We start from the raw sequence: 576,716 nt of genomic DNA, 5'->3' as shown, positions 1-576,716 counted from the left end.
CACTTAAGGTTTTACTTCCTTTCCCCACCACATATTTATGTGAGAAGGCTTTCTCAAATCTTATGTACCTTAAAAATAAGAACAGAAATCGCTTGCAAAATGTAGAATCTGACCTAAGGATTCAACTTTCCGAAATAAAACCAAACATTGAAAAGTTAGTCGCCGAGATGCAGCACCCTCCTTCCCATTAAAATGTTTTCATTTTTGCATATTTTTCAAGATAAAATAATAAAAGCTCTAGTAATGCAAGTATTTGTTTGGTGTGTACTTGTTTGTGTATTTTTTGCGAATTATTGTTTTAATTTTTTGAAATTTAAATTGTAAAAATTGCTGGGGGGTCCCCGGACTCCAGTAGTGAATCAGTGGGGGTCCTCAGGAGTCAAGAGTTTGGGAACCACTGGTATAGCTGATGTTTTCTCCCTTTTAATGCTTCTTGTCAGCTATAAAAAGTTCAGTTGGCCAATGGATACGTTTTTGACGACTTGAGTAAGCTAGTAAGTTGTGAGGCCCAGGATTCTCCAGCATGCCTATGAGTTAGTGCTGTTTGAGTGCAAAGTGCATTTAAGCCAGTTTAGAACTAGCTTGCATAAGTAGTTGGGTGCCAATTATGTTCACTCCTTGTTTACCATTCTATCTGGTGTTATCTGTCTGTTGAAATCTGTGCTAGGCATAATAATCTATAACTTTAACTATTTGGACAGCAGAAAGGTAAATAGTAAGGTTTCTCTGCTATTTCCTCAGCTACTGGCCAAATAGTGCATACTGCCTTCTGTTTACCAGCTGCCTGATAAATAGTTAAGTTTCTTTGCGACTTGCACAACAGTGCATAATTTCTGCTATTTCATCTGCAGCCAGGTAAACAATGAACTTTCTTTCCTATTTGCAAGGCTGCCATCCATATAGTACATAATTTCTCCATGATAAATAGTGGAGTTTCTCAGCTACTTTCAGGGCCACCAGCCAAATAGTGCTGAATCTTTACCATCTAGCCAGCAGCTGGCTAAATAGTGACATTTCTCTGTTTTTTGCAAAGCTGGCAGCCAAACAGTAAATAGTATCATCCTTTTCACCATTGGCCAGGTACATAGCAGAGAAAATTCACCATTTACTCTGTTGGCGACCAAATAGCAGCCACCGGTGTGATGTTGAATGTTTTCCATATTTGGCCCAAGATTTGCAGTTCTAGGTCTGCAACGATTTCACAGAACACCATAGATTCTTCCACTCTACAGTGGTATGTTTCATTGAGCAATCAAGCTCTAATTCACAGGAGGTGAAGGTAAATGCCAGATACAGTGAAATATAAAGTTATCAAAATAAATAAAGATTAATGTCCAGCAAAAAATATTTCCTTTAAAAAGAATATCTCTGTATTTTACAATTAGATTACTGAACAGTTAAAAATTGTTATTTCTAGTGAAACCTAATGTTCTCTAATCTACATGATTCACAGGAAATTACCTCAAAACATGTTAAATATCATAACACAAGATAACATAGATGGTTACTGCCACCTTGTCACTACAAAACAGTGGCCAAAGTAGCAATGAATGAATCAAAAGTTACTTGAAAATACTAAACGGGGATGTTATAATGTCCTTTTTCCTTCTCATCCCACTTTTCTCCTTCAACTTCCTCTCCCCTCTCTAATGCATTCTCCGTTCTTTATTGGCGCATGCCGGCCTCAGGGCCTGCCAACATTCCACGTGTCGGTTGGCGCTGACGGTTGCCCCCCGTCTTCGTTGCGGCCGTGGTGGCCAAGGCAGATGGGGAAAAAAAGGAATTTTCCTTAGGGGCATATTATCAAGCACGGCGTTAAAATTATCGCCGCTTTAGCGGCAGAAAACGGCAGCTAAAGCGGTGATAATGGGCTTGATAATATGCCGTAGAGAATTTCCATAGAAGCCCATGTTGACTCCAGAACATGGGTTTCTATGGGAATTCTCAAGGGCATATTATCAAGCCCATTATAGCCGCTTTAGCGGCAGTTTTCTGCTGCTAAAGCGGCGATAATTTTAACGCTGTTTCTTGATAATATGCCCCTTAATTTGTAAAATAATGAGTGCCAGGGAGCTAGTCAGGAGGCCACTGCAGCTTGCATCACCTATTGCCCCTGCCAGCGCTGCCAGTGACAGCACCGACACAACTACTTGCCATCGCACTCCTAAAAGTGCAACAATTCAGATTATTCCAGGCCCCCACAGCTATAAGAATGGCTAGGGCAGCAGGTATTAGTCTTTTCAAATATAGATTGAATTAATAAACTACTGTTGACAGGTATATGTAAAGGCATATCTCAAATTCAAAGTCACTTGAGTGACCGGTTCAAGAAGAGAATGGCTCTCAGCTGTGGCGCATGTTAGTTTTATAAATCAGTCAGAGCTTTTCTCTTCAAACCAGTCTCTTGGTGGTGGCAATTGTGCACAAATAGCAAAACTGCTGAATTGTTTTTTTTTTTTTACAAGCTTTATTTTTCGTACCAGTTGGCTAAATTATACTGTGGTGGAATAGCAATGGTCAGGTAGAACATAATATGAGAGCAATTTCTCTCAGGAATCAATACATTTAATTTCCATCCAGGAGGGGAAACCACGATGTGCCATCCCCTCCATACAGTACTACACTGCGAACAAATGTGTAATCCTCCATACGGACCAACCTCAGTCATTCAACGTCACTTTCAGTCATACTTGCATCCGCACTATGAGCTGTGATCACATCTGGCAGAGTAACAGCACTGCTGAGTCTCTCCAGACACTCATATCATCTGTCAATGTATCATCCCTCCTGTTCAGCTTCATTTGTGCCTTTTCAGCCAGGGCCCATTCCAAAACATCTTGACGCCAGCAGTTTTCTGTAGGGGAATGCTGTCCCATCCAATTAAAAGCCACTTTTCGCTGAGCGATGACTAAGGCCAAATGCACAAAACTATAGGCCATCTAACTCTTCGTTGGCCTTTTATCATGGCCCAATAAGCAGGACAATGGGGTGTCGCTGATACAGATGTGTGTAATCCTATGCAACTCTGACACCACATGCGTCCAGTAGCTCCGCACTGCATAAAGCCAGCACTATGGGCCCCACATCATGGAAATCATCAGGTCTGGATTTATACAACGTAGCGTTTTTGGAGTGATATAAGTCCTATGAAGTGAAATAAAGTGCATCAATTTGAACTGGGCATTACACAACACTACGTAAGCCCAGCTACGTTTGTCCATTCGCTATCCTTTAGTGGGGTCTCAAGGTCCGTATCCCACGCCACCCGTGCATTAGGTGATGGGCCAGTCGAGTTTTGCCTCATAGTCCTGTAGAGGTGGATTATTAAGTGGTGACCTGCACCACAGGTCAGTTATATATCCAATGTACCTGCAGTTTACAGGCGCCTGGGTAAGTAGGCCAGGTCATCTTGGCAATGTCAGCCAGTACATCATAGTGTAAGTATTGCCCTTGGCCGAGCGTAAAAGCGTCACAAGCCTGTTCATATGTCAGGAAAAATTATGGGGGTACAAGTCTCCCAGAGTCTCACATCCAACCTCCTGACACGCATGAAAGGACATATGCTCCATCATTTGTCGGACCGGTGCCAGTATCCATATGGGGAGTTCTCAATTAAATGGGACATTTATCAGTATTTTTCCACGTATTGTTGCCAATTGTATGCTGTGTGATGCACTATGTACAGTAGGTCCCTTCCAGCACCCGAGCCCTCCATCAAGGCCACGGACAATTGTTCCATCATTACCATTCCGTTAGTAAGTACTGCTCCCAATTACCTCCAGTGTCAAACCACCTGGCCGCGTGCTGCAGGTGTGCTGCATAGTAATATAAATCGAATCGGCGCACCTGCAGGCCTCCCTCCTGGTGTCTTAGGGAAAGCGTACGTAAGGTCACTCTGCTGCGTCGGCCAGCCCATACTAACGAGTTGAGAGACGACTGTAGTCGATTAAAGTAGGACTTAGGAATCGGGCAGATGGCAGGGGCTCACCTCTCAAGGACACAGGTGGGCTGCACCTGCGTGGTTCTCCTTTGGGGTGCGCGAGCCAGAAGGCCCCTTAGTGCTGGAGTGATAGATATAATGCGAGAAACTTATGGACTTGTCTCCTGTATATAAAAATTATTCTTTCATTTCTTCTGCTATGATTATGATGCTAAGATGAACATACATGTAAATATGCTTTGAGGAACTTGCTTTAATGTCAATTTCATGTTGAATTTTAGATCATGCTCGATATATATTGTCATGTTTATTTGTGATGGTTTTAATAAACATGACCTCTTATTCACCCACAATGCTTTCCAGTAAGTCATTGATTTGTGTGTTTGATGGGAGTGGGGCTGGGAACAACCTGGGGGGACCTAGTCCTATGAAAAATCACGTACTTTAGGAAGCGCACCATTAGGGCATGGAACCCTGGGGTCCCGGCCACGCCATAGTGGCTCTCATCGACTTGATTGGCTTTGGTGTAGATCGCCTAATCTCTTCCGGGTGACGAGCGGCATCACTTCCGCCGGTGCACATGTTGAGGGCGGGATGGTTGGGGGCCTGTTTACGGCACCTGACCCTGGTCCTTGTCCTCTTTTCCCTCAACACCAGCCCGAGAGCGGAGGAGCTTCGTTGAACCTCCCACCCACCTATCCGTTTGAGGTAGAATTTCAGAGTGTGTAATAAGTTGAAATCGAGTTGCGGTAAGGAGACCACATAGATTGCCTTACATTGTTAAGGGGAGTCCTCCTGCATACTCCCTAGGCCAGCACTGAGGGGGAGAGATGGTAAGCTCACCCCAGAGAGAATGGGTGCACCTGTGGGGGCAAGGGCACTAGGTCATACAAGCTAGGGCATGGGGTTGCTGCCCCTGGTTATACCCTACGAGCCCCCTTGGGGCAGCCTGGTGGTGGAGTGGTGGGCCCCTAGGGTTGCGAACAAGGAGCAGATGGCAGGGGCTCACCTCTCAAGGACGCAGGTGGGTTGCACCTGCGTGGTTCTCCTTTGAGGTGTGCGAGCCAGAAGGCCCCTTAGTGCTAGAGTGATAGATAACATGCAAGAAACTCATGAACTTGTCTTTTGTATGTAAAAATGATTTTGTCATTTCTTCTGCTATGACTATGATCCTAAGATGAACATACATGTAAATATGATTTAAGGAACTTGCTTTAATGTCAATTTCATGTTGAATTTTAGATCATGCTAGATATATATCGTCATGTTTATTTGTGATGGTTTTAATAAACATGACCTCCTATTCACCCACAATGCTTGCTAGTAAGTCATTGATTCCTGTGTTTGATGGGGGTGGGTCCAGGAACAACCTGTGGGGTCCGGGTCCTATGGAAAATCGCATACTTTAAGAAGCGCACCTTTAGGGCACGGAACCCCAGGGTCCCGGCCACGCCACAATGGCTCTCGTCGACTTGATTGGCTTTGGCGTAGATCGCCGAATCTCTTCCGGGTGATGAGCGGCGTCACTTCCAGCGGTGCACGTGTTGAGGACGGGATGGTGGGGGGCCTATTTAGGGCACCTGGCTCTGGTCATTGTCCTCTTTTCCCTCAACACCAGCCCCGAGAGCGGAGGAGCGTCGTCGAACCTCCCATCCACCTATACCTTTGAGGTATAATTTCTGAGTGTGTAATATGCTGAAATCGAGTTGCGGTAAGGAGACCACATAGATTTACATACATTGTTAAGGGGAGTCCTCCTGTATACTCCCTAGGCCAGCACTGAGGGGGAGAGATGGTAAGCTCACCCCAGAGAGAATGGGTACACCGGCTGGGGGCAAGGGCACTAGGTCATACAAGCTAGGGCATGGAGCTGCTGCCCCTGGTTATACCCTACGAGCCCCCTTGGGTCAGCATGGTGGTGGAGGGGTGGGCCTCTAGCGTTGCGGACAAGGAGCAGAGGGCAGGAGCTCACCTCTCAAGGATGCAGGTGGGTTGCACCTGCATGGTTCTCCTTTGGGGTGCGCGAGCCAGAAGATCCTTTTGTGCTGGAGTGATAGATAACATGCGAGAAACTCATGGACTTGTCTTCTCTATATAAAAATGATTCTGCCATATCTTCTGCTATGATTATTATGCTAAGATGAACATACATGTAAATTTGATTTGAGGAACTTGCTTTAATGTCAATTTCATGTTGAATTTTAGATCATGCTTGATATGTATTGTCATGTTTATTTGTGATGGTTTTAATAAACATGGCCTCTTTTTCACCCACAATGCGTGCTAGTAAATCATTGATTCGTGGGATTGATGGGGGTGGGGCCAGGAACAACCTGGGCTTCTGGGTCCTATTAGCTGGTTGTTGGTCATTGCATATGCCTTTAAATGTGGACCAAGCTGATTTTTTTTCAAAGTATATAAAAGGTATTTGGCAGTAAAGTTTTTCCATTGAAAGTGTTAAGAGAACCAGACGTTTTCCTCCATTGTATCCAATTGTAACTTAACAAGTCCAGTTCACTGACCCTTTGTCCAGGGTAGTCCCACCTGGACAAAGGGTTTCACTCCCAAGGTCCACACAGGTTATTGAGGCTGCTACCATTAACGGTGCTTGCGGCATATGTCCCGTTAAATAGTTACACAATTCATGAGAAATGGAAAATAATTAATTTCACAATCGGAGTTCAATTTAAAACTTTTGAAGGCCCGTAACTGAGATGGGGTGTATTTTGTCTGACTTTTCCCCTGGTGAACTAGGGAACAAAACGGCAGTGAAAGAGATGTGATTTCATTCCAGAGCCAGACATCTGCAGAACAGCACCCTGTAATAGCATATCAGGTCAAGTTTGGCAGGGAAAGAGATCCAAATGCTCATGCTGCTCCTTTAATGGAGCACTATAATATCACAGTCAATCGTCCATTGACATAAGTTTGAAACTATGTATTACAGACATATGGCCACACACTCATAGGGAAAGGAATTAGCTTTTGACACCAGTGCTAAAATCTCTACTGCTAAGGGTATGGTAAAAAAAAGTGTGCATCCTATTATCAAATGGACTGCCAGATACCAAAACGGAAAAAACACAAAAGGGGGCTTAGAGGGGAAAATCAAAAAAGAACAGTGTGGCACAACAGTGTTCTAGGGCCTGAGGTACAATGCCCTGACTCTTTTTTCTTAGTAACGTTGTACCCGTGTCTGATATTTGATATTTGATATTTGAGGGGGTATTTATAAAGCGCAGCGTTCGCTCCGGAGGGAGCATCATGGCGCTGAAAAAACCTGGATGCCCGGTCAAAGGTAGGTGCGAGGGAGGCTAGATGGCGGCTTTAGACCAGTTGTCGGGGAGATTAAAGATCCAAGTTTTGAGAAGTTTTCTGAAAGGCTTCTCTAAGGTCTGTTGTCTCAGGTGTTTAGGCATGCTATTCCAAGCTTTGATGGCCAGGGAGCTTAACGTTTTTTCACCTTTTGATTTCAAGTTGTACCTGGCGGAGGACATGAAATTGCCATGGGCAGAACGAAGGGAGCGGCTCGGGTTGTAGTGTGGAAAGCGTCTAATTAAGTATATAGGACCAATGTTGTTGAAAGCCCGAAAGGCAACAGTAAGAATTTTGAAAAGTATTCTTTTATGGAGGGGTAGCCAATGCAATGTTTTTAGGGCTGCAGAGATTGAGGATTTGCGGGGTAATTTTAGGACCAGGCGGGCAGCAGTATGGAGGACGCTTTGGAGTTTGGTAAGAGTGGATTTTTTGGTCCCAGCCAGGAGGCCTACACTGAATTCGTTCATTTATCTGGAACATAAAATGAAGGCAGGCATCTCGGTCCTCGCTAAACCCAGTAGCACAGAAAATGGGCAATGGTGTGAAAAGTGTTGGAATTGAGATGTGCTTCTGTCATCCTGGATCAAAAAGACAAACTCAATATTTGTCTCCTTTTCTGTTATAGATGCTTTCAGGGCTGTTAATTTAAACCAAATACATTAATATCATTTAAAGCCCTGCCTCTAGAAAGAAAATGGGACAGCGTCAATCACGTGACCTAAGCCTGATATGTAACAGACTTCTTTCCAGCTATGCCGACTTTTTGGAAAATCTCCCAATTGGATCTAAAGATCAGTCTGCCTTTGAAGCTCTGCAAATAGTTACCCTTGCTTTTTACGTCAGTGTTAAACACTTTTCAGCTGAATCATAAATATGATACATATTAATTTCATATACATCTTGTAAGTAAAGATGGTACAATTTACAGACTTGCAAATCAGGTATAAACAACCATCTGCTCAACACCAATCACTCGGTTTCACCATAAATGCCAACATCCTGATTTGTGCGGAAGACTCCAGATCTTTAATCCAAAAAATAGTTTAAATTCAGTTTTCTCCTGCTTAAAAAATACTGCAATTAAATGCAAGTCAATGGGATTTCCCATTTTGTTTCCAAACCACTCTCTTCTCTGTTCCCAGAGTTGCCATGTATGGTTTAACCCTTTCACCTTTGATCTCCTCCCTTCACTGAAATGACAATGTGCAGAACGGTGTGCTCCCATTCTTCTTGACTGAAGGGTATAATGTTACGGTTATCTCTTGAAAATCGCAGGCACAGCACATTCTTATAACTGAGAACCTACAAGTATTATTATCTAAGTGTTAATCCTCTCTCTCTCTTCTGTTCCACCAAGGTCCTTCCAGCCCAGAGTCATTCACTGACCCACCTTTGGTAAAAAAAAAACAAAGTGTTAGCGATTAGATCTGAACTTCTGCTGGGCAGGTGTGTTTACACCATGGCACAGATGCCTTTAGGTGACCCTTAGTAATCAATCCCTGTGGGACTACTTTGTCTGCTGCTTGTTGTGTGTTGCTGCTTTGTTCAATGTCCCGTATTGCTCCCAGATTTAAAATGAAACAATGAAAATGCACAGAATTATTAACAGTACATGCTAATGCTTATAAAGGGCTGGAGTTACTAAAATGTTAATCTTTAACACCTAAGATCCTGCATTTAACACAGTACTTTGGCTTGAATGAATTAATAAAAGAGTGATATCGGTGGAATGCTTGAATTAATCGCAGCCACTGGTTTTATTCAGGTGCATCCCAGGCCATCATTTTTTGCCCATCCCATGCCACTTCGGATTACTCATCCATATGCAAATCAGCCTTTGTCTTGCTCCAATAGGAACAATCCAGCCTGAACTGCCAGGCAGGTCCTCTCAGAACCAGAAAACAAGCAACCGAAGACTGGATTTGCATTAGATGAGCTCTTCAGTCAGGTACGGCTTGGTTCCAGTGGCACTGTGAGCACAGGACCCACTTATGGGCTTACATGTCACACTTGGGTCATCATACTAAAGTAAAGGAAAAACTGATGGTGGATTGCTTGAATTAAACAGTCACTGGGAATTTCTCTGGGCCGCATTCCAATACATAATTTTTTTGCCCTCCATGCCTTCTCAAATTAGACCTAGCCATATGCAAATCAGTCTTGGTCATGCTCCAGTAGGAACAACCCAGCCCGTACGGCCAAGCCAGGCCCTCTCTTGAATTGCTTGTGTTCTGGTTCAGGGAGGATGTGGCCTAAGGTTTAAGCTCGACTATTCCTATTGGAGCAGGGTGAAGGCAAATTTGCATATGGCTAGGTCCAAAGTGAGGTGGCATGGTGTGCAAAATAATAATGGACTAAGATGCGGCCAGAGAAATCAGCAGTGGCTGGGATTAATTCAAGCATTCCACCCATTACTTTTTGTATACTTCAGTGCAACACCCTAAATGTGATGGGTATACCCAGACATGTTTCCTGTGGTCACTGTGCCACTAAAACCAAGTTTCACCTGACTGAAAAGCCCCAATCAGGTTGAAACTAGTCTTGGGTTGCTTGTGTTCCAATTGAAGGAGGACCTGGCCTAGCAGTAAAGGCTGGACTGTTCCTATTGGAGCAAATTCAAGGCTGGATTGGCTGTGACTGGGTCCAAACTGATGCGGCATTGGCTGTGACTGGGTCCAAACTGATGCGGCTAGGTATGCAAAACAAATATAGGATGAGAAGCATCCCTGAGCAATTACCAGGGGGGAGATTAATTCAAGTATTCCACCCATGACTTTTTTGTAAATCTCAGCGCAACGGGTATGCCCAGGAATGGGTCCCGTGCTCACTGTACCACTGGAACCTAGCTACACCCAACCAGGCCAAAACCTGTCTTGTGTTGATGGTGTTCCAGTTGAGGGTGGTCCTGGCCTAGCGGGCCAGGCTGTACAATTCCTATTGGAGCAGGGTCAAGAACAATATGTATATGGCTGGGCACAAATTGAGATGGCATGTTTGCAACATAATGATTGACTGGGATGTAGCCCAAGTAATTACCAGTGGCTAAGATTAATTCAAACATTCCACCCATCACTTTTTAGGTTGAGCCTGGGCAGCGCATGCGCTGCTCTGCGAGCCATGCTGTATTGGAGAATGTACTTGAAGCCCCACGCACTCTCCTCTCATATTTGTCATTGGCTTGTGTCATTATCCTTTGTAAATGCTGGCTTCTAATTCGTTATGAGGCGTGTTAGTCCATCTCTGGTACTGCCTTGTCTTCATTTATAACCTCCCATGAGGACTGGCCCTTTTACTTGGGTTATTACACAGTATATCTGTTTTAGTCTGTAAGCACTATTTTCTTTAATGCGTTTCACCTACTGCAGGACGGCAGGAGGGTCTCTCGTTCGCAGTTGTGACCACCAGCTTCTTTATTCAACTCGGAGCAAACGCTGAGCCATGGGAGACAGAAGGGGGCATGGCAACTCAGATATGCCTTCAAGCATTTGGAATGCAATAGGTTTAACATTTCTGAGAGTCTAAGCTATTGGCATTGTAAATGACAATGTCTTTTATTTATGTTTTAAAAACCAAAACATAAATAAATACACAATTTACAATGCCAATAGCTCAAACTTGTTTAAATGCAAGACCTATTGCATTGCAGATGCTTGTTTATATATTTCAAGGAGACTGTTTCCAACTATAAATATAGGCGATCATCCATAGTGCCACCTCCTGAATGTGCAACTGCCGTACCATATCTGCACAGGACTGAACAAAATCTTTAATGTTACCTTTTTACCATTCATAAGTGTTCATTAAGCATTTATTTAGAACATCTAGCTAATACATAATTATCGTTTGTTGCTACAGCTGAGTCCTTCATACACCCCTGGACAGACAAATGTATTAAACAATTACAATCCATCTTGGAGTGGTAAATAAAGAGCCTGTCTCCTTTTATAAGCACACACACATGTTGAACACATGACTGTTGCAAAAAGAACAATTGATGGACAGAATGCAGATCAATGTCATACATTCACCCCAGTACAGAGATCTGGGCCTAAATCCATCGTTTTTTTGCTCACCATGCCATTCCAGTTTGAACCCCGCCATATGCAAATCAGTCTTGACCTTGCGCCCAATGGGAACAGTTCAGCCCGAACTGCCAGGACATTTGCTCCCTGTGCTGGAAACAAGCATCCTATGACCGGTTTCGGGATTTCACCCCTCATCAGCCAGGATAACTTGACTCCAGTGGCATGGAGAGCCCTAAGTGGGAAGGGTATGCCCGGACATGAGTCCCTTGCTCACTACACCACTGGATTCAAACTAGCCTGACTGATGAAGGGTGACGCCGTGGAACCGGTCCCAGGATGCTTGTTTCCGGTCCAGGGAGGACTTGGCCTGCCAGTTCTGGCTGGACTCCTCCCCCAAGAAACAGGGTCAAAACTGATTTGCATATGGCTGGGTCCAAACTGGGGTGGTGTGCTGAGCAAAAGAATGATGGATTTAACCCAGATCGTTGTGACAGGGGGTTAGTGTATGCAGTGTCCAGCATTCCGTCCATCAATTGTTTCTTTTGAACACATGACTGTGCGCCATTAAAATGAAGTGGCAGCTGCATTATTGCCTCTCTTTTTTAGCCATACTGTATAGCAGGCTAAAAAAACATTGGCAAAGCCACTAGGTCTTATAGACGAGAACTATTGGCTTTGCCAATGTTTGTTGCATATGTACCTGCTTGCATTCGTCTTTTTCTTCCATTTACTGGCGTCCGACATGTTTCTGTAGGTTTTGATGCCATATTACTGATGCACTACTATAAAAGCTGCACTTCAACTCGACAAAGCCTAATTATTAAAATAACCTTTTCTATTACTCAATTTAAAGAGCCATCGCTTTATCAACCTTTACAGCAGGATAAGCGGAGCTCGCCCATCTGTGATCAGAACTCCTGCCTCCTGCAGTAAGAGAAACTCATTAAATAAAGTGCCTACAGACTAAAGAAGACGTACTGTGTGACAATCGAAGTAAAAGGGCCAGTCCTCATGAGTTACAAAAGTTTCGGCAACAGGCTATTAACCCGTCCGTTACCGCTCCTCGCCTGCTTGTGTTGTGTATTGAATAAACTAGCACGGAATCCACCAAAACCAACATGAAATGGCTTTTATTATTTGCCGGAGTGGGGCTGATCCCCTCACGACTGCAAGTGTGAGGTGAGAGATAGAATGGAGGGGGAGGGGGACTCAGTATGAAAGGTGCGCCGCCCCCCGTGCGGCGGGGGGCGTTTGAAGATGGCTGTAATTACGTGCTACTTCCAGGGCCCTGTGATATGATAATGAGGAATCCTGGCTGAAAGCTCCTGTTTGATTGTCCCTGCTAATTTCCTCATCAACGTTTCCCTTAATGCTGTTAAGTTTGTGGTTGGAATCTCTCTCCACCACTCTGCCTCCTCCCGCTGCCTTCTCTGGGAATCTGTCTACAAACAAGTGGGGTTCGGATCTGCCTAGAGCATTTAGAACAGTCAAAAGGGATGGACTCAAACGACAGATCTCACAAACATTTAGAGTATTTAAAAAAAGATATTCTTCATTGCTGTTAAATGTTATACGAAGGTCAGTTCTTTAGTGAAACAACATCCAGTAAAAATTTGTGGGTGACAAGCAAACGCGTTAGGGAAGATACATTCTCCATCACGACAATATACAAACTAGCGCACCGGTGTCTGTCTGTGCACTTGTTAGATCATCAGGTCTTCAGGAGTCTGGGCATTGTGTACATTTCATTAGGCAAATTCTTTTTTTTCTACAAAACAACCGTAACGGCTAAAAAGAAGCACGTTTTATATGAACATATCATTAGGGATCGCAAAAAGAAAAAAAAAGAATGAAACAATGTGACTCTGCTTATATTTTATTGACCTAAATATTGTCTAAAGACAGTTGGGTTAGAGAAAGTGCAGGCCTCCAGTGCCCACGGGAGCGCCCCGAGAGTTGGCCCTCCCTCCAATCCTGGTGCTTGTCTCATGCAGCATGAGAGCAGCACCAGGATTGGTTAAGGCACTTTGCTGGGGCCCGTGCTGAACAAGGAGGAAGACGTGCAGTGAGGAGGACATGTTGCAGGTAAGTGAATTTTGTTTCATTTTTTAACCACTGCCTATTTGCCCGGCCTACCACTCTCATAGATGCCAGCCGCCACTGCCCACAAGACAAACAAAATCATGGTCCACACTGGCTATTTCATACTGGCGCATTTGGCGGTGCAAGACTACCAGACTGCCCGAAAATCAAGTCCAACTCTGACTACTGCTTTCAGTAATTTTCATGGTGGGGAATGGCCACCTACTACAAGTTGGACCCTGAGGGTTCCATGAGAAATGGGGAAATACTGTTGCAATCAGGAATCCCACATATGATTCTCGCAGTAATTCTTTATTTTCCTTTGGTGTTTCATACAGCCAAACCATCCAGGTGATAGTGTTGAGAACCCCCCCCCCCTTCAACAGCTTACGCGGGGGTTAGCACTGGCCTAATGGGTAGGTGATCTGGGTCATACGAAAACGTTAAACCATTTTTATGGGCGTTTTCTGTCTCCTATCAAAATGCTCATGAGTAACAGTGTGGGGGATACCATCACAGAGGGGTGTAGACCATGGGGTGACATGCACAGTAAATGACCAGAGTAAGCATAATAATGAAAATAGGGTAAAACGCAAAGAGAGGAACAAATATAAAAGGTGAGCATGAGAGAAGAAAGAAAAAATCAAGGATGAGAGAAAAAAGAAAAAACAGGAGGATGAAAGAGAGGAGAAAAGAAGGAAACATGAAAGGAAAGAAGGAAAAAATGTGACAGGAAGTAAGGAAACATAAAACGAATGAACAGATGGGAGAGTAAACTGATGAAGTGGTGAAAGAATACATGGAAGGGTGAAAAGATGGATGAAAGAGTGAATGAAGTGATAGATGAAAGGATGGACAGAAGAATAGACAGTGGGGAACAGTGAATGGATGAACAGGTGAACACTTGGATGCATGGATACATTGATGGGTAGATGTGTAAAAGAATTGATGTTTATATGAAAGGGTGGAAGGATTGATGAATAATAATGGACAGATGGAGGATTAGATGGAAGGGTGAAATGATAAAAGAATGTATGAATGGGAGGCAGATGAATTAAGTGCTCAGTGTGATTAGCGGTATGGTTTTCGTGGGGGTAGTTACCTTTTCTAGCTGCCTATTTTCTTGCACAGAAGAGATCTGTAAAGTTCTTGTGAATGTCGGAATCTTGATGGTAGTGCTAACTCTTGTTACCAGGCTCATCGGAATGAATGTGTAATATTAATGACTCCCATAATGGATGCTGAAGAAGTAGCGATCTTTTGACAAAATGCCGCCAAATTGGGGGAGCCGCACCTATGACAACAGCGTTGGACCAGCCCAGGAGCTTGGGGGCGGCGATATGTGACGCCGCTTCCTCCAGCCAGCATTGGCATCAGGGATTGGGCCTCAGGCGCGCGGAAACCCAGAAGCGGTCTAAGCACTACTGGTTCGAGTCTTTTCCAATTTTCGCCGAGCCCCTCCAATAAAAGGGGATATGGGGAAGCAAAGTGGTCTCTTTTCCGCTCGCCGCTTCGTGAACAGGACGCTACTGGTCCCCCGCCTGGGGTACCAGAATTACTTTTGTTTGTTTGTCTGTGTTTTACTCTATTTTTCCTTCACTGCAGACACATTGTCGGCCCACCCGCTGCGCTCTGCATTTTCCCGATGAAGCCCAGTTGTGATTCACCTGGCCATACGCTGGGAGTGGCACAGGCTTGAGTTTTTGCTCACCGGACCCAGTGTGTAAGTGCACTTGGTGGCAGCTCAGGTGGCCTCTGTGAGGGGGCAGGAATTTGTGGGCTTGTGATTGCTTTAGTAGTTAGTGTGAGGCTTGCATTTTGATTGTGACTGAAGGGTCGGCCTCGGTTTTGGCACTGCTGGTTGGATTGAAGAGGTTGTTTTATCCCTGTGCTGCATTGTGGGGTGGTGGATGTGTTTTAACTTTGTTTACAGGGGCATCCTAGGTTTCAGTGGCTGGTGAGTGGCAAGGGTTTTGTATTTCCTACCCAGACGCATTGTAGAGGGCACGGTTCATTCTTGCAGTGTTTTTATAGGACAGTTTTTTGGTCCTCTGAGGGTGTGGATATGCCTGGCAGGGTGCAAAATAGCACGAAGCGCATGTGTATGGAAGTGCTTTTAGAAACTATTATGCTCAGGATCAATGTCATGGATCTGATCCTGGCGGCATTAAGGGGCCGCCCTCCTGTGGAGAGGCAGGGGGCATCAGAGGTGACAGGGGAAAGGCCCAGGCGAGAGGCAGTGGCCCTTAGGCAGCATCCACCCCATCAAACAGAGCTAGGGGGCAGTCTAACAGGAATGAGGTAGATAAATTACCCACGGCGCGTCCCAGGGAGGAGGTAGCTAGTACCTCTGGACAGAGTGAGGGGGTGCTGGTGGACACAGCTCTGAGGGTCAGCCGTGATGAGTCCAGCGGCTGGGGGGGATTGTGCAGAGTGGCAATAGTTGTTTGGGGTGGGGGTGACTCTGTCTGGGACCCCAACCAGCCAGATTTAGTGACCAACCTAGCCAGCGTTCTACTGTGGCTTTCAAAGTTCTGGATGTTAACTGCCACTAATTGGTGTGGGGAGACTCTTGCCATGGAGGGTGACGATCTAGAATAAGCCAGGAGATTGGTTGCACACCTTGAGGGTTCACAGGCGCAAGTGGCGCTGGCAGGTTCTGCTGCTTCGGCATGAGTACCAGGCACTGCACCAGGGATCTTAGTGGGAATCAGGTAATCGGAATTACTCAGGGGAGGCAGGAGCCATAAACGGCTGGCAAGATCCTTTCTGGAAGGTGCGCAGGGTGGTGCAGCAGTGACTGGGATGGCTCCAAAGGCCCACGATCCTCCAAGTGCAGGGATGACAACTCTCTTGCCGAGTTTAGGTTTAGGGGAGGTATGGCCAGGGTGTGATCAACTAGGCAGGAATGTCATTTGGATAGGGGCTTATATTGATGTTTAAACCTGGATAAACCTGATAGGGAGGTGGCAAAGCGGTGCAAGGAGTGTGCTCATTTCAGGGACTGTGGCCACTGGCCATGCAAGAAGAAGGTTGAGGAAACGCTAGTGAACTGGATAAAATGGTTCTCGATTATCAGGCGATCCCAGCTGAGCAATTTATTAATCTAGGCACGCAGATGGCATGCTATCGGAACAGAATTGCATGCGCTCACAACGAATATGGGCGTGTGGGCTGGAAGGAGTATGACAGGGAGTTCAGGAGAGTTAATGTCACTAGCACCACTTCGATGTGGGATCAGGTTGATGTGGTCCTGTGGCTGCGTCACATGAAGCATCAGTTGAGATTTCAACAAGCGTTCCTGTTCCTGGCCTCACGGCACATGCAAGTTTAAGCACACCTGCTTCTTATGCGGTTGGTCCTCAAATTCAGAGTCAATGTGTTTTAGGAAGCCTAAGGATAGAATGGGCAAGAAACAGGATTGATTACCCACTCTTAATCAAGGATCCTTCCCCAGTCAATTGGATGGCAATGGTCCCAAGGCTTGATGTGTACAGTACCCCTGTGACAGCTCAGTACTTATTGGAAGGTTTTAGAGAGGGTTTCCGGGTACCAGCCAAGGAATATGTGGGCATGTCCTATTGCAAGAACCAGCAGTCCCTAAGGTCCAATTGGGAGGTAGCTTCGGCAAAGACTGTCGAGGTGGGGCTGGACACAGTAAGCAGCCCATTTGATTCAGTACCCCTGGAAGGTTTTATCTACTCTCCCCTAGGGGTAATGCCCAAGAAGGAGCCAAGGTAGTTTAGATTAATAGATAACCTCTCTGCTCCCAAGGGGTAGTCTGTAAACAAAGCGATTGATGGGACCTTGGGTTCTGTCAAGTATGCTTCCTTGGACTAGGCGATTGTTATGGCACAGGAGATGGGGCAGGGCACCCTCCTGGCGAAGTCAGTCATAGAGTGAGCCTTCCGTCAACTCCCTGATTTTCACCTCTTAGGTTTCCAGTTTGAGGGATCTTATTATTTTGATAAATGCATGCCTTAGGCTGCTCGGTCTCCTGCTTCTATTTTGAGAAGTTCAGTTCAATCTTAGAATGGGCATTCAGGCGGAGGACAGGCCACCGGTGGGTCTTGCATTATCTGGATGACTTTCTCATCTTGGACTCGCCTGGTTTGCAGGAAGGCAGCGATGTATTGCCGTCCTTCTTTGCATTCATGAAGGAGTTTGGTGTTCCATTTGTAAAAGGCAAGGCTGGTGGCCCTGCAATGGTCATTGAGTTCCTTGGGATTGAGGTTGGTGTGTCACAACGCCCAAAAGAAAAAGTTTCTGCCTTTTCCCAGGCCTTGCATGATTGTTTGGATGCAAAGAAAGTCACGTTACATCAGTTGCAGAAGGTGGCTGGGCAGCTGAATTTTGCTTTAAGAATCATCCCCATGGGCCGCACATTTTCGCAATCCATTGCACAGGCAATGTCTGGCCTAAGGAAGAAGCACCACCACACTAGGTTGTCAAGTGAGGTTTGGCAGGACATATGCATCTGGCAGGCATTTCTGCAGGACTTCAATGGCACGGTGATGTGGTTCAGCCCCACCAGGTCCAGCAAGGGTGTAGGTCTCTTCAGGAACACCACAGACAGCGAGGGTTTTGGTGCCATCCTGGGCATGGCCTGGTGCATGCAACGCTGGCCTACTGTCTGGGTGGAGTCTGGGCTGGTTACCAACATTGGTTTCCTGGAGCTCTTTCTCATCCTGATGGCTTTGCCCATTTGGCCAGACCAGTTCTTCAACCAATCAGCCAAAATTTATTCAGATAATATGACGGCGGTGGAATGCATTATTCAACAAGCAAGTAAGATGATACTCAGGTTACTGAAGGAGAGTGTGTTACAATGCTTGAAACTTAATGTATTGTTTAGGGCCAAGCATGTCCTGGGTGGGTTGAACAAAGTTGATGATGCTCTATTTCGTTTAATGATACAGTTTTTCAGGTCTTACCACTCAGAAGCAGCAAAATTCCCGACACCTTTCCTGGACCATCTGTGGCAGCTTGGTGCCCAAGCCTAACGGACCTTGTAGCAGACAGTTTATCATCCAGGACGAGGCTTGCCTATGAGGGGGCATTCAGTGGTTACTGTGGTTTCTCGAGAGCTGTGGCGGGGAGAGGGTTTGGCTTTCATCTTCATCCTTCTTGTCATTTTTGGGAGCCCTAAGGGATCAGGGGTGCTCTGTAGCTTGTGTGCAGCGCCACATGGCAGCAGTTTCCTTCTTTTCTAGAATACTTGACTACCCAGATGACATAACCAGATCATTCCTAGTGCAGAGGGCATTGCGGGGATGGCAGCATTTGCAGGGGAACAAGCCAGATGCTAGGCACCCCATTGATACCGGCAAGCCGGCGGCAATCCTGGGCATCCTGGGTAATATCTGTAGGTCCGTAGAAGAGGTGCGTTTGTTCAGGGTGGCGTTTAAGCCAGCCTTTATGGGGACTTTAAGGGTGGGCAAATTGGTGGCCAATAACAAGAAGGACATGCAAGATGAGTTGCAGCTGGCCCACGTGTAATGTTTGGAGGATGCTTTTACTGTTATGCTACTGCGCTCTAAGACAGACCAGGGCAGCAGGGGGGACCACATCATCTTGCATAGGGCACCTGGCAAGTCTTGAAGTCCTGTGGGAAATCTCAAATTATTTTGGCTCATAGGCCTAGTTGGAAGGGGAGTCTCCTCCTAGTGAATACCGATGGGTCTCCTTTGATGAGCTTTCAGTTCTCCAAGGTGGTAGGGTTGGCATACAGGGCGGCTGGATTTTACCCTATTGAGTTCGGTTCTCATTCAGGATTGCGGCGGCCACTGCGGTTACAGCAATGGGACTCCTGGGGCAGGTGGTACAGAGGATTGGCAGATGGTCCTCCGATTGTTATAAGCGTTTTGTTAAGGTGCACAAGCTGTAGGACTGCTGCTAACCATCGTGTTTTTCCTCCTCTCTCAATTTTTCCCGACCTGTGATCCAGGTGGAAAGCCTGAAGTGCCACGTCAACTGCCGGATTTCTGTGCAACCCCGGTGCATGCAGAGTTGATGGAAATATGGATAATAGGCCGTTCTTATATGCAGCGGTTTAAGCAAGTTTACTTTGCAGGTAACTTCAAGATCGGGCCCACCAGGAGGGCTACCACGTGCCTTTCCACAGGCAAGTGGGCTCCGGTTGGCACATTGGAGGCATACACTTGAATCATGGCTACTCAAGGGGTGTACGCCCGCTGAGATCCTGGTAGTGCATCTCGATGGCAACGATGTGGTGCAACTTGGCATGAGGGAATTGTTTGAACTGCTGATCACAGAAATGGGCTGGCTGGCAAACACCCTCAGTCAGTCATCGTTTGGTCCCAAAGTCCTCCCGGGGTTGCAATGGAGAGGGTGTGAGTCATTTAAGGCGCTCAATCATTCCATCATCGATTAATAAGAAGGTTAATGAGCTGTTCAAATTTGCCAATCTTGCAGGCTATCCTGCATGGGTGCATCCAAGGGGAGCACTGCTTTGTACATCTAAACTTAGTAATTAGATATTTCTTGAGAACATGCTCGCTTTGGTTGATATATTTGCCACTTTGACTTGACCATCTTGGGGGGGGGGGGAGGGGGGGAGGCCAGATAGTAGGAGAACTATGCTGGCCTGTGGCAGGTGGTTTTTTTCCACTCGCTGCTTCACTAACAGGACACCGCTGGCCCCCTGACGGGGGTACCAGAACTACTTATGTTTGTCCCGCCCACCATCCCCATAGACAGCAGGGCTATGTGTGTGGTTTAATTTTTTCTGTTTACTATTTCCATAAATATTCTCTTTCAGCTTCATGGTATTTAAGTTGATGTCTTGTTAGCTATTTTTGTTACATGTGCATTCACTTTTCTTTTTCAGCTGTGGTGGCATTTTTGTCATATTTATTGTTGTATCCTAGGGCGACGGATCAGGCCATGATTGGTTGGGCACTTCTGGTCCATAGTAGGCCTCCTTTTACTTGGGATAGGTGGGACAGCAGTCTTACGCGGCCCTCCAAGGGGTGTTTGCAGCAAGTCGGCTAGCTGCAGGGTGCGGGGGTGGGAGTGCTCGCTGCCAACATGCCCTTATGGCCAATCCCCACACAGGCACATGGGCGCCAAACTTGCACAGGACCTTGGGGGGGATAATGAGGGTGTAGGGGTGCCCGAGGTAGGTAACATGGTGGGCAGATGGTCCCCCTGTGCAAGCTTTCTCCAAGGGGGAGGCAAGGGGGTAGGCCTCTCCCCTTAGGGAGTGGCCCACACAGGTTGACCAGTCATGAACTCACTCATAGGCTAAATGCTGGATATGCAGAGACAAGGCTAGATATGGTTAGGAATTTCTATGTATTAAAGTCTATGTTAAGGTTAGCCATATATCAAAATTGTAAATAACACTGTACATTTTTTTATAGGGTTTTGGCGTATAATTTTTGTAAAGTGATATTGAGTGCATTTTTAATGTGAGTTGTTTTGTTATCTTAAAAAATACTTCTGGGGGTTTACAACCCCTAACCCAAAAAGTTTTATGAAAGTGTGGCGTGTGCTGTCTTTAGCAATGGGGGATGAATAAGATGGAGGTGGAAGGGTCCAAGGTCATTCATGAGGGCCTGGGTCTCGGCGAAACCTGACGTATGATGAGGTGCCCTCAAATCGAGGGACCGCGCCTATGGCAGTCATGTCGGATCAGCACAGGAGATTGGGACCAGTGGCGTGTGACGCTGCGGCCACCAGCCAGTATTGGCGTCAGGGATTGGGCTTCAGGTGCGTGGTGACCTGGAAGCCGTATAAGTGCTTCGGGATTGCGTCCTATCCAGTTTGCGCTGGGCCCTTTCCATAAAAGTGGCTGCAGAGTGGCAAAGCAGTCTCTTTTCTGCTCGCTGCTTCCCCGACAAGACACCACTGGTCCCCTGACTGGGGTACCAGAACTATTTTTGTTTGTCCCACCCACCAACCCCTTTGACAGCATATCGATTTGAGTGGTTTAATTTTTTCTATTGTTTGCATTCATTTTCTCTTTCAGCTTTGCAGTATTTAAGTTGGTGTCTTGTTAGCTATTTTCTGTTTTATGTACATTAACTTTTCTTTTTCAGCTGTAGTGGTATTTTTTGTCATATTTATTGTTGTATCCTAGGTCGGCAAATGAGGTCATGATTGGTAGGGCACTTTGGGTCCATAGAAGGCATCCTTTTACTTGGGATAGGTGGGACAGCGGTGTCACAGGGCCCTACAGGGGGTGCTTGCAGCAAGTTGGCTAGCGGCTGCAGGGGGTGGGGGTGTGGGAGTGCTTACTGCCAACAGACCCTTATAGCCAATCCCCAAATAGGAAGCTAGCACAGGCCCTGGGGGGATAATAAGTGTGTAGGGGGTGCTCAAGGTAGGTAACCTGGTGTGCAGACCTGTGCAAGCCTACTCCGGGGGCCAGGCAAGGGGCTGGGCCCCTCCCTTTAGGGAGAGGCCCACATAGGTTGACCAGTCATGATCTTACTCGTACTCTCAATGATGGATACGCAGGGACAAGGCCAGTTATGCTTAGGAATCTCTATGTAGTAGAGTATTTTTATGGTCTGCCATATATCAAAATTGTAAACAATACTGTTAATTTTATATGGGTTTTCTGTGTATAATTTTTGGAAAGTGATACTAAGTGCATTTTTAATGCGAGTTGTTTTGTTATCATAATCAATACAGTGGGGGTTAACGACCGATAAACCACAATGTTTTATATAAGTGTTATATGTGCTGTCTTTAGTAATGGGGGGTGATGGAAGTGCAGGTGAGAGGGTCCGAGACCATTCATGGGGGGGCTGGGTCTCAATGATATCTGGCCATTTGTTGCCTGCATAGGCAGATCATGTCCACGATGGGTTGTGGCTGTGATGGAATGGGTGCACCGTGTATGGGGCTCCCCTTGTGTTTCCGCAGGGGCGAGGTAGGCAACAGATGCTGAATCCCAACCTTTCTCACCCACCACTTCAGCCCAACAGAGTCAAAGCCAAAGAGGAGATGGTGGGGAAGAGAGGGAACAAAACAAGGAAAGGGGGAAGGAGTAGTACTCGATAGCACGTCTGGTGTGATGTTCCTATGGGTTGAATTTCCTCATAGTTAAAAACAAAATGACAGGAGTTAAGTAACGTCCCTTTGAACAACGATAGTAATATTATTAAGGACACGTTTCTCTTTTAAATGTAGGAGAGATACCTGATAGACATCTCTCTTCTATCACAAATGAAGATATGGATGAGTAGGACATAAGGTTAATACTGTTGTGTCTAGAAAGGTAAAAACATTACGTATTAACGTTAGGACTGCAGAATTAGGCATTCAATCATGACAAGCGTGAACAATACTAACCTTAATGGAGACCACCAGAGGGAATCACTAGACCCAAAAAAAACAAGTACTAACCTGAACAACTAGGAAAAAAATATATATATTTTTTAATCTGGATAAAAGGAAAGAAAAAATGTTGCACAAAAAGGTGCTGGGTCAGGATAGGATAACCAAGTAATTTACAAATAAGTAACTGACTCCATTCTCTTATTTCACAGCATACGAGAAGATGTGGTAATCAATTATGGCAGAGAACTAGCTCCACACTACTTAAGAAATAGCAAATCAGATAAGTATATTTCAGAATGCTTGGGTATATATAATCCTACTCTAGGAATCAGATGGTGGCTAGGATTCTTTAAAATAACTAATCTCTGTTCCTCCCTTGCAGAAACAGGAAAGGCAGCATACAGAGAAAGCTGGCCAGAGGGAAATGAAGAGAAATGAGGCAGCCGTCGAGGGAACATCAATACCATGGCCTTCCCCGAAAGAAGAGCTGAGACCCGGAAGAGAAGAACATGGGAAGTTGTCCTGAAGAAACGCCAAGGACGTTCCTGCTCGCCGACGCGTTACCAGAACTGTAGGTAACTGCTGAGTAAATTACAGGGAAAACGAGGGAGGCTAAGCGGGGGGTTCTGTGACGGAACGCGAAGCACGTTCCCGTCGTAGACCATCCCTTTTAAGTGCCCTAAGCGCCACCTTCGCCTGTCGACGTGTGTCGGTAAGCAGAGCGTGCGTGAGAGGCTGCGGACAGGACAGCGAGAACAGCTGCGGGCGGGGCGGCGGCATGACACCGTGCTGTCATCCTGAGGAATAATGACTGCTAGAGAGTTTTGTGGAATTTTGTAGACTAGGAGGACCATACCTGGGCTCCAACAGAGTGTGGCATTTAATTTTGCCCGCCATCCTTTTCGATGTTAAACTTCGGACTTAAGAAGTTATGGAAGTCTGTCAACTTAAAAAAGCTTCACCTGTCGGTGAAATGTCATGCAAATAATGTTTTTCAATGTAATTTTTGCGTAAAAACCTTTTTTTGCAAATTAATGTTCCTGCTAAAAGTGTTTTTTTGCAAGGGCTGCAGGGTATGATAGAACCACTAAATATCTTTTAGTGATATTCCTTCTTTATTTGTTTAAACATTTCAATTAGCCTAAACTTTAAAAAGCTATCAGAGTTAAAAAAAATATAAAACTTCACACAATCTGCCTGGGAAAACCTTTGCAACTTAGCATTAAGGTCTACAATGACTCAAGTTCAGTTGCTGAGTTGGAGTATGGACACCTGTGATATACCTACTCATCCTGAAGCTCTTCTCTGGATGGTGAAAAGATTTTACAGCTCCTAACATTTTTAGCCTAGCAATTCTTCCTTTGTATTGTGCCATACACATTTCTGTTAAAAGACACCCTCAGATAGTCCTACCCAGAAAGTTTAACCTTAATGCTATCTGCAATCCTACTTCACACTTCTCTTATTTTGTGCAGGTATATCCCAGTGCTGATTTTTATCTTCTGACATTGGCAGCCAGTGCTTATTTTAAGCCGGTGTTATAGTAGGGGCCTACAGGAATTAATTTTTGGGTACCAGATCTTATCTTTTATCCTCAGACTTGGAATTACAAATTGTGTAGTAAACACCACAGTCACTGCTATTTTCCACTGTTAAATTTTGTCAGGTCAACTGTGTCATAATTGGCCAGTGAAATCTGCTGAGGCAAAAATCAGTCAGTTGGAGAGGGATAGGAACAGGCTTCCCCAGGGAGACTTGGAGCAACTACCGCAAGTCTTAAAAGATCTGGAAGATGTAAGACGGGAATACAGAGGGAAGTTAGAATCAAAGTGCAGGGCACAATGGCATGCAAGGAACATGCAGAATTTTGAGTACGGCGAAAAAGCTGGGGCTCTACTTGCATGGAAGGCCAGAACAGATAGAGCGAAAAATAACATTAATAGACTGACAATAAACAGTACGGGGGACACCTCAAGCAGATTTGAAGATCTCCAATCCTGCTTACTTTCCCTCTTTTCAGATCTGTATAAAGAGGATTTGGAGCCCTCCCCACGCTCAGTTCAAGCCTGGGTAAGCACTAAATCTCTTCCCTCTATAACAGAGGAATGCAGAAAGGAACTAGAGGCCCCCATTAGGATGGAAGAAATAAGTGGGCAAATCAATAAAAGCAAGAATAAAAAAGCTGCTGGTACAGACTCACTCTCAAACGAAGTATATAAACTTCTGGCGGAAGAACTGACTCCTGCCCTGTGTTCCCTGTTTAATGCGGTCTATAGCCCTGCTGGTAGGGTCCCAGAGTCTTGGAAAGAGGCAACTATAGTCTTGATCCTCAAACCAGGTAAAGATCCACTAAGCGCTGATTCGTATCGTCCTATCTCCCTGCTTAACGCCGATTATAAGATCTTTATGGGCGTGTTGGCAGGGAGACTGGCGAAGCTGGTCCCCAAGTTGATCCACCCAGACCAAAAGGGGTTCGTAGAAGGCAGGCAGATCCAAGAGCAAACTCAGTTAATGATAGGTAACATCGATTTGGCCATTATAAGATCTGACCCTTTGGCTATAATAGCCTTGGATGCGGCCAAAGCATTTGACAGAGTTTGCTGGGTCTACCTATGGGAAGTATTGGCAACATTAGGGTTTGGCCCAATCTTCATTCAAACTCTGAGAAATTGCTATCAAGGCTCAACTGCTCGTATCCTACTGAACGGGACTCTTACACCAGGTTTTAGCATTCAGAGAGGGACTCGGCAAGGTTGCCCGATCTCCCCACTTTTGTTTAATTTCTACATTGAACCTCTAGCCCAAGCCATCAGGCTAGATAATGATATTCATCCCTTCAAATCTCTATCTTACAGTTGCAAGTTAGCACTGTATGCTGATGACCTGACTGTATTTACGAACAATCCTGGTGTTGCGCTTCCCGTTTAGAGTCTATTACGGAGGAATTTGGGGCTTTGTCAGGCTATCTGGTAAATAAATCTAAGACGGAGGTGATGGGCTGGAATGTCGAACAATGGGGAGGAGTTGACTCAGTAGAACTAAAGTACTTGGGTATCTACATAGTCAAAGATCTTGCTAGAGTCCCCTCTTTAAATCTGTCCAGAGTAATTAAGGAAATCGATTGCCTCTTCTCTAGATGGAGGAATCTCCCTTTGACCATATACGGGAAAGTTAATCTGGTGAAGATGATCATTCTCCCCAAGCTATCCTATGTCTTCTCTGCTATTCCTCTTTCTTTCCCCCAAACTTAGTTCAGAGTAAGATCGGGAGTTTTATCTGGGGAGATAAAGGTACCCGATTATCTTGGAAAAAACTTAGGCGTAGACTCGCCAAGGGGGGTCTGGCACTCCCGGATATATGCTGGTACGCAGTGGCTTTCCAGTTTAAAGCTATTCGATCGCTACTGAAGAGACCTGAAGACTCGGCGTGGGGGAAACTGCTGTATGAAATGACAAATACGGTAGATGAGGGAGGAAGTGTAGAGGCATTTTTGCATAAGTTTGGTGCTACAAAGTACTTCAAAAAAGTACGCTTGAAGGTTCTAGGGGCAGCTTTAGTTCTTTGGCTTAAAGTAAGAACTATATGGGGGATAGGGTATTATTCACACCATGCCCCCATTTGGGACTCCCCGGGGACACCTCATTGTCTAAAGGACGGGCTGGCTTTACCCATTAAGAGGGCTGGAATTACAATCTGGTCGGAACTGGTGGACACCGAGGGGGTCCTTCCGTGGGAGGTCTTGAGGGCCAGGATTGGCACAGGTTTCTCCAGGTTCAAATACTTACAGCTTGCCTCGTGGTATGAGGCAGAGAAAGAGCAAGTAAAAGGAAACTGGGAGATAGAAAGGCTGTGCCACTCTGTCCAGGCCCTAAAAAAAGAGGTATCAGTGTAGTACAACCTAGCCCTCGAAGCCGTAGACCCGGAAACACCCTCATCGATCAAAATATGGGAGCAGTCCCCCTTTGAGCCAACAATAGAAGCATTGTTTGAACCATCACTGAAGCTGCTGTATAAATTTATCAAACCTGCAGCTCTAAAAAAGAACCACTTTTTTGTTGTCAATAGACTTTACTATACACCAGCTAGAATTGCGAAATTTGCCCCAGCACCAACTCCGAAATGCTATAGGTGCAAGCTTCCCCTAGCAAATGATCTACATATATTTTTTGAGTGCCCAGAAATTAAGACCTTCTGGAAAGAAATCAGAGACACTCTCAAAGATGTGTTTAACTCTATCATCAAGGTCAATATGTCACTGATTTTCTTTGGGGACGATGGCCTATTTTGCATCAAGGCGTCACAACAGCAACGAGGTCTATTGTTATACTTGGTTTTGCTTGCAAGAAGGGAAATATGTAAGAGATGGAAAGACCATCAACCACCCAACAGAGAAGACTGGCTTAAGGTTTCCTTCGCCATGGCCCATCTGGAATATGATGGAATAGGGGATGTGTCTACTAATCTTTGGCATCCCTTTATGAACTGGGGTCATAATCTACGACTAAACACCTTTGTCCAATGATTACACCAGTTACCCATACAAACAAGGGACTGGTCAACCAATGGAAACATATGTGGTAAGCCGTGGGCCTCCTCCCCCATAGATCGTTTAAGCGGCTTCATAAGATCCACAAGTGTTTACTGGTGAGATGAGGACCAAAAAAAAAAATAAAAAAAATAAAAAAAATAATAATTGGCCAGTGAATACCAGATGATGAATTTGGTAAGGAAGCAAGTTTGCAGGTGATTCATCATTTTCCTAGCAAAATTCGGAATCAGAGGTATTTTGTGCACTCTCTAAATACCGCCAGGGAGTCTCTGTATTTATAGGCTTCTTCTCAATATGGCCTACTTGTGGATGGGGCTGTCTTCATGTGCTTTTATTTGCCATCCTCTACGTGTTTAGCTGATGAAAAGTAACCAAAACATCTATCCTGATTATGTGCTGGCCGTTTGCACCATTGAGACCATCATACCAAAATACAACTTGAGGAAGAAAACAGATCATGTAACAATTCCTTTTCTAGTGGGTTCCTTTGAAAATGTTTGTTTGGCATGAGCCCAGTTTTGCGAACAGTTTATTTTATTTATTCTTGGGCCTGGTTTGTGGTCATAGAGCTATGATTTGAAAAATTGCAGGCTTTCTGCCTTAAAAGATGGAGCTGCAACATACAAAGTGTACATTGCCAGCCAGAAATATCTTTTGTTGATTTGCAAAGTACACTTTGTGACCCCCTCCATCTCCCTCATTCTAAAGCATACCCTAACATTATTCTTACACAAATTGTTGTCTCATACTGAACCCCCTCGTAATGTATTGTCTTCTTATATGACCTACTCAAGGATCCATTCTAGTTCAATCCTGGCTCAACATACTGATTATTCTAGACTATAAACAATGCTTATTGACTACCAAAGATTTCAAGGCATTAACCTGGATAAAATACTTAACATGAAAGCTCATATTTCGACTCCGGCAAGAAGCACCCAAAACCAGCTTAGACTTGTAAGAGGGATGAAGACCTTCTTCGCATAATCTGACTTCATATTGAAAGTCCAAGTTCTAGTTTGCTCCAAACCAAAATCGAGTATGGATTTCCTTTTATCTTAGGTTACAAGACTAGCATTGCTCCAATGAAAGCGGTCCATCACGCTGCAGATCGACTAGTCTCAGGAAAAATCAGTTTGACACATTACCTCTATACCTATCACTCTACAATGGTTACCCATTAAAGCAAGAAGCATCTTCAAATAAAGCTGTATTTTACACACAGCCCTTCATACAGGCACATGCATGTATATGGTGAAAAACACTAAGCGCCTTATTACATGTACGGCGGTCCTGAGGACCCCTGTACTCGCTGTGTCATTCCGACCACTGCCACCACTGCGGGTCTGTCCGCAGTATCTGAGTGTGGCTGTTTGATAGCTGTGTGTGGGGGGGCACATGTTGTACCCCCTACAATTGCACCTTTGTCCCTGCACAGTGTTGCATGCATGACATGGTACATGGCTCAACGTGCAGGAATGTGCAGTCGGCGCTCTCACTGTGGCATTCTGCATGTTAGATTCTCCTACTCCTATGAGCCTAACATACCACCGCCTTGAGATCACTGCCACACCACCCGCCTGCCCTGGATTCAACTCGAAATCCAGCGGGCGGGTGTACCACGGCCTTGGCAGTCCTCCTATAGGCACAGCGGTGGTGGTCCTACAGGAGGCAACCAAAGCCGTAATAAGGCCCTAAAACTATCTGGAGCCAACCGATCACTGTGAAGAATGGACTTCCTTACTCCTGGGAAATCCCCCAGAAAAAAACTAAAATTCTCCCAATCCTTCAGAATATAGCTTGTTACAACGCATGCGATTTGATCGCGTGCCATTACAACGGGGTTGTTACACCGACTGCGTTGTTAGTATGCAATACCATTACATCACAAGTCATTACAACGAATTGCAGTAGGGGGTGCGCTGGACTCAGGAATAGTATTTTTTACTATTTCTACTCCAGTTTGTGCAACAGCAGGAAAGGTGTTGGATTTTAAATCCAATACCTGTGTGCCCCGTACTGCAAGTCGTTGTAATGACTTGCGATGTAATGGTATTGCGTACTAACAATGTGGTCGTTGTAACGACCACGTTGTAATGTGATTGTGTTGTGGAGACAGCGTTGTAAACGCTGTTTCATATCTTTCACAGGGAGCACTGGAAGATCTGGAATTCCATCCCAAATGAGATCTGGTCAAACTCAATCCATGATACTTTTACAAAAGAGTTGAAAGACTTCAATTTTCAGCAGTACTGCCCTCTGTGAAACACCAAACTCCTGCTTACCTTTTGCTTGCTCGGATGTTTTGACCGTTTAGATGGCACTCATTAATATGAACATTGTGGATATGCTTGATCACATTCTGGTTCTTTCCATTTTGTTTGTACATTCTGCCTTCATTTCTTTGGCATTTGGTCTTTCAACCAGCCATTGTAAACTGAAACGTATCCAACTTTGTAAAATGCTCTGACACACTAGTGGTGTGGAATACACTATATACAACTCCTAATAAATAAATACAAATAGCTAATAACTAAACCATTGATGAGATATTGCCAAAATGGGAAGGTAGCCAGTCATAAAGTGAAAGTTCTCTGTGACATCTGGGGTAGAAGAGAGTGGCCCAGAGGACCTATGCCTGCTTCAATACCTGCATTTGTAGCCATTCATAGGGAGCTTCAAAGCAATTATGCTGAATACATATTGATCAGACAATGGTTGTTGAGATTCTCTGAGAATGATGGATCCACATTGTGACTAATTAATATGTGAGTTGTAGCACAAACTACAGGCCGGGTCACATAATAGTCGGTATGCAAACAACCTAAAACACTAGGGGGAATATATATCAAGCTAATTTGCGGTCGCAAACACTGCAAATGACAAAAAACAGTGTTTACGATCGCAAAATAGACTTGTCCTATGTATAAAATAGATTTGCATCACAAAATAGGTATTCACAAAAATTGCGATGACTAATTTTGCGAAGCCCGAAATTTGCAAATAATCATTGCGAACTCGCAATCTGCGACACGCTATTCGCGATATTCACAAAAATAGTGTAATCGCAATTTGCGACTTTGCAAAGAGATGTATACAAAAATCGCAAATTGCGATTTCGTGAGATTCACAATTTTGCACATGGATTTTACCACCAACTCAAAGCAGGTGGTAACCAGGTGCAACCTATTTAAACAAGCCCACAATGCAACAGGGACTTTCACAATGGCAGCGCTGTATGTGATAGCCAGAAGGATGTGAATTTGAGCTGCGGCACAGAGAAGGAGGCAACAGGAACGGATCTTCAGAGTGCGTATCAGTTTGTTCCAGCAGATTGACGAGGAGATCCATGAGAAGTATAGGCTGGACTCAGCTACCATTATGGACTTGATAGATGAGCTAAAACCCTTTCTGGAACACCCAACACGCAGGACCCAAACCATTCCAACCCATGTGCAGGTCCAGTGTTCACTGCACTTACTGGCATTAGGGAGTTTCCAAGGGGTGATAGCAGCAGCAGGAGGGGGTCTCCCAGAGTTGCCTGTCGTGCTTCTTCCATGCATTGCTGGATGCAATGGGACAGAGGCTACATCATCGCATCCAATTCCCCAGCACACAATAGGCACTACAGCAAACAAAACAGGACTTCTACCAGAATGCCAAATTTACCCACATCATTGGCTGCATAGATGAAACCCATGTAGCCCTCTCATCCCCATCAAACAATGAGTATGTATTCAGGAGCCGCAAATGTTATCATTCACTCAACATACAGGTCATCTGCAATGCCAAACATATCATCAACGATATTGTTGCAAAATACCCTGGCAGTGCACACAACTCATTTATAGTTAGACAGTGGGATATACAGACGTCTCACTGGTGGCGATTTTGGCGAGGGACACCTGCTAGGTAAATGCATATCTAACATTCTAACATCCAGTTAAGCTCTGAAGTGGGAGGACAGTGATTGACCTCATGTCTTTCATCCTGTAGGAGACAGTGCATATGCTGTGCGAGACTTCATCCTAACACCGTACCTCAATCCAGCCAATGCAAGGGAGCGAAGATATAATCGCGCACACAAATCTACGCGCTGTGTAATTGAGCAGACATTTGAGATACTGAAGAGCCGGTTCCGCTGCCTGCATAAAAGCGGAGGAGCACTACAGTACAGCCCAGAGACCTGCTGCAAGATGGTGGCTACTTGTGCCATACTCCACAACATAGCAACGAAAAAAGGCATTCCAGTTGAACTTACTGATACAGATGCATCTGAGGATGAGGACCCAGGTCCACGTTGGAGACCAGCAGGTGGTGTTGGGGCAGCTGCCGGATGACAGAGACATGATGTGATAACACAAAACTCTTTCTAGCTGAGTAATGATGACACAATGCAAAAGATTTGTGCACAACTGTGTTTTATTATTCCTTTAGCAGCAGGAAGATATCAGTCACACAGCCTGACAGACACTTTATGTGTGTCACAAGATGTTGCACATGTTATGCCCACAGTGCATGTATGATGGCCAAACACAAGTCCACATGCTTGCTTCACCCATTGGCATTCTTCAGTGGTGCCAGTTTATTTTTTGCGGAAACGGCCTTCTGGTGCACGCTCTGGGTGCTGACTGCTCTCCCTTGACTCATCCGGTGTTGTTCCCTGCCTCATACTGCGCCGTCTGGTTTCGGGAATTGGTGGGGTGATGCTGCTCCTGCTTGACAGTTCCTCACTATTCCCTGAGCCTAGGAGTCCTGTGCCACCTGTGGTAGCTGTCTGCAGCTGTTCCACGGCAGCATCACCTGCACCAGGCCTTTTGCCACATCCTGGCTGCAGTGGGCCATTTCAACCTGCATGCTTACTGTATGGTGTGACAGCAGGGACGTGGCAGTAAACAGGCGGTTGACTTCCTTGCTGTTGGTGTCCAGGCGGCTGTAGAGACATTGCCTCCCCCTGTGTCTGGCTGCCTGGTCTCTCTTCATCGTGGCACACAGTTCTTTGATTGCGTCCGTCATTTCCCTGATGCCCTCCCTCATGTTACTCAGGTTGTGGTTGACAGAGACCAGCTGCCGATGTATTGACCGCATTGATTTTGTTTGCAGGCGCTGAACCTTGACCATGCTGCCTTCCAGTCCGGCAAATACTGTGTGTTCCTCAACAGCAGCAATGCTGGTGGTCACCATTGGCCTGTGTCTCACACATGTTTCCTCCCTACGGTGCAGAGTGGGCTGTTCTTGGACCTGTGCTGCACCCTGGCCCTGGTCTGGCTGGGCCTCATCCCCTATGAACTGTGATTCTGCCTCTAACAGTGGGAGTGGAGGCTCAATATTACGCTGTCTCTGTGGGACAAGTGTTGTCAGTGTGGTTTCCTCGGTGTCCTCTTGCCCTGCCACCTCCTCAGCTCCTGAACTGTCATCCTGTGTTTCAGGTAGTGCTGTAAATGAAAAGGCACATTTTAATTGTGTGTTCTGCTCCACATTGTTCACTGAATAAAGTTTTCTGATTTTGCGTTAGCTAAGTACTGTCTAGCGTATTTTGCCTTTACTGATTTACTTATACTGATTCTACTTTGCTGTGTCTCATTGCTCCACTGTATGATGCATGTGACTACATCTCCCATGATGCATTGCTGGGTGTGCTGGGAAACGTGTGTTGGAGTTGCATTTTTCTTTCTAGTTGGTGCATTTCTGAGTGTGTGATTGAGATGTTGCTGTGTGAGGGATGATTTGGTATGCATCTTACCTTGTCTGGTGTTCGGAGGGTCGGAGCTGTCGATGTCAGCCACACCACTGAAGCTCTCTGGCTGAAGGGTGGACTCCACCAGCTCCTCGAGGGGTGTAGACTGTTTCTGTGGAAATTCCCCCACCAGTCTTCTGGTTGCCACCTGGTCCTTTGACCTGGAGCGCTTATCATCGCTTCCGCAGGTCCTCCACAGAGCGCTGGGTCACACCAATGGCATTGACCTTTGCCTGGATGTCCAGCCATATTTTCCTTTTACGTGACTCTGGCACACGGAGTGATTTATTTGTCAAAGAGCAACTCATGGCTATGTACCATTTCTTCTATGAGCACCTCCTGCTCCCTCTCGCTGAACTTTTGCTTCCTTTTCCTCCCAGCCTCCTCCTTGGACCTTCTCTTTCTCCTGGGGATCCATTTCGAATTGTTGGAGTTGCAGTACACAGTTGTTTGCCTCTCCTTCCAGGCTCTCACACAACCTCAGGCAATATGGAACAGTATGGGCAGTCACACTTCCTGGGTGTGATGTCATCAAGCTGCGCCTGAATTGCAGATTCTCCATTTTTGCGATTTCTTAATTGTGGATTTGCAATTAAGGAATCGCTAGTTGCGGGGTCGCAAAAATATTGCGACTTTTTATTTACATCGCATTTTGCGATTCTCAAAATGCGATTCGCTAAAAATTGCATTTTGAGAATCGCAAACCTCGATTTTCATACATTTGCCCCAGGGCCCTTAATTAGGTGTCCACTTTTTCAGGTTTGACTCCTGTACTCTAGCATGAGTTAGCTCTTCCTTAATAATGCTCCAATAAGGTCTGTGTTCTTTGATCTTGTTTTTTTGCTGCATTCAAAAAAATTTCCACTCTTCGATTTTCGATTTTGCTGTTGTCCATCAAGAGGTACTCCATTATAGAGGTAAGCGAGCTACTGAAAGCTCAAGCCTGAAGCCTGGCTTTGGCTCAGCTAAAGGTCCTGTTGGAACCTTGAGCCCATAACATGCTGAGCTTTCATGGTGCTCCTGTCCTTCTACCCACTGTGTGACTTTATGGCCTGAGCTGCCGACAGTGGAACTTGGGAACCGGGTTTGAGTCTGGAAGTTTTGCTCAACATCCTGGGCAAATCATTTAGGGGCCGATTCCGATCCTGTAAAACCCGGGTACGATTCGTCGTACGGAGCGGATGCTCCATATGATTCGTACCCGGGAAATCCACCGTACAATCCCGCAAATACGATTCGTACAGTAATACCATTTCCGTACGAATCGTAAAAAACACCGTACGGCTAAAAAATACCTACGAGTCTGATCCTGGACAGCGCTAACGCGACGTCCGTACGGAGTCAGGCAGTGCTTTATGGACCAGCAAGTACGATTCGTCCCTACGTCACTCGGCAACAGCTATTTTTTTACGGCAGCCAAAAAAAGCTGTAAAACTGAGTCCGATGTGAAAACGGAGCCCCGGTACGCGACGGACAGCCATGGACCCCATCCTACGTGTCATCCCGGCCCTCTTAGCCTACGACCTGGTGCACCAAACCTGAAGCACTCGCCGCAGAAGGTGAGAACAACACCCAGGGGCCAAGGGGGGGTGAGGGACAGGAAACATACCCCCTACCCAAATTAAAACCTACAATATTGAGGACATACATTACCTCAAGGGTCTGGTCACTCCGGGGGGGGCGTGTCCACCAATCCCTGCGTCACACAACAACGGAAGTGGACGTGTACGCGTACCCCTACGGCAACACTACAATAGTGATACGCACCGTACTCACACATACATAGCGTGGGTACAGTCCATAGCACTATATCAGTGGTGTCGTAGGGGGACGCGTGGTACGGACCGTACACACGCCCTCAGAGCATGTGTACGGTCCGTATCACCATTGTAGTGGTGCCATAGGGGTACGCGTGGTACGGACCGTACACACGCCCTCAGAGCGTGTGTACGGTCCGTATCACCATTGTAGTGGTGCCGTAGGGGTACGCGTGGTACGGACCGTACACACGCCCTCAGTGCGTGTGTACGGTCCGTATTACCATTGTAGTGGTGCCGTAGGGGTACGCGTGGTACGGACCGTACACACGCCCTCAGTGCGTGTGTACGGTCCGTAACACAATTGTAGTGGTGCCGTAGGGATACGCGTGGAACGGACCGTACACACGCTCACAGGGCGTGTGTACGGGCCGTACCATGCGTACTCCTATGGCACCACTACTATAGTGATACGGACCGCACCCACACATACATAGCGTGGGTACGGGCCGTATCACCAATGTATTTGTGCCGTAGGGGTACGTGTGGTACGGACCGTACACACCCCATGAATGCGGGGGTACAGTCCGTATCACACGTACCCCTACGGCACCAGTACATTTGAGTTACAAGGCGTACACACGCCACGAACGTTGGCCTACGGCCTGGTGCAGCATATTACCTCTATATTGGTGTGTGCGTAGGCCCAGGACAGCAGTGTACTGCACCAAGGGGGTGGGTGGGTGTGTGGCTGCATAGGATTCCCAGCAGTGGACAGACATGTGAGGGGTGGGTGCAGAGGACTCCCAGCAGTGGACAGAGACATGGGGGTGGGTGCATATCACTCCCAGCAGTTGACAGACATGTGAGGGGTGGGTGCAGAGGACTCCCAGCAGTGGACAGAGACATGGGGGTGGGTGCAGAGGACTCCCAGCAGTGGCCTGCAATATGAGGGGTGAGTGCATATCACTCCCAGCAGTGGACAGACATGTGAGGGGTGGGTGCATATCACTCCCAGCAGTGGACAGACATGTGAGGGGTGGGTGCAGAGGACTCCCAGCAGTGGCCTGCAATATGAGGGGTAGGTGCATATCACTCCCAGCAGTGGACAGACATGTGAGGGGTGGGTGCAGAGGACTCCCAGCAGTGGACAGAGACATGGGGGTGGGTGCATATCACTCCCAGCAGTGGACAGACATGTGAGGGGTGGGTGCAGAGGACTCCCAGCAGTGGACAGACACATGGGGGTGGGTGCAGAGGACTCCCAGCAGTGGCCTGCAATATGAGGGGTGGGTGCATATCACTCCCAGCAGTGGACAGACATGTGAGGGGTGGGTGCAGAGGACTCCCAGCAGTGAACAGAGACATGGGGGTGGGTGCATATCACTCCCAGCAGTGGACAGACATGTGAGGGGTGGGTGCAGAGGACTCCCAGCAGTGGACAGAGACATGGGGGTGGGTGCAGAGGACTCCCAGCAGTGGCCTGCAATATGAGGGGTGGGTGCATATCACTCCCAGCAGTGGACAGACATGTGAGGGGTGGGTGCATATCACTCCCAGCAGTGGACAGACATGTGAGGGGTGGGTGCAGAGGACACCCAGTAGTGGCCTGCAAAATGAGGGGTGGGTGCATATCACTCCCAGCAGTGGACAGACATGTGAGGGGTGGGTGCACAGGACACCCAGCAGTGGACAGAGACATGGGGGTGGGTGCATATCACTCCCAGCAGTGGACAAACATGTGAGGGGTGGGTGCACAGGACTCCCAGCAGTGGACAGAGACATGGGGGGGGTGTACATCATTATCACATGACCACAACTCCATGGGTGTATGTACGCATCCCTAACTGTGGACAATGATGATAGTGCCATAACAACACATCACTGACAGCAGTGTCCAACTCCCAGGAGGATGGATGTCACTCCCCCACTGCATGACACACCACATGTGGGCAGGAGGACAAATAACACATGCATACCCACCCCTGGCGTATGCAGCACAATCCACACACTGAGATCATGCCACAAGACTGTATAGTCATGTCACTGCCTACTAAACTAAGAGAGCCAAAGGGAACACACACTGTTCCGCACATCCCAGGACTGATAGGAATGTTCAGGTGCTGGGCCAGCCACCAAGATGTTGTCTCTCATGGAAGGACTAGGGTGGAGTTCCCACAGATACAATGCCCAAAATTGTGAGTCAGGTGCCCAAATACCCTGCAGAAAAAGTACCATATGTGTGCTAGGCCGGGAGTACACACATGCGTAGTGCTGAAAAGGGAGAATTTCTCCATGAAGGCATTTCGACATACTCAATACACAAGTAGAGTGACTAGCAAGGATGGCACAGACAATGCCGCCGGAGACATTGCTGAGCAGGCATGGCCATAGTTGAAGGGATCCGTCACCAACAAAGGAAATGTAGACACAGGTCAGCACAACAATTGTGCAACTCTTTGCAGGGAAGATGTCAGGTGCCACAGAGGAAGGAACACTCCTTGGGACAATGTCTCAAAACCAAAATAACACACACTACCAATGATTCTTTGCAGAGACCTTGTGATGGCATGCAGAAACCATGGTCCACCTCATGACCATCAGAGTAGAACATTTCTCAGAACCATAACACATTACCACAACACCAACTCCAGGATCCTCAGCACCAACATCAATACCTGAAATGCAATAGTGTGCAAAGTAAAAATAAAATGCTTTATTCAGCATAAAAAAAATAATGAAATTACACTATATACAAAGGCCAATGGCCAGTCCACAATAGAAGTCCTTGGGGAGACACATGAGCACGCGTCTCCCCTAGCTTGCCTGCACATTGGAACCCTCAGGTTCGTCGACCGGGGGGGCATCATGTGGGGAAGGACCAGGCACCGCAGGGACAGGAGGAGGAAGGGCAGGTGTGGTGGGTGCAGGGGTGGACGTCTCCAACGCAGGGGGTGGGGCAGTGGCAAAGGAGGATGTGAGCACGTCGCTGCACACTGCTGCCAGGGCGTTCACTGGAAGAAACCCCAGGGCCAATGGAGGGGGGGGGGTGGCTGTGAGATGGGGTGCAGCGCTCATGGGGGAGGGGGTGGACAGGGGGGGACTTGCTACCCTGCCCGTGGACTTCCTCGCCCGCTTGCAGGGTGGTGTCACAGTGGGGGTGATGGGCGGCTCTTCGGGTGTCAGTTTGGCAGGGGAGCCAAGGGGAGTGCTTTTGGAGGGACTGGGTTGTGAGGCCTGAGGACTCAGACTGTGGCTGCGTGTATGTCTCTTTGCCCCAGACCCAGTGGGTGTGCCTACGTCCCCCTGAGTGTGCGTGACAGGAGGTGTGCGCTTGCCCTTACTTGGTGGTGTGCTGCCTGTGTCTAGTGGGGTGCGTGCTTGGAAATGTCTGGGCGTGCATGGGACAGGTATGGGAGAGGGAAGTGTGGATGGGGCTGGGGTAGGGGGGACGAAGCACTGCAGGAGACCCACTGCTGCCATCAGTGAAGAGTCCTTGGACCGCAGAAACCTGCGTTGTTCAGACATCGATGCTGACATGCCCTCCATGAACGACACCATCTGTGTTAGCAGTGTGGTGTGGCCATGGAGGACAGTCAGCACCGATGCCTGCCCAACCTGCAACTGCCGCAGTATGTCCACAGACTCTGCACTGAGGGCAGCAGGGGTGACAGGGGCAGGGGGTGCGGTGCCTGTCCCGAATGAGACATGGTGGTGCCCTACACGGACAGAAGGGACCGCAGCAACTGGGAGGGTGGTGCTGGGAATGGAGGAGGCGGGGACTGATGTTGGGCTGCTGCCAGGGGTTGTAGCAGCCTCCGCCCCCTCGGTGAGGTCAGCCTCGGACCCGTCTGCGTCGTAGTTGGAATCACCACCAGACAGGTCCTCTGACTGACTCCCCTCGCCCTCCGTGCCACTGGCTCCCGCAGACTCGCCAGCACTGGTGGCACTGGTGCTGGGTCCCTTATCCAGGTCCGTGCAGGTGTCTCCCTCGGTTTCCAATGATGATGCTGTGGGCAAGGTGAAGATACAGAAAAACATCAGTCACCTGTATACATCTGACACATGAGTACAAAAACAATAGGTCACAGTGCATATCAGGCAATGCATCATGAGTAACAGCTAGATTACTACCCACATATGTAAGCCCTGTACTCCCCAGTTGGTAGACCCACCATGGCACTTGGACACAAGGAACAATAGGACACACCAGCCCAAAACTTGAATGAGAAAACACTGAGGAGCTAGTGTCTGGGAACAGGTGAGCACAGCAATACAATGAAGTCATGCCACCTTTTGTTTACCCTGAAAGAAAGAGTAGTGGTGCACCCAAGGCAAAGTAACACACCTCAATACCAAAGGTGTCCCCACACTGTAAGTACTTTGGAACACAAAACGAAAAAACATTGGTCCCTTTGGAATCACAATACTTGACACAATCGACATGGTCAGAATGTGGGAATTTGCCATTTTGTGAACAGAACACACATGTGCCTTCATAACAGATGGCTCCCAAGGAGGTGCACACAAAACAACATTTACCCAGTCATTGAAGAAGCTGGCAGCCTTCTTTAAAGAAGCCACTGTTAGAAAGAAATGTTGTTGCAGAAAGTACATATACATGGGCCCACGGAGGGCTTGATGACTTGACACTCGTAAGTTGGTATCACCAACAACCAAACAGTCCCATTAGCACAGTGCCTTCTTTAAAATTGTGCCAGCGTGTTCCCTGAAAGTGTAAAGGTGGTTTGGTGTGCACTTCCTTGGGAGACATCTGTCATGCAGGCACATTATTGTTCTTAACAACAAAACATCAAACTAAAGCATAGAAAACATGAAGACCTGTTGACAAGTGTTGTGAGTGCCAAGGTACAATACCTTGTGACTAACAACTTGAATTATGTCAGTTGTCACATGGCCATCCGTTACCTGATGACACAGTTGCCAACACATCTGTCCCACTGCCTGTCATGTGGAGTGGCACACATGTCCAAACCCAGGACAATGCATGAGCTGTCCTCCATGGTGTGGCCATGGAGGACAGTCAGCACCGATGCCTGCCCAACCTGCAACTGCCGCAGTATGTCCACAGACTCTGCACTGAGGGCAGCAGGGGTGACAGGGGCAGGGGGTGCGGTGCCTGTCCCGAATGAGACATGGTGGTGCCCTACACGGACAGAAGGGACCGCAGCAACTGGGAGGGTGGTGCTGGGAATGGAGGAGGCGGGGACTGATGTTGGGCTGCTGCCAGGTGTTGTAGCAGCCTCCGCCCCCTCGGTGAGGTCAGCCTCGGACCCGTCTGCGTCGTAGTTGGAATCACCACCAGACAGGTCCTCTGACTGACTCCCCTCGCCCTCCGTGCCACTGGCTCCCGCAGACTCGCCAGCACTGGTGGCACTGGTGCTGGGTCCCTTATCCAGGTCCGTGCAGGTGTCTCCCTCGGTTTCCAATGATGATGCTGTGGGCAAGGTGAAGATACAGAAAAACATCAGTCACCTGTATACATCTGACACATGAGTACAAAAACAATAGGTCACAGTGCATATCAGGCAATGCATCATGAGTAACAGCTAGATTACTACCCACATATGTAAGCCCTGTACTCCCCAGTTGGTAGACCCACCATGGCACTTGGACACAAGGAACAATAGGACACACCAGCCCAAAACTTGAATGAGAAAACACTGAGGAGCTAGTGTCTGGGAACAGGTGAGCACAGCAATACAATGAAGTCATGCCACCTTTTGTTTACCCTGAAAGAAAGAGTAGTGGTGCACCCAAGGCAAAGTAACACACCTCAATACCAAAGGTGTCCCCACACTGTAAGTACTTTGGAACACAAAACGAAAAAACATTGGTCCCTTTGGAATCACAATACTTGACACAATCGACATGGTCAGAATGTGGGAATTTGCCATTTTGTGAACAGAACACACATGTGCCTTCATAACAGATGGCTCCCAAGGAGGTGCACACAAAACAACATTTACCCAGTCATTGAAGAAGCTGGCAGCCTTCTTTAAAGAAGCCACTGTTAGAAAGAAATGTTGTTGCAGAAAGTACATATACATGGGCCCACGGAGGGCTTGATGACTTGACACTCGTAAGTTGGTATCACCAACAACCAAACAGTCCCATTAGCACAGTGCCTTCTTTAAAATTGTGCCAGCGTGTTCCCTGAAAGTGTAAAGGTGGTTTGGTGTGCACTTCCTTGGGAGACATCTGTCATGCAGGCACATTATTGTTCTTAACAACAAAACATCAAACTAAAGCATAGAAAACATGAAGACCTGTTGACAAGTGTTGTGAGTGCCAAGGTACAATACCTTGTGACTAACAACTTGAATTATGTCAGTTGTCACATGGCCATCCGTTACCTGATGACACAGTTGCCAACACATCTGTCCCACTGCCTGTCATGTGGAGTGGCACACATGTCCAAACCCAGGACAATGCATGAGCTAATGGGCCTGCTATTGTGTTGTAAATAAGCATACCTGCACTGAGGAGACACCCCCATGGCAAGCCAGAATGTCCACACAGATGTCAGCACACAAAGCCCAAACTACGTAGCATCTTGACCACACACTGGTGCAAAAAATGAATGAGCAGGAATCATGTATTTAAACAATTGACACATGCTGCAAAGCACAAACATTAAACCCTGCACAACATCACTGGGACACTGCATGTTGAGTCTCTGTCCAGCCAATTATCACACACAGGTCAGACCTGGCAAGGAGACATAAGGTCTGGCCATGTAGGCCTCGCCCGCACAAATCCCCCATACCTGAGACAATGTGATTGAGACAGATCAAGAAGTGACACCTCTTAATCAGGAGCAGCAAGACTTCCCAAATGTGCTCCACATCACCTCGTGAGGCTGCCAATACATATTTGTGACTAACAACCATCGACAGATAGTTGTGAATAGACACACAGGCACTGCCCAGTGTGAGTATGCACAAGCCAAATGGGGTCTCCCTGTCCAGTGGACACATGTAGCACACTTTGGATAAATACAAATGAGGCCAGGGAACAATGCCACAGAGGCAAAAATATGCTGAACACACTGAGAATGGACACAGTGTTGGATGACACACATGATTACGAGGCAAGGGTGTCTCAGGGGACTGTAGTGGACACACTGCTCCTTGTTCCTGGAATGATCTGACTGTAACATGAGCAATCGTCCTGGCACTATGCATATCTCCCACTCATGCACATCATGTCTGAGGCCACAACATTGGTCATGCATGCTGCAAGGGTGTTCATTTGAAACCTCACACTCCCATGTTGAGACTCATCATCGGTGCCAACAAATATGGACCCCCAACAGAGTGAACAGGACAGGGCACAGGCAAGGTAACAACACATGTCACAGACCACCCTCCCACATGATGCAGAAAGCAATGTGCACTTGGATCAACTGGCAGACTAGATGACCATGTGCAATTGTGATTACACACAGACCAGAGGACACATGTCAAGCAGGGGAAGGGACGAATAAGAGCACCAGTTGACTTTGGGGAACAGAATATGCACTGCACATATAAACCCTGGCAGTGTATCCAGGCTACAGAGCACTTCCAAAAGCTGGGGACACACAACACAACAAACAGACAGGTACCTACCCCCTCCTTGCTGCTGTCCCTCCTGTAACTGCCTATCCAGGTCAGGGAACACCACCGACAGGACACGCATCATGTGGGTGGTCAGGCGTCGGCGCCTGCCGTGGGGTCGTGGAGGTGAGAGCCCCAGCTGGACCCGGGCGATCCGCTGGGTCCAGCACCGGATGTCCTGCCACCGTTTTCTGACTTGGGCTAGGCACCGACTGCGACCCCCTGCCACTCTCACAGCCCTGACGATCCGCTTCCAGATCCCCCCTTCTCGTAGGTAGTTACCTGTGAGGATGACAAAGTGAGACAACATCACTACACCTGCTCCATGTCACAGAGACACACATTTGAACATCGATGATATGTTGAACAGGGCATAGGATGCTGCCAAGGAATCCCATCTTACTCATATCGACATTGGCCTCTGTGGAAGCCCCAGTGCACTACATGGCATAGAAACTACACAGGTGGCAGGAGTGGTGTGACACACTCCCTGATCATGGCACACACTGTGCATCACATGCAACATCAGGCTGATGGACAGCACCTCAAAGCAGTTACATGCCCCAGCCCACTGACGCAACCTCAGCAGAGTACACAGACACACACAGGCACAGATCAATCACCTGCCATTGGCAACAGCGGATACATACCTCACTCTGCACATGTGCCACTTGCCTGTGGGGTATCACAGGTGTCGGGCTAGCTCAGCAAGTCAGACACACAGCATGGCTTACTTCTCACATCAGATGGATAGAGCTGTTGCCTCCTCCATGCAGCTGTGGTGCAACACTTCACATAGACACTCACCCACATGACAAGGAACCTTCACACACATCAATGTCCTAGAGGGCGTACACATCACTTGGACACTCTCACCACAGCTCCCCTCAACTCATACACATCCGTGGGTACAGTCACCTGTCACACCGGGGGGACCACTGAATCACCTCAGGACAATAGTCAAAAAATACCACCAAGGATTTGCCAGGCTGAATGTGTCATGCACTATGCAGTGAATGTCACAGTAAGCACAATGCAAGTGAGGAGTGCACACAGGAATTACTTCATGCTCTGCATGACAGACATAAGCCTTTCCCCCCCCTGGGACCCATTCTAAACCTCATTTGCATGTCTGTCACACCTGGACACAATGCCAGAAGTGACAGCCACGAAAAAGGTGCACAGTCAAAGCTAGTGGGGTCAGCACTCACCTGCTCCCCTGGTCTCCCATACAGGCTGGGGTACTGTGGGAGGAGGACATTCAGCAAGGCCTCATTCTCCTCAAGTGTGAATGGCTGGGCCCTCTCCACAGTCCGCGACATGGTGCCAGAGGAAGCACAGACAGCAGCAGTTTGGTCGACAGGAAAGTTGTGCAGGCAAGTGCCCTCTCATGGGTTCTGGCTGACTTATATCTGTCTTGCTGGGGGCTTTCATTTACAGGAGTACAGAGTGACTGGTCAGACTCATTTGCATCCTACGTTTCCTCCAATCCCTTTAAACATACACCAATTACACGAATTTGCATGGTTCAAATTTTGAGCATCATAGCAAGGCAAACACCACTTTGCAACATTGTAATTTTTGGGCCAACTGACTTTTCAAGCCCACATGATGGCCACATTGCAACTGAAATCTCTGTATCGTTGACAACCAGCATGCATTTTGGGCCTAATACTTGTTCCCTATGTAATTTTTGATTAAAAAATACATGTACGGTGCGTTTCACACATACCCGTACACGAACAGCACCACTACAATAGTGATACGGACCGTACACACGCTCTGAGAGTCTGTGTACGGTCCGTATCACTATAGTAGTGGTGCCGTAGGAGTACACGTGTGTGTACGGTCCGTAACACGCATACTCCTACGGCACCACTACTATAGTGATACGGACCGTACATACGCTCTGAGAGCGTGTGTACGGTCCGTACCACGCGTACTCCTACGGCACCACTACTATAGTGATATGGACCGTACATACGCTCTGAGAGCGTGTGTACGGTCCGTACCACGCGTACTCCTATGGCACCACTATTATAGTGATACGGACCGTACACACGATGCGTGTACGGTCCGTAACACGTGTACTCCTACAGCACCACTACAATAGTGATACAGACCGTACACACGCTCTCAGAGCGTGTGTATGGTGCGTTTCACACGCTTACACTGGTGATAGGAGGCGCACACGAAAGGAATGGAGGTCTCCGACTTGCGCAAGGCTGTACATCAAGTCATTGCAGACCTTCATGTGCAGGGCCTAGGTGTGTCAGACAGTGATATTGCACATGTCTACTCATGTAGTTGCACAATTGATGTGTGATGACCTGTGTACACATGTCATGTGTGATGGGGCACTATGTGGCACACTTCCCCTTCACACTTTGCACTTGTGTGCCTGTAGTACAAACGTGTCAAGCACAGCATCACTGGTATGGCACAGTCACCACCACCCTCAACTGTCCCCTGATGCCATGGACAGGGACACTAACAACTGACATTTCACAATCAGCGTGCCCCGATGTGACTATGTCATGTGTGTGTCATGTGTTCCCATGAGCTTGCTGTTACTGTTCCGTCAACTACATCTGCTGTTGCTGCATCCAACATGTGTCTGTGTGGAGATGGGCATGGCACACATCTACGCACACCATGCCACATGTGGATTCCCACGTAAGCAGGGTCTGTATGCATCGGACATGATATTTTCACATGAGGACATATCTGCGTCGTCTCAATGTCTGTGTTTTCTGTTTTCACGTGTACCCCTTCATCGCAATGTGTGTGATCTGTACATTTGACATTCCATGTGACCTGTGCGTCTAGCTTGCCGTCAGCTGTCTGTATGAGATGACATCCTTTAAATGCAGCTATGTGGATGTATGTCACTCCTGGGATGTCTCTGGCTGTTCCCTCAGACTGGCCCCCAGCTCGTTTCAGGGCATGTCATGTAGACTTGCCAATCAACAGGTGTATCTGCCTTTTCGTAGGAGTATCACCAAGCTAGCATACGTGTCCTGGATATATTGCACAGACCAGACTCTGTATTTAGCAGATGTGTAGTAGCAGTTGAGCATGTGCTCTGTTCATTGACATTGATGTTGTTATGCTCTCAATCTTCGTCCTTCATCACAATTTTCTGCAGGGCACCGCCTGTCCCCCGACCAATGCCAGACTTGGGTGCCATGAGGGAACGTGCCTGCATCCGACGTCACAGATTCACTCAACAGTTGATTGAGGACTTGACCGCCAAGTTGGCACCCCACCTCCAACCGCGACACAGGTATCAAATTGTGCTGACCCCCAAGATGAAGGTGATGGCAGCCCTACATTTTTTTGCCACAGGTACGTTTCAATTCACCATAGCTGATGTTGGTGGCATGTCACAGACAATGTTCAGCCGTGTCCTGCGTGATGTGTTGGCAGCCATGTTGGAGCACCTTGATGAATTCATCCATTTTCCGACTCCTGAGGAGTTGACAGGTGTCAAGGGTGATTTCTATGCCCTGGGAGGGATGCCCCATGTCATTGGGTCCATTGATGGGACACATGTGGCTTTGGTACCACCACAGGCACAGGAGGTAGCCTATCGCAACCGTAAACATTACCACTCTATAAATGCCCTTATGGTGTGTCTTGCTAACATGCTGATTTCCCATGTCTGTGCACGTTTTACAGGGTCAGCACATGATGCCTACATCATGAGGCGTAGCAGGGTACCACAAATGATGCTGCGGCTGCACAACGAACGAGTATGTCTTGTTGGTGGGTATACTCTCTTTGTCCTGTGTGTTGCGGTATCTCTGGCTCTTACGGCATCTCCTGACCCACTTATTTACATGATGTTTCCATGTAGGGGACTCTGACTATCCCAACATGCCATGGCTGATGACGCCTCTCCGCAACCCAAGATCAGCTGCAGATCACCGGTACAACAATGCACACGGGCAGACCAGGCGAGTGATTGAGAGGACGTTGGGCCTCCTGAAGAGCCGATTCCGGTGCCTTCACAAGACAGGCGGGTCCCTCCCATAAGCACCGGCGAAGGTCTGCAAAATCTTCCTCGTGTGCTGCATGCTGCACAACATGGCAGTGGAGAATGCAGTGGCACTCATCCTGGAGCAGGATGAGCAGGAACATCCACCCGTGGAGGATGAAGGGCTTGGTCACGAGGCAAGTGAGGAGGAGGAGGAGGAGGAGGAGGATATCCGGTGTCAGCTCATACGCAACTTCTTCTCATAATGGTGAGTCACTGGGTCTGAGTGTGCACGCTTGTAGCCTTGGGTGGCATGTGTTGCAATGTGTGTGTCCAGCTGACTGTATGCTAAGTGACTTGGATGTGTGTTCTGATGTGTCACTCAAGTGATGATGTCATTCCACACATTTTGGCAGGGACACTTTCTTTTAAATTTGCATGGGAACAACATTGTTCCTGTTTAGTAAATGACCATGTATGTGGAGAAAAATCTTTTAGCTGACTTCTTGTGTGTCTGTCTTTCCCAGGATCTTGCGCATGTTGTCTGCTCGTGTCATCGTTGTCCTCCTGCTATTCCTCATGAGTATTGCAACGTGTGCTGAATCAGCGTTCCATGAACGGACATGGGGAAATTTCATTTTGGGTAAGGATTGCAGCAAGGCATTTTGGGGGTGCTACGTGTTTGGAATGTGTGGGGACTTCTTCTGTGCATGTTGTGTTACCATGCATACATGTTGACTCACCATGGGGCATATAACATGTAGCATGACTCCCATGAATTGACAGTCACCCTTTGTGACAGTTATCTGTAATGGTTTTTGGATCCTGATGAAGGCATCAATGTGTGTACAAATTCCCTCTGAAACATACGGGATGCTACGGGTGGACATAGTGTGGGACATCCCCATGACGGGCTCAATGGGGAATTGCAGCCTCTCTGTGTGCAGCAGGAGGTGTTTGGCTCATCCCCTTAACTTGTGTGCCAGTTCATTTGGATTTACAACATCCGTGTTGTGAAGGGGGTGTCCAGCGTAGGTCCCACATGTTCAGTCAAATGACCTGTGAGTCTGTTCATATTGATGCATTTCCCTCAGTGTGAGCTTGAGTAATAAAGGTGTTCCTCACCCTCCGAAGTGCCTCATCTCTGTCAATGCAGGACTCTTGCCACTTTGCATGCGTCATCTCTGGCATAGTTGTCAAAGATTGTGTATGTGTAGTGCGGCAACATGCATGCAGTTCTTCATGGATAATAATCTCTATTGTGCATGAAGTCCATGGTTGTGTATGTATTTGGGCAGGTTGCTCCCACCAACGGGCCGTCAACGCCTGCTGAGGGTGTGTCTCCTGTGCGCAGCTCGGCCTTCTGTTTCCTGATCCTGTGTCAGTCATCTTTGGTGATTGTTTATCCATTTTCTCTGGGTGAGCCATGAGTAACCTGACACTCCTTCCTTTACATGCACCTGTTGCAGTTGTCCTTTCTGACTTCCTTGTCTTCGTGTGCTACTTTTGGCCCAGTTTCCAGTACATGCCGCCTGCTGCTGCGGGCCCTGCAGCAAGGGCCCACCAAGTTCCCCAATTCTGCAACCCACACGCCTCCAAGATGCTCCTCCCTTCGTCCCTCCACCCATTCATTAGGCTGTCATCAGCTTGTCTGTGCCACTGTTGCGGCCAGGCGGTGCCAAAGGCAGGACCGTCAGCGCATGCAACATGCACATTGCACGACCCTCATGTCCTTGCATGACCCACATCACACAACAGTCTCATGTTGCAGCCACCCTCCAAGCAATGTCCAAGCGAAAATCAACCGCCTGCTTTCAGGCATACCCTAAGCGCACACACCACACCTTCGCATGCTGAGTGTGCAACTCCAACTGCCTACACAGCGCTGCCCCGCGTTCCAGGCCCTGTCACACCATCCAGGTCATGTCCCTCCTACTCCACACCGGCTTTGTCCAACAGCACGCCATTGGACTCTGTTACCTCCTCAACACAACAGGCCCACACATCACCATCATGACAATGACCTTGTGTGCTGAGGATGAAAGCATCCTCAGCACACAACTTCTTCATTGCCATCTCAGACGGATACAAGAGCACCCGCAGGGATGGCACTAACAATCCCGGAGGATGAATTGATATATATTCCCAAGTACGCACTCATGGTCACAAATCCGGTTTGGCACAAACCCACTGCAAACCCTCAGAGTAACACTCATCTACAGATCCCCAGGCCTACATCCACAATTCCGCAAAGCCATCAACACGTCCATCGTCACGCACACCCTCACATCCACAGGATACATGTGGCTGTGGGCCAGGAACATCTGGCTAGATGAGAACAACACCAGCATCCATCATTGGTCCATCCACATTAGCATCCACGTCTCCGACGGGCAACACACTGCCACACACCCCGCTACCAATCCCCCAAAGATGCTTGATGTAAGTCAACACAGACATGCTGTGTGGGACACTGAAACCAACACCACCGCCACACCCTACAACCTTACACACTGGATCAGCAACTGATCCAACAATCTAGCCACGTTGACGGACTTTCCTGTGATGCACATCAACAATTAAGCCACCTGGGACAAGGCAGACCTACTGGACTCATACACGTCTAGCAGGACTCTTGTGCACAGCTTGCAATACAAATAACCATCAGTGGCCTTACAACAACCCTGGAAAACGGCAAACACAGCCATCACCATATCATCAGCAAGGACAATTGGAGATCCTTCAGATGGGGACGAGGCCAAAAAACAGAACGACATCAAGGAGCTCATCAGCATTGTGAGTGCACTGACATCAGCTCTCCATCCAAAAGACACCCCACCCTTGCAAGGCTGAGCCAATCCCTTGCAACTTTCTACCACTACAAGCTCCATGAGCTTGGACATACAAGCAAGCCTTGGCACACAGAGGCAGAACACACTATTATACGCGTGACCAACCACCCTCAGGTTTTGGACTTCCATCATCAGCAGATACAACACCCGGCTCATGTGCAACATCCCCTGGGGATCTCCATCAGGACCCTTCCCACACAACATCTCAACCACATCATTCCCCATCCTTGTAGCCCCCGTCCAGCACGTCATGTATGTATCTTTGGAGTTAGCCACATTCCATGGTAGATAGAGCCATGCAGTGACCCAGGCCCTTCTTAGACAATGGACGGCAGGAACGCTGGCTCTCAAGGAAGCTCAACGTGCTTCCCTAGCCAGCAAATGTCATCAGGAAGACAGTCAACGAGCAACTGACAAACTTCCTCCACGCAAAGAGCTCTAGGCAACCTGCACAAGACCGTCTTCCACAGTAATCACCCCACTGCAACCGTCATCATTGCCACCAACACCGACAACTTTGCCCTGCTCAACAATGGTGAGGCCACCTCTCTTGACCTCTCCACAGCATTATGCACGATGTGCTCACACACTGTCAGCTCACACATCTCCAACACTGGTATCCAGGGGATGGACCAGGATGAAATCACCAAGTGGCTCACCAGCAAGGCCATGGGAGTGGGACTCAAGCCTTCAGCATGTAGTACAGTGGCGTCATCTGGCACATGGCCCAGGGCTCATCTCTCAGCGTGTCAATCTTCAATGTGTCCATGACCCCCTCTCCACCATCACATGCGCACACAACCTCATCATCATCTCGTATGCCATTGACAGCCAGCTGCTCCTCACCCTCACCAAAGACACAGCCATTGCCAGTTCCAACCTTCAAGAAGGCATGAGGTCCGTTGATGAATGGCTGAACATCAGCCACCTGAGGCTGGACTTGTACAGGACTGAGGTCGTCATCTGAGGATTGTCCCCTTACAGCTGGGTCAACTCTTTGTGTCCCACCCGCCAGGGCACTGCACCAGCACCCAGTGGCCACGCACACAAGATGGTGTGCATCATGGACTCGTCGCTCACAATTACCATGCAACTCACCAGCATCTGTACCTCATGCTGCAACACCCTCCGCATGATGCACATGACCCACAGATAGATCCACTCCAAGGCAAGACAGACCGTCCCCCAGGTCCACGACACCATCCGTGTCAACTACAGCCCCGCCCTCTACGGAGCAAGTACAGCCAAACTCCTGGAAAACTTGTCCACATCCAGGGTGCATCTGCACACCTCAGCTTCAACATCCCGCACCCCAGCCACATCACCGTCCACCTGAGATAGCTGCAATGGATCACTGTCTGCTGCAGGATGACCTTCACACTCCTCACCCACACTCAGGAGGCAGTCCACAACCCCAGACCCCAAACCAACCTTGAATGTCTGTCATCCAAGACCCCGTTGGGCCAACTCCGTGCATCCAACCTTGCCCTGGCCAACATTCTTCACATCCACCAAAGTCCAGCATGCAGGACATAGTTCTCCCACCTGGCTAAACATACCTGGGACTCCCTCCCCGGGCACCTCCACATGAGCCATGACCTCTACACCTTAATGATGCTCTTCCAAATTGGTCTGTCCGCACAGTATTACAAGTCCCCCTCAGTAGCTTGAGGCCATCACTGGTGAGTATTGTGCTCCATGTCTGTATTGGATGATACATTGTGACCCATGTGTGTCCTGTACCGGACTCAGATCCCAGGGTATGGATGGCTGGAGTTGGTTCAACACTCAGGCATAGTTTGACATTTCCCCATACATATGTTGTGGACTCATGCAAAATGACTGCAACATCTAATTAAAGAAATTTAGTTTTATTCTCGTTGGGGGGCGTCTATTGTGGGTAAAAATAGGTGCTATACAGTGTGCCTAGAATCCAAAGTTCACAGGGGGAGATGGGATCCTTTGCATTTGAAGTCATCAGAGTCCAGAACACAGTGTTTGTCATCATTGGTCAGACTGTGACCAGCAAGTCCATATGGCAGAGAATGTCAGTGAAAGAGGTGCTGCTGTTGCGCATGAAGGCCAGGTGCCAGGCCAGGTGACCTGGGAGATGTGGAGGGTCCGCTGCCTCTCACGGTCTTTTCCGTGGACGACCCACCTTCCTCGCGGGACCCTCAGATGCAGGCCTTGACGATGTTTGGGACACTCCGTCGGACGAATCCTCCTCCTCCTCCCTCCCTGTGGCTGGTGTTGGTCTTCGCCTGTTGGCACAGAGAGGGTTGCCCATGTTGTCGGCGATCCGACGGAGGGAACGGCTTATGTCCGTTTGCACCGCCAGGAGCTCATCCAGTCTTGCCTCCATCCGTCCTTGGTGTTGTTGTTGACTGGCGTGTTGCTTGGCCTGCTGGTTCTTAATCTCTGTGAGGGTCTCCACTACCTGGCTGATGGCCCTGGTGTCACGCCGGTTTGCGTCCATGATGTTGTGTATGTGTGACATACCGGTCCCTTCAGCTGGCTGGTCAGGTTCTCGCCTCCGCCTGCCTCCGCCTGCCTCCACTCCCACCACCCCTGCCCACACGAGCCTGGCCTGCCGTTGTGGCACATCGGGTCTACGGGACCCCTGAGGGATGGCAGTTGCGGGGTTGTCTGCCTCCTCCTGGGTGCCCGGCGAACCTTTTCCTTTCAGGTCAGACTGGCTCAGTTGTTCAGTGCGGGCAGGGCTCCTGGGTGTCTCCTGTCATGTGGCAGGAATGGGGGTGGTGGTTGGCACAGATGTACCTGAGGCAGGTGCTGCAGGGGCTTGGACACCAGAGGGTCCAGGTGGGTTGGGGTCATCCGCGGAGTGTTGAGAGGCGTCGCTGCCGGTGGGATCAGGTTCCTCCCGAGCCTGGGACTGTGATTCTTCCCCCCCATTGTTGGGGGGAGATCCATGACGTTGCCCTGTGTGTGAGAGAGAGACAATGTTAATGCTGTTTCATGCGACATCCATGTTTCATACATATTCAAGTTGGCACAGTTCCTCCAGGTAGTTGTATGTGCCTAGCATTCCCCTCACTGTTCACTTGTGGATGGGTATGTTGCGGGGGACAGATTGATATGTTCTCCTGAGAGTTTGACATGTAGATTTTTGGCTTGGGTGCTTCTTTAGCTATGGATTGATCTTGTTGTGTCACATGTCCATTGTGAGAGTGGGTAAATCCATTGCCTGCCCCGGGGGTGTGTGCTTGTGTAAGGAGTGTGTGTGACAGGGCCTGCTGGTGGGTGTAGTGTGATTTGGCTGTGGGTCTCCCAGGTGATGTATCTGTCCCTTCATGGTGCATGCTGCCATGACAGTGAGTGTGAGTTCCTGTCCTAGATATCTGAGCTTGTGGTGTTGGTGTTTGAGTTAACAGTGGTCACAGGAGGGCCTTGTGCTGCCTACAGCAGGGCCAAGTGTCAGCTACCTTGTCAGTATTTTGCCAGTCCCTGTGCATTTAGCATGGTGCATCGGAATGTACCTGGGCCATATGGGCTGAGGGCAATGGTGTCTGATTCAGAGTTGAAAAATGTGTTTTGTGAGACCCACCCTCCCAGCATCCCGGACATCCAGTCTTCGGTTTGTGCTTCGTGTAGCCTGGGACATGGCATGGCCTTGCTTTGTGGATGGGGCATACACATGTTAGTGGTATGAGCGTTGTTTTTGAGTGTGGTGGGGGCTTGGGGGTAGTTGCGTGCATTTGGTGTAGTTGGGGTGTGGATGCCATTACCCCCATGTTACATGAGTTGTTTGTGCACTCACCAGGCTCTGCAACTCCTTCGACTCCGTGTACTACCACTGGCGGAAGCAGGGCCATCACCTTCTCCTCCCAGGGATGGTAATGTACCCGTCTGCGGGGCAGCCCACCTCCAGTGATGTTGCTCTGGGCGTAGTCCTCGTTCATTTTGCGCTTGACTGCCCTCCGCAGATCGTACCACCTGGCTTGGCATTCATTCCTGGTCCTTCTGATGGGCGCAACAGCATTCACCCTATCGACAATCCTCTGCCACAGGCGTGATTTTTCAGCTATGCTGGTCTGTCTGACCAATGTTCCGAAGAGCTGTGGCTCGACTCTGATGACTTCGTTGACAAGGATGTCCAGCTCCTCCCTTGTGAACTTTGGATTCTTGACTGTGGGCATGGTGTGGGGTGAGGGTGTGGATGGTTGTGAGTGTGAATGTGAAGGTGTGTGTGGGAATGTGGAGAGGGGGTTTGCGTGAATGAGTGTGTGTGAAGGTGTATATGTTAAGGTGTATGGGTGCAGTTGTTGGGGTGTGCTCTGTAGCTGCAGTGAGTCTGTTGCAAAGTCTCATGGTTTGTGTGTGTGGGCCCGTTTTATTGGTCTATTTGTGGGTGTGCCTGAGTTAGAAATTTTGGTGGGTGTGTTATAAGAGGTGGTTGTAAGTTTGGGCCTCTGTTTACCTGTTTGGATATGCCAGGTCAGTCATTTGGATGTTTTTTGTACTGTAGACGTGTTTTGTGGTGTTGTGTGAGTCGAATTGACCCTCCTTGTGCTGTTTTACAGTGTCCTGGTTCAGTAAGAGTTGTTTTCACGTATGTAAGGTGCGTCCATACGCGATGTTGTTGTACCGTGCTCGCATACACAATGTTGTTGTAAGGTCCGTACATACGCGATGCTGGGGGACGGTGCTGGGGTACGGTGCGTACAAGTACGGTGCTGGGGTGCGGTGCGTCCAAGTACGGGGCTGAGGTACGGGGCTTGGGTACGGTGCGTCCAAGTACAGGGCTGGGGTACGGTGCTGGGGTACGGTGCGTCCAAGTACGGGGCTGTGGTACGGTGCTGGGGTACAGTGCGTCCAAGTACGGGGCTAGGGTACGGTGCTGGGGTACGGTGCGTACAAGTACGGGGCTTGGGTACGGTGCGTCAAAGTACGGGGCTGGGGTACGGTCCTGGGGTACGGTGCGTCCAAGTACGGGGCTGGGGTACGGTGCTGGGGTACGGTGTGTACAAGTACGGTGCTGGGGTATGGTGCATCCAAGTACAGGGCTGGGGTACGGTGCGTCCCAGTATGGGGCTGGGGTACAGTGCTTGGGTACGGTGCGTACAAGTACGGTGCTGGGGTACTGTGCGTCCAAGTACGGGGCTGGCGTATGGTGCTGGGGTACGGTGCGTCCAAGTACGGGGCTGGAGTACAGTGCTGGGGTACGGTGCGTACAAGTACGGTGCTGGGGTACGGTGCGTCCAAGTACGGGGCTGGGGTACGGTGCTGGGGTATGGTGCGTCCAAGTACGGGGCTGGGGTACGGTGCTGGGGTACGGTGCGTACAAGTACGGTGCTGGGGTACGGTGTGTCCAAGTACGGGGCTGGGGTACGGTGCTGAGGTACGGTGCGTCCAAGTACGGGGCAGGGGTACGGTGCTGGGGTACGGTGCGTACAAGTACGGGGCTGGGGTATGGTGCGGACATGGGGGTACGGTGCTGACATACGGGGGCAGACATACGCGGGGGGAGGGGGGGCTAGACGACTCGTATCCCGGGCACAAGTTTACCCGGGATACGAGTGGTACAGAGTTCGCTCCGTATGGGACGTTTTACATACGCTTGTATATTCGGAAGGGCGTTACGGATCGTACTTGTGCGCTCGGACTTCAGTTTTACGATTTGTATGTAAAACTGTCCGGGTACGTCTCGTAGACCTTTTCCCGAAGTGATTCGTATTTATTTTTCACGTACGAATTGTACTTCACCGGTGGGACGGGACTTGTACGATTCGTACATAAAAATATACGGATACGAGTCGTACGGGAAATAATTTTCCCTGATCGGAATCGGCACCCTAGTGTGGGTGTTGGTCCCATATCGGGCTCTAAATGGTGTGTGCAGTCCTGGCCTCAACATTGGTGTGATTCTGGGTTAGTAAAAAATGTGTCCTTCTTGGAGTTGTTTCCCATAGTGGTGGCCTTGCATATATGAATGGATCAGTTCCACAACCAATCAGTAGCATTTTGGTCTGATATTATGCCTGTTGTGGAATCCATTAACTTATGGAATGCAAAATGTAAAACAAAAGTCCTTGATTTGCTCAAAGAATTAATTCTTATTTGTTTAAAGAATCACATTTTGTTCAGAACTAAGCCTGTTCTCGGTATCTTGAATAATGCAGCTGATGCCTTTTCTCGTCTCAAGTTGCAGGACTATTAGCGCTACAATCCGGAGGCAGAAGCAGAGCCCACTCTTTTTCCAACATCTCTATGGTGCCCAGCTCTGCCGCAGCTATTCACTGTCAGTCTTGTCCCCAAAACAAGCAGGGCATACGAGAGGGCTTTCCAGACCTTTCTTACATGCACAGCATGACACACACAGGCGCAGTGATTTTCCTTTGGCAACTGGTTGAGCTTTCTTGAGTACATGAGGGCCGTGGGCAGGTCTGCGGCATTTGCCACGTGACATATATCTTTGCTAAGCTCACATAGGCACCATACCTTTCACACTCTTTCTTGATTAAGAAGACTCTGAAGGGTTGGGAAAAGTAAGAAGGAGCCCCAGTGGACAACAGACGTCCTATAGACATTGACAAATTGGAAAAAATGCTGGAGTCCTACAGACAGTTTGCCGCTCAGCCTATGAAGAGCACTTTTCTCAGCAGCCTTTTCCTTTGCCTTGTACGGGGCATTCAGGGTCTCTGAGCTCTTTGCCTGGTCTAGGAATGATATCCACAAAGGACTGTCATTCAGTCACAACTCCTGGCTCAAAGGGGATGTAACTTTCATCCTGCCACATTCTAAAACTGATCTAAAGCTTGGCAAGGGTGAGCAAGTGATTTGGAGACATTCTGAGGATGTCCTTGGATGCCAGCTGAGCACTGAGTCCGCTTTCTACGCATTCAGCCTTCCACAACTTCCACCTCATTGTTGGACCATGTCACAGGAATACCACTCACAAAATATCAGTTTAACTACATGATGCAGGCATTGTTGCTTGAGGCCTGCTTAGATACCACCAACTACAGCTCACATTAATTCAGGATATGGGTGGCAACATCAGCAGTGGAGGCAGGTCGCAACACAGAGCCAATCAAGAGAATTGGAAGGTGAAAGTCTAATTTCTACAAAGTCTAAATGCGCCTGGATATGGTATAAAAGTGCCCTGTGTAATTGGAGGTGATTGATTAATTGTGACTTTTTTCCTTCCCACTGTTTCTGTATGTTATGTCACATTGCAACAGCCAGTGTGTAGAATCTTGGCTATTCTTTTGTGTGACACCCTGGAGCGGTCATCGAGCAGAGTTGATTTTGTAGACAAGCAGCTGATGCAGGGCTGTGTTTTCTGTGGCTCGCAGAAGGGGTCTTCGGATCGCATGCTGGTGGAGGAGGCTGAGGGCAGGAAACTGCAGCCACCTGCACTTATCATTCTCCACATAGGTTGTAATGATCTGGCCCTCCTAGGGAGAAGAGGACTTTTTGAGAAGTTGGTACAGGAGAATTCATGGCTGGCGAGACGGTTCCTTGGGACAGTGATTGCTTAGTCTCATATTATTGCATATTATATGGTATTCAGAGAGAATGTCGAAAATAAATATCGTCCTACAAAAACTTTGAGTCTTAACCCGTTCGTAGCATGTGTCGGGCAACGGCCGCTGCGAGCACTACCTCCGTAGTGCTGCGCATGTCCGTTGGCCGACGCGGCCCCGCTCGCGCACGGAAACGTCCGCACCGCGGCGGATTATACGACGCGCTAAAGGGGTTAAATAACATAATATAGAAATTTCATGTGCAAGAATATCACCAAAAATATTGATTTTAGGTAAGTAATATCAATGTTAAAAAATATCGGTCATTAATATAGTTTACTAAAATATATTTGTTAATAATATCGTTTTTTCTTATTTTAATGTATTTTAGTATGTATTTGAATTGTATATGTTTTAAAGTGTTTGTATGAATATTGTATTTTTTTTTTAATGTGATTTCATTGTTAGTAGTTTGGACATTTAATTTTATAAATGTTATTTCATTTTTAGTACCGTAGCGGGTTGTGGGGTTTAGAGGGAAGTAATTTAATGATAATACATACAAATTGTACTTTTAATTAATATTTATTAGTTAATTGATTATTAGTTATGTTAATTGTATAATTAGTTTTTTTCAATTAAGTTTTAGGTGCAGGTTGTGTGTATTGTAGGGGTAGAGGGAGGGATGTCATTTAATAATAATTAATTAATCATTATTTTTTAATTAATATTAATTATTTAATTGGCAATTATGTTAATTGCATTTTTTGTAAGTTTCAGGTGTGGCTAATGTGTTTTTAGGGGTATACAGTGGGAGGCAAATTCATTATAAACAATTATTTATTACATTTTGATTATTTAATTGATAATTAAATATGTTAATTGCATAATTATTGGTTTATTTCAATTAAGATTTAGGTGTGTTTTGTGGGGGTATAGGGTGGGATGTAAATTAATTATCATTAATTAATTATTAATTGTTAATAATTATTGTTTGAATATATAATTATGATAATAGTACCACTAATTGTTTTTCAATTACATTTTAGGTGTAAGTAGTGTGTTGTGTATGGATATAGGGTGGGAAGTAATTAAATTAGATCTATTTAATAATTGCATTTTTATTAATAATTACATTTTAAAATATATTATTTAAAGGATCATTAATTATGTAGAATGCGAAATATATTACTTTTATTTGTGTTGGGTGTTTTGTTGTTTTATGAGTAAAGGGTGTGTAGGAAATTAATTATACTAATTAATCAATAAAGTTAATTTATAATGTTTATAGAAATGATAAATAATTATGTTAAATATGTAAATAAAATATTCAATGATTATATATTAGGTGTGAGTTGTTACATTTGTAGGCGTAGAATGGTGGGAAGCTATTTAAATATTAATAATTAGTTATTAGTTAAATAGTAATAATTATTGTTTACTTGAGATTTAATTATGATAATGATGAAAATAATAATTTGCAAATGTATGTAATTGGTGTGGGTTGTTTTTAGTGAAAAATCATGGGGTGGTAATTAACTATAATTATTTTAAGAATATTATTTAATTATGTAACGTGCAAATAATATGATTTTTTAAAATATTTTTAGATATGTGTTGTGCACTTAGTTGAAGTGTAGGGTTGAAAATTAATTCAGTAATACATTTAAAAATGGGTAATCTTTTTGAAGTTATGTTAGTTATTATTGTATGTGTTAAGTGTGTTGTGTTTTTTAAATGTAAATAATATTTTATTTATTAGTTTTTAATATATTGAGAATATGATTTTGTATTTAAATTACAGTATGTGTAGTAATTTATGTTATGTATTTAACATTGTAAAACATATTTATTGTATTTAATTTTATAAAAAAATATCATTAGATTTTTTTCTTACATATTTATATTTGTAATAGTTTATTATGTTGCTGAAAGTAATTTATCACGTTTAAGTGAATTAATTTGTTTGTAATGTTGCATTGGCTGGAGCGGGAATAGGCAATTTTACCTCTCCACATTCCAACTCTTTCCATACTGTTATGTATTTAACATTGTAAAACATATTTATTGTATTTAATTTTTATAGAAAAATATAATTATATTTTTTTATTACATACCTATATTTTTAAAAGCTTATGATGCTGAAATTATTTTATTACATTGAAGTGAATTAATTAGTTTCTAATGTTGCAATGACTGGAGTGGGAATAGTACATTTTACCCCTTTCTCAATTAAACACTTTTTCTAATGTTACACTGAGTGCAGTGGGAATACTAAGTTTTACCCATCCTCAATCCAACACTTTCCCTATTGTTGCACTGTCTGCAGTGGGAATAGTACATCTAACCCCTCCGCCATCCAACACTTTCCCTACTGTTGAACTGACTGGAGTAAAAATAGTAAATTTTACCCCTCCGCAATCCAACACTTTTCCTACTGTTGCACTGACTGGAGTGGGAATAGTACATTTTACCCCTCTGCAAATCCAACACTTTCCCTACTACTGTACAGAGTGGAGTGGGAATAGTACATTTTGCCCCTCCGCAATGCAACACTTTCTCTACTATTGCACTGACTAGAGTGATAATAGTTAATTTTACCCCTGTGTATTGTAATAGTTTTCCTACTGTTGCATTGTGTGAAGTGAGACTAGTATATTTTATTCCTGTATAATGTAATAGTTTTCCTACTGTTGCATTGTGTGAAGTGGGACTAGTACATTTTATTCCTCCTTAGTCGAATAGTTTGACAAAGTCCTGATAATGAGATGCAGACTAGGCGTTCCCTTGCAAAAACACACGAGGTGCACCTTTGCGATTTATTCTAAATACTAAAATCCTGTATTGAATTGCACTATGGCAGTGGGTGCATTCACAGTGTACACACAAAATCAATGAAGAAATCCCATTGTATTTATATTGATTGGGAATAGTGAGTCAGGTGCTGGATCTTGACGGGATACACTGCCCAGTTCATTTATTTTTCTGTACACGAAAAAAACATATCACAACTTTCACAACGAAAGGCAAAAACTGCGATGCAAAACAAATTCCGGCGATAAGCCGCGTTAGCACCAGGGATTTTACACCTGCTTTCTGGTGGTGTTAAGCAGGACGACTACCTGCACCACAGCCAAGAGCGACACCGGAAGACCCACAGGTGCCATAGAGTCAATGAGCATGATACATGGATAACCATGAGGGCCAAAACGCTCATCGCAACAACCCCAGGACCACCAAAGCCCCCCAAACCTGCATCTGAGCAAGTGTGTCCGTGTGGTCATTGTGTTAGCACAATGGGCACGGGCCCTGCAACATCACAGTGTGCTGTCTTCAGCGGACGTTACCATGTCACCTCAGCGTTGGCAGTGAGCCTGGACATGTAGCTACACATGCATCCTCCTGCATGCACAAGCGGCGTGTGCTGGTCCGGCGTACACAGGTCAGCGCAGGAGTGTGCCTATCCGGCAAGGGGAACGGGGTGTCTTGGACATGTCCGTGTGCAGGATGTGCGGTAAGTGTGACACTGTGTTCTGGTGTGGCCGCCACAAGGGCCGCGGCAGTCGATGTTGTAAAGTGGCATGCACCACCTCCAAAGGGCAGTGTCATGGTGTGGTTGGAATGCCGCAGGACATATGCGAATAGGCATTACAATGGTGTGCCGTAGGAGTGCATGGGATACAACAGTGCAGTGCACAAAAGTGTGGGAGCTCGTGGGAGGGAGGAGCAGCTGTTTGGCAACGTAACACAGAGTGAACCCGCCCATGTGCCACGTGCTGGGCATCTCATCCATGATGACCAGGGTAGCAGACATCCCATAACATCCACGACCGGCCTATGTACACATCCTGTATGAATGCAGCTGGAGTAGTTACTGTAGGGATGAAAGGTTCTTTGGCTGAGCTATCTTGCGCACATCTGCTGCTCCGAGAAGGAACTTGCAAGTGGCCAGCCCCCCCTGACAGATACGATAATATTTGCATCCGTCTCCCACACTACGCACTGCCCGATTTTAGAACAACGAGTACACATCCCACACTCAAAAGTCCTTCGTATTAGTTAGCGTGCGTAAAATGGCCTTCACACGTACTCCCACCACACTCCTGCCCTGCACCCATTGCACAAAGACCCGGCTCATTGCACCAAGCTGTGCCATTTCATCCACAAGACTGGCACACAGCAAGCCAGTGCAGCTACAAGCAGAGCCACTGACGCAATGGCAGAGCATCCCGAACACATGGTCGACTCCATTCACGTCCACCTATGCCTTGCACGTCTGCGGCATCTATCTCCTGGGTTCACTGCCTTTGGCAGTGCTGCGCATCACCGGCTGGGCTTCCGCATTGCGGACTTCACCTGCGTTCAACCTGTGTTGCAATGTCATACGTGCCTAGCCGAGTGGTGCATGGACGTGTGCCTCACCAACGTGTGGGTAGCTGACATGGATTACGACGGATGTGTGCGCCCCCTGTTAGCCCACGACCATGAGTGTCCTGCTGATGCCCGTTTATGGCATGCATGGATGTTTGGCATGCATGTTGGGAACTGGGCCTGGGAGATTGCACGTGTCGTAGTATGCAGTGAGCAAATTGACCCACTCCCCGATTCTGCTTTGGTGCACATTGGGTACAGTGGTTGGAGTCAGCACATCTGTTCCGGTCAGCTGATGGATTAAGTTGACGACATGTCAAATATTGTGGCCAACCGTCACTCATTAGAGATAGTGGCTTACGCAGCTGCACTCGCGTTCATGGACGAGTGACAAGGTACCTGCAACCATGACTCGAAGTGCCACATTGCACGTGTCCCGCCGCATCATTGCACGTTGTGCATCTGGTCACATGTCCCAAGACGACAATGGACATGGCTGCATTGGCGTTGACTCATGTCTGAGGCGCGGACAACCAACGCTGCTTGACACTGATGTGTGTTGGTGATGGACTACCCCGAGGTGAACATGGACGTTTTCCTACGTTCCTTACTCAGGCATGCTGCTGCATTTGTCTGCATATCGTGACACTACTCTTGGCCGTACTGACACGCACTTTTTAAAAAAAGTTTCCACATTTTCAGTTGTCTCCAAATGTGTTGTGTCTTCATTTGTATGCCAATGTGTGTGTCACGGATTATCTGGCTGCCTGCCATACGTGAATTGCTACCCCATCCGGACTGTGGGTTTGTACTTATGCGTTCTCATGTGCCAGTTTCGAACTGATGCTTTTGGACGTTTATCCGCCACAGGCGAGTGCATTTGTGTCCTGTGTTCGATTGTGCGAATGTTTGTATTTGGACAACATTGTGTTGGATGTTGGTGTGCTCTGCTTCCTATGTGTGTGTGCTGCATTGTGTGGGAGATGTCCCTTCATACAAGGTTTTGCACACCCTTCTCCCTTTCAGGCACTGTGGTTTTCACTTCTGTGTGTGTTTAGTGGTGTGATGTTGACGGGTTGTGTGACTTCTGCTCCTTGTTGGTGTGTTTCATTTTGGCCATGGTTTGTGTGTAGTTGTGCTGTACTTAATTGTGCATGTGTGCCATTGTGCCCATCTCCCCCTGTTCCCCCCACTCCCTGCTTGTTCCTCTTCCTGGTGCTATTGTGTCTGTAATTTTATTGCTCCACACATAAATACATGTAAAGAACAAATTAGAATAGTTCCTTGATTCTTTTCGATTGCAAAACTTCTCTCTATTGGTTATTTTTGAATTTTCCATATAAACAGTTTTTTAAATATTCAAGGACACATAGAAGTCAGAAGTGCAACGTATTCTATCAACACACTTTCTAGAACATTCTACAACACATGCAAGTTAAAAGTTCATCAATTTTTTTAAACTTAACGATATTTTTTTGCAACATTTTTTCGAACATTTAACGGCACGTGCAGGTTAAAAGTTCATGATTGTTTTAAGTTCGAACAGTGCCTTCCAAATGCAAGTAGCAGGTGTGGTTGAGTTGAGCAAATTTTATCCTATGATATGTACTCCACGTTTAAACTGCTTTTTCTTAACCAATCACAAAGATGCTTTTCCACAAAACGAATGTGCACCCTACTTTTAAAAAAACAATGCTGTTATCGTTTTCTATGGGAAAAAAGGTAGTTCCCCATTTTAAAACATATCTCTTATTCTACGAACGTACTGCATGAGCTACAGACATCTACCCATACCTCCCAGCCATACCTTCAAAATGTTAGTGTGGATCGTAGGACATAGCTATGTTTCTGGTGCAAAAGGTGTGCAGAACAGAGACGTGTTGACTTAGACCTAGGTATACAAAATGTGGACATTAAATGGTTTGCACAGAGAGGATTGAAGTGGCACCAATTGTTGCCTTTGGTTAAAACCTGTTTGCATCTCCAACACCCTGACCTCATGATTGTGCACTGTGGTGGAAACAACCTAGGCACATTGACCTGCATAGGTTTGGAAATGCTTATGAAGGATACCTTTAGACAACTGATGTTGCTTTTCCCTCAAACTGTCTTTGTATATTCCAATATATGCCAAAGACAGAAGTGGAAATGGTCAAACCAATTTTGTCCTCAGATTGAAAAATCTAGGAAGAATGTTAACAACGCTGTGTCTGCATACCTCAGAGACCATAGAATGGGGTCCATCTACAACAACAACATACGTTTTGATATGGCTCATATCTACAGAAGTGATAGAGTACACTTCACAGATCAGGGAAATCGAGTTTTTCTGAACAACCTGAAGCTGTGCATCCACACTTATATGTAACTCCAACTAATAAACACAAGGGCTCTTTTTAGAGCCGCCTTATAATCCCAATATCGGTTCGTAGACTGACAGCTGCGATCTGGCTACAACAGGGAGACCTGCGGGCCGTCGGGCAGGCACAAGGAGAGCTACGGGCCGTTCGCTCGCAAACCCACAGCAGCGTGCTGGCTCGCAGAGGTAGAGCTCGGGTCTAACTCGAAAAGGGACAGCAACGGACCAACTGCCCTGCTAGCAGAGACACACCTATGACCTAATGGACTGGCTCGCACATGTCCAGCTACGGACCCAATGGCTCGCAGACGCACAGCTGCGTGCTGGCTCGCAGAGGTAGAGCTCGGGTCTAACTCGAAAAAGGACAGCAACGGACCAACTGCCCTGCTAGCAGAGACACACCTATGACCTAATGGACTGGCTCGCACATGTCCAGCTGTGGACCCGATGGCTCGCAGACGCACAGCTGTGAGCTGGCGGACTGGTACTGTTTTGTGGTTTAGGGTACTACAGTGGTGTTTGTGTACTGTAGTGGATTGTGCTGCGGGTAGTGTTTTAGGATTTATAGTGCAGTGTGTTTGTGTAGTGGTTCAAGGTTTGTGCTGGAAATAGTGTTTTAGGATTTAGGGTAGTGCAGTGGTGTTTCGGTAGTGTAGCGGATCGTGCCGACAGACTGACTCACAAAGCTCCGAGCCGACGCACTGGCTTGTAAAGGCATAGACACGACCTGCTGATGTAGGGAGAGGCAGCGTGAAAAGGGTATCTCACACACACACAGATACCAGTGTTGCCTCGCAGAGGTAAAACTATGAACCCGATGGCTTCTACACGGACAGATGCGAGCTGACGGACTGAATCACAAAATGGCTGCCAACACTTCCTACTTTCAACAGTTCACAGCCAATCAGCCACAAGCTCGTGCTCATAACTCCTCAGCCAATCAGATGTCAGAATTCTCAAATGTCAATATCTGTAAAATTTGATATTTCCCAAAAACTACTGTATGGATTTACACCATTTAAACAAAAGTGTGCTTTCTCAACCATCACCTTTCTCCCTGCTAAATTTGGCATAATTCCGTTCAGCAGTTTCACCTGTAGTGTTCTCTAAAGTTTTGTATGGAAATTGCATGGAGAAAACACGTTTTGCGACCCCCTTTTTTCTTAAACCCCCCTAGACCAATAACCCCCAAACTTTCAATATAGGAGCTGATCAAAAAAGAGAAACTTTTTGGACAATTTCATAAACCTTCGTCAAATGACGCCAAAGTTATAAGCACATGCAGGGCTCCAAGAGTTGGGCCGCGCACCACCCCTCCCAACATGACTGAAGCCCCGGAGCTGCGGGTACCACAGCGGGCTCCCGCAGCCCAAGCAAGCCCGCTATTATTTTTTAACAAATGCCCCGGGACCTACCCACCTGGGGACCTCATTAAAATAAAACGCGGGAACCCGCGACCCCAGCGCCAATTGCGCCATTTTGTTTTTTAAATTAAAAATGCTTTTTTGGCCCTTGGGGTCCTTTTGGGACCCCCTCAGCACGCCTAGGGGGTCAGGGTGTTTCTACACTGCCCCCTTCTCTTGTTTTATATCTTTTTTTCTCTGTTTTCTGGAAACTCGCTTCTACCGAGTCACAAGATGGCTGCCAACACTTCCTGGTTTGGAGTGTTTGCAGCCAATCACAGTGAAGCTTGTGCACGGCACTTAGCCTCCACCGAGATATCGAAACTTTTATTTTTCTAACTTCTCTGCAACTACTGAACGGATTTACACCATTTAGGTCGCTTTATGGACCATGCACTACCTTTGTGCCAAATTTGGGGTAACTGCGTTCAGTAGTTTCAGCTGTAGCCTTGCACAAAGTTTCCTATGGGAAATTGATTTTTTGAGTCTTAATTTTTGAATTTCTCAAAAACTACTAAACGGATTTACACTTTTTAAAAAAGGTCGCTTTCTGAACCAAGCTCTACCTTTCTGCCAAATTTGGGGTAATTCCGATCAGCAGTTCAGGCTGTAGCTCGTCGCAAAATTTCCTATGGAAATTAACATGGGGAAAACGCGTTTTGGGACCCCCCTTTTTTCTCAGCCCCTGCTTGACGAATCACCCCCAAACTTTCAGGATAGGAGCTGACCTGGATAGACTTTTTTTTGGAGAATTTCACAAAGATTCGTCAAACGCCAAAGATATTAGCAAATCAAAAAATGCTTTTCCTATGGAAACCAGGTTCTAACTATAACTATCTACTGGCGATCGCCAGTAGGTAATAAATGTATCCATAAATAAGTTAAATAAAGCAATCACTCAGAGTATGTACTTCCAATCCAGTAACGTGTTTCACATGCACAGTAACTTGTTCACACACTGTATTGTGGGTACTGACTGCAATAGATGCAGAGTATAGAAAGCATGAAGGACAAATACAAGTTAAACCACTTACACCAAAATGGCATCCATTTTGTAATGTTGATCTCGGGGTAAACAATTACTATTTCATCATACATATGAACCCCTTAGACCTTAGCACACATCAAAGGAGCACACCGAAGGTATATATATTCACATAATGCATTTCTGCATACAAACAATTATGTCAAGTGCGCTCTACTATCAATACAGCTGTATCATTACTTGTGTACGGTAATGAGTTGCTTGCGAGTAAGAGTTCCTGATGCATGCTACAAGGTCGGTATACTTGATTCTATCGCCTAGTGCCACACGAAAGGGGACCGGCCATATAGACTGGGAGAAATGGACAATTATGGCCAGAAGCTCTATACCGAGTGCCTCACAGGGAGAGATGGCTCGAAGAGAATAACTAGAATTGGCTAGTGCATGAGCTCAAGGCAAAGTAGATGCGGTAAACAACAAGTGCCCATTTAAAGATTCAACCACCAAGGCAGAGAGAATGCGGTTACCACCAGAATCTGTGGCAAGTACCCATTAAAATATTTAACCACCCAAGAAGACAACTCGGTTCTTGAATAGAGAAAAACCCTCGCACTCAGATACACGTATTGATCTCTGCATAGTGCCTGATTGTTCAGATGTGAAGGTCACAGAACGTACTAGTCTGTTTGTAGTCAAAACCCATCCATAAACCAATAGTCCACAAAAGAAACAACTAAAGAAAGTGAAGTGATCCAAACTATAACTTCCCACCCCAGATCAACAGAGATGAAGTTCAAGTTACTGGTAAACGAATCTCTTATCTGTAGGGTGCCGCCCTCCACCGTGGTGATGTCGAAAAAAAGGTTAGGGGTACGCTAGAGCAGGTCCCTTCCTTTTCTCCTGTGATTTAAAAAAAAGAAAACCATGAGTTACTCTCACAGTAAGGGTTAGGATCCTTCAACTTACATCAATTTCATGAATACAGATCTGAAAGAAGTATATACAGCAGAAAAATACAGCAGAAAAGTTCGTGACAGGCACGAACTATTAGGACAAGCCACGAGGGGATTTAAACCCTATTGATAGTCATGTAGATGGATGTTCTTTTCTTCGTCCTGGTTAAGCCCATCTGGGCTTTTGGTTTGTAGATTGATTATGTGTCAGGACTCCCTCTTACGCAAATACAGTACTCTGTTCCCTCTCCTGTGGTTCTGCTGGATCTGTTCTATGGCAAAGTAAGTCAAAAGGGAGTTGTTCGAGAGATGGTAATTTGCGAAATGCTTAGCTACCGGGTAGTGAGGGTCTTTGTTGCTAATAGCTCTCATATGTTCTAGGACCCTTTTCTTGGTGGCTAGTGTAGTGCTGCCTACGTATCTCTTTTTGCATGGACATTCCAAAATGTAAATGGTGAATGTGGTTCCACGGGTAAGAAATTGGTTAATGTTTCTCTCCCCTGTCGGGGTGTTGAAGATTTTTTCATGGTGCTTTTACGGCAAGCCTTGCAATGGCCGCAAGGAAAAAATCCCTCGAGACCAAGATGGGTATTTAAGTGTATATTGGTGATATCTCCTCTGACCAACAGATCCCTAAGATTCTTACCTTTCCTATATGGGATTTGGGGTTGGTCTGGTAATCTATGACCGATGGTAGAATCACTGGAAAGGATATTCCAGGTCTGATTCAGGATTTTGGAGATTGTTTGGGATTTTTTGTTATAGGTTAGAATCACCCTGGTGGTGGTATCTTCTCCGGGGACAGGTTATTCTTCGAATGTTTCTTCTCTCTTAATTTTGTAAACCTTCTCCTTTGCCCTTTCCACTACCCATCTGGGGTATCCTCTTTCTCTGAACCTAGTCATCATATTCTCTTGTTCTACAAGGAAGCCCTCCTGAGTGCTACCGTTTCTACTTGCTCTCAGCAGCTCACCAAATGGAATAGTCCATTTAAGTGTTTCAGGGTGGCTGCTGAAAGCATGAAGCAGACTGATGCCTGCGGTGGTTTTTCTATGTAGCTTGGAACTGAGTTGGTTATTCTTAACTTCAACCACTACATCAAGGAATTTGATGTACTTTCTGCTCATGGAGTATGTAAGTTGAGGTTAAAAGTATTAAGTTTAGCGATGACATTTCTTACACTTTCCTCACTCCCTTTCCACACTAGAAACAGATCGTCGATGTATCTATACCAACCATCTGATCACCCTGTTCTCCATTCCCTTAGAGATGAGTTTTGTTTTTAACTTCTTCTTCCCACACGCCCAAAAACAAGCTGCCAAAGCAAGTACCCATAGCTGTGTCAAGGACTTGCTTGTGCATGATACCATTGAACAAAAACATATTATTGAGGAGACAGAATTTCATCAAGTTTAACAACATTTTTGTGTGTTCAAGGTAGCAGATTCTTCGATTGTTCAGGAAGTGCTGGCAGCATTGTATACCAAGCAAGTGATCAATGATTGAATACAGTGAATTCACTTCCATTATTATCATGAGGTAGTCTTCCTCCCAAGTGATGTTTCTGATTTTCCCTATGAATTCTTTGGTGTCTTTTATGTAGTAGGGTAAGGTCATCACATAGTCATGGAGGAAATGATCTACATATTTGGAGATATGTTCGGAGACACAACCTATCGAGGAGACGATAGGTCTCCCAGGTGGTGTACTGGGGTTTTTGTGGACCTTAGGTAACAAGTAGAAAATCGGTGTTTTAGGATAGTGGCATTTAAGGTAACAGTATTCCTCCCATTGGAGGATATCAATGTGCCTCCATTCAATCAGCATGCTCCATATTTCAACAATACTAGCATTGCACTCCTGCATGCAAGTTTTGACGTAGAACCTTGTATCTTCTAGTTGTCTATGTGCTTCTGCAATATGTGTGGCTCTGTCCCAGAGCACAATGTTTCCCCCTTTGTCAGCAGGGCGAATGATAATGTTTTCATTATCAGACAGGGATTTAACTATTCTCCATTGCTCTTTAGTGAAATTGAGGGAGGTATTGTTTCTTTGTTTTTGTTTACGAAACCTCATCAATTCTCTGGTAACTGTCTCGTGAAATGCGTCAATGTTATCATGTGGCATTAAAGGAAGAAAGACAGATTTGGGTTTGAAATTGGTGTTTGCTGGTTGGTCGGTCCTGAGCATGATATTATCTTCCATGGGATCTAAACCTGTTTCCAGGTATAGGTCCTGCATAGCTAATAGGGCATCTCTGTCTTTTATGCTCAGATATGTGTTGTGTTCACTATTATCAGTTTCTTCAGGGTGAGAGCTATACGTCCCTTTTTCTTGATCTAGTCCCCTTCTGATACTATGCCATTTTTAGGTCTCGCGAGCCAAAGGCTCGAAGAGACATTTTATATGTGGGCTTCTCAAAGTGCTGCCGTGGCCTAAAGCTACAGTGCACGTGAACGTGCACGCGCGCAGCGCCATGTGTCTTTCCTCCGTAGCGATCGTAATCACGATCACTTTCACTTTCGCGGGCTCCTCTGTTGCTGACATTCCACCCTCCCTTCTCGCCCAGCCCTTCTTGTTATTTCTTGCTTTAACTACTAGATGACAGCCGTCCTTCAGTATTTGCCAACGTTTGCATAAGTATTTTCTCTTGTTAATGCCGATTTCTTATTTTTTTAAATTGGATAAGCTTACAAAATAGCACGTATGGTGACCACCTTCCTCCAATTCACTACGCTAGTGTTTACCTGGACTTTTGCGTGACACAATAGAACGTACTGGTTGTTTCTTCTTTTGTGTCCTCCGGAATCTTCCCCTATCCTCCGGAATCTTCCCCTATGGCTGTTTATTTCACGTCTCCTGTTCCACGGAATGCGCCTGTCACCGAAACAGCGGGCTGCCATGTTAGGAATGTTAATGTGTGAATTAAGGTGTCAGGCCAGGTGAACCGTTTAGCGTGACAAAACGCAACTCGCAGTATCCGATTTCGCCATGTTGGAGGGCAGTTTCTGTCTTTTTCATGACCTGCCTATGGTCCACTCAGTGTATCCCGTACTATTGCAGCCGCTGAAGCAATTACGCCTTTTCGTCAATGGTCAACATTTAAAAAAAAATCCTTTCGCATAGAAGCATTCTGAAATGTTTTTCTTTTCTTTTTAGCCCTCAGGTATTAAGAGATTGGACTGGGCGCTCTTGTTTGCATTGTAATCTGTAAACTGGTCGTTCTTGTTTATAATATAATCAGAATGAACAATTTATTTAAACACATTGTGGACGCATTTTCATCCTCCGTCTTTCAGAAACAAGTCATTTAATTAATTAGTTTATTCCAGTCTCAGCGTATCTACCCCCCCCCCCCCCTTCCCGCAGGAGTTGCCACTGAAACGCAGAAGACTTTAAGTGGTACAAAAGTAAGATGATGGTACTTTTATACAAGCACCTGGGCGCATATATGTATGTGTCTGGAATAGAATAAATGCGTTATTAATGCAAATTGAGATTGTACAGTCTTCAAATTTGCCACCCCGTTTTTCTTACAGAGTGGTGCTAAATTTAATTTTGTTGTCAAACGCGTTTGTAAAATGCATTGTGAGAACTTAAGTTCTCAATGTGACCACATGTGTCCATTTTGGGGAGTATGGCATTTCAGTAAGCCCTGTGTCTCTCAATGACGCTTCGGTGTACTAACCTCAGGAGAACATAGACCGGCATGTTTAAGCTAATCTTCGTTAGGTCTGGCATGACAGCACAACTGTTGCATCTGCCTATTGTTGCCATTTTTAGGTTTCGCTTGCACTGTGCTTGCGAAATCTCTTGTAAATAAAAACAAGCATTTGCAATGCAATAGGTCTCGCATTTGCGCGACTTTAAGCTATTGGCATTGTAAATGACTACCTTTTATTTATGTTTTAAAACGAAAACAAAAAAAAAGGCATTGTTATTTACAATGTCAATAGCTCAAACTCGCGTAGTTGCGAGACCTATTGCATTGCAAATGCTTGTTTTATTTTACCTTCCTCACAAATTTAAACATATCAATTCTGGTCTCAGGGTTGTTGAAGTTGTTAGTGGGGGAGAAAGAGAGACCTAAGCAGAGGGTACATTTTTCAGCCATTAATAGCCGTCTCTGTGACAGGTTGATGATTGTTTTGTTTACCATGTTGTTATCCATTAGTTCTGTGTCTTCAGGCCTGATTGTCTGGTTCCCATGAGCCTCATTCCTCGTCCCCTTCCTCTTTTGTTTCATCTGTCTCTGTTGCTTTCTTCTCCTCCAGTTCCGTCCTGGCTTCTTCCCCTCCCCCTGCCCCACTGACCTCGACCTCTTCCTCGAGTCTTTGGTGGTTGTACGGTTCGTGGGGTTTGCCTCCCTGTCCGTAGGAGGCGATATTCATCTAAAAAAGTGGGCTGTACTTTAACACCCGGTTCTTTTTCAGATGTTCTGTTCTGCACCAGAGAAAGATCTCCTTCTGTGTCACTGCTGGTTTTTCAGTCCGTTCCCCTAGCATTTTCTGTTGGACTTTTAATGGGTTCTCCTAGTGACATTTTCTCATATAGATGGTCATATTTGGGACTATATGTGAGTATTCTACCGCTCCCGTAGTCTACGCAGTCTCAATGTAGATTTCGTTGTTTGCAAGCCTTAATGTCTTCTTCATAGGTCTTTAGTCTTGTTTTTAAGTCTTCAACATATTTTTTGATGATTTCCTGCACTTTGTGGTTTTTTAGTTTGTCTTCCAATGATTTGAGTTCTCGTAGTGTTCCCTCTCTGTCCTCCCATGCATATTTTTATCAAGATAGTTAACATTTGTTTGGAGCTTCTGTCAAAGTTGTCCGCCCATTCCTCCAACATCTTGGGGTTAGGTGACTCATATGACGGGGTAGTATAAATGGGCAATCCCCTTGGCACCATGTCTTTATCAATATAGTCCTGTAGGGAAATGGCTTTCCGATTTCTTTAATTTCTCTAGTCTCCTTAATTTGTCTTGTAAGCTACTGTCTTTGGCTTGTGTTTCTATTTTCTGCTGACCTTTATTTAGGTGCCCGTGCAAAGAGACTCAGGGCAGCTGTCCTTCTCTTCGATTCTTCTTCCATGTTCGTGGTTGGGGCTGTGTATTTTTATACGGTCTATCTGTATGCGTTTTTAACTAGAATATGTGGACTGCCTACTACAAATGAATAGTACCTGGTGCTAGTACCTCCCCTCCTCTGGTGTGGAGGTTCTGCTGCAGCTCTGTACTCCGTGCTATGCGTGGTAGAATGAGCAGCACGTTCTTGCTCTCTTAGCCTTGTGGTTTAGGCATGGTATCACAGGTGTAGTGGACAACATAGTAGTGGGGCTGACTATAGATAGGGCACTTGCATCCAGTTATACGATCAGTGCAGTTCTGCTCAGAAGAACCTCGATGCTTGTGATCTATTGATGGGTCCTTTGAAGCCCGGCTAATCGTTTTGGTTGAGTCTTGCCTCGGTAAGTCAGGAAGTGAGTGTGATAGCCTGCTGAGTTCAAAATATCTTTTGTCATTTATAGACTATGGGGCCTATTAGGATGGTGGGCGGATTGCCCCCGCTGGGCCGGCGGTAGTCACCACTGGCCCGGCGGGGGCGACCCGCCCGCCATCCATACCTAAAAGACCCCCGCCATATTAGGATGGCTGGGGGGTCCGCGGCGGATGGAAAGACCGTCCGCCGCTTTTCTGCCGGTCGACTCGTCGACCAGGCGCAAAACATGTATAATATGGTGGCTGTGTCTGCAAGACACCACCATCCATATCATGATGATGGCGGCAATTGTCCTTTCCATGGTGGCGATGTCGCCATGGAAAGGCATGCGGTCTCCTGTTTTGGGGGCCTGTTGTGGGCCCCCAGGAGGTTGGGGGGTGGGGGGTGCACATGGGGGTACTTATGGTACCCCCTGCATTGGGAAGACAAGGTGCCAGGCACCGCGTGGTACCTGTCACCTTGTGCATGCCAATGCACAATGTGCATTCCCAGCATTGTGGCGTGCGGTACTGTGAGCTCCGCCCACCACAATGATGGGAATGGGAATGGAGATGCCACCGCCACGGTGGCATCCTAATTGCAGTTGCAGGACTGCAGGACTGCCGCACCCCTGGCGGACAGTCCCGCATTTCGTTACGGTGGTCTATGTGTCTATCTTCCTGTCCAGGAGTTGGTAGAATTTTGAAAACCGAGGGGAGACAGAAGGAGCAAACCGTCTATATGTGCGTGTTTAACTGATTTTAAATCAGTTTAATGTTGGATTTGTTTAAATAAATATTAAACATATTTTATTTTTATTATAGTAATGTTATTATTTAATATGTTTAATATTTATTATTTATATATATTTAAAAAACAATATTTTATACAATATTAGTGACAACATTTTTTTTCTCTATATATTTTCGTACTTACCATTACAAGTATAGGATGACGATATTTTTGACATCAATATTTATTTCACAATATTTATTGTATCACAATATTTCCAGAAGCCATATTTTGTCAGTGAACCACATTGTATTTTGTGTGAGGGGATTCTCTCAAAAGGACTGAATGAGTCAGTAAGGGGTCTGAATAGTTGAGGGAAGCATCTCCTTAACACAGCCATTCTTAAGACAATCTCTTACGGTTGACTTAGAGGCGACGCCTTCTTTCACAAAGATGGTGTACATTTATCCACTCCGGGTAAGGAAATGTTTGTGGAATCCTTGTTGGCCTTTGTTGTTCAACATTTCTCTTGTTCACATGGGTTCAGATGTGTGGGGGAGTCCTGACTGGTCAGTTAACCAAACAGGTCTGTGGTGGAGATAAAGGCAGGTTTGGCCACAAAGCTTGGCGACACCTTAGCATCTGGAACATAAAGGCAGGCGAACTCTGGATACATTTGGCTTTAAACCTTTGATCAGGTCGGGCAAAAGTACTATGGTCTGTAAGGCAGGGCCAGGGACATGTGCTACAGTGATGGCCTTTGGCTCCCCGGGTACTCAATGGCACTGCCCTGGGGATTGTGGGGAACTGGAGCTTGCACCAGGGGACCAAGACCTGGCCAGGTTGCCCAGGCCCATTTTTCATAGGGTGCCAGGGGGAATCCCTTTTTGGGTAGCTCTGGCATGGATGTTTCAGGGGCTCAGCTGACTTGCTGGTCTTTGGCTCCTCTCCTTGTGAGAGAGCAAGGGAGTTCGCCTTGTAAAGATTATACATGGGGGACCTGGTGGGTAGCATGTGGGCTCCCAAGTCAATTTACCAGTTTTCTAAGGGTCAGTAGGGTGGCCAAACATGACTTCATCAATGTGGTCATGTGATTCCAATGTATAGAAGTCTTTCTCCAATTCTTTTCCATGTTTATGTAAAAGTATGTACATTGTGTGATGGAATCACATTTTTTTAATACTATGGACCTCATTGCGATGTTGGTTGGAAAGCATTCAGACTGACTCCTTGTCGGAATCGTTTCCAACCAACTCACGTCCCGGGAGTCCGGCCGACCGATTAGGATGGTTCCGAACACCGTTCGGTCGGACTCCCATTGAATTCAATGGGAGCCTGTGTTCCGACCGACAACACAGGCTCCCATCGAAAAAAGTGGTGGTTCCGGAAAACCTTGCACTCTGTGGTGGGCACCCCATTTTCCATGGTTGGAAAGAGGGGTCCCAGTGGCATCCCCACAGGCCCCAACCAGAGTCCTTCAGGTGAAAGGGGGCCTGCTAGGGGACCCCAAAGTCAGTTTTCGACAGCCGATCCGTGGTGGTCTGACCCAGTCGGAACGGCTTTTGGAATCCCACATCGTAATTGGTCGGTCAGAAACATGACCCGTAGAGCTCTACGATTTGGCTCCGACCGACTCGGACTCTCCGAATGCCAGTCGGAACTGATTCGGAATGACCAACCGACTATCTTGTATAGTAATCGGTCGGTCGGAAATATTTCTGAGTCGGTCGGAAACATGGCTTCCGACACGTGTTCGGTCAAACAGAATGCCATTTGGAGCCTTTCCGACCTACATCGTAATGAGGCCCTTTATTGTGGTGTTAATAAATATGGCCTGAGAACTCAAATGATAAATATTGTCTAAGGTCAGTTCTTTGCCTTTCTCTATAGAGGGTGGCCTGTAATATGATGTTGGGGGTTTGTTGGTTTTCTCATGACCACATGCCTCAGTGCGGTCCCCTATCTGTGGCATTATGGCCAGATCTTCTGACTGTGGAACTGGGGAACCAGGTTCAAGTCTTGACGGTGGCTCAACATCCTGTGATTCTGGGCAAATCACTTAAATCTCCCTGTGCCTATAAAAAATGAACGTGACTTTGTGTAATGTAACTTGTGCTGATGCAAAGCACTCCAATACCTTCTGGTCGGGTTTGGCTATATAAAAACTGCAGAACAATTGACAAAGAGGTCAAAACAAAACTGAAACATAACTAAATACAAATAGGTACTATTTAGTAGCTGTTTTGTGTGAGGTGAAGCTAGAAAACCTGGGTAAACCGTACCTTCTCTGCTTAAACTCTGTATTCTTAGGCATATATTTTATTTCACCAAAACTCCTTTTTCTCATTATTGCGAATGAAAACACTTGTAAATATGTTCGTTCAGAATACCAGTTGTACAGAAACCTATTGTATTTGCTTTATTGTACTATAATATAGCACTAAAGTAATCTGGGTCACGTACACGGTTTACATGACAACTGTCTTGCCTCTTAGTAAGCACTTCTCATTGCTCTGATTTAACAGGAGGAATGCATGTGAAAGCTTCCAAATGCTAAAGAAATATGCTTTTTTAAACTTTTGAGGCAATTTTATAATATTTTACGTGATGTGTGTTTGATAATATACATAGCAAATATTTTGGGCCCAGTTACGACTTTGGCGTTGTGGCCCCGGGTCCATCCCACTGCCACAACGCCAAATACATGCTCAGTCCGCCTGCCAGATTAGGAGTGTCTTCCTGTTTGGCGGACTTTGATTTTGACATTTCCACAGTGGTGCTCTGAAAATGGGCACTGCAATGGGAACGTCAAAAACAGTTCCTGCCTGGCATGGACTGTAAAGTCCATGCTGTGCAGGAACTGGTGTGTGTGCTCACAGGGGGTCATATTTTGTGCCCCAGTTTGTGCATCTACAGGGCATGAGGCATCGGGGTGCCATGAAAACTGTGGTGGAGATTAAACTTGTAATATACATGCGGGATAGCGGTGGCCCTGCCAAGCATATTACTGCCACCTGACCAATGCAACACCACCAGGGAATGGTATTTTTATATCTAAAATAAAGTAAACAACCAGCTGCAGCGTGACTGTGGTCGTCCCACCACCCAACGCATAATAGGGCAGTTGGGAGAACACCACTGCCACACCCTGTGAGTCTGGCACTGTGTGGACCACCAGACTCGTAATCAGGGCCTATGAGGGCTTGACTCATCCACAGGCTCTAAGGTCTGAGCCAGACCCTTGTCTCGGCTCTCCCTATTAATTTGTCAGCTCACTCACCTCTACTCCATTAATGGTTAATTTTCCATGTGATTAAAACTCATTAGTGTCTTCTTGAACATATTATTTAAAACCGGTGAAAGCTGTGAATGTGGGATTTTGAACTCCTGCCACGGCTTGCCACATTGCTGGATCTCAGACTCATCTTGACCACATTTTTTTCTTTCTATCAATTGTTTCTGTCTAATTGATTCCTGCTTTCAGTTTCTCCAAGTCTACTAGGTGTGGATGGGTACGGTTACTCTTTCGATGTTCATTTCCATGGGGTCCTACACAGTATCAATTTTTTTCTTCTTTTCACAAGGTAGTTTGATATTGGCCATAGTCTTTGGTCAGACTATCCTTTGTTCCTCAACCTGGATTGCTATTATGAGTTGACCCAATTCTTTCTACAGAGATCTCTAGAAATGTTGCTTCTGTGGTGATAAATGGTTTCATGCAGAGATCGATTAATTTTCGGGTCTCTGAGTAACGTATTTTGTGCCATCCTTAGGCCTTCATTACCAGTTGACCAATACATGATGCCATAATTTTTGCACACAATAAAAATGGACAGTGGGGTGTTTGGTATTTTTCAGGTGTGATAATTATCACTAATCAAGATTTTTGGTGGAATTGCATGCAGATTTTGATTCTTACTGCCCACATTTATATGGTCTGCTTTTTACCGGGTATTTTCCTTTGATAAATATCAGCAGGTTTGAACTACTGATATTTTATTTATTTATTTATTCCATTTATAAAGAGCATAGTTACACCCATCGGTGTGTCCCGCACTGTGATTCTAACCCCAAGTGGAGCAGGGAGAGAGGGAAAGTAGCTAAAAAAACTGAATCATGAATCACCAAGACAGTCAGAGATAGCAGAACTAAGCAGCACCTACTGGAGTACGGAAAAGCCAGGTTTTGAGTCCCTTGCAGAAAGTCCTTTCCATAGGTTCTGCTCTCAGATGTGACTGCAGAGAATTCCAAGTTTAGTCGCTAGATAGCTGAAGAACCGGGCTCCCACCCTGGCCCTCTGTATTCCTGGCAACCTTACAAGGTTAGCCGCTACGGATCTTAGGCTCCATGAAGGTGTTTAAGGTGTTACCATGGATCGTTAGTAGCTAGGGCCTTTGTCCATCACGCGTCTGTGGCAGTAACACATGGCCTTATAAATAATCCTCTTCTCCAGTGGAAGCCAGTGTAGAGTAGTCAGAGCTTTTGAGGTGGATGTTCCTCTGGGAAGATTTAGGACCAAGCGGGCAGCTGCGTTTTGAATGCATTGGAGTTTAGTCAGACTCCCTTTGGTGGCCCCAAGGTAAAGGATGTTGCAATAACCTATTTGCGATGTTACTAGAGCATGTACAACAGTTTTCCTGGACGTTATTAGAAGTAGGTACAGGAGTTTCCTAGGGACCTTAAGGGTCCCGAAGCACTTATTTGACTCGCAAACAAGAGTTTGGGGTCAAACCAAACACCCAGGTTTTCGACTTTAGCTTTCGAGACAGGGGTTTGGGCCAGGACCTCAGGCCACCTAACTGATGACCAAATGGAAGGTGTTTTCCCAACTACCATTACCTCCGCTTTGTTGCCATTCAGTTTAAGGCAGCTATTGGTCATCCAGAAGGCTAGTTCTTCTAGGCATAGGGAAAATTGTGCCACAGTTGCCTCCATATCCTGTGATAAGGTGACTATAAGCTGGGTATCATCTGCAGATGACACAATTTTTACATTGTGATTTTGCACAATTTCTGCTAGGGGGCAAATCTATAGATTGAATAGGGTTGGGCTCAGTATTAAGCCCAGTGGAACCCCTTGCATAGGAGAGATACTGTCTGACATGTGCGGATATTTGGCAACTTAAAAACTCTGAGTTTGATTGAAGGAGGTCATCCATCGTAGCTCTGTGCCATTGACCTACACCGCCTTAGCCTCTGAAGGAGAAGGTTGTGCGATACAGTGTCGAAAGCCGCACTTAGGTCATGTAGCACCTGAGCGGCTGTCTGACCTTCATCTGCGCACTGTCTCAGAGTTTCGGTGGTGAGAAGGAGGACTGACTCCATGGAGTAAGAGGCCCTGAAGCCCAATTGAGTTGTATGGAGTAAATCATTAGAGTTCATATGACTTTGAAGTTGGTTATTTACAGTTTTCTCTGTAATGTTTGCAAATAAAGGCAATAATGAGATGGGGCGCACTTTTTCTAATTGCAGGGGATCGACAGAAGGACTTTTTCTGTAGGAGGAGCACTATCGCGTGCTGCCATTTTTGCGGGTTTCGCCTGATCGAAAAGACAGAGAGATCAGCTGTTGTAAGTGAGGAAGAATAACCTCCATCCCTTGCACCAGAAGGTTAGGTGGGGCCGGGTCTAGAGGGGATCCTGCTTTAATGCTCGTAGAAAATCCTTTTAGGTCTTCCAGAGAGGGGATCCTAAATTCATTGAGACCATTCTCACTAGGTGAATCATGAAAGAGGGTGTCTACATTTTTTTTTCTTTTTATTAAACAAAAGAACAAGCTTCAGAAACAAAGCAGACCCAGACAAACATAGACAGTTTGTGCAAATGACACGGTAGCTACATAACTCCCCAGCACATAGCACACAATTACATGTTGTGCAATTTAACACAACACTAGATTTAATTCTCTGCTTAAATCTCATAGGATAACATATGCAACACACCCTATGGTCCCCCTCACAGATCTCTATACAGTATCCACGCCCACCATATTTTCTCCCACTTGCGAGGGCATCCACGACTTTGATAGACCACCTGCTCCGCATCATGACACCAGTCCATATCGCACAGCTATGCTGCCACTGTCGGGGGCTCCACCGCCCCCCGTGCCTGGGCCATAGTCCTCTTGGCGACCCCCCTGCTAAGGCAAGCCAGAGCTTGGCCCACTGTGGCCATGTGAACTCTTTGGTGATGCCCAGGATGTGTTATCTGGACTCCATTGGTACCTGCTTACCCACTACAGCCTCCTTTATCCAGGTTAGGCCCCCCAGTGCTTCTGAATCCTGGGACAGGACCATAATATATGGAAAAAAGACCCTTTCTCACCACACCCCCTAGCACACAGCTCGGATACACAACCACCAATATGGAGCTGTACCACTCTCGAGGCATATGATCTGTGAAGGATGCGGAGTTGAACAAGACTAAAGTGCGCTCTGATGGCTATTTCTCTGGGGCTCTGAAGGGACTGCGCCCAGTCGTCATCTTCCAAAAGTCCCACATCAGATTCCCATGCCTCCCTCAGGAAACCCATGCATTCCGAGGAGTTGTTTACCAGTTTTTTATAAGTAAGGGATACCGCTTTCTCAATCATGGAATCTAAGAGGAGTCCATCCTCCAGGGGAGAATATTCCGGTATCATGGTCCCTTCTTTCAAATGACAATGGAGTGCCGAACACAGTTGTCGATATCTAGAGGGTGTACAAATTTAAAAAGTTCTGAGCTTCTACAGGAAATGTGTCATATATTGTAGCTACTTTAGAAGCAAAAAAGGAAGTTATCTTATTACAGCTGTCTAAGTATGATGGTACTGTGGCAGCAATGTGTTTTATGGAGGACAGTGAGTTGAGGATAGAGAACAATTCTTTGGAAGAATTATTAGCGTTCTCTATTTTATGGTGTAAAAATCAGATTGTGTTTTCCTAATGAGCGTGTTGTACTGTTTAGGGTCATTTTTATACCTAGCTATGCTGGTTATCCAGTAGTCCTTCCTCCAGATGCGCTGTAAGCATTTGCAGGTTTTTTGGGCTGTAATTAAGGGATCATTGAACCAAGGGACAGAGTTCCGGGACCTCTGTTGGTTCTTAGTCGTCATGGGGGCTATCTAAGCCAGTGCTCCTGTTATCCATTTTTCTAGCTTCAGATTAGCGGTATTGACATTCTCCCCTTGCATAAGATCACTTTCCAAGAGTAAATTAGAAAAGATCTCAGAGTTGTTCTTTGCCCCCTTTCTTGTAGTAATCCTATGATTGGACTTGTTGGCAGGTGTGGGCTCACGTAACATCATATTGAAAGCTACCAGATAGTAGTCTGACCAGGGAACTATTATCGGCGTGTCGACCTTAATAGAGGAAAAGTTAGAGACTATCGGGTCTAAGGTATGGCCCGATTGATGGGTAGGAACTGTAACGTTTTGGACTAAGTTGACTGTTTCAAGCTCCCTACTGAAAGATTGTGCCTCAGAATTGAGGCTGTTATCAAAGTGCATATTGAGATCACCTAGTAATATCATGTTATTGTGACGTAGCACTTTTTATCACAAATTTCACAATTCCGATATGTACAGCAATAGGGTTTACTGTAGATATCAGAATTTATTGGCCCACTAATAATGAGAGATTATAATTGCTATCCTCTTCTAGATTTCCACATCTTTGTCAATTTGAGGATTGCATTGTCTAATGCTGGTGGCACCTGAAGCGATTTTCTTTCCAGCAATGATTATATCGATCACTTGGATATCTACCTTCTTTGCACATTGTAAGTGACATCTTTGTGAGAGGTGACAAGCGGTTTGCCATCACATACATATCTTAAACATTGTTAGTGAGCAGACCTCATGCAATGACAATATATGTAACTGCTGATATACTGAAGCTTCATATAACATTTCATAAATGCTGTTTTGTTGGGCTGGGCACGAAGGTTAAATGAAGATAGTTAGCTTGTTCTTATTATTTTTTGTTGAAAAATATAGTTTTACCATTATTTTCTTGCTTAGATGAATGATCAAAAAGGTGATAAAAAGTACAAAACGTTCAAAAACCTATGCTACAATTGATTGCAATTATAACTGGGTAAAGAATTTGGAAAGTTTCATCAAAATGTTTAAATTATATGTAGAAATATCTAACATGTTACATTTGGGAACAAAAATGTTTTAGAAACTTTTTTTAGAGTCTGGAAAATATTTGTTTTATTGAAGGATATTTTACATATTTGTTGTATTTCAAAAAATTTTTGCCAATAGCTTGATTTTAGGCAACTGTTGGGTGTTCTCTCAGATGATGGAAAATAAATCTGAAGGTATTGGCCACCCTTAGTAGTTTTGTGTGTTATCATGGGATCATCTGACAATTTTGTGTTTGTGTGATTTCAAGAGAAGGTTGAGAGTAATTCATAGGTGACCTATTATCTAACCTGTGTGGCATGAGTCATGAATGTCCATATTGTGGTTAGTACCTAATTAAAACTCTTGCAAGAGGTTTGACTTTCAAACCTTCCTCTAAAGCAGATTGGTCCGATGAGGGCTGCAAAGCCAGTCTGGGGGGGGGGGTAGGGGGGTTGGCCTTGAGACCTATTTCCTATGAGATTTTGATCAGTTAAAAGGGTTGCATGGAGGTCGCATATTATTCAACCTGTGAATGTGTGTGTTTGAGTGTATATGTAAGACTGTGCATACATGTGCATGTGTGTGTTTCATCAATCAAAAGGAGTATGTACTTGAACATGCCCTTGGATGTATTGTGGGTCATGCCCCTCATAAAGTGTAAAAGTGCATCTGAGTTTTTTTGTACGTGTGGTTTTTTTGCTTGCAATCTGTTTTCTAAGTCGCCATTTCTGTTGTTCTAGATGTGCAAGGTCCCTGTGAGGGTGGTCTGAGGGTGTTAGTGATATGAACAACTATTACATCTGTCTCATAGTTCAATACATATCCTATTGCTTGGTCATGAGGGTTGTCCAGTTAGGGTGATCCTGCTGTGATCTGTTATCCAGCCAGTTAAATTATTAACACAAGTAGTACACTGTTAAAATGCACACAGGGAAGAAAAATGGATTGTATTGCAATTAGCCATCTCTGAGAAGTGACCTCAAGTAATCACAGTTGATAGGCAAAACCAGGCAAATTCAATAAGTAGGGAGCTGCTCTGACCAATGCTTAGAGACTTAGGGACAGATTTAGAGTTGGGCAAACAGAAAATCTTCCTATTTGTGAGGTAGAGCTACAGAAAGAGGAGAATACAATGCTGACATTTTTCCCACAACAGTGATAGAATACTGGAGGCAAATTGTCAGAATTCCCTACCATATACTGCACTGTTAATACAAAACTTTAAAAGATATTATTAATTTTAAAATAAATGTTCTATATATTTTATGAGAGGAAAGGAATGCTACGTCAGGTAATGGCTATACAAGAGGCAAGTGGATACTTACAAGCAAGTGAGAATCAGTCTGACAGTGAAAGTAATTTGGTGAAATGGTTGGTTTTCAGTTCTATCTTCTGCCAATTTGTCCTTGGTTCTGTATTAGAATTTTTTTTTTATGCTGGCAATAGCTGGGAACACTTGGATTTATTAATATTAGAACAAATGTTGCTTCAAGATTTGTTTTAATTCCCCCAATTCGGACTAATGGCTGTTATAAATTGGGTCACATACAGTGATTCTTCTGGCACTTTAATTATTTAGTTTACTTATTCCTATTTTTTAATTCATGGATAAGGTCTGAGTTTAATTTGTTTCTTAATCACTATAGCTGTGTTCAAATTATTTCTATTAAGTGAATGATTAGAGGCTGAGATACTTTTAACTTTAATGATAATTGTGTGTGTTATGTTTGTGATTAGATTATTTGTAGCTTCTGCATTTGAGGCCGGGCTGGTGCTAAAACAAACGTTTTTTCCTTCATATCATTGAGAAAGATTTTTATTAACTATCAATTAATTTTACTACCACACTAACACCCTACTAATTGTTTAGTGAAGTATTACATACATGGAAAAATCTTAAAAGAATTGGCAGCTGATCCCAATGCCTTTTGAAAAAAAGAAAAAGTATGTTTTCTGTATGTTTCATCTGGAAGACATAAATCCAAATACTAGTAGCCATGATTTTCCCAAATGATTATAGTAGGGATGCCTAACAGGTTTAGTAGAGCATTCTGGAACATGGGACTTATCAGTGAAATATCCTTTTTCTGTGTGTGGCTATGTAGTGTACCTATTGAGATTCAACTATTGTACAGCCTTTAATTGGAAGCAAGTAGAGTGCTTTAAGATAGGGGTGATGTCTTGAATGTCATTTGGCTGGTGATTTAGAGAGTGAACCGTACATGGTGACTTACTCTTGAGCTATGCAGGGCGGGGAGGTATCCAATTGGACCCATGGGTGGGCATTCTCACATCAATGTGAAAAAGAATGAGAGGTGTTCCCTCATTAACTTTGATTCAAATATATCTTGAAGTACAACTTTATTGGAGACACTACTTTGAAATTACTAAAATTGAGTATGACCCTGCTTAGGAAGCCACTACATACAATACTGTGTGTATAAGTGTTAGAGTTAGTTCAATTCTGTCTAATTATTTCAATTAAATTTTTACATTTAAGTTAAGAGTTAAGGTCAACATAATGATCAGGTTAAGGTTACACATTTAAATTACTTCACTTTAAGATTAGGATTAGGGCTAGGCTTTTTTTAAGGCACAGTTGTTCTTACTTATTTCATTTACATTGATATAATATAATACAATTTAAATTAGAGATTATACTAGCTATGAGATATCATATGTATAAGTATTACATTTAATCAGATGTGCTTTTATTAAGGGTAGCGTTAGAATTAGTGTTATGTTAAGGTTACTTATGTTAAACAACATTGTTTAATTTAATACCATTTAGTATTAGGGTAAGGGTGGAATCATTTTGATTAGGAGTGAGAAGAAGAAACTAATTCTTAAGGGCAAGTAGTTTTACTTCATGCTATTCTGAATGTAGGACAGTTATGATTTTAAATTGGAAACAGACTTAGATGAACCAGTATTTAGACAGATCTGTATGTATCATCTGCATATTAACGGAAGGAGTTACATGTTTCAGTGAGATGTTTGAAGAGAGGCTCTACTTAAAGATTCAAAAGGATGAGCAATAGTATGTTACCCTGCACCATGTCAAAAGGATATAGTGAAGGGACCTGAGAGAGATTTACTAATTTTTGACACACTAAGTACATTCATAAAAAGGAAGTATTGGGGTATTTTATTATTATGGGTATTAAATGAAGTCATTACAGAGCAGTAGGAAAAAGAGATAGGACTGATGTTCTTCAGTGTAATGGATGATATCATCGCTTACCATTATGGTGAGAAATTTGCTATTATGCCAAGGTCTAAAACCAGATTGGGGTGCATTGCGTAAGTTACCAAATTGAATTTAAGACACCACACTCTTTTCAATAACTTTTTTCAGAAAAGAAAGCACTGAAATGATTAAGGGACCAATTTATTTTGATGGAGTTTGGGCTGTCCTCTCCTAGGTTGGCAAAGTATTTTACTCTGTTGCTCTGGCGGATGTCCCATCTGCCAAAATTATAAATTTCCGTCAGGTCAGCGGTCATTTAATGCATTGACAGGAACCTCCATCAAGATGGTTCCCCTCAATGTATTGCAACTTTGCCGTATGGCTCCTTAAAACATAATGAATTCGTATGTCAAATTTACATTGTTTTTTATTTAAAAAAACAAAAGCCCAAAGTAGGTTTTTTTTCACCACAGGGGCATTTTGCAATTTTTACTGCTCCTACTGCCAGTGTTTTCCTGGCGGGGACGGGCAGTGAAAACTGACCCGCATGTCCACCCATCTAAATTAGGTGGGTGAACATATAGGTCTACCTCTGATGATCCTTACTCCATCGGGCCATCGGAGTGGTATAACCACAGATGGAGTAGTCTCTGCCATCGTTACACCAAAGGTATGCCCACTTTTAAGTCTGGTGAGTGGACCATTTTGTTGGTGGGAAGGTTACTCGGTCGCTCTTGCCCACATATAAATCAGGTCCTAAGACTTTTTGGTGAGGGTCAGATCAACGTTCTGTAGTATTTTTTTGTAGTTTTTAATGCATTCTATTTCAGGGCATTTAGTGGCTGTTCTATTATTAAGAGATGTGTTCATTATTAATAGCCTATCGGCGATGAATATTTGATATAGTCCTTTTGCAAAGGGCAGAGAGATGTAGTTATCTAGGTAAGCAGGTAGATTAGTTCATGAGCCTGCAACTGTCAAAACGTCTTTAGGGATAGTGGAGAAATTGCTGCACATAGGGGTCCCTTGAGGGTGGTGCTAGTCTGAGTTTCTGTATGGCTGAATTCTTCTCAAGTTTAATTATTTTATTAGAGAAGATGATTGTTACATCTGAGGTTATACAGAGTGGGGTTTAGTTAATTTTCTAATATTTTACATTACTTTTTTACCTATCTTTAAGAGAGTTGATATGGGAGTTAATGTCCAAGATACTTTAGTGTTGTAGATTATATTTTTTTGTAATCTTTCCTTTTATGTTTCAGATGTTTGCGTCTACTGAGAGCGTCAAGGCATTTCTGCCACTTATAATTTTATGGATTTGTAATTAATTCTGGATGAGAGCTATGGCTATTTAGCACAGATGTGGTATTCATGAGGGCAGAGATCTTGAAAATACATTTGTCTTCATTCATGTTTATGTAATCACTTTTCCTGCAAGCTTTGGCTCTTGGATAGAAGATTTAATTTAGGAATGTAGCAAGGTTTGCCAATTATGAGACTATGGTTTGACCTTTTGCAGTAGGAGGGTTTACTGAAGTGTTGCGTCAGATCATCAACATGATGAGAGTTCAAAGACATTAGGTCATGGAAAGTAATTCAAAACGAGTTTGAAATCTTAAAGGAAAAGGATGCCAGAGGTGCATAATTAGTATGATATGAGAAGCTAAGTAAATTGTAATTGATCCACAAAAATTGATTTATTACCTGGAGGGGGTTAATAGAGGTGACTCTCAATGTATTCAATGGTGAGATAAGAAGAACATGCCATCTTGGAATATTGAATAATTGCAACACCACCTCCACATCTGTCAAGTCGATCCTAAGTATAGATTGTTTATTACGTAGTGGTATGCCAAAAAGTCATGAGTAGGGTGGTTTAGCTAAGTATTATCTTGGATGAATATATCCAGATTGGATTTCCTCAATGCAACAGGTTTGTTTTCATAATTCTACGCTACAGCTCTACAAATCAATGGAGCACAGTTTATTATTCATACAGTCATTAGAGGGAGGAAGATTTTTAATGTTTATCGGATTGAGGTTTGAGGATCATGTCCCTCTCTTGGATGTCTGAGGTAATTTGGGTTGGTTAATAACTGGTGTAAGGAAAGGAAGAGTGGCATCAGAGAGTGAGAGGTTCTGATTTTTACAATTGTGATCTGAGTTGTGCCTTTTAGATGCAGAGGGAGAGCGAGGGTCAACGGATCTCAGTGTCTATGCCCGCTTGGCAGATCCAGCTCATAGAAGCTGCTCCTCATGCCCTACCGAGGGTCAATTTTCTGTGATCCTCTGCTCTGCTGATGGATCACACCCACCGCCTTTCTAAGTCACTCCATGTTTTCTGCATGGGGCCATGCTATGCATGCATTTTCCTCAACCCACATCATGTCCAAACCACTTCAGGATCATCATTTTCATTTTCATGTGCTGGAATGGAGTGGGCCTGGTAGCAAATGGATATTTTACAGGAAGGAAGGCTTAATCAGATATTTATTATTTGTAATTCAATCCTCTTAGACACCTTCTAGAATTCTCCATGGATTCTAAATCTGAGATGCCTACCTATTGGTCTTTTTCTCTAACAGCCCAATCCAGCATGGCACTACATCATGGTTTAAACTTCCTGTTTTCTGTCCAGCACTATTTAAGGATGTCCAGGTCAGCCTTCCTCTGCACCACAATGCAATTGAAGTCTAGTTTTTTATGGTTTCAGCACATTTGGTTACAATTTTCCAGTTTTCTGGTTTTGGTCTCTGAGCACTTTACTACTGTTGTTCCTATTTAAGTCTTTTTTGTATGCTTTTCTTTACCAGCCTGTCCTTTCCACCAAGATTCATCTGTATTTTGCCAGACCTGTGTCAATCAGTCTTTTCTTTGGCGCTGGAGGTTATTTTTCTGCCTTTGAGAATTTTTCCATCTAACATGGAATTCCTCTCTGTAGGAAAATCACCATTTCTATTCACTCAATCTGTACCATAATGGAAAATACAAGGAAACGCTCACAAAAATAAAACAAAAAATGGCAGGGATTAGCCAGCTGCACAGATGATTGGGGATGTTCGTCTCTTTCATGACTGCAGCAAGGGCTGCCGACAAAGCTAGGAAGACCAAGAAGCAGGCCCAGCACCCTATCCTGAGTGTTTATGGAGTCATCCACCATGTGAACTTTGGGTTTCTTTGTCACATACAAGGCATAAGCTAGACATGTAAGATCTCAGAAGATTGTTTTGTGGAAAATATAGCAACATTTTCTTTGCTGCACACATCTCAGGAACACTTTATCTGGGCAGATATTACAAGATCTAAGTTGTCAAAGGAAGTTTTCTTCCAAAGTGGTAAATTATGAATTCTTTTCAAACAATAATGTCCCCGAGTAAAGGGTGACATTAATCATAGGTGTCAAGAAAACCAAAGGTCATTAAAAAGTAGCCAGTCGATAAGGCATACTTGGTAGAGTCACATAAAGAGGATTTAGGAGCTTCTGCTATAAATTAGTCTAATCACTATATGTATATTTTTTTAAGTATCTTGTGTGTTGCATCCTCTGCAACATGCCTATTGTGGAAACGCTTGACATAAAAATAAAAATAATAAAATTGGAAAGACATTTGTCATAAACTCGATTAATGTGCATTTAGACTATTTGATTAGACAAATTATTATTTAAAGAACAATTATCGTGAACGTGTCGGAGCTATTTTTAGAGAGCCAAATTTGGTAGCAGGCACCTAACCTTTCTGGACAGCACCCACCTTGCTCGACATACCATGCCAACCTCATGCACATCATCCATATGCACTGAGGGCTACTGATAGATCATGGTCAGAGGTGGCTTAAAAATGGTCATAGTGTGTTCTGTAAGAGCATGAATTGGTATGTCAATGCGGGGGAGCCAACATTTAATATAGTGCGTGCTTCACTTGATAGTGAATTTAAAGGTACAGGACCACCAAGTTCTCCGGTTCTCATGGGTTGCATCAGGAAGTCTCATTTCACATACGGCTGCTTACCTCCCTTGACCAGACAGCAGAGAGTTTGTCCCAATTGTTTAAAAAGTGCAACTGGTATTCTAAACAGGATTTTAGGGAATAAGTATTAGAATTTTGGGAGCATCACCATCTTGATAATTGAAATACCGGCTCGTTAAGTAGAGGGCAATCGTAGGAACAATTCAACCCGTGTTTTAAGCGTTTCGAGTGTTATACTAAAATTGTGATAGAGCAGTTCTGTAGAGTCGTGTGGCATGTACACACCAAGATATTTCGAATGTATGACGTTACAACGCAAACATTTACAACGCATGCCATTACAACGCAGTTTTTACATTGCAACATCCATTACAACGCATGATTTTACACCGCATGCCATCACAACGCATTTTTTGAAACTACATTTACAACGCATTCCATTACAATGCATAACATTACAACGCATAACATTACAACGCATATTACTTTTAGGGCAACAGTAGGGTAAGTGTTAGATAGTGTAGGGGTGAAAATTACTATTCCCACTCCAGTGAGTGCAATAGTAGGGTAAGTGTTGGATAGTGTAGGGGAAAAAAATACTATTCTCACTCCAGTGAGTGCAACAGTAGGGTAAGTGTTGGATAGTTTAGGGGTAAAAATTACTATTCCCACTCCAGTGTGTGCAACAGTAGGGTAAGTGTTGGATAGTGTAGGGGTAAAAATTACTATTCCCCATGACTTGCCTTATATTGTGTTGTAATGGCATGCGTTGTAGTGACATGCGTTGTAATGATATGCGTTGTAGTGACATGAAATGTAATGGCTGCATTGTAATGGCATGCGATGTAAAGGATGTTGCATTGTAATGACTGCATTGTAAAGGTAGTGCGTAGTAATGACTGCATTGTAAATGTTGTTTCCCAGATATTTCACTCTCTCAGTGCTCCAGGTCACAGAGAACTCTGAAGGCATAAGGTTTGTAACACCCATTAGAGGAAACACATCTGACTTGTTCGGATTAATGTCCCAAGGGTCCACTGAACCAAATGACCTCTCTTATAACTGGAACTAGGTTGTCATCTGGTCGTTGTATATACAATACTGCGTTGTTTGCATACAGCAATACTATTAATGTCTCTGAAAGCTATTCTAATCCTACATGCCGCATGGAAAACACGCAGGACGCATGCAAGAGTCCAATCGCTAGGGCAAAAATGGAGGAGGATGAGAGGTAGCCCTGAGGTGTATCTCTGGCAATAGGAATAACCTCAATAGGAGTAACTTCAGAGAACTGACCATTCACCTGGATCCTGGCACAGGCTGTCGTATGATAGTCGGATATACTGCAAGAATCGAGTGTCTAACCCAATGCGTTAAAGTACCTCAAGCAAGAAAGGCTGTTCCAAAGCATCATATGCCTTTTCTGCATCCAGCTGTACAGCCGCTACTGGCAAGTTGGGATTGATATGGTGCTAGACAGCCATGAAGGTATGTAAATTAAATGTTGCCGACCTCTGGGGTATGAATCCTAATCATTCAGGAAGTACCAAAAACTGTATCAACTGGTGTAGGTGCTGCGTTAATAATTTGGCCAAAGTTTTGTTCTTACAGTTCAATAGGGAAAGATGCCAATAAGAGGTACACCTGGTAGGGTCACTGTCAGACGTGGGTAGTACTATTATAACAGCCTCTTGTAAAGAAGAGGGGATGTGTCCCTTAGAAACTGCATCCTGATATACCTGCAGCAATTGAGAGGCTAGTAGATATCTTTTTTGCAATACTCTACAAGCATGCCATCACTGCCCAGTACCTTGCCACTGGCAGGGCTCGTATTGTGTCCTTAATATCATTGTATGTAATTGGGGCATTGAAAATTTCCTTCGAGGTGCCCTCGAGCCTGTCTAATGCAACGTTCTCCAGGTAGTCAGACATAACTGAACCTAAGCCTTTGGCCCTGAAGGCATAGAGATCGAGATAGTGGCATCTAAATGTTTTCAGTATGTCACCTGAGCATTGAGCTCTGGTGTTCTTGCCAAGGTAGAGTACAACATAGTAAGCAGGGGGCTATGTGAAGTGCAGACATTAGAATTTCCCAACAACTTGATCTTAAACTCGTGGCAATGAAGTGCCATGCAAGGGATGAAGTATCCCAGAGCTTTTAGATATGCAAGCACCTCTGATATACAACTTAAAGGCTTCCCACAGAGTAGCAACCTTGGAAACCGTGTGTTCAATAAGTTGAAAGTATTTTATTATCACAGACCTGACTTTGGCTTGAAACACCTCATTGCTGAGCTCGTGGCCCCGGAGGCACCAGCTTATAAATGGCAGGGGTGGAGGAGAATCTTCAAATGTAAGACTGACGGAAGAGTGATCAGACAGGTAGTCTGTGGTAGATACTGGATGCACAGACTGCCGTAGCCAGAAAACATGTGTCCAGTTCTAGCTGCATGTTAGCATGATATATTCTCAAAGAAGTTTGGACCGTCGATGTTTGTGGCATAGATATTATTCTAGCAACATTGGTTGAGCATTAACAGTTACTTCTACAATGGCTGCCCTCTCAGCAGGGTTCGCAATTACTTCACGCAAAGCAAAAGCTGTGATTTTCTTAATCAATATCATCCTCCTGGGTGTATGTGGAATATGAAGAGACATAGTGATGCCTCGCCCATGCTGAGGCAAATGTGGAGGGTCTTGCAGATGATGTCTGTGTTTCTTGCAACAGGGTGATTTTATTTTGTGCCTGTCCAGGTAGGCAAGTGCCTGTCTGGCTTTATGTTGGTTATTTATGCAGCGGACATTCCAGCTAAGTAACCAAACCATATGGGTCTGTCATAGTGCGCAAAGCAAACTTTGGTGCAAGCAAAGCCAGCCAAATTAATCAGTTTCAAGTGTTTGCACTGACTGCAGGAATCAACAACCAGAAGAATAAGTCCAGAACACCCAGTTGGAATCCCAAGTGTTTGGCCATCCCCTATCCCATACTCACCCACACCAACCCTAATCATCGGCCACTACCCAACACAACACAAAAACACAATAAACAAAAGAAACTTCAAAGGTCGTACCAAACAAGTATGTGTGCAATCAATGCTAGGGGCGCCATGGAGCACAACCAGCTGTAGCGTCCTCCCCAGTCCGGTAGCATGTAAATGAATTACGCCAAACATTGAGCTCTGTATTACATGGCTTTATTACCTAAAGTGTAACTGACATGTACTGCATCATGAGTTTTATGAACCACACCCAATCAATTACGTCACTAGCCTACAGAGTCCGTTAGGGACCATATGGGTCCAGCTCTCTATAATACACAATACACTACTCCAGCCAAGGCTGAGGGTCCATCTCCGATTCAATGTAGTGGCTGTGGTCCTGCCGTGTATAAACTATAGCACAGGCTGGTTGTAGGAATCAGTAGATCCCAAACAAACTATTAATTTCAAACGGGCATACCTGTACAAGAGTGGTGGTTAGCACAATACAGATGGTAAAGAGCTTTAGTCATTGTCACTGAGTTTAGAAGCAAGCCATTGTGGGTTGCCTCTCACTAAACTGGGGCTCCTGACTGTCTAGCCGGAGCGGTCACTGTTCCACATGTGGGTTTCAAAAAAATTCAGTTGCAGTCTCGGGTGGGTGAAAAAAATGAGTTTTCCCCTTATACTCCACTCAAAGTTTGGGCATGTACATCATAGAGTACCGTATAGACTTAAGGTGCAGGGTTTGCTTGACTGTGATAAAGTAGCACATTGCCTCCTGCAGCACCGATGTAAAGTCTGGATAAAAAGCTATAAGTGTTTTTTTGTAGCAAAGGTCTGGTTGTGCGCAATTGAGGTTCAAAATTCGATCGCAGTCCCTGTATTTTAGCAGATGGGCTATGATGGGTCTGTGATTTTGTTCCAGCCATGGTTTAGGTGTCAGGAAGCGATGCATCCATTCAACTAAAAAAGCAATAGAGAGTTTCTTGGCACATGAGGGGCGGGGCAAGATGGCGGCCGTTGCTTCGGCTGAGTGAGCTGGGTTAAGCGTTCCCGACTGCTGGCGCTCCCCCTTTTCGAATTCTAAACGTTGAAGACCTATGAAGACCGACATTTCGGGACTTTTCATGTTTATACCTTGAGTCAAACCCGCTAAATCTATACAAAAGATAATGATGTTACTTACAGCTGCCTCTCTCCTGTTATCAACGCGCAGATCGCACTGGAGCTCCGGAGCCGTTGGAGTGTTTCGTTCTTGGGCTTGGCGTTCTTCCTCCTTTCTGCTCTCTGCTGGTGTTACCTTCGCAAGCAGTGGAAAAATGCCGCCTAAACCAGCTGCCAAAGGCTCTGTAAAAGCTAACAAACCTCGCAACCTTCAACCTACAGGGAGCACTGACTCTGCTGGCAATTCAGGGGGGGCCCCGAAGACACATAAATCTCTACAAGAAGGTCCCTCGGAGCCGGCGAATACATCCTCCGGTAAGGCCCCCTCCGTTTCTAATTCTGCCAAAAATACTGCCCCTTTGTTTTTGAAACGATCCCTGCGAAATACTGCACAAAATTCTCCGCAAAATACTTCTAAACCTGTTGATCCAACGGTATCATCTGAGACAGCCTTATCCCCCTCCTTGCTTGTGCATGATTTAAGTCCATCGCTGGGTCAAAAAAACGGGGGAATTTTACTGTCTAAAGATACAATTCCAGTGGCAGTCTCAACGGATCATCACCAGCCTTCAGTCATTTTACCAGGATGCATTATGGGACCTGGAGTCCCTCTAAGTCAGGTAGTCCCCCCTTGCAAGACTATCAAGTCGGTGGTGGATACTTCCCCGGAGGATCGGGCACCCGGGGCAGTTGGGGCAGCCGGGGAAGGTCTGGCGATCGATAGCAGGGAGAGAATCGACCCCAACCATGATATAGAACCCCTGGACAATTTTTTTTCACTCTCAGACACATCGTCAACTTCGGATGACGACGACGATGATGTAAATGATGATGATATTAGAAACAGAGACTGGGCTGAATATGAAACTGGCTCTGCTAGCCAGGGTGAGGTGGACGATTGTCTCTTGGGGGGGTTTATGAACCCGGTCCCATTCGAAGGTACTATTCGGAAATGTAAACCCTCAAGCAGACAAGAGTCTTTTGTTAATCCCACACTCTCCAAAGATTCCTCTCCCCCTGGGGAGAATTTGGTCTGTGATTATTCTTTCACGACTGCGCTTCCTAACCCTTTGGAAACCGGCAATGATCAGACAGCAGGTGCTATAGACACAGCCTCTGCCTCTATTGATCCCTCAGTTCCTATGAAACCAATCACTCTCGAGACTATCTATGATACGATGCTGTCACATAGGGCTGAGGCGAGACTTGAAAATGCCAGAACGCAGGGGGCTTGCCGTAAATTGCAGAACGCTATCAGACGGATCAGTAAATCTTGTGCTGAGATCGGTATAAGAGTTGGGGAGACTGAATCTCGTATTTCAATTTTGGAAGATGAAGTTGCAATACAGAAAGGGCTCGTCAAAGAGCTGAAGGCTCAAAAAGAAGACGCTACTTTGAAGTTTTCTGAGCTGGAAAATCGAATGAGACGCAACAACTTAAGGGTCCTGGGTATTCCTGAAGGCACAGAAGGGGGTGATACGAGACAATTTATTATTCAGCTTTTTGTAGAAGCTTTCCCTGAGCTATCCAAATGGAACTGGGAGATTGAGATCCAAAGAGCCCATCGTTTTCCATTTTATAACAAACCTCAACCTCCTCGTCCTGGATCTACGACTGTCCACTCTCGTGCTATTCTGATCTCTATCAACAATTTTCTTGCTCGAGAAGATGTATATAGTCTAGCAAGACCTAATCAGAAGAGATCAGCCAAGGGTGTCAACTTTTTTGTCACTCCCGACTTCTGCCATGAGACTGTTGTGCGGAGGTGGCAGCTCCGCCAACTGATCCCTCTTTTTTTAGCTAAAGGATGTCAAGCATTTCTTCTTAATCCTGCAAAGCTAAAAATTGTGTTTCAAGACCAGACTAAATTTATTTCTTCAGAAAATCTAGCTAAGGAGTATTTACACTCATTTAAGTCTGGTTCCTAATCTGGGTTTGGTTAAGTGGCTGTTTGTCAGGTCTTTCCTCGTACTTAGTCTTTCTTGTCGCTATAACTATTTTTGGGGGAGCGCCACAGGGAGCGCCTCCCACTCCCCATCACTAGGACTTCGGTCCCATTGCCTCCAAGCAGGGTGGGCTCTCTGGGTGGCGGGTGGGGTCTGGGGTTAGGGTTTGGGTAGGGCGTAGTAAAAATCAAAAAACTTCTTGTTCCACAGAATATGTAATTATTTGTTTTTTCTTTTGTTATTTTTTTTGTTTATTTATTTTTGTTTTTTTCTTATTGAGTAGGATTATTCATATTGGTTATTTAGATTATGTTGGTTTATGGCTGATAAAGAGATTAGAATAGGTACATACAATGTCTGTGGCCTTAATAATTATGATAAACGTAAAAAGATCCAAGCGGAGCTGAAAATTACTCTTGCTGACATTATTTGTATGCAGGAAACACATATTTCTTGGTCCCATAGACAGAAGTTAACTGATTTAGGATATTCCATACTTGCTACATCTAAACAATCCGATACGAAACGCGGGGTGGCTATTTTAGCTCGACCTTCCTTAGTCCCTCCAGGGCGTTCTTCAGTGGATATCTCAGGTCGGTGGGCTATTTTCGAATGCCTAGTTGGGGGGGTAAGCTTTACATTGTGCACTATATATGGCCCCAATTTAGATGAACCAAGTATCTTTAATTTGTTAAATGGGGAACTTGCTCTATGGCCTTCACATTTAATACTCTGTGGAGACTTAAATATTAATCTCTCAAGCAATTGGGCACATCCCTCCTGTCTTTATAAAGGCCGCAAACCTAAAGTTTTCCAAGCTCTTAGGAATTTGGTACAGGACCATGGTTTGGTAAATGTTTGGAGCACGATATATCCACAGGACCCTGGTTACACTTTTTTTTCATTCCCGCACAACAAACTGTTTCGTCTAGATTATTTTTTTGTACCAGCTGCCTGGGTTCCTAGTACCCAAATTCATATTTTTCCGAGACTTTTGTTGGATCATGCTCCAGTGGTCATTTCTCTATCTAATGTTGCTATTTTTAAAAGTATTAAGACCTTTTTCATTTGATAGGAAGTTGTTATATGACCCCCTATTTTTGGTTCACATGAAGAAATGGATCCGGGATTTTTTTCTATGCAATCGTGGGTCAGCCTCTCCTGCGGGGGTATGGGACGCCTTTAAGGCCTGTTTTAGAGGCGAGGTTCTCAGCTTTGGTCTGTTTGCTCAAAAATCATGTAAGCAAAAAATGCTAGAACTATTTTCTAATTTAAGAAATGCTGAAATGGACTTAGCCACTCAGATACACGCAGCAGTTGATCCTAAAGCAAGTTTAGATAAACTCGCTCAATGTAAGGCTAATATTAATCTTGTTTGGGCGCAAGAGATCGCGCTTAAACATCATCTTTATAGGAGGCAACTTTATGAATTCGGTGAATCGTCGGGGAGACTTCTGGCTCAAAGAATACGTGCCAAAAATCAAGCTCTAATGATTAACGCTATGTACAATGCCCAGGGATTATTAGTTCATGAACCACAGACAATTGTGAAGGTTTTTCATCATTTTTATTCTGAACTATATGCCCAGCCGAACACTGGAGATCTTCCCGCCGATCTCGGGCTACCTGCATTGAGATGGGAACAAGTGGATCCGGCGGATGTCGAAATAATGGAAAGGCTGGTAACATCTGAAGAAATTGAATTAGCTTTATTCAAAATGCCCTCGGGCAAGGCTGCGGGGCCAGATTCTCTTCCTATGGAGATTTATAAGGTATTTTTTTCTGAAGTGCGGGATGATATGTTAAGTGCTTTCGAGGCGGCCAGACAAGGATCTCCCCCCCCGTTCTTGGGATGAAGCACATATCGTTATCTTTCCTAAAAAAGGGAAGCCCATTGATCAACCAGGGTCTTACCGCCCGATCTCTTTGATTAATTGTGACGGGAAACTGTATGCCAAGCTACTTGCTAACCGAATGGCTCCGCTTGTCCCTGAATTGGTTTCACCACTACAGCATGGGTTTGTCCCTGGTCGAGGTACAGTTGACCATGTTGGCCGGGTTGTTGCTCTCCTCGACGTTGCGCAGGTCGAATCCAGATCCTTGGGTTTCGTCCTGCTCGACGCCGAGAAGGCCTTTGACCGGGTCGCATGGCTGTTCCTTTGGGAAATAATGAAGCGTATGGGATTCGGTGTCGGTTTTATACGGGCTCTCCGGATATTCTATCGAGCACCCATAGCAAGGATATGTGCAATGGGAATCAACTCGGAGGTGGTTCAGATCTGTAGGGGTACCCGTCAAGGATGCCCTTGCTCTCCTATCCTTTTTGCTTTTTATATTAATCCTTTTGTGAAAATGCTTGAGTTGAATGCCCAAATTCCCCCTTTTGTGGCTCAGAATCTGCCATATAAAGTCCTTGCTTATGCACATGATATCACGGTCATCACCTCCAATTTAGAGGCCGCCCTTCCAGTTATTGAACATCTTGCGGCCTCCTTTGGTAGACATTCTGGTTATAAATTAAACACCACCAAGACTCAATGTCTCTGTCTGAATTTACCCACAACTTCCGACCCTAGGGTGGTCGAAGAGGTGGTGTACCTTGGAATCAAGATCAGATCCAACTTGGACAATTTGGTTTTTGTCAATTGGAATGACATCTTGGACAAAACCAAATCCTCGTTGGAATCCTGGCAGAGTCTACATCTTACACTTGTTGGTAGATCCAACCTTTTAAAGATGGTTGTTCTCCCAAGGGTACTTTATTTTTTCCGTGCCGTCCCTCTTCTGGTTTCCAAGCGTCAGATTCAACAACTGCAATCTCTCTGTGAAAGTTACATCTGGGCTCCAGGGAGAATTCGGAGAGCTTCACGCTGGATGACTTTACCTTTTGATCGCGGTGGATGGAGAATCCCGGATTTTGCGTTATATCAAATTTCTTGTTTACTTTTAAAGATGCGCATCCTGCTCACGGGGGAGGAGGTTAGTAATCTGGCAGAAGCACCCTCAATTTTTCAAATGGCAATTGGTAGCTATGCCAAGAACTGTTTGCAAACTGAACTTGATGGCAGCTACTACAAGCGCACCCGCTTTAAGATACTTTCTTCTGATTTCTCTGTTTGGAAAATTCTTAAAAAGATGTTTCACATTCCTAAACACACTATTTATACTCCTTTATTTGCCCCACATCTCATACCCTTTATCTTTTATGATTCAGTTGTTCGGCAATGGCATTCTAAGGGGATTGTACGGTTAGGGGCTTTTGTTTCTCCAGAGGGATCCTGTCTTTCTTTTGATGAATTTAGAAAGAAATTCGATTTACCTAATAATCAGTTTTTTAAATTTCTTCAGATCTGGGATTTCCTTCACAAACACACTTCTTATCTTGTCTCTATCCGTATTATTGAAGCCATAAGCTCTCAGTTACGTATTGGTTCTATTTATCATATATTATTGGATAATAGAGTAGATGACTTGGATAAAATCAATCTGAAGTGGAGAACTCGATTAAACTCTCCTCTTGTCCACGTTGAAGACTCAATTAGCATTGCCCATAAAATTTTGTATTCTGCCTCGTTAAAAGCCCAGCATTTCAAAACCTTGTTTAATTTATACCGCACCCCCGCGATTATTAGGAAATGGGGTAATGTTGGTCAATTTTCTAATTCAGTAGTTTGTTTTCGCTGACAATCGGATAACGCTGATATTGTACATGTTTTCTACTCCTGCCCCTCTTTACGATGTTTGTTTAGCCAAATTGAAAGCTTTTTGTCTCAAATTTTAGGCAAACCTGTCTCTGTCTTTTCTAGTTGGATTTTATTAGGGATTGGAGGAGAGTTATCAGAGGGGCAATGTTTATTTAATTTTCGATATTTTTTGTTTATGGTTGCTGCTGTAACCCGACTTACCATTGCAACTGCTTGGTTACAACCTGAGGCTCCGAGCTTCGATTTGTGGCGGGCCAAATTACTCAACTTGTATAATTTAGAAATTAGTATGTATAGACTAAAAAAACCACGCAAGAGGAATCTCGGTATTGCAATCTGGCAACCATTAATTGATTATCTATCTGATTAATCCTTTTCTTCTTTTTCTTTTTCTTTCCTTTTATTGTAACCCTTTATTCTGTCACCTGTCTTTGTAAAATTTCAGTCGTATTGTTATCCCCATGTGGTTTTCTGTGGAACATTCAATAAAAAAAATAAAAAAAAGAGAGTTTCTTGGCCAATCAACTACCAACAAATCCTCCACAAAGCTCTCCATCCTGCCAGCATTAGATGATTCAACTACTTCAACACTGTGCATATTATTCCACCTTGAGGATCCCTTGAGGTTCTCATTCTACGGCTTTATAGTAGTAAGCTTGTACATGAGGGCAGTTCTGGAGCTAGAGACCTGGCCTTTGTGAGTCCTCAAGATCTGAAATATGTACCTCAACTTGCGTAAGCTTGGCATTGCTCTTGGAAACAATCCATGTGCTGTGTTCGCGTATCAATCTTACAGTCTATGGAGCACAGACTATCTTTTCAATCGCGGATTAAGGCTGAAATGTCATTAGCAGGGGGTGGCCATGGGGGACAGTCATCTTGACCAGTAAGTTACTTTTTGTCGAAAGTGAGTTTGGACTGTCTATGGTCTGCTTCCCCATGGTCACAGCACTGCCTCACAGCTTTGCACCACACTACAATGATCTGTGAAAGGAGCCGATGGGGGAGCGAAACAGCAGCGGATGGTCTGTAGGCACACTCGGTCACTTAAAGGGCCTAGCCACTCATCCTAAGTTGGAGATGTGTGACAAAGTGAAATGGCCAGCTCTCCCACTGAACATAAGTGGCAGCACAGTGGGAAATTCACAAGGGGAGTTCACATAATTTTCTAAAAGTGAAGGAGGACATATTCACTTTCCCATAACCTGCAGTAGACCAGGCCAGCGTGGTATCGCAGTGGTGAGTACAAGGTGGCAACCATCCTAGGGGTGCCTTGTAATGTTTACATTTGCCCACCTGTATCACAACAAAAGAGAGGGACTAGAAGCACGTGTAGTGCTAGAGGCACTCTTGTGGTCTGACACCCTGTGATGACATTTGACTACCATTATTTGAACTGACTTTAGTGTGTTATTTTATCCTAGCCTGAATGTACGACGGTCCTGCATATGCCTTGCTTCTCTTACAAGTTTCTTTCCTGCAATCTTACTGTCTTTCAGTGGGAGCTGTCATGGAGTACGACAGCCTTGCCAAGAACAGAGTTGTGGAATGTACTTTTTGGTCTCCAAGTGCAGTGTTGTGGGCAGTGATGTACACATGTGGTCGGTGTTATACATTGAGAGATGAAGTATGTGAATCTATAAGCAGTTGTGCACAATTGTGCATTGTGTTGTACATTGATGAGAATTATGAAGTTCTTACTATTGGCTTTGACATGGCCTCATGTCATCCTTTTTCCTGACTCTGCCTTGCTTGCAAGTTGTTTGGGTTATTCACGTTCAAGGATTGTTTTGTGAGAGATTGTTTAATGTACTTTTGTGAGCTTCGTCAAGATAAAGGATGGAACATGCGAGATTTGGAGAAGGGGACGTGAGAACTCCTTCCTGCCATGGGAGTGCTTGCTTGGAACCTGGCCAGTTCTGATAAGATTCCTCTGGCAGGGGGGTAGGTCTTTCCCGAACCTTCTAGTGTGTTTTGAGATTATAAAACTGAGGGTTGTTGACTCAGAAACTGGAGTTTGGAATCCGAGTGGGGACGGACGCATCTACTTCAGAGCGTGGACCCTGGTTGCTGAGGCTCTCAACCACGGCTGTTTAACTTCCCCAGTCAGGAGTGGGCTGAGATGCAGAGTTTGCACCAGGTGAAGTATTGAGTTTTGGTTATTGCCATAGTGATGTTTGGCTTTGATCATTTGATGTGTTTTCTTTGTGATGTGTGAGTGAGTCAAGGTGCACCTCCAAAGTACTTATTTGATATATATATAGCTTTCTGATCTCTTGCAGGACATCCCAGTATATTTGCTTGAGTCTTATTTTATATTATTTGCTGCTCGTTTATTCATCAGTATTATTCATGCATTATATTTACCAAGTGTGTTATTATTGCTTGCATATAAACATATATATCTCTTTGTGTATTTGAATCTTGTGCATTTGACATCTGGGATAGCCTTTCTGTTAGAAAGCATTGTGTAAAATAAAACCCCACACCTTATTCTAAAATAGAGAGAGTCCTTGCATTTTGTAAAATAAAACCCTTTTCTAAAGGTGCTGTGTTAAAGTCTTTTGCTTCGCCGGGTGTTGAGACATCGTGTGGGGGCTGTATTATCTGATAGGCGCAAGCAAGACAACTCTAAGTGTGCATATATGTGTTTATTTTTGGGGGAATTACCATTTTAATGTTTTAAATTTAAATCATACAAATTGATTGGGGGTCCCTGGCTTCCAGTGGTGACTCAATGGGGGTCCTCAGGAGTCAAAAGTTTGGGAACCACTGCCCTAGAGGCCCCGTGTGGGGAGGTAGATAGTTCAGTAGTGGAGCAGTATCTCAGTGGTTTGAGCTTGAGAAGCATTCCTGTCACGTAAGCTATTATTTCATAGAGAAGGGAGACTGTTTCAGAACATTGTCTTCCGCTTCTTAAAGGTCCTCAGGAGTATCATTCCTTTTTCCCCCGTACTCACTTGAGCAACCATTATTTCTATCAGGGGTTGAGACTAGGTTTAGAAGTATTCCTTCTTGTTTTCTGGAATACTATTACTTCCTAGTTACTTCCTCTGAACAACATTTGCCGTTATCGTTAAAAAGAGATAACCTACGCATCAATAAACGCTTCACTTACTTGTTGAAGCGTTCCATGTTTTCCTGCACAGTTCTTCAGACACGCAAGTACACACCTGTATATATAAAGAAAGATTAAAATATACGATATATAGTTAACTGCTGAAGGAAAGTCTATAACTAACATCTCTGCAAGGAAAAAAGAAACACAATTAAAGAAGAGAAGCAAAAGCCTTGTTAGAAAAGGGTATGAGAAAAAGAGTTAAAGACGCAATTATATATATGTATAATAAGTAGAAGAGTAGACAGAGAGAGAGAGAGAGAGTGTTAAAATGTATGCTTAGTGTTTTCTTTCAGTTCTCAGTGAGGAGGAGTGTTACCACTAGTAAATGAAGAAAAGAAGAATCCTTTCCTGAAGAACCTCAACAAGACAATCTCTCCTCTTCCCCATCCCCTTTCCCCCTAGAGACTTAACTGCACCTAGGTTTCAGTTCCTTGTGGGCAGTGGGTTTCTGGAGGAGTGTTGGGAATAGGCGTCGTTCTGCTCCTGTGTAATCACCACAGAGGAGGCCCTGACACAAGGACAGAGGTGCTGTGGTGGCCATGGAGGGTTTTAGGGTGGTTGATTCACCTAATGTCCTCGGGCCTTTCAAGGGTACTTCATCACACTGCCCTGTGAATGTGGGAGTGTTGGAACCTGCACCGGGGTATCAATTGATGGTCTGGATATCCAGGGCCTACTCCCATAGGGTGCAAATGGGATCCCTAATTATGGTTGGCTCTGGCATGGTCTAACTAGGGGTTCAGGTCTCCCCTTGGAATGATGCTTTGTACTGTGGGAAAGAGACAGGATATGGATTAAGTAGGAAGGGGCCCCAACCAAATCAATGATACTGAAGGGCCAGCGGGGGCTCAACCATGACTCTGAATAGTCTTTCTAAGGTGATCCAATGTGTAGTATCTTTACAAGAATCATTCATGTATATGTACTAATAGGCTGTGTGTTGGTTGCATTAACGATTAGTGATTTCTACTTTGTTTTTTAAAATAAATACCCGAGACTTTGGCTCTCAAAATCCAATGCAGCGAGTCTTGGATGAGTTCTTGTGGGTGAGAAAAGGAATCTGATCACTTAATGTGAGAATATGGTTGGATTCTTTTGTCCTTCAATCTTCCCTCGCCGGACCTGGGGAGGGGTCCCTCACCTGGTCCACAGGCTTCAAGGGGATTCTGCACTATGCAGCTCCCTCATTTTCTGCGTTGGAGTAGACCGGCACTGCTCATCACTCTGCCCCCTTTAGTCCTAAGAGCATGAGAGAGGCCTTCATTTGGATTCTTTAGTTCCCTGAACCTTGAACCTCACTATTTACTGCAAAGATGGACATGGGTGGAAATGGGGCAGTGCCACTCAGCTTAACATGGGCTTTGTGCATTGTCTGTTCCATCCTTTTCCGTAAATAAAAGAGGTTTAATCCTGCCACACGGAGAATGAGGAGCATTTCTTATTCCATGTACTCTTAATATTTGTTATTGTTGAATAAAATCAATATTCCTATGGCCATCAATCACATTTATGCCCCAGGAGAGCAAGCAAGTCAAAATGCCTTTCTGTAAAATCAGTAATGTTGTTATTTTTTCCTCAAACTAGAACGGTGCCCTCATGACAATGCGGGAGATTTGTTTACATAAACCACCAATGTGCCGCTATATGGGCTCTCTTAATTTGTACAAATGTGCAACTCTTTGCTTATTTACAAATTGATGAGTGATTTTGCTGCTTTTCTTGTTTGCAATAATCAGTTGTGTGTTGCATCAAATGATATTATTGCACGTATTTTGTGCTGCAGATATAATATTGGCACACTGCCTACAAATGTGTATTTTTTACTGTTTCTGAGCCTATTAGCACAGACCCACACACAGTAGCAGCTGGGAAGTTATATCATCTGATGCTGGATGTGTAGTACAAATTTTGTTTGCTAAGGCGTGTTTTATTTTTACAGCAGATTTAATGGCAATAGGAAACACAGTGGCATGGAAAAATATTTCCCAGCTGAAAACACTGCACCGTGTCAAAAGCAGTTCTATTTTGGACAGGAAATACTGCGCCTAATAGAACAAGCATTGGCATAGCCAATAGGTCTCGCCTTTGGGATCTTATAAGTGTTTAGCCATGCATCCCTTGATGTTGTTGCACCAAGGATATTGTACTGGATAACTAAACACTTATAAGGTCCCAAAGGGGAGACCTATTGCTATGCCAATGCTTTTTTATTTTTTTTAAAGGACAAGCAGTGCTATCAGGCTCCGGCTGCCACTTAGTCCACCGCATCCCACATAGACGCTGCAGCCATCTTTGAATGGTTTTAAAGCCAATTCGAAAGTGGTCGCCAGTGTATGTGAAACCCTATCTCAACTGTGAGACTGTTCTCCTGCTTCCCAATTCTATTAAATACAAATTATGTAAAAAGAACATCCCTTTCTGAGCTGCACGGCTCATCCTACCCACGTTTCATGCGCAGATTTGAAATACTGATGGTTTGGGCTTCCTGGAATTCAATTGGTTGAGAGGTAGAGAGGTGTAGAGAGGTAGAGAGGTGTATAGAGGTGTAGAGGTGTAGAGAGGTAGAGAGGTGTAGCGAGGTAGAGAGGTAGAGAGGTGTAGAGAGGTGTAGAAAGGTAGAGAGGTGTAGAGAGGTAGAGAGAGGTAGCGAGAGAGAGGTAGAGAGAGAGAGGTAGAGAGAGGTAGAGAGAGGTAGAGATAGAGAGAGAGAGAGGTAGAGAGAGAGAGGTACAGAGAGAGAGAGGTAGAGGGAGAGGGAGAGGTAGAGAGAGGTAGAGAGAGGTAGAGGGGTAGAGAGAGGTGGATCGGTAGAGAGTGAGAGGTAGAGAGGTAGAGAGAGGTAGAGAGAGACGACCAGTGGAAAGGGACGATGCATCACGCCTTAAGGTAAGTGTTTTATTTTTATTTTTTGCATCCTCCCTTTGCCCCTGCCCACCGCTCTCAGTACATGACAGCCGCCTCTGCCTAAGACTCACCAGGATTGGCCTCTACTATCTTGATTGGTGGTGAATCACTTCTGAACTATGTATTCCATCACGTTCCCAAACACATAGTGTACCATTTCTACACTCCTGAGTAGGCCAAGAGTAATAAAGTAAGGTAATAAAGTAATCTCTGAACAAGGGACAGAGATATCGGGGTGTCCTGCACCTCCACCAAGAAAGAGAACACAAACATGGGTCTCCGTGGGAGTTCTTTCTTATAGGCCTGCTCAGGGAAGTGTCTTTTAAAGGGAAACGTTTTGTTTGAAAGCACCACAGGTGTAGAAAGAACGTGTGGGGAAGCTTGGAAAACTTGTCTCACCACGGGCAGTATTGCAAGGAGGAAGAAATTGATAAGGTGATATGGTGAAAACGTTCCTCATTTTGAAAGACCCCTAAATAAAAGAGTGAAACGCATTGGGTTAACTCGAGGAAGAAAGAAAAAAGCATTTTGATATAAAATGTTCTTGTTATGGACAAGAATTGAAGACCATTGAATGGCACAAACGCAGTACTTTCCGAGCTTGAAACTTCTAGGAAAGAAGAGCTCGCCCAAGCGAGAGAGGCAACATTATGCAGCTTTAGACAAGGCTTTCAGCAGGAGTGTTTCCAGGTCAGTAGAACAATAAAAAGATGAATCAGGGAAAGGCTCTGCGGTGGACTAATTAAATGAAATGAACTGTAACTCGATTTTGCCTATGGAGAGCGCGCAGTGGTATGTGGGTTACATGATTAATGCCCTGCGCACGCTCTTGCGGTTCAATAATGCGACTGCAGGAACTGTTGATTATAAACTGCCGACAGAGCTGGTGGTAACCAAATGCGTGCAGAAATTAAGTACTTGAAACGCGATGAATAAAGGTTTAAATCAACGTGACGAGTTTCAATGTGGCTGAAATCGAACATCGCTGATCTCTGGCCCCCATCTAGCATTTATGTCTGACATTGCTTGGCAACCCTTCATCATCAGGCCACAAAAATGTGCTTGTTATTGCAATTATGCTGCTTCAGTCGACAACTCCCCAGAAAACAAGCAAAATTAAACGAGGAAAACAAACGAGCGCACCTCGCGCTAAAAGAGGAGGCAGCAGGGGGAGGGGAGAGAGGAGGGGGCCTGCGCCTGTTTCCCATGCGGGAGCGAACAGGGGAACCATATGTTTGCAAGTTAATTAAAAACATATGGTGTCAAAGCTCGCTCCCGCAAGGGAATCGCCAAACGTGCACGCATTGCCATTGAAAGCAATGCAATGCGTGCACGTTTTTGGCTGAAAAGGTGAATCGATTGCTAAAGGTCTTTTTCCTATGCAGCGCATGCGCGCTGCGTAGGCAAGACCTAAAAAACTGCCCAAAAGAAACTTTCTGAAGAATGAACAACATCGCAACCAAAATACTCTGTCAGAATAAACAAGTTTCAAAAGAATGTCCTCTAAATTCTGTGTAAATAATCAAACTTTGGAAACACATTCCCAGAAACCAATATTCAAGAGATAGATCTCTATAATGCTTTGCTATAAAGTAAACCCTCTCAATATTGCAATACTGTGTTTTTGTTTTTGGCACTAAAATATATCATCCCTTTGAGGGCAGGTCAATGGTGTAGCAAGGGTGCAATGTGCCCTGGCGAAAGGAAAGAAAATAGTTACCTTGCTCTCTGGCTGGATATGAAAAAGAATCACAATTGAGGTGAAGTGGAAAGCTCACACTCTTGAGCCCCACTGCCATTGCACCTACCTCACTCTTGATGGCTATTACATATCTTCTGCTCAAGTCTGGTGCTGGGATGCTAGAGCAAACCAGTTCCGAGAGGTTGTTCTAAGAAATTGGGTTATTGGTTGAAGGGGTGGAAGCCCCACTCAGGCAACCACCACAGTTCTTGTCAGGATGAACCACAGCAGTCACTAAATTAAACGCTGCCTTAACTCTCTGGTAACTTGGCAGAAAAGCTATCAGAATTAACTTCGAGGCAATGGGTAAAGTATTTGTGCAGCAAACACCCTGCAATTAAGTTAAAACACAACACAAGAAAAATCCCAAACCAATTTCGACAAATAGAGAACATTTTTATAAATAAAATGACACCAGAATGATTAAAATCCAATCAGTAGAACCGAAGTTACAAGTAGAGATAGTGCCTACAAACGCCACTTACGGTCATCTGGTTGTGCTAGGCCAGGGAAAAGTCCCAAGTTTAGGCCGACCGCAATGGAGCACGGGCCAGATACATTGACCAGGTTAGTCCCAGTGAAAAAGTTACCTTCCCAAAGTCTGAGGCAAATGGTTCTGTTCTTGATGGAGAAAGCCATGAGGAGCAAGGAGAACATCGTGGATGGTCATCACTGTAGTTCTAAGAGCAGGTCAAGCGTTGCAGACGGTCATCACTGTAGCTCGAAGTTTCATATGCCCATCACAGTTGGTTGTAGCTGGAGCTTTTAATTGGCCATAACCGTGGGCTGTTGCTACTGTAGCGTGAAGTACAGGCCTCGCATTGCCAGTTGTCGTTGGCAGCTGCTGTAGTATGGTTCACCTCAGCTCCGCATTGGCAATCAGTGTGGGCATCAGAGTCTTGGCACAAGTGGGCCCATTTGCAGTGGCAAAGAGCCCAAAAGTTCACTTTTCTTCAAGGGGGACCTCAGTTGATGCCAGCCAAGGGTTCAGGGCCTGGGGAGGCACCTCTTGGGGATCAGGAACTCATTCCAGCAGAGGCAGAGCTCAGGAAGATCCAATTTCAGGTCCTGGCATGCCCGGTGCAGCAGGGCAGCTGGGCAGGTTCAGGGATGTCTCTGGAGCATGTTGTGTCCCTTTAGCTCAGACCAGAGATCAGCCAACTGGCCCTTGGAGTCACTCAGTTTAGCCAGGATAAAGGGAGCAGGTCAAGTCTTCCTTCTCAGAGAGTAAGGAAGTCCTAAAGCAGCAGGGCAGTCCTTTGGTAGCAGAAGAACATTCCTCTTAGGAGCAAAGGCAGTCCTTCTTCTGTAATGCCCACAGGTCCTGGAGTGCACTGATGAGTGGCATTGAAGGTCTGCTATTTATACCTGGTGCCAGCCTTAGAACTGGGGTCCCAATACTACCTTACATCTGGTTCTGGAGAGTTTTTCCCTTCCTTGTCAAGGCTTCAAAATACTAGTGTCAGGTTCCTTTGTGTGTGCTCCGACCCCAGCCATTCTAGTCCCCTTTATGTCCCTTCCTAGTGGAAACATGCAAATTCCAACAGTAGAGCCAATCACTGTCATGTAACCGAGGACACTGGCAGAAGGCACAAATGGCCAAAGGCACACCCAGAATTGGGCGAGGCGTGCATTATGATAATGTGTAGCATTGCAGGAGTGATCTACATTTCTGCTTCGGTGGGCCAAAGGGTACAATGTGTGAGGGGTAGTGGCTCGCTGCACCGAGATATTGCGGGGCTCGGGGTCATCACAAGTCTCACGGTGTGGCACGGAATAGGGTGTGGTCTGGGTCCTGCACTGTTTAAAGGTGGGGGAGACCAGGATTCAGACTTTTACCCTTAACTGCTCACCCACTCATCATCCGAGGCTGTGCTACAGGGGGGAGACCTTTCTTCCTGATGACCGCATCCTTTGTTCCTTGCTCTGCTTTGGTTCACTTACGTGCCCCTGCTCAGAACAGAGCCTTCAGCTGGAATTCTTTGGCCACTGCCTTTGTTGCTGGCTAGCTCGGGTGCACACTGTAGCGTAGCACGCAACCTGGCCTCCTTTGCTTGATTTCTTGCTGTATTTAGTGCAATTTGCCCGCATCACCATTAGGAGCCCTTTATTGGAAGTCTCCTTTATGTCTGTACTTCCCTGAAAGAGAGGTCATTTGGCACAGAGATTTTAACACTCCGTTCTCATGTGGCCCCAATTTAATCACTCCTTTGGGCAAGACTTTGCCCTGGTGGTTTTTAGCGTTTTGGCTGGTGCTGGGTGGGGGCTCCCGGTAGTTATCCCCTAACATTTTACTTGTCCAATCCCTTTTGCAATGCGCAGGTGGTTGCCCCCACCACTCTCCACCACTCGCACAGGACACCAGGACAAATAGGTAAGGAGCAGCTGAGGGGCAAATATACATTGCATCTGCTTAGTGGGGTCATCTTTGCTGTTTTGCTTGTTTATTTGCTTCTTGCTTTGCCTGTTGTAGATTCCCAGTGCCTAGCATGCCTCCTAAAGCACTCAAACGGGCTTCAAGCAGTGGGAGGGATAGGGATATGGAAGTGGTGATGCGTAGATTGGATTCTATGAATGAGATGTTTGTGCTACTGCACCCTGCACTCTTAGGGGGGAATGGGATGGGAGCACTAGCTGCACCACCCCCAGTGGTGCCTACAGAATGGCCCAGAAGGCCAGGGGTTACCCCACAGGCAACCTTCCCTGCCATCAGGTGATTAGGGGCAGCAGCAGACGGTTCACCAGTCAAATCACTTAGGAAAGGTACCGGTGGGGGAGGGGGGGGTTGTTTAACGGTTGTGAGCGGCCAAGGGCCTGCAGGGTTATGCCCTCTGTAGTGGTACAGCTAGACAGGGTCAAGGACACAGCCATCACAGGTAATGTTGCCACAACTGCTGCCTCATCCAGTGTACCTAGTATGGGAATGGGGTGCTCATTGAGATACTCAATCTGATTGTTGAAAACCCTGTGATGGAATATGCTAAATGTTTCAAAGAGTGTTCTCATGCAAAAGATGACTCTCATGACCTGTGGAAGCAGAAGGTTGAGGAAACACTGTTAAATTGGGTAAGGGGTTTCACTATTTTTAATTCTGTCATGGTGGAGAGGTTCCCTGAGTTAGGGCCTCAGCTATCTTGTTATCAAAGCAAAATTGTCTGTGCACATGATAAGTTTGAGGGATTATGACATGGCTTTTAGAAAAAAGAGGGCATTTCCAAAACTCTGTTTTGGTATCAGACGGATGTTAATTCTAGATAACGCCACATGATGGTCATGAAGTCGGAGTCCAGTGGGCATCAGCCCTTTTGGGCAGGGGCAGGCCAGGGATCAGGTGAAAAGAAGGCAGCATGCTGGGCATTTAACAGGAAAACGTGCACAAGACCACTGGAGACCTGTGAGTTCAAACACAATTCCTCCTTTTGTGGGATGCCAAAACACATCCTGAATTCAAGTGCTTCAGAAAAGGGAAACATAAAGGCCAGCAGAAGTAGGGATTCTCATCCCCTTTTCCAGAATATTCAGGTCTTGATCCCATGGCTTAACAGTTACAGCAACCTGAGGGCAGCATTGACGCTCTAGGATGGCTTCACATATGGCTTCAGGATCGCAGTTGAGGGGGTGGAGACGGTTCCTTTTTGCAAAAATCAGCAGTCCTTACAAGCAAATAGGGGCCAATCAAAAGAATGCCAAGGAGTGAGACTTGGTCAGAGTGGTTGGCCCCTTTGAGTCACCTCCTTTTGGGAATTTTGTCTGTTCTCCTTTGGGAATAGTGCCCAAAAAAGAACCAGGCAAGTTCTGCTTGATTTATAATCTCTCTGCCCCATAAGGGAGTTTAGTGAATGAGGCTATTTATCCAGATTTTTTCTCATTAAGCTACTTCTCCTATGACCAAGCCTTCACTATGCTACAACAGTTGGGTAAGGGTGCCCTGCTGGCTAAAGCAGAAATTGAATCTGTCTTCTGCTTGCTGCCAGTACACCCAGAGAATTTCCACTAGATAGAGTTTCAGTTTAATGGCTCCTTCTATTTTGACAGCTGTATGCCCATGGGCTGCTCCTTCCTGGAGTGAGTTTGTGAGAAGGTGTGAGAGGTTGGCCTGGTATATGATGTCCACTAATTGAAATGGGCACCTTGCACCAGTCCAAACAACTCTTATGGTGATTTAAGAGGTCAAAGATAACCATAGAAGCTATCCAAGTGGTACCTGTGGAGAGCAGCCTTCAGGCTTAGTCTTGAAGGAATGTTAAGGAGCTTGTTTTACCAGAATGCAACCTTATTGTATTGGTTAAATGAAACGAGAACCACACAGTAGTTATAAGAATATATATTTATTATTATAACACCTTAAATACCTCACAGTATCTGCTACATGCAGATAAACACAAAGCACACGATACTGTGGCACAGAAACTATCGTAAGTAGCCCTAATACACAGTTGGCTCCAGGGGGAGACCAAACCATATACTAAAATAGTGGTAGAAGAACCAAGACTCGCGTCAAGACAATGTCTAGAGAGTAAAGAATCGCTGGGACCCCAAGGAACCACCCAAGGTGAGTAAGTAGGAGCACCACGGAGGACGGGTGCAGTGTGAGAACAGGACCGCTTGCTACATACAATTCAATGGGAGAGTCGCGGTTGTAATTTGACAGTTGAAGGACCCTTCCTATTGGATTACGAGGAAACCCTTTGGAACATAGAAGTTTGGAGATCCACCCCACCCGTGGATACTGAAGTACCAGAGTTACCTATCCCAGGGAAGCCGGGTGCATAGGGCTGAAGTGGTGTCGGAAACCGCCGTCATTCTCAATGGGAGTCTTCAAAGAAATGCCACTGCTGGAAAGAAGAAAAGTGAACAATGGAATCTGCAGGTGGATTCTTGATGGAAGGAACCTGAAAGCAGAGGGGACAGAGTCTGGGTCACTCAGGAGTGACCAGGGGCTCGGTAGACAAATGCCCACTGATGTAGTGTACTTCAGATGTGAAGACTGAGATGTTGACTACACCTGCCGGGACCAGGAGACATCGAGGACAACCAGGAGCCAGATACAAGCTGTCCAACAAAGGATGTCGAGTGCTGAGGGGTCGTGTTCGGCGGGAGCACTACAAGCCTTGGCAATGGCAACCCATGAAGAAGGTTAAAGAAGGTTACTGTCTGGTCCAGCAAGGACCAGGGGACTCACCACAGCAGGGGGAGTCTGGGCCAGACTGGAGCGACTAGGGAGCCCAAGAAAATCAGGGTTGTCCCTCAGATGGACCCACAGGCCGAAGGCACTGTAGTTGCAAGGGGACCTCTAGCAGTTTCACAAAACAGCTTGCAGGACACAGAGTGTGAGGAGGCCAAAGTCCTTTATACAAAATGTGCACAGAGGTTGGGGCTATTGACAGCCCAATGCACAAAGTTGGGGAACACCAACAAGCATATGCACTTGCAAATGTATGCGGTGAACAGGGGTCCAGGTTATGCATTCCCCACGAGGGATACTGGCTTTAAACTTGGTGAGAGGGCAGCTGAACCTCAAGGAACATAGGAACCCATCTCTTATGTTGCTGAAGCCTTTGGAGTCTGCAGGAGCTCAGGATTGGCAGACCGGTCAGTTGTGTTATGGTGCCTGCAAATACAGGGGAGTGTCTCCTTCACCCCGAGGGAGATACTTCAGTTGTCCTTGATGCTCCACAGGTCCAGCATGGAGCCTGTATGGTGAATGGTGAATGGTCACAGACGATGCTTTGGACGGAGAGGGAGACGAAGTTGGACCCACTTGAAGTCCAGCGAAGACCAGAGTGCCCAGACGGTTGAAAGTCAGTGGTTTCTTGTTCAGAATCTGGTCCACGTCGAATCTAGGGTCCTACGGCCAGGTAAGCTCTTTTGTACCCACAGGAGAGGGTTGGACAGATTCAGGGGAGGGTCAGGACAGTAGGGCGGTTACTCCCATGTCCTTTGTCCAGTTTTGTACCAGAGCAGGAGCCAACGGCTCCCTGAACTGGTTTGAGCTGGACTATGCACAGGGACATGAAATGTGCCCCTCGTACAGACTTTCAGGCACTTTGGAAGTGCACCCACCCAGCTCCAATACACTAAATCGTGTCTGGGAGGTGGTCACCACTCCCTGTGACAGGATGCCTATTGTGCTGCCTTCCTTTGCTCGAGTTTGGCTCAGCAGCAGGAGGGCAGAAATGTGTCTCTGGTCAGCAGCAACCATTTTGTGCTGCCCGGGTCGAGAAGGCTGGGACCGGGAAGACCAGGGACCCACTAAGCTGGCTTCAGAAGGGTGGAATCATACCTCATGCCTCCCACACCGGTTACCGGTGTGGAGGTATGATTCCAAGGTGTTTGATACCAAACACGACATGGTTTGTTGCAACCGTTTTCGAGATAGCATTTTACGTGAGCATATAATGCACCTCTACCTATATGACTGGCTGCGTCACCGACAACCCGGTAGAATGGTTCCGGAAGGCTGCAGGGGTGCTCTGCTCATGCAGGGGCACCTTCTCACATAAAACCCAGCACTCTGCCTTCGGGATTGTTAAGTCCTGCCATAGGGGTGACTTAGAGGTTTTAAGTGTAGTGACCTATAGATATAGTAAACCTATATCTAAAGTAAGTGGTGCATGCACCATCTTACACAGGCTACAATGGCAGACCTGTAGTTCAATTTTGCATGTCCTCTCATGGGTGGCATAATAACTGCTTCAGCCCATGTGAGGCCTCTGGGGTACCTATACACTGGGTACATGTGTACCATCTACTATGGACTTATAAGGGTACCCCAGTATCCAATCTGGAGTGTACCTAAGTACATGTCAATACATTTTAGGGAGAAAGCAGATAGACTGGGGTCCTGATTAGCAGGATCCCAGTCAGACTAGTCAAAAACAGTGTAACATCAAGCAAAAAGTGGGGGTAACCATAAGAAGCAGAACCTACTTTCCTACAGAAGGCAATTAGAGCCAGGTGGCCCCACCAATTCTTCACATTGTGGGATGATTTGGTGTTTTCTTATTACTTGATGGGGCGGTTTGGGGCTCCTCTGACCTAGAACAAGACTAGATGCCCTTCCACAGTAAGGACCTTTTTAGGCATCAAACTGGATACGGTAGCAGGAACATGCAGGCTTCCTGGGGATAAGGTGGCCCATTTCAGAAACTCACTGAGGGAATGCTTGGCAGCCAGGGAGGATACCCTTTATCAACTCCAGGTGCTGGTTGGATAGTTGAACTCTCCCTTGTGCATTAATCCTAGGGGAAGGCCCTTTTCTACATCAATTACAAAGGCTATGACTGGCTTGAAACAGAAGCACCACTAGACACGTCTGTCTCAAGAGGTCAGACAGGACTTAAGAATTTGGGATTCATTCCTGCAACACTTAACAGGATTGTGCCATGCTTATGCCCCCTACAGTTTAGCCAAGACTTGGGTCTTTTTACAGATGCAGCGGGGAGCATTGGTTTTGGTGCCATACTTGGTGACCAGTGGTGTATACATTCATGGCTGGGTGAGTGGTGCCCAACTGGGTTAAAGAGGAACATGGCATTTTTGGAACTGCTCCCATTTGTGGTGGCATTGACGGGCTGGTCTACTCTGCTCAGCGATCCTTTTGTAGTGTTTTGGTCAGACAACATGGCAGTCAAGGAGAACCTATGAGGGGGCATTTCAGAGATGTTTGAATTTTCTGAGATAGGAAAGCGGTGGCATCCTTGAACAATCCATATGGTTAGGTCAAGAAAACTTTCTAAAAGTGGTATTTAAAGAATTGTGACTTTAAACCCAACCTTACCATTCAAGAGGCTTTTAAATTACAATTAATGTGGGTGGAATCACTATATCTCTATCTGATCCCAATAAAAGGTTATCACTTATTAAATGTAATATGGTAACCCAGTGTTGGCCAATGGGAGGGGTAGGCCTTACAACAGTGAAAGCAACTTTAGGATGTTTTCACTGCTGTGTAAAAACGTAAACCAACATGTTCTACCTTTTTTTTAAAAATACAACACGCCCTGACCCATGAGCATTTAGGGGTGAATTACATTTAATAGAAAGGAGGGTTTAGGCCTGGCAAAAGGTTTGGTTTGCAGGTCAAAATGGCAGTTTAAAACTGCACTTAATTTACAGGCTCTGGGTCCATGTAGTACCATTCAACAGGGACTTGCAAGTAAATTAAATGTGCTTATTAGGTATACTTTATTTATTTGAGTTTTATATAGCATGAACATGACCCAAGAGGGTATCAGAGCGCTTTACAAAGAGTCATGAGCACATGAGAAGGGGACAAGTAAGGCTTAAACAACTAATGGTTGTGTCAGATACAGGCAGTTGCATCTAAGCCAATGAAGGAGGACCAGTATAACGCAAAACCCAACAGTGAATATACAATAGCATGAGTAAACAATAGAACATGTGTGTTGAATAGAGAAGGATGTTCAGGAACGATACAGAATGTAGTAACGCCAAACTGGGTGAGGGGGCCCATGCAGAGCCAGGCTGACAAGATAATAGACAGTGGCTAATTTTTAATTGAGGAAAGTGTTCATCCGTAAAGCATAAGAAAAAATTAGAAGCAGCCGGGTCAAAGGAGACTGCACCACCAGAATCAGTCACTAACAATATGCAATATTGCCCACCTCAAACGATCTACTGCTTGTAGATCGTAAATATATACTGAACAATTGATTGGATGAGAGGCAATATGATAACAAAGGTAGTCACAATAAACAAAAGTGTTACAACATAAAACATTTCACGTATGAATGTTTAGTTTCATCCGTCTTTTTATTTTCCTTGTTCCACTTCATAAAAACAACCAGCCAACGTGTTTCGCCCCAACATGGGCTTCTTCAGGGCTGTAATAGCATACAATATAAAACCAATTTATAGAACAAATAAGGAAAGACAAGGAACACAAAATCTCATTCTCATCGAATGGCTATATATTTATAGTGGGGTGAGAGGAAAAAATAATAAAAAAGTCATAAAAGCCCAAGATGTGTCAAGCCAATAATTGTGTGCCAGACCACAATTCTAAAACAAAAGTGATATGAACAAAGACCGTTTGTCTGAAATCTCACACCCGTGAGATTGCAGATACATAAAAAGTAGAAAATAAAGATTGAACACAAGAGAAACGTGATGAGAACCAGGTAAAAGAAAAAGTGTGATGAAACACTAAATAACTTGTAAAAAGAACACATGTATGAAAGGAAAAAATGAAAAAGAAAAAGAAACAAGGTGGGAGAGGAAAAGAGGAGAAGAAAGAGAAAGGAAAATTATCTTTAACCCCGAGTGAACATGACTATAGCAAATCTGCAATGGCTAGTAAGACTAGCTTACCAAGGTGATGTAAATGTGAAGCGTGTCTTCTGGCAAGACCATAAATAAGCAACTGGACACGGATTCTGTCAATTGGTATCAGTCAAAAAAAAAAACTATTGATTAATAAAGGTATCCATACCCAATAGTACCAAGAAGAGCATAGCTTGACAAGCAACTATATAAACGAACATACCTAAAATATGATGATATGGCTCACAGTAAAGCAAAAGTATTCGACCAATGTCTGTAGATAGAATAATCTGTGAAGAGAAACAATCTCAGATAAGGAGACGCCCTTGAGAGAGCATTAAAGGATTCCAAAACGAGATACAACCTTTGATTTAAAGGAGACCCCTATATGGCATGTGTCCCTCTACTTAACTAAGCACATACACATGTCTTGAGCAAAATCATACACACAAGGAGGAAGAAGAAAAAGATTGCCATCATCTAGATACTATATACTTGAAAGACAACAATAAAGAGTTGAACTCTAGACCAAAAAGAGCGGCTGCACTCCCTAATTTATAACATACATCTAACCAAGACATACAGTAAAAATACATTGTATGTATAGCCATTGAAAAGCGTCATGATAGATTCAATCTAACATGGTGAAAACTGTCAGTTTTTAGGTTCTGAGTTGTTAATGTACTAGTATCTGAGATAAGACGTGACTATTGCCTAAAACGAATGGTGTAGGCAAAAAGCCAATCTAATAACACCCAAAATCACCCGTCTATGATGTTATGAGCTATACCGCATTACATTTTATTATAAAAACAAATGTGGATTTATAGACCAATTATTAGTAAAAGCTATGCCGCATACCCAATATAGCGGCACAGCCTAAGTCAGGGAATCGGTCCAAATGTCTATAAACCAACTCGGCAACCGAATCGATAAAATGCAGAGGGCTCTTGCAAAAAATCACATGTTCCAAAAATAAAAATCCAAACAACTTACAGAATGTCGGTATTTGCCGCATCCAAAAGACTAACAGGAGCCGTCTCCGTCTTCGGCATACCCGCAGCCAGCACGATGAAAAAGAAAGTTTGCATTGCAACTGGGAAGCCATTTAAGGCGTCGGCAACTACCAGACCGCCACACAGGAAGTAAATGTGGCCATATTATGAAAGGAGATGTCATCATAGAAAGACAATGGAGAAAAGACTATAGTGCATAACCCCCCTTCCCTTGCTAAGAAGAAGTATTATTATATAAGAGAAGATCTCTGGGCTGTGTCAGCTGATCCCATACCTTAGCCTATAGATGGTAGATCTACATCATAGGTGCTGTTTCGCTCTTCTCCCTGGAAAGGTCTCTCTCCAAGTGTGTGCTACCTGATTGTGTATTCTATTAAAACCTAAAGTTTGTTGTCCGAACAACAGCTGCATCAGTATGTTTTGTCCAAGGGCTATGGTCTGGCCAGAACAAAATAACAAGTGGCATTGGTGTTCGACCTTGCATATAATGTTCAGTCAAACTCCCAGGAACATGCAGAGAGTGAACACAGCGATGAGTTCTCATGTGAAAGCAGTCATTGACATTATTATTATTATTATTATTATTATTATTTCTGAGTTTGTAGAGCGCCTGGTTACACTTACCAGTGTGTCCCCGCGCTATAAGGATTACAACAGCACCTACTCAACAAGTCCAAGAGACAAAGGGCATTAGCCTTTAGGGAAGAGAAGCGTCTTCAACTCTTTCCGAAAAGTTAGTTCTGATGGTTCCGTTCGTAGACGAGGGGGAAGGGTATTCCATCTACGGGCAGTTAGAGATCGGAAGGATCTTCCTCCCATCCTGGCTTTCTTAACTCTAGGGGCCAAGAGGAGTCCAACTCCACAGGAGCGCAACTGTCGAGCAGGAGTGTAGGGGAGGAGCAAGTTGCGCAAGAAGCCCGGGCACTTCCCCTGGACTATCCTGTGGGCAATGCATAATGCCTTGAAATCAATGCGTTCCTTAATAGGAAGCCAGTGTAATTTCTCCAAGGCTTTTTTTGAGGAAGCTCTTCTTGGTAGCCGGAGCACCAGGCGAGCAGCGGCATTTTGAATCGACTGTAGTCTACGATGGCAGCTTGCATTTGCTCCCAGATAAAGGACATTCCCATAGTCCAGCCTGGAAGTGACTAAGGCATGTACTAAGGATTTCCTAGCAAATTCCGGGAGCAGATCAAGCGTCTTTCTCAGCTTGCGGAGGATAGCAAAGCAGGTGCCCGAGACACACCGGGAGTGGTAATCAAAAGTCAAGTTGGAGTCGATCCAGAAGCCTAAGTTCTTCACATGATCCCTTGGGATCGGCAGAGGTCCCAAGGCCTGGGGCCACCAGGCCGAGGTCCAAACTGAGGGGGGTCTACCGACGATGAGTACCTCAGTCTTGTCTCCATTCAGGCGGAGGCAATTGTTGGCCATCCAGCCTGAGAGGTCTTGGAGACAGGAAGTGAACTTTCTAGCAGCCTGCTCAGCTGGCTGGGTCAGAGCAACAACCAGCTGAGTGTCATCGGCATATGTTACTACCTCAACCCCATATTGTTCAGCGATAAGCGCCACAGGTGTAACATATAAGTTAAATAGGGTGGGGCTGAGGCTAGAGTCTTGAGGAACTCCCTGCTTAAGATCAAAGACATCAGATCTGTTACCCCCTTGCTCCACATAGAAGCTGCGGTCAGTCAGGAATGATTCCAACCATAGCCACGCTTTTCCAGTCACTCCTCCTCTCTTCAGACACTGTAGCAAGGTATGATGTGCCACAGTGTCGAAGGCGGCACTGAGATCGAGGAGTATCAATGCTGCTACTTGTCCTTCATCCACATGTTTCCTCAGTGCCTCAGTGGAGAAAAGTAGGGCTGACTCCGTGGAGTGGTGAGCACGAAAGCCCGATTGGCTAGTGTGAAAGAGGCCGTTCGCCTCTATGTGTGCAGTAAGTTGTTGGTTGGCCAGTTTTTCGGCCAGTTTGGAAAAAAAGGGTAAGAGGGATATCGGGCGTAGGTTGTTAAGCTGAGTGGCACTAACTTGAGGTTTCTTTTTGAGAGGTAATACGACTGCCAGTTTCCACCCAGGCGGAACTTTGCCTGAGTCAAAGGATAGGGAAAGTATGTGTCTAACATAGGGGGCTAAGAAATTCATAGAGCTAGCCAATATTCTGGCCGGTGCAGGATCCCTAGGGGAGCCTGATTTAATTCCTCTTGCTGTTGTTATCAGGAGTTCCTCCTCTGGAACATGGAACTGGCTAATGCAGCCTTCCTTCTCTTCCCCCCCTCTGGCTTCCTCATGGGGGGTAAGCTATTCGAGCCAGTTCTGGCCTCACAGGGGAAGGTGGAATAAATGTCCAACACCTTTTTATGAAAGAACTCAGCAATTTTATTGCAGGCTTGTACTGAGGCGCCCGCCTGTTCATCCATAGAAGCTAGTGTCGAGATCTCTTTATAGATCGTGAATAGCTCCTTGGTAGAACAGTTATCTCGATCGATTCGATCGGTATAGAACGCAGCCTTGGTTTTCCTGATTAAAACATGGTAGTTCTTGAGACTAACTTTGTACTGCGTTCCTGCTTCTGGTAAGTAGGCCCTTCTCCAGGCTCGTTCAACCCGTTTGCAGGCAGCCTTGGCTTCTTTTAGTTCGGCATTGAACCAGGGTGCAGATCTAGTTAGTCGCTGCGGGCCATTATTAGACCAGGGAGCTGCTGTGTCCAGTGCAAGCGTAATGTGTGCATCCAAAGTTACGCAAGCCTCGTTAAGACTGGTGCCCAGCCCAGTAAGGGAACCTTCATGGATAAAATTGTCCCTGAACATTATTGCAAAATAAAGACGCGTAGTAACGTGCACAAAGCATCAGGCAAGCAGCAACGCGCTCATGCTAAGTTAGTGAAAAACGACAATGTCCCCATGGGCCACATGACACTTGGAGCCTCTTAGAGGCTCATCCCTCTGGTGGCCATCGCCAATTTGACCATGTTTGAAGGAGTGCACAAGCGCTTTAGCACTGGTTAGCAGTGGTAAAGTGTACAGAGTACTAAACCAACAAAAACAAATGCAGGAAAACAGGAAGGGTGAAGACAAAGGGTTTAGGGTAAAAACACACCAAGGATGTCAAGTCTAATAGGCGTACTCTATATAAAGGAGTGATACCAATGGGGTAATGTGCAACAGCTGCAGATGCAAAAGGGGAGATGCCACCTGAGCCAGGCTATGCCCTGCTGTGCCCCTCTGTTTCTGTTTACTCATCCACAGTGGGATGTACACATTGAAGGGGGGTATGTGGAACCAAATCTCTGCTTTGACCTCACCACAGGTAACTTAAACAAGCCCAGTGGTTAGATTGCAGAATCATGTGGGTGCTCCCTTTTCGTACTAGCGGGCAAATGTATAGGGTGCACACGCTGCTGACCAGGATTGTGTGTTCTCCCCAGCAGCTTGATCTATGGCAAATACACTGGAGAGAGTTTGGCAGTAAGTAAAATAGATGCTCTATATTTCACTGCAGGCAAAGTCACTTCTGCCTTTCCAGGGAGAAGGGACCTGTCCTCAGGAGGAGCAATCATTGCCTCTACACCCGTGGGAGCTGTCCCTGGGATCCTCTGTGCCACAAACAAAGTGTACAGTCAGCGGCGCTCTAACATTTCTCCACTTCCTAAGTAGCACACAGTTCAGTGTGTCCCCCTAGCACGTCATGCCTTTTGGGTGTAATTGTGTACAGGGCAGGCTCACAAGCATACTTGCAGTGCTTAACTTCAGCCGGTGGTAAACGGTACTAGGCACCCCGCTTAATTGTCAACACCAAGCTTGTAACAGTCTGCCACATGGTGGCGCTGTCTGTCTAATTTAAAGGTGAGCACAACATCAGTTATTTATTAATTCAATGTAAATTGAATATGGCAATTGTCTGTCGCCCAAGGCATTCTTATAGCTTCCGGGGACTGGAATAGACTGAATTGTCACGCTTGTAAGAGTGTGAGGAATAGAAATTCTCGTTGGCAGCGCTGGGAGGAGCAATGGTGGTACGAGCTGCAGTGGCCACCTGACAGAGGGCCCTGGCACTTATATATATATATATTTTATAAATTAAGCTCTGCATACTTGTCCATTCCACTCTCGCTATGTTCTCACGTGTAATACATATTACAGATGGAATCTTGTAAGCTTTTGCCACTCCTGTAGTATGAAAGTGTATATGAACACGCTTTTCTGCACTCCTACAGCTCTTGTTTAATCCGGCCCTTGGCATCTAGGCCTCTAGTGAGAGGGTGGCAGAGAGTCTGCAGGATGTTTACTGGGTCGTGGGGTCTTGCGATTCGGAGTCCCCCATATTCTTTGATTGATCATGGAGCCTGGTTCAAGACGCCGCAAAGTCCGTTTTCTGTGTTTACTTTACAGCACGGACTCCACCTACCCTGTTGAACCTCAACCTAACCTATAGAGGTGATGTGCCTCCTGCGTCCACCACTAATGGTTTATTGGGTTTTCTGGGATTTGTCAACAAAAATGCCATAATGGATCTCTGTAGCAAGCCCTGTCAACCTGAATGTGATTGAATTTGATGCGTGCTCCGGATAAACCAATCAACAAATCATTGCAGGGGAGTGAGGGGTGGGCAGAGCTTCTCTTTTAATTGATGCGGCCGCCTTCCCCTATCTGGGCATAATGGGATACCCCCTGGGGGACTAAATGTTTCCCCAATAAGACACTTGCAGCCGTCACGCTAGAATAGCAAAGTCGGTGGGCAAATGGAAATGTTATGACATCCTTTCGTTTGATCGTGCGCGGATATTCGAAGCGGAGCTTAGCTTCAGAAAACGAATATTACAATTAGTTTCAAACAGTCAAAATGACCCGAACTAAGCCATATGTGAAGCATCAGGTGAAAAAAATGTACAGTTGATTCAGATTAAAAGAAAGTAAGTAAACTGACTAGAAAGGCCATCCTGCTTGCTAATAGCAAATGTTAACATTCACATTTTGCTCGTTTTTGGCATTGGAAAAGCTGAATTGCGCCTCTTTGTCCCAGTGTTGTTTCGCTGACAGCTTTACGTCTGTCGTTTACATTGGTAGTCTTGGGGGTTGGGGTTGGGGATAGTTAGAAAGGTTGGCAAGTTCCAATTGAGTTTTCTAAGGCATCTTCCTACTGAGTCCCACCATGGAAAGTTACTAAGTTGAGATGCGAGATTGGAGGCCTTTGACTTCTTCATAATCAATTTGTAGCTTGTATTTTGTGGGAACCCATTAGTAGATGACATACAGAAACGCAATCAGTTATCTTTAAATGGAATAAAAAAAACCTGACTTCACTATAGAAACCTCAAGTTGTGCAGTTTTTGGTAGGCTACCTTACTCCATGTCATTACAGGCATTCTTACCAGCCCTGGGCTTTAGGGGCACAAATCATTGGTAGCAAGTATAATTAACATAATGGAACACAAAGGAAGCAAACTTAGACTACAATATCCAGAATGCATTTTGGTTCCGCAATAAAACACAGGACTGGAAACGGTGTCCCTGATCACACGGGTGGAGGTGCCCCCACCACCCCCACACCTATTTTGGTATGCGTGGCTCATCTAGTTCTGTTTTTTCTTTGCAATCTGGTACTTGTATTTCTACATTCATAATAGGAAAACCAAACTGCAAGTTCAGAAAACGATGAACAGAATTCGGACAGGAGAAACAAATAGTAACTTGTATAGGACAGCTTCTTGCACCTCCGCCGGGCTGGCGGTGGTGGTCCTTCTGCCATCACATAGTGATTTACCCACTGCCAACTTGCTTTTACGTTTTCGTTAAAAACTGCTGCATTGAGCAGTATAAACAGGGGTAAATGGATTGAGAACACCTTCGAGTTAAGTATTAATGATGAAATGAAATAGAGCATGAAAATGTACCTGAATGTGCAGCGTTGTGCAAACTGGGTTCGTAAAACGTCGTTGTTAGATTGTCAATGTAGTTCACTGTTTTGAACAAGGTTTTATAATGACATATTTTTGTATTTATAGATGCCCCTAATGAAGGGAAGTGATTTCCCGAAATGCATTGGGTTGTTTTATTAAAATCATGGCAAGTGGCACCCTTCATGGAATTCTGTGCTTTAATGGAATAACTACGCTTACAAGATTGAGTAAAATGAATTGATAATGAACAAAGAGTAAATGGATTAAAAAGCATGATGAAATATGGATTAAATTAAAGAGTAAATTTCAAGAAATTGATACATTGGACTCAAACCATGAGTGTGGCAGTGCAGCCTGTTGGAATCAGAAAAGGGGTTCCTTGTGGTAAAATTGTCCGCCGCATCACCGCCATAGGCAATAGCACTGATTGCCTGGCTGGGGGAGCAGGGCCACTAATATGGTGGCAGTGCCTAGCAGGCACCGTCCACCACATTAGGATGTGGGTTTGAAGAGGCCTTTCCATGGCGGCATCGGGCTGGCGGGGATTGGGTTTGGGGGCCTGTTGCGGGCCCCCCTTGTTTGGGGGGGTGTCCCTGCACTGGGGGGGGGGGCACCGCGTGGTGCCTGCCACGTGGTGCAGGGAAATGTGGTGTAAGCACTTTTAACATTGCGGACGGTGCTGCATCCAGCAGCACCGCCCACAATGTTAAAAACCCAGGATGCGCACGCCAGAATGGCAGGCGCATCCTGATCGCAGTGGTGGGACCGCCGCATGTCTGGCGGGTGGTCCCAAACACCGCTACGGTGGAGGGCGGACCAAGTCCATCCGGCATCGGAATCAGCCCCTATGTTCGATATAGTTTTACAGCCTAATTCACAAAGCTTTTTTCAATAAGCGTATCTTACTCATAAAAATTTAGGAGTAAATCATACCTGTCAGAAGTAAGACAGATCTATTCACACAGAACGCTTTGTGATTCAGGTCTTTATTAGCAGCCACAGAAAGTACACTTAACATAAACCATGTTTTAATGCATCCCTACCCCAGTCCAGTTTCTGGGCTTTAAAAGCCCGCTGGGATTAAATCAACTCTAAAACCTTGTAGGGGATATGTTTTTTCCTCTCTGCTCATGTTTGAACTGAGCAAGAACCAAAAATAACACAATTTTTCAAGCAAGCGAAACATTTGTAGAATACAAAAGAAATTAAGCATTGCTGGAAGTAAAACAATACATGAAGGCTTTGTCCATTTCGGTGCCTGTTGCTAAAATCTTTCCAGACTAGTTCTGTGCGTTTTAAATATGGGGGCATCCAAAGTGGCCCCAGGAGGTCCAGATCTGTACCACATTTTTAGAACACCGCATAATTTAAATACAATGGATATAAATAGAGCTCATTTCAAAGTCAGTGGTTACATGAACATCTGGCATGTATCTTACCTTTTAGTAGCTATGATAGAAAGCACTATTCTAAATATTCTATATGAAAATGTTAGTAAATGCTAGCAGGAAAGCTCAATGAGATAAATACTCCTCTCTGCGATTTTAAGTTCACCAGTTTAAATCCCACAAATGCCTGCTCAGCCTTCCAGATTGAGTAACATTAACGTTCAGAAATTAAAGCATAATGGATGGCTTAATAAAAAATGTTTTTAAAAAAACCATTAAGGATAATCTTTGCTGGGGTATTCCATCATTAATTGTATGTGGTCTTTCTCAGCTATACGTATGGCCACTGGCGCCGTGACCCCCGGGCACCGCCCACTCACCTAGGCCACGCCCCCTTGACTATTTTAGGCGCGCATTTCGGCCAGCGTTTTCATTAGACAGAGCTCTGAGGCGGATGCCGGGAGCGAGATAGATTTTAGATATATTTTTTAAATTGTATTGTATTGCATCGTGATTTCCTATGTATTTTTAGAAGGAACCTCACCTCATTGCTCCCTTGTAATTCCCCTCACCACGCAGCCGAGTCAGGCGCTGCAGTGGGTGGAAGGAGAAGCGCCGTGACCCCCGGGCACCGCCCACTCACCTAGGCCACGCCCCCCTATCTGCTATATATAAGGATGTGCTGTTTCCGGAAGCGCAGGGGACGGGCGCAGCGGGCGCGCCGGCGGTGCGCCGAAGGCGCGCCAAAGGCAAGCCCGTCTGCGCCTGTCCGCAACCAACCGGGACCAGGGGCCACAATCTCTGGCCCCCACTTACCGCAGGTCAGGACGTATAGCTCAGCAGACATCCATAACATAGGGGCTATGGTGGCTGTTCACTGCGCACACATCTATTCACCAGCTGAACTTCCCCCCCATTGCCTTGGATGTAAACACTCTTTCTATAACACCACAGTATTAGCCACGACGCAGGAGTACCACATGTATTTGCTAAATTGCAGTTCACTCCCGAGACATAGCACACAAATCGCCCTACTGCTAGAGGAGCGCAAGCCGGACGCCGTCTTTTTGACGGAAACATGGCTCACCCCCCAATCAGAGCCACACATAATCTCAGCCTTACCCTCTGGCTTTCAAATCCACAGACTGGACCGGACAGAGGGGAGAGGAGGAGGTTTGGCTATTATACTGAAAGACCAGTACCAATGCCGCACTACAACTAAAACCATCCCTGAATGCGAGAGCTTAGCATTTAGTATTGACTTCACTGCTAATAGCTCTTTCTCTGGCACTCTAATATACCGTCCCCCAGAGCCGGACAAAATGTTCCACAGATCTCTTCCAGACATCATAGCTAAACGAGCCATGTCTTTAGCTAACTATACAGTGCTAGGAGATCTTAATTTCCATTTCAATACTCCCACAGACCATACTGCTATGGAACTAACAGATGATCTGGCAGCCTTACAGTTAATCCAGCAGGTCACAGCCCCTACCCATGAAAAGGGCAATTTACTTGACCCGATCTTTAGCAACTGTACTGAGCTGATGGTGGGCCAACCCACTCCCCTTCCCTGGTCCGATCACTTCTTAGTCCCGCTGACCTGGTTCACTCGTAAATCCCCCCCGCCCGCCCCCCAAGTGAAAGCTAAGAGGAACTGGCCTAAACTTCCCATGGAGGTGTGGTGCAGCAACTTAGATTCCACCCGCCCATCCCTCTGCACTGACCCCAACTTGGCGAATAAGGATTATGAGGGTTGGATCACTAACTCATTGGAGACTATTCTCCCTTGTCGGAGATTTACATCAAAGAGGCTGCATAAATCAGCTCCCTGGTTCTCAGACACCTTAAGGGAGAAAAAACACCTCTGTAGGAAACGAGAGAGAGCGTGGCGCCTAGATTTCCTACCCGAAAAAAAGCTTCAATATAGAGAGGCAATCAAGGCCTATAGAGATGGGGTAAGGACGGCCCAGGCTGCCTACTTCGCAGATAAAATTCTGGAAGCTAAATCCAAACCCAAGGAAATCTTTCACTTGGTAAAAAAATGCACTAGATTAAACACAGCCATACCCCTGCCAAAAACGCAAGATCAGTGCAACGAGCTAGCGGAATTCTTCCATTATAAAGTTTCCCAGATTTATTCTTCTTTTCCGACAGTAGCCTCAAATTCTGGAGGAGCTGAGCAAACACTCTCGAGTCACTCCACTCTCCCAGACCAGCCAACTCTTGAACATTTCCCACCTCTAGACCTCGACACCTTGAATAAACTGGCTTGGCAAGTCAAATCTGGCTCTCCACTTGACCCAGCTCCACCGGAGATCATGTTGCGGGCAAGTCAAATCACTCTGCCCGTAATCCTGGATCTATTAAATTCTTCCATTTAATCTTGCATAGTGCCCACTGTATGGAAAAGAGCCATGGTACGGGCACTATTAAAAAAAACGAATCTTGACCCAGAAGATCACGCCAGTTATCGCCCAATCTCATTGCTCCCTTGGGCAAGTAAGATCTTGGAAAAACACATAAATACCCAGCTAATTCAGTTCCTTGAGAACAACCTGCTATTAGACACGACCCAGACAGGCTTTAGACCCAAGCACGGAACTGAAACTGCGCTGTTGGCAGTCACCGAAGAGTCACGGAGGATACTGGATCAAGGAGGATCAGTGGCAGTGATCCTCCTTGACCTAAGTGCAGCCTTCGACGCGGTCAGTTATACCACCTTACTGAACCGTCTCCTCAACATCGGGGTAACAGGCAATGCACTGAGGTGGCTTGATTCTTTCCTGACTAACAGATCTTTCCAGATCTTTGACGGGGACACAGTGTCAGTCAGCAAATCACTGAGTTGTGGGGTTCCGCAGGGCTCCTCCTTGAGCCTTGCGTTGTTCAACATATACATGAGACCACTGGCTGGGGTCGTCGAACCGCACGGTATTAAGATCATATCATACGCGGACGATACCCAGCTAGTGGTTTCATTGACGCAGGAGGGCAACAGGCAAACCCCGCAAGGCCTGATGAAATGTCTAGAGGAGGTTAAAGGGTGGATGACAGCTTCCTCCTTAAAGCTCAACGGGGATAAAACTGAGCTTATGCTCCTGGGCCCAGTGTCGCCAGTGCCATTTATCTCCTTATGGCCTTCCTGCCTGGGCACTCCCCCTACCCCCAAAGAAAGTGTAAAGAGCCTGGGAATTTGGTTGGACAAAAGTCTTACATTTACCCCCCAGGCCACTAAGCTATCTGCCACATGCTTCGGCCTGCTCAGAACACTCAGGAAAGTTTTGCTCCTTTTACCAATGGAGGCCAAACAGGTGGCAGTACAAGGCCTGATACAGTCCCGGCTGGATTTTAATAACGCTCTCTACGTGGTAGCCCCTGAGATGACCCTACGGAAGCTACAGGTGGTGCAGAACTGCGCAGCCTGTACCCTGCTTAAGATCCCACGTACGCAGTCAGCCAGACCTGGACTAAAAAGTCTACACTGGCTGCCGGTGAAGCAGAGAGTGGCTTTTAAGGCATTGTGTATTTCACATCAAGCCTTCTGGAAAACAGGTCCAGCAATAAATGACAACCTAGTCACCCGCTACCACCCAAGCAGAAATCTTCGCTCCACGGAGGCTTTCTTGGCCGTGGTGCCGAAAGTTAAGAGAGCTAGAACTGGAGGCAGGATGTTCACCCTGAACGCCTCAAAACTGTGGAACTCACTTCCTCTACAACTCAGGTCCAACCCTAACTTGCTCTCCTTTCGCAAACAATTGAAGACCCTTCTGTTTGCCAGGTCCAACGAGTCCTAAACTTCTGCTGCACCGCCCAGCCCTGTCTACATACCTAGTGCTTGGACGCCCGTGGGGCAGCAATCGCGCTATACAAATCGATATACAATACAATACAATACAATACACTGTAATTATGTGGCAGTGGAGGACTAAAGCATGTGGCTGGGTTGACTAAATTATGCTGCTTATTGTGTAACAAATTGTGGCAGATCTGTTTCACTAATTTATTATTTTAACTCAGGTTAGCATTGCCTGTGCAAAAATTTGTATAGCTAATGCGGCCCCTATGTGGAACACTGAAGTGTCATATTTTCAGCACTTGAACGTCTTAATCATCACCTGAAAGAAGACCAGTTAAACTTTGCAAATGGGATTCAATTGTGCGGCACCAATTGTCGTGTTTTTATTTGCAATTTTTGGTCCATTTGAACTAAAAAAAAGGTTGCTGTTGAAATCTGCAAATAAGGAAGCACATTGTGCATAATACACCTAGTACAATAAATGCATCATTATGTGGAAAACATTATATTGGCACCATCACATCATTCTATTTGCCCACGTGATATATCCTGAAGTAAACCGCTATGTTGATGCAGCTTCTTAGTAGGTAACATAAAAATTATTTCACAAAAACTATGTTTTTTCAGAAGTTTGAATAACCAAATAACTAACCCAAAAAAGCACAACTTATTGCAAAGAGCTTAGTGTAAATTTAGAGAATTCTATGGTTCCAGGTTACAACGGATCGCTGGCGGCGACGGAGCTCCTGAACACTTGCGATCTCCCTGGCCTCACCCACCAGCCATCCCCTTCCCACTTCCACAAGAGAGGTGTGCTGATATGTCAGAGACACTGGCGGTGCAAGTAAAGAACCCCGGGAGTGAGACGCAGAGCCGGGGGACCGCTGATTATTCCAGCTCCTACACTCGCGACGGAGCCAAGAAGGCAGCCCCAATCTCATCGTGGAGGCTGTCCTGATTTCACTGGAGGCCGCAGTGGTATGTTTTTGTGGGGTAAGTGCCCCCTTTACATCAGAATACTTTGGGGGGCCCATAGACCTGAGAGACCCCCCACAACTCGCCACATATACTGTGGCAGCGTATGGAGCATGGACATTCGGCACTTCCCAGAGCACTTGGACTGTCATCTTCTACCCGCGGCTGAGGCAGTGAGTTTCATGGGGCTGGTGCCTTCTTCTTTCACTGCTGTGGTGGGGGGACCTGTGGATTGGTTGGCTGTTCTAACTACCTCGCTCCATCACCTTCAAAACATCTTGGCTATAGCCCCTAGCACCTGGACTTGGTTGGTGGCCTCCCTTTGATCGTGGGGGGCCACCCTGATTACCCCTGCAATGGTGAGTTTCTTTGTGGAAGACGACCCCACTCAGGGGGTAATTTGAGGCGCACCACAGACTGGCCAGTTACCACTACTCGAGTCTCTCTCCCACAGCACTGAACCAATGACTACCTTTCCTCCATTTACAAACTCCTCTACACCTGCTATGGAGACTTCATGGCCTACAGTGCCAAGCTACCCCCTTCCTACAGTTGGTGCCTAGCACAAGCTCAAGAACACCCCCAGGCTCCAGAATGCCCCTTCGCCTACCACCTTCCGGCCTTCTACCCCTCCAGGCCCTAGATCACCACCCGTGAGCGCAACAGCACCCTGAACGCCTGGCTAAATGAGCACTCCAAAAATCCTAGCAATTGCAAGAAGTTCTTGCTCTGTAAATATGTGATATATATTTGTCCAACCATAATCGCTTCAACTTTTCTTAAAATGTAATCTTGAGTAGATTTGCAACTTGTATATATGTAACTCTAACCACTAGTATATGTAGTAGACATGTGTACTTACTACCATTCTTATGTGAGTGTATCTGTTTTGTATATTTTATGTAATTAATGTACTCTGAAGTCCTTAAGTAATATAACTGGTTCTATTGTAAAGCACTCTGACACCTTCGGGTAAAGTCTGTACTATATAAAAATGCATAAATAAATAAATACAAGGATGTCAAACGATGCCAAGTATATAGGGAGACAGAAACAGTCATTTATATGGAGCATGCTAAAGGCTTGTAATGTGCATATATGAAAGTAATATAGTTAGTATTACATAAACAATGGTCCGCATTGTATCAACCTTAAGAGGATAAAAGGCTCCGAAGGCCATGCAAGGATGCAGACCTTTGACTTGAAGATTTCAGATAGGTCACAACAGAGAGGAGTGTTAGCTTTCACACCTCTCTTTACTTTCTGAATGCTAAAACTGCTGGACAAGGAGTAGCCATGTCTAAACGTTCAGGGTTAATGTGCTTTAAAATCTGCATTTTATTGGCGTTAATCTGTGCTGGTGGTTGCGAGTGGTGTGCTCTGGCATCCAGCTTTAGGGACTGGGACTCATTTTTTATGTCTTCCTTACCAGACAGCGCAAGCTGTCTATTGGTGAAAAGACCAATGCCTTCTTACAGTGAGCTTAGAGCTAACCCATTACTTTCTATTGGTTGGTTTAACTGTCTTATTTTCTTGATTTTATTCATCAGTTTGTGTGGGATTTACTTACTCTTCATATGTTTGTCCCTCCCCTGGAACACGGATGCATTACTTGTGTCCTCACTTTTGAAGAATTACTTTTTTCTTTTTGTGTAAGCATTAAATAAGAGGGCATGTGTTTTCTAGCTGTCTTCCTCCTGTACTGCTGTTCCCCTCCTCCGTTGCACTTAGTGTTGTTCTCTCTCCTGTGTGCTCCTCCCTCATCCCCTCCATGTTATGCTCTCCCTCATGTGCGTCTCCCCTTCGCATTGCTTTCTGACCAGTGTGCTTTTCCCCAAAAGCAACATGTTCCTCTCTACCCTGTGTGCTTCGCTTTCCCCATGGTCTCCTCGTTCTTCTCTCTCATCCGTGTTGCTTCCCCCTCCCCATTGCTTCGCCCACCCTTACCCTCTATTTTGCTTCTGCCCTGTGTTGCTTTCCCCTCCCACTTCCTAGGTGTTGCTTTCCCCCCCACTTTCCTCCTCTGTATTGCATTACCTCACCTGTGCCTAAAAAAAACTAGAAACTATGGTTTATGCTTCGTTTTTTGGTGGTTTATTTTTACATACCAATCCAACTCGTATTGATTAAAAAAACCAAGCATTGGCATAGCCAATAGGTCTCACCTTTGGGACCTTATAAGTGTTTAGCAATGCAGTACATTATCCCCCACTGGCATGCCCACATACTGCGAGCCTTAAATAATATAGCGCCACCTACCCCGGAAGAGCGCCGAGAAGTGTGTTTTTTGCCTCCGCTAGGCTCGACCTAAAAACGGCATGTGGGGGAAGGAGAGTGACAGGATGTAGACAGCATAAAGTTAAGTTATGCTGAGTGCTTTTTTGGTTATTGCTAACTTTATTGCAGACAGGATGTTGTGTTTGCGGAAGTAATTTAGGCGAAATTCATTTCAAGAGAATGCATCACAAGGGGGCACTTCTCAAGACAGGGCAGAACTGGGCCGGAGTCAGTCATGTGTCAGACTATACAAGACTTATTCTATCCCAAGCCTGCCGCTGAACCTACGGACCTGCCAGGTATGTACATTAACTCTGCAGACAAGGCGACTACACCTGTACAAAGCTATGGAAAGATATTTTAAATTAAAAGAGAGGAAAGGAAGAGTCAACCGCCAGCGCAGCGGTTTATCGAGTGTCTGGATTTGAGAGAGGGGCAGCACAGTGGGTAGGCACAGGCCTGGGGGTGACGCAGACACTGGCGTGAGCTCCATCTTGTATAAGGCGAGTGGTGGGCGGGGCAAGATCCCACGGCCCATGCAAGAAGAGACAGGGTACTGAGTATCAGATCCAGGGCTGGCACTTGACGAGCCTCCTCGCGCAACTTCACAAACACCCGCTCGGTGTAGCTCCTGTCACCCGAATGAAGTGACAGTGCACATGAACATATTCTGCCTTCACAGGCCTTGGAGCATTCTTTCCTCTGCTTCAAATACAAGCTTGCATGTGATCTGCACACAGGATTTTGTTCAAACTAAAGATCAGTGGCGTGATTGCGGCTAAATCCAGTTAAGTCTCTTGGAAGGAGCAGAGGCCTTAAACTAGTATTCTAGAGTTTCAGTCAAAATCTCTATAGCGCCTTCAAAAGGCACTGCAGCAACTCGCTCCTGAAGGCAGAACGCCGTGGGATGCGAGGAATGCAGCTGCAGCATCCCGCGAGTGGTGCGCGTGCGCTCGTGTGAAATCTGACACATAAAAGATGGCACACAGCACGCCGCTGCTCGTAGGCCGTGGGCAGATACATTTCCTGGGAAAGGTGGGACATGCGCCCGCCTTTTCCCAATTGCGTGCTGTCTTTTTACAAAGACGCACGCAAAGCCCAATAGAGAAAATGCTCCAAAAACAACCACATGCACGAGAGTGTGAAAAGTCGAGAGTGATTCCAAGAGGTAATTTTCCTAGTGCAGCGCATGTGCGCTGCGCTAGGCTTGACCTAAAAAAAGTGCCTGTGTCATTTTGCAAGCACGGACAAGAATGTTGCAATTGCCTACAAAATGAGACGCACAGACGTGGCATAGTGCCTTTCTTTTTTGGACTTTTTAGCCATGCTTTTCAGCATTGGATGTGATGTACATCATCGCTAAAAACCATAGGCAAAGCCAATAGGTCCAGAAGCCGAGACCTATGGCTTTGCCAATGCTTTTCATCATTAGACTTTAAACCAGAGGAAGGCAGCAAGGGATAAAAGAATGAGCAAGAGAAAGATAGGAAAAGATAGGCATCGGGAGAAAGCAGAGATGAAGAAGATGAGTGAGATAAAGCGACAGGAAGTGTAGGGTGGAAGAAGAAAGAGGCATGCGGTGGAAGGAAGGCATGGGAGCCTCGGTATTCGGCAGCCCAAGAATGCAGAAGCAGCGGAGGAGTTATATGAACAACTTCGGACCTCTGAACTTATATTTTTACAAATTAGATACCTTCACAGTATTATAGAGAGATTCAGATGAGCATCATTGGAGTCAAAAGTTGAAGGGGCTTGACTCTTATGCACATGATTGTTAGACGGGATTTTAGAGTGTAAGAGGTATGCCATCCGCGCATAACAAACGTTCTATCAACTTTGGATCTGTACGACTCTGAAAAGGCACTTAATATAAATTATTTTAAATCTTGCTCGCTTAGAATTGATTTTTCTCCAATTGGTTCTTGCGTAAGGATTTCATTTCTGAGTGACAGAAATCTCAATGACCGAAATGATTTCTAATCTTGGCTTCCACACTCGATGCAGTGAGAGAGCTATTGGACAAACATTTTTACCGCGTGTTTTCTAGTTCCATACTTTGATTTAAATGGGAGGAGCATGGAAAAGGGAAAGCCTAATTGTCGGTGTTGAGTCCTATACAAATTGACCTTTCTATCGCTATATCTCATCGGCTGATTGAATGGAAAACTCCTTGATCAGAACCCCCTCTATGATCAACAGACTGGTGCATATACATTTTCATTCTGCTGTAAGTATTTGGAATTTCGGTAGACGACAGAAGTGAGACACGCGGAGATTTGCCGGAGATCACACAGTTTTGGTGATGAAGTAAATCCGAGAAGGAAACACAGTTTTCGTGGTTTCGTGATCACGGTTTTGCCCGACCACATCTGTTATTCACAGGAAGAATGAACCATTGCTAAATTCCGGCGTGAGGGGTCTTCTTGCTGTAACTTTAATCCGACACAACCTCCAGAAAGCGAGTCAAAATATCAATTTGGTCGTTTCTCATCCACAGCACCCTAATGTATGCACATCATTATTCTTTCGAAGTCGGTGCTGCTTCAATGCAAGAGAGTGCCCGGGGAGTCGATACAGAGCCGTCTCAAGTGAGGTGTTTTCTGTGGGGAAGCTCCAGTTAATTGCATTGTTACACTTTGTCTTAAGGGGTGTTGACCTATGTTTACTTTAGGCAAAATGAGGCCACACAGGGGAAAGTGATTGGCTAATTGAGTGTGTGACTGACACTTGTAAATGCTTACTCCGGAGGGGGTGGAGGGAAGTGGCGCGGGAGGGAGGGGCGGGGGAGCAGCCGGCTCCTGATTGGCTGCTGCCCTCTTCAGGAGCTGTGTCCTGCCAGCAGCCTGGCCATTCCACACCATGCCGGGCTGTGCGGAGGTGCCACAGACGCACCGGTGAAAGCTGGATGCCCTTCTCACACTCAAGAGAACAGAACAGTCACATCGCGCTGACTGCGAAGTTAAAAATCCCCAAACAACAGGGAGAGGGAGAATTTCCACCCAGCCCAGGCTGTGCCGAGGCATTGTTTTTCGTTCTGAGTGGAAACAACTGTCAAGAAAGACAGGAGAGTGGAAAACGCCAGACTTTTGTTCACTACTTTCCACTAACATGGCTCGAGTGCAGAGTTTGGGGGCAAGCTGTTGGAATCTTCTGGGGGTCCTGCTGGCATGCACATCTGGACTCTCTGCAGGCAGCAAGGCGACCGAGTATGACTATGTGAGTTTCCAGTCGGACATTGGCTCATACCAAAGTGGTCGCTTCTACACCAAGCCAGCACAGTGCGTGGACATCCCCGTGGATCTGCGCCTCTGCCACAGTGTGGGCTACGATAAGATGGTGCTACCCAACCTGCTGGACCACGAGACAATGGCCGAGGTGAAGCAGCAGGCCAGCAGCTGGGTGCCCCTGCTCAACAAGAACTGTCATGTGGGCACCCAGGTCTTCTTGTGTTCCCTCTTCGCGCCTGTCTGCCTGGACCGCCCCATCTATCCATGCCGCTGGCTGTGTGAGGCTGTGCGGGACTCTTGTGAGCCTGTCATGCAGTACTTTGGCTTCCACTGGCCCGAGATGCTCAAGTGCGACCAGTTCCCCCAGAATGACGTCTGCATTGCGATGACAGCCCCTAATGCAACAGAGCCCTCCAAGCCACAAGGTAAGTCGTGCCACTACCAATGGAAGAAGATGTGGTCTTGTGTCTCAGATGTTGAACTTAGACTTTGGGTGAACTGTTCCAGTTGAGTAACTGGGGTGATCCTGGGCAAATCACTTGATCTCTTGTTGCCTCTGTGCACTCAGCTGTCAATATTGGAAGTTCATCAAAACTGGTTAAATGCCAATGGTGACTTATGACCGTCCTCACTAGCCCTCCTGCTTTCCCTCCAAGCTGGCACCCACTGCATTACTGCTCCATCAGACGAGTTACTAGCATTTGAGAAAGTCCATGGAAACCACAAGGTCCCTCCCTGATTCTTAAATCTTATCCCTTCATTTATTTTTTCCTGATTCCTCTTTTTTATCTTTCCTGTCCTCTCCTGTCCCTTATTCAGTGCTTTTAATTGACCCTAAGGTGGTGCAAAGTGTTATAATTGACAAAAATAGCTTAACAAACATAGTGTATTTCCTTTCACAAGCCATAGTTATCTGGCAATTATGTACAGTTTGCTCAGTGGAAGTTTTGGGTGACTGCAGCTCATGGAATGCCAGGATCTGAAGCATGGTGCTGCTGATAACTTGGAATCATCTGGGAATCCTATTTCTAATAGTTGCTTCAAAAATGCCTTCTTTATGAGTCTATGAGCAAGCATGATGAAGTGAGGGATCTGACTCGATCACTGTGTTTGCAATCCCATGGAATACAGCTAAGGCTCGGACCAGAAGCAGTTTCACAGTGTCGGGGTACAGGTAGGAAATATGATCCGCTGGATAAACGTGGGCTTTTGGATCCAGGCGGCGTGAGCTTTAATCATGGCTGCCTCACTTGATCAGACCATATGATACTAGACAAAACACTACACCTGGCAACTCACTCACTGGAGATCATCTCCTCTCTCCCTGTGGGCATATAAGGACCCTCTCACGTAATGCTGGCTTCGGGATCTGTTAAAGTCTGAACAATATAGCGCTTGCACAATAAGTATTTGAGTAATTTCGAGGCAGCACTGGTGACACTTGATGCTGTCCAAAACACCTTGAGTAATATAGCCTCGTGTGTCACTCAAGTACCATAGCTGCCGCCACCAGGACCGCTCAGAAGCTGGCACCCTTGTAGATAACAGACAACCAGTTCCATTAACTAATAAGGGCACTTTGCGTTAATGAACACCTAACAGAGCAACATGACAATGTTTGCAAAGTGGCAAATTGTTTAGCTTTTGGCATCCCTGTTAGGATCATTTATATCACAAAACGCCCGAGTGGCTCAGTGAATTGTGGGATTGCTGCTGGCGAATTAGAAGTCACCTCAATATTTCACCATCTGTAGGTGAGTAACTTGACCATCACGAATTGGCTAGTAAACACATATATTGTTTGAAGTGCTTAAAAGTTCACTTTGAAGCAATAGTTAAAAGACAAGTTGTGCCTAAAATCGGCAAACAGAAAGTCAGCCATACACATAATAGCCAAGAATAAATGTACAGTATAGCTGCAGAAGCCTTAAAATATAAACGCCTCGTTAGATGTAAAGCCCGTATAAATGCACATGCAATTCAGTGCAATGAAATAAAGAACGCCCACGGGCTAATAAACACGTTATATGTGGCTAGTACGCTTCTGACAATAGCCAATTCGTTTCAAGGTGTGACGGAGCTCAAGGTTTTACTCCTCGGTGGTATTAGTGCGCCTTGGCACGTGAGAGTACGTCTCGACGTGCACGTAATCACCGTTCACGTTTTACGCTCAGCATGTCCAAATAAAACTGTATCGTGAGGAGAGCAAGGACTGGGCATTGAGAGGACGCACCAGTTCTGTGGCATTCGGGGAGCTTCTAGGGAAGGATGCAGCTGGAAAAACAACGGGCTGTTGGCAAAACAAGGGGCGCACACTTTCCCAGGGAGGGCGAATGCCCCGCTCTAATAAGTAGGTATTTACGGCTTCAGCGCTGGGCACACACGCTGCCGGCTATGCCTGCTAGACTTCTGTGCGGGTGACTCATAAACCATGTTCTGTCATGTTCCTAGCGGTGGAAAAGCACTCTGGCTGCCTTTGTTTTGCTTTCACCGGTTCCCAGTCCCTCTTTCTAATTGCTTTTCCATATTGAGGGCTTCGCGTTAAGCAGATGTGGGCTGCTTTCCAGGGGTCCCACGTGCATGTCTTTTATTTTTTCTGTGATAAATCACAAAATATGAACAAATACTGCGTTCCCTCCATCGATGAAACTTCATTGACTGTCATTTAAACGTGGAAAGAAATTAAAGTACACACAAATGGTACGGCAAGCGGCTCTGTGCCCTTGGGCACAGTTCATTTATTCACAAGAGGAAGTTTATGAAGCTGGTAGGTTTTCGTTTGTTAGTCTTTCCGGCGTATGAGGATTTCAGAATGTTGCCTGTTCTTATCAATCTAACTCTGTAAGAATGATAGCCCCTGGGGTTAACGTGCGCGCTGCAGAAGTGTGCGAATCGCCTGACCGGAATTTTACTCCACAGTGGGCAAAGATGTGCCGCAGAGTTTTGGGCACACAGTGATATCTACTGTTAATATGATGTCAAATGATTGAATCAGGGTAGGGATGTCCAGTGGGATGAAAACACTGGGGGGGTCTCTCATAGGGTCGTGGCCAATTCAATTAAGAGCGTGTTTTAAAACACATAAGCTAAAATTCTGTGCTTAGCATAGCGTGCCGTCCGACTTGTACTTTGCTGCTTCTGTCATTGCATCCAGATATATGATACAACAAGTAACATCATACCTACAACAATTGAGGACTATTAGCTTTGCCAATCTATGTGCCTGCTGTCACGGATCGCCTGTGCTGGGGCACAAAACAGAGCACGATAGAAACCCGTTTCGAGGCCCCCTTTAAAAAACTGCCGGTGCTCAGCACCAGTGAGATCCGGCCCACTTAAAGCCCCGGATGTCCCCGCTCTCATCCTTCCGAAGTCGATACATTTTAGCGCTATTGAGTTGGCGGCAATAACGTCTCTTTATAGAAGTTCATTAGTATTTCAAAGTCTCTGGTAGCCAGCGCAGTGTAGGAAATGCAACTTTCTGCCACCACTACAGTGCGAGATAGGCGCTCCCACAATATAAATCCAAAAAACCCACAGTGATTGACAACAGAAAAAGGACTCTAGTACATCAACTGTAGAAATAGAGCAACGGGCCAGCTGAAAATGGGACAACATGCTCGGGGCGCACAGGCTTCTTCGTAGTCTTTGTAATGCAGTGAGTGGCCAGCACTCGTTCCTAGCGCCTAGAACACTTTCCCTTTGGCCTCGATTTACTGATTTGGCTAATGCTCACCTTCACCCCACAATAAATGCAGAGGCCATGCCCTCCGCAGACCCTGGGCAGGTCACCTGTAATTGTGACTCTGGCAGCAAGATTGTAATTTTTACAAGCGAATCTGTCTGCACAGATCCTCCTATGTAAACTGAACGCCCCCGGTTCGATTTTTTGTGTTACTAGCTCAGTGGTTCATCCTTCTGAGGTCGGTAAAAAAGATACTGTTGCGTTGTGACAAAGTATCAAATCTTCTTTTCATCGCTATAACACACAACCATTTGCAGTAGCAAGTGCTCCATAAATCCAGGCTATTACATTCAAATGGCATACCCCTAAAATAATAGATTGCAAATTAACCAAGACATAATCGTATGGACTGTACATTAGAAAAATCAGGACAGACTATCAAAAACACAGCGACCAGACAAAGATGATATTTCAGTATTTACATAGCTTCATACAGGTGATGAGGCTGCAAAGCGCTCTGATTTGTGGTCAATTTCCTGGGCTCCCTGTCGGAGTGTGTGGTTGGAAGGGTGTTGGATGCAGCATGTACTATGTTATAGATGCTGGGTGAAGTTCAAGGACAGGCTTTGAACATACATAACTGAGTGTGAGCATGAAGTGTTGTGGAGAGTTTGAGAATAGCTGTATTAGCACATGACTACTTTATCAATTTTCGTAGACCATCATCAGTATGTTTCTTATCCTAGAATAGTTTGAGATCTCTAAAACAATCTACTATTCAGTGTTATGTTGGTGTACAAAAATGTATCATAGGCTAGAAACATACAAAATCTTTATGAAACAACAGTGTCATAAATGTCTTGATGTCCATAAAGCATTGCTATAATGCAATTCTTAGTTTGAAGAAAAATGGTCCTCAGGCAGTGAGTGTTAGGTAAGCGAAGGCTGGGCTAGCCTGTAGGCCTCAAAGGTTTGAATGAAAATTATTTTTCTTGCAGCCATGAAATTTCTCGCCGAGGTTGAAAAGTGATCTAGTCTCTAGAAGGCTGCCTTCTGTCTGTGAAGATCTAGGTCTTAATTCTGGCTTTTCTATGCCACCAGCAACAATGTTATCATGGGTAGAGCACTCCATTTCCCTGTGCCGTAAATTTTAAATACGTGACACATCCCTCAAATGTAGGCACTTTAGATTAGGTTTGGTGTTAGCCCAGAACTTTTGACTTTACTACAATTATATGTACCACATAGGTACTTGTAGGGGCTTTCGGACGGGCTCCCTCCTCTGTTGTTCTGTTATTGTGTCATTCACAATTTTGTTCCATGCACTACAGCAGACTTGTTGGGACAATGGTTCAGCCCACTTCAGTCCTTGGCTAACGTCACTGTGAATGGCAGCACTCTGGCCTGCCACAAGGAGCACATCCGCACACAAGTCAGTCCCAGGGAGTACCGCAGCAATGTGTCAATTTGGAGACCAAAAAATATATTTGTTTTCAGTCAATTACTTGTTTTTTGATTGAGGAGAGCCTAACAGCTTTAGCAGCAATACAATTTTGCAAAGTTATGTCAAAACAAGCATTGACAAAACTAAAAGTTGACAGCCAAGGACAGATCTATTGGCTTTATCAATATTTGTTTCTTTTGATAAAACCAGATCTTTGTAATGGCTCGGAGCATCGAAAGCAGGGATATTGCTTGTTTGTGGTGTTACACCCCCTAATACATCTCTTCTATAGTAAATAGTTGAGTACAGGTGTTCTCACTTTGACATGGTGAGGTCTCTTGTCAGATTTCACATGGATTTGTAAATACACACACAGTTGAAAACACAACCACACTCCCTCTATCTCACTCCCACCTGTTTTGAAGGTCTAATATAATATTGATTGTTTTTGCAAAATATTGTGCTTCTTGCCACTTAGTACTCATAATAATCCTCACACTCTCCCTCCCCTCACCCTCATAAGCTCCCCTCATGCCCTGCTTGTCATATAATGAGTGAATATACCAGAGTAATTGTAGGAAATCTGAAGGTCACTCCCATGAGTGCATGAATCTGAATGATTTTAATATGTGCAGTGCACTGTTTTATGGAATGCACAATTAACAGAATCGTCCCAATTACTAATATTCATCTTCACTACCTCTCTATGTAACCATTGGATGCCAGTGCCCTATTAAATGTCAAGCTACTATGTACTGCACTTCTGTTAGAAACCATTTATAAATACATGAATATCAAAAAGCCACAGTATTCCCTACTTACTGAATTTGAAAACCCCTTAATTTATTTGGAAGCCTTGACTGCTGACTTTCCAAACATGGTGTTGGATTGCGTGCATTGCACTGGTGACTTAGCAATTTTGTGCCAGCGACTGAGCAATTTTGAGCCAGCGATTGAGCAATTTTGAGCCTGTGATTGAGCAATTTTGCAATTTCATTTGCACAAAACAACTGGTGAAAAAACAGTATTTGAACTGATAGATCACTGCAAGACTGAAAATAGCACTGACTGAAACTGATATTTCCCACTCATTGGTAATTACAAACGGGGGTGCAAATTTGCCTAGTCATTAGTGCAAAACTGCTCATACACCAGTGCTGTGCATGGCCTCTGGTGCTGAAATGCCCTTTGCCTCTTCAGGTAGCGAGACTGACCATGAAGAACTGTCTTCAACACAAAGTAACCACTTTCAAGCAACTCCTAGAAAATCAGATGGCTCTTGTTTTTATGGAGATCAGATCCCCCTTCCCCTCCCCTCTGAGCTCACAATTACAATTTGAAGGAGCAGGATGTTGTTTTAGAAAATTGCAAGAAATATTCGGAGGTGATGGCCTACAAAAGGTAATGTGATGTTTCTTTACCACCCTTAAAATACTCAAGGGGCATGCTGTTAATGGAAGATTGCACCATATCTCACAGATTGGGACCACTCTTAAAAGCCAACTCGAAGTACAGAATCCCATATGAAAAATCAATCCCATTGATCGTGCCTTTTAAAGATCTTGACAACTCAAGGAAGTAGAGCACAAGGAAGGATTTTTGCCAAAGTGTCTCGTGAGTTTAGAAATTGCCACCCATGGTACTGCAGGAGGAAATGCCGATGGGAATCATCGCTCTTCCCTTTAAGAAGCAAATTATGACCTTGTTATTGTGTGCTACCTCACCACAGATTCCATTGACCTGTTGTGGTCCATGCAGGCAGGTAGTTGTGGACTAGTGCCACTGTCATTTTGTGATGCCATAGTTACTATATGTTGCCTACGGTGATTGCCACACGGCCGGTGTTCAAATGTGCACTAAAACATACAGTAAATCTGGTGCCATATTTACCACATAAAACTTTTGCCCACAGCACTTGATTTAACATTTACATGCTCTGTTCCTACTGTATGAACTGAATGTGGTAATGGTTTTGGTTAATGGGGCATTCTTCATGGATTTCGAACCAGACTGCAAGTGATAGTGTAGGAGTCTCCATTAATGTTAGCCTGGTTTGGAGGTGCTAAGCCTTAAATATATTTAGATTAGCAATGTTAAATATATCTTTATTGACTTTTGAAACAAGAAAAAGATTAGCAATGTTGTTCTTCTGTTAGCGTTGAGCCTTAGATGTTCTAATGAGTTCTAAGTCATTGTCGTGTTAACAGTTATAAAGTATTGTAACTATTTACTGGTGCAATATTTTTGATGCATTTTGGGTGCAATGTCGTTGTCCAATTTCCTATATATATATCACTTTACATGATCTCTATTTGCTAAGCTATAAATGTGTTTGGTGTAGGGCATTAATACTTGGGTAGATTTGGGGGTAAAAATGTTTTGCCTCATCAAGAGTTGCAATTTGTTAATTTGCTGGTGCTACATTTGAGGCAGTGCTCAATTTGCACTAGTGGTTTCCGGTGCTCGGTACCGGCACTTAATTCTCAAAACCAGCACTAATGACTGTCCACCATATGGTGGCGCCGACTGTCTAATTTATAGTAGAGCACAACTACAGTGTTTAACAATTAAAAGTACATTAAAAATTAATAATACCTGTCGCCCACACCATTCTTATAGCTTTTGGTGGTCTGGAATAACCTGGATTGTCACACTTGTAGGAGAGTTATGGTTAGTAGCTAAGTTGGTACTGTCATTGGAAGCGCTGGCAGGGGCAGTGGCTGGGGTTGTGGCTGGTCCAGGCTGCAGTGGCCTCCCAAGAAGGGCCCTGTCACTTACTTTTTTTCGACAAATTAGGCACAAGTTTGAGGCATCTATGATGATACCATGAGAGTTTACGTAGTACGTATACTTACTTGTCAGTGATTCCCAAGTCTTAGATGGGTTTTGTGTTGAAAACTTATTGTGCTTTTGGGGTGTTAAGACTTGCATGGATTTCAGGGTGGCAAGTCTTATCAAGAACTGCTTAATAGAGGTATGTTTTGTAAATGTCTAGTGATACAATGCTCTCGCCTTCTTTGTTTTGAAAGTGCATAAGTTACTTCTGATTGCTAAGTGGTAGACTTGTTTGCTGTTTTATCGTCCTGGTCCTATTTGAGTGTTAAGATGTGGATCTACTTGGTTGGGGCAAATCTTTCCCTTATTGAATGGTAGCAAGGTTCCATAGCTAATTATCAGTGCTATGTTTTAGGAAGATATGATTTTACAACGTTGTTGTCTTGTTTGGTGTTTGTGAAGTACTCATTGTTGCCTGTATTTGGTGCTGCAATGACGTTGTCATTGTCATATTAAGGTGTTAAGACCTGGCTGTACTTGGGGCTCCTGGATGTATTTTCAGGTTTATAGTCTTTCTTATTAAAGCTTCAGACATTTTAGAGATATTTCTCGGTTGTAAGTCTTGGGTATAATTCTATATACAAATTTGCTGATTAAAAAAAAAACCTGACAACTTAATTGCGATATTTTCCCTCTTTCCATGGGCAAGTAAAAATGTATTACCGTACTGTTATTTGAACCACCTTTTTAACTGCGCAATAATGCCTAGTAATCCATCAGTAAATTGTAAGTGGCCATATAAAATGGATTCTCTCAGAAATAAGTTTTAGAGCGAGGCTCATGCAGGGATTTATGGCGAGCCCCGCACATGACACACTGCATATAAATCATTTCATGGCAGCATTTCAAGAATGGAGACTGCAGAAAGACTAGGAATTATTAAACGAGCTGCAGATGGACCAACCTTCATGACAGAGGGGCATCAGAGTTTTTATGACCTGCGACCTCCCGTCTGGAAGGGAAACATTCTTCTTTTTTTTATTACTTTTTGCTGTTGGCATAAAAAGGGAAATACATCTTCCAGAAACTCAGCCAGAGCCTGGGGAATAATTTGTGAAGCCAAAAGTTGTACAATAGTAGTCTAAATCTTACAGGGGCACTTGTACGCACTACGGAGGACAAAACCGACCATTCTTCAGGAGCTACGCGACAACTACCACCTGGCAGAGAACGCTGTGCATTCTGGGAGTCTGCTAAGCATGTGAACACGCACAGTGGAGTAAAGGGAAATCGAAAGGCTTGGCTCTGGCCTGGTATTGATAAGTCAGTACGGGTCTTGACTACAGGACTTCAGTGTGGTAAATTTCATTTTCCTCTGGCACATTTTGCTTCTATGAAGGAACACCAGAGGGCACATAAAACAGACCTTGCACCTGTGAAATAAATATGGCCGTTCGATTTGCAGAATTGTTTTTTTTTTGCGCTGTTCTGAAGGAAGCAAATGGTAAACATTGTACATGCCATGTCGTATGATTTTTGCTAAGTGTACCTAACAGGAATAAAAATTAAAATAACACTCAATGGGGGACTAGGGTTAAGGCAAAATCAATTTGTTCCATGATATATTTATTACATAAGTGAGAAAACAGCATGAAATCAATTTCCTACTTTTGTTGAAATGTTTTATCCTAGACAAAGGCTCATTTGTTATTGACAGACTGTTCCTTATACAGCAGTCAATTGACATTCGCAATAATCGCTATGGCACAAGTAAAATGATTTAGAGGAGAAACAGCTACATGTTTAGCAATGGTTACACAAACAACTCTTACATTTTTGTACTGATTTAAAATGTTTGTGAAACATGACCTGGGGCAAAATGTGCGTGCTCCTTTCTGTATTACCCAAGCAAAAACAGTGCAAAATTGAATTATCTTGTTTTTGCGCAAGTGAAGTATATATGTAGTATGGCCCCATGTCACTAGTCACTGCAATTCCATAGGCGGCAACCCGGGAACTTGGGCACGCAGCAAAATATGGAGGTTTGTGCCTCTTCCTGGGACGCTTCTCGTGGGGGGACCGGGTTAGAACGGCCGATGACGCGGCTGGCGCCCCCCCCCCCCCGGGTGGTGATTGGTTGTTGGCGGAGATGCCCCAGAAGCTTACAAGTGCTTCCAGGGCAACATTGGCAGAACAGGTCCCGGATCCTGCCGGGACCTGCTTGAACTAGTTCTGGGCTTCACCCCCCAACAAAAGGAGCACGGAGCGGCGGCACAGTCTCTTGCTTGCCGCTCCGCTGACGAATCTGCACGCCTCCGTCCATGCGACGGAGGTTATTTTAGTCCTCTCTCTTTCTTAAAGAAGTGTAAATACGTTGTATATGGAATGTATAAACTTATGAATATATGTGGGTTTTCTGCGTATTAAGAAATGATTGAATAGTTAAATATGAATTTTTAATTTTAATAAAATACGCCCGGGGTTATGCGACCCCCGTTCCAAGACCTGTGTGGATGTTGATTTATTATCTGTGGATCGGGGAAAAGGGGGAGATGGGTAAAATACCCTGTGGTCACTGGCCGGGAGGTGGGGGGTGAACCTTTTGGAAGGGGACTAGGCAATACCTGGCCGTAAGCTGTTGGTAGCTCTCCTTACTATCTCAGTTTCTTTCCATGTGCAAAGAATGGAAGCTGAAACTTTGCAGCACGCACAGACACCCGTATTCATCTCAACATTAATGCATGTATCTAAACTAGCTGAATCTTTCCCCACTGTGAATGTACTGGGCACGGATCCCAAGACCAGACATCCCGGAGGAAGGTCTTTGTCAGTCACTGCTCATAAACGTAACAATTTCAGCTCCAGATGCGGCTTTAACCTTTTAAAAAACCACATCACTTTTGTGTTGAATGTTTCACTGTGAACAATAGTCCGCTCCAACTTCAAGAGGATTATATAATCCACCAAAGGCTGCTGTCAGTAGCGTCCTGTACTTTTCTTGCCTGTACCATCTCCCCATTGACTTTGTTGTCCACCATAACTCTTAGGGGCTCGATTATGATGCCGGATGGACCAAAATCCATCTGGCATCATTCTGGAACTGGACCCGACCGACCTCCAGTTGTTGGTTCCAGGTTAGTTCGCAATCCTATACTTTGCTCTCATAGCATAGAGCAGGATCCTACGGCAAAAATGTGAACAAGGCTGTACATGTGCAAATGCTGTGGTATGTCTCCCAGCATGCTAAATGTATTTGCACATGTGCAGTCAGTATGCTGGCCTATCAGGTAGTCTGGGGCCTGCAAGATGGTAGGTACAAAGCCTTTAAAAAGTTGTACAAAAGGCTTTCAGCTCTGAGACAACAAGCAGTGGGTGAACATGCCACTAAGCATTTGTATCCTGCATGCTCTCCGGTCTTAGATTGATTGTGTTACGGTTCAGGGGGAACTGGACTGGCAGCTCGGGCTGGTCTGTTCTCATGAGGAGCAGAGTCAAAGACTGAATTGCATATGGCTGGGTCAAACTGAGGTGGCAGGATGGTCAAACAATGATGCATTGAAATGCGGCCCAGAGCAACTTCCAGTGGCTGAGATCAATTTGAACATTCCATCCAACACCTTGATATTTTTGCACCTGCTCAGGCACACATAGTGCAGCGTATCAACTCCCACAGTACACGATTTACCATACTTGGACCACTGGTTTCTTAGTCAAAGTGCCCAAGGCATGGTCTTTACTTAACGACATTCATGTTTTTGAGGCTTTTCGGTGGTGAAAGTTGCCAGCTTCACTCTAGAAGGTATTCCACCAAAATATTGATTCAAAAACATTGTCTAAACATAATGTTGTATTCAAAATATTGTGGCACAAAACCCACTTTAACCAGAATATCCAAGATAAGTGTATACTTTTTAAAGTGTTTCACTTTAATTTCCAAGATAAAAGAATATTTACTTTAATATAATTTTATGGTCTTAGATTGTATCATATAATTTTTTAATTTAAAAAAACGTTATTATTAATTTGTTTATAGGAGTGTATTTTTTTCAGGTAGTGTGGTTTATTGGTGATTTGGATAGGTAGTGGTTTCTATAATTCATACTTTAATTATTGTTAATATATTTTTCAGATACATTTTGTTACTTATTTCTTTAAATCAATAATATTTTTGTAATATATTACATTTAAATTTTAGTTGCTGGGTTTACTCGGGTATTCAGTGAGTAGTGATTTTTAAAATATATATATTAATTGATTTTAATTTATTTATATGTGACTTTTTAATATTGGGTGTTGATGTTTATTGTAGAATTGGGTGGGTAGTGTTCTATTTAAAATTTCTATACATTTAGAGTAATTGATTGATGTATTAACTCTACCATGTTTTGCACCTGCAATATGTTAATTTCATTTTAAATACAGTTTGCATTTGATAACAGCTATTGATATAATTTTCAAAACCTATATTCTTAAAGGATTTGGGGAATGTTGTCAGTTTGACTTGAGTTTATTAAGATTTTTTTTAATTAGTTATATTAAAATCTCTAAAAATAAAGTTCTGTAAATAATTATTTTATGTTATAAAAACTGTTTTAGGTGTGTGTTGTTTTATGAGTAAGTTGAAGTACACTATTTAATTAAAAAATATTTTGTGAGCATTTTAGCGAAATGTAAAACAATTAAAACAATTCAAATTTTATAAACATACATTATTGTTATTTTATGTTTGTTTTAAATGGGTAATTCCTGTATATAGATGTAATGAAGTGACCCCCCCCCCCCTTTCCGAACATATATGTACTTTCCTCAATGGTTGTTAGCCTAGAGTTGGAATTGTAAATTTGATCCCACTTCAATGTATGCACTCAATGTGTTGGATTAATTTTAGAATAGTAAATGTAACCCTCTCCCCCTACAAATTATAGACTCTTGCCAATGTTTATAGCTTGTCAATGCATACATTTTCCTAATATATATTGGACTGAAGTATATATTAAATCTGCCCAAATGTCTGAACTTTCCTCAATAGTTGTTAGGCTGGAGTTAGCTGAGTATATCTGACCCCTGCCAATGTACGCATTTCCCCAGTGTGTGTTGAACTCGAGTTAAAATAGTAAATATCAACCTCCCATGTATGCAATTTCCCCAGAGTATGCTAGACTGGAGTTAGAATAGTAAATCTGACATCCCCAATGTATGTGTTTTCCCTAATGTTTGTTGGACTGGAGTTAGAAAGCTAAATATCACCCTCTCATGTATGCACTTCCCCTAGTGTTTAGTACTCTGGAGTTAGAATGATAAACATGACCCCCAATAGTAAAAGTAACCCCTCCCCAATGTATGCTCTTTCCCCAACTTTTGTTAGTTGGGAGTTAGACTAATACATCTGTCTTAATTATTGTTTATTTTAAACTTTACCAATGTTTGTTGAGCTGGAGTTAGACCATTAAATCTGAACCCCTATAAATCAAAAAATTTTCTACCTTTTTTGGACGGAATTAGAACATCATAATTGATCCTGCTATGTATACAGTTGTTACTTTGGATTTAGCTTAGTAAACCAGAATTCCTCACGTCCAACACTCTATGACTTTTTCATAATGTTTGTAGGATTATACTTACATTGGTATATATGAATACTTTTTGAAAATTGTTTTAGATAGGAGTTTTTTATTACTTTTTAATTAATTCTGTATTTTTTAATAAAATACTATAATGGTGTTTTCATTTAAAAGCATATATTTTTTAAGTGACTACATTTATTTCTTGAAATTTTGTTTTGCTTTTAAAATTGGTTTAGATACTTTGTTATCTGTGTTTGTTTGTGAAAAATATTCATTTCAATAGTATATATTTAATATCTTCTTTGATACAATATTTAAACTTTTAAAGATGTTTTAATTGAAAACCAAGTATTAAAAAGGTGTTTCATTAATGTCATATGTTTTTCTTCAAAATGATTACTAGTTAAATACATTGATTGGAATATATAATTTAGTATTAGAATTTTTTCATATTATTTGTTAAAAGTAATTTTAAAATTGAATGTACTTGTTTAAAATAATTTTCTTTAAATTTGTTTAATTAACGTTTACATGCCTTTATTTTTTTATGTATTACTTTAAAAAACACATGATTTTATCTTTTCTTATCATTCTAATAATGTTAATAACATATATATATATATATTCACTGAAAAAACCATAGGTTTCAGACATGTTATAGTTAGCGGAAATTTTACTGATAAAAAACCAATGAAATTCCCCCGTTATAGTTAGTGCAGGCAACTATAACTCACGCGACCGCAATCCTCTGCTGATGCTAATACTGTATTTAGACACTTATTTGCCCATGTCTTCTTCCATAAATTTTTAGCTATACATATATTACAAATATTTTTTTTTCATAAAGACACATATGTCATCAGCAGAAGATTGCGGTCGCGTGAGTTATAGTTGCCTGCACTAACTATAACGGGGGAATTTCATTGGTTTTTTATCAGTAAAATTTCCGCTAACTATAACATGTCTGAAACCTATGGTTTTTTCAGTGAATTTGCAAGGTTTTTTAAATGCTAATTCCTAACTATAACGTGTGTGAAACCTATGGTTTTTTCAGTGAATTTGTACGTTTTTTTAAATGCTAAGTTACTTTACGCCATTCGTGGCGTGCACGCCCACTTAACGCAGTTCGTTCCGTGCGCGCACGGTGCGCTTCGCGCACCGTGCGCGCACAGTGAGCACCGCGCGCCCACTTTACGCAGTTAGTGCCGTACACGCAAGGTGGGCACGCAGTGCGCTACGCGCACCGCGTGCCCACGTTACGCACCGTGCGCACATGGAGGACATATTATGCGCTTCCTTGTGATAGGTAATCTGTTAAATTTAATTTGTAAGTGATGACAATAATATGCCATGCACAGAGAGTGTTTTTTTTTTTTAATTAAAATTTTTAGCGTAAGCGCACCGTACGCGTACGGTAAGCGTAATCGGCGAAATTTTCAAAAAAATTTTTTTTACCGTTTTTGGCCTTGGGGGATCTTTGAGGACTCAACTAACATGGCTATGTGCATGGGCGCTGTCTAAACAGCCCCTTTATATGTTTTTGCCTTTGTTTACAGCCCCCCCTCAGAGTGCGAGAGAGAAAATGGCGGACGCCGCTTCCTGGTTTCGACCGATTCGAATGTTTACTTAGATGTAACAGCCAATCAGACTCGCGCTCGCGCACGCCACCGTACGCGTACGGTAAGCTTACGGTAAGCGTACCGTAAGCTGGCTCAGATATATATATTGATTTAAAGGCTATTTTCTCAGAATCTACTGAACAGATTTACACCAAACCTACAAAAGGCACTTCCTTGACCTGAGGACTACCCCTCTGCCAAATTTCTAGTAATTCTGTTCAGCCGTTCGGGCTGTAGCCCTGTCTAAAGGTCCTATGGAAAAATGCATGGGAAAAACGACGAATCCCCCCGAGACTTTCAGGGTAGGAGCGGAGCGTAGCGCCCCACCTATTTTGAGAAATTCGCGAGGATTCATCGACCGGCGCCAAAGTTATTCAAAATAGAATGTTGCGGATTTCCTATGGAAACAGGGTCCTAACTATAACTACCTACTGGCGACCGCCAGTAGGTAATATAGATATATATAGATCTAGATATATACACTAATCTATGTAGGGGCCGGTTTCCGATCTGGGTCGGAAAGCACTCCGACCGAGCCAGATCCGGAGTGTTTTCTGACCGAGCCGGAGTCCTGCAGTCCGACCGAGTGAGTACGATGCGGCCGCATACTGCCGGACTCGGTTCGGTCGGACTCCCATAGAAGTCATTAGGAGCCGGTCATACGACGCGTACATGGGCTCCCATTGACTGAATGGGTACGTCTCGCACAAGGGCCCCCCCCTACAGTGGGTACGCGTCGGTGCCATCCGCACCGTACACGCCTGTTTTGGGGGACCCTTGGGTCTCCCCCTGTGTCCGAGTCATAGGGCTGCGGGTGTCAGTGGGTCCGACGCAGACCCCCAAAGGCAACCACCCAGACGTTTTGCGAGCCGAACACTCTGGCTCTCAGCGGCTGTCTGACGCATGCATCCTGCTGGTTCGGTCGTAAATCGCATCCATTGCGCGCCACGGTTAGCTTTCGGCCGAGACGTACGGAGCGGTTCGGACCCGGAAACGACTCGGTCGGTGAATTTCATGTAGCTCGCATCGTACTTGCTCGCTCGTACAGCTGTACGAGTCTGGCGGAAAACACGCATACAGCTCATAGTTTTTCCGGCCAGATCGCGTTCGTGCCCTTCCGACCTGGATCGGAATCAGCCTAGTAATGTCTATATTTTGGGCCACATCACTTTTGAGGTAAATCTTCTGGTACTTTTAATTAAATGTATTGAAAGTCAATACTTTGGACCTCAGTAATTTTCTATATGAGATATTTTATAGTGGTATTTTGGTGGTTGGTATTCAGTCACATAACAGGCTCGGAGTGGGGCCTTCACGTTAGCATATCATCTTCCACATTTTCATTTTCAAAAAGCCATTTACAAATGTGAGTTTAACCTACTGCCCAATTGCAATTTTTGTTTTTCACAGATTGTATCTTCAGATTAAAATTAAAACCCAAACATTCCCCTGATTCATTCAACTAAAACTGCACACTCAAACAAATAACATGATTTACTTGCAAGTATTACTCCAACTGAGCTTCCTGTCTTTTACATCAATGTGTTGATTATACAGATTTCTTCTAGAGAACCTGCTACTTACTTTGCATGTAAAGGTCTTATGCATAGATTTATACACATGCAAATTTCTTCTTTCCTTATGACCATCAGCTTTAAAAGTGTAAATATTTTTCCAGATACATAGCCTGCCCTCTCCTACCTTTTATGTTTTTTTCTCACTGACTGGGTGCTCACATGATTCATGACAATCAAATTATTTTGGTACTCTTAACGGATTACTTTCGGGGGCCGGGATGTACATGATTTTTGACCTTTGCATGTATGGATGGCCAGCATGAGGTGGCAGCAGCCACCCTGCTATTGTTGCGACTTTACTGCTTTTTTACTTCTCCTAATTAACGGTGCACATCAAATAAGATCTAATATGATCAAAATACTTTGTCATAGGGATTATCTTTGGTTTCTAGCTTTTTTGCTCCCAATGGTCAGTTGTGGGAATGGAACAGGAAGAAATGATAGCTGTCACCTTGATGCAGGAAAACGTTTAACAAAACAAGTTGAGATCACACAGATACTTTGTGTAGGTCACTATACCATTTGTTTGATTTGATCTTGCAGTCCCAGGACTAGTATGTTTAGTGAGATTGTAACATATCAGACAGTGCAAAACGTATTTTTTTTTAATTTTACATGTTGAGATTGTGTCCTGAAAGATCTAATATTATCCCTAATAGAAGAACAAAAAAACGATATATCTATGAGCTCCCTCTCCTTGAATACACAAAGTACAATTTTTTTTAGGAAATCGTGGATTTCAATGACGCCAATGATTAGGTCTCGCCTGAGCCAGCACATGCGCTGCACTGGCAAGACTTTTAGTAAGTGGGCTTTAAAAAGCCGACCGCAGCTTTTTGTGTGGCCTAGAGCATGCGGTTACGCGCACAGTTACGAGCACAGGCGCCATCTGGCTTTCCTGTCTTGTCATGGCTCATTAAGTGCATCGCTCGCAGGCACCCTTACAGCCCGCGATCGCGATCACTTTCACTTTCACTTTTACGCTGCTTGGTTTTTTTTACTTTTACCGCGAGGCGCGCGGGCTTGTTTTCTCTTCTTTGCATATTTCCATGTCTCTCCGCCTTACTTTCTTTTGTTGCCTCCACTTTCCATATTCCCGCATATATCCCTCCTCGTTGCCTTCTTTCCATTGAATTTTTTGTCATTGTTGACACTTTCGCGTGATATTCTCTAGTTCTCTCTTTTCTTTGTTTTACCACTCTCTCTCACAGCCCCATCCATTTCAGATCTCTGTATTTTCCTCGTATCCGTGGCTGCATCGAAGCTCCCTTCCCACCAGCCCACCCCCTCCTTTCTTCCTGTTGCTCGGTCTGTCTCTCACACGCTTCCTTTATAGCTCGCTGTGTTTCTCCATTTCTGGCCTGTCTCCTACCTCTCTCTGGCCCCAGTCTGTGTCTTACAGTACATCTGTTTGTACCTCACTGTGCACAGCTCTCCCTCCCCTGGCCTATCTTTCTGTCACTTCCTGTCCCTCAGCTGCTCATGTATTCCTCTCTCACCCTACCTCACACTCCCCTGCATCTGTGACCTATACCTCTGGTTCTTCCTGCCTTTTACCATGCCCCCTGACAGCGCTCCTCACACCTCATAGTATATCCTCTGCCTCTCCTTCCAGGCCCCATTCAACTCTCCGATTTCTTCTCTTCCCTCATCCTACCTCCCAAGTTATCATTTCTGTACCTTATGTACCTACCTCTCCCGCTCTATCCGTCTCTCTCACCTCACTGCAGCTATGCCTTGATACCTTACTGTGCCTGCCACCGGCCACACACTCCCATCTTTCCCTGGCCCGTGGCAAGTCCCTGCTTCACAGCTCGCCCTTCATACCTCATAAAGCCTACCTCCCCAGCCTGTTCTACACTCTCTCTTCCACTCACGTAGTCCCTCTGCCTCTTTAGGCCTCATACATTTTCCTTTATACCTCACTTTGCCTACCTCTGACAAATCGTTTGCTGATTCATGTCTCTTCCTCTATACCTAAATGTGCCAACTTCCTTGTACCTCAGTCTGTGCCTTACACACCTCTCCCTTTATGGCGCAATGTCTCTGCCTCCCTATATCACTCTGCTCCTCAGTCTGCGTGTCTCACGGTGCTCCCCTTGTGCTGTGTTTTCTCTCCCTGTCTACGTCACCCTGCCCCTCAGTTCTACATGTATTACAGTGCTCCCATTATACCATATTGTCTCCCTCCCAATGCCACCCTGCCTCTCATTTCTACGTGTCTCACGCCTCCACCTGTCTTCCTAACTGTTCCAAGCTCCATCTTCCTTCCATTTTCTCCCTGTCCTTCGGCCTGTCTCTGTCTCATATCTCTATTTTGTCCCCCACCTACCCCCTTGCCCCTCTGCTCGCCCCCTTCTTCCTGCCTTGGACAGCACCTCACACCAGCTCTCCAACCCCCCGCTCTGACAGGGTTGTCACCCAAAGATTAGAAGACATGCATTTAAAAGGAGACAGTGACTTACACAGTGAGATGCGACAGGGGGCACTGTCCGCCCATTCTCCCCCCGGCCTCGACTCTCTGCCGAGCTGGAAGAATCCCGTCTTGGCTGGACAGCTCCTTCCACTCACACTGCACGGGGGTCGGCCAGGGCTCCCCTGGGACGGCCCAACAGCCAGTCCAAGGCCTGAAAAGCAAGAGCAGAAAACACAGGGCTAGATTTACAGAACACACCTGCCCCCGCCTGAGAAATGCACCCCACCCCCTCCCCGAGAAGCATCCACACAAGACTGGGTCTGTAGTGTATCCACTATCAGCACCATAAACAACGAGACCGCACGCTAATTCATGAAATATTATATGACCCACCTATGACAACCGGGGCTTTAAGGGAGCCGGGTCCTGCCGGTGCTCAGCACCGACAGTTCTAAAAAGCAGGTGCTGAGAGGGGTTCTAACGGGCTCTCCCTTTTTGCCCTCAACCTCAGGATGAAAAACAAGCATTGGCATAGCCAATAGGGATCGCCTTTGGGACCGCATAAGTGTTTAGCCATGCAACAGTTAATGTTGTTGCAGTAAGGATATTGTGCTGCATAACTAAATACTTATAAGGTCCCAAAGGCGAGACCTATTGGCTATGCCAATGCTTGTTTTATTTTTTAATTTTAGGGCTGATGTCAGCTAAGATTTTGGGGTTTTAGTAGAATTAAATACATTATATACTGATGGGGGATTTCAACCAGTCATCTTCATCCCTTGCTCTGTTGTGTCATTCACTCTTCCCTCCCATCCACTACAGACTACAGAATGTGGCAGTGGGTCAGCCCACTTCAGCCATTGGATAATTTCATTAAGATTTACGTTATTCTTCCCTTTTATAAGGAGCACATCAGCATACAATGTAGTTCCTTTCAGTGCCAGGGTCTACTGTGGCAATGCGTGCTCTTGGTGCCCAAAATATTTTAGATTTTTTCTCAATTTTTGTTTTTTAATAATGGCAAGGGCTAGGCAGTTCCCACAATAACATTTTATAACAAGCATTGGCATAGCCAATAGGTCTCGCCTTTGGGACCTTATAAGTGTTTAGCCATGCAACAGTTGCATAACTAAATACTTATAAGGTCCCAAAAGTGAGACCTATTGGCTATGCCAAGCGGGCGTGTGGCCGCGAAAGTAAAAGTGATCGCGATAGCGATCACGATCAAACATCAAAGCGGCCGTGCGGCCGCGAAAGTGAAAGTAATCGCGGACTTGCACTGTAGCTCTAGGCTGGCCTGGTAGCACTTTTTGGAGCCCTCTCAATTAGTCTTGCCAGAACAGCGCATGCGCTGGGTCAGGCGAGACCTAAAAACCATGACAAAACAAGCATAGACAAAGCCAAAAGGTGGGTTACTAATGTTAGATTGAATGGCTTTGCTAATGCTTCTGATGTTTTGGCTTATCTGATACTTTTGTGCCAGCAAAGCAAAAGTACGTTAACAGTACAGGGGAGGAGCTGGTAGGAAGGGCTGGCCCTGCTGGCCCCTACTGCTTACAGTAATTAGTAAATAGTACTCCCTTTCACTCCATCTTGTCCTGGACACCCTAGTGAAAGCATACCCAAGTGATTCCTTTAGAAACCAATACATCTTGGAAATGTATGTATTTCTCGGTGGACAGCACCTCAGTACAGCATGTCTGACAGGGAGGCTTTGAGAGAGTACTGATGTACAGTCTCACCCTCATCACGTGCAGTTTCACATATACGTCTGCCCCAGAAAAAAGTGTGTATTGGAAAGCACGCCTGGGATGGGCAGATTCTGGTGAATTCCTTGTTTACAGAGGAATGCACTTAAATCTGCACATGAACTATCCCTCATACTTCTTTGGCAGTCCAGAAAAAGAACATTGCTGCAGTCGTGTAGGAAGAAATGGAGGCATCCCATTGGCCATACTACAACACTCTGAAGGGCAAGGTGGTGGAATGAAGGTTTCCAATCCCACTCCACTTTAAAATACAAGGCAGTGCCCACAAATGGGTCATTGAAGCCATAGCCTGCTGGCATCAGGATTCACCATGCCTCAAATGGCTCATGAGACCCAATACCTCACAGAGTAGTGGGCACTAATGTGCATCCATGATTTTGTGAACTACCGCCTATATACCCTACGTTGCCATTGTCCATGTCCCCAGCATGCAAATCCTTTGCGTCCCCACTCCTTGCCATCTCATTCCCCTTCCTATGAGTACTTGTGAAGAGACAAAAATGTTCCATTGTACAAAACCAAAACTATTGACTTGGTCAGTGCAAGTTTTGTTTAGTTTCTCCTGATGGAAAACTAAACATTTTGAGGATGTAGATTAAAGTTTATGGTAAAGTACTGGCGGGATCGGGTACTATTTTCAATGACTATACATAATAGCAATTTGCTTTGCTTCTGAATGCTACTGGATTTGATTTGCAGCATTGGTGTGGGTGCAGGACTGGGGATGAAGCAAATGGCTGCTTTAAAAATCTATGCGGCTGAAGTGCACCATAAAGATGCTCTTTAACCAAATAATGGAAATGTTTTTCCAATGCCAAATCGGACTAAAAAAATGCTTTTTTGTTCAGAAATTGTCATTTTAAACATTGAGCTAAATCTAATGCCTGATGTTTGGCTGATGGAAATTAGAGGAATTAATGAAAATACACTAAATGCAATTTTGAATCATAAAAGCTTGTTTTGGGGTGCAAAGGAAAATGCACTTATTTTCACTTCGGACTAATATTTCACCAAATATTCGCATTAATCTTTATATCAATGCATGAACTATTTGGTTTACTTACAGACTGGACCCAGCCCTCACTTTGTCCAGTGTTCACATTTGGCAACGCTGTTCTAAATTTAATCTGGTTGATGGGTGCTGCCAGGCCTCTCTCTCTCTAACAGGGAGATTGGGAAATTACAAAAAGGAAAATGAGGCAACACCTATCAAATTTCACCCTCATCTATGAAATATTAAACAGACTAGAAAAGGACAAGAATTCGGGTATATAAATGCGTACAGTACAGTAGTGTTCTTGGGTGAATGCTGCCCATTTAGAGAACATGGGGCCCTATGTATTAATGCATTTTCTTGTTGCAAATCCTGTGATTCAGTACATCTCAGGTTTTACTTCAAGAAATTGTGTTTTCAAATGTGCTAAATCCATTGAACTATTCAGCAACAAGTGGGATGGTTCCCTTACCTCTTTGTGTATGGTAAAAAAACATTTTTTGGAATAGGCACTGGTCCATGTAACTACTGTCTACTCCTAAAAATAGGTTTAAAACTTTTTAAACACATCCCATTTTCCTGTAAAGACAATGGGCTGCATTAAAAAAAGTTTTTTTTAAAAGTAATCATGGACAGATTGGTATGCTGACCACAACCGTGTTGGCAGCGAATCGTTTGCAATATGCATCCTACCTTATTAATATTTATTAGAATTAGGTTGGATTTCAGCCCACTGCAATTCGGTATTTTGGGAACCGACTTGTTTGAACGTAGGTGGGTTTCCAAAGCACCGCAGGATTTGCAAAATTTGTTGCACAAATTGCAACCACTTTTTCAGAATCCTGCTTTAGTACGCCTGGCCCTAAGAACATTCTAACTTTATAAATAGTCTCTACACTATATTCCATATATGCATGAGTGTGAAAAAAGACTCCTCTTGGAATTACAATATCGTGAAACTACTACACCATGAATGTATACCTTAGCACCTGGCACTATCTGTTAAAAGAGCTGGTGATCAATACAGGGCATAGTATTTCATGGATGGTTGCACTGTGCTGTTGTCCTTACATTATGACTGTGGTGATGTGGTGTCTTACTGCATACACAGCCTAGGCAGATATGCAGAAGCAGCTTCTCCAATCCACTGGAAGGCTTGCAGTCCTGCTAGCTGCACTCCTACTCTAGGCTTCAAGTCTTGCAAAATACTGCCGTCAGACTTGTACTAAACCTCCCTTCGAGGTCTCCATCAGCTCCCAGTCTGGAGACTCTCCATTGGCTCCCTATTAGGATGCGTATCCGCTTCAAGGTCCTCTGTCTGGAGCACAAGAACATGTACGGAAATGGGCCAAGCTACTTCGCTAAAAACTCAGCTGTTATCAGCCGAACAGGACGCTCAGGTCAAGCACCAAATCTCTCCTTACCCTACTTTTAATTTACACCGCCAGGAATGGAGGTAGATCTTATGTTTTCTTGCACCAGCTCTTTGGAGTAAACTTCCATTACAGTTACTCTCCATCACAGATCACAAGCAATTCTGCAAGGAATTAAAAACCTGGCTATTTGATCACCTATAACTCTTTTTCACTTGACCTCCAGCCCCAGTGGAGTTGCACGATAGCGCCATGAGACCTCCAGGTGATATATGGGCTCAATACATTTCTTTGACTTGACTTGTCTTCAGCACCTCCCACCAGAGTTGGCACACCCAGGTAACACTCCGTGGAGCTCTTCACACAGTGCAAACTATGTGGATTAAATTTGCCAAAGCTTGTTTTGATGTGTGGTTGTGTCAGGATGGACAGACTACCCTAGGAGCTGTTTCTACCTCCAGCTCATCAATTTCATTACTATAGTTTGGAAAACACTGGTGTGCTGCTTTATACTCATAGAGCTAACTCTGTCTATCTGCTAATCAATAAGTACCGCCTCGTTCCAGAACATGACAGTAGAAGTGAATATCTGAAAATATAGAGTACACCAGCATAAACATAAACAAACAACAAGGGACATGCACAGAGTGATATTGGTCAAATTGAACAGTGTTGACTGGACTTGTTTATGGGTTCAATAGCAAGCACTATAAAAGTCTTAGGGCCATATGTAGGAAGCCAAATTGCGATCGCAAATGCTGAAATTCGCCGAATTTCAGCGTTTGCGACCGCAATTTGGGCAGTGTGCTATGTAGCACACATAAACCCACACGCAAAATAAGGAATCGCAAAATTTGCGATTCCTTATTTTGCTAATGCATTTAAGGAATCCCAAATTGCGATTCCTTAAATGCATTGTAGGAAGCACCCAAGTTGTGCGATTTTGGCTTAAGGAATCGCAAATTACCACCAACTTCAGGTTGGTGGTAATTTGCGATTCCTTTGAAAAATGCACTTTTTTGCATTTTTCAAAGTGCCATGGGGCGCACATACATGCCCATAGCGCATGTATGTGTGCCACATGTGCACACATGTTTATTTCAGGGGTGCAAAAGGGTGACCTATTGACACCCTTTCAACCTTGAAATTGCATTCTCAATTTGCGATTCTCTTATTTTTTTTCTTTTTTTCTTTATTTTTTTTATTTATTTCGGCCATGTTGGCCATAAAAGAGTACAGGATAGAACTTAATAATACATGATTAATAAGTCATTTACATTTTTGAAAATCAATTTAATAAAATCATTAAGCGTCTTTAAAAAAAAAGAAGTCAGTGAATTAAATCGTTAACATTCAATGTCAATTAATTGGCACCGCTTCGTCCACATAGCTAGCAAGAACTTTGAAAGTGCAAAAACAATACAACTTGACGAGTCAGACTTAAGAATTCTAAAAGCAGGTAAGCAGTTTTTAAAACCGAGGTTATTGCAGAGAGGTACCAGCCATTGCCTCCTGGATTTAGTGTATGCAGGACAAAAAAAAAGAACTGAGAATCGCAAATTGAGAATGTCTTCCTATTCATTCCTATGTGCCTTCTAGCCCATAGGAATGAATGGCAAGGTATTCCTTATTTGCGAATCTCAATTAGAGAATCGCAAATAAGGAATAGGTGGCAATCGCAAAATATTTTGCTAATCCTACCTACATTGCGTTTTGCAATTCTCTAATTGCGATTCCCTAAAAATTGCAATTAGAGAATCGCAAAACACGTTTTACCTACATATGGCCCTTAGCTGCATATGATTTGATTGTTTGACCGTATCTCCAGCAGTATGCACCAGTGTAGCTCCACATCTGGCTCAAAAGTCTTGGGCCTAATTTAAGAGTAGACCTATTTTATAAAGACACTTTCCACAATCTTCAGGTAGAAATAAGAAAGTATTTATTCTGGAGACACAGGGATACGTCTGGTAATTAAGGGGCACAGAAAGCAACTGCCAAGGAATGGCATTGAACACACATACCTCATACATTGTTGGATATCACCACATTACATGCCTCGCCAGTGGTTTAGTGAAATCACATCTCCACCCTTGCACCCGCCAGGTCATTGGAGGCCATATTTAGAGGCCCATTCCAGCAGTCTGGGATCTGGTTGCCTTCAGTGCAGAACTGCACATGCTCCATTGAAGACATGAGACTTTTCAGAGTTGGTGCCGTGTTTGATGCACCGACTCATGCAAAGTTTGTTAGGAATAAACTGAGAAAGCAGGAGTTTATTACTGGAAAACAAAATATCAATGACCCCCAACAAGCAGGCAGTTGTCTCCCTGTGTTTTTGGGTCATTAGAGATTTTCTGGTAGTCATGGCAGGAAAATCTAGTGATGGTTGCTCCACTCTCAATAACGCAGGGCATCTTTTCACTATGACCTAATGGCATTGGGGCAGATAAGCCATGATGTCAGAGACTTCCAGTGATGGAGCCAGCTGAGGTTCTTCTGTCAGAAAATCAGTACCTCACCTGACTCTTCATAGAGCAAGAGAGCCACGAGTTTGGTGGACCGAGAGTACCGCAGATTTACAATGGAACTCCATCTGCTCTAAAAGACCTCCTTGGCATCTCAACAGTGTGCATGGGAATTGTAGTTTTGCAACAGATAATCTGCACCGCTTAAAAATACTGTTCAATGTACAGTAATGTGTCCTTTTAGATCGCTTAACGGAATGTCTCTTTTTAAAAAGTTAATGCTTAAATGCTTATTTTGTTAAATTATAGAGAGTAAATGTTAAATGGAACCATGAGCTTATACAATAAGTGCATTGTTATTGAACTCATCAGTGCTGAATTTAATGAATTGAGAAAGATGAGAAGCCAAGTCATCCCTAGTGGACTCCAACCTGTAACTTAAAGGCAGTGCTTAATTTGTAAATAAATAAGTGGCAGGGCTCGTCCACAGCTCCTGCCGCTGATGGCCAAATGGCTGTTCCATAATTACCAATTAACCATCACACTTAAACAATTGTGACATCCCAAGCTGTAGGAATGGTGTAGTGAAGACCCTGGAAGGGCAAATTATATTATTTTTTAATTCATTGATTTGCTTAACACTAGTCTGATGCTAAAAAAGTGCCAGTGTTTTAATTAGGTGCCTGTGATAAGCACGGGCAAACACTGCTACACATTTAGTAATACCTAAAGGCTACACATGGATTTCTGCTGTTGGTGACTGTAGGAGAGTAGGATCTGCACTTATGTTGCCCCCACTTTTTTTCTGATGTATACACTGGTTTCTGGCTATAGTCTGGCTGTGTCCCTGCTAATCAGGGCCCCAGTCTCTCTGTTCTCTCTAAACGACCTTGAGTGCATACTAGATGCACTAGTGATTGGATACTGTGGTACCTTATGAGCCCCTAGTATATGGTACCTTAGGTACCTAGGGCATAGGTACTTCACAGTCCTACCAGGGGCTGAAGCATGTATTATGCCACCCCTGGGAAGCAGACTAAATCTGACACCACATGCCTGCTACTGCAGCCTGGGTGAGGTAGTGCTAGCACTCCTCACAGAGGTATAGGTTTCTATATCTCACCATACACACACATATAAACCTATCAGCCACCCCTATGGCCGGCCCTATCAATACTGAGGGAAGGGTGCTTGGTTTACAATGTGAGAGGGTGCCTCTGCATGAACAGGGCCCCTCTGCAGCTACCAGAGTCTATTCTCTATGGCTGTTTGTGGATGCGGTTAAACCATATACTCTTAAGTGCATTAAAATGCTAACTTTGAAATGACTGCATCAAAACATGTTGTGTTTGGTGTCAGACAACTTGGAATGCCCCACATCAGTCCATGATGTGGGAGCATGATCCCACCCTTCTAGAGGGGACGACATGTAAAACGACAGAAATCTGAAAGAGCCATGGCATCACAAAATGGATGCCACCATCACAGACATTGGGCTGCCCTCCTGCTGCTGACTGAAACTGGCAGTGGAGGAAGCCCAACAAAAGGCATCCTGTCACAGGGAGATATCACCACATCCCAGACAGGATTTAGTGTATTGGAGCTGGGTTGGTGCACTCCTAGAGTGCTTTGAAGTCCTGCACTGGGGGAGCAGTAGGCTCCCCTGTGCCTATGCCAGCTCAAACCGGTTCAGGGGCTACCTGCCCCTGCTCTGGCGCGAAACTGGACATAGGGAAGTGGGTGTAACCACTCCCTACCCTGACCCTCCCAGAGGAGTGGTCATAGAGCTAGTCCCTCCCCTATCTTCAGTATAAGATAGCAAACCTTGCCATTGCAAAACAGATAACTCTGGACGACGCTCTACAAAGAAGAATCCTGGCCCTTCGACGTTCCACTACCTTTGGAAGACAGAAGAATCTCCCTTGGAGTCAAGAAGGGACTCCCCTGCTTGGCAGGCACCAAAAACCTTAATCAACAGTCGCAAACTTTCCCGCTCCTGCTGGAGTTCAAAGTCCCTGCAGCCCTGGAAGTGGATTTCCTGACTTCTCGACGGCCATTGTGAGTCCCCAGCAGAGCTGAGGCGAGTGGACCCCACGAGTGACGAGGAACAGCAATACCTGGGGACTGTGCACTATTGTCGAGTGCAACCCCTTCATGATGATCTACGAACTTGTGCATTGGACCATTTGCGGCCCAAGCCTCCAGCAGGTTTTGCAGCGAAAATCAGAGGCCTACTGAAGAACCCGGCTTCTTAAGCCTGGCGGCGCAGGGTACGCCTGAAATCTTCTAAGTTCGCCTTCCAAATTACAGAGACACAGAACACTCTGTCTGGCACAGGAACTTCAATTTATTTGCTGCAGCTAGGTACAGTTGTCCTAGAAGTACATCAGTGGTAGGTTCTCAGGAGACTGCCACTTCAATTTGTGGCTCACAGTCTTTTGTAGCGCTTGAATCCCCTAAAGCAACAACCCCCACAAGGTGCAATAAAAATACAAATCATCCACAAGAAAACATTCTTTGTACAAGATACAGGATAATGGGTAATAGAAATTCCTTCCCTAAGGTCGTGTTCTCCCCCCGACCCTATAGTTCAGGTGGCATAGGCATTCCTAGGTTGAATTAATAAAACAACTGGAGAGGCCGAGAACGGTCACCAAGGGTCAATAGATGGTTATCTGGGGAATTAGTTGCTTCGAGCCGGGTATCAGAATGGACTTAGCTCGGGGAAACAGGAAAGGTCGTGTAATATGTGCACAGTATAGAACGTGAAAGAAACGCTATGAAGGTTGAAGGGGCCTGAGTGAGGGCAACAGCGTAGTGGTGTCATAAGCAAAGATGGAGCCGTATTTTGAATTTCCTCAGACCCTCCTTTTGCCATTACTCAGGCAAAGAAACCAGAGGCTGGTGTTAATCTGAATCGACTTCTGTAGCCATGAAATCTACAAGCTGTTGTTGCAGCATTATCTTTGTGTTAGCTACTTTCCGTGATACCGGATTTGGAACACACAGGGTGGCGCAGAGTCCGCATATAGCTGGACCACATTGTAGGCAAAGGCAACATGAGAAGAGAATAGCCAAAGTCGCTCCGACAAAGGTAAGAATCTTCCATCCCCATGTAAACAGTTGTCCCCCAAACCATCCCATCAGAGACCAATTCCCTTCATCCTGGTGAACGGACTCAGCGATCTTATGTAGCTTAGAGATGGCTTGGTATACTGTAGGGGCGTTGTCTGGAATAAAAATGCAGCAGCTAGATCCGATCAATCTGCATACGCCCCCATGGTCAGCAAGGATGATATCTAATACCATCCTGTTCTGAAGCGTGGCAAGGCGGTCAGCAGCGAGTTCTGCAGTCATGTTACTCAAAGCTCCAGCTGTTTCATTGACAGTGGCTTCTACAACTCAAATTAGTTGTCTTATGTCTCTACTGTTGGCTATTGAGCCCCAGAATGGAATGAGTCCTTTCAAGACATCCCCGACTTCTTGTCCTGACGTATCCTGGCCAGACGCCACCCCTCTTTTCTGTAAATGATGCTTGGCATCTGCTATATATGTAGGGGGCAACAACCAAGCGATGTAACAAGTGCCTCTCCAATTACCTGGTAGAGAAGTGTAAGCCTTATTTCCACACACGAAGTATGTATTACGTGAGGGAACCATGCGAGGCCAATCTGTCCCATTCAATCTCACAATATGTTGGCAATTGCTTGTACCTTTATATTCTAACCCTCCTTTCCTAATACAGCATGGTGCTTGTCCAGGTACCACTAGAAAAGTTTGTCCTTTTCGAGAGGTTCTATTAGAGCGCAGAAAATACAAATCCGTAGATTTGGTTTGGCGATCAGCATATTCTGACTTCTCACTATCCGTCCCATATATCCTTTTTCTGTCTCGCCAACATAAATGGTATAGATGTACTCCCAAGCTCCTTACTTCTCGTGTATCCCCATCTCCAGAAAAGACCCAACTGGCGCTCAATTCCCACCATGCACTACAAGAGCCATTAAATGAAAAAGGAAGGGTAATGTATGGCATTCCAGTATTCACCGAACTTGGCAGAAGACCACAAACCCAACAGTTCGTCGCATTAGTGGCCAATTGATGTTGGTGTAGTATGGAAACAAATGTGTTGTTGCGGAATTCACTCCTTCTTGACTCAACATGAGGTGGTAGAGTGCCATGTGTATGCTTTTCAATCGTAACTTTGGGAGTAGGCTGTGTAAAAATTACGTGTAGTCCCCATCCTATACAAGACAATATAATACATATCAATATTATTAAAACCACTATAAAACGATTATGCAATAATTTACAATGCTTTGTGCTCCTTGTTTGTATTTTGTCCATTCCCTTGTTAACAGTCATTTCCAGCTCTAAATATTGCCCGTGACGGGAGGTTGCTTCACTCAGTTGTGATTGTCTGTAGTTCTTTATACTTTCCTGCAAGTCCCACAGGCCTAGAGCCACATTTGGGTCACAATTCTGAGACTTACGATCACGGCCCTGCAATCATGTGGAAATCGGGATAAAGACAAAAATCAATGAAGCACTATTGAGGTATTTTGTTCAGTCTGGGCCTCAAATCGTACCTCTGGGAACCAGGTACAGTTTGTTCTTGGAAAAGGAGATGTGGTTTAGTAGTGTCCAATTTCACTGCCGGTGGTATAGCTGTCTGGAGGACCTCGTCGTCGTCTTGTCCCGCTCCGGCAAAGTCTAGGCGTGCATCGCTGAATAGTCCAAATTTTGGTGTTCTTCCGGTTTCAGAGTCACTAATTTGTTGATGAACCCATTGATCATAAGGCAATGGTAGGGGCACTTTCTTGCAATGTACCCCATGTACCCAGTTCTTTTTGCCGACCGCCTTTACTGCAGTACGCGTCATCAGGAGCACCTGACGAGGTTCTCTCCAGCAAGGTTCCAAGTTCTTTGACCTCTGGAAGTTTTTGACACAGACCCAGTCTCCCGGCCGTATGGTGTGACCTGGATCCGTTGAAGCCTGGGGCAAAGTATCTTGTACCTGTTGATGAAGGACACGTAACTTAGTGGTTAGATCATGTAAATAGTCAATCAACAATGGATGCTCTATCTCGGAGTATTTCTTTGGCCTTGGGACTCCCCAAACGTTTGCAGGGCGTCCAAAGACAACCTCATAAGGACTAAGTCCCATACGGGAATGGGTGGTTGGTCTGGTGGATAAGAGAGCCATGGGCAAGGCATCAGGCCAGGCAAGACCCGTGCTGGCTTGTATTTTCGCCAGTTTAAGCTTAAGGGTGCCATTATAGCATTCCACCAAACCTGCTGGCTGAGGATGGTTTGCTGCGTGGAATTTTTGCTGAATGCCAAGGCCTGTACATACTTCCTGCATGATCTGACCCACAAATTCACTTCCGTTGTCACTCCAAATAATTCTCGGTAACCCAAATCTTGGCAGAAAGTCCTTCAAAAGGACTTTTGCCGTGGATAGAGCAGTATTATCTTTCAGGGGATAGGCCTCTACCCATCGGGAGAAGGCACATACCACAACAAGAACGTACTTCAGATTGTTACATTGTTCCATGTGGATGTAATCTATTTGTAAAACCTCAAAAGGGTAAGTTGGGGGAGCAAAGTGTCCTGCTGGTGTTGGTGTTCCCTTCCCCGGGTTATGCATTAAGCATACAATACAATGCTTAACCAGATTGTCTGCACATTTAGGGATCCCCACATTCTTCCATACCGGAGCCAGAAGCTTGCATATACCTTTAGCGCTAATATGGGCTGGACCATGTGCCATGGTAACTACTGGGAGTACATAAGCATCTGGTAACAACCAGCGTTGATGTTCTGACAAGTCTGTCCAGCACCCTGTCACATCCAATCTTCCTATACTTTCTTTCCACGTACTCAATTCTTTCTCTGTGGCCTCTGCCTGGATCATTCTCACACTGTCCACAGTATTCTCACACATCCCCCCTTGTGCAACCCATCTAGCAGAGCCCACAACATACATGCGGCTTGTAGTGTCTCTATATGTCTCTTTCGCTATGTGGTCTGCGAAAGCATTTTCTTGACCTACATCATCAATGATCTTCTTATGTGCACTACACTTCACAATCGCCATCTGAGTGGGCAAGGTGAGCGATTCAAGGAGGTCATTTACCAATTGGCCATGCTGTATCTTAGTGCCATCGGATGTGAGAAACCCTCTTTCCTTCCACAGGCGGCCAAAACTATGGGCCACTCCAAACGCATACTGACTATCGGTATACACATTCACCCTTTTTCCTTCAGCCAACACACAAGCTCTAGTCAGTGCTATCAATTCAGCTGCCTGGGCTGAGTTATGTATAATACGTGCTGTTTCTACAACAGTGTATAAGGTAGTGACTGCATAGGCTGAGGTCGTTTCCCCATTGGGAAGCTTAAAACAAGAACCGTCCACCCATAAGGTCCCATCCGGGTCCGGGAGTGGAGTATCCTTTAAATCAACTCTGCCTTTTGTCTCTTCCTCCATGCGGAGGAAGCAGTCGTGTTGCTCCTGAGTGTCATTTTGTACTGGAATTGGCAGCAATGTTGCCGGGTTCAAGGTATTACATCGCTTAATGTGTATGTGGCTAGCCAAGAGCGTCAATTCGTACCCCGAAAGGCGTGCACTTGTGAGGTGTTGAGTCTTTGATCTATTCAGGAGGGTGTCTACTGCATGCGGTACCATGACCATAAGGGTATTATCTAATACCAATCCAGCGGACTGGCGAATGGAAACTGCCGCTGCTGCTGTAGCCCTCAAACAGCTAGGTAATGCCTTGGCCACTGGATCTAACGTGACCAAGGTAGGTAACCTCTTGGCAGCAATATTGCAATTTTGATGGTGAAACCTTGTGGTTGTGGTCAGATAAGTGGCGTAGCAGTGAAATGGTAGCCTTTTTACAAGTGTCTTCAGAATCTGCTGCAACCAACAGGTCATCCACATATTGAATGAGAGTGGCCCCTTGTGGTAAACACAAAGTATCGAGCTGTGATTTCAATGCTTGACTATAAATGGAGGGGCTCTCGCAATAGCCTTGAGCAGCTCGCTTGAACCGGAAGCTTCGGCCTGCTAAGGAGAAGCCAAAAATATCCCTACTTTCCTCAGCAATGGAAATGCTGAAGAAAGCATTTTTGAGGTCAATGACGGAAAACCAGGAATCTGAGGCTGGTATCATTGTCAGCAGGGCATTAATATCCGGGACAACAGGGAATTGAGGTATCACAATCTTGTTGACCTCTCTGAGATCAATCACAAAACGATAAACAGGTGGCTGAGAAGGGTTGGTTCGTTTAAAAACAGGCAGAACAGGGCTATTGCATAAATTTCCCCATGTCTCTTCAACCACATCATTTTGTACCAAATCATGAACTATAGTCAAAAGAGCTTTTTCGCCGTCACTGGAAATTTTATATTGTGTCATGCGAGGAAATTTAGTATTAGGCTTGAGTGTTACAATGTAGGGAGGAATCTGCAGAAGGCCCACATCATTGGGGCCGGTGGCCCAGAGGGTGGCTGGAAGAGATTGTAATTCAGGGGGAAGCTGATCTTTAGACAAGTACATCGGTGAGGCCAATTTCTTACCTAAGGTAAGACGTACACCAGAAGGGGAACAGTGTAATGTCGCATACAATCTCTACAATAAATCTAAGCCCAACAAATTTTCACCACAACCAGTTGTTAAAAGGAGCGGGCCTCCAATTTGTAAGGACCTATTGAAATGGGCAAAGGGCATGAAACTGGGTTTTGAACTGGGGCGCCAGAAAAACCTACAGAAACATTTGTACAGCCAAACAAAGGTGCCCCAGGGAGTTTAGAGTGAATCATAGAGCTCTTTGTTGCACCAGTGTCTAATAGCAATGGCTCTGTAACACCTAGTGCTTCCACATCAACATACGGCCCACTTTGGTCCACTGGAACTGATACTACTCCCTTACTTTGTCCATGGCTGTCCTAGCTAGGTTGGGAATTCTGACTCTCATCCTCAGTATAGTAATCACTGTTGTAATAGTTGGTAGACTGAACATTTTGCTGATCAAAATAATTTGTGGAGTTTCCAGGGGGCACGGAACGTTGGTTATTAGGTGGCGTACCTCGTCCTCTACCTCTTGGTGCTGACTGATAACCACTCTGGCCTCGTGACGCGGGAATACCGCTCGTGCGCTGTAACAAAACCGGGCAATTATACTTTAAATGGCCTTCTTCTTTACAGTAAGCGCATTGATTTTGGCCCAGTGGCGGTCGGGGAACGAAAGGGCCAGACCTCTGCAGCTGTCTCTGGAATTGTGGAGACGGTTGATATTCACGTTGGGCAGGGCGAGGAGGATAAGCTTGCTGCAAAAGAACTTTTGTTTTCAACTCTTTGGTCTTTTTATCAAGTTTCTCTCTTTCCTCTAAATCCCTATTTTCATAATACTGGGCAGTAGCCAATATCTGGGCCGAAGAGGAGACCGCCCACGCGCTTTCGGAATTCTTCAACTTATTAGATATTTCCGGAACCAAATTAGACACAAATTTGTCTACAAACAATCGTTGGCCACCTTCCGTGCTCATATCCTGACCACTATGATCGATGAACGTCTACTCGAAACGAGTGAAGAAATCAGAGACGTTTTCATCCGCTTTCTGCTTGCAAGCTGCTAACTTATCCCAATTAACTCGCAGAGGGGGCATCATAGTCTTTAGTAAGGTAATGATCCTAGCTGGGAGTTCTGTAATTAGAGGCTCAGGTTTGGCACCACCCACTTGGAGTCTGTCCGCGGCGAGTATGGCAGCCCAATCACCCCACAGTTCCCCTACATGGGCCTCCTTCCGAATCCTAGCCCATAACGGTTGTGGGACCACATTACCCATTAGCATGTCTATATCGGCCAAATTCATAATACATGCATCGGCAGTTTGGGACAACTCTTTTTAGTACCCAGCAGGATTTTTACGGGGGTCCGGTAACGACTGTTTAAGGGCCAATACCTCAGATCGCTTCCACGGAACGTGTACCCACACGTGTTGAAAGTGAGCAGGTATAAGAGGATTAGCACCCTGAGCTGCAACCTCCTCTCTCCACACTGGGGGAACCTCTCTCATGGGATAGTGCTTTAATTTTCGCCTGACGGAGGAATCGCGTTTCGGCAAGGACCGGCAGGCAAGCATCATTCTAAAAGTGACAAGCGTTCCTACCGCATCCTCGACCTCTGTGCCCCCAATCAGCCCTCTATCAAACTCGGCCTGTACATCGAGCAGGCCCTGAGGGGCTCGTCCCAAACCCATATCCTCCCACTCTTGACTAAAAATGTTACACATAGAATCAAAAACATATCTCTGCATTGGTGCCTCCCACTGCTGAAAGGTGACCATAATATCTTGCACACTATACTGGGGGCCATTCGTGATCCACCTTCGGGCTTGAAGGTCTAGTACTTCCCGTTCCTCCGGACCTGGTAGCTGACTACGAGTTTGTCTACGAGGAGGAACCGGGGTCATTTGAAATGTCCCAAAGAGAGGGGACAAAAGGCCAGAAACGGTATCGATCATTCGCCTCCGAGCGGAGGGAGAATTCGTCATTAGGACAGGGGATAGAATATTAGGCGGGGCAGAAGAGGAAGGAACATTTACGGAGAGAGCCGAAGGTAAGGAAGAGCTCGGCAATGCCGGAGAAAACTGTGGTGGGGGTGCAGGAACCGGTTGGGGAGCGACAGGTGGGACAACAGGCGGAACAGGTGGGGCAGGTGCTAACAATAAAGGGGCATTCGCTCCGGGGGGTGGCGGTAAACCAAAAGGTACATTAGCTCCCTGCGCATAGGGCGGGGGTAATCTCAACAGATGGGACATTAAAGGATCCTTCTCAGGGTCCACATTTTTCTCCGTAGGGGAAGTTGGCAACACTGGATAACATTTATCTACCGCCATACGATGTTGCCTATCTGAGACCTCAATCGCATGATCGGTTTCATTATTTTTAAAGTGTTGCGCAGCTTGTAAAATAGACATATCCCTCCTATCCCTTTTAGCTTGTTTTATTTCTGTCTGTTTGGCCTCCTTACGCCATAGGCGAAAAGAGTCAAACATAGCCGGCCGAGCTTTTCGCTTAAACAAAGTGTTCTCCAAATGATCTAAAATATTGAGCTCAAAACTGCCGTTCTGTGGCCATCGTAAAACACCATCTTTCCTAGTATAGCAAACCCATGCCTCATTAAAAGCTATGGGGCCAATACCATGTTTAGAATATACTTCATAAGTGGGAGTTCTGGCCGGAGGAATTGGACAAGAGTCCTCCAGTCGGGAAGCCCTATCGTGATTATAACAAAACCATTTTCCAAACTTACTGAAACCAGGCATCGCTACCACAATAGTTTCTTTACAAACTTCAAGGGGTTAATTAGTCACTTTATAGTACAAAAACTGCACTCACCCCTCGGTTTCGGCTTTTGCAAAAGTCGAACAAAGACAAAACAAAGACAAAGGAGTGGCCACTATACTTAACTTATCCAGATGTGTCCGTACGCCAACAGAGGTCCGTCTGATGTCTCGCGATACAAATTACCAAAGGGAGCCAAAGCGTGGCCGCAGTCAGGGCAGCAGGTCTTTTCAGCCGTTGGGAGGGAGAAGCCACACGGTAAAAAACCTTCGGTCCACTTACGACATGCAGGGGTCGATCACGTGGTGCGCATCCTCCGGAATTTCCTTGTGTGGCTCCTCACGATCCTCGGGCTGGACCCACGACCTCTGAAGCGGCCTCACAGAGGGCACCAAATTGAAGAACCAGGCTTTTTAAGCCTGGCGGCGCAGGGTACGCCTTAAATCTTCTGAGTTCGCCTTCCAAATTACAGAGACACAGAACACTCTGTCTGGCATAGTAACTTCAATTTATTAGCTGCAGCTAGGTACAGTTGTCCTAGAAGTACATCAGTGGTAGGTTCTCAGGAGACTGCCACTTCAATTTGTGGCTCACAGTCTTTTGTAGTGCTTGAATCCCCTAAAGCAACAACCCACACAAGGTGCAATAAAAATACAAATCATCCACAAGAAAACATTCTTTGTACAAGATACAGGATAATGGGTAATAGAAATTCCTTCCCTAAGGTCGTGTTCTCTCCCCGACCCTATAGGTCAGGTGGCATAGGCATTCCTAGGTTGAATTAATTTACGACAGGACGTGTTTGCGTGTTGAAGATGGTGATTCGTAAAACAACTGGAGAGGCCGAGAACGGTCACCAAGGGTCAATAGATGGTTATCTAGGGAATTAGTTGCTTCGAGCCGGGTCTCAGAATGGACTTAGCTCGCAGTATAGAACGCAGTATAGAACGTGAAAGAAACGCTATGAAGGTTGAAGGGGCCTGAGTGAGGGCAACAGCGTAGTGGTGTTATAAGCAAAGATGGGGCCGTATTTTGAATTTCCTCACTACCCCGTCTCGAGTGACCGTGGGCTCCTGTGAAGCATTTTCTGAAGAGGCTTCTTCGCGATCCCTTGCCCGTTGGCTTGTGGGTCACGTCGAAGACTTTCTTATCGACTCAAAGGCCTCTCCTGGTTGCTCCAGGCCTGCCCTCACTTACCCTCGTTGGGTGAGTCCCTCAAACCTTGCTGGTCTGCACCATCGACTTTCTTCACTCTACACGAGACTTGCAGTTGCCAAGGCTGCAGACATCGTGGGAAACTCCGAATCCAGCTGCTGGTCATCGTCGGTCTCTCCTGGACCTCGTGAGCAAAGAGTCAAAACACCATTGACGACCTGAAATCACCCGACATCTGTGGTCATCCATCATCCTGGCCACCAGTCACTGGCAAGTGACTTTGAACACTGTCCCTTCAATTTTCAGGTCATATGCATCTCGAATCCACCCTTGGATTCCACCGGACACTTCTTCAGTCGACGCAAGCAGCAAGTCTTCTTTGGTCTCCATAGAAAACAGCGACGCGACCCGACACCAAAAGACACCTATTCACCCGGCTTCCCTGGGTGAGGTAACTCGTGCACTCCACTGCCCTAATGTGTGTTGGCCCTCGAATTACTTACCTTGTAAGTGGCTTGCTTGTAGACTTCCTCGAAGTACCCAAAAACTTTAAAAATCAAACCACGACTTGCTCCATTATAATCAATAGGGAACCCGCTGCTGTGTTCACACACTGCACGCGTCTCCCGTGGGCCTACTACTTACCTGCTTTCACTGCAGTGGTGAAGCCCCAGCGATTCTACAGGCCATAGGCCTTGTCATTTTGCAAGTCGACTTTCCTAACCCATGTTTTTAGTATATGGTCTGGTACGCCCCTAGGGCCCCAGCCATATTTGTGCTTAACTTATTGAGAAACATTGAATTTTGAATGTGTATCTGGCTTCTAATCTCAAAAAGAGATTTGTAGAGTGCGTCTAGAAATAAATACATATATATTTGATATATATACCTGTGTGGTGTCCTTTCATTTGGTAATTCAGGAGATTATAAGGTAAAACAAGCTGCTTTACATTCCTCTGCGACTTAGCCTGAAGGCTGCTCTCCACAGCTACCACTAGGATAGCTTTCTTTAAAAGGTTGTCTTAAACCTATCTACCATAAGAGTCGAATTGGACTGGTGCAAGGTGGCCACTATAACTAGTGACCAGCATATGCCAGGCCAACTTCTCACAGTGACCAACTTACTTACCTATCTAACCACTTAATTGAATGCCGTACATTTTGCATGGCAGCATAGATATAAAGTGGCTCCTTTTCATGTGTGAAACCTTAAGGTATTCTTGATGTTCTGGGCAAGACTCATGGTTTAATTGTCAATATTGTTAACATTGACTCAAGAACCAAACATCCGAAATGTTATTAAGTAAAAAGATAGAAGTGTCTGAAGGTGTTACTCATGACTTAGATTTACTTGGCACTGTTCAATGCTTAATTTGTAAATAAATAAGTACTAGGGCCCAAGGTATGTATTGTTCGGGAGGCCTCTGCAGGTTGCATCACCTACTGGAACTGCCAGTCTAGAATTATTATTTTAATGTGTATTAAACTTTAAACGAACTTGCTCTGTACAGAAATAGAAGGCAGCACCGCCATGTGGTGTACTGTTATAAGTAAGTGCCATTGTTAACTATTAAGTGCTGGTGTCGAGCAGAGTAAAACCACAGGACAAATTAAGCCATGGTGTAGGTGTTAGTTGATTAGCACGGACAAACTGAATAATGAATAAGTCAGATTTAGACACACCATTCAAAGAGAATAACCATTAGCCACTACATTATCTAACTACTCCCAGTGCTGTCCCATGTTCCAGTGCCTTGTGTGATGCTTTGCATTATGGAACTTGCAGCATTGCTTTGCTAATTTCCAATATGCAAATATATCAATGCTATATCTAACAGCTGCCGGAGGTTTAGCAGCAGTTAACAATTTGTAAAAGTTGTATTGTCGAATGTGAAGTAGAGACAGATCTCTTACACACCTTAAGTATCACTCATGAACTTTGCACCTTCATTCACAATCACAATCTCACCCCTAGCCAGTGTCAACCAGTCGACTTAAATGGAGAGTAACAATTGGGGAATAAATATCTTTTTTGCTAAAACCTTAACTTCTAATCAAAAACCCTTTATTTTCACCACTGTAGACTCTTGCACTCTGAGAGCTGTTTCCGAGACAGATATTTGTTCTACAGTCTAAATGGTCAATCGAAAAAAAATACTGAGTAAGGGGAACATGAACATTTTGAGTCTGATCAACCCATAATTTAACTTGCCTGCTGCATTCCTGGCTGCAGGTACAATGATTTATTCCTTCTTCTATGGCCATGTGTAGCACAATAAACTCTCACAGGCCGTCAGGAAATGAATAGTCACTGTTGTGCCCCCTAGAGCCAAGCTTACTGTTTCCAACATTTTTATCCCTCCCGGACTCCCCAAGCTTTCGCTCTGCGAAATTCCCATCAAAGGCCTGCACTACAGAAGAATTCAGCCTTAATGAGCAGACAGAGTACAAAACCGGTGGGTGGTAGCTGGGCCATAAAACCACTAAAGACATAATGTATTCTATTAAATCTAACGATTAACTTGAGCGTTTTTTAATTAGGCTTAAATGCCTGTGACACAATTGCAGGATTGGTTTGTGAGACCATTAATGTGACCAGTCAGTGGAATCCATCTTGGAAGGTCCAAACCTTGATAGGTCTGAATTATAGCAGCGGGGGAAACAGTATTCTTGAAAAATGCAATTAGTGGTGTGGAGGGAGGGTTATCTGCTTAATTGTCTTTACGTAATGTGTCAAAAATTGGACTTGGAAATATTAGTGCAATGCTGAGGCTGAGAGTGGAGAGACTTACTCGTAGGCCAGAGCATTTGAACTGCTGGGTTAATGCTGAGTCAATGAGGTTTACTATATAGAAGCTTGTCACAGAACACATCATGGGCATTAGAAAATACAGTTCTGCGTAGGTACTCCAGGAGGGGTTAAGCAATTACCAATAGTGGTAAAACTCCACACATCAGAAAGTATGAAAATACAGCATCACTGCTGCATTACAGCCTTTTGCTCAAGTTATTTCTGGTGTTAAAAGTACTTGTTGTAATAGCAATTTCATCCATAAATTGGCTAACAGGTAATAATACTGCTATCAAACTGGTGGTAATTGGTGCTTAAAAATAAGATGAGCTCTGAACAGACCCATCTCCTTATTCAATCTTGGCTAGGTCAGGACTGCCCAAGATTTACTAGGGTAATAAAAGCGGACTGCTTTTCCCAACGGGTCCCACCATTTTTGTGCAGCGATACGATGTGGTGGTGAATTTTTACCCCAGGCGGTATTTCGAGATCTGCATGCAATAATGTCAGCCTCTTACAATGATGAATTCTGCTAATTGAACTTTTCACAGTCAACAAAAGTTATGGCAATGTTTATTCCATTCCACTTATGGTAGTACTTTATCATTGTGATTACTATTGGCATTCTCAGTAGAGTGGAATTGTTTGTCTAAAGTGATTCTTACATCATGGGGCTAATTATATTTAACTTAGGAGCTGGTTACATTTTTATTTCATTAGTGCTGTTTAGAGATTATTGGCGAAATTCAGTTTCTCACTTTGGCTATGCTGCAGCACTTGCTTAATTGTCTGTGTGGGCATTATTTGTCACTGGTAAGAAGCTATTAATGTGTATGCGAGTGCATACTTTGCTTAGCCTTCTCTGTACAATTACTCTGAAAAGGTGTTACACTGGCAACTCACAAGCATTTTGAATGTGAGCGCACATCCTTATATTATTCTTGAGAGTACTCTTGAACTGATTACGCTAAATTGCACCCCTGTCTTCCTCCTAACAATTAGCGCTCAGGATCTTTTATTTACCTACTAAAAGTGGTGGTGGGGAAAAACACTTCATAACATAATGCAATATCATACCTGAAAGTACCACAGACTCCGACTGTAAGGTTTGTTAATTTATTATAAGGCCAAGAATAATAAGATGTATACACATCTAAAGATTAGCATATAGAGGTATAGAAAAATCAATACAGAGCCGATTCTACGAATATAAGTAATTCGGCACAACATGAATACAATGGTGAATTTGAGGATCAGGATACAGCTCAGAATAGAAGCAGAGTCTAAATCTTTTTTCATTAGAAATAAAGCAAATCTGTCCCTACACTATGCTAATAGGAGATGCTATCTAATACCCTTCCATCTATTCCCAAAGGTGTCAGCACGTATTGACTTCCTGAGAAGTACTTATGTCAAATGAGTTAAGGCGCTTAAGGCTAGGAGCGAGTTCTAAGATGCTCCTTTCTCTCCGAAAGCTAGCATGAGTCTGGGGTCTCTGTCCCTGCGCATCATACAATATAGAATTCGATTCTTTGCTTTATCCTGGTAAAATTTTCCATTGCAACTTTTTCTATGTGGGAGGTTCACGCTCTTTAATTAAGACTTCTTTGTTCGGCATGGTGACCTTGATTCCCAGACCAGCCAGACACAAAAGATATCCTCCCTTCTCACTTCCTACTGTCTTCAAAGCCTTCCGTGTAACTTCTCCAATCTGAAAATAACGAGTTGGCATTCCAATACTTGCAGTAGGATGAGAACACTGCTATTTCTTGAAAACAACATGCATTTCATTATTTATTTCTCGAGAAGCCAAGGAGGTGCAAAAACAAGTACAGTCTGGGGCCTAGGAAGTCGGGCAACTTTAAATAACGAACGATTACATTATATGGTTATAAATTGTCCTGCTCTCTGTATATGCAGGCATGACAATACATACATAATCATATTATAACATTGCACTACCATGAATGTTAAATGAGTCTACTGAATACATGTTGATAATCATAAAACACTGCAAATGATATACTTGTGTGTAGGTGTATGACAATCATGACTATAGTGCACCCATTCAGAACCATGTCACACTGGTAACTTGCAAGCCTTTTGTAAGCATGTGCCTACCTTGCTTACAGTTTCCACATGAGTGATTTTGTACATAATAGTGTTGCATAAAACATACCTGAGGAAATCCTGATTTTCACTCGAAAGCTGAACTCGCATAGAACTTTTCAACCTTTATGTATTTCAGAAGTTTTATTAAGGAATACACACAGTTTGTGAGTAAAGAAATTCTCATTCACCCACCTTTAAATTTAGAAGCAGCTTAAAATGCACATTTTCAAGGAACATCTCCTAGTCTCCTTCCTCTTTTCAGACTTTTTATTTGAAAAACTACTATATCAAAGACATGAAAATGGCCAAATATTACCCAGGTTGTTACTTTAAGCAAGAACATATTAAGAATCTGAGATGACTCATAGACTACTGTATGGAGGCCCTTCACACCCACATTTCAGAAAATGATTATCAAAATATTGCTTCTAGTCTTGTCTCTGAAGAAAATGAAAACACGCTCATGATTACGTACAAACTCTAACTCAGGAAAAAATAATATTATTTAAAGTATATTTGATGAACAAACAGGAACTTAAAATTGGCTTATCCGCAAATGTTTAGATGTAAAATCGGCTTATGATTTGAAAACTAGTGTAGCCAAGGAAAAACTAATCTATAAGTTAACAAGAGCACAATCAAAGTGCAGCTTTGAATGATGAAGTGGTGTAAATGGGAGAGCTTGAAAATTTACAATTCCCATTTTATGGCCCAGTTCAAACTTCCTTGTTTGTTAGTTTGGATTCCTGCACTTTTCCTAGTGTGTCCTAATTTGGAGGTTCAATAGTTTGCACCTTTGAATCTTCACTCCATAAATTATTTTTTTCCTCAATATGTCTCAGCATCTAAATGTTTATCAACGTTTCTAAGACTGCAGTTGCTTTCGCACAGAAAGTGGCAGTGCTGAGTGCAAAGTAATTCTGTGAAAGGGAGTGATGTTAACTGAAGGGTGGTTTCTAAACTTTGTTTTTAGTTTTTTCTCTTAAGAGGGATACATATGTCAATAAACAGGTATGCTGATTTACCTCCCCTCATAACGTACATTTAGCAAGATGTTAGCAGATGAATCATGTAAATGGCAAATATGTTTACTTCATGGTTAAAAAAAGGTTTCGAAAATACGAAATAAAAATTACACCACAAAAAGAAAGTATTTTTGGAATATATTCCTGACTGTCAGGTGTCTATATTTACACAATATAATTGCCTGTTGTAGGCCATCCTTTGGTAGCAGTCTGCCATGGGAAAAATCTAGGGGCTAATGTAAATAGTTTTCTACATAAGGAAATATTGGTGAACTACCTAATAGTTTCCAACAAGGCTTTTCAACTCCTTGGAGTAACTTTGAAGTGTTCACTTTTAATACTAAATCTAGGGTAGAAGGTTAACATTAATGCACAATCCTATCCTGACGTTATCGATCTTTGGTATGGACACAATTGTGGATATGAACGGTTGTCTGAGGTATCTTTTCACATTGACAGTTTAGGCTTATATCACATTAGAATACCGTAATCTATAAAACTGCTTTAAAGCCTTAATTGTTGAATGAGCCTTAATATGTCTAATGAGATTGCTCCTTGTACTTTATTTACCGGCCTGCAGCCTATTGCTACATCTAAGCTAGGTTTAATGGGGATACCCTCCAGCCTTACATTCTGGCTGTTGGGAATAGCCGGTGGTAGGCCTTGCAGGATCCGACATTTCATGCGTGGCTTGCGATCTTGTTGTGAGTCACCACATATGCGATTTTACAGGACAGCCTATCCTGATGTCAGATCTTGGCATTAGTAATGCCAGCCCTTATCGCAATGAGCCTGCCAAAGGAACCTGCATACAAACGGCTTCACAGTGCTAACTACTAAAACTTCCCAAATCTCTAATATAGCAATCTTACCACATTTTTACTATTATCTTAAAGTACATGTAGTATGCAGAATAGAGCCCTTTTTTATTGGAAGTCTACTTAATATATTAGGATTTTAGAATTGACTTGAAAGACGTAATAAAAAAGCATTTTTATGAAGTACTAAATCGATAGATGTATGCACAAACTGAATAATTGAGACATTATCTGACTTTGTTTGATTTTAACAGTTTTTATACGTTTTCCTATATTGTTATGGTTTTAAATAACTATAAACAGTAAAAACTTACCTTACCTTGATTGTTGGATAGTTCATCTCTATCTAAAGTAGGGGCAAATCTTTTAAATCTGAATAGAAATACATAAGGACTTTTCTTAGAAGAAATTTCTGTGAGCAATACATACGGCTTGGAACATCACATGGTTGGTCACTGGAAGCTTGTGTAGGAGAAGACTCTAACTGCCCAGTTTTGGAACTTTTCTAAGTGGGACAAAGATTTTGACATTAGGCCCAAATAGAGTGCATTTCAATAATCCAGATGAGAATGAATGATTGCCTGGACACAGTGCTTAATATGAGTCAGTGGTTTCTGGTGCTCGACACCAGCATTTAATTAACAACACCAGCAATAATGACTATCTGCCACATGGAGGCATTGTCTGTCTAATTTTGAATTGAGCACAGCAGTGTTCAATAAATTAAAAATGAATAATACCTGCCACCTAAGTCATTGTTATAGGTTTTGGTGGCCTGGAATAGTCTAAATTGTCACGCTTGTAGGAGTGTGATGGTTAGTAGTTATGTTTGTACTGTCATTGTCAGCAGCAAATGGCGGTTTAAGCTGCAGTGGCCTCATGAGAAGGACCTTGGCACTTACTAATTCGCAAATTAAGCACTGCCTGGGCAGCTGCCCGGCAGGATTGTATCAGCAAACAGAGGTAAAACTTTGTGAATCATGTGCAAGTAAAAAGCATGAAGCAGAAACTGCATTGATTTGTTTCTCTAAAAAAAGTTCATTTTCAAAGAAAAAGCCCAATTATTTTGCTGAGTGCGCAGGAGTATGAGGAGTTCCCAGCTCCATAGGCGGGCCATAAGTAAGAAGCACAGTTATCTTTGCATTACAATAAGGGAATTCATGCACATCCGCTGTGCTGCCGAAACTAGACAAGCATGGAAGTTAATGGCAGAAGTGACTTCATCAACCAGGGAGACTACAATTTACGTATGACATTAAGGAAAGGCCAAATCCTGCAATCATCTTAGTTAGTGGGTAATTAAAGATTTTATATAATCTAAGCATCAGGGCACAGTGTTTTATTTCATGGTGCATTGCTGGTGCCTTTTTCAAGATCAGCTCGGACTTTATATTAATTTGACTGATTAATTATAGCATTTTCAGGCAGCATATTTTCCTGATATTGTTTCTGAGGATACAGTTTCAGCAGTGCAATGTTCCCCTTCTGTAGAGGGTTGATAGTTGCAATTCAAAGGTAATTTAATTTCAAATTAACATCAGCAATATTTCCGAATACTTTTTGAAAACAAGACCGATGAAAACACATGTATCTCAGCTGTGGAAATTTTCAACAAGAAACAAACTTTGGCAAAGTCAGTTGGTCTGGTGTTGAACGCCAGTCTTTTGACTTTGTCATTGCTTGTTTTATTTTGTTATGGTTTTTACAAAACTTTAGTTTTGGGAAAGTTGCAGGCCTTCGTCAATCTATAAAAATAACCAACATTGGCTTAAAGCAAAAATATTTTTTAGGGTCTCAAAAAGCACACATTGCCATTGTCGGATTTATGTGTGGATTTGCTTCATGTGAAAGGGCAGAATTCCATCATTCACAAGGACGTTAACTAGTGGATTAAGTGGGCTGTCCTGCTGCCCCATACTGTATGGTGTAGTGGGCAGAAGAAAATTTTGAATGACAAAATAACAGACCAATAGATGAAGCTGCTGTCTGAAAACCCCTAAATGTACGTGCACAATGCATATCATTTTAGTAAAATCAAAAGGCTCATGGCTAGATTCAGACCTCAAGAAAAGAGTTACAGGAATCCAGAAGGAAGAATTCAAGTCTCTGTGGTTCCAGGTAGATCTTTGACGACACAATTGCATGCTCTTCCATGGAAGGCTTACCTAACTGATTTAACCACATTTCGCCATCTTGCCCTCTTTCGTTGTGGTTAGACATCTGGTCAAGACCCACGGCGAAGTTAAGCAAGCAGATCCTAAAAGGTTGCACGTCTCTGGACAGGTCTTCACAAATTCCCTGGCTCAAATACATAAGGGATCTCTTCCAGAGGTTAGGAAGGCTTGAGCGATATTGCTCACCAGAGGGAATCACGGGGGCTGATCTAAAGTGGGACAAATATTATTTTTTCGCCTTAGGTGCTTAAGAAGAGAAGAGGGTGCTCTTTTGAAACCCTGTATACATGACCATTTTTTTTACTGATGACCACCCCACTCACAACAGCACTTACAAGTGTTTTTGTTGACCAGATTTAGGTTTGGTCCTTTACATTTCATGTTAGCCTAGCCACGCATGAAGAACTGGGGTTATCCTCCGGAGCCCCGCGGTTGTGATTGATTGTCTCTGCAGGGCACTCTGCATTTTTTGATATTTTGTACATTTTTATGAGGTTCCAGGGAAGGCATTTATTATTCGCTTGTTAAAAAACTAAACTTCCATCAAGTGTGTCCTGCTCTTTTGTACCTGCAACTGTTACCTGAAGAAGTTATTTTTAACGTGGCATGCTCTCTGAAAGCCGCCATGAGATGCGGAAAGCCTGTGATTGATTTCATTATTGGGTTAAGAGTCGCAATATTTATTTATTTATACTTAAGGTGTGTGGCTTATTATCTTTGCTTGCACATTTTTAAGGATCTGCTGCTGTATTGTGCTTTTATGGTTGTATGCACATAACAGAATAAAGCTTGTTTTGCTTGATTGATTGATTGACAGGGTTCCGAAAAGGCCAAAATCAATACAGCCCCATATGCTATTTTCCAACTTTAGAACATCAGTCTATTTTCAATATCTAAATAAAAAAAGAACTCATAGTATGGAACTGAATAAATAATCCTGCTCCAAAGCTGCGACTTAAAGCTGTAATTCTTTAAAAACAAAACAAAAAAACGATACATGTGTTTTTGGGCGAATTGAAGCATGGACTTTAAATTGCATCAGAAGGTAAGTCCAGGCCAAATTTGGAAGTAAAAGGGATTTACGGTTTTACAGTTATCCGAAGACCAACAAACTGAAACCTGAAGCGTTTTGGAAGCCCAAGTTTTTACATGCTGAAACTAGACTATTGCAGAGTGTATTTTCCTGAAATTGCTACTTAACCTTAAGCCATTAGTCCGATCTGAAATCACAAATCTAGAATTTATGATATAGCTCAATCACTAAGCTGATATGTAAAAGATAAAATATGAAACTAAGTTTACACAAGAAGTGACCAAGAAATTGGTTTACAGTAGAACCCAAAATAAGGGAACATATGCACAGATTCATGAACCCCAACAGATATAGCATGACATTTTCAGGCTTCCTTGCACAAGTAGACCAACCCGCCCACAGGCGCATATGCACACAGACCGCTCACATACAGATTCCGCTACCTACAGGAAAGACATTCTAAACAACACAAATGAATATAAAAAACAAGCAGGAACACAACCTGACATAGGGCTATGCGAAGTTATAAATATTGATGCAAAGCGACTTTGCGTATTTTTTAAAAGGCAGGGAGCTTAGCAAGAGGAAATCTCAAAGTTTTAAAAAGGAAACTCAAAAGCAAAACAGACAGATTTTGGGAAAATGTATTCTTTAGTCCGAGTTTGTATAGTTTATTTAGCAGTCAACTAAAATGTAAGAGGTGGATTCATTTTCACTGTTCAGAAAAAAATGTCTTGCCAATCTTTTTAAAATCTCATAAAATATGATTACTTCGAACTGTCTGATGTGTTTTCCTTCTGAAAACTGCCCATGCTGCACTGCATGGGTTAGTGTGTTAAAATAAATAATAATGCCAGAGCACTTTTTCCATGACTTTTGTGAGTTATGTGGAATACTTATAATTCTATGCTCGGATGTGTATAACTGATTCGATATTATTGTATTTTTTTTTTTTAAATAATTCATGACACCGCCAATGAACACATTTTAAATACCACACTATTTTATTTTTCCATTAGAACAAAAATAACAATGTATTTTGCTTCACAGGTCATTTACCATATTCACCGTACAGTCATTCACCGTATGTACTTGCAAGTGTAAATTGCGATTCAAAGTTTGACAAATAGAAGGATTTGAAAAAGTAACTGAACTACGCCTGCGACAAGACAATATATACAGTATATATGCCCCTCTTCTGCAATAGAGTTAATTCCATGAAACCAATTCTTTCAATGCAGAGGTTTGAGAAATACAGAACACTAGGACTTAGTCATGATATCTTGCATATCCCCTGGACAGGCCCTTAATAGAGCATTAGATCTGGACTTGAGCTCACTAATGGTGAATCATGATGATTAAAGAACATGCAGATTTCCTCTTTCCCCAAACCTTCCCTGCCTGGACCCTGCCAGTTCCCTTGTTTCCCCTTTCTAGCTGTGAAAATTATATACTGTGCTCATTTAGAGCTGTTCACATTTAACTAATGTTAGAATTTCTTTGTCAAGTTTTGGTAATTCATCCAGATTACTTAACAATGGACATATTCTAAATCTGCCAACCCAAAATGACTTTATCATACTCCTTATTGGAGTGCTATTGCAACCAATATTTCAGTTGAACTCCCGCCATTAAATGCTGTCTTCCTCACATGTGAAAAAATAAAGAATCATTTCGAAAAAACCCAAATATAAGCATTTGGCCACCATGAAGCAAATATCTTTCTTTGGCAGCTTGCCATGGTCTGGCAAAGAATGCAGGTCATGAAACTGATTTCTCCTAGCAGAACTGATTCATTTAAACGCAAATTTCCAAAGTGCGAATCTTCTGTCAATTCTGATCACACATTCATCATCAAAATTGGAGCACAGATTGCTAGCTCACATGGTGAACAAGTGCGCTTAAAACATGGCTTGCTCTAGAAATGTAATATATTTTAGCACAAATACTAGGTTGGATGGAATCAAATTCACAAACAATATCAGAGTAATAAAATATTAACCAGAATAAAAGCTGCTGCAATTTGAAAATGAACAGATGGTCAGAAAGACATTGATTCACAACAGTGATTTCGATCATATGCATTTTACAGTGCCTTACACAGCTGAACATTAATGAGGAAATTTGAAGTTAGTGGTAGATAAAACCATAACATTCTTGTCTCTCCCAAAACTTGCAATTTGTGTATGATCACATGGTTGTCTTTGTTTATGTTGCAGTCCACATTGATTTTTGGGATAATTGTATCCCCCATAGATGTTGCTGCTGACTTTAACGCTAGGGCGAGGAAGCAAAAGACACACAATTGATGGACGGAATGCAGAACAAATCAAAACATTCACCCCCTGTCAAGAGATCTGGGTTAAATCCATCATTCTTTTGCTCACCATGCCACCCTAGTTTAGATCTGGCCATATGCAAATCAGTCTTGACCCTGTGCCTCATGGGAACAGTCCAGCCCGAACTGCTAAGCCAGGTCCTCCACGCTAACATCTAATATTTTTATGTTATGCTGTACTACCTTTTAAAGTGTACCATCTTCAATTTAGACAGCTGTTGGCTAAAGGATTATCTTGGTTACCAAAGCATTGTCTACCGGTGGGGGCTTCTTGTAGTTGAGCTTCTATGGCTTTTCTGTGTGTATCAGCAGTGGGATCTGCACTCAGTTTGTGATTATTCGTGATCACTCCAGATGTGTGTTGGGTTTCCCACCCCAGTGACACTGTTCATTGTACGGGTGCTCAGTGTATGAGGGGTGTGCAACTTGGAAGTGTATTTATTCCTAAACTCCTTGTCTTCCTCCATCAGTGTGTGTACATCCTTGTCACAGTAACTGTACCTTTGTACCCTTGCCTGGTATAATGGCTCTTAGTTCCTGGCATCTATAACGTGTTATACTTGCCCTGAAATCCATGTATTTCTGCCCAGCTGCCTCTGTGAAGGGCCCTCTGACCCATTTTCACAGTCTGATGTCATTAAAGTATACCACTAACCCCCTCGTATCCAATTAATGTTCTGTTAAGTCGTTTCATAACAATGATGTAGGAACAGGTAGAATTGTATTTAATATCTGACTATCCAGCCCACTGCTAAGGATGAGTGCAGTGCCAATATTCAGTGTCACATTGCATGTGCTGGGAGGATGTACCTAAAAATTATGAAAACATTTGATTTAGGGTTCAAAGTGAGAAAATCAGATTGAACCACATTGGGCATCAATCTATGTGAAGCAATTCATTACCCCCCCTCAACATCAGCCCACGTATGAATCACATCCATCCATACTGCATTGATCATCCCTTAGAGTCTCACCCATAACATTACATTCCTACTATCCAGCCCATTATTCAACCACACACTCTTCAAAACACTCATGTGGACCCCAGCCCACCAGACCAGACAAGACATGTAGGCTCCAGCCAGTTCATTCAGATAATGGATGCATGCACTGGTTTGCAACCAATTGGACAAGGAAAGACTACTGCAAGACCACACGTGTTCAAAGTATACTATACAAATGACAAATAACTTAACATTTGACCACACTATCATGTTACCCCATAAGTCTCAATACGCATTGGCTAAAATATACTTTAAAATGGGCTGTATGAAGTGCAAAACCATGCACCGTAACATACTCCCATATACAGGGGATTTAGAATCCCACTACTTAAGCAGCATACGCAGGGGTGGGTGCTGCTGGGGGTGTATGCAGCATAAAACTTGTTCATTATCCCTTTAGTAGGTTGAGCCTAGACAGCGCTTGGCTGTCTGGAAGATCTGTTGTATGTACTTTGTGGGATCTTGAGATCAGCCCTAGGACTTCTCTGCTTCCGCCTTTGCTTGGGGACTTTTTTTCTGTTCAACTGCCTCCATTTAACTGTCTTGATAGAAACCGACCAGTAGATGTCAATAAAACACCATAATTGCTTTCTGTTTGTTCAACTGCCTCTAATTAACTGTCTTGAAAAAATGCCCAGAAGAGGTCAGTAAAATACCAGAATTGCTTTCTGCTTAGGGACTTTTTTTTTCTGGCAACTGCCTCTTTTTAACTTTCTTGATAGAAAACGACCAGCAGAGGTCAGTAACATACCATACCAGAATCACTTTAACATTCCCTAGACTCCAGGCCATAGAAATTTGTCTTCCACGAGCACCTGTAGACAATAATATTTTTTTCAAATCTTGTATTTTCTCTGATATGACCACTGAAGGGGCTGATTTTATATTAAAAACAGAGCTCTGGGCAATACAATTTCCCGCTGATAGGCAGTATTTCTCTCCATGTGTTCCCATACCTGGCCTGTTCTGCAATTTGGTGCTTACTTTCCCTCCATGTTAAAAAACAGTATATGTTTCAGCGCCCAGGCCAATGTGCTGCATAGCTAAATACATATAAGGTCCCAAAGGCGAGACCGATTGCATTGCAAATGCTTGTTTATTTTATTTATTTATTTAAAAAGTTTTTTATAGCCCGTCCATGACCCAGGTGGGTATCGGAGCGCATTCACAGTTAGTGTAGGCAGGATACAAAAGTCCGACAAGAGCAATCGTTACAAATAGGTTCATGGCGTGAGCATGACGTCAGCATGACTTTGATTGTACTGGTCTCTAAACCAAAGCTCTTAAAAACCACATTAAGAGAATAGCATGATACTGCTTTTGAGTGGGGTAATGTGAAAAAAGAATGAACAAAATGAAAGATGGGAAGAAGTGATGGATCGAAAGAAGACTGAGGGAGAGATGGATGAGGGAAGGATGGAGAGAAAGATGAATGCAAGAAAAGCAAGATGGGACATGAATGGTGAGAAAGAGAAGGGTCGATGAGTGGGTGGGTGTATGACATGGGAGAAGGCTGGCCAAATTCATTGAGAACTGAAGTGTAAAAGGCCAAGATTTTTATCACAAACCAGTAAGGGAAACAATCGAATTATGGCTGGACTCACCACTTCAAGCGCTGAGTCAGTGCCATAAGGGATATATTGTTCAGAGTGGGGGTATGTTATTTTTTTGGTTACTCCCTCGACCGTATCTCCCTAACCACCTCAGCCTATCTTATGGACAAGAGAACTTAGAAAGAAGACGTGCCTCTTCTGGTATTTCCAAGATTCACTATGCAGTTCAATCATTCTTCGAACCAGCCACTTCATTCTGGAGCTCGTTGACAGTAGATGTAAGAACTAAACTTTCGTTGTTAGCTGTCTGTCTAAGACAAAAAGCTAAATTCTCGATTCTTTTTCTTAATCAAGCGCATTAGCTGCCTTATATTTTACATACCTGTTTCACCCACTTCATAAAAACATATGGCTTTTTCTGATTCCTATTTAAAGCACCCCAACAATTTCAGTGCCTGAGCTCAATATAAAAGTGTTAAATAAATTAAATGATAACATAACATATACCGCAGGGATTATAAATGGCACCAGTCCAAAAGGTGTTTGCTGTATCTTTGCCTTATCATGCAAAATACTAGAGCTACCATTTTTCCATCTCCTCTGATTATTTTTCCGGGGAGTTTCATGTAACGTGAACTCAACTCGACAGTATCAGTGGGCTTTATATGAGCACCTGGGGCCGTATTGCACATTATCACTGTTTGCGCCCGGTGCACATTTCATAAGGTGCGCCAGGCGCAAAGAGTGATAATGCGCCCCATTATGGTGTATGCGCTGCCTCCAGGGCAGTCACGAACTCGTGCTGCCCTGGGGGCAAGCGCATTCATGTAAAAACACGGAGCAACCCCGCTGTGTTTTCACAGTGCATGCGACACCCGCCTGCACTTTCAAAGGGGATTAGAGATCCCCTTGCAGGGGTGTGCAGTCAGTGACTGCACCTGCCTGCATGGGGATGTCTAGGGTGTTCCATAGGCCCGCCCTTTACCCCCTGCAGAGGGCTGCTGTCAGGGGGTGCACTGACAGTGCACCACCTTTTAAATGGCGCACTGTCGGTGCGCCTCCAGAGGCCTTTTTTTGACTCTGCGCCCGCGTGTGTATTATGGCGCAGGCGCAGAGTCAAAGGAATTCCCTCATTTGCATAGGGGACGCCCTTATGCAAATTAGGGAACCTCCTCTGTTGATAGAGCTGGTGCTTTATGTGTACCAGTGCTATTGGTATTATAGAAGGGGTAGCACAAGCGTTTGCGTCCCCTTCTATAATTCCAAAGCGCCCGTGGCGTGCTTAGCAGGCGCAAACGCCTGTTGCGCCCCTGGGGCACTATCTGTAATATGGCTACAGTTGCGTAAGAGATGGACACATTTATTTTTTGTTAGGCACAGGGAGATTAAGTGATTTGCCCAGAATTACAGGAGGTTGAGCATCCCTGCCTACATTTGAACCCGGTTCCCCAACTTTGAGGTCAACTCCTCTAGCCGTTAGACCACATCCTGTTAAAATTCTCAGGGTAGCACAAATATGAAGCATTTTAAGGGGCCACCATCCTTAGTCAATGATACAAAAGATTGTACTCTTATGATGGGCCCCATGCAATTGAGGAACACCTCAAAATTGTACTAGTAGCCTTTGGATTTAAAGTGGCAACTTTGCACCCTCCTGTTAAACTGAAGCCCAGACACGTGCAAAAACCCTTGTGCAGTCAGTGTAAAATAGCTTTTCATTGTTTCACATGTTCTGATGTGATGGAAGTAAGTTTTGCAGTGACTAATGTTAACCGTACTCGTTACATGCTTATGTCTTCCTTTAAGAAGCAACATTGCCTCTCCACCTGATCTACTTTGCAATGCACCTCCCTTAAAAGAACCCTTCAGCACGTGACATAGTTGATAAACTCAAATCATTGATGTGCACCAAAACCCAACATTCTGGTTTATAGCATACATCTGGGAACCACCAGTCTAGCACTGTCTGGCTTTTAAAGCAGCAGCTGTGTTGTGTTAATTGTCGCATAGTGGATTGCACCTTCTTTTTCATGCAGGACTTAAATGAGGTTAAAATGTTATAAAACATACCATTCTCATCTCCAGTACTCATCTTGATCAGAATAATATGTTAAAGTACTGCAATCTTAGTCTTCGTCTTAATCTTTATTCGATAAACCAAGAGTAGATCACAAAAGATACACAAAAAGAAACGGGGAAAAATACAAAATAAGAATGTTGAAAACATCTACAATAAAATTAATAAAAGACTACATACAAAAAAGTAAAAGATGTAAACGTCGATAAAAGAATAACAATGTGTAGTTCAAATAGGCTTGCAACCCCTGACAAGCGCTATAAGAAAGATAAAGTGCATTAATTCAGAAATGACATCGTACTGAAGATCCAACAATCAATAAAACATGTAACTCTCTACAAAATAAAAATGTAAAACATCATACTCCTTCTTAAAGCTAAAGTGCACTTAAATAAACTAGCAACTAAGTGACATGTATCTCGATCGTATCATTGCAATAAGAAGAATAGAGCAGCCTTACACCTTGAGAATTTATGTCTGTGCAGCAATGGTGATAGAAACCTCCTTGTGAACTGCATATAGTATTCACAAAAGAATACATAATGCTGTATGTTTTGGTTAGAATGCTCATTGCAGGGGCCAGTACCAATGGTGGCTCAGCGGGAAACATATTAACCAACGAAAAGAGCCTAACCTAAATCGAGCCAATAAGGATCTCTGGTACACATTTTCCACATATTATAAATAAGGGGAAATCATTGGCACAGTCTGAATTATACTTCTGTTAGTTCCCTTGAGGCCTGTCTATGCTTATCAAAACTATCCTGAACCCAAGATTTGTCCCTTTTCAGGATAATCTCGAACAAATAGGCACAGCCATGGACTGAAAAGCAATCCTTGATATATTTTAGCCATGGGATGGCCAGCCCGCACTCAGAAGACAGGCAATCGCTAATAACTGCTCGGTTAAGGTCAGTTTCATTATTTGACCATAAAGAGTACCATAGATCCAAAGGGGCAGCATTAATGGTATCCTGCATGTACTCCATGCCTAGCTCCTGGTGCAAGCAAAAATGCAGGTACAAGGGAGGGACACACAGTAACAGACGACAAAATCTATTCTCCTCCCAACTGCATGACACCCTCGTCCTTGCATCCCCAAATACCCATTCTATAAGTGAAAATTGGCAAACATTTCCTGTTGTATATCTCGACAATTGGAGCAATAGATTTTTCACCAATGGTCGTTGCGAGCGAAAAGGTAGTGCCTACAGCTTGAGTGTATCTAATAATACAATTGCTGATGCAGGTGTACCAGGGACACCTCTCATCGAAGTCTATACCGAGGTAAGAAAACAAGCTTACCCTATCCTATTTCTTCCCATCAATATTTAGAGTACGGGTTTTGGTATTTCTGGGACTGCAGATCATTGTTAATGTTTATTTAGGTTTGTTTCCAGGTCCAATCCTCTCATAAAATTAACATAACTGGAGATTAAACTCTTAAGGCCATTAGCCGTCCTTGCCAGAAGAACCGCATCATCTGCGTATTGAAGCGCAGGCATGGCCTTTTGCTCAACGTAGGGGACATCGACCTCGACAGATATCAATACTCTTACCAGATCATTTTTGTAGGGCAAAATGAGAATCAGAGCAAGGATGCATCCCTGATGTACCCCACGCTCAACTCTAAAAGGTTCAGTCCGTTCACCAGCATTAACAAATCTTTCAGATGCAGTGAGATCATAATGTAAAAGCCTCAGGAAGGAAACCAAATCCCCATCGACACCCATACTCTCTAAAATGGCCCACACCTTGGATCTACATACACAATCAAAAGCGCTCAACAGATCCATAAACACCAAATGTATAGAGGCGTCCTTTGCATATTTATAATTTACCACAATAAGATAGAGATTAAGGCACTGTTCGATTGTCCCAAGTCCCTTTCTAAGCCCATACTGGGTTTGAGATAGAATTTTATTTATCCAGACAAGGGCGCGATTCAAGACTACTCTCTCAATGATTTTTGCTGTAGAATGTAGAAGAGATTTTGGGGGGTAACACTTTACATCGTGGGCATTTCCCTTTTTAAAAATGGGAACGATAATTTTGGTGAGCCACAACAAAGGTACGCCCAAACAGCACACAAAGTTAAATACGCAGGTGAGGAAAGGGGTCCAAAACCCCAGGTTTTCACTGAATAAATCAAAAGGGATCCGTCCGAACCCGGCGCCTTCGTGCACCGGCTGTCAACATCCGCCTTAAGCACCTCTTCCACACTAAAATCAAGTTTTGGGCAAAGGAAGTCGGCTATTGGCACTTCATCGACAGCCCTGCTGCCAATAGCATGCATCCTCGAAAAATGTGCCAACCAGGCCTCTGCCGTAATATGAGCTGTTACTATATCTTGGGGGATCGAGAGACGACACTGACCACACTGCCTTCCAAAAGGCTTGAGGATCTTTAAGCTGACAAGCTCTAACTATAGACTCACCTTTCTCTTCCTTCATGGGCGATTTGCTTTTCTTTAGTGCCATTTGATAAATCTTTTTATTCACTGCAATTGCAACCTGGTCTCTGCAGGATTGTTTTAGGGCCCTATGCAATGATTCATTTGCCGCTCTACATTCCTTGTCAAACCAAGATTTAGCATAGGAACATGGCTGAATACAGGGTTTAGACAGCGTCTCTTTAATCCATGCTAAGAGGTCAATAAAGTGGCTAAGTGTAAGTTCTGGGTCTCTTATTTCTATATTATTACATGCATCTAGCAATGCTGAACTTCTACAGGCAACCTGAGACATGATGTGCTTCAGGTTTGCTGATCGCCATACCACCCTTCACCCAGCATCCCCCGCGGTTAGCACTTGAGGAAGCAGGGTTTTAGGGTTATTTCGCTTTAGCAGGACTGCTATTTACATTGCAATGGGGTTGTGGTCACTATAGAACTGGGCAAGCACTTCACTACTAAAAATGGTTGATGACATACATCGGGGGGTAAATACGTAGTCTATTATACTGCCAGCACCCCTTCCTATAAAAGGTGGAAAATATGGACAAGCAGAAATATGAGCCTTGTTAACAAAATCACGATCAGCCAGCAGGGAAAACAGAACACATCCCCTAGTGTCCATATCCTTATGGGTAACTTTTCAGGCAGCTGGATCAAAAATGATTGATGCTAGAGGTGGCAGATGCCCAAATTTAGCATTACAATCCCTTGCCACCAGCAGGTTAAAGGGACATTGAGTCCCGATCTCCTTTTCTATTAACAGGTTAATTACAGAGAACAAACCATGAAAATTACAAACCCCCTTGCTGGAAAAATTGTTATTATAAAAATTCATCATATAGACCCTATGGTTTCCATTCCAGCAAAGTCAGAACACCAGCACCTCCCACTGATCTAAAAGAAGGGGAGTAATATTACAGCCAATATTTGGTTTAAACCAGGCTGATAACTCCACTTTAGCCCATCCAGAAGGTGATGCTATCACTCGCAAGGAGAAACACGTATATCCATTGAAGGCCACTTCTTTCAAATCCCAAGTTTCCTGCATAAAAACGATATCGTAATCAAGGATAAGTGATTGCCAGCCTTCAATTTGAATTTTAGAAGCTAGGCAAGCAACATTCCAACTTAAAAGGCTGAGACAGGGAGAATATTCACCACCTTCAGACTCTGATATTCTAACTCCAGGCCTTTCTTTTAAAGTTGGGCAATTAACATGGGCTTGCGCCCTATAACCAAAGCTTGGTAAAGAAGGGGGAATACTCACTACTAAACACAGCTCCATACTCTATGGCGTCTATACAGACGCGCACCTTACTGTGCAGTCAATCATTATCCTCCAACCCTACCAGTGCCATATATCTATTTTTTAGGGGTACTGGTGGATGTACCACGGATCTAAAAAAGTCACAATTTGGTACAATGGGTCCCTCTACTGACAAGTGGCAAGATCTAAACAGGACTGTCATTCCAGCCCTAGCGAAGACCAATATTTATTTTACAAAGATGGGGCTATGAAAGTTGATCACAATATCGTCCCCATTGTATCGTTTTCCCAACCCACCAATCCCCCCACACGTCTTTACAGCAGAATCTCTTTTGAAAAGCCCCAGTGTGCACCTACATTAGTGTTCAACCAGTGTATTGATTTGTTCATAAGGCCCGTTTTAGATTCCAAGCTATCAACAGGAAGGCTAGGAACATTTCCTAACATAATTACATAGGGAGAAGACGCAGGAGGGAGATCAATCACTAGGAGGGGGACCAGGCTTGGTTGACGACTTTCAGCCTGGTTAGCCACCTGCTTGTCTATAAGTGGCTGCTCTTCAGAGTTTTGGTTAACAACAAACCGATCACCCCTATTAGCAGTGGTGCGGGAAAAAGGAGGCACTTGATAGTACTGGGTTCCCTGGGAGAAATTTGTTATCCTTGCAGCCGATGACTCAGACAGTTTCGCCTCAATGTGTGCGAGCTGATCGATAATAGGGTGCAATTTACTATCGCAACAGGTCACCTAAATGGCTACTAAAGAGCTTCCATGTATTTTCTGTACTAACATATGATTTCGCCGACAGATCCTCATTACAGGGCCTTTTGCAGAGCACAGGTTTGCCCTTAGCTGTTGGAAGTTTATTGCTCACGGCGCTCGCAACTTTTCGCCTACACTTTGATTTAGGCCCAAGATCTGGGTCAGATTCTTAGTCTGGGGCCACCATACATGTAAAATTTTCCACATCTTCTTTGCCTATAACTTAAGGGTGTAAAACATCATCTGGTGTGACAATGCTAGCTGGGCCTTTGATCCCAGGATCGGCCCCAATAGTTAGGACGATTGGGGGACTTAGTGAAGAAGAAATAGATAGCTTTGAATGAGAAGACTCCAAAGGACCACCTGTGGTGTTACAATTCGCCTGATTCAAGGGTCGGGCTGGTACGGAGTCCTCCAAGGAGAGGGAAAGACATCGCTCAGCCAACCTAATCTCATTCAAAACCATGTCCATGGCCCATGTCAATTAGTTTTTAATCGTGGAACGAGTACATAGTGGTGGCGTGATAGGTATGCCTGAGGTACCCTTCTTTTTTTCCCATGTTCCCTTGGCCAATAGAATAGGGGATGTAAAAAATAAGGCAAAGGGAGAACCAGAGCACCCAAAAAGCTAAAAACAATCAAAACAGTACCTCTGTTTAAGGGACCTCCTCAGAAATGACCCAGATGGAAAGTGCTAAGGAAATGGCCCAGCGCAGCCTATTCTGGCTATGACGGGCTAAGATGGGCCCATCCTGCTCACGTCCCGCACAGCAGGATAGCTCCGGTAATCTTATGGCACTCCAGTGCCTAGCCATGATGTTGTGGCCCCTCATCCATGGACAGAAGACAGCAGCAGCAGTGGGACTGGGAGCCCCTGGTGAGCTATGCAGCAAGCATCCCGCGCAGCAGGATTGCTCCCGTAACGTATGGCGCTCTGGTTCCTAGCTGTGATATTGCGGCCTCTCCTCCACGGGCCGAAGACAGCAACAGTAGCAGGACCTGGAGTCCCTGGTGAGCAATACAGCAAGCGTCCCGTGCAGTGGGATAGCTCCTGTAATCTTATGACTCTCTGGCACCTAGTCGTGATGTTGTGGCCCCTCTTCCATGGGCCAAAGACAGCAGCAGCAGTGGGGCTGGGAGTCCCTGGTGAGCTATGCGGCAAGCATCCCGCACAGCAGGATTGCTCCCGTAACGTATGGCGCTCCGGTGCCTAGCTGTGACATTGCGGCCTCTCCTCCATGGGCCGAAGACAGCAACAGCAGCAGGACCTGGAGTCCCTGGTGAGCAATGTGGCAATCATACCCTGTCATGATCCAAGGAAATGTAATATAGGCACCTAGTCATAATAATTTCAAGTGAATCTCACTGTTCCTAACACTGGCTCAACCTGTAGCCCATCCTTCAACTACATATGGGTCCATTCAGGCCCCTATTATCAGTGGCTCAGACAATGGGCTGGAGTTTCTCCAACCAAGGAGTTACTGCTACTGGGGATACCCATAACTCTGGGAGTGGGGAGACTCTGGTCCATTACGAGTTGGCCCCTGATGGTCTACTAAAAAATGACCAGGAAATCAGTAATTCCAAGTCCGATACGCTTGGTAATTCCTCATTTTGTGCCAGACTCCCTCACAGAGATTCAGCTGCTTTTAGTAACTGAAATCTCTAGATGAAACTGCTTTTACTGGCCCCATCAGAATTAAGAGACCACTCTTAACGAGACTCTTAGAGTTTAATTTATACAGACAAATTCCTTGTATGGTCCCACAGCTTTCCTTAGGAGCCTTTCACTGGTGCTGCTGAATACTGAGGTAACCTAAGTCCCTAATCCACTTCATGCCTTTTTCTACCAATAACCTACACTCCCTCTCTCATTATCTCACTCCTGCAGGTTCCTTTGCACCCTTCTTTCCCCCCTTATCACTGTGTTTCTATAATTCTCTTCCAACTCCTTTCTTCTTTTGACCCTTTCTCTCTCTTGCTCAAAGACTATTGATGAAAAATAAGTTTCTATCCCTAAAATGAGTGTAGGTACCCACCAACATCAACCACTAGCACAAATTAAACACTGGTTTCATTATGCTGGTACAATGCTTAAAGGTTCCTCAGAATGGTAGACCAATGAACAAGCCAGGCCGAATTTTGCTCTCTCGGTAAAATATAGAATGGTTTCATATCTATTTAATGTTATCATATGTAACTAGAACTGCTAAAGCTCATGAGGGAGTAAACAGATATTATAGCAGAGCGATCTTGTTCTCTTTCAAACTGATTTATTTTTACCTTTCTTTATAATAAATATTGGCAGTGCTGTACACTGCAAAATTTCTGTTTTGTCCAAGAGCTGAAATGAGTTCAAATTAATATTATTTAAACTTCAAATAGACCTGCTATGTTAGAACAATATCCTAATTCACTTCAAAGACAAAATAAACAATTGAAGGGCCATGTTTTGCAAGGTTTCAAGTTTAAGGAGGAGTATCAAACGTCTCTGGCCTTCTATTGAGACCATGGATGTCTAAAAGCTGAAAAGACTGTGGCAAATCATTGGTTGTGCATATACTCTCCGACAGTTATCAAGGTTGAGTTTACCTTGCACCGCTAATCATTTGCATGTCCAATATATAAGTTTGTCTTAGCCTAGTGCTCCTGTTGTATGTGTGTGCAGTCATTTTACTAAGAACATTGAATAGCTAAGGAGCACATGGGACACAGGGTGGAAACATGCTTCTTTAAGAGCCGAAATCACAGAGAAACACAGGTGTCCAAATATATTTCATTGAAACGGACAATATTTCACTGCACTGTGTTTGGCTGGAAAATATGAAGGACTCAAAGTGCCTTAAAGCTGAGTCATCATGAGGTAAGGGAGGTTATCACACCTGAAAGCAACGATTCTATCAAATGTAATTGTGTTGCACCTCCTCATACTCACAGGCGCCCTATCTTGGGATAATTGGTAAGAATTGATAAGGATTCTACCAGAGTCTGCTGGTGGTTCCACCCATTCTGCAACAGTTGGTAAATATCGGTGAACATAAAAACCTTATGTTTCAATTAGATTGTGGCAGGTCATAACTGTTCTGGCAAGACACCTGTGAGAGTTAGCTTGAAGTTGCCGCTATCTCAAACAAATTGTCTACCCTTTCAGTCTCACATCACATCTGCCACCTTTGCCTACTTAAAAAACAGGTGATTTAGAATTACATTTGCCTAATCATCAAAACATGCTTACATCAGATATCTATGGAAATGATTGGGAATTACCAAAACGTCGTAATTACATGCGTATATTACGTTGAGCTATCAACCATACAGACCCTCCCAGGGATACTGTGGCATAAATTGGTAAATTTACCAGCACAAAAATGGGAATTTAGCCGCGCAAAAACTGAAATTTCAGTATTTTATCTGGTCTATAACTAAGGCAGAGATCCTTCAATGATGGGTAAAGCCCTCATTAGTGGGCTATAATGCTATATTATGTAATCTCCTAGAATTAGGGTTTTGGGGAAAGCTACGTAATCACTATTAGAACATTAGAATGTTGAGAGCTCCACTGAAGACAATGGCGTGGCTCCGGGCTCAAAATGGCTGCTATAAGCCTGAAGCGCCAATATTGAAATGTTTGTCTTTCTGTTTCTCTCTTTTTAATTTAGAACATTCTACTCTCAGTGGGTGGAATGTTCTAGTAGCCTTATAGCCCTTCCGCCTCGTGCTATACTGGCTGTTAAAGGCCCTCTCCCTCGTTATAGGCTCTCACCTATAACTCAGGTTCAGGGCCTTTAACAACCAGTATAGCCCTCAACAGCAGGCTATAAGGCATATTACAGTTTTCTGTCACTTCAGCCATATAAGTATTAATACTATTTATGACTTCTGTAACATGTCAATCAATTGTTGACTAGTGTGAAGATAAGATCTATATACTGTAAGACTCTCCTGCAGTGTTGAATCAGAAGTACTATGGTAATTCCTTTGTTAAGTGCATGCGTGACAGATTCTCTGTTACAGTTTGTTGAGCGATTTTTTTATCTTATCTGGTAAAACTTACCTAAAATCTTAACATGTTGAGTCAGGTGCCTTACTCATTACATCCATGTAATTTGCAAAGTTTGACATTACAGTTCTAACATCATAAATTGATATATCCTGCTTGTGAGTGGTCAAGTCACTATCAGAGCTGTTTTCTAGGTACCAGCTAAATCTCTCATCCTTAGCTCCTACGGCTTGACCTTGTCATTCTTTTACTGATTTATCTATCTATACCTTTGTTGACAGGATCAGCTGTGTGCCCTCCCTGTGACAATGAAATGAAATCGGATGCTATCATCGAGCACCTTTGTGCCAGTGAATTCGGTGAGTGAAACGTCTAATTCCCTTGTCATTTTTTACTAGTTGGAAATGTCCAATGCATCTTGAAGAGATTGTCATTTGAGGGAGATTGTGGTCTTGCCCCAGAAAGAGGATAACTAGAATGATTCCATTCAAAATTTTAGTCTATTTTAATGTGATGATCCAATGTGGTTGATCAGCACATTATGACCATTTTTATCAAATGCTGCTAACCGACCCAATAAAGGAATGTATAAGCTTGTCCCTGGTCTCAGACTCCCATTAGATATTCCACGGTGTCAAATAATGTGGGATCAGCCCTGCTCTGTGGTCTGAAGCCAGATGGGCTATGTTGTGGAAGGCAGTACGAGTAAACACTATTGCTTCCAGATCTTTTGTGGTGCACAGTCTGTAATTGGACCAATGCATCACGATCAGCAATCAGCATGTGTGTTTTTTATGATTAAAGTGATATTGGTCTTTGGGTTTCTGGAGACTTCCTTGTTGAAGGAGAGCACAGTTAAGAGTTAGCCATTATGCTTCAGACCAAACTGATTCATGATGCCTTGTTACCTTTCCAAGGCCTGGTTTGAGTTTGGGTGGGAACAGAAAGTTGACGGCTTAATATAATCTTAAATTATTATTTTCACCTGACATATAACCACTCTTACTTTTCTCTGCCTTCCATTTCAAGCATCAGAATGAGGTATTTGAGGTACTTGGCACCTCTAGTTCCATTTACTACCTGCCTCATTCAACAGTGGTAAACCATCTGGCAAGCAAAGCAGTGACCGTCAGTGTAGGCTAGAGGTCTTGTTTAGCATGGCTGTTAATGTTGTGGAAAACAACAAACAATGTATAGACTCCGCATCTGTCTTCTCCTCTTTGTGTACCTCAAATAAGAAAAGAAACCTGAATTCTGATAGCTTTGTGTCATGTAAGAGTTCATTCAAAACTGTTTATTTCTGGAACTAGCCCATAAAACATAGCAGACAATTTATAAAACATCATATTGATAAAGAAATAACTATAATATCAAAAGTCCTATGAGAAAACAGCCAGGGTTTAAAATATACATTGTCAGCAATATGGTACAATTTATAAAAACTATTTTAAACACAGTAATAGCAGCATGAGAATAATTCATAAGATTACAAAGGATACAGTTTACAGGAAGATAATGCCCAGCACTCATAGGTTTGTACAAGCGAGTGACAGCATGGCTGTTAATGTTGTGGAAAAAACCAAACAATTATAGACTCTGCATGTGCCATCCCCCTATGTTTACCTGTTATATTAGAGTTATTCGCCCACTTTCACATGTCACTAAATCCATTAATTTTTCCCCAATAAAATATTTGATGAATGGAACATTAAGGGAGACCCAGCTGTCATCTATTAACAATCAAGCCAAATTACAAGAACCACCAGGTAAAGCCAGATTACTACCTTAATCTATTGGAGCAAGGTAATGAAAATGGCATACACAATTATTATTCACAATTTCATATGTTGGACATTTACACACTTTGCCGCAGCTCGTCTATTCAAGGTACTGATGGTTTCTGAAAAAACATAGTAACAGGAGAAGCCATCCTGTCTTTTTCCGTAAAATGATTTAAGGGAAAATTAGGCAAACCCCTTAAGAGGAGACCGCATTTTTTACAAAAAATGAACACACTAACAGAACATGGAGGAGAGTAATATCTATGACAGAATGAGCAAGCAAAGACATCAGTGGTGCAATTAAAGTAAAATCAGAAATAGCAGCAGAAGTGACATAGTGCCTTTTGATCCACATAAGAAAATGGATAAGGATATCCTATACATTTTAACGTGTATCAAGGGAGTCAGTCTAAGGATAAATAAAAAACTCATTATCGACAACTCAGGGCAACAGTATGTCTATTATTTGATATCAAGAACCCCAAAAAATGGCTAAAAGTAGCAATGCACAAAGGCTTACTTATTAAAACAATTAGTAGGCAAACTAGTTAAATTGCTGTGGCTCCAAAGCAGGGTATAAATGCTGCAATAGCCTAGGAGTAGTAATTGTCACCATAAACCCCGCCCCCTTGAATGAATCCCCTTAGGACGCTGCTGAGTGTTTGGCGTTGTAAAGGAGAACATTTCTTGTCTTCTTGTGAGGATTTGTCTCCTATGTTAATGCTCGCTGGCTAATTTAAGCTCCTACATTTATTTTAAAATATCAAGAAAAAAAAATCACGATGATTTTGCGCAATATGCTTGCCATTATATAGAAAATGTTCTTGTATGGTTTAGCCATTTTTGCATTCTAACCACTCTGTATATACACACACACATATATATATATATATATATATATATTTTTAATACAGAGTGGTTAAAATGCAAAAATGGCTAAACAATACAAGAACATTTTCTATATAATGGCAAGCATATTGCGCAAAAAGTTTAATACGGTGTTGAACCCTTTATTTCTTGGAGGCAGACAGGCTCACAAGTACATATTACGTTTTCTAATGAAATACACCATCATCTCAAGCAATGAAAAATAATTAGATTAACTCCGAAATTACACCTGACATTCATTAAATCCACGTTAAAAAAATAAGTGACTTTTCATTTCCTTAGATCTTGCAAGGAGTTATATGTGAATTTTGGATCAGAGAAACTTCTCTGAGAAACTAAACAAACCCAAAGACAGGATGCAAAGTAGGCTGTCCTCCTCCCTTGAGGTCATTAAATACACTGTTTCCATACCGGGACCTTTGTATCATAGCGTACTGTATTCTGGGTGTTTTTCATCTTGCTGTCCTTCCATTTGTTTAATTAGATTACCCACCTGAAATCAATAATTTGTAAGTCAAATGTATAGGACTAGGTACAGTGTCTGGAGTAAAGTGGTCGCCCTGGGACAAATGCTTAGATTTCTTGGTACAGTACTACTAGAGTGGGAAAGGAGCCCAGAGTCCCTGGGCATGAAACTGGCATATACGCCTGCCTTCTGCACCCTGGCACACTTTAGTGTTACAAATGGGTTGTTAACTCTTGTGCGACCCCTTCTGTAATACAGATCATTCCAGCACACATATAACGCAGTACTATTCTAAGGGGGCAGTTCCTCATTAGCTGGGGGTGTGTCACCAGAGCAGTCACAAGTTCACGGCTACCTCCTGGGCATGGCATTATCTTTAACAGGGTGTACTGACCTGGTTTGCATCTGGCACAACCATTTAAAGATGGGCAACGGCTCAGAAAATGGCAGTGTGTCCTATAAGTAACGCAACCACATGTCTTTATTAAGCTAACATAGGATTGTTGAGCATGCTGACTGATTAAAGTCTCTTCTAAAGTCCTTGGTGCAAAATACTTAACTGGAGATTAAAAATGGAATCAACTCACACAACGTTGCAATATTTCATTTTTGGGAGTAGATTCCTGTTTTGCTGCAACTGTGCCACAGCCTTGACAGAAAACTTACAAAACAATTCAACTCACTTCCAAGTATCATTGTTTCCAAACTGCACCGTCAGGTCAAGTGACTTGATTTTCAGGGTCTATTGCAAACAAGCTACAACTCTTGAGACCAATGGTTAAATGTAAGCTCTCACAGCAAACACTTCCCTCTTCACTCTGGTGTCAGCCTTGTTAAGTAAACCATTAGCAGGCTGCAAGAAGACACCCAGCAAACACAATGAGGTGATGGGTTGAATCAGTCCAGCCCGAACTGCTAAGCCATGTCTTTCCTGGACTGGAAACAAGCATCCTGGGACCGGTTTCAGGCTAACAGCCCTCATCAGCCACGCTAGCAAGAAGACACCCTGGCACTCTAGTGCATGATAGAAAAGACAGGATCTCACTTAATTACATCCATTCTTTACAAATAAATTCACTGTCACTATTTTCCTCTAACGCCAATGCTGCTTCACAAACTCTTCAACCTGGCAGTCATAATCTGGGAGTTGTTCTATGTTATCTCAACAGACAAAAGCAACTCAGAATGTCAGTATTGGATCAAGACTTACACTTCAAAAATCTTTTAAACTACAAGAAACAATGCTATTTTTGAATATCTTACTTTGAGTTTCAAATCCAGTTCTGGAGCCCACATATCTAAGAACATGACAACACATCAGAGACAGTCCAGATGAGAGCTACTGGCATGCCCAAGACAGGCATCAGAAAATATACAATGAGAGATGGAGCCAAATACTTCACAAGACCATAAATGTTCTGTATACATTGAAACTTGTACATCATCATTGTCCATGGGGAGCAGCGACACACAATACAAACTCTGAGTAGGATACAATTCTGGACTGGTTATCCTGGGGGGAGCAATGTAGGAAATGAGAATCCAGAGGTTCTTGTCAGGTGGCCAATGCAATGCTCCTTGAAGGAATGTCCATGAGGCTACTTAGGGGGATAGGAGAGAATCTCATGTGTGGCAGGCAGTGTGTCATTTCAATTTCTGGGTGTGCGCCATGAGCAGGATTGTCCTATGTCCCTTTCATTCCTTTAAATGCTTGATTTTCAACATTGAGACTTCGCAAGTTCGTGTGTTGTTTTGGAACGCTTATAAGGTATAAGGTTATTTTTTTCTGCGAGGAAGGATTTCATTAATATCTTTATATCCGTGCTGTACAGTCCTCTGCTAATTTTGAAAAAAGAGCTGCAGACGAGCTAAATTATTTTAGAGTAAAACAAGAGCAAAAAATGTATTTCTTACAACATTTCCTGGAAATCATGCCATAAAGCACATTTTGCCATCAACTTTCTTTTTCTGAGGATATTGCCTTTTCCAATAGATTCAAGCTCTTTGTTTCAAAATGTTTCCAATTTGGAGAACCTCATTGTCTACTCTGTCAGATTGTAATGAACTTGGTTTGTGTTTTCGAGAAGTAATGAAAAACATCTGTTGACATATTTAGTTCGTCCACGGTTTTTCCTTCTGTAACAACAAATGTCACGGGTTCAGTGACTCCACGGTTTAACCTTGCCGTTGTGCAATAGACACCTCTTTGGAAAATGCTATTTAATGTCAGTAATATATATCACCTAGAAATAATTTGCCCATACCCCTTTTTAGGTCGAGCCTAGCGCAGCGCGCATGCGCTGCTCTGCTCGACTTTATGTAAGGGCTTTCAGAAAGCTCACCTCACGCTCACACACGCTCGTGCGTGTGCTTTTGGTTTTGTCCCAGGCTATTGGCCTTTGCGTGTGTCTTTTTAACAAAGACAGCACGCAATTGGCCAAAGGCTCTTTTTGTCCCATCTTTTTGTCCCGCATGTTCACGCCCACGGCCTAATGCTTGCGGTCACGCGCAGCAGCAGCATATGTTTCCAATTATAGTGCCCAGACGTGGGCGCGATAATTGGAAACATATGCTGTTGCTCGCAACCAAGCGCACACACCAGCAGCTCCCGCATCTTTTTTTATTTTCTTTTAGCAAGCGCGCGCATACAACTCCCGGGCTTGTTACCCGTAGACCTTTGTTTCTCTCTTTCCTGCCCTCTATGCTTTTTTTCTTTCACTTTCACGGCCACGTTACTGTTTAAATGATAAACAACCCGGCGCATCTTCACAACTGCATTTATATCTAGGGTTTCCGGAAGCGTCCTTCGCAAGTGGGGTGGTTGTGCTTTCACATGCAAACAGAATTAGGTCCACTTTCGTATGTGCGGTGCGTGTAAGGAGTGTGTGCATCAGTGTGGAGAGGATGCTCACACGCACAGACCAGTCATTTCCCAAGTCAACAGAAACGCAGCTCTTTAACATCTTGGCATACAAGTTAAGAGTACAGAACGCACGCACACTTACCCCCGAGTTCCCTGATAGAGGGTGGTCCCACTGGATTCACACAGAGTGGCGGCATGGTAGAGCTCACAGGCGCACTGTAAAGTTATTTTTGTTAATTTGCAGGATGATAGCAGCCTGTCAGGCGAGGCTCGCTGCTCACCCTCCGGTTGTCCGGAGCCATGCGTGCTGCCTGCAGATTTCCCTTCTTTCACTAGGCTTTGAGCACTCGAATTGACAAACGGTCTACACGACTTAAGCAGAGATTTCTTTGAACAACTGCTAATAAAGTCATGAGTGCTTGTGTTTTCCACCCCCTACCCCTCCCACATAACCTCCCTTCCCCACGGCCCTGGCTTCTTCGTGGTCTGAAATCGGCATTTCACAGTTTCTTTCATTAATCTTCGGGTCTGCAGGCCCTGCTGTAAACTGCCATGTTCTGCACTCGGGGTGCTCCGGGCCTCTCTTTGTCATAGCTCCTCGACAGGCCAGGGGTCGGCGAGGTCAAGCTCCGCTGCCCCTGTAATCCGACGCTATTTGGATGCAAATGACAAAACGGGCCTGGACGGCGCCGCAGCCCGGTGAAAGCTGGCGTCCTCGGCCTGTGTTCACATAAGGTTTCATATGGGAGGGATTGAAAAATCTTCACACACTTAATGCATCTTCTCAGACCCTAGACTGGCGCCCTTTAATCACGTTTACTAACTTCTTCTGTTCTTTAAAATTACATATTCACGGCTGAACCATTGAAAGGTATGTGAGCCATGACCTCCAAGACAATGTAGTTGTCCGCATGGCAGTCGAGACTGAGCTCCCAGTGCCGTAACTGACGCCCCTCTCCTCCCCATGTCAATATGTTCCTTCCAATCCCCTCTCTTTCGGTGTAGAGTGCGCACCTACATACCACAATGTAGTGTTATCATCATCATCATTCAGAGTAATGTTGTATTGCAGTCGGAGTTATAATTTAGACAACACACTACCTATTAACGTTAACAGAAGAGCAAGAGGAGTGAGCATAGAGTGAGATACATAGAGGTATGACACTCTTAGAACAAGCATTGGCATAGCCAATAGGTCTCGCCTTTGGGACCTTATAAGTGTTTAGCCATGCAGCACTTGATGTTGTTGCACCAAGGATATTGTGCTGGCTAACTAAAGACTAATAAGGTCCCAAAGGCGAGACCTATGGCTATGCCAATGCTTGTTAATGGCCTATGCTTCCTCTAGAGAAATAGAGATGGCCGGTGCCACCAAACCCAGCTCATGACTCGACATGCATTTACAAGTTAGGATAACCACCCTCATTAAAAAATGAATGCCAGTAGTGAACAATCAGTAGTGTCACATAAGGTAAAGGGTAGGGTGACCAGATCTTGAGAACCAAAAACCAGGACATTTTTCAGATGAAGGACTACAATTTTACATCAAAGGTGCAGCACAGGATGACAACGCTTATCAGCATAGGAAAACAGAAAAAACACTAAGAAAATAAATAAAATGTAATTTCTTAAACCAGCTTCATACCTCTTAATTAAATTGCTTACTTATAACAGGTGCTAACAAGCATAACTTTAGAACACCTAATAAGTGCCTCTCCCTGGTTTCAGTCACCTCCCTCTAAAAACCGGGACTGAGCCAAAATTGCTGAAATCTGCCAGGACAGCTGGTGAAAACCTGGGACTGTCTGGGCCAATCCGGAACGCCTGGTCGCCCTAGTAAAGGGCCCCTCCTGCAGAATGTGATGAGGGTCTCATACGACTTAGGTTGAAAGATGTCCCCTGGAAGGTAGGTTATGCCCAACCCCACGCCGCAGGTGCCTGCTTTACGCCCTCACACACCAGTAACAATTGCCAGTGCTCACAGTGTAGCATGAGACTTTCCCAATGAGCTACATATTCGTCCATATCTCCATTACCCCTTTTTTTCCCTATACTTTAAAACTGCTCCTTCCGTATTGTAATTTCCCCATTACCATTGAAACCGCTCCTCTCGTATTATACTTTTACTCTTATTACTGAAAATACCTCCATGAGTCTTCATAAACCTCTTAAACGATGTACATTCCCCACAAATTTGGTTTGAATGCAAGTCAGGCAGAATTAAATTAACGCATTCTTGCATGCATTATTTCCGCACCCCCGATTGGTAGTGGTTACGCTTTTCCACACCCAGATTTACCTTGTGTGGACATACCAGCTCAGAGTAGGTGGTAAACATATGTGGTAAAAACGCATGATTAGAGGATTTCATGTTGTTTTATGATATCAGCCTCACATGGTAATTCTCCATTTCATGAGGTCTTTCTCAGAATTGCAAGTCACCGAGGCCATTTTACCGCACAGAAAAGATCAAATCGCATGCGCAGTAAACATTCCTCAGTCCCGTGTAACTCATAAATAGACCCATAGTGTTTCCCTCTTCTTATAATGTAAGTTTGTCTTCATTGTATTTGGATCTTGCATATGAATCTCTATGAACAGAACAGTACTGTGAGTGTTGAGCTGGTTTAGACCATAGTAGAGATACTGGGGCATACTGGAGAGGGATGACACAAACATGTAATTGGGACATTACAGTGCACAGCCCTTTTCTATTTATTTAGAACATAACATATTAACACCACATGGTCTTTTCGGGCTGAGGGTCCTGGCAACAGGCACAGCAGTTCTCGGAGGATCTACTTGTGGTTTACCGGGGTGATATTATGCAGCTTCACTGTCTGATTCAAGCAGGCATTACCTAAGGCTATAAATCCTTTAATTTGGAGACCTGAATGATCTAATATTCAAGCATAATGGGTTTCAACAAATATAAGGAACTTTAAGCACCATTAAGTTATTCAAGTGAGAACTTATGGACTCTGACAGCATCAGAGAGTACTTGAAAGCATGAGATTCAGACCGAGTACTCAATGCTTCAATACAATTGTTAAAAATTACAGGCACCACAGAGTGATACTGCTTGACTATTACACTGCCTGCTATGTGAAACTTCCTGAAACCTTTCAAAAACGAGATGATGCCCAACAAGGTGTTGTAAAGTTTTCATATGATGATTTCTTATAATGCTTTAAGAGTATTTAACTCCAGAAGAGGGTGGGGACGCAGAAAGTAAATCCAAATTATTTAACCTTGGTTCCTCAACTTGGGCATTTTCTCAAGATTATTTTTCCTATATATATGATATGCCTGATCGAATCTTAAAAAGGCAAAATATTAGGTAGGTGTTTCTGATTCATACGTAAAATTCTTTATCATTTCCCAAAGCATGTTACCTCCATTCCTAGGGTTTATTTTCCTTAATAATTACCTCAAGTTAGTTGTTCATTATTTGTAGTCACTACTTCCTATGTAAAATTCCAAAGATTTTTGTAAAACAATTGGGACATTGTTTTGTACATTTTAATTTTATATTCCCAACTTGAGTATCAGGAGTTTCAAGATAATTGCCCTTAATCATTTAGTCATTTATTCAAGTACCCCGGAGTGGGCTACTCCGCAATGGGGGAGGAGCGTCGCCCCACTGCCTGGCTCAGAGCCAGCAAATAAAAAAATAAAAAAAATTCTAGGATCGTTTTATTTTTCATTTGCCAGCTCTGAGCCAGCTTGTGCAGGGCAGGGTGGGGCTCGGGCACGGGAGGAGGAGTACTAGCGCACTTCTGCGCATATGTGTTTGGCCGGCCATCTCAGGCCAACTAAAACACACATGCTCACTTAGGTATCTCCAGTCTGGTTGCATTATACAGCTGAGCTGGAAAAAATCCTCACAGACTCGGAGCATCTTTTCAGCCCACTCAGGCCAAACCCTGCGCTGCTCTCCTAGGAGAGCAGTGCGGATTGGATGGGAGTCTGTCCTAGAGGCTGGCGGGAAGAGAAGAAAAAGGGTGGCTTCAGGTAAGTTTATTTTTATTTTTTATATATTCTAAACCGCCCCTCCCACGTTCCCTCCAACCACCCTACCACCTGTTGTTTGTGGCGGCCGCCACTTCAAGCACCAAAGCCAAGATTATAATTTGTGTTCACAGTACCAAATATGACTACTAGAATGTACAATATGTTTGAAAATACACACATACACACTTACAGCAAACAATTAAAAGTCTTGAAAGTGCATCCATCAGGCTTAATGTGCTTCTATAAACGTCAACATTGACTCGCACAAGGCTTTACATTGCCCCAGAGGCTGAACAATGCTCACAAATCTTGACATTACTCTTTGAAATTGAGAGATCCTTGAAATTGACTTGTTGTTTCTTGAAATAAACTCAGCAACACTAGACACTTGAAACTACCAGTCGCCTTGCACTGCCTGTGATCCTTGAAATGACCTGAACCATGTGATTGTCTGAATCTTGAAAATGTCTTTGCTTGCTTTGAAACTACCTCCTAAGGGCTTGATATTGAATAAAGGGCCTGGATTTGCTCACAGCTTTGACCCTACCTTACCCTTCAAATAGCCCCTTTACGTGAAATGGACCAATTCACTAAAAGAACCTGAAAGTCCTTAAAATTGCCTCCAGGGATTGCATTAGATGCAGTACTCCCTGTCCCTGTTTGTCCCAATGTGCACCTTTACCTATGTGTGTTCAGCTCAATCAAGGACAGTCCGCCCTATTACAGATGTGTTACTCCCAGCACAGCTGCAAAGTTGCAGTTGTCCTATGGCAGCCCACTAGGGAAAGGCAGAGCGGCTCTTTGATGCCACCATTCCATCTTTCACAGTGCAAGCGGCACGTGACCTGCTTTACAAAGGGGGACACATATTCCCTCTTCAGGGGTGTGTGACTGCACATACCTGCAAGGGGATGTCTGGGCGGGTTCATAGGGTCCGCTTTCCTGCTGCCAGTGGGTACCATCTGGGAAGACAGTGGGATTTGGGGATAATGCACTGACTGTGCATCACCTCTTTGCGCTGCACAGTCAATTTGCATCCTGACCGGTCTCTTTGCCTTTGTGCCCATGTTCGTAACGCAGCACGGACTGCAGAGAAAATGTGATTCCCTCTCTCATCAGATAGTGCTGATGCTATATGGGTGCTGGCACTATCTGTATTACAGAAGGGGTTGCCCAAGCATCTGCGGGCGGCTCCTTTTGTAATGTCAAAGTGCCCCGGGGTGCAGGAAGTGGGCACCCATGCCTGTTGTGCCTTTAGCACTTTGTGTAATATGGCCCCTTAAGGCTTTACAATTCTCTTATGAACATTGAAAGTGCATCTGTGACCCTAGAAATATCACCAGTTTTGACAGTTCATCAGAACTGTAACTGCAGCTAAGTTCAAAATTCCTCTGGGTATAGTTAGTTTTTTAACAATACATAATGAAATTGGCATGAGTCTATAAACTACTTCAAGCATTCTGAATTAGAAACTGTTATCATTGCAATAGTTTATGAGCCCCAAAATGGATCCAAAAAATCTAATCTTAAAATGTCTAAAGGTATCTTAAAAGTGTCTTTCTGACAGTGTATGAGACTTGTAGCTTACCAACGCATTTCGAAATCTTCCACAGCAACCTTCACATAAGACCTGAGCCTTCATACAAAATCCATAATGCAAGAAATAGGCCAAACAAATATAGAAATTGCTCTTCAGGCCTTGGAGCAAAGAGGCACGCAAGTTCCAAACACAAGCATTAAGCTAAAGAATTGGTTTGAATTAGTAGTTATGTTTTGTTTATTAATATCAGAAAGTTAATACAAGGGTCAGCTGCGGATCGAAAGTGACACAACTTCCAATTCCCTGTTAGCTTAGATGGACTAAAATGATTTTCATGAAAGGCTGTTATTGTGAGGGGATGGGGTCTCCTGCCTTAGTATTGGAAGATACTGTAAGGCATGAAAGAGGAAAGCATTGAATAACTACATCAGGCCAGTTTGCAGACAGCAGTGGGGAAAACTGGAGAATGCCAAAGGTTATATTTACAACTTCCTTGAGGTACAAAATCCTTCCATCTACACTGTGCACATGCAGTGCCATTTTCTGATCCCTAGCTATGTTCAGGCGTGGTGTGAGGATTATACTGCACTTCGCGAAGTGATATTTTGCCACATAACTTACACACTGAAAAAGTGGACACGTTTTGTGCTTGTAGAGACATTCAGGTGACCTCTAATTGTACTGTCAAAATGTCTGCCTAGTGTTTCCCTGCTGTAGCTATTTCTATGAGCGATATTTTATCCTACGAGACCAGCAACATGGAGTCTCACTCCTTTCTGAGCCTGTGTGTCCCAGATCATTCACTGTAGTCTAGCATTCATGGTACTTTACCAATCTCACAAGGTGAGACCCTGGAGGTTCAGAGTGATAAGTACCCACTAAATGAATATCATGCATATAGCATATTTTTCTCCACAGAAAAAGTCTTCAAATTATTTTAAAGAAGCAGTGATTCTGTGGTTAATAAACCACTCACAAAGGATAATTCTCTCACCTTACCTCTATTCTTTAGCTAATATGAAATGCCCACTCCATATTAAATGTCATCACTAGTGAATGCGAGTACGTACCATGTAACATCTGCATGGAAAATAGCTTCTAAATTTCCAGAAGGAATACTAGAATATTGGACTCTTGGGAGACCCATTGGAGACAACAGAGTGCAGAGGGTCCATAATGACTTTTGAAGACCTCCCCCAGTTATTCTATTGCTTTTCGTACTGTTTCTTCCTGTTAAATGTAGAATATTCGACAGTTTGTGAGGGGATTGTGTTAATAGCACTACAGTTTGACTTCTCCTAAATATGTGATAAAGTGCTGCTTGATAATTCCTATTCCATAAGGTCGTTTTTAGAACCACACTAAGAAGGAGATTGCTTAATCACTGCTGCTGGGATTGGAATCCACAGCCAGCAGATTATATAACACTCATATTGAATTTATCAGTCACCATTCAAAGCATTGGGCATCTTGCCAGCAATTCTTGCTTCTGACACCAGTCTCTACTCTCTTCTGTGTCTCACACATTAGTTCAGCGATGAATACGAATGAAAACCATTTAAGATGTGTAGAACTACTTTTGACTGCTATTAGAACTTGTGTATGTTTAACAAATCTGCTTTTCATTATTTCTCCTACTACACAATGTGACCAGTCAATGCTAAAAGCTGTTTGCTTAAAGAACTCTAAACAACTGTGCTTTTAATTTATGAACTGTAAAATCTGCTCCTTGTGCTTGGCCAGAAAACCAAGCATTCCTAGACTAATTCCTCATCACAAGAGATGGCAAATGAACAATTCTCGCACAGTTAAAAACTAAACTTCAATGGTTTACACTAAACTTACAAGTATAATACTGGGGCTGAGAGCATCATAGGGAATAGCCAAGTTGATTATTATAAAAAAGGGAAGAATTAGAAAATGTTCTTAGGATCATTAAGCAAAAACAGGTTTTGAGTTGAGGATGGCATCTTTAGGTTGAGGTAAAGTAGAGAAAGTTTGGCGTGTATTGTTAGACGCGACCAGCAAATAGGGCCAATGACACGGTGTAAGGGCCATCTTTTCAAAATTACTTTCATTGATTGAATGGAGCATTTTTTGAAGCGTACTCTGCACATCTGTGTGCTTCTAGCCATGATGAGAGATGTATACCTTTGTTCTGTCTTATTTTGTATGATGATAGTAAGAGAAGCTTGTCAAGAAGCAGTAGAAGATGAGGTTGTTCTCAGACTTGTAGAGAGATTTCAGCAAGGATTATAGTAGTTATAGGTTGCTAAAAACTCTTTTTATGAAGTGGGCAGACAAATAAAAACTTGTTGCCAATACTTTACTGCTTTGACTAGCCAGTAATTATTTTTTCTGCCAAGTATATATGTTATGTATATATGTCTATAGACAAAGCAGATGTTTGAACGAGAAGACTTGGGGTGAAAATTACATCTGGGTGGTATAAATGTGACACTGTGTCGTTTAAAGAGATGTGGTTGCAGCTACTTAGAGTATTGGAAAAGGGATGGGTTTTGGCTGATCTGGAATTGGATGGCATTTTAGATCCTATGAACATAGCAAGATAACACTTGCCACCTCCCTCTCCCTTGCTGCATTTCCTTGCTTCCTATCTGGTAATGCTACTGCAAAATGCCTTGTGTCTTTCTTTAGAGGTCTTAACATTGGTCAAATGGTATAATGTGGTGCCAGAGTTGGCTGCTTTGTAGATGGTGCAGTAGGACTTGAATGTGATACAGGTGCGCATTGGGATGCAGAGGAGTTATGCGATGGCTGGTGTGCTCTTGCCATAGAGTGCAAAGACCTTTGACAAAGTGTTCCATGGAGGGCACTCTTCAGTGGAGCCACACAAGTTTGATGGATGTCAGCTATCAGAGCCTCATGAAAATGGAAAAGGACTAGAGCCTGCATTACCTGTCTGAAGTCATCGCATCTAGGAAAGGTTTTACTCTGCAGAGCTGCTCCAAATGTATCCAGTCTGGCTTCATCTCAGGCCAGTTCTGAGACCTGAGGCAAAGGTAACGGCCACTGTAAAAGTGCACGGAGTTGGCATTGTTGGCAAGTTGAGACTTGAAGCCTTCAAGATTCAACACAGAGAGACAGACGCGTATATATTATTATTTCAGTGACTGGTGATACTTAAACATTTCATCTTGACATCACAGTGCTCAGAAATGATGCACTAATCACTTCCACCATTGCCTGCCTTTCCAAGTCTCCATGTATGCAAGAGAATTAGATGACTGGGGAAAATTGATTGCATCTATCCTCTTCGGCACTACTGGTTGTAAGACAGTGATGGATTAGCGGATGGTGATGCCTGATCTCTCTTGTCGTCCCTTTCCTTCGATGGTTCTCCATAGGCCCAGGAGAAGGGCGGCAATAGCAGGTACCATTAGAACAGCACACACCTCACACTTGCCTATGTGGACAAGTAGGATCTATTGCATCTTTTCTGTTTCCGGCAGAGATTCTGTCATAGCAGATGCCAAACATGGTTCTAATTCCTCCCTAAATGCAAGCTAGCACTAGCAGCAGAATTAAGAGGGTGGAAAGATCAGAGGGAAGTTGAGGAGAGGGGCAAGACACAAGATATTTTTTAAGTTTAAGGGAAAGAGGAGGGGAACATGTAGGAAAGGTGGATAGAGAGACTGGATACAAGATGTTTGTTTATATCAATTTCAAGGGAATTTGTTTGGAAGGTATGCATTTCCTATGGCTCCCCCTACTACTCTTCACTATACACCTGATCCGGAGTGTCAGCTTTTGATAGGAACCAAATAACTCATTTGAATCAATCAACCTAGAACTGCAGGTTGGTGGTGATCAAAAAGGAGGATATTTTCCATAACACAGCTCTTATTAAAGTAACAGGAAACTAAAGCTTTGCACGTTGTTACTCAGAATCCTTTGCTAAAAATAATCATCCCTATTGTTGGTAGATACACATATACAATTATCTAGAATTCTGTATGTTTTGCTGTTCTAGATCAGTGATTACTAAGTCAGGGTGAGAGGTTTCAGAGTGAAGGACCAACTAAGAACTTTCAGACACTTGTGAGAAATATGGATGATTGTGTTTGCCTGTAGTTTTTGAGAGAATTGTGTGAAGCGGATTGACTTGCTATTTCTCCTCTTGACAGCCTTGAACAGCACCAAGGTAAACACACTCACTGGCATCCAATCCCTGGTTAATGTCCTTTCCTTTCTGGGTAGGACATGTTGCTTCAAAATCTTTGTCTCAGCTTATTTTGTTACCTTCATCCACCTTTGGGAAAAAAGAAGTTTTTCCCTATATTGCTGGACTAGTTATTATTTTACACATGCCTATTTTTTTTTACATATTTTCATCACGTGATAGTTGATTAGCATCAATGTCACATTGAGGGGAAAAATACTGTTTGGTTTGGGCCGTTTTTTTCCCACAACCTAGGTGCCATTCAGTGGCAGATCCTCCGCTATGGCGGAGGAACGTCGCACCACTGCTTTGTCGCAGTGCTAGAAGCAAACACACAAAATGGTTATAACTTTTAGTTATTACTATTTAATGCTTTTTTTGCAGGCGGGTAGGCGGGGCTGCTCTGCTTATGGAGCAGGGCAGGGGAGAAGTGGTTTGCCCACTCCTGAGTGCTCAATGAGTGCGCAATGACTATTTGGTCAGCCCTCTCGGGCCGCCCAAACCAGTCATGAGCACTCCTCTGTTTTCCATGCAGGCGAGAACATGCCCACCCCTCCAGACCCTGGCTAAGCACTGTGTCACGGCGCTCAGGCCAATCACAACGCTCCATTGGAGCGTTGTGATTGGCTTGGGGAGGGAGCCTGGATGCCTGGCTGCCTGCTTCCTGCTCTGACCTGGAGTCGGACACAGACGAGCAGGAGAGAAGACGCAGTACCCGGTGGCGGCAAGGTAAGTTTTTTATTTATAATTAGTTTTCTGATGCAGCCTGTGGCTGACCACCCCCCTGTATGTGCCGGCCGCCCCCTGTTGCCATTTTGCAATCTACATCCAAAAGATAGGTGTTTAGGATGTTAAAGCTTCTGCCAGTCATTATAATTGCTGTGTGTTGCCAGCACAAGTGGACAGAATGTAATTTTAAGCCCGATGTTGCTCAGAAATAGTTGGATGTATTTAAGAGGATGGGAGAGAGATGACTTTTGACACACTCACAGGTCACGGTTGTGACTGAGGCAGCGAAGACACCAACGTAAACCTCTGTATCTTTCAGCCAAGTAGCATCAAAACCATTAGAACTCTACGTTGATGTTAACAGGTTATTCGTCTAAAAGAACAGCAGAAAGGTCAAGCTGTAAAGCTCACAGCAGTTTATTGGACAACTGTCTGTGTTCCCGTTGAGCATTGCATGATTCATTGTTTAAGCTAGCTCTATTGTCCTTGGCCAAAGGCATGCTTAGATGGGTAGCAATGACAAGCGGCAGGCTCAAAGAGTGTTTGCTTAAAGGCAGGGCCGGACTGGCCGTAGCGAGTTCAACTGACCTAAAGTAGACCAATTTATAGTGAAAAATGGATTTCAGGTCAACCACTGGTGGCTGTCAGTTCTGGACTGGAAAACAAAATCAGGCCTGGAAAAACTGTTCAAACCAGGCATACATTGCACAAGGTTGTGAATAAAAAAGGGGGCATAGGTTGGTCATGGTACCCTGGAAGCAGTCGCAGAACCTGCAGCTGACCAGGGTAATGCCAGAGCTGCAAATCCACAATTTAGGCTCTTGTGGGTTTGCATGCTCAGTAGCCAAAGCTGGCTTGTAGATCTCTCCGAATAAAAGCTCCATTGATGGCTCTATCTCAGTAAAGCAATTAAGAAATTTCTTATATGACAGTAAATATTTGACAAAGTTGCTTCCCTCAGGTTAAGTCTACAGCCTTGGGTTTCCTTCATAACCTATGCTGCCGAATGATTTTCTATCCGTCCTCATTGATATTTAGGGCTGATTTAGGTTTTGGTGGTCGGCTATAAGTCTGTCGGTATGGTCGGGTGCTTTACTCCTGCCGTACTGATATTCCTCTGCCCGCCACATATAGAGTTGTCCCCCAGTCCTGGTGACAACTCTAAACATTGGCAGGATCCGCCATCACTGTGGTTCCTGTTCGTGTTGTAAAAGTTTGACAGATGGCTCTGACAAAGTTGACTGCTGCTTATTAAAGTTTACTGCTGCCCATCAAACTTTTACAATATTTTCCTTTTTCCAAAAACAAGGTGCCAAAGAGGAAGTTTGTTTTTTAGAAAAAGTAAAAGGGATGGCCCCACACCATGGGAGTTGCCTCCCATGGTGTGGGAGTCATTTTTGTTATTGTCCCGCAAAAGAAACATATAAAACTGGCCACTCTAAATTGAACGGACGGTGTTATATATAAACATCCGATGTCCCATACTCTGTCATGCTGTCGGAGGACTATGCCAGTGAGTGAGCCATTGCTGACATACTTAAGTTTGACCCTCCTAAAATTCAAGTGGGCAGACCTTCAGTTTGGCATAGAGGGTACTCCGTCCGACTGCGTAACCTCTTCGTAAAACTCTTAATCAGCCCAAAAGACTGCAAACCAAATTAGCACAGCGATGAATGCCATACAAAATGGAAAACTATTTGTTATAGACCCATTTCTTGCTCTCATCCTCAATAAAGAATACAAAATATATATTCTGACCAGTAGCGGCTCTTGGAGGGAGTTCGGTGGGGCAGTGAGGCGGGGTGGGGGAGTTGCAGGGTGGGGAAATGTAAATACCAGAAGATGGATGAACAGAGGTAAGTACACATTTAAATTAATAAAATGAATTTCGTTGCGGGCGCTGCATCACAAAATACAATGCAGCGCGAGCAAAGGAATTCGTTTTATTAATTTAAATGTGTACTTACCTCCGTTCATCCATATTCCGGTGTTTACATTTCCCCACCCTGCCCCTCCCCCGCCCGCCTCACTGCCCCACCGAACTCCCTCCACGAGCCGCTACTGATTCTGACATAATGTTGTATGTGCTTTTATGGTTGTTATCATACTTCTGAATAAAGCTATTGATTGATTGATTGATTGAAATCAAAATGAAGAGTTCCATAGTGAATGTTTGCGAACCCAATTTGTTGCATATGTCTGTGGTGTTTCTTGGAAAGAGTCTCAGTAGAGTGGGCCCTGGCATGCAAGGTATGTTTAATTCTGCAGCATGATACACAGTCAATTGTTTTTCCCATACATCTTAGCCATACGTTACTGTGTTAGTGACTTCAAAAGATGCAAGATCAGTCAGACGGCAAATATGATCAGAATGAAGTCTTTACCCTCGGAGTGAGGTAGAGTTTGGAGGAGCTCTCTGGGAGGAATGAACTTTCAGGAAGCAGGACAGCACTTACAATCAAAGAACAGACTGTTTTGTTTAAGTTCTCATCTGCAATCCTCTCCCGCAGCTGTTAGTTAAAACCAGATTTAGCCAATCATTTTCTGCTGTGGAGGCAATTACCAATTATACTTTCTCCTAACACACCCAGAGAGCCGGTTGCCCAATCTGTCTCCTGTTACCATCCTACAAGTTTACAGGACTCGTGCACAGCTTCAGAGCCCGCCATCTGGCACAGAGACACATTTGCACAATCAACATCATCATTGTTTAGCACCTCAGGGCTGTAAGCAGCCCCCCTTAGAATCACCAGGGAGGAACTTTCCAATACTAACCCACTCGGGGAAAATCCTGGTCTCAAAATGTTCATTTATCGCTGTCTGGTGTAATTTTAGGAGCAGTAACCGACTGTTTGTTTGATGCGCTGTATATGCATATACCTATGGGGCAGATTTACAATAACTGGCGCATCCTTGCATATCAACAGGGATGCGCCAGTTATTTTGCATTGCGGCAAACACCTCTTGCACCACCATGGATGCGCCGCATTTACAATGCGGCGCACCATGGGGCAAAAATAGACAGATGCATGACGCATCTGCTGCCGTAAAGGTGACGCATTGCTGGAGTCACGTCGCAAGCGCGACGCAGCTCCAGCAAGGCTCAGGGTGCCCCTATGCCTAACATGCTGCATCAATCCTTACGCCTGCTTCAAGCAGGTGCAGGGTTTTGACGCAGCATGGCCGTAAAAGTAACTGAGTGAAATCCCCCCCGCGCCAGAACTCCCACATGTGGCGCAGGGCTTTACAACGTGACGCATCTCCCTAGATGCGTCACGTTGTAAATACACCGCAGCATGGCGCTGGCTTTGCGCCACCGCTGCGTCAAAAAAGTGACGCAACGGCGGCGCAAATGTGGCGTACGGGACTTGTAAATCCGCCCCATGGTTTCTAAGGCAGGCAGAATGCATACTGGGAGAAGCTTTATAGTGCTGTCTATGCACCTGATCATATAGAGGTAGAAAGTGTGTAAATTGATATTGTTAGTCTCTATTTAACATTGACTACTTGCAGCTGAGTCGAATATCTTTTGTACACAGTTGTATATCTCAGGGTTTAGGATACCCTGTGCGGATGACATCAATGTTTTAGTATGTGCAAAGCGTAAGAAGTTGTAGCATTCCTTTACAAACCAACATTATGCGGTATCTGTGGTTTACTGAGTCAATGTTTTTGCTTTAGATTCTCCGTATACGGATGCTGATTGCAGTTTCAACATTTTAATACCATACAATTAAATAAAAGTTGATTTCTATTCCTGTACTAATTGCCTCCTTATTTGGAATCTTAGGAGGATAATTAAGTCATATCGACTTCCCAGCAACCTCTGACAAACTCATCTATGCATGCTAACCGGGAAAGTAACAAATTCAGAGACATAGGCAATATAATATTTATTGTTCTCCAAAAACTGTTTATCCATTGTTGTTCAAAAGGAAGAGGGAATTTTGTCCCTATTTTCAGCTTAAACGTTTTTACTGTCCAGATGTTAAAGATCGCAATGTATTCATTCGGATGGACGCCCATCTCTTTTCTTTGGTATGTCCTGGCTGCAGATTTTCGTTGAATGTCTTGATCACATTAGCATTACATCATCTACTTTGAAGGGAGGGCGCCTTCCTTTTCCATAGGCATCCTTCCACCATGGAAATCTGAATTCAGATATGTCATTTTTAACGACTTTCATACAGTAGTTAAATTCTCCGCAGAATTATTAGTTGCATACTTCTTTACTCTTTTTCCCCATTCAATTTAAGTAGTTGTATGTTGCAGTTCCAGACAGATTAAATCTCTGGATCAGACAGATTTAGGAAGTGCTAAATTTGTGCATTTGATTACAGGTGGTGGACATTAACATTCATTTGTGGGGATGGAGCATTATTTTTCAGACTTTGACCCAGAGCAAGAGAGAGAATTGCAGAACAGGGAGAAAGATAAAAGAATGCCCAGTCACAGCTCCTCCATTGGAATTCTTGCAGGCAGGCAATAGCTTCTTATGTCTTAAAATCTTCTACAACCACTTGCCACTTAACCCCTTCGCCGCGGCGCAAATTCCGCCGTGGCGCTGGGGGGGTGCGGGGTGAGCGCGGCGCCGCAATGCTCGTGACAGAACCACGCCGTCATGAGTCATGGGCGAGCTGTGCTCATGGCGGCGTGGTTCCATCACGACTCCGCCCACTCATTATTTAGCCCGCACAGGCGGGGAATTAGTGCCACGTGGGCGGAGCGGCCGCAGCATGACGGAACCACGCCGTCATGAGCACATGCCGCCCGTGGCTCATGATGGCGTGGTTCCGTCATGCGCGTGGAAGGGGTTAATGGAAGTTCGACACAGGTACAAGGCTTCTCTGGCAGAGCCTAGGGTCCTGTTGTCCTATAGGTCAACGGGAGCTGGTAAAGCAATCCTGAAGCAGCAGCCGAGCAGCCGTGAGTCAAATATTCCTTTCTCTTCAGTTCCATCCAAATTCTCACCTTGTTTGTGTGAAGCAGTGAAAGGGGAAGCAATTCAGCTAATGCCCATTAGGCCTAGTAAATCCTAATACATATGGCAGGCTCCCAACCCAATTGTACAGTCAAGGGACATACCTCTTTTGCTGGACCAGCACTGGGGGTACAAATCTGTCTGAGAGCTCCACATACTCAGGAACCAAGGTAAACAGGAGATCAATTTATATGGAGATCTCTACTGACCCTCAACTTCGCCCCTAGCCATCCTAGCCAAAGTAACTGCAGAGATATCTCCAACCATGAGCCAGGACATGGTCCAGGCCATTTGCAATGAGTCGTTACAGTGAGGTTTGAGGAACCTCTTTTCAGAACATATGCTATAAGGGCATTTTCAGACACAAATGTCCCACCTCATAGATCCTAGAGATTTTGCTTCTCTCATCTGGACTCCTATCCAATCTTTTGAAGTATTAGACGGCAGGCCCAGTTACCCAGATGGTGTGCAAAAAACTGTGATCCTGGACAGAGATATGTATGCCTTTCCAATTCACTTCAATTTAGCTCAGGCAAAGTACATATTTCATATACTCAAACTGGTAGAAGGGTTATAGGATATGGAATGTAAATAAATTCATTGTTTATTTTTCTGAGGAGACTATATGTGTGTGTGTCTGTGTGTGTGTGTGTGTGTGTGCGTGTGCGTGCGTGCGCACGCATGTGTGTGTGTGTGTGTGTGTGTAGATATATATGATGCTAATTTGGCTGCATTAGCATTTTAAATACCATTTACAACATTTTGTGAAAAACATACTCTAAAATATTATGCTGTGCCTTAGTAGTAGTTGGGAAACATATGTCCTTTTCCCCTGCACCCTACATCTGAAATATTTGCAAATACGCCGTAGCCTCATGCTCAGGTGTTTTCCTAAACTGACAGTTATGGTGACTGGGAAATAAAAAATAACGATTGTCCTCTTCCACAGAAAAGGAGAATCAGCCAGAGCCCCATAAAGATGAAAACACCTGATGTCTCAAGCAAAGGAAGAGAGCATAGGAACAGGGCAAGAAAGATAGATTGTACTGTTGATTTGATTTCAGTTTCCTTTCAATTGGTTTACATAACCTTTCTGTTCATTCACCAATCTCTTTATAAGAGACATGGATTAAAAGAAAACCTCTTAATTTTATATTTGTCTGTTGTTTATGGATTTGTTCCAATGCAGATTTTATCAATATGTTGACAATGCTTTCCAGGTGCAATGTGGTGTCTAGAATAAAGCCCTATCATGGCAAAAGTTTTAGATTTCGATGGCTGTCAACTGGTATGTTAAAACACAAATTTACAACAGTCTTTCGAGGAAAAAACAATTAGAAACGTAAGACACATACATGACAGATAATTGCAAATCCGTGTCTCTTCCATATTCCCAAATGTAATCATTCTAGGTTATTAACATACACCATTAACGTAACCATTGTATATAGCTCTCATCCCCACCAGGAATTACCTCAAAACCCTTCTGTTATACAAACTAAGCCACATGCGCGGAGCAAACACTACACACAGCCAGTAGATGTTAATACTACAGTAGCTCATGCTTTAGTGCTATGTAAACATTTTAATTTTTTACATATTTTGAATAAGTCATGCTTAGTCCACTGCAATAAAATCATACACAAACATTCACTCAAGTTGATCCTTTCCTGATGTAAATGGTATTATTTAAAATAGCAACTAACTGAGCTGTCTTAAATCTTATTTCTTAAATTGCTGCAGTCATAGTCGGGTAATATATCCAATGCTAAATTCTAATTTGATACAGCTATAGATATTTATAGAAGAATGTGTATTGTCTTGGGACACTATGTGGAAAATGTTTACCATCATATATCAGATTTAATTACATTATTTCACTTACCTGTGTCTTGGTTTTCTTGGTGATGTGTTTCCTGTGGGTGAAATCAGTATCCTGGGTGAGACAGTGCCCAGGATGAACCTGAGTGCCTTAGCATTGGTTGAAAGTTGTGGTTTGAATCCATTCTGGTTCATGTTGTTGAGATAGGTTTGGACTTGTTGCTACTTGTGTTTGGCAAGTAGCAGGAAGTCTGTTTTGCAGAGGCTAAACTTCAGGTAGATGTTGGACATCCAGTACTCAATGGGATGCAAGTAATGTTCGAGGAGTTGTCAATTTGGTATAGAGAAGTTTTTAAAATATAGTCATTTGCTACCAGCATATTGGTGAATTTTAATGCCGTTACTCCTGATTAGAGTCTCGAGGAGCTCCATGTAGTACTTGAAGATAACAGGGGAGGATCATGGAACCCAGGGGAACACTGCAGTTCATTGGACTCTCCTGGTACCTGTTGGTTCCCGTGTGAATAAACTGATGTTGGATAGAGAAGAAGGAAGAGAACCAGTGAATCCCATTTGAGACTCCCTGGATGTAGGTGAGGGTGGGGTAGTCAATGGAGTCAGACGTAGCTAAGAGGTCCAGTAGTATCAAGAAACAGAAGTCATGCTTATCTGTTGTCAGTAGGGCATAGTCTGTGATTTGAAAGGTGGCAGTTTCCATGATGCAGATGTTTGAAACCAAACTGATAGCAGTATAGTAGACTGTTTACAATGATGTGATCTTGAAGTTATGCAAAGACAGCTTTTTCAAGGATCTTCCCATTGAAGGGTAGACGAGTAAAGGACCGACAGTTGGCAAGGTCATCAAGGTTTATTGTGGGTTTGGTTATGGGTGGGAGGACTTGCCTGTTTTGAGAGGTTCTGTATAAATGGGTTCAGTGAATAAGGCACTGACATTTTTTTCTTATACTGTACTAGGTGCACCAGATATTTTTCAGTGATGGGCATCCAATCAGAGCATGGTGGTTTCAGAAATCTGCAGCCAAATTCATGAATCTATATTGCACAAAAATAAAAAATAAGAATAGCTGCCTCATCCCGAGGTTTGCCTTTAATTTTATGGAAACATGTTTACAACAACCAAAGACACTTACTTAAGTAAAAATCTTTTACATACCAAATTTGGTGTAATTCCATTGAACTATTTATTCTGTACAGAGGAGCAAAGAATCCTAGAAGTTAAAATGGCAAATTTCGATTTTAGAACAACATATATTTTTAGACCCCTGCTTAAAGGATCTCCACAAAACTTGCCATGAAGAATCTCGAATAGGTGCAATGTGTTTCTGGTAATATTCGAGTATTCCCAACGAATGACACCAGGAGCCAGATGTACGACCAGTTTTTGTGTGCGCAAACGGGTTAGTGACCCGTTTGCGCACGCAAAAACCTACATGGCCGTGTACAAACACTAATTTGCGAGTCACAAAAAATTGTGACGCGCAAAATAGTGTTATGCGGCTCGCTATTAGGAAGGGGCATTCCTTAAAAAAATGAAATGAAAACTTTTCATTTAAAAAAAAAAATGCTTCCCGTTTTCCCTTAAGGAAAACTGGCTGCATTAAAAAAAAGAAACATTGCTTTATTGACAAGCAGTCCCAGAAATGGAGGCCTGCCGAGCCCAGCAGGCAGCCATCTCTGGGAGGGCCAGCCATTCCCAATGGGGTCGCAAATTGTGAGTGACTCATTAATATTCATGAGCCTCGCATTTTGCGACCCCATTGGGAATCACAATCAGTGTCTCTGACACTGTTGTACATTCCAAATTGCGACTCGCAATTTGCGACTCGCAATTTGGTATGCTCGTATATCTGGCCCCAAGATCATTAGAAAACAAATAAATACCTTTTCAATGGAAATTGGTTTGAACCATAACATGACCTAACATCTGAGGTGCTGCTGTTGTGCATACACACATAAACACCACATGTGAATATATTATATTTATGTAAGAGTTTTAAAAGTGGTATAATTCGTCTAGGCCACTTCAGTGACCAATTTACATGTCCTCTCTCACTCTTTTGATCCCTCTTTCTCTGTTTCTTTTTTTGCCAGTGTATGAAAATTGTTCTCTCTTCTTTCCCCATGTCTTAAGTTAGAGATGGACGAGCCATTGGAAGCTAGAGCCAGGCTCGAACCTGAGGCCTGGCTTTGACTCAACTCGTGGTACTGTTGGAACCTCAAGCCCATTAACAAGCCAAGCTTTCATGTGGCTTTTGATTGCCACCCTCCCTCTACCCAGGATGTGGCTTTTTGGCTAGAGCTGCAGACTATGGAGCTGGGGAACCAGGTTTGAGTCTTGGCGTCAGCTCAATAGCCTGTGATTCTGGGCAAATCACTGAAATCTCCCTGTGGCTATAAATAATGAAAGTGACCTTGTGTAGTGTAACGTGTACCCTTTTAAAGCAGTCCAATACCTTTGTGTCGAGCTATATAAAAACTTCAGAAAAATTGATGAAGAGGTCAAAAGGAAGTCTTACCATTACTAAAGACTTATAGGTACCACTTAGTGGCTGATTTGTATGAAGTGAAACCAGAAAACCATCCCAGCTTAAATTGTGTGATCTCATTCATAAATATTATATTTTAACAAAACTCGTTTTTTTCATTATTGTGACTGAAACCACATTCAAATATGTGAGTTCTGAATTTCAGCTGTACAAAAACCTATTGAGTTTGATTTAACAGAAATGTTGCTCTATACTATCTGGACCATGTAAGGGTTTACATGACAACTCTCTTGCCTCTTAGTTCACTAAATGGTTCAGGTTTATTTTTAAAGCACACCTTTACCAAAGGGTATCTTGGAGCTGAATAATGGAAGTTTATTATTACCCAACTCAATGGTACTCCTTTTATCACCCTCAAAAGGATGAAAGGCTAAGTGGACCCACCAGGATTTGAACCTTTGATCATGAGGTCAAACACAGGCTCCTACAGGAAATGTATTTGGCCACTAAGCCACCAGAACCATACACTTTTAGCAAGCATTTGCAATGCAGTAGGTCTCGCATTAATGAAAGTTTGAGCTATAGGCACTGCAATATTATTTGCAACGCCAATAGCTCACACTTTCAGCAATGCAAGACCTATTGCATTGCAAATGCTTGTTTTTTAAAGAGATCCTAAGTTTTTAGATGACCATTAGCAAAAGGGTTCCGTTGTGGTGCTTCTTTTCAGCTGCAAAAGGACAGATTTACTTCCCTGTCAAAAAGTTGGAAAGGGTTTTCTTTGAGGATGCCGTCAGTAGCACTCTGACTGGACGCTCAGCGTGATAGGATTGTGTTTTAAAAAAAGACAACTATAAAAATCGTGCTGGGTTCTAGGCATGATGAACATTATTTATTTCCTTCCTTTGAGGGTCGTTTGGGTGCTGTGTAAATGACGGACAACTAGACAACATATACTTAATACCGTCCCCTCAAGGAGTGCTTCAGGGAACTGTTCAAAACAAACATACCTGATACTTGCTGAGCGACCGAATTGTGAAGGTCTGCACCTCATCTTCAGGCAGAAAATTGTCAGTTTCATGCTGAAACCGATCTGGTTCAAAGCATTGCAGAGACAGTTCACGATCAACTAATGTAACAATGATTAACACCCCCATGCCCCTGCCACGTAAACCAAAGGGGAGTTTAACAAGACACAACAATTCATCATCCCCTCTGTTGTAGCCAAGGGGCCAGTTGCCATATCTGGAGCTCATACACGTATTGGTATTGAACTGAGTGCCTTGGTTTTTGGGGGCTCTTTTGCCGTGCACTCTGGTGTGACTGGTGTCTCCTATTTCCAAATCATGAGCTTGTGCAATGTGTAAAAAAATGAGAGCCAAACATTTTATTTATATATTACAAGGCGTGACAAGTGGTACATATGTTGTGCTGGACTCTACTATATCACAATCTGGGCTGCTTTAAGATGTAGGAGGCATCTGGAGAGCGTGGCCCCGCTAGGTGGGGGGGGGATGTAAATTTTCAGGGGACTTTCTCATGTAGGCCGAGCGCATGCATCCTTCCCTACCCCTTTTAAAGAATCCCACAGTGAAAAAAGTGTTGAAAATTATACCACTCCCCTTTTAAAGAATCCCACAGTGAAACAAGCTTTTCTAAACGAGCTGGCAACAAAAATTAAAGCAACCGCGAGCAGGCAAACAGCGTGTGCGCAGACAGGGAGCGAGCGGCCGAGCCATAATAAATCAAGCGCGTGGTGGGAGACGCCATGCGCGTGCACATCGCCTGTCCAGGCGCACACATGGTTTGTCTCCCTTCGCCAATGAAAGCGACAACAATAGAGTCTCGCCAAGGCGAAGCACCGCATGCGCTGCGTTCGCTAGGCGAGACCTAAAAAGGAGAGGATGTGGCCTAAAAGGCAGGGGGGTTGCCCTCGAAGCTGGGGAACTGGGTTCGAGTCTTGGCAAGGACGCTCAACATCATGTGATTCTAGGCTAATCACCTAATCTCCCTGTGCCTAACAAAAAAAGATGAATGTGTCAGTCTGTAACACAACCAGTGCTCACTTAAGGAGTTTGATACCTTCGGGTCTAGTTTGTGCTATATAAAACTCCCCCCAATGTGACAAACTAATGCTTCAACATGTTAAAGAAATGCTGTTTTTTTTAATTTAGAAGAAACTTTATAACATTTCACACCATGTTTGTTGTATAATTAACACAGCCAACATCTTGAGGGCTTGTGTCGAGCGCGGGCTCTAGCACATCTCTCCCTATTAATTTGTCTTCTCGCCCACCTCTATTTTAAGTGTGAAACTAGCATCAAAGCTATACTGCTGTATTTAAGAAAAAATGCACAATTGCTTTTTTGTGATTTGTCTTAACTTTATCCAAAATTCAGAACTTTTGAGGCATTCTACTTTTTTAAACTGTTCATAGGAGTTCACTTTAGAGAAATTACACCTTTTATGTTTTTACTTACCTGCATTCATCCAAAGGCCCACTCTTATCTCTGATTAATACATCTTCTGTATGCCATTTGAAAATATATGTAAATAGTCGTGTTAAAAATCCCGTGAGAGGAAAGGACAAGAGTTTAGCTATACACACGAATACCAGAGCTGCTGTTCAGTTCCTGGCCCTCTCCCCTCAGAAACTGCAGAATTTCGTGTTTAAATCACGAAGCCACGTTCTGTTTTACTGTGCTTGCAAAATAATCTTATTTATGTTTGCCTTTTTCAGCGCGCGTTAAGCCTCCTACGTTTAAATTCCATTTGCACAGAGCGTTTTTCATAAAGTATGCTTTAAATACGTCCTAGCCTGTTAAAACAGACATCAATTAAAGCTGCATTAGCATTGGAGGGAGCTCTTCAAAGACCTACGCCTTGCTCAGTAAATGTGCTATTCAGAAACACGATGACATCCGTGGTTCATCAAAGGAGGCTGCAGGGAGAGCAACCCCGGGTAAATAAAGATATTCCTTCTCAGCCGCTACCGTTGCCAATCCAGTTAGGGTATCTAGAGAAGGCTGAGAATACTTAACTACTAAAAACATTGGGGCTGATTCTCAGTCAATCAATAAAAAAAGGATTACATGAATCAATGCACGCACAGGATTACTACTTGCAAGGGTGCAAATTCACAACGTTTTTGAAAAATACTGATGGAAAAATATCATAGTTCCAGGGTGCAACTCACTTCAACCTCGCTCATGACTGCTTACCCCTGTTTAAATCCATTGCCTCTTAGTTTGGAATTTAACAGTTGCAATAAGTTGTATCTATTACAAGTTTTCCTCTTTCAAATGGGAAAATGTGCATTTTGGAGCTTCCCACACAAAAGTCTTGAAGTCCTGGTCCTGTTTTATGTATAAGGCACACTGTCCTGGTCGCTGTCATGGCACACTTTTAATTGAGAGTGCCAGCCATAGACCTGGTCATTCCCCTCTTTCAGTTAATAGGGTGCTCTCAGTGCTACTCTGAACTTGTGCCAGCCCTGTGGGCAGCGCATTAGTGAAAGACAACCCAGCTCCGTGAAGCAGGTCGGCCATCTTTCCTTTGCAGATTGCAACATGGCCTATCTTTCAAAGGGGGGCAGGAATCCCCCTGCTGGCAGGTGCATTGGGTCACGGGATGTTCCTGCATGTCTGAGGGTTCCTGGGACCTCCTCTTCCCCCTTTCATAGGGCTAACCTTGGCAGGCACATTGGGCACACAATGAGTGAGCCACCCTGCTATCTTCCTCACCTCTGCGCCTGCATCTACAATGGGACATGAGTGCAAATGCAAAGTGTTTTACCGGAACATTTTGAGGTGACGGGACTGCAAACCAGTCCGTTAATCCACCATCGTTCGCGGGCGAGGGCTCTTTTCAAGATAGAAGCTGCGGGCTAATAAGACATATTGTGAGGGCGCCAGCCTTAATTTGCCAGTGAAGGACCTTCCAGTACATTATTCCACCATCGTTTGAGTGAGAGGGCTGATTTCAAGGAAGAAGCTGCGAGCCAGTCAGATAGTTGTTGAGGACACCATCCTGTATTTGCCTGGGAAAGATTTTCCAGATTAAAGCTCCCTGAGTTCAGGACAGTGAATATTTTACTGTTGATTCCACATCAGGAGAGAGGACGAAATTTATGGTCAAGTAAATTCATGTGGGGTGTTGAATTTTGGCATTCCTGTCAAAGGCGCACACCGTGAAGAGTTTTTTCTGCAGCTATAAAAAGTGCAAACAAATCAAGTGAAGAGAGTTTACTATGCCCACTATGCAGTGTGAACAAATTAAGATGCCAAAGTTGTAGTGTGGATTATTTTTCATGTGATCTATAGAACACAAACATATAGAGTGTACTCTGGGACACCATCAGGAAAGAAAAAATGTGTAAATGGTGTAATTAAAACCAAATGTAAAGCTACTGTTGCTCAAGACGACCATACCATTATGTTCTAAAAATGGTTTTACAGCATGGAAAGGTGAATGAGTTTGTGAAAAGTGGGGTGAGAGGGATGGTATAATTGATTAGTTTGTTTTTATTTAATTGAGAGGTTTTGTTTTATTGACCTGGATGGAATGATTTATAATGCTTATTGGGATTTTCAGAAGTGACATATAAAGTATTCAATATGATTCCAAGAGATAAGCTATGGGGAATCCTTGAAGAACTGGGAGTTCCGGCTCCACTTCTGAATATCATAAAGAGGTTAGATGCGGACACCTTGGCCAAGTGAGGTGGGGGGGACGGCGCATTGACACAATCATTTCATATCAGCAAAGGGGTAAGACAGGGGTGCGTACTAGCGCCCACGCTGTTTACTCCGTGTATAAATAATGTCATAAAGTTTCTGAACTGGGATGGGTGTGACGCACCGAAAATCGGAGGGCAGAGGGCCCCTGCACTCCTCTTTGCAGACACTAAGTCGCCTCAGGAACTCCAGCAACTGCTGAATGATTTTTAGGCATTTTGCATGAAGTGGGGCTTAGAGCTTAATAGCTCCAAGACCATATGTACGTTTTTTTCTACCAGACTAACATCCCAGCATAGGAGGCAGCCCCTTGTGGGTGATATCCCTCTAAACCTAGTGGCTGAGTTTGACTATCTTGGTATGAAGCTTACAAGAAACCTATGTTGGTCTCCACAGGTGGAAAATGCGCAGCCGTCCCTGGTACAACAAACGGTAAACATAGCAAAAATTGCACACTGAAACCATATCCAGGAGAGTGGCTCCCGTGCTAGAGATTTACAATGTCAAAGCTCTAGGAGCGGTTTTATATGTTGTGCAGATATAGGGCTGCACACAACTCTACAATCAGTTAATAATAAAACAAACATGTTTATGTGTCTATTAAACCTCCCTGTGAGCACCTCATTGACTCCACATTACTTAGGTTTGGCCCAGAAAAAAATTTCCCACAAAATTGAGCTCAGAGTGCTCATGTTCTAGCATCGACTATGGTCTACTACAGCACTAGAGTCGTATTGCGTGGGCCTTCGTGACCTAATGTCACAAAAGTATGCATGTAAGATCTGCACAGGTTAAGCCTTGACACATACTGGGACTTTCCGGGGTCTTTGTGTCAAATCCAAAAGTCCAGTCTTAAAGTTATTTATTGTGGTAGTGATGTAATGGACAATAAACAAAATTGTAATGGATCACTCTATTTTGTTTGTATTTATTTTAAATCCGACCCCGTTATTTGAGAGCGCTATTGATGAATATGTTCCTCCACTATCAAGGAAGCCATATCCACAGTACAGGTATGGATGCCTACCTGTAAAAAAGTTTTTTTAAAGTGGCACAAAGAAATAGATATGATGGATGAGAGCTGTACTTGTTGCCAAGGAGGACCTGAAACACTTAAGCATGTTTTATGTTTTTGCCCTCTGTATAGACAGTCTCGAGCGTAGTGGCTAGTTCCACTGTGCAGAAACCTGGGTGTTAGGAAGCATCAGGAGGTGTTCAGAATACTGCAGTTAGACACATCTCATAATATTGTTATTCTGTATGGCCAAGTTCCTAATGGCAATGTGGATCAGAAGTGCCAAGTGTTCTCTTGGTAGTCCATAAGTTGCCACCCTCTGTAGGGTCCCTTCAGAATGTATTGTGCCACTTGGACAAACTCTAGCTGACTTACGTCTTTTAGCATTTATATAAGATATTTATTGTATTTTACACCTTGTTATTACAACAAAAGCTTTTTTATGGTGAATCTCTGTGGTCTTTTAAAATGAAAATTTATTTTCTCTGCTGCTACTGTAATGGGCCGACAAAAGAGTATTCAAAAGTTTTATGTTGCATCCTTTGTGTTTGTAAGTGCTTTGTTCTGTGTAGTACGTTTTTGATCTATAGTGATCAAAATAAAGTTTTTGGAATGCAATTGAATAAAAAGTATTTTTTGATGTATTCCCACAATAATGAAAATGTGTAACAATAAAATGTTAATAAAAACAATTGTTGATGAAATTATTTAGTATGTTCTGTTGAACCGCTTATGCAAGATTGATGTATGACTTAAGAGCTTTTGGAAACTAGGAAGGTTGCCAAGGTTTGTTCTAATGATATGCATTGACTGGGCACGCAATGAGTGAGCCACCCTGATATCTCCTTCACCTCTGCGCTCGCATCTATAATGCGACACAAGCGCAAATGCAGTCTTCTTTCATTTGAATGAGGATATGCCCCTTTCAAATGAGGGAATGCCCCCTTGGGATTGCACCACGCTACATATGTGCTGATGCAATCTGTTATAGTAGGGGCTGCACAAACTTCTCCAATCCCTTCTATGTGCCATAGGGGCGCACACGCGTCCGCGAGGCCTGTTCCCATAATGGCATCTCTGGAATTTATGCTACCAAAAATGGGGAATGCTGACTTTATTACACACCATAATTAGTGGGTGCAGTTAGCTTCAATAAACTTCTAATTGCGACCGCAGCACAGGAGTTTGCACAAGGGTCATAACCAATGCCTATCTGCCCCGGAACACCAGTTCCATGAGTGGGACTGACAAAAAATGGGCACAACGTGGGCATTAACCATGATATACATAAATGGAAATGCATAGTTGCGAGAATCTGTAATATGATGAAAGACAAGCTGGAGAATGCTCCCATTCCTAATTTCCTAGTGATTATTTGATTACCTGTCATTTTTGTGCTGAATGTGAGGGTCAGAATACCTGACATTTCGGTACTTTTTGCTCAAACCCCAATAATAGTGGGAATGGTCAGACGTCCTATTGACAGTCTCATCATGGTGCCAAGGCCTGAATCACTGGCCACCATGGAGATAAAATAGCTATGTGAGCTCATCAGGTGTGGCCAGATGCAGAACTCTGCATTCTGTGATTTCCAATCCTCTTGATCCTATTAATTAAGGAAGACTACATGTCTCAGAATGCTAAGAAAAACCTGCTCTGGGTGAACTACTCACACATAGGCCAGGAAGGTTGAGAAGTCTGTGCCCGTTACTGGTCCCTCATGATTTAGTGGAGGGCATCCATTTCAGTTGGATGTATGACGTTACAACGCACACTTTTACAACGCATGCACTTACAACGCATTTTTTACAACGCATAATCCATTACAACGCATGACATTACAACGCATGACACTACAACGCTTTTTTAAAAAATACCTTTACAACGCATTTCCATTACAACGCATACTACCTTTACAACGCATACCATTACAACGCATAATATTAAATTACATTTAAGGTAAGTATTAGATAGTATAGGGGTAAAAGTTACTTTTCTAACTCCAGGGGGTGCAACAGTAGGGTAAGTGTTGGATAGTATAGGGGTAAAAATTACTATTCTAACTCCAGGGGGTGCAACAGTGGGGTAAGTGTTGGATAGTATAGGGGTAAAAATTACTATTCTAAATCCAGGGGGTGCAACAGTAGGGTAAGTGTTGGATAGTATAGGGGTAAAAATTACTATTCTAACTCCAGGGGGTGCAACAGTAGGGTAAGTGTTGGATAGTATAGGGGTAAAAATTACTATTCTAACTCCAGGGGGTGCAACAGTAGGGTAAGTGTTGGATAGTATAGGGGTAAAAATTACTATTCTAACTCCAGGGGGTGCAACAGTAGGGTAAGTGTTGGATAGTATAGGGGTAAAAATTACTATTCTAACTCCAGGGGGTGCAACAGTAGGGTAAGTGTTGGATAGTATAGGGGTAAAAATTACTATTCTAACTCCAGGGGGTGCATCAGTAGGGTAATTGTTGGATAGTATAGGGGTAAAAATTACTATTCTAACTCCAGGGGGTGCATCAGTAGGGTAAGTGTTGGATAGTATAGGGGTAAAAATTACTATTCTAACTCCAGGGGGTGCAACAGTAGGGTAAGTGTTGGATAGTGTAGTGTAATATTATGCGTTGTAATGGAATGCGTTGTAATGGTAGTATGCGTTGTAATGGAATGCGTTGTAAAGGTAGTTTTAAAAAATGCGTTGTAGTGTCATGCGTTGTAATGTCATGCGTTGTAATGGATTATGCGTTGTAAAAAATGCGTTGTAAAGGTAGTGCGTTGTAAAAGTTGCGTTGTAAAGGTTGTTCCCCATTTCAGTTACTCCCTGATGTAGTTCTAGGAAATGAAAAGGACAGACATACACCATCTAAGAACTTATTTATCTGTAGAAATGCTAACCATTTTCAATTGTTCTGTGCACAGTGGGCAAGCTGCCATTGTGTTGAATTCTGACATCAATGAACCACCAAAAACATAATGGGGAAGTTAGCTGGGTGTGTAAACAGTTAAGGGAAGAAGTATAATTTGATCCTGCCTATGTGATGTATCAGCTTTTAAGATTCAGAGACTTTGAGCTAAGGGCCAGTTGTACTAAGCACTGGTTGCAAAATACTGATCGCAAAATGCTTGCATGCGTGTTGTGTGTTTACTCAGAGTTAAATGGTATGAGAAACAGTAACATAGGAGCTACTATTCCTCGTTTTACATCTACTCACGTTTCTGATTAATCAGAGAGTTTGCTGAGTCCTGGAAGCAGAGACATTTGGGCAAAAGTCAATGAAGTTCTGAGGCATTTTAAATTGATAGTTTTGTGACATGTTATTTAGTGTTTCATGAATATAGAACCGTACATGCTTCTGTTACAATATACATTAACTACAAATAAAATGTCTGTTAGGAAGAAGGGGTTCTGAACAATAAGAATGACCTTTTTAATTTCACAATAATATATGCGGTATCGAGTGGAAAGCTGCCAAACTTTACTGTTGTATTCAGAATATTGACTGCCACAATAATGTGAAGGAAATTCACACTTAGGCAAGTATAGATTTGCAATTCTTAACTCCACTTCTTCTCTTTACTTAGACGATATCGACTATGGAAAACTTGTTGTAGTAAAACCACATTCACACATCACAGGTAGCAAACGTGCCATAGATGGGAGTTAAGACTTGTTGTGAGACAAGACCAAAAAGCAAGGGAGAGATACAGGAGGGTAGGAGTAAAGACAGAGCAGGAGGCAAATGGGGAAAGTAAGTCAGACCCAAAAATGTATAGCAGCCGCAATAATACCCTAAAGCAAAAAAAAGTCTTTTTATTTCATGACGAGGGTTTGTTTTTGCCCCAGTTAGTACCTGTGCTGAATATTGTGGTGAATACATTGCGTAAAAGGAATTATTGCCTGTTTAGCTCATGTTATTACCCCTAACACATTGTGTTGTTGGGGCTGTTGTTACCAGGTCAGACCGTGTGGTCAGCACCTGTGAAAACACAGGGCGGGATACTGTGGACTCTAGTTCCATCCATGGTGCAGTTGTAAAGAGAGATGCCGATTGTGTCTGGCTGTATTTTTGCACCATCTCCTGTCTCTAAATTATCCTACCGGCCTTGTTAAAACGTAGTAAAATTATTGAAATAATACTGAGAGCAATCGTTATAGTCTACAGTGTTACAAGAGTCCTAAAAGAGGCAGGCTAGGCGAGCCTGGCTCTTATCTGCTGCAGTGCAAATGCACTTCAGTACAAAGCAAGGAATTCAAATGCTCCACTGACAGATTTCATCATTACTCCCTAGGCACATCCCTGTCCCAGTGCTAGTTCTGTTCCCCTCCCTGCAGCAAACTAAGCACCTCTTCGTCTTGGCAGCTCTTCTGGTCTGAAAAATACAAAAGAGGCCTGACATATATAATCACTGTCTGTCTCTAACTGAATTTTGGTGGCTTGCATTTATTGGCAGACTATAATCTGTTAAATTTGCAATTAACACTTCAGTGCCCCCAAAGAGGTTTCAGAAGTGTAGACTTTCATTTCGTCTTATAGAGAATGATTTCAGCTGTTGCCTTTTCTTTTCACTTCCTTTTTAAAAATGACCCTATTATGAACTTACACACAGCATGCAATAAAAATACGGAGCAGCATCTCTGTACTATTGCCAAAGTTCACGTCTATTAACACATTTTTTATTTGAAATTAGAGGGCCATACAAAAAATGCATGTCACCCTGTTATCACTGCCCTCTTTCTGCACGTTCAGTTGCTTTGTATGATCTGTGCCACGTATATATAGATACCATGCCAGTAAAAATAAATGTGGACCAATAATATGTTATTTAGAGCAAGTTTACTTAAAAATACATATTCACATAGGTATTACCACAGTGCTTTGGGTGTTATTACCGGAGTACAGTGTTATGATGACTTGATGGAAGAAATAGGGACAGCCAGAGACGATTTGTCGCATGGGATCTGAGGATGGCACCCTAGTATCTAAAGGGCAACCCTTCATAAGTGCAGGATATCTATGAGACTGTAGCTGTTTTGATCTGTTTACTTTCTATTGGAAATACCTGTTGAAACGCTGTTTCATTTAGTCTCCTTATCCAGTCTGCCATTCATCTGTCCCACGTAAAGTGAGTTCCTTGTCAGCCGAGGCCCACCGATACCCCTATAACTGAGCGCAGACTCACCTGCACCACTGCAGCCCGACTCCACTGGCAGCAACGCGGGCCCAGGAGTGAGGCTCACCGAGGTCCAGAGTGGCCGCTTTTCAACAAGGTACTGTGCCTGCAAGGTCCGGGCAAATCACTCTCATCGCCCACAATGCAGAGGGCAACTGGGGGACACTTACTTACCATTGCGATCCTCGTGAGGCTGATTGGAAGTCTCCCCATTCTACGAGGCAGAGATGACCTTGGTGAGGAATGGAAGACACTACCGTGACGCCCTTAAAGGGAACACCCTCCATCTGCATTTTGAACTAAATGGATTGGGACATCGCTTGCTTCTTATTCACAGACACTTCCCCATGCTCTAGCGCTGCTGGCTTGGATTACCTGAACAATTTAGGACAGACTGTTGTTCCTTTACTTCGGACGTGAGGGGGTCCAACGTTCTACAATGCGGTTCTCGCAGTAATCTCCAATAACTAGGGACACAGTTTTGCTGGCCGTGTTGAGGACTAGAAGTACTAGGCTCCCAAGCGCCAGCAGGTGCCAACATCCTTGTGAGGGCAGGATTCTTCAGGCCCGTCTTCGCCCGTCATTGCACAGAAGAGGCCAGGCCGGGCCACCCCCCTTACATTGAATTTAAGGTACCATTATAAGATTCTTTACTCTGCACTGACTTCACACTGGAATGGGGAAGTGCAAAAATACAGCCTTTTCCTTTTGGGGGCCCATTGTCTACTCTCGAAGGCTTCTTGAAAAGGGTGACTGGGGCTATTGGCATAGAAATTTAGCGTGCTGAATGCTGTATATCGCTTTCATCTCCCCCTACCGCTCTTAAGCCCTGCTCTGACCACAGATGAGGTTACAAATTCAAGCTGTAATGGCCACGGTGCAATACCTGCTGTTGAGGAGGACTCAAGCTCTCTTGTACCCTCAGATCCTTTAAACACCAGTGTTACAATTGTCACTCGTGCGGAAATACTCGCAACACAGCATAATGGCCCCAAAACTAGAGCTTGGGTGGGAAAAAGGCTACTCCTGGGGTAAAGCCTAAGTGTCCATGCAGCCAATACCTTGCTACTCAGCCCACTCTGCAAACAGAGAAGGACACATCAGCTGGAGACCCTCCTACGATGCAAAAAAAGGAGATCTGTCACTTCATCGAATTGTTTCTGGAGAACAAGTTTGATTCCCTATTCACCCATTGAGAGGATATTGAAGTAAAATTAGAATGCCTAGGTGCACCCCATCATGCTGCTAACATAACCATTTTGGCACAAGCTGCTTCTTGTAGACGTCCCCCAGCTAATAATTTACCCTCTTCTAATTTCAGCAAATGCCCAAATCAAGAGTTAACTGCCACATGGGGGTCTTTTCCCCCATGCTCCAGAGCAAGCTCTCTCATAAATATCTCCGGGTCTGGTATTGTTGCTGCAGCACCTAAGTGGTTAGGAAAGGAAGCTGATACTTCCAATGACAAAGGAATTGGCAGGCCTATGGGGGAAACGTTTGTGAAGAAGGGGACAACATTTTCTGCTTTTCCACAACTTCCACCCAATTGTACCCCCATATGTCTTGGTATTGAAGAACGTACTGCCACTTCCATCATGTAAGCAGGAGGACTTTAATGGTTTAAAGAACAAATCTATGCACTGGCTAAGTTCGCAAGTGGGGCGGCTTCCCGGCTTACAGTCCGAAATTAAAATGGCCAGGAGAACGCCTTGGATTGGCCCGGGGATAAAAGAAGAGACGGGTGACTGTGTGATTATAAACTTCATAAATCCTGCACTAGTGAAATTTTTCCTTAATTCCCTTGATTTGCCCTGTTCTCGCTATCCCAAGAGTTGTATTCAGGCGGTCCCGCTTGAGTAATCAGAACTGCACAACGTTCATGGTCCCATCTCAGAACCCCTTTGAACCATTAGCCTTCCGGGAGGGTCTGGATTGACGCCATATGCTTTCTGACCCAGGGTTACAGGCCACAGAACAAGTCTACCAGGGAGGATCACATTACAGCACTCCAATGGGAAACGACGAGAGTCCCCATACCCCTGGAGAATTAGCTCATCATTTTACCATGGGTCGGGGGGCTGGAAGGAATCCTTTAGGGACTGAGGTAAGAGGCCAATCAAAAGAAACCATAGAACCTCTCGTGCAAACAGGCAGTGGGAAAGGGAAGCTTCTCTCTTAGAATCTGGCACTATCAAAACCAAGCTCAATTGTGAGGATAGCCCGAATTTCATAGACAGTTTTGATGTTTGTCTCTTCCAAGAGACCTGGGCCACAACTGAGTTTCACAGAGTGGGGTTCTCAAACTATAGTATTGCAGCATCTCCTTCTCCAATGGGACGTCCAGCAGGGGCCTTCTTATCTGGGTTAGCACTCAACTTTAATGTTCCATAAAAAGATTGGCTGCAAATTCCAGGGACTTATTTACTGTTAAATGACCAAACACAACTTATGAAGCCTCAACCCTCCTGACAAACGTTACATGGGAGGAGGATGAGGAGTGGGAATTCCCGGGGTGTGCCCTGCTAGCCCACTTGCACTCAAGCACTGCTTACAAGCCTGTAATAGGCGCTCCAAGTCAGACAGGATCTTAAAACATACATTCAAGAGGGCCAATTGCTGTTCCAGAATTTATGATATTTTATTGGATTTACCTTCTTGGCAATTCCTGAATGACATAGAGATAATTGAAAGAGAAGACAGTGATCATATTCCCTGGCTTTAGAACTGGATCATACATTATCTCTCTCTGACTAAATCAGTGGGAGAGTCAGTCTACCCAATTGTCAGCAGTAACAACAGGAGAAGGATTAAATGGCCCAAGATAGAGGGTAATCAAGATATAATTGATCAGATAAATATGAAAGTAAAAAAAGCACTCATAGATATCAACACACAAGGAAGCGAGGCGCATTCCACCATAAGTAGTTTTATCAAGATAATTGATGAAATTAAAGACTTCTTTTTTGGTTTAATGAGTCTTGTAAGGCAGTAAGGAAAGAACTAATGAGAGCTATTAAAACTGGACACCAAGCAACTGTGGTACAAAAAAGGTATCATTACAACAAGATCCAAAATCTAGCAAAAACAGAAAGCGAAGAAGGACGTTAGAGAGATTTAACTTCAGCGGCCAAAAGCAAGGATAGCACGGTTCTCTGGCATATTGTGGCTAAGGGTAACAAGAAACAGGTCATAGATGAAGATTTTCACATTCAACCAATGACATGGATAAACTATTTAAGTACACTTTATGCCAGGACACCCAAATGTCACTGAAAACTGATAACATACTAAGTGTTGACTTAAATATTGAATACAGAGACATTGGCCCTATTGACTTCAACCTGGAGAAAACTAGGCAAGGCCTCACTGAACTACAGAGAGAGAAAGCCCCTGGTTTAGGTCAAATCCCTGGGGACCTCTTCCTCTCTGAGGTGGATATATGGAGTGTCATTCTTAATCGCTGTTTTAATGCTATCTGTTTTATTGTTTTAAAATAACTGTAAGTACATTTATGGTACATGCATCACCGTTAACTATCATACAGAATGTTAATAACTTGGCGGATCCTGTTACTAAGCTTCTAGTTACCCACAATATCCTGGGGGACCGTGTCGCAGTACCATACTGGTATACATGTAGTAGTTCCCATTAAATGCTGGTAAGAGGTCCAAACTTCACGGCCAACATTTGCTGCGAGCCAGCCTAGCATAGCAGGAACTTATTATGCAGTTGCTTTAGGCGGCGCTGTGGTCTTGATACCCTAATCTCTAATCTCGCCAAGTGTTTAGCATTCCCACCAGCCCCTGTGATAGTATTTCTATTGAGAGACTAATTACTGGATATATGAAGTAAAATATAGAGGCATTCCACAAAATAGAGTGCATGGTGTGGTCATTTGGCCCAAATTAGAGTGGGGCTTCAACGTAAAAGCAGAATTCCGCCTGTCTCCGACAAATCAGGGTGATTCAAGAAAACAAGAAAAGAGAGGGGGGAGAGGGGCCCATAGAGGACATCCTTTGAGGCCTAGCCGTGGCCGGTGGGAGTTAAGAATGCATGAATAGAAGCCAAGAGGAGAGGTAGTAATACAGGGGGGGATAACGGGGGTTAGATAGGAGGTCACTCACCTATGTAAGTGTAGTTTGCTTCATTGTGGGAGCTCAGCCCCAAGCAGTAGTAGAGCATCTTCAAAGAGCTGTATAGCGCGAAGGCGAGGAGGGGTGGAGCGACACTTCTCTTGTTTAGAGAGATATTCTACCAAAGGTTGCCAGACGTGTGTAAATTTGGTTTCAGAGTGTGTGATGTGACAGGTTAAGAGCTCCATTGCCATAGTGTGCCAGAGGCGAGTGAACCATAGCGAGGTCTGCAGGGTTGAAAGCTTCTTCCATTGTAGGGCGATGGTTTGTTTGGCTGCCCCTAGCATGTGTAGGATCAGGCGCCAGTCAGAGTGTGTCATAGCTTTGAGAGATTGGGGTCGGATCCCTTGAATGGTTACCTGCAGCGTACTCAGTATGGGGAACCCCACCGTGTCATTGATGTGACTCAGCACCTCCTTCCAGAAAAGGGTTAGAAGTGGGCAGGAACACCAGATATGGATAAAAGAGCCTGTGGCTGAATTGCATCGCCAACTCAGGGGTGGGAAGGTGGTGAACATTCTCTGCAGTCAGACAGGTGAATAGTACTAGCAGGTCATGACTTTATAGGCAATCTCACATTGAGTGATGCTTCTGTATGTCCTAGCGATGTCCGCCAAAGCTGTTCCCACTGATCTGGAGGGAGAATGTCTGGGGTGTCCGAGTGCCACTGCATTTGGTAAGGGTGGGGGGCAGAGGGTTGGAGTGTAGTAAGACTTGGTATGTACGCAAGGTCAGTCCCCACGAGCCATCAAAAGAACGCACTAATGTCTCAAAGGATGTGAGCTTACACTCAGCCCCTTGTGTATTAATGGGAGTGTTTAGCCAGTGTCGAAGCTGATAGTATTGCAGTCGTGCCGTGGTGGAAGGTGGAAGTCTTGTGCGCATTGGTTGAAAGAGTTAAAAGTTCCCCTCAAAGAGATCACTTATCGTGCAGCACTCCCCTTAATCCCCAGGCTGAGTAGGAGTGGGGTTGCAAGGCTGGAGGGAAGATAGAGTTTCAGGACAATGGGGTGTTGGGAGATTGGAAGGAGGTGAGACCTCTGGTGACTGCAAGTTTGTCCCATATGTCCAGGACTGTTCTTGTGGGTGTGGCAATGTAAGCACTGCATGGTTTTAGTTGCTTCGGCAGCCAAGGCCAAGTCCCAAAGAGGTCTGCATGCCACCACCTTATCCATATGAAATCAATGGGCCCGATTCACAGAACTAACTTAAGACAAAATCCTAAACTTACTACCATTTTCGTATTCACAGAAGGCACTTACTCATTTTGGTATTCACAGAAGACACTTACTCACTTCGGTATTCACAGAAGTTAGGAGTCCTAACTTTAGGACTCCTAAATGCCTTCTGTAAATACCGAAAGTCTTAAAATTAGGATTTTACTCAGTTTAGGAGTCCTAAAGTTAGGACTCCTAACTTTACTATTACTAAACTGAGAGAAATCCTAATTTTAAGGCTTTCGGTATTCACAGAAGGCATTTAGGAGTCCTAAAGTTAGGAGTCCTAACTATACTACTACTAAACTGAGAAAAATCCTAATTTTAAGACTTTCGGTATTCACAGAAGGCATTTAGGAGTCCTAAAGTTAGGACTCATAACTTCTGTGAATACCGAAATAAGGAAGTGCCTTCTGTGAATACCAAAATGAGTAAGTGCCTTCTGTGAATACCAGAATGGTAGTAAGTTTAGGATTTTGTCTTAAGTTAGTTCTGTGAATCGGGCCCAATGTTTCTCACTTTCATGAACCACCCATTCCGAGATGTATCGCAAGTGCGCCGCCCAGTAATAGACTAAAAGATTGGGACAGGCAAGCCCCCCGATCTCCTGGCAGCATTAGAATCCTATTGGAAAACCTCCGCCGACCCTTTCCCCAAATGAAGGAGTTCACGTCCCTCTGGAGGGTTATGTAGCTGATTGGGGGATGGGCGTAGGGAGCGTTTGAAAAAGATCAAGTACTTTCAACAATATTGACATCTTTACTGCGTTAAGTCGACCAAGCCACAACATGGGGAGCGGCCTCCAATGCCTCAGATCTCCCTTAACAGAGCGCTGGCATTACAACCAGTTAGCTTGAGACCATAAGACAGTGTAGAAGTCACATTATGACCCAGGTATCGGATCATGTGAGCAGCCCATGGGAACAGGGTGAGTGATCGCAGCTCAAGAACCTTCTGAGGTGGGAGTGTTAGATTCAGCGCTTGCGACTTAGCTGTGTTAATCTTAAGGCCCGAAATGTATTTAAATGTGTGGAGGAGCGAGATCAGCGGAATAGATTGTATGGAATGCCCGCTGTTTGTCAGTTTCAGAGGTAGCCTATTTGCCATCTTTGTTGGAGATATGGGCATGTGAGATACCTGTGCTGATTTTGCAGGCCAGAAGCAAACTGACCTTGTTCCCTCATTCATAGTATTTGTGTTTCAGAGGAGAAGTGGACGTTCCGCTTTATTCACCTGCATCACTCTCAGCTGGCCACAAAGTGAGGCCAGCTGCTTCTGGTGCCATCACGAAGGCGTGGCGTGATATAGGTGTTCCAAGGCCTTGATGTCCCTGGATAGCCTGGTTTTCACCAGCCCAGCTTCTAGGGTAACGGCAATTACAATTAAGGTAATAGTGCCACGGATGGTCACTTTAAAGACGTCCCACAAGCTGTGCCCGTCGGTGTCGGGTAGGGCATTCGTCTCAAAATAGGCATGGATCTCTTGCCGGATTTTTGCAACATTGACCGGGTCACGTAAAATGCTTGGGGGGGCTACCAGCATGGTGAGGGGTGGGGTGTCACACTAATGCTATGCAGAGTCATCTCAAGATGAGCATGGTCTGAGATAGAAATATCCAAAATAAGCACGTGAGATATAAAAAAAATTATCAATGCATGAATACGAGCAGTGGACATGGGAAAAGAAGGTCTAGTCTTGTGCGTTTGATTACTTATAACGCCAAATGTCTACCAAGCCCAATGCTGTGGTATCCCTCTTCAGTGCAGCAGACATCGCCCACGTGCCCTTAAAGGTAATGGCACTGTGACCCAGCTTGGGATCCCATAAAAGATTGAAGTTCCCCCCCAATTAGCATCTGTCCATCTTCTTGTGAAGTGAGGTCCTTGAGGAGATTCCTACGGTATGTGTCCTGGGATTGGTTAGGGGCATAGATATTGATCAAGATAAGAGGAATGGCATTAATATTGGGTTTGGTACTTGGGATGTGCCATACGATGCGTGTCTGAGCGTAAAAGTTGTGTTTCTTGCAGGAAGATAATATCCGGATCTTGTAGCAAGAGGTAACGCCAGACCTGTCTTCGCTTATTGGGGGCATTGAGGCTTTTCAAACTAAGTAAGAGAAATCTAATGTGTGTCATGTTTGTTCATGTGGGGTGTAGTGAGGGGCAGTGCGCTAACCTTTGTCCGACAACTGAGAGTGAGGTGCTGCGTGCAGATGCAAGAGTAGGGGGAGCCAGCAATGTGCTCGGCCCCTCTTGTCCAGCAATGTGCAGAGTAGTACGCCCCATGGCAAGGCAAGGTAGCAAGAAAGAAGTACTATGAACGCCACCGCCAGGGGCCCCAGAGACAGGAAGGGGAAGAAAGTAAAATGTAATCCAATAATAACAAACACGATAAGGTCAACAGGGCCATAGAGGTCCTTTCAAGTCCTGGAATGGCCCACTGGTAGAGACCAGGGCAATTCTGAGGAAGTCACTCCCCATGGGGACCAGTTAACTGGGGGGGGGTCTGAGAAGGGCTCACTGCAGGTCATGGCCTCCTGACCTGACAGACAGCCCTCAACACAGAGGAAGGAAAGTCCTCCCTGGGACCCAGTATATCATTGAACTAAGTCCATACATGAAGCGCTCTGGAGGAGGAGAAGTGGAGGCCGTGGAAGAGTCATCAGGCCATGGCTGGTCCCCTCCAGGAGCGTCATTGTCCATTCAGATTTTTGTACCATGCATCGAGCCATTTTTGTCTGCGGGCTGGAGCAAGGAGCTTGCCAGGGTATTCAACCGTTAAAGGGAAGCCCCCATATTCAAGGCGTATGAGAGGAGGGTGCCACAGAGGCAGAAGGAGAGTGAGTTGATAATTGGGCATAGTCTATGGATTGTAAATGCTGTATAATATCCTGCTAGGCCTGGAGAGTCAATTTTCCCCTAGCCTGGGCCTTATTTCTGGGGCGGGTACAGTTGTCCACTCTGGGCGCAGAGAAACTCTGGGATGGGCATGTTGCAGGGTCGGGATGGAAGGGCGGCAGCCCACCAAGATTTGAATTATTTTCTGGGCCTCCTGCAGGGATCGAAGCAATCTGCACTTGCCCTTCAGAAGGCATTTAGGAGTCCTAAAGTTAGGACTCATAACTTCTGTGAATACCGAAATAAGGAAGTGCCTTCTGTGAATACCAAAATGAGTAAGTGCCTTCTGTGAATACCAGAATGGTAGTAAGTTTAGGATTTTGTCTTAAGTTAGTTCTGTGAATCGGGCCCAATGTTTCTCACTTTCATGAACCACCCATTCCGAGATGTATCGCAAGTGCGCCGCCCAGTAATAGACTAAAAGATTGGGACAGGCAAGCCCCCCGATCTCCTGGCAGCATTAGAATCCTATTGGAAAACCTCCGCCGACCCTTTCCCCAAATGAAGGAGTTCACGTCCCTCTGGAGGGTTATGTAGCTGATTGGGGGATGGGCGTAGGGAGCGTTTGAAAAAGATCAAGTACTTTCAACAATATTGACATCTTTACTGCGTTAAGTCGACCAAGCCACAACATGGGGAGCGGCCTCCAATGCCTCAGATCTCCCTTAACAGAGCGCTGGCATTACAACCAGTTAGCTTGAGACCATAAGACAGTGTAGAAGTCACATTATGACCCAGGTATCGGATCATGTGAGCAGCCCATGGGAACAGGGTGAGTGATCGCAGCTCAAGAACCTTCTGAGGTGGGAGTGTTAGATTCAGTGCTTGCGACTTAGCTGTGTTAATCTTAAGGCCCGAAATGTATTTAAACGTGTGGAGGAGCGAGATCAGCGGAATAGATTGTATGGAATGCCCGCTGTTTGTCAGTTTCAGAGGTAGCCTATTTGCCATCTTTGTTGGAGATATGGGCATGTGAGATACCTGTGCTGATTTTGCAGGCCAGAAGCAAACTGACCTTGTTCCCTCATTCATAGTATTTGTGTTTCAGAGGAGAAGTGGACGTTCCGCTTTATTCACCTGCATCACTCTCAGCTGGCCACAAAGTGAGGCCAGCTGCTTCTGGTGCCATCACGAAGGCGTGGCGTGATATAGGTGTTCCAAGGCCTTGATGTCCCTGGATAGCCTGGTTTTCACCAGCCCAGCTTCTAGGGTAACGGCAATTACAATTAAGGTAATAGTGCCACGGATGGTCACTTTAAAGACGTCCCACAAGCTGTGCCCGTCGGTGTCGGGTAGGGCATTCGTCCCAAAATAGGCATGGATCTCTTGCCGGATTTTTGCAACATTGACCGGGTCACGTAAAATGCTTGGGGGGGCTACCAGCATGGTGAGGGGTGAATTTTTTTCTGGGCCTCCTGCAGGGATCGAAGCAATCTGCACTTGCCCTCCTACGTAAAGACCAGGGCGAAGGGGTGGCCCCATTGGTCTTTAGTGTTACGCTCTCGCAGCTTGTCTGTGACCGTCTTGAAATCCCTGCACCATTCAGTGTTACAGGGGAAAGATCCAGGAAGATTTGAATGCGATGTCCAATGTAGATCAATTCCATTTTCTCCCTGGCAGCATGTAAAACCGCCTCTTTCTCTGTAAGGAAGTGCACCCAGGTGAGGATGTCCAGCACAAGATCAGGGCTGTCCCAGGAGGCTGCGACCTGATGGGCTGACCGCCTAGTGGATTTCCACTGTGTAGGCCATAATGTCCTGCACCTCTGTGCCCCTAGGGACCCCCCTAATGCAGAGGTTGTTCCTTCTACTTCTGTTTTCCAGGTCTTCTTGTTTTATTTGGAGTTCTATGTGTTGTTCCTGTAAGGCAGCCATCCTGCGCCATAGATCCTCCTGATCCTCCGTCCCTGAGTCCCTGGACCGCTCGAGATCATCCACCCTACCCCCGGTTTCAACCACATCGTGCCAGAGGTCATGAAGACAAGATTTTAAGTCTGACTTGAGGGGGCCTATCTCTGCCTTAATTTATTGCAAGAAATAGGCCATAAAAGCCTGTGAGAGAGGGTTCGCCTCTGGCTCCCCAAGGGTATGTATTAGCAGAGGGTCCGGCGGGAGCCGATCCTCATTGATACCTCCCAGGCCCAAGCAGTAGCCCTCTACACATATAGGGGAGGGGGGGAAGCACCCGCTGCCCGACAGTACAGCTGATCACCCCCCACTCCAAAAGGTCCAGACTGCAGCCCGCTGCAGGGGTGTGTGCTTGCCAAGTTTTCACCTTCAGGTCTGCACCATTTCAGCTGCTGGTTCAAGTGTAGGGCGAGTGGGCCTCTGACAGTTCCCGCTCGAGCCGCTGCATGCCCCACCGCTGCCAGGCCCCTCCGATTCCTGAGCCCAGTTGGGCATCACAGTCAGTGCAGAGGGCCGGGAGGATCTCAAGTCGCCACCGCTCCTCCGCTATGTTGAGTGGCAAGGCCCACGCACCACAGGGAGAGGATGCAGAGTTGGTCCCTCCAGGGTCACACAGGGAGACAAACAGGGGTCCGGTTAGATCCCCCTGGGCCTGGACCAGCCCGCAGTGCTCTGTCAGCTGCAGGAGACCAACCACCGGGGCGCCTAGGCAGTCAAACCTGGCCCAGGACACAGGCGCCACAAAATGGCATCGCCGGCCCCGTCCGGGCAGGCCACGCCCATTATCAAGCAAGGCAGCAAGCAGAAAAGCTGCACCCAGCTCCCAAGCTTGCGCGAGCCTAAGGCGCCCAGAGGCAGTCCACAGCAGGTCAGAAGACAGCCCCGGACCTCTGGTGGATGAGCTGCCCCCACCCCGTCGCACTCCATGATGGCAGATCTGGTCACTCTCCACCCCTTGGCCCCCGTACCCGGGCTGAGTATCCCTCTCCAAGAGGTCCTGGGCTTCTGTAGGGTGAGTCAGGAGACAGACAAAGTGTTAGAGCACGATCCGCACATGGTTCCCAGGTCCCAATGCTAAAAGATAAGATGGGATTGCTGCGGGAGAGCGGAGACACCGCAAGGTGCACCCTACTCCATCGGCAGGCTGGCCACACCCCCTTTAATGCTATTTTAAGTGGTGCACAGGTCCCTGACCCTTGACTAGGGGTGGAGGTGGTCCGAGTGTATAAAAAGGAAAACAAAACCGATCCCACTAATTATAGGCCGAATATCCTGATAAATATCCCTCAACAATTGTTTTGCAGGCACCTGTTGGGCAGATTACATGACTGGATTAAGGAATATGAGATTCTCTTGCACCTTCAGACTTGTTTTAGAGAGAATAGTGAGACAATTGACCAGCTATTTAGATTTTTTATAATTCTATGGAAGTACGAAGTGATACAAAAGGAACACATATATGTCGTATTCGTGGACTTACGTGCTGTGTTGTCATTGACCTTATCCTCAGTGGGAAAATGTGGGGTGTTCTAGCACTGCTAGGTGTTCCATGCTACCTCCTCCAAATTATTAGCAGGCTCCATCATATAAGATAGGGACAAAATGGCGAACTTACTAAACGCATTGCGGTGGGCAAGGGGGTGAGACAAGGGTACGTCTTGGCCCCAACTCTGTTCACCCTATAAATTAATGGGCTACTAAAGTCACCATATGACTGTAATGGGGACCCCCCTAAAATAGCTGGTATCCCAGTGGCGTCTCTAATCTATGCGGACGACACGCTAATCGTTTCTAGAACACCCATGGGGCTGCAAAATTTAATGAATAGGTTTTTAGTGGCATGTGATGATTTTGGTCTTGAAGTCAATGTTAAAAAGACAAATATTTATGGTGTTTAATCCCCATAAATATTTTAAGGGAATAGTGAAGCTGGGAAACTCTGTTAGAACAAGTCAATGAATTTGTTTATTTAGCGGTCAGATTTACTAATACAGTGGCATGGCCCTCAAATATTTCCAATTCCCAGCTTACCCTTCAGCATGTCAGCTCCGCCCTGTTTTAAAAGCTGAAGGCAAGTACGTTTAGGCCAGTTACCCCTGCTATTGACATTTATTGGGCAAAGGGATTAAGTGCTGCTTTATACAGGGCTGAGATCTGGAGTTACCAGAACGTAGGGCCTGTAGAGAAAAGAGAAAACATCTTTATTAGATCAATACAGGGCTTACCACACAGTGCGCCCTAAACCCCTATTCGGCTGGCCCTTGGTCTCCATAACATAGCACACATGGCAGCGTTCATACCTTTAGCCTACTGGACACATGTTTGGCATTACAATACTCCACTCCGCATGAGACAATTATCAGAACTAATAACATTGGAAAGTAAAGGAGTGTCCCCTGGTTAAAAAACGTTAAAACATGGCTATTTAATCTTGGCATGAGTGAGCTCTGGACCAATCCCTACTGTATTAGGAAAAATACTTTGATGACTCTTAAATGAAGATATTAACACTATATCTGTGCCCAATGGTTGAACCTGAACACTGTGGGGAATTTAACTGGCAAGCTTTTTGATTTAAAAAATGGCCCGCATTGTGAGGAGTTCCTGAACCAGATTGAACCTCCGCAAACAAAATCCTTATACCTTACTTTGAGATATGACATTTTGCACTTAATGTCTTTCGCTGTAGATGTAATGCAGGCTTTGCCGGCACAGGTAAGATCACTGGGGCGGGGGGGGGGGGGAGTAGACAGATGAATGGATAGGTAAAATTAAATAAAAAACACTTACCCTGTGCTCACAGTGTTGCGGCGCGAGTGATGCGGCGAGCACAAGGTAAGTGGTTTTATTTTAATTTGTAGTTAATTTGACCTATCCTGTGGTCTGTCGACCGCACCCCACCTCGCTCCCACCCTGTCCCACCACCCTACCGCTCTTACCTGTGCCGGCTGTGCCTGATGCAATGGCAAAAAGATCTCGCCCGTATGTTCCTTCTGTACCGATAGTCCTGAAACAGAGGAGTATTTTTAATTCCTTTGCTCCAGTTATGCTGTGAATAAGAGATGTTGGTTAGTTCCAATTTGTCGCATCCTATCTGTAAGACAAATGAGGCCACACCATTAGGATTTTCAGAAGTGACACAACTGCATTGTTGATTTTTGCTTTACACTTACTGCATCTAGCCAGCTCTTGCGGATGATACTGGGGGTCTAAACCCACACTCATGACGAGTGTGAAGAAGGCCAAGGGTAATACTCTAACAAATACCACAGTCTGATCTTGGATATAAGAAGGTGTCTTCAGATATCGTGACCCATCAGTCAGCCTGATATTGCTGGCCTGCTGTCTTCCCCACTGCCACTGGATTGAAGCTAGCCTGGCTGATGAGGGGTGTTACCCCTAAACCGGTCCCAGGATGCTTGTTTTCGGTCCAGGGAAGACCTGGCTTGGCAGTTCGGGCTGGACCGTTCCCATGAGGAACAGGGTCAAGACTGATTTGCATATGGCTTGGTCTGAGCTGGGGTGGTGAAGGATGCTAAAGAATGATGATGGATTCAACCCAGATCCGTGACTGGGGGTGAGTGTCTGAAAGGTTTCAGTGCTCCGTCTATCATCTGCTTGTGTTTGCTTTGTTGTCTTCCCCTTCAAACTCCAAGTGCCAGCCTCTCAAAAATTATTACACTCTGATCTTGGATGCAAGAAGGCTCCTTCAGCTATTGTGACCCATCAACCAGCCTCCTATGGCTGGCCTGCTGCCTTCTCCTTCAAACTGCAATTGCAAGCTCTCATGTAAATCAGTACACCTGCACACAACATTACAAAGATGTTAGCTGCGTATGGCACATAGTGCACATGCAGACTCTGACAAAGAAACATCAACTACTTACACAAACACCCTCAGAGGCAAAGGTGTCAGATTAAATGTAGGTCTCAAAGAATAAATAAATACTTGAAAAAGATCTCCAACTTAAAGCTTAAAGAAAATAAAAGAAATAAAGTAGTTATACTCAATTTAGAACGAAAGACATTTACCTTTTTAACATTCCCAGCAGAGATCATGGACTTCATCCTATTATTCCTATTAATAAGCCAAGATAACATCCTACCTTCCTAATCTGCCTCCCCCTTGAGTTGTAAAGGTATAGGGCCCGATTCACAGAATTAACTTAAGACTAAATCCTAAACTTACTACTTTGTGGTATTCACAGAATGCACTTACTTCTTTTGGTATTCACAGACTGCACTTACTACTATTGCTATTCACAGAATTGATTTACGACTACTAACTTTACGTCCGCACTCGGGCCGGAAATTCCGGCCCGGAGGCGGGGCTTCCAGGCCGGAGGTGGGGCTTCCGGGCCGGAGGCGGAGTTTCCGGCCCGGAGGCGGAGCTTCCGGCCCGAAGGTGGGGATTACGGCCAGTGGCGGAAATTTAGCCATGGCCGAAATCTCCACCTCCGGGCCTGAAGCTCCGCCACTGGGCCGGAAACTCCGCCTCCGGCCCGGAAGCCCCGCCTCCGGGCCGGAATTTCCGGCCCGAGTGCGGACGTAAAGTTAGTAGTCGTAAATCCATTCTGTGAATAGCAAAAGTAGTAAGTGCAGTCTGTGAATACCAAAAGTAGTAAGTGCATTCTGTGAATACCACAAAGTAGAAAATTTAGGATTTAGTCTTAAGTTAATTCTGTGAATCGGGCCCATAGACTCTATAATCAAATATTCCTAGCCTGTCTGAAAATGTGACTGTGACATTTCTTCTTCAATATTTGTGTCACTCACCCATGCCTTATCAATGTCTTACTCTATTGATCTTTGACAGACGTAATAAAAAATCTCTTGGCAAAATCTTGAATGTACAAAAACAGTCCAATAGATGTAATACCCCTTCAGAGAGCAGCTGGATTTCACATCTAAGTTGTCTAACGCTAGTACTCTACAACACGTGTGGGCATCGTCCAGAGATACACAAAGTCTATGAGCAGTCTTATGAGATGAAGCTGAAGCAATTTCAGATGCTGAAGTACCAATTGGACCACACTAAACCTTCCTACTTGGTCAATTATATCTCAAAATATAGAGTGAAGTCAGCATGTGCCAGCTCTGCCAAGTTTCACTGGTCTGCACTTCTTCTTTGAATTATGGGACTTTTAGCCTTGTTTATTCCACTATAAAACAGGATTACAATTCCATGAATTCAAAGAACAAAACTGGACTGGAGCAGAGGACGCATGTTAGTTGCAACTTGCTTATGATTTCAGTCGTTTTTCTTGTCATTTATGCTGCCCCGTGTTCCGAAGAGAGTAAGGCTCACAGGTTCTGGTCCTTTGCCAGCATCTTGTTTCTCAAGAATTGGACTCCCCCTCTCTCTTTCTCTCGCATTGCATCGGATTTTGCAGATTGATGGAAACCATTGCTCAGCTTGTTTCCTTATGTTCTATTTATATTTCTTGCACTTTCCAATAAGTCATACGGACCAGGTTGTGAGGGATTGATTCTGGGTCCCGTTGAGCAGGGATCGCATCTTCCAGAGGCGGCTTGAGTAAAATCAATACATTGTATTTGTGTTTCTGCCTGTGACTGACAGGTCCTTGCCAGCAAACTTCTCCTCTTACAGTCCTAATGTGTCTTCTGGCAGGGATTTCTGTTTTGAAGGATTATTAAAGATTGAACAGTTCAGCTTAAGAAAAGAAGAACCTCGCCTTCTCCTCACCCCCCACTGCCTTCAGATAGCATTTGATGCTAATGCCAACACGGTTGGGAAAATTGGATCTTGTGCAAACCTGTTTCTTTCATTACAAAGAAGGTTAGCCCTAGATGTAGTCTGCAGTTTCATTCCTTTTTTCATTTAAATCCCTACCATAAACTCCTACTATTGATTTCAGTGAATGTAAATGCTTGTCGAATCTACAGAGTAAATGTTTCCCTAAGCATTGAAAGGATCTACTCTGTGGACGTGAAGTACCATGTGTAAGTGGTATTATTAATGTCTACTAATAGCTTTAATATTCAAAAGATAAAAAAGGTTTGAGAATGTTTCCAAGGACAACAAAAGAAATAAAAGGTTGCCACTAAATGCTTTGTTTCTTGTAGGTCGCGAATGGAAAACTTTGTTGTGCCCTGTGGAGGAACACACAGAAGATCCCCTTGTAGTCACACATTAATCAAACGGTGGTCCCTTCCCTCATCCCAATAGGCCACATATCCTCTGCCGGAGGGCACTGCAACCAGCATATGAGGGTTACAATTTCCAAGAATGCAAGTAACTTTTAACTGTTGCGGCATGGTACCAATGAAAGATTGAAGTATCCCCGAAGTATGAGTGGCAATTAATACAAAATCATGCAGGGATCCTGGTCATGATGAAAGACGAGGACCCCGTAAGGCATACTACTTGGCTGAAACATACTGACCATGTGGGGCTAGAGGAATTACGCTCTGAGGCACTGCAACTTTGATATCAACCATCTCTTGGGTTCCCAGTAATGAAAGGAGTTCCCTTGGCAGGGCTGGCTCTAAATCAGATTGACGGGGATAGCGCCTTGAGCGGAAAGAAAATGTGGTGGTTATTGTGGGGGGCAGTGGGTCGCTGTGGTGTGATGCCAAGTGTGAGGAAGATAGGAGGAGGGCCGGGGGCTTGATGGGGTGCTAACAATTACGCTGAGGTACATTAAAGGCTGATTACAAAATCTTTAATCGGACCCGATTGAGATCAAGTGGGATGGACAAGCTGCTGTTCACATAACATTAAGTCAGGCAGCTCTCTGTTGCATCCCAGGGAATATTTGCCCCTGTCCTGTTTCCAGCACAACAATGCCCAATGCCAGCCCAGTCTCTTGGGAAACCTATGAAGATTTTTTGTCACATATTCTAGCTTCCCACACCATTACCAACTCCAGAGGTACTCCCTAGGGAGCCCATTTGCCATTATGAGCATGTCTGACGAATGAGGCAGCCACTTGATAACGCATGACACCTAGGCTGGTGTGTGAAGGTTTGCCTAATATTTTTTGTTTTATGTTATACACACCCTTGTGAACATACTCGCTTGATAGATGAAGGGCTCCATTTTGTATGGATACATTCCATTGGTACACATTTTAGTTTGTCAGCATTGGTTTTGACATACAATCATTGTTGTTTGGATTGTAATCCATGACAGCTCTCCCCTTCTTGTTCCTCTCGGCCTATGCTGATGGGCCACCGTTTACTGATTATCAAAATCATCCCTTGTAAAGAATTTTGGATTTTTGTGTTGTGACAGCCCTGTTAAATAGGCCATGTTTTGCTGTGTTTTTGTGATTCTATTCCTTAGGTTTTATTTGTATCACAAGGTAAAAGCCGAAATAAAGATAATAACATGAAAATAGCAGCCTCAGTGGCCAAGTCAAGAGTTGGTCTAGTAAACTCAATATTAGGACATTCCTTAAAGTGCTTTCTGGAAGGGAGGCCACTCCATTTAAAAGTAACCTGCATTAAAATACCATTTTGCAAAAGGTTGACAGAATTCCTCTCCTGCCTCGCTCCTCTACCCCGATTGTCAAGTGGCAGAAAAAAGGGGTCTGGGGTTTTTGGCAGAACACAGCACATTCAAACTTCCATTGCAGAAACCACTTACCCAGGCTGTAGCCAGGGCTCCTTTATGTTGAGGCTGCCTTTTTCTCTATTTTATGGAGTGTTTCTGGAAGAAAGGGGATTTGTGTATTAATTGAGCTTGAATGAAATAAACAGGATGGTGGATCTCTGGCAAGGTGAGCAGTGGCATTAATGTGGCACCTCTAAAAACTGGAAACATGCAAGTTTTTCTAAGCTAAGAAAGCAATATTTGGTGCATGCCCAAAATATGGGAAAAGACACAAGAAGCAGTTACATTGTCTATTGAGGTTTCCTCAGACTCCGTGGGGAACCACTCATTTGTTTTAGTGAGAGAAATAAACACATATTCAGGTGTAGCTTTTCTGGGGTATTCGGAGCTGGCCATTTCCCACAAAAATGAGGTCAGTAATGCCTTGTGCAAGGATGTATGCCCATTTGAGAACAATGGACAATTCTAGAACAGATCTTTACATTTCACACTGACCGATATCATCCGTACCATATAGAATTTCTTTTTAGGGTGGGGGTTTGCACATGTGAGACCTCATATCACCTTTCTGGGAGATAGTCGATCAAAAAGGGTGTTGCCTGTCAACAGCAGGTATATAATGTTTTGTTTTTATTTAAATCAGCCGCAAGACATATAACAAAATTTGAACATTTTCACAAAATAATAAGACAAACAAAGTATTATTACTGAAGATACCATTAATTATTGATTTAAACTTGTATCAAGCAATGCTCATCTGCATGCCAACAATATATGCCCATCATGACCACATCCTTGCATATTTATTTACATGATACAGTCTTGTATATGTCAGTTTTCCTTATCACCTGCATATTCTATTTTTACCTTTTATCACCTGATAGTCATTTAACAGATACCAAAGTTTTAGGATAAAGTAGCAATGTAAACATTAGAAGTCTCACCCCCTTCAATCTACCATACAACCTACATGCAACTCCAGCACTAAGACAATGAAGTAATACCTTTATTCATTCCTCAACTCTCTTTCTGGAAATCAAGCCTCAAATCTCTGAGCAATCTGACTCCAAAGGCAGCACACTTGCCCTATATCATTGGAAGTCCTCTGTAAACCTAGACTGAATGTATCACTTCACAATTCAATTCTCCATTTAACACACCAAACTCCAACATTTAGCTCCTCTAAAGACCCCTTAGTGTGGAATTCATGGTGAATGTATACTTTCCAATATATGTTTAGTCACAATACTTTGGCAGTCGATATTCTGACTGTGATATATTTTTAGTATAATATCGTTGCACTCAATATTATCACACTTAGGTGGATACATTATTTAGTAAAGACCTAGCATAAATATTGTGACTGGCCATCGTGTAATGATGTGTTTCTAATAAGGTAGCTTGATTTCTATTGATAAATCTTTAGAGCACTTCCAACTTTTTTTCTGTCCCGTCAAGCATACTATAGAATAGGTAGGTATAACACGCAAAAAGCCCCTTTTGCATAATAATCATTCACACAAGGCATACCTTTTTGCATACTAGTGTTTTTGGAGTTTGAATTGATAATTTCTACAAAGGCTTGTAATTGGATAAATTGTACATAGGCGATCCTACATAACTTTGCGATATCTCTTCTCATTTTCATACAATTTATGCAAGAAGATCACACAGAACCTGTGCTCTACACTAAATTTCAGAACCTGGATGTTGGAATTCTCCCAAGTTGGTTTGAAATATCCATGTTTGAATTATAGAAAGGTACTGATTGCTTAATTCCAAATCGATAATGCAAAGAAATCATTGTAAAACATTTACTTTTTAAAAATAATTTCGGTAAAGAAAAATTAAAGAGGTTTGATTCCATGTTCATACAGATCATATTGAACAAATGTATGTCTTTTACCACACATGCCTTTACTACTCATGTAGGTAAATCACTAAGGGCATCCCTTAACTCTGCTTCAAGGCTCATCACTGGATCTAAAATGTACAACCACATCACTCCAGATCTGAAGGCACTAAACTGGCTACCATATGAGGCAAGGATTCAGATGAAAATTGCTTCCTTGACCTACAAAGCCCTACACTTCAAGACACCGAAGTACCTAGCTGATAAACTGGAACTGTCCGGCAGTGGCAGATCATCCAGAAGCACCAGCACCTTACTGTTAAAACCTCAAAAAAATTGGAAAAAGAACAGCTACAGCCGAGCCTTCTCTGAATTGGCCAATAGAATCTGGAACTCCCTGCCCCCTGAAATCAGACTGATCCCTTCAATCACTTCATTCAAAAAAGAAGTCAAGCTGCTTTTAATAAACAAATCTCTACCCTGAAACCACTGATTCATTCTCTGGATACTAATATGATACAGTTCTCCAACCAGGGCTTGCACATGCTGTCTGAGTCCTGGTTTATAATTCACTGTCCCACTCTTGATTTGCAACAGACAATGTCAGCATTTATGTTTCTTGGTTATCTATTTTCTACTTATTGAACTATTTGTAAAGGGCTCTGATACCCTTCTAGTGTCAAGTTCGCTCGAAATAAAACTTTCTAAATACATTCTTTTTTTAATGTAATACCACACGCTGATTTTTACAATGCTTGGCATTGCATTGTGGAACTTGACCACGCATTTGTGTGGCTGTTAATTCTAAAAACTTCTATCGATCTGTCTGTCTGTCTGTCTGTCTGTCTGTCTGTCTGTCTGTCTGTCTGTCTGTCTGTCTGTCTGTCTGTCTGTCTACCTACCTACCTACCTATCTATCATGATATGTGTGTGAATGTGTGTGCATAAACTGACATATATAAAAAAAAAAAAATTTCAGAACTTACCTGAAATCGGCTGTATGCCGCATTTTGCAACCCCCCACCCTGCCCCTCCTCCGCCCCACGTCACCACCCTGGTAACATGCCCTATACGTGCCGTGGCTGCCTCTACCCACCCCTAAACTCTATAATTACCCTTACCTCCCTTTTCCTCTACCCACCTCTAAACCCTAAAATTACCCTTACCTCCTTTTTCTTCTCTGGGCACCTAAACCACTTTTTTTAAATAACATCAAAAGTATGATCTAAAAATAAAACTTACCTGTGTGGTAAAATACTGCTTGGTAAAGGTACAAATACTTACTTTATTGGTAAAGGCATGCATGGTAAATGCATGCTTGATAAAGTAGTCGTGGTAAAGGCTGTTTACTCTCTTGAACTCGCGCTTTAAAATGTCAGTATGGCCACAGTAAGCTGATCCGCTATATATAAAAGTGGTTAAAGGTATGTGTTAAACATTATGATCTATTTTAGATTTATTAATCAGGTTTTTGGCTGAAACATAAATAAAATACTTCTCTTTTTGTCTAAATAATGCCATGTAATTTTCTAAAATTTAGAGTGACAGGGTTACGCTCTATTTAGTACTTAATTGGTAATTTGCATGAAAAAGTGCATATGCCCAAGGCTGCCTAGTGCTGAGGTTGATGAATTCCAAGGCTGCCTAGCCTCGAATCCATTCCTCTGTCTTCCACTACTCTTCACTCCTGTTTGTTTATCTCACTCCTGCATGTTCCTTGGCAACCCTGATTGCTCCTTTCTCACTGTTTTCCAATCTTTCTCCTGCTCAAAGTCTGATGAAGAAAAATAAGTCCTAGTCCCCAAAAATGGGTGTCCTTGCCACCACTCACAACTCCCTGTACAAAATAAGCTCTGCTTCTATCACACTAAATGTCCCACATCCCTCAAGTGGAGCTACTCTGACAAGAAAAAGAGCTTAAACTGAGGTATCCATGATGTTACACCTAAAAGTGGTGCATTACATTCACCTAATCATACTTTGTAACCCGTGCTAAAATGAAAGCTACTCTGTCACGTTATTGGCATGAGCAGTTGATCAATGGGAAAGCAGAGATAGCAATGAATGATGTCATCAGAACAACTTACTGGACCCAATGAATAAAACCTCTGCTTGCATAGCAGAGGTTTAAATCCATGCTGTGCAGACTTTCGACAGCAGGGACACCATCAGTGCTTAATTTTAGCTGGTATTTTCCAGTGCTCGGCACTGGCACTTAATTGTCAACTCCTGTAATCATCACAGTCTGCCACATGATGGCGCTATTTTTGTAAAATAGAGATGAACACTACTACAGTTGTTTATTAATTAAATATACATGAAGAATGACTAATACCTGCTGCACAAGACGTTCTTACAGCTTGGGGGGCCTCAATTAGTCCGAATTGTTAAACTTGTAGGATGGAATGGTTAGTAGTTGTGTTGTTTGTGTCATTGGCAGTTCTAGCAGGGCAATGGGTAGTGAAAGCTGCAGTTTCCTCCTGATGAGGGCCCTGGCATAAATTTTATTTTTACAAGCTAAGCACTGGACACCACTGCACTGGGGAAACAAAGTAGAGCAAAAGTTACACTTTTTTCTTTTTCGACGGTAAATAATTCCCACTGCAAGAAATGCAATATTAGGAATGTCTGGTAAGAAGTCATCCAAAGCCTTCTTAAATGCTTCAGGAAGTCTCTGAGGAACATTAACTTAGGTTTGGAAATAGCCATAAAATGCAGACGCGGTCACTTCGTGAACCGCATTGTTCTTGCTGGTGGTTGGTTACTGTGATCCCGGCGAAATGTTGCACAATGTCTTATAACTGTGAACAAATCTAGCGTTTCCAGAACTAACAGGCGGCATGCAGCTGACATGAGGGGCCAGGCATTTCTGTAATGTATCCTTCTGTGCGATCCCAAACAGGACACGCCTCCTTCACAGCTTTCCAATTGTATTTCATGCATCTGTTTTACCCTTTGTGATGCACAACCTCAAACATGCAATGGTTGTGGTAGACATAATGAATCTCAGCCTGCAAGTGATGTGATTTCTTTCCTAATCATAGCCGCCATGTTTCCTGTTAGCGACCCTCCCTCTTCACAGTGTCTTAACCCTTTCACTTATCCCTCTAATCCATTGCCAAAAATTAGTGAACGAATCACAAATCTAAACTACTGTTTCTGATGTGTATTTGTTTTCAATTCCCTAATTTAAATTCAAGTTGTTGACGTAATTATGTGTGTGTGTGTGTGCGCACGCACGTGTGTGTGTGTGTTTATAGCTCAGCAACTATACTGTGCCTAAGGCATCTAAATAGAAAACCTGTCAAGTGTAGTATTGTAGTGTGTCATTCTCTTAACTTAAAGTGATATTATGTGCTTCAGCAGGTCACTTTTTGTATTCTGTTTTATTTAAAATGGACGCTGCTGCTCTTTCATTTACTTCTGGTCTGGACTCCTGTGTGTTCCAGGGCCAGTCTTAGGAAGGCCAGTATGCAGGTGTGCTATTCTAAGCCTACCCCTGGGCGGTATCTTTGTATGGACTAGTACTGTCTTCGTTCCCGCAGGTCATTACCATAGTTTCTCTTTCAGAAGAGCATTTTGCTATAAACTCTACTGTTTAAAACACATTGGGCAAACCACTGGAAATAGATTGCATGTACGTACTCACTTTGCAGTGGAACACTTCATTGCTCGCTGCTTTCATTCGTTCTTAAAACGTTGCCAGTACTAGTGGTCTCTGTTGATTGTAGGCAAGGTTTTCTAAGTTCCATATACATGCAGCCCTTCTAGGTCCATATTATTTAATGTCCACTAGGTCCATAATTCACTGCACACCTTTATCCAGCTTGATTGATCCCTGGCTAGTGAAATTGAGTATTGCCAATAATGATTGTTAGTAGGAGAGAAAACTCGAATACACTTCCAGTCCTCTTAGGTAGATTGCTCTTAATATAATAGGGTATGTAACTGGTCACCGTGCTCACAACACCTACTTTTCCGCCTGTTGTATAATCTCTCAGGGTGCACATTTAATGATAGGCCCCAAATCATCTTAATTACCTAAGTATAGTCACGCTTGTTCTCAACCACCCAAGGCAAGAGTCCTATAACCTTGCTGAAGAGTTAGCAGGTTCATAACTTACCGCAACGCAGTGGAAAAATTTGAGTTAGGGGATGGACAATTCATGAAGTACACAAAGTTAGCAGTCACGGCTCTGCAGCTCTGGCCGACTTTCCCAGAAGCCCCAGAATACTCACAAATCTTGATCACTATGATCACAATGGCAGAGGGGTGAACATTTTTAACCCACTTAGATCGCTCATTGAGGGAGGTTAAACGAGGCAAGCCCCTTAAGATAGAACAGAGGTGGAAAGATGCCAGCAATCATCCGCTGTCGCCAACGGATTGGAAGAAAGTACATGAGGAAGTTTGTAAGGTATCGATATGTGCCAGGTTCAAGCAGATTCAATACAATATTGTACATATGACATACCTCTCCCCTAGGGGACTGCATACTATACATGCAATACGAGACCCAAGATACCCCAGATGTCAGTACACACAGGCCGATTTTATACATATGGTTTAGCAGTGCCCCAAAATACAAGAATACTGGACCGAAATAATAGATCTACTTAACAGGGTGACGGGATGGAAGGTAGAACTTCAAATACGGAGCTGTCTCTTGGAATTGATATCCAGAAATCCGAAACGTGAGACAAGCAGATGCTTTCTGATACTAGGACTCATGATAGCAAAGAGGGGAATAGCAATATACTGGTTAACCCCGCAGGTCCTAACGATAGACAAGTCAAGAACAGACCATAAAGAATGGGCAACGGCAGAGGAGGAACACATGAGGAAAATTAGATGGGATGAGAAACTACCAGAGGTGCTACTAGCTTGGGAGATGATGGTCCAAGAGGTAGTAATCAATCAATCAATCAATGACATTTATAGAGCGCACTACTCACCCGTAGGGTCTCAAGGCGCTGGGGGGAGGGGGGTGCCGTTATGCTCGAACAGCCAGGTCTTCAGCTTCTTCCTGAAGGAGAGGTGGTCTTGGGTCCGGCGCAGGTCGGTCGGGAGGGAGTTCCAGGTCTTGGCGGCCAGGTAGGAGAAGGACCTTCCTCCTGTTGTTGCTCTTCGGATGCGGGGGACGGCGGCGAGGGCGTGGTTGGCTGATCGGAGGTGGCGTTTGGGAGCGTAGAAGTTGATTCGGTTGTTGAGGTAGCTCGGGCCTTGGTCGTGTAGGGCTTTGTGTGCGTGGGTGAGGAGGCGGAAGTTGACCATGCCCACACAACAAGATCTAAATGAGCGGGAACAATGGCAAAGGGAGGATACCTAAAAAGATGGGAAGGTCAACTAATGATACCCAATAAGACAACTGAAGAACAAAGCGTAATATTGAACGAAGGACACTTGTTGGAGGGGAGAAGTGAGGTGGGCGTTTTGAATTTATGGTCTACATGTTATGGAGTACAGCGTGAAAAGTGGTCTTAACCACATAGCAAACAGATAGTTGGGCTGTAACAGAAGAGGCAATAAGTTGACCAGCCTGTAGATGACTGTCAGTGAATGTTGTTTATTTACTGAAAATAATAAATAAATAAAAATATAAAATACCTTCTTGAGGAGTTTTGCACAATAGTCTTTTTTATCTCACTAAGTTTAAGGAAAATCCAACCTTTTGAGTTCTCCTCAACAATTAGTAGCTTTTCAGGCACAGTTAAGTGCAGTTGGTAATTGTAGGAAGCTGTCTCTGTATACACTATACCAAACTGAGGTATAGTGTGTACAGAGTCCAGTGGAACAACAAAGGTAGGCAGAGGTAAAAGTAGATAGCACATTAGTCTCTATTTGTGGTATTGTGGGCGAGCAGTTAGTCTGTATCAGAGGGTAGTGTTAAGCATTTTTTGTACACACTCAGGCAGCACATGATGTCACACACTCAAAGACTGAACTCAGACCAATTTGTTTGTAGAAAAAATATTATTTAGTTATGTTTATTTACTCAAACCAGGCAAGCCTGGTGCAGGTAAGTGAAAATAGTACTTTTCAAGGCAGGTTGAACAATACAAGCAAGCTGAATGAAAATATCTTTGTTACAGGTTTGTAAATCTTTTCAATACAGTGGAAATTACTGTTAGATTACTTTAGATTACTTTAGAGATTACTTAATGGATTACTTTTTCTACTCAGTGTGATATGCGTAGATATCAAACTAAGACCTCTCCTGGGGAAAGGTAAGTAAAGCAGTTTTTAGTTATTTGCAGTTTTTCAAGTTCTCATACAAAACCAACTCCACACTACAATTTTCAACGAAAAACCAGTCAATGTATTCCTATGGAGAAAATGTGGATATCGGACAAGTACTTGGTTGTGGGAGTTGGTATTCTGGGGTTAGAACCAGGGTTTCCCCAGGGTCAAGGATGCACTCTAAAAGCAGCCTCAGCGACACTAGGGCGGCCGGGTGCAGAGTGCTGAGGCCCAATGTTATCCAATGGGGGATCAGGGGCCTCCGGTTGGTGGCTGCTCACGAGCAGGCCACAAGGTTGTGGGAGCAAAGCTCCCAGTGTTAGGCTGAGGGCAAAGGAGGATCCGAGTTAGCACCCAAAGAACACCCGTAGCGGCGGATGGGCGGCTGGGTGCAGGGTGCTGCCTTGGCATTGGGTTCCCCATTGTTTTCAATAGGGATTGCCGGTTTTGCTCCTAGCTGCAGGCTTGGTCCAGGCAGTCTTCCAGGATGAACCAACAGCTGGGCAGGTAATTTAAAGGGCTTGGTACGTAGGTGCACCTCAGGTTCTCTTCTCCAGGGCGCAGGGCGGCTGGATGCAGGGGTGTCTTTTGAGGTTGGATTTCTCCTTACCGGGCCATTCAGGGTTTGGGGGGGTCTCTGTGCAGAGGCTGCAGGCGATGTCGGGGAGGCCTGGACGGGTCAACCCACAGTGGACTTAGACTCTGGAGTGCCGGTGGACCTCGCTGGGATGGGTGAGCCACTCTGGCTTAGACTGTAGGCGTCGGGTGCAGTGGTGGTTCCAGGTGTCGGGTTTCTTTGTCATCAGCAGGCTTGTAGTCTTTCTTGGCTGTTTCTCTTAAACAGAGCTGCTGTTCACAGGGGATCCGGTCTTTGTTGAAGGCAGTCAATCCTCCCAGGGCTCTGGAGGTCACTGACTGCAGGACAGGGCTACTTCTGGCGCTGGATATCTGGATTAAATCAAACAAAAGGAGCTAAAGAGGGGAGACGTGCCAGAACACCCTCCAATCAACTATAGTTTCAACACAAAAGTACTGGCACCCAGTAGCAAACATTTATTTTTGATCTGGAATGGGTGGAGGGAGAATGCTTTGTCAAAAACCTCCAACGCTCATTATATTATATAATATCGCCCCATCCAGTATGCTACAATATTAAAAATTGTGTAGGTCAGCAGAGAAAGGGGAAACAAAGGAAGTGTGAAGTCAGTCCACAGATTGATTAACTCTACACAAACCCTCAGTCATGAAAAAAAGAGGTGAAAAAATGTGTAAAGAAAGAGAAAGTACCTCACGTGCGCACCACCAGAGGAGCTACTGGTTGGTTCTCACCAGCTTGCCCACGTCTATTTCATCATTGGTAACTTTCTCTTAAGAAAAGTGTGCAGTGTCCAGTGAGAAAAAACACATAACACAAGACGGTGTAGTGTGAGAACAAAAACACACAAACTGTGCGAGCAAAGACAATAAAAAGGGGGGTTTTAGACTCTCAAATATTTGTTTATTCTGGTTAGGAGTCTATCCCGCTGTTTAAAAACACATCATGTTGCATACCTTGGTAATGACGGCCAACATGTTTCATTGCCAATTATTTTGTGGCAAATTCATCAGGGCAAGAAGGGGTCAAGGATCACCTTCTCTGGACACACACCTTTAAAAAGGACTGACAAACACAAAGAAACAACATACAGCATGATTAGTTCATCGGGAGGTATATTCACAGTGCATCCCAGAGACAGTTAGGATTATGAACTCAGATCCATTACCTAGTTGGAGCTATGCGCCCACATACCAGCCACCAACCAGTCGCAGGGGCGTTATAACGTCTTTACTTTCGCCTTCCTGCTCTGCAAAGCACGACCGTTGCTAGTGCCTGCGTCTGTGAAAAAAGTATATCAATCATATACACCTGACAGGGCACAGTCCCTGATATCCATGTCATCACACACCATCTTGTGATGCAAAGAGAATCCACCTGTTTAAATATTTAGATCAACACAGGGAACGCTAAAAAAGGGGGGACACCTAACCAGCCCATATAGTCTCCATCAGTCAGTGCTGGATCAATGCTGATCTTTATCATAGCCCGACCAGTATACGTGGAGCTTGAGTAACTGACAGTCTATCCATATCCTGTTAAAGTTGTTTTCATTTATTGCTCCTAAGGCTCTCACGTATGCTTCACCCGACGGGTTGTAAGCTCCACTCGACCACGCACCCTAGCGGCAATTCACACACTTATCCTGTGCCTGCATTTAAATTTAAATAGGACCTGACACAGTTCTAAGATGGTCGCCGCATTCCCCAATACCACCTAGATACGAGACTGAGAACTACGGAGTCTCGCGAGATGGGGCTAGTGACTATTTGAAAACAGACGCAGGCGGGCTGTAACTCGTTCCAGTGCTGAGTTACCGCCCAGGTGTAAAGTTACATGGTAAGCAGGAGATGTACGAGACGTGGAGAGGCTGCTGCCCGCATATCGAGCGATGCATGGCTGCCTCGGTATGTAGAACTTGAGCTGGTTGTGAGCGTGGCACGAGTTGGAGAAATGTTTCTAAGTTAGTTTGGGGGCATAAGAATATTAAGTAACTAGTTGGGTCCCCTGCAGGCACAGGATAAGTGTGTGAATTGCCGCCAGGCTGCGTGGTCGAGTGGAGCTTACAACCCGTTGGGTGAAGCATACGTGAGAGCCTTAGGAGCAATAAATGAAAACAACTTTAACAGGATATGGATAGACTGTCAGTTACTCAAGCTCCACGTATACTGGTCGGGCTATGATAAAGATCAGCATTGATCCAGCACTGACTGATGGAGACTATATGGGCTGGTTAGGTGTCCCCCCTTTTTTAGCGTTCCCTGTGTTGATCTGAATATTTAAACAGGTGGATTCTCTTTGCATCACAAGATGGTGTGTGATGACATGGATATCAGGGACTGTGCCCTGTCAGGTGTATATGATTGATATACTTTTTTCACAGACGCAGGCACTAGCAACGGTCGTGCTTTGCAGAGCAGGAAGGCGAAAGTAAAGACGTTAGAACGCCCCTGCGACTGGTTGGTGGCTGGTATGTGGGCCCATAGCTCCAACTAGGTAATGGATCTGAGTTCATAATCCTAACTGTCTCTGGGATGCACTGTGAATATACCTCCCGATGAACTAATCATGCAGTATGTTGTTTCTTTGTGTTTGTCAGTCCTTTTTAAAGGTGTGTGTCCAGAGAAGGTGATCCTTGACCCCTTCTTGCCCTGATGAATTTGCCACAAAATAATTGGCAATGAAACATGTTGGCCGTCATTACCAAGGTATGCAACATGCTGTGTTTTTAAACAGCGGGATAGACTCCTAACCAGAATAAACAAATATTTGAGAGTCTAAAACCCCCCTTTTTATTGTCTTTGCTCGCACAGTTTGTGTGTTTTTGTTCTTACACTACACCGTCTTGTGTTATGTGTTTTTTCTCACTGGACACTGCACACTTTTCTTAAGAGAAAGTTACCAATGATGAAATAGACGTGGGCAAGCTGGTGAGAACCAACCAGTAGCTCCTCTGGTGGTGCGCACGTGAGGTACTTTCTCTTTCTTTACACATTTTTTCACCTCTTTTTTTCATGACTGAGGGTTTGTGTAGAGTTAATCAATCTGTGGACTGACTTCACACTTCCTTTGTTTCCCCTTTCTCTGCTGACCTACACAATTTTTAATAGTGTAGCATACTGGATGGGGCGATATTATATAATATAATGAGCGTTGGAGGTTTTTGACAAAGCATTCTCCCTCCACCCATTCCAGATCAAAAATAAATGTTTGCTACTGGGTGCCAGTACTTTTGTGTTGAAGCTGGATATCTGGAAACTGCAGACGGGCGGGTAGGGCTGGGGTCAAGTCAGTTGTTCTCTGCAGCCTCCCCTGATGGGCGTCTTCTTTTATCCTTCTTCTTCGTAGGTTGCATAAATCTGACTTCTTGGCTCAGGGCCGGCCCCTAAATTCTGTATTAAGGGGCATTTTAGGGGTCTTGAGGTCAGTAGCCAATGGGCTACTGACCTTAGGGTGACTACACCCTTTGTGTGCTCACCCCACGTGGAGTGGGCACAAACCCTAATCCTGATTGGAGGGTGCCTGCCATCTGCAAGATGTCGGGCACTGAAGAGTGGGCTTCACCTTTCCTCTCCCACCTGAGCGGTGGGGTTGGCAGAGGTGGGCACACCTTCTGGGCTGTGCTATTTTTTCCTGCCTGTCTGCCTGCCGAAAAGGAGGGGGGGCAGTAAGGGGGCCTCCTCCTGATAGCAAGAGAGGCTGGGGGTCACAATACAAAGGCGGTAAGTCCTTTGAAGCTCCCCGCCCCAGATGGCTCTTCCTGGCCTGGGGGAGGTGTGACCACCTCCGCCCAGGAAAGGCTTTGTTTTTTGGGCTCAGGGACCGAAGGCTCCCACCCCAGGGGTCCAGAAACATGTCTTGTGGTGTCAGGCTGGTGTGTACCAGTCAGGGAACCCACCAGAGAGTAGTCGTTTTTCAGTTAGCATCTCTAAGATGCCCTCTGAGTGCATTTCCATTAAATCCCACACTGGCATCAGTGTGGGTTTAATGTGCTGAGAAGTTTGATACCAAACTTCCCAGTTTTCAGTAAAGCCATTATGGTGCTGTGGAGTTCGTAATGACAAACTCCCAGCACCATATATTCTTAATGGCATTACTGCACTTACAGTGTCTAAGAATCGATCTAGACACTGTAGGAGTACAAGGCTCATGCACCTGTAACCTTACCACTGGTATAGTGCACCCAGCTAGTGGGGTAGCTGACCTATGCCAGAGCAGTGGGTTGTAGGGATGTGTGCCATGTCGACTCTTCACTTTGTTCTGCGCCAAAACACGGAGCCTGCAATGGCAGTGTGTGTGTGTAAAGGTGCAGGGCCTCTGAGGGTGGCACAATATGTGCTGCAGCCCTCAGAGGCCTTCCCTGGTCACAGTGCTCTTGATACCTATGCCAACTTTTACAAGGGACTTACATGTGGCCAGAGAGGTGCCAATTCGGGGTACAAATGTACAGTTTTGGGAAAGAACACAGGCCCTGGGAACCTGATTGGCAGGGACCCAGGGCACATCAAGCCCAAGTGCATCAGTAGTCAGCAAAACGTGTGTGGGGGGTTACTGCAACAGAAACCTGGCTTCCTACAGTAACTAATTATGAACATATTTTCTTTTCTTTTCATCTTCAGGCAGTGGGGTGGTGGTTACTAAAGGTTCAGGAAATACCGAGACCCCCCACCACCAATCTCCCAACCTAAAATTCTGTTTTCCCTCCTCTTACTATTTTCTTTACTTCAAAGACTCTAATGTGTACAAAACCCAACATCTTAGCGCTACATTACATAGGGAGATACATGTACTAAATATTTACTTCAGTCCCTCACCATTTGGCTCACCTTGGGCTCTCCCTGTCTACATTTAAATTCCTTCAGTAGTGCTCTCTTCTCACATACTGCCCACTCATACTTTCTTTTATCGTTCTTTAGTCTCTTTATCGTTGCTTCCATTTCTCAAACTGGGTCACATTGTTCTTGTCTTCCTATCTCCAATTCTTTCCCTCCATCCTCGCCTGCTCTTCTTACTCTCATCTGATATTTGGTATCAGTCTGTTCTCAGCGCATGTGGGAAAGACATGATCTGAGGCCCTTCAATGATGAGTGTCGGTCAGAATATTGTATAGCGAAATGTCACCTGACATAAATGTTGTGTCTTAAATATAGTTTATAAAAATATCATCCCATTGGGTGTAGATTTTCTATTATTAATTCCATCGAGACGATATTTTGTTGACAGAATTTAGGACACAATATTTGTATCAAATGATAGTCTGACAATGATATTTTGGTCACTCAAAACACACCAGGAACTCTGAAGGGGGGTTCCGATGGTATATATATTTAAAGACCTGCAAAAAGTTATACCACTATATAGATACACTCTAAACACAATTAACTTCTTGGGTCTGATGCAGCTTGAAAGCAATAGAGCAAAGAAAAAAGTAAAAAGTGAATCTTTGTCTCTTTAACAAAAGCCTAATAGGGGGAGAAATCCCTTCTTAGGACGAATGCCCTTTCTCACCAAAGGTGACATGCTTCATCATTTGGGCTTTCTCCTCCCAGTAGGAAAACCTAGTCCCACTGAGGGCTACAACCACCTCAATGTTTTTATTATACATCAAATATGGATGCTAAAATCCCAAAAGCAAGCATTATAGAGGAGTCAATAATGTTTCTTTTCATCTGCACTAGTCAGTTTTAGATTCACACTTTTTCACCCACTTATTGCGCTGCACACTCACATCACTATACTGCTCGCTTTCGGGATTTTAGCATCCATATTTGATATATAATAAAAACATCCCAGAGCTCCCACCTCTTAGTGAGGTGGTTGTAGCCCTCAGTGGGACTAGGTTTTCCCACTGGGAGGAGAAAGCCCAAATGATGAAGCATGTCACCTTTGGTGAGTGAGGGCATTCGTCCTAAGAAGGGATTGATCCCCCTATTAGGCTTTTGTTAAAGAGACACAGATTCACTTTTTACTTTTTTCTTTGCTCTATTGCTTTCAAGCTGCATCAGACCCAAGAAGTTAATTGTGTTTAGAATGATATTTTGGTACCACACCTATGACGACTCTTTGAAAGTCATTGAGATGAGTATTTTCTAAAAAACTTTACCATGAAGCAATGAATACTATTCAGGTTGCTCTGCTCCACTCTAAAAAATTATATATTTCACTCGATTTGTATTTAATCATTAAATTAATCCATGTTTAAATTTGCTCTACACCCCGTCCAATACTATCAATCTGCAAAATACTGTATAGCAGCTCCACACACAAGCCTTCACCCGTTTCCATGTACCAAGCCATCTGATACCTCACCCCATCCACCCCAAGCTGCAAATTTGTAAATGAGCTGCAGTGAGACAAACAAACCCACTTGGAATGACCCATCTCTGTTTTACTCGTAATTTACACATATATCTTAAGGTTGTTTTTTCCAGAAAAGTCCCTTTCCCAAATTCTTCTGATATGACATGAAACTCAGCCTCATCCCTCCGAATGATACTTACTTTGAAGAATTTTAATGTTATGCTGTATGTGATCTGAAATAGGCCCTGCCATTAAGTAAACAATGTGCTCTTCCAACCAAACGTTCATCTACTGCCTCCATAGGAAGTCTATGAAGATTAAACTAGCTCCTAGCGGGAACAGTTGGATTGAAACAGACTTGCTTCTGTTTCATTTAATTGCTCACTGTCGCTATTATGGCAACCAGAAATCTCAACTTGCCCCATCTGTAATGTGAGAGTGCCAAGGTTAGTACTAAAAGTGTAACTATCAAGGAAACATTGAATACCGAAAAATTAAGGTTCTTTTTCCAATGTATGGGACCCTTCTTCAGGAGCTTTATGAATCAATGTACCCTGTTTGCTGGAACCTCAAAAGGTCGGTCATTTCCTCCTATCTTCTCATTGCCATTTGTGCTGTAACATCTTAAGGTTGCATTGCCTCCAGCAAAATATGTGCTCTCGAACATTATGACTACTCCATTGTTTGCCTTCAGCTTTATGGTCTTGCTTGGAAATGGACCTTTCTACCAGAGCATTTGTCACTGCTCTCCTGACAAGCATTGGAAAAGCCAATAGGTTTTGCCTACACGATTCCTACTGGCTTTGCCAATGACATTTAGGCATGTTGTACAGCAGCATGAAATGGAGTAGAGTAGATTGGAGTAGAGTGACATGGCGTAGAGTGGTGTGGCGTAGAGTGGAGTTCAGTGCCTTAAATTGGCATAGAGTGGCTGGAGTGTTGTACGGTGGTGTAGAGTAGAGTGCAGCGTGTAGAGTATAGTGGCGTTGCGTGAAGTGGCATAAATTAGAGTGGAGATGTGTACAGTAGAGTGGCATGGTCTAGCATAGAGTAGATCAGTGTAGAGTTGATTAGAGTGATGTTGATTAGAGTGGTGTAGAGTGGATTAGTATAGAGTAAAGGTGAGTAGAGTAGAGTGAATTGGGGCACACTAGAGTGGCATGGAGTTGAGTGGTGTGGTGTGGCATGGAGTGGCAAAGAGTGGGGTGGCACGGTGTAGAGTGGTGTGGAGTGGTGGGGAGTAGAGTAGAGTGCCTTAGAGCGGAGAGGAGTAGAGTGACTTGGAGTGGTGTAAATAGAGTGGCATCGAGTGAAGTGGGGTACAGTGAAGTGGGGTAGAGTAGAGTAGAGTGGCATAAAGAACAGTGGTAGAGAGTAGAGTGCGTAGAGTAGACTGGCATTGAGTGGAGTGGAGTGGGGTAGAGTGGTGTAAAGTGGCACTGTGTGGAATGGCGTAGCATGATGTAGAGTAGAGTGGCATAGAGTGGACTGGCATAGAGTGGAATGGAGTTGCATAGAGTAGAGTTGAGTAGCAGAGAGTCGGGTGGACTGGAATAGAGTGCAATGGCATAGAGTGCAGTAGCCTAGAGTAGAGTGGTGGAGACTAGACTTCAGTCGTGTGGAGTGCAGTGGCATAGAGGGGTACAGAGAGTAGAGTGGCATACAGTGCAGTGACATAGAGCAGAGCAGTGTACAGTGCACTGGTGTAGAGTGCAGTGGCACAAAATAGAGTGTATTATCATAAAGTGCAGTACAAAGAGTGCTGTGGAGTAGAGTTGTGCACAGCAGATTACAGTGACACAGAGTGCAGTGGAGTAGAGAGCAGTGGCATTGAGTAGAGTGATAGAGAGTAGAGTACAGTGGTGTAGACTGCCGTGGTGAGTGATGCAGAGTAAAGTGCACTTGGCGTAGAATGTAGTGGCATAGAGTGCAGTGGCTAGGAGTAGAGTGGTGCAAAGTAGTGTGCAGTGGCATAAAGTACAGCACTGTGGAGTGGCAAAGAGTAGAGTGTAGTGGCATAGAGTGCTGTGCCACAGAATGCAGTTGTGCATAGTAAAGTGATGTAGAGTTGCATAGAGTGGTGCAAAGTAGACTAGAGTAGCGTAGGGTGCAGTGTTGTAGGGTGCAGTGATGTGGAGTGCAGTGGTACAGAGCAGAGTGGTGGAAAGTTGAAGGGGTAGAGTGCAGTTTTGCAGAGTGGTGCAGAATGGAATAGAGGGTAGTGGTGTAGAATGCAGTGGCACACTGTGCAGTGATTTTGATTTGATTTGTAATTTGTAGAGGGCAACAATCACCCTAAGGCATAAAGACGCTAGAGACCAGCCGTCCAGAAGCAGGCTGAAAAAGGAGAAGAAAATCCAGATAGATGCTAGACTAAGAAAAGCCAGGTCTTAAGAGCCTTTCTCAAAGGGAGCAGAAGAGGGATAGACCTAAGGCCAAGGGGGAGGGAGTTCCAAAGCTTGTTCGCTACCACCGAGAATGCTCTGTCCCCCCACTTTCTCTTTTTGGTTCTTGGTACGACCAATTGCATTTGGAGCGAAGAAAGCCAGAGTCTGTTAGCGGAATGCCAATTGAACATAGTATTTAATCTTGATGGGTACGGAGAATGCAGTGATTTGTGAACCATACAAAGTGCTTTGAAACTAATACGTTTTTCAGTGGGGAGCCAGTGCAGGGATTCTAGTCCCTTCCTGGCGCATTGTTTCCTGGGGATGTCCAGAACAAGTCTTGCCAGTGCATTCTGTAGCACCTGGAGTTTATACTGCATACTCTTATTGGCAGCCAGGTATAATGCATTGCAGTTGTCGAGTCTGGACATTACCAAGGCCAGTGCTACCTGGATTCAAGCTGGTTGTGGTATAAGAGGATTTTTTCTTTTAACATTCTTATGATCCAGGAGCATGTCGAGATGGTACGGTTAATTTGGATATTAAAATTGAGTTCCATATCCATCAGAACTCCAAGGTTCCTAGCCTTCCTGCTCGGGGCAGGACAGCAACCTAAGGATTGAGGCCAGCAGTTACTAATCCACTTAGATGACTCTGATCCAAAAATCATCACTTCAGTTTTCTCCCCATTGAGTTTCAAGAACTTAGCAGACATCCATTCTGCCACTTTACTCATGCAACCGAGAATATTTTCTGACGTTGAACAAGGACCTTTGGGTAAAGTAACCATGATCTGTATGTCATCTGCATATGACACCACCTGCAGTCCAAATGAGTGGATCACAGTTGTCAGGGGTGCCACATACAGATTAAAAAGAGTAGGGCTCAGAGACAATCCCTGCGGAACTCCACAGGGTAGAACATAGGAGTCTGAGTAGAAAGATTGTAGTTTCGCCCTTTGGGATCTCCCTGTTTGGAATGAGGACAAGAGGGCTAGTGCTTGCTGCGAGATACCAAGACTCCTGAGTCTGTCCTGCAGCAGAATAGGTTAAACGGTATCAAATGCTGCTGACAGATCCAAGAGAATCAGCACTACCCCCTGTCCTTCATCCTCAGAACGCCTAATGTAATCAGTGGCGGATATTAGAGCCGTTTCCGTCCCATGATGCTTCCTGAATCCAAATTGAGAATCATTAAGCCATGATTGTTGTTCTGCCATTTCTATAAGCTGCTTATTAAGATGCAGCTCCAGAATTTTTGCTGGAGCTGGAAGTAAAGAAATGGGACGGTAGTTCTTACAATCCCCTGGATCTAAATTAGTTTTTTTTAGAAGCGGCCTAATGATGGCTTGTTTCCAGCTGTGTGGATAGATTCCGGATAGAATAATATTATTCATGATTTTACAGAGCGGTTCTGCTATGGTGTTTGCAGTCATATGGAGAATTGCTGGTGCACACGCCTCCAAGGGTGAACCAGCATGTGTCTTCAAAAGATATTGTACAACAAGTAGGTGTGAGGGATCAGAGAAATTAGAAAGACCTCTATTCTCATTACAGGGCTCCAAGAGTGCCCCTTCAGTGAGTCTGCTAGATGCCAGTGATATAGTGGACGCTCCAAGATGTGGATCAAAGCCTGTATACATATCCATAATTTTAGTTTGAAAGAAGCTGGCCAGTAGGTCGCAGAATACTTGTGAGTGGCGTAGAGTGCAGTGGCGCAGAGTAGAGAGCTGTGTCATAGAGTGCATTGACGTAGAGTAGAGCCTTGCCGAGTAGAGTGTCATAAAGTGCAGTGTCATAAAGTGCAGTGGCGTAAAGTGCAGTTGCATGGAGTGGTGCAGAGTGGAGTGCAGTGGCACAGAGTACAGTGACATAGAGGAGAGTGGTGCACAATAGAGTGTTGTAGAGGGCAGTGGCATAGAGTGTAGTGGAATAGAGAGGTACAGAATAGAGTGCAGTGGCATAGAGTGCAGTGATGTAGAGTGCAGTGTCATAAAGTAGAGAGATGCAGAGAAGAGCAGAGTTGTGCAGAGTGGAGTTGTGTAGACTGCAGCTGCGTAGATTGCATTGGCATAGAGTAGAGTGGTGCAGAGAAGGGTGTAGTGTCTAGAGTGCAGTTGCGCAGAGTGTAGTGATGTATACTGCGGTGGAGTAGAATCCAGTTGTTTAGAGTACAGGGAAATGGGCTGGGAGGGAAAAGAAGCAACATGGGAGGGGGGCGGTTGGAAGGGAATAGAAGCTACATGAATAGGGATATGGGTGACAGATTGTAACAGAAGCATTATTATGGATTGCTCAACACAAAGAAAAAGGTAGATCCAAAAAGAGGAGCAGTGGACAAACACAAATACTTATTCTATGCTCCAGGGGAGGCCAAACACCAGAAGAGGACATGATGCCCACATGCCATGACAAACGGGTAGAAAGGAAATGACATGGATGCTAAAGCGAACAAATAGTAAGCCATGGGTGGACTGTAAGCCCACTATATGTAAACATGTCTCGCAGACACAGCGAATGCGTTGTCTAGGCGAACTTTAAAGCAGTGGCACAGAGTGCAGTGGCGTAAAGTGCAGTGGCATAGAACAGAGTGGTGCAGACTACAGTGGTGCAGAGTGCAGTGACGTACAGTCCAGTGGCATAGAGTAGAGTTGTGAACAGTAGCGTAGAGTGCAGTGGCATAGATGGCAGTAGCCTTGAATAGAGTGGTGTGGTGTAAAGAGCAGTGGCTTAGAGTGCAGCGGTGTGGTGTAGAGTAGTGCAGAGTGGAGTGCTATAAAGTGCAGTGACATAAAGTGCAGTGGTGTCAATTTCAATGGTGTGGAGTGGTGCACAGTAGAGTGGCAAATAATGGTGTGGTGTAGAATGCAGTGGCCTAGAATAGAGTTGTTCAAAGTAGAGTGCAGTGGCATAGTTTTGAATCTGCAGAGTAGAATGTCAGAGTACAGTGGTATAAAGCGCAGGGGCATGGAGTAGAATGGTATAAAGTGCAGCGGCATAGAGTGGTGCGGATAGATTGCAGTAAAGTGCAGTAGTGTAAAGTGGAGTGGCGTAGAGTAGCGTGATGCAGAGAAGGGCAGAATGGCATAGAGTACAGTGGCATAGTGTGCGGTGGCGTGGAATGCAGTAGTATAGATTCTAGTGGCATAGAGTAGAGTGGTAAAGAGTGCAGTGGCGTAGAGTGCAGTTGCATAGAGTGCAATGGCATAGAGTAGATTGGTGAAGAGTAGTGTGTATTGGCATAGCTTGTAAAGGCACAGAATGCAGTGACATAGAATAGAGTGCAGTGGCGTAGAGTAGAGTTGTTCAGAGTAAAGTGCAGTGGCATAGATTGCAGTGGCATAGAGTAGAGTGCAGTGGCATAGAGTAGATTGCAGTGGCATAGGGTGCAGGACAGTGGGTGTGAGGGAAAAGAAGCAACATGGAAGGGGACAGGTGGGATGAAATAGAAGTGACATAGACGCGGATATGGAAACAGACTGAAAAAGCATGCACTCATATGGAGTGCATGAAGACACAGAAAAAAGTAGCTCTTAAAACGGAAGCAGTGGAGGGGAACGAATACTTGGTCCATGCTCCAGGGGAGCACCAAAGAGAAGAAGAGGACATGATGCCTCCATGCCGTGGCAAATGGGGACAAATGAAATGAGAGGAACTCTAAATCTAACAAATGATAAGATATGGGCAGGCTGCAAGCCTACTGTATGTAAACAACATATCTCGCAGACACAGTTCACGTGCTGTCTAGGAGAAACCTAAATATTAGTATGCAGTGTGCTTCAGAGGATTAACATGTAATTCCTTATGCTGTTGGTTGTGTGGTGCATTCCACCTCCCAAGCAGTACTTCCATTAGAATGCATTAGGGACTATTTAACATGACAAAACCACAGCGAATCATCGCACCTTTTTTCATATTAAATACTTTATGTCACATACGAATTCTAAACACAATCATATTTTACACTGCAGCACATGTTAATATGATACATTTGTGTATGATAGGAGCATTGCATGCAACATGGCCAACATACTGCTAGCAAAGGCAAATGTCGGAGTGTAATGGGCTGGTATTTGCATGTGTAGCACATTGAAGCCAGAAACATATAGTTAACCAATGTTTGTTATGTATGTCACATGTACAAAAGGTTTCTTATACATATGCAACATGGAGGAGGAAAGGAAGCTTGGATTGCTTTTTGGCAGTGGTATGTTTGCAAAGCTTTATGCGTGGGGGACTCTCCCACTGGCAGACTTAAGAAACAAGCATTGGCATAGCCAATAGGTCTCGCCTTTGGGACCTTATAAGTGTTTAACTATGCAACAGTTGCATAACTAAATTCTTATAAGGTCCCAAAAGCGAGACCTATTGGCTATTCAAAGCGGCCGTGCGGCCGCGAAAGTGAAAGTAATCACGGAAAAGCGCAGCGCACGCGCCCGTGCACATGCACTGTAGCTCTAGGCTGGGCTGATAGCACTTTTTGGAGCCCTCTCAATAAGTCTCGCCAGACCAGCGCATGCGCTGGGTCAGGCGAGACCTAAAAATCGGTATGAATGAATGGCATTTTCTTGGTGAGCGCAGGTTAGCTGGCTACTTTCAGAAGTAGATGGAGAGTGATAACAACATCATGAACACAGGGACCCACTCTTGTCATGTCTTCCTGCAATGTGCTTCTGATTCGAACATTTTTGCCAGGACTGATTATGGTTTGTAGTCCAACCTGGACTACTTGTTTCGAGGCCCGTACAAACAACTGAGTGCTCCCCTCCCCCAACAAGTCCTTCTCTAACAAGGCCAAGTAATTCCTTCTGGTTCTCGTTGCACGAGCTTTTCCACAGAATCGAGTTACACTGTTCCAAAAACCAAGGAATGTGAGCAAGATATAAATATATAAACACTCACTATATAAGAACAATTCACTTCATCGTTTTTTCCCCTACAAATTATAAACAGTACTGACAAAGAAAAATGGCAAAATGGCCAATGGGAAAGTACATTTGTGTAGAAGAGCCAAGAGCTAGTATTTGGTAATCGCTCCCACTCCCGGCAGGCATTGCGAATCTGCTGCATGCTGCTCCTATGTTTGTTACAACGCTCGCTTCTCAATGAAGTCCTTTCCAGGTTTGTCCAAGCATGTTTATTATTTTAAGACTCTCTGAACCTACTTTAAGAGCGATTGCATCATACGCATTTTACTAAGTGCACCTAGTTTTAGAAAGGTGGAATATCACAGTTATGTGTCTTGGAGTAATTTGTAGCTTTCGTCTCTACTTAATGAGACTCTGCACACGCTATGTTATCTTACCCTTTTAGCTGCCTGAGGACATCTTTAATGGCCTTGGTAGGAACATATTGCACACCTTGCCACTTTGGCCCTCTCTACTGCCATGCCATAATTAAGCAGCTAGTTTGCCAAGTCTTGCCCACTGTGGGCCGCCATGAGGACCACCCAGGCTGAAAAGGTGGCAGTTGGCCAACACTGCCTTCTTCCAGCTTCTGAGGAGGTATATCCGCTCACGACCAGAGAAGAAAATAAGGAAGACCAAAGGATGACTCCACAGGCTATCGAGGTGGTTGGTGTTTGCCTTTTTAAGTTTTTTGAAGCTGTTTCCTTGTTAAGACCATTGGCTGGCACCCTGTTACATACCACTTTCTCTCGTCATGTTATTTATTATTGCATAACTGCCTGTCTGCCAATTTCGTGTCACTGAAGGCAGACATGAGGACTGCAAAATGGAAATGGTGACAGGCAACGACACTTAGGGCCCGATTACGATGTTGGACGGAAAGAGCCACCCGAGGGATTACTGGAGGCTTTCCGAATAGCAGACGGGCTCTCCAAGCCTGTCGGAGGCCATTCCGAAATCCGGTTCGGATTCCTTTCCGACCTACCCTATCAAAATGGGTCGGTCGGAAAGGAATCCGAACTGGACATTTCAAAGCGGCTGGAGCTGTTTCCAACCGCATTGAAATCAGCCCCTTAATCTTCAACTACTCAAGTATCAGCCTTCTCCGGGACCTCGAAAATTAAAAAAATTACCCAAGAAAGGTCGCATGTGCGCGTGGGGAAAAAGAGACCAGATTATATTTTTCATGGCATTCCCCTTTGAAATCCCTGTCTGGCACACTATTTGTTTTACAACAGGCTTGGGTGATATGACTTTAACCAGCCTGATTAATGTTTTCAGGTCTTTTTTCTGCTGTTTGGCAATTTTAAAGGCGATTTTATTGAAAGGTTCAGTGCTAAAATCTGAATGGATGGATGGATGGATGGAAGGAAGAAACTATTTCACTTTGGATTGGCGGATGGATGGGTGGTGGGTCGATTTGTGGAACTATTTCAGCTAAGTCTACAATGATCTGCTACAGTATGTGTAGCCAGAACTATACACCTGTATTTATATTTCACATAATTCAGAAACACAACAATGAATGCATAAGTGAATTAGCAGTGTATATTTCGAATCAACACCATGATCGAGACTGCCTGGCGCAATCGGAGAGAAAAAGGCTATTTAGATTATCTCCTTTGGCATATACCAGAGAGTCGAACTCATATAATCTTTCAAACCTGGCCCCACATATTAAACATCAGATAATTATGTAAACTAACAGTATCAGTTCAAGGGCAAAATGAGTTTGCGTTTCTTTATCACATGCTTTGGAAAATCAGAGACACGCATGCGAGGAAACTGCACGGGCAAAGGTAGATATCGTTCTATCACTTTTGCATTTCCAGTCAGTGACATTTTTCTGTCCAGTCCAACCCTGAAAACAAAATAATTCGGCATGATGTTGTTGCTCCCTCTACTGGCGGCGCTTCAGCTAATTCTTAAATTATCCAGTCGTTTTGACAATCATTCGAGGAAAGGCATTTATTGATGTGTTTTACAAAGTGGTGCCACAAAGATTCATTTTTACTTCTTTTTTAACAAAGTGGTACCACAAAGATTCATTATTACTTTTTTTAACAAAGTGGTGCCACAAATATTCCCTTTTACTGTTTTTTTATATGGCTTCATCCAGTGGCCATTATCAGTTACGCCTTCAAATGTTCAAAATTATGTCCAATTGTGTTTATACTTTTTAGCCATCATACCCTCAATTTTCAAACAAAATCACGGACATACTTTGATAAGCTACGATGAACAACATCCAGCAATGTTCTAAGTACTTTGCAAAAATGTGCCTTACACCCACCAACATTTATTACCATTACATTTTCAGTCACCTATCTTTCAAGAGGGACCTACCACTTAACTGCCCCCCCTCAGATCTCAAAATTCCATTGAGCTAAAACAAGTGTCTAATTATGGATGCTGGGAGTAAGGACTGCAGATTGCCGCTGGTGCTCACACCCAGTCTGCCAGACTGTCATTTGCACGGGCTCATTGACAGTTTAACTGAATTTTAAATGTTCTTAGAAACATTGGTCATTGAAAGATATTGCCAATGGCTAGCCATCCGGCACACCTCTTAAAAGCGAATAGGCTTGTAGAAAAGGCACACTTCACCTTGTTGTAGACAAGGCTCAAAGAAAAGCTTCTATAATTAAAAGTAAACCATTACAAACAACAAACAATTTTAGAATAAGTTTTAACCAGGGTAAACTTGAGATGTGGACATAAAATTAGTTCAAATGGAGCATCTTATTGAACAGAAAGGAGTCACCCACCACTAGGTTGTGGCAATATTCACGTTTGCTGGCGAACACGGAGGCAATCGTTGTCTTGGGTGTCTGCAACAAATTGTTTCACACAACCAAATGTTACTTATTTCCAGGTTGCTGTGGCTTCAGCACTTTTGAGTGATTCCAAACACATAGGTGTTTAAAGTATCCACCGATGTTTCTGTCAGATAGTGCTGCAGTCAAGGTCTAAGGGACAAATGGATACGTTTGGGAAGGGATGCAGGTCCCGCCAACGCAGGGAAAATAATTTTTTCCATTTTGTGCGAGTTCATGATGAGTGAGTGCAAAGCCATCCCCCGAGAATTTCTTCGAGGAAGCCCATGATCCGTGAGTGGGGTGGACTGGAGAACATATAAAACAATTACCGATTTTAAAAACACAGTAGGAAAACTATGGGCATATTTATGCCCGCAAAGAGTGACGCAAACCTCAAGTCAGATTTTTAAAGCCATGCAAAATTACTTTGCTTGGCTTTGAATGGCTTAAAAAATCTGGAGTAATGTGACATTGCAAATCGCTGTGTTGCACTACTCTGCGCATGGAAGGCATATCATGGGCGTTGCATGGGAGTTTCCACTCAATGCCCATGGATTTTCCAAACCTTGTTATGCGCCAAAAAGATATGCCTCTCCAGAAGAGGCATAATGAGGAGAAATATCTTTATTTCTCCTGGTTACTTCCCCTTTCTATGTGTGCTGTATTCTGCAGCACACAAAGACAGAGGCATATGTCTCTAAGGATTGTTTTTGGTCAGGAAGATGCCCCTTTCTACACAAAAACAATCCTTCATGCAAAGCAGGCACCCTTGCACAATAGTGCACGGGTGCCTGAATTGGGGCCAAGCAGTCCATTGTGCATTAGCGCAGGGAGAAAGGACAGAAATTTGCCATATGCCTTAAATATGGTACATTCCTGCCCTTTCCCTTTGAGGCAGGGCAGTGCAGCAAGGTGACTTTCTACACTGCCTTGTACTACTAAAGTCATAAATATGCTCCTTAGTTTTTGAAAGAATTCGCAATAAAAACCTTGGGATCTTTCAAACCAGAAGGGACTGTCTGCTGGTCCATGATGGAGACGTTGCCATAACCTCCAATACACTGAAGGAGACATGTCTATCCTATTTGGAAAGCCCTGCCTGCTTGGTGGGACCTCTGTGCTATCAAGTGAGTGGCTGGTGTGATGACTTCCTTCACAGCACTGCAGGTTTGCCAAGTGGGTGCCATGTTTAAAGTAACTGCTGTGCAAATTGTCTGTTGGAGAAAATAAAACTCATAAGTAGGAGTTTATTTTCTTCAAAAAAATAACTAGACTCCTGATGTGCAGGGAGTTTTCTCCATACCTATCATGGCCATTTAAAATTGTACCTGCCCATGTCTGCTTCACTGGTGCAAACACAGCACCCCCCCCCCCCCCAACATAAATTAGAGAGGGAGACCTACACGTTTGATGAGACAGAATCCTTGAAAATCTATGGTGGTGTTTCCACTTTGCCAAACTCTAAATGAGGCCCTTGGTGTTCAAGAAATGGTATCTCCACCTCCGAGCTGGGCCACAAAATAATTTGAGGTGACAGGAAAATATAAAACATCTCTTTCATGTACAGCACCATAAAGTGTGTGGAGGATAGTGCCTTAACTTCTTTTGTATTCTCTAGGTCATTAGATGTTTGCAGAATATTTGCATGTTTTTTTGTAGAATTTGAAAGCTTTAATAATAAGCTAATCCCAACCTATTTGTTTTTTTTCCACTTGAGACCTTTGGTTTCTCTCCAAGCTAGGCAGGTCTAGAGAAGTGGCCTGCTGTACGGACGATGCAGGTCGTTATCCATTTAATATAGAATGATTGTAGAGCCAGTGTTGTGGACTTAGTAGAGGGGTGATGTGATATGCTTCCAGGAAACATGAATCATTGTGAATGCAAAATGGAGTACTCTTTGCTTATGTGTGAGTGAGGAATTAGGTAGTCTAACTAAGCAGAGATACCGGACGGGCGTGGTCAGAGAGTGAATTATTTCTAAGGCTCAGCACTTTTACAGGGCCCTGTGACTGTGCTGCAAAATCTATTGATAAGATATTGGAGCAAGCCTTTCCTATTTCATAATGGCAGAATACATGGATTAAACCACTAGATTGCGCCAAATACAGCATTTGGGTTTAGCAAGATATTGTTCTTCTCGGGCCCTGCAAAAACGTCTGACGTGCATAACCTGTGCTGGGAAGGACAAGAGCACTTATCTGATGATGGCACCTAGGGTCAGAGGCTTGATGCTATATTTGAAGCCCAGGGGCAAGTTGGTAGTTTTATCTAATTGTTCCACCAGTACTACTCCAATGGAGGTCTCTGCATTTTATTCTTTATGGAGTTTATTTAAGCTTAGAATCTTTAGCCAGTTCTTGCATCATATATGGATTAGACCAGGCGCTATAGTTCCAGTTATATTAAAAAACCTCTCTTCCTCCATCTCTAGTTTCTTTCCAATGGGGGATTTTCGAACACGTGCATCCCTGTTTTTGAGCTTCTGGGTGACGACTGAGCTCAAAACCCACTCTTGAAAAAATCCCTCCTATGATCTCTCTTCCCCGTATGTGAACATATGTACTGACGCAGATCATGCTGCTCCTTCATTTTCAATGAATTTCACAGACTACAGAGCATACACTTGACTCAAATCCTCCAAGTTAGCGCATGTGCTGCAAGCAGCACAACTCAGAAACAGACACAGTCAACCACTGCTCCCAGCTTCATAGCTGTGCACAGGGTCAGACTGGCCATTGGGGCAATCAGGCAGTGATGATGGGCTAATGTGACAGGTCAGTGTGTGGCAGAGGTGTTGCATTAGATCGCAACAACCCCCGAGCTCCAGGGGGCCCCACCCAGCACTATGCAAGGGTTGGGGGCCCCTGGCCTGATGCCTCCTGACATGGTCGAGGGGGCCTCCACATACCTTACAGGTGGGGGGGGGGTCACCTTTTTTACCCCACTAGTGTATGGGCCGTTTTTCTGCTGTTTGTGGGCCTCCTTTATGGTCTGCTGGGCCGATATTTACTGCTGATTTTCTTGATATTAAAGCAAACATTGCCTGCAGCAAACTCAGACCCATGCAGTCTTTCATAATTTGCAAAGCACTTATATAGCATGTCTTTACAAATTCCCAGCTGCCACAATTTGCAACAAGGACCACATTTTAACTTTCTAATTCACTAAAGGTGGCAACTTTTATTTTGGTGCCTGGGCCTATTTTGCGTTCCAAGTACGACCCTGGCTGTTTGGTCGCAGCTCATGCACTAACTATGAGAATGATGTCCTGATCTTTAGACACCGCAATGTCTTAAAACAAGGTGCACAGATATACGTTGAATGAGTGCTTATGTTCATGGTGTGAATCTATAACTTCAGAACTTCAATGCATGATTTTAAAACTATATAGGGAGTGCGTTTCCAGACCTTAACCAGTACTTTACCACAAGGTCTGACTGGCCTATAGGGCAATCAGGCAGTGCCCAAGTGGTTGGTCTGATAGATAAGTGTGCGGACTGTTTTGTGGAGGTTTGTGGGTCTGCTTTATGGTATGCTGGCCTGCTTTTTATTGTTGATTTCTATGTTAATAAAATAGACATTGTCTGCAACAAGCACAGAGGCATGCAGTCTTCCAAATCTTGCAAAATACCATTACAGAGTGTTCTTACAAGTTCGAAGCAGCCCTTTTGTAAATCTGGGTCACTCTTTTATCGATTTGATTTGCTAATGGGGGCCATTTTTATTTTGGTGTCCTGGCCTATTTTCCATCCCAGGCCGACCCTGCTTTACTTAGAGGGAAACGTCTCGGCTGTGTGTTGTTTTACAAATTGTTTGAACAAAGGCCTTGAGAAGTGGGTGTAACTCTGACAAGGCCTCTGGAAAGACCCGTGTTTTGGGATATATCATCTGCTTCAAATCATAGACAGGGTTTTTCCTTTTTTTAGAGTACAGGCAAAGTTCATCATATCTTTACCTTACAAGGCAATTTAAGGCACGTTAGTGAGGTGACACAATATTAAAGCAAAATGGCCATTTGCAAAATTATTTAATGAACGAATTAGATAATGAGGTTCAATACGCAATTAGGACGGCATGTTTATCCCAGAATGGGGTTGCGCAAGTGTGATGTCCGACCACAGATTTGACATTTGCAGAATTTATAATTTCTTTGCCATTTCTGCGAATATGAGTGCTCTTGTGTTCATTGCATGCTTCTTGAAAATATCCAGGGAGTGAAAATGTTATTTTAGTCACTCGAGACAGCCATGTGAACAATGCCAAGAGCCAGCCGTGCAGCGGCCAGCCGGTTGGACACTTGAGAGTCCAGCCGGTCTTGGACTGCTGAGGACCAGAGACCAGCCCTGCAGAGTGAAAGTGAGAGGAGCGCCTCCCCCCTCTGCTCTTTCCAGGCTGGATTTGACTGGCTGCCACGACAAATATTGATAAGAACTGCTGTTAACATTAAACACATCTCTCAGGGTGTCTTCTTTCTTTCCTGTGAGAATCTAAGTCAGCTTCGCTGGGGCCTCTCCTCTCCCCAAGCTTGCCACTGCCAACACAAATTACATTTTGTGGTAACAGCATCCGATGCATCCCGCAACCTCTGCAGCGGCGCTGCACGAAACGCCCTCAGTGTGTTTGGGTCTGGGCTCTGTCTGTCCAAGAGATAACAGAGTTATGCTCGCATCTGATAGAGAGCTCTTTGAAGCGGCAGCCAAGGGCCTGCTTTGTATCCGAGTGGGGAGGCAGGAGTGACCTCCTTGTCACACCCGTCTGTCCTTTCCTTTTTGTGTCCACTCGTTTCCACGCAGAGTCTTCTTGGGCCTCTCTGCACCTCATTTATAAACATTGCCATGGAGGAATGCAGGACAAGAGTAATTATAGGTTGCTTTTCCTGTAGTGCTCAAACCCTACTGTGGCCTTCAAAAACAGGTACGACTTCACACCACTAAATGGTACCCAATTTTCGATCTCAAGATGTTGAAAGGCTGAGTCATCTCGATATCACAAGTCACTGTGAGTTCTAAGACCACACTGTTGGTAAAATGATGTTAGCTAAAAAAAACCTATGGACAGATTAGATTTTATTAGAAAATCAATCTTAATTCTTAATATAGGAACTCTTTACTCATTATTGGAAGGTCGTTTTACAGTTCTATGAAAACCAGCATTTGTTTTAATTCTTTGCTGTACAGGACCATTCTGTATTCTGCACCTTCATTGTTAAATTGTGGATTCTACTTTCCCAGGTGAAGCCAATTCTGGAGTAAAGTTGATCACAGTGTGAATCTTTCATACTTTCCTAAGTGTCCCAAACATTGATACACTCCTCCAGGGATTGCTTTCAATACTCCCAATGCTCCACTGCATTCTGAATCTTTTAACATTGGTTTACCTCAGGTGCTGCACTACAGCGGTTTAGAGAAAGAACATGTAGGGTGGATTATTGGATCCCTGATTGCGTAGATAAGTCGGCCAAACTCTGCCAAATGAGCTCTGTAGCTAATTGAACTCTTTTTGGATAGATTTGAATCACAGAGATGTAAGTGCTGTTAAAAAATACACACTTCTGCAAGTGTTTATTTGCCCCAAAACATGTCAATGAAGCAGTGGAGTTGTGGGAGCTGTAAATTTGGTAGAATGTTTAGGGTTTGAGCGCACTCTTAGCTGCTCTACGGATGAGGAGGAGGCTGAGATGCATCAAAGGATGGATCAGTGCTCTAGTGGTTAACATCAAAGGTGTGTCGAATGTTCAAGGCTGAAGATGTGGTGTAACCTGGGAGGTTGGAAATACAGACTATATGTTCAGGTTACAAACGTGGTCTAGTGGCCATGAGTGTAGCTGTGCCTTGCTGGTTAGCACCCAAGCCATGCTTTAACTACCAAGAGTGGAGATGTGGTTAAGTCTTGCAGTGTGTTTTTGCAGCTGGGGAGTGTTGGTACTGTAATGTAATGTTATATTACCCGCATATGCACAGCTGCTGTAAACATGGGCTTGAAGAGCAGAGGGATGTCTCCAAAGTGTACTCCCACATATAACTATGGTTTCTTCACAGACCAGAGGCTGAGCTTCATAAAATGATGAGTGTTGGACACAGAGTTATCGTTCTATTCTAAGACTATATTTTGTACAGTGTGACGAGAAAGTTGAGAATTGGGTTCCATTGCATGAGGATCATAGTTGAAGGTGTGGGCCAATCACTGACCTGATTTAATAGATAGTGCTTTGTAATGCCTGAAGACCCACCGCCCAAGACAGTCGAAGATGTTTTCCAGCTCAGAATGACCATGGAGGTCCCAGTGCTCATCTTCTTCAATAGAATAGCAGTCTTTGCGTGGGCATGGCTAACAGATATGACACAACGATATTGTACGTCAGGGTTTCTTTCTCTTTCGGAGTTTTCTAATATGCTTTAGGATGAATGTCTTAAAAACAAGCTCCTACGAATTGCCCAAAGTTTCGTTGTCAAACTGAATCATTTATGCAGTGTTTTCACTGTGCCACAACTTTAAGAGTTCATTCTCAAACTAGGAAACTAGATATGAAATAAAAAAAACTCTTAGGGACATTTGTAGCACACGTTTTTCTAAGAATGGGAGATTTTCCTGGTCGCAGTTCAGTGGCTTTCAATTTTTGGGGCTTTTTCTCAGCCTATCTTTTACTTTTACTTTTGCTTTTACTTGGACTTGCCTAACAATGTATTGACTGTGAAAAGTGGCATAACGAAACGTGAGGGGGCTGCTCTGCAAAGTACATGGAGGGGCCCCCCCTGGGCCCACGCAGGAGCTCTCAGGCCAGACAGGGGTCTGCCACCCATGCACAGTGCCGAAGGGGTCTCCCGGAGATCGCCCCCCCACCGCACTGTGGGAGCTAATTCTTACACCACTGATTGACACAAATGCAACATCTTTTCAGAGCTACCTGTCAGTAGGGCGGATCTTCACGTTTCCCAAGTTCACCTATGTGCTCACCATTCAAATGAGCTTACCTATTTATTTTTCCATACAAATATGTGATTGTGAAATGGAGAAGAATTCGGGGTATCACTTTAGTTCATTGATCTTTTTTCAATCACTTCCCTAGTGGCGGCTCATCCGCTAAGGTGAAGGAGTGTCTCTGCTCAAAAGGAAAGTCAGTGGTAGGGCGGGGCTGTCCAGAGAAGGGGAGAAGTGATTTGCACTCCCTAAGTGCACATGATTATTTGGCTGGGAGTTTCGGTCCAGACAAAGAGTTCATGCGCACTTTGCATGTTCCCCACCAGGCTGCATTACACAGCCTGGTGAGGAACAAGCACAGGCTCCCATTCCCCATCTGAGCACCGAACCATGGCGCTCAGACCAATCCCAATGCTGCATTGCAGTGCTGTGATTGGCTCAGGGGGGCCTGTGTGCCTGAGTGCTTCCTGCTGCCAGTTGGGACTGCAGGAAGGAGGAAGATGAAGAGGACAGAGGAGAGGCAGCAGCCGGCCATGAAAGGTAAGTCCTTTTTTATTTCTTTTTTTAAATCCCCTCCCCTGCCCCTGTCCACCACCAGCATCTGGTAGCAGCCACTACTGCACTTCCCCACCATACTTTGAATTAATTTAATTAATTTATGCATTAAGAATATTTATATTGTGTGAACCAAGCCACGTGGTCAGGGGAGTGCTTTGCAATTAACAATAAACAAGAAATATAACGTAATTAGTCAAGACTTTGATGTGAAACATAGCAAAAGCAACAATGCCGGGTGACAGATACGAGAGGTCATTAGAAGGAAGGTTACAAGCTGATCATTATAGTCTTGTAGAATATTTTGGTTAGATGAGTTTTCAGTTTTATTTGTAAGTTGGAGTAGGGACTTGTTTGTTCTAAGGGCTTCCGGTAGATTGTTCTAAGTTATGGGCTCCAGACAGGAAATGGCATAGTTTTCTTTACTTTCGGGTTCTCCAGCAGTAGATGTGAATTATTTCTGACGTTTGTCTTTCCACCTGTGGGCATCAGTTTAAATTTATGGTTAGCGGGTTAGCCTGAGTGAACAGCATTTTGGGTTAAGGGCTCTGTAGCATATAGGGGCTCTGTAGCATATAGTAGGCCACCTGAAACTAATTTGCTAAGTTCCAAATCGGTATTTATTGCCCCAATGGAACTCAATGAAAAAGTCAATTGTGCTGGTGGGGCCACAGAGGGGAATGCTATCTCGGTACCTAGGGGGACATATGGTGATGCCCAATCTGATAGAGCTGTGGTGGAGGACCACCTTGCACCTGGTATAAATGAGCCGGGCTCTTCACCGACCTTAGTAGACATATATCCCGCCCACTATACAAACAACACTGCTTTTCATACAAACATCTCTTCTGCGGCCAGTGGTTATACTGAGTCTGCCACTAAGGGTGACCATAGGCCCAGCTTACTGAATGTTCTTACATGGAACATTGCAGGTTTAATTACCAAACTGTCCAACCCTGACTGGCTTAAGTTTATATATGATTTTGACATTCTGTGCCTGCAAGAGACTTGGGCACTTGAAACCCTACACATTAACGGGTTCACAACATTTTGTACCCCGGCTGTGTCCTCTAGTCATGGGAGGAACAAGGGTGGCTTATGTATTTTTTCATCCCACAGGTTGAATGTGAGCAGGGTGGCTTTGGCGGTATCCAATACCTATTACCAAATATTAACAATAGGTATCGACAAGTCGCATTGTACTGTCCTTTACATTTTTTATAATAACATCCCTGCCCTTACTGTGAGGGACGTTTTTAGACAGTTGCTTGAGGACCTGGACACTATCTTTAGGAACACAGCGAAAGACCTCCGTTTAATTTGGAGAGGGGATTTTAATGTGGGCCCATGCACCCAGGTGTGTGGGGGGTCAGTGTGGCTTATCAATGGAGGACGACATAGACACTTCTCATTTTGCACACACCCCTGTTGGGGAAATTTTAAACTTGGATAAATATTCTATGGATTTGGGCATTGTAAATGACCTTTGCTCACCACCTATAGTGTTTGGTAGTACCTTTAATGGTTGTGGGCTGTCAACTATTATTATTGCGTTTTAATTTCTAATAAATACGCTGATAGATTGTATAATTTTAAAACTCACACAGTGGTCTTTAGTGACCACTTCCCTATTAGTTTTGTTTTGGATCTGCCGTCTGGAGTGTTATCGACTAGATCAATGCCCACCGAGCCATTACAAGATATTGTCATTAATAGACAAAATGGTTATACCATTAGATGGGCTGGAGTGGACACTTTGCAATTAACCAAGTGCCTTTTAACACAATGTAAATCAGATTTTCTGACTTGCCTTGATGAGATGGCAACGGATATTTATATTTGCAATTCTTATCGTAATATCTCACTGGCTATTCAAAATAATCTGACAACAAAATCAAAAGGCACCCCTAAGGGTAAGCTTGGCTGGTTTGACTCCCAGTGTAGGAAGTCACATGCAGCTCTTACATCCTTGTTGCATGAGCCGAGGAGGGACCATGAGGCAATTAAAAGGGCTAGGGGAGCAAATAAGCTGTGGGAGGCCCTGAAGAAAGCATCTGCCCTAAAGGATATGAAAGGCTTTTGGAAGGCCGTAAATGCCCCATTCTTGGCCCCCAAAAATTTACCAGGCTTTGAAAACGCGATCGGGGATGATAAATGGGTGTCCCACTTTTCAAATTTATATTGTAGCAACGCTACCCCACTATTTGTGAGGATTCTAGTCCAGGTTCCGGAGGTTACGTCCCAATTTGCATTGATTTTAGCATGGACGAGGTGATCCTGGCCATTAATGCTAGTGTGGGAGGGAAAGCCCCGGGACCAGACAGTATACCAGTGGACCTCTATAAATCATGTCCCTTGCTTTGGGGCCCATTTCTAACCCTGGTACTAAGGGCCTGCTGCACTCAAGGCTTCACTCCGACCTGGACAAAGTCCACACTCGTCCCTATTTTTAAGAAAGGTTGACCGCAACGACCCGGCCTGTTATAGACCAATTTCACTGCTGGATTCCTAAGTGAAAGTGGCCGGGCGTGTTGTTTTAAGTAGACTCCAGTTATGGGTCGAGGCTGTAGGCATTATAGCAGAGGTCCAGTATGGATTCCGCAAAGGCCTTGGCACCGTGGAACAGAGCTTGAATCTGAGTCTTATAATGGGGAAATATACTCGGGCAAAAAAAGGGAGCCTTTTCATGTGCTCTGACGACCTTTAGCTGGGCGTTTGATTGCGTTAACCACAAGAAACTTTGGCGCATTTTAGAGGACATGAGGGTGGAAATTAAATTAATACATTTTTTTAAACAGTCCTACTCAGAGGCCCGGGCCAGGGTTCGCTATGGTAGAGCCAGTGAGCTTACTAGTAGCTTCCTGTTAGTAAGGGCATAAGACAGGGATGCATTTTGGTCCCCTTTCTCTTTACCCTCTATATTAATAGCCTGGGAGATACCTTATCCAGGGACAGTTCAGACCTACCAATGATGGGCAAACGGTCAATTGGAACATTGCTTTATGCTGATGATGCAGTCTTGTTAGCCCGTACCCCGATTGGCTTACAAAGAATTGTGACAAACTTTGTATCTTTCATGTCAGATCTTGATCTCAAAGATAATATTTCTAAAACTTTCATCATGAAATGCAGTAAGCCCAGTGTTAAGTGTCATGACATTTACATTAATAACGAAAAACTTAATTTTACTAATCACTTTTCATATTTGGGAATTGTCTTTGATAACAAGGGTTCTTGGGCAATAGCTGCTAACTGCAGAAAATTGCTGTTTGCCAAAGCTACTGGCGCTCTGATTAATTTCACCAGGAAACTGGGAAGCGCCCCATAAACGGCCTGCTGGTGATTTATAAAGCTAAATGCGTCTCAGTCGCCCTGTATGAAGCTTGCATCAGGGGCCATGTAAATGTGGAGTCTCTTCAGCAGGTCGAGAATGGGTTCCCGACGTATCTCCTAGCTGTGCCAAATAGCACGGCCACGTACATCTGCCATGCCGAACTGGGGTTGTCGCACCTGTCCGTCCTTACTAAAATTCAGCCAATTTTATTGTGGCATAAGGTGTGGACAGGAGCGTCCACTGGACTGCACCGGGATGTTATAAAGGACTGTATGAACCTCCAACATGTAAAACGTATTCCCTGGCTTGTATATATCAAAACCTTTATGAACGATATAGATCACCCCGCGTTTTTTGACAATCCTGATAGCCTGTCTTGCGTTACAAGGAAGGAACTGAAGATATTATGTCTAAATCATTTGGAGTCGATCAGGCTATCCTCCAACATTATGAAACCTACGGTCAGAGTCAATCAATTGCTTTTAACTTGGATGGGGATTCAACCTTATCTATTATTTAGTCTTAGTAACTATGATAGGCTATTACTTACACGCTTACATCTAGGCAACTTTCACAATTTGGTTACCTTCCCTCAGCCAAATGACTGGTCACGCCCTTTCAGTCTATGTCTTTGTGATGACATTGCAGTACAGTCAACAATCCACATCGTATTCTTTTGTAAGTTTTAAATCGTACTTAGGAAAAGGTGGATATTGCCTTATCTGAAAGTGCTTGGCCTAAGACTTTGCCGACCTGCTTTTATTAACTTACTACTTTTAGAAGATGTAATTGTCACTGCCCACATTGTGAAATACTTGAAGGGGGTGGTCAGAACCAGGAAAACGATGCAAGGCTTGACCTTTGTGTAATTGATAACTGCTCCCATCTATGCAAGGGCAGTGTACCAGCGTGAGATTATGGCACTGATTGCAACTTCTTAATATTTTGAATTTTTAAGATCAATTTGTAATTCTTTGGATGGCTGCTATTGTATTTTAAAGTTTTTTAAATGTTTCTATTTATGTTGTTTTGATATATCTTGTGCTTTTATGATTTGATAATTTAAATCGAACAAAACTTATCTTGACTTGGGTTAAGAAGTTTAGTGATATGAGCAGACATCATTACCTCTTGATCCAAGTGGAAGCTTAGAGATTTGGCTGATGGTAGGCAAGTCATGTTGAATCCTAGATCATTACGTTTTCACAGTCCCTGTCTGCCTAGGGTAGGAGGTGGATTGGAGAGTCAGTGAAGTAGGAATTCAGTTTTACTAAGTTTTGATTTAAGGGAAAAAGCATTCATCCAAATCGATAGATATTTCATAAAAATATTTAGAGGGAGATTTATGAAAAAGTCACGCAACGCAGCGCAGCCCACCGTGAGGCTGCGCTGCGTTGCACAACAGGGAGGGAGCAGGAGAGCGCCATATCTTCAAAGATATGGCTATCTCCTCCCTTTTCCCTTGCGCCGGCGCTGATTACTGCTGCCGTGCGCCATGCACACACCTTAGTGGCGCAGCGCTAGGGTGTGTGCATGAGTCCAGCATAGGTTTTGGTCAGGAAGGGTAGACACACACACGAGGGAAAGCTTTTCTCACTTTTTATGAGTGCTGCACGTGCAGCACACATGCAAAGTCAGAAAAGGAAGGAGAAAGAAAAGCATTCCTCTTTCCTTTCCCCTAGTTGAAATGGGCGCAGTTTTTTCGTGCTAAACCTAATCTACTGCTTTTAGTAAATTGGGTTTAGCGTGAGAAACCTCGGGTGGTTGCATGGGAACGCCTATGCACCACCCTTGATACGCCCCCATGGTAAAGTAACGCAAAGCAGCACAATGCGCTGCTTCACATTACTTTTACGGTATTTCCAGCGCTAAAAAAGTTTAGCGCTGGAAAGTAAATTGCAAAAAAAAGATTTTGATTCACTTTTGTGACGCAAACACGGTGCAAAAGCTTAGTAAATCTCACCCTTAGTGTTTCAATGTCTGGCAGGTTAGAAACTGTTATGTCTGCATTTGTACCATCAGTGCATTGGTGGATTGTTATTCCGCTGTATTTAACAGCGGGCCTAAACATGGTATATATATATATATATATATATATATATATATATATATATATATATATATATATTCACTTAAAAAACCATAGGTTTCACACAGGTTATGGTTAGGTGGACATTTCACTCGTAAAAAACCAATGAAATTCCCCCGTTATAGTTAGTTCAGATAACTATAACTCGCACGCCCGCAATCCACTGCTCATGACGTCACACATTACATCACTCATGACATGGTCAATGGCATCACTCATGACATCACTGATGACTTCATCCTTGTGATAGAGTGGCGGTCGTGCGAGTTATAGTTATCTGAACTAACTATAACGGGGGAATTTCATTGGTTTTTTACGAGTGAAATGTCCACTTAACTATAACCTGTGTGAAACCTATGGTTTTTTAAGTGAATTTGCAAGGTTTTTTAAATGCTAGTTCCTAACTATAACGTGTGTGAAACCTATGGTTTTTTAAGTGAATTTGTACGGTTTTTTAAATGCTAAGTTATGTATTTATTATTATTTTTTTATTTATCAAGGCTTTTCACCGTGCGCGCACCGTGCGCGCACCGTGCGCGCACCCCGCGATTTTTAAAAAAAATCATAAAATGTTTTTTTCACCCTTGGGGGTCCTTCTGTGACCCCCCTAACAAAGGCTAGGGGGTCAGGAACTCACGTTTTCCACCTTTTTTCCACCTTTCCTTTTCAGTGCGACAGACAAAATGGCGGCCGACACTTCCTGATTTCGACCGATTCGAATGTTTACTGACATCTATCAACCAATCAGAATTTCACTCGCGCACGGCACCGTGCGCACACAGTGCGCGCGTATAGATATTTATATGCTTTTAAATGCTATTTTCTCAGGAAATACTGAACAGGTTGACACCAGACCTGCAAAAGGCACTTCCCTGACCTGAGGACTACCTCTCTGCCAAATTTCAAGTAATTCTGTTCAGCCGTTCGGGCTGTACCTTCGACTAAAGGTCCTATGGAAAAATGCATGGGGAAAACACGTTTTGGGACCCCCCTTTTTTCTCGGCCCCCCCTTGACGAATCACCCCGAGACTTTCAGGGTAGGAGCTGAGCGGAGCGCCCCATTAGTTTTGAAAATTTCGCGAGGATTCGTCAACCGGCGCCAAAGTTATTCAAAATAGAATTTTCAGATTTCCTATGGAAACACGGTCCTAACTATAACTATCTACTGGCGACCGCCAGTAGATAATATATATATATATATATACATACATTAAATAAAAACAGTTAGACGATATAACCCTGAGGTACACCACAATGGCATTTTATCAAGTGTATCAGTATTGAGTGTATCCTGTGGTTTCCATGAATATTATTTGTGCCAATCATGGCAGGACAGGATTTTAGGAAATATATAGAGTTCCCTCTTCCCTCTGGCTCAAATACCAAAGCTTGTTTAAATGTAATGTTTTTTTTGTTAATGTTTTAAACCAAATGTCTTTATAAATTATTAGTAAATATTTTTCATCAGGTAGTCAACTTTCTTCATTGATGCAAAGTAGTACTCACCCCATAACTGAAAGCTAGACTCTGTGCCACATATCCCTTTTACACATCAGATAACTTTGCCTACTGACACCCCCTGTTATTGTATGTCCATATTCAACATGTAGAAGGTATAGTGCCTTAGACATGTGGTCTCCCTCAGCTGGCCAAGTCACTTAATTGATGCAGAGGTGGAATTATCACATCAGAACGTAATGGCTCCTCCGTAACATGCATCACCACATCCCTTGTGTAAAATGAGTACATTTGCTACACAAGCACTCCTGAGTCGGACATTCCCCATAGCATGCAGAAGAGATCAAAGAATGTCTAAGACATGTGGTCTTCCTCTGCAAGTCATTTGGCTTTTAGAATACAGAGGAGGACTCACCAGCTCTGTCACCACTTTTGAACCGCACCATCCATCACATACGTTGTAGACAATGAGGCACTTCACTTCCACTGACACTCCAGATTGGATGTCATCCCCAGAGAAAGGGATTGCATTAGCATAGTAACTGATATACATGGCCTTCCACAGTCAACCATCTTACTTTTAAGATGCACGCCCTTGTAGACAGTGACACACATTGCTTGCACTGATGCCCCTCCCCTCCCGCACATAATGCAGATAGACTTTGAACTAGCAGAATTGTTGATACATAGCTCCTTCTTCTGTCAATCATCTTGCTTTTAAGAATACAAAGAGGACTCACCAGATGCTGAAAAATGCCTCCCTTGTGTTGTGCAGTCTTGCATACTTTATAGAATGTTAGAACCTTGGATGCCCAAAGGATGAAGGCAAGAGGTTAGGTGGTTTGGTCTTAGAGTGATAGATGGTCGTTCTTGGGTGTTGCTGAATTGGAATTTACACACCTAAAAAGAGTTAGGCCTGGGTGCTGGGGTAGCTGACTTTGGAATATGTAGACACATATTTAAATCCTCCTTTTACCTATCATCCTGGGATTCTGGGTAAATCACTTAACCTCCCTCTGCCTAAAAAGATAAAAGGTGTAACATAGTCAGGTTCTGTTGAAAAGTGCCTTAATGCCTTTGGACTAGGGTTGTGTTATAATAAAAACATATCTGCAAAAGAAGGTGACGTTTAAGCTTGGCTAATTCTACTTTTTTCAATACAACATCTAAATATTATATTATCCCTTGAGTTTGTGACCTTCACACAAATAGGGACAGTAATTTGAAGCTCCTGAATGTTTATACTGTTTTTATGATGCAGACGGTCAATGTGCTATATGTGTCTAGAAGTCTGTGATAGTTGCTTGCACCCCTCAGTTTGCAAATAAGAGCACCCTTGTTAGTGTGACATCACCTGAGATAGTTTTCTTCTTCAGAAAGCATGCCTTGAAGAAAATGGTGACCTTTTGAAAAAAAATAATAATAATAATAATAAAAAACACTTTGCAACTGATTGAAATAGCGCAAGATCGGGCTAATTATAGAAAGGCGACTACCATAGAGCACACATTATGAATGATTAGATCTAAGAATGTAGCTTTTTAGTCGGTTGAAGGATGGGACAGTTAAGCCTTGCACAATTAAAGGCTTTCACAACACAGAATAAATTGAATCCTTTGTTTATGTACATAAATCCTACCGGGGATATATTTCTAAAAGTCAGGCATATTATTTTAGCTCTGACATTCTTCTGGTTTAACACTGGGGAGAGCTAGGCAGACTTTCCTTGTGCAGAGAGTAGATGGTTTTTCTTGGCACATTAGCCAAGACCATTAAGCCAAGAGTTGATCAATCACGATAATTTGACGTCACTCACACATTTAACATCTTTGCTGCCTCGTCAAGGCCCTTTGCTGGAAGTTGGGATGTTTATTATAAGGAGGGGTGCCAAGCCACTCGCTACGTTTCTAATCGAGGTCTGGAGGCATCTTCCAGCCTAAACTATGTCTATCTGTACACTGGATAACCACAAGAAGGGCTGCTGGATTATTGCAAATGGAGACATCTCAGGTCAAATGTAGGGCCTGGACTCAAAGGACTGAGGTTTTTAATTGCATGTCTAATCTTGTAATTTCGGATACATGTGGAATGCAGCAAGGAAGAGTATGCTTCACATGCATGATGTGAGATGGTTTAGATTTCCATATTGATCAATCCCAGATTTAATCTGGCATTTTAAAATGCCAATTGCTGCCTTTTGATTCATTCAGCTTTACTTTACAGTGCTTCGTGCTGGTAAACAACTGGCGGGCTATTTATTCTTAGTAGTTCACTTGGGCAGATTACCATGTGCTGTAGAGCAACAGGGTGAATTATGTCCAAGTAAACATGGACGCTGACTTTCGCCATGTGTCTAGCCAAGCAAGTGCCAAGTTCTTCTTCACCCATTTTACAGTCCATTGTTACCTGCCTGATGAGCCAAATATTGAAGTCAGTAGACCTACTGACGTTGATTAAAATGGATATAGTAGTAAGGAAAAAGAGGCTATGCGTGTCTTTTTTATTCTGTGAGGCTTCAGTCCTACATTTATGTGATTTTTTTTCGTAAACTGAGGAGCTGTCTGGTTCTTTTTTTACTTGGGTGGGGTGGCTAAAAGGGCAGTCAGTGTCCCTGAATGGTTTTCAAGTTCTCCAGACAATTGCGTTGGGGCAATATTTGAAGCGTTGGCCTAAATTGTCCAATTTAGGCTTAACCACCCATCTCGTAATCGAGGTAGAAGATAAAATAGTTCCTCTTCACTACTTTCACATGTATGACAAGTAAGGCATTGCACTGGCAATCGTACCATCAGGGAAGCAAGGCCATGAGAATGATTTAGTGGCCTGAAATTATAGGCAGGCCCGGTTCTAGGGCGGTGCGACCGGTGCCACCGCACCGGGTGCTGGCTGCCAGGGTGCGCCGTGTTTGCATGCAAGTTTATTGTTATTTTAAAGCCCCTGCTGCTGCCCCGCTCCTTTCCTCCAGCAATTTCCGGGCAACAAAAATATGTCAGGATAAATCCTGTGATTAATGTTCTTCCTGAAGAGAGATCGGAGTTTTGTTTAATTGGGGTTTTGACCCATTATAAAGTAGTGCAGAGGGTTAATATGCCTGTCGCACAAAACAAGTACCGAGCAGATTACAAAAGTGCATAGAATGTAAATAGGTCGTTTTATAAAGGGGGTCATCATTTTGTTACTTGCAATTTATAGGTTAAAATCCTAATATATGATTTGAATTTATAAATTGCAAGAAACAAAATGATGTCTCTTTTAAAAGCAGTAACCCATTGACCTATGCACTTTGTAATTGTACTGAATTATCAACTTTTATTTAAAAAACTGCATGCACCCTGCAAAGTATAGATTTGAGCAAAGATTAATGTTGCAAAAAGGATTAATTTAGGCAGGAATCTATTCTCATTATTAAAGAGAACCCCCAACAATGGTGTTCCTTTTGAAATTCTGAGTTTGTGCTTCTCCAGACCAAGCACTATTAAACTATTCTGCCTACCAGTATGGATGACATGTGGCTCCTACACCTAGTAGTCCTCCGTCTTATGTAACATTTCCTATACGCTGAGTAACACACGTATGATTGATTGTCTTTGTGTAATGTGTGTGTGATGCAAAGTGCTCTGACACCCTACACTGGTATGAGTGGCACTATTTATGGATCTAAGAGGGAGTGCTATATATGCATCTGAGAGACAGTGGTTATGGAGACTTGGGTACTGTTAAAGGGTGGTGATGAGGGAATCCGTGGCAAAGGTGGTCATTGGGCGGCACCAACAAACATTGTTGCACCGGGCACCACCAGCTCTAAAGCCGGCCCTATATAGTAGAATGTAGGGTGCAGTGTCAGAGGCAGTGAAAGTACTAGAATGAAACATAATGTTCTCTGACCAAGCTCTAAATTTAGAGAAACCCGTATAAGAAGTGAACTTTTGGGCAGGATATTATTTGAATTTTGCAAGGATTTCCTCATCAGAGTCTTCCTTTGTGTAACACTAATTATGCTAATAGTACCAAGAAGAGAGCCAAAGTGAGGACACATCTCTCAGGGAGAAATATTAGGACTCGCGTGGTCCAATTCACTAACCTTTTGTTGTGCACATAAGTGTAACATTGTCACCAAAAATCAATTTTAAATCATACATTTGCAAAACTGTACAATTGCACAGTGTGCTTAGAGCAATGCATAGTCCACCATCATTAATTTAGGGTTTGGCATGGTATGACGGGGCTTCACAGTATTTCACCCCACAGATGTAGTTGAGCTCTAATGAGGATCTTGCTTTTAGATGTGCGTATCATATTTGTTAAAATGTTTTGCTATAGTTGTGTGATGGGCAACTAGTTTTAGCTAAATCAAATTCCCAAATATGTTTGCAATTTCGTGCAGATGTGAAGATTTCTTCTGTTTTCAAAGCCAGTGCCACATACAGGAATAGACCATCTGCAAACTAGAACCCAAAGGGCAGTGCATAGTTTAAGCTATTGTCCGCCACAACTCATTGGTGAGCCCTGGTCATGTTTGTACTGTCCTGGTCCCTAGATGGCATCGAGGACCCCAATACTGGCTTCCAAAAACATTTGGGGCCCTGGCAGAAATTTTCTTTTCTACAAATTTTGAAAGGTTCATAATTGACTTAGAATGTTCTGATTCCGTCTTATTTTCTTAGAAATCTCTGTTTGCAGATCAAAGTGCATTTCCTTGAGTTTATCGGGGAAGAAAATGTATCACATCAATGTCTGTCCTTTGCAATCAGTGTTGTACATTCCACGCATTACCAAAGCCATCAGTGGGCGTGGGCGTGGGTTTGCTGAAAATGTCAGCTGTTGGCAAAGAGTCAGCAATGTAACTTAAATAAACTTTTAGTTATTTGATGCTGACAAAGAACCTCTTGTTACTGTTTTTTTTTCTTCTGAAAGCTACAATTCATATTGCTAAGAATCCACAAGTAAATAAAAAAAATCATTCTTTTGGTCAGAATGTTCCAGGACTTGTACTGTGTACAGCTGATGCTGCTCTGGGTCCACCACACTGTGGGATTTTGTTGTCTGGAATTTGTAAGTCAGAATATTGTATACAGAAATACTGTCTAACATAAATATTATAACCTAGATGCAATTTAAAAAAAAACATAATCACATTGGGTGTAGATTGAAGCCAATTGCTGTGAGCAAATAATATAGGGCTAAAGCTCCAGCCACTGCAAAGAGCCCCCTTATGTGATCTAACAGCACTCCCCTGAAAAGTGTGCTAATACAGCATGCCCAACAAGATAGGACTGCACTCTTACAATGAGTCCAGTCATGCAAGGCTCCCATCGGAGTTCGCCGTGCACGGTTGCACTTTTCACCAAAATAAAACTTTCTATTGTTGGCTTAAACATTTGATACTTGGAATTTCCATAGCTATTACCATAGCATGGGTACACGAAAGGAATCTATTTTTTTCAATCCCATGTTCAAGACTTTCTTTGTTAACTAAATTGGCAAATGGTGAATTTTGCCTTTTGGACTCGTGGTTTCAGGTAATTGATTTTATGTGATGATGAAATCTACCTGGGAATGAATAGTACTGATGATCAATTTGTGCCTGTGGCAGTGTATTTAATATCTTGACTCACATCTGTGGTATTGGTTTCATCATTCTAACCTGGGCTCGCAGGCAACTTGTCTCAAGGGCAGGAGTGAATTTATTCTCATGACAGGGTCTTAAATAAGGTATCAGCAAATTGCCTCATCCTTTATGTTAACAATTTTAATAACTTGACATGGGGACACAAACAAGGATTTGTGACTCAGACTCTGGGAATGTTAATGCCATCTTGGCTCCACTTTTAATGGAGGTTTATGCCATTCTGAGTGTGTGCCTTGGGCACTACATAACATGCCCTGATTTGTGGTCCTTGCCAATGGCTATACCATCTTAATCCAAGGACTTTGACATATTTGTTTGCTATTCCGACCTATGGATCCTGGGTAATTGTTTTTGCAATTATGACAATTGCTCTGCCGGGTCATCTTCAAACCTTTGCCTCTATCCTCCACCTTTTGTGCTGAAATTGTTTTTGTTGGCCTTAGGACTCTGTGCAGTTTACCACTGCGAAGCAGTGGTAAAATACTTGCGTTCACTCCCTAAAACATGGTTAAATTGGCTTAAACCCAAATGGCATATTTAATTTACCTGTAAATCCCTTGTAGAAAAGCATACCATATACCCAGGTCCTCTAAATTAAATGCAACTAGTGGACCTGCACCACTTATTGTGCCACCATCTCAAGTAACCCATTAAAACATGGCCCAGGCCAGCCAATGCAGCCTTAATGAAGTTTTAAACCCCCATGTCGACTTGACACTAAAACCACCTTGCCAAGCCATTACCTCCCTTTTTATTACATGTGCGTCACTGCTAAGGTAGGTTCTAAGTGACCCATAGGACAGGGTATTGTGTAATTAAAGGGTTGGACATGTACTTTTAAGTTATGAATGTCCTAGAAGGGAAAAACTCCCATATTAGTATATAATTCATTCATAGGAAAACTTTGGGGATTCCTTATTACATTTAATAAGCTGTAATTTCCAATTGGGAGCTGGTAGCTATACCGAGTTTGGAGTCTTTGGAATTGTGGTGAAAAACCCTATTTAATGGTAAAGTTGGGTTTTTGATCACAATTTTAAAAATGCCACTTTTAGAAAGTTGCCCTTTTTTTGCCCTTATCCCTTTTGTGCCTGTAGCATGCATTGGGTCATATGACTGAGTGTAGCTGACAGACTTTGTGAATTCCTCCTAGACAGTCACACAGGAGTGATATTAGGTGTGCCTGAAAGGGACATCTACGGGCCTGATGGGGGTGGAACCAAGCACAGTCCCACTTGCAACTAAATGGCCTGTGCTCTGCTTTAACACAAAGGGCCTAACGAATCCCACATTGTCACTGCAGCCACCTTCAAGCCGGGCAGGGGAGTCAGAAAGTACCAAGCACTTCAAAGCCTGTGTAGAAGCTTCTTCCACCTTCCAGAATCAGGGCACCAAGGTATAAAAAGGGGGCCTCAGACACCAACTCTTCAGAACACTTCTGGATTTGTGGATGCTCTGCCAGGGAGAAGGACTGCTGTGCTGCTGAAAGGACTGCCAAACTGCTGGACTACTGGACTGCTGTCCTGCTGCTGCCTTGCTGTATTGCTTCTTTTCTGCCCTGCTGCCCTTTAGGCTGGGGAAGAAGAACTGGACCTGCAACTTCATCTTGAAGCCAAGGCTACCAGAGTGACAACAAGAGCTAGTCTGCTGGCCTTCAGATCTGAGCCTTGGGGATAACAAATGCTCCCCAATATCCTACACCAGCACCTGGACCCAGCTGAAGTGAGTTCCGGAACCCCAAGCATTGGCACTCAGACTCTGGACCCTTGGTGTGGCTCAGAGAACTGCATTCAAGCTTTGGACTCTTTGCAACTGAGAATAGGCCTGTTCCCACCGGGACCTTGCTGCAATTCAACGCAAAGTGCCATCAGCCTGGCCCTTTGCACTACAACATCGACTGCTGATGGGGACTGCCAAAGTGAAGCACCAGCGACGCCCATCTGTGACGCCTGGCTGCTCTTCACGCCACTCAAGCTGCCTCCCGCGACGCTCTCCCTGCTCCTCATGCCCCCTCCACCAAAATGGGATCAGATTTAAGAAGGTAAAACTTCAGCAGGAGAATCTGGTGGCTGTAGCCAACCTGCTCTCAATCATGGTCGGCCTGAACCATTTACCCATAGTTGGCCGTTTGTGCTTTTTTGCGCTATTTTTACCACTATCTTTAAAAATACATATCTCTGGTTCGACTGATTACATTTTTGTCATTATGGTGTCAGATACTTTATGAAAACCTACTCTACTTTTCTAAATTCGTTGGGATTTCTCTTGTGTTATGTTTTCACTTTTTTACTGTTAGTATGCCACATAATGACTTTACACATTTCCTCTCATCTAAGCCTGACTGCTTTATGTGGCAAGCTATCCAGGGTTAAGCACAGGTCAATTTAGTGAATTTTTGTGGTTCACCCTTAAAGGGACTGGGGCTATTGGTTGGTCAGGGCTCACACCCTAGTCAACCAACAACCCAATTTCCAACAATGGCTTTTACATAATGTTTTCCTAAACTGTACATGAGTCTTGGGACAATACTTTTGCCCACATGATTTTGTGGAAAATAGCCTTGGATTTCTTACCCCTCTTAATCAGCAAAGACTTTGGCTTCTCAAGCCTGGGTCTCAGGCAATCCCGATGACATGTTGTCTACAGTGTCGAGGAAATGATTATGACACAATTTTGCTCTCTCCAAAGAAGAATACATTGTACCCTATTTCAATCAAAATGTATTCGTTACCTTTGTTACTGCATTGTAGAAAGATGACAAAAGCATCAGTAGACTCATTTGTGTGATGAAAAACAAGACAGCAGGCCTTTTCCATCTATGCACCCAGGATCTCAAACAGCATCCCCATATCTATCAGGAACACCCCAACACTGTTCCAATTTAGCAGAGTTGAAAACCACTTTTTAAAGAACTACATCACAATGCATTAACAGCTCCCAATCCAGCAGCCTCTTTTATGACTCTGTGACTTTTGTACATGTCTTTGGCACTGTACTGCTCTCCACTGCCTTTTGGTTAGATTTGCACTATAGAAATAACACATACATGCATATAAGAAAAAAAAATGCTTTTACGTTACATTCTCTTTTAGGTTTGGGATGCTGCTGTCCAATAATGCAGTTTTCTTTGTGCAGCAACTTAAACAATTACACTAAATTCAATACCCTCTTTTATTATTTATTTGTTATAGACTAAACTTAAGGTATAGAATCATGCAGATAAAGTTGCAATCTTTACGTACTTCCATACATAAATTATATCCACTCTTTGCAATAGGTGTCTAAATAATAATCTTTTACATACATCATTGCCAGTTTTAACAATTTTCGATTACCTATTTCTAGGTGATCATTATCTAAACCGCAAAGATTGTGACAGAAATCATAACATTATGTTTAAACTAATCAACTGCAAAAGCTAAGTAATAATTGGCCTGTTTTAATTTCCTTTAGCTGCTAAATAATCCGATTTGAATGCTCAATCCTACAGGTGATTGTTTCATGTAATATGTGAAATGAGCTTCCAGTCTAACTATTTTCAACATGGGCTTGTGGGAACGTTAGTATGTGATACACTCACCAAAGTGTGAGAATTATCCTTTTCAAGGGGGTATCTGTCTCTCAGACCGACCTCATGTGTCAATTCACCCGTCTTTATGGTGCCCAGGACACATTAACCACCCACAGAAACAGACAGCACTCTTCCCTACAAAAGATACTTTACCCAAAATCAAATCTATCACACATTTTTCTGGCCTCCAAGCCGAATGACCTGCTCTCATATGGACTTCCATTGCCAATATTGTACAGTTTTATGATAAACTGCAAATGTCTTAGTTATTACGGATACCCTTGCAGTTTTCCGTTTCATGGGCACTGTATTAATACACATCCATTTTGGGGGTCCTTATTTTTGACACATGCAAGTCCTGTAACCTGAATGACATGATCGGCACAAAATCAGTTTCTCATCAACAGCAAACTTTTCGAATGGGTAGCTTGATTAGAAAACACACATAATAAAAAGAATATGACAGAGAGGTACGCAACAAAATACACAAACACCTTTCAATGGGAAAGGCCTAAGAAAATGGAATTTCTTAATTGGCAGTGATGGGTAATAAACAACTCCTACGATTTAAAAATGTATACATATCAAATGTGTGTCACAAACTATTATACAAAAATCTATTTTAAAAAGTGAGCAAGGGGTGAGGCCTGACTCAACATGGTGTGAGACCTATTTCCCTTATACTCTGGACCCCTGAGGCCTTTCCCACCTCAATCTACTGCATCATGGCAGACACCCCTCTCATCTAGTGACAGGCTGGATACCTGAAAGCCTATGTGGTCTTGGAGGACTTAGTCGGCTGTGGGGGGACACATTCTGGTGCTACAGGCCAGATTCCTGCTGGAGGGCACAAGCAGGGACTGCAACACCACCATCTTGCCTGGGTCTCGGGATCCTGCTGGCCCGGGCCCGTGGTGCCCATCACAGATTCCGACTTTGTGACCTGAGGGTGCATCAACTCCAAGGGACCCGAATCAGAGGGCAGCTGATATCTCCTAGCCCCCCAGTTGTCAAAAGGTAGATGGAGGCCAGGGATTGGCGGCATTCCAACCCAGAGGCAGCCCAGCCATAGTGACTTACAGTGAGGGCTCGTGCCCTGACGGAGACCCTGAGCCTCCCCGTGCTACACCTGGAGTTGCACATGATGGTGGAGATTCCTGCAGACACCAGCAGTCTCAGAGGTCCCCGCACTGGTCCCAGAGGTGTCCGGTGCTGAGTGAGGCCTGGCCTTGGTGTAGCTGTTGGTAGCACTTGGCCGACCTGTCGTGGGTGTGATCCTGACGAGCTCTGTTAGAGGTGGGAGCCTGAGAGCTGCTGCACACACTGCCACCCTCCCCCCCTGCACCAGACATAGCTGTGCACTGGAGCCTGCGCCCTGGTGCTGAGATCTACAGGCAGCCTGAGGCCGCACCCCGGGCCTTACAGAGAAGGAGCACAAGGGGATGAGAGACTGCGGCTCCCCTGACTGATCTTCTGCTTACCCCTCCCCCCAGCATAACGTATGCAGCCTACCCTGGTGGCCCACAAATAATGATCAGGCTGGAGGGGCCCCACAGCTGAGCCTGAACCTCACGGTTTTACACAGGACACCCTCTGGCCTTCCTGGCATAGTCCTGTTGCCTCAAGGACCCCCGTTTAGACCCTGGTGGGGGTGCGGTGCTTTGTGCAGTCTGGCCAGGGTGGGATCAGTGGTGGTTCCCAGTCATCCTGTTGTGGGCCCAGTTAACGCTAGTATGGCCTTGCTGATCCCAGCTGTTTCTGGCCGGCGGTGCCAGCCATTGTCTCTCCCCTTGCACCAGACACAGCACGTAAGCCTGGGAACTGGGCCTAACTAAGGAAGCACCCATGAGGTGAGTGATTACCTGGGGTAGAGGACTCTGGCCCCTCAGGCGTGCTACTTCTGCTGCCGTCTTCTTTGCCAGGCCCACAGCGCACCATGGCAGCATACGTTTGAGGAACAGCTTATGGGGCCCAAGGCTGCGCCTGCATTCTGTGCTCCTGTAGGGAAGTACCTCTTGACTTCCCTTGCACAGCTCTGGATCTCACAAGGGTGTGGGGGCGCTCCTTGCACTCATGATCTATGGCATCACCTGAAGCGAAGGACGGGCCTTCGACACCCCAGAAACTGTAGCGACAGTGGGGCCTTGCGTCTTTTAGTGTCGCTGCCTCAGGGTGAGCAGGTAGAGTACCTATCGGCCAGTCCTCTTCTTGAAGATACCTGCTCGGGGCCTGCGCGCCTCAGCACCATGAGTGCAAAGACTGGGTTCACATTCGGAACACCGCTGGGTGATGAGAACCACACTTTGACATACCCCTGTGGTATCCATCATCACTCTCCAATTTGTGCTTATGGCCTCTTATTCTTTCTGCTTTGACTGTGGCGATCCGCCATCCGAGAGCAACTCGTCCGGGGCTGATGTGGAGGGCCACTCCTGACTCGCTGCTGGCACCCTGCCATGCCCTGCAGCAGGTCCACTAGGGCCACGTCTGGTTCTGCGACTAAGGACAGCACCTTTTCCTCCCTTTGGCAAAATATTTATCTGGATTACTCTTCAGCTAGCATGGAACCCCCATCCGAGGTTGCTACATGGGCGCCCGTCACTTAAGCCTACATTGACAAATTCCTCCAGGAACTTCGAGTGTTGATTGGCTCCCTTACGACTGAATTCAAATCATGCATCCATGAAATCAAACGCAATGTAGATGGCCTTGGCGAGTGAGTGAATGACATGGAACAAACATTGGACTCCCGTAAGGAAAAACTAGAGGCCATGTGGTGCCGGATGGCAACCGTTGATGATCAGCAAATTGACCTCCAACTGAACATAAAGACTTCGGAAATTGTAGCCGAAGGAACAATATCTGCATCTGAGGCATCCCAAAAGGTTTTGAGGGCTCCGACATCAGTCCTTCATGCCAGACCTCCTGCATGCCCTGTGGGGAGATCTGGATGCCTCCCCTCCAATGCTAGACAGGACACACAGGGTGGCGGAAATCCTGGAACACCTGTACTCTCCCCCTGACACTCCCACATGGGTGCACTTCTTTGTTGGATAAGAGGTCATCCTGCAAGCCTCAAGGAATAAGGTGGATCTGGTATATAAGAAACCAGATCAGCTGTTTCAAGATCTGTCACCTTTCACTCTGCGATGCCCTAGAGACTTCTGCCATGTCATCAACAGGCTTTGTGAACTCAATATTCACTACCATGGGGCAACCCCTACCTCATAATTTTTTACTGGGAGGGCAAACGCATACCCATCCAGTCGATGAAAGAACCCCAGCATCTTCTGAACATTCCTTCAGTCTCGGGAGGGGGCAGTCCGTACCCACCCAATTCGACGGCCGGACAAGTTCAGCTCCTTTCGTGGACCACAGTGCCATCCAGAAATGCCTCTAAATGCAGCAGGGACCTCCTGTCCTGCAAAGCTAAGAAAGACATTATCGAGCATCTCTGTAATTTGGAGGTGTCCTCTCCTCCTCTCCCTTCGATATCAGAATCAGTTTGATCTGCTGAGCCTCCATCTACTCCTCTGCACAGGTGGCGGTCACCAGTCTCTCTTGCTGCCCACACAGCCTGTGTCTTTGCTGGCAGAAAATGTGCCCCTGCTGTTCTGAGGGCCTTGGTGATGAGATGCTGAGTGGCTTCCTCGTGGCCAAGCTGTGTGCGTCACTCACCCGCTTCACTTCCCTTCTTCCCCGCCACCCGCATAGATACTGTCACCTCCAGTATGAACTTGTGATATGCTGCTGGCCCTGACGGCCTTGGGCCTTGAGGATCTTGACAGCCTCGAACTCACAGTTGCTGTTGACCCATCTTTCCCTAGCCAGCCGACATTATTATGCTCTTGTTCCTTTAAATTGTGGAACAATTGTTTTTGTCCGGTTGGCCTGTTGTTGCTGCTTCTCTTAATGTGCACTTCTCTCCATATAAGGTGTACGACACCCTGCGGACACCCCCCTCCCCTGTCTCCTATACTCAACTCACTGCACGTCACAGGTGGTGGCCTTGTATAGCTGCGGTGTCCCCTGACAACCTATGGTTCCTGCTTGACAGCCCCCAACACCTAGCATGGGCAGAGAGTGACCTAATTATTATTTGCAGCACTACACCTCTTGTTCTCTCCATTCCAGCCACTGGACTATCTCATGCTGCTTACACAAGCTGGGTACCGTCGCTCATCCTTTAATCTGCAGCAAAGAAAATAGTCCCAGGTGTTACATTTCTTACACTACACATACAAGGACTTAATATGCCTAACAAAAGGAAACAAGTATGGCGGCATCTCCTCCAACAGAATGCAGACGTGATTTTCTTACACAAAACTCACCTCCTCCTGCAGGACATCACTTGCATGGTGCACCCTGTATTCCCCATTTGTCAGTGGGCGTATGCATCTACTAATACAGCAGGGGTTGCGATTCTGTTCAAGGGCTCCTTCTTGTCCAAGATCCTTCGGGTGGTCCGGCATAGGGAGGGTTGCTTCCTGAAGCTTATGGTACAGCCTGGTTCACACCCCTCACTCTTTTAAATATAAATGCCCTCAACCACACCTAAGATTCTTTTCTTAGGTACTTGTTCAAGGATAACCTGTTCCTGGAAAAGGGATGTGGTGCTAGGAGGGGAATTTAATTTGGTCTGAGACCCTATTCTGGACTGCAGAACTGCATCTTTCCAGGGAACCGGTGCTCTGTCGGCAGCCCTCATGCACGATATAGCGGATTTGGGTCTGGTTGATGTTTGGAGATACCGCCACCCTGATGCCTGGGATTTTTCATTCTTTTCCCATATCCATCAGTCATATTCTCGTATCAACTATTTCTTTCTCCCCCTTTCCTTACCGCAAGACCTAAACACCTCCCTCATCTCAGACATTTCAATCTCCGACCACGTACATGTAGAACTGATGTGGACTAGAATGGGGGACATCTCGCTCCAGCCCGATGGCGATTTCCCCTACAACTTCTACGTGACACTATAGATGTTGGAGAAATTTAAAAAGAGATAACACACTACTTTGAGACCGACATACACCCAGACATCTCAACTCATACCCTTTAGGACGGGTTTAATGTTAATATCAGATTAGTACTATCTCAATCGCCCGGGTGAGAGAGGCTACCCGGGCGATTGTTACAGCGTACTAACAAGGCAGAATGGGCTCTTCTTGCTCTCAAACAAAAGTACTACGAGGGTGGTATCAAGGTGTGAACTCTCTTGGCTTGAAAACTCTGTCAGCAACAAACTCACGCACCTATTCCAGGCACTCAGACGTCACCGGATGTCTGGTTTACTTCTGAAATGGCCAAACAGGCGTTTCAGTACTTCTGCCAAGCTGTTTATACTAGCGATGAGGCCCCTCTTGACGTCATTGACAACTATCTTGCTGGTTTTTATTGGGACTCCCTTGACGATCCGCACACAGTGCTGCTCAAAGCCCCTATCTCCATGGAGGGGCTTCAGCGTGCCATGAAGAGCCTCCCCTTGGTAAAACTCCGGGACCCGAAGGCCTTCCAGTGGTCTTCTATCGTAAATTCCTTCTGCAGTTGCAAGACCATCTGCTGGTCCTATTCAATACATTTACAGCTACCTCGGGGGTCACCCCCATCATGTCTGAGGCTGAGATCTTGCTGATCCTAAAACCGGGCAAAGACCTCTCCCTTTGTGCTTCTTACCACCCCATTGCACCTTTAAACACTGTCTCAAAAATGTACACTAAAATCTTAGCCAATAGACTGGAGCTCTATCTCCTGGGTCTTTAAGATCCAGACCAAGTTGGCATTATACATAACAGACAGGGGGCGGACAGTATTCACCGATTGGCCCATCTATTGGGGTAGTCTTGCCTCATCTTGCTTGACTCGGGGAAGACTTTGACAGGCTTAGCTGGCCCTTCTTAAAGGGAAGTGATACAGAGGATCGGTTTGGTTCCTGCAAAGATTGACAGGGTTATGGCACCCTACACCTCCCCAAATGCAAGAATCCGGGTCAATGAAGGCATATCCGACACCATACTCTTAAGGAGGGGCACCCAACAGGGTTGACCTCTCTCGCTCCTTCTGTTTGCCCTGGCGGTAGAGCCCTTGGCGGCTGTCATCTGTAAAACTTAGGATATTGCAGGGATACCATTTGGGGGAGCACCCATAAGATCACCATATTCACTGACGACCTTCTTCTGACTCCTGCTCAACCAGAGACATCGCTCCCAGAGCTTGTGTGGACTCTCCTTGCCTTTGAGGAAGTTCCAGGCTTCAAGATCAAAATATCCATGACCCAAGCGCTAAATTTAACTGTCCCTGCCGCGGACCTTTTGGCCTACTGTCCCTTACACCGTTCCAATTGGCCCCTTGCTCCATCCAATACCTGGTCCTCCAGCTCACTCCAACTTTGGCTACATGGACAATGGCCAACTGGCCAAAATATGGGAAATCTGTCATAGAGGACCTTCGCCATTGGAAACCCCTCCAGGTTTTATGGCTGGGTCATTTAAATGCAATAACAATGTCTCTCCTGCCAAAAATACTCTACCTCTTTCAAAGTTTGCCTTCATCAATCCCTCAGGATGAGATACTGCACCTCCAATGGGACATTCATTCCTTTATTTGGGGTGGGAAGTGCTCTTGCTTTTCAAACACGTGCTGATGCTCCCTCAGGATAGGGTAGGGCAGGAATGCCCTTACCTCCTTGAATATTACTGGGCTGCACACCTCTGATTCTTCTCAGAGTGGGTTGTACTTGAAAGCAATGAGCATTGGTTTCATATGAACCGAGCCATTGCATGTTGACCCCTCTGGGACCTGGCTTGGCTCCCCAGACATGCAAGACCACAAAGTGCCTATATTGCCATCCCTACAAAAACGGTCCTGGAAATATGGGTCAAGGTTGCAGAGAAACGAGGCCTTACCACATTTCTGTCGACCAACACCACCCCTGGCTTGCATTCAAGATTGCTCTCCCGCCCTGCAAACACACTCCTATAGCCATTGGAGGAAAGGTGACTGTCGCACTCTTCGGTATCTCTTTGATGGCAACTCCCTTAAAACATTTGACCAATGTCAACAGGAATTCTGTCTCCTCAAGTCCACTAGACTACAACATTATCAACTGCTCCACTGGCCTTTCTCCCCACCCAATGCACAAGGGGCAACTCGCCAACTGACAGCTTTTGAGACCCTAGTTTGGTCATTTGACTAGTCCCGCGCGCCTATCAGGTCCTCCAATATTCCACCCCTGCTCACCCACATCCTTACGAATCACAATGACATGTAGACATTGGGGAAGCCTTACCTATGAAACAATGGGAACAGCTCTGGTGTGACATACCTTGGATTTCTAAAAGCATAGCAGAATGTGAGACGGCGTACAAAGTAAAGATGCGCTGGTATCTCATGCATACCCGGCTTTGCAGTATCTTTCCCTCTACCTACCTACTTTGCTGACATTGTACTTTGGCACCAGGAGACTTTTTACAGATATTGTGGTCCTGCCCTAGCATTACCACCTTCTGGAAAGGAATTCTTAGCCACATTAGGGAGACTACAGGCTTCCCAATGCCAGACTTCTACTCGACAGCGATCCTTGGTATCCAACACATACAGGCTATGACGCATGCTGAATGGCACTTCACCCACATGTTGGAGGCTTCCAAGCAACTGTTAGCCCTACATTGAAGAAACCTACTGCTCCCCCTATAGCTCAATGGCTCACACGCCTATGGCAAGTCCTAGCTATGGAATTGCTTTCTCATAAAATCACTCACATGGAGGGGAAATTCACCCTCATACAATACGTTTCCTATTTGGAATATTCCTGCCTCACACCTCCTAGACTTAAAGCAATCCAGCTCTTCGAAGAGCTACAATTCCTAGCCTGAATCCCTGGCTGCTCCCCCCTCTTGCCCCACTTCCTGGACCCTCTAGGGACACTTGATTGTGATGAATGGTTATTTTTAGCCTAGAACGATATGAATCTGTTGAGAGCACCCTTTTTGTTCTTTTTATCTCCGTTAAGTCATTGGTTTTATTTTCGGAATATGCTGCACTGGTATTTCACTGCTTTTCCTATACCACTTCGCTGCCTTACTGCCAGATGTGAAGCATGCAATTTATCTCACTGTCTTTGGAGGTGTTTGTCAATGCAATTGAGTACTGTTGCCTTGCTGCGCTCAAGGTGTAATGGCTCTCTTTGTTGTCTTTGTACCACAATATTCTCAATAACGAGATGTCTCGTAAAAATAAAAATTGAGCAGAGCTAGATATAAAGGTGGTCAGGTATCTATATATGCATTCACAAAAACGTGCATCAATGAACAGAGAGAATAGTTGAGGGATGCGAGTTTGTCTGTCAAATGTTTATGATCATCAAGATGCAACACTATGGCATATGTGCATTATTTGTACGTACCGTATATTTAGACTCTCTCCACAAGTAGGGATTTCTACTGCCTACATTCAATTTGTTAGGCCGGAGCAGAGTTGATAAAGTAAGCTTTACGTAGATTTTTCACTCTTACTTTTTAGATTTCACCTACAGATAGATTTTGTCGAGGGACCTATTCTGCACAATACCAATACCTATAGGCGGTTTATCATTGTTTGGCTTTCTTATCAATCTTGTTTGCCTGTATCTCAATCAATTGGTTTCCTTTCTCTTCTTGTATATGTCTGTTCCCTGATGCATAGTTTTTTTTACTGTCCTTTTGATTGGATGACATTTTACCCGTCACAGATTACATTCAGGGTACAACCTTTTTCTTTTGCTTGCAGCACACCATGGGAGGAGTAACTGTTTACTTGCCCTTTTTCCGTCTTCCCTGTGTGCTTCTTATCCCTACTTCTCTTGGCCCCTGTTCTTGGACTTGTTATCCCACTCTAACCTTGCCCATTGCTTCTCCACCCCTCCATGCTTGACTTTCTTTTTTTTAAAAAACCTCCAAGGATACTACGATGTTTCCCTACACTTTGCTCTGCTTCATTCACTCCTCGCTTCTCTGTTGCTCCCCAGCACCTCTAGATCCTGTCTTTTTCTAACATTTCATTATTTTGTAACTTTTAAGTGAGCCCGTCTGCTGCAATTTGTTACCAGTCTGCTACTTTATATGAATGTGCGTTTGTGCACTTTGTATAATTGTTTATTTTATTTACTATTCCACAATGTCTGTAACTTGGAATAGTAAATAAAATTTAAAAAAGCCAAAATTATTTCAAGGCCACGACATATGTGTACATACCTGGTGATGCATGCATGGGTAAATGTCATCGGGGAGGGACCTAAAGGAAATATGGCTGCCTCATCATGATGTATCTTCAAGCATACAAGATGATGCATACACCTGCAGAAGCAACAAAGCTGGGTCAGGATTTATCCTTTTTTTCGCATACATCATCATGCAGGCTGGATTTCGGATTTTTTTTTCTGTTCTTATTCAACATCAGCAACTAGAATGTTTTCATTATTGTATTTTGTTTTGAAATGCTGTTCAGCATTGGCAAAAAGAGATGAAATAGCCAAAATGCTTGTTTTACTTCCATTATTGGACTTATGGTTTGTATTTCTAATGAAAAAGCACTGCTAACAGCCCCAGAGTATAAAGTGTCAATCAAGAACTGGACATGGTGCTACTTGAGAGCTCTGCTACGGGGAAGCCCATGGGACAGTGTGGCTCAACAGGAATTAATGCCAGGGGTCCACAGAGGAAAAGAGTTAGTCATAAGAAGCCCAAAGCCCCCCCTGAGGGCTATTATGAGCTCGATGACGTCAATGGTAGCAGGACGGTATGTCAAAGGAAACAAAAAAGTTATGTTATGAATCCTAAAGAAAGCTAAAACTTTATTTATTGGATATCTAGTTCATTTGAATGATGAACCGCAGCCTATGCAGAAAGCCTTACTGCAAAGAAAACATGCATGTAGTTCTGGAAGAACGCATTGCAGTAATGTGCAACCCTTCCTCACAGAACACATGCCAAGACAGTACCACTTTCAAAGAACTGGGCTTACAGTTCTTAAAAATTCACTGCATGAAAGGAACCATTAGCATTATAATATCTACTGAAACGTTTCTTGTTCAGAATAAAAGCAATGTTTATCGTTAAACAGAGGGGACCCCTTTCAGAAAAGCTTTGCTCTGAATCCCTTTCCGTTCCGCTTTCTTCGAAGAGTGCGCCATCACTGTTGGTGTTAACAATGTAAAAATAAAAATACATAAAACATTGGCGGAATATGGGGTGGTAAAATCCTTCAAACGAAATTGTAAATGTATAGTGATTTGCAATCCATATTAACGTTTTCTGTTAAATTGGCGAATAAGTTGTGCAACCGACATTTGTGCCCAGTTTGGTAAACCAGCTAGCTGGTGATAAGCTGGATTGCAAAAACTAAGTGAACAGGCTTAATTAGTGGTAAAACCTCTAGATGGGCACAAATAAGTTGCACTTGTATTGCCACCTTAAATCACGGTTTGCATGAGGATTTGTCAATGGATGACTTGTCATTGAATAATAGTTGTTTATTGTGATCCAACTCAAAGGTATTCATTTTGTTGACCTCAGTGGGATAAAAGTCGGAGTGGACCCAACAGCATTTGAAACGCTGACTATAAGGTCACAAACAGACTCCTGTAATTAATGTATTAGTGCAAAGAGCAACTGAATCAAGGGTCATATGTACAAAACTCTGGTTACAAAATGATGGCTGCAAATTGTGACCAGAAATATTGCAACCACTGTGGAATTTTAATAACAGGCCTATGTACTAATTGTGGGGTCACAAAATTTCCATTTGGAGTGGTTCAATCCAACCTACATCATAAATTGTAATGAGGTAGATCGCAAATTGTGACTTACTCTGAATGGATGCCATCACAGGGGTGATGGCCTGCCGGAGTTAGCAGACCTTCATGTCTGTGATTGCATTTAAATAAAAGTCAAAAAAGTTGCTCATAAGAAACTAGGGTATGTTAAAAAAAAAAAACTTAAAAAAAAAAGGTTTCAAAATTGTCAGTTGACTCCTGGACCACTGCTTACTGCCCAGCAACCTTTTATTTTTTAAATTCACACAGTGAAATGGGTCCCTTGAGGGCTCCTTCCCTTTCGCAAAGGGCTTACCACCCCAGCTCTGGAGTCAGTAGAATGTCAATGGTTTGTGACCAGATTTTGCAGGTCACAAAACATTGATACATCTCCTAAAGGATCGTTATTTGAAAGCAATGTCTACAACGTGGCCTTTCCTTAGATATAGTGATTCCTTATGAAGTCGCAAACCCATTTTAGAGTTGGGTAATACATTACTGACTCCGAAATACGGTTTTTACTTATTAAAAAATATGTTTATGGTTGCAAACAGTCCAAATTGCTGCAACCATAAAAAAGTTTTGTGCATTGGGTCCCTAGTATCTTAGTGGACAACATATGTAGTGTTGATTACCAAGCGCCTTCCGCGTGCCACTCCACCCTTCGGACAAGGCTTTACAGCCACGGCCCGTATAGGGCGTCTTAGCGGGGCGGTGACGTGGGGCGGGGGAGGGGGTTGTAAAATGCGGCAAACCTCCGATTTCAGGTAAGTTACGGAAAAAAAAAAAGAATTTTGTTGCGCACGCTGCATCGCATTTGGCGATGCAGCGCGCGCAACGAAATTCATGTATTTTTTCCAGAACTTACCTGAAATCGGCCGTATGCCGCATTTTACAACCCCCCACACTGCCCCTCCCCCGCCCCTTGTCACCGGCCCGCTAACACGCCCTATACGGGCCGTGGCTGGGCTTTTATTGCGGCACAGACAATGGCCTTAAGTGCAGGGATACATTCCGATCCCTGGGCAAATGCATATTTTCACGAGCACCGTCGGAGCAGAGTAAAGAAAACTGGGTAACTGCAGTCTGTTTAGGGTGCCGCTCGTAGGCTCAGGACTCTGTACCACGCATCGGATGGGCAAGGACTTCTTCTCCTAAAGGATCCCGGCGAGGACAGCACGCTGATATTTTTAAAGTCACGGGGCTTTTAACTCATAACCTATTCTCATACGGGACTGCGAGGACCAGGGTGCTTTTCTCAATTGCTGATTTCTTGCACCTGGTTCCTCTTCCCGACGCCTTCCCCGGCCACTACAACACGCCTCGCGGCCCCCGCTTCGCGGGAGCCGCTCGTAGGCTCAGGACTCTGTACCACGCATCGGATGGGCAAGGACTTCTTCTCCTAAAGGATCCCGGCGAGGACAGCACGCTGATATTTTTAAAGGCACGGGGCTTTTAACTCATAACCTATTCTCATACGGGACTGCGAGGACCAGGGTGCTTTTCTCAATTGCTGATTTCTTGCACCTGGTTCCTCTTCCCGACTCCTCCCCCGGCCACTACAACACGCCTCGCGGGAGCCGCTCGTAGGCTCAGGACTCTGTACCACGCATCGGATGGGCAAGGACTTCTTCTCCTAAAGGATCCCGGCGAGGACAGCACGCTGATATTTTTTAACGCACGGGGCTTTTAACTCATAACCTATTCTCATACGGGACTGCGAGGACCAGGGTGCTTTTCTCAATTGCTGATTTCTTGCACCTGGTTCCTCTTCCCGACTCCTCCCCCGGCCACTACAACACGCCTCGCGGCCCCTGCTTCGCGGGAAGCGCTCGTAGGCTCAGGACTCTGTACCACGCATCGGATGGGCAAGGACTTCTTCTCCTAAAGGATCCCGGCGAGGACAGCACGCTGATATTTTTAAAGGCACGGGGCTTTTAACTCATAACCTATTCTCATACGGGACTGCGAGGACCAGGGTGCTTTTCTCAATTGCTGATTTCTTGCACCTGGTTCCTCTTCCCGACTCCTCCCCTTGCCTATTTAACTCTTACCTGCTCTCGCGTGAGCGGGACGCGTGCGGGGCGCAGTCCGGGCCCGTTTAAGCCCGTTCAAGCACGGTCAAGACCGGACCGGGCCCTGTCTCTTGGATCTGTATTTTGGTGATTAATCTTGGAAGAAGCCCATTACTACTATGGATACTCGAGGTAAATGTACAAGAGCACAACCGTTTGTAGCCGGCACTTTGGACAGTTTTATTATAAGGGCGAACTCTGTTGTAGAAGGTGAATATGTTAGAAAGGCGCCTATCTGATGGGATTAACAGTACTAGGAGGTCTTCGTTGGGCTTACTTGCTTCTGTTAGATCCCCATCGAACTTGGATGATTCACATACAGCGCTCTTGGATTCCATCGACCAAACAATTGAATCCGTCATACATGACCTTAGGTCCAGTACTTCCTCAGGCAGAGACAAACTCCAATCTATTCCTGAGTGCATACCCCCCCTTAGGCTCGAAATACCATCTGATTTAAATTCGAGCAATACCCATGTGACACATCAGGGAGCAGTTCCTAAAAGGAAACGTGAGGGGAATTTGAAACAAGGGAAAAAACCAAGATTGGACCACTTCCATAACAACGCCGCTAACACGACGATGAAAACCCCTATTAGGCTAGCTACAAATAATAGGGTGACATCCACCATACCCCCGGTGAGAACCCTCCCCCATTCCGAATCCCTCCTTCCTCCTTTAGACAGGGACGACGGTCCCGATCAGGGGAATGCCTGCTTTAGTGATACCTTAAACAACATTCTTAAGGGTTTTTTCACCCCAATGATGGCTAGGTTTGACGCTATTGAGGCAAGGCTTAAAGAAATAGAAAGGGCAATTCTAGACACAGCTACCTACGAGGGAGTGGAGGTACAACCTTCAGTGCATCTGTGAATAACTTGAGAGATTCCCAACCCTCTTCCCTTTCTACACTTGCAGCCTCGACAACTCCTCCTTCCAGGACGGAACCTATTTCATCTGGTGCATCACCTCCTACACTTAATTCTCTTCCTTCTTCCATTGCCATTCCTTCACCCGTCCAAACTCAATAATCTATTATAACTAGAACTCCCTCTGGAGTTTCTAAACTAAACCATATTGATGAACCTGGAACCTCTAGAGATCTTGGTAACCGCACCTGTGAAGAGGTGCCTAGTCTGAGCTGGAAAAATGTGATAAATCTTCCCCCTGAAGCATCGCCCTATGTTATTGTTTTAACTGGCGTCCCAGAGCTCACTAAGCCTGAACTAGAGACTTATGCTTCTCTTAAAAATAAAGTGATTAGCTGGCTCAACACACACAGACCTCTCCCTCCTAATGTAAGTTCTGAGGTTTTAATGGTTAGGAGGGCTTCTTGGTAGGGAACTACTACAAAGAAAATCAAGGGCGATTGCATTTTGGTGAATTTCAGAAATCCCCAGACTGTTTCTTATATTTCCAATTGGTCTGGTAATATTGGAGCTACCACTATTAAATCCCTACCATTGTCCTTCTTTTATCCGCCAATTACTACTTTCTCCCACTCTGAGATCGACGGAAATTGGACTAGGGTTGGTCCCTCTCCTCTTAGAGGAAGACAGAGGCACATTCGTTTTGATGCGCCTATACGAGGTAATTACTTATGTAACAACAGATACGCGTGTCTTGAAGAGGTTGACTGACTGAGCCCAGAGGTTGTTATTCCCAATTCCCCTACTGCTCTGTTGATACCTCCTAAGCAACATTACATCTCCACTCCCTTCTTTGTTACCTCCCCAATTGTTTCCCTGAGTCCGAATGAACCCTAAACGTGCAAAAAACCAGATCCTATTCCAATTTCATTAGCCACACATAAAATCCTCTCGTGGAATATAGCTGGTCTAGCTAGTAAACTTGGGGAACAACCTTTACAACGCAACTTTTACAACGCACTACCATTACAACGCATTTTTTACAACGCATAATCCATTACAACGCATGATATTACAACGCATGACACTACAACGCATTTTTAAAAACTACCTTTACAACGCATTTCATTACAACGCATACTACCATTACAACGCATACCATTACAACGCATAATATTACACTATACTATCCAACACTTACCCTACTGATGCACCCCCTGGAGTTAGAATAGTAATTTTTACCCCTATACTATCCAACACTAACCCTACTGATGCACCCCCTGGAGTTAGAATAGTAATTTTTACCCCTATACTATCCAACACTTACCCTACTGATGCACCCCCTGGAGTTAGAATAGTAATTTTTACCCCTATACTATCCAACACTTACCCTACTGATGCACCCCCTGGAGTTAGAATAGTAATTTTTACCCCTATACTATCCAACACTTACCCTACTGATGCACCCCCTGGAGTTAGAATAGTAATTTTTACCCCTATACTATCCAACACTTACCCTACTGATGCACCCCCTGGAGTTAGAATAGTAATTTTTACCCCTATACTATCCAACACTTACCCTACTGATGCACCCCCTGGAGTTAGAATAGTAATTTTTACCCCTATACTATCCAACACTTTCCCTACTGTTGCACCCCCTGGAGTTAGAATAGTAATTTTTACCCCTACACTATCCAACACTTACCCTACTGTTGCACCCCCTGGAGTTAGAATAGTAATTTTTACCCCTACACTATCCAACACTTACCCTACTGTTGCACCCCCTGGAGTTAGAATAGTAATTTTTACCCCTACACTATCCAACACTTACCCTACTGTTGCACCCCCTGGAGTTAGAATAGTAATTTTTACCCCTATACTATCTAATACTTACCTTAAATGTAATTTAATATTATGCGTTGTAATGGTATGCGTTGTAAAGGTAGTATGCGTTGTAATGGTAGTGCGTTGTAAAGGTATTTTTTAAAAATGCGTTGTAGTGTCATGCGTTGTAATGTCATGCGTTGTAATGGATTATGCGTTGTAAAAAATGCGTTGTAAGTGCATGCGTTGTAATAGTGTGCGTTGTAACGTCATACATCCAGTAAACTTGATTGTCCTATCTGGGGCTCCTTTATAGATTCTCATCATATATGTTGTTTCCAAGAGACTTGGGCAAGGCAAGAATGTTTTCGATTGGGCTTTGTTTCTTTTTCTATCCCGGCTGTGTGGGGGGGCAGAGGCCGCCCTTCTGGCGGCCTATCTATCTGGGTTGCCACCCACCTGGGTTGTAGTGCCACGACTCTGGAAACTGGGTCTGAGGATGTCCTTTGCTTGTTACTAGATTGGTCGCAAGGCACAAAGCTGGCAGTGATTAATGTATATTCCAGGCCCACGAATGTGTGTGCGGAATCTGGGGTGATTGATGTTGTATCTAATGTTTTAGCCAAGATCCCTGAGGGTACAATGTTTATTTTAGCCGGTGATTTAAATTGCCATTTTGAACCACTTCCGGGGCTGGTGGATCAAGCAAATCATGTTGAGGATGAAATATGGCACATTCCACAGGTTGTGGGCCCAATGGCTCGGTCTTGGGCCCCTCTGGCCCTCCAAATTACCTCTTTGGTGATGACCCATTCAATTAGGGCTTGTAACGGCCGAACAAATTCGGATAATCCCTCTAGGCCTACGTTCAATAAACCTGAGCGGGAGGCCAGACTTGATTATATTTTTGTCCAATGCAAGGAGTGGCATAGAGTTGTTGATTTTAAGGTCCTCTCTAGGGGTGAGAGCGACCACAATCCATTGGTCCTGGAAGCATCTCTAGCGGGTGTGTGTCCCGGTGACTTACACTCAGTACCTAAATCTCCAACACTGAGCAAAGCTACCTTGACAAATAACAAACGTAGACTTAAATGGGCGAAATTGTCTGTTAATCAAGGCGAACTCTCCCAAGTCTATGCGAGGGTTGGTTGTGCACTGGGTGATGTAATAAATATTATGGATCAGTCCTATTCCCCCGATTTTTATTGTCGAAAATTGGCTGATGTCAACAAAGAACTATTTTCCACTTTAGCTGATACTTTTAATCCACCTGCCCGTTGTACTAAAAGGATCTGTAGAGGGTCCAAATGGTATAATAGGGCTTGTAGATCGGCTAAAACGGATTTGCTGGACGCAATAAAAATGAAAGCCCACAGGGAGGACATACAACAAAAGAGACGTATCTATAAGAATCTAATTCATCACGCCAAACTTGAGTGGGCATCAGAAAATTGGGACAAATTAACATCTGCCCTCCAATGTAGAGACTCACGGAGATTTTGGCGGATTGTCTCTACCGGTGCAACCAAATCCGTCTCAGCTGTGAACCCAAATATTGCCCCTGAAGTTTGGGAAGAACATTTTAGTGCCCTATATCGGGGGGTCTACTCCCCACCCCTCCCTATTCAGCTCACTGATGTCCATGTCTATTTTACCCTGAGTGAGGTCCAACTTGCTATATCGATGCTTCCTCCGGGAAAAGCTCCCGGTTTGGATGGGGTTCCGGGCGACCTGTACAAACACGAACCAAGAGTTTGGGCACCATACCTTACTGCATTATTTAATGCTATTCTTGGGGGTATGCCAGTTCCCCACACTTGGGCTCGGCGCAGAAGTCGTCCCTATTTTCAAAAAAGGGTCCCCTCTACTCCCTGGTAATTACAGGCCTATCAGTCTGATAGATGTTGCCCAGAAACTCTTTTCAAGGCTGATCCTAAATCATCTTTTGGATTGGATGGAGGAGTTTGAGATCCTGAGCCCTTATCAGGCAGGATTTAGAAAGAGCGTTTCAACAACCGATCAGATTTTTAGATTGTGTATGCTCTTTTGGAAGACAGTTAGGGTGGAGGGGGGCTCCCTCTATACAGTCTTTGTTGATTTACGTGCGGCTTTTGATTTGGTTCCACGCACGAAACTTTGGGCAGTGTTGCGGGATTTGGGCCTCCCAGCACCCCTCTTGCAGATTATAGTGCATCTCCACACTAATAACTTTGCAAAGGTCAGATGTGGGAGTGACGGAGGTTTATCAGCTAGCTTCCCCGTTGAAAGGGGGGTAAGGCAGGGTTGTGTCCTGGCACCAACCCTGTTTTGCCTCTATGTAAATGGACTCATCTCCCACCTGAACGAAGTACCAAATCGAGACGCTCCACGACTCGCTGGCACAGGTATCTCAGCTATTATGTTTGCTGATGATACCTTGCTACTCGCTAAGACTCCTATGGGTGTCCAGCGTGTCTTGGATGGTTTCGTCTCTTCTGTGCTGATCGGGGGCTTGAGATTAACACGGCCAAAACCAAATTCATGATCTTTAATCCTCCTAGGTCATCCCGTCTTAATCCTGTTATCCACGGTATCAGCTTAGAAAGAGTCCATACGTTTGAATATCTGGGATTGACCCTGAATGAAAAGATGTCATGGTCCCACCATCAGATAAAATCAAATATAAAGTTAACCCAAAAGGTGGGGGGTATTATGAATTTATGGAAAGAATCCATGACACATCCTATTGGTTCGCCATTAGAAATTTATAAATTGCAGGCACGTGGGGCAGTAATATACGGTGGCAAATTGTGGGGCAACAATTGTGCCCCTGATCTTGTCGTAACGGAAAACAAGTTCCTTCGGAACTTGGCCGCTCTCCCACCGAGCACTCCACTTCTACCACTTAGGCTTGATATGGGTCTAAGATCAATAAAGGAAGAACTAGGTGTGAAGCCCCTAACTTTCTGGAGGCGACTCTGGACAACACCCGAACTCCTGAGCTATCGTTGTGAATTCATGGAGCTATACCAACACGCAGCCCTACGCAGAATCCCTTGGCTCAAGTACATAAAGGATGAGTTATCGGTGCTGGGTCTACTGCCTCTATGGACCAATCCTCAAGAGGCATGTAGTACTATAACCCGTTAAAACTTGGTTGCCTTGTACTATGAGCGCAATCTAACCATGTCCCTAACATCTACTATACAGGGGCCTATGTCTTCCACCTTCTTAATAGTGAAGGATTATTACAAGCTGGAGACAGTCTTGGATGACATAAACCCCATCGGTCTTAGGAAATTATTCCTTCAATGGAGACACAACGCACTACCTATTAGAGCCCTTACCAGCAGCTGGCACCCACACACTCTTAAAAATTGTCCAGCTTGTACAAACGAGCTGGAAAATGATATTCATTTAATGTTTTTCTGTGCATCTTTTTTGAAACCCAGGAAAAAGTGGATCCTTCCCATCTGCAGAAATTGGGGTTTTAGGAATCACTTGGATGCTTATCGTTTGCTGAAATCTGACCTATCCCCTCCTACTGTATTTGCTGTTAGCAAGTATTTAGCAGCTGTATGGAACATTAGAAGAGCCTCTTTGACGATTTGAAATCATAATTGTATTATAAGAAGTTCTTGTTATACATCTGTGCAGATGATGTAACCCCTTTTTATTCTGGGTGTTCGTTTATTGTGTAATATTCTGTTTGTATATGTTTTGTTTCTCTTTTATGACTCTACAAAGTCGAAATAAAGATTAAAGAAGATATTTGCATAGGGATCAGAATAATGAGTTGTGTGATATTTATCACATCCTCCCAGTTTTCCTTTGACAGACTCCAGCTGGTCAAAACTGTCAAAATGTATCAGGAGAAAAGGCCTCGAAAAAGGGCAAAGCATGCAGAATTTTGGGGCATATTAACAAGGGCCGGCGATAAGTATCGCAAAGCGCGCTTAGCGCTTGCATATTTATCGCCGGCTATCTCTGGAATTTATCGCCCGGTTTGCGCGTTATCAACAACGCGCATCGCCCAGGCGATAAAAATTCCAGAGATAGTGTGGATATCGCCGTTTTCCATGGTGAAAAACAGCGATATCCTAGATGATAGGGCCTGTGGTCTTAGCCACAATATCCACCCCCCATGTTAAGTATGCCTTAGTCAGGAATTTAACAGACGTTAAATTCCTGTGTTAAGGCATACTTAACGCGATTTAAATAATCGCTACCCTTCCTTGTTAATATCGCGAAGCTACCTTTGCGATATTTTCCCTGGTTGGTTTCACAGCCACGCCTACTTTGCATCTCATTAGCGATACAAAGTTCGGCGTGCTGGAAACGGGCGCTAAGTCAGCAAAACACGCGACAGCGTGTCTTTGCTGATAAGCCGATAAAATTATCGCCGCTTTTCGGCCGAAAACGGCCTCAAAAGCGGCGATAATTTTATAACGCCGCCTTGTTAATATGCCCCTTGGTGTGTTAAATACCGATTATCGTAAAAAAAAAAAAAAAAAACGATTCTGTATGTTACACCTCATTCAGAAGTCTGAGGTAAAGACCTGTTATATTCCAGGGTATGTAGGTGAAGAAGGTTAACTGCAGAATGTACTGGAAATCACCCGCAATTTGGACAAAATGTCCATTGTTACATGCTGAATGTGCACACAAAATCTCTTCCATCGGGCAAAAAGAAATTATAATTTTAACATTAAAACAAATAAGTAAATAACACCCACCTGACCACCAAAAAAGTTGGGTAGTTTCATAGCTCTGTGGTGCTATGGTTATGAAAACGTAGCCCTTGGTACATGGGATTTTAAATTGTAGTTACTTAAAATATACTCAGTGTATTAACTCTTCCGAACAGGAAAGGTCTTTCTAGTTCTTTCAAGGCAATAATAATAAAATAAAAAAATAAAAAACTCAACTGCAGAAGAAGCACGTGTCACTTGGAAATATAGTACATGCCAGGCTCAGAGACAATCTTACATCTATGTATTGCTTTCAGTATGCAGCTGCAAGTTAGAGAATCTGAAATGTTTTCTGAAAACGACCCAATAAAACTAGCAACTAAGGGACATAAATACCGACTGTGCTATAAAACTTCTGGAAGAGGATTACACACTGTGCCACTTTTAGCTGTGAAATGTGTGACAAGATACACAGCTCAGTATAACAACAATAATTTGTATGCTAAAGTGCGATTATTTTAGAAATTACCCTCTTACAAAGTCAGGTATCAGCTCAAAAAGCAACTTACATCTGTGTTTCGGTACAGAAAACAGGATGATGCTATTCAGGGAAGGCAAATGTATTGCACCATGTGATATGACACATACAAGTGGTCAAAGGAGACTCATTCTTTGGCTAGCACAGTGCCCAATAATTTTTGGGTAGCATGTTCTAAGAGCCTATTTTGTGCGGGTGGTTGCGGGTGCAAGGCACGGGCACTCATTTTCGGCAACCCTGACTTACTTTGGGGCCTATCAACAAGCAGGCGATAAAAAATTATCGCCGCTTTTGCGGCCGTTTTCGGCCGAAAAGCGACAATAATTTTATTGCCTAATCAGCAAGGTCACGCTAACGCGTGAAACCTTGCTTTAGCGTCAGGATTCCTAACGCCCAGCTTTGCATCCCTAATGAGATGCAAAGTGGGCGTTCCTGACCTGGCATGACAGGAGAAATGTCGCTAAGCGACATTTCTCCTATCAGCAAGCCTCACGCTGTGAAGCATAGCGTCAGGAAAAGTAGCGATAACCCCTGTTATCGCTACTTTCCTTACGCCTGCTTCAGGACTGACTTAGCCATGATATCCTATGGAAGGTGGATATCATGGCTAAGTTTGTGAGTCCTTATCAGCAAGCTAACGCCACATTGCGTGAGATTATCGCTGGGTTTCCAGCGATAATCTCACGTTAGCCAGTTAGCGCTAGGATTTTTATCGCTGATGAGATAAGCGTTGCTAATAGCACGCTATCTCAGTGATAAAAATCGGCGCTAGCCGGCGATAATTATCCGAGCGCTAAGTGCGCTCAGCGATAATTATCGCCGGTTGTTGTTGATATGCCCCCTAGTCATTATAAGTCTTTGCCCAAGAGCAAGAGAGAAAAAACAGAAAAGAAAGAGTAAGACAGAGGCAGGTATAGAGAGAGCTAAGTAGACAATAGGTGTTGTGTGGTGGAAGAAAAAGGCTTGGGGTGAAATAAACACTAGACAGGACTGTCTACAATAGACAGCCCCACAGTGTGAGTCCCTATAGTTATTTTTTCACGAATTAAGCGATGCAGCCTCTGGCAATACCAGTGAATTAGACAAGTAAGGCTTGTACTGTTTGCACACGTTCTTGGCACCAGTCAGAAGAAGGCATAAATATTTGTGTCAATTTGGCGGAGAGACAGTCGGAATCTGCTGCTGCTAAGCATCAAACTTGGATCCTGCTACCACCATTAGAGTCTGGGATTGTAAACGGAGCTCATTTCTAAATCTTCACATCTGTTTTCAACCATTGCTCCCCGGCGAGTGTCCACCCCTAAAATGGATGACAACCAAGGACCACAATCTTGAGCAGGTTCCAGTGCGGAAGGATGCGGCAGTGCCGCAGCCCTGCTTCGTTCCACAAACTCAGTTTGTGACCGAGGGTACAACATCCGTTAGACAAATGCGTTACACCAAGGAAAGTGGACACACGGTATCTAATCACAAACCAAAATATTGTTTGTTCGCTTAATATGCATCGCCGAAACAGGTCTGCGCGGAATTCAAATGTGTTCACAATTTAGGCCACATGTTTCTCAAAGAGCAATGCCAAATGGCAGTAAACGCAAATCGTAATGTGCAGCACATTTTTGTCTAGTTTTTTTTGTTGTAAACTGCATTCCTCTGCACGGTCGTGACAGCACAACATTAATTTCTGATCCAAATTATGATTAGCTTAGAAAAGCAAGGAGACCGAGAGAAAACAGTATTTTCCACTGTTGGAACATAATGTCCACATTTACTACAGCTCTAAAATTGTTGCTTTACTGAGCTGTACTTAAAATAAACTTGTTTCATTTCTTAATCTTAACCTTTTCTCGGCCTCATGTGACACACTCCTTGATCCATAAAGCTGGTACAGCAAAACATAGAGCTAGCCACAAAGGCCCTCATTCACAAACCTTTTTGCTCACTCAAGGTAAAAATCAGTGATTGCAAATTACGAGCCCCCGATTTGCAGCATATTTGCGAATTCAGCCACAACTTGGCACTCTGAGAAAATCATCTGTTAGTACTGGGGTGCTAAATGTAAGCCTATGGACAGCCAAAGGGGTGTGTCTAGGTAGATGACTTTTGAAGATACATAGAACACCCACAAGCAGGGTTGTTTTTAGGTATTCATTATGCATGTAAACACACTGTAACAAAAGTTAATTTGTCTCTATTGTGGGATAGAGGAGAGAACTCCCTCAAATTTATGGAGCTAACGGTAAAGGGATTTATACACATGGAGAAAGAAATGTGTTTATTGTGAAAATGCACCATTCTTCGCTTATGCGGCTTGACTGACTGTAAACAATTCTCAGCAGTTAATGCATAGTAAGAAGGGTATAGAAACAAGACTAAGATTTACCTACATTTTCCTACACCCACTAAGGGTTGTTTTGTGAAATTTGAGAAAGCCAGACATATACACAAATCTGAGCTGACAATTAGTCACGGGATCCTCATCATCCCCTTCCAATTCGCCCCATTTCAGTCCTAACCATAAGGGGCATTTAGGTGGGTACTTGTAGAATCACTGGATTGGCATGTGGGTAGTGTCCTGAACCCACTGAGGTAGGTTAGAAAGGGTCATCTACCTTAACCAGCTGAATGCCTATCCAGGGACCTATGGAGAATGGGTCGATAATCATAGTCCAGTACTCAGTATGAGTAGGTGTTTATTTCTTTGGGTTGAAAAAACTGCTACTCTTGTGAAATGTATCAATTTCAGTATATAGTTCATGCTTTAAATTAGATTGGGAGCTTATCCGACTGAGTTGGTTTGTGGCTTAGCGAATGATTGTTTTCTCTGTATGTTCAGTGTTCTCACTACATTTTCTATATTTCATGAAACAGGACAACAAATATCTTCTTAAGCTTTCAGTAATTGAATCCTGAAAATAAATGCATCATATATCGAATACTTTTATTCTGTTCATCTTTGTGAAATACATTGTTTATTCCTTTGCATACATTTTCTGTTCATTAGTTATTACCATTTACTTAATAGTGTCTCAATGGATTGGTAATTCACTCGTTCCCTAACATTAGTTCTTATTTCAGTGTCAGAATGTTAAGGTATATCATTTTTAGTCTTTAAAAGAACCCTCAATCAGATCTTGTCTTTTGGTTAGCAAAGAAGTTGCACAATACATTAGGCACTAATGTTTACACTGAATTCTATGTAAAAGGTGCCATATGGGTGATTCAGTGAAGCAATGTCCAAACTGCAATGCTGAATTAGAATTCTGAGACAAAAAAATGATGAGTACTGATCAGAAACAAAACAATTACTTCCATAGGAGGTAGATGACGTGTAAACATCATTTTATTTAAGGGTGTGGCATATTGGAACTGTTATTTTAGTATTTCTCATTGCTGCATATTTCTGCCAGGCCCTCTTTTCCACAGAAAGTTCATGGATTTTGATAATCAGTCTCTTGCTATCAAATCCCATGCATTTCCTTGCTTGATCTCTCTTGTCTTGATACCCTCAGCACAGCGCCGGGATAGCTTCAGGGGTCATAAGTAGTGCTTTATAAGTACTACATGATTGATTGATTCCCACTTCATAAACACTGGTGGAGTTCTTTTGTTTTTCATATAGTTCCACAAACATTAGCATATTCAGAAAAGAAACCTGTGATTTTTTGCATGGCATTCCAGATTTCGCTCATGGTATTTTCAGAGGCTGGATATTGTCACTATTCTTCCAACTATCATATATGGACCATGTGACTAATTCCATAAGATGTGTATCTGTCTTCTACAATTGATTATAATAAACCAGAAACATTGTTTGTTAGGTGTCTCATTGTTGAATGGATAGTGCAAGATTAGATATTTCTTGTGCTGAAGTCAATCCTCACTACTTCTTTACGCCTGCGCATCACATCAGAATTTCTGTGACTGTTCATTTTGCTGATAATGGTACCTAGGGAGCTAATCACACGATTATGCCAAAGGGCTGCACACTGACTAATTAGAGAAGGTCCAATGTTTACATCATGTGTAGTAAATCATTATAAGTCCAAACAGGTGATAAATATTTCTGTCATACACTAAATTAGATGTATAAATTCTACTTATTGCAGTCTTGCTTGTCCTGAATATATGTGTACTTTTTCCAACAAATAAATCTTATTGTGTGTGGTTTACAGTCAAATAGCAGTCATTATACCATATTTTTTCATTTTCAAATTTGTGGCGTATGTTCTTTAGAACCCCATCAAAAATGTGCATTTGTACGTATGTCCATATTAATCAATTGATTACCATTATATTGGTGCTAGAGTCAGTGGTTTATCAATTTGAAAGACTAATGTATAAAAAAAATGTCAAATTAAATTAAAAGCCTAATTTCTTTTTGTTGTTTCATTTTTCAGCAATTAAGATGAAAATAAAAGAAGTCAAAAAGGAAAACGGAGACAGGAAAATTGTGCCAAAAAAGAAGAAGCTCTTGAAACTGGGAACAATCAAAAAGCGGGACTTGAAGAAGCTTGTCCTGTACCTGAAGAATGGGGCTGACTGCCCTTGTCATCAGTTGGACAATCTCAATAATAACTTCCTCATTATGGGGCGCAAGGTGAAAACACAGTACCTGCTGACAGCTATTCACAAGTGGGACAAGAAAAGCAAAGAATTTAAAAAGTTCATGAAGAAAATGAAGACCTACGAATGTCCAACATTTCAGTCAGTCTTCAAATGAGCAGCAGGCACTGCCACTTCTAAGACTTGCACAGCTCCCCACCTTATCCCTATAAGTGTTGATCCTTTTATAGTAAGAGATGATGTATCTAAATAATTTTGTTTCTTTTATTTGTAGACTTTACTTTTTTAAAGAGGACTTTTCTAAGTTCCATTGCAATATTTTCTTTATAACACAAATGTGGAGAGAATGGCACCTTTTATTGAACATTTGTCAATACTAACAAAACCTAGAGCCTTGTGTTTACATGATTATTTTCCATTGGTATTCAGTATGCAAACACCTGTTTATAAAAAAATAAAACATGAAATAAAAAACAACAACTTTGATGAACTTTGACCGAGTAAGACAAGGGAAATTATTTCAAGTACTTTTCTTTAACTAGGTTATAAGTCTACATAAAAACGTGAGATCAATGCAAATAATTCATAGTAAAAAGCACACGTTCTTTACAAAATGTTTTCATTTCTTAGACCGCTGTGGATAAACGTCCTATGGTTTGCTTATAAGCAGTTGTTAAAATACAGAGACGAAAGGAAGGAAGATCCCTGTTGCAGCATATATCTCAGAGATCCACTTACTTATAGGGGAGTTGAAATTACAACACATGGTTTATTTCATATTTACAGTGCACTTCCTCCGCAAAAAATCATACAAGATTGTTCTTTCTTGAAACACAGTCAAAGTCGTTGACAAACAGTAGCAGACAAATCTGAGGATTTTTATCATAGGCATATATATGTTTTTTTTTAACAAAACTGCAATTCTTAAGTCAATAGTGCTTCTTTTAAAGAAAAAAAGATATCTTTTAGAAATCATATAAATGCATCAGCAGGTTTCTATTTTCATCAAGTTGTATATACTACTATGGCACCAAACAATGTACTTTTCCACACTTGGTAACTCAAAAACAAACTGTACCAGGATTTTAATGATGAATTTGTGAAAACTAAATCATATGACAGCCTGCACAATGATAAGCAAATCAAGGCCATCATTTGGAACACCTTGGACTTTGAAATCACAAGCTGTCAGGAAAGCTGCAGATCATTTGCTGGGACAGCAAAGGAAGATGGAACAGGAGTTAACCCAGCTGAGAAACAAACTCATTTTCAATTTAATGTGTTAAACACGCTTTTGGTACTGCTTTTTAATGATATTAACTAAGGCAAGTAGAAATATCACTGTGACAAAGCTCAACATTTTCAACTATAAAACGTAATGATATTAACTTGATTTTATGTCACAGTATTTCTACAGGTCAAGTGTAATGCAAGGCTTGTTGAGAGCATTGCAAAGTCAAACACGTACTATGAATGCAATTGTAACACTCTCAATCTACAAGAGTTATCTTTCTGTATTAGCATATTGAAAATTCAATAGGAAATTGTGTTGAAACTGCTAAAGGGATACTCTCCAAAAACCTGGGGAAGATTTACCTTGTTTTCCGTTTTATTTGGGTATTTGATTCCGTTTTATAATTCTATTGTTTTCAGGCAGAGCAATTGAAATTGATCATCTGGAGTCCAAACTCCAAGATTAAAATGTTAACTATCAAATTGCCACCGGTGCATTACACTTCCTGGGGAACATCAATGTGCGACAACACCAAGAACGTGGGTTACGCTTCCATGGAAATGCCTAATAAAGAAAATGAATAAGTTAAAATATGCATTTGAACAAGCAGTTAATATTTATAATGTATTGTAAGAAATGCCTAAAATAACACTAAGTTTAAAGTGAGCCTTAAATGAAATATTAAATATATTTCAAAAAGCACAAAATTGACATTTCCATCAGTTTTGTTCCTTTAATAAGCTAGATTCATAAAAGGCCTAATGAAAAAAAGTAATATATTTGCTCACATGAGTTTGTTGCTACATTATAGAACTAATTTCTGGTATTTTAGGGATTCACATAAAATCCAAGTGCTTCCACAAAACTTGACTGTCATAGTTGTGCATGCGTATTTTCATGTACACAAATTATACATGAGGAATTCCCACCAGTTGAACAATTATTCAAATGAAAACATCATGGTAATGTGTATTTTTCCAGGGGAAGCACCTTTCAACTACATCCTCATTAGTATGGAGATAGCCTATATTCCCAACCTAGAAATATGCTTATTGCAGCCCTTTACAAGTTTAAATCCTTTGTGTGTAACTACCTGCAAGACTAATGTGAATACACATACATTTACATATTTGTGGGGGTTCATAGACGTTTCCAGGTAGAGCAACCCCTAAATGTTTACAAATCTGCATTGTGCCTAAACCAGTAATTGAAATTCCAGCATACTGTTTAAAAATCTGTATTCACAAGATAACATTTCCTGAGGGCAAAATTCCTCCCAGCCTGATTCTGGGAATTTACCCATATAAATATGGTTTGTTTCACCCATATGGTAAGATCATGCAATAGCATTGTTTATTCAGGTCCTTTGATTTAAGTGGCAGTTGCTTTCATACTGTTCTGTAAAAACGAATGAAGCCTATCTCATTGGATTTGTACTGCAAGAATGCAACCACTTGCTAATAACACTGACTATAATTAGTTTTATCATTTATAGTCTGGAAACATATTTACCAATGGAGCTGTTGGCACATATTGCTTTGCACAGAAATTACCCAACAAAGTTGTCTTCACTAGCTTATCAAAAATATGCTCTTGAAAAAGATTTCTGTATATGTATTACCTCTCCCCATTCCTATGCCAAACCAATATGGATTTGATTATTGTAACACTCTTGCAAACAAATTAATAATATCCAAACTAGAATCATAGTTATAACAGCCCTACAAACACATCATTATAGTATTTTTCAATTGTCCTCTTTATAACCCTCTACTAGTGATGCCAGAGAAGGCATACACAATGCATGTTGAATTGTTTAACATATTGCCTTCTTTATTATTTTTAACTTGATGACTCAATGTTGATAGGGTACAATTTGTGATTGGGAGTAACTTTATCAGCATTGGGAAGTGGAACTTACTATTGATTGGGAATTAGAGTGTGTCACTGGAAATTGATTATGTCACAGTTTGGAAAGAATGCATCATATTCAAGTGATTGAGTTTTCAATGGCAAACACTAACTATTGATTTTAGAATTACTAAACTGAAGTTTGTGAATAAATGGCTTTAAAAAAAATTACATCTTTTAGGCTGATTAGGGATGCTTGTCCTGAATTTATTATAGTGCAGCCTATCTATAATTATACATTTAAATACTTTAATTCAAGTGGGATTCCAATAAAATCAGGCAAAGTAATCAATTATTTTCTTGGGAATCAGGCTCTATCAGTGGTACGTGTGGTCTTTATAAACTTGATGTCAACTCTGGGCAAGTGTTATATTTCTCATTTGAGTAAGGTCTGGATTGACAATCCTCAGCAGAACGTTTGTTTAACTCATACCTTTAAATATATGCCATTACATTTTAATCAGCATGTTTCTGTGGGTCAAAGTTGATAAGATGATTCACCTTTAAAACCACTCTTCAACTTTATCTTCTCCAGTTTGTGGGCTAGAAGGGTGAGGTTCAGATGCTAATTAAAGTAGCAGGAAATATGTTGTGACATGTTTAGTATGGCCCTAAATCAGTGGATGAGGCAATTGTTCAATTCCCCATGGAATTGTAAGCGCTGATATACTTCTCCATCAAATGTTAGGTGAAAAAACGTTCTTGGCTTTTTGTAGCCTATAAGCAACAAGATTGAATCTTGGTTGGTCAACAGCTTTTATATTTATACTTCATGCTTCAAACTTTGTCCAGCTCTTAAGTAATCAAGGAGCAGTATTTTCTTCAGAATGATTCATAATAATACGCAATAGCAATGGGCACATTGGCAGAAGGTGTTTCCTTTCAGGTTGCATAAAATTATAGCACAAAAATTAACCATATGTTAAATGGTTTTAAATACATTGGCTGTTTACGTCTAGTTCAGTTGGGCAGATTTAAATTGTTAATTAATTTATGAACTTTTTAATAGGTAAAGGTTATGGAAAAAATAACTTAATAATGTTAGAATCAAGTCTAAGAGCTACCTCCATCTTAATCCTCATTGGTATTAAACTCTAAGCAATGGGTGCTTAAGGAAGATGGCTATTAACTACATACTCCTATCAGATGCAAATTACTGGCCTTGTAAGGAAAATGCAGTAAGATTACCAAACTTCATGTATTTTTTTGATGCTACTATGTGCTACACCAGGCAAAAAAACAAAAGGTTTCTTGCGTGGGTGAAAATAGACCTCAAAATGAATAGAAAGATCTAGAAAAGAGCAACTCTTCACAAAGGGAAGGCACCAAGGAAGATACAATTTCCCGAATAATTAACAAGATAATCTTTAAAGAGATATTTAATGTAAGGGAGTAAATTGTTTGGTGAGGATTTATCAAATAATATGAGCATAGTATTAAAATCTCCCATGTTCCAAAAATCATGATAAAACATGATCAGATTAGACAAAAACCAAATATGTTAGACACCCAGCCTTCAACAAGTCAGAAATCAATGATTTGTGTATTCATGATGCTTCCCGTAAATACTATATTCATTCCAATGGGTTAGACATTAGATGAAACAATTGCACAGTGGATGTTGATGGCTCGGCTTCAAATACAGAAAAGTCGAAATGGAGTTGGCATTAATGAGATTATTATTTAAAATACTCCTTTGCTGCTACACCATTGACAGTAACCTTGACTTTTATACCTTAGGAAATCGACTACCTTAATAGCCTGAACCTGGGTCTTCCTGAAACCACCTTAGCTAAATGGCAACTGATTCAAATCTTTACAGTCATGAAGGGTTTTGGTTTGAAAAAATATGCTCACGTTTCTAACCAGTTTCCTGTTTTATAGTGTGTACTCTTCAAGGCAGTATACCTGACACACAGTATTGTCTATGACGTTGACAAGTCATGTTTTTGGGACCGATTTGCAAAACAATCCTCCAGTAGGCTTCTTTCCTCTGATTCCAGAACATTGTTTGTTGGATCAGGCTGGCATGTTCTGGAGAGCCATCCTTCATAACGGTGAGACCCAAGCTAAGGAATGCTCTCTACCAAGCTGCATGGGAATCAAACTCTTTCTCATTCAGGAAAGTGCTCAGAAACATTCTGTTTTGCTTAACCCATTTTCTAGCACTCTCTCTTTCGGTTATATGTAATTTTAAAAGCAGAGTTATTTTTATTAATAGTCTGATGCATAATAATATGAATAATAATAATATACATAAACTGACATTAATAGTACAACTTTTATCCCTGATTATTTTCTAATTCTTCTCATATTCCAGAAATCACAAAATGTAGCATTATTATGGACTGCAATTGTGATGTGGATTGTCTTAAAGATACACAATGACCTCTCAGATGCAAGTAATAGAGTTCCATCTTTGTAATAAATCATAAAATTCATATATATATATATATTATTATTATTTCACATGATACACCTAGACCAGTACTATGAGTGTTTACCATGAGATATACTGACCAACCATGTTTCAATCCCTTCAGTTCGGAAACTAATTAGTGTTTTTACGTTTGCTCTGTCACTACTTGCACTAGTATCCCTTCGTGTATTTTTAGTTAGAAAAACAATTTGATCATGTATGTTAATCAATGTGGCACTTAATGTCTTAGTGTGATATTAGGAAGACATCTATTAGGAAGGTCAATATTTGTACCAGTGTCCAAAGGCTAAAAAAGATAACAACAGAAGATAAAGTTCTTTCCATGATACTCACAGACACACCCTGCCAAGTTGACACCCATGTTTTGATTATATATTTAGGCCTGGAGTTGATAGAAGAGTTATACCTCTGTAGCTACTCAGGTCACCTTTCTTGGGGATCTTGATACGATATCCCTCCTTCCAGTCTGATGGCAATTTTCCCTCTTCCCAGATCCTTCTAAACATGCAGTATAGCATGTCTACTGATGTTTCAATGTCTACCATCAGTGCCTCTGCAGGAATGTTGTCAGGTCCTTCTACCTCTCATTTTTCAGATGTTTGATGGCTTGCTGTATTTCTTCATTGGTTGGTCTGCTCTAATGGATTGGCAAGTCCTTGTTAGCTGGCTGTATGTCTGGGGGAGTCTGTGGCATGGGCTGCTTCAGCAGTTCTTTAAAGTGCTTCACCCATCTTCTTTGTTGGCCTTCATTAGCCATGATTGTATTTCTAGATTTGCCTTTAACAGGTCTTTCTAGATTGCTGTATCTACAGGAAAGATTCCCAGTGGTGTCTAAGAGTTCTTTCAAGTTTCCATGAGTTGCTGCTTCCTGGGCTTCTGTAATAAGATGACTGATGAATCTTCACTTGTCTGCTATTAAGCTTCTCTTTGCTTCCTTGTTAGTTTTGGTGTATTCACATTGAGCTTTTGTTTTTTCTGCTCTTGTTTGGCTGATGTTGACTTCAGCTTTCTTTTCATTTCTCTCTTTGATTCTGCAGAGAGTCTCTGTGGAGAGTCATTATTTATGCTGGTGTTTCTTGTGACTCAGTATCTCCTGGCAGGTTGATGTCACTGTTTCTTTGATGTTCTCCCACTTACCTTCTACTAGGTCTCTGTCATGCTTTTAGTTCTTGCAGGACCTGAAGCTTGTTACTGTGGGTGGCTGAGTATTCACTCCATTTCTGTGCATGTTTGTGGCAGGTGCTATCATATCCCTGGCATTGGTTTGTCGGTTCTATCCATGTTTTCTTCAGCTTTGCCTTGCCATGGCATCGTGATGGTTGGACGCCACCTGTACTCCTGTCATCACTGTCACATTCTGCAGGGACCTCCAGAACATCTTGACAATGCAGACATTTTGTATCTGATTCTCTGTTGAATGGTCTGGTGACACCCATGTTCCATTGTGTATTCTGTTGTGGGGGAATACACTGCCACCTGTCACCAGACATTTCCAGACACAGTGATCTGCAAGCCTTTCGCCATTCTTGTTCATCTCACAAAGGCAATGGTTGCCCATGACTTCTTCGTACCCAGTGTTGTTGCTTCCAATATTTGCATTAAGATCCCCCATCAGCATGGTGATTTGTCTCTCAAGGCATTTCTCCAGGATGGACTGAAGTCTGATTCAAAACTGTCTTTTTCCTCTTCTTTGCTATCATTTGTAGGTGCATAGCACTGGATAAGATACAGTTTGATGCTCTTTTTCTTTGTGCAGAAGGTCACTATGATGATTCTGGGACCGTGAGCTTCCCATCCAATCAAAGCTCTGTTGGCTCCTGGCATCGGCATCAGTGCTATTTTCTGAGTATTTGGGGTATTCTCTTCCTAGTGCCAGAATATATCAGCATTCCTCCTGAAGCCAGTATTTTCTGTCCGGACAGTGTCCATCTGGTTTCGCTGATGCCAACCAGGGCAAGATTGTATTTTTTCATCTCTAGTGTCACTTTGGTTCTCTTGCCCGTCTCGTACATCCAATGGTATTGGTGTTGATCAAAAACAGGGATCTCTAGCTTTCAGCACATGGCCTTGTAGCTCTCCTGAAAGAGATTACTCTCCCAAGGACTGGATGGCTTTTTATCTTTTAATTGACCCTCCTGCTGTCATAGCTGGGCTTGGGACCAGCCATGGCATTTCTCTTAACCATAAGTAATTGTGTAATAATACGATATGTACAAATAACATTATGTATCAAAGTTATATATTCATGAAAAATTCCCTATGGAATTTAGCAAACATATTAATCAGAAAATCTTTCTCTGACTGTCGGTCATCTCCTCCAGAATCATTACAATTTCATTACACCCTTGTATTGCATATTATAATGGATTGTCTTAAATTGCAGCTGTCTAATTCCATGTTACCGTTTTATCAACAATGGTTCTAAGCATCTGTTAATGGCTTTATAACCTCTTGTCGCACTAATTTTACATGGAATTATTCCAAGAGTACAGAATTATTCTGTAAGCATAGCAGTAAGAAAAAACCCTGTAAAGCAAATGAGCCCATGCCGAGCTATCTTGTTTAATGATGGCTAATGGAAGATCATCTGGACCCATTGCACCAGAGTATCTTGCCCCTTTAATAAAACTCTCTATTTCCGTACAAGAAGGGGACCATAGATACTCTCTGGGGAGGACTCGGAAATTAACTCCAAATTAAAACTGTTCCTAGTATTTAGTGCATACAGCTGTGGAATATATAGGGTCCATTCTGCATCAGAAATTAAAATGGGTTCTGCCTTAGTTCTACTATCATAGAATTCAGCGCTGGGGGCCCAATATTTACGTGAGTCACCAGATTGTGCTACCTCTCTCAATTTGAGCCATTTAGAATCCTCCACCCTCCTACGTTCAAAAACCTTAAGTCTAGTTCTTACCCTCTTTAACCTATTGATTTACCTTTGCCTGGACAATGATGCCTGCTTAAATTGGATCCTTACTAAAGCATTCTAATCCTGGTTTAGCTTTTTTATCTTCCATGATGAAATCACTGGATGGTCAATGACATTGGGAAGTTTTCTACTCCCACACAATCTAAATAGATCATGGTGCTTCTCATACCATCTAATAGGGTTCTTCTGACCAGGACCTGTGCTCGCATTTTTAACATAATTCCCAATGCAAATCAGATTTTTATTTGACCAAAAGGTACGCCCATATTTTCTATTATATGTAATAGTTTCATTTCTCGAATTCCAATGACCAAGCATCTTAAATTCCAGTTTCAAATCCACTGATAAAACACTATGGTTACTCAAATCCGCCCTCGGTATCTTAAAATGGGGACATGCTCCAAATAATTGGTATGATGCCATCATATAATCGATCAGTGGCTGCCTCCGGTCACCACGGAGAGTAGGGGAGGCAGGGGAGTCATCTGGAAATCTCCCATTTAATAAAACTAAGTCATTAGTTTTCAACAATCCAAGAGGCCCAACCCTCTCCTATCCAATCGAATATAAGCTGGCAATATTATTTCAGGAATAAACCATACATCTTCCGATTCCTGGTTGCTAAAGGCCAGTGAGAACAATTTGAGATTTTGGTGTTAAAATCACCTACCATAATAATCGAAGTGCAATCTTCGAAAATAATGATTCTATGCACAAAAGAATAATTATATTATTCATGAATTCCTTAGTTTGCTTTTTACAAGTTCCTTCATACTCTTTTCAAGGAAAATAGAAAAAAGTTTAGAAATAACACAAATTACATTATAAATCTTTAGTTAATAGTATACACTTTACTTGAATTTAGAGGAAGTCTTGTGTCTTGTTGTTGATATGTGCCATCTAAGAAAATATTCCAGTTCTTTATATTTCATCAAATTAATTAATGCTGATCCCGAAGTGTGACTTTAATTTATATCTATCATAGCCATTTCTGTTGCACCACTAATTTGAGAAATAATTACTCAGTAGGAAATACAATTATCAGTAAAGTCTACTGTTAGAAGGTAGCAGAATTATTTGTGTTACTCGAGTTCAACATTTTAACATATGGTCAGCCATTCTGTACTATTTCATCTTAGCGGCACATTGACTCATCATACAAACTTTTTCATTGAACCTCTCTCTCTCTTGCTCTGTTTCTTTCTCTCTCTCTTAACCTCTTAGGTCTTGCTCACTTTTAATCGAAGAGCCTTACTCTTATACTTTAAAAAAATCCTCATATCAACTTTACAACTTGATAGCAAGTAAACTCTTATTTCCCTCTCTGTGCCTTGAGAAATAAATGTGTTACTACCTAACATTGTAATGCCTTACATATTTTATTTGTTTCTGTTTCATTCTAATGCCCATTTTCCTTCTTTAGTTAGTCTGTCTTTAATCTTAAAATGTGACATATTTGGTGTGATTTAAATATTCTTCCCCCTAACAATATTGTCATCATGCTCCGTTCCAACTTGAATATGCACATCGTGATTATCTATTGACAACCCGCATATGTATCCCTTAAATTTACCAATACACAAGAACTTTCCATTAGTTGCTCTGCAGAGCACTGCATGTAACTGCATCCTGTCCTTTGTAATGGCTTGTGATAAGGATGTAACCATGCAGTGCTGCATGGGCTTATGCCAATAATGAAAAAGCCTATATGCACATATTTAGGTCTGTTATAAGCAGGAGTAGGCCCTATTGCTGTGATGGTTATCTGTTATGAAACTATTTGTACTATATGTCTTAATGGAGTACAAGGTATATTAGTCATGGCCATAAAGTAGTTATATAATCTAATCATGAGCCTATGTTAAGTTAGTAAGCCTTTCTGTAACTTTAAATGGATATCTGTGGCTCTCTAGGCATACTACCTAAATAATATAAATTAATGTAGGTATTCTGAAGGAATACATTTTTTGAAGGTGGAAGACAAAGCTAGGTGTAGTGTAGGTATTTTCTGACAATCACCCTATTGATAACCGTGTTATCCAGTTATATTTTCTCTGTGCTATTTTACTTAAGATAATGCATGTGCTGGTGAATCTTTTACTTAAATTTTAAAGGCTAGAACACAATATCATATGAGCTTATTGCCAAAAATCTCACTTGTAATACAATTCAAAAGATTTATTTATTTAAGAAGTCAGTAGTAAATTGTCATTTCCCTTCTGAACTCTAATTCAGTCATTATCCTGGGCCAAACTCGTTAGTGCATAGCCACTTTTCCACAATGCCACAGGTGTAGAAGCACAGTCCACAAATTGACGACGTTTTACAAAACTCATTCAGGGTGCAGAAGTGACATAAGTGATCCTATACCTCCAGTGCTATCACAGGAAGTGACATCAGACAACCGCTGGCCAATGGGGATCATGTCACATGTTTTTTATTAGTCTTTTTTGAAAATTTTAAGTTGGGACAATTTAAATTTCAATAGCGGCACACAATTCTTGTGTCATCTTTACACTTCTACATTGCCAGATGTTGGGCAACTCCTTTGTTGCCACTGTTTAGTTTTGCAGATGGTTTCTTGCAAGGATAACTGGCATTTCCAAGAATAGTCACAATTTGGAGGACAAAGCCAATTACATATAAAAATCTCCAAGCAGGCAGCAAAATCCAAGAAGAGGCTAGTCGAGGAACCTTGCTCTCACATATCCGGGCCCAAAGAATAGACAGGGACCATATCCACATAGAGCAGGGGTCCAGGAAATGCAGCAAGGTTCCAGGAGCAGGAATCCGGGAGATGGAGCAGGATACAGAGAGATGGTGCAAGATTCTAGGAGATGATGCAGGATTCTAGGAACTTGCAAAGAATTCTACTTATAAGTAACCAGGAGAGAGAAGCCATAGCCAGAGTTACTGGAGCATTTGTAATGCAAACATTGGCAGTTTCTACCTGTGTATATTGCAAAAAAATAGGAAATGAAGATGGAGAAACAGGAAGTGACCAAATAAAAAGGGAGGCATGTTTGATTGTTTAGTCTTAGTAATTGTCAAAGGTAGTAGCCAAATTGGACTGAGAAGAATTAAATGTGACCCAGACAAAGATTGAGCAACATCTCTATTAGCAGAAGCATACAAATGCCTAAGTAAATGAAAAGAGGATTACTTACATTTTTAAAACATGTTCTCAGTTTAGAAGGGCTTTTAGGGACCTTAGAATTGAGTTTTGTATTTGTGTCTGCTGCCAATTGCATCTACTTTGCCACAATGAAATAAACACTAGTGTTCTTCCCCACTGTGCACACAGTGGGAAATAAGTAGTAGAGAAACCAGAAGAAACCTTCCCACTAGGAAACACTGATTATGCTGCACCCAAGAATAGTTGGATTAAAGAACCGGGCAGATATACTTGCCACTGTGTTATGTCATGACATTAATAAGCATTGATTGACAACAGGCACTAAAAATATTGACTATATTTAGAAATATATACAAGACATACAAATTCATGAATGATCAGTAGTCAAGCTTGCTTAATCAAAGATGTTACAATTCTTAACTTTTGCATCTGATTATTATTTTTCCAGAGCTTCAGCAAGCTTTAGTCTATTATATGAAGTATTTAAATTATCATGGTATTAAACATGATAGCAACAACTTCTAAATGGTGGGTGGTAAAACAAACTAAATACAGCACCAGACTGTGTATTGTCTTTCTATCATGTAGCTAAGGTTTTATCCGGCATACCCACCCTGAAACCCTGGTAGATCAGAAGTGATGTATTTATTCAAACAAATTGAACTCCCACTTCCGCATTCTCATGAGTTCAGAGAAACCTAGCCCTGAGGTCGAATATACAGTGTTCAAGTTGTTTCTTACACTTGGCTGAATGGGCATAGTACATGCAAAGGTAAAAACAGGGCAGGTCTAGGGTAAGGCAAATGAAAGTGCCCACTTATGTCACCACCAGCAAAAGAGATCCTACGAAAAGCAACGTTAACCACCCAAGTCCTGTTGGGGTATTGTAGCTACGTGTTTAGTCAAAACATAACTTTATTCAAGAATACTTGCTCTTGTATTTTGAAAATCGACTTGTCTTGCTCCAGTCTGACATCTCGATAAGTAGGAGGAACATATTGTGATTTAGCATTGAACAGCTACACATCTTTGTTCTAGATGCAAAGGTCCTGATTCACAAAACATATCCATGCACAACTCTAATCTACTCATAGGAAAAGTGGAATTCACTGCAAAGAGAATCTGACCAACCATTGTTTTCAGGGCAGGGAGGTCAACAACCTAAAATGAGCGGATTTGACTGTAGTAAGGGCACACGAGGGAGGAGTAGCGGTGCTCCCAGAAGAAGGGCAGGTTAGTTTCCTATGCACATGAGATGAACATATACAGAATTGAAAGTTTTTGAATATTGGAAAACATTTGCCATAATTCTCTCATTCTTATCCACATCTGCACTTGCACTTTAACAAACCAGGTGTGCTTGGTGTACCAAAAATGACACAGTATCCTCCCAATTTTTTAGTCAGTTTGAGAGAGAACTCTGCATATGGAACATGGTTTTGTGTATGAAGAACAAATAAAAAACAAAAGGGGTTTGAAAGATTTATCAAGTATTCTATTTCTGCAAAATGTGGATTTTCTATATTGTACTGAATTCACTATTGTAGAGTTTTTGAAAAAAGGAAAGTGCCAGGGAAGCCAGGAAGTCATACACTTCCTTCATGCAGGCTTATCACATATGTGATTTATACAAAATTCATAAATATTTGCCAGACACATTAGATGTATTTCAAGTGAATGTGGTCTTAAGTGTTTAGCAAACAAATGCTGTTTTCCTTATGTAGGTTTCAATTACATGTAAATGACCATAAGACAATCCACTATTAAGTAATCGCTTCTGCTAAACATGTTTCTTTTTTTGATTTGAGGAATGCAAATTTTAAAGAGAACATAGTTCACGTAACAAATTATTGTTTTTAAAAATGTATTGAAGGGGTGTGGGTGATTGCAGACCTCCTTATGATTGATTAACTGCAAAATTAACTTTGGCGCTGTGAAAATTTATTTCCATTGCTAACTGTTTATTTGATGGCAATTATTGTGTTTAAGTTGAGTGCTGTGACTTATGATTTTGATTAGGCGCTTCCTTTCACTAGTAAAATAAACATTAATGTCTTACATGCATATTTTTTTATCTACAGAAATAGAAAAGTGTTATAATACTGTGAATATTTTTTTACATTCCATTACAAATTATCCGTCTTATTTGTACATTAGCTTGTTTTGTTCTTTCTTGTTTTTCTTTGCTTTGAAAACAGTATGCATGTACAATTGACTTCATTAAGGATTTACGACTTTTGACAAACATTCTATTTGTGCATACGTTGTCATCTCCAGGAACTAAAATGCAGAAATGAATCAATAGATCATTGAAAGCCATTACATTTCCACAGATACATTACTTTATTTGTTTGCCTGCTCTCCAGTTAGTTTCGTGTATTCTTTATGCATTTGTAAATGTTCAATAAAACATACACTGTCATACATTTATACGCACATGCAACCAATAATGTCTTCCAAATGCACTCTGAACAGTTCTTAGGTGTTGTCTGTTAGGAAATCCAGAATAACGCATCATTAGGAATAGAATAAAACATTATCAAATGATATGGTGTCCTAAGTGTCTTACCTGTCAATCATATGCTCATCTTCATTTATTTTTTATTCTTTTGGGATTGTAAAATCATATGGAAAAAATAGACAATCTTCTTTGGTTGAGAACAGAACCCCCTCAAATTTGGGAGATCTGCACATATGATAATGTTGACAATTTGCCCTACATTATGAACATTTTTGTAATACAGAAGGCGCTTTGTCACCCCTTCCACAATATAAAATGTGAAGACATTGATTTAAAATATGTACAATAAACTGCTTTGTCTGTTGTGGTGTGTGATTTGGACATCAGGAATATCTAAATTGGTCATGTAACTAATTCCTTTTATGGTAAATGTGCCAGGAGGTGACACTATATAGGAGAAACAGCAGATTTAGGTCCCAATTACGAGTGTTGTGCCGATATGTAAATCACTGAAGGGGGAGAACAGAGAAAATACTCAGGAGTACGCCTCTTATTTAGCAGTGCAAAAACACAAGGTACTCAAGGGAAAAAAAGTTGATAATATAAGGTTAGGTCATAACTCTATTTATTGTGTCTCAGTGTGAAAAGGATGAGTGGTCACAAAGCTGATAACTTAAAAGGATAAAGGGTCGTCACTCAAAAAGTAGTGTCCAACTTCATTCTAGGGCCCCTCTTTGCATTAGATGACACCTTTCAATGGATGCGTGCCCAACCTCACATCTGGGGACTCTTTCCAGCCTATCTGTTACTGGGTGGCACAAAAAATTACTGTAGGGAAACAATTTCACCTTGCTATGAGGTCGACGGGCTTTAACCCACAGAAAAATGCCCAATTTCTGGTACAGGGGCTTTCTTCAGGACCAAGGTTCTTTCTGCATAAACTACCCCTGTGGACTACCATCTATCACTGTGGTGTCAGAGGTCAGTGTGAGCAAAGACAGTTGTGAAGACTTCTACTTGCTGCAATAGAAAATGAAATATCCATATACTGAACCAGAAAATCAGGGTCCACAAATGGGTCTTTGCACACCAACTGTCAGAACCCTATCCCAGTTTATATTTTTCCTTCATGCTCTTGGTGGTAGGGATGGGACTGCCAGACTGTATTGAGCAAGAGTTTATTCAAACCTGTCCTGTGCACCTACATGTCACTGCCAGCTTTGGGGTTCTTGTTGTGACACGTGCGTAGGGGCACAGGACAGTTGTGGATGATCTGCACAAACCTTTGCTCATTACGTCTGACATTACTTGGATGGGACACTGACACCACTTTCGCAATAGGTAGTTCACAGGGCCAGTTTGTAGATAAATGGGCTCAGTCCTGAAGAACGCCCAGTACTTGTGTTTATCTGATTTGGGAATGGTATTCCAACCAAATATTGTGTAAACAATAATTCTTGTGTCAAAAATATAGTGATAATGTTGCAATTGATGAATAAGTTGTCAATAAATACCATGATATGTGCAGGCCTGACAACAGCAATACCAATAAATGCAATATCAATGTATGCCACAACTTGTGCCTGCATTACCATGGCAATACCCGTCAATGGAATATTAATGTATGCCATAACCTGTACCCACACGGTAGCACCGAGACCGGCAATGACGATATCAATTTATGTCATAATCCATGCACAAATGACAATACTGTTACTAGTAGGAGCAATGGTGAGTGTACATTATGACCTAAGCAAACCTATACCAGGTCAGTAACAGTAAGAACAATGTCAATGTATGCTACGACAACTGTATGCACAATGTTAAGGATGTAAAAAAAAAAATGATACCAGAGACTGGCATGTTATTTTCAGGAGTTCTAATGAACTCCCATCATTGCTGTTGCTGTTGGATTCACCCATGGTGAACTCCCCATCAACCCAGAGTCAGAGATATGTGATTAGACAAGTCTTACGACCCATGCCTATCAAATACCAGGTCACAGGTGGGGTCTTTCTTAACCTAAGGACAAATGCTCACCAATGGAAAACCCTGATTGATCCAACAGATAGATAGTTGCACCACAAACAGGTCAAAGTAAATTCTACATTCTTGCAACACATGTGCAGATACCTCTCTCATCTCACATAAACCTACACTGAACCAAAATTAGTATTCCTCACACACGACACAGCTCACTCCTATACCACACCTGGTATCATCACATAACCAACTTAGGCACACAGACTACGAGCAGGCCATGTTAGAATTGTTCACTGATACCTCAAGATGTAGGTGCAGACAGGCGTTACTTATCACAGGAGACTGCCCCTGAAAAGTGCCTCGTCCATCTGTAACTATGCAGAATCAGGGCAAAAATCCAACCCAATAGAGTATAACCCTGTAGGACACTAGTAAACATCACCTGGTATGAGACCAACCCCACTGCACTGTATCTCTTCACCAATCCGAGGTAGACAGGATGCGCTGGAAGGGTACCATAGGGAGGACAGTGTTTGACCCCAGGACTTTGTAGAAAAGAGGTTCCTGGAGGTAGCAAGACCACTACACCAATGCACAAACAGGACCACACCCCCCTCTGTCTGCGGTCACAGGGCAGCCCTGCCATCTCCTATAACGACAAACGTACCCAGAGCATGGAACTCCAGTGTAGGGCAGCTCATCTCAATCACGCAAGGGGAATGAGTCCCATGGGAGGGGATCAAATGCCAGCATAGATATCCCGTGCCAGGAAATCTGGAATGGCGAGATTGATAGGTACACTTGGTTGGAGGGGAAAGTTCAACCCCTCATTGTATGGAAACGTACGCTGTACTCTTTATGATTCAGAGGGAACCCTACCATTGGGCAACAATAATAACTGCGGTATGGTAATGCACATACTGGACCTGCAATGGGGAACCCCCACATTGACGGATTACTATTGGCAGTTTGGGGACTCTGCCTACACCCAGCATGTTCCTGGATGGCAGTTCCTCTGCACCATCATGACCATACAAACCCCAACTATGGTTATCCCTGGAGAAGATCTGTTTTGCGTTATCTCAATATCAGTTTCAGAAGAAAACAACTCTGTTGCACCAGCCTTGAAGGAGAAGAACTGCTGAGTATTTTGGCTGGGCTCAGTACAAGGACATTCCAGAAGACTTTAGTCTGTTCACAGAGGCTCAAGCAAATGCCAATACCCTTTTTCACCATACAAACAAAAGCGAACGCCCGCTGGTTGAAAATAACCAGATAGGGAATAATGATAATAATAAACAATAGTGAGCTCGGCCAACACGCTATCAAGGAGGAATTGAGAGCCATCTGCTTCATGGTGATGCAACATTGGTACGTGTTAGGCTTGATGACCACAATGGAGGGTGGAGAGTGTGCCGAGATTGGAGCTTCCTGTTGTACTTTTATTCCCGAAAATTATATAGATAATGGGACATTAGCCCATGCTATCCAAGAAGTGTATCATCTGCAAGCCGACATGAAGAAGGAGGAAGGTGCCCTGGAGAAGGATTGGTTACATAGTATCTTTGTGTGGATCCCCTTATGGGTAGCCAAACTACTCACTTCATTGAAGCATATTCTCATACTTCTGCTACGTTTGTTCATGACAAGTGGAGGGTTCCCGTAAAAAACCTGTCCTCAAATTAAGTGGTATGCACATAGCTGAGAAAAGGTAACACACACACACACACACGCACACACACACACACACACACGCACACACACGCACACACACACACACACACACACACACACCCACACACACACACACCAACCCCCACACACATACTCTTTCTAATATTATAACTGTCATGACATGAGAAGGATAGAGTAATTGAAGAATCAACTAGAGGGGAGAATGTTAGCATGGGTGAATATGATGTCAATTAATGCCATGATTTGTGCAGGCCCAACAACAGCAATACCAATAAATGTGATATCAATGTATGCCACAACCTGTGCCGCCATGACCATGCCAATACCAGTCAATGTAATGTCAATGTATGTCATAACCTGCACCCGCACAGTAGCGCACCAATGATGATATTGTTACTAGTGAGAACAATTCCGATGTACGTTATGACCATGTCAATACCAGTAATAACAATGTCAACGTATGCTTTGACAACTGTATGCACAATGTTAAGAAAGTTGCTAAAAATTATACCAGTGACTGGCATAATATTTTCAGGAGTTCACATAATTGCTGTCAGATTCACCAAAGGGTACCTCCCGATCAACCCCGAGTCAGAGATACGTGGTTTATAAGTCCTATGACCACACCTATCAAATACCAGGTCACAGGTAAGGGTGGGAGGCAAAGTCTGCACTGCTCCGCCGGCAGAGTTTGCGAAGATTTGCTACTCCGTGCTCCACTTTACAATGCGAAGTTCAGCAAAACTCCATCTAATGCCGGCAGAGCGGAGGTTGCTAGTGCGCTCAGTGCCAATGACTGCTAATTTGGTGCTCAGTGGCTGCTACTTGCCTCTGTCACTTGTGATCCAGATGCAACTCCCACCGCCACCCAAATAGATCCTCCCCATGCAGATTCAGCAGAGATAAGGAGCTCACTCTGCTGTGAGTGGGAGGGATATTGTTGAGTGAGGCAGGGTAGCAATTTAGTCCCAAGCCAGAGGGACCCCTACATTAGCACCACTACCAATCCTATCTAACTTTAAGGGGGCAAAGTACCTGTCATCCTTAACAACGCTCATCCCGAATCCTAACCTGAGCTCAGAATCATTTCCTGAAATTTCAGTTCAGCTCCAGGGGCATGGACATGGAAAGCGGACTCAGCAAAGGGTCATCATAGTTGAGTCCGAATCTGGAAATAGCAAATGGATAGGTGCAGCTTTCACAGCACCAACAAACTTAAATATATTTCCTGCAATGCCACCACAAACAAGTCAGAGGAAATTGACCCCAATAAATTGGCCATAAATGGAGCTACTGTAAAAATTTGAGGTGGAGGGGGCTGTGGGGCTTTGGCGAGCATGTTTGCTGTCTCCTGGTTGTTTGGCACAGGGCCTCTTACCAATTCCCTGCCTCTTACAGCATACGGCTATGCATGTCAGGGGACTACCCACCCACTGGGGGTTATGTATAGGGCCTGGCTAAAGGCCGTGTGTGGCAGAGTTAGTTGCCCCAAGGCCAGGTACTGTGCTCAACCCCCACCACACACAGCAAAAAGCTGTGCTCAGCGGGAGATTTTGGTGTATATGACCATCATAAAACCCTAGAAATTCACTGAACAAAATAAACATTAAAGCAATCTTATAGTTAGGTATAGTGTATGTAACCAATAAAACATGGCTGAATATCTGTATCAATGGCAATGTGATTGGAATGGCACAGTCACCTGCATCATTCTGATCACCATTGCAATTGATACAGACATTCACCCATGTTTTATCGGATACACACATTGACCACTACATTAAATCACAGCATTTATTATTTACATAGGTGGCAGTGCACCAAAACCACTGTAGGATGGTTTCATCCACGTTTTATCTATTGTTTGAGATTTTTACACCTTGGATTATAGATTTGGCAGTTTTTGATAGGGTGCTCATAAGGTTACATGTTCACTCTGCCTGACATTTGTTATGCACTGTAAATTTCACCCATGATCTTTGCACCGTGGGTTTTGATATACACGTGTATTAGGGCAGATAGTAGCAATGATATGACAGCACTTGACATTAAGTGCGCGGTTCGCAATCCTGACCATGAATTTCATGCTGGGCACCAATACGCTCCAAGATGGCTCACACGGTTAGTAGGTTAATCATCGGATTGGGTAAGCAGTGCAGCATCTTGTGACGTAGTTCCGTCTATTTCATTCAGCACTTGCTTCACATGTACAGCATGACATGGACACTGCAGTTTAGCATGAACACGCAAGGATTCGATCGGTAAGCTTCTTTTATTGAGTTGTCACATTTCCATGATCTCGACACAGCATAACCAGTGGTCATAACACAGGAATGTACCAGATTCCTGCCTGAGCGTCCTGTTACCAACACTATTCTCAGTCATAAACGAGGATCTTGTTACTTTGTTTGAGAGTGTCCCGCAGTCAGGTACGGCTAGGTGACAACCCAGTGGTGGTGCGTCCATTGGGGGCGTTCGGGCGTTGCCCCCCAGCCCGCAACCACAGCTCCCTCGGTGTCTCTGAACTTAAGTAAACTTAAGTTCAGAGACGCCGAGGTAGAACTGACAATCATATCAGTCAGTATGACGTCGGATCGCCCACCCCCTTCAGAGTCTGAAGGGGGTGGGCGGTCTGGCATCATGTTGACTGACAGGTATTGTCTGGGGCAACAGGCAGCAGCACACAAGTGCACATGAGTGGGGACGGAGGGCGAATTTTTGCGCCGTGCCCAGTCATGCGCACTAGTGTTTCCACAGGCTGGCGCATCCCCATTAGGAGAGCGAGGGTTGAGCCAAGGCTCAAACCTCGGTCTCCTAATGGGCAGGCGGGCGAAGCATAAGCCTGCTGTAAGCCAATCCTGGTGTTGCTCCAGCGCCAGGATTAGCTGAGAGGGGTCTTGCCAGCAGTGATGGGCTGTTCCAGTGTAGGCGCCAGATTCCATAACGGACCCGAGGCGGCGCGGACCTGCTCAGGTAAGATTGATTTGAATAAAATCATTTTATTACGTTATTTAAAACCCCCCACCCCCACGCGACACCCTCCTCCCCCCACCACGAGCCACGACTGCTTGTATCTGAGAAGTTTGTCTCTCAGGTCTGCTTCATTCCGGTGTAAAAATAATACTTGGCATACAACTCGATATTGTTTTGTAAACTTGTGCTTCAAATCTTCATATTTACTCAGTTCACCCACAAACAAGTGGGACTATCATATACCGCAGGGTCTTGTAAAACTTGACATGTATTAACTGTGAAACGATGTTGACTTGTTGAAAAGCACCATCACAGCAAAACACGCATCTCGTCTTTTGGGCTGCTTGATTTGAGGTGAATGAGTCGTACGTAGCCCGTAGGTTGTATTTTGAGACAAATTCCTCTGAAGCGACGTTTAGCTGTCCTATATATGCAAATCAAGCTTAAATAACCACATTTTCAGAGTATGCGTTCTCAACTGTCAATAGCGCCTTCACGCTTAGTATTTAAAGAAATTATAAAGTAAAACAGAATTGGTAATATTTCAACCTATAATCTGTTGTAAATGTGTTACTGTTTTGCAATTTGAGTGGTGTTTCTGGATGTCGTATGCCAACTGGCTGGTTGATGGTGCTCAGCTGTGGCTATTAGAAGAGTTAGTCGTTTACCTATTCCCGGTTAGTGGCCATTAATATGAGAAGTCCAGTACAGTACATGTCATTTTACCTATAGCGTGTAGAGTTCAGTTTGGTGAAATAAATGAACTTTCTTCTGAAGGTACACTCCCAGTGGTGTCAGAAAGAGTTAATGGGCTAGTGTTATCGATTCAGAATATCTGATCAATCCTGAAACTTTTTTCCCCAAAAGCTTAGTCCTATAAAAGTAACATTTCACAACATCGATGGCATAGTTTCTGCAAGGATCATAACCTAGATGTGTGAATGAATACATTACTACTTCTATTTGTTATGTTATACGTTAAGCAGTTATTTTAACTGGTATGTCACTTCTCAGCTATGTGATATACTGTCTTCATTTATGGAACCAATGCATGTTAGTTGCTGTAGAGGTTTCCTCTTGAACACTTTGTGCACGTTTTCAGGCTGATTGGCAATTTCTTAAATGATAAATAGTTCAATCGTATTGCTTTATTAACCTTCCTGCATCCTCAAATTTGCTTGACAATGCACAGTTTGTACACTCTTTTATCAAAATTTTCTCGGGGCGGGGGGGAGATTCCCCCCAAGCCCCCCGTAGGTTGTTCAGGCGTGCTCGCTGCGCTTGCTCATCACAGTGCAGTACGACAATAAAGTTACGCCCTACCACTTTCAAATGTCACCAGCCGCCACTGTGACAACCTATTTCACACGGGGGTAGTTTGATGTGTATATGCAGGCTGTATATGCAGGCTGTTTATCTTGTGAGTCTTCTTTTACAGACTGATTTACTCTCTCATGTATGCATCGATAGTGAGTACTGCTACTGTTTTGATGATTGGCATGCGGTTCGTTTGTCACACGTTAGCTCCTTCAGTTCACTGATGGTGAATAATCATTCCAGTTTTATGGTGACAATGGCACAATGTTTGGTGTACTTCCCTGGTGTATTTCACGTGGACCTGAGCCCATTCTGGTACTGGTGTATTCTCATCCCTCCTGATTTAGCTGCTACCACACACTTGACATAAACATTCAGATTATCCATTACAATTCATGGGTGGAATGCATGTATGTATACAAGGCATCTCATCACACAAGCTGGTATATGTTTTAGAAATCAAAATGTCTAGCATTTTTGTACATTATAATTTGTTCTTTTATTTGTATTACAGATTTTCCCCTGAAGAAAGGACTCCCAGTCTCGAAATGCATCGGGCACACATCTGAATGTTGTTCCGCAATAACTGTCGGATTGTTACGATTTTGATTTTTGTACAAAGTGTTCATTGAATTGAATTTGACCATTGATCTTTGCCAAAACGCATTGATATAAATAACATGTGAATCCTTAGTTGAAGTGTATGTGATTCATAGGTTTAATCCTGAACATGAAATATTGTTACATTTTTATGTTAGAAATGGGATTTCTGGTTGGCTAGGGCTTGCGCCTAAGCCAGGCAGAAACCACCACTCTAGTAAGGGAGTTACACGCTGAAGATAACCCCTGCTCACACCCATGGTAGCTTGGCACGAGCAGTCAGGCTTATCCCAGAGGCAATGTGTAAAGCATTTGCGCAACACACACACACACACAGCAGCAACACACAAGGCACACCACAAAAGAAGCTCCACACAAGGTTATATAAAAAAATAGCCTTTGTATTATGCAAAACACATTAGAATCATAATCACACAAATACACTGTGCCAACTGGCACTGGGCAATATTCACAGGGGATTATATACATGACAGGGCCAATCGGGCCTCTGTCAGAACCATCACAAGGCACGAGTAGTAAAAATAACACAACCAGTAACTACTAGTAAAATACTGTACTCATCATAAGCACTAGCAACATAACTGCATTATGTCTGCATCACATTAGGCATGAAACACATTATGCATAAATCACAATTAGGATGGCACCTTAGTGACACTCCCTAGGTGCATTCATTTTCTTCCTTTAGGGCCTCGTGCCCTCCTGGTACACACAGGCCAACTGGCCTTCCGTGGGGCTCAAATGCCCTTTGTTCAAAATGTCAGGGTGTAATTCTAGGACCTTCCAAGTGGCCCTCTGGCTGCCAAAGCAGCAAAAGCAATGTATGTCATGCCATGGGGGCCAAGGGGTGCATCTCAACCTCCCTTCTCATCACTAAGAGAAATGACTCCCCTGTGGTAGCTGCCCGCGCTCTCGTGGTGCAGCTGAGAGAATGACCTTTGGCACTGCCGTGCCTCCTGAGCCCCCACTGGGACTCTAAAACAATATTGCCCAACGTTGCAGCTGCCTGCGCTCCTGCGGTGCAGCTGGGGAAGTTAGACCTGTCACGACTGTGCCCCTTAAGGAACCAAAATCGCCGCAAAGACCAATCAGCTCTGGCACCACGGTGCCTCAGGGAGCGCCGCTCTGGGACTATTGAAAAAACTGCCCCCAACGATGTAGCTGCCCGCTCTCCTGTGGGGCAGCGGAAGGAAATGGGCAGTGGCACAAACTGTGTTGTGAGAGTCCCGTTTACTGGGCTCCATCTGGTGCACTTCCTCGGCACCAACACTGAGCAATTTCGAGCCCCACTCACCGGGGCTTTTGTAGGCGGATCCAGAAGGCTGACGAGCGGCTCCACCACTCGGCTGGCTGCCTGGGAGGACTCCGGTCAAGCTTTTCGCCCTGCCACGACTCTCTGAATGCCGCAGCAGCTGTGAGCCGTTTCAAGGATTCGTCTTCGGGGGGAAGCACCGTCTCAGATCAGGCAGACTTGCCTGACTTCCGGCACACAGAATTGTCACCTTCCAGCACAGGGTAGGCTCCTGCCTGGATTCTCCTTCCGGTACAGGCCACGCCCCCAACCAGGCACCGACGCCTGGATTCCTCTTTGGCCGCAAGTCTCTCTCCGGCTCACAAGTGTGGGGTAGGCTCCCGCCTGTAAATGAAATCAAATGCGGGGTGGGCTCCCGCTCCCATAAGCAGCGGCAGTGTGGGGTGGGCTCCAGCTCTGCTGCCGAAGTACCCACAATGCGGGGTAGGCTCCTGCTGCACTGGCATCAATACAGGGTGAGCTCCCGCTTCCTTCTGGAAATTCGGGGGAATCCCCACATCGGGATTCCCTCGGGATACAATGCAGCCCAACACTGCAGAGTCCACACGCTCCTCTTCTCCTGGCAGGACGGGAGTCTAAGAACTTCAGAGGGGCGGTTCCTCCTGGGGCCCAGCAGCAGCAAGTCACAAGGAAGCACACACAAACAGGGGGTCACAGCCCCAATACTTATAACACATTTCTTCTTTGTTATTTATTTATATTTATTTATTTATAGCACTTATAGAGCGCACTGTCACCTTGCAACCATCCTGGCGCTGACAAACACGAGTGCACATATTGTGGGTAAACCACCGAGGAGCAGACAACAGCTTAGATAATGGGAAATAGCCAGGTTTTTAATCTCTTCCTGAAAAGGAAAAGATCCCTGACTTGTCTCAGTTCCAGCGGAAGCGCGTTCCATAGTCTGGCAGCTGATACACCGAAGGCTCTACCGCCTGATCTAACCTTCTTAACTCCAGTCTGGCTGATGCAGAACACAGGCATCTCCCTGGAGTATACCATCCAAACCTTCTCTGTATGGAGACGGGCCCGATCTCATGCAGGGCCTTGAACACCAAGCAGAGAGATTTAAACTGGATTCTCTGTCTAATTGGGAGCCAATGCAGCTCCGCCATAGCCAGTGAAGATGATGCATCTCTAGGCCAGCCTAGTACTAGCTTGGCCGCTGTTGACTGAATCCGCTGAAGTCTATCTAAAAGATATTTCGAGGGACCCAAGTATTACAATAATCTAATCTGCTTAGTATAGTACTTTGTACTACTAGCGCTCGTGCCTGGGAAGGCATTAATGGAAGATCTTTCGCAAAGTTCGTATAATAGCGAAACAGCTTCCCACTATTTGGTTAACCTGAGCTTCCAACGTTAACTTGCTATTACACATAACGCCCAAGTTCCAAACCTTCTCCACTGGTCGTAGAACGGTGGGTAAATCTAAAGGCCAAAAGTTTACAGGCAGCACCGAAGGGACCTTCCCGACTGAAAAATAAAGGACCTCGGTCTTTCCAGCATTAAATTGCAAAGAGTTTCCTCTCAGCCAGTGAGCCATGGCCCGCAGACAGCTATGAAACGCTTCCAAAGAGGTCGACTCATCTCCCTCTAAGGAGAGAATCAGTTGCGTGTCATCTGCATAATTTACTGCATTAATATTATGCGCCCTAATGACAGCAATCAGAGGTAACATATAAATATTGAAAAGAATAGGGCTAATTGCAGAGCCCTGAGGTACCCTATTTGTGATATTAGTAAAGGGAGATTGATAAGGAGGCAGGGCCACTGCTTGACTCCTCTCCGAAAGAAAGGATTGAAACCAACTCAGAGCAAGGCCAGTCACCCCAACCTCCCTCAGCCTCCTCAACAAGATGGCATGGTTGACCGTATCGAATGCGGCAGACAGGTGAAGCAGAATAAGAACTGCTGCCTGCCCTTTGTCTGCCCGCATCCGAAGCTCGTCCATCACGGTCACCAAAGCCGTCTCAGTGCCATGCGCTGGCCGGAAGCTAAATTGTACATCCTCTAGGATTTAATTTTTTTCAAAGTGTTTTGAGAGATAGTTTCCAACCACTCTTTCTACAATTTTGGCCGGAAAAGGCAAGAGGGTGATAGGTCTGTAGTTGTTGGGACTGGCAGGGTCCAGATTGGACTTCTTGAACAGAGGAGTCACCAGTGCCTGTTTCCACTGAGACGGAACCACACCCCTAAGAAGAGACTGATTACAGATCAGCCGAAGTGTGAGAAACAGCTCTGCTTCAAATTCCTTCCAGAATCTCTGTGGCAGGAGGTCCAAAGGTGAACCTGACAAGATCCCTAGAGCCACCTTGCCAAAATCTTCTGCGGAGAGGGTCGCAAACTCAGTTAGCTTAACAAAGGGCTGGCTCTACGTGCCTGTAGGTATGATTTCATTACCACCCAGAGAGGAGCCACCAGGACAGTTACGCTCTGGACTTACTGCCTCAGAATGCAGAGAATCCTCACCCAGATCCGCAATAATAGTTTTAATTTTGTCAAGAAAGAATCTTGCCAGACTATCGCATAGCTCTTGTGAGGGGGGTGTCTGATTCTTAGTACAGTCGGGACTAATTAAGGTATTCAATATTTTAAAAATGCACCTCAGCCTATTATGAGCCTTCAGTATAGTACTGGAATAATAGTCTGCTTTGGCCAAATTTCTTTCTTTCTTGTAACACACCATCAGACTTTTCCAACTAATTTTCTCCTTATCATCATATCCCCTTCTCCACTTTCTCTCCGCCTGTTTACAATCAAGTTTCAATTTTTTTAGTTTGTCATTAAACCAGGGGGCCGAGGGTCTGCCCACTCTCTTATGATCTTTTAGAGGGGCAGTAGAGTCTAATACAGAGGAAATCTGTGAGCAGAGGGAGGCATAATTCTCCTCCACTTGCTTAGCTGGCAAAAAACAATCTTCCAGGTCAAACACAGGATCTAGTCCTCTATTTCTTAGGAGGGCTTTCCAGTCCCTGCTAACATAATTCCTCACAAACTACCTAGATATTATGGCTAGGACTAGGCACCAGAAATTTAATCAAGAAATGATCAGACCAATCCATCTTCAAAATGTCCACGATATTAAGGACTTGATCCCCTGAGAAGATTAAATCAAGTATGTGACCGCCCTTATGGGTTGCCTTGGCCACCCGCTGGTAAAGGCCAAGGCCTTCGCACGACTGAAGGACATTATTATAGCCAGTCAAGAGACCCATTCATCCACAAATTAAAATCCCAGAGGTACTAGTCTAGCGTGAGTGGCAGCCAAATTGGTGATGGTCTCCAACAGTGACTGCTGCTGCAGCACACTCAACGACCTCGGGGGTCTATAACAGACGACCACGGTTAAGATATGTCCATGAACGTCTTTAAAAGCAAACCCAAGTAGTTCAAGTCCTTCAATTATATCAGTATCTATTATCACACAGTTCCAAGAGTCTTTGTAAATCACACCAACTCCTCCCCCTCTCCCACTCAATCTAGGTTTGTGGAAGATTATATACCCAGGTGGACAAGCCCAACCCGGATCTACCTCACACGCTGGGTCGGTCCACGTCATAAATAATACGTCTAATTCTTGGAGTTCTAGCAGCAGCTGAATTTCCACGCAATGCTTGGGTGAAGATCTTACATTAAGCAGCCCACAGATAAGAGTCTCCTGCTTTAGGAAGTCTAAAACAGGGAAAGCGGTCTGCTCAAATGTGAATTCGCCCATACCCCTTGCAGCCTCCCCAGTCGTGCGCAATTCCGTGCTGGTGTATCTTACTAATCGGCTATCCCCACCGGATTCCAGCCTTCCTCCGGCCAGGGAAGCATGGCTGGCGCGGAGTGCAACCTTAGCGCGGACGGGCACAGATGGGCTTGCCTTCGGCGCGCCCGCTGCATGCGTCCGCTGTGCGTTCGCGCCAGCGTTTCCTTTATGCCGGTGTGGGCCCGAGAAGCTGGACCGCTAACCTGGCAAAATGGCGGCTCCGCTACAAATCGGACACCCATCAACAATCAGTAGGGATATTTAAAAAAAATCAATATTTCTTATTTCCTTTTATTTTTTAAAAAACAGGACAAATATTAAAAGCGCCTGTGGTTGTCCAAGTACCTTCGTGAGTTTAAAGATCCCCCTTGACAGTGCAAAAATGCAAACAATGTTAGCAGCTCCCCGAGAGTCAGCCACACACACACAGCCTCGTAAAGTTATTCAAACGCTGCGCGTTTCCTTTATGCTGGTGTGGGCCCGAGAAGCTGGACCGCTAACCTGACAAAATGGCGGTTCCGCTACGATTTGGACACGATCAACAATCAGTAGGGATATTTTTAAAAGATCAATATTTCTTATTTCCTTTTATTTTTTTAAAAACAGGACAAATATTAAAACCCCCGTGGTTGTTCAAGTACCTTTGTGAGCTAAAAGAACCCCCCAGACAGTGCAAAAATGCAAACAATGTTAGCAGCTCCTTTAACAATGTTTCTTGGAGCACACAACTTCTATAATCCAATTAAGTATATAAGAAACAAAAATTCAACAAAATCCAATTGGGCTCTTATTGTTCTTCTTCTTTAATATCATCAAATTACAGATTCCAATCCCCTACGCCAATGCGTTTCGCCGTGGTAGGGATAACCTACGGCTTCTTCAGGGCTGGAAATAATACAGAGTAAGCATTTGTAATCACATCATGTAGCACTTTACATTAGTGCCATAGAGCCCATATTTTTACAACCTCGTGCAAAGGACTATTCAAGCCAAGATTAAAGTGGCTATATCATCCTTATTTTAACATATAATTTAAAATCACACTGGATACATATCAAGCAGTTCATCATTCTTATAACTTGTTCCTTACATCCAGTTCATTGTGATATTGTGGCCATGCTGTTAAGTCCATTGACTAAACCAAAGTGTATTTATGTCTATATAGCCCATGTGAGGAATATGTAAGAGAATACGTCATTGGACGCCGGTACCTTAAGTTTCTCAAATGCGTTTCTATTAAACCAAGGTAAAACAAAATCTCTTGTCATTCCAGAGAGCGCGAGGCAAGGGTTTATCAGTGCAAAATAATCAATCATTAACCTCCATAATTTTCAACAACAACTCCTACCTTATTACGGGCATGTGTCTGTGTTAAATCCAACTATTATATTCCTTTCAAGGTCGAACATTTTCCAGGATAAAAACAAGCTCCAAATCTAAATAAACAAGTAACATTCTGTTTAGTGCCGGTAAATTGTAAAGCCCTACTCGCCAAAAATAAATCAATTAGACTATCAAGTTGTCCTTCCCTTACCTTCCAAGATAGTCATGGCGTAACTTGATCCCAAGTCCGCTATGTAAGTATCTCATCAACCAGAATTGCTACAATTTTCTGTCCGCTTATGTATAGTGTTCAAAATCTGAAACACAAATCCAACGCAACGAAATTCACAAGCTGCTCTCACTATTTTACGTAAAACAATGCATATCATAAATCAAAATTGAAGCGTCCCTACCGTTCTATTTCAAATCCCAATATTGCCCAGTGTAATGGCAGTTCGCCGCCAACGCCTAGCGGGAAGAACAGATACCGAAACATCAAGTTACTATTTCGCAATCATATTACGTAATTTACATGCACCTAAAAAAAAAGAGTATAAGGAACCCCCCTTTACCCCTCCGTATCTCTGTATCACTGCACCCGAGTACAAGCAAGGACCAGCGTCTTCCGGGTTCGCGGTAAAATAATCCTTATCCGAAATTGAAAAAGGACTACTCCAGCCCCCCATTTGTTTAAGCGCCATCTTAACCTAGTGCTAAAACAATACAGCAGTCTGTATCCAGTTCAAATACAATCTTTTCCAAATAAATCTTTTTATATATGTAATATGTTAAATAACAGTATCTTTAGCGATCCATAATTGTAGGTGATTTAACCTCATTTACCAATATACACAAATTGTCTGCACCTTGTTTCATAATTGTAGGTAACTTAACCTTATTCATAAACAATCGTAAATTGTCTACGAAGTTCAAGAAATGGGCAACAACTATTAATGTTCCACCAAATATCATAACTTTACCTCGCATATCGCCAAACAACTTCTTATATCTACTATTTGCTGATTCCAACCGTACTGTGCTTTGATCATATCGTATGTTAGTCACATCACATGACCAAAGGCTCTCCTATAGTAATACTCATTTTTCATCAGATTGTTTGAACCGCCATACAGTAGCCCACTTGTTAGGTAATCTTATGAATTCTGCTAATTAGAGGGTGAGTCTCAATGTTACCAACATCGGTATGCAATCTGTTCATTGTCATTAGTCATAACCAACCTTATGCTCCTCAATCAGTCTCCCAAAAAGTACTATAGTTCATGATCGAAATTTAAGCCGTCTTCTACGGCTCTTAAACGCATGATCCACCTTGCCTCGTGCCTCTGCAACATGAGTTCTCTATTTCCACCCCGTGGGTCAATTTTGATATGCTCAATTCCAAAAAATCTAAAACTTTTTTTGTCATCCTGGGATGCGCAATTGTGTACGTGCTCTGCAATAGGGTACCGTTTGTCGTTCTGTTTAATTGCCCCTAAGTGTTCACTCATGCGTTCTTTTAACATTCGTATAGTACTTCCTACATATATTTTAGTACATTTGCATTCAATTATATAAATGACATATTTAGTACTGCAGGTTATATTAGTTAGTATATCATACACTTTGCCATTATTAATCTGAAACTGCTTAGTCTTATCTTTGGCACACTTGCACATCCCACAATGACCACATTTGAAAAAGCCCTTAGAATGCTGATCTAACCAAGTCTCTAGTTGTTTCCTTTGCGGGTAACTAGGACTTAACATTGAGCCTAGAGTTCTACCCCTGCGAAATGTGATTTGAGGTTGCCCGCCAATATGGCTTTCTAAAGTTTTATCCATTTTTAATATGTGCCAATGCTTATTCATGCTTTTCAGCAAAATGTTTCCAAATCGGTGTGTAATCAGTAATAACCCTAATGTGTTGTACAGTATGTGTACAATTTTTTGATGGTCTTAGGGTGGATATGCGTTTAGTGTTCAATGCCCTATCCTTTGCCACTAGTACATCTCTTTTACAATATCCTTTGTGAAGGAATCTCCTTTCCACATCCTTAATACACTCCTCAAACTGTGAATTTTCACTACAGTTCCTTCTAGCCCTGATCATCTCCCCAAAACGGATTGCTCTTATCTGGTGCCGTGGGTGAGCACTCTTTGCATGCAAGATTGCATTGCATGAAGTTAGTTTGCGATACATCTTGCTTTGAATACAATTGCCCTTCACGTATAATTCCACATCTAAAAATATTATTTTTGTGGTACTGTGACTCGTGGTGAATCTAATATTCATGTCATTGCTATTTAAGTAATCATAAAATTCATACAGCAATGGTTCTGTTCCTGTCCATATCATAAGGCAGTCATCAATAAACCCCCCCCAGTATAGGATGTGTTCATTCCAACGACTAGCTCCTGGGCCCCAGACAAACACTTCTTCCAGCCATCCCATAAATATATTGGCATAGGCTGGTGAAAATCTGGAGCCCATAGCTACACCCTGGGTCTGTTTAAACCATTCCTCTTTGAATAAAAAGTAATTGTTGGACAATATTAACTCCGTCATGGCTAATAACATTCGTGTATGTTCCCAGTGACTTGCTGGTCTTTTGGACAGGAAATGATTTAGTGCCTTTAAATCTAGTTCATTCTTAATGCTCGTGTACAGCGAGACCACATCAAGGGTCACCAATATCATCCCTGGGTCCCAACTGATGTCTCCCAATATGTTCAGAACATGGCGAGTATCTTTTATATATGAGGGCAAATTAATCATTATTGGTTGCAAAAATACATCCACAAATTGTGACAGGTGTTCCGTCGGTCCCCCAATACCCGACACAATTGGCCTCCCTAGTGAAAAAGGGAGGTCTTTATGAATTTTCGGCAAGGTATACAAACTGGGGTATCTTGGACGATTTACTTTCAGAAACATGTACTCATCATCATCCAAAAGTCCCTTTTCATGCCATGATTTCAAACAACCATTAATCGTATTTGTCAAAGTGTACATAGGGTTATTAGCAATTTTCTCATAACACAATACATCACTCAATTGAAAATATATTTCCTGTTCGTAACCCACTTTGTTCATTAGCACTATATTTCCTCCTTTATCCGCTTTCCGGATAATCAATTCAGTATTTCCCATTAGTTCTTTTAGGGCACATCTCTCATGTACTGTCAGATTGTCTTTCACATAACCTCCCGGGGGTGTCTTTTTGATACTATGATCCATGTCTGAAATAACTAGTCGGTGAAATATTTATATATTATTTCCACTAATCAAATTGGGAGACCATCTGGACTTACTCTTAAGTCCGCGAGATACTGTCAAATCTGGTCTAATGTCCAGATCTTCCAAAGCCCTGGCTATCGTTACCGGGTCTTCCTCTAGCTCTGTAATTGAGAGGACATTGACCGTATCCTGAATATCATTAATGGTTAACGAATTTGGCATCGTACTACATATTTGCATTGTAGTTTCTTTATTTGGCTTAGGATTTTGTGCAAAATACATCTTCAATTTCTTTTTTTTTTTTTTTTGAAACCGTTTATTACAAAACTCAAAAAATATACAAAGATGGGCCTACAACCTTCCGGCCGGCCGCTAGCAGACAAAAGGAGCATATGATACACATTGTAGAGCGTGTATTGCGGCTGAGGAAGATGCACAGGAGTTAGCAGCGTTGATAGCCACACCATCCGGACCCCACTGTACGGTTTCATTTTAAACTGAAAGAACAACCAGAAAAACAAACCCACAAGGCAATCCACAATCAGAAATAGCAGCATGTGCTCCCCTGAGAGGGGGACCCTACCAGTCCATAGGAGTATCAAGAAGGGGAAGAGATCAGGACTAGGGCTGGGTAAACTCGAAGCCCGGAACAAGGAAGATGGGTCGGCTAAGGGGATGGGGCCGGCGACTGATCGGGCAATAACGGCGGAGCACAGATTCCCCCGCGGTAGGCGTTCCAGGGGCCCCATACTTTCACCCATGTCCCAGGCTTACCTCTCGCCACATACACCACCTTTTCCCGAAACATGCACCAATCCATATGTTCCTTCCAGGCCGAGACAGTCGGGGACCTCTGGGATCCCCACAGTTGAGCAATATCACGCATAGCCACCATATATCCCAGAGTCACCCACCACGTCTGTGGCGCCGAGTAGTCGGTAGGTTCCCACACATTCAACAGGCATCTCCTTGCTTCGGGTAGCAGCACCACATGCGTAACCACACGCAGGACCTCATGCACACCACGCCAGAATCGCTCCACCTCCGGGCATTCCCACAATATATGCAAAAAGGTCCCCAAAGCGCCACACCCACGCTTACACAACCCGTCCACAGCATAGCCCATACGCAGGAGCCTTGGCCCCGTCACGTAGACTCTGTGGAGTATCTTGAGCTGGACGAAGCGAAGGCGGGCCGGTATGGCCACCTCTTTCGGGGAGGCCACCGCAGAGGCCCAGTCCTCGTCGTCCAGCTCCAGTCCATCGGCAACCCAAGCCTCACAAAGGGCAGTCAGCAATCCCGAGCGGTCATTGATCAGTTTTTTGTAGATCAGTGAGATCGTGCTGTCCGGAACGTGTCCATCCAGCACTCTATCCTCCAGGGGGGAATGCTCCGGGATGGATGCAACGTCTGGGAAGACGGAGCCCAGTGCATGACGGATCTGCAAATACCGAAAGTACTCCCTGTCATGCAACTGGAATTCCGTCTGCAGCATCTCGAACGTTTTAAATCCTCCCCTCGTCCAGAGATCCCCCACTTTGCTGATGCCTATCATGTCCCACTTCTCGAAGCCCTTCGAGGTCCACAGGGAGCCCAACTGCTCGGACGCGTATGGTGGTGATGCCCGGGTCAGACGGTCCTTCCACCCCATCGCCACATTAGCCGCGTGCCACACTCGCACCATGACATGCGTGGGGCCGGTCAGCCGAGCGTCGGGCGTGCGGGAGTAGAGCGCTCGATTATAGTCCCCACCCGGGAGTAGTATCTTATCCATTTCGAATGCCGGGTTTAAGGCGGGCCCGTACAGGCCGTGATTAATCGCAGCCAGCTGGGAGGCCCAATAGTACCGTTTGATATCCGGTAGGGCAATCCCTCCGTCATACCATGGGAGCATCAGCTTCGCCAGGGCGATACGCGGCCTCCCGTCCCAGAACAGGCGGCGCTGCAAACTCTCCACCTCACGGAAGTAGCGCGCTGGAACGAGGTCCATAGTATTCTGCAAAGCGTACAGGAAACGCGGCAGAGACATCATCTTAAACAATGCCGCCCGGCCGAGCGGCGAAAGCGGCAAGCGCCGCCAGCGCGCAACATCTTCCTTCAGGCGCTGGAGGGGGGGAAGCAAGTTCCGATCATACCGGGCCTCCGGGTCCAGAGTAATGAAGACACCCAGGTACCAAAATCCCTGCGGGGTGATCTGGATCGGACAGCCCCGCGGGAGAATAGGAGCCTCCCCAGAGAGAACATACACGCACGATTTAGCCCAGTTGATGACAAGGCCGGAGTTACGACCAAATGAATGCAAAACATCAACCAGTACTATCAGTGATTTACGTGGGGAAGCTAGGTACAAGAGGATGTCATCAGCGTATAGGGATACGCGGTCCTCATACTCGGGGGTCCAACGGAGACCATGGATGGAAGGTTCCCACCGCAGCCACTTCGCCGGGGGCTCCAAGGCAAGCGCAAAAAGGAGCGGCGATAAGGGGCAGCCCTGCCGCGTGCCCCGGCCCAGCTCGAACGGGGCCGATACTCTTCCGTTCACCACCACCTGCGCCAATGGGCCCGAGTACAGCAATTTGATCCAACTGATGAACCCTGCGACAAAGCCAAACTTCGCAAGCATCGCCCAGATGTATGGCCATTCAAACGTGTCAAACGCCATGGTGGCGTCCAAGGACGCCAAAATGGCCGGCTCCCGTATGTACTGAACATGTGCGAGCACCCCATGCAAACGCCGCAAGTTAAGGGCCGTGTTACGATGGGGAATAAAGCCGGACTGGTCCTGGTGAACCAGGTCGCCCACCACGCCGACCAGCCGATTGGCCAGGACCTTAGCGAGAATTTTAGGCTCCGCGTTCAGTAGCGAAATGGGCCGATAGGATGTAACCCGGTCCCGAGGTCTCCCCTCCTTGTGGATAACCACGATTGTAGCCAGACGCTGGTCCAGCGGGAGGGAGCCCACCGAGTGAGCCTCCAGGAACATCGATCGGAGATGTGGTGCCAGCGTATCCGGTCGCAACTTGTACAACTCGATGGGGAGACCATTAGGACCCATGGCCTTGCCGGAAGCGACCGAACGTATGGCGAGGGCGATTTCGTCGGAGGTTGGAGCGGCGTCCAACGACACTCTGTCCTCCTCCGAAAGGGAAGGCAGCGCGATATCCCTGAGCAGGGCACGGGAATCCTCTTCAGAGCGGGAAGACACCGGGGAATACACCCCACGGAAATAATCCGCGAAGCAGGAGACAATTTCTTCCGGCTCAGTAACACACACACCGTCCGTTTTCTCAATCAGCGGGACTACACGACTCGCTCTCTCCTTTTTGTCCAACCACGCAATGAATTTACCAGCCTTATCACCCACATCATACAATCTCCCCTGTTGCTCTCTACTGAGGCCCCTGGCCGCCTCCGTGACGAGGGCCCTATAGGCCTCTTGCTTGAGTTGGAGAACATGTAATACGGCATCCGTCACCCCACATTCTAGATTACCCTCCAACTCGGCTATCTCAGCTTCCACCCGGGTCACCTCCTCCCGCTCGCGCCTCCGGGTGTGGGAAATAAGGGACAGGGCCTCTCCTCGTAGTACTGTCTTGAATGCCTCCCACAGTGAGACAGCCGAAGGCACGGACCCCACATTCTCGTCAAAATAGCGCTGGAGGGATTTAATCAATTCAGCACGATTGGTGGGGTCACGCAGGTACCAGGGATTGATCGGGACCACCCTACCCTCACCCCTCGGAAAAAGATCCAGGTGTAACAGAAGCGGGGAATGGTCCGAGATACCCCGTGCCAAATGGCGCACCTCTCCCACCCTCCCAACATGGGCCGCCGGGACCAGGACATAATCTAGTCGTGAGAGACTACCATGGGCCCCCGAATGGAAGGTATACTGTAGCTGCGTGGGATGTTTTAAACGCCAGCAATCCACCAATCCCAAAGTGTCCAATAGGCCGGATAGCCACGCTTGGGCCCGGGGGAGGTCCCTAGGGGGGTGACGATCCACAGTCCCGGAAACCACCGCATTGAAATCCCCCCCCACCACCAGAATCCCCCCCGGAAGGCCAAGGAGGAGGCGCCCCAGGTCCGCAAAGGTAGTCGACTGCAGCCCCGGCGGGACGTATACTGACACAAAAACGACCACTTTGCCCTCCATCCTTCCCACTAAGACCATGTAACGTCCCCTGTCGTCATGGAGCACCTCATCAATCTCCAACGGGAGCGAGTTCTTAACCATGATGCCCACACCCCTTGAGCCAGACGTGAAGCCCGAATGGGCCACTAGGCGATAGCCACGCCGATTCATGGCGCAGAAGGAGTTGCCAATGAGGTGTGTCTCCTGCAGAAAAACTACATCGGGCGAGAGTCGCTTCAAGAACTGCAGGACCACACCACGTTTAATCCTGTCCCCCAGTCCATTCACGTTCCAGGACAACAGAGTTAGTTCCCTACCCCCCATCATAGACAGAAGCCACCATTTGTCCCCCCGAGAGCACTATAGAGCTAACACAATGATACTTTTGCCTTGTGGTAAGAACGAACAACACCCCCCCATCCCTGCCCACCCGCCCCAACAAAACTCCCCCCTCCCTGCACCCCTGCATGAGCCCGAACAGCCCCCCAACGTGCAGTGTGCCTGTCGCCCCATATATATAGTAAAAACAAGCTAAACCCCCTAGAGGAGGAAGGAGAACGCCCAGTAGACCCCACACAACTTCCATAGGAGGGGAAATTATACAGGCAGACGCTTAATCGAGAGTGGCATCATTTTTGTCCAGAGTGAAGCTCAATATTACCCCCTCAGTCCCGATCCAGTGTGCCGTCTCCCCCGCCGCCCCCCCCCCCGCCCCCTCGATCACGATCCCCAGACAGAGTGTCCAGCCAGTCTCCGGCGGCTTCGGGACGATCAAAAAAGTGCGTGCGACCCTCTACCTCCACTCGCAGCTTGGCTGGGAAGAGCATAGCGTATTTGAGGTTCAGGTCCCGAAGACGGCGCTTGACGCCTAGGAAGCTCAGTCTCTGCTTCTGGACCGCTGGGGTGAAATCAGGGTAAAAGTTCACCTCCATATTGTCAAGCTTAACCGGCCCATGCAGTCTGGAGGCTTGCAGGATAGCGTCTCTGTCCCGAAAGTTGAAAATCCGGGCAATGAGAGGTCGCGGAGGGGCTCCGATCTTCGGCCTTCCCCCGGGAACCCTGTGGGCCCGCTCCACCGCAAAGAATTTACTCAGCCCCCGTGGCTGGAGATGGGTAGCGATCAGGTCCTCCACAAATAGGTCCGCCGCAGCTTCCTCCCGTCCCTCGGGCACCCCGATGATGCGGATGTTGTTCCTCCGGGCCCGACTCTCGGAGTCCTCCAGGCGCCGATCCATAAGCGCGCTCGCCTGACTAAGCCGGCGCACCTCTGTCTGTAGTGCCGCCACCTCAGTAGTAAGGCACGATGCGGTGTGGGCCAAAGAATCAACTCGGTCGTTGGTCTTGGAAAGATCGGCCCTCACCAGGCCAACATCCACGAGGACCGAGTCGATCTTCTGTGCCAGTGTGTCGAACCGCTGGCCCACCGAGGCCTTCATCTCGGCAATGGCGCCCATGACATCCCGCAGAGTCAGATCCGTGGGCAGGTCCGGGGCATCAGGAGGGTCTTCAGGGGATTTGTGCGGTCCGCCGGGAGATCCCTTCTGGAGGGTATAGCGGTCCATACTGTTGGCCTGATGGGTGGTGCCACGCCGGGTCGACTTGGTCTTTGCCCGGTCTCCATCTTGTTTCGTGGCCATGGCCACCAGTCCCCCGGTCGCACCAGCCACGTCGTGAAGGGCAGGCAATCAGGGCCACAAGCTCCGGGGGGGGCCACCCCCGATCGGCGGGGTGGGTTACAGCCGGCAGGCAGGCCGAGTCTCCCAGCGAGACCACACCAACACAAAGAGCCCCGCGACCCAACCCTGCAGAGACGGCAAGGGGGTGCGAAAGCGAAAGTGCGGGATACGCGACTCGCCAGGCCCGGCCCGCCGCTGTTGTTCACTTTGTCACTGGGTTACCCCTCAGCGCAAATCCGGGGTCTGGCGAGGAGGAGGCCGCAGACTTCAATCGGTGCTCACTCCGGTGTCCGAGGTCCGATTTGACAACGGGAAACGGGTGCCACCTCAGCTCAGGCTCACCAACACAGTCCCCTCATCCGAGACAGGATAAATTCAGGATAGTCGTAGGAGGTTGCGGAGGTCCTCGGGAGCCTCGCACCTACGCGGCCATCTTGGTTGCGCGCAAGGCTCCTCCTCTCACATCTTCAATTTCAACCGTCTAATGTATTTAAACAAATCAATTTTAGTGTCACAGATATCACCTCTTACACTTGGACAAAATCCTAAACCTTTTCCCCGTGGTTGTCCAAGTACCTTCGTGAGTTAAAAGACCCCCCCAGACAGTGCAAAAATGCAAACAATGTTAGCAGCTCCCCGAGAGTCAGCCACACACACACAGCCTCGTAAAGTTATTCAAATGCTGCGCGTTCGCGCCAGCGTTTCCTTTATGCTGGTGTGGGCCCGAGAAGCTGGACCGCTAACCTGACAAAATGGCGGTTCCGCTACGAATCGGACACCGATCAACAATCAGTAGGGATATTTAAAAAAAATCAATATTTCTTATTTCCTTTTATTTTTTAAAAAACAGGACAAATATTAAAAGCCCCCGTGGTTGTCCAAGTACCTTCGTGAGTTAAAAGACCCCCCCAGAGAGCGCAAAAATGCAAACAATGTTAGCAGCTCCCCGAGAGTCAGCCACACACACACAGCCTCGTAAAGTTATTCAAACGCTGCGCGTTTGCGCCAGCTTTTCCTTTATGCCGGTGTGGGCCCGAGAAGCTGGACCGCTAACCTGGCAAAATGGCAGTTCTGCTACGAATCGGACACCGATCAACAATCAGTAGGGATATTTTTAAAAGATCAATATTTCTTATTTCCGTTTATTTTTTAAAAAAACAGGACAAATATTAAAAGCCCCCGTGGTTGTCCAAGTACCTTCGTGAGTTAAAAGACCCCCCCAGACAGTGCAAAAATGCAAACACTGTTAGCAGCTCCCCGAGAGTCAGCCGCACACACACAGCCTCGTAAAATTATTCAAACGCTGCACGTTCGCGCCAGCGTTTCCTTTATGCCGGTGTGGGCCCGAGAAGCTGGACCGCTAACCTGGCAAAATGGCGGTTCTGCTACGAATCGGACACCGATCAACAATCAGTAGGGATATTTTTAAAAGATCAATATTTCTTATTTCCTTTTATTTTTTAAAAAACAGGACAAATATTAAAAGCCCCCGTGGTTGTCCAAGTACCTTCGTGAGTTAAAAGACCCCCCAGACAGTGCAAAAATGCAAACAATGTTAGCAGCTCCCTGAGAGTTGAGGTTCTGTAGCGATCCGAACCCGTGAATTCGGTATCGTAGTACTGACACGATTTTGGTACCAATGAACCGCAAATGATCCATTGCATACATGACAGTGTTTTCGCTGCGCAACTAGCATGAATTCACTGAAAATAGGGCATTCTGTCATAAAAGTCATGGCATCCATTTTAGTTACGGCATCCATCTTGTTTCTTGCCCTCACATAGTCAATGAACGGACGATGACCCCGGCAGAGTCACCTTGTTAAGGACACGTAAGCTCGAGCCCCGAGAAAGGCTGACGCTGCATGACGAGGCAGAGTCAAGCTACCTCCCTTGCCTGAGGCCACTCCTGCTATACTGGTTCTCGTGTCCGTTGTCCTGACTGAAAGGCCGAAGACGGTAGCCATGCCCGTTTATGATCCATAAACACCTCTTATCCTACATTTCAATCCTTTGCACCTGGCTCTGCTCTTTTCCTTCTGGGCTTTTACAATGGGGAGGTTACGATTTTTATGATGGGGAGGATCGGGCAACGAATGGAAAACTGTCGAGAGGACCTGATCGAATACCGAAAACCTACGACTAATTATTGTTTGATGTCAAATTTATTGTTTGTTTGGGATACCGGGTTGGGCATGACAAATATTCGTGTAATGTAGCCTAAAGACATTTTGCGTGTATTTAAAGAGTAACCCACTTAATGCAATTTGAACAGTCTCGTAGATTCTGCCTCTGTGTGGTTCCTATGATTTCTGTGTCCCTGCAGTAAATAAACCTTGGTCTTTGACGCCGCCATCGAGAAGCCCGTGTCTCTGTTTATTTGTGCACCGGGACAGGAGGAACTCAGGGGTCTTCGGGTGTTGTTTCCCTGACACCTCTGGACTCTTAAAAGTCCAGAACCTCAAATTGGCGCCCAACGTGGGGCGACGTCATCCGGTACCGGTCCAAAGCCTGAAAAGTTCGAGAAGTTTCGTGTGAAGATTCCGGAGGGAGGTACCCCGCTTCATCGATCCCTGCATGTCGTAAAAGTGGCCCGACGATCTCTTCCACGAGGGTTCCCGTTCCCAGACGGCTACAGAGGACCGCTGCCTTGACTGTCGCCCTGTCTTGGACCCGAGGTGCAGACCTTAGTACGGCGAGACGTAGACGGGTTCTCCTTGGTGACGTCTTCCACATTTCAGTTAAGTATTAAGTGGGTTACGCTCAGTTTGGTTGTTCCTTGTTGCTCTGGTTTAATTCGTAGATTATCATTGGTTGCTCTTGTTTAGATAATCTTTGTTTTGGTATTGGTTCATTTTGGTAGGCCTAAGTTCTCTGCGCATTTTGGTTGGAATTTGTCTTTGTTGTCATGACTACCAGTAGTAACTGTTTCTTGTCCTGGTTACGTTGCAACGGGGATTCCCGGTTGGAGGATTCGTGTTTGGTTCCTCCGATTGGAACTCCTACATATGAGCTCTATTGTAAACATGGTGTTGGTCCTATTACGTATAATGAAGTATGGGTCCGTTATACCAAAAAAGATGGTGTCCTTAGTTGGCCACCGCATGGTAGCTTCGAAACGGAAATACTAGACAATCTAGAAATGAAGTTGTTCAAGAAAAAAGCCCGGCCGGCAATGTTTGATTCTTTTCGCGTATGGCGCAAAGAAGCCAAACAGAGAGAAATTAGGAAAACAAAGAAAGAACAGAAAGAGAAAGGGTTGACTTTAATGGAGTCTGCTAGGCAGCTGCATGTCAACGAGACTGAGAAAGCAATGGAGATGGCGAATAGAAAATATAATTTGGCAATTGATAAATGTTACCCTGTATTGCCATCATGTCCTACTAAGCCGATGGAGGATCATGAAAAGGATCCTCTGTTGTCTTACCTGTTGAATTCACCCCCACCGTATGCACAGGGTATTACAGTACCACAGTTGCTACCTGTTGTACAGCCAGCTGCTGGTCAGCCTGGAATAGTTGCTCCACTTCCTTTGATTCCAGCTCCTATCCTTCCCGTGGTTAATGTTCCTTCGGCACCCCCTCTTCCTGGGGCGCCCGTTCCGCCTTTGCCTGTCGTTTCGCAAACTGCTTTACCTGCTACTCCTACCCTTACTATTTCATCTGCTTCAGCTGTTCTGTCCCCGAACCCTGTGAACATTCTGACTCCGCTTTCCGTTCGTCGGAAAATAACCGACTCTGTAACTAATATCTTAACTCCTCTCTACAGGTCTTTAATTGAGACCCCCATTTCTGACTCTATACAGAGACGTAGCCAGCTTCCTGGTCCCCAGGAACGAGACACGTTAGATTCGACAGCTCTTAGGTGGATGTCAAAAACTGTGAAGTATGATGCACGAAGAGTGTTAGATACCTTTATGCAATGGAATGAACCAACTCAACGTTATGTTTTTGACGTGATGTGTTCTCTTGTGCGTGAAGAATGGGAAGATGATGATTTAGACTCCGTCCCCTCTGACCTGGTAAATATTCAACAGAAGTTTGCCGCAGGAATGGTAATAGGTCTAGAAGTAAGGGGAGCGATAGAACTGATTTTAGCTTACAGGGATGAGTCCCCTCTTCGAGTGACAAGAGACCCTGATGGTTCACCGATTACTACTAGGAAAAAACGAGGTCAATATCCGATGAGGGAAGTTCCACCGATATGGCGTGATGCAGTTCAAGCTGATGCGGCTCGTAATATTGCAGCTGCTCCGGCACATTTCCAGAGAGTGTGGATACACATCCCTTGGAAACGGGCCGAAGTATTAGCCGTAAAACAAGCGTTACCGGACCCGCGTAAAAATCCTGCTGGTTATTACAAAGAGTTAACGCAGACAGTTCAAGCGTGTGTCATGAATTTAGCAGACATTGAAATGCTATTTGGTAATGTAGTGCCACAGCCTATATGGGCCAAAATTCGGCAAGAAAACCACCCAGTCGCCTTAGGAGGTGATTGGGCAGCTATTATAGCGGCAGATGCGCAACAAATTGGCGGTGCTAAACCTGAACCTCTGATTGCTGCTTTACCTGGCAGAATAATTACTCTGATGAAAACGCTGATGCCAGCGTTACGAGTCAATTGGGATAAATTATCGGCATGCAAGCAAAAGAAGGACGAAAGCGTCTCTGACTTCTTTACTAGATTTGAAGAGACCTTCGTAGACCACAGTGGGCAAGATATGAGTACTGAGGGAGGCCAGAGATTGTTTGTCGACAAGTTCGTGTTTAATTTACTACCTGAGCTTAGTAACAAGTTAAAGGATTCTGAAAGTGCATGGGCAGTGTCGACGACAGCACAGATACTTGCAACTGCTCAGTATTACGAGAATAGAGAGAAAGAAGAGAAGGAAAAGTCAGAAAAGAAAACAAAAGATTTAAAGACTAAAGTTCTTTTGCAACAGGCGTATCCGCCTCGTTCGAATCAGTCAGATTCACAGCAGCGACCCCAGTTTCAGCAACAGCCACAATTCCAGCAAGGGACGTCCCAAGGATTTAATTATAATTTTCCGCGACAACAGTTAGCATGGAATCAGTGTGCTTATTGTAAAAAGGAGGGTCATTATAAAAATGAGTGTCCAGTACTGCACCCACAAACTAGTGGTGTCCCAGCTCAGAGAGGTAATGTTGGGTTTATGCAGGCTCCTAGAGGTAGCGGACGTGGTACGATGACACCACAGGCTGATCGCCAATCGAATTATTTCGATCAGCGATATGCACAATCTGCGCAAACAGGTAGATCTCCACAGTATCATGTTGAAGATTACTATGATCATAATGAGGAGATTCAAAGAAGCGAGCACTAGGACAGCCGCAGGCAAAGAGAGGGAGTAGTATCAGTTCCAGTTGATCAGAGTGGACCTTATGTCGCAGTAGTTACCTCAGGCGTGGTCGAACCGTTTCTGTTGGATACTGGTGCGGCAAAAAGTTCAATTATGCATGCGAAACTCCCTGGCGCACCTTTGTCTGGCTTAACGGACACTTCGGTAGGATTCTCAGGCGCCCCTGTTCACAATCCTGTCTCTAGTCCTTTGTCAATATCTGTTGGGCCATGCAAACTAGAAGCACCCCTTATCCTAACAACCGGTTGTAATGAGAATCTGCTTGGTTTAGATCTGTTGAAACGCCTGCACGCGACACTGTACTGTTCCCCTTCAGGAGTACAGCTCACATTAGGCAAAAGAGTCATCTCTCCAATGTATATGTCGATGGATAAGCTCCCACCGGAGCTGCGTTCTCTCCCTGATACTCTTTGGGCGACTGGTCCTAATGATGTAGGCCTCTTGGAAATTCCCCCTTATGTGGTAAGTCTGAAAGCTAATGTTAAATTCCCACGAATCCCACAGTATCGGATTTCGAATGAAGGTGAACGAGCACTCTTATTGATTGTGAAAGACTTAATACAGAAAGATGTGATTGAGGAAACTAGAGGGAACGTCTGCAATAGTCCTGTTCTGCCGATTTTGAAACGTACTGACCCTTCCAAACCTCCAATTTACAGATTTGTGATTGACCTCAGAGAAGTTAACAAAATAGTGATTCCACAGTTTCCTGTAGTCCCAGATATCACTGCATTACGGACGTTGATTCCTGCCTCAGCTTCATGGTTTACAGTGATTGACTTGAAAAATGCCTTTTTCAGCATTCCCATAGCCGAGGAAAGTAGAGACATTTTTGGTTTCTCCTTAGGAGGTCGCAGCTTCAGGTTCAAACGCGCTCCACAAGGTTATTGTGAGAGCCCTTCAATTTACAGCCAAGCATTGAAGAGTCAATTAGATGCCCTTGTACTCCCTCATGGTGTTGCTCTGATCCAATACGTAGACGATCTTTTACTGGCTGCTGATGACAAGGAAACTTGCAAATCAGCTACAATTTCTTTATTACGTCATTTGTCAGACTTGCATCACAAGGTGTCACCTTCTAAACTGCAATATTGTTGCCAAGAAGTGACCTACTTAGGTCATCTTTTGTCAAAGGAGGGAAGAAGGTTGACCCCAGAGAGAATCAAAGCAATTTCACAGATGACTGTACCAAGCACACAAAGAGAAGTGCGTGCGTTTTTGGGTATTACGTCATACTGTAGGCAATGGATCCCAAATTTTTCTCTCATGGCGAAACCATTGGTAGCCCTGACTGGAAAAGGTGTTCCAAGCCCTTTGCCATGGTCTGATGAATGTCAATAGAGCTTCTCTGACTTACGTGATGCGCTGTGTTCAGCTCCTGTGTTAGGTACTCCTGACTACAGTAAGCCGTTTACTCTATATGTCCATGAAAGAGAAGGTTGTGCATTGAGTGTATTAACGCAACAATTTGGTGACAAACAGCGGCCTTGTGCATATTTCTCATCCACATTAGATCCGGTAGCCAGAGCGTTGCCAAGTTGTTTGAGAGCTACAGCGGCAGCTACAGTGTATATTCGACAGTCTGCTGGACTAGTCATGAACAACATGTTAGTAGTCATGGTTCCACATGCTGTGGATACACTCATGAATCGAACGAAAACTCAGCACCTCACCAGTGCTAGACTATCAGGCTATGAGCTGACGCTTTTGGCAAGTCACATTCAGATCAAGCGATGCAACATATTGAATCCAGCAACACTGTTGCCGACTACTCAGGAGTCGAGTGATTCAGAGCCCCATGACTGTTGTTTCAGAACTGAGGAAGAGACAAAAGGTAGGATTGATTTAAAAGATACTCCATTACTAGATCCAGATGGCACTTTATATGTCGATGGGTCTTGTTTCAAATTACAGAATGGTGATGTGACGGCCGCGTATGCAGTTACGACCTTGAGTACAATTGTGGAGACCGCAGGAGTAAGTCAGAATTCTGCCCAGGCTGCAGAATTAATTGCACTAACAAGAGTGTGTGTTTTAGCTGAGGGAAAGAGAGTGAATGTGTTTACTGATAGCCAATACGCCTTCGGCGTTGCACACAATTTTGGGCGTCTCTGGAGAGAAAGAGGTTTTCTCACGTCCCATGGGACTAAGATCCAACATGGACAGTTAGTCAGCGATCTATTGGAATCCCTGACTCTACCGAATGAAGTTGCAATTGTGAAGTGCAGTGCACATCGGAAGATTACGGATGATGTTGGCCGTGGGAATACGTTTGCTGATGAGGTCGCCAAAGAGACGGCCAAGAACATGACGAGCCGAATGTATGTTGCAACGTCTGCAAGATGGATTGCTGAATCAGGGATGTGTGAGAATACGATTGAAAGTGTGAAGGCAATCCAGAATGAAGCAACTGAAAATGAGAAGAATGAATGGAAGGAGAAAACGGGTAAAATGGATTCAAGTGGATGTTGGGTCGATTTGTCTGAGCAGCAGCGTTGGATGTTACCTGATGCGTATGTACTTGCAGTAGTCACGATGGCGCATGGAGCGGCGCACATCAGTTCGAAAGGGATCTGTAAAATGTTAGCTCCAGTATGGAAGAACGATGGAATTACTAAGTGTGCAGAGAGAGTGGTGAAAAATTGCATGGTATGCCTGATGCATAATCCTGGCAAGGGAACCCCAACCCCAACTGGCCATTTTGCTCCCCCTTCTTGTCCCTTTGAAGTGATTCAGTTGGATTATATCCACATGGATAGATGTAACAATCTCAAATACGTCCTAGTGGTAGTCTGTGCCTTCTCAAGATGGATTGAGGCATATCCGTTAAAGGACAACACTGCTATGTCCACTGCCAAAATCCTCCTCAAAGAATACTTCCCCAGGTATGGTATGCCACGGATTGTTTGGTCGGACAATGGAAGTGAGTTTGTAGGGAAAGTTATGAAGAGTGTGTGTGCGGGTCTGGGTATTTCCCAAAAATACCACAGTGCGAATCACCCACAATCAGCGGGTTTGGTTGAAGGGTACAATGGCACCCTGAAGCTGAAACTTGCGAAAATTCAAGCTTCCACTGGCCTCTCTTGGCCAGACGCACTGCCTTTAGCTTTACTGTCCACCAGAGCGACTGTACACTCTCGAGTAGGGCTTAGCCCATATGAGATTGTGTTCGGCCGCCCTGCTAATGTTTGGGGAGTCCCTAGGCCAAAGGAATTCAAACAGATTGAATACCCAATGTTGATTGATTACCTTCATGATCTGACTGCTAAATTGAGCCTTATTCATCAACAGGTATTCGAATCCTTGCCTAAACTGCCGGAGAGTCCAGGCCACACGTTGAAACCAGGCGACCAAGTGGTAGTTCGGAACTTTGAACGTACTCGGAACCTCCAGCCAAGATTCGTGGGTCCGTTTCAAGTCCTCCTCACAACAAGAACTGCAGTACGCCTAGCTGGAAGGAAAAATTGGGTGCACGCCAGCCATACGAAGCGTGTCCCTCTTCCACTCCCCTATGATAATTGGGTTAGACAGGGAATTGGTGTATCCGAGACAAAACCTGTTCCTAGGCACATCCCTTTCAGTGATGCAGAGTACATAACGGACCACCCACGAACGGGAACACAGAACTTTGACACCCCAGCAGGAACCGCTCCTTTGAATCCTGAACCGAGTACTGTACAAAGTGAACATTTGTCACCTGTGGAGTCGAACATTTCCGCACCTGTAGACCAGCTATTTCAAGACCAGACAAGACCCGGAAAGCACAGATATAATCTACGTTCTCATATTATGAACTAATGACATCGCATAATTACCCTTCTGTTTGAAAACTGTTTTGATCTTACTGCATTCCATTTAGTCAGGAAGTTTGCTCAAAATTTTTATCTTTTTGTTTTTTTATTGTTTCTCACACCTTGCCATCTGGGTTACCGTAGGGTCGTAACGTGTGCCTTGTTTTAATTTGCAGGGAATCAGACACTAGGTCGGTTTCTTCTGTTTGTCTTGGGAACTCCCAGGATAAACAGAGGCAAGTTTTTAACAGGTACAAACCATCCGTTGCGAACGGTTGTAGAAGATGGAGCTTCCTGAATTACGACGGGTTAATGTCATAAATGTGCACAAGACAAAGCTATATGACATATTGTATAGCAAATGTTTTCTAATGCAATGTACTCTGACACTTCTAATTGTTTTAATAACTTTGGTAGGCGGAATTATTTTTGGTATTCAGTTGATCTTTACAACTGTTGCATCTACAGTATCTCCCCATGCTCCTGTTTCTCCGACTGTTGTTTCTCTTCATTCTTTCCATCCTTTTCCTGCCCACGAGCAAGCTCGACGCTCTGAGTTTATAAATAACACTTTCATTCAACTCTTGCACCAACATCAACTAGTGGTTAATACAACAAACTGCTGGGTGTGTGGTTTGATACCACATACCATGGACAAGGGCATCCCCTATCTGGTTCTGCCTTTTAGTTATAATGGATCATTTTGGGCATTTCAGACCATGTTCGCTTATGCCCTAGAGACCTATCCTCCACGACCTCCGCGTTCCACCCGGTATAACTCTGCTAATAGAGCCTTGGTAAAAGGAATCACTGACATGGTGAGAGATGTCAATAATACTCCGTTCATTCCCAAGGATGAATTACGAGTTTACATGGGTTGGAATGTTACGGAATATGGCATTACTCTGGGTGAGAACAAACGTAAGAGCTCAACTCCGATCTGGGTCGTACCCCACCAAGATCAAGTCTGTTTGCAAGGAAGTGGGAGGAATCCGAAAGCTCGACTAGGGAAGAGTGACAGTATCGAAACACATGTTTTTCCGTCACAGTCTTCCCCGGCATTCTTAGCTGCTAAGAGTACCTATTTTATTTGCCAAGACAGAGCATACACATGGCTGCCTGCTGACTTCTCAGGCTCATGTTACATCGCTCAACTGTTACCTCCGACATATACTGCTGCACCGGACTATCACAAAACTAGAGTTGTGAGAGGTGTTTTCAGTAAAGAAGATACTGCTGGCCAAGAGGCAGGAGACTTTTTCAAGGGTTTCCTTCCATTCTGGGGGCCTATGGCCAACAGTAGAAACTTACGTCAACTAACACGGGTAGTTGAATCCACTATCACTGAAACGGCGGGTGCTCTTAGTAACCTGACAGCTGAGCTTCAAGCGGATCGCCTCATGACGTTACAGAACCGTATGGTCCTTGACGTGTTACTTGCAGATCGAGGTGGAGTATGTAAGATGATCCAATCAAGTTGCTGCGTTTTCATTCCAGATAATGCGCCAACGGTGTACAAGGCCATCTCTAAGTTACATAAGATTTCTGACTCTATTCATGTAGAGGAAGGTGACTGGTCATTAATGGGATGGTTCTGGAGCCTGTTGTCTGCGTGGGGATGGAAGGTTCTGATAGTCACTGGTGTTGCATTAGTATTTTTATTTTCGTGCTGTCTCATTGTTCAGTGTGGTCCTGCCTTATGTAATCTCTGCATTTCTACATGCGTAAGAAGACCACCTGTTTTTAGAGATACGCCACGGGATAGAGTAATGCTCCAACAACATATCAGTGACCTGATGAACATAGAAATGGACTCTGACATAGAGTGAGTTATTGCCTATATAAGGGCAAAAGGACGGTCTGAGGTTCTGTAGCGATCCGAACCCGTGAATTCGGTATCGTAGTACTGACACGATTTTGGTACCAATGAACCGCAAATGATCCATTGCATACATGACAGTGTTTTCGCTGCGCAACTCGCATGAATTCACTGGAAAATAGGGCATTCTGTCATAAAAGTCATGGCATCCATTTTAGTTACGGCATCCATCTTGTTTCTTGCCCTCACATAGTCAATGAACGGACGATGACCCCGGCAGAGTCACCTTGTTAAGGACACGTAAGCTCGAGCCCCGAGAAAGGCTGACGCTGCATGACGAGGCAGAGTCAAGCTACCTCCCTTGCCTGAGGCCACTCCTGCTATACTGGTTCTCGTGTCCGTTGTCCTGACTGAAAGGCCGAAGACGGTAGCCATGCCCGTTTATGATCCATAAACACCTCTTATCCTACATTTCAATCCTTTGCACCTGGCTCTGCTCTTTTCCTTCTGGGCTTTTACAATGGGGAGGTTACGATTTTTATGATGGGGAGGATCGGGCAACGAATGGAAAACTGTCGAGAGGACCTGATCGAATACCGAAAACCTACGACTAATTATTGTTTGATGTCAAATTTACTGTTTGTTTGGGATACCGGGTTGGGCATGAGAAATATTCGTGTAATGTAGCCTAAAGACATTTTGCGTGTATTTAAAGAGTAACCCACTTAATGCAATTTGAACAGTCTCGTAGATTCTGCCTCTGTGTGGTTCCTATGATTTCTGTGTCCCTGCAGTAAATAAACCTTGGCCTTTGACGCCGCCATCGAGAAGCCCGTGTCTCTGTTTATTTGTGCACCGGGACAGGAGGAACTCAGGGGTCTTCGGGTGTTGTTTCCCTGACACCTCTGGACTCTTAAAAGTCCAGAACCTCAGAGTCAACCACACACACACAGCCTCGTAAAGTTATTCAAACGCTGCGCGTTCGCGCCAGCGTTTCCTTTATGCCGGCGTGGGCCCGAGAAGCTGGACCGGTAACCTGGCAAAATGGCGGTTCTGCTACGAATCGGACACCGATCAACAATCAGTAGGGATATTTTTAAAAGATCAATATTTCTTATTTCCTTTTATTTTTTTTAAAAACAGGACAAATATTAAAAGCCCCCGTGGTTGTCCAAGTACCTTCGTGAGTTAAAAGACCCCCCCAGACAGTGCAAAAATGCAAACACTGTTAGCAGCTCCCCGAGAGTCAGCCACACACACACAGCCTCGTAAAATTATTCAAACCATGCGCGTTCACGCCAGCGTTTCCTTTATGCCGGTGTGGGCCCGAGAAGCTGGACCGCTAGCCTGGCAAAATGGCAGTTCCGCTACGAATCGGACACCGATCAACAATCAGTAGGGATATTTTTAAAAGATCAATATTTCTTATTTCCTTTTATTTTTTAAAAAACAGGACAAATATTAAAAGCCCCCGTGGTTGTCCAAGTACCTTTGTGAGTTAAAAGACCCCCCCAGACAGTGCAAAAATGCAAACAATGTTAGCAGCTCCCTGAGAGTCAGCCACACACACACAGCCTTGTAAAGTTATTGAAACGCTGCACGTTCGCGCCAGCATTTCCTTTATGCTGGTGTCGGCCCGAGAAGCTGGACCGCTAACCTGGCAAAATTGCAGTTCCGCTACGAATCGGACACCGATCAACAATCAGTAGGGATATTTTTAAACAATTCAATATTTCTTATTTCCTTTTATTTTTTAAAAAACAGGACAAATATTAAAAGCCCCCGTGGTTGTCCAAGTACCTTCGTGAGTTAAAAGACCCCCACAGACAGTGCAAAAATGCAAACAATGTTAGCAGCTCCCCGAGAGTCAGCCACACACACACAGCCTCGTAAAGTTATTCAAAACCCTGTTGTTCTTTCCTGGCATAGGGTTTAGGGGGGGGACCAGTTTCAACTGGTTCTGGGGGGTATTGGAGAACTGTTTACAGGGCTCCTCTTCCCCTTTGTCAGGTGGGGGCTCGGTCATTAGACCACCCCAGGGGGGCGGAGCCAGAATTCACCCAGGCAGGGCACTACTCCTCCCACTACTCCAAATGCAGATCTCCTATTCAGCCTATCGCTGACTCACCCTGCCCTCCCTGGAGCCACACACACCTCACCAGCCTCTGTCACTCCAGAGCCAGACATGCAATACACATCAGGCAGGCAGACACATAGCACACAGAAATGCCAACTTCTAGAAGTGGTATTTCAAAAATAGTGATAATAAATCTGCAAACACCATTGCGTAGCATTTATTATCACTATTCCAAACATACCAAACTTGACCACGCTGCTCCTCTCATATCAGGAATTATCACTGAAACACTTATCAGGGAATCCCCAATGCATTCCTATGAGAGGGTAGCCTCGCAGCAGTGAGAAACCAAAATGGCTGTTTGTGACTACCAGGACATGTCACACACTTAAGGTACATGTCCTACCTTTTATTTACAAGACACCTTGCTCATAGGGTTAGCTAGGGCCTACCTTAGGGGTGACTGACATGCAGAAAAAGGGGGGTCACAGACATGGCACACACTTTAGGTACCACGTCACAGCTGCAGTAACACTGCTCGCACAGGCCTGCAATGGCAGAGGCCTGAGACAGGTTTGAAAGGCTACTTTGGTGGATGGCGCAATCAGCGCTGCTTGCCCTCCAGTAGCATTTAATTTACTGGCACTGGGTATCTGAGATACCTGTTTACAAGGGACTGACAGGTAAATTAAATATGCCAAACAGGTGTAGACCAATCTTACCATGTTTACCACAGAGAGCACACGCACTTTACACTGGACAGCAGTGCTAAAGTGCCCAGAGTCCTAGAACCACCAACACCATGTCAGAAAAAAGGCTAGGAGGAAGGCAAAAAGTTCAGGTATGACCCTGCAAAAAGAGCCAAGTCCAGCAGTTTATACATTGTTTGTTAGTAGTGCACTCCTTGTCCAAGTTGCTGTGTGAAGACTTGACCCTTTTTTCTTACTTAGGGTTATTGCCAAGCGGGATACCTCTCTGCCCGATTACATCTGGCCCAGAGTTTCTGCACCTAGATTTCCCTGGTAGAGGAGCGCTTGGTTTGATATACCCAGCTGGAAATCTGGCTTGTAGAAATCAAATATGGCTTTTGTTGCAGCTTCAGCCCAGATCCAGCCTCTGAGTCTTCCTACACCATGGGGGATCACAGAACACTCCCCCTTCCATCTCACATCCTGCTCTGTCCACTGACAATCTCTACAATCTTATCCAGCACCAACCTATGCTCCCATTTACCAAGTCCTCAGCAGGTGGTACTTAGCAGTATTAACTATCTCAGGATTGGGAATTCGATGTGCAATTTGACCCAAAAAGAGGTCTGCATGTTTATTCTTCATTCCATGAGGATTTACTTATAATTGTGTGGTACTGGATAGGTGTTTCACAAAGTGACAGGGTTTTTTGCTCCACAAGTGTAGAATCTATTTAATGGAGATCCCATGCACACAGATCATTAGGGCAGAAAGGCAGTTGATAGTAGAGAATAATTGCATACCATCTCAAGGCCGGGAGACATATGGTTGCTTGGTGAGTATCTGAATCTTATCAGCTCTACACTTTGACACTGTACACTAACAAACACAGGGACATATTTACAAGTCTCATTCGCCACCGAAAAGGTCACTTTTTTGGACGCTGCTGTGGCGTAGTGCCATTTCCCATATTAACAGGATGGCGCTAAGCCATTTAACGTGGCTTAACGCCAGCTTGTAAATATGCCCCTTTCTGTTCTGTGATAGTCTTCTACGGCAAAGGGGCATGGAATGGATGTTGTTGGCATTTCACTGCAACACCCATTGCTTTTTGACTCTGCCCCAGATTTACAAGGCTGAGGCAGAGCCAAAAACTAACGCCAGGGAATACCTGGTCTTAAAATGGTGATATGTGGAGAAGTAATTCATTTTTCTTCGTTTTTTGATCTTTCTATGTGTGCTGCATTCTGCAGCACACATAAAAAAAGCAAATCACCAATATTGATTGTTTATGTGCGGGAAGTTGTTCCTTCCTGCACATAAACGATCACCCCTGAAGCACAGGCACCCTTGCAACATGATGGCAGGGTGCCTGCGCTGGTGCTAGGTGTTTTTTTTTGCACTAGCGCTAAGGGAGACAGAGGTGTGTGTCGTATTCTTGTGAATACAGTGCATCCCTGCGTTTAAAAAATGACAGAGCTCAGCTTTTCTGAATTTGCTGTAGTACACCGCTCTGAATTGTTTTTGTAAATATGCTCCTGAGAATCATTCCTGATGGGAGGGGCATAGCTTGGTCAGTGTGATTGGGTCGGTGTGAACTTTAGATTTCCCAACAAACCTGCTGGGATATCTTTTCAAAACACATTGTATGAGAAGCATGACATAAGGTGGGGTGTAAGGGGCAGTGGAAAGAGACAGGAGTAAAATGTTAGGGGTACTTATAACAGTGGGGGCTGATTTTGATGTCAGTTGTAAAGCCTCCGACGACAGGTTGGAGGCTTTGCAACAACATCTCTAATTTCAATTCTGACTGCCTAATAACAATGCAGGCGGTTGGAATTGAAACCAGCTGGTCATTCTGGCTGGATTCCGATTGGCTCAAGGAGCCCGTCAGCCAGTCGGAGGCCACCACATAATCCCGGAGGACAGTGTTTCCACTGTTGGGCTTATGATGTCAGTTTCTGGCAGGCTTTCAATGTCTGACTTTCTGACATGAAAAGTCTGTCGGAGAGCGACTTTTGGGGTCCCTAGCAGGGCCTCATTCCTTTAAGGCCTTTGCTTTGGGGGCCAAGGGGGCACCTATGGGTGCCCCCCCCTTGTTAATCCATGCACCACGTGGCAGGCACCTTGAGGTGCCTGCCACGTGGTGCAGGGATTAACAGAATCTCCCATTTCTTCGTGGGAGCTTGTGCTACGGCCAGTTTATAGTAAACTACCGACCAATCTCACAACTACCATACCTATCTAAAGTATTGGAGAGATTGGTCAATAAACAACTGCTCAATTTTTAGAAACCAATGACCTCTTAGATCCTTCTCAGACAGGAATTTAACGATGCCAATAATACAGAAACCAACTTACTTGCAGAGTCAGACAATATTAGATCCCTGGTGGACAAAGGTAAATCTGTGGCATTGATTCTTCAAGACCTGATGGCGGCTATTGATACTGTATCTCATGATAACCTACTATGTATCCTTCATGAAAAAGGAATACATTTGAAAGCTCTTCAGTGGTCCTCCTCCCTCCTACAAAATAGAACACAAAAAAAACAAATGAGCCCCGACTCCTCAAGTTAAAAGACTATGAAACACTGAGTCCCTCAAGGAGATTCTTTAAACCCCACTCTTTTCAATGCCTATGCCTCCTCCTTAGCAGCGCTTAGCAGGAAATGGGGCTTCAATATCTGCTCCTACGCAGATAACACACAACTACTTATTTCCCTGGATGACAAGCACATGGACACCAAAAGCAACTTAATTAACTGTCTCACTGAGATAGCAACTTGGATGACGGAACACTGTCTAAAGTTAAATGCCGGAAAATCAGAGATTCTGCTATTCGGTGGAGCACACTTCATCTGGGACAGTACATGGTGGCCCCGGGTGCTGGGAGCCACCCCAGAACCCAAGCAAGTTGCAAAAAATCTGGGCATACTTATTGATAAAGCAGTGTCTATGCAAGCTCAAATTCGAAAGGTGTGTGGAAAAGGCTTTGCTTCACTGAAACTACTTTGTAGACTCTTTTCCTGGATCTCCTTATACTGCAGGAAATCTATTACCCAGGCCTTATTTTCTAGTAGACCAGACTATGGGAATGCGCTCTATGTGGGCATGCCCGAGTATCTTTTCTCTCGCCTGCAGCTGGTTCAAAATACAGCTGCAGGACTGGTTTGCAATAAAAGCAAATATAGTTCGGCATCTGACAGTCTGAAGGAACTGCATTCGCTGCCAGTACGCCAAAGGGCCAAGTTCAAGCTCCTTTGCTACGCACACAGAGCGCTACACAAGAGACTTGCAAGATAAGATATAAGTCTACGTTCCCCCATGAAACTCAAGGTCTCGCCATCAGGCCCTGGCGAAGATCAAACGGACCAAAAGAGTTAGAGCAGGAGACCAATCCTTTTCAAAACTAGCAGCCGTCCACTGGAACGAATTTCCACTAGATTCACGGCTAACAGATGAATATCTTCTTTTCAGGAAGAAATTAAAAACCTCAGTTTCCTAGATTATAACTAAGGCTCCCGGTTTTCCGTTTTTATGGATTTTTACAGATAATTACAGACAGAAAACGAAGTGTTTCCTGTCTGTATTTATTTTTAAAAGCGGAAAAATGCAGAAAAGTGTGCTTTTTGTGGATGACTCCATGCTGTTTTTCGTGATTTCTAAGACAACAGCTGAGAAAATAGGCAGCATGAGAATCTAAAAATAGGTTGAGATTTCCCTAAATGCAGGTGTATGGTAACATATATTTGTATTATAATGCTCATATTTACCTGAAGATGTAGTGTTTTACTATATTTGGCTGCTTAATTTGCTACAACGCGACAGACAGAAAAGTATGAGTGCATGTTTATCAGTTAAATAAATGTGGAAATATACAATTTTATAACTCCATATATTATCAAAACACAAAATAAATATGGATAAATACCAATAAGATTGGCAAAAAATAAATATGGATAACTACAGACGGAAATGTTAAAAAAATAAATACCATAAAACCAGCTGTCTTAATTATAACTAAGCAGTACAGCCCGAACTGCCAAGCCATGCCTTCCCTGGACCCTTTGCCACTGGATTCAAGCAAGCCTGGCTGAAGACGGCTGAAATGCCAGAAACCGGTCCTAGGAAGCTTGTTTCCGGTCCAGGGAAGGCATGGCTTGGCAGTTCGGGCTGGACTGTTCCCATGAGGCACAGGGTCAGACTGATTTGCATATGGCCATGTCTGAACTGGGGTGGCAGAGTGGGCTAAAGAACGGTGATGGATCAAGCCCGGATCTGTTGACTGGGTGTGAGTGTTTGATTGGTTCTGATGCTCCGTCCATCACCACCCCCTTTTGTACCTTAATTATAACTAAAGCAACCGATTATCTACTGACGCCTCACCCTGAAACTGATCACATTCGCCTTCCCCACTTCAGGATTATGCTATCCTAGGTCCGTGATGTCCCTTGAGATGAATGTTGCGCTTTACAAATACAAATACAAATACAGCCACAGCACAAGCTCCTATAGAGAAATGGGAGTATGCGACCGCACCATGTTCAGTCACATTGTAATGGCGGTGTTGGGACTGCCGACCAGCCCCCCGACATTGTAATCAGGCCCGATATATTTTAAACTAATCAACATTTTTAAAGACCTTTGAAACGCAGACGATAGAGAGTGTATGTGTTTTTGTCAGTGTGGGCATGTACAAATCCCAGGTGAAATCTGACAGACACACTACACAGGGGCATAACACAGGCCCCGGCAGCCCCTACGTTGCGGGGGGCCACCGAGCTCCAGGGGCCCCCTCGGCACACAGTACATTTGCCAACAGCAGGGTCTGTCTGGAACATACTTTTAAAGTACCTCCCGCCGCCGCGCCTCATAAAAAAACCAGCATGTACGTGATGAAATTTTGCGTGGCACTCAGCTGCGTGGTTTTCAGCCTCCACCCCCTGGGTGAGGCATAGTGTGGGGCAAGGCTGAGACAGTATTGTCATGCGCAGCAAAACCTACACATGAGGCGGCCGGTGGGTCCCGGGCAGTGAGACCATGATTTAATAATTGCTGCCCGTGGTCTTCTGCAGCCTGCCCCTGCCAGCCACCAAAGCTGCAGGCCTCAGGTGAGCCAGTCGGAAACAAAGCAGTGGAAACCTATGCTTGTTCTACTTTTATGCACAGAGGCATTGGGCACACTAATATCACAACAGACAACTGCATCTACCAGGGTTGGGGCCAGTCGCAAGTGGAGGCTGTGACCTGTATAACTGGAAGAGAAGGATCATACAATGGTGCACTATTGTGTACAGATGTTTTTTTAAACTGACTGTCAAAAGTAGTGAAAAGCAATTAAGGTCTTACTTTTCCCCACCATAAGGGAATCTGGTCCACTGGTTATTTCTGGGCACTTGTTATTCAAAAAGGCGGTTATTCACTGGTGAATGCACTCTCTTATAAGTGGCAATATTCGGCCACAATATAAGCATATATTATTATTATGTGCTTTGAATGCGCCACTTGTCACCACTAATGCCACTAAATGTCTCTGGCTAATTTCTTTCTCTTTCTCCTTAAGAAGTACTTTGATTTTTCCCAGCTCACGTGACTTTAGCTGTGTGATGCTAGTGGCTTGCACCTGCACTCTGCCTAGTGCAGAAGCGGACATCTGATCCTCCCCCCTCCAGCGGCTGACCTGCATCCAAGCGCCCCCTCCCCAAGAACTCTGGAGTAACCGTGCTTTAAAATCATTCAGTAACCACCTATCCTTCATAACCATATTCACCCCTTTTCTTTACACTTTTGCCAAATGCGCACCTTGTAAAGGTTCCTGACAAGTGTTCCCTTTTCTCACCTCTGCCTACCACGTTTGACAGTCTTGTGTCAAAGCACTGCATGTGACACCGCTGTAGGTGCGGCTGTCTAGGCACTAGAGGAGTGAGTAGCTCATCTCCTCCAAGCCCTCTGCTGTGGTTGTTGAAGCCCCTTACTCTCTCTTCTCACCTCCCTGACAGCCCAGCCTCGGGCCGTCTTCTCTTTCCATCCGCACCATCTGCCTCAGTGACACCAACCTCTTGACTGACTTATCTCCCCCTCTTTCTCTCTACACCACCACCCTTACTGACACTGAACCCTCTTCTGGGTTATTACTCTCCTCTAACCCTCAACACTCCCCCTTGCAGTGACATCAATACCTCTTCCGGATTATCTGTTCCCCTCTATACTATCCTCTCACTGTCACTGACTGACCCCTCTTCTGGGTTATCTGCTCCCCTGTATATCTCCCAGATCATTAACTCTTCTTCTGGATTATTACTACTCTCTTACTCTCAACACTGCTCCTCTCAGTGACATCGCCGCCTCTCCTGGAGTCTTTGCCCTCCTCTTCCCGATACTCCCGCCCTCTTCACCTCCCGTCCTCCGCACCCTGAGGCTGCCCCCGGTACCTGCCCCCTCGTGTTGTGTGTCTTGCCTCCTCTGTCCCTACAACCCTGGCCTCTTCGGTTGTCCATTCCACAGCTCCTACACCCTCCCCCCTTCGCCCCCCGCCCGAACCCCCTCATGGACCTCTCCGCACCTCTCTCCAGACTGCAGATCACTCATTAACAATCAAGGGGTGAGTAAACCAGACAGCCACGAGAGCCGTGCAGTACTGCCCATCCCACCAGTCCCCACCCGCGACAACACAATTAGTGTCACCACAAGGACACTGATTGCGAACCCCACACATTCACCCGCCTCACTCCGGACAGATGCCAATACCCCGGCCGTCAGTCACACACAAACAGTCTGGCTGTCAGTCACACACCTCACTCCACACAGGGACCAACAACCTGAACATCAGTCATGCACCTCACTCCACGCAGGGACCACCAGCCTGGTCATCAGTCACAAACCTCACTCCACACACATACACCTCTACAGCCTGGCCGTTAGTCATGTACATCACTCCACACACACAGTGATAGCCTGGCCATCAGTCATGCACCTCACTCCACACACACCGACAGCCTGGCTGTCAGTCACGCACCTCACTCCACACACACACACTCACCGACAGCCTGGCTATCAGTCACGCACCTCACTCCACACAGGGCTCCACAGCCTGGTTTCCTTTGGCTGTGAGTCATGCACATGACGTAATCCAAGCCTTTGAGACTAGTGTGAAAACTATGCATGGTAAATCAGCCCCCCTCCCTCTCTGGCTGTGGGCCCAACACATCTTGCATGACCCCTCTCCCCCCATGGGCACAGGGGCCCCAACGCAAGCAAGGAGACTGGATAAGCCACTCCCTGGTTTTATAGTAAAAAACATATACTAACTGAGGTGAAGTGGCTCCCCACGTGGCGGGGTCCCAGTGCTACTGCACCTGCTGCACTCTTACATAGCCCACTCCATGTTCAACTGAACCGAATCCCGGCTTTACTAAAAGCATACAAGACCGTCTAGTGCCCCTGTGACCTGCAAAGCTTTCGATTGAAATACATATTTTTAGAGGGAAAAATACACAAGGCGCAATAAGAGGAGGCTCTGGAAACAAGTGAAGGGGTGATAGAGAGTCTCACCATTAGTTATAACTCTGAAAATGTGTAAATATAGAAGCAGTCGGTACCTACTCGAGTCTGTGAGGGGATCCCTGGGATAGTCAAGGGGTTGCAGTGACAGATTATTCTAAGGACAGACAGCATAACAAAGGCCGTATGTGCTGATCTACAGAGAATAATATGTACTTTATTGTCATTAACCCCTTCGCCGCGGCGGGAATTCCGCCGCGGCGCGGGGGGGTGCGGGGGGGCAGCGCGGTGGCGCTGTGCTCATGACGGAGCCGCTCCGTCATGAGCCACGGTTGAGCTGTGCTCATGACGGAACGGTTCCGTCATGACTCCGCCCAGTTGCGTTGTCCCCCTGCACAGGCGGGGAAACAGCGCCGCGTGGGCGGAGCGGCCGCCAACGGTCGTGGCATGACGGAACCGTTCCGTCATGAACACACGGCAACCGTGGCTCATGACGGAACGGTTCCGTCATGAGCGGGGAAGGGGTTAATGAGGGAGAGGAGGGACGTCTCATTCTCATGAATCATATAACAAGGAAAGGCAGCCTAACAAAGACCATGTATGCTGATCTATAAGTAATAATATGTACTGTATTGTCATTAATGAGGGAGGAGCATCTTATTCTAATGAACCATAACAAGGAAAGCCAGCGTAACAAAGGGCACGTATGCTGATCTTCAAAAGGGGCCCTTGTTTTACTGCTCTCTAGCCTCCCTCTTACAGGGTCTTCATCTCCTTGAGGAGGGGGGGCTGCTCGCTGGGCTCTGGGGCGCACAGCCCTGCATGTTCTGCCCTACAGGGGGTTCTGCAGCCTCTAGCCACACAGGTAGGCGCCTTCGGGGACAGACGTTCACTCGAAAGGCTCGGAGCCCTTTAAATAAAGCACCTTTACCATTGTTCCTGCTTCTGAAGGTCGTACAACCAGTCATTTTCCTCTTGTGCATCAACCTCTAATATATTTTGTGGCCTGGGTCACCTCGGCTACAAAGGAGGTGGTTGTGAATGAAGAGTGATTGATGCCGCTTCGCTGCACTATAATTTTACCCCCTCACAGGCTCTTAAGAGGTGCCTGGACCATGCCTGCCTCTGCGCCTCTCTGTGGTGTGCACAAGGGTGCCTGGGACCCCAGTGCAGGTGAGGGAAGAGGGCCACCCTGCCCCAGCCATGAGCGGGGGGGTTGAGGATGGGCAGTGGGCCCCTCATAGCCTAGAACATGTGGGTGAATGCTCAGAGGGCTCTCTTGAAGGGGAGCACTGAGAGTGGAACACAGGCCCCTCCCCCCTCTAGTCCGCTGCAACCCTTGCTTCTGACCTGAATCCACAGACCACAACCCTTGAAGAAACACCGACAGCCTCGGAAGCAGACCTGCAGACAGAGGCGTAGCCAGACCTTTTGCCTACCCCCCCCACCCCCCCCACCCCCCCCCACCCCAAGACATGTACCCTGTGAAAGTCCTACATGAAGAGGTCAACTGGAGGGGGCCCTTCCATGTATCCTGCAGGGGGGCCCCCTCAAGTTTCATTACACCACAGACTCTACACATTACCCGACTGAAATCACTTGCACCCAACTATTTACTACAGAATACACTTTTTAGGGTGGTGTAACACCCCAAACACCATGTCCGGAGCTGCATCCCTGTCCACTGGACTAAAAAATTACTAACTCAAACAAGTGAGTTGTTACATCGTGTTTATTTTCTGATCAGTACATGCACATGGGTAGTCAGTTGTTTGAGAACATGTTGGCAAAGGCCTCAAACTAGAGATGGCACATGATTGACAAGTGGCAGGGCAAGTCGCAGATTCAGGATGCTTGACATTCTTGGGTGAGTCCAGCAGCTTTATAGGTCTCTTTAGCAGTGGAGATTGCTTTGAAAATATGAGCAAGTGCCATGGTTGCATTGACAGGGTTAGTTAAGGCACTCAATCAAGTACCTCAAGTTAGAATCCATTGCTTCTTCAGCAGCTCCGACTGCTCAGGCACACACAGGCAAATGCCACAGCTGCGACGGTGGGGTTTATGGGGGGATTTACTTGGGCATACTTCAGCAGTGCTGTGGATCCTCTGCTCTGGTGACTGACTCTGAATCAGGAGCATGCCAGTCACACTCTTCGTGGGTCTCTGGTGGATAGACCATCAGCACCTTGGTCAGCTTTTCATGTGCAAACCAGTAATCAGCTCCCCCTGCAGGGATGGCTCCCTTCTTCCATGTAGAACTCTCCTGGCATTCCAAGACAGGGACAACAGCTTATCTCCTTCAGATCAAGCTGACTGCCAGACACCAGCTCTGGTTGTTCAGCAGTCTTGTGTGTACTAGCTCAGCAGAGTATCCCCTCGTAAGTCAGAGAGAACTTGGAACTTTTTTGCAGGGATGGCAGCCAGGGGATATGTATCGTCTGCCTGCCCTTACAGATGCATGTTTTGTTGGTTCTCCTTTCATGTATCCTTCTCAGGCTCTCCAGCCACCACCGCGGCAGGAGCTGAACTTTTTTTTCTTTTTTTAAAATGAGTGCCCCGGTGCCCTGCAAAGCAGGGGTTAGCCGAAGGACCTGGCCTTCAGGCTGGCACTGTGCCCAGGCCCTCGCATACACTTTTGTGTATCCAGCAACCCATGTGTTGCATGGTTTACCTTCTGGGCCTGGCATTCAACCATCGTGATGAATTTTCTGTTTCTAGTCCTCAAATGCAGAATGCAAACCAGGAGTAAAAAAAAATGCAAGTACCTGTGACTCTAAGGACGTTACCCGATTCACAAAACATCCAGACGAATGTTGAGGAAAATGATGACTGTCATAGTTTCCCTTGCATGCGCCTGTGTACCGTAACCTACTTGTTCAGATTGTCTGCATCGGCAGGTACAAGCTTAGGGTTACTGCGAAATTGGTAATGTAATCGCTTTCTTTTTTCATTATTCACATAGAAAATCATTTTCAGTCTTAACGTGCCTTTTTTCACAACTCCTGGAAAATTAGGCGTGTTAGATTCAGTTTCACACTTTCTGTTCCACTTATGCCTGTTAGATTTAGGTTCAAGTTTAGAAGTGCAGATTAGTGTGAGAAATACCATGCAAAGTTACAATGTTCACACATTCACCACATTCACCACATTCCAAGTCAAGTGACCTTCTCACACGAACCTTCATCTATTTCCCCATCATTGTTTGCCCCTAAGATAACAAACTGTGAGGGAGATTTACTAAGATTTTGCGCCGTGTTGCAAAATCTTTCTTTCCTAATTTACTTTCCAGCTCTAAACTCCACTCTAAGCACTGGAAATAGCGTAAAAGTAATGGGAAGCAACGCATAGCGCTGCTTCGCACTACTTTGCGACTTGGGTGCGTGCCAAGGGTGGAGCATGGTTATTCCCATTCAACCACCCAAGGTTTCTCACGCTAAACCCAATTTACTAACTACAGTGGATTGGGTTTAGAGTGAGAAAATTGCACCCTTTTCAGCTAGGCGCAAGGAAGGAGAAATGCTTTCATTTCTGCTTCCTTTTCCGACTTTGCATGCGTGCTGCACTGTGCAGCATTCATACAAAGTGGCAGAAGTTTTCCCTCGTGTCTAAGCATTGTTCAGGAAGGGTATCCTTACTGTACAAAATCTATGCTAGACTCACACATCCTAGCGCTATGGCACTAAGGTGGTGCATGGCGCACGCCAGCTATAATCAGCACCGGTGAAAGGAAAAGGGGAGGAGAGAGCCATATCTTTGAAAATATGATGCTCTCCTGCTCCTGCCCTGTCACGCAACGCAGCACAGCCTTGCGAGAGGCTAGGCTGTGCTGCGTTGTAGAGATTTGGTAAATATCCCAATGTGTATATTGTAGATTTTCAATTTTCAAAAGGGACTTCTGCTTAACACAATAATCTTAAATATTTGAATTAGAATGCGTATTTTTAAGTTTTAGGAATCCGGGCAGAAGCTAAAAGAAACAAATGACATATTCAGAAATGTTACCCTCTTATTCGAGATGTACACATGCCCCTGACAGCAGTCATTATTATTGGGTGGGGGGGCGCATTCGGCTGTCATCATTTTACTTTGGGAGATAAAAGATGTCCTGATCTTGCACATGAAGCAAATTAGGATTGCGTCTATTAAGTACGTTGGGGCAGATTTACAATAACTGGCGCATCCCTGCATATCAGCAAGGCTCGGGGGTGCCCTATCTTTAAAATGCTGGGTCAATCTTTACGCCTGCTTCAAGCAGGCGCAGGGTTTTGAAGCAGCATGGCCTTAAAAGTGGCTGAGTGAAATGTTTTAGGAGGCGTTCCTGTGCCGGAAAGCCCCCCCCCCCGCGCCGGAACGCCTAAATGTGGTGCAGGGCTTTACAACGTGACGCATCTCCCAGATGCGTCGCGATGTAAGTACCCCGCACCATGGCACTCGCTTTGCGCCGCCGCTGCGTCACAAAAGTGACACAACGGCAGCATAAAAGAGGTGCAAGGGGCTTGTAAATCTGCCACGTTGTGTTTTACTAATGATGTGTGAAGTTCCACAGGTTTTCTATAAGCTGCTTTGCGAAGGTGACTTGTAAAACTTGGTCATCTTGTTTAATTTCACCATGTTTCGGAATAAAAAAAACGAAGAGGTATAGAGACGTCTACCAAAAGCAAGTATGAGAATGGAAAGCTCCATAAAAACTTTTAGCTTGAAAATTGTTCTACAATGAAAGTTTGAATGACCAAAGACGGGTGAGCCTCGTGGTCTAGACAAACTTCGCAAGGTGTGTTAAGTGAGAAGTTTAGTAACATACTCACCTTCAGTAGGGAAGTTAATTTTTTTCCGGTCGTGAAGAGCAGAATATACTCAAATGGGAACTCCCAATAGGATCACACCCTGCCTGTCACTTCTGCCCTAGCATTAAGGGTGTCTAGCTAGTAACGGGTAAATATTTCGTGCACCCTATATTTAATTTTTTTTATTTTAATGAGGGTTGGATTTAGAGGCTATATTTTAGTTGACATGCTATGAATCCACACATCGGGGCTTAAAAGTGGAAGGCACATCTTGAGATGTTTAAACAAAAATACTGGCTTACTTGTTTCGTGTTATCCCCTTCGTTTTTCACAAAGAAATTTAATGTATCATGCTCTCATGATTTGGGCACTTTCCAGATAGGACCTATTTAAAGTACTAGGTAAAACATCTGTTGAATATTTTAAAGCGGATGTACGAATCAATGAACAACGCTAGTTCACTTGCTGCCTTAACAAGAAAATAGAAAAAATGACAGTAAAGTATTTTGCTCTTAAAACGACTTATCTGTGCCAGATCATAGCCATCTCTGGGGAGGGAAGAACATCCGCTGCCTAAAGGGTACCGTTACAAATCATTTTTCAATTTGTTGTGAAATGTTTCAATGTAGATATAGAAAGTGTGATCACTGGTCACATCTGGTTTCTATAAATATATGTTCAACCACATTGAAGACTAGTGGCCCAGTAATAAAAAAAGTCACTTTGGAGACTAGTGATCAAGTCTTAAAAAAAAATATATGGGTCCCAAAATGTAAGGATGGCATTGGGTGTAGCGACTGCAAGGTGGGTGCGCTGTTAGAGATGGATTAGAAAGTTCTTATTATAATTGAAATAGTTCATGAAAAAATGAATTAACAACATACAAGGGCCTTTTCACAAATTGCATTTTGTAATATGTTTTGTAAGACTACAAAACGTACTATAAAATGCTATTCACAAACCTATGTGCAGAGTTTTTGCCTCTGCCTCACCTATCTTTATTCTGTGCGGAGATGTCTTCCCCGAGTGTGGAATGACTGCACACATAAATATACGTTTTAATACTACTTTGTGAGAGGCTAGGCAGGTGGCTGGAAAATGGGGAATACTTACTACTAAAGTGGAGTGTAATAGGGAGGAATAAGAAGGCATTAAGGCAGCACCAGGGAGCGTCTTACTGAGTGACCTGTACTCAGTGGCAAAAGAGTCCATTGTTATTCACAAACTGCACTTATAAAGTTACTACGGCCAAAAGGGACCCAAAACGTTAGTAAATTACTCCAGCTCAGAGTAGAAGTAAGTCCAGCAACACACCGGCACTGCAACCCCTCCCATAGAAATAAATGGAGTTAGAGACTTAAAAACCCTACAGGAAATAAGCCTTGGATTATTCCAATGGTCAGTCAGTCGACCAATCTTCATTAGTATGTCTTTACCATGATCCAGCCATTCCCTTTGACTGAGTTCTTGAATTTTAAAATAACCAAAAGGGTTATTAAATCAATTAAAATTATTTAAAATTATTTAGAACTTAAATAAATATATTTCAATGTTAAACAAATCTAAAAATAGTACATATTTCGAGACAATATTTTAGTACCATTTAATAATCCTTTTCAATTATTTGTATACATCACTTTTAATAATTGTTTTGTAATAAATATGCTTTTAGTTTAGGTGGGAGTTTATTTTGTAATGTAAATTTGTGAAAAATTATTCCAATGTAATATATAATTTTTACGATAATTAAGGATTAAAAACATTGTTCGAAGTATTATACTGTCTTTAGTTCCACATTTACAATAAATATATAACATTAATTTGCATTATTCTTTAAACATATGAAAATTCTTACCAACTTTTTCCAAGTTTAGTAGTCTGGGTACAGATCTCCGGATGGTGAAGTATAATTAAAAGTTCCTTATCATTTCCAAACAGGAGATCTCCATACCAATGGTAGAGATCTCCACATGGCAAAGCATTGGAAAAATGTAAAAAGTTTCTTAAATTGGAAAATCTTTATTAAAATACTTTAATATAAATATGAATGTATTTCATTTTATATATGTTTTAAATATAGAACTAAAGAAAAAATGTTACAGCAGTGCCAATGTAATATTGTAATTTTGAATTAAAAAAGACATTCTTTTAAATATACTACATTAAAAATATTTTTCTCAGTTTAAAATACAAAATAAATGTTGACAATATATTGTTACATCAATTTTTAAATGAAAAAAGACATACATTTTTTATACATGAATTAGGAATATGCTCTATATTTAGACTTTTTGAGCAAAATTAAATTACATTCATTTCAATTTCCAACTATTTTATATTATTTTATTTAAATTAACGTGTATTTCATAACTTTATTTGATTATTGAAAAGGATAAAACAAACATTCATCAAGAAACATTGGTGTCCACTAAATAGGATATTATATAAAGGTACACAGTGGCATGATCATGTGAAAGCATGGTCATTAAAAAATACATTTAAAATGAATAAATTCATAAATCCACTTGGTGGTACAAACCAGTCAAACTAATAGTTTCTTGAATTCCGCCAGTGAAGGAAACTTTTAAAAAAATGCACCTAAAGCAAAACAGACTGCTGGGTCATGTAACATATGTTGAAAGCAAAGAGCTGGCCTATGTTGGCGGAACCCTCGATTACCAAGGATAGGCAGCAGGTGACAATGGTGAAATGGCGCACAATAGTGATTGGGGAGGGGTATAGTCGCAAACACAGGGCTTCAAGAGGGCTACAAATTGTTCGTCAGGAATTCAGAGATAACTTCTGATGGAGCCTATTCGAAATTTCACTTGCAGAGATCTTTCCCAGGGATTTTTCACTAGTGACAAATAGGGCTCTGGCTCGTCATTGGTTTTAAAAAACAGATCATCTCGCAAGGTACGTTTGTCCTGGGCATCCCTTTCTCTAAATTCCTTAGCACCCAGGACATATTGCTCTCTGATTAGAGCACACTCTCTCTCTCAATCATGGCCAGAGGGAAGTAATACAATTTGGGTCTGTTCAAAGAGTCAAACTCTGAGATACTCTTGTGGCCGAACTCACAGTTTAAACAATCTTCTATCACGTCTTGACTATGGCACACAAATTCATTACTCCATACCGCCAACCATAGGAGCATAGTGTGAATATAATTGCATCCTCAACATAAGCTAAATTAAGTTCTTCATGCATAGAGAAACTATGAGTTACCGGGGCTAGCCCAAGCAGTATTCTACAAAAACGGTTCTCCTCACGCTGCAGTTTAATGCAGCCATGATGGCCCCATAAACCAGCCACATAAGTCAACATGGATAAACACTTTAACTTATAAACTTCAAATAAAGAAAGAATAACTTTGCTATCAACACTGGTGGCGGACTTGAAAAGAGCACCACAAGGTTGATTAAAACGTGTGCAGCAATTGGAAAGGCAGGGTACCCAGCTGTTCCAAGCATCAAAGGTGATCCCTAAATAAGGAAGCTCACTGACCCTCACGTTTATTTTACTCTAGATGGAAATTGGCCTCATTTTTGCTAGTTTGCATGCCACACACCATGTAATGCATCTTGGAGATGCTCGTGTCTAGGTTCAAGCCATTGATGAGCTTCACAAAAGCATCTGCATACATGAGTGCCAGAATAGATGTAGAGTTAACTTTCGGCACATCCTTGCAATTAGAAATAATAAAAGAGTTAGCACCGTTAACCCTTTCGCTGCGGCGGGAATTCCGCCGCAGCGCTGGGGAGTGCGGGGGGGCAGCGCGGTGGCGCTGTGCTCATGACGGAGCCACTACGTCATGAGCCACGGTTGAGCTGTGCTCATGACGGAGCGGTTCCGTCATGACGGAGCGGTTCCGTCATGACTTCGCCCAGTTGCGTTGTCCCCCCGCACAGGCGGGGAAACAGCGCCGCGTGGGCGGAGCGGCCGCCAACGGTCGTGGCATGACGGAACCGCTCCGTCATGAGCACACGGCAACCGTGGCTCATGACGGAGCGGTTCCGTCATGAGCGGGGAAGGGGTTAATATATAATAAAAAGAAAATAGAGACCAAAACACACCCATGCTGGACACCAAGGGAGTGTTCAAACAATTTGGTGCATTCCCCCTTAGCACCATATTTTACAAGAGCACGAATAGGACACGTTATAACGCAAACGTTTACACAAAGCATGCCTTTACAACGTGGTTTTTACATCGCAACATCCATTTGAACGAATGATTTTACAACGCATGCCATCACAACACATTTTCAGAAACTACACTTACAACGCATTCCATTACAATTTATACCATTACAACGCATACCATTACAACCCATAATACTTTTAGGGCAACAGTAGTGTAAGTGTTGGATAGTGTAGGGGTAAAAATTACTATTCCCACTCCAGTGAGTGCAACAGTAGGGTAAGTGTTGGATAGTGTAGGGGTAAAAATTACTGTTACCCAATACTTACCTTATAATGGGTTGTAATGGCATGTTTTGTAGTGGCATGCGATGTAATGGCATGCGTTGTAGTGACATGTGTTGTAATGGCTTTGATGCAATGGCATGCGATGTAAAGGATGTTGCGTTGTAATGACTGCGTTGTAAAGATAGTGTGTCGTAATGACTGTGTTGTGATGGTTGTTTCCCCAAGATCACTGACCCTGTGTGCAGGGCATGCAAAAATCCACCAGTGGAAGGTGCAGGTTCATGCAAATTAAAATGTCCCATAGCTTCAGCCAGTTGATGCTATCAAAAGAGCTACTTAGGACCATAAAGGCCATGTAGAGTGTCCCTTTCTTGGCTTCAAATACTGTACAATAATTAGGTTAAGGGTAAGACAAGTCCCTAAACCTTCCATGAAGCAATACTCCCCTGGGCAAAGGACATCATTATCATGCACCCAGGCTTCTATGTGGTGAAGAATTACCCACCCCACAATCTTAACTGTGTAGCCCAGTAAAGAAATAATGTAAAAACTACAATTGATGGACAGAATGCAGAACAATGTCATACATTCATCCCAGTACAGAGATCTGGGCCTAAATCCATCATATTTTTGGTCACCATGCCATTCCAGTTTGAACCCAGCCAAATACAAATCAGTCTTGACCCTGTGCCCAATGGGAACAGTCCAGCCCGAACTGCCAAGCCAGGTCCTTCCTGGACTGGAAACAAGCATCCTAGGACCGGTTTCGGGGTTTCACCCCTCTTCAGCCATGATGGCTTGACTCCAGGGGCATGGAGAGCATGGGACCCATGTCTGGGTATACCCGTCCCGCTCGGGGTGACAAATGCAAAAACAACAATTGATGGACAGAATGCAGAACAATGTCATGCATTCACCCCAGTACAGAGATCGGGGCCTAAATTCATCGTTTCTTTGCTCACCATGCCATTCCAGTTTGAACCCAGCCATATGCAAATCAGTCTTGACCCTGTGCCCAATGGGAACACTCCAGCCCGAACTGCCAGGCCAGGTCCTCCCTAGACTGGAAACAAGCATCCTAGGACCGGTTTTGGGGTTTCACTCCTCTTCAGCCAGGATAGCTTGACTCCAGTGACTGGGGGTGAGTGTTTGAAAAGTTTCAGCACTCCGTCCATCATCTCCTTGTGTTTGCTTTGCCACTGGATTCAAGCTAGCCTGGCTGAAGAGGGCTGTTAGCCCGAAACTGGCCCCAGGATGCTTGTTTCCGGTCCAGGGAAGACATGGCTTGGCAGTTCGGGCTGGACTGTTTCCAGGAGGCACAGAGTCAAGACTGATTTGCATATAGCTGTGTCTGAATTGGGGTGGCAAAGTGAGCTAAAGAATAATGATGTATTCAACCCAGATCTGTGACTGGGGGTGAGTGTTTGAAAAGTTTCAGCACTCCATCCATCATATCCTTGTGTTTGCTTTGTTCGCCCTAAATTTGCAGGGTATGCCCAGATGTGGGTCCCTTGCTCACTTTGCCACTGGATTCAAGCTAGCCTGGCTGAAGAGGGCTGTTAGCGCCAAATCGGTCCCAGGATGCTTGTTTCCGGTCCAGGGAAGACATGGCTTGGCAGTTCGGGCTGGACTGTTCCCATGAGACACAGGGTCAAGACTGACTTGCATATAGCTGTGTCTGAACTGGCATGACAAAGTGAGCTAAAGAATGATGATGGATTCAACCCAGATCTGTGACTGGGGGTGAGGGTTTGAAAGGTTTCAGCACTCCGTCGATCATCTCCTTGTGTTTGCAGTAAAGAAATAAGCCTATAACTGCAGGGCTCCTGTCTGTATACCTTTCTAAAAACCCGGACGATTATAGGATGTTTACAAGACTCAGGGATGTTATCGCAAGCAGCAACATTTAAAAACACTGGTGATGAGAGGGCCCAACACTCAACATTTGCCTTAAACAGGTCCACAGGGACCCCATCCAGGTCGGCAGCCTTATTAACAGGCCTAGCATTAATAAACTCTGTAAGCTCAAAGGAGATATTCAAGGGGAACTGAGACAGGGCCCTAGTGGGTGCTGCCATGGGATCTGAGGCTAATGAGTAAATAGATTTTAAATGGGCCTCCTATTTCTCAGGGTTGATATTTAACCCAAAGCCATTGGATGAATGGAAAAAAGCCGGCTTGCCGTTGACAATTTCCCAAAACCCTAGTGTATCCCTTACTCCACATGTCAAAATCAAGCGCTCCCATCTCTCCTCCTTGAGCTCAAGTTTTTTGTTCTGTATGACCTTTTTTATAAAGCAACCTGGCAGCCATGATTCTCGGCTGATCATGGGGTCTGACATTCAGTAACTCACTGAGCCTACGGTTAGAAGTATGGCACTCATTGTTGAACCAGCCCTGCTTCTTTGGAGCCCTCTGCTTGGAACAGATGAGTAAGATAGTTCTATCAGAAAGACCTAAACAGGAAAAGACCTTTATGATATCAGGAGCAGAGGAGCTACTGGACAACAAGAAATTTACTACAATTGACATGTTTCCCACGATCAGCAATTTGTCAATGTAGGTTATATCAATAGCCCTCCACGTATGTATTAAACCCTTATCCTGCTGTAAGAGGCTGATGGCCCCAGGGGCAATGTGAGGGCTGGAGCTGAGGAGAAGTATCAGCAAAAATCCTATGGGATTATGGTCACTATAGCATGTTTCTAAGACCCCTTCCCCCGTAAGTACACAATATTCCAGGTTTCTGGAGATAAATACATAATCCATAGTGGAACCTCAACCCCAACCCACAAAGGTGTGAGGCTGATTGAGAGGGTAGTCTGCTAATTCTACAACACTAGAGAGAGCTGACTTTCACACAGCCTTATACAACCTCCCGTCCCTGTGGTGGTTGTGCCCAATTTGGCGTTAACATCACCCACTAAAATGATGTGAAAATCACTACTCAGGATGGAAGATTTAGTATTCAGACTAGACATCACCTGAAACGGGGCCCCTCGCTGACAACCCAGTTCATGCGTGGAGTTGTAAAATGTAATTAAGAAAACATTAAACATGTTGGGCAATTCGACCCACACTATCTGGATCCCACTGTGTTTTGAAATAATCAGAACAACTTCAAGACACAGTGTGGTTCCAACATATATTGTATCTTCCAGGCGCTGTATCCTGTCCACAAGCAGGGACACACAGGCAATCACCTTGGATCTACATTTTCAAAACACAATCTAAGTTTATGTTGGGGGCTTCACCTGCTGCACCTGGTGCAGGAGATGGATCAATGCTGCGCTGTGGAGAAAATAATGCTCAGGATAGTTGTGAAAGCTAGTTGGTGTTGATACTTGTGGATTTTGCGTATTGGGCTCGAGGCTGCGGGGTGCGGGAGGCTCCTCATTTTCCTAGCTCAATTGGTGCCCTGATATCCCTTGAGATCCTTTCCCATGTCTAGGGACAAACGCCTCTCAGCGTGGTCTATTTCTTTAGCAATAACTCCATTCGCATGGGCCAAAAAGGAGTCTAGGGTAGTGCCTCCTGGCTTTTTAGTGATTGAGAATTCACTTTCCCTGGGTACTTTCCATTTGCACATGGTGCAAATATATATGTCGCCCCACGGAATATGCAAAGCAGAAATTGAGCACCCAGTTTAAATTAACTCACCAAGTCCAGGTGGGGTAACCAAAAACCAAAGAGGGTGGCCCAGGCCAGCCTCTTCTGGTCGATGACGGGCGCAGGATGGGCCCGCCCTTGGCCTACCCCGGAGGCCCCTACAGCTGGGCTCAGGATTGCGCTTTATAGACCCAACAGCTGTGGAAGTTGCTCTGGTCTCTTTGTCCAGCATCACAGTGTCCTGGGACTCGAAGTCTCTGTCCCAAATTGCTGCTTGTCACTCCTGTGCAGCGAGGCTCAGGAATGCGCTTTATTGCACCAACATCTGGGAAAGCTGCTCGGACCTCCTCGTCCAGCCCCACAGTGTCCTGGAACTTGAAGTTCCTGCCCACAACTGCCACTTGTCGCTCCCACACAGCGAGCCTCAGGAATGCCCTTTGTAGCCCCAATGGCTGGGAAAGTTGCTCGTACCTCCTCGCCCGGCCCCACAATGTCCTGTGAATTAAAGTCCCTGCCCAAAACCGCAACTTGCTGCTCCTATTTCCTATGGAGATTTATTTTAAGTCCTGGTCTCCAATATTTTCTATAGAAGGGTGCTTCTGTACCAGTAGTTGGCTATGTGTGGTTCTGGACTTTCACTGTTTATTTTAAGTTCCTGTGTCCAATATTTTCTATAGAAGGGTGCTCCTGTACCAGTAGTTGGCTATGTGTGGTGCTGGACTTCCACTGTTTTTTGAAGTAGCTTACATTCATAAATGTGGCTGCACCTCCTTTTTCATAGAGTGGAGAGTTGCAAGTCTACAATTTTTAGTAACTTTACACTCTGATTTTGTGAACAGCCAAAAGTAATAAAGTAGGTTAAAATTGTGGGTAAAGTTACACATGTAAACTGCTCACAAGTGTATTTTACTTTTGAAAATAGTCCCAAGCATTGTCAATCTGTAAAATACTAAACTGTGCAAATGCAAAATATTTCATGCCCATTTCATACACCTGGTCTGAGAATATTTATTGTTGTTTCTTGCAACATTTTTTTCCAAATGTATGCATATCATTATACTTTCAAGGCAAGACTGGTGCAATTCAGCTGGTAATTTGTTTTTGGTTTTCAGAGATGCATTTTTCTCAAATACTCCGACATGGATTTTGTTTCCAAAAGGGCGCATATTAAGGAATTTAAAAGCACCTTACAGAGACACTATGGGCCTAATTACAAGTTTGGCGAAATAAGGACCGTGAGACATGCGGGGCGCGGTGCAGCCACCGCCATACCGGTAGGCCGACCACCCATTTACAATTTTAGCGGTCAGATCGCCATTACACCACCACAACATCAAGGGAACTGCCATCCCTTGGTGGTGGTGCGGCAGTCAGGGGCTCAGTAATATGCTGGTGGTGCCGCTGCAGCACCGCCATGCATACTGCGAGTTTCAGGACTGCCAGCTGTATCATTGAGGTCTTTCCTCCATGAAAAGGCTGGAGGTAATGAAACTAAGGGGGCCCAACAGGGCGCCCTGTTGCCTATGTGCATGGGGATGCATGCAGTGGGGTGCAACATGTGGCCCCCTGTGTGCATGCACTCTAGTTCCTGAATGGGATGGACTTTATAGTCCATGCCGTTTAGGAACTGTTTTTGGCGTTCCCATTGAGGTGTCCATTTTCAGAGGCACGGCTGTGGGACCATCAAAAAAAGCCCACCAGACACGAGGAAACTCGTAATCTGGCGGGAGGTGCCCACACGGGTTTGACAGTATGGGAGTGGGCCACCGGCATTGCAGTCCAGTCCCACACCGAGAAAACTCGTCATCAGGCACGATGTGTTAAAAAACATAATTGTTTCGGGGGGATTGGACGTGGTTGTTGTCAGGGCCGGCTTTAGGGCTGTGCGACCGGTGCCACCGCACCGGGTGCTGGCTTCCTGGGGGCGCCGTGCTTGAACCTTTATTACGCTTTTGAAGCACCTGCTGCAGCGTTTCTTTCCCCCGGCAATTACCAGGCCCCACATAAATGTCAAGATAACTCCTGTGATTAATTATCGTCCTGGAGAGAGATCAGCATTTTGCATAGTTGAGGTTTTGACTTATGTGAAGTTAGTGCAGAGGGTTAATATGCCTGCTGCAAAGAACGTGTACCAAGTAGATTACAGAGTGCGTATGATGTACACAGATCAGCAGGTTACTGTTTTTAAAAGAAACGTCCTTTTCTTACTTGCAATTTATAACTTAAAGCCCTAATATAGAATAGTGAGCTATTAACTTTCATCCTAGAACTGCATACACACTGCAAAATATACATTATTAGAGCATTCATTAATGATGCAAAAAGGATTAATTTGGCTAGAAATCGATTCTTATTGGGGGCGTGGCTTTGGAGCCGTTGGTGATGGCCGCTGATTTCGGGAGCTCCGCGGCGACGTAGACAGTAGAGGGCTTCCAGGCTTCTTTTCTTCTGTTCTGGGTCTCAAAATCGACATGTCCTTCGTCGGAATACCTCAGCTATCGGTGTGAGGAATAACGGAGAGTTTCCATGCCGTTAAGGTGATTTTATTTCCAGAAATGCAGTCAGTCAGAACAACGGCCGCCATTTTGTTTTTTGTGACGATAGTTTACTGATGCGTTCGTCACCCTTTTATCAGTACCATTCACTACGAGACTGACATTATAATATATGCACAGAGGTTTTTTTTTTTTTCTTCGTGTATGGTGTAGCTTCCGGGTTTTCTTTGTGACAATTATTGGAGTACTTCCCGCAAAATCTTTTTTCTTCAGTTTTTTGTTCTTCTTTCATCAACGCTCTGTGGCGGACTTTTTCCAATTTTTGACAGATATTGTTGTCCGAATCATCTCTATTTGAGATAGTCTCTTCCGTCATCAAAAGAGACTTTGTCTTCTGTTTCTACATGGCAATGCCGCGCGGTGCTCGCAGTGGCGCCCGCGCTGGGGCTCACCAAGTTATCTCCTCACCACTGGCTGACAACAATCCTTTTAATGTCCTACGGGACACTATGGATGAAGCTTCTCCAGAGTCCTCCGATCATAAATCCTCCTCTTTGGCGGATACTCGCCCCAAACAACTCTCAAAATTACCCACAGCTCCGCCCTCTGGCAAACGGGCAAAAATTAACCCTCCTTCTCCTACTAATCCATCCTCTTCAGTCTCTATGGATCTTCTCCTTGAGGAAATTCGTGCTTTGAAGCCGTATATGGAAGAAACTAATTCGCGTCTACAAAGCCTTGAAGACAACTGGTCTCACACCGTCCAGAGAGTTGTGGTCCTTGAACAAAGAGTTGACGCGTCCGAAGATACCCTACAGCAAGTACCCCTCTTACATACAGAAGTTGATCGACTCAAACAACAAGTCGAACAATTAGAAAACCGCAACAGGCGCAACAACTTACGTATTTATGGTTTAGCTGAAGGCCTTGAAGGTTCCAATCCAATTTCATTTTTTCAGTCATTTTTACCGTCTCTCCTTGGTCTTCCTGAATCTCCTCCTTTGAACATTCAACGCGCTCATCGTTTGGGCCGGTTGTCTGCTTCTTCCTCCTCCTCAGCGAGACCTCGAGGTACTATTCTATATTTTTTGGAATATACGGACCTCCTCAAAGTACTTCAAGCTGCCAAACAAAAAGGAAAGATCTCTTGGCAAGGCTCCAATCTATTTTTTACTCAAGATTATGCCAAAGTGACTGCAGATCGTCGGAAAAAATTCCTGGAAATGAGACCTGCTCTTCGAAGTCTGAATGCGAGATATGGCCTTTTCCATCCATGCCTTTTTAAAGTGACATATAATAACAAGACTGTCTCTTATGAAGATCCGGCTGTTCTCCAACAATTTTTGAATAACTGTCGTCACGAGTCTATGGATGTCTCCAGATTATGATTATTTTTCTTCTCTCGTGTAGAATGTTAGTTGTTTTACTGTATATGGTTTATTGTTCCACCTCGTTAACATTTGTATTTGGTCTTTTTTCCCCTTAGTTTTGGATACGTGGGCCCCTGTCTGTTATCCTCTTCAATTTTCCTGGATGCCGCCCTCCCTGCCGTCGTTGCCCTGTGGTTTCCCGTTCGGCGTTTCATTTCCCTGATGTGGTTCCAACACCCTCATCCTTTCTTGTTCTCCTGTGGTATGTCTTTTGCCATTGTGTTCTTATGTTTATGGAATTGGTCTTGTATGCTTTCTCGCTTTCTTCTCCTTTTTCTATTTTCCTCTCTTACTTCTTCTTTCTTTTCTCAGTATCATTGTTTCATTCTTCTTTCTTTTACTCTTACCTATTGCTTTTCTCTTTCTTCTTCCCTCTTTCTCGGGGTTCAATTTCTTCAATCTATCTTTTATCTTTTTTCCTTATTTGTTCATACCTCTTTCATTCTCATTTTATCTCTATACTCTTTGATTTTCTTCCCTTTTCAATATAATGTGTTTTATGGTAGTTCCTTGGTCGTATTCATTATACTATGTATCTACCTTTCTCTCTTGTGTTTGATACTATCTCTTCTCTCTGCAATGCTTTGTTTTTCCTTCCTTTACTAATGTAAGGTTACTACCCAATTTTTCCCTATTTATACTTTTTCGTTATCCTTTTATTTACATTTTTCTCCTTCTAGGTGAATGACTTTGAATATTTTATCCTGGAATGTTAAAGGTCTTGGGTCACCTATTAAACGCCAAAGAGTTTTATCTCATGTAGCAAATTTAAAAGGGGATATTGTTTTACTACAAGAAATTCATGTTAAAGATACTGAAATTCCTAAGTTGCGTCGTAATTGGGTTGGTCATGTGTTTGCCTCTCCTGGTTCTGGGAAGCGCAATGGTGTTGCCATTCTATGCCATAAGAAGTTAGATGTTCAGCTTGTCAATCAAGATAACGATACAGATGGTAGGTGGGTAGCAGTTTCTTTGCTGATTAATAAAATTCCTTTGACTATTATTAATATTTATGCTCCCACTGTTCCTGACAAAACCTTTTGGCCCCATATTCTCTCCTTACTTATGCAAGTCACCGATGATTATCTAATTTTGGGTGGGGACTGTAATATGGTTGTAGATCCCTTTTTGGATAGAAGATCTGACTCTAGATTCTCCCCTTCCCACATGCATTCTCTGTTTACATCCACTATTTCCCAAAGAGCCCTTGTTGATTCGTGGAGGCTCTGCCATCCTACTCTTAGAGAGTATACCTTTTACTCACCCCCTCACTCTTCCCAGTCCTGGTTAGATTATATTTTCATTTCCAAAGCCCTCACTCAGCTAATTACTCATTCAGACATAGGTTCTATCCTAATTTCTGATCATGCTCCAGTCTCCTTAAGCCTGGACTTACTCCCCCCCGTGAAAGGCACTAGGAGATGGAGGTTTAATAATTCTCTTTTACTGGACTCACAATTTCCACCAGCTTTTATGGATTTTGCCTCTTCATTTTTTGTAGAAAATGACTCACCTCAGTTAACTCCCTCCCTTATTTGGGACACTTTTAAGGCCGCCTCTAGAGACTTCATTATTACATTTGTTGCCCGCAAGCGTCGTAAAGCCTCTCAATCAGCCCAATCACTTAACACACAAATTAAACAATTAGAACACTCCTTTTACCTTTCTAAGAAGCAATCCGACTTAGATAACCTTATTAAGGCTAAGCTCTCCTTTAACAAAATTTCCACTGATTCTGCCAATCTATTTTTACTTAAGTCTAGTGCTAAGTATTATACTGCCCAAAATAAAGCCGGTAATCTTCTTGCTAGATACCTCAAAGTCAGGAAGGAACGCACTAAAATTGAATCTATTGTTACCTCCGCTAATGTTAAGGTCCATAAGGATGAAGATATTTTGGCCGAATTTACGGATTTCTATCAGCGTCTATATACTCCGGAAGCCTCTCCAACTGCATCCGAAATTACTCGTTATTTATCGTCCATTGCCCCACCTTCTTCCTCAGAAGTTGATTTTTCCCCTCTAGAGGCTGACATTACTCGTAATGACATTTTGGAGGCTATCCAAACTCTGAAGAGGGGTAAAGCCCCTGGCCCTGATGGGTTTACTATAGAATTCTATTCCCATTTCTCCTCCTTACTTCTTCCTAGGATTCACCAACTTTTCTCATCCTTTATAACTTCCCAAAGATCAGAAGGTACCTTTCAGGAGGCCCTTATTTGTCTCCTCCCCAAGGATGGTAAAGATCACTCCTTTTGTAAGAACTATAGGCCCATTTCCTTAATTAATTTAGATTACAAAATTTTTGCCAAGATCCTTGCCCTTCGTTTAGAAAAAATTCTCCCAAAATTAATTGCCAAAGAACAATGTGGATTTATCAAAGGACGTCACTTATCTGATAATACCCGTCTCTTCTTTAATGTTTTAAGTAAATCGCACTCTCATAAGTCGTCCTTGGCAACTATTGCATTGGACGCTGAGAAAGCTTTTGATAGAGTCAATTGGCAATTTATTTTTTCCTCCCTTTCCTGGTTTGGTTTCGGTCCTAAATTTCTTTCTTATGTCTCAATGCTTTATTCTTCTCCTACATCCTTCATTCTAGCTAATGGCCTTGTTTCCTCTTCCTTTCCGCTTCTCCGTGGAGTTCGACAGGGATGCCCGCTGTCCCCACTCTTATTTATATTAGCATTAGAACCCTTCTTAACTAAAATTCGTATGAACGCTGATATTTCTGGTTTCCCTTATGGTTCTACACAGTTAAAGATTTCCGCATACGCAGATGATATTTTATTATTTCTCTCGAATCCCCATACATCTCTTCCAGCATTTTTATCAGAAGTCTCGAACTATGCATCAGTGTCTGGATATAAGCTTAATGTAGACAAGTGCGAAATTCTTCCTCTCAATAAATTTTGTTTTCATGCCGATTTTTTAACTTCTTCCTTTAATTGGAGCCCGAACAAAATCAAATATCTTGGTCTTTGGTTTACACCTTCTATTAAGGACACAGTGGCTTTGAACTTTAAAAATTTACTTACTGCTCTCTCTACCTCTACGAGTCAATGGCATCCTTTGTTCCTATCTTGGTGGGGTAGACTAGATTCTATTAAGATGATGCTGGTTCCTTTAGTTCTATTTCTTTTGTCAAATCTTCCGGTTCACATTCCTAAGTTCTATTACAAGAATATCTACTCCATTTTATCTAAATTTTTATGGCAAAACAAAACGGCCAGAATGTCTTTCTCTAGACTCAAATCTCCTAAACACTTAGGTGGTGTTAACTTTCCTGATTTTTCGTCGTATCATACTTCCTTTTTCCTTGCTCATTCTGCCTTTTTCATTTCTGATCATACTTCCGACCCCTCTTCTTGTCCTCTATGGGTAGAAGTTGAGTCTTCCTTTTTTCAACCTTTTACGTTTGAAGAATTTGTTTCATTGTCACAAGCTCCAAAGAAATTTTCTCTTCCTATTCTCCAACATGTTTGTAAGACCTTTCAACCCATTATTTTACATAACCTAGACGACCGTGCTCGTTTTTTACAGTCCCCTATTTGGTATAACTCTCTTATCAAGATTAAAAATAGATCTATCTTTTGGAACGATTGGCTCTCCCTAGGTCTCAAATGGACTCATCAACTCTTTCATGATGGTTCTTTTATCCCCTTTTCTGTTCTTCAGGATCGTTTCTCTCTCCCTCTTTCTTTTCACCCTAAATATATTCTGTTAAAATCAGCGGCTCAGGCTACTTTGGATGTCCTTACGGATACTTCCATTCAACACAATTCCTCTCTCATTTCCTTACCATCTTTGCACTCTTCTCCGTCGGCTTCTCAAATCTATAAAAAATTACGAGATACGTCTGCTAATCGAATGAAATCTTCTGTGGAATGTGCCTGGGAATCAGATTTAGGGGATTGTTTTCCTCTTACTACTTGGGATAACATTTGGATCAAAATAAGGAAATCATCTAGAGCGGCGAACACAACCCAAACGCTATTTTTTATATACAATCGACTTTTAATTACCCCATCCAAACTACACCACATTGACCCCTCTATCCCGTCCAGCTGTTGGTCTTGTTCGGCTTTAGTGGCTGATCTTAACCACATGTTGTTTACTTGCCCTGCTGTTCACCTTTTTTGGGGCAAAGTTTGGCGACAAATTAATTCCATTCTTTCTACCAATTTCCCCCTTTCTTTTTCTCATATTTTTCTTGGGAGTCTCTCACAAATATGGTCCCCCTCCAACATTGATACCTCCATTGTTGACCTCCTTCTTGCTGTGGCATTTCAACAAATCACGAAAGCTTGGAAAGATACTTCCCTTATTTCCTATCAAGCATGGTGGTATGGGGTTTGTTATAACCATAGGCTAGATAGAGCATATGTCTATCCTCTCTCCCTTGCGATTAAAAGAGACCTATTATGGCTACCCGTTACCTCTTTTCTAAATGTGTCTGCCCAATCCTTTCCCTTACACAACCCCTGCAGAGAAGAAGTATCTAAACCTCCTTGATGCTTTTGTTCTTGTTAATAATTCTGATAGTACTATTATAGGTAACTTTACCAATTTGCTCTATTTCTTGTTACATAATATTGCCTGTATTATGAAATCATATTTGTTCCTTATACTACCACTTATTTAATATATTGCTGTATTATGTTTTTGATGATATCCCCTTTTCTCTCCCTCTTTTCTTCTTTCTCTTTCTATCCCTACCTCTTCCATTGCTCTGATCTGATTTATAATGTATTTTTTATCATATATGTATATTATTATTGTACTGCAACTTTTTTCATTCTTCAATAAAATCATCTTTAAACTTAAAAAAAAAAGAAATCGATTCTTATTAAAGAGAACTCCCAACTATGCTGTTTCTTTTTCGACTCTGAGTTTGTGCTTCTCCACACCAAGCACTCTTAAACTATACTGCCTACCAGTATGGATGACATGTGACTTCTACACTTTTAGTCTTTTGGCTTATGTAACATTTCCTATACACTGATTTACACATGTATGATTGTCTCTGTGTAATGTGTGTGTAATGCAAAGTGCTCGGACATCCTACACTGGTATGAGTGGCGCTATATAACTAATTCAATGCATTTGAGAGAGTGTGTTTATGGAGACTTCGTCAATGTTAAAGGGTGCTAGTGAGAGACTCCCTGGTGGAGGTGGTCATTGGGGGGGTGCCAACAAACATTGTCGCACAGGGCGCCACCAGCACTAAAGCCAGCCCTGGTTGTTGTTCTTATACAAATACTGTTTTAAATATTTGTTAAATTATTCTTGGTGCTTTATATGTTGAACATTTAGTGCCTGATTGATTGCGGGTCCCGCATCGCCGCACTGCCGTGAGGGGTGTCTTTGCTGAGGAAACGCAGAGGAATCACCAATTCAGCAGGAGGAGCTGCGTAAGGAATCGGGGCTTGCAGGAGGGAAAGCGAGGCTGCAGCACGGGACTCCGTTGACCAGGAGTCCGTGCGTGGCCACAGGTGCGCTGCCGCCCGCCCACCCGCCCACACCCACTGAAAGGAGCTCGCGGAACCCGCTGGCGCGGGTCCCGCATCGCCGCACTGCCGTGAGGGGTGTCTTTGCTGAGGAAACGCAGAGGAATCACCAATTCAGCAGGAGGAGCCGCGTAAGGAATCGGGGCTTGCAGGAGGGAAAGCGAGGCTGCAGCACGGGACTCCGTTGACCAGGAGTCCGTGCGTGGCCACAGGTGCGCTGCCGCCCGCCCACCCACCCACACCCACTGATAGGAGCTCGCGGAACCCGCTGGCGCGGGTCCCGCATCGCCGCACTGCCGTGAGGGGTGTCTTTGCTGAGGAAACGCAGAGGAATCACCAATTCAGCAGGAGGAGCCGCGTAAGGAATCAGGGCTTGCAGGAGGGAAAGCGAGGCTGCAGCACGGGACTCCGTTGACCAGGAGTCCGTGCGTGGCCACAGGTGCGCTGCTGCCCGCCCACCCGTCTATCTACGCCTACATAAACGTTCTGTCTTCCGCCTCGCGGGACGCGAGCGGGACGCCCCGGACAAAGGGCGGACAGTCTGTGACAGTCCGGGACTGTCTGAGGCTGGGCTGGGCCATACTCTTTACCACCGAGCTTAGGATTCCCAGAACTTTGAAGACATCTACTCTGGTAATTTGCTAAATGGTTGACTGCTCAGTTGAACTACCAAGCTAGTTTAAAACCCACTGTTATTGATATTTGTAATCCTGTCTTGCCTTCAACATGCCTATAAGCCAAAGGGATCCATGTTTATCGGGGTCAGGCCCTCTTGACAATTATTTAGTGAAAAAGGTCAACAAAATTAACAGTGACCGAAGGGCTTCTTTGGGGATGGATAGCCCCCAAGATAACCCTCAAAATCCTTTAAATGCTGTGAGAGACCCACTGGACAAAGGTATTTGTGACTCCCCTCCCCACCCCCCTCCCCACCCCCCAGCCAACGCTACTGTTATGGCCACAGCTCAGGTTTACACGGATCCTTTAGTCGCGGACTTAAACTCAGCGAGTGAAGTTATAGACGAGGTTACACCTGTTCCCAGACCTGTTAGGAACTGTAGACAGCAACAAAGTAAAAAGGGGGGGGGTTTTCATAAAGGAAAAAAAAAGGGTCGACATTACGGAAAAAGCTCACACCGAATTAGACGAGCCTCTAAACAGCAGTTATGGTGTAATAACCCCATTATTCCCTGACCAATTCTCCCAATTACTTAGCTCCTTTGAGGTTTTACTTGATGCTAAATTAGAACTACTTATGCAACCTCTAGTACAGAAACTCGATATGGTCGCTGATGAGGTTAAGAGGTTGGGAGGATTATTAACAAAACATTCAAATTGGGTAGACAGCAACAAAAAGAAGGGGCAGTGTGCAGCTGGGCAAGAAATCTTAGATAGAGTAGAACACCTACAGTTACCATCTCAGCCCTTTAGTATTAATGCTACAGTCACGCCAACTCTTCCAGTGATTACTTTAGCTTCAAATCCAGTTATCCCAGTAGTAAAGGAGTTGGTCCCGGCGCATAAAGAAGAGGTGGAAATGAAAGGTAGAATTATAAACTTACCCCCGGCATGCTCCCCTTATGTTGTGATTTTAACCAATGTCCCACCTCAGGACAGGCATTCAGTTTCTTCGCACAAGGAATCGCATGACTCCCTCAAGCAAAAGACAGTCTCGTGGTTACATAGGAAGTGTGGGTTCCCTCTCAATTTGGCTAACGACATCTTAAGTACTCGAAGAGTAAATTGGATCGGGCCTTCCAAAAAATAATTTACTGGTGATTGTGTCATAGCTAATTTCAGACACACACAACATGTGGCTACCGTTTTACTGAGGGCAGCATCCTTGGCACAAGATGCAAATAGTATTCAGGCGCGTCCCCTTGGTTTCTTTTATACCCACCTCCCCCCCAGAGATCGCTTTCGCCTGACAAAGTGGAGAAATCACACTCCAGCGACGGAATTGATGCCTTTTCCCCACCAGGGTGTAGGAGCTGACCATCAGTCTTTGGGTGGGCCTAATATCCCCACGTGTAATCGTTTTGAGGCACTCTCTCTGTTGGATATGTGTGATTGACAGGAGGCTGGTATTCATGGGGGGGACGAGTCATCCCCGGTTCAGGTCCTTCCTGAAGAAAATCAACCTCCTGTATCTCCCGTATGTATTAATGTTAGTCACTCGACTGTTGATAATTGTAAGGGGGGGATCAATCAAAATGTTAATCAAAATGTTAACGTGGAATATTGCGGGCTTACGCGCCAAGAGAGATAATACATCCTGGTTAAGTTTCTTGAAGGACTATGACATCCTGGCATTTCAAGAGACCTGGGAAACTGAATTTAATTTTTGGTTAGATGGCTATACGTCCTATTTTGTTCCAGCATCAAAATCAGCATCTGGGAGGGCTACAGGAGGTTTAGTGGTTCTGCTTTCTGTGAAACTAAAAGGAACAGTTAGCAGGATAACTTGTTCATGTAATAATTTTCTTATAATGGAATTTAAACTTACCAATAACACAAAACTATTATTGGTAAATTGCTATAACTCTCAGCAAGGGGACTCGCCGAATGCTCACTTGTTATGGTTGGCGGATTTTTTAAATACTTATTCTTTGAAGCAAACCACTTTCTGTCATTATATTTTGTTAGGTGATTTTAATGTACACTTATGTAGTCATAATTGTTGCTTATATGATATTGATGGGCCAGATTTGACATCCCCTCAGCATTTTGAGCACTCAAGTAAGGGGGAAGCACTGGAAAAACTTCTTTCCGAAAACCAGCTGTACGATCCAGGCTTCTATGATCAAAATTCTCGGGTGCCCATCTTTATTGGAAGGGATAGTAACACAATAATTGACTACATATTTCTTTCTTCTGGTCTTTTAAAATATGTATGTTTTTATAATGCGATTCAGTCTATTTTTAGCGACCATAATCCAGTGGTAATTGAAATGTTAGATGGTCTTTCCCTTTTAAATACCTTAACCCCACATACGATGGACATTGAAGTTAAGGCAAAGGACCAGGGGAGGAGGCTAAACTGGTCTAAGGTAGTTCCGGAGGAGTTCTTTAAATCAATTAAGTTAGAGGCGGCCCCGGACCTGGAAATCTGTGGAGACCAACATTCCACGGGGAAGGAAGTAATTTCCTCGTTTGAAGTTATATGCTCCATAGTGGCAAAGGACCTAACTAGTAAAAGTAGACCAGCTCCCAAGAATGTAGTTTCCGGCTGGTTTGATCACAATTGCACCAAAGCTCATAATAATCTCAAAAATGCGCTTCAGGCCAGTCCAAGGAATAAAATTCTGGTGTCGCAGTTAAGAAGCGACTATAAAAAAGCATTGATGGTCCGGAAAAAAGAAATTAAACATAATGCCTGGGCCGATCTTATGGATAAAGCAACCTTAAAAGATAGTGCGAAATTTTGGTCTATTATCAATACTCCTCTTTTTTCCGACGTTAAAAACGGTGTGTTGGAAACTAATATAGCAGAGGAGGACTGGTTGAGTCATTTTAAAAACATATATGGTAGCCACCTTGATTTAGAATCCTTTAATGGGCAAGCCTCGGTTTCCACCTTGACACCAGTTAGGTTTCATATAGGAGAAGTCACTAAAGCGATTGAAGACTCTGCAGGAAAGAAGGCTCCTGGCCCGGACGGAGTCCCCACCGATCTGTACAAGGCTAACCCGGTGTTTTGGGCCAATATACTGACTAATGTATATAACACCTCGGCTACTGTGGGTTTTCCTAAATCCTGGACTCGTTCCATCATAATACCGGTGTTCAAGATAGGCCAAAGGGCTGACCCTAGATGTTATAGGCCCATATCCTTGATAGACTCCTCTATAAAAATCCTGGGGAAGGTTATACTTGCTAGGATAACGAAGTGGGCCTTGGATAATAACATCTTGTCAGACGCACAGTATGGCTTTAGAGCCGGCCGGAGCACGGAGGATCAATGTCTGAACCTCCTCCTAATAATAGCTAAATACACTAAGGCGGCCGGGGGCTCCATTTATCTGGGATTTATGGATTTGTCCACGGCCTTTGATCTCGTAAATAGGTCAAGGCTGTGGACAATGCTCCTGGAGATGGGACTTGACCCACCCCTTGTGTATTTTCTTTCAGAGCTCCACAAAGATCTGAATGCCTCGATAAGGATGACGACTGATGGGAAGTGCACGTCCAGCTTTAAGTCTTGCAGAGGGGTACGACAGGGATGCATTTTAGCTCCCATGCTGTTCACCCTAGACATAAATGCCTTGGAGCAAAACCTGCTGGCTGCTACGCAGGACATTCCGCGTATGGGAGGTACCCCGATTCCGGTTCTCCTATACGCGGATGATGCTGTCCTGCTGGCCAGGACCCCCCTGGCGCTACAAAGATTGCTGGACTCGTTTGGGACTTCATGCATAGCCTGGACTTGGTGGTTAATAACGGCAAATCACATGCTATGTCGTTAGGTCACGCGAAAAATAAGGTAAAGCCTTTTATCTGTAGGGGAGCTGAAATCTCAAGAGTGAAGGTTTTCACCTACCTGGGAGTAGTCTTTGATGACAAGGGCTCATGGTCCCCTCAGCTCTCTATAAAGGTAAACTCCGCGAGAAGCTCATCTGCGGCAGTACTTGGTTTTGCAAAAAGGTTGGGAGGAAAACCGACAGAGGCAATATTAACAATTTATAAAGCCAAAACTGTTTCCATTGTAAGGTATGGGGCGTCAATCTGGGGTTACATTAAACACGACGTGATCCAAACGGAGGAAAATAAATTCTTGCGCTCCCTCCTTGGCCTCCCTCAATCAACCGCTTCTTATTCAGTCCATTTGGAACTCGGGATTGGTTACATAGCAGATATGATTAAATTAGCCCCTCTGCTGCTATGGATTAAAATATGGCTAAACCCGAATCTTACTTTAAATCATAAAATCTTAAAGGACTGTACTTGACTTGACAACATGAATAAAACTCAATGGCTCTCAAAGAACGAGTCGTTATCTGCCTACATTGGGAGACCTGAAATCTTTTTTAACCCTGAAATTCTTTGTAAGGCAGATCTTGAGTGGGTAAAATCTAATTTTATGAAACTAAGGGAGGCCGAGCGGGAAGAAGAAGAACTTCGTAAACCCTCTGTCAGGGGACATGTCCTGGTATCCCAGCCCTCAGGGTTGTCATTATATCTTACAATGGTATCCAACCCTTTTCATAGATGGCTGTTGACCAAATTCCGGTTCAACCAAGTACATTTAGTTCTTTGGGATGTGGTTGGCTGGAAGAGGCTAGAAGATGTTGCCCCTTGTAAGTGCGATGACATTTCTCCACAAGACACTACGCACTTTATGCTCTTTTGTACTTTTTCAAATATGCCAGGAAGAAGTTTATTATTCCTTTGTTATAAAGTAGGAATTTTACACAGTATAAGCCAGTTCTATTGTTCTTAAGCATGCTTGAATGTCCATTAACTATGTTCTGTGTTGCTAGCTTTTTAGTGGCAGCTGTCAGAGAAAGGAGGGTTAGACTAAAACTAATACAAGATGTGGATCCTATCTGACATTAGGAAACCGAACCTGCACTAAGAATTTACGTTGATTATGGTCCATTATGAAATTTTAATAGGAATTGTTTTTAACTGTATATCTGTGAATTGTAAGATTTTATATATTTAACTGTGTAGCATACTTTTATGATTTTAATTAATCGAATAAAGTGGTTTTGACTTGACTTGACTTGATTGAAAGGTTTACAAACTATATTTTTACACTCTTTATGATTCTCAAAACAGTCCCAGTAGTATGCCTGGACACCTGCACTATACTACTAACAACAATGGTCCATCCAGTCATTATTTTAAAGTTGGTTTATGGATGAAATAAATGTATACTACATGTATTGTCAGTGCAAAGAATTGACTACAGAAAAGACAATAAATGATTCACTTAAATGCAGTAAAATGATGTGCAATGCAGTATAGGTGCTACAAGTCTACTTTTTATATAAACTACTAAACCGATGTCAAGCTACAGTAAATACTAAAACAGAGGAAGAAGAGTGCTCAGTGTACATGGTGATCAAAGAGTGAAGAAAGAAGAGGGGGCGTGGTTTCATCAAGCAGCAAGATGGCCGCTCGCTAAGAGGGCTCCGCCAGCCATGGCATAATCCTTTCCAAAATTCTGCATAAAACAGAGTCAGAGTTACCTGCTATTTGCGTGAATATCATTGCAACTGGGTCATGCATCGGTGGAGGCTCAGAATGCAGTTGGCGGACCTGCTGAATTACCAGAAGGCTACTGGACCGAGGGGCGGTCCTGGCTTGGCTGCTGCAAGATGCTGCTGCAGCTACGTAGGAGGCCTAGGCCTGGAGGTCAGACGGGGCCACATCTAGCTGGAGGAGCGAGATCTAAACCTACAGGAGGGCAGCAGTGACGGAGTATTCGGTTTTGCCCGAACAGCATTCTGCGGGTGCAATGCCCTCCCTCTGTGGACTGCTTGCGCGCCTGCAGTGGGCCTCAGGCCATTGCCTGAGCTCTGCGCTAGATCTGACATCGCACCGCCGAGGGATGTAGGAAGATTAGGAAACACCCCCATTAATATTTTCGGGTGCTTGAGGTGAGTCAGAGCCGCGGCTCCCTCCGGTGTGATCAACGGACGAGATTGCATGGTGGGGGGCCTATGCTGGTCTGATTCGGCAGGCTGTGGACAGCCGCATGGTCACCTGGAGGTGGTGGCTGCGGGGCTGTGCCTACAGTGTGTGCTTGCACTGAGGAGATCAGGGCCTCCAGGACGCTACCCTGGTTCAAAGCCGTGACCGCCTGGAGCCTGAGGGGTACCGTGGGAGAGTTTAAGGAGGGATGGGCAAAACCGAGTGAAGAAGCCCAGTGGGATACTACAGTTGAACCACGTTTGGCTAAGCACAATATTTGGTAACATCTCCCCACCATTCAAAACAGGCGGGCTTAAGTGGGATAGAGAGATTTCAGCAGACAAGCAACCAATCACTTGTAAGGCCAAGATAGGAGCTACAAATATAGCAAGATAATATTGGCCCTTCCCCTGGGCACGGTGACTGCTGGGCTGTGTTGCGGGCTCATGCTTGCGCTGAGAGCTTGGGGATCTGGCCGCTTCTCCCCTGCCCTGGGAGGGGTCCCGTGGGGAGATTCTGCGATGGTCCGCCTGGGCTAAGTGAAGAGAGCTCAGCGAGGGGCTACACTTACAACTCAACTGGCATAGCGCACTATGTGAAGACACCTCCCCACAACAGGGAGAAGGCAGGCATAAACAACAGTGCATGAATTTAGCAGACTGCTGACTGAACAATTGCATGATCACGATAGGAGGCGCTGGTTCCTGAGCCGCCCCCACCCTCCGGAGATATGGGGAAACATGACGCTAAGCAGTCCAAAGTATCTTTCAAAATAAGAGACTGAAAAGACATATGGACCCAGAGGCCAAAGTGGAGGCCGAGTGAGGTCCAGGGGAGGAGGAGGATGGGCAGACGGACGACCCCCGATCCCTCCTGTTGGACAAGAAATCCAGCTTAAAAACGATCGATAACAAGCTGGACATTTCCACCTCTCAACTTGACCAGGTCAAGAAGCAAGTAGACTCTCATGAAACCCGATTGGATCAGCTGCAAAACTGCACCTCTGAGACCCATGAATTCAAAGTTGAAACAAAGGAACAACTGCTCCAAATGGACAAAGTACTCAATATTATTAGAGCCAAAAATGACGACTTGGAAGCCCGCTCACGCAGAATTAACCTGCGCATAACAGGCATTCTGTAAACAACAACAATATCTAAGATGGAAACCTTTGTGGAGGAGTTGTTGTGTGAACTGTTTAGCCCTGATCTCTCTGCCATATTTACAGTCGAAACAGCCCACTGCACTTTGCGTCCCAGGCATCCAGTGGGAGCCCCGCCCAGACGGATTTTGGCCCACCTGTTGAATTATTGAGACCACTACACCATTCTGCGACTGGCTAGAGAGAGGAGCAGCATTAGCCATAAAGTAAAACGAACATCTTGTTCTATCCTGACTTCACCCCAGCGGTACGTGCAGCTAGACAGGAGATCGCTCCTGTCAAACGTATCCTGCTGCAAGCAGAGATCCCCTACCCCCTGCTGTAACCGGATAATTTAAAGGTGACAAATGATGGAACTGTGCACCACTTCACGGACGCCAAGTCGGCCAAGAAATTCGCCAAGCATGTAGGGGGTCAGAAACGTGCTCATAATGTTGCCAGGAGTTGTCCTTCGGACGCTGGTCTAAGTGATAACAACTAACTTTTGCCATAATGGAGTGTTGCAGGCTGCTATCAATCCATGAGGATTTTCCAAGCCTGTTCTTCCATGCACATGCATCAGTGACACCAAACCCTAGCAGACAATATACTGGAGCTGAAACCGATGTTCGTCACCAGCACACCACTCTTGCTTGTTACGGTAATTGGCTTCCACACATGAACAGCCACCCCGCCTCATGGTAGGGCTGTAGTCTGCTGAACTCATGCCCCCAGGGAGAGCAGCCACTTCTTGTACCTATGCTTACTGCTGTGGCATGGTATTTGGGTTGTTTGCAGGGGAGGGTCTTTATGTACAACCTATTTTGGGGCTTGGATGGGGAAGTTCTTGTAGCGTTTCAAGTCGGAGGGTCACTACATCAACAGGCACTAAGACATCACACAGCAATACGCATCCTCTAAAACAATAACAAGCAGGCACATTTCCATATGCGAGGCTGGGGCAAGCTGACACACACAAAGACATAGGGCAGGCAGTGAAGTCTGGAAGATATCCTTTGCACTCCCTTACGTGTAATAGTCTTTTATGACATCCTACAATTACCTCACCTGGAACATCCGGGGGCTGAACGACTATAGGAAAATCAGACTCATACAGTCATATTCAACCAGGCACAATATAGACATCTGTTTTATCCAGGAGATGCATCTGAACAGCACCTCTCCCGCTAAATTGCATCACAAAAGATGGGGTAGCATTTACTCCTCTATATTCTCCAACTATGCCAGAGGAGTAGCTATACTAATACGTCAGGGACTGACATGGACAACAACTGAGTCGCATATAGACCCGGAGGGTAGGTATGTCATTCTGGGCGGCATCTTACGGGCTGTGAAAATGACCATGGCAGCGATATATGGGCCAAACGTAGATCAGCCGGATTATTTCCATAACATATGGAAAACGGTTGACAGTATGGGATGTGACACGGTAATATGGGGAGGAGATTTTAATGATATCCTTAACAACGCAGTAGATAGAAAGGGAGCTTCTCGCAAGTTACACCCCAGATCTAGCGAGGATCTAAACACAATCGTAACAGATGGTATTCTAACTGATATCTGGTGGCAGTGGCACCCTGGCATGGCCAAAAGCACCTGCATAACGACACACCATAATGCCTGGTCCAGGTTAGATTATTGGCTAGTGTCTAGAGATATAGCAACCTGGACGACGGACGTTACTAATCTACCCAGGACACTATCAGACACGTGCCCTGTCATTTACAATTGACCATCCCAGGACTACAGCAACGGGCGTTTAGTTGGAGACCTCCCCCATGCCCTTTCAGATGCGTTGTTTCGAGGAAGAATTAAGGGGTGACGCAGAGGACTACTTTGCGTTAAATGAAGGGTCTGTATCCACTCAGGCCTCACTGTGGGACCCTTCTAAGGTCGTGATACAGGGGAAATGTATAGACAGGGTATTGAAATCAATTAGACTATCCCTTGCAAAGATAGAAACTAGCATTCAGCACTTCAAATTGCAATATTACGCCGCAGGCAATCCACATTTTTGGGCAATACTCAGGGAACAGCTCACAGAGTATGAAGAGGAGGCTCAAAGGGAGGTGAAATTTCAAGGCAAATATGCCCAAGCTAGATGATACGGCGGAAGGGAATAGATTGGGCAAAACTGCTATTCTTCTCAAGCCAAGAAATGCTACATACATAATGGAAATCTTAGACGCAGATCGCGTCCCTATCAGCGGTACTCAGGAAATATTAGATAAATTCACGCAATTTTATACCAATTTATATTCCTCCACCTCGTCGGTAATACCGGAAGATCTCCAGTCCTATCTTGACTCAATTGAACTGCTGTGGCTGGAGAGGGCACTTTGGGCCTTTTAAGATAAGCCTGCACTGTTGATGATATTATACAAGTCATAAACAGTCTGCCCACCGACAAAGCTCCAGGCTCCGATGGGCTCACCACTGCCTTTTATAAATGTTATGCATCTCTGCTAGCACCCCACCTTTGACAGTACATGAGGAGGCACAGGAGACTGGGTTACTTCCCCCCACCATGCGTGAGGCAATCACAATGTCATTGCTAAAGCCCGGGAACCCCCCGAATGAATGGAACTCGTTCCGCTCTTTGTCGCTGATCAATATCGATACAAAGATTTTAGCTTAATTGCTGACAAACAGATTACAGCCACTACTTCTATTGGTAGCCAGACCAGACCAATCCGGTTTTATCCCGGGAAGATCTACGGCACATAACCTCTGCACCTTCTTTGCAGTATTGCACTATTTAGATCCCCCCACACAGGCGCTGGTGGCACTCCTAGATGCCACCAAAGCTCTTGATTCGCTGGAATGGCCGTATCGGTTTACTATTCTGGCTAGGCTAGGAATTAGTCCGACCTTTCTAAAACAGATTAAACAGTTATATTTGGCCCCCCCAGCCCGTTTCAGACTACTCGGGGCACAAGGCAGGAATGCCCACTTTCCCCACTACTTTTCGCCATTGCCATGGAGCCATTAGCCACCTGACTTAGGCAACACCACACAGCCAGGGGGTTGGAGTTTACTACAAGAGGGCTTATTATTCCACTTTATGTGGATGACATCACTTTATACATTAACAACCCCGTGGAAAACTTCCACCCAGTTCTTCAGGAGATTCTATAAATTTGGAGGGTTATCGGGTATTCATATTTACTGGGCAAAATCAACCTTATTCCCACTGACTGATAACACTACGCCCTTCATGTTAGAGTATTCCTTTAACTTTGAGGGTGGCCCGGTGCGATACCTAGGGATCTGGTTTAGTCGTAATGAACGTTAATTGTGGAACATGAATTATAGATGGGCTGCAGCTTGGCTGGAGGGTAAAATTGCCACTTGGTCTAATTTACCAATATCTTTGGCGGGGAGAATCGCAGTAGCTAAAATGATTGTATCACCCAAATTCTTATACTTGTTCATAAATCTCCCTCTCCCACTCACTCAAGCCTTTTTTAAAACAGTGCACTCTCAAATGTTATCCCTGGTGTGGGCATGGAAACAAGCCTGCGTGTCTTGGTAACTCCTGACGATCCCCCTGGCACAGGGCGGGCTAGGTGCCCCGGATATCCCGCCGTACGCTTACTGCACGCAGGCCCAATTTCTCCACTACTGGTTACATCCAACTCCTTTTCAGCCTCATGTGGTGTTGGAAGCGGACCGGGAAGCACTGACCCTCCTCCAAGTGGCACTCTATCATCCATATAGTCGCCCCCGACAATATGGATGATAGAGTGCCACTTGGTCAGTGGGTCTGTGGAACAGAGCTAGCCTGGAAATATTGTATGCCCCTCTATACCTTTTAAACACTGGGGGGGGGTTGGGCCTGTATTTCCGTCCAAACTAGGCCACTAGTATAAGTAAGAAAAAAGAAATCGTGTGGACGTATTATTTCTCTAAATCTATTTAGAAGAATCTTTTAACTCATAAAGAAAGTTTAGTGTATTTATTTCACTTATTACTTTCAACATTAGTTAGAAAAAAAACATACAAAACACTAACTCATGTCATAAGAGGAAGACATACATTGTACTTTAACATTTCATTAAATCATAAATACCAAACAAAATGACATTTAACATATACATGACAACTTATTCAACATGAATGACCAGTCCTTAAATAAGAAAAGAAGCAATAGCGGTGCAGACTTTTTTAAATTTCTATTAATGCAGCCTGCTAAAACTAGCTAGTCGGCAATGATTATGCAACAGCCTGAATGCCTTGTTTGCACACTGTATCATTCAGTGGGGTCGTAGTGGTTGCGGCTAGCTGTGTGTGGTCGACTCGTTTCTGAACCCTATATTCGTTTTGGGGTTCTTTTCCTGACAAGGACTTGGTCGATCTCTACAATATAATAAAATATTGTGAAGTTGTGAGTGCGATTTATAGACTTATATTAAGACCTGCTGCATATCGTTCCTTTTTGGGGTCCAATCATACCTTTTGGAATGGAAGGTTCTGGGAATTAATAACCCAATGGAAAGCAATGTTCAATGTCTTAATCTGAAAAAGTAACAAAGATGACAATGTTTGGGTGCACTCTAACGAATATGCACACTTTGGGGCAGATTGATATCGGACTTGCGCCACTTTTACGCAGCGGCGGCGTAAACCCTGCGCCATGTTGTGCCCCATTTACAACGTGACGTATCTAGGGAGATGCATCACGTTGTAAAGCTTGCGCCACATGGGGGCGTACCTGCACAGGTGGGGGGGCGTTCCAGCGCAGGAACGCCTCCGAAAAGTGGCTGAGTGAAATCTACAAGATTTCACTCAGTCACTTCTCCGGCCATGCTACGTCAAAACCCTGCGCCTGCTTGAAGCAGGCGTAAGGATTGACGCAGCATTGTGACGATAGGGCACCCCCGAGCCTTGCTGGAGCTGCGTCGTGATTGCGAAGCAACTCCAGCAATGCGCCAACCTTCCGCCATCAGATGCGTCACGCATCTGTTTATCCTTGCGCCACGATGCGCTGCATTGTAAATGCGGCGCATCTATTGTGGCGCAAGGGTAAACTTTCGTGACGCATCTTTCCTGGCGCATCCCTGCTGATTTGCAGGGATGCGCCAGGAAACATAAATCTGCCCCAAAGTATGCACTGCTTAGCCTACATAATAGGGTCCAAGAAACTATGTACAAGAGGATTGCCTAGTTCTAAGATGCGGAGTACACTTGCCTTAGTTCTCCTTTTGTTTTTCCACAAGCCGGTAAATCCCTGTTATGTGCAATCTACAATTCTGAAATTCAAATTCAAACATGGAAGCGAAAAAATTCACTCCGCATGATGTGTCTTCACCTGCCAATACATAAATGTGAGGAACGCAATGTAATAACTTGTTTAAAACCTGCGCAGTATCGGAATAAATCAAAAGGGACACAGATGGAAATAAGGAAAGAAGAGACTTACTTTAACGTGTGAGCCAAGATTCGTGCTCAAACGCGGCGGGAAGGCAGACGTCTCTTCATTATGTGGCTTCGTCTTCTGTAATTTAAAAAAGATCGAAAGCTTTGTGTAAACAACGTGAAACAATGTTATGCTCGGGTATACAATGCAAGTTTTCATGCTCAGTTAGAAACTTGCTTGAATTCATTTGAAAGCTTGTCAGTGTTTTCCCTCTCTGGTTGAGTGCGTGTGTCTTCTCAGTAGCGTGGAGTGAACGTTTTCCAGACATAATTAGTAGAATGCCATCACCCGAACTAGTCACATGGGTAGAGTGTAGGCTTCTGGTCAGTGTAGTTGTGTATATTACGCCAGTTGCGTAACGAAAGCTCAAGGGGCCCCCCTGCAATATACAAGGAGGGCCCCGCTCCGGATTTATTCCGGAGCGCACAGGCAAGAGTACTGTGCCGACGGGCCCCCCCCCCATAGGTCGGGGGACCCCCGCACCGTGGAGATGCGGGGGCCTGAGTTACGCCCCTGTATTACGCTGAACCGCTTATGTGCTTGAAACGCATCTAGAACTTGGCAATTTATTTCATATGAATGGAATTTGCAGTCTGTTGACTTCAGACATTTCATTCAGTCCGCTAAGTGCTGTATTAAAACGCATGATGAGATAAGCTTCTTTTTGAAGTATTATCCTTTCTCTGTCACCACCTCTTGGGTTTGGTTTAATTACACTAAGGACCGTCCATCTGAAGTCCTACTCTGTGTGCTTTAATGCTTCAAAATGAGCGACCAGGGGTGCATTGGCCACCTTGTTCTTAATTCTGGATCGGTGTTGAGTAATGCGGTATCTGATCTCTTGTGTAGTTTTGCCTATGTAAATAAGTAAACACGGGCAAATAATGGCATAAACCACGTTTCGTGACTTACAATTGGTGAAATCATTGTGTTTCCACCTGTCATTCTTGTTGGTGAATTCTGTGCCTTCTATGGTAGTCCTACCGGCTTGACAATTGCCACATTTGTGGTGGCCCATTATTGGTGGTAAATTCAAAAAGGACCGCAGCGATTCTGATTTTTTTGGGGGGTCATCCGATGCTCTGATTAATCGCTAACCAATATTGGCATTCTTTTTTAATGCTAACAGTGGGACCTGGAGATCTTTGTTAGAATATTTTATCAGATGCCAATTTTGGCGTACAATCTTCTTGAATGAATTTGTCAGTGGGCCAAACGTAGAAACGCATACCAAGCGAGTCATTGTTTTTTTTGACTGTTTTGTGAGTAGGACCTCACGTGGGGTGTACCACGCACGTTTGCATGAGTGCTTTAATAGCTTCAACAGATCGCCTTTTTCTTTCAATTTTGCAGTCAATATTTTGGAATGTATTTCGTAATCTTCTTTGCGTGTGCAATTCCTGCGAACACGCAAGTATTGTCCTTATGGCAAGTTATCCTTGAGGCTTTTTGGATGATAGCTTTTAAAATTGAGGGCCGTATTCTTATCTGTTGGCTTTGTGGATAATGTTGTGATCAAGCCAGATTCAGTTGGTCTAACTTCCACATCTAGGAATGTCAGGCTGGTAGTGCTGTGAGCAAGGCTGAATTGTATGTCAGGGTGTCGTTGATTCAACCATTCATGGAATCTATTGAGTTCAACTTCTGTCCCAGTCCAGATGCACCAAACATCATCTATATATCGATACCATTGTGCCAAGCAGTGGTCGAAAGGGTTATTGTGATAGATGAATCGTTCCTCGTACCAGGCCATGTACAGAACCGCCATCTCAGGGGCATAAGGACATCCCATGGCAGTACCTTTCACTTGGATGAAGAACTCAGATTCGAATTTGAAATAGTTTCTTTTCAATGAAAGAGAGGCAAGGTCCAAAATGAATTTGGTGGGGACGCGGTGGGGTCGCTCCCTACTATCCAAGTATGATTCTAGAACATCCAACTCCTCATCCTGAGGAATTTGCGTATATAAGGACACAACGTCAAGACTTACTAATCTGTGTTGGTCGGGGTTAAAATCAAAACCCTCGACTTTGTTAATAAAGTCGGTTGAATCCCTTAGGTAAGATGTAACATTGGGCAGAAATTCTTTCAGAAATACATCTACGTACTTTGAGACGGATTCCAGCACCGAGTCACACCCAGACACTATGGGACGACCCGGAGGTGAAGTTGCATTTTTGTGAACCTTCGGGAGAAAGTAAATCAGGTGTCCTTGGGTGTTTCTTTATATAAGATACTCGTATTCTTTGGGGCCAAGAATGCCTGCCTGTAGTCCTTCATCAGGGAGATTTTTAATTTCATTCTGGATTTGTTTTAAAGGATCTGTCTGGATCTTTCTGTACCATGTCTGGTTGTGAACATGTTTTCTTCCCTCTTCTAGGTATGCTTCACGTGCCCACACTGAGGCCCGATAGTGGGAGGTGAGCTTCATTGTGACAGATGGCACATTTTCATCCATCATTTATTTGCCTTACCACGCTGATAGTACCAGCCTTGCTCACATCACCATGCTTGTTTGCCTGTTGGTTTTAGCGTTTGTTTTTAATGGTTATTCCCCACAGTGACCACCTGTTCCTAGGGATAAGCCAGTCTTCATATATATAGTTGGATAGTGTCTGACTATATGTTTTTAACATGCACCTGGGGTTGTAAGTCACGCCCCGATTTCACGTATACTTTGTGTACTGCTTTTTTGTGCTTAGTTCGCCATTACACTTTCTCCTTTTACGTATGGTGAGGAGAACACTAGGAGGATGGATGTGAACATTATGTGACCACAATAGAGATGTTTACAGCAATTTACAGGAGAACTTATGCATACTTTCATATTGTTTCCTTTAGGTCATCAAACACCACTACTGGAGAAACTTGATGTAGTGATTTTCTGTGGTAGTTAGCTATTAGCCGCACCACTAAGTGTAGATAGATTCAATATACACATATTAGGTCCATTAGGCAAGAAACATCTTGACCCCACGAGATGAGCATAGCTTCAACTGAACCCTCACGTTAGGGAAGCTGCCATTCTTTACGCTTTTAATGAGGTGGATAACAAACCTGAATAAAAATAATATTTGGAATATCTAACCTTTTTCCACGCACTCACTGCACTTCACTGCACTTCACTGTATCTACACTTTCACCGGCCAGACACCCCCACTTCATCAAACGGCTAAGGAACAAAAGATATCCGACAAAGAGCCCCTTCACGGGTTCCCATTGGGTATTGCAGCACCGACCCAACGAGGAGCAGGTCCAAATGATGAAGCATGACACCTAGCTTGCTGTGTGTGTGAGGATCCTGGTTCTGCATTAGCGGGATCCCCTCCGAATCCCTCCCTCTCCTAGTACTCCTCCACCACCACCAGCCCCTCGATGGAGGTTGATCCTCTTATTTTTTTTAACTAGGCACCACCTTTAGAGGAATAGCATTCACATTGGCTTTAACAATTGCAAATGCTGTCCCCTAATTACAAGCTAAGATTGATTCATTTTAAGTTTCTACATCACTTCTTCAGAACACCTACACAACTTCATCGCATGGGACTCCGGCCTCATTCCAGGTGCTGGAGAAGCAACGCTACACCCGCAACATTCCTACATTTGGCCCGGAGCTGCCCCCCCCCCCCCATCATGACATATTGGGTAGCCATTTTCAGTAAGATCCAAGACATTTTGGGGATAAAAGCTGATTCCACACCACTAGTAGGGATATTAGGGCAGGTGAAAGAGACTCCGGTGGGTGACTACAAGCTCCATGCCATGCTATTGTTACTGGCAAAATGCAGGGTAGCCATGCACTGGGGAAAACCAAATGCCTCATCAGTTAAAGCCTGGAACAAGACGTCACCTTCTGTCAAAACCAACTCTCAATATTCTGGGAATTAATGCCCACAGCCTCCAGGCCTAAAGATATTTGGGGTCCATTTATTGAGTGGCTACGCACTCTCCAAACCGGCGATGCTGACTTGCCTAACCTGGCAGGTGTAGATACACACAAATAGCTCTTTATCATGCCCTTCCCTAACTTCAAGCCACATGGGGGTTAGCGGGGTATGGTGTATAATATATATATGTAGCTTCTGGACTGTACTATAACTCCTCAGGCCTGCACTCAGGCGGGAAAACTGTATGCATGCCCTTGAGTAGTTATGCGAAGGACACTCTGACCAATGTTTGTTCTGTTGATGTTAAGCTACCAGTAAATATTGGACACTGTTGAATGTCGGTACATATTCAGCAAAGTGCATTGTATGTAGCATGTTTAAAAATGCCAATAAACAAATAAAAAAAAGAGTGGAGAAAGAAGGAAGGAAAAGCATTCTTTATATACAACAATGTGTATATCAAGAGCACGGCCCCATGCTGAAAATTATTGTAAGATCGTAAGAAATAAATTCTTAAATCAACCCTACGCCATACAAAAATGATGTACCCTAGGAAGAGTCATTAACAGCTTGTCTACTGCTGGGTCATCCGGACAAGGAAAAGAGCACCACATTTCATGACTTATTCTGATGAAGCCGTGGTCACAAACAGGAGGCCCTCAAGGCACAATAAAGATGAGTGAGTATTGAGCCAATATGAATTGAAATATGGCCATTGGAAATCAGGGCAGGCACAGCGACCATATGTCCAAAGAGCTGCACTAAATGCCTGCAGCTATTTAAACAATGTTGAAAGTAATACATTGTTGGAACATTGCTGTTACTGATACAGATTACCCACTGTCATAAAAGTCCACAAGTCTGCTTCTCTTGTATGCTATTGAACCTGCAGAAGGCACAGCTTTCCAGGAGTACTGCAGGGAACGTCATGTGATATATTTCACGAGCTCCAATTCCCCAATATGTAATTACAATTAAGCATTGGGGAAATTCAACCCAATCTGTAAAGGCCCATGTTCTTTTCTTTTCTTTTTTTTCTCTATAGGGAAATAATGTTCCCCAAAATCACATCGCCATATCCCCACAAAGTTTGGAGGAGATCCATTCCACTTCCACTTCCACTTCCACTAACAGTCTGTAAGGAGAGTTACCTACATCTTTTCCTGGAGTACAGGTCGGACCATTTGTGTGGTATTGGAATTTGTGAACGACCGCAAACTCACAAGTCTATAGGTGTTAACAAAATGGGCAAACTACAGTTGGTTCCACCCAATCTTCACCCATTGTGTCAGGTTTACTACTGTGTAATTCTACACACTTGTGATAGAGAATTACATAGTAGTAATAACATTTACACATTTTTTTAAAATCCTTCTACCAATTCCTAAAAGGCGTACATCAAGACATTTTCACTCATAAACAGCTGTAAATTGCAGCTGAAAATGTTTAAGTGAATCAGGCCTTCCAGCATTCTAACCAATAATCAAGCATGATTAACAGGTCAGAGTTTATGTAAATATCATTACTCGCTGATTATATGAATTAGTAAAATATGATTGGGAAATCGATCATTAAAATTTGGGTAGTGGTTCTGCTAATATGGTTGCTTCACAAATTTTCTAACACAAAGGGAGTATTGCTGCAGTACTTTTGACTCAGAAGAATGATTTAATTGTTACTTTTCAAAGTTACTAAATTATTCCCACGATTCACCATAAAATTAAATAAGTGGGATAATTATACCAGTGAATGAAGCCAACACTACAAACATTAGTCTGATCTCTCTGGGCGCAATTTCCTGATGGTATATATGCCAAGCATTTTGGCTGCTTCAGTAGGCTGGTGGTGTCACTTAATAAGTGCTGGGACACGTTATACAGATTTTCACACAGCTGAAAAGTTTCTTTCACATAAGGGATCCTAATTTACAGTACCACATAGATCCAATGGATTCACAATACCCTGCATGTTTGACACACTCAAGGCCTAAGTTTTGGTATTTTGGTGCCTTGCTGTTCTGCACTATGCTAAAGTGAAAGGGCAGGAATGCACTGTATTTTTAAGCATTACAGTGCATTCCTGTCCTTTCTGCCTGCGCTTGCGCCATTTTGGCAGCCTTGCACCAACGTACCCACTCTTCCACTATGGTGCAAGGGGGCCTCCGTTGCAGGAAGGAATGTTTTGTGCAGGAAGGTGCACATTCCGCTACAAAAACTATCCTACGAGGTGTTTTGCTCTTTGTATGTGGGCTGCAGAATGCAGCACACATGGAAAGAGGAAAAAACAAGGAGAAATGAACATATTTCTCCTCATTACGCCTCACCTTACGCATTTTCTGCCTTCCCAGGTTGACATCACTTTGTAAATCTGGGGCAGCATCAAATTCCATGGGCGTTGCGTGGGAAATCCCACCTCAACACCCATTGAAAGCCTCCCAGGCACAGAGTAAGGAGACGCAACGATTTGCGCTGCATCGCCTCACTCATTATTTATGAGACCACTCAAAGCCATACAAGGTGGCTTTGCAGGGCTTCATAAATCTTTATGAGAGCCCTGCATCACACATGTACTTGTTTGCAAATCCACTGAATGTTTTGTAATTTATAAGAAGGGCATTTCAGAGGTGAATATATGCTAAAATGCATCCCATCTCTTGCAGAATATCATACTGTAAACACAAAGTGATTGAAAAAAAGTGTGAGGGAAAAGGGAAGTTTACCATAAGAGTGAGCAGAAAGGGAATTATTATTCAAAAATCGAAAATGGCAAAGGAGGAATTAAGGAGTGCTTCACATAGGGAAATGAAGTCACGATGCGATTCCACAAAGGAGAGTCATAAAACAGAAGCACTGCTAAGCAAAGGCCCACCTCTTCGTTAGATAAAACTGCCCTCCTGTATCTTTACACTCATATTTTTATTGACCCATTGATGAAATGTTGAACTTACAACATTCACACATATTTGACAATGTTAACAACCCTCTCATCATGCCCTCAAGAAATAGGCTCTGAGCTAGATTATACGTTCGGCGGTCCATAGAACAGCTGAACCCGTGGAGACGTTCTGACTACTGCTGCACTGGGGACCACCCGCAGTATTTTGACTGTGGCGGTCGGACTGCCAAGAGACCGCTGGCACCACTGGGATCAAGGATCCTGTGCTGTGGATGCGGTGCGGGTTGATTCAGCAATATGGAGGTGGTGCCACTGAGGAACTGCTGAGCATATTTTGAGTTGCCTTACCACCACCATTTCATGGCAGTGAGCTTGCCATGAAAAGGATGGCAGTGAGGGGACTAAGGGAGCCCTACAACCTGTGGGCCCAGGAGGTGCATGTGGGGGGCACATGTAGTTTCCCCTGTATTTGCCCCCCCAGTTCCTGCCACACCATGCAGGAAGGTGCAGTCGGTGCTCCGAGAGCAGCAGTCTGCATGCCAGGCTCTTTAATGAGACTGAAAGACCGCAGCTGTCAGACCGCTGCAGGACCACCTACCTGCAAGATGAAGATTTGATTCCTAATATGTCAGGTGGTTGCACCATGGGTGTGGCAGTCCCACAGTGGACAGTGCTTTGCACCTTCCACTGTGGGACCTCCAAACTCGTAATCAGGCCCTCTATGTTGTCTTGAACGAATATTGTATTATCATATTGCTAGATACTAGTCTAAAAATGTTCTGATTTCATAATTGATTATAACAGAGAGAGTGATCTGGATGACAAAAGCTCTATAGGCCTAGAATCTATATTAAAAATAGTTTACTGCACAGAATTTTAGTCATAATATGTGTCCTTATTTTAACTTGCCTTCTCACTCAAAGTTTTTGTGCGTACAGTTGTTGTTTTCATTCTGATTCATACAACCGATATTGCATATAAATGCTTCTTTTATCATTTGAATTGTGTTATGTCTTGATACTTTCATTGCCCAGTTTATATATTGTCTCTCATATTTGCCATTTCCATTCCATTATTCAATATGTTTGTGATTCTTTTTCTGTCATTTTATCTTAAATTCTGTAAAATAAGCTCTGATGAAGAGACATTGTATCTTGTAGTCACAAAAACGTGTTGGCTTTAATTTTTCTTTGCCATAATTTGAGCTCCCTTTTGAGTATTAACAATAATAATAAATTATGTTGAAAAATCCACCACATTCTGATTTGCTACTTGTGACAATTTGATTCTAAACATTGTGGGCGCCTCAGGTCCTGTTGACGTTTTTTACAAATGAGATATGTACACCAATGCAGAGTTGAGTGCATCTACACAAGCTGCGACGAGGTGCATGCCCATATATATAAACGAGGTGTGTGACCATGTGTAGGCTAATAATGTGTGTGATATAGAGAATATTTGAGGTGTTTGCCAATATGAAGTTAGAAGACGAGTGGCCTTATAAAAGTATGAGAAGCTGACCCACGTGTAAGTCATCTTTATGGAATGAGATGTGTATTACATTTGGGAAGTTGGTGTGTTCTCACATGTGGAGTGTTTACTACGAATTTTAGAGTTGTGTCTCATGTACAGAAAACTCTTGCTCCTTGCACAGAGCAGCATGTGCTGACATGTATAGCTGTAGTTTGTTCGCACATTTAGCTGTGACATGAAGTATGAGATTGGGTATTTGATAATATTTAGGGGTAAATTACGACTACAGCGGTCCATTGAACTGCACTAGTCGCAGTGACGGTCCACCCACCATATTAAGAATACGGCAGTTGGATCATCACTTGAATGCTGCAACTGCTGGGATCCTTATCTCTCGGTGGTGGTGCAGTGGTCTGAGGCTGCAATATGTTGGTGGTGGTGGAGTAGCACCACCAAGCATATTTTGAGTGTCCCCAGTGTCCTCCTATTTATGGTGGTGAGCCCACTATGAAAGTAGTGGCGGTGAGGAAACTCAGAGGGCCCAAACAGGGCCCCCTGTTACCTCTGTACATGGAGGTACATGTTGTGTGCCTCAGGATTTTTGCACCTCCTGTTTCTGCATGGAAAAAAATGCACAACATTGTGCATTTCCTTCTTTGCAGGAACGGGCCTCTGCGCTCATGGGGGTGAATCTCTAGGGCACACCCATGTGCCTCAGATAGGCACTGTCATAGGACCTTCCGATCTGGATTCCAGTCGGAATCCTGCAAGCTAGACGGTTTTGGCGGTCTTGCAGCAGGCGCAGGCGTGGTGGCCCACTGCTAGACTGACAAACTCACAGGCCCTTAGTGAATATATACATGCTTACTTGCATACATGTGCTTATATATATGACGTTCTCAAATGTAGAATTTTATCGCATGTTTGCTCTGATTGAGTTGTGAAGTGTAGTATTTATTAGTGTTATAACTAGGTAGTCTCGTGAGCTTATTGCAATATGAAACCTTTTAATTACATAAGATGTGGGACATATATTTCTATGTAAGAATACTAATACATGTGTTATTTGCTCACATTTAGAAATAAATCCTATGCCCAAAGACTAATCTGGTTACCCTCTTGGTGTCTGTACCCGTTCCCTTCTCATAGTAACTAAGATTGGGGCATGAGCCATCTTAATGACACCTTTTCCCACTGGGAATCCAAAACTCCAGAGATATTGTTGGCCGTCGTGGCCAGTGCAGGTAAGCGCAGTGGGAAGTCGACAGAAGATGGATAGGGAAAATAAAATAAATAAATAAAGCTGTCATCTGTGGACTTCCCCACCGCGCTTACCTGCAAAGGCTGCGACTGATTGTTGGTATTGTTTCAAGTCTGGCTCCGTCCCAGGTGATAACTTTCGGGAAATATTCATTTTGAAACTAGTTCTATCAACAACTATATCTTTCTGAGAACCCTGTGATAACTTTTCATTGAAGCTTATGTACAATGGCAAGATTTTCAGCATCTCCACTCATATTCTGGCATTTGACTAGATGACTGTTCAGTACCTGTACTATCGCCCAACTGATAAGAAAATCCTATACTATGCTGCTAAGAGATCGCCACAACCCATCACTACCAGCAAAATAGAAAATCGCCCCAGACAATCTGTGTCAGACTCACAGAACTATCTTGCTATCATTTCAGCTATTCATTGGCATGCCGTTTCTTCCCAGTAATACATCGAAAAAACTGATGCTCCCTGCAGCTGAACCTTCTATCGGTAACTCGGTATTCAGACAGAATATGGAGTTGGAAATGTCGACTTACATAAATATGGAGTTGGAAATATCATGACAAAGAAATATCAACAGCAAGAATAACGTGATCAAGAATATCGAATTTAAGGTAAGAAATATCGTTTTCAAAAATATTGAAGTCAATAATATATCATTTGCAAAAATATAGTTGTTTAAAATATAGATTTTTTAAATTAGAGTTATGTATTTAAGTTTATATTTTAAATGTATGTGATGTATGTTTTTTTTTGTAAGTATTTCTTATGTTTTTTAATATGTGTTAAAGTTTTAGTATTTATCAAATGTATTTTCAATAATGTTTGCTTTTTTAGTTCCATAGCGGGTTGTGGGTTTATAGGGGAATAGGGTGGGAAGTAATTTAATTATAATAAATTAATTAATATTGTTTATTTATTAATATTTATTTAATTGAGATTTCATAGTGTTAATTTTGGGAAATAATTTATTTGTAATTAATTATTATTTGATAATTGGTTGTTAAATAATATTAATGAAATAATAAATTGGTAATTCAGTATGGTAATTGTGTATTTTTTTTAGGTAGGCGTGACACATCTGTCAGCATATTTTGGATGCAGTGCTGGAGTCGTGTCACAAGTGCAACACAAGTCCAGCACTGCTCAGGGGCATCCTATAATTGCAATGCTGCGTCACTCCTTACACCTGCTACAAGCAGGCGTAAGGTTTTGACGCAGCATGAACTTAAAAGTGACTCTGTGAAATCTTGTAGATTTCACTGCATCAGTTTTATGGGGCTTCCTTGTGACGGAACGCCCACCCTTCATATATTATACCTGACGCAGGTATAATGTAGGGCAGGGCTTTACAACATGATGCATCTCACTACATGCGTCACAATGTAAATCTGTCACCTACCGGGGCATGGTTTACGACGCTGCTGCATCACAGAAGTGATGCAATGGTGTCGTACAGATGACACAAGGGGCTTGTAAATCTGCCCCTTAGAATACAGTGAAAACACTTACGTACACTAGGGTACACTATGGGGTGGGGTACCCCTGTGATTGGCATGACCTCCCCTGTAAGGCCCTAGTACATAATAGGACAGGGGGATTAAGACTACCTCTAAGTCAGAGGTACAGAAAGAGGCAAGAGAAGTGCAGAAAGCAGCAAGGGAGGTACCGAAAGAGGCAAGTGAGGTGCAGAAAGAGGGAACAGGGGTGCAGAAAGAAGTACGAGGGATACAGAAATTTGCAATAGAGGTATAGCAAGAAGCAAGAGCAGTGCATAAAGAAGCAAGAGAAGAGCAGACATAATCAATAAAGGTGAAGAAATAAGGAGTGACACAGAAATTTGCAAAAGAGGTGCAAAAAGAAGCAAGCGCAGTGCAGAAAGAACTAACAGAGGTGTAAAAAGAGGCAAGAGGGGTGCAGAAAGAGGTAGGAGAGATGCACAAAGAGGCAGGAGAGGTGCAAAAACAAGCAAGAGAAGTGCAGAAAGAGGCAATAGATTTGCTGAAAGAAGCAACAGAGGAGTAGAAAGAAGCAAGAGAAGAGCAGAAAGAGGCAAGTGGGGTACAGAAAGAAGCAGGAGCAGTGCAGAATGAACCAACAGAGGTGCAGAAAGAGGCAAGAGGGGTGCAGAAAGAGGTAGGAGAGGTGCACAAAGAGGCAAGAGAAGTACAGATAGAGGCAGGAGGGGACACAGAAAGAAAGATAAAAAGTACAGAAAGAAGCAACAGAGGTGCTGAAAGAGGCACAAAGGGTACAGAAAGAAGGAAGAGAAGTCCAGAAAGAGGGAACAGGGGTGCTGAAAGAAGCAACAGAGATGTGGAAAGAAGCAAGAGAAGTGCAGAAAGAGGCAAGTGAGGTGCAGAAAGAGGAAAGAGAGGTGCAGAAAATGGCAAGAGAACAGCAGAAAGAGGGAAGAGGAATGGAAAAAAGGGAAGAAGGATGCAGAAAGAAGCACGAGAGGTGCAAAAAGAAGCAAGAGAGCCGCAGAAAGAAGGAAGAGAGGTACAGAAAGAGGAAAGACAAGTGTAGAAAGCGACAACAGTGATACGGAAAGAGACAACTGTGGTGCAGAAAGAAGCCAGAGCCGTGCAAAAAGAGGCAATTGAAGTTCAGAAAGAAGCAACAGAGGGGCAGAAAGAGGCAGGAGGGGTACAGAAAGAGGAGAAGAAGTGCAAAAAAAGGAAGAAGTGTGCAGAAAGAAGCAAGCGAGCTGCTGAAAAAAGCAAGAGAAGTACAGAAAGAAGGAAGAGATGTGCAGAAAGAGGAAAGGCAAGTGCAGAAAGAGATAACAGTGGTGCAGAAAGGGACAACAGGGGGGCCGAAAGAAGCAGGAGAGGTTCAGAAAGAGGCAATTGAAGTGAAGAAATAAGCAGCAGAGGTGCAGAAAGAGGCAAGAGAGTTCAGAAAGAAGAGAGAGAAGTGTAGAAAGAAGCAAAAGAGGTGCTCAAAGAGGCAAGAGGGGTACAGAAAGAGGCAAGAGCAGTGCAGAAAGAACCAAGAAATGTGCAGAAAGAGCCAAGAGAAGTGCTGAAAAAGAGAAGAAGGGTACAGAAAGAGGCAAGAGTGATGCAGAAATTTGCAACAGAGGTTCAAAAAGAAGCAAGAGCAGTGCAGAAAGAACCAACAAAGGTGCAGAAAAAGGAAAGAGGGGTACAGAAAAAGGCAAGAAAAGTGCAGAAAGAAGCAAAAGAGATGCAGAAAGAGGCAAGAGAACTGCAGAAAAAGGCAAGACAGGTGCAGAAAGAGGCAAGAGGGGTGCAGAAAGAAGCAAGAGGATTGCAGAAAGAAGCAACAGGTGCTTAACGAGGCAAGAGGGGTGCAGAAAGAGGCAAGAGAATTGCTGTAAGAAGCAACAGAGGTATATACTAAGAAGCAAGAGAAGTACAGAAAGAGGCAAGTAACGTTCAGAAAGAAGCAAGAGCAGTGAAGAAAGAACCAACAGAGGTGCAAAAAGAGGCAACTAGGGTGCAGAAAAGGGTAGGAGAGGTGCACAAAGAGGCAAGAGAGGTACAGAAAGAGGCAGGAGGGTGCAGAAAGAAGGAAGAGAAGTTCAGAAATAAGCAAGAGAGGTGCTGAAAGAGGTGCGAAGGGTGCAGAAGGAGCAAGAGAAGTGCAGAAAGAGGCAAGAGAGGTGCAGAAAGAGAGAAGACGAGTACAGAAAGAGACAAGAGAGTTACACAAACAGGCAAGAGAGGTACAGAAAAGGGTAACAGGGGTGCAGAAAGAAGCAAGAGAGGTACAGAAAGAGGGAAGAAGGGTGCAGAAAGAGGCTAAAGGCATGCAGAAAGAAGCAACAGAAGTGCAGAAAGAGGCAAGAGGAGTGCAGAAAGAGGGAAGAGGGGTGCAGAAAGAGGCACGGGGATGCAAAAAGAAGCAAGAGAGGTACAGAAAGAAGCAAGAGAAGTACAGAAAGAAGCAACAGAGATGCATAAAGGGGGAAGTGGTGTGGAGAAAGAGGCAAGAGGGATACAGAAATAAACGAGAGGTGCAGAAAAAAACAAAAGAAGTGCAGAAAGAAGGATCAGAGATGCAGAAAGAGGAAAGAGAGGTGCAGAAAGAGGGAAGAGGGGTGTGAAAGAGGCACAAGGGTTACAGAAAGAAGCAAGAAAGGTACAGAAAGAAACAAAAGAAGTACAAAAAGAAGCAAGAGGTTCAGAAAGAGACAAGAGGGGAGCAGAAAGAGGGAAGAGGAGTGCAGAAAGAGGCACAAGGATTGCAGAAAAGGAGGGACAGATGTGCAGAAAGAGGCAAGAGAAGTGTATAAAGAAGCAACAGAGATGCAGAAAGGGGGAAGTGGAGTGGAGAAAAAGGCAAGAGGGATTTAGAAAGAAACAAGAGAGGTGCAGAAAGAAACAACAGAAGTGCAGAAAGAAACAAAAGAAGTGCAGAAAGAAGGAATAGAGGTACAGAAAGAGGCAAGAGGAGTGCAGAAAGAGGGAAGAGGGGTATGAAAGAGGCACAAGGGATGCAGAAAGAAGCAAGAGGGATGCAGAAAGTAGCAAAAGAGGTGCAGAAAGAGGCAAGAGGAGTGCATTAAGAGGGAGGAGGGGTGCAGAAAGAGGCACAAGGGGTGCAAAAAGAAGCAAGAAAGGTTCAGAAAGAAACAAAAGAAGTACAGAATGAAGCAACAGAGGTGCAGAATGAGGCAAGAGAAGTGCAGAAAGAAGCAACAGAGATGCAAAAAGAGGCAACTAGGGTGCAGAAAAGGGTAGGAGAGGTGCACAAAGAGGCAAGAGAGGTACAGAAAGAGGCAGGAGGGTGCAGAAAGAAGGAAGAGAAGTTCAGAAATAAGCAAGAGAGGTGCTGAAAGAGGTGCGAAGGGTGCAGAAGGAGCAAGAGAAGTGCAGAAAGAGGCAAGAGAGGTGCAGAAAGAGAGAAGACGAGTACAGAAAGAGACAAGAGAGTTACACAAACAGGCAAGAGAGGTACAGAAAAGGGTAACAGGGGTGCAGAAAGAAGCAAGAGAGGTACAGAAAGAGGGAAGAAGGGTGCAGAAAGAGGCTAAAGGCATGCAGAAAGAAGCAACAGAAGTGCAGAAAGAGGCAAGAGGAGTGCAGAAAGAGGGAAGAGGGGTGCAGAAAGAGGCACGGGGATGCAAAAAGAAGCAAGAGAGGTACAGAAAGAAGCAAGAGAAGTACAGAAAGAAGCAACAGAGATGCATAAAGGGGGAAGTGGTGTGGAGAAAGAGGCAAGAGGGATACAGAAATAAACGAGAGGTGCAGAAAAAAACAAAAGAAGTGCAGAAAGAAGGATCAGAGATGCAGAAAGAGGAAAGAGAGGTGCAGAAAGAGGGAAGAGGGGTGTGAAAGAGGCACAAGGGTTACAGAAAGAAGCAAGAAAGGTACAGAAAGAAACAAAAGAAGTACAAAAAGAAGCAAGAGGTTCAGAAAGAGACAAGAGGGGAGCAGAAAGAGGGAAGAGGAGTGCAGAAAGAGGCACAAGGATTGCAGAAAAGGAGGGACAGATGTGCAGAAAGAGGCAAGAGAAGTGTATAAAGAAGCAACAGAGATGCAGAAAGGGGGAAGTGGAGTGGAGAAAAAGGCAAGAGGGATTTAGAAAGAAACAAGAGAGGTGCAGAAAGAAACAACAGAAGTGCAGAAAGAAACAAAAGAAGTGCAGAAAGAAGGAATAGAGGTACAGAAAGAGGCAAGAGGAGTGCAGAAAGAGGGAAGAGGGGTATGAAAGAGGCACAAGGGATGCAGAAAGAAGCAAGAGGGATGCAGAAAGTAGCAAAAGAGGTGCAGAAAGAGGCAAGAGGAGTGCATAAAGAGGGAGGAGGGGTGCAGAAAGAGGCACAAGGGGTGCAAAAAGAAGCAAGAAAGGTTCAGAAAGAAACAAAAGAAGTACAGAATGAAGCAACAGAGGTGCAGAATGAGGCAAGAGAAGTGCAGAAAGAAGCAACAGAGATGCAGAAAGGGGGAGGTGGGGTGGAGAAAGAGGCAAGAGGAATTTAAAAAGAAGCAACAGAGGTACAGAAAGAGGCAAACGGAGTGCAGAAAGAGGGAAGAGGGGTACAGAAAGCGGCATGAGAGGTACAGAAAGAAGCAAGAGAGGTGCAGGAAGTGGGAAGGAGAATGAGGCAAGAGGTATACAGAAAGAAGCAAGAGAGTTGCAGAAAGAAACAAAAGAAATGCAGAAAGAAGGAACAGTGGTACAGAAAGAGGCAAGAGGGGTGCAGAAAGAGGGAAGAGAGGTGCCAAAAGAAGCAAGAGAAGTGCATAAAGAATCAACATAAATGCAGAAAGGGGAAGTGGGGAAGTAGGGTGGAGAAAGAGGGATACAGAAATAAACTAGAGAGGTTACGAAAGAAACAAAATAAGTGCAGAAAGAATGGATAGAGGTGCAGAAAGAGGCAAGACTGGTGCAGAAAGAGGGAAGAGGGGTGTGGAAGAGGCACAAGGGGTTCAGAAAGAAGCAAGAGGGATGAAGAAAGAAGCAAGAGAGGTGCAAAAGAAACAAAAGAAGTGCAGAAAGAAGGAACAGAGGTCCATAAAGAGGCAAGAGGGTTGCTGAAAGGAGGGACAAAGGTACAAAAAGAGGCAAGAGAAGTGCAGAAAGAAGCAACAGAGATGCAGAAAGGGGGAGGCGGGGTGGAGAAAGAGGCAAGAGGAGTGCAGAAAGAAGCAACAGTGGTACAGGAAGAAACAAAAGAAGTGCACAAAAGAAGCAACAGAGGTACAGAAAGAGGCAAGAGGAGGGCAGAAATAGGGAAGAGGGTTGCAGAAAGAGGCAATAGGGGTGCAGAAAGAAGCAAGAAAGGTGCAGAAAGAAGCAAAAGAAGTACAGAAAGAAGCAACAGAGGCGCAGAAAGAGAGAAGAGGGTTGCAGAAAGGAAGGACAGAGGCGCAGAAAGAGGCAAGAGAATTGCAGAAAGAAGCAACAGATATGCAGAAAGGGGGAGGAGGGGTGGAGAAAGAGGCAAGAGGAGTGCAGAAAGAAGCAAGAGCGGTGCAGAAAAAAACAAAAGAAGTGCACAAAAGAAGCAACAGAGGTACAGAAAGAGGCAAGAGGAGTGCAGAAAGAGGGAAGAGGGTGCAGAAAGAGGCTCGAGAAGTACAGAAAGAAGCACTAGAGGTACAGAAAGAAGCAAGAGAAGTGCATCAAGAAGCAACAGAGATGCAGAAAGGGGGAAGTGGGAAGAAGCACGAGGCAAGAGGTATACAGAAAGAAGCTAGAGAGTTGCAGAAAGAAACAAAAGAAATGCAGAAGGAAGAAACAGAGGTGCAGAAAGAGGCAAGAGGGGAGCAGAAAGAGGAAAGAAGGGTGCCAAAAGAAGCAAGAGAAGTGCATAAAGAAGCAACAGAAATACAGAAAGTGGGAAATGGGGTGGAGAAAGAGGGATACAGAAAGAAACAAGAGAGGTGCAGAAAGAAACAAAAGAAGTGCAAAAAGAAGCAACAGAGGTTCAGAAAGAGACAAGAGGGGAGCAGAAAGAGGGTAGAGGAGTGCAGAAAGATGCACAAGGGTTGCAGAAAGGAGGGACATAGGTGCAGAAAGAGGCAAGAGAAGTGTATAAAGAAGCAACAGAGATGCAGAAAGAGGGAAGTGTGGTGGAGAAAAGGCAAGAGAGATACAGAAAGAAACAAGAGAGGTGCAGAAAGAAATGAAAGAAGTGCAGAAAGAAGGAACAGAGGTGCAGAAAAAGGCAAGAGGGGTGCAGGAAGAAGGAAGAGGGGTATGAAAGAGGCACAAGGGGTGCAGAAAGAAGCAAGAGGGATGCAAAAAGTAGCAAAAGAGGCATAGAAAGAAACAAAAGAAGTGCAGAAAGAAGAAACACCAGTGCAGAAAGAGGCAAGAGGAGTCCAGAAAGAGTGAAGAGGGGTGCAGAAAGAAGCAAGAAAGGTACAGAAAGAAACAAAAGAAGTGCAGAAAGAAGCAGCAGAGGTGCAGAAAGAGACAAGAGGGGAGCAGAAAGAGGGAAGCGGAGGGAATAAAGAGGCACATGGATTGCAGAAAGTAGGGGCAGAGGTGCAGAATGGGGCAAGAGAAGTACAGAAACAAGCCACTGAGATGCAGACAGGGGGAAGTGGGTGGAGAAAGAGGCAAGAGGAGTGCAAAAAGAAGCAAGAGTGGTTTAGAAACAAACAAAAGAAGTACACAAAAGAAGGAAGAGAAGTGCATAAGGAAGCAACAGAAATTCAGAAAGGGGGAAGTGGGGTGGAAAAAGAGGGATACAGAAAGAAAAAGAAACAAGAGAGGTGCAGAAAGAAACAAAATAAGTGCAGAAAGAAGGGATAGAGGTACAGAAAAAGGCAAGACTGGTGCAGAAAGAGGCAAGAGGGATGCAGAAAGAAGCAAGAGAGTTGCAAAATGAAAAAAAGAAGTGCAGAAAGAAGGAACAGAGGTGCATAAAGAAGCAAGAGGGGTGAAGAAAGGGGGGATAGAGGTGCAAAAAGAAGCAAGAGAAGTGCAGAAAGAAGAACAGAGATGCAGGAAGGGGGAGGCGGGGTGGAGAAAGAGTCAAGAGCAGTGCAGAAAGAAGCAAGAGTGGTACAGAAAGAAACAAAAGAAGTGCACAAAAGAAGCAACAGAGGTACAGAAAGAGGCAAGAGGAGTGCAGAAAGAGGGAAGAGGGCTGCAGAAAGAGGCACGCGGGGTGCAGAAAGAAGCAAGAAAGGTGCAAAAAGAAACAAAAGTGCAGAAAGAAGCAACAGAGGTGCAGAAAGATACAAGAGGGGTATAGAAAGAAGTAAGAGAGGTGCAGAAAGAAGTAAGAGCAGTGCAGAAAGAAGCAACAGGGATGCAGAAAGGGGGAAGTGGGAACATGAAAGAGGCAAGATGGATATGGAAAGAGATAAGAGAGTTGCAGAAAGAAACCAAAGAAATGCAGAAAGAAGGAGCAGAGGAGCAGAAAGAGGCAAGAGGGGAGCAGAAAGAGGGAATGGGGTGCAGAAAGAGGCACAAGGGTTGCAGAAAGAAGGGACAGAAGTTCAGAAAGAAGCAAGAGAAGTGCAGAAAGAAGCAACAGAGGTGCAGAAAGAGGGATGAGGGGTGGAAAAAGAGGCAAGAGAAGTGCAGAAAGAAGCAACAGAGATACAACAGAGATGCAAAAAGGGGAACAGGGGTAGAGAAAGTGGTGAGAGGGGTGTAGAAAGAAACAAAAAAGTGCAGAAAGAAGGAACAGGGGTTCAGAAAGAGGCAAGAGGCATACAGAAAGAGGGCAGAAAAGTGCATAAAGAAGCACAAGTGTGCATGAAGAAGCAAGAGAGGTGCAGAAGGAAGCAAGAGTAGTATAAAAAGAGGGAAGGGGTGCAGAAAGATACACAAGGGGTGCAGAAAGAGGTGAAGAAAGAAGCAACAGAGGTGCAGAAAGAGGGAAGAGGGATGGAGAAAGAGGCAATATGGGTGCAGAAAGAAGCAAGAGACTTGCAGAAAGTAACAAGAAGTGCAGAAAGAAGGAACAGAGGTGCTGAAAGAGGCAAGAGGTGTGCAGAAAGAGAAGAGGGGTGCAGAAAGAGGCACAAGGGTGCAGAAAGAAGCAAGAGAACTACAGAAAGCCGCAAGATAAGTGCAGAAAGAAGCAAAGGAGATGCAGAAACAGGGAAGAGGGGTGGAGAAAGAAGCAAGAGAAGTGCAGAAAGAAGCAACAGACATGCAGAAAGGGGGTAGAGAGGTGGCAAAAGAGGCAACAAGTGTGCAGAAAGAAGCAAGAGAGGTGCAGAAAGAAACAAAAGAAGTGGAGAAAGAAGGAACAGAGGTGCAAAAAGAGGCAAGAGGAGTGCAGAAAGAAGGAAGAGGGGTGCAGAAAGAGGCAAGAGAGGTGCAGAAAGAGGGATGAAGGGTGCAGAAAGAAGCAAGAGAGGTGCAGAAAGAAGCAAGAGTGGCTTGCAAACCTTGAGTACCAATTATCACCCACATTTAGCAATAAGTAACAGGTGACTATTCTAGGTTTTCAAAGGACCTACCACCATGCTGTAACACTTGTCGCTGCATTTTTGGTAACGTTTGAGCCGTTTGAGCTAGAAACAAGGCTTTTTTTGTTCAAATCTGCAGATTAGGTAGTAGATGATGAATTATGTGGCTAATGCGGAAAATGTATAATTGTGTGAAAGTTGGTGCAGCCGACCAGTCACATAATTCCAGTGGCTCTGCTCATACCTCTGACTAGGTCCAGAAGTGCTCCTCAGATATTCCTTCTTTTTTTTGTCTCATTGAGTTCATAGTTTAGCTTCTATGGAAACAAGGAAGACTAAACCTGAGGTTACCACTCCACAACACAGACTACCATACCACATAATTACTCTCCATAACACATAATCCCACTCTACATAATTCCTATGCACTAAATACCACATAATTTCTATCCACATAATTCCACTGCACAACATACCACACAATTCCAGTACACACAACCTACATCCACTCCACTCCAAGAAACATTAATAAAACACTTTTAGATTTACAACACTAATAGCTCTAACTCTTGCAAATTCGAGACCTATTACATTACAGATTCTTCTTTAACTGGTAGTCGCGTTTGCAGAGTGGTGGAGAAAGGGGGCTGGTCCTCCAACCAGTGCTCAGGAATTCCACTGCATAGGATTTACAGGAGGTACCAGGAGTGCTACTTGCCCGCCAAAGTCCCTCAGGAGTAAAGTGGACTTCATCCCGCAACCAGTACTGTGCCAGGAGGCGCATTTATAGAGTGGTGGAGAAAGGAGGGTGTGGCCTCTGAAGACCTCTTAGCAATCCCACTGTGTTGAACTTAGTGGAGGTAACAGGTAACAATAGGTAACAGGTACAGGAGGTAACAGGAGTTAACAGGAGGTAACAGGAGGCACGTTTGCAGAGTGGTGTAAAAAAGGGCGTGGTGTCGGACCACCTCACAGCATTCCCACTGAGTGGGGATTACTGGAGGTACCTGGTGGCCTAGTTGGACCCCAGGGACCCTCAGGATTCAAGGGGGCTTAATCCCCCAACTTAGAACGCACCAGGATGTGTGTTTGCAGGGTGGGGGCCGCCGGCGAGAAGCTGGCTTTCTTTTTTTTGCTAGAAGGGGGGCTATGTAGCCCCCCTTCTTTGAATATTTTTGGGGACCTGCGGACCCCATCCCCAAGGGCCTGCCCCATTGATTAAAAATAATAATAATAATATGGGAAGGGGGCTGCAATGACTCCCTTCATTGGCTGATTTCGGCCCGGGGAACCCATCCCCCAGGACATGACCTCCTTTATTTTTTTAATACTTATAGAGAAGGGGAGCCGCATAGGCCCCCTTCCCTGGGCCACTTTTGGCCCGAGGGACCTCATCCCCCGGGGTCTGGCCTCGTTTAAAATAAAAAATTATACTGGAGTGGGCCACTTGGCCCCCCTTCCCTGGGCTACTATTGGCCCCGGGGACCCCATCCCCTGGGACTTGTCCATTTTTTAATTATTCTAATATAAGGAGGGGGGCCCCCCTCCCCAGGCTGTTTTCACCCCCTGGGACCCCATCCCCCAGCCATTCATTTTTTTTCGTTAATGGGAGTGGTGCTGCGTGGCCCCCTTCCCGGGCCCCTTCTGGCCCCGGGGACCCTATCCCCTGGGGCTGGCCCTCATGTTGGGGACTGCAGTGGGAGCCCCAATGCCCCCGCAGGCCAAGCCAGCTCCCCGCCTCCTGTGGGAGTCGGCATTGGTTTGGGTAAGGGGAGCTGCTAACATGTAGCTCCCCTTGTCCAAAAGCAATTCTGCTTCCCTTCATGGAAGGGAGAGCAGGTTTTCTGTTCTTGCTTCTGTGAAGCGAAGCAGTGTTTGCGGTCGCCATGCCATAGCAAACAGCAATGTCCCGAGGGTGGACACCCCGGGACATTGCAGGAGCCGGCAATGGGGGTGGTTTTCCCCAGTGCCATCGAGGGCTCCAGGAGGGGGGCAGTGCTGTCCCCTCCAAGCATTTTTGAAGCCCCGGGGAGTTGGTGGTCCCCGGGGCTGGGGGTCTGCAACGGACCCTCACACCATAATTAAGAATTGCCCCGGGACCTGGCCCACCCGGTGACTTGAAACAAACAAGGCATGGGAGTCCACGCTTCCTTTAAAAAAAAATATATATATACTTTTAGCCGGATTAGCGCACCCAGCATGAATTTGGCTGAAATTATAAAACAAAATGCTTTTTTTGGCCCTGGGGGTCCTTGTGGGATGCCCTGAGGAGGCCTAGGGGGTCAGGGTGTTTCTACCCTGCCCCCTTTTCTTGTTTTGTAATGTTTTTCTACAGTTTGCTTGTGACTAAGATGGCTGCCAACACATTCTGGTTTAGAGTGTTGGCAGCCAATCAGAATTAAGCTCGTGCCCGGGACGATTCACAAATCCTCCTAGGGGCTCAAATATCAATATTTTAAGTTTTTTAATTGCTCAGGAACTACTGAACGGATTTACACCATTTTTAAAAAAGCACACTTTCTGGACCAAGATCTACCGTTTTGCCAATTTTGGTGTAAGTCCATTTAGCAGTTTGGGCTGTAGCTTTGTCTAAAGTTTCCTATTGAAATTAACATGGGGAAAACGCATTTAGAGACCCCCCTTTTTTCCTCAGCCCCCTCTTGACGAATCACACCGAAACTTTCAAGACAGGAGCTGACCTGAGCGAACCATTAGTTTTAAAAATTGCGCGAAGATTCGTCAAACCGAGTGAAAGATATTTGCAAAAGAATGAACGCTTTTTGAATGGAAAAAAGGTCCAACTAAAACTACCTACTGACAACCGGCAGTAGGATATATATATGAGTCACTTCTTTCTTGGATATATATATATATATATACACATATATATATTTATTTTTATATATATATATATATATATATATATATATATATATATATATATATATATATATATATATATATATATATATATATATATATATATATATATATATATATATATATTGCAAGAATCGTCTCCAGCTACCACGTCACCTCGGAAAGACGAACACAGACCCAAAATCAGTGCAGAAGTTTATGTTTATTTCATTTCACCCAGCACTGCCGCCATTACGCGTTTCGGCCTGCAAAGAGGCCTTGATCACATGACATGCGAGGACGAAATTTCCAGATTTTAAAGTGCTAGTGCATAATCACGTGGTACACAGTAATTGGGTCACCATAGACATAGAAACAATAAAAAATCGGTAATGAAACGTTTTTCATGTTTGACATAATGTCAGACATAGGACAAAGCATCAAATCAATATTATTAGTCATCATAATAATTGATAACATAAGAAACTTGTTTTGGTTCTGTGTATATGTGAATAAAATTCACCTACGTTGACAATGACTGAACCAATGTTCAATATACATACATCATACAAGCATATATAAATAAATATAGATCAATAAATACAAGTATAAATATAAATATTTACACATCTGATTATTTGAATAAATATATAGATATATAGATAATAAATATGTATGTGCAATCCTATTTGTATAATAAATAAGATAAAAGAATAAAAACCCCAATGGGTATATTCTAAAAATTTCATAATCATTGGTTAAAATCCAAGTATAATGATGGTTCAATAGTATACACAAGTCCTTCACATAGTTTTCAGAAAAGACATAAAGTGCTAGTGCTTTGACCTAGAAAAAGTGTAAACATTTTTAAATCAAAGTTGTTTCAATAAAACTAAGGTGCCTGTGTTACATAAAAAAGGTGCTACCCAGTGTCTAAAATATACGTAGAACTAAATATGTTGCTGTGATTGTTAAAAGAATAGAGGAAGGGATTTACAAGTGATACTACAGTGTCTCATCTATCGTTTATCATAGGGGATATATAGCAGGCTTGGGGACAGTGCTGGTGCCTAGTGTTGATATCATAGGCACGTATATAAATCCTCATTGACATTTAACCCGTTGGGTGACTTGGTGTCTAATTCTAGAATGAATCGGGTTTCAAGTTTGCGTAGTAATGCTTCACGGTTGCCTCCTCGTCTGAGTGGCAGCACATGATCTACTGCGAAATACTTCAAATGCTCAATGTTATTGTTGTGACATTCTTTGAAGTGTCTTGCTACTGGATAAGTAGGGTCACTGTTAACAATGGCTCTGATGTGCTGGAGTATCCTCTTGTGGACCTGCAACTTGGTACTACCAACATATTGCAGGCCACAGGGACACCCCAGCACATAGACAGCGAACTCTGTTTTACATGTTAAGAATTTACTTATCCTTCTTTCTTCCATATGAAATGGAGATCTGTATGTGGTTGTGCTAACACCATGTTTGCAAGCTTTGCAATTTGTACAACGATAGAATCCCTTTCTAGAATTGAGCCAATTTTTGTTGGGAATAACCTCAGGGCTGCTTTTGACCAAGTCACTTGACATAGAGCGGGCTCTTCTAAAGGTAATGTTAGGAGTTGGTGCTGTCTGTTTTCCTATCACTGGGTCGTTACAAATGAGATTCCAATTGTTGCGGATTATTTTACGGATAGTGCGATGTTGTCAATTGTAAGTCAATATCAATCTGGTTGGTTCTGTAGGCACATTGTCAATGGAAATGGGGGTCGTCTGTTTGTTTTTCAATGTGTCAGTTCTAGATATAAGGTTGGCTCTCCTGATTGCCTGATCAATCACCTTTGCCAAGTAACCCCTGGCTAGAAATCTCTGTCTGCTTTCTTGCTGAGCCTTTAGACATTCCTCATGTTGGCTACAGATTCGTCTGATGCGCAGCATTTCCCCATAGGGAATGCTGCGTATCAGGTGACTCGGGTGATGGCTGGAGGCGTGGAGTATAGAATTCCCTGCTGTGGGTTTTCTATGCAGTCTAGTTTGGATGTGATTCTCCCAGATATATATCTCCACATCCAAAAAAGTGATGATTTCCTTACTGATATTGACTGTGAAATTAAGATTCAAGGAATTGACATTGATCTGATCTACAAAGTTCCTGGCCTGTGTTTCAGAGCCCTTCCAGATGATGAATAAGTCATCTATGAAACGATACCAACAGACTACATGTGTGTTTAATAGTTCAGAGTATGTTGATCTGAGGACTTGCTCCTCCCACAGTCCCATGTGCAAACAGGCATAACTGGGATAAAGCAAGCCCCCATTGCAACACCTCTGACCTGTTGATATACTTGATTTTGGAACATAAAGAAGTTGTTATGTAAGCAGGTGTAAATCATGGTTACCAGCATTTTGTTGTGATTACTCATGTGAATTGATTTGGTACCAAGGTAGTGTTCAACTGCCGTGATGCCGTCCTGATGGTGAATGCTGGTGTACAAACTAGTAACATCAAGTGTCATCAATAAATAGTCCGGATTCCACATAATATCTTTGATCTTTTGTAGAAAATCGCTGGTATCACGGATATATGATGGCAGCTGCTTTACATGATCTTGTAGAAAGTAGTCTACATATCTGGAGGTATTTTCCGTGATGCTGTTCCTTGCAGATATTATGGGTCTGCCTGGGGGTTTTTCATAGTTCTTATGTACTTTGGGGATGAAATATATGGCCGGTATGGCGGGGTAATCATTTTTGAGAAATTTAAGTTCATCAACACTTATCAGACCCGCACTTCTCCAGGCTGTCAGTTTTATATAAAAATCGCACCACATTTGTTTCACCTTTCCAACCTCACTTCTCTTGTAGCAATTATGATCATTTAACTGGTTCATCGCCTCTTCCAGATATAATTCTCTTGACCATAAGACAATATTTCCCCCTTTGTCAGCCTGGCGCACTATGATGTTGCCATTAGATTGAAGCTTCTTGATTAATTGAAAATAGCATTGGTTTTGGTGCGTGTATTTGCGTTTCGAGTAACCAATAGATTTGTAAAGTTTTTTTAGTTCAATTGTGGTTAACTCTGAGAAAATATCAATGTTGTCATGTAGCATAATGGGGGTAAAGGTGGATTTGGCCTTAAAGTTTGTGCTAGTCGACATGTTTAATGTAATGTCACTTTGGTTGCTGTCACTGTTGCCTTCTTCGGCCAGGTCATAGAGATGTTGTAATGTTTCCAGGTCCTTGGCACACAGATCTGATGTTGTTTGCATTGTCATATTGGGTTGTTTTTCTCTTTGATATTTGTTAAGAGCGAAGTGTTTATGCAACTTCATTTTTCTGGTAAACTTATACAAGTCGATCCGCGTTTGAGTATAATTGAAATTGCTGGCCGCACTGAAGGTTAGACCCAGTGATAAGATGTAAATTTCTGTTTTGCTTAGTGGTGTTGTTGTGAGGTTGATGATCGTTTGAGGATTGCTCATTGTTTTGTTTACTTGCTGTTCCATCTCTTGTTTTGCTTGTATGACATTTTTTTGTTGCTGTTTTGCTTTGCGCCTGTTGTTGCTAACTCGGCGTTCGCGCCGTTTCGCATTTGCCCGTTTTGCTTGGTTGTATCCGCCATGCAGGGTCGTAATGTTGCTCGTCGATCTTGACGTAAAAAATCCACCTCTTGTGCCAAGGAAGGTCGTGGAAACCCCAATCTTAAACGTTGTTGCTCATTATCTGACTCGCTGTCTACTGCTGAGCTGAGGTCGGATACTGATGTTGCTGGTTCTGGGGCTTCTTTCTCTGAGACTTGTGTGAATTTGGGGGGAAGTCTGTTTGGCGTTCTTAGGGAATCAAACTTTTTTGCGAAAGTAAAGATTTGTCCGTTTTGATAATCTGCTTTGTCCCTCTGAAACTTGAACGCTTTTCTTTTTTTGATTATTTCTTCCTCTTTTTTAAGACGAGTAAGCATTTCTTCACGGAGTTTCTTGGCATGCTCTGATGGTTCCAATTTTGCTATTTCTGCATTTACATCCTCAATTTTGGCTTGTAGTGTTATCCGGACACTTTCCGCATATTTAATTAGAATTTTCATAAGTCTCCCCGATGATTCTAGGCTGCTTTCTGCCCATTCGTTTAGCATGTTAGGATCCGGTTGTTCATAACTTGGAACTAACATAATGCGCAAGCCTCTGGGAATATATATACATATCTATTTATATAGATAGATAGATAGATAGATAGATAGATAGATAGATAGATAGATAGATAGATAGATAGATAGATAGATAGATAGATAGATAGATAGATAGATAGATAGATAGATAGATAGATAGATAGATAGATAGATAGATAGATATTTATAGATATATAGATATATATATTCACTGAAAAAACCATAGGCTTCAGGCACGTTATAGTTAGGAATTAGCAACGCAGAGCAGTGGCGCTTACTGGAAGCACCTGGTGGGCTAGTTGGCCCCCAGGATCCCTCAGGATTGAAAGGGAATTATTTCCCCAACTTAAAACGCGCCACAGGGCGTGTTTGCACACGTCACCTCAGGCCCCGTCCCCTCTGTGTAAACGCGCCCGGTGGCCGTTCTAAGTTGAGAGATTAAGTCCGCTTGAATCCTAAGGGTCCCTAGGGTCAAACTAGCCCACTAGGTACCTCCAGTAAGCGCCACAGAGCTGCGTTGCATAGAGGTGTAAAAAGGGGCGTGGCCTCAGAACACCTGTCTGCAACGCAGCTCCCTGGCGCATACTGGAGATACCTGTTGGGCTAGTTGGCCCTCAGGGACCCTCAGTATTGAAGGGGAATTAATTCCCCAACTTACAAATGGCCAGGGGACGCGTTTGCAGAGTGCTGCAAGCAGGGGGCGTGGCCTCCGGCGCGATGCTGGTCTTTTATTTATTTAATTTTTTTAAGAAGGAGGGCTGTGTGGCCCCCTTTCGTTTTCTAATTTATTGGCCCTGGGGACCCCATCCCCCAGGGCCTGCACCCTAATTTGTTTTGATGAAAAAAATAAATTTGGCCCTCCCAAGGCCGCAATCGGCCCCGGGGACCCCAACTCCCGGGTCATTGCCTTTTTTTTTTTATTCTTTAGGAGGGGGGTTGCGTTGCCACCCTCCTCAGGCCACTTATGGCCCCGGGGACTCCATCCCCCGGGGCCGGCCTTTGTTTTTTGTTATTTAAAAAAAATATATATTTATAGAAACACCTAGGACATGCTGGACAAACCGTATGTACCTACTACCATGACGATTTGCGTGATATTCATTAAAAGACGACTATGCATACAGTGAATCCACGTGCTATGTATTTACACCGCTAGTGAAGCTCTGACGTGTCTGACGCCCTACCGTGCCTAATACCGGCGCCCCCGCCGGTGGGTACTCTCTAAATAGACAGCCTTGTCGTTTATTTATACAAACATGGGTAGCTATTGATGGGCACATTTAATACACACGCACACCAAGCCATTCAAAGGGGATTTGACAAAAATTCGACCAAACTATGCAAGAAACCCCCCTCACGGTTAATAAAACACACATCCACCGCCGGATGTGTAATACTGTTTATTTTACTCTCCCGAAAGGAGACGAACCTCAGTTGAGAGTCACAGCGTGCTCCTGGCTGAGCCCAATGCTGTGTTACACCCACCAGTGCCCGCCGAGTGCCACACACTTCTGTGTTGTATTCCACCAGCTAGTGCTTATGCTATGACACTCCCCAGCCCATGTGAACTGTAACACCACCCCGTGAATATGTCATGCCACACTTGCCTTCACATGGGTTATATTGCCCCATCTAACGTGCCTTCCTCCATGCCTATGTTATAACGCACAGCACTATGCCATATATATTACAATCTGGGATCCATATCTTTGTCACAGTGCATATGCAACGTTACACTCCCCAGCACATATTTTATATTACAACTTTAGAGACTAGTTAGGTTACACAACACTGCCCTTTGCATATTACACTCCAAGGCGCATAGTGCATAGCACGCACTAGTGCCTGTGCTATCTCGTGTTCTCCAATAAATCTGTCATTGCGCACAATGTATTGCATATTATATTTCACGCCCCGGTTCATCTTATATCACACTTTTTGGTGCATAGTTTATACTATATACTATATCTAGTTTTCATTTTCAATCGTGCTCTCAGGACTATGTTCTATATAACACTGCGTCCACCCACCGTTTTCACGGGCATTACATTTTGCGATGGTGGGTGGAGGGTTAGGGGGTGTTTCTGCCAAGTGAGCCCGGAGTCACAGTCACAAACGTCCTCTACTTCCTGAATAAAAGTGAGATTATGCTGCATACTTGTTCATATTTTAAGTAGTTCGCACAGACACACATTTTAAAAACAATAAAGTTCCTAATACCGACCTTCTCTCAACAGTTAGCTTGCTGCCCCATCCACCTCCTCCCTATCCTCTGTTGTCTCAATCCATGGACTAGCCTCCTCCCTCCTGCCATGGATGGTCCGATGTGCTGCCACTGCCCTCCATTTAGCATGATGTACCAGTCCACTCCTCCTGCCCTCCATTGCCCAATTCTATGGCTCGTCATTGACCTCCTGCTTAGCCTCTGTGCTTAGCTTGCTGCCCCTGTTCTCCTTCCCCCTGCCCTCCGATGTCTTTGTGCATGCCCCTGCTCCATCCTTTTTGCCCACCATGTTCCATGGACCTGCCACTCCTATCTACTCTGAGTGTTCTGTTGAGCTGCCACTCCCCTCCCACCTGCCTAGCATTTTCAGATGACTGTAACCTGTCCCTGCCACCTCCACCCTGCCTGTCCACATGCCATGCCTCTATCCCCTTCCTCCTGTCCTCCATGGTCCATTTTACTGCCACACCCTTCTGCCCTCCCTGGTCTGTTGTGCTGCAACTGCTCCTCCTGCCTGCCCCGCGCGGTCTGTTGTGAGGCCCCTTCCCCTGAACTCTCTTGTCTGTCCCCAGGTCCTGACCCTCCCTTCTATCCTCCATGGTCCTTTGTGCATGCCCCTGCACCCTCCTTCTTGCCCATCATAGCCATTGTGCTGCCACTAAACCTCCTGCTTGCCATGCATGGTCTTCTGTGCTGCCATGGCCCCTAACACCTTCCCTGTGTGGTCAGCTAACTGCCCCTGACCCCCTCCCACCTTCCCTCCATGGTCTGTGTGTATGCCATCATAGTCTCATTGTTGCTCTCCATGGTGTTTCTTGTTTCTAGTGCCCATCCTGCCTGAACTCCATGGTCATCTTGCTGCTACTGCCCTGCCCCCTTGCCCCCAGCCCTCTGTTTCCATGTGCATACCCCTATTCCCTCCCTCCTGGCTTGTCTGTTCTATTGTAATGCCCCTGATCCATCCCTCCTGCCCTTTATGGTCTGTTATGCTGTAGCTTTCTCTCCTGTCTGTCCATTATGGTCAGCTAGCTACCATTGCCTCTTTCCCCTCTGTTCTCTGTTGTCCATGTGCATGGTCCTGTCCCCTCCATATTGCTTTCTATGGGTTGTTGTGCTGCACGCCCGTCCCGCATGCCCTGTGTGGTGTATTGTGCTGCTGCAAACCCTAATTCCTGCTCTGTAGGGTCAGTTTGGTGCACCTCTCCATGTCCCTCCTGTCCTCTGTTATCCGAGTCCATGTCCCTACCCCAATTCCTCCTGCCTACCATGACCCTATGTACCATACTTGCGAACATTTTGAACTTGGTAAGAGGGAGATTTAGAAAAAAAACTGGGGTATTGATTTTCCCCTTTGAGTTACATTGAAAAAGAGGAGATTGTAGACAGGAGACAGATCAAATAAAGCCCATTTGAGCTTAAAGACATTGGACGTTTCCTGGCTGAAAAGGGTCTGTTGGCATGTATGGTTGTACTACCACTGCCTCTTCCTTCTGCCCACAATGGTCTATTATATTGCCACAGCCTCTCTTGCAAGTCCTGTATTGTTGGTTTGTTGCCCCTGCCCCCCTTTCCACTGCCCTCATAGTCTGTTGTGCTGCCACTGCCCTTCCTGCCTGCCCAGTGTGGTCAAATTGTTGCCTCTGCACTCTCCTACCTGCCTTCAATTTTCAGAGTCCGTGCCCCTGGCCTCTGCCTCTCAACAGTATCCTAATGAACAACTAGATTGCTAACATTCTATATTTATTACAAAAGTGTGGAACGCCTGACGTCATCTTGATATAATCAAAACTGTAATACCTAGAGCATTTCCTTTAGAAATTACATATATGAGAGGGTCTTATTTGCATCACAATTATGGTTAGTGCTCTAAAAAACGAAAATGAGCACATATTTTCTGAGTTTTCAAATAGCGACAAAGAACTTTTAAATTATTTGTAATCTTTATGTTTTTTTATCCAGTTGACCACTTGATTAAATGTTGCACCTAGGGGAGAGGATGTGGTGTTACTTTCAGAGCTGCATACTTTGCAACTGGGGAACCAGGTTGGAGTTTCTGCTTCAGCTCAACATTCTGTGATTCTGGTCAAATCACTTAATCTCCCCATGTCTACAACCAAAATGAATTTGATATTGTGTGATGTAACCAATGCTCATGTAAAGCACTCCAACACCTGACAAGTCTGCACTATATAAAACTGCAAATACACAAAAAATAGGTGTTTTGCACACTTCTGTCATTGGGCTACATGTGGGCTAAATCTGGGTGATATGTGTGCTGCATTTGGGCTCTTTTGTCTCTGGTGGCCATCTTGGGAGATTTATTTGTTATGAAGTTTTCTAATTTCCTCATTTACTGCAGTCTCCTCAGTAGGAAATACTTTCAGTTTTTTACTTTGATTCCATCAAGAAGGCATTCAGATGTGTCACACATTTGCCATAAATTCTGAATGTTAGGACTCTAGTTGCTCATTGGATCATTGTAGTAAAGCTACTGCTCACCAGGGAAGTCTTCTGCTGGTATTGAAAGTGCATGTTTCAGTCTGCATGTCAGAATTTTTTAATGAAATAGAAGAGAATTTGAGAAGTCACTCAAGATGTGCCCTAATTTTTCTTTGTGCAGCACTAATCATTTTGTTCCTTTTTAAATTAAATGTTTTAAGAGTTACCACTTTATTCCAATCAAGATGGCTTCAGGTGTGCAATACGTTTGTCATAAGTAGGACTGTTAGCGCTCTAGTTGTTCTTTAGAACACTCTGGGAAGCTGCAGTAGAACACAAAGGAATCAACTGACAGTCTCTGCCCTTGTTGGATGTATATGTTTAACTGAGAATGTCAGACTTCATTCTCACATGACTGAGAAAGATAATGTGAATTTACAGAAAATATGCTTTCAGTTTAGCTTATAGATCACCTTCCAAACCTCTGTGGGAAAAGCATGAGAAAATAGTTTTCTCTCAAGCATGATTCATGATATCACAGCAGAAGGCTTTTTCACATGGTAAAATCACCTAGAACACACCACAATTCCTAAAATGAGTATGGTACCGTCAACAAATGATTTATAATGTAACTAAAGTCTTAAAACCTTCTATTAACTGCAATGTTTTTAATGAGGTGCTATCATGTACATTAGTCCCAAGATGGCTGCCAACACTTCTTGGATGAAGTACTGACAGCCAATCAGATCTCACGATGAGATGTGTGGTTAGGCTCCACCCAGATATATCTATCTTTTTAACTCTAATTTTCTCAGGAACTACTGAATGGATTTACACCATTTAAGCAAAAGGCACGAGTCTGAACTGAGGACTACCTCTTTGCCTAATTTGGTGTAATTCCGTTCAGCAGTTTGGGCTGTAGCTGCGTCAACAGGTCCTATGGGAAAATGCATGGGGAAAACGCATTTTGGGCCCCCCCTTTTTTCTCGGCCCCCACTTGACGAATCACCTTGAAATTTTCAGGATAGGAGCGTACCGGAGCTGGCCAAAAGTTTGAAAAATTTCGCGAAGATTCGTCAATTGGTGCCAACGTTATTCCAAATAGAATGTTGCGGATTTCCTATGGAAAATAGGTCCTAACTATAACTACCTACTGGCGATTGCCAGTAGGTATTATAGATATATCGCTATTTTGTACAACTTTATTTTTGACACCGATGTTTTTTTCCGATATCTTGTACTTACCTGTTTTGGTATAGGGAGTCGATATTTTTACATCTATATTTTTTACATCGATATTCTGTCAGTGAACCCTGTAACTCCATATCCCCATCTTTGACACTGGATTGAAACTTGTCCCACAACTTGCGGTCTTGCTCAGTGTCATGTTGTAGTGTAGTTCCTATATCCCTGATAGGCTCTGCACATTGGAATAACATACACTATAGATTTGACATAGGACTAAGGTCAGTATGTCTCTATCGAGTATATTGAAATGAATTACTTGTGTGTGCCAGCTAACTCTGAGGTCACTAGAAACTTCTCGAATATACAAGAAGGGATTAGTCTCTGACAACCGCATAAACATGACAACTTTGTTTCCTTTTAGAATCGGAACAGTCTCAGAATCGTGGAAACAATAGATAAAAGTTTCACTCAGTCAATCGTGCATGCTTCGTTTCTACAGAGTTGCACAGAAATAGAGAGACGGGCGTTTCAATAAAAGGGTTTATTGAACAGTCGTATTTCTCATGCAAGAGATATGAATTGCTATAATCGTAAGACAGACTGCGAAGTACAATATGTACGAGGTTAGCAGTAAGATAAAATAATACTGCAATAGCATGGTTTGTAGCTATGACATATATTAATCAAAATACATACATAAATAACATAAGCTAAAATGTGATACTCATTTGATGCTTCTAAATTGTTTTACCCCAGTGTACCTAACCTAAGTGCAGTACGAAGTTTGAAGTAGGTGCCATTTCTGAAGTATAGCTAGCTATATTTTAGTTTAGCCAAGAGTTGCCAAAAGTTTCTCTAAGTTCTAGTCAGCTCCATACTTTAGCATGAGAGAGGTTGGAATCTCTTTTCTGGACTCGATAGTCTAACCCCCCGCAAGGGAAGTCAGAGAGCACTGGAGCTGGATTCTCTGCGAGGAGGATGGCAGCATCAGGTCAGTGCATCAAGCTGGAACTCGATCTCCTTCCGAACTTGCCGTGGCGAACCACGTAGTCTGGGTTGGATTGAATTCTCCGGGAACCGCAATTTGCCAGGGCGAGTGCTGGTATATTTATACCTTGAAGGTGTCTAGGAATGGCAGTATTGATGTAAAAGTCGGGCAGAGGAACGTCATGAATGAACCCCTAAGGAATAGATGTTCATGCATGCTTAATGAGTTCTTGGAGAAATCAATATTAAGCTAGGGGAAATTCCTAAAGGCTTATGGTTCTGGTTTTCCAAGAATTTGCTGTAACGTGGATGGACGGATGCAGGTGGCCATGCCTGTATTTGGTTTGTACGGACAATGTCTAAATAAGGGCCGGATTTCTATGTCCAAATAAGGGCAATGTGAATTGTACCTATATAAGGGCATAAATCGGGAAACCTATATACGGAATCTAAATCTGCACACAACACCCACTCCAGTTTCGTATGAACGACGTTACTAAACATATCTTAAAACACAGTATCACATTGGTTTGCTAAAAGAAGCTAAAAACATTTCTAACACACATGTTCTACAAATACATTACACAACCATTGCTATGCATAAAGTGTTATACATATTAAAGGCAATGTTCCATTCTATGCATGGGATCACATTGGAATGCTAAATGAATGAACCAAAATATATACATGTGAGGAAATGGCTCGTAAATACAGAAGAAAAAAGGGGCCGAAACCATTTCATATCAGGTTACACAAGTCAAATTGTTATTTATGACAAGGTGGCATACTGTCCCTGGAAGTGTTTATCAAAGAATTCTGTTCTCTATGAATAGTTCTACTATAAGCAGATTACTGTGCCAAAAAATGAAAAATACAATTTTGGGACGGGGAAGAGAACAAAAAAATATATTAATAGAAAAAGTTCCAAAGTCAGTATTACGTTTGAAAAAGAATGAAGGCCAAATTCAGAGTCTCTCCGGAACACTGTGTGCTTGAATCAAAAGTCAGTGCGTGGGGAAGGAGAAAACATAACATTTTCTAAACCTGTAGACAACAAGTCGTCTACCGTTGTGGGTGATAGTTGGAATACCTCGTGTAGAAGATCAACAGCACATAGATGCGAACTATCGCCTTCACCATGGAAAGCATTAGCAATGTCCGGATTGGATGTTACCTGTGCGCCTGGTGTATCCTCTCGTACCTCAGCAGTAGCATGTTGCGTCTGTGAGATCTCAATGAATGCCACCATCAGGATTGGTAACCGCTGGGGACAACACATAGCATGGGCCGTTATCGGGTCCAGCAGAGTATCGATATCCATAGGCATGACTGATGGGAGTGTCAGACAAATGTCCAGCACTCATTCTTCACTGCATAGCAGGCAGCGTAGAACAGGCAAGATGCAATCTTGCCAGATTGGTCTGAATGACAGAAACCAAGTGGTGTTTAATTCTCGTAGACTAGGTAAACCCACAATTTGGACAATGCGCTCACGACACTTTATTTCCAATAGAGTTATTTCCATGGTGAACTGGGTGTCGCGGGTGATTTGGCTTGCCATATCGTAGCAGTAGGAGCAAAAATAGTATCCCTGCAACGAGTGCTAAAAGGAATGGCAGTCCGCCAAACACAGAGTGCACAAAGTTTGAAAAAATTCTGAGGACTGCTTGAAAAGGTGCTAACAGTCCTGCACACACGTTCGTAAATACATGTACAATACCACTCGTATCAGACATATTTAAGAATCGACCTAACATTTCTGAGAAATACACAGGGCAGTTTGTGTAAAAAAGGGTATGTATCTCCGCAGAAGTCCTTGCGACTTGGAGATCATAGGTTTCTTTGGCAGAGGTAAAAGGCACAGTTTTTTGTAAAAGAATGGCTTTCATTCTGCTTAGAGTATCAACTCGTGTAGAAGAGATATTCAGTGAAGGCCATAAAGGCGACTCCCTGACTATGTCTATTTGGGTAAACAAGACTTGCTTACAGCAAGTTACCCTGGATGTAACCGTTACTAGATATGGGATACCTGGCAGCATGCCACAGCAGCTGTGATCATTCAACATAATGTAACTCCCATTTGAGAGTTGACGAAAGATTTGATTAATCACTGCTGCCGGTGAACCGTGCAGGTGGCAGGATAAGTTTGTAGTGGAACCGTCACAGGCCCCGTGTAAATTAATACCCTGACAAATGAGAGAACCGCTTAGTGCGTGTTCACAGTTTTCACCGCTAAGAAACACTTCACGTCCCCCACTCCAACATCTATGTGTGTAAGGTAAATCCCAGGATGTCTTGATGTATTCTCTACCCAACCTTTCATATTTGCCTGCTGGTATATTTTTTAGGCAATACTGAAAATGGAAAGTTGTAACAGACAGAGTAATCTTACCATGCATGATCCACTCAGTAGCTGGTTTTTCTGCCACTGTGAATGGGAATTTCTCCAGTTTTTCAATGCTCAGCACTGTATAGTCTGCGCCCCTTTGTGCCATTTTGATCTGTCTATCAGTGAGATTGAATTCTGCAAACAGTGACGTAGTATTGATTAAACGCCAAGGCATGTAGCCAGAACGCAGGTTTTGAAGCGTCCAGCCTAATAGCATGATAGAACGTGGCTGTGACTGACCATGTTACAACATGACCAAGTCTTGTTCCATGATGTCTATGACAGAGGATACAATGCTGTCCAAAGAATATAACCTGGACGACAGAGTCGTTAACCCATTGACTACTACAGCGAGAGATTTCTCTAAATTAATAAGATCAATTTCTCGTATTTGTTCTGCAGTCTCTGCTTGGGCGACCTTCCATGCTTCATTATAAGCATCGTAGATACCGGGTTATCTGAAACGTTTTTGACGCGGTTTTCTTGGTCCTAGCAAGAATTCCCTAAGGTCTGCGCCTTCTTGAAGTAAAGTTAGTGTTGTTTTACATCCTCTAGTGTAGCTTTCTGTAGTCAATCAAGGCAATGTTTCCCTACACTGTAAGTAGTTACTACCCCTGGATGCTGTCTTTGGACATAACGTGGGTCTGGCCTATGAAAGGTAAAACCTTGTGTTTTGTTCAGGAATCTATCTTGACAGTTGTTTGTGTCTGAGGGCCAGAGCAACCATTTTTTCCATTCAGGATCTGATCCGTTATTTTTCTAAATAGTATGTACATCGACCTCCCCCTGTGTAGTGCTTTCACTTGTAGGTGCAGGTATAGACGGAGTGTTCATGTCTTTTATCTTGGCTTTTCCAAGGCATGATGTTTGTTGGACAGTGTCGTTCAAAAACATAATTTGCTCAGGGATGATATGGACTCTGAACAAAGCTTCTATTCCCCGTACTTGCCAATCTTTAGTACCCCAGACAGTTTTCGTCTTAATGTTGTCTTTCCAAAAGTCTTAACCCTGTCTAGACAGTTGGGCAATAAAGGCTGTAGAATAAATCTGTTTGGTATTCGTTAACATAGTTTTCATTCCTGTCTTATTGACATTCTTATAGTAAAATGTCTCTGCATTTAAGATATTAAACCCTGAAAAATATGGAAATTTCATTGCAAATGTTTTCGAGCTACCCTTTGTTGGTGTAGGACAATGTTCCCATTGGTTATACATTAATATATTTCTAGGTGTTGCAGATTTATGCAAGAAATTATGACCATAGTGGCTGCGCCAGGAGACTCCGTCAGGAGTGACAGTTGCGCTATATAAATCTCTCTTTTCATTTCATAACAATACAGTTGTTCATAGTCTGATGAACCTTGTAAATATTCATTATTAGTGAATGCAGTTGACAGCTCTAGATCAGACATCATATTATTAACAGTCTCGAAGTCCCAATCATCAGAAAAGGTACTGGAGGTAATAAAGTCACTTAATGAAATTTTAAATAAATGTGGAATCTTCAAAAGCTCCGACGGGCCAAAAATGTCATATTCGGTTTTGTCCCAAACTATACCATCATGTATAGGAATCGCTGTGATGTTCACTGCTGACAAGTCTCTTGCTTCACGAAGGGATGATTTGTGTGGCTGGAGAAGTAAGTTCACTCTTTTACTTGCTGTGTCCATTTGAATATATCTTCCATTAATCAGCATACCCAGAGTAATTACCAGAGCTAACCAAAGTAGAAAGAAGAATATTCCCAAAACAATCCATAGTTCAATCCATGGTGAAACCAGATAAGTTTTTTCCAGTAGATGAAAAAAGTCTGTTGCTTGTTCTTTGTACTGGCGTCGTTTCAGGCTCGCTGGGATCCTCAGAAAACGTATCAAAGTTCATGAAATAGCCAGAAGCAGTTCTGTCAGTGGTTGGAATTGCATCCGTATTTGATGAAATTGCTGGAACCAGTTGATCACATGTTACTTCGTTGTAAACAGGTGTATCTGGACAAACTGTTATTTGGGTCTCAAGAGGTACAAGGTCCATAGCATTGTTGCTTAGTCCTCTATTTCTTACTGTTGAATCTTCAAAGGTGATGAGTCTCTCAGTTTGAACCTCTTGGATTGTAGCTAGAGGAGTGCGTCTGCTACATTGGCGGAGTCCACTTGGCCTACTGTTCAGTATCGGCCACATAGTGTGGTTTGATCAGGTCGATGGACACAAATCTTCTCTCCTTTTTACCAGCAAGGTGCGGCAAAAGTACTATTCTTGATCCGTGGATTGCTAGGACAGGTATTGCTTGTCTGTATGAAGGCCCAAATTCCTTCTTATCTGCGATCTTTTCTCTGACTAAATCCCCAAGCTTTGGGATCCAGACAGGCCTTGCTGGGACGGCTGGAGTTTTCTCAGTGGTGGTTGGCTTCAGGACCACGTTGCTTTGTTGCGTTCTTAGTTCATGTAAGTCCTGTAAAACAGCCAAACAATCTTTGATATCAAATTGTTTGTTTTCCACCACTGTGCCTTTCATAGCTAAGTCTGGAACCAACATTCTAGTCCCAAACAGGAACTCATATGGAGTGACACCCCCTAGAGAACTTCTTGGCAAGTTGTTTATTGCGCGCTGGACCCCATATAAATGTTTGACCCACCCATCACCCGAACCTAATACCCTAGCTGTTATAGACGGTTTTATGTCCCGGTTTTTTCTTTCCTTAACAGAATTTCCCTCAGGATGGAATGGAGAAGAATACCGCAATGCTATGCCCAAACTGGCCATGGCTTCTTTGAAAGCTCGAGAGCTAAACGCAGGACCCTGATCAGAATGTAGTGTGCTAATTGTGTATGTGCCGATAAAGACTCGCAAATCTTTTATAAAAGTTTGAGCGTCAGCCAAGCGCTGAGGCCACATCCAAAGGAACCTTGATTTAGTGTTTGTGGGATTGCATTTGTCCAAGAGAATGCCTGCACGTAGATGGTCTAATGCTGTCTAATAATGGTGTCTAAACTGGGCTGGCTATGTTGTAGTCAGGTGTCTGGTGGCGTTCTGTACTGCGATCTCTATTGCAGTCTATGCAGTTATTGATGAAGATATGAATCAGTGTATTCATTCCTGGCCACCAGTACATCTCTTTTAGTTTCAAAATTGTTTTAGAGATCCCCTGATGTGTCAGACCCTCTCTCAGATGCGCTTCGTAAATCAAAGCTGCTCTATGTTTCCTGTTTGGAATTACTTTATCCCCCACTCCAGGGATTCGAGCAAACGGAACGCCATTCGCATCAATTATATATGAGTGGAAACTTTTTAGGTAATGCCGCACTGCTGCCTTTGCTTGATGCATTGACAGCCAGCATTATTTCGCTGTCTATTTTCGTTTTTGAACGAGTGATTGCAGCTACGGAAGCCGTTTGCACAGCCCCTTTCACGGCTTCATCAGCCAATGAATTCCCTTCAACGTGAACGCCATGACGTTGGTGACTCAGCGTGTGTATCACATGAGTGTTCTGTAGTTCGTTTCGCAACGGAACTACTTGTTCCCAAAGCAATTTGTGCTTGATTGTGCCGCCTTTTGCATCTTTGAAACCATTTTGAATCCAATTCTGTAAATATTCATTGTAAGATTAAACACAGTAAAAAGAATCGCACACTATCAGTGTGGGGATTTCGCGATCTGTATTTTCAAGTGCCATCTTAAATGCTTGTAGTTCAGCTCGCTGAGCTGTAAAATCTCCTAGAGATTGCGCTTTTGTGACCATTGGTCTGAATTTGCCATCTCGCATGCAACCTTTAACGATAGCACACGCTGCACTGTAAACTTGTTTACTCCCTGTAGCGGGCTGTGCAGATCCGTCAGTATAAATTATAAATTCGTACTGGTCAAGAGGGAGAATTTCAGTAGGCAGAGGACATTTGTGTTCATATTGCAGGAATGCTTGTGTTTTTAAATATGGATCAAAAACGAATCGGATTTAAAGCTTTTGCATTTGGAATGCTAGCCTTTGTAACTGCCTCTAGGGCTGGTACAGGAGTCACAACCAAAATGCGTTTCCCCTGTGCTAGGGCTCTTTATTTTGCTACAGCGGTGTGAACTTCTGTCAGAATTTTTTCTGTAGAAGTGAATTTCCTATCTGCTTGTGTATACAAGTGTGATTTGTATGCAATCGTTACTTTTTCACCTTCGTTAAAAGTTAAGTAGGTGAATCCGCATTGACCCGGAATTATTCGGATCACGAAGTTGCGTATGTTTACACGTGTTTGCAAGTATTTCATAGCTAACATGTCTGTTTGGAGTGAATGCTAAATTTCTGTGTGTTTTTGTGTTCAATGTGTGATTTTAAAATCAGGTTTGATTAATTCGTAGGGAGGCTTAACCCTTTCTGCGTAATTTAAAATGTAAGTCTTCCAAAATTCAGGAAACCTAGAATCGACTGTAAATTTTTCTACATTTTTGGCAGTTGGAGCAGTGCACACTTTTCTAAAAAGTTGGCTGCCAGGCTTTTGCCTTCACTTGATAGTTCATATCCTAGGAAAAGGACGTTGAGGTGCGCAATTCTTGACTTTTTAAAGTTGAATCTGTAACCCTCTGAGGCGAAGCCCAATATTATGGTGCTCACCCTGTTCAAGTGCCTATCTAGGTCGTCGTCTGTCAGATATATATCATCGACATATGACAATGCCTCATCATCATAAGTTTGTAGTAACTCTGTTACCCTTGCTGAGAATAGCCCCGGGCTGTTTTTGAAACCCTGGGGCAGTCGACAAAATTGACGGTGTGTCCCCATTTTTGAGAAAACGGTCAAATATCTGCTTTCTGGTGGAATATTTTGACAAAAGAAACCATTTGAAATGTATAATGTGGTTTATATTTTTTACGCACAATCTTATTCATTAATGCTGTACTATGTGCATTTTGCACTGCAAATGTTTTGGAACAAGAATTTAAGTGTCTGTAATCCAGAACTAGATGATATGTATTGTCTGGTTTGGAGACAGGAAACAAAGGATTGTTCATTGATGGGGTGCATGTTTCAATCACCCCCTGATATTCAAGTTGATCTAAAATCTCCCTGACCTGTTTTTTAGCTTCTTACTTAACTGGATACTGCCTTTGTGCAGTCGGTTGATTTTTTAACTGGATTTTGTGGTGAGGTGAGTCCTCATCTCATCCTACATGATTTTTATACAGTGCTGGGGCTTGGGCTACTGCCCATTTCCTGGCTAATGTATATTTTAAATGAACTGGAATATGGTTGGAGAAGGCAGGCATAATGATGTCCTCGCCATGTGGGCACTCCCTGACAAACTCTGGTGGCCAGTCCTGTTCTGATAGAAGTATATCATAACCCTTTGAAAGATGCTCCCAAAAGAGTGCTTTCACTTTTCTTGGTATGTCTCCATCCATCCGGAGTGTTATTTCATATAACCTATGTGGAGAACTAACCCTGGTGTCTACAGTCTCAACTTGTATGTCTTCATTCAAGTCCACTGTCTCCAGAAGTCCATTCAGGTCCTGGCGAGCTATTGTAACTTCTGCTGCACTGTCCAGCATGGTCTGGGCCCATTCTCCGTTCCTGAGTTGGGTTCTTAGTATTCTCGGCATGTCTGATCTTCAGACCTGCTACCTTTTTCTTGGAGAATTGAGGTTTTGCTTTATTTTTCTGAACGTGTTGATCGTCTTTGGACTTCACGCGTTCTTCCTTGTTTTCTGACCATCCTCTTCTTTCGGATGTCTGTGACGATATCTTAAAGGTACGAGAGGAACATGTAACATTACCTTGATATCTGTCAGGTTTTCTCAAATTATCCCAATTCCTGAGGATGTACCTCCTTTCAGAGGGCTCCTTCTGTGGAGGAGACCTGCCTCTGCAATGAGAACGCTTCTCTTTGAAATTCTGTTTGCTATTTTCCCACTTCTTTTTAGAAGAGGTAGGAGTGTTTTTAGTAAAGACCTTATCAGGACTTTCAGACAGTTGTGGTTTTACTGGTTTTCCCCCCAAACTGTCTTTGCCTAATTCTTCATAGGATTTTTCAATTATTCTGGCTAGTTCTTGTGGTTGTTCTGTTACATCAAATTCCCTTAATATCTGACGGATTGCCACTGATGCTGCTTCTCCTTTAATATTAGATAATATTATTGTTGAGACCTGGTCAAAATTTGTAAATAACATCATACCTAAATTCAGAGCAGGCTCTGCCCCGTATTCGTTTTGAATTTGTTTCAGGACGTCAGGTATTACCACCATGGACGGAACACCATGTGTTTTTGTGTAGATTGCAGCAAAGACTGTGCCCCAAGTGGTGCAGTCTTCCAGATGTGGTGTGATTCCCATTGGTAAGCAGATTGTTAGAATTTTGTGTTTCTCATAAGGGCATCCCTCGCCATAGCCACATCACACCCCACCTGAGAGACCTGCACTGGCTTCCCGTCAACAAGAGGATCACCTTCAAGATCCTCATCCGCGCACACAAGGCACTCCACAACACCGGACAAACATACCTCAACAGACGACTCACCTTCTACACCTCAAACCACCAGGTCCGCTCCGCCGACCTCGCCATCGCCACCGTCCCCCGCATCCGAAGAACGACCACCAGCGGCAGATCGTTCTCCTACCTCGCTGCCAAGTCCTGGAACGCCCTCCCCATCCTCCTACGGCAGACCGAAGACCTTCTGACCTTCAGGAGGCTACTCAAAACCTGGCTGTTCGAGCAGTAGCAGCACCCCCCCCCCCCACAGTGCCTTGAGACCCTTACAGGTGGGTAGCGCACTCTATAAATGCCTTGATTGATTGATTGATTGATTGGTATTAGGAAATACCGCTTCGATTTGAGTAATTTTTTGAGCTATCCAGAATGGAATTTGTTCACGTTTTGTGGGCATTTTACCCATGACTGCGTGTAAAGTCTGTGGAGTGATTTTTTGTGTATTCCCATGATTAGGGGCTGGATTTTGAATGGTTAATGGTGGTTGGACTGTGAAAGTCTGGATGACATATTGAATCAATTGTCTATACATTTTGATTAGCTCCTTGAGTTGAGCTAGTTGATCCACATCTGTCATTTCTTCAATGTCAGGATGAGGTGTGTAGCCGGCTAAAATCGGCCATGTTGCTCCTGGTATACCTAGTGGACCGAGCCTGGTAATGTGATTGTAATGTTTTAGGGCGCCTTTAAAACAGAGCTCATGCTCCTGGTATGTGAGTGGAATTTCAATATCCTCGAAAGGAATATATTCCTTAGGTGGTTCATCTTCTTTGTAGAAGTAAAACAAGTGTGTTACTGGATTTGATTCTGGGAATACTATCCATGAATAGAATACCTCTGTCTGGTGAGATTCATGTGCCTCTATCACAAAAACTGCTCTACCACCTGTCAGACCATGTTTTATAAGTTTTAGAGTGATGGCTCTCCTTAAATTTGGTGGGATGTGTATAACACCCGCTTCGTTTTCATTAAAACCTGTAACGTCAGCCGCAGCGGTACCGTTTTCAGCGACAACATCACCGTGGTCGGACATTGTTTAATGAAAAATGCAGAGCAAGTTTCAAGGGAACAAAGATAAGGTGCACACTATTTTGGAACACTGTATCCTTCAACGTTGAACAAAACCAAACAGCTCATACATAGGACGTTCGTCCTACTCAGCTATGGCGGATATTATCCCTATATGCAAAGAAGGAACAAAGTTCCTCAGAAACAAAAGAAGGGGAGGAGATACTAAAAGGCGAGGGTGGTCAAGGTAATCCCACACCTACTAAAAGCTAAGAACGGTGGTCTGTAAAGAAAAAAGGGGGGAAATCCCCTTTACGGAACTAGAGCTCTCACACACCCAGCAAGCTAGGTGTCATGCTTCATCATATGAGCCTGCCCCGCGTCAGGTCGGCGCTGCAATACCTGACGGGCTCCCAGGCCGGGGCTCTTTAGCGGGGAACTTTTGTTCCTGCCGGTTGGTGCAGTAGGGGTGAGGGGCCTAGTGTGTGTAGATGTGAATGAAAGTGGATTAAAACAGGTCAGTTAGTCCGAACCATTATTTTATTCATAAGGTAAACTGCCTGATTAAAAATATAGAGAGTGGCAGTGTACTAGATGCAAAGTGTCTAGTCGTGTAGCCCTACTCTCAGGATCATTATCTCTACCCACTCCAGACATCTTATGGAGTTTTATGAGCAGAGGGTCTCTGAGAAAATCACGACTGAGTTACTTCAGTATCTAGCGTTAAATTAGTGCCTTACCAAACCGTTGGGCGCCATGTAGTGTAGTTCCTATATCCCTGATAGGCTCTGGAAGAACATACACTATAGATTTGACATAGGAGTAAGGTCAGTATGTCTCTATCGTGTATATTAAACTTAATTACTTGTGTGTGCCAGCTAACTCAGAGGTCACTAGAAACTTCTCGAATATACAAGTAGGGATTAGTCTCTGACAACCGCATAAACATGACAACTTTGTTTCCTTTTAGAATCGAAACAGTCTCAAAATCCTGGAAACAATAGGTAACAGTTTCACTCAGTCAATCATGCATGCTTCGTTTCTACAGAGTTCCACAGAAATAAAGAGACGGCCGTTTCAATAAAAGGGTTTATTGAACAGTCTTATTTCTCATGCAAGAGATATGAATTGCTGCAATCGTAAGACAGACTGCGAAGTACAATATGTACAAGGTTAGCAGTAAGCTAAAATAATACTGCAATAGCATGGTTTGTAGCTATGAAATATATTAATCAAAATACATACATAAATACCATAAGCTAAAATGTGATACTCATCTGATGCTTCTAAATTGTTCTACCCCAGTGTACCTAACCTAAGTGCAGTACGAGGTTTGAAGTAGGTGCCATTTCTAAAGTATAGCTAGCTATATTTTAGTTTAGACAAGAGTTGCCAAAAGTTTCTCTAAGTTCTAGTCAGCTACATAACTTAGAATGAGAGACGTTGGAATCTCTTTTCTGGACTCCATAGTCTAACCCCCGCAAGGGAAGTCAGAGAACACTGGAGCTGGATTCTCTGCGAGGAGGATGGCAGCGTCAGGTCAGTGCATCAGGCTGGAGCTCGATCTCCTTCCGAACTTGCCGTGGCGAACCGCGTAGTCTGGGTTGGATCGAATCCTCCGGGAACCGCAATTTGCCAGGGCAAGTGCTGATATATTTATACCTTGAAGGTGTCTAGGTATGCCAGTATTGATGTAAAAGTCGGGCAGAGGAACGTCATGAATGAACCCCTAAGGAATAGATGTTCATGCATACTTAATGAGTTCTTGGAGAAATCAATATTCAAGCTAGGGAAAATTCCTAAAGGCTTAAGAGTCTGGTTTTCCAAGAAGTCGTTGTGACATGGATGGACGGATGTAGGTGACCTTGCCTGCATTTGGTTTGTACGGACAATGTCTAAATAAGGGCCGGATGTCTATGTCCAAATAAGGGCAATGTGAATTGTACCTATATAATGACATAAATCGGGAAACCTATATACAGAATCTAAATCTGCACACAACAATGTGAGGTGTGAACAAGGGGAGAACTGTGCTGGCGGCTGGCATTGCTCTGCTAAGCGTCTAGATAAGGGCATTTCCAGGGACATATGTTGTGTAGCAAAATTGAGCTTACCTATAAAATCCTGCAACTGCATCCACACCCTCTTTCACAACATTATGCGGTTTTTCACTCAAGCCTTGGGTCTCTTTATCTTTTCTATTGACAGTTTCCAATTCAATCTTTGAATATGACAGACTTATTGTAGGGTTTCCATATTTGTCAATCGGCAGAGGCAAGTTAAGGTTGTCTGGAATTTCCTCAAACATGTTAATCCATTTGCTGCCTTCCTTGATCTCTTTTTTAACACAAATAAAAGGTTAACAAAATACAATGGTATCTCCGATTTGCTCTCCTTCATAAACAAGCACTCATAAAGCATGCTGAAACATTCAGACATTGCACAAAGTAGCACATCCCATTGGCAAACGCTGTCAAAGTAACATCACCTTTCACCAGCAAAGGAGGTGACAGTTGCCATTCACATTTTACTAGGCATTACAGGATATAATATAGGGTTGTCCCACTTCAGCCATTGCTTAACTTACTGTCAGCCGCGGTCGGTAGTAGGAGTAACTGCAGGGCGGTGATGTGGGGAGGGGGAGGGGTAGGGTGGGGGGTAGTAAACTATGGATTACGGAGGTTTACAGTTAAGTTAACATATAAATTAATAAAACGAATTTTGTTGCGTGCACAGCATCGCATTTGGGGATGCAGTGCACGTACCGAAATTCGTTTTATTAATGTATATGTTAACTTACCTGTAAACCTCCGTAATCCATAGTTTACTACCGCCCACCCTGCCCCTCCCCTTCCCCACGTCACCGCCCTGCAGTTACTCCTACTCCCGACCGCGGCTGCTTACTGTGAGTAACTGCATTCTTCCCTTTCACGAGGAGCACATCCACACACAAGGTAGCCACCTTCAGTACCAGGGAGTACTATGGCAATATGTGTCTTTTGAAACCAAAAAAGTATTTTTGCTTTTTGCCGCTTTTTAGATCGATGGGGGTCTGGGACCTTTCCCAGCAACAGAGTTTGCAAAAACCATGACAAAAATTAAAAAAAGCCTTGAGAAAGCCAGAAGGCCACAGCCAACACCAGACCTTTTAGCGTTGCCAATGCTTGCTGGTCTGGCCGTTGAGACCGATTTAAATTATAGATATGATGCTTATATTTAGGGGTTTTTGGTTGGTGCACTTCATCCATTGATATGTTAAATTGTCATTCACATTATGCTTCAGCTCACCACATCCTGCGCTTTTCAAATTGGCTCGTTTGAGTGACGGCAAAAAGCCTGCACACTTCCTAAAATGAGTTTGGTTTTGTTATCTTTAGCGACAAACGTTATTCAACATTTGCTTTTTATTTTATTTTTATATTTAATTTAAAGTTTACAAATGTATTTTGCCTGGATTTCAGGTGCCCAGTTAGATAGCAATTTATTTTCCTTTTTTTTTTAAAGTTGCTATTAGAAAGTTTTTAATTGACATTGTAACATTGCAGCTGCCTGATATTTGAATGTTGATTACAAGGTGATTTATTCATGTTCTCACAAATAATAATAATACAACGCATGATGCAATTGAAAGGCTAGATATTTAAAAAATCCCTAGTGAAACAGCTGCATCAGTGTTTTTTTTTCTTCTAGTACACATTTTCATGCTAGCATATAGCAGCCACACTTAGGAGGCAGCATGCTTTTTAAATTTTTTTTGTGGCACATGCTTACAATAAGAATGAAAAATATAACCATTCTGAAAGTTGGCCAAGGCCAGACCTATTGACTTTGCCAATACTTGTTAGCAAAAAGAGAAGGGGAAGAGTCATAAGACGATTACTTGTGTGCATATATGTATATGTGAGTGTGTACTCACATACAATGACAAAATGGTGGGTTCCCTTGAAAACATTTGCTGTTTATAATAAATTAGTGAACCTTGAGAGGTAATTAGTAAATGAAATGATAGTTGCTGCGAAGATGTGAGGCATTCATGGCGACTGAAAGTGGCCTGACATGAATTTACATACTGTGGGCTTTCATGGAGAGAAAGTACCAGTGGTGAATTATGTCGCAATGACCAAATAACACATATATACCCTTGAAATCTGGGGGCGTATTTACAACAGAGTGGAATGCGTGGCATTAAGCAAATATTGTTAACACCACTGTTCTCCATTCTGACAATGCAGTGATGTGCCATATTCCAAGAATGCGATGCACCCCTGTGTTTCCCCTAGCGCTGGTGTTGAGTTCAGCTGCCTAGCTCCAACACAGCCACCCTTGCACCATAGTGCAAGGGTGTCTGCATTGGGGAAAATGATTGTTTAAGTGCAGGAAGTTCTCCCTTCCTGCACATATACAACCATTCATGATGCTTTAAAACTTGCTTAATGCAACCCACATAGAAGTTACAAAACGTTATTTTTTTTAATGTTTATGTACAGGAAGGGTCCCCTTTCTACACAAAAGCAATCATAGGCAATTTGCTATTTCTATGTATGCTACACAAGGCAGCAAACATGGAAACAGCAAAAACGAGGACAAATAAAGTATTTCTCCTTGTTTCGCCTGTTTAAGACCAGGTTTTCCCCGGTCTTAATATTGGCGCTGACTCCTATTTACGCTGCTCTTGTAAATAGTAGGCAGGGTCAAAATCAATAGGTGTCGCAGTGGAACTCCCACCGCAACACCCATTGGCCTCCCCTATCGCGCGAAATACAGCATCAAAGGGTCCCTGATTTACAAGGCAGCGTTAAGCTTAACACTGCCTTGTAAATAAGGCGAGGGCCCTATCGCCATCACAACGTCACTAAAAGTGACGTGGTGGTGGTGATAGGGTTTCGTAAATATGTCCCTGGTGTGTAGCCCTATGATGAGATTATTTGTCATTTTCCTTTGGGATTCCAACATTTACAGACATGTTTTTCTGAGCTAAAATTATATCACTCGTTTATGCCAGAACATTATGTTTATAAGCAGAATAAGACTTGTTTCACCAGCATGTGCACACAAACCTGTTTGCAGAAATATCAAAACCACTGAATTAATATTGATGTCACAGCTGGCGCCATTTTGAAACAGTTTTAGGCAATGATACTGATGTATTTGAAGTGTGACTACCACTTTTTGCTTTCACGTTTGTTGTTGAAGAAATCAGTTAAAGTTGTTTGCAGAAAATATATTTTCGAAGACACTAGAACAATGGTCTGCATTGCTCCGGGCATGAGTAGTCTCATGAGCGGACTCAATTAATAATACCAGAGACAGAGATAAGGCGAAGACCTTCAGCCAAGAGAATGCAGGTGCCAGATCAGAGGGTTCTAAAGAACGTTCTTATCCAACGCTCCATTGTCTTGTCACATCTGTATACTTTGAAGATAAAGGAGAAGCACATTATCACAGAAACGACTTTTTACTTTCATGCAACACATTCCAACAGATGGTCTGTTTTCCATGGGGCTGGAGGTCAATGTAGAGTTTGTCTGAATATAATTCCATTCTTTCTGTCTCAGTTTACTACCCAGTATTTATATGCGATTTGCCTTTATAATTAGGAAGGAAAACGTTCCCTCCATGAAAACAGTATTTGTATGTGAAATTTACCACTTATAATAATAATAATTGCAGTTAAGTAGTGCTTCTGCCGTTTATCAGGTTTTGAGGCGCAGATAACAGGAGTTCTTTCTCAACTCTATCGTGTACGCTGTGTCCAGGGTCGGATTGGTATGGGCATCGAAAGAAAAAGTGACCCACAATTGTAGATAATGACCTTTCATGAAATGTTACTTAGTATTTGGAGTAATTTTGGGAGAAAGCTCTAATAAATTAAGCATTCTAAATTCATGGGGTCAGTAGCATTGAAAAAGACTAGACGCACAAGAGACACCATTATTCCATGGCAACTTGCTACAGGTCTCCTCACCTGATCTTCAGGCCCATACATTTCTCTACTTTGGGTTCCTGAAAGTGTTATTCACCTATTGGTCCCTTAGTCTGTGCTCCCCCCAAAAGATCCTTGAATGTTTTGCATTATATCAGGCCATGAGTCAGAGAACCATGCTCATCCTATTTATTTATTTATTTGAAGAGTTTTATAGAGCGTGAACAAGACCCAAAGGGGTATCAGAGTGCTGTACCGAGTTGGCGCCAGCAAGTATACAAAACAAAAAGAAGGTAAGTGAAGTTACAACCTGTGGGGAAAACATTCAATAATAATGAGTTGGGTGTATCAGAGGTGCCATAGAGCATCATACCATAGAAAGAACTAAGATGTGCAATGTGCATCAAGGAATTTTAACAAAAAGGAAATGAGCAAAGTCAACAGTTAATGAGCTATCGAGAACTAGAAACAAAAAGAAGGTAAAAACATATAATTTAACATAAGTGAAAAATAATTCAAGATTTTGGTTATTTAACAAAACACGCGACCATGATCAGCGCGTTAACGTTCGTTCATTAGCAGCCTTTTGACCAGTTTTTTAAAGCAAGTAATGGAAGGATTGGATCTGATCTCGGATGGCAAGGAGTTCCAGATTCTCGGAGCAAGATCTGTAAACACACAGCTGTATGATCTTTTCTTTTCGAATCTTGGAGGTTTCAAAAGAAGGGTGGATGTACTTCTGAGGTTCCGGCTGGAGCCCGATAGTTCAAGCTTATTTGCTAGGTAGTATGGGGTATTGTGGTGTATGGCTTTATGAATCAGACAAGCTATCTTGTGTCGTATCCTAGCTTCAATAGATAACCAATTTAGCTGCGAACGGTCGGGCAAAATGTGATCAAATTTCCTCGAGCCCGTTAAAAGTCTGGCCGATGCGTTCAAGGTAGCTCTGAGTGGGGCCAAGCTAGCTTTGGGAAGTCCTGCTAGGGTCACCAGCCCATATTCCAATCTAGGGATAATCAGTGATTGAACCGCCGGCCTGAGATATTCGGGGATAGGAATGGTTTGATTTTCTTCAGTGTTTTGAGTTGGAAATCGGCTCCCCTAGTAGTAGCACTGATGTGTGGTTGCATGTTTAGGTGTTTATCCAAGGTGATACCTAAAGATTTGTCCACAACATGAGGTGTGCAGTTCAGAGCAGTTAGGTGTTTAATCCAGTCAAGGGAAGGAGCTGAGTGATTATGTGGGGTGATCAAAAGAAATTCCGTTTTGAGAGTATTTAGTAGGAGAAGGTTCTGAGCTAACCATTGTTGAGTTTGGGCAAGTGCATTATTTAAAGTTATGTCCTCTTGCTAGGAGATCTTCAGGTACAATTGCGTGTCATCCGCATACATGTGGTATTGAATGCTCGCTCTGTTCAGAATGACCGCAAGAGGCTCCATAAATAGGTTGAAGAGAGTGGGCGAGAGTACAGAACCTTGGGGGACTCCAATCAGGACAGGGGTACTGGAAGCGAGGGCATGATTAACTTTGATCCTTTGCGTGCGGTTTTGAAGGAAGGAGGCAAACCAGTTTATGACCGGGCCTGAAAATCCCATCCTATGTTGTAGGAGATCAATCAGGTTTCCATGTTTGATGGTATCGAAGGCTGGGGACAGGTCTAGAAGGATCATAGACATGGGACATTTTGGTCAAGGGCTCTCACGGCATCATCAACAATGTGAGTTAGTGCCGTTTCAGTGCTGTGCCCTGCTCTGAATCCTTACTGATGAATATCCAAGAGTTGATATTTCTCAATATCTTTGCAGAGCTGTGAATGTATGCATTTTTCAAGCAATTTAGCTAGACTCATACTGCTGGTGATGGGTCGGAAATTGTTTGGATCCAATAGGTCCACGGTGGGCTTCTTAGGAATGGGAGTAATTTGCCCAATTTTTAGGCAGTCTGGAATCTTTCCCTGTAAGAGGGATTAATGAATGATCTTGGACCAGAGAGGAAGAAAGGCTGAGATTAAATCTGTATAGAGCTTTGCGGGTAGAGGATCACCAAAGTGGTTGGAGGGTTTGGTGGATGCCATGTTGCGAAGTATCTCAGTGCAGTCTGGTAGGAGTAAACTGCTCCAAAAGGTGTCGTTTTTGAGGGAACTGACCAAAGGCGAGTATATTGTCATGAATTCTGGCACCTCCCCGGATCCTGCGGGCGGCATTTTGGATAACGAAGTAGGGGTTGTAGGTCATAGCTTCAGCTCTATTTTCCTTGTTTTAGCAGTGAATTGAGCTGTAAAATCTTCCCCACTAGGGAGCATGGGAACAGAGTAGAGCTTTGGTTAGAAGATTGGTTAGATTGTTCCTTAATGATTTCAAAGAGTTTTTTTGGTCTATTTTTGGCTCCATCCAGTTGAATTCTGAGGTGTTCGGCTTTCGCCAAGCGTATGTGTTTGTTGTAAACGCTTTTCACTTTCCCCAGTTGAGAGAGATTTGTGGTGGAAAGCGAGTTTCTCCAGAGTCTCTCCGAGAGTCTTAGATTGCGCCGTTCATCATTTAGGGCACCATTAAACCATGGTTTAGAATGTTTGACTGGGATCCTTTTGAGCTGTTTCAGGGCAATAGAGTCAAGGATGTTAGAAAAAGTGTTAATGTAATGTTCAGAAAGATCGTCAAAGTTGGTCAAATTAGGGGGGGCTGTAGTCTATTTTTGGTGATTGAAGTTATCATGTTAATGTCGAGGTCTCTCATATTGCGAGTCATTTGTTTCGCTTTTGGAGGTTGACCCTGTCAACCCGGTCCCTTGCCTAAGATGAGGAAGGGAATTTGAAAATGATCAGACCGGTCACAGGGTAGGATTTCTCCTATTTGTATGAAGTTGCCTTTGGCAATGATGAGGTCAAGAGTGGCGCCTTTATTGTGAGTAGGGCCTTTACAGAGCTGTGAGAAATTGAGGTCGGAGAGGAAAGTCTTAAAGGAACAGACAATTGGATCATTTGTATCATTCCGATGAAGGTTGAAGTCTCCGAGGAATATGTGGCAGAGTTGATCCGAGCTCAAGCTAATCACCTCCATGATTTGCTCTATGAAGCCTAGATTGTCACCAGGAGGGTGATAGATCGAGTGCAGCACACAAATCTTCTTGCCTTTGTTCCATATTTCGCAGACTAGCTGTTCACAGGAGGATAAGACAGTACATGAGTATTGTTTTACTGTGAGGTTGGAGCGATGAATGCAGGCAATGCTCCCTCCTGTTTTATCCAGTTGATCACTTCTGAGAATGGAGTAGTCGGGAGGGATTAATATGTCAAGAATTGGGGAGGAAATATTATTGAGCCAGGTTTCAGTGATGATCAGAAGTTCTAAGTTATGCGCCATGATGAGATCAGAAATATCAGCTACATGTTTCACTGCTGATCTACCATTAAGTAGATTGAGTTGATGTGCACGTTGGAAGTGACCACTTCTTGAGTAGAGGTGTTTATGTGAAGTAGGTTATCAGTGTTCACCTTTCTGAGTTTAAGGCTCTGGTCCCTGTCAGGGTCTGCAATGATTGAGGGGATGTTAAGAGTATAGTTGGGTTGGGAGACCGTCTTTGAGTCAGTGTAGGGCGAGAATGTATTCATCCGATAGCTGAGGTAAGGGTCTGTGAGGCAGAGAGTGGGGATTAGGTAGAGGCTTCAAGCTCCAGCTGAAGCTAAAATAGGAGCAGAAGGCAGTGAGGTATTTGTTTGAGTACAGCCTCTGTGAATTGTAGATATCATTCTTCTGCGCAGGAGATGAGACCCAACACTTCTCCATCTTCAAGGAGAACTGCAGAATGCTTTGCACCAACTCTTAGACTACTGAGATATCATGCTTGAGGTCATCAATCTTCTTCTCAAGGCCATAATTGTTCAAGCACTTCTTCGCAGGAGTAGCCCGCACAAATTGTACAGGTTACGCTGTGGTAGGGTTAGTAGAGGGTTTGGTAGGAGCATTGGCACAGTTACATAGGGAGATACGGTCATACTCGAGATAGTAATCAGAGCTTGGAGTCAGAATAGGGAGGGGCAGAGTGGAATTAGGACGAGTAGAGGGTGGTGAAGCATGTAAAGAAAGTATAGGTGAGTGTCTGTTATTGGTCAGCGTATAGGAGACATCTACAAGGTTCTGGGCCCTGTGATTGGAAGATCCAGGGCCTAAGTCCTACCTGACTGTTGTTGCTGGTAGGGTGGTCATCACACCCATTATTAGAGCAAATAGTATGTGGCACAGTGGATTGAGGATAGTAGGTGAGGCAAGGTAAAGGAGGAGCATTGGTGCAGATAGCAACAAGGTGGGAGGTACTCAGGTCAGTTAAACCTTCATCAGCGTGAGACAGACCTGGGTTTTTCGGGCTCATGGTGTGGGAAGTAGGGATAGCCTCTGTTAACTTGGGTCAAGCTGTGGGATGCGTGTTAACAGGCAGGAGCTTGGGTAATGGGGAGGAGGGACCATCAAACGCCTCGGGACCAGAGCCAGTGAGTGGCACATTTTGACTGCCGGTGGAGGTGTTGGAGTTAGTTAGAGTGTTCTTGAACCTCAAGAAGGCATGGTTGAATTGCTTGACGTTCAGGTCCGAGGCTTGAATAAGGACATTAACATTATTGTAAATGGAGATAGTCAGCTCAGCCATGGAAGCATGGTTAAATGGAAGCCATGCAGAGTTTTTGTCTGTTTGGAGTGCAGCATAGAGGTGAGGACTTTTCTCCACTGCACTCTTCTGTTGGTGTAGAAGATGAGATCATTCACTATAGTGCCCTTATTTGAGATATATGTGTCCGATATCAGCGTTTCAGGCCACCTCTTGAGGATATTGTGCCTAAAGGTCTTCTTAGCCTTTAACGATAGTTTGGGGGGGTAGATAATCTTAACCCAGTTTACGCCCGATTGGAAGGGGTTAGAGGCATGATAGGTATTTTGTGCCATGTTGATTGATGTGCGTCATAGTCAGCAATTAAAGGAGCCAAAAGAATAAAGGGTGGAGAGGTAGCCCCAATTAGTAGGGGATCCTGGTAGAGGGAAGGGGCACGAGAGTCCTCTCTCCCATGCGTGTTGAGAACGCCACTGAAGGGGTGAGCCAGTAGGTGGGAGAAGAACAGTGTGAAGAGTGATTAATGAACTTTGACTATTACTAGGTGAGTATTAATAGGTGAGTATGTTCAGCTTGGTGCTGCCAGAGCGGTGAGACAAGTGATTAATACACTTTGACTAATAATAGGTGGGAACAAGATGTGTAGGTAATTATTAGACCAGATTTGTTTAAAATCTATTCCCAGTGCAAAGGGGTAGGTGGGAACAAGATGTGTAGGTAATTATTTCACCAGTTTAGTTTTAAAATCTATTCCCATTGCAAAGGGGGGAGCAAGATGGGCAAGTCATTATTTCATCCACTTTTGTTTAAAAACTTCTCAGTTGAACAACAATGTCAATTAATAAGGGTCCTGAGAGTACCTGACTCAGAAGTTAGTGAATTATGTTCAGATCATCTTCCAGGCCATTTTGAGCAGTGGCCATTTTGAGTCTTTGCTGAAAAGTGGCTGAATAACCTTGAGAGGTTCCGTGTGTCTGGAGGCTTCTGTTCACTCTAGCATTCGTATCCTCTCTCCTCTTCCTTTCCTTTCTTCCTCCCTTGATTTCCTTTTCCTATTCTAATATTTTTTTCATTGTTCCCCACTCTGCTGTCGCACTTTGTCTTGCCCAACATTGCTCTCCTTGCTCAATCCATTTTGTTACACTCCTGCCATGTCTATTCTTCCTTCCCTTTGTCTTTCTGGCCCTGAATTAACGTTTTTCACAGTAATATATATTTTTTTTAAATGGTTTTGTGTTGGGAAAAACGTTTTTTGTGCTTATTTTGGTTGTTTGCTTTGTTTTTTATTTTCATTCAGCGGTGAACAGGAGTCCCCTCCCAAATTTTAAGATGACAGTGTGGAAGCGGGCATCTGGGGCTCCTTGTCTGCTGCTGGAGACAAAAGCAGAGCCTCTCAGTTGGCCACCACTTATAATCTGTTTCCCTGCACAGGCCTCTTTTACCCTACTCCCAGGTAACATCAATGCTAGCTGTGATGCTCAAAAATAGCACATCTACTCCCAAGACCCACTGTCACGCTAAGAATATAGGGTGGGGAGAAGACCCATTACATGCTGTGCCTGTTCAGTTTTGCTAATTGTCCCACTGCAAAAGACTACGAGCAAGGCATTATCTGTACTTGGTTATTATGAGCGCTGATCTTCCCTCTATGGCTGCAGCAGCTTTTAGGGTCAAGCAACAGCGGCAAAGCTGTCTCAGGCAAATGTGATTTTATCTACATCTCTCTAAAATGGCCCACCAGCAGGCCTTGGCCTCAGGAACCTCGAGCAATGACTGATTGCCCGCCCTGCCAATCCGATGCTGGTTGTGTTGACTTCGGAAGGATGAAAGGCCGAGTGGAGTCCCTGAGATTTTAACTTTGACGGTTAGGTATGATTACTGTTAAGATTCCTCACAAGGATGACCCAAGTGCACTGAACAGTCCATGCCTCCTCCATCCACTCCTTAAGCTGATTACAGTAATCCGAAACCATCTGAATCCCCATAGTTGATACCACCTTGACTCCTGAGAGAAATTGGATTAAAGGGAATTCTCAAATGGTCCTTCTTATAAAGCGTTGGAGCAAATTATTCAAGACTTTGCACCCCAGCACAATTATACAAAGCACAGTCTTGAAATGGTATTTAATTTCCAGTGCAATACTATTTTTGCACTGTAAAAGTACCTTTTTTCCAACGCAAATAGCACTTTTTGCTGCCTTGTGTCACTTTGCGTCAAGGTGTATTACTTAAGTACATTCATTTATTTATAAAGTTTTGTATAGAGCGAACATGACCCCAAAGCGTATCAGACAGCTTCACATTTTGGAAGGGAAGGACATAGTACAGGGAAAATGGCAAAGGGGGTAACAGAATGTAACAGGATGAGAACAAACATTACTTAATAGGGTATATCAGACAACCCTGAGCTTTGGAATTGTTAGACCAAAAAGAATGCAATCAGAGGGACATTGATAAAGCAGACGAGCCATGACCATTTAAGGCAAGAACTTGTTCATTAGAATTATTAAACTTTATGTTTGAAGGAAGCCGTGGAGGAAATTCAGCAGACTTCCGGTAGGAGCGAGTTCCAGATCTTCGGTGCCGAGCCAGAGAAAGCTCTGTGCCTCGTTCTCTTTTTGCAAAAGGTCTGAGGTTTCAATAAGAGAATTTGCAGTTCTTGATGGTCTACCCCCTCCAGATAGTTCTAGAGCCAGGTAACTGGGGGTTTTGAAATGGAGGGTTTTGTGCGTCAAACAGGCAATCTTTAGCTGTGTTCTTGCCTCATAGGGTAACCTGTTTAGGGATCTTAGGGCTAAGAATATGTGAGCATTTCTTTTTGTACCTGTAATCAATCTGGCAGCGGGATTCAAAGACGCCCTGAGTGGTGCCAAGGTATATTTAGGGAGGCCACAGAGTGTAGCACTACCATAATCTAGCCTCGGCAGGACAAGCGCTTGAACCACCCACCTCTTGTGGAAGGAATGGTTTTAGATTTTTAAGAATCCTCATCTGGTGGTTAGCATCTTTTCACATCTTACTAATATGATTCTTCATGTTCAAGTGCATGTCCAGGGTGATTCTGAGAGATTTAGCTGAATCACTGATGTGGGGCGAGCAGTTGAAGGCAGTGAGGTGTTTCATCCAGAGGTCTATCTTGGGGGGGGGGGGTGATTAGGAGGAGATATGAGAAGGAATTCTGTTTTGGCGGTGTTGAGCAGGACGTGGTGCTTAGTTAGCCCATTTTTGGTATTCGTCAGGGTAGAGTTGAGTGAAGTGAAGTCTTCAGCGGAGGTGATTTTCAAGTAAAGTTGCGTGTCATCTGCATTCATATGCAAAAGAATGTTAATTGAATTTAGTGCATTCGCTAACGGCTCCAGGAAAATATTAAAAAGTATGGGAGAAAGGGCCGACCCTTGGGGGACACCCATGGAGACTGTAGAAAGCTGGGATAGGGATTGCTTCATCTTGACTCTGTGGGATCTATTGTGAAGGAAGGACTAGAACCATTCCAATACCAGACCGGAGAAGCCCATCCTGTGTTCCAGAATGGCTACGAGGTTGTCATGATTAACCGTGTCGAATTCAGAAGAAAGGTCAAGGAGGATTAGGAGGCAGGATTCATTTTGGTCTAGAATTTTTAAAATGTAATCCCTAATGTGAGTGAGCACCTATTCAGTGCTGTGGCAACTCCGAAAACCAGATTGATGTTGATCCAAGAGTTTGAAATTCTCAATGTGAGTGCAAAGTTGCGATTGTACGCCTTTTTCTAGGAGCTTAGCCAGAGTGGGGATGTTGGAGATGGGGAGAAAGTTGTTTAGATCAGTTCTGTCTGCATTAGGTTTTTTAAGAATGGGCGATTCCTGAGCTGCTTTTAGACAGTCGGAGATCTTGCCTTGTGACAATGAAGCATTGACAATCTTTGTCCAAAGGGGGATGAAGGCATCCTCGATTTCTTTGAAGACATTCAGTGGCAATGGGTCGCTGAAGTGATTAGAAGGGTTGATACTAAGAAGGGTGGCCTTGTTCTTAGTGCTAATACTAAGTGGCGTTGGCTTCTCAGAGAGAGCAGGAGCCGCAATCTCATATGATGGAAGAAGGGCCTTTCTAGATTCAAGGTCAATACTGATGAGTTTAGTTTTACCCAAAAAGAAAGCAGCCAGATCATCGTACGAAAGAGAGTCGTCTCCTGAGTCAAGGTGGTTGGGTGTTATCGCTGATTGTTGTTTTACAATTTCAAAAAGTTTCATGTGGTGATTTGAAGCTTGAATAGGTTAGGATCTGAAGTAGTTGGCCTTAGCAGTCTTGATTTTTGTATTATAAGAGCACCTTACCGATCGTAGAACTTTTAGATGATCCAAGGAAGGCTTGGATCTCCAGAAACGTTCAGCTGCCCTTAAGTTGCAGTGTTCAGAGTTTAGGTTGTCGTTGAATCAGGATTTAGAGATTTTGGAGGAGGCAAATTTTGTTGTAGAGGTGCTATGGAATTCATGATATCAGGTATAATGGAGGTATAGAAGTCAGTGAGATCGTGTACATCAGTCATGTCATCTTGGGAAGACAAAGTATATTTACATTCGTTGCTAGACCTTCCGTGTTAAGATTCCTGAGGTCCCTTTTCCATTGTTTAATTTTCTTTGGCTGATCCCGTTTCCGAAACACCTCCCTGTTAATAAAGAAGAAGATGCTGTAATGGTCGGACCAATCACAAAGGTTAATATCATCCAGTATGATGGCATCTGCGTTGAGTCCTGTATTGTTTAATTTATATGTTCAGCCTCTTGCAACCATGGCTAGGAATATGGGCCTCACCATGGTCTCGTATGCAGATGATACGCAGCTGGTGGTGGCCCTTTCCGATGGTTCCACGCAGGATGCTTCGAGGTTTAGGAGTGGCCTGGCCGCCGTTGCAGAATGGATGACCACAAACTGCCTCCAGTTGAAACCAAGTAAAACGGAGGTATTGCTGGTGGGGAAGGACAGGAGTTGCTGGAGTTAGCAATGGTGGCCTACCGTTCTTGGTAGTACTTCCACCCCTAAGTCAGGGGTCAAGAACCTGGGGGTATGGATGGATTCTACCCTCAGTTTTCAAGATCACACAAAAAAGGTTGCTTGTTCTTGTTTCGGCCTCCTCCGGGGACTTAGGCCTCTGCTGAGGTTCTTTGACCCGCCTACGCGCCAGCTGATTGTTCAATCAGCCATTCTATCTAGACTAGACTATGCTAGTTCGCTCCTTCTTGAGGCTAATCAGGCTGAGGTCATGCGACTGCAGCGTGTTCAAAATGCTGCCGCTAGAGCCCTGCTGGGGCTTCCGCGTAATTGCCCCATCTCTGGTGCCATCAGGAGGTTACATTGGCTGCCCATGGCCAAGCAGATCCAATTTATGGCTCTCTGCTTATCTTTTAAGATCTTGAAGCTTGCATCTCCAGCCTCCTAGTTAACCTGCTAGCCCCATATGTTCCAACTCGCCAGCTGCGCGCTTTGGGACAACATCTGGTTAGAGTCCCCCGTGTGAAGCGCCATTGGGCCGGGGACGATCCTTTCGTTGCTTGGCAGCCAAGCTATGGAATTTCTTGCCTCCCCAGATCTGTAGTATGGTTCGCCTGCTGGACTTTAGGAAAGCTATCAAAACTTTTATTTTTCCCTCTGCCTAGTTGCTTTTTGTCCTTTTGTATCCTCCTAGTTTCTACCTGTTTTGTTTCTTAGCCGTGATCCTTCTGACACTGGCAGTGCCGGGACGCCTCTTTGCTGAGGCAGCTGTGAGCTATATAAACTCAGATAACATAACATAACATAACATAACATAACATAACATAACATAACATAACATAACATAACATAACATTACCTTTTGATATGATGAGGTCCAGAATTTCTCCTTTATTGTGAGATGGCCGGTCACAGAATTGGATAAATTCCACATCCGATAAGAATGATTTTAAGCAGATTACCTCTTGGTCCTTAGGGTTAGACCACTGAAGGTTGAAATCCCTGAGGTAGATTTGGCACACTGAGGGGCCGTCATTGGAAGAGATGATTTCCATTAGTTCTTCAATGAAGAGGAGGTTATCATGAGGAGGGTGTTAGAAAGTATGAAGTTTGCAAACCGAGAGGTGGTTACTAGAGATGTTGAGGCAAAGGTATTCACCTGTGGATGAGGTGGAGGTCTCTATGTGGAAGATAGATAGTGTATTCCGGTGTATAGTCCACCGCCCTGCTTCTTAGATCTGTTTAGATGGATATGTCATTTCTAGGAGGCACTAAGAGGTCTAGGATAGGGGTGGAAAAGGGATTTAGCCATGTTTCCATGAGGATGATGATATCTAGCTCATTGTTTAGGATGAGGTCAAATATGTCAGATGCATGTTTACTGTCTGATCTGCAATTGAGTAGTGTGCATTTCAGCCTTACAGGTGTGTGGGATGTATGAGTCTGAGTGATGTTCACTTGCTTGAGGTTGTCGCTATTTTGGTCTTTTGTGCTCTGTCAGCAGAGAAGGCGTAGATAGTGAGGCCCTGGATTGGAGAGCATCCGAAGAGCGAAGAGGGGGTACGGCATGAGAGGGCATCCCGATTCGGGAAATGCTGAGAATCTGGCTTGCGATCGGAGAGATGAGTGATACATTGAGCCCACCATCCAGATGTGTCTCTGATCGAGTGGAATGAGAAACTACCGCAGGGGATTAAGTCTCAACAAAATCCGCTGTGGATAGAGTGGAATTATGAGAATTTGGAGTACTCCCTGTAATCCAGGGAGGTGAGCTGGATAAATCCAATGAATTAGAAGGGTGTGGAAAGGGATCAAAGGATTTAGCGGTCACTGCTTTCTTGAGGGTAAGGAAAATATGGTTCATCTTGGCTAGATTGAATTTAGAGGCTTAGATTTGAATTATATCATTATTGTAGAGAGTGATGGTGGCATTAGCTTTGAGGAAAGGCGAGGGTGAAGTTGTTAATTTGAGACCATGTGAGGTTTTCCTAGTGTCCTTTAAGCATGGAATACAGGAAATCCAGCCAGCATGCCCGTTTTCTGGTGTATTAGATGAGGTCATTAGATAGAATACCCTTTTTTGCGCAGAGGTAGATGTCGGAGATTAATGTTTCAGGTCTAAATTTGAGTAGGCGATGTTTGTGCTTTTTAGCTGCATTTCTGGAGAGGTTAGGCGGATAAATGATAGTGAAGGCATTGGATCCTGTAGGGTCAGTAATTATCTCCATTCTGAGACAGGCCAGAGGCGAGTATTGAAGAGAGGGGGGGACCAATTTACATGTTCAAGGAGGTGAGAGTGACTTTGACTCTGAGATAAGGTGTACCTCAGTAGGCAGTGAACAAAGTGAACACCCAGCATACAGTTTGAGCGAGTAATTATGATGACGATCTTTAAGTGACCGATTTATTGGGTTGTGAGGAAGTCTACCTTTAGGTTTACCGCTGAGGATTAAGGCACGAGGAATAGTCCTACTTTACTTTCATTGCCCTTGATAACTCCTAATACTGGTCAAAAATTGTAGAGAGGCTTGTCCTACCTCTCGTTTTAGAAAAGAGAGGACTTTGTTATGGTCACTAAGTGTCTAGAACTGTGCTGATCTTCCAGGGAGCTGGCGTCAACGTGAAGAGGGGATTCCTGACAGGAAGGCAGCGCACCACAACCATAGACAGTAATCTAGAAAGCGAGGAGCCTCAGGAACTCAGGGACGGGCATCATCTTGAAATGGGGACTCCCGTCAAAGACAGCACAGCAAACAGCAGCCGGGAGAAGAATCGGAGGCTCCATGGATTATTAATTACTACATGGGGAAGATACAGTAGATTGGGACTGCGTCTGCCGAATGCAATTCATAGGACTCCCAGCTCTCAACGAATGAGGTCGACATCAGGGTGCAGCTCCAGGCTGGCGAACCAGCAAGCAGCCAAGGGGAGCCTACACAGCTAAAGAGTGAGGCAGCAGGTGCAAGTCGTAGGTGATCATCCTCTTCCCTCACCAGGAATAAAGAAAGGAACGAGTGGCAACTCACTTGGAATATATCCGTGTCCTTGATCGCTGAAGTCCCAGTCGGGGGAAAGGCAGGACATGAGCGTGACCACCGGTATACTCCAGGGACTACCCCTATCGATCCGCCATCTGGCGAGGACCGCAGACAAGCCTCCCGTGGGACTCCTACCGGCAGCCAACTCAGTTCCGCAAGCAACTCCCTCCAATCGCTCTGGCAGCAAAGCAGACACCGGGCGCATCGAGAAATCCCTCAAGGTCAGTCTCTCCCGTTAACCCCTCAATTAGGCCTCCGAGAGGGGAATCAGAATCCTGCGATCCCCAAAACGCAGATAAGGTCTTTAAAACAACATCCGCTGCTTACCGAAGCCATCCTTACTGGTATGATATAAGGGGAAGGCACATAAACAGGGATATTCACTTATGTGTGATCCCAAGCCCCGGAGCTTCCATAAGGAGCTCCACCTCATCAGCCATTTTGCGTTTTTAATCCAGATACCACTTTAACATGACATGCAAGACAGAATACAAACACTTTGTGCCAAAGTATAACTTGAGCATTCCAGTACACTCAACCATGTTTTTGATGCAAAGTCCTATCTACTAAAATTGTAAGACCAGGCTTGCATCAAAAAATAATTCTTTCCTATGGGAGCTGCAACATTTCAGAAATACATTTATTTATAATTTATTCATTTCTTTAATCCATTGCACCTATTTTGCCTGTACAGTGCACATCCAATCCGTGAAATTGTCTAGGCACAGGAATTTTTACTGGAAGGGTACATTCACAGTACAGAACCTTTGCTAAAGATTGAGCACACACCTTTGAACCAGCGCAAGGAGTGTTGGTGACTTGAGGAAGCCTGTTTGTGTGCAGGGGAAGAGGGCAGCAGCAGGCCATATTTAGTGAGCTGCTTCTCTTTGCCCCTTGCGCACACTCAGCAAAGAACTTTAGTTGTTGCGCTGTGTTGCACTATATTTTGGTACATCTGCCCCGTTGGATGAGGATAGTATGTCAATAAACTTGATGCACCAACAGTGATGCTAGGGAAGAATTTTAGGGGAAGTGGATCAAGAAGCATTGGAAAGGGGTGGTGAAGCATAAATTATTGGGGAACTGGGCGGTGATGGAATAGCTGGAAGACACAGCATAGTACCAAGGTGCCTTCCGTCATACAGCAGCATAGCCCACACTCTGTATGAAACCTTTGTGTGCAGCAGGAAAGGCTGGGCAGGGCAGAGTGTGAAATAGTAAGCAGGGCAAAAGGTAAGAGCATTGACAGTTACAGAGAGTATCCTCAGTGATTTGTCCTTTCTGCCTACCTTTACTTTACCCGCATAGGTGGCAGAATTTTTTTATCAGACATGGATTCACTCATTAACAAATGATGCAACCATTACTGAAATGGGGTATGTGCAGTGTAGTGTGCTTACTGTCAACATAACTACAATCGTTTTTCCTTTGGCATGGCACATTTCTGAATATTGTCATCATAGATAAGCATTATTTCTCATGATAAAAACCACAGAACTCCATGTATGCTAACCTTATTTTCAAGCACAGAAAACACGGACCCTATGGCTTTAACAGATGTAAAAAAAAAATTGTTTTGTGCTTTTTCTTTCCTAACCAGGATCCCTTTTTGCACAGGTGTTGGTGGATTATGATCCTTCAAAATCTGGGACCCAGTAAGGCCATGATTACTTACTGCAGTATTCATTGCTCCAAGTCCATATCTTCCTCATCCCTTTTTTTCACGAGGTTTGTGCCATTCTTGAATGGGATGTGCCAATGGTGTTCAAAATAAATAATAAAACTCCAGCTAACGGTAGGCGGACCCCTCCCGTGACAAGGAAGATGCACAAGGAGGTAATGGTCCCTCTGGCATACAGGGTTCTCTCAGGGGCCTTGACACCAGGGCAACATCAATGCCATTTTGTAAGTCACTGCTTATTGAGGCGAATATGATGTACTCAGTGAGTAGATGAAATACCTTTTTCATTCAGATGAAGGCCATTTCTTCACACTGTTTCAAATTAAGCTTTTTGGAACAAATTCAACTTAATTCGCCATGTCAGTGTAAAGGACAGATTCTAGCAAAATATGCATGTATATCATAACATTCAGATTCCCCTTTTGCGTTTTAAGACCATTTGTTAAAGAAACAAACTCTTGCCTGCATATTTTAAATGACAAATGGTCATCCATGGATTCCCGCCTTTTGGTGGTGGAACAACAAATTTGCGAGGTACAGGACTCATCCTCCAAAATTTCTTAATTGGAGAGGGAGGTCCTGCAACTAAGGAAATCGGCTGAAGACCTTGAAAATAGAAATCGTCGCAACAACCTTTGCCTGTATGGTCTTCCTGAAGTCCTTGAGGGGGACGAACGGTTACATTCTTCACCGCATTTCTCCCACAGCTCTTGGGCCTTCCTACTTCAACCAAATTAAATATTCAAAGAGCGCACAGACTTGGCCCATGTTTGTCCTCTTCATCAGCTCCATCTAAACCTCGTGGTGTAATCTTCTTATTTCTACAATGTACAGATCTTCTACAGGGTTTGAATGCAGCTAAGTCCAAGAAGCAACTAAATTGGCAGGGCACAAAATTATTTATTTCTCAAGACGTTTCTTCAGCTATCACCAAGCGTTGAAAGGAATTTTTGGATCTTTGCCCCGCTCTTCACTCCATGGGGCTTATTTCAGCCGTTACCTTCTTGAACAAAACTTCTACATTCCAGGACCCTGCAGATCTCAGAAAATTAATTCACTCTCATTCTCCTTCTTCGATGGTGATTGCTGGTTCTCCTCCCCATACTTGACTTTAGTGATTCTTCTGTAATGTTTAAAATGTATTTGCTTTTGCTTTTACTGTAACAGGTTGTACTGCCTTTTTATTCCTTTTCATTTACATGACGTTTGATTCTTTTTCAGGTTTTTTGGATCCTACTTTTGTATCTACCTCATGTTCTGGCCCCATTATCTGTTTTTATTGACGTCCAGGTGTGGTTCGCTGCCCTTTGTTTGGTGTGCCATCCCTGTTGTCCGTTCACACTTCTCATCTTTTCCTTTGTGTTTCCCCGTAAAGGTACGTATTACAGTCGTCAATTGACATGTACTGTCTCTTCTTACTCATACTTCTTTTTTCCTTTCCCTCTCTCCTCCTAAGGTATCCTTATTCTATACTGTGGCTTTGCCTAATACTTTCCTTATACTCTTCCATTGTTAATTCCACTGTTTTATCTGTATGTTTCTTGTTTTTTCATTCAGAGTTATTACTAGGCCTGGGCTAAATTTCCGTTCCGCTCGCGGAAATTGCGATAATTTGACATTTTCGCGTTCCACGGAGAGCGCGAAATTGTCAAAATTTCCGCATTCCGCAGCTTAGCGATAATTTGTTTCTTGCTCGCCCTGTAAAATAATACATTCTCGCGCGCGCGCGATCGCCTTACCTGAATCCCCGCGTTCGGCGACAAGTTTTCCCGATCTGGTCGCGTTATCTACGAGATGTTGGATTGTTGGTAGCCATTTGCGCTGTCTCGCGACAGTTCACGCCCGCAGTAATGTCATTGGTCGCGCGATCACGTCTTTCTTCTCGCGATCATGCACCGCGAGAAGAGTGAAAACAAGATGGCCGCGCCCACGAGCAACCACATTGGTAAGTTGGCAAGCCGCGACCACACAGAAAATAACGTGTACGGGCGGAAAAAAAACTTCCGCATCTTCGCGATATTTCTGCGTGTTTGCGGAGATTTTTAACATTTTCGCAATAATTTGCGAAAGTCACTTTCGCAAATTCCGCCCACCCCTAGTTATTACATGGAATGTAAAAGGTTGCATTAATCCTATAAAGATGCAGAGAATTCTCTCACACTTAGGTGCCGGTTACGATCCTGGAAAAAATGTCCCCGTACGACTCGTATCCGGTCTTTTTACCGTACGAATCGTACAAGTGCCGTCCAAACTGCCAAGTACGATTCGCATTGGGAAAAAGTCCATACGAATCGCATTGGGAATAATTCCCCACATGTCCTCGGGTCGGAAAATGTGTCCGACACATCCTCTGACGATTTACCGTACAAATGTGAAAAGTGAAGTCTGACCGCGCAAGTACGATCCATCCCGTGCGTCCGATGTTACAACCGGATGGAAAAAACACCGTCCGCACCGAACTCCCATAGCAACCATGGAGACATGTGCCCGCATACGCACCCAACACCCCCACCAGCCCCCGTATGTACGCGCCCAACCCCCTCAGGCCTCGTATGTACGAGTCGAACCCCCACCTGTGTATGTACACCCGTGTACGTACGAGTCGAACCCCCACGCGTGTATGAACACCCGTGTACGTACGAGTCGAACCCCCACCCGTGTATGTACACCCGTGTACGTATGAGTCGAACCCCCACCCGTGTATGTACACCCATGTACGTACGAGTCGAACCCCCACCCGTGTATGAACACCCCTGTACGTACGAGTCAAACCCCCACCCGTGTATGTACACCCGTGTACGTACGGCTCGTACCCCCACCTGCGTATGTATGGAGCCTACCCCCACCCCAACCGTGTATGTACGGCCCATACCCTCCCCCGCGTATGTATGGAGCGTACCCCCACCCCAACCATGTATGTACGGCCCGTAACCTCACCCGCGTATGTATGGAGCGTACCCCCACCTCAACCGTGTATGTACGGCCCGTACCCCCACCCGCGTATGTATTGAGCATACCCCGACCCCAACCGTGTATGTACGGCCCGTACCCCCACCCGCGTATATGTATTGAGCATACCCCGACCCCAACAGTCTAAGTACAGAGCGCACCCCAGGCCCCAACACCAGCACCTTCACCCAACATCGCGCATGTATGAGTCGTACCAAGCCAGAGACAAGGACAGCACTGTACAACAAAATGGCCGATGTACACACCGTACACACGCTAAAAACACACGTACACAACCAGGACAAAGCAAAACAACACAAGAAGACTCTATTCGAATCGCACAAAGCCACAAAACATGTCCAACAAGCACAAATACAACACATTCACTGACCTGCAACTGCCAAACTTCCAAAGAGAGGCCCAAAACACAACCACTCCTTATAACACACCCACCCAAAGTTCAAACACAGCCACACCCACCCATGGATCAATAAAAAGGGCCCACAGACACAAACCATGAGCCTTTGCAACAGACTCACTGCTGCCAGACCCCACAGACAACCCACAGCACCATACTTGAACCTTTACTACACCTTACACTTGCACATCTTCACACAACCACCTTCACAAACACCCCCTCATCACATTCACACACACACCTGCACAACCACACCCACACACCCACAACCATCCACCCCCACACCCCCCACAACCATCCACACCCACACCCCTCACCATGCCCACTAACAAGAATCCAAAGTTCACTAGCCAAGAGTTGGAGGTCCTTGTCGATGAAATCCTCAGAGTCGAGCCACACCTCTTTGGAACATTGGTCAGACAGACCAGCATTTCCGAAAAAACAGTCATGTGGCAGACGATTGTCGATGATGTGAATGCTGTTGCGTCCACCAGAAGGACCAGACATGAATGCCAAGCCAGGTGGTACGATCTGCGGAGGAGGGTCCAAGCCAAAATGACCGAGGAACACACCGAGGCCAACACCACTGGAGGAGGTCCGGCCCGCAGACGCGTACAATACCATCCCTGGGAGGAGAAGGTGATGGCCATACAGCCGGTGGTGGCAGTGGACGGAGTAGAAGGACTCCGAGAGCCTGGTGAGTACACAAACAACTCACCTCACATGGGAGGAACGTCATCCACAACCAAACTCACAATCATGCACGCAACCACCCCAAGCTATCGCATGACTCAACCACACTCCATAAACACGCACATGCCACTAGCGCCACCATGCCCCATGCACCCAGCTGGACAATCCCAAGTCACAGGCCACAGAAAACACCAACACAAGACACGGTAACCCGGATGGCGGGAGTGTGGGCCTCAAAAAGCACATAGTGCAACTCATAAGCAGACAACAATGCCCTCTGCCCATATGGCCTAGGTCACAGCCAGACAAACAGTGTGTCCCCACACAGGAAAGACTTGCCAGCAAATGGCGGACGCCTTGCATGAAGACATGGGGGTGAAGGCACTTTTTGCACATGACAGCAGCTAATGAACAGCCAACACTGTGAAAGAGTGGCAGCACACACCACCACAGCAGCAGCGCAGACACAGACACTACACCCAATGGGTGCCTGGAGATCAGAAACAAACTCACATGAACAAGCCAAGGGCCATTCAAAGATCTGCAAAAAGTGTGTGCCTAGGAAGCTGGGCTGAGGTGACAGAGGGTGACACACAGAGGGAGGGAGAGGGGGAGAGAGAGGGAGGGAGACACAGGGAGATGGACAGAGGGAGGAGGCTGACACAGGGAGGGAGGGAGCGAGGGACAGAGAGGGAGTGAGAAAGGGAGACACAGGGAGACGGACAGAGGGAGGAGGCTGACACAGGGAGGGAGGGAGAGGGGGACAGAGAGGGAGTGAGAAAGGGAGACACAGGGAGACGGACAGAGGGAGGAGGCTGACACAGGGAGGGAGGGAGAGGGGGACAGAGAGGGAGTGAGAAAGGGAGACACAGGGAGACGGACAGAGGGAGGAGGCTGACACAGGGAGGGAGGGAGAGGGGGACAGAGAGGGAGTGAGAAAGGGAGACACAGAGAGACGGACAGAGGGAGGAGGCTGACACAGGGAGGGAGAGGGGGACAGAGAGGGAGTGAGAAAGGGAGACACAGGGAGACCAATTCAGCCTTGGGTGGTGTGGGAATGTCTGCTCGTCAGCAGGTGGACTGCGTGCATGTAGACAAGGGTGGCCAGTGCTTGAATCCCCCTCTCTTCTCCATGGAAAAACACTGGGCCATGTCTCAACCTGTGCACGAGCACAACGCCAGCTACCTGCATGATATAAGTGTGTGGAACAACTCCATGTGCCCACGTACAGTGCAACACGGAAGGCGCCAATGCATGGGTCGCCACACCTGCTCACTCCACTGCTGACTGCAGTCACAATTGACGCAGCAAGTAAGACTGTGTCACACATAGGTAAAGTCTCAAAAGCTGTGGCCAAGGGACATACCCATGCACAAGTGCACTGTGAGTGGAATGCAAGACATATCCAAATACCCAGAGGAAATGTGCCAACTTTGAAACGAATGAAACATGGATGTTGCATGGAACAAAAATAACATTGTCTCTCTCACACACAGGTCAACGTTGTGGATCACCCCCCAACACTGGGGGGGAAGACTCACAGGACGCGGCTCTGCGGGAGGACGATCCCACCGGCAGCGACGACTCTCACCACTCTGTGGATGACCCCGACCAACCTGGCCCCTCTGGTGTCCAACCACCTGCAGCACCTGCGTCAGGTACAACTGGGCCAACCACCACCCCCACTCCTGCCACATCCCAGGAGACACCCAGGATCCCTGCCCCACCACCACAACGCAGCCAGGCTGACCAGGAGGGACACGGTGTACCGGGCACCCAGGAGGAGGCAGGCGACAACGCTAATGCCACCCCTCAGGGGTCCCAGAGACCCGATGTGCCCACAAGGGCAGGCCAGGTGCAAGTGGGCAGGGGTGGTGGGAGTGGAGGACGGAGGAAGCGCGAGCCTGACCAGTTGGCTGCGGAACTGGTATAGTCCCATGTGAGAAACATCCTGGACACATACCGGCAGGACACCACCGGCATGAGCCAGGTTGTGTCCACCCTCAACGAGATGAAGGGGACCCTCGAGGAGATCAAGACCCAGCAGGCCCAGCAACATGCGGAGCAACATGCCTGTCAACTGCGACACCAAGGGCGGATGGAGGACAGACAGGCTGAGCTCGTGACGGTGTTCACGGGATTTCACCGTACACTCCATCGGATAGCCGACAACATGGGCAACCCTCCCTGTGCCACCAGGCCAAGAACATCACCACCCACAGGGAGGGATCAGGAGGAGGAGGAGACATTCGACAGAGCATCCCAAACATCGTCACAGCCTGCTTCTGAGGGTTCCCGCAGGAGGGCGGGTCGTCCACGGAAAAGACCGTGAGGGTCGGCGCAACAGCACCATCTCCCAGGACACCTGGCCTGGCACCTGGCCCACTGGACCAACAGCAGCACATCAGCAAAAGACATTCTCTGCCACATGGACTTGCTGGTCACTGTCTGACCAATGTTGACAAAGACTGTGGCATGGACTCTGATGATTTCCAATGGCAAGGGCACCAACTCCCCCAGTGAACTTTGGATTCCACACACCCAGAAAGCCCCTCTTTTCATACCCCCCCCAACACGTACCCCAACACAAATAAAAAGTTACACGATAAAGAGATGATGCCTACAGTTTGCATTATTACCGTACATGTGTCTTGTAAAGTCTAACCATGCCTGAGTTCTCATATGACTTCAACCATCCATACCCTGGGGCCTGAGTCTGGCACAGGACACACATGGTTCACAATGTATTAGGCAAGACAGACATGGAGCACCATACACACCCGTGATGGGCCCAACCAGCTGAGGGGGTGGCCGCACAACCGTGCCGACAGACATATTGAGTACAGCAACAGTCATGCGCAGAGGTCAGGGATCATGTGGAGTGTCCTGGGGGGCACCCAGGTATATGTAGACAGGTGGCAGAACCATGTCCTGCAAGCTTGAGTCAGGTGGATGCAGAGAATGGTGGCCTGGCCAACGTTGGATGCATGGGGATGGCACATGTCACAATACCCACACAGTCATGGACATCATGCACAATACAGAGTCTAATCCCACACAAACAGCTTGCATCTTGCTACTCTACACATAGACACATAGCCACTATCACGGAAAACCATGCCAGACATGCCGTATGCACCGTGGCAACACACCAGCATTGACTGAGAAGAGGCACCTTGGAGGCATAGGGACACATTTATTAGTCATGTATTCCGGAATGCAGAGGCAACTCGGAGTACACATACACAGGTCATGTGGAGTAACATGTGGGTCCAACACTGGAACCCCCCTCTTGCAGCACAAATGCGTGATAGCCATGGAACTGGCACACAAGTGTCGGGTAACAGCTAAACACCCCCTGCTGCTCACGGAGAGGCTGCCATACACCATTGATCCTCTGATGTGGAAGTCCCACACCATGTCAAGCCAATGCAAACCGTATGTGTCCGAGGGCAGTGTTCCACACATTGATGCCATCATCACAATCCACTATCCCATCACAGATGACTGTCAACAAGTCTGACCATCTATTCAGGTGTATCCAGCTACATGTAATGTGTCCCATGGTGATGCGACATGTCTGCAGAGGAACCAAACATCGACAGGGGCAGTGTGCACACATCGTAAACAACTGCCACACCCAATACACCCCTGATGCATCCCTTACCCTAAGGAGACTTCCAAACTTGTCCGTGCGTGTAACGCTGAGTCAGCACACGAAGACGTGTCCATGAGGAATAGCAGTGCCACAACAATGCAACCAGCAGACGGCATGCGCAAGTACCTGGGGATGAGAGACACACAAGAAGTCAGCCACAAAAAGCACAGCCACTTGCATGTGCATGTACTCGACACATGTAAGGATGACAACATGCTAGGTCACAATTATGACTGTGGAAATACACTCATCAGTGGCACCATCACTCGAGTGACACATCCACACACACCTCTGACTCACGTGGCATACATGCAGATGGACACACACATCGCAACACATGCCACACGGGGACCAATGCGTGCACACTCAGACACTGGTACTCACCACTAAGCAAAGAAGTCGCGTATGAGCCGACTCCGGATGTCCTCTTGCGGAACCACATCCTCCACGTCACTAGCCCCATTGCCAAGCCCTTCGTCCTCCACGGGTGGATGGTCCTGATCATCTTGATCCAGGATGAGTGGCACAGCTTTCTCAACTGCCATGTTGTGCAGCATGCAGCAGACCATGAAGATTTTGCAGACCTTTGCCGGGGCATATGGGAGGGCGCCGCCGGTCTTGTGTAGGCACCTGAATCGGCTCTTCAGGAGGCCAAATGTCCTCTCTATCACTCGCCTTGTCCGGCCATGGGCGGTGTTGTAGCGGAGCTGGGCCGGCGTGCTGGGGTTGCGGAGAGGTGTGATCAGCCATGGCATGTTGGGATAGACAGCGTCCCCTACATGGAAACCACATGGACATAAGTAGGACAGGAGAAGCGGTCTTGCTGGAAGTCTACGCAAAATACAGGACAGACAGAGTGTACCCACCAACAACACATGCTCGTTCGTTGCGCAGCTGCGTCATCATTTCAGGCACCCTGCTACGCCACATGATGTAGGCATCGTGTGCTGATCCTGGAAAACGAACACAGACATGTGAAATCACCATGTTGGACAGACACACCACAAGGGCATTGATGGAGTGGTAGTGTTTGCGATTCCTGTACGCTACCTCCTGTGCCTGTGGTGGTACCAAAGCCACATGTGTCCCATCTATGGACCCAATGACATGGGGCATCCCTCCCAGGGCATAGAATCCACGCTTGACCCCAGTCAACTGTTCAGGAGTTGGGAAATGGATGAACTCATCCAGGTGAAGCAACATGGCCTCTAAGAAATCATGCAGCACACGGCTGAACATGCTCTGGGACATGCCACCAACATGAGCTATGGTATATTGAAAGGTACCCGTGGCAAGAAAATGTAGGGCTGCCATTACCTTCAGCTTGGGTGTCAGTGCCGTAGGATACCTGTGCAGCGGTTGCAGGTGTGGTGCCAGCCTTGCCGTCAACTCCTCAATCAACAGTTCTGGGAAGCGGTAGCAGCGTATACAGTCATTCTCCCGCATGTCAGCCAAGTCCGGAATTGGTCGGGGAAGAGGCGGCGCTCTGCAGTAATTTGGAAGTGACAAGGAAGAGTGAGTGCACTACAACAACAATTTATATGTACTGAGCACATGTTAATCTGTCAATACACATATGCCACATAGGGAGTCAGGTATGTGCTACATGCCCTGGACACGTATGGCTGCCAGGTGACACTCCTACCAAGACCCAGCTACACACGGAGATTGTGAACCTCCACATCCCATGGCATGGGACTAGCTGTGTCCCAGTGTAAGTGAACAGCCAGACGCAACACAGGAGTGACATACATCAACACATCAGCAGAAGTAGGATGTCGATTGCAGAGACAGGTAGCGGAACACTAGAGCCACAGGTCACATGACAGTACACTAGGACAGCCCACACACCTTGCCATTAAGGTGTACATGTCATGACTCACCACACATACATTGAGAGGATGCAGACAGGTCCTTGTTACGCTACTCCGTGTCCCATGCATACATACACACCTTACATCTGATACCACATGTGGCCTGGTGTGCGTAACAGTGTGCCATGGCCATCTACACACAGACACATGTTAGTTGCTGCAACAGCAGATGCTTTTGAGGGAACACCAACATCAAGCTAATGTGAACACACCACACAGACATGACATAGACACATCGTGCACCGTGGGTAGTCACATGTCTGGTGTGGTAACCCCTGTAGCGGGCATCAGGGGACACTTGTGTGTGTTGTTGACTGTGCCATGCCAGTGACGCTCATCCCAAGTGTGCAGTACGACATGCACACATGTCAAAGGAGTTAAGGGCATGTCTGGCACATATTGCACCGTCACACATGACATCTGTACACATCTCATCATACATCTATTACATTCACAACTCAGGAGTAATGTGCCACATCACAGCCTTTCACACCTGTGCTCCACACATGTAGTACTGCCCAGACAATGCCTTGATGTCCATCCATGGACAAGTATGTCAGCTCTATTCCTTCCTGTGTGCTGCCTGTCACCACTGTGATGTGTGAAAGGCACCCTACATTAGCTCTGAGGGCCTGTGTACGTTCCCTATCACTATGGGAGTGCTGCCGTAGGCCTACCCATAGTGATAGTGATCGTACGCGCGTGTGTACGGTCCGTATCACTATGGGTACGCATACGCGAGCACACCCATAGTGATACGGACCGTACACACGCGCGTACGCTCACTATCACTATGGGTGTGCTCGCGTATGCGTACCCATAGTGATACGGACCGTACACACGCCTGTACGGGCCGTTGCTATGCATTTGGGCTGCCCTAGGGCCCCATAACGCACCGTACCTGTGTGTGAATCTCCAAATTACAATGGGGACACATGAGGGACAAGTATGAAGGCCTACATGCATGCTGGTTGTCATGGAGACCAAGTTTAAAGTAAGAATATTTTTCTGCAGGTGCACAGCAAAAGTCGGTTTGAATGAATCTACTTTGTTGCAAAGTGGTTGTGGAGTTGACATCATGCTCAAGAAAAAAAACAATAAAAACCCACTGACTGTGCTAGGTTTAAAGGGATTGGAGGAAACATAGGATGCAAATGTGAGTGACCAATCACTCTGTACTCCTGTGCATGAAACAGGCCAGCAAGGCAGATATAAGGCAGCCAGGTCCCATGAGAGAGCACTTGCCTGCACATCTTTGGATTCTACGACCCAGCTGCTGCTCGTGATTCCCTGGAACCATGTCAAGGTCTGTGGAGAGGGCCCAGCCTTTCACCCTGGAGGAGAACCTGGCATTGCTGGATGTGATCCTCCCACAGTACCCCCTGCTGTATGGGCGACCAGGGTATCAGGTGAGTGCAGAGTCCACTAGCACAGACTGTGTCCCTTTTTTGTGACTATGACTTCTGGCATTGTGTCCAGATGTGACACACATGCAATGTACTGTAGGGGGGGTCCCAGGGGGGGGAATGCCTGATGTCTCCCAGCCAGAGCATGCTGTGGTGCATGTCTGCCGTCCTCACTTGCATTGTGTTTACTGTGACAATCACTGCATGGTGCATGCCACATTCTGCCTGTCTTATCCTCCTGGGAATGTTGCCTCTACAGTCCTCATGTGATTATGTGGTCAGCCCAGTGTGACAGGTGACTGTACCCACAGATGTGTGTTAGTTCTGTGTACCTGTGCTGAGAGTGTCCACATGATGTGTTCGTACCCTGGACATCGGTGTGTGCGTAAGTCCCCTGTCATGTGGGTGGGTGCATATGTGGAGTGTAGCACCCAAGCTGCATGAGGGAAGGATATACCCTGCCCATCTGATGTGAGCAGGGAGCAGCGCTGTGTGTCTGACGTGCAGAGCCAGCCCCACACCTGTGAGCCCCCCCCCGTCTAGTGGCACATGTGCAGAGTGAGGTTTGTAGCTGCATTTGGCAATGGCAGGTGAATGTCCTGTGCCTGTGTGTGTCTGTGTACTCTGCTGAGGTAGCGTCAGTGGCCTGTGGCATGTGACTGCTTTGAGGTGCTGCACATAATCCTGGTGTACCTTCTGATGCACAGTGTGAGCCTGGATCATTGATTGTGTTGTTGCTCTCATTCCACCTGTGTACTTTCAATGGCACGTACTGCTTTTGCCCTTCCCCAGAGGATAATGTCCCTATGACAAAGGTGCAATGCGTTGGCTGCATACTATGCCTTGTTGTAACCAGCAATTTTGTTCTAATATATGTCTCTGTGACATGTGCCAGGTGTATTGATGTAGTGTCACTTGTTCATCCTCACAGGGAGGCGCCTCTGCCAAGAAGCAGATCTGGATGAACGCCGTCAGTGCCGTGAGGAGGACGGAGGGTCGCAAGCGGCGCCTAGCCCAGGTGAGAAAACGCTGGCAGGATATCCGGTGCTGGACGCGGAGGATCGCACGGGTCCTGCTGGGGGACTCACCTGAGACCCATAAGAACCGTGGGCGCCGCCGTCTGACCCACATCCACAAGCGTGTGCTGGCGGTGGTCTTTCCAGACTTGGACAGGCGCTTACAGGACAAGCAGCAGCAGGAAGGGGGTAGGTACATGTGTGTTTGTTGTGTGTCACCAACATTTGTAAGTGCACAGTTACATGGATACACTGCCAGGGTTCAAAGGTGCTGTGCAGATCCTGTCACCCACAGTATAGCGGTGCTCTCCTGCATCTCTTCCCCTCCTTGCAATGTGTTCCCTGGTCTGTGTGTAGTCACTCCTTCACAAGGTTATCTAGGCTGGCAATTTATCCATGTGAACAATGCCTGTAGCATCATGTGTGGGGGTGGTGTGTAACAGGTTTTGAGACCTTGCCTGTGCCCTGTCCAGTTCAGTACTTGTGGGTTCCATGTCAGTTGGCACTGATGCTGAGTCCAGACATGGGAGTTAGTCTCTCAAGTGTCATGCCTTACAGCACGCATGTCCTATGTTGTTGCCTGTTACATGATGTGCATGAGTGTGCGATACGCATAGTGCAGGGATGGTGGCGTGTGTTGCAGTCATTCCCATTCAGGACCATGGAGTTGTGTGGCCACTACTGTCCCCTGGGGCATATTTTCCTAGGTGTCATGTGTGTCATCACAAAATGTGGACACTCTCAGTGTCTACAGCATAGGTTGTGCTTTGTGCCGTTGTCCCCTGGCACCATGTATATTGACGTAAAATGTAGTACAAGTGTCCACTGTACAGCCTGACCTGATTTTCCTTGTTCATACTCACGGTGGCCAGTGCCTGTGTGTCTTGTTACAATCATCTGATGATGGCCATTTGTACATGATTATTTAGACAGGCGCACCTTGGGTATTTTGTGTCCAATCTTGCATTTTTCCAGCCCATGTGTATTTCACCCAGACTAAGAGATGTAAGTGCTTCCTGTGTCTCAACAAATTGTCTCATGTAGGGGGTGGTTGGTGCGGGCAAAGCCTACATGTCAAAACCTGAAATCTCCTTGCTAGGTCTGGCCAGTGTGTGATGTTTGTCTGGACATACACTCAAGGTGCAGTGAGCCAGTCATGGTGGGCATGTTTTCAGTATTACCTATGCAGCATGTGCCTCAAGTTCATGGATATGGTCCCTGCTCATCCCTATTTTCGGCAACGCTGTGTGGTGCAGATGCAGTGCTGGATTGTCCCCAGAGCCTGGCTCCTCTGTCAAAATCCATTTCATGTCATTTGCTATTGTGTCATGCTCTCCATAGTTTTTCAGTGGCATGGTGGGTCAACCAACTGTGTGTTGCAGGGCCTACATATGTACCTTGTATTGTAGATATTACTCATCTTTCTTTTCAGGCTATGCACTGTAACCTATGCAGATTGGACTCATGTGACATATGTATACAGGTGTATGATTAATTCCTGTCTCTTCACCTTGCCCACAGCATCGTTGGGGGACACGGATGGAGACATCAGCACAGACCGAGCGGAGGGACCGAGCACCAGTGCCAGCAGTGACATCTTGGCTGGCACATCGAGTGGAACTGAGGCGGAGGGGAGTGAGGCGGAGGACCTGTCCACTGCCACCACAGAATATGCAGCTGACGGGTCTGAGGCTGAGCTCTCCGAGTGGGTGGAGGCTGCACCACCAGCTGACAGCGGCACAACATCTCTCCCCGCCCCCTCCATTGCCATCAGCCGCCTCCCACTTGCTAGTGTCCCTTCCCAGCGTGCCCGGTCACCACATGTCTCCTTCCTGCCAGGCACCGCACCCCCTGCCCCTGTCTCCACTGCTGCCGCCAATGCCGAGCCTGTGGACATCCAGCGGCAGTTGCAGGTCGGTCAGGCTGCGATGCTTAATGTCCTCCATGGCCACAGCCAAGTGCTGAACAACATGGAGGCATACTTGGAGGGCATTTTCTCATCGCAGGCTGAACAACGCAACTTGCTGAGGTCCATTGACTCGACACTGACTGCAGCAGTGGGTCTCCTGCAGCGCTTCGTCCAACCCCCTACCCCTGACCCATCCACACTTCCCACTCCCATGCCTGTCCCACGTACACCCAGACGTCAGCATGCACCCACCACAACAGACACAGGCACCACACCAGCAGGGAAGGTCAAACGCACACCTCCTGGCACGCACACACAGGGTGAAGTAGGCACACCCACTGGGTCGGGGGCAAACGTAAGACACGCAGCCAGAGTGGTAGCCCGCATTCCACAAAATCCACTCCCTCCAAATCCCCTCCCCTCAGTTCTCCTGGCCAAAAGTCGGATACAGGGTCAGTCCTGCCCAGTCTGTCCATCAGCCCCAGTGTGGCACCACCCCGCAAGCGGTGGAGGCAGGACACCGGCAGGGGAGTTGAGTCCCCCCCCTGTCCACACCCTCCCCCAGTGGCGCTGCGACCCATCCCTCCGACTGATGAATACAGGCCTCAGCTAGGCCCGCAAGAGACAAGGGTTCGCTCTTCTGTAACGAAATCTATAAGGAAGTTGGCACGGAAACTGCAAAGTACAAAAACAACGTTTATTAACCCTTAAGGGTGGTCCTACAATCCACACAACACTCTTCAGTATTGCAAGGAGTAGCACAAAGAACTTGCATACACAGTCCCCTTTTATAGACAGCGAAGGGGCTCATGAGTGGGTGGATACCACAGAGTTGAAGAACATTACCATTTAGGGTCATTCTCGATACCGAATCAATACATGGGCGGAGCTAACACACACCTTGGGCCCGCGAAAACACATGGTCAAGCAAAGCTAATTATAACAGATGTGGTCAAGTCTGGGCATGCGCCAGACGGACAAGGGAGAGCTATTTATAACCTGTTGCTAGGCAGATTACAAGAGCAACTAACACAGAGGTCGGACTCTCCTCGTGGTGAACACGTGGCAGCATGTCAATACAAAATGGAGTCCGGACTTCGGTCAACATAATGAGGAAAACACGATAAAAGGGAAGCATTAATGTTTTCAGTAAATGCTTAATCACATTCTGCCTTAATTTACAACAGACGACCCTTTCAGCATTTACTGAAGACATCTGGCTTCCAAGAATAATCATCGTATATGTCAATTATCATCATTCCTTTAACCTCTTTAGCTAGACCCTTCTGGCGGGCAACATCGGCAATAGCTTTCTTATCTGGAATGCAGAATGAAATGCATACGGAACAACAAAATGGTCCACATTGAATACACATACAGAGAAAGAACAGAATTGCTATAATAATGCAGAGACCAGTTAAGACCTTCCATCCCCAGGCAGTAACCAATGCCCAAAACCATCCAGAAAAGGACCAAGTGCCGTTTTCTGTGTGGATTTCAGCTGCTATTTTATGCAGCTTATTAATGGCGCTATAAACGGATGGTGTATGATCAGGAATGAACACACAGCAGCTACTTCCAATAATTTTACAGGCTCCTCCTCGATCAGCTAGCATTACATCCAATACCATACGGTTCTGCAATGCAACAATTCTGGTAATCTGTAATTCTTCCGTAAGATTCCCAAGAGCAGCAGCAGTCTGATTAGTCACAGCTTCTACCACTCTTGTTAATCTTCGGATCTTCCTACTATTCAAAGCGGCTCCAACAAAGAAAAACAATCCTAAATTAAAATCAATATACTGTTGCAAACTGGTATCTGTTTGATCCACCTCGTCAATGGATAGAGTACGTTTATATCTATTTACAGTCACATTATTCAACAGTTTTAAATCCTTGTGATATGACGCGGGTGCTAAAAATACAGGAGGTAATAGGAATGATACATAGCATACCCCAGACCACCCAGCCGGCAAACGGTAATAACCTTTATTTCCACATACAAAGTAGGTATTATGGGATGCTAGGAAGGTGCTGTTATTTAACCCATCAATGTTTAACACAGTTATACAATCACTGACACCAACAGGGATAAAACCCACACTCTGGACACACAGGTCCGCTTGGGCTTGTGCTACTTGGATTACAAATGTATCCTTCCCCACAGTGTCTCTGGTGTTCGTGAAGATATAGGGGATGGATTCATTGTCCGGTCGGTACTCTTCCCATTCCCAAATTGTCCCATTCGCTTGTGGATATCCATTCTTGTCCTGATGGCATTCTTTATTAAGTCTAAAAAGCAATCGTCCCACTGTCGGTTTTCGAGTGGCAAACAACAAAGTGTACCATGCTCTACAGGAGCCATTGTGAGAGAAAGGAAGTGGTATGAATGGCGTACCTCCTTTCTTCTGATGGGCTGGCATCATCCCACATATCCAACAGTTCGTAGCATTTGTAGCAACGTGGGTATGTTGCAGCATCTGAATGAAAGTGTTATTCAAATAGGATTGTCGATGCTTCAACTCTTGGTATGGCAATGTGTAAAAGTAGTGCTCCGCAGGCACTGGAGTCGTCAACACAAGCGTCTTTCGAGCAGGAGTTGCCTCCTCCACAAACCATGTGGTTATACCAACGATGGCTACTGTTAGCATGAACCCCAACGCACAAAGAATTTTCTTCTTCTCCATGTCAAAGGAAACAATACCCTGATATCTTCCTGAAACTAAAAGTCTGTCAGAACTCTTCCCCTTGGGCAGCGGTTGATTTCTTCACCAGCGGGCCAAGACGGGTGTCACTACACTAATGCAGGGCTGATCCCCCCCCCTTGCCTCATCGGCTCTCCGTTTCACTAACCCAAGGGCCGTTCTGACAGTATGTCCCGGTACTGGAAATCTCACTTCCTTGGTCGCAGATGATATCGCCTTCCTCCAGTAGTCGTGTGGTCCGGAAAGAGCTCCTCAGTGTCATTTGGCTCTGCAGCACGGCCTGTCTCTGCTGCTAGGATGTCTCGTTGATCGATCAGCACGGCAGACTCCACCAATCCGGGCGGTACCTTTCGACAGTGCAGGGAATGGATCCAATTCTTCCTGTTCGAGACTCGCACTGCCGTCCGCGTTGCAAGAAGGACTTGCTCAGGTCCGACCCATCTCGGCTCCAAACTGTTCGATCTGTCGAAAACCTTCAGCATGACATGATCCCCAGGCCGGAGACCATGTCCTTCACCGGTAGACCGATCAGGGAGCGCCTCTCGGACCTGTTGATGAATAGAAACCAAGTTATCCGTTAACTGTGCCAGATAATCACTCATCATCACACAAGGTACATCATACACAGCCTTAGGCCTTGGTGGACCCCAAATATTCATTGGGCGTCCAAATACAATCTCATAGGGTGTAAGGCCGGTTCGAGAGTGTGGCACCGACCTAATTGACAATAACGCCAGTGGCAAGGCGTCTGGCCAAGTCAAAGATGTCGAAGCTTGAATTTTGGCGATCTTAAGCTTCAGTGTACCATTATACTTCTCGACTAGTCCTGCAGACTGAGGGTGGAACACGGCGTGGAACTTCTGGGTGATGCCTAGGCCCTTCAAGACATACTTTATAACATCTGCTACAAAGTGAGGGCCATTATCACTCCACAGAAGTCTACAGACGCCGTATCGGGGGAAAAACTCTTTCAGCAATAGCTTCGCTGTAGTCATTGCAGTATTGTCTTTCGCAGGGTACGCCTCAACCCATTTACTGAAGGCGCAAACCACTACTAGAACATACTTCAAATTGTTACAGCGCTCAAGCTGGATGTAATCCATCTGCAGAACCTCAAAGGGTGCAGTGGGTGTCGCAAATCCTCCTGCTGGAGTTCGCGTGCCTTTCCCTGGGTTATACTTCAGACAGATCATACAGGTCTGCACCACCCTCTTTGCTGTGCTAGCAATCTCTGGATGCTCCCAGACTTGGGTAAGCAATTTCACAATTGCGGAAGCTCCAACATGTGCTAGCCCATGTGCCATCTGAACCATAGGTTGTACAAAGGCCGTGGGTAATTTCCATCTATCCATCTGCTTATTTCTCCAGCAACCCTCGTCATCCAGTTCTCCTTCGCTAGCCCATTGTTCCCGCTCTTTGTCAGAAGCGGTCTTTTGTATTTCTCGCACTTGCTCCTTCGCATCATGCCATCTCTCCACCTGTGACTTCACTACATACATGGCAGTAGTGCCGGGCTGCATCGCAGTCTCCCGTGCTACTCGATCCGCTAACGCATTCCCTTCTCCAACCTTATCAACCACTTTCCTATGGGCGCTACACTTAACAATGGCGATTTTCTTTGGGTATGTCAATGCAGTTAAAAGGTTGTGAACTAACTCCCCATGCATTATCTGTACCCCATGTGACGTTAGAAACCCTCTCTCCTTCCAGAGTAGGCCGAAATCGTGCGCTACTCCGAAGGCATAGCGGCTGTCTGTGTAAACATTCACACACAATCCTGCACTGAGCTCACACGCTCGTGTTAACGCTATCAGTTCCGCTGCTTGAGCTGATTTCTGTGGTATGCGTGCTGTCTCCACTATCGTCTGTAACGTGGTAATTGCATACGCTGCTGAAGTCGTACCGTCTGGTAGCTTCAGGCATGATCCATCCACCCACAACTCTCCATCTACATCTGAAAAGGGCGTATCCTGGAGATCAATACGACCCTTTGTTTGTTCCTCAGTCACAAGAATACAATCATGCGCTTTCTGTGCCTCAGGCTGGGTCTCGGGGTATGGCAGCAATGTGGCCGGGTTTAATGTCACGCACCTTTTTAACGTAATGTGAGGAGCTAAAAGCGTCAACTCATATCCCGTTAAACGGGCACTGGTCAAATGCTGCGTCTTTGTTTGATTAAGCAGGGCATCAGCAGCGTGGGGAACTAACACCAACAGTTTATGGGACAATACAATTCCTTCACTCTGCCGTATTGACACAGCTGTCGCCGCAACCGAGCGAAAACATCCTGGCAATGCTCGGGCGACAGGATCAAGTACAGCCGAAAAGTATGCACAAGGGCGCCGCTTATCGCCGTGCATCTGCACTAAGACTGATAATGCACATCCATCTTTCTCATGCACATACAACGAAAAGGGTTTTGCATAATCAGGGGTCCCTAACACTGGTGCTGAACAAAGGGCCTGTCTCAATTGCTGAAAAGCAGCGTCACACTCATCTGACCAGGGGATCGGGATGGGCGTGTCTTTTGTCAAGAGCGCTAGTAATGGCTTAGCTGTGTGTGAAAACCCCAATATCCACTGTCTACAAAAAGAAACAAGACCCAAAAATGCACGCACATCCTTCTGCGTGGATGGCCTTGGTGTGTCCAAAATCACTTGGATACGATCTGGTGTGAGTGCACGCCCCTCCTTAGACAAAAGGTGACCCAAATAAGTCACCTTTGGTCTACAGAATTGCAATTTCTTCCTAGAGACCTTATGATTGTGGGACGCTAAAAAGGAAAGTAAGGCTATCGTACTTTTCTCACACAACTCCAGGGTGTCAGCCGCCAACAGGATGTCATCAACATATTGAATGAGGGCGACCCCCTCGAGTAAGGCAAAGGAATCCAACTGTCGCTTCAAAGCCTGACTATAAATACTAGGGCTTTCTGTGTAGCCCTGGGGAATTCTACAAAAACGATAAGATCTATTGTTTAATGTGAACCCAAAAAGAAATCGGCTATCAGGGTGAATGGGAATAGAAAAGAAGGCATTTTTCAAATCAATCACTGAGAACACGGTCGCCGTAGGCGGGACCAAGGTAAGCAACGTCGTGATATCGGAAACCACCGGATACTGAGGTATCACGATCTTGTTCACCTCCCTCAAATCAATTATGAACCGATAAACCTTTGCATCCGTGTCCTTTTTCAGAATAGGGAGAATCGGACTGTTACAGATATTATAGGGAACTTCTTCCACTACCCCCACTGCGATCAAGTCTTGCACAATCTGTATGAGAGCCTCCTCGCCCTCCTGGGAAATACGATACTGTGGGAGGCGCGGTAGTACCGCCCCCTCCTGGACACTAATGTGGACCGGAGGAATCACCATTTGTCCGACATCTGTGTCCGATGTTGCCCATAAAGTTTGGGGGAGGGTAGCCAACAACGCATCCTCTGAGATCGTACACATCCGCCCAGATCGGGGGTAGTTGTCATTTAAAATCACCCTCACACCCTCAGGGGAACAGCGAATTGTAGCCCTAAAATGCTTTAACATATCAAGGCCCATAATGTTATCCGGTGTATACGGAGCAAGCAGAAACGGACAAGGCGCAGAAAAACAATCAACTTTAAAGGCAAGGGGCTGTGAAAGAGGGCTTCGGGAAAGTGTACCGTCAAACCCTACTGATGTAACTATTGAGCCGGATGGGGGAGCCCCCGGAACCAAGTACCTAGACAATGCACTACGTGTCGCTCCTGTATCCACTAGGAACTGATCAGTAGAACCTAAAACCTCAGCCGATACATAAGGACCCGTCTGATCGACCGGCACTTCAACTGATTCGGACCCCCATCCAACGCATTCCTATGCATGATGAGAATCGTGATATCCCGATCGATCGCTGCCCGATACATGATACTGGTGCTGGCGATCGAAAACATTTGAGCTATCTCGGTGCTGTCCGGCAGTATCGAAACGGACATTATCGTTGGAATTCCCTCTAAAGTTCGAGAAGCCCCCTCTACCTCTCGGGCCACCCGGAGTGTGCCCCTGACGCGAAGCACGCAACGCTGGGCAATCCCTGGCCCAATGGCCCAACTGCTTGCAATACGCACACTGGTTCCTATTCAAATCAGATCGGCCCGAAGGGGGACCATAAGATCCACCCCTTCCTCTATTATTATTACCCCGGCGGGGCGGGCCATATACTTGTGCTAACATCACTTTGGTTTTAAGATCTTTCGATTTCTTCTCCTCCTGGCCCTTCGCCTCGTGCTCCTGACGCTCATAATACTGGGCAATGGTCAGAAGGGCCGTCGGTGTCGCGGAGGACCAAGAACTCTCACTCGCTTTTAACCGGGCCGCAACTGCCGGCAGCAGATTAGCCACATATTTGTCCGCGAAAAGGTGGCGGCCCGTATCGTCGGTAAGCGACTGGCCACTAAAATCATGGAACGTTTCCTCAAAACGCGTAAAGAAGTCCGCGACTGACTCGTCAACTTTCTGTTTACATGCTGCTAACATATTCCAGTCAATCTTTTTAGGGGGGATAATCGTCTTTAACTTAGCCACAATAGCCGCAGGGAGATCTAAAATATTCTGGGGTGGTTTCTGTGCGGGCTTCCGTTCCCTATCCTCATCCTCAAGGTCAGACCACCGGGCCTTGAAGGCAACCGCATCATCTACCTTCCGGACAGAGCGCCACTTATCCGGCGGTAGGATAAGGCCAAAGAACAGGTCTATATCCGCCAAGGTCATAATGCAAGAATTCAAGGCCCCCTCGACTTCTTCATAGAAGGCCGCTGGATTCTTGCGGGGGTCAGGCAGCGCATTCTTTAATGCCATAACATCGGCCCTATGCCATGGAGTATAAACCCAGTTATATACAAAATATCCCCTTGCATCGGCGGAGTTAACATCCGAGCTAGTCCCCGCTCCTTTAGGAGGAACATACAAAGGCGCCGCCTCTCGCATTGGTTTAGCATGCACTATGTCATCCTTATCTGACTGGGAGGCGGATGGGTGGCCCCCTGCTGCAGACGAATCCGACTGCTTCTCCTCCTCCGTTTGTTGACGTGCTTTCTCTCTAAGGGCCAGTACCTCGTCCCGCAAAGCGAACAGCCGCCGAGCCGCCTCAGAAGCCTTAGGGGGAGAAAAAACACCATTACGTAATGCTCCGGCATCCGAAGACACGTCGTCAGGCTCAAAGACACTAGAATATTTTCGGAAAGCTGCGATTTCTTCTTCTGAAAAATGAGACAGAAAATACACCCTCTCTCTATCTTGCCACGACCCCCAAGCATGGAACAACTCATCCATAGACATCTTGCCCTTAAGTGCACGGAGGGAAAGTTTCCGGAGCTCAGCCATATGCTCGGCCGATAACATGGACCGTGTGTCGACCTTACCCGGAGCCGGGCCAGAATCTTGCGGCCGTGGAGCAGATGCGCCAACATAAGGGGGCGGAGTGCGATCTAGTAAATAAAAATCGTCATCAGGATTATTAAGGACAGGATAAAGCGGCTGACGAACAACATATTGACCCGAAACTTGTAGCCTACGCTCTTTCTCTTGTCTGTCCGTTTGCTCTTTGTCCTCCCGACGCTTCGCTTCCTGCGCTCGCATATGATCATTCTTTCGCTGCTCCTTATCAAACAGCGCTTTCTCACGTTTCTCTCGCTCACGCACTTCCTTCACCCATAATCGCACACACTCAAACATCTCCTGACGAGCACGTCGCTTACACATACACTGTTCCACATACTCAATCTTACGTATATCAAACGATCCATACAAAGGCCATCGCAACTCAGGATCCTTCCTAGTATATTTCCTCCATAACGTGCTGTACATTATGGAAGAAAGACCATGCTTCACGTACATATCCCTATTAGGAGTCCCCTCTGGGGGAGCTGGAGCAGATTCCTCGAGGTTCAACCGGTTCCCAAGACAGCAGCACCACTTACGAAGTGCGCTAAAAGCAGGCATGCTAGGAATAATGCAAAATATGCAGTATTATCAAGAAAAATGGCACTTAATCGTTGCGCCGTTCAAAGTTTACACAGCTCCGGAGAAATTTCTCCACATTACCTGCCTATATGTGTTGCAACGCATATATTTTCACAAAGACAAATTCAAAATATGACTAGTCACCATCAATCAAACTCAAATAGCCTAGACCAGGCTTCAAAACTCGGAGCAAGTACCGTACAACGGTTCTTACCAATCAAGAGTCCAGGTTCCAACTGACAAGCTCCACAATCGCCCAAACGGCTCTCACGGCAGGACCGACAGAAGAGGTCTCAGTCGATGACCGGCGCCACCCAGATGGTCAGCTCGGAAGGGAAGGAAGAAAAACCTCGGGATGCCAAGGCTAAGACGCCGCTGGCAGTGATCACGTCCCTGGCCAAACTCCTCACCTTCGTCGCGACCAGTCCTTCGAGCATCCGAGTCGCCGATGAGCCCCACGTGACGGGCGCCAATTGATGAATACAGGCCCCAGCTAGGCCCGCAAGAGACAAGGGTTCGCTCTTCTGTAACGAAATCTATAAGGAAGTTGGCACGGAAACTGCAAAGTACAAAAACAACGTTTATTAACCCTTAAGGGTGGTCCTACAATCCACACAACACTCTTCAGTATTGCAAGGAGTAGCACAAAGAACTTGCATACACAGTCCCCTTTTATACACAGCGAAGGGGCTCATGAGTGGGTGGATACCACAGAGTTGAAGAACATTACCATTTAGGGTCATTCTCGATACCGAATCAATACATGGGCGGAGCTAACACACTCCTTGGGCCCGCGAAAACACATGGTCAAGCAAAGCTAATTATAACAGATGTGGTCAAGTCTGGGCATGCGCCAGACGGACAAGGGAGAGCTATTTATAACCTGTTGCTAGGCAGATTACAAGAGCAACTAACACAGAGGTCGGACTCTCCTCGTGGTGAACACGTGGCAGCATGTCAATACAAAATGGAGTCCGGACTTCGGTCAACATAATGAGGAAAACACGATAAAAGGGAAGCATTAATGTTTTCAGTAAATGCTTAATCACATTCTGCCTTAATTTACAACACGACCCCCCCCCTCCTTGGGGCCTGTGGTTCCTTCGGGTGCAGGGGAGTCGCTGGAGGACCTTGCTAAGGTGTGCAGCGCCATCCTGACCTCCGCCTTTGGCGCTGCCCCACCCCCTGTGGTGGAGTCCTCCGTCCCTGCACCCACGACGCCTACCCTTCACCCTCATGTCCCTGCGGTTCCTGGTCCTTCCCCCCCACATGATGCCCCCCCCATCTGGAAGACAAAGGAGTCTGACTGTGCAGGCAAGCTAGGGGACACGCGTCCCACTGTGTCCCCCACCTGGATTTGAACTTTGGATTGCCCTATGGGCATTGTACATTTTGAACTTTCAAGGGACAAACAGATTTTTGGATGCTGAATAAAGCACTTTCTTTTTCCTTAGTACACTACTGTCTATCTGGTATTGCTGTTGGTGGACCTGCTCCATTATTTTGGGTGGTGATAATGTGTTGGGTGTGTGGGAATTGTAGTCTTGTGCTGGTCATAGGGTGGACCCTGGTATCTGTGTGCCATCACAAGCTGTTGGCTACATCACTTTGTTCATGTAAGCAGTTACTGCATGGTGACATCGTCTCAAGGTGTGTTCCTTCCTCTGTGTAACCTGACATCTTCCCTGCAGGGTCATTCCAATATGTGGTGCTGAGCTGTGTCTACATTGGCTGGGTGTGTGACGGACTCGTCAGACTTTGGCCATGCATGCTGAGCGATGTCTCCACCTGCATCATTAGTGGCGTCCTTGGTGGTCACTGTACTTGTGTATGTAGACTGTTGACATGACTTCATGTGGACATGTTTTCTTTTCGGCGCTATGCATGTGTATACTCCCAGCCTCGCACACATGTGGTACATGTACTGCAGGATCTTTGTGCACCTGACTGACATTTGTGGGCATTGGATCTGTGGGTACTCCACCCTTTTCCTTGCAGGGGCACTGCTGTGAGTGTTAGGCACCCACCCCTCCTGTGTCTGGGCACTGCTGGGAGGACTCTGCACACACTCCTCTTATGTCCGGGCACTGCTGGGAGTGTTAGGCACCCACTCCTCCTGTGTCTGGGCACTGCTGGGAGGACTCTGCACACACCCCTCTTACGTCCGGGCACTGCTGGGAGTGTTAGGCACCCACCCCTCCTGTGTCTGGGTACTGCTGTGAGTGTTAGGCACCCACCCCTCCTGTGTCTGGGCACTGCTGGGAGGACTCTGCACTCACCCCTCTTATGTCTGGGCACTGCTGGGAGTGTTAGGCACCCACCCCTCCTGTGTCTGGGCACTGCTGTGAGTGTTAGGCACCCACCCCTCCTGTGTCTGGGCACTGCTGGGAGGACTCTGCACACACCCCTCTTATGTCCGGGCACTGCTGGGAGGACTCTGCACACACCCCTCTTATGTCCGGGCACTGCTGGGAGGACTCTGCACCCAACTCTCCTATATCAGGATATGTACACTTAGAACATACACGGGTGTGGGTCCGCTCCATGCAGACGCGGGTGGGGGTACGGTCCGTACGTACACTGTTGGGGTGGGGGGTACGCTCCATGCATACAGGGGTGGGGGTACGGTCCGTACGTACACTGTTGGGATGGGGGTACGCTCCATGCATACGCGGGTGGGGGTACGCTCCATTCCTACACGGGTGGGGGTACGCTCCATACATACACTGGTGGGGTGGGGGTATGCTCCATTCATACACGGGTGGGGGTACGCTCCATTCATACACAGGTGGGGGTATGCGCCATACGTACACTGTTGTGGTGGGGGTATGCTCCATGCATACGGGGGTGGGGGTACGGTCCGTACGTACACTGTTGGGATGGGGGTACGCTCCATGCATACGCGGGTGGGGGTATGCTCCATTCATACACGGGTGGAGGTACACTCCGTACATACACTGGTGGGGTGGGGGTACGCTCCATTCATACACGGGTGGGGGTACGCTCCATTCATACATGGGTGGGGGTACGCTCCGTACGTACACTGTTGTGGTGGGGGTACGCTCCATGCATACGGGGGTGGGGGTACAGTCCGTACGTACACTGTTGGGATGGGGGGTACACTCCATTCATACACGGGTGGGGGTACGCTCCATTCATACACGGGTGGGGGTACGCTCCCTACATACACTGGTGGGGTGGGGGTACGCTCCATTCATACACGGGTGGGGGTACGCTCCATTCAGACACGGGTGGGGGTACGCTCCGTACGTACACTGTTGTGGTGGGGGTACTCTCCATGCATACGGGGGTGGGGGTACGGTCCGTACATACACTGTTGGGATGGGGGGTATGCTCCATGCATACGCGGGTGGGGGTACGGTCCGTACATATCCGTACCCACGCTGTGGAATGCTTGTGCGGGCCGTACCCAGGCCTTTGCCATGTGGGTACGAGCCGTCCCGCCATTGTTGGGGTGACGTAGGTGTGGGCGTGGTACGACTCGTACCCACGCTCTTAAGGCATGGGTACGGGACGTACCTGTATTGTTGTGTTCCCGGTTCGCGTCGTCAACCACTTCCGTTGTGGCGGACGCTGGCTTTGCTGGACACGCCCCCGCCCCCTCGTAGTGACCAGGGCCTGGGGGTCAGGTATGTCCAGGGCATGTTTGCTGTGTGACTTGGGTGGGGGTTTTGTGGCCTGCCCCTGCTCCTGTCCCCCCCCCTTTCCCCCCTCTCTTTGTTGTTCTGACCTTCTGCGGCGTCTGCGTCGGAACCTGTAGAGGAGGTCGACTGCTATGAGGGCCGGGATGACACGTAGGTTCGGGTCCATGTCTGTCCGTCGCGTGGAGGTACTCCTTGTTCGCGTCGTCCTGATTTCCCGGCAGTTTTTGGCTGCCGGAATATATTCTCCGTGCGGGATGATGTCGGTGCGAATCGTACTTCCTGGTTCGTGAAAGGCAGGCTGCGTGCGTCCCGACGTCACGTCGGCGCTTTCCCGGATCACAATTGTATGTATATTTTCGTCGGTCGGTGTTTTGTACGAATCATACGGAAATAGTATTTCCGTGCGAATCGTACTTCCATGTTTGTATATTGTTCCGACCGGGTACGCGTCGGACGGAGAATATGCTCCGTCGACGGTTCGTACCCGGTTTTTACAGGATCGTAATCGGCACCTTAGCCTCTTACAATCCCGATTTAGTTTTGTTACAGGAACCTCACTTATTTGAAACTGAGGCCCTTAAGCTTAAGCGTAACTGGGTCGGTTCTGTTTTCGTTCTCCTTCAAGTACAAAGAAGAATGGTGTTATTATTTTAGTTCATAAAAAATTGAACTGTTCTGTTATTTCACAAGAAATTGATGCTGAAGGTAGCTGGATCTTAGTTAAATTACTTATTAATAATATTTCTTTAACAGTTTTTAATGTTTATGGTCCGACCCAACCAGATTTCACTTTCTGGCCTGCTATTACTAATTAATGTATGCAATATAATGATTAATTTTTTATTCTTGGAGGTGACTGTAACCAGGATATGGACCCTTTTATTGATCGCAATTCACATGTATGCTTCTTTCCACATAAATCTCATAAACAGTTTCATAGCACAATTACACAGACTCAGCTTGTAGATGCTTGAAGACTATGTCACCCAGACCAATCAGAATTTTCCTTTTTTCTCTCCTCCACATGGTTCCCTATCCTGATTAGATTATATCTTCCTCTCTAAACCTTTAGCTCAAAATCTCATTTCATCTTCGATCGAACCCATTTTTAATTTCAGACCATGCTCCGGTAATTGTTGATTTTGATCTGCTCCGTTCCATACCTAAATCTTCTAGATGGCGATTTAATAATTTTCTTTTACAGGATCCAGCATTCTCATCCCCTTTCACTTCCTTTGTGGAAGAATTCTTTTCTTTGAATGAAGGTCCTTCTATATCTCCAGCTTTACTGTGGCATACCTTTAAAGCCACTGCCCGTGGTTTTATTATTGATTTTGTGGCTACGAAAAAGAAACGCAATCACATTCAGCATAAAGCTCTATCAACCAATATTAAGCATCTAGAACATCAATTTTACACTTCCTCATCTAACTCTATCTTGCAGGAGCTTGTTCGTGCTAAATTAGAGTTTAATAAGATCTCTACTGATAACGCTTCATCTGTTCTTCTTCGCAGTAGTACCCGATATTATGGAGTTCGTAATAAAGTTGGATCACTTTTAGCTAATTATCTCAAATCTAGAAAGGAGAGACACCTGATAGATTCTATTCATTCAGCTGATGGGAAACATCTTTTGAAAAACCAAGAAATCCTAGATGAATGTCATTTTTTTAATAATAATTTACACACTTCAGAAGCACCTGCATCAAACTTTCCCATTGGCTCTTATTTAAGTTCTATTTCTTCTCCTATCTCCACTGATCTTGACTTTAATTCCCTGGACTCGGACGTTTCACTTCAAGAAATTGCTAATTCTCTTTTCTAGCTCGCATTCGCAATAATACTTTTATCTCTGATTTCTTATATGGCGATCAACACCTGACGCTCTCTGCTTCCGCAGATGACATTATACTCTTTATTTCTAATCCAGAAATTTCTATTCCCCCATTATTACAAGAATTTTCAGATTTTTCGGCAGTATCCGGTTATAAAATTAACTCGGATAAAACGGAGATTCTTCCTATAACTAAATGTTGTTCTAAACATCACTTTGACCCAACTGGATTCCATTGGAATAGTTCCAAAATTAAATATCTAGGGTTATGGTTTACCAACTCTATCTCAGAGTCGATTAAAATAAATATGAAGGAAGTTCTCGAACGGATCTCCAAACTTCTTTCCTCCTGGAACCCTCTTTTTCTTTCTTGGTGGGGACATCTAGACTCTATTAAGATGATGATTACTCATATTATGCTATATATTCTATCAATGATTCCGGTTAATATTCCTTCTATATATTTCAAAAAACTTAACTCTCTTCTCTCCAAATTTCTATGGAACATTAAAAAATCCAGAATTTCTTTATCTCACCTTAGAAAATCAAAACTCATAGGTGGGGTAAATGCTCCAAAGTTTATATTTTATCATAAAGCATTTTGCCTTAGACAAGCTTCTTACTGGCTTCAAGTAAATGCTTCCTCTTTCACCCCTTTATGGGTAAGTATCGAGCGCCGTCTTTGTTCCCCTTTTTCTTTCCTAGAGGTTTTCGCTTTCACGGCCAAACCTAATCTCACTTCTTTTCCATTATTTAAATATACTTGCTCATTACTGAGGCCTTACTGTCAACCGAAGAATATTTCTAGGAATATGTTTCTAAGCTCTCCTATTTGGCATATCAGTTTTCTTACCATTCATAATAGAACTATATGTGTGGGGGTTCCTGGAGATCTAGAGGTATTGTCTGGATTCATGATATCTTTGATGGTATTTTCCCTTCTTCTTTTCGTCAATTCCAAACCAACTTCAACTGTCCTCGTTCGTTCGTACACAAGTTTTCATTGCTTATGGAAGCTATTTTGGAAGCCTTTTGCTCCCTTCCTTCTGAGAATTCCCTATCTATTCAAGAACCACTTCATAGAATTCTATCAGTATCCCCAAGAGCCTCCCTAATTTACAAATATCTCAATTCTACTGTCCCAGAACGTTCTAAGACTAAAATGGAACTTGCCTGGAGTCTGATTTCGGTTGTGATTGGAGCACTGACTTTTGGAGCAAGATATGTCTTGATGGTTGAAAATACCTAGATCTGCCTCTACTACTCAATCTATGTTCTTTCTCTATCACAGACTTTATTTCACTCCCATCTCCATTGCCAATTTTACACACTCTAATAACAAATCTTGCTGGTCCTGTGACCATCCCTTAGCTGACCTTTGTCATCTTCTGTTTTCTTGCCCTCCTGTAGCTTCATTTTGGTCTCAAATTTGGCCTTGGATGTTAAAAACGTTTAATCTAAACATTCCCCTATCGAATGCCCTCTTGTTCATGGGTAGTTTATCAGAATCACTTAATTTATCACCTCATGAACGTGGGCTGTTGGACCTTATGCTAGCTTTAGCTTTTCAACAAATCACACTTAATCAGAAATGCTCAGATAAGCTCAGAGTCAAATCCTTTTGCTTCCTGTTGTAATCCTCAGATAGAGATCTATTTTGGTTACCCCTGACTGTTTATTTAAATAACATCTCTATCTCTCAGATCTCTCCTAACCGGTCAGGAAACTTTCAACCTCCATAAGTTTTTTTTCTTTCTTTATTTCTTTGCCTTCTTTCTTCTGTTTTATTACCCTTCATATTGTGAATGTTCATGGAAAATAGGTTAACTGTATTTAGTCTAATGAGTATTTTTTGCCAGTTTTATCTTTAATTCTAAAGCTTATCTTATATCTCACCTTTCCCTTCCTTCCCCCTTTTCGTTTCCCTTGTATTTCCTAAAATTGAATACAGCTTTCTGCTATGTTTATGGCATGTTCTTGATCACATATGTCTATTATTATATATTGTTATATTCTGCCCTATGTTGTATGATGAAGATATCTCAATAAAGCTTCTATAACTTAAAACAAGAACGAGAGAGAGAAAAGCAGGACTGCTGCCATGGTCAAAGTGATGCTATAGAAGATGCCTATGTACACATCATACAACACCCACAAAGCTGCGTCCTCCACCAAGCAGGTAAATATGAGGCACATCCTCCAAAGACTGAGAGACTCTAACCATGAGCATGGTCGAGTGGCAAATGAATTGTCCTTATCAGTAAGACACTTTTGGGATAAAGAACAGTTTGAACTAAACCACTTGTTCCCTAGTGGTGATCCCTTAGTGAAAACTGCACCCTTGCCTAATCTTGTCTAAACTTGTTTTGTGGAAGAGGCCACCCTAGACACTGGGGATACCGTAGAGCACAGAGGAGTGCACTAGAAAAGGTGCATTATTTCAGTATAAGCCTAATGGTGAGATTGTTTAACTTAATCTGATTCCTATGTGTGGAATTTTGCACCACTTTGTTATTAAAAGTACTTTCTTTTCTAAAAAAAACATGGGGCTGGTAGGAATTTGTGGATCTGGTGGTTGACTGAGTTGTGCATCTTAATCCGTACCCTACTTCTGTGAGAAGCCTTTGACTGCTCACCTCACCACCAGTGGTTCATTTGAACCGGAGGTTGCCAGTGGTGTCCACAAATGGGTGTCCACTGGCACCCATTTTTGAAGACCAGGACTTATTTTTCTGCATCAGACATTTACTGAGAGCAATGCAGAGAAAAATACACAAAACAGGAAAACGGAGGAAGAGAAAGGCAGAAAAAACTTCACTGATGGAGAACACAGTAACCTTCAAAAGAAAGCTATAGAGGCAGGGAGCATCTGAGTGTGAGTTAAAGAGGCATGAGGTGTATTTAAGACTACCAACCTTGGTATTTGACGAGTTAACATTTATTTGCACTGGCTGAGGCATTCTGTGCAGTGCAGTTGGTACCGGTACTCATTCTTTAACAAATTAAGCACTACTGACTACCATGAGAGTCAAAAGGGTGGAAGGTCTGTATTTGGTTTAGTTTTCAGGTCAGTAGTTGGACAGACCCCAGGAAAGCAGAGGCTAAAATCCTCAACCACCACCACCCTGTCAGCTCCCTTCTCCACTTCCCCGAATGGGGTCTGATACTCCAGAAAAAGAGCATCGCTGAACGATATTTTATCATGGAAGACAACCCTATTAGTTGCCCCTCATTTCATTTTCCTTTTGCCCTCAGACTGCAGTGAAGAGTAACTCTGCTTCCTCTGAATTCAATAAAACTACCCCTTCACTTTCCAGGTCACCGTAAGGTTACCTGTTTACAGATATAATGCCTTCAACCTCTTTTAAATTAAGCTCTTTGTATCATAATTCAACATTACCCTAAATGTTAGTGTGAGGGACACATTCTAGAAAAATATGCGTTCTATCATAAAATAGAGATTTATTGGGTTCAACATTGGTCGTATTATTTCTTATCGGTAACCTTCAGTCTTTCTTTCTAATACTTCTGAGTGATTGTTTAGAGGACCTAGAAGCTTTTTATGGGTCACTGACATATTTCACATTATTTTGCAAATAGACTCATGAACACAGATAACACAGTGGTACACATACAGATGCAGAGAACTCACCCACAGGCACATAGCTGTAATAAGCCCGTTAGATATTACATTTTCAGTTAGGTCTGGGTTTTTGTGTTGGAGAATACCAGAGACAGGTCAAATCTGAAGCACTGGTGTTTTTAAGCATTTGCTGATAATGATAAACGAAAAACTACAAGTCCCAAGTATGCAACATTCTATTCTTTATATATCCAAAGTTGGCCGAACATATGATACTTCTCTGCACAGCATAGCGACGCATGGCTACCCTCGGGCCCTACCTTGGCACAACCGTTCTCCAAACGGAACTGCAACAGAAAAGCAAAAAGACTAGTGATCCTACCAAGCTTCCAGCAACAATATATGGTGCAGCTAGTCTGTTAGCACCATTTGGGCATACAGTGCTTATAGGTGCTCTTGTTTGGCGCACTACCTGTGCTATGTGGGACTGGAGTTTGGTGTCAGGAGGCAGCAGGCTGTGACGCACTGGTCTGGCAGCAGCTCCACGAGGACAATGCAGCCATAGAGGGAGCACACGAGGCCAATCTTTACTTCACAGTGAGTGGCACATGCTGCATAAAGGCAAAGTCCTGGGGAGTTGGGCTGGGCCGGTGAACTTTGATTTTAACCCAAATATAATGGGTATTTTTCTTTATCCATCACTATCCCTCAAGAAAAAAGTAAATAAAACAAGCTGGTTATTGTAAAGTTCTAGACAGTCTGGGACTGTCCCGAAGCTGACCGAGAGGGCCCCTTGAAAGATGGGGACCTTGGCCACAGCCCACTTTGCCCATCCCTCAAAATGTATCTGCAACATAGGAATGATGTAAATTGGCACAATTATATGTGCAAATAAGACAAATGCCCAGCCCTATGACTGCTCAGAAATTGTGCCTTCTGACTTCAATAGTTTCGGTGAAGATTGTGGACATGGCTTAGAATTGGACATTAACAGAACCTCTTAAAAAATGAATGCTGTCGTCTCAGCACAGTTCCCAGTGTACCAATTTCACATAGAGTTTAGAATGACAGCAAAGCCAGTGCAGGTTTAGTCATTAGAAAGACACTTTCAAGCAGGGCATGCATCTGCTGAAACCGGGTTAGAAGACCATCAATATATAGGGTGGATCTTCCATTTCCATGGCAGCCTTTTTCCATAACTGTCATGCTGAGCATGGTGCTACTAGAAAGGTATAATGCAAATATTGTCCCATAATATCTGAGAGAAAACTACCAGGGCAGCAGTGTCATTACATTTTGTTTTTCAAAACCAAACCACTGCTTCGAGGGTTAAGCTTTGCGGTACAAGAAAAATGCCATGGCATTGTTGATCCACCAGCATTATTTTTCATTAATAAAACTCACCCCGTGCTGCTGGTTGAAGGATGTGAGTATGAATTAAAAATCTTGGGCAGCAGGTTTTGATTTTTTTGGAGGATGTCTAGTGGAACTGCCATAAGTGTAACTTGGTAGATATTTCATATTTATCAGTCTTGACCTCATACGGTTCAGACATGGGCCTCTTTAGCTCACTCTGCCCAATGTTTTTTGGTACAGTCCACTGAAAGCACTCAATGAAGTCTTTCCTGCTATTTTTGTGGCGAAGTGGTGATCTAGCTGTTTTGGTTGACCCCATCCTGTGGGTGATTGTGGGAGTAATTTGCATTTAATCCCCTGTATCAATAACATAAACAAAATACAAGGGCCTGATTCTCAAAGAAAACTTACACTGCTGAGTATGTTTATATTTTGAGTAAGTTTACTACTTTTCCGTCTTCACGAACTGCAGTTTTGTAGTAATTTACACTCTTTTAGTGACTTACTTTTTTTGTAGCAAGTCTTGCACATCACCTGGCTGACCACTGTTACCGCAACACTGTTCCATGGAAAATAATGGAGATAGGGACTTAGTACAAAAGTGTAAGTTACTACAAAAGTACAAACTACTACAAAAGTGAAGTTTTTAAAAACTGAAAAGTAGTAAACGTACTCACAAGTGTGAGTCACAAAAAAGTGCAGCTTGTGAATAGTACTTTGTATCAGGTTTTATGGTAGTGCTACTAAAGTACTACAAACTGTACTACAAAGTGCAGTTTATGAATCAGACCCAAATTATGTTAGGCAGTTTTAGTGGGGTACATTTATTAGCCCAGTGAGCAGGAAACAATGCTCCAAAAGTTGCAATCATATTTTATGATAGTAGGACAAGACAACAGCGTTAACTGTGCTTTAGCAACATCTTTTATCAAAAATGCAATACTTTATTGGCTACACTACAGAAAAGCAAACCACCCTCAGATATTAGTTCATTCAATGATGTTTGCTTCACACCAGGACCTCCAATGCATCATTCCTCACGTAGACCTGAGAAGCAAGGATTTATTGTGTACCTTTTATGTAAGAGCTGAAGAACACAGTGAACAGATAAGGAAGTCCATTCCAAAGGCACCGGAAGCCCTGTTCTGACTTTCAAGAGATACTTCAAAATGCAATTTCAAGTTGTTTGTTCCACTGTTGACCCAGCGCGACATGGATGTTGGCAGACCTTTGCTTGCTCTAGGAGGATTGCACTTCAGTTTACATTTCCTTTATAATCCGGCCCTTTTGCAGTTATTTCGCGAATGCAAACTGTTGCAAAACACATCGTGAGAGAATTGAGATTGATCACCACTGTCAAGTATAGATATAAGCGTTGCTTGTTATGATTTTGTTGCATAGATAAGGTCATGCTGCTTCATCAAAACATTTGCCAAGATCCAGGTCTTTAAAATAAGTACTGTGGGGACTGGAAACCAAATTATTCACTGTGTTAAATCAGGGACATTCCATAATCCAAGGTTAATCATGTTAGCATGATTGAAACTCAAAATAGGGTCATCATAGCCAAATGTCTGGGAGTCATGCACATGGGGAATGTTTTAGCTGAATAAGGCAAAAAACAAGAAAGCAAACTCAATCAAACGCCACAAATCTCCAGTTTCAGCACATTTGACTCTAAGGATTATCTACCACATGTGAGATGTGACAAAATAAATTGATACACTTGTAGCACATAGCCAAAGTGTGCCTTTGTACATATATAATTGCATGTATAAATTATTTTCAGCCGTCGGACTGCATTGCCTTGTTGCGGAAGTACAGTTAAGGCATACCAGAAAAAAGAGCGGAATAAAAAGCCTTTGCAAGGAGTGCCACCCATTTGCTGGTCCCTTGCAATTGGTAGTATCACTAAAAGCCCAAAATATTGTAAACATTGCGTGTGGGCATAGGTTTAAAGTAGGCCCTCGAGGTTGGGCGAAGTTGATAAATGAAACACTTTGAAAAGGTTTGACCAGTTTCAAATCTCACAACTTTGCTTGCTGAAGAAGAAATTGAATACAAAATAGATTAATCTTTCTATACGTATTGCTTGAGTGCTGTAAAAGTTGTGAATCTCAGGGGGGCTTATATACAAGCCCATGCCGCCGCCGGTGCATTACCTTTTCTATGGGAAAAAGGATGCACCGGCGGTGCAACAGGCTTGAAAATAAGCTGCATGATATTTAAAACAATCCTTGGCAATGCCAGTTGGTCTGGCTTATAACTGAAAGTGCCTCTAGAGTTACTGGTGAGCTTAAGTACTTAATACCTCACCATACATGCACTCTGTCAATCATCTTTTCCCTCATTAATCCAATCATCCATTCAATGTCTCCAGGGCAGGACTTAGAATTAAAACCGGCCCTGACAAATTACACACGCACACACACATATACTAGATAATTAAAACAATAAAAGTAGAAATCATGCTACTGCAGAAAAGTTGCAGGCATGGTCTTGCAGTTAACAATGAGTAAAAAATGTAATATAACAGTAAATGCCTACCTTGGAATGGTAGAGTGAATAGTTAATATTGATGTACCAATCCAAGATGGCTGATATGTTGCTTCTAAATGTTGCGTTGACCAGTAAGGCAATGATAAATTATAGACAAAACCCTTCACGATGGCTTATCGATTCAGAGACAGGCCATACGGGATGAAGTATACTGCAGAGGAAATGAGCTGTACACGAGTAGCATTGTTTAGTAACAAAACAAAAAAAAGAGAAGGAAAAAAAAGGAGCATAATAAATGGAGAACTAAAGAAAAAATGCAGAACTAAAATGACTGGTATATAAGCACTGGCCGTAGGAATGAAGCACACCCAAATTAAGACACTTGTGCAAATGTGATCCTGCAAAATACTATCACTGAGAGGACAATGGCGTCAATGGCTGAAGTTGGCTGTCCCAGAGCCTTGTTCTGTCATGGGCAGAAACAGAATGCGGATGACACTCAAAGAGACCAATGGTTGAAGTTGGCTGACTCAAAGTCCCTGTATGTAAAAGTGTGCATGGATTTTATGATTATTTTCATTCCAAGAGCTTGATAGACTGCTAAAGTTATCAGCACAGATTTGGAAAAGTACTTTAATACTCATGGCGGTAAATGATATGCAAAGAATGACAGAAATTATATAGTAGATAACACAATATACAACCCCTCCTAAGAGGCCTAATGATGATTCTCACATGCAAATCTCCTATCCTAACAAACACCAACATCTTTGCCTATCACAGTAATCTGCTGGATTCAATGTACAACATTTCTGTCTACAGGTTTTAGCATAGTGTAGTACCAATCAACCCTTAAAGGCCTATTGTCTTTTCTATATATTGTTAACAGAACAAACCTAAGACATGTGACAGAACGTCTTCCAGATAAAATAGCCAATCAGATCTGTAGCCTTTATCATTGGCAGGTCACCATAACCAACTCTGACCTACTGCATTGAGTATGAGCTTTGCCACAAGGCAACCACCGGGCATAAAGTCATAAAATTACAAATATATTTCAAATTTGATCTGGTAAAACAAAATAGAGCCCCTCATTCAGTGGACATCAATGATTCTCACAGTACAAATTTATTATGACGTTTTTTCAAAGGGGTAACCAACACCTTGACTCCCACGCTAATCTATAAAATTCCATATAACAAACCTATGTATAGGCTTTACTACAGTATAGTAACAATAACCTTCCCAATAAATAAGCCAAACTTACTACAATAATCACAACATTTCACAATAAACAGATTAGTCATTAGGCATTTGACAATTCTTTCCCCAGGGAAACAGTGAAAACGATGTACTTTATCATTGGCATGTCACCATAACTACCACAGGTCCACTTTATGGAGCATAAACCTTCCCACGAGGCAGTCATTAGGTATACATTCGTAAAATTGCAATTATGGGCAAAAATATTTTTGTCAAAAATATATAGAATATAGAATATATAGAACGCCTTCTAAGTGGGTACAACATGGTGCAAATGTTCTACTGGTGTCAGAGAGAGCAGCCAACAACAACTTTATTACTACAGTAAGCTATGATTTTCCATGTAACAAAAAACTGATCACAGACTTTAACACACTGTAGTCATAACCCACCATTTCAGGCATATTGGCTTTAACAAGTACTGCTCCAAATAAATGTCAGGCCTATTGCCTTTGTTGCAGATTTTCATAATAAACAGATAGCAGCTGACTTTAAGGTTCCGACTGAGCCTATAGCTATTTATTATAGGTTTTTCACCATGATAAAACTCATTTTGTCTTTATCAAGCTTAGGCTTTCTGCAAATTTACCATTGGGCATATGTAACGCCCTGAACGTCTCAGGATCGTTTAACAGACACGATAATGAGAACGCAACCACTTGTGAAGGTTTAGTTATTTTAATGAAGGCAAAAATAATACAAGGAATAAACAAAGGTTATAGCCACTGGAATCCTCCAGGCTAAGTACGTTACCAGCCCACAGCACGGATGGTCCTAACCGTCCTCTGCATATACGCCGATCCCGGCGTATGCCAACAGAGGGCAGAAATGAAATGGCCGACAATGCCAATCGGTAGGCTGTGAGGGGCACGAAGAGTGTTGGGGAGAATCGAGGAGTCAGGGAAACACCCAGCCGGGGTCTCTACCTGAAGGGAGCAGCCGCTCAACCTCTTCCTCAGACTGCACCGGGACGCGGAGTCACCTCCTGGTGATGCGTCACCGATACCCCAATCACAAGCAAAGAAGACTGAACCGAGAGCAGCCGCTCGATCGATCCTGTGGACTTCCGAGTCTGTAACGCGGCAAACACCTCCTGGTGTGCGTTACAGCTGGCAGTCCCTGTATCTCTGGTCGGGCTGGGAGTTACGACTCCAACCAGCAAAAGCGCCACTGCGCTTTGACTCAGCCGAGTCAAAAGGCGAAGCTCAATGGTTATCCGGTAGAGCTTCCGGGTCCTTCACAGGTGACGATGGGGCAAGACACGGCCCAGGGAGTAACGACTCGACCTACCTCCGTTCTTGCCTTACTGGAGCACCACTCCGGAACACTGCTCTTCACTAAGCAGGTACGTCGGTGTAGACACAATATCCGACAGCGTTGTACCTCCCGGTTCCTCCCTTTATAGGGCGTGTTTTCTTTGAGTTATGTAACAGCTCTCCTGTTTACATAAGGGCGTGTTTTCCTTGAGTTATGTAACAGCTCTCCTGTTTACATAAGGGCGTGTTTTCCTTGAGTTATGTAACAGCTCTCCTGTTTACATAAGGGCGTGTTTTCCTTGAGTTATGTAACAGCTCTCCTGTTTACATAAGGGCGTGTTTTCCTTGAGTTATGTAACAGCTCTCCTGTTTACATAACCTCTCAACCGCTAAGCATCCTGGGAGATGTAGTCCGTTTCGCTGGTTACCGTTTTCCTCCCCTCGCATGACAGGAATTCTTGACAGTACATCCTCCCTCTCAGCGGCTCCCCACGGGTCCAGCGCTGGCAGGAAAACGCCGATGGAACAAGGAGACCAAGCGCGGAGCATGAACCCCTTCAGCCGGTTCCCATGACTGCTCCTCCGGGCCATAACCTTTCCACGCAACCAGGTACCACAGCTTCCCCCTGCGCCATTTGGACGCCCGTATGCCCGACACTTCATACTCCACCTCCGACTCCACGCATACCGGCCTAGGTGTCCCAGACGGCTTGGAGGGTGCTGGTTTGAGCAATGATACATGAAAGACAGGGTGTATCCGCAATGACTGGGGAAAGCACACCTTCACGTTCACGGGACCCATACACTTGGTAATTCGATAGGGGCCCATGTACTTGGGATGGAACACACTGTTCTTTCGAAACCTCATGTTTCTTGTGGATATCCAGACGTAGTCTCCAGTGCGGTACAGTGGCACGGGCCTTCTCTTCCTGTCTGCCGCAGCCTTGTATCTTCTCTTGGCCTCTATTAGGACAGCCCTTGAGCGCATCAACGTGTCTTTTATGTGTGCCACCCTGTCCGCTGTGGCGGGAATCCTGTCCTCTCTGAACGGATGTAGAAATGGCAAGAACCTGGGATGTTGGCCATAGTTGCTATAGAACGGAGATGACTGTGTGGAGCTGTGAGTGGCGTTGTTATAGGCTATCTCTGCAACCCATAGCAAGTCGACCCATTCTTCCCTGCCCTGGTCCACAAAACATCGCAGATACTGTTTTAGCGTTTGGTTCAGGCGCTCGGTTTGGCCGTCCATTTGTGGGTGGTAGCTGGTGGACAGGGCGGTCTTAACATGCAGCGCAGTGCACCAAGTCTTCCCGAATTGCGCAGTAAACTGCGACCCCCGGTCCGACACGATCACCCCAGGTAATCCATGCAGTCGTACCACATTCTTTAGGAGTAGTGACGCCAATTCCCCGGCCGTAGGGACTCTCTTGCAGGGGATGAAGTGCCCCATTTTCGTCAAGTAATCCACCACCACCAGTATTGCCGTCATCCCCTGGTCTACCGGTAGGCCCACCACGAAGTCCAGTGATATGCTATCCCATGGTCTATCCGGGGTCGGAAGTGGATGTAAGAGCCCTTGGGTTCGGCCATGGTCGGCCTTCATGGTAGCACACGTAGGACACTCCTGTCCCCACCTCCTGACATCCACTCTCATGGTTGGCCACCAGAAATGCCGTCCCATGCTAGCCACCGTTTTTTCAAAGCCCAAATGACCTGCGCATGGAGAGTCATGGCACCAGATGAATGCTTGTTTCCTTAGCCTAGGCGTGGGTATCAATAGGCACCTGCCCTTCAGGGGTATCCCGTCCTTCAGCTGCCATTCTCTGTGACTGAGGAGCCACCTCCGCCATGCGAATGACCTGATCCCTCTCTTTATTCCCCTCAGGAAAGTATCCGGTTGGATAACCCCCAAGACCATCCTCAGGGAAATGATGGAATGCTCGGTCGCAGGCAATGGTTCCTTAACTGCAGATTGACGGGACAGGGCGTCCGCCTTCCGGTTTTCTGTCCCCGGCCGATATGTGATGCGGAAGTTGAACCCCGCAAAGAAGATCATCCACCGCAGCTGTCTGGGAGAAAGGTGTCTTGTGGCCGTCATGAACTGTAGGTTCCGATGGTCCGTGTACACCGATACCACATGTCTTGCCCCCATCAACCAATGCCTCCATTCGGTGAAGGCGTCCTTGATTGCGAGAAGCTCCTTCTCCGCAATATGGTAGTTGCGTTCGGCGTCGTTGAGTTTGCGGGACATGTACGCAACGGGATGAAGCACCCCTGTGTCGTGGTTGCGTTGGGACAAGATAGCCCCCAGCGCCACATCCGATACGTCCGCTTCCACCACGTAGGGGAGATCCGGATCGGGGTGAGCCAACACCGGCGCTTTACCAAAGGCGCTTTTCAGGGCCTCAAAGGCTTTGTTCGCTTCAGGGGACCAGACAAACTCCTTGGACTTTCTCAGTAGCTGTGTGATTGGGGCCACCAATCCTGAAAATCCATCTATAAAGCGCCTGTAAAAGTTGGCGAAGCCAATGAAACTTTGGACGTCTTTCACGCTTTGGGGCACCGGCCATTCTTTCACCGCCTTGATCTTTCGTTCTGCCATCTCCTGTCCCTCTGGACTCAGCATCACTCCGAGGAATTCCACAGATGTGACGTGGAAGTCACACTTGCTGAGTTTACAAAACAGCATGTTTTCCCTCAGTTTTTGGAGCACAGCTTTGACGTGGTGTACGTGCTCCTCCACACTGGACGAATAGATGAGGATGTCGTCGATATATACGACCACGTAGATATCCAACTCCTCTCTGAATACCTCATTCAAAAAGTACTGAAAGGCTGCCGGGGCGTTGCACAGACCGAACGGCATGACGAGGTACTCAAAAAGGCCGAACCTGGTCTTAAAGGCGGTCTTCCACTCGTCTCTGTCCCTCATGCGCACCAGATGGTATGCCCCTTTCAAATCCAACTTGGTGTAGATACGAGCTTTCTTGACCTATTCCAGAAGTACACTGATGAGAGGCAAGGGGTACCGATTCTTTACGGTTATCGCATTCAATGCCCTAAAGTCCACACAGGCTCTCAGCTCCCCATTAGCCTTCGGGATGAAGAAGAGTGGCGAGGCGGCCGGAGACTTGGACGGGCGGATGAATCCTAGCTTGAGGAGTTTATCCAGGTACCCCCGGAGATGCATGTTTTCAGGCTCCGTCAGGGCATACAGCCTGCCGCTGGGAACGCTGGCCCCTGGCACCAGGTCGATCTGGCAGTCAAACTGTCTATGTGGTGGTAGCACTTCCGCCTTCACCTCATCAAATACATCCTCAAAACTGTGATAAGCCTGGGGGAGAGCCACATCTTTTTCTGCCGCTGTAGCCACCGTCTGACTCCCGCTCTCATCTGCGTCAAGGGATTCCGTTCTTATTCCACAATGCAGGATGCAATACGGTGACGTCAGTTCGATGCGATGTGTTGGCCAATCCACAGAGGGGTTGTGTTTCTGTAGCCACGGCAATCCCAATATGACGCCATATTGGGGCGCTCGGATGATGTTAAAATCGATTTGTTCCAAATGGTTCCTCCCACATCTCATCGGAAGGACCCCCGTGTGCTGCCCGATGGGCCCCGTCACCAATCGCCTTCCATCTACAGCATAGACGTCTTCGGGTACAGCTTTGGGAAGAAGCACTAGCCCTAGCCTGCATGCCTTGTTGTGGTCCATAAACATGCCAGTGGCCCCTGAATCCACCATGGCCACAACGGGTATCCACTGGTCATGCACTCCCACGTGCACCGTGAGAAACAGGTGTCGTTGTCCCTTAGTGACTGAGTTGGAAAGTGAAGGGATGGATGAGTGACTCCGAGATGCCCCTTCTTTGGTCTGGGAGTCCTCTAGTTTTCCGCCGGTACGTCCACCACGGCTGTTACCGACCGGTTGGCCCGATAACGTGACGTCTTCGGTTTGGCAGGGCATTCACGTACGTAGTGGCCTTTTTTGCCACAATATAGGCACAATCCTTGTTTACGGCGTGACTCTTTCTCCGTGGCTGTGAGGCTCGCTCGTATTGCGCCGATGTCCATGGGTTCTCCCTTGGATGCGGTGGAAGTTTCAGGACTTCCCACTGTCACATAGGATGGAAGGGATTTTCCTTTTCTCCCATGATCCCCCTTTCTTTCACTTAGCCTATGTTCCAGCCGTAATACCAGGTTGATAAGGCCCTCACATGTCTTGGGTTGTGGGTCAATATGAGCCACGGCGTCCTTGAGCTCATCGCACAGCCCGTGATGGAAGAGCGCCGTCTGTTTAGCCACAGGCCACTTGGTTTCCGCAACCAGCCTTCGGAACGCGTTGAGATACTGCACCAGGTCGTTAGATCCCTGTCTCAACTCAAGCATTTCACGGTCCGCCGTGTACGAGTCAGCCCTTCTGTCGAAGACCTTCAGGAATTCCTCGCGAAAAGCACCCCAATCACATAAGATGGGGTCGTCCCTGCTCACCAGAGGTACGGCCCATTGTGCCGCGTTTCCAGCCAAATAGGATATAAGGAAAGCCACACGAGCCTGACTCGTGGGGAACGCCCTTGGTTTGCACGATAAATGTAGCGCCACTTGTGTGAGGAATACCTGCACTGTGTTAGGATCCCCACTGTACCTCTCTGGTGTTGCCAAGGGGACGGCTACCGGCATTTCCACTACTACCGCAGGGGTCTGGTTCGTGAGGGAGGTGCTGGGCGTGAGCGGGTCCAATTGGATAGCATCCAGTCTGGCTTTTACATCGGCTGTTTCTTGCCTGGAGGCAGCCAATTCAATTTGCACGGTCGCTAAAGCAGCCAGCACATCATCAAGTGTTGCCATGTCTGTTATCGACCGGGAGACAGTTAGTGTTATTAAGGTCGGATATTTTGTAACGCCCTGAACGTCTCAGGATCGTTTAACAGACACGATAATGAGAACGCAACCACTTGTGAAGGTTTAGTTATTTTAATGAAGGCAAAAATAATACAAGGAATAAACAAAGGTTATAGCCACTGGAATCCTCCAGGCTAAGTACGTTACCAGCCCACAGCACGGATGGTCCTAACCGTCCTCTGCATATACGCCGATCCCGGCGTATGCCAACAGAGGGCAGAAATGAAATGGCCGACAATGCCAATCGGTAGGCTGTGAGGGGCACGAAGAGTGTTGGGGAGAATCGAGGAGTCAGGGAAACACCCAGCCGGGGTCTCTACCTGAAGGGAGCAGCCGCTCAACCTCTTCCTCAGACTGCACCGGGACGCGGAGTCACCTCCTGGTGATGCGTCACCGATACCCCAATCACAAGCAAAGAAGACTGAACCGAGAGCAGCCGCTCGATCGATCCTGTGGACTTCCGAGTCTGTAACGCGGCAAACACCTCCTGGTGTGCGTTACAGCTGGCAGTCCCTGTATCTCTGGTCGGGCTGGGAGTTACGACTCCAACCAGCAAAAGCGCCACTGCGCTTTGACTCAGCCGAGTCAAAAGGCGAAGCTCAATGATTATCAGGTAGAGCTTCCGGGTCCGGGACGATGGGGCAAGACACGGCCCAGGGAGTAACGACTCGACCTACCTCCGTTCTTGTCTTACTGGAGCACCACTCCGGAACACTGCTCTTCACTAAGCAGGTACGTCGGTGTAGACACAATATCCGACAGCGTTGTACCTCCCGGTTCCTCCCTTTATAGGGCGTGTTTTCTTTGAGTTATGTAACAGCTCTCCTGTTTACATAAGGGCGTGTTTTCCTTGAGTTATGTAACAGCTCTCCTGTTTACATAACCTCTCAACCGCTAAGCATCCTGGGAGATGTAGTCCGTTTTCGCTGGTTACCGTTTTCCTCCCCTCGCATGACAGGAATTCTTGACAGCATACAGTCAATAAAACACCAAATATGTACAAAGTGACACCAAGCACAAACACAATAATAAAACCCCTCTTAAAAAACCCTAACACATATTATCACAGTGAAAATCTTTTACCACCAGGGTTTGTGAATGGGTTAGCAATACAAAATATCTAGCTTAATACTTTGATTCCATGTGACAAAAATCCTTTTTCACCACAAATAAGTCAGGCATACTACCTTTATCATAATCTTTCATATTAAACAGCTCTGACCTTTGACATGGGGCGTAACCTTCCTCAATGAACCAACAAGGTTTATAGCCTTATCATTGACTAATCAAAATAACAAGCTCAGGTCTACTGCATTGAGCATAAGCTTACCCATAATGCAACAATCAGATATGTCCTAATAGGTACAGAATTTCAGTAGCAAGACAAAATGCACAGTTTCCAAAGTGGACCTATCAGGAATTCTCACAGCGGAAATTTTCTACCTCAAAAATGAGTCAGGCCTATTGTCTTTGTCATAATTTTTTATAACAGCAGGTTCAGATCAATGCATCTTATAAATAGCATAATTGGCTTGCCACCATAACCACTTCAGGCCTGCTGGTCTTAAACATAGGCATTCACAAGATGCAACCATTTGCATATAATTATAAAATGCCACTAGATAAAAGAAACTAGAGGATGCAAACCAATAAACACCATTTCGTAAGAGGCCATAACAGGAATTCTAACAATTTAAGTCTTCTACCCCAAGGGTTTGTCAAAGAGAGAAGGCAACACCAAAATCCTGTAGTAATCTCTGATATTCCATGTAAAAAATACTGGTGTAGAGGCATTACCAGAGGGAAATAACCACCCACCCTAACAGACCTATTGACTTTAACATATGCTTTTCACAATAAATACATCAATCCTATTGACTTTGTCATACCTTTTCATAATAACAGATCAGACCCATGGCATCTGACATATTGCTTAATTGGCTTGTCACCGTAACCAATTCAGGACTAATGCATTATGCTTAAGATTTCCAAAAAGGCATAAAGTATAATAAATGCAGGTAAGAATGCGGAATATTATTTGGAGTGCACAGTCACCCAGCTCAAGGAATAATGACACTCACTTGTGGGGAGAACTCCAAAGTACTAATTTAGCTTAAACTCAATCCCCTGGTAGCTATTGCACAGAGCAGACAGGTGTAACATAGACCAGTGTGTATAGTATTTATGCAGTACCAAAACAGGTATAAAGTCAAAACATCAAACAATAAAAATCCCAAACAAAGAAAGATTCAATAAAATTCAGTAAACAAAACAACAAAAACCAATAAGGGGAACAGGAAGTATGACGTTTTAAAGATTAAGTTAAAAAAGCACCAAAAGGCAATAAACATCAACAATAGTTTATGGAAGCAGTAGACCAGGACCTAGGCACAAGTTGAGGCTGACCGCGATGGAGTGTGGGTCGGATACCCCAGATTTTACCTTCTGACTTGCTCTTTTTTAGTGGAGCACATAATCCACCAACAGAGCAAGCCAGTATCTGTGTCTAGGGAAGGTGCAACAAAATTTAACACTTCTGCCTCAAGGTCCCCCTGACGGCTATGAGGTCTTGGAAGTCCAAATATTTTCCAAGTTCCACCTTTACAGGATTTCTGTAGCAGATACGCTGGGTCACTTCTAAGGCTCTCAAGATCTCATAAACAGGATTTAAGGGCCAGGATTCCCTCCAACAGAGACCACCAGCAAGATTCAGTCCATGTCTAATTGTTACTGGTCAACTGGACACTTCAGGAGAAATATTGCTTGCAGCTGTTATGTACCTGTACCCTCAAAGGAGGTCAAGCAACTGATCCTTGAAATCTACTTATTTGTCCTGGAAGAGGTAGCAAGTCCAGTCTTTCAGAGTTCCCCTAAAGCCACAGCAACAAGGGTCCAGTGCTCTTCTGATCTTCCGCAGTTCCAGAAAGTGTTCATGGAAGGGTGCCTTGTGGTGTCACATTTATAGTAGGCACCAGCTAGTGGGTGAGTGAGTGTGATTACTGGCTCCTTCCTAACCAATGGGGTAAAAGTACAAGGGGCAACCCTACTCACTTTTGAAGCAGTTCCTCTTTGCCCTACTTCAAACAATCCCACAGTGGACCTTACTCCTAAAATACATTCAGGAGGGAGAAACCCTTCCTCCCTTGTGCAGTGCTTGTGTGACTGCTCAGAGGTGGGTGGGGAAATATTAGCAGTACACTCTTCTCTGGTCACTCAAAACTAGTTGTGGGGTTAGCGCTCTCCCCATGAGTTTGATGCGAGCCTGGTTTGAAGTAATGGCTGCCTTCTCCAGGTGTTACCTTTTACAAACTTGTGAAATGGCAGGTGCTCTTAATAGTGAATGACATTCCTGGGTGTGTCCTAAATTGTGTTTCTACAATGAGAAGAAAAAACTCATCACACCCCGCCCATACTTCCTGCTCTGCGAGCAGTTTTTAGACCTCATTAAAGACAAATACTGGCAGGCCTACCGTCATTAGGCTAATACTAAGTAGCTTACTGAAGGTTCAGACTGGGGCAGAACTTGCTAAAAGTTACTTTTTCTAAATATTTATAAAAAAATCCAACGTTAGCGTTGAATTGGACTTTTATTAAATATGAAAAATAGTCTTTGAATAACTAATTTATATGATTCCTATGAAATGTTCCAGATTAAAATGTATAATCTGTACTTTGCCATTTGCTAGGATCCAGCTACACTCTTGCTAGTGAAAATAGCTTTTGGGGCTAGCCAGTGGAGACACATGCAAGCTTTAATTTTGCACATGTTCTACTTTCAAACATCAGGCACCCTACCTTACGGACTTATTAATATTTAAAAGGAGGGTTTTCTGCCGCTCAAAAAGTTTTAGTTTGGCATGTTTGACAGCACATTTTTAGGCTGCTGCAGTCAGGCTAGACATGGTAGGCCTGAAGCCATGTTTTACAGGTGCATTCTGTTGGTGGTACAATAGGCGCTGCAGTCCAGAGGTGGCAGGTCCTGGGGGCATTTTTTACACCATATACTAGAGCAGGGGTCTCCAATGAGTAGCTCGTGAGCTACTGGTAGCTCGCCAGTACCTTCAAAGTAGCTCTCAGAGGTGAAGTCAAACCCAGTATCAAATTCAGAGTAGATGCCTATTAAAAAAGGCAGCACTGCTCATTTTAAGATCATTAGAGTGACAGCCAGCCATACTGTTGGCAGTAACTCCTACTAACACTCGGACACACACTGTATCAGCCTATAGGGCCTGCCACTTGACAGTCTGTATCCAAGCTCAATATAACTAAGCCACAAGAAGATTGACCATGTTGTAGTCCCTGCTGTATCAGACACAACATGTGTGTGAACAGTGAACCATCAAAGAAGCATGGCAGCAGTAGCCTGAGCAGTAATCAGGGCTGACCCACCAAAGTGAAAATGTGTCAGTTGGGTGCATGATCACTCAAGACCTGGTGAGAACAGAGCATGATCCAGACCAAGAAAATTAAGAGACTCATCAGCATTTATCTGCGTCCATAATAAACGCTATTGCTTCCTGAAAGCTACGCCTGGTGTCAAGGACCACCAAATGTGTATGCTAGCCCTCATCCTATCTCTGACATAATTGGGCTTTTTCCTGGCATAAAAGTGCCAATGGCATAATAATGGTCATCCTTGACTTTTATGTATTTGTGGTCTAGTTGTGGTATACTGGCAGCCATCCTTTACTTACTAGGAATATGACTGGCCTACATTTACCCATTCCTGGCATAATAATGGTCATGACATTTTTGGTCTATGCACTGACCCTTATGGTTTCCAGCCTTGGCACAACTGTGGTAATAGCATAATGATGGGCATTACTGGCATAATTCAGGCATCCGTGGTGCTGTGGTGAGCATCCATGGCATATGACTAATACCTGGGTATTCAAAGTAGTCTGTCCATATAAGACATTTTCACATAGGAGTACTCAATGAAAATGACAACCTGAGGTTTTGGGACTATGCATTTCCTAAACTCTGAAAACTGATATTTTAAAGGAAGTTTTTCTTTTCAAAAATGGGTTTTCTTCTGGAAAATTGAGTTTGTTCGCCCACAGTGGAAAGTGGTATTTGTTAGGAAAATGTGCATTTTAAGAAAATGATAAATGATAGTTCAAGCTGAGCTGGGGAAACCAACTGCTATATCCATGTCCTTTGTGCCATAGGGCATGTCAAGATTTGAATGCTACTTCATAAGCCAGGTGGAGGCATTTTCTATTGATGAACTTTTTACCGGCATTTCTGCTGTTACCCGCACTTGGAATACTTGGGTGGTAACTACTGGTAATCCTGCTTGTGGTGGTCATAGTATAGTCCCTATTTTACAGTTATAAAATTTGCTAGTAGCTCTGGCAGACTTTTCTTGAGCAGAAGTAGCTCTCACTACAGAAAAGGTTGGAGACCTCTGTACTAGAGACTTATAGGCAAGCTGAATATGTCAATCAGGTATAAGACAACTTTACTCCTATTCAGCATGGGTAACTGTGAACATAGTTTAATGTCTTGCAAAAAGAGGGTCCAGGAAAAGGCAAACAATGTGGGGTGAAAAGGCAAATTTGCTACATAGCAGTCTTTTTCACTGGAAGCACACATCATCTGCCTAATCAAATAATTTAGTTAAGGAAATCAATGTGGCTGCAAGGTTGAGCAGATGACCAAGAACTCATGTGCATGGATCTGGGGAAGGAATAGGAATTATTAAGCAGGTTTTCCCTCTGCAACTTACAATTTTAAAGTATGTGGTGTCAAAATTCTGCACTTGTAGATTTCAGTATGCTATTTTGTTCCAATTATGTAATTTTATGATTGGATGGGTTAAGATCCCTTGATTTTAAGGCATCTCCTTTGGAACCTAAACATGCCTTTTACAGTAGTTAGACACAATTACAATGAATCCCAGTGCCCTTACAAAGTATTTTTTTATAAATATCTTTTATTGACAGGTCCATAATGATCAAATTGTATAAAAATATCTAGTCATAGCACTTTTAAGTTTTCCCCTTGACTTTAACATATTACAAATGTGTGTACATCAAGAAAAATAAACAGTACATATTTTCAAGATTGTATTTCCTAAATGCTGTGTCTTAAAAGCAATTTCCTATGTTTCAGTTTTGACTAAGAAATGTCTCCATATTTGGAAATATGTATTTTTTTCACAGTTTCATACTGCAAACAGATATTCATGTTTCTTCACCTTCGTTATCTTATAATTCCATAGATAAAAGGCTAAAGGCTGGGCGATGTTCCAATACAGTAGGGTTAAAGTTCAAGCCACTGTCAAAGGGGACCAATATATTTCATTGGCTGTTCTTTTATTCCAGAAATGTATAATACTCTACCCATTAAACTACCTATTGTTCAGGGTTTGAATTAAAAATAGTTATGTACACTGATGGGGGGCGTGGCCTGGATGCCTCATAAGATGGCCGCTGCTCTCTAGAGTGCCGTGCGGCTTAGGCATCAAAGGAACAGGACTGAAGAACACGTCCCCATCATCCCGTCTTCTGCTGAATGTGTGTCAAACGGCAGCCACGTTAAAAATATGCCTGTATTGTGTTTCTGCGTTGTGGTTTGACATACCCTTTCAACTTTAATACGACACGTGCCTCGGAGGCTTCAGCGCATTTGAGGAAAACTCTCCTTCAACCAGCAATGTTCTTCACATTCCTTTTTTTATTTTATTTCTTTATTTCCACAGTAATTCTGGCGAGATTACAATTTATATACATGACGTGGCTGGATATTATACAAAATATTATAATCAGCCTCTAACAGTTTAGATTTGAGACATATTAATACATTAATAAGAAATCCATACAATGTTTCATGATGAAAGGTAATCTGACAAAACACCTCAAGTTAATAATCCAATACGTTTTTTTCTAACCCCCTTCAATGCATACAGACTCCATTCTAACTCATAGATACTATAAAGTTTGTTTCTCCAGAGTTCGAATTTCGGAGTGTCAGGGGAAAGCCAATCAGTTGCAATACATAAACGGACCACAGTCATAGCTAAAAATATAAAATATTTATGCTCACTTGACACAGGAAAACCATTTAAATTTGATTCCACACCCAATAGCAGCAGCAACGAAGATATCCTAAATGGATAATTTAGTACCGCTGACATAAATTTTTCAATATTGGTCAAGAAAGGTGATAATTTATTGCATTGAAAAAATATATGCAGCATATCAGCATCGGAATCCCCGCATCTAAAGCATTTCCCATCATATTTACTACCCCAGCTTGCCATCCTTTTAGGGGTATAATATAATCGAAAAACTGTTTTATACACTTGAGCTTTCAAGTTTGCAGCTAAACATATCTCTTTAGAAATGGATAAAGTATCCTGAATATCCACTTCCGGGACTTCAAGCAAGTTTTGCCAATAGGTATTATATTTTTTCATATCATCCTCTCTAGACTGCATCAAAATCAAATAAAGTGAGCCAATCCTTGATCTCCTCCGAATTCCCTCCACTAAATTATTAGACAAGGGCACACATTTTTTTAATTTTTTTTTTTAAACAAAAATTTCTAACTTGGAGATATTTAAAAAAGGAATGTTGAGGTAATTGATATTTAGCTGCTAATTCTATAAATGTAGCAAATATACCGCTTCCATTATATAAATCTCCTATTCTAAATAAACCCTTTCTTATCCAACTCTTAGCAACATTATCCCAAAATACGGAAGGGAGAATTTTATCCGCAGTGAAGGGAGTATAAAAGGTGATATTAGCAAAATTTATTAAAGGCCTAACACTTCTCCAAACTTGATAAGCTGAAATCAAAACCTTAAATCGAGTATGCTTGTAATAATTGCCCTCCAGTTCTTTCAATAAGCATCCTTTTGCTTGCTCACCCAATAACAGAAAAAATATCGAAGGAGCTTCCGCTTCATCCTCCATAGGTTCACCTGTCAACCTATATCTCATTCTTTGTAAAAAACATACATAATAATAAAGTAAAAAATCCGGTAGCCCACGTCCACCCCTTTCTTCAGGTAGCGTCAGCCATTTCATAGCTCGACGTACTTTTCCTGGAGCCCAGAAAAATTCTCCACAAACAATCTGAAGTTGCGATATATTTTTTAAAGAAAACTGCAGTGGAATACTCCGAAATAGATACAATATTTTGGCTAGAACCTTCATTTTGATAATATTTCCTTTACCAATTATTGATATTTGGAGTCGTCTCCATCTAGCCAGCGATTGCTTAATTTGTGATATTGTCTCTTGCCAGTTAATATCTACTATCTCTTGCATATGGGGTGTAATTTTTATACCTAAATATGTAACTACATTAATAACTCGTGGATCCTTAAACTGAATATTTTGTGTACATAATATTTGAGTTTTTTCCGAATTTAATTTATACCCAGACTTTCCACCAAAATCTCCGGCTAAATGTTCAATCTCGGTAATAGCCTCTCCTGGGTGAGTTGTTACTACTGCGATATCATCCGCATAGGCAAAAACTGAATAAGCTAGCTCCTTTACTATAAATGGTTTAATATGGGACGATTTCTGAAGACTAATGATGAAAGGATTTATAAACAACGCAAAAAGCAGAGGAGAACACGGACATCCTTGCCGTGTCCCTCTTGTTATAATAATCTTTTCAGATTTTAAACCCATTGCAGTTATTCTAGCATTTGGTGTTTTGTATAGAACTTGAATTGAAGTTAAAATAGCTTTTCCAAAACCCATCCTTGACATAATTTGCCATAAATATGACCACTCCACCCGGTCAAACGCTTTCTCAGCGTCAAGTAATACTAACGCTAAGTCCCTGTTTTCCCCCTCTGCAATATCAAATAGAGTGATGACCCTATTTATATGAGTAGCTGTGCCTCTTTTCGGAATAAAGCCATGTTGGTTTATTGATACAAGCGGGGTTATAATCTTAGATATACGATTTGCAATCATCTTCGAATAGATCTTACTGTCACAATTAAGTAACGATATTGGGCGATACGACCCGGGTAGCTCTGATGGTTTTCCTTTCTTACTAAATACCACAATTAAGGCATCATTCCATGTATTTGGAGCTGTTCCTTTTTACGCCATTCTAAAGATATCTAACATAACTGTCTTTAATGATTTAAAAAAACATTTGTACACTTCTCCTGGAATAAAATCAGGACCTGCCGCTTTTCCAGAAGGTATACACTTGACAGCTTCCTCTAATTCTTCCATAGAAAATGGGGTATCCAAAAATTGCGAGTCAATATTACTTAACTTGTTAAACATCCCCTCTTCCCAATCGTGATCTTCAGCCAAATTAAGTTGATGAGTATATAAATCAGTATAAAATTGTTGAAATATATTTAATATTTCCCCCGGTTCTTCATGAATCACCCCTTTCTGATCTTGTAATTTAGGGATTGAACGAGAGGTAGAATTCATTTTTAGGCGTAAAGCCAAAGACCGGCCTATAGTTTCTCCATATTCATAGATATGACGTTTATGAACTAAATATTTTTTTGCAATCTCTTGGGTCCAAATTTCGGTTATGCTCATGCGACACCGTGCAATTTTGGCTTCTGCCTCAAGTATACTAGGTATATTATTCTCCTTCCCTATTTCATTAATTAGCTCCACCTCCGCGATCCTTAACTTATTATATTGTTCTTGCATGTCAGATCGTATTTTATTTTGATTATATAAACTATAGCTTATCGTCTCCCCTCTGAAACAGGCCTTGAAAGTATCCCATACACTTAGAATATTAGCAGACCCAATATTGATATTAAAGAAGTCTAATATCCACTTATTCATATAAGTTTTATATTGTTCATCCAAACACAGTTTTCTATCATATGAGAAATTTCTTACTCTATATATCTCTTTCGAGATTGAGACCTCAATTAATATAGGGGAGTGATCAGAAGTGACTCTTGGAAATATCTGAATCTTGGTCCCGCTATGAATAGATGTAGACATAAAAAAGTAGTCCAAGCGGACAAATTTCTTATGTGGAGCAGAGTAGTGGGTATAACCTGGGGACATCGGGTGTTTTTTGCTCCATATATCCAGCAATCCATGATCAGTAACCAAGTCGTATAAAGCTTTGAAAACTCGTGGCTTACGACCTCTATAATTTTCTAAACCAGCAGTAAGTTCCACATTACTTAAATTGATATTAAGGTCGCCACAAATAATTAAGGGAGATCGCCATTTCGCAAGTTCTATATTCAGTTTTTCCAAAACCTCAGCTTCATCAGTATTAGATCCATAAACTGAGCATAAAGTGAAAAATCCATTTCCCACTTTTAATTCTGAGATCGCCCATGTACCCCATTTATCCGTTAAACTATGAATTGCCTCACAATAACCTGGTTTTGATAAAATCATTACACCTCTGGTATTATTGGTCTGTTGTGTTGCCGAAATTAAAACATATCCTAAGTCAGCTACAAGTTTCCTATTATTCCATGCTAGATGGGTTTCTTGCAAACACAAAATGTCAGGTTGAATGAAGCGAATTTCGGCTGCAATTCTCCTTCTTTTATTAAATTGATTAAGCCCAGATACATTAAATGAACATATTTTAGTATTTCGCGCCATGCGAAGTAACTTGCAAAATGCTCAAATCATAACCACTCATAATAAGTAATAAATGTGTTATGCTACATAAACTAATGTTCCAGCCACTATATGTTTCCTCTTGACAGTCGCCATCAGAAATTACCATGGTTTTTCCCCTTTTAACCCTTACAACCCCTAGTGCCCACCACCTTCTCCTTCCCTCCCCGCTCCCCCCCTCTACCCCTCCCTCAATTAACAACCCCAGCCTACCCCCCCTTAATGAGGCTTCAGGACTGATGGTCCTATCGATGGTTCCGAGCTGATTACCCCCCCTACCTTCACCAAAGGAAAAAGGATTATCCAAATTACATATCAGGATGCATAAATCAGAAGGTTATAAATCAGTAATACATTAAGTTAGTGCTACTAACTCTAGTGACTCCAAAAGAGAATACACACAAAAATTTCCTGATTTCATAAATCTAAGAGAGAGAAAAAAAATTAAGAATCCTTCAAAGAGTGTAGATATTCTTTGCCTGTCTCAACATTTGTAAAGAAGCGAGTTTTATCCTTATAAACCACCTTGAGTTTTGCTGGGTTCATAATGTAGGCTTGAGCGCCTTTTGTTTGATATAAATGGACCAGCTGTCGCAATTGCCAACGATTATCCATTGTATATTTGGAGTAATCAGGTGTGGCAAAAAAAAACAAAATCCCTCCGCCATAGATTTCCTATTAGGTTGAGTGCTCATGTATACATCTTCTCTAGCGCGAAAGCTGTTAAAAGCTACAATGAAAGGTCTTGGTTTAGTCTTAGTTGGATTCTGATCAGGTCGAAGATGAAAAGGGAAACTATGAGCTCGATCAACTTCCTGCTCCCAGTTCCATTTATTCAAAGTCGGAAAAGCCAGTTGAAAAAGTTCCACTATATATTTGCGCGGATCTTGGCCTTCTTTCCTTTCAGGAATCTGCATTAATCGTAAATTGTTGTGACGAGCGCGGTTTTCAAAATCAGCCATTTTCCATAATAAATCCTCCTTGTTGGCACTTAAAGTTTCTGTTATCGCTTTTTGCTTAACCAGCTCGTCCTCGATATTGGAAATTCTAGTTTCCACCTCTGTAAATCTCTCCCCGAAATATGCCTGTGCCTTAGCTAACTTCCGAATTGAGCCCTGTAATTTCCGGCATGAATTTTGAATTTTATGGCTCTCTGATGTGGTTTTATCCATATGACTGAGGATCGTCTGATATATCGTAGTTAGCGTAATCTTATCTGACACATCTTCCGCGCCGTTTGACGTATGCACATCACTCATACTCCTGACGGTTACAGGACTCTCTTCCTCCATAAAATCAACTGGCTCATTTTCATCATAATCACTCTCTGTCTCCTCTAAACTAAGCTGTTTAGAATATTGTGTGACTAAATCCTCACACGAAGAGGCTGAGTTTTCTGAGACTGAGAAGAAATCCACAGATTCAGCCTCTACAGCCGCTACCAACATTGTGCTAACAGGCACCAAGGGGGAAGGTTTCTCCGTTATGTTAACGCCAGCCAAATTCAACGTGGAGCCTTCTTTCTCTACAGTATTACCCTGTGCTGCTGGATTCACATAGTCACTATGAGTACTTGGTATTAATGTGTCAGAATCTTTAACATTCTGCTGTGGCTCTACCATTAAATCTTCCCGGTGAGATTCTTGCTGAGCTTTTGAAGCCTTTGAAGCCTGTCCCTTTTGTTTTTGCTCTGAGGCCGTAAATAAAGCAGTAATCGTCTGTTTCGCTTTAGCTGGAGTCCCCTTTACATTCTTCTTAGTACTAATACCGTTTAAAGCTCTCTCACCTTGATCAATATAGGTAGTTGGCGCCTCGCAGTCTGTTACAGCCTCCTGTCCGCGTTGCTGACGGGTAGTTTTAGGAGCCATCGCGTGTCTCAGCAAGTTCTCCAACCGGGCGCAGTCGATATTCTGCTGCTGCTTGCTTCGTGACAAACCGGCTACACCTGTGTGAGTTACCGCCCACCAGGCTCTGCGGAGTTTCAGCAGCGCTGTAACTGCCTCCCACATGCAGGTATTTTTTCTTTTCCCTTCACCGTAGTTACTGTGTTTACGGCTTTCCAGAGCAGTTTTCACAAAGAGTCTCGCTCCTTATTAATTCGAGAAGAAGCTCCGAACAGCAAAATAAAAAAACAGCCAGCTACTAAGCGGAGTCATCCGCTAGTCCATATCCTTTGATGTCGGCGAGGGAGGGAGATTTCAGCTCACACGTTCAGCACAGCCGGCGGCCCGTTCGCCATCTTGCCTCACCTCAGAAATGTCTCCATATTTGGAAATATGTATTTTTTTCACAGTTTCATACTGCAAACAGATATTCATGTTTCTTCACCTTCGTTACCTTATAATTCCATACATAAAAGGCTAAAGGCTGGGCGATGTTCCAATACAGTAGGGTTAAAGTTCAAGCCACTGTCAAAGGGGACCAATATATTTCATTGGCTGTTCTTTTATTCCAGAAATGTATAATACTCTACCCATTAAACTACCTATTGTTCAGGGTTTGAATTAAAAATAGTTATGTACACTGATGGAGGGCGTGGCCTGGATGCCTCATAAGATGGCCGCTGCTCTCTAGAGTGCCGTGCGGCTTAGGCATCAAAGGAACAGGACTGAAGAACACGTCCCCATCATCCCTTCTTCTGCTGAATGTGTGTCAAACGGCAGCCACGTTAAAAATATGCCTGTATTGTGTTTCTGCGTTGTGGTTTGACATACCCTTTCAACTTTAATACGACACGTGCCTCGGAGGCTTCAGCACATTTGAGGAAAACTCTCCTTCAACCAGCAATGTTCTTCACATTCCTATGTCTGTCAGCAAATGTTTTGGTAAACTGTGCCTGGTGTTCTGAATGGACTGCAATCTCAACATGGCTTCCACACAATGATATGGAGGACACCCTGTGTGATGCTTTATTCCTCTGAGGTAAATTCCCTCTTCACAAGGTGAGTTGCTTTCTTAATGGTCTGGTTGCTAACATTTAGAATTATCTAAATGGCGATGTGTTGCTTCAGGCCAATATAGCAGCATAGCCTGACCTCTTTAACTATTACACAATATCCTTTATCTTCTTCTGCTGACATATAAGTGTTATTGAATTTGTGGTTTAATATTCGTTTTGCATGAAGCAATGCTTTCCTGGTGGCAGTGCCATTGAGTTTAACTATGTTATACATTGTGTCCTTCCAAGTCCTTATTGACTTCACATGTATTATACACCCGGGCTTGAGTCATGGTATGGGGAATCCTCGAAAAGGGAAACATTGCTATAAATCACATAGCATCTCCAAACCTGCTTCTTCTTTCCATGTTCAGCCCATTCGCCTAACCAAATCCTATTCTCTCGTTAATATGGAGAAAAACTCCGATTTTTTACTGGGCTGTACTCCTTCATCTGGTGCTATTCCAAAGAAATCTACCACTACTGCTTCAGTTACGTGACCGAAAAAGATCTTGACTCACCTACTAAATACCTCATTCATCTAACCATGGATGATGTTATGGAGGAGCTACTGGCCTTATAACCATTTATGATGGACATGAATGCCTCCCTTCAATGCATTGAAGAAAAATGGACTCTACATGATCAATGTACTTTCACTCTGGAACAAAGAGTAAACAACTTCTAAGACTTGTCTCCCGCTACATCTCAAATCACTAAAGACATTGCTCAACTCAAACGCCTTCCAAAGAATTTGGAAAATAGAAATAGGCGGAATAATCTTAATCCAAAGGTGCTAATATGATTACTTTCCGACAGACGGCAATCCCTTTCATTTTAAATCTTCAGTCCTCCTTTCCACTATACATTCAACGGACCCAATGTCTCAGCCCTAACCCATCTCCAGGCAACAGCACACGCTCTAGAGGATTTTTTTTTTTTGTGATTTAATGAATGAATGCACTTGCTCCCTGTTGTTCAGAAGGTCAAATCTCTACAATGGTCAGGTCATAAGGTATTCTTCAAGTAGGATGTATCCCCTGCCACTGCGGCTCACTGAATGCAATTTCTTGATTTTCACCCTTGATTGAGATCCATGAATATACGCTATGAGCTAATACACCTGTGTCTCTTTAAAATAACTTTTAAGGACAAGTCCTACTCCTTTAAAGAGCCCGCAGACTTGCAGTCCTTCATCAATCACCACAAATCAGACCCCATGGATATAGGGTCATCCTCTATTACATGATTATTCTCACTTTTGAAATTTCTAAAGTTACTTTTCTTTATTCTTAGATATGGTTTACAGCAATCAGTATGCATCAATGCCATTTTTCTTCCTTTCTTCGTTATGTTCTTATCAGGATATTTTTTGCATATTTGAGCTGCCTTGGTACAGTTTTGTGCGCGGATGCGCTGTGAGCCGTCTGGCGCAGCGTTGTCTACACGCCACCATCTTCATGTGTGGTGGCAGTGTCTTGCATCGGCATATTGTCAGTGGGTGCCAGCACATTATTAATGAACGGAAATATGCAGTCAAACTGTGCCTGTCATCGTAGTTAGCAAGTCGGCAGGCAACTTCTTGGCACAAATTCAAGAAGCGTGGATCAGATTTCCTCAAGGTGAGGCATGGGGCACTTAACAAGACTGTGCTCATAAGCAACAATCCGTCTTAGATCAGATCTGAGTGGAACTTTGACATGTCATTATTGATTAACAACGTACCGGCAAAATTACACGTGAAAGGGGCACACGACATAAAAAGAACACATCTGTGAAATACTGTGAAATGTTACTCACCTGGGACTTTTGGTGGGAAGTTAGGTCTTTCAGTTAGCATTCTTAGTCACTAGTCTTCTGTCATGGTTTTCATTCTTCCTTTCAAGAGGGGTGCACAAGACGAGAGTGTGCCCAGAGTAGTAATACGCAGGTGAGAGGTCGCTCATCGGTGAAGGGTTTCATTCTCTTTGGTGCAAAGCAATACGTCCCTAACAAAAAATGTGGATAATATGTGTATTCTAATTGTAAAAAAACAGTCCCATCACTGAAAATAATAATTATCGTGCTGTACCCCATATAGCAAGGAGTCACAGTCACAGATAAATCCGAACACAGATATTAAGAACTTTAATGCCAACACAATATTTGCAAATATACAAAATCAGTTTTTATTTATAATTATTGTTTATGAGCATACAATCTTCGCATATTAAAAAACATAAACAAAAAACATATTAAAACAATCATGAATGAATTAAAACAAGAAAACTACATAAAAGTTGACGTGGCATTTCGGTGAATTTCAGAGTGGTCACCTTCTTCAGGACAGAGTTTTCAATAAATTCAATGTATAACAATGCATTAGATTACTGTTCAAATACCACATTTATTACAAAATCATTTTTTAATTAATACATAAGTTAAAACCTACACACATCTGTAAGCATTAGCATAAATGACCAACTTCACATAGCAAAAAACGAAGCATAAGCTATTCATTGTACCAAAACACCATAGGTGTGAGTTATTCATTGAGGCACAGCGCTACATGCTCAATAGAAACAACATATGATCCATCATAATTTAATAGTAACCTACCTATTAAAACTTTTTTTAAATTAATGGATCCCATGTATTATTCAGAAGGGAATCATTCTTCTGATTTAAGTTAAGGAATGTTCTAAAATTAGACAAATGGATATGAAGAAACAAAGTTGCAGTGTATTCTTCAGAAGGATGACGGGACTGCCACAGTTTTTAATAATCGTTGTGGCGTACCTTTTTATTGGATGTATGACGTTACAACGCACACTATTACAACGCATGCACTTACAACGCATTTTTTACAACGCATAATCCATTACAACGCATGACATTACAACGCATGACACTACAACGCATTTTTAAAAAATACCTTTACAACGCACTACCATTACAACGCATACTACCTTTACAACGCATACCATTACAACGCATAATATTAAATTACATTTAAGGTAAGTATTAGATAGTATAGGGGTAAAAATTACTATTCTAACTCCAGGGGGTGCAACAGTAGGGTAAGTGTTGGATAGTGTAGGGGTAAAAATTACTATTCTAACTCCAGGGGGTGCAACAGTAGGGTAAGTGTTGGATAGTGTAGGGGTAAAAATTACTATTCTAACTCCAGGGGGTGCAACAGTAGGGTAAGTGTTGGATAGTGTAGGGGTAAAAATTACTATTCTAACTCCAGGGGGTGCAACAGTAGGGAAAGTGTTGGATAGTATAGGGGTAAAAATTACTATTCTAACTCCAGGGGGTGCATCAGTAGGGTAAGTGTTGGATAGTATAGGGGTAAAAATTACTATTCTAACTCCAGGGGGTGCATCAGTAGGGAAAGTGTTGGATAGTATAGGGGTAAAAATTACTATTCTAACTCCAGGGGGTGCATCAGTAGGGTAAGTGTTGGATAGTATAGGGGTAAAAATTACTATTCTAACTCCAGGGGGTGCATCAGTAGGGTAAGTGTTGGATAGCATAGGGGTAAAAATTACTATTCTAACTCCAGGGGGTGCATCAGTAGGGTAAGTGTTGGATAGTATAGGGGTAAAAATTACTATTCTAACTCCAGGGGGTGCATCAGTAGGGTAAGTGTTGGATAGTATAGGGGTAAAAATTACTATTCTAACTCCAGGGGGTGCATCAGTAGGGTAAGTGTTGGATAGTATAGGGGTAAAAATTACTATTCTAACTCCAGGGGGTGCATCAGTAGGGTAAGTGTTGGATAGTATAGGGGTAAAAATTACTATTCTAACTCCAGGGGTTGCATCAGTAGGGTAAGTGTTGGATAGTATAGTGTAATATTATGCGTTGTAATGGTATGCGTTGTAATGGTAGTATGCGTTGTAATGGAATGCGTTGTAAAGGTAGTTTTTAAAAATGCGTTGTAGTGTCATGCGTTGTAATATCATGCGTTGTAATGGATTATGCGTTGTAAAAAATGCGTTGTAATGGTAGTGCGTTGTAAAAGTTGCGTTGTAAAGGTTGTTCCCCCTTTTTATTTGGTACTATTCCTTTATCAAGTGTGTTCATAGGAGCCACTGATAATCATAAAAGCTAGATACTAGCAACCTTCAAAAGACAGAAAGGCATATCGATGTAGCAAATATTGCATGGTAATTCATATATGAAAATGAGAGAAAGGAATGCTAAAAAATGACCATTAAAAACCAGTAACTTTTCATCTGTCAAATAGGTGAGCCGAGATTGGACTCCTTTATAATTAATTTGCTGATATATTTGTCAGAGATACTGTGAAATAAATGAACAAGTCCTTATTCTTTGATTTAGAACCTAAGCAATTTATAGTCTGCCAGATTATCATGGCAAGCAGGTTAGAAATTACCTGGTTGAGTTGTTTTCCTTGATAATACAAGTTTAAAAAGATTGTTGAGAATCTGCAAAGATCAAACAAGACCGCCCATTAGTGTGCATACCTACTAATATGGCCAAATCTAGGTTGCATGTATAGTTTAACAACTCATTTTGAGCTACACCATATATATGTGTATAGATATATGTTTTTAACTATATTATATTGTTACCCGTCATGTGTTGTATATTATAAACGTGAAACGCAACCGAACTTCTTAAATCATGAGTTTCGCACTAGATCTATTTGGAAAGGCCCTCTGTTTGGGGGTCTGAGTTCAAGTTGTAAGTAAACTATTTTTGTAGCCAAATCATAATGAGACTAACGTCCGGTTCTGTCGGTCTTCGAAATAGGCCGCGTCTAAGACGCATTCAATGTTAGTTTAAATCTTGAGCCGGATGCTAGACACTATGATTTATTATGCATCCATATGGACCGCTAAGTAGATGTGTCATATGATCTACATATGAGCTACAGTCCAACACGATATGTGCACATCTTTTGAATTGAACACTCTGTAATTCTTGTTTTGTAGGTATTTATTGCCCATTTCTTTTGTTTAGCTATTGCTCCTTGGGGACGGAGGGCTTACTGGGTAGGGTCACCCATGTTTATGTTGTACACTTACACTCCCTTACATGAGGGACGGATATGGAGTTTGGCTTCTTTTGTTTTTTTTACACTACACACTCCCTTACATGAGGGAGGTTCTTATCTCTTGGTGGGTGGTTCCCCACCTTTCTGTTGCGTAGTTACTTTACTTTACATGTGGGTTCTGTTTAAAGTGTGTAAGTCACCATGTGCTACACGTCTTGTCTGTACGGTGTGTAAGTCATCATGCGGTACACATTTTGTCTGTCCGGTGTGTAAGTCGCCATTCGCTACAAGTTTTGTCTGCTTGGTGTGTAAGTCACAATGTGCTACACATCTTGTATATATGGTGTGTAAGTCACCATGTGCTGCACATCTTGTATATATGGTGTGTAAGTCACCATGTGCTACACGTATACTTTGGTTTCTCAGCCTTACATCAGGTGTAGGTTATGGGTGTTAGTCCCATTTACATGGTTTATGTTAAAAACTCCTAAAGGAGGAATGACTTTTGGGTTATGGTCCCAAGTGTCTTACCCTTTACATGAGGGGTGTCACAATTCAGTGTGTGCATCATGTTCCTTACGTTAGGAATCCTGTTGACACTTTTGGTTCCCGTGTTGTTAGGATCGTAGTCAAGGGATGCGGTCCACCCTTTGCTACATGTTACACTTTTATTCTAAACTGTTTTATTGGGGAGGATGGGTTATATTGCTTGTCAATTTATTTTATTGCTTGTCAATTTATTTACCCTTCCTTTAAGGTTACTTAAGTCTTCAGACTCTCTTGTGATATTGTAATTTAATTTGCATCCCTGAGTTTTGAACTACTTTCTGTTTTTGTACATTCTTGTTTATAGTACCTCCCATGTTGTATTGTATTCTTTTCATTTTTCATTTAAAAGGCGGGGATATGCTATATCCTGCTTATTTAAATACATGTATCCCAGTTTACCTAACTCCCTGCTGCTCAGCCAGTGAGAATTTTGAGAGTGGAATGTTGGTGTGTCTGTGATGCTTGGAATGTTTGGGTGCCTGTGTGGATGAGTGGTGACAGTTGGAAGATGGGCTGAGCTGCAGGCAGGCTGCTCCTGATGGGGCTGTAGTACAATGATTACCAGGCTGAAGGGCAGATGCACATGGAAACCAACTTATTGTACTTGAATGCCATCCTGCGACCTGAACTTAATAAAGTAACACATATAATACAACTCGGCTACGTCTGGTAAGATATAACACTATCCTCAAAAGCTAGACATATATAAGACTGATTAAGGTCATATTTAAATATTATTATTTTCTATTTTTTTTTCTCTTTTTCTTTCTCCTTTTTTTTTCTTTCCTATCCTAAAAAACCTCCAATGTCTGATTTTACATTGCATCCTCAGCTTGCTTTTCTCTTTTTTTTGCACTACATTATTTCTTAGCGTATCTTCTACATTACTATATCTTACCTTTATAATTCTGCAATGTAATGTTCATGAATTTATAATTTTATGTGATTCAATGAAATGCTTTTTTTAAAGTTATGTCCACTCATTTAGTCAAACATAGCACTCCAATACTCTCCCAGTTTTGGACAGCTCCACATCAAGTGGAGCAAATCTCCTACAATAAGATTTTGATATCTGTGACAGTTGTAGTCTCATGCAAGAACTTCAGGTGCAATAGTATTTCTATTTGGCATAATTGTCCACAGGTCTCAAATTCATCACGTAAATGCATTAAAAGTTGAATTTAAAGACTTCACACCATGTCTGCTTACTGATACCTGACCCTGTTTCCCGTTCCCATTTTAAAAGCATGCTATCTACATACATGTTATCAGTAGATCTGGTGTTTCAGTGCTTTCACTCAAGGGTACGTGTTTAAATGCATGGTCACAGGTTCAAATCTTGGCAGGTTCATGCGGCTTTTCATCCTTCCAAGGTTTATAAAATTAGTACTATTGAGTTGGGTAACAATAAACATCTTTTATTTAATTTTCAAGATTCCACTTAGGGTGAACATGCACTTCACAAATGCACGTTATGTTAGTTTAGTGATATAAGAATTGGTGTCCCTGACAAAAGCAGTTTGTCCGCCAACTCCGTGGAATACCGATCTCACAAAAGAACGATAGCCAAAGGCACTTTTAATTTAGTTGCAGATCGAAGGCGCAGAACCTTTCCTTACTGTAAAAAAAACAATGTTTTTTCATTGAATTTCTGCTCTAAGCCCAATACATGAACCATCCCAAAGAGGAAAATAGTATTCTGCTATCTTCCAATTTAGTTTTAGTCCAAACAGAGGGAATTTGGAATTCATGAAAAAAACCTCCCTTCTTATAAAACAAGGGTTCGAAAAATGCTGTGCAGTTATCAACATGTTTAATTTGTTTAAATACACGGTCTCACAATAATGTTTTTAAATTGTAGAATACCCCTGACGAAGGGCCAGGACTAGGGCCGAAATGCATTGGGTTACCAGGATTTACTTATGAGGATTACTTATGTACACTCTGGGCTACAGTTTAAGGCCTGGATTGGCATATCTGCAGCGTTTAGGATACAGTGTTAAATGTAAGACGCTTCTCATGTGACAAGAGGACTAACCATGGAAAATGTGGAACTTTGGATGAAATTGAAATAAATAATGATGAATGAAGTTATGGCATCAGTGTTATGCTTGAATCAACGCAGTGCATCCAGCATTGGGGTTAGATGTCGCCCCATCTTCTCAAATGTTTAATCATGCACGTGGTTCAGGGCAGACCACGGTTTCGGGCTTGCACGCAAACAGATGATAAATGGATAAAAGTGAATAAAAGGAAGATATCGAAGTGCACTCTGTCACCCCCTCTTCTCTTGAACTAATGGCAATGAGACAGTGTCTTGTAAGTCATTGTCTCCATGTCATGTGCCAGGCATTGGCATAAGAGGGGTTCTGAAACAAAAGGGGCCCAGCAGTGCTTTGGGAGACATTCTACGACTGGTAGGTGCAAGGAAAGGCATTGCCACACTAGGGATTATCTTACTGATAGGGGTGTGGAAGTCTTTAAGGTCTCACCTCCGTAGCCCTTTCCGTGGGCACGGCCACACCAGACACTCCACGTCTTATGACACATTATCCATGGAAGTGTATGTAGCCTGGCTCGCTACGGAGTAAATTCTGCCCCAGCCATGAATCCCCAGGATCATGCTCCTGCGACTCGCAGGAACCGGTGGAGCTCCTCTGTGGTACTTGATGTTAGAAAGTCATTAGAAGAGCTACACACATTCCCCAGCACACCGAGCTAAGTGTTGCATTTGCTGGTACCTCTGGCACAGCTTGAAAAACGCATTTCTTCTAGCTATATGTTTTTTGTGCTTAAAAAGGGTTGTTTTTGGATTTAGAATGCAGGGATACTGTACCCTCAATAAAATGCAAACAAGCACACACTATATATGAATCTGTCCGATTAAATTTCAGAGAAAAAGTCAAAAGTCCGATGACATCCTGTTTTATTTCCTTTTATTTTAAATGTGCTGTGGGGAAGAGGTAGAATAGCATATTCTTGTCTTCATATCTTTATTCCATCCCTAGAGCATAGAATCTTTTCCATCCTTTTGATTGGATTATTTGTATTTGTTCACTCCTCAAATTGAGAAAACTACCTTTTAAAAAAAAAGAAATTCAGCACCCCGTGGGAGACCACGTGTTTACTTGCTGTTTCATCTCCTGAAAAAGTCCCCACACATTCCCTGTTGCTGCGTCATCTCTGCAAGCTTGTCCGTTGCTTTATCCGCCCTTTCCAGTCGCTGTATGCTATTTGTTCGGCTTTTTAAAGAAAAATAACCTCGACCCCCAACCCTGCAGCTTTGTTTTCTGGCTTTTGATGTTGCTGCTATTCTTGTTCTTTTTATTGATACTTTCTGCGTGCAGTTATTTCAGTGAAGCACAGCCCGCCGTGGCCTGCTTTCGATCTGCCAGCTCCAGTGACCCCAAGGGCAACTCATTCTCCCTTCTGCGCATGCTCGTAGGTGGCTGCTGCAGCTCGTCAGCCAGTCACAGTCCTACCAGGCATTATTGTGGACATTACTTCAAAGGAAGATAAGGTAAGGGATTTTATTTACATAAGACAGCAACACCTCCGAAGTTCTTTCTTCACTACAACTGACAGGAAACCGTTCCTCGCAACAATATTCTATGTGACAACACTTTAATGGCAAGTGGGAAAGGACGGTACCAACTAGGAGAAGGGTGGAGGGAAACATAACAACTAGTCTCTCTTCCCATTTAAACACACGTATGAATGGCAAAAAAGCAATCAAATTCAAACATCCCTTCTTTATGCAGACGTTATGCCAAATAGAACACTGACAGACTATTTGTTCTCTAGCACAGTTGTCTACAAGTTCACTATAGGATTTGTCTCGGTCATGCTGGGATTCAGTGTCCAAATGAAAAGTGGGGAATAACGTATCCATGCTCCACGTGCGATCATTTCCCAATACAATTCCATTGCACTTCAACTTGAAGATTCACAAAGGTTTGGTGACGATGCTGTTCTTGTTGCTGTGTAAATCTGGTCTTTTAATCGCTACCCATTCCCCCACTGTCATCAATCATTCTTCCTTTTTATTTGTGTTGGTCTTGTAAGAAATTCTATTTTACTGATTATCTATGAGCCCAAAATTGCTCCCCCAATAACTAGTTAGGAGTTATGTTGTTTCTGAATGTCTGCTGTTAAGTTATACAAATAGTGATAGCCTTGTTGCTGAGTTAGGCATGGTGTGAAACGACCATAGCATATTTTGCTGGGAAATGTCAACACAGCCTCTGATATGCATGCTGTAGGAGAGTAGGATCTGCACTTATGTTGCCCCCACTTTTTTTCTGATGTTAACACTGGTTTCTGGCTATAGTCTGGCTGGGTCCCTGCTAATCAGGGCCCCAGTCTCTCTGTTCTCTCTAAACAACTTGGAGTGCATATTAGATGCACTAGTGATTGGATACTTTGGTACCTTATGAGCCCCTAGTATATGGTACCTTAGGTACCAAGGGCATAGGTACTTCACAGGCCTACCAGGGGCTGAAGCATGTATTATGCCACCCCTCGGAAGCAGACTAAATCTGACACCACAGGCCTGCTACTGCAGCCTGGGTGAGGTAGTGTTAGCACTCCTCACTGAGGTATAGGTTCCTATATCTCACCTTACACACACATATAAGCCTATCAGTCACCCCTAAGGTAGGCCATATCAATCCTGAGGGCAGGGTGCTTGGTTTACAATGTGAGAGGGTGCCTCTGCCTGAGCAGGGCCCCTCTGCAGCTGGCAGAGTCTATTCTCTGTGGCTGTTTGTGGATGCGGTTAAACCATATACTCTTAAGTGCATTATAACCTAGCGGTAAATGCTAAATTTGGAATGACTGCATCAAAACAGGTCGTGTTTGGTGTCAAACAACTTGGAATCATACCCCCACACCAGTAACTGGTGTGGGAGTATGATCCCACCCTTCTAGAGGGGAAGACATGTACCTACTGTGGAAACGCGGTAGAAATCTGAAAGAGCCCTGGCATCACAAAATGAATGCCACCAGCACAGACACTGGGCTGCCCTCCTGCTGCTGACTGAAACTCTCAGTGGAGGAGGCCCAACAATAGGCATCCTGTCACAGGGAGGTGTCACCACCTTCCAGACAGGATTTAGTGTATTGGGGCTGGGTGGGTGCACTCTTCGAGTGCTTTGAAGTCCTGCCCTGGGGGAGCAGTAGGCTCCTCTGTGCAAATGCCAGCTCAAACCAGTTCAGGGGCTACCTGCTCCTGCTCTGGCACAAAACTGGACAAAGGGAAGTGGGTGTAACCACCCAATCCCCTGACCCTCCCAGAGGAGTGGTCATAGAGCTAGTCCCTCCCTTTCCTTTAGTATAAGATAGGGAAACCTTGCCATTGCAAATCAGATATCTCTGGGCGACACTCTACAAGAAGAATCCTGGACCTTCGACATTCCACTACCTTTGGAAGACTGAAGAATCTCCCTTGGAGTCAAGGAGTGACTCCCCTGCTTGGCAGGCACCAAAAACTTGAATCAACAGTCACAAACTTTCCCACTCCTGCCGGAGTCCGAAGTCCCTGCCGCCCCAGAAGTAGATTTCCTGACTTCTCGACGGCCATTGTGAGTCCCCAGCAAACCTGAGGCGAGTGGACCCCACGAGTGACGAGAAAAAGCAATACCCATGTATGGTGCACTATTGTCGAGTGCAACCCCTTCACAATGTTCTATGAACGTGTGCATTAGACCACATGTGGTCCAAGCCTCCAGCAGGATTTCCCTTGAAAATCAGTGGCCTACCTTGTCCCGAGTGACTGTGGGCTCCTGTGAAGCGAATCCTCACGAGGCATCTTTGCAATCCCTTGCCAGCTTGCTTGTGGGTCCCCTGAAGACTTTCTCATCAAACCAAAGGGCTCCCCTGGTTGCTCCAGGCCTGCCCTGACTTACCTTCACTGAGTGAGTCCCTCAGACCTTGCTGGTCTGCACCGCTGACTTTCTTCAATTTACACAAGACTTGCTGTTGCCAAGGCTTGTTGGCTCCATTCCGGTTGCCGACACCTCAGTAAGCTGCAGACTTTATGGGACACTCCGAATCCAGCTCCTGGTCATCGTTGACACCTCCTGGACCTTGTGGCTGAAGAGTCAAAACACCCTTGATCACCTGAAATCACCCGACATCCGTGGGCATCCATCTTTCTGGCCCCGGGTCACTGGCAAGTGACTGTGAACACTGTCCCTTCTGCTTTCAGGTCTTCTTCATCTTGAATCCAGCCTTGGATTCCACCGGACACTTCTCCAGTCTTCACAAGCAGGAAAACTTATTCGGCTTCCATTGAAAACAACGACGTGACCCGACACCAAAAGACACCTATGCATCCGGCTTCCCTGGGTGAGGTAACTCGTGCACTCCGGTGCTCCTGTGGGTGTTGGCCCTCGAACTACTTACCTTGTAAGTGGCTTGCTTGTAGACTCTCTGGAAGTACCCTAAACTTTAAAAATCCAACCGCAACTTGCTCCATTGAAATCAATAGGGAAACCGCGGCTGTGTTCTCACACTGCACGCATCTCCCGTGGGTCCTTTACTTACCTGCCTTGGGTGGATTAGTGAAGCCCCAGCGATTCTACAGGCCCTAGGCCTTGTCCCCTTGCAAGTCGACTTAACTTATTGTGAAACGTTGATATTTGCATATGTTCCTGACTTCTAATCTCATAAAGAGATTAGTAGTGTGTGTCTAGTAATAAATACATATATATTTGATATATATACCTTTGTGGTGTCCTTTCATTTGGTAATTCAAGAGATTATAAGGTAAAACAAGCTGCTTTACATTCCTCTGAGACTTAGCCTGAAGGCTGCTCTCCACAGCTACCACTAGGATAGCTTTCTTTAAAAGGTTGTCTTAAACCTATCTACCATAAGAGTCGAATTGGACTGGTGCAAGGTGGCCACTTTAACTAGTGACCAGCATATGCCAGGCCAACTTCTCACACAGGCCGATTGTAAACAAGTCTTTTGGCTCTTCCCACTAATCCATTTGCTTTAGAGCAGTGCATATCAGTTTTGTGATGGTGTATTTCTGCTAGAAATTCTTTAATTTCTTCCAATAAAATAGTGCTCGGAATGACCACTGTCACAAATGTGTCTTTGAGAATTTTGATGAATATCTTAGTAGGTGCCCTATGCACTACCCCTGCCACCCATCAATGTGAATTCAGGTCTTCTAGCACTAGGGGGCACAAGAGGGTGCACAGCAAGATGGGTGCACTGTAGAGCAGCTCTGCCGGCCGAATAATTAATCCGCTCAAGATCCTGCCTTTCCTGATCACATCCACTGCCTGAAATGACACTCTGATGCAGTGTGACTATAGTGGCTGACCTGGGTGCGAAAATAAGCTGAAGAAAACCACCCTGATTGACGAGAAATCTGATTGCGAGGACTCGGGCCTGGGACGGCAACATGGCGGCCCCACAAGTTCACTGAGAGTCGGCTCGCAGCAAGCGGCGAGCAGAGTTGTTCGTGTCCCGAGGCCGTGAATGGAGGCACACGCTGCAGCAACTGAGGTATCGGCACATCGTGGCAGTAGGCGAACGTGTGGAGGGCGGCTTGGCAGAGTAAGCAGCGCTGCCTGTGCCATGTGCCTCCTCCCCCCTCCGGCTGGTATGCGAGGTGCCTGGGAGAGACATCTGGGATAGTGGGGCCTCCACCCACGGATTGGAGCGATGGTCCGGACGGTGCTGTTGCTGCTGGCGGTCGGCCCCGAGAGACCACAACCCGCTGGGTGAGTGCTGGGGCGCGGCGTGGGACTACGCAGGTGGCCTGGGCTATCGGCGCCTGTGCTTGGGCCTAAAGCCTGCCTCCCTAGCGAGGCCTCACATTAAATAATACCAGGCAAGCGAGAGGAGGCAAACAAAGGACTGTTATATGCCCCAAAGCTAGTTTGCATCGTAAGTGAGGACATATCGGGGTTGGGAATAAAGGAAAAAAAGAGTAAGGAGAAAGAAAGATAATGAAAAAGGCATAACAATAATATAAAATCCATCACTGCCGACCCACAACTGAGACAGCACCGCATCGCGTTGAAATACTGCCTAAGCTCCCAAGCCAGATGGCAGAGTTACTGGGTGGATTCCAACTGGCAACGTGCGCGTAGTATAATTAACAGGGAGGAATCTATAGCACAATGGGGGATCCAAAGCGACAAACTGCTTGGGCCCTTTATTGCAGCGAGTGCCTATTAAGTACAATATAGTACACTCCCAAGAGTATGCCTAACACGGGGAGACAAGTAACGATCCTGAAACACTGAAGGGAAAGAGAGAACTTGTTATGCTGCGGGGCCTGCTGCATGACCACGAACACTGAACCAAGTGCAGGATAACAACGCAGATATCACTGGTACTAACCATTTGTCGGAATTGCTGTGAAGAAGTGGTGCCCGATATCTCCCCATATATCCCGGTTAAGGGGTATGAAGTAAAAGAGTCCACTACCATTCACTTCTCGGCCAGAGCTGCGTCTACTGGCTGAGCGCAGAAAGCTCTAGTACTGGGGAGATTGCGTTATCCGTTCTGGGAGGGGGATTACCATACACAGCAGACGTGCTAAGCAGTGCAAGCATGGGGAAACTGAACACAGTCAATACCGCTTCACGTTTGAGCCACGTAAAGCTAGTAAATCGCAACATTTAGCTACTTCTGATTCGGAGTTGGAAACTCCCAGCGAAAGTTTGGCCTCCAATGAAAAGACACTCCTCGCCATGCAGTCCAGCCTGCAGACCATTGATGGGAAAATAGACAGTTTGAATCTACGTATGGATCACATGCCCACAAAGCTGGACAAACAGGCAGTGCGACTGGGCAAAGTGGAGACACACATATCAGATGTGGAGGACGGTTTGCAGCAAATGGCCTTTAAGACGCTCGACATGGAAAAAGTGCTTGCCGTTATACAAGCTAAGCATGAGGATTTAGAGGCCAGATCCAGGCGCAATAATCTACGGTTTACTGGCCTGCCGGAGTCCACAAACACCGGTCGCCTGGAGATTTATATAAAAGCGCTACTTCATGAGATTTTTGGGGCGGAACAATTATCACAGGTACTGATAGTGGAGCGGGCGCATCGTTCTCTGGCTGCTCGCCCTCCCACAGGTGCCCCCCGCACCCCATATTCGCACGCCTGTTAAATTACAGAGACCAGGACAATATCCTCTGCATGGCAAGAGAAAAAGGCACCATAAATCATAAAGGGAATAACCTTGCTTTTTATCCGGACTTCAGAGCAAAGGTTCAGGCGGCAAGGAAAGAGTACCAGCCTGTCAAGAAACTCCTAATGACTGAGAAGATTCCCTATGTTATGCTTTACCCGGAGTGGTTGCGCGTTGAAGTGGATGGCAGGTCAAAAATCATCACCACTCCAAAGTCTGCGATGGATTATGCCAAGACTCTCAAGCGCAGGGCCAGGAAGGCCTCCAGCACAGAAGATGACGAACAGTGCGAATCACAGAATGCTACGGCGAATGGATAAAATGGTTGTGTGGGAGGTAGATTTGGATTTCAGGGCACCTGCTTGGTTTTCTTTTTTTTCTTTCCTCTGAAAGCTTGGATAGCCTTGACAGCTATGATATGACACCTGTATATGCAGAACAGAATGGCGATATAGTTTATCATTATGCAGATAAGATACCTAGTTACTGGTTAAGTCAATTTTACCCACTGCATTTCTCTAACTGGTGGTGCAATAAGGTCAGGAAACTTTATTGTTGATGTCAGTCGCCTCCCTTGGCATCCAGGAGGTTGACTGTGCTCCAGCATTCCCCAGTGGGAGATCACCACAGTCACTTACAGATCTGTTTTGCGTTTGGGATCTGTTCTGAGAGGTTTGGGATGGCTTTAGCAAGTTGGGGATGCTGAAGTGGCTTTTCACAACTCAGCTATCAAAATGTTCACCGTTAATGTGTCTCAAACCTCAGTTACAACACGCATGATGTACAGTACGATTATATGTCACTGCTAGACAGCGAAAAAATCACCTGTTTGACGTGGAATGTTCGTGGGTTGAATTCACTGAAATAAATACGTCAGGTGTTAACGTACCTAGACAGACATGATATCAAGATAGCCCTTATTCAGGAAACACACTTGTCGATATATACTGAGACCAGAATAGGTGCACAATGGGCTGGTTATGGATTGGCATCCTCAGACTCCACATATGCTACAGGGGTGCTTACGCTAATAAAGAAAAGTCTACCTTTCATCATGATCAAAAGTTATACAGATAAAGAAGGCCGCTACACAATCACACATGGCAAACTAGCTGGAAAACTACTGACCATTGTGAATGTCTACAGTCCTAACACAGACAAACTGGCCCTTTTTGAGCGCATAGTATCTATACTGCGAGACTGGCCCGATGCCGAAATATTATGGGGAGGTGACTTTAATATGCATTTGGATCCCAGTAAGGATACATCGAGCAGAAGGGGAGGTCAATCATCTAGAGCAGCTCGGGTCATCAATGACGGGATGGCTGAGCTAGGCCTAAAAGTTGTATGGTGCCTGCGCAATACAGATGGATTAGAGTAGGCCTGGGCTAAATTTCCGTTCCGCTCGCGGAAATTGCGATAATTTGACATTTTCGCGTTCCGCGGAGAGCGCGAAAATGTAAAAATTTCCGCATTCCGCAGCTTAGCGATAATTTGTTTCTTGCTCGCACTGTAAAATAATACATTCTCGCGCGCGCACGATCGCCTTACCTGAATCCCCACGTTCGCCGACAAGTTTTCCCGATCCGGTCGCGTTCTCCACGAGATGTTGGATTGTTGGTAGCCATTTGCGCTGTCTTGCGACAGTTCGCGCCCGCAGTAATGTCATTGGTCGCGCGATCACGTCTTTCTTCTCGCGATCATGCACCGCGAGAAGAGTGAAAACAAGATGGCCGCGCCCTCGAGCAACCGCATGGGTAAGTTGGCGAGCCGCGACCACGCAGAAAATACCGCGAACGGGCGGGAAAAAAACTTCCGCATCTTTGCGATATTTCCGCGTGTTTGCGGAGATTTTTAACATTTTCGCGATAATTTGCGAAAGTCACTTTCGCAAATTCCGCCCACCCCTAGATTAGAGGGCACACACACTTCCACGGTGCATGGTAGTTGGTTGCGGCTGGACTACTGGTTATTGAGTGAGGGCTCGAATAACTGGGTTTCCGCAATTGAGGTGTTGCCCAAGACACTATCGAATCATAGCCCCGTAAAGATTAGGTTGTGCATTCCACAAACTATCAAACGTCAGTTCACATGGTGCTTTCGCTCTGAAGCACTGCTAGATCCACCATACACTACCACGATATGAGAGGCTATAGTACAATATTTTGATCTAAATGAGGGCTCGGTTGACAGTGCTGTGACTCATTTGGAGGCCTTTAAGGTCACAATAAGGGGCAAATGTATTCGTACGTCAGCGGGAATATTAAAAGATATCCGGGGTCAATTATCCAAAGATAAAAGCACCCTGTCTTGGCTCGAACGGGACAATAAGAGCTTGCCATGCACAAATACGTTAGCACAAATCAAAGATTCTGTACTTGAGTTTAATTAGCTGGCAGCTGGAGAGATCCGCTATCTGTCAAAGCAGCATGTAGCTCGCGCATATGGGGAGGTGGTAGACCTGGGCACAATTTTGCTACCAAGATCAAAATTTGGACAGAAAGACAAACAATCACTAAGATAACGGATGCGGCTGGAAGTAATCAGTACACCACATGCGATATTCCCACACAATTTAGAAACAGGTGTGCAGAGTTATACACCTCTAAAGGTGGGACTGACACCAGGGAGCTTGACGACTATTTATCGGATATCGCCATTGCCTGGCTGTCAAATGGACAAAGAGAATACTTGAGTCAACCAATTACCACAACTGACATTCGCGAGGCGATTCGATCTCTCCCAAATAAGAAAGCACCAGGCCCAGACGGCCTTACCTGCGAATTTGATATAAGCAATTCGCAGACAAATTGATACCCTACCTACTGGAAATGTATGAAAAAGCCTATGACTCGGGTAAATTACCGCCAACGCTCAGAGAAGCACTGATAATTACCCTATTGAAAAAAGACAAACCACCCTCCCGATGCGACTCATACTGGCCATTGTCGCTTATCAATATAGATGCGAAAATCTTAGCGAAAATCCTGGCTACTAGACTCCAACCTCTGATGCCGAACGTGGTCCTTCCCGACCAATCTGGATTAATTCCCGATAGATCGACGTCGTATAACTTGCGAACGATTTTTGCAATGTTTCACATACTCCATCCTGCCTTACAGGATGTGGCTGTGATGCTCGACGCAGCCAAATCCTTGTACAATGGGGCTACCTATTCCATATATTACAACGGATGGGGTTACCTCCCATCTTTAGTAATTCGGTGCGACTATTTTGATCCCACAGCACAGATTCGGGTGGAGGTTAATACATCGGACCCCATACAGATTGGAAGAGGAACCAGGCAGGGATGCCCTCTCTCGCTGCTCCTTTTTGCCCTGATGCTGGAACCTCTTGCCTGCATAATTAGGCAACGGCACAGAGCAGCGGCATTGCGGTTTATGCACCGTCCTGTGAGCATATCACTTTATGCGGATGATATGCTGCTTTTTATCCGGGAACCACACATCTTCATGGCGTCAGTACTGCGGGAATATATCCAGTTTGGACTGTTCTCGGGCATAGGCATTAATTGGACAAAATCGGTGGTAGTACCATTGACTGAGAATACCCCCATCCCATGAGCTGGAGTTTCCTCTTGTATGGCCAGTGGAGCCTGTAAAATACCTAGGGGTATGGGTTCACCGGGATCCGGAAACAGTTATAGGAGAGAACTATGGCACTGCATGCACTGTATTGGAGCAACAGGTGGCTAGGTAGTCAACATTACCTCTATCACTGGCAGACCGCATAGCCCTCATTAGGAAGGTTGTATTGCCAAGATTTTTGTATTTATTCAGCAACATACCTGCAAAAGTGCCCACATTTTTTTCTAAACAGTGCGGTCACTACTTATCAGGTTGGTCTGGGGGGTAAACAGGGCAGAGTGAGTTGGGAGACCCTTACATTAGACTACAATAGGGGTGATTTTAGCGTGCCTGACATGTATCTGTACTACCTTTGTGCTCAAGCACAATACGCACACTATTGGTATTTATCCCACATGTGGCAGTCGAGGACAGTGATGCACGTCCCATCCCACTGAGATCAATATTATTGCACTCTCGTAGTGGCACACCAACAACTGAAATCAACACTATAGACACCACAACGGCAGCATGGCAGGCGCTTGGCCATATGGCAGCAAAGCTTCCACTATATACCCCCCTGTTACCAATTGCACATCATGCGGAATTGTCAGTGACACAGTAAGCGGGAGCTGTGCGTACTCTTACATTAGCAGGGATAGACAAATTGCAGGATCTATACCCCAACGGCATTTTTCTAAAGGAAGACCACTTAAGCTATGTACTGAGCAAGACCCCGCTTTTTATCTTTATCTTCCACAGGTTGAAAAAGGCAATGCAGGCCCACTACAACACATTTCCCGTTGAGCCACAGACATTAAAGACCCTCCAGAATCTGCTGGTTAGCCCAACGAATCACAAACTTGTCATTAAGCTCTATCGAATAGCCAGAGATGAAAAAGTCACAATCCATAATAAGAGCATGGAACAGTGGAATACGAGACTTAATCCACAGCTTACACAGAAGGAGTGGGAACACTGCTGTCAGCTTACCAATGCACTCACGTCCAATGGTAATTTGTGTTTAATCCACTTCAAATATCTTCATCAGGTCTATCACACATGGCATAAACTCTTTAAATATGGTCCTAGAGATACCGATGCATGTAAAAGATGCAGGGAAATGGGAGCGGACTTCTGGCTCCTGGGAGTGCAGACGGGTGGCTGAATTCTGGGCTAAAGTGGTACATTGGTTGTAAGTTATGACTAACATTGAGATACAATGCATTCCACAGATATTTATTGAGCCTCACACCATTCCTGAAGTGTGGCATGGGTAAATTTGTGAGAATCGCTTTATTGCTGGCCAAAAGGAGGGTGGTGATGAAATGGGAAAGTACAGATGCCCAGATCCCTGATCACTGGATATAGGATCTAGTATACTGTAGGGAGAATCTTGTACTATATGCAGAAGAGCTACCTGCCCCCTCAAGGCCCAAAGATATTTGGGAGCACTTATTGCAATATTTACAGTACACCGCACAAGACACGTCATCTGAAACTGGAGAGCAGTACTACTGTATATGTGAGTTCTATGTATGGCACTTTACTACACCGAAAAAGTAGATATCTGAGGACTAACGAATCAATGTGATGTATAGCCACGGGTTGTTTATATTGTCATGTTTACTCTATGATATTTGCAAATTTGGATTCTGTAAACTAAGTATGCATAAGATCTAATAAAACTGTATAAATAAAAAACAATAAAAAAGGTCTTCTAGCACAAATATGTACTTGTCATTAGCACTGGGGAATTTGAGGTGTCCTAAAGTATCCAAGGCTATTTGTCCCAGGGTTTATAAGGTACACCCATGAGGGTTACCAAACTTTTCTTGTGACTTTGGATTTATCACTCATGCCTCATGAAGTGCAATCACTCACCTTGTGTTCAATGATGGAATCCATACTAGGGAACCAGTACTTAGCTCTAGCATAGGTCTACCTAAGTAGACTTCATGGGCTGAATTCACGATCCTCTCCCATAAATCTTTTTGGGTGGTATTGTTTTGTCAACTCTCAAGATAAGTTTGTTTACAACACTCAACTAGAAGATTACTACATTAAGTTGGCCAAACTTCTTAAGATTATTTCGTTAACCTTGTCGCATAATTTTTCATGTGTTCTTCATATTCATGTGGCTGGTGCAGAACAGAAAGAACCACTTGTTCTTCATCAAAGTTTTCTTGACATTTAGTGCCGATAGAAAATCCGCCACAAAACTGCATTCCTCAGGAAAATACTCTACTATTAAGTGGTAGTTTCTAATCCCAGCATCCATCAAGCTATGCAGGGAGTGGTGTGTTAAAACTATTTGGAGGTACGAATAGACATGAGGGTTTTTGATGGGTTATTAAGATGAAGGGCAGACCCCAAACATAATATCGAACTGTTTACTCCCCATGCCTTTCACTTTCCACCATGAAATAGTTACACTCTACACCCATTGATGTTTGTGTGGCGAAAGCCACAATTGTTTCATTGCATCAACGTTGTGTGAGAGAGTGGCCCCCATCACCTTGCCATTGTCATCAGTGGTTATAATGGTTTTACCATTCACATCCAAACTCCCCTATGGGCAGCCAGCTTAGGGCATCCAGCTTAGGGTGAACAAAGCAAGCACAAGGAAATTGGGAACGGAGTGCTGAAACTTTTCATATACTCACCCCCAGACACAGATCTGGGTTGAATCTGTCATCCTTCTTTAGCTCTCTTTGCCCCCTAGTTCAGACCCAGCCAAATGCAAATCAGTCTTGACCCTGTTCTTAATGGGAACAGTCCAGCCTGAACTGCCATTCCAGCTCTTCCCTGGACCTTAAACAAGCATCCTAGGACCGGTTACGAGGCAACACCCCTCAGCAGCAAAGCTAGACTGAATGCAGTGGAAAAGGGAGTAAGGGTCCCAATTCTGGACATACCCTGTTAATTTAGGGTAAACAAAGCAAACACAAGGAGATGATGGACGGAGCGCTTACATTTTTCAGACACTCACCCCCAGTCACAGATATGAGTTGAATCCTTGATCGTTCTGTAGTTCAATTTGCCTCCCCAGTTCGGACCCAGCCATACCCAAATTACTCTTGACCCTGTTCCTCATGGGAACAGTCCAGTCTGAACTGCCATGCCAGGTCTTCCCTGACCAGAAATAAACATACTGGGACTGGTTTTGAGCAAAGGACCCATAATCAGCCAGACTAGCCTGAATCCAGTGGCAAAGTGAGCAAGTGACCCACGTCTGGGCATACCCTGCCAACTTATCGCAAACAAAGCAAACACAAGGAGATAATGGACTGAACGCTGAAACTTTTCAGACACTCACCCCCAGTCACAGATCTGGGATGAATCTATCATCGTTCTTTAGCTCACTTCAACACCCCAGTTCAGACCCAGCCATATGAAAATCATTCTTGTCCCTGTTCCTCATGGGAACAGTTCAGCCTGAGCTGCCATGCCAGGACTTCCCTGGACCGGAAACAAGCATCCTGGGACCATTTTTGGTGTACCACCCCTCATCAACCAGGCAAGCCTGAATCCAGTGGCAAAGTGAGCAAGGGACCGAAGTCTGGGCATACTCTGCTGACCTAGGGCGAACAAAGCAAACACAAGGTGATGATGGATGATGGATGGAGCACTGAAACTTTTCAGACACTCACACTCACCCCTAGTCACAGATCTGGGTTGAATTCCTGATCATTCTTTAGTTAACTTTTCCACCCCAGTTCGGACCTATCCATATGCAAATCAGTCTTGACACTGTTCCCACAGTCCAGGTCTTCCCTGGACCGGAAACAAGCATCTTGGGACTGGTTTCGGGGCAACAACCCTCATTAGCCAGGCTAGCCTGAACTCAGTGGCAAAGTGAGCAAGGGACCCACGTCTGGGCATACCCTGCAAACTTAGGGCGAGCAAAGCAAACACAAGGAGATGGGCATACCCTGCGAACTTAGGGTGACACAAGCAAACACAAGGAGATGATGGATGGAGCACAGAAACATTTCAGACACTCACTCCTTGCCATGGGGAGCAAAACAATGATGGATTTAGGCCCTGATCAATGTACTGGGGTGAATGTAGGACATTGTTCAGCATCCTCTCCATCATTTGTTCTTTTTGCATTTGTCACCCCAAGTGGGACAAGTATGCCCAGACATTGCTTCTGTGCTCTCCATGTCACTGGAGTCTAGCTAGCCTGGCTGATGAGGTGTGAAACCACGAAACCTGTCCTAGGATGCTTGATTCCAGTCCAGGGAGGACCTGTCCTGGCAGTTTGGGCTAGACTGTTCCCATGGGGAATGGGGTCAAGACTGAATTGCGTATGGCTGGGTGTAAACTGGAATGGCTTAGGGAGTAAAAAAAAACAATGGATTGATGCCCAGATCTCAGAACTGTGGTGAATGTTTGACATTGTTCAGCATTCTGTCCATCATTTGTTCTTTTTGCATATTTCTGAAAACTAGACACCCGAGGGAGTTTAGGGAGGTATGGTTTGCACGGCTCCCCGAATTTTTTTTTTACCAGAATTCCCTACAATTCTCACACTTAGCTAAAATTTTCCTCATGTTTCTGTGTGGGAAAGTTGAGGGCTCAATATGGCGACACAAATTTCCTACCACTCAATGTTACCCCGGGGCTCCTGATAAAAATGGCACCTCGCTTTTGTGGGTGGTTTCAAGTACACGTGACAGGGAAGGGCCTAAAACATATTGTGGAGACATCAAAATTATCTATCACAAAACAACCTAGTTTTGGAAGGGGGACATCTGCATTTCTAGTCCCGGACTAGGCGGCCATCTAGGGAAACCCACCAAAGCCAGACATTTCTGAAAACAAGACAACCAGGGGAGTTTAGGGAGGTGTGGCTTGCGTGGATCTCCAACATTTTTGTACCCAGAATTCAATGCAAACTTCAAATTTAGCTAAAAAAAATCACACTTTACTCACATTTCTTTCTGGGATCACCGCACCAGCACACATTTCCTATCACCCCTTGGTCTCCCGAGGCCTACCCACACAAGTGAGGTACTATTTTTATTGTCAGACTTGGGGATATGCTGGATGAGTGGAGGTTTGTGTCGCTCCGCAAATTCCAGAAATTTCCATCACAGGAAAATGTGGTTTTTTGACAAAGTTTGAGATTTGCAAAGGATTCTGAGTACAAGATCTGATGATAGCCACACAAGTCACCCGATCCTGGAATTCCCTGCGTGTCTAGACTTAAAAAATGTACAGGTTTATTAGGTTTCCCTAGGTGCCGGCTGTGCCAGGGCCAAACGTCCACAGCTAGGCACTATTCTACACAAGCATTTGCAATGCAATAGGTCTCGCATTTTCGAAACTTTAATCTATTGGTATTGTAAACGACAATGCCTTTTATTACTGCAGGTTTTTTAAACATAAATAAAAGGCATTGTCATTTACAATTCCAATAGCTCAATATCTCGCAATTGCGAGACCTATTGCATTGCAAATGCTTGTTTTTTTAGTGGGTGGCAGTGTGTTGACTCTTTGGAGAACTGCTTCCAGTGTGGCGTGTTGTTGACCTGCTTGCAAGTTGTTAACAAGATCATACTGGAAAGCGAGGAGAGGACGATCTGCGGTTTTTAGATCACTGATGGAGGGTGAGGACCTATAGTGGCCCATGAAGATTCCTCTTTCTGGATTTACCGTTTAATCCAAGGGGTTCCAGTAGTTCTGGTGTTGAGGGAATAACGAGTGATTACAGGAATTTTGAGTTTTGGGGAACAACATGTAGTTTTCTGAGATACTTTGTTGACTTCGTCATGTTTTTCTCCTGTTTTCCGCGTAGAGAATTTGACTGTTTGAAGCAAGGGAAACCTGTCGTTGGAATATCAATTGGCGTGTCTTCCACAGAATACATAATTTCAGTTTGAACGATGAGAGGGCTGAGGCTTTTCCTCTTTGTACAGGGGGTCAAAGCTATGTCTGAGCAAGACAAAATGTAACTTTAGTTTTTGTTCTCCTTTACAATCTTAATTATTTTATACTTTTTTGTTAGAAAGGTTTCCAGCTGTCACAGCACTTGTCGTTGCAAACCCCTTCAATGTTCCCCGGGTAACATTTAGCCAGTGGGGGTAAATTATGTCAAATGCCTGTGAGTTTGAGAAGACCTAAGAAGCAGGCAACTGCTTAATCCTGGATGCATTTTCCATCCTGTCTAGTTTTTGAAGTGGCTCTTTCAGTGCTGCTGTCGTATTAATCTGCTAAAAAGCATTTCTGGTATATATTGACAATGAGTTGTTAGAATATGTATTTTTTTTAAGCTGTGGCCCATTTGAAAATCGCCCATAGTTGCTTCACATGTTGCTACTGTTTGCATGGTTTGAGTGCTCTGTCCTTAGTCCCAAAAGTCAGTTACGGGGCTCTGTGAAAGCTTATCAATCTACATTGATGAAAAAGACTAGTCATGCTTGCTTTCTGTCATGTTTGTCTGCTACGATCTTTATAGAAGCTGTCCAGTTAAAAGTAGAATGCAGGAATTTATCTCCAAGCAGGTCACAAGTATATGAGCTTACAATCAAAACCAGACCGGCGTTAGCCTCAAAAGAGATGCAACTTGAGGTCTTTGGGAAAATGAGAACGGGGTTTGCATCTGGCTGTACACGCCACACTTAAGGTGTTAAATTTATAAAATATAAAAAGTCACTATTAGAATGCATTATTTACCTAAGCCACCTGTCTGTTAGGTCCCAAAAGCGAGACCTATTGGCTATGCCAAGCGGTAAAGCGCACATGCACTGTAGCTCTAGGCTGGCCTGGTAGCACTTTTTGGAGCCCTCTCAATAAGTCTCGCCAGACCAGCACATGCGCTGGATCAGGCGAGACCTAAAAAGGGTTAGTTTTCAGTGGAAAAACGTGATGGTCCTACGTTGTGTATTTTGCCGTTTCCTGTTTCACTAGGCCTACCCACACCAGTGGGATACCATTTTTATCAGGAGACCTAGGGAATCATAGAAGAAGTGTTATTACCAGTTGTCTCTCTATGCATTTCTGCCTTCCAAGTAAGACAGTGGGTAAAAAAGAAGATATTTCGAACAATACCCTCTAATTCACATGCTAGTATGGCTACCCACAAATTCAGAGATGTGCAAATAACCACTGCTTTTAAACTCCATATCTTGTTTCGATTTCTGAAATATATAGGTTTCTTTGGTGCCTATTTTTCAATCTTTATATTTTACAAAATTAATTGCTGTATAACCGGTACCTAATGAAAATCCATTGCAAGGTGAAGCTCAGTTATTGGCTCTAGGTACCTTTTTGTACCAGAAGGGTCTCACAGACGTAACAGTACATTTCTTTAAAATATCTGTCATTGTTAAAAGAAGTCACAGGTGAAAATCTAGGCCCAAATGTCTGTTTTTTCAACTCAATTTCAATATTTTTGTTATTTCAACTGTTATTTTCTATAGGAAAACTTTGAAGGATCTACACAAATGACCCCTTGCTAAATATGGAATTGTATCTACTTTTTAGAAATACATAGTTTTCTGGTATCCTTATTAGTTTGACACCCATTTCTGCCACTACCTGGAAGGAGGTTGAAAGAACAGAAAATAGAAAAAATATACTATGCTCCAGTAAAATGCAAAAATTGTATAGAAAATTTGGGTTTTCTGAAAATAACTGCCTGTTCCTGAAAGTTGGGAAGATTATGATTATAGTACCACAACCCCTTTGTTGATACCATTTGCAGGGGAAAAGTGAAATGCTTTCTTCTACATCATTTGTTTCCCATTTTTCCCTCAAAAACCCAAATATAGCTGTAGTTTGCCTAATTTCTCGGTCCCCTGCAGAGGAATTCAGACACCCTTGGTATTTCAAGAATCCTCAGGATGTTGGAAGAAAATACTACAAATTTGGCATGGATACCTTATGTGGAAAAAAAGTTATGGGGGCCTATGCGCCAACTACCCCAAATAGTAAAAAGAAGGGTGTGGCAAGGGAGATACCTGTCAGCAAAGGAGTTAAATGCTACTAGAGCAGTGCTGCGACGCTCCTCTGCCTAGCGGAGGAACCACCGCTTTCACAACGGACACTCTGAGACCAGTGCAGAAGAAGATTCAACCATGCACCTCACTTTACACCAATCCTTTAAATATACCACCTCTGAAACGTGTTAATTAGTTCAGAGTAGAGACTGGATTTAGCTGTGCCATTGTTTATTTACCATTCCCATAGCACGTCTCTTGGAAGAAAGGCATTCATCACTTCTACATCCCACATCAGATAACACAGGACATGTGGTTATCAAACGCAGAGACGTGCCACCAGAAATGTTTTCCAGATCATGCCTTCAAAAGCTATGGAGTACAGACATTGAAGTGAGAAGAGCCAACAAAGCACATGGAGGGATGCCACCCCAGTACGAGTCACAAGTGGGAGCAGAGATTATTACAGGGTCAATCATCTGTCGTGGAAAAACAGCATCATTGAGTATCCAGACTGCAGGCACTCCTGGTTTCCAGATGTGATGTGGCTCACCTGTCAAAAGCATCCCACTGAACAGTCCAGAAGAAATGGAGTAGAAATGGTGGTGGCCAGCTGTCCTGTGCACAGCAGTTGAAGTCATTGTTGACATTGTAGAAATGACTCGAATAGAAGATAAGGAATTTTATTTAGATAAGAGAACAACAACTCCAAAACTCTTCTTTCCAACTGACAGGGATCAGCTTCTCACAGGAACATGTTATGTGACAGCACTCTAAAAGGAGGTGGGAAAATATGGTACCAACTAGGAAGAGGGCGGTGAGAAGCGTGAAGGCAAAGGTTAAGAAGGAATATTACAGCACTATAATTTTTCTTTATATGGGATGGAGAGTGAGCAACGCCGTGTGGCATTTTTCGGGGAGTGTTTGAAAAAACAAAATTCAGGTCTGCATATTTTAGAAATAGATGGAGCCCATTGAAAAAGAAGACAGACAACATCAATATTAGCACACTGTTGTCATGAGTATTGTGTTCATTCCTATCTTGATGTTGTGTTTGGTGCGCGATTAGAGTATCTAAGAATTACATTGCCAAGATGTAACCATACCTTTCTTCGTGTACATGTTCATTTCTAAGATGGCAGACAGTTTTCTCTGCTGCAGCTGGGAGTTTTTTCAAGGATGCTTTGCTTTGTGGTTACATTGTATCTGGGTGTAATTACATAAAGGTTTGTGTTGGGGCACTCTGTATATCACATACTGTTGCATCATTTCAAAATGCTTACAAACACTGTGTTATTGTGTTAGGATCGTGCTGGTTTTCTTAGCAGCACATAAAAGAGTCCTCTATAAACAGTACATAATACTTAAAAGAACATGTGTTCTACTCACTTTAGTTTTTAGTAGGAGAACGTGCCTATGGAGCTACCCCTTTTTCAAACAGTGGATTTGTTTATTCTGACTTGTATTTGTGGGCAATTAAGTTTACCAGCATCTTCAAAAGTAGAGACCCTGAGAGCATCGTAGTTTTGGCTACACCCTTTCACTTCTCGACTATGTCATATATACGTGCATGTACTACCATACATTTGTGTACCTTAATATCATTAACGTAAAGTGGTGCACCTGACTGAAATTCTGAAGGTGCATTCACTGTATAATTCAGATATTTACATGAGTGTGTATATTATTGTTTTTCTATACCGTTACCAAATTGCAGTTTTCATATATATCTGCATTTGTGTAGTTTGAGTAATTTTGTTTACATTATACATATACTCACGTATTCATTTGAATAGTAATCTGCATTCATTTTATAACTGTATGTGTATTTGTAACCATGGATTTAAATAGTTTAAAGAAGTGTTTTGCTACGTTAACTTGAAGGTCTTAAGTATTTGGACTCTAATGTTTAACCTTCAACACGAAAGTTTATACGGTTGCAATGTATTCTTTGAAGGTGAACGCATATGGTCTCTTGGTTGGTGAAAGTCACATAATGTATGAGAGATAGTGAGGCTCGGGAGGAAAACATTTGGCAAGGACGAAAGGTGTAACGAACAAAGGGAGGACTCCGATTCATGTTACTATCAGGAGACAGGAGGGATCCATTGATGTTCTAATGTTCAGACCAAAAGATGGGAGTATCTTATTTTATTTAGTTATTTGTAGAGTTTTGTACATCGTTAACATGACCCATGGGAATCAGAGAGCTTCAGTTATATGCCATTAGTCATTTCGAATACAACATGTATAGCAGTAGTAATATATATATACATATGGTTCCTGAGCGTACGATTTCGTATCAGTTTCGACAAAACAAGATTAGGTTCATTTTGGAGTATAACAGGTATCACAGTAATATTATACATATGATTCCGATGTGCACCTTTTGTATTTGTTACAACAAAATCCCGATTAGGGTCCATCAATTGTAGGAGAGTACCGCCCAACGTGCCTTTGTAGCTAACTGGTGGGTTTATCCTTACATACATTATTGTCCTGTTGAGGTAACACCTATATCATATCTGTATGGCATAACTCTTATATCTATGTAGATAGCAGTTTTGGTGTCCTTGTGATCTTTCTTGTTTAGGATGTATCCATGTCTGTTTTGATGGTCTTGTGATCTTTCTTGGGTAGGATGTATCCTACAGGATTATGCAGCGCCTAGCAATTAACCATTCTGCAGATGATGATCAATCGTTGTTTAGGGTAGGAATTTGCTCATTAGGAAGATCTTTGCTTCTCTCTTGAAGGTTGACGTGTTTGGATTTTTTCTAATGTTTGGAGGGAGTGAATTCCAGATTCTGGGGGCAGCTCTGGAGAATGCTCTGTCATACATTTTCTTATTCTGAAAGATGGGAGGTTTCAGCAAAAGGTCTCTGGCATTCCGGGATGGTCTCCCTCCACCGGATACCTCAATTTTCTGAGCTAAGTACATTGGCGTTTTGTAGTAGAGCGTTTTGTGGGTAATACATGCCAGTTTAAGTTGAATTCTGGCTTCATATGATAGCCAGTTTAATGCCTTCAGGTGTGGGGAATTGTGGTCATATTTTCTTGAGCCTGTAATGAGTCTTGCGGCTGCATTGAGACAGGCTTTTAGTGGTGCTGTGGCGATTTTAGGTAGACCTGATAATGTTGTACAGCCATATTCAATCCTTGATATGACTAATGACTGAACTGCCACTTTGAGGTCTGACGTAGTAATGAATGGTTTCACTTTTCTAAGGTAGTTCAGGTGAAAATGGGCAATTTTCGCCATTGATGTGATGTGAGTTTTCATGTCTAGGTTCTTATCAAGCATGATTCCTAGCGATTTGGTTAAGTCAACTAGGGTAGGGGTGCAGTTTAGCGCCTTGATCAGTTTGGTCCATTCCTTCACATCTGCGGAGCTTTTTGGAGGGGATATTAATAGGAATTCTGTTTTTTGCGCATTTAATTTCAGGTTATTGCTAGTTAACCAATGTAATGACTTTTTTAAGGCCTCATTCATTGTTTTGATCTCCTCCAGTGGCGAGATCTTGACGTGAATCTGAGTGTCATCAGCTTACATGTGATAGGAGATGCTTGTGTGCCGGAGAATTTCTGTGAGGGATTCAACATATAGGTTGAATAGTGATGGGGATAGTGTGGATCCTTGAGGAACTCCAATCGAATTTGGGCAAGGCGGGTATCGCGCCTGGTTGACCAAGAATCTTTGTGTTCTGTCTTGTAGGAAGGATTTAAGCCATTTCAGTACATTTCCAGATAATCCCATCCTGTCTTCAAGCCGGGCTAGATTATTCATGACTTACCATGTCAAATACAGAAGACAGGTCTAGAAGAACTAGTAGGCACGTTTCATTGGGATCCAGAGCCTGTAGTGCATCATCCACTATATGTCAGATTGCTGTTTCCATACTGTGGCCTGGTCTGAATCCGGATTGGCAGTCGTCCAACAGACTGAAATTAGTGATGTGGTGGCTCTGTTGTTTTTGCACACATTTTTCAAGTAGTTTGGCTAGTACTGGAATATTGGTCACTGGGCGAAAGTTGTTTGGGTCTGCCGGGTCCCCTGTAGGTTTTTTAATGATGGGGATGACTTGACCTGTTTTTAGACATTCTGGTAAGGTGCCTTGAGACAGTGAGGTATTGATTTTTTTTGTCCATATGGGGACGACATTATGGTTGATTTTTTTCAGGCATTTTGAGGGGAGAGGGTCATTGTAGTGGTTATTCGGTTTGATATCTAAGAGAATTTTGAGCAATGGTATTTTGGTCATATAACTTAAAGGTCAAACATTGTGCTTTATTTTTTGTCATATCTTGAGCGGGGTACATGGTAACATCATTCTGTGAGGATAATGGGCTTGAGAGGTTGTCTGCTGCCATCCTGAGTTCCCTTTCTAGAGAGTTGGCTTTGTCTGTGAAGAAGGTTGAGAATTCCTTGCAGCTCAGTTGGTTTTTGTTCATTCCTGTGCAGATTGGCCAATTTATTGGATTGTTGTTTTAACATCTCGAAGAGTTTCTGTGGTCTTTTTTTAGAATTATCCAGTTCAGATCTCAAACATTCTTTTTTGGATCTGAGGATGCTTTTGTTGTAGTCATTTCTAGTTTTCCTGAGGGTTTTTAGCTGGGGGGATGATGGGTGTTTTTTCCATTTTTTTTCTGCTAGTCTCAGCCTCCGCCTTTCTTCATTTAGTGATCCATTGAACCAGGGATTTTTATCTTTCTCTGTAATTCTTTTCAGTCTTAGCGACATGGTGGAGTTGATTATATTCGTCATTGATGCGTTGTAGTGATCTGTGAGCTCGCTAACGTCCATCAAGTTGTTAGGTGGATTTAGATCCTCTTCACATCGAGCTACTAACTGCTCAATATTAGCGTCTTTGGTGTCCCAAACTCCATTGTTTAAGTTTGACAAGCTTCGTGGTCTTATTCTTTTTTATGGTGGATATATAGAAGGTTGTGACATGGTGATCCGACCAATCGCAAGGGACAATTGAGTGAATTGTAGTAGCCTTAAGTCTAGAGATCACCCAGTCAAAGGTTGACCCTTTCGAGTGTGTTGGCAGTGTGCAGGCTTGAGTAAGGTTTAGGTCTGCTAAGAAGACTTTGAGTACATTGACCTGTTTGTCATTATTATCGTCCCAGTGTAAATTGAAGTCACCTAGGAATATATCATTAGTGTGAAAGTTAGAGTTAGCAGTGATGATCTCCATTAACTGGTCAATGAAGGGGGCATTATTACCTGGTGGATGGTATAGAGCATGCAAGTTGCATCTTTGATTATCTACAGTTTTTATAGTGAGGCCGAGGTATTCACAGGATTCAAAAGGGTCAGATTGAAGATGGCTTACCGAGAGATCAGAGCGATGTATGCAAGCTATACCACCTCCTGTCTTCTTTAGTCTGTCTAGCCTCACACTGTTATAATGTGGAGGCACCAGTAGATCCATGCAAGGGGACGAAGACTCAGTGAGCCATGTTTCTGTTAATATTGTCACGTCGACTGCCTGACTAATGATGAGGGCAGCATTGTCTGGCGCATGTTTTACTGCAGAACGACAGTTGAGCAGTAGGCATAGAAGTGGTTTCCCTGAGTTACCAGAGTTCAACTCTTGAGTACTGGTGGTTAACTGGACTTGTTTTAGGTTATTAGGCACGGAAATTCGAATATCGAATGAAACTGCCAGGTTTTATTGTGAGAAGATGGAAAAGTATTGAGACATGTGATGGGGGATTCTCAATGTTCTGTGAAATTTTTATTGGTGGTCACACTTTAATTTTAGGCAGATTTCCTTGGGACTTAGAGGGGTGCAGACCTCTTTGCTATATTCCTGTTATGTAGCTTAATGCTATGCAACACTTCTGATTTTCAAGAACTTCTACAGAAGTCTCTACAATGCTGACACCTTCCTGTTTTACTGGATCTAATTTGGGTTTTCTCCACTAACGCTAGTTAGTTTAGCTTTAGTTTAGGTGATTTAGATTTACCCATGCATAGGCAAGAGAATCGGAAATCAGATGCTGATTATTGGATTTTTTGCCTTATTTGCTGAATTGCTATTACTGAATTCCTTGTATGCTTTATGCTATTGAGGTAAAACGTTTTCAGACGATTTGGACTACCATTCGTAATTCTGTATTTTTACAATATATTCTTGAGACTTGTATAAATTAGTTTGGCTTTGAATTTGTAATAAACCTACATTTAATCCCATTTATTGACTTTTGGGTCCTCACTGTGGGCTACACTGTAAATTGCACCTTTTGGATGATGTTAACTCCTCTTTATTTCTCAGGCATCTAAAAAGGTCCATTGCAGAGAAATTTGTATATTCGGCTCAGTGCTCTAGCACCTGCATCCTCACTCAACTGTTTTCTTTGTCTTTTGCAAACACAGATATGTGCATGATTTCTCTAACATCAAACAGCACTTTATAGAGCACAACAGTGAAGTGTCATGGAAAAATACAACACATTTAATTAATTATCTTTTTCTTTGGATATGCGATGTGTCTTTGTTTGCAATTGTTGACGTAGCTGCATTTTTTAGAGTTGCAGCAACAAGCTATGGAGCAAAGGGACTTCATGCTTCTTTCATTTTGTTTTTTGCCACTGCTGCTGCACTTAAGAAGCCTTATTGTCCTATAAAATCTGTAATTCTCTGCTGCCTTGCTGGGCATAAAAAAAACGACTACATCCCACATTGAGAAGAGGGCGTATCTTCTTCTCTTTTTAGCATGCAATATACCAATTCACATGGTAGATTTTAAAAACATGAAGAAAAGAAATTCTGAGGCGATCCTAGAGTCAACAATGGTTTTACAGTTTGTGAAGTTGAAAACTATATATTATGAAATGTAATTGAGATTATATCATGAAACTTAATTGAGATCTAACTCGGTTTTTAATAGTAGTTGAGAAAAATACTGATGCTGACTTTTCTGTGATTTGGTCCATCAGTTATAATCCCCTGAAATGTGGAAAAATATTTCAGGAATTTTTTATCAGATCATCGATGTAAGGAATTGGAATGTTATTTGGGGTATGAGACTGCCCACTTCAAGAAACAATCACAACTCTTGTCAGGGTGAACCCTCCAAGTAACTAAATTGCCTTCATACCAACTAGCAGGTGGGTGTGTCTCCTGGGCACCTCTTACCGAATGGGGTCTTGCAGGGATTCTGCTTATACACAGAACTATGCGTAGAACCCCAGGACCTCAGTGAATTGTGGTGTACCAGAAACTCACCTCAGAACCCAGAACCCAGTATCCGGCTAGCATAAGTGTCCCATTCGTTATCCGAGATTTGGCTCGGCGATCCCAATGAAAAGACAACCCAGAACAAGCTACTCAGTGTACTCTCAGGAATGGTGGGAATCGGAAATACCTGTTTGTATATTATTCTCACATCAGTCCACAACAAGAATCAACACAGACACGGTGAAAATAAAAAGAGTTTATTTTTATAGACCACGTGTCCTAAGATGCAGTACTTTGGCTAATACAAGCAGACAAATGATTATAATCAAAACCATCAGCATCGTTACAATACCATAGAATATAAAAGGAGTGATCATGTTATAAATGACAGTGGATACTACCACCTTCCCTTTACTAAGAAGCTAATATTATTATTATGCTAATAAAAGGTCTCTTAGGCTTGAATGGGGGACCCCATACCTCAAAGATCAGCTTAGTGAATTCACATCACAGGAGCATCAGGAGTCTTCTCGCAGGAAGGCTCGTCTTCGGTCTGAATATTAAAAATGATGTCTGCAATATTAAAAGCACCAACTTTCAGGTATTCGCAGCTGCCTGTGTGTTATGGCTAAATAGTGGGTCGATCAACCTAGAGTGGAAAACATGCATTGTCTAACAACCCAGACTGTTTGTCACACCATGTACAGACCAAGGTCGCTGCGCAGAGCTCGGGATGGTAACAACAGATTGCTCTCGTGTGAGGCAAAGCGCGAGTCAGCAGTTTGTATAAACAATAACATGTAGATGCAGTGTCGTGCGCAAAAGCAGCAAGATGGCTTTCTAACATCTAACGTGGTTATGCTAACTTAACAATGCATGGACGTATTAAGGGATTCCTTACTACATGGGTAAAAGTTCCTGGAGCTAGCCCTACTCACTTTTTCAGTAGTTCGCTTTTGGCTTACTGTGAAAGTCTTCAGCAACACTAAACTTGGGCCCTGAGGACTGGGGTTTTGTGTAAGATTATCTTGGGAAAAAGTATCAGTGTCCTACAACATTTAAAACTATAGTTCAGTTTGAGTCAGGAACTGTTATGAGATGTTATGAGTATAGTGCACCTATCAACTGAGAGTTTATCTATGTTCTAGAATGAAGGGGCTTTGCTGGCTCTGACATAGGTCTAATATAAAGGCAAGGATTTCTGTTTCTTGTGAAATTCAAGGACTGAGATGGTGGCTCTTATGTGCAGGGGGATGGTGTTCAGTATACTGGTGAGAAGAACCTGAGTGGCGATTCTATGGTTGTTGATCAAGAGCAATTTGAAGATTTTTCTGAGGATTGTGAGGGTCTGGAAGCAAGAGGAGGCAACCAGGTTGATTTGGCTGGTCATCAAGAGTTGGTTGTCCACCACTATCCCAGGGTTCCTAGCTTGATCATTTGGCAAGTGTACTTGTCTGAGTTCGGCTTGGCCACAAGGCTGAGATCGCCTGCGAGTTTTCTTTTCGGAAGAGTACCACCTCTGTCTTGTCTAAGTTGAGCTTCAGTCAGTTGTTCCTCATCTAGCTTGTGATTTGGGACATGCAGGTGATAAACATAGTACCAGTGTTAGGATTGTCATCAGAGAGGGAGAGTATCAGCTTTGAGTCATCAGCGTCGGGAAAAAATGATGATTCTGTGGATTCAGATGATGTTCACGAGTGGTGCCATGTATGGATTGAATAGCGTGGGGATGAGCGAGGACCCTTTGGGGACTCTGCAGATCAGGCTGGCAGCAGCAGAGATCTACTGTGTCGAGCTGACTGAATGCGTGCATCTGATGAGGAAGGAGTTGATCCATTGGAAAACAGGTCTGCCTATGCCATCTTTGTGGAGGCTTTGGATGAGGATGTGGGGGGAGACAGTCTCAAACACGCCTGAGAGGTCAAGCAGGATGAGTGCTGCAGTGTCTTCTCTGCCCATAATCAGTCAGATGTAATCAGTGTTGGCAATGAGGGTGGTCTCGTGCTGTGGTTGGGCCAAAAACTGGATTGAGTTAGGTTGGGCAAGCGGTTGTTTTTGAGGTGGTTGACCAGTCGTTTGTTGATGATCTTTCCCAGGACATTAGCCCAGTAGGGAAGTAAAGAGATTGGTCAGTAGTTTGCTAGAGTCTTCATATCTACTGAGGTTTTCTTCAGAATGAGTAGCATAGTGGCATGTTTTCATACCGCTGTGGTTTGGGAGTCATTTAGCAATGCGTGAGTGTGGCGCAGATGGGGTCAAGTCCTTTGGTGAAGATGAAGTGTCGGTAGGGATCCGATGAGACTCTTGAGTGAATGGAGCCCCTGGTCGATGTGGTTTCTGTCATAGTTATGGTGGTCAGCAGGCCATTTGGTATTCCAAGATGCTTAACTTGTCATGATGGAAGGCGGTGAGGGTAGATGAGCCTGGTTGGGGAGCACAGTTGTAGATATAGCTGATTTTGTTGCTGAAGTAGTGGGAACGTTTGGTGATAGCTGTGCAGCTGGTGGCGTGAGAGGTGAAGTCCTCCATTATGAAAAACATTTCTTTGGCATCTTTCGAACTGTTCTCAATTAGTTCAGTCAGTGGTGATTAATTGATCAGTCTGAGTTGATGTTCAACCAAAGGTCTGATTTATAGATGCCTTTGTCATTTTTGCTGTGGTTTGTCTCCATCAGTATTCTGTTTGCTTGCAATAGCGTTTGATGAGTTTCAGGTGTTCTGTGTACAAGCTTGCTTCTGGTCTCATCCTTGAGGTGGTGATGGTCCTGAGGAAGCACAGGGATTCTGGACTGGAGGTGATACAGGCATTGAAGTCAATGATTGATCTTGAGAGATCATCCTGGTGCTACGGTCCGCAGGTTTTGACCTCTATAGTCTATGTTTCTTTGGGGATTATGTTCCATTTGTATTTGGTAGGCTTTGCAGGGGTATGCTTTCACGCTGGTGGGGGGAGCAGTTTGAATCGGATTAGGGAGTGGTCATTCTAGGTAAGGGAGTGGGCTTGTCTACTGCAATGTTTACTAAGTTGGTTGAAAATATGGTCAAGGAGATGTCCAGCTGTGTGGGTGGGGCCCTTCACTCATTGTGTTTGTTTAAGTGTGTTAGGTGCGACAGGGGAAAATGAGGAAAGGCCTTAGATTGGGGAAGATAACAAAAATGAGGCAAGAGAAGACAAAAGTGGAGAGGGAGAACAATGAAAATAACACAAAAGAAAGAGTAGAAAGAAATGGCAAATGACCAAAAAGAGCCAAAGTGGTAAAAAAGGCAAGAGGGCAAAAAGCAGGAAAGAATGCAAGAGTGATTGTGAAATCTGCAGAGGGTCAGAACATGAAAACAGAATGCAAGAGTGAGTGGAAAGAGGGTAAAAATGCAAAAGCTGATAGGGGAAACAAGAATGATGGTGCAAGCGTGATATGAGGAAACATGAAAAGGCAAAGAGACAAAAGGCAAAGAGAAAAAGCTAAATGACAAAAAGGCGAGAAAAGGTCAGATGGTCTGAAGTGCGAACAGAGTGAGAGGGAAATGAGAGTGAGAAACTGAAACAGGGGCAGAAGGCAGAGGAAAGATACAAGAGAGAGCAAAGCTGCGCTTCTCAAGGAAAGCCATGATTAAGTGGGGTGTGCAAGGGCCAGGTGTAGTCAGAATACTGGGCACCGGTGAGGCGGAGTGACAGAGTCAGGTAGCGCCTTCTTGCCCATTGAGCATATAGCAAAGCTAGAGGCAGAGTTCTGGTAGGGCAAAAGCAGGGTCCATTTGCAACCAAACAGGTTGCAGATGGACAAGAGGAACCACAAGAATTGTCATGGCATCATGTCTTCTCCATTTTAAGTGTGCCCCAAGAGTTACATGTGAGTCAACAGACGTGTCAAGCAGGATTTGATAGTGTGGTGTTCAAGGAT

The 576,716-nt window shown here is 44.2% G+C and overlaps 1 protein-coding gene and 1 long non-coding RNA gene across 2 annotated transcripts; one reads left to right on the top strand and one right to left on the bottom strand.

The window, feature by feature from the left end:
- The first annotated feature begins 133,252 nt into the window (after positions 1 to 133,252).
- On the top strand, positions 133,253 to 325,145 carry SFRP1 (secreted frizzled related protein 1). The gene is made up of 3 exons (XM_085633216.1): positions 133,253 to 134,056; positions 196,519 to 196,596; positions 324,486 to 325,145. The coding sequence occupies exons 1-3, from the start codon at positions 133,513 to 133,515 to the stop codon at positions 324,806 to 324,808; spliced, it is 945 nt and encodes a 314-aa protein (XP_085489342.1). The 5' UTR covers positions 133,253 to 133,512; the 3' UTR covers positions 324,809 to 325,145.
- A 128-nt stretch (positions 325,146 to 325,273) lies between these two features.
- On the bottom strand, positions 325,274 to 419,764 carry LOC146784460 (uncharacterized). Its single transcript, XR_014970388.1, has 7 exons — positions 419,703 to 419,764; positions 419,529 to 419,603; positions 390,687 to 390,795; positions 354,156 to 354,210; positions 353,954 to 354,059; positions 353,768 to 353,855; positions 325,274 to 326,449 (listed from the first exon to the last, which is right to left on the bottom strand). It is a non-coding gene; the product is annotated as an uncharacterized LOC146784460 (long non-coding RNA).
- Between the last annotated feature and the right edge of the window lie 156,952 nt (positions 419,765 to 576,716).

Source organism: Triturus cristatus, chromosome 11 (assembly GCF_964204655.1).
Source record: "Triturus cristatus chromosome 11, aTriCri1.1, whole genome shotgun sequence".
NCBI lineage: Eukaryota > Metazoa > Chordata > Amphibia > Caudata > Salamandridae > Triturus > Triturus cristatus.
Note: the sequence above shows the minus strand (reverse complement) of the source record. Positions and strands in the feature narration are given on the sequence as shown.

Coding starts and splice junctions, on each gene's coding strand:
- SFRP1 (XM_085633216.1), top strand. CDS start 133,513: ATGGCTCGAGTGCAGAGTTTGGGGGCAAGCTGTTGGAATCTTCTGGGG. Junction 134,057..196,518: donor AGAGCCCTCCAAGCCACAAG/GTAAGTCGTGCC, acceptor CTTTGTTGACAG/GATCAGCTGTGTGCCCTCCC. Junction 196,597..324,485: donor CCTTTGTGCCAGTGAATTCG/GTGAGTGAAACG, acceptor TTCATTTTTCAG/CAATTAAGATGAAAATAAAA.